General features: G+C 39.8%; 1 protein-coding gene across 7 annotated transcripts; it reads left to right on the top strand.

Annotated features, from left to right (window-relative positions):
• The first annotated feature begins 172373 nt into the window (after positions 1-172373).
• Positions 172374-466490, top strand: LOC126184547 (serine/arginine repetitive matrix protein 2-like). Of its 7 annotated transcripts, none has more exons than XM_049926970.1 (17): positions 172374-172811; positions 207049-207116; positions 207999-208129; positions 209261-209401; positions 223726-223884; positions 227015-227164; positions 239673-239810; positions 251077-251196; positions 271700-271909; positions 275062-275360; positions 276623-282552; positions 286042-286127; positions 307241-307369; positions 333237-333361; positions 351516-351575; positions 394761-394823; positions 465681-466490. In XM_049926970.1, the coding sequence occupies exons 2-15, from the start codon at positions 207077-207079 to the stop codon at positions 351556-351558; spliced, it is 7701 nt and encodes a 2566-aa protein (XP_049782927.1). In that variant the 5' UTR covers positions 172374-172811; positions 207049-207076; the 3' UTR covers positions 351559-351575; positions 394761-394823; positions 465681-466490. The 7 variants fall into 7 exon arrangements, with proteins under 7 accessions (XP_049782927.1, XP_049782923.1, XP_049782928.1 ...); XM_049926966.1 differs by having other exon boundaries at positions 286042-286139; XM_049926971.1 differs by lacking the exon at positions 351516-351575 and adding an exon at positions 351147-351220 and having other exon boundaries at positions 286042-286139.
• Positions 466491-498233: the final 31743 nt, after the last annotated feature.

The raw sequence follows: 498233 nt of genomic DNA, 5'->3' as shown, positions 1-498233 counted from the left end.
AGCTGACAGCCGGCATGTTGGCTGGTGGGAGTGACTGTAAATGGTAAATGCCGTTTTGGTTGCTTCTGTAAGCCACTGCATCGAAGTGTGAGCTTGGAATGCAAGAACAATAGTTGCAACATATTCAATTTCCAAAGTCCCCTTCTTTTTCTGTGTTGATGGTGTATATACAGAGTGTTCAAAATTATTTCATATTTTGAAAGTTTTAGTATGGTCCAAAACAAGGAAAAAATGTTGAGTAAAAATGGGCTCAAAAATCCATACCTTAAGAGCTGCGGGTTGTTGTTCATCCTCACTACTGTGAAACACACCTCTTCTTCTTAAAGCTCTTTCCTATTGTGAATTGCCTACAGAATGCAGTAAACATATGAGAATGCATTATTCTCTTACTATGAAACACCAGAGCTTCTAAAGTATCAACATGGGTTAAATATGGTGTGAATGTGAACATCAGGCTACATTACAGTACAGGTCAATCTGTTACCACAATATTTATTTTGCATTCACATTCATTGGCTTTGCCAATTCACAATAAAAGAGCAATGGGCCTTCATTTCTTCACAACTGCCTCTCAAAATATGGCATACTTTTTTTAATACCTTGTATAGACACAATGATGAGGAAAGGCAGTTGGGAAGATCTCAGACTACAGTACTTGTTCTTTTAAAATATCAGATTCATAAATTCAGACTGGGTGGTTTGCAAAGTTTTCAACAACATAAGTGAAACTGGGAAGTGCACCATGCTTTTGTCCCCAAGTATTATATGGTCTTATGTCTTTGACTATTTACTTCAGTTCAGTTGATTTACTGAAGTCGAGCATCTGGTCATTGTAATGCATTATGCAGATGAAGTCTCCTACAAAGATTACTTGTTCATGGTGTGTACTGAACAATGGAAATGTTCTTTCTACAAAATATTTACCATGCACCACCAGTTTTTATTCCCTTATGGTGTGTGTTAGTTAATTATCCTCATTTTTAATAGCTATTCCTTCTTTTGTATGTATGTGTTTCCTTGGTCTTGTAATACCATCATTTCACTGCTGACTGGTCAGCTTGTAAAAGATCTTGCAGATATTTCATGTTTCTGAAATTGCAAATCTTATTTATGTTCAACGTAGCAATTTTGCCTGCTTATAAAATTCTCATGTTTACTAATATGTCGTCATCGTTCGTGGTTTATTCCTCGGAAGGGATGTCAAACAGTTAACTAGTTAAATTGATCTCATTTATTGCTGCATGTAGTAAAGTGCTGCATACTCTAATGGTGTGAATTAAATCATTACTAATATATATTTAGTCTGGAGTGGCTTTTATCTTCATTAAAATGTGTCTTCTGTTTATGGTCACTGCTGTTGTACAGTAAGTCTGTCTGTCACTCTTTAGCTGGGTGAGATTGGTTTTGTGTCCCTCTGCTCCACCTTCATGCTACTGTGGCTCATTCAATTGTTCTATATGCAAAGGTGTGTTTCTTTCCATATAAGTCGTTGGTGGTTCTACATCTACATCCAGATAAACACTCTGCAAGCCACCATATACTGTATGGCAGAGGGCACCTTTTATTGCTAATTGTCTTTTCCTTTTCTGTTCCACTAGCAAATAGAGCAAGGGAAATACAGCTCTCTGTCTGCATCTAAATCCACACATATACTTTGCAAGCAACTGTATGGTGCATGGTGGAGGGTAAATTATACCACTGCTAGTCATTTCCCTTCCTGTACCACTCACAAATAGAGTCAGGGAAAACCAGCTGTCTGTATGCCTCTATATGATCCCAAATATCTATTATGTTTGTGGTCCTTACACAAAGTATACTTTGGCAGCAGTAGGATTTTTTACAGTGAGCTTCAAATGCCAGTTCTCTAGACTTTCTCAAAATTGTTCCTCATAAAGAACATCACCTTTGACCCAGGAATTCCTATTTTAGCTCCCGAAGCATCTCCCATCTCTGAATTACTACGACATCTTCCTTCAATGCAACCTAACGTGAATCCCAAACAGTCAAGCAGTACTCAAGAATGGGTCAAACTAGAGTTCTATATGCGGTCTCCTTTACAGGTGTACCACACTTTCCTAAAACTGTCACAATAAACTAGAGTTGACCATTTGCCTTCTTACATGTCCATTCCATTTCATATTACTTTGCAACATTACCCTTAGACGGTTAATTGATGTGACTGTATCAAGCAGCACTCTACTCATACTGTATTGAACATTATGGGAATGTTTCTCCTACTTGTCTGCCTTAACATACATTTTTCCACATTTAGAGTGATGTGCCATTCATCACATCAACTATAAATTTAGTCCAAGTCATCTTTTATCCTCCACTCAAAAATGACACCTTCTCTTACACCACAGTATTATCAGCAACAGATTGCTGCTCACCCTGTCAGTAAGATCATTTATGAATATAGAGAAGAAGAGCAGTCCCGATGATACCCTTATCTCTTATGAACACTACCCATCAAGGACAGTGTACTGGGTTCTATACTGGGTTGCACTTCATTAGGCCATCCCTAAGTTTCTTTACCATTTGATTTATTTTAGATGTAAGTTTTGGTGAAGCATTGGCTACTCTTGGATGTGCAATACAAAGTTTCCTTTTGTCAAGAGATAAAGGCCTTTTGTTGTAATATTAACTTATTCCCTTAGCTCCATGCTGTAGTGATATTATTAATCCCAAATGTAGACATGATCATTCAGTTACTAGCAGAGAAATTCCTTAACTCAATATAGAATGCATTGTTCGGAAACTCATATTGTAGACCGACAGCTATAACCTCTCTAATCTTGAATTTTCCAAAGAACCATGTGATAGATTCATAGATTTTAGGACAAGTGACTTTGAAGATGAAACTACATTTCAAGGTTACTTTCTGTGCTTGAGATTCTATTTCATGTCCAGGTATAATTTGCAAATAACAAGTAAACACTGCACCTGGCACAAACACATTGACTACATTTACACAACTTTGTTGCCTCTCTTATTTGGTGAGACATTGGAATTAAACACTACTATCAGTTCACCTGAAGCATCCATAGTGGCAAAAAAGTTATTTCATGTTGTGGGTCAGTAAAGGGTAGTGCTAAGCACACTAGTAATATCTATTTATACACTTGCTTCACAGGGTGGCACTAGAGCAGTATATGGTAACAACTTCTTCCTCTTTTTCTTGTACGTTTGTCCCAATCACCACAAGGTTGGTGTGGTTAGCAACAGATTGGGCATGGTTAATTAAGGGATGGTCAGTTACCGCCCTCTCCCCCTCCCCCCCCCCCCCCTCCACCGGGGTGGAATATGTGTACCCCACCTATTTACATGTAGTGTTATTCATGTGAAACTGAACAAAAGTTTTCAAAAAGGTCTGTGGATCATGTAACTGAGGCGGAACTTGGGTACCAGCTCAATATTTACCTAGCGGGCTGTGGTAAACCACCCAAAAACCACATCCATGTTGGCCAGTACACAGATTCTCCTCATTAACCCACTGGGCAGATTTGACCTGGGACTGGTCCATCTCCCCATCCTGGAAGCTGTGCTTTAACATGCCAAGCTATCTGGGCAAGTCAGGAATCTGATAACACCATAAGAAATAGTCAATAGCATTTCTTAATAGTAAAAATACACAGGTTTACTTAACAGTTTGCTAACAGTTTGGTGTGTGGAAATCAATGTCCTGTACTTAATGCATAGAAACTCTAAACAACTTTTCTGTCTTTTTGTAGTCTCTGATTTAGTCACTAAGGCTGAAAGTATTATGCAGACACTCATAATTAACTGTTCCTATTGGTCTGTAAATAGTGCCTGCTGAGTTGGAATTGTAGTATTCTAAACAAAACTAAGAGAAGTCATGGAATTGTGTGACTGCCAGAACTGTAGGTACTACTGGCACTGCAGGAACAAAATGAGTGTCAGTGGTGAATCATCTTTTGTGCCTGTTGGTGGAAGGATTCCATCTGCATCAATACTATGTAGAAGCACAGTAGTCCACAGCAGGCAGCACTCATCTGGTGGCTGGCAACACTATAAGAAGATGAATTTGATGTGTCAGTGGACATAGGATGGAAGCAGATTAGCAAGCATCATCTAGAGATGGCAGCTCAGAATTGAGGAGGCTCCTGGTCTGTGGTTGTGCCCATGTGGTGGCAGCCTTTTGCAGTATCTCTGTATGTGGCAACCCTCCCCTGAAGAGGGGAGGGGCTGATGAAGCCAATAAGCTTCATTGGCATCCTGCTTCCTTACTTGTCAATGTGCATATTTGGTGGGGGCATACATGTTACCCCTTTTGGCATTCACCCACAGCATTATGGGAAACCATTGCAAAACCATGGTGAAGAGGCAGTAAAGCTTTTGCCATTTTGACATCTGTAGCTGGTTTGAGGTGTGAGGCACAACATCAATTTCCAAAGCGTCATTGCTGGCAGTCTACAGCTGGGGCCTGCCACTGGAGGCACTGGTAGGATTGGCTGCTGGCTGTGTAAGAAGGTCCCTCAGATGGCTTGCTGCATACATGTCTTAGAATTCTACAAAATAAAACAGCATAGCAGTTCTGCCTATATGGATGTGTACATAGTTCTGCCTGATTTTATATTTATGGTGTGTCGTGAATCCGTGTAAACATTTAACTTTAAACATGCCTGGTACTCATGACTTTTCCCCATACTTGTACATTGTAATGAATACCAGATAATGTAGTTTACATTTGTTTTTGTCTCAACTAGTGTCAAAGTTTGGCTTGTGAATGGACGAGTGGCCTTAAAATGGACATTAATGTGTGGTGTGATCTTTCATGTAGCTTCTCAGCTGGAGATTGTACAGCATGTGGAGTGGCACTGTACTAAGAGAGGCTAATCAATAAAGCATTGTCTTTATTGTACTGCTGAGTCAACTTCTTCACTTTGACTTTTAGTTAATATGAATCTTTCAGTGAGTCCATTTGCCTCAAGATGAAATGATACAGTCTTGAAGGGTGAAATGCCATTGGTTTCACAAAATAGTCAAAATTCCTAACAATAAAATTATGTGCCATTGTCAGTGACAATACATTTTGGCAATCCTTCAATAGAGACAACCTGTGAGAAAGCCTGTTTAGTCTTTGTGGAAGATATCAATGACATCTGTATTTTAAATGGAAATTTGGAGAAAGCATTGATGAGGATGAGCCAGTAAGTTCCAAGAAAAGGTCCGGCAAAATTAGCATGCAGACATGATGAGGGTTCTGATGCCTGTGGCCACAGAAAACATTGTTGTGGTGGAGCTGACCAGCATTTTTAATATAAATAGCATTAAGCCATCATCATTTCAATGTCTTTGTCAATATATTTCCAGAAGCAAGGCTCTCTGGCAATTTGTATGGTATGAACTATACTCCAGTGGCATTAATATACTGTAACATCTGTACTACCTTAAATTTAAGCACCACAGTGATAATGACTCATATCTTGCCTGATTCTGAATGTGCCAGAATAGCACTTTGTACACTGAAAGTGCATACCTCATATTACTATGAGATTTAATCTCTGGCTTATTAATCTTTCTAGTTGTTATCATTAGACAGCTTTGTATGAATATACTGTTTCACCTTAGATAAAACAGGATCTTCAGGCAACAGTTGTTACCAACTGTTCGTCTAAAATTGTGAGCCATATGTTTGTGTCTATTACAGCACCATGTATCACAAAGCGAAAAAAGTGGTCCAACTAAAACATTCATATTTCTTTACGTACTATACGAATATGTAATAATAATGGGGATTCCTATTTTAGAAAACGCAGTTGATATCTGTTTGACCTATGGCAGCGCCATCTAGCGGGCTAACCATAGCGCCATCTGGTTTCCCCCTTCCAGCTAGACAAGTTTCGTTCTTTGTAGTTTTTTCGTTTGACGCTTATTTCGTGAGATATTTGGCCTGGTCACGATCAATGGACCACCCCATATTTCAGTGTTTCAAGAAGTCAGATCAAAGCTATAAGTAGTGGATTAATCAGTTACATGTTGTGACTATGGAATATAAATTTCATTGTGAAAATGACCTACGCAGGAAATCTTGTGCAGAGTCTCTAATTCGCGTTACCCTTTACATGCACTCCTCTGATAGTACTAGAAAAGGAACTGCTTAGCCTAAGAACCTCGCCCTTGCAAAGACTATCTGCTATTTATTTGTGCATGCGAATAGCCACGTGCATCTGCCGAAGCATTACAGGGCGAGGGCGCTGATGGGTTCACTAACCAACAACACCTGGAACAGCCTAGTGACTGGTGCGGCCAGGGTGAGCATGCTACACTACTCAACAGTCAGTAAATGGTAAATTATAATCTTGATCTCGCTGCGGTGTCAACTACAGAAGACACAGCTGTTTCTACCAGAACACACATGCTAATAAGAAACTGGGAAAAAAATTGGAGACTCAAACACATTCCTGGATTTTGTAACAAGATGTCAATTATGTTCATAATGAAAGGGTGCGAATGCAAAAACTTCCACAGAGAAAAGTCACATACATGCCATCTTTTCTGTTAATTTCTTCTCCATGGATTTTAATTCCTACTCCGAATATTTCTTTTGTTTCCTTTATTGCTTGCTCAATATACAGATTGAATAAAACCGGGGAGAGGCTACAACCCTGTCTCACTCCCTTCCCAACCACTGCTTCCCTTTCATACCCCTCGACTCTTATAACTGCCATCTGCTTTCTGTACAAATTGTAAATAGCCTTTCGCTCTCTGTATTTTACCCCTGCCACCTTCAGAATTTGAAAGAGAGTATTCCAGTCAACATTGTCAAAGGCTTTCTCTAAGTCGACAAATGCTAGAAACATAGGTTTGCCTTTCCTTAATCTTTCTTCTAAGATAAGTCGTAGGAACAGTATTGCCTCACGTGTTCCAACATTTCTACGGAATCCAAACTGATCTCCCCCGAGGCCGGCTTCTATCAGTTTTTCCATTCGTCTGTAAAGAATCCGCGTTAGTATTTTGCAGCTGTAACTTATTAAACTGATAGTTCGGTAATTTTCACATCTGTCAACATGTAACACTACGCTCGGGCGTATGATACTCTTAAAGCCTGTACTATGGTTAGTTGACGGGCTTCACCTTATAAGAAAGGATTTTGGTACATATGTTGACCGCGTGTACCTGAATGGAGGCAAATCAGACGTACACCCACTCAGTAAAAACAATGATACATCAAGCGATTTCGGAGGGTAACTACATGTTAGGACGGACAAGAAACAACACAGCAGATGCTACCAATTGTTAATAATACGGTCGCCAGCCTAATTAGGCATTAACTAAGTTTCTTCCCTGTACAAGTTGATGTACGTTCATACAAAACAACACGTAATAACACTGCTTAATATGGTAAATTTTTGAACCAGAAAATCTACTGAACTTATAATTTCACTTTCTGTAATAATGTGGACAAGCCATAAATACACAACAATACACTATAATGTTTACTACAAACTTCGTACTGTCTATTGATCTGATTAAGATCGGGCATAGGTTACCCTAGAAATAGCACTATCGAAACATACATACAATGCCAATTTCGAAAAAGGTAAAACACTCACAATTTATGGTTTTATATTGACTTTAACTATGCTGGTCAAATCAGTTCAATACACTTCAGAATTAGAATGAATAGAAAAGAAAAAGGGGGAGGCAAACCTTGAAACTGTTATGATCACTGTATTGCAATTTTGATTATTGAAATCGTTAAGCACTCAAGATTTCCAATATATGAGTTACTACTCTTTTTGTCTTATTTCCTGCTCATTTAACTACCATTATTTTTGTCTCAAATATTTAAACTTCATTACTAAAACAATTTCAAAATTATCTTCCAACTTAGTTCAAATGGCTCTGAGCACTATGGGACTTAACATCTACGGTCATCAGTCCCCTAGAACTTAGAACTACTTAAACCTAACTAACCTAAGGACATCACACAACACCCAGTCATCACGAGGCAGAGAAAATCCCTGACCCCACCGGGAATCGAACCCGGGAACTCGGGCTTCCAACTTAGTCAGACCTATATTATTTACCTATATATTCATAAACAACAAAGTTCTTTAAACATCATTCTAACATAGATAGGTCTGCTGGTAATTATTATTAACATAAACTTTAAATCATCATTTCGGGACACTCGGATTGCACAACATGTGGAAAGGACCCTGTCTAGGTTAGTTGTGAGGATAATTAACTGATAGAACAGTTCTGGTAAAATTTAAATTGTTATTGAACAGTATGGAACAAAAGTAACACTGGTCCACACGAATACAGTACTAAAAGTTTCAACCTGTTTGTATCGATGTGGCGGTGGCGGGGCACAGAGCACATATACAATCACAGCAATGGCTCTTGAAGTATCGGCACTTTATTTCTTCATAGCGTTGCAATACTTTCCATTTAGTGCCTATGGAATATTGCCATGCTGTATAGGCGTCGGAAACGGCTCATCCGAGGCTCAACGAAATCACGTTTTCCACGAGAGCCTCCTCGATCCAGAACGTGTTTCTCAGACCGATGCCCAACTCCGACTACTATTGCTGAGCCCATTGTGCCGCACAGCGCCCGTGTGCATTTTCCCGCGCTCGCCTGCCTCCACCTTTTACCGCTCCCCTACAGACATGGTATTCACCAAAGGATTTGAATTCCACATATCCTAATACATTGCCTACGTATGGACCAGGCGCACAATTACAACTTTAACATCTGACAATAGTTCCAACATTAGTTACACTTCACTTCTATTATAACATTGCTTGAAATTTGACATAAATATCAATATTCACATCGAAAATTGTTTACAGTTTCTTTAACATAATGGCATGAAAAAAAGATTATACTAATTTATCGAAATTCAGAAGAAAAAATTATTATATGTACAATAGTATAGCGTTGGTGTTGTTACAAACACCTGCTTTCTTTGGGAAGTCTGAGGGTATTTTGCCTGTCTCGTACATCTTGCTCACCAGATGGTAGAGTTATGTCTGGACTGGCTCTCCCAAGGCTGTCAGTAGTTCTAATGGAATGTTGTCTACTCCAGGGGCCTTGTTTCGACTCAGGTCTTTCAGTGCTCTGTCAAACTCTTCACGCAGTATCATATCTCCCATTTCATCTTCATCTACCTCCTCTTCCATTTCCATAATATTGTCCTCAAGTACATCGCCCTTGTATAGACCCTCTATATACTCCTTCCACCTTTCTGCTTTCCCTTCTTTGCTTAGAACTGGGTTTCCATCAAAGCTCTTGATATTCATGCAAGTGGTTCTCCTTTCTCCAAAGGTCTCTTTAATTTTCCTGTAGGCAGTATCTATCTTACCCCTAGTGAGATAAGCCTCTACATCCTTACATTTGTCCTCTAGCCATCCCTGCTTAGCTATTTTGCACTTCCTGTCGATATCATTTTTGAGACGTTTCTATTCCTTTTTGCCTGCTTCATTTACTGCATTTTTATATTTTCTCCTTTCATCAATTAAATTCAATATTTATTCTGTTACCCAAGGGTTTCTACTAGCCCTCGTCTTTTTACCTATTTGATCCTCTGCTGCCTTCACTATTTCATTCCTCAAAGCTACCCATTCTTCTTTTACTGTATTTCGTTCCTCCATTCCTGTCAATTGTTCCCTTATTCTCTCCCTGAAACTCTGTACAACCTCTGGTTCTTTCAGTTTATCCAGGTCCCATCTCCTTAAATTCCCATCTTCTTGCAGTTTCTTCCGTTTTAATCTACAGTTCATAACCAATAGGTTGTCGTCAGAGTCCACATCTGCCCCTGGAAATGTCTTACAATTTAAAACCTGGTTCCTAAATCTCTGTCTTACCATTATATAATCTATCTAATACCTTTTAGTATCTCCAGGGTTCTTCCATGTATACAATCTTCTTTCATGATTCTTAAACCAAGTGTTAGCTATGATTAAGTTATGCTCTGCGCAAAATTCTACCAGGCGGCTTCCTCTTTCATTTCTTAGCCCCAATCCATATTCACCTACTATGTTTCCTTCTCTCCCTTTTCCTATTCTTGAATTCCAGTTACCCATGACTATTAAATTTTCGTCTCCATTCACCACCTGAATAATTTCTTTGATCTCATCATACATTTCATCAATTTCTTCGTTATCTGCAGAGGTAGTTGGCATATAAACTTGTACTACTGTAGTAGGCGTGGGCTTCGTGTCTGTCTTGGCCACAATAATGCGTTGACTATGCTGCTTGTAGTAGCTTACCCGTACTCCTATTTTTTTTTATTCATTATTAAACCTACTCCTGTATTACCCCTATTTGATTTTGTATTTATAACCCTGTATTCACCTGACCAAAAGTCTTGTTCCTCCTGCCACCGAACTTCGCTAGTTTCCACTATATCTAACTTTAACCTATCCATTTCCCTTTTTAAATTTTCTAACCTACGTGCCCGATTAAGGGATCTGACATTCCGTGCTCCGATCCGTAGAACGCCAGTTTTCTTTCTCCTGATAACGACATCCTCTTGAGTAGTCCCTGCCCGGAGATCCGAATGGGGGACTATTTTACCTCCGGAATATTTTACCCAAGAAGACGCCATCATCATTTAATCATACAGTAAAGCTGCATGCCCTCGGGAAAAATTACGGCTGTAGTTTCCCCTTGCTTTCAACCGTTCGCAGTACCAGAACAGCAAGGCCATTTTGGTTAGTGTTACAAGACCAGATCAGTCAATCATCCAGACTGTTGCCCCTGCAGCTACTGAAAAGGCTGCTGCCCCTCTTCAGGAACCACACGTTTTCCGGCCCCCCAACAGATACCCCTCCGTTGTGGTTGCACCTATGGTACGGCCATCTGTATCGTTGAGGCACGCAAGCCTCCCCACCAACAGCAAGATCCATGGTTCATGGGGGGAGGACCATTTACATTGCCATCGATAAAATGGGGGCCAATTATCCTTCTTCCCATAATGCCACACCATACATTAAGCCGCCAAGGTCGCTGATGTTCCACTTGTCGCAGCCATCGTGGACTTGCCGTTGCCCAATAGTGCATATTATGCCGGTTTACGTTACTGCTGTTGGTGAATGACGCTTGGTCGCTAAGTAGAACGCGTGCAAAAAATCTGTCATCTTCCCGTAATTTCTCTTGTGCCCAGTGGCAGAACTGTACACAGCGTTCAAAGTCGTCGCCATGCAATTCCTGGTACATAGAAATATGGTAAGGGTGCAATCGATGTTGATGTAGCATTCTCAACACCGACGTTTTTGAGATTCCCGATTCAAGCGCAATTTGTCTACTACTGATGTGCGAATTAACCGCGACAGCAGCTAAAACACCTACTTGGGCATCATCATTTGTTGCAGGTCGTGGTTGATGTTTCACATGTGGCTGAACACTTCCTGTTTCCTTAAATAACGTAACTATCCGGCGAACGGTCTGGACACTTGGATGACGTCGTCCATGATACCGAGCACCATACGTAGCACACGCCCGTTGGGCATTTTGATCACAATAGTCATACATCAACACGATATCGACCTTTTCCGCAATTGGTAAACGGTCCACTTTAACACGGGTAATGTATCACGAAGCAAACACTGGCGGAATGTTACGTGATACCATGTACTTAACGTTTGTGACTATTACAGCGCCATCTATCACAAAGCGAAAAAAGTGGTCCAACTAAAACATTCGTATTTATTTACGTACTACACGAATATTTTATAAAAATGGGGGTTTCTATTTAAAAAAAAGCTCAGTTGATATCCGTTTGACCTATGGCAGCGCCATTTAGCGGGCCAACCATAGCGCCATCTGGTTTCCCCCTTCAAGCTAGATGAGTTTCGATCTTTGCAGTGTTTTCGTTTATTTCGTGAGATATTTGGCCCGGTCACTATCAATGGACCACCCCATATATATATATATATATATATATATATATATATATATATATATATATAAGGACTCCCTAGTTCAGAATTGGCAGAAGTCCGCTCACGTTTTGCATCCGGCTGCTGCCACCTTCAGCAGCCTAATACAGGACCTTACGTATGTAGTAATTGTGAAGTGACTTGTTGTGCTGTGTTGTGTTCTGTAGTACAGTAATGCATTTCCTGATGATTGATGAAGCACTTCCTGGCCTATCATGGGCAATGTCAGCTACTTCTTCCACTCCCTGGAGGACGGCAAGGGGCAGTATACTATGGGATGGAGCAAGGAAAATAATTTAAAATTTCGCTAAATTTTGCGAGCAGAACAGTGAAAATAAAGTTGCTCCCAATCTCTCTCTGAGTTGACAAGACGAACAGTGGCATACACAAGGGCAAGTTTCAGCTCTGTGAAAATAATTGGGAGATTTTGTAAAGATAATACCGGGAAATCACCGGAAACTCGAGGCAAAAAGGGGTAAATTTCAATCCAAAATTTTCTGTTCAACTGTGGTTTGGAACTGCCATCCGTATTGTCTACATTACTTTAAAGTGGTAATTTTGTTTCTGTGTATAAAAGAATTTCTTGTCGTCCAGTAGATAATGGGCGACCAAGAATTCGATTCACGAGCCGTGCCCTCGCATGAGTGCCATATTGTTCAGTTTCGCTGGACATTTCCGCCACCGCCACACTGTGCTGTCTGATCGCGAGGAAGCTGAAGAGGAGGAATGTGCAACATTTAAATGGTAGTGTAGTCACACTGCATTCGACTTGGTTTCCTATTTCAGATTTCTAACAACACAGGTCAAAAACACAACAGATTTTTAGTATTGTTTAATTATTTTTGGCCAACTGAAGACCTGATATAATTTTTATCTAGTAAAAATTGTAGGTGTACGAACAGACTCAGATAATTTCACAGATTTTTGCACTCAGATTGCCATGAATCGTGACTTATTTAGTTTCATAATCGAAAAAACTTTTTACACACACATATGTTGATCGGAATATTGTAGCACTTTTGCAACTTCAGTGGGGAGTCCTGGAAACTGTACATGCGGGAAGCAATGTGGACGTCCTGGACAGTATTAACACAAAAGCATTCGATATTAAAACAATAATTACCTTGCAGATCAATCAGTTACATCTGTACATGGACAGGGGCGCTTTCAACTGAAACAGCAAACAGATGTAAAATTGGCAGTGTCCTCAAAACGTTTAGGAAACTATCGTTGTAATTCTTTCAAAGCTGCAATGAATGCTTCAAACCCCACGTTTTCTTTAACGCCAGGGAGCTAAGGGAAATGGAGTGTTCTTCAGAATGTGTCCCTTCTATAACGCGATTTTCTTTTTAAATGCATCCCATCGAATCAGAAAGAAGTTGTTTCTCACCTTGCAGTGTCCTACTGTGGGCTGTGTGCAGTCAAGTCCACTTAAAATGCAAGGTCTGCAATCCATTCCAGAAGTTTTAATTTTTGTGTCTGAACTCTTTTCCTTCATAAATTCAATAATAGCGAGTTCTAAACTAAAAATCGTTTCAGGCATGCTCCTTGACTTAACTAACGTACTTTGCAGTAATCTGTCAAGTCTCCATACTCTTCGTTCAATCCCGTCGAAAACTGTTGCAAATGACAGTTGAATAATGAATGCGACTTAAAAAATTTTCCTATTCGCGCCAACAATGTTTCACATGCCGCATGCCTGCAAATTTAGCACAAAGTGGTTCTTAATGACAGAAGAGTGAATCACGTCTGTCGATCACTGTAATTTTTTGCTCTTTCATTGTCAACTAAGTCTCTAAATTCTCTCTGCATGGATTTATGTCGTGTCATAGCAACTTTGCAGTAGGCCTACCCATTGCTTATGCGTCTGCATAACAATGAGATTTCTCATCCCTCCTGTCTGTGATTCCGATTCATTTTTAAAGGCTTACGACGATAGATTTCTGCATTGAGTCTTTTTGTGCAAGCAGTCACTGGACCTGTGAATGTCCTTCATACCACAAACAAATAGTGAAAGGCAAACAGCGCTGACAGTACGATTCTGCCGAAGTGAGGAGAATTGTGCCGGCTGAAAAATGCCACTGAAAAACTAAACGAAATATCGCGCTGCACTGGGTACTTTTGAGAAAGACCGAACAAAACAGAGATAAGCAGAGCCTTAGCTTGCATGCGGTCTGCACACTCACCTCGCGTGATGTTTGGGTCTCCGTGGCCGGCCCTGCAGTAGATGGCTGAAGGAGCGATAATGAAGTCAGGTACTCAGAAGGTAGTCGGCACGAGTCCTGTCACATGACAAATTTTTTACATCGTAATAAAAATTACTGCCACATTAGTTTTATTCAATTAATTGTGGCTTCATCTTATGATACGTGGGACCATAACCTACTCTATTGTACACTCCTGGAAATGGAAAAAAGAACACATTGACATCGGTGTGTCAGACCCACCATACTTGCTCCGGACACTGCGAGAGGGCTGTACAAGCAATGATCACACGCACGGCACAGCGGACACACCAGGAACCGCGGTGTTGGCCGTCGAATGGCGCTAGCTGCGCAGCATTTGTGCACCGCCGCCGTCAGTGTCAGCCAGTTTGCCGTGGCATACGGAGCTCCATCGCAGTCTTTAACACTGGTAGCATGCCGCGACAGCGTGGACGTGAACCGTATGTGCAGTTGACGGACTTTGAGCGAGGGCGTATAGTGGGCATGCGGGAGGCCGGGTGGACGTACCGCCGAATTGCTCAACACGTGGGGCGTGAGGTCTCCACAGTACATCGATGTTGTCGCCAGTGGTCGGCGGAAGGTGCACGTGCCCGTCGACCTGGGACCGGACCGCAGCGACGCACGGATGCACGCCAAGACCGTAGGATCCTACGCAGTGCCGTAGGGGACCGCACCGCCACTTCCCAGCAAATTAGGGACACTGTTGCTCCTGGGGTATCGGCGAGGACCATTCGCAACCGTCTCCATGAAGCTGGGCTACGGTCCCGCACACCGTTAGGCCGTCTTCCGCTCACGCCCCAACATCGTGCAGCCCGCCTCCAGTGGTGTCGCGACAGGCGTGAATGAAGGGACGAATGGAGACGTGTCGTCTTCAGCGATGAGAGTCGCTTCTGCCTTGGTGCCAATGATGGTCGTATGCGTGTTTGGCGCCGTGCAGGTGAGCGCCACAATCAGGACTGCATACGACCGAGGCACACAGGGCCAACACCCGGCATCATGGTGTGGGGAGCGATCTCCTACACTGGCCGTACACCACTGGTGATCGTCGAGGGGACACTGAATAGTGCACGGTACATCCAAACTGTCATCGAACCTATCGTTTTACCATTCCTAGACCGCCAAGGGAACTTGCTGTTCCAACAGGACAATGCACGTCCGCATGTATCCCGTGCCACCCAACGTGCTCTAGAAGGTGTAAGTCAACTACCCTGGCCAGCAAGATCTCCGGATCTGTCCCCCATTGAGCATGTTTGGGACTGGATGAAGCGTCGTCTCACGCGGTCTGCACGTCCAGCACGAACGCTGGTCCAATTGAGGCGCCAGGTGGAAATGGCATGGCAAGCCGTTCCACAGGACTACATCCAGCATCTCTACGATTGTCTCCATGGGAGAATAGCAGCCTGCATTGCTGCGAAAGGTGGATATACACTGTACTAGTGCCGACATTGTGCATGCTCTGTTGCCTGTGTCTATGTGCCTGTGGTTCTGTCAGTGTGATCATGTGATGTATCTGACCCCAGGAATGTGTCAATAAAGTTTCCCCTTCCTGGGACAATGAATTCACGGTGTTCTTATTTCAATTTCCAGGAGTGTATAAGTGGTTTCAAAAAGTCGATCTTTCCCATGGAGAACTCTCCTTGTTATTTGTAATTGTACATTCTACATAACATGGAATTCTACTCTCTGACTTTTTAAAAAAAAAATTCCCGTAGACCAGGATCTACTGGGAAAGTCCAGTTGGATAACTTCGACAGGGTCGTCTTGAGACAAACAATCAAAGACTTTGTGCAGAAGATTGCTCCCAGCCTGCGGAAACTTTGACCAGTACCCGAGCAAAAGATCGGGTGGACTTGGGGTATAATATATTTGCGGAATATTTTGTTGTCCATGGGATTCGCATGGAAAAAAGTGCAGAATGAGAGGCCTTTAATACCAGAACGTGGAGACATTATTGACTGATGTGAAGTAAGCAGCCACAAAATTATTATTATCTGAATGAAACTTTAATAGACGGTACTATGACAGTTGGTAAATGTTAGCAGATGGATGCTGTTGTTGGCGTTACGAGTTGAGTAACAGCCTCTAAAAGGTTTATTATTGGAAATGTTGGATCGGAAGGGGTTCGTCAGGGAGGCCAATTAAAATTCCGAGCTACATCCATAAAAAGTGATCACCATTGTTAAATGAATTCCGGAAATTTTGAAAGGTGATTTGCAAGTGCAGTTCTTCCACATCTTCCTCCAAAGTCAGTCACTGTGATGGACACCCTCCATACCATAACAGACAGGTGGACAAAACATCCACACGCTGTTATATCAAAGTGAGGATGCTGGAATGGCTGCAAAAGAGGCTTGTTGCCTATAATGAGGGCATGATCTCTTGAATTCAAGAACATAGACCTGTAAAGAAACATATGTGATCGACGAAATGACAAAAGAGAAACACCACACAGTTGTCTGCTTGCCACGCTACAATTGTGATCTGAGTGCAGTAGAACTGGCAAGGGCAAAGGTTGTTTAGGGAGTGTAATATTTCAGGTGACTTGTCCAAAGATAATCTAGATATTTCATTTCTCATTTATTGCACCACCTCAGTTGCACACGTTTTTTATCAACCCGCCTTGCCTACCCACAAGGGAAACTCCCCATAGCGACTCCCTCAGATTTAGTGGTAAGGTGGCCCAGTGGGTAGCCCATTAAAAAGTGAACGCAGATTAAGCATGAAAACAGGAAGAAGGTGTATTGAACTGGGAAAAAGAAGCAAAATAGAAACAGTGAACGGTTCCAGCTACAGACATGCGACATCGAGCGAATTTGGAGAGCACCAGGGTCAAGGTTATGTGGTCGCTGTGTTGTTATGTGGAGGGGGGAGATCTGTGTTCGAATCTCCGTCGTGCCCTTTTTTTCCCTTGCTCATTTATGAACTGTCCGTCCCGTTATTGACATGTCTGTTCTCTGTATTCAAATTTGTGTCTGTATCGTGGTGTAACGTCCGCTTGCAACAGCGAGGTGTAAGGAAGAGATCTCCAGACGTGCGTAACTCCTATTTATTCTACACAGGTACCACATATTATGACTCTTCCGTTCCTTTTGTTAGTTTTGACTCATGAATTCCTTTGTTGTAACATAGTTCACACCAGTTTATTTGTGGTTTTTCTGTCTGTGAGTGATCTATGCGGCATCTCGTCTGCTCTCACTATTCATTACATTTATTTGCGACGGCGGTAGATTCTTATCATATGACTCATATTCTATAACCACTACATATTGTGGCATTTGCGAAAACTACAGGTGAAGAACATACACGTCAGTGACCGATCGGACGGTTCATAATTTTGTAAAAAAAAAAAAAGGGCGGGCACGTGGAGGATTGCAACACGAATCCCAGGTTTTTCAGGTCAATATCTTGACCACACAGCACCACGGTTTTCTCAGTTCGTGTTGTACTTCTTGCGTTTGGACCGTTTACTGTTTTTATTATGCTTCTTTTTTCACAGTTTAGTACACCTTCTCCCTGCTTTCATGCTTGATCTGTGTTCACTTCTTGACGGGCTATCCACTGGTGCGTCTCGACGCCTACTTACCAATGTACAATGTGGATTTCGTAGGCGCCGCTCTGCTGTTGACCATCTGGTTACCTTGTCGACCTTCATTATGAATAACTTCTTGCGGAAGCGCCCGACCGCGGCTGTGTTCTTTGATTTGGAGAAGGCTTACGACACCTGTTGGAGGGCGGGCATTCTCCGCACCATGCATACATGGGGCCTTCGCGGTCGCCTCCCTCTTTTTATTCGTTCCTTTTTAATGGGTCGACAGTTCAGGGTACGTGTGGGTTCTGTCCTGTCCGACACCTTTCGCCAGGAGAATGGGGTGCCACAGGGCTCAGTTTTGAGCGTCGCTCTCTTCGCCATCGCGATCAATCCAATAATGGATTGCCTCCCAGCTGATATGTCAGGCTCCCTTTTCGTGGACGATTTTACCATCTATTGCAGCGCGCAGTGTACACGTGTGCTGGAGCGCTGTCTTCAGCGTTCTCTTGACCGTCTTTCCTCCTGGAGTGTCGCCAATGGCTTCCGTTTTTCTGCCGAGAAGACGGTCTGTATTAACTTCTGGCGCTACAAAGAGTTTCTCCCACCGTCCTTACGACTCGGTCCCGTTGCTCTCCCAATCGTGGAGACAACCAAATTTTTAGGCCTTACATTTGACAGGAAACTTAGCTGGTCTCCACATGTGTCATATTTGGCCGCCCGTTGTACCCGTTTTTTAAATGTCCTCCGTGTTCTCAGTGGTATGTCGTGGGGAGCGGATCGAACCGTCCTACTTCGTCTATATCGGTCGATCGTCCGCTCCAAGCTGGATTATGGGAGCTTCGTATACTCCTCTGCACGGCCATCCATCTTACGCCGCCTCAACTCCATACAACATCGGGGTTTACGACTTGCGATCGGAGCATTTTATACTAGTCCCATAGAGAGTCTTCATGCTGACGCTGGCGAATTGCCACTCACCTACCGGCACGATATACTGCTTTGTCGGTATGCCTGTCGGCTACTGTCAATGCCCGACCATCCGTCTTATCGTTCCTTTTTTGACGACTCTCTCGACAGTCAATACGGGTTGTATGTCTCTGCCCTGCTACCCCCTGGAGTTCGCTTTCGTCGCCTCCTTCAACACCTTAATTTTTCACTCCCTGCAACCTTTCGAGTGGGCGAGAGCCACACGCCACCATGGCTCCAGGCTCAGGTCCGCGTTCACCTTGACCTCAGCTCGCTCCCAAAAGAGGTTACCCCCGGTTCGGTCTACCACTCCCGTTTTTTGGAACTTCGTTCGAAGTTCATCAACATGACTTTTATTTATACAGATGGCTCTAAGACCAATGACGGGGTCGGGTGTTCCTTTATTGTCGGGGCACAAAGTTTCAAATACCGGCTCCATGGCCATTGTTCGGTCTTCACAGCTGAGCTCTTTGCCCTCTACCAGGCTGTTCTTTACATCTGCCGCCACCGACATTCTGCTTATGTCATCTGCTCCGACTCCGAGCGCCATCCAGAGCCTCAGTGATCCGTACCCGGTTCACCCTTTTGTACACCGGATCCAACGCTCTCTTCAGCAGCTGGTGGACGTCGGTTCTCCGGTTAGCTTTATGTGAGTTCCTGGCCATGTCGGTATCCCTGGGAACGAAGCTGCAGATGCCGCGGCCAAGGCTGCGGTCCTCCAGCCTCGGACAGCTTCTTGTTGTGTCCCTTCGTCCGATTTTAGCAGGGTCATTTGTCAGCGCATTTTATCGCTGTAGCATGCCGATTGGGCTGCACTTACAGACAACAAGCTTCGGGCCATAAAACCTCTTCCCGTGGCTTGAACGTCCTCCTCACGCCCTTCTCGGCGGGAGGAGGTAGTTTTGGCCCGGTTAAGAATTGGACACTGCCGGTTCAGCCATCGCCATCTGCTGACGGCTGCGCCGGCGCCGTTCTGCCCATGTGGGCACTTGCTGACGGTTCGACACATTTTAATGTCCTGTCCAGATTTTAACACACTGCGTCTAGATCTTAACCTGCCAAGTACTTTCGATACCATTTTAGCGGATGACCCACTAGCAGTTGCTCGTGTTCTTCGTTTTATCAATTTGACCAACCTCTCTAAGGACATTTGATGATGCTGTTTTTTAATCCTATGCCTGTCAGTCTGTCTTTTATCGTGTTTTCCCTTTTAGTTGTTGCTTTAAACTTGTGCCTCGCGGTGCATTGTTAACGTTGTCAGGGCGCTAATGACCATTGAAGTTGTGCGCCCTAAAACCACAAAAAAAAAAACCACCACCATGTTGCATTTTTCAAATTTTCTACCACAGCCATCAGCGATCTTTAAATTTCCACCAGTCACCATCTTACATTTTTTTAATTTCATGCCATTTCCATCTTGGATTTTTCACTGACTGCAGCGCCGACTAGCGGGGGAAACTTGAATTGTACACTGGAAAGTTGGAAGATGATTTACTTAGCTTTCTAAATGAAGCAAACCGTTGAGTGCTGTAACGGTGCAATGAGCCGTTCCACCCATAATTCTAGGGGTGTTTTTGTGATCGTTTGAAAGTGTTTTATCGTACCATGACGTGTGCCCATTCATTTAGATTAATGTAAACTTTATTTCAATATTTTCGCTGACAAAGTGTTGCTTTTTGCTTCTGTACCTTCGTGACGAGCGTGCTGTGGACACTCCTGTCTTCCAAGGTGGCCAAAGGCTGGAAGCATATGTTCCTGGTTTGACAAACACTCTGGCATCCTAATACACCTTGACTGGCTATCTAAATAACCCAATATTAACTCCACGTAAAGTGCGTTGGACTATTTGGAACACCAGCTGAAATGTAGCAATCAACATCCTCCACAATCTGGGAGCTCTACAGGGTCTAACCATCGTCTTCAGGTGGATATGGTATAGCTGAAGAAACTTTTGGATACTCGTCCTCGACGAACTGAGGCCATTATCAAGGATACAGAGGGTGTTACACTTATTAGCGTGGTGTCCACGGGGGTTAAATTATCTTTCGTTCAGTTTGCTCATGTGAAATGCAAATTGAGAGAACTACTAAAATTGCAGAGAACAATAACGAAGCACAAATTAAAGGAGGCAGAGACAAACTTTTTCAGAAATACGGAATCTTCAATGCGTGTGGATGTGGCAGGGGCATCGACAAACACTGATTCTCCTGTCAAATTCATAATGAACAACACAGATAATGACGTAACTGTCCAGTTATTGAGTGATGTTTGATAAAAATTCGAGAAGGTATACAATATGTAAAAAAATCTATGTATACAAATTTGTAGAGTTATTAGAGGAGATAAAAAGCAACAATTTTGTTATGTGACACAACTTACAGGAGCACCTTGAAGGGCTTAACGCTGGGCTTCCCTTGGGCCAAAGTTCACAGTTGTTTTAACTGTTTCAAATGCAACACGTTGGCATTGGAACCTGATTTGCTACTCTATTAAATCTTACAACTAGTAAGAATAAATTTCCATTACTGCTTACAGTGGCCATGCCTATGGGTAAACAAATAAGTATTTGTTATGTAGTGTTTATATGGAAGTTTCTGCTTGACGACGGACTTGATGACGGATTACAGCCTAACAGAGTTAGCTCACATAAATATCATTTAGGGAATGCATGATGCAACATTCGTACAGTAAGATGCCTGTGTGCAGAATGATTTCCAGGGATGAGGTTACCAAACTTGGTCACATTTCAAAGACTCGATGACCATTTTTGTGAAACAGTATCCCTTAGACCAGTATGATGGGAAACTGGTAAATTTCACAGTGTGTGAACTATCTGTCTGAGGAAGCTGTGTTACAGTGAACAGAGTAGAATCCCAACACCAGCACTCAGTCCATAACCAAGGAACCAAATACCTCCAACGTGTGAACGCCCTGCACGGCACGGGAATACATCCACTCAGAATGCCAGAAGGTACGAGACAAGACATATCAGCCGATGACTTCTCTCAGCACGTAGAATTCTGAGAATGATATAGATTCCACAATCCCGTAAGTGATCTGCAGACAATCTAAGAGGCACCTCGGCGACAACTGCTGTGGTAAACTTACGCGCTTTTGGTTATAGCATATCTTCCTTTGAGTTATTTTACAAATATAATGACGTACTTAGTTGTGTAACGACAGTACAGCAATTTAATTTACGAACAAACGGCAGTCAGCCACTGTTTTCCGATTTTTTACTTACTACAATAAATTTGCGGTATCTGATTGTTCACAACTAAATGCAACTTACTACGTTAGTATGAGCTTGAATTGTAGCATATCGATGTTCGGTACTCCAGATTTTTGAAGTGAAATAATTTAATATCATATATTTTTCTATTATATCGTACGTTACATTGCAGTATGCATGTAAATCCTGATACCTGATTGTGTGTTGCTGTCACCAACACTTGACTTGTTTTACAGCACTACGAAATGCAACCGGTATTGTCAAAGAAAGCAGCAACTGTTAGAATAGGAAATATAAGTATTCTCAAAATGTAAATGCTGTGACTGAAAGTCTCTAATACGAGTATAAGAAATATAAAAAACACATCAACGTAGCTGTGACATGTAACATTGGTTCCATTTCAGAATTTATTAGTCAGCTAAACGCTGCACAACCTTTCGCCATATTTCTTCATGTACAATAAAATGTGTTGTACAGTTACAACTGACAAATACTGAGTGTATGCAACAACTAACCAATAATGTAGGTAAACACATATACATATCCAGCGATGACAGGCCCTGAAGCCCTTGTGATGGTGCCATAAACTGCCTCCATTCCTTTGTTTTGTGTGTGATTCCTCCAGATGCTGTCAGTAGTAGCATAGTAGCGGCATCACCCCAGTTTTGATACCAAATTGATATACAAATGAATTAACTTGATCAATTATCCTCCCACCACCGATCACGCCCACCACTGCCCCGACCACACCCACACCCACCCACATCCCCAGACTGACATGTGTTTTTCTCAGCCTGAACATGGGCCACAACCCACTCCCCCCCTTTCCCCACCCTTCCCCCTCCTCCAATCTAACCCTATTGGGGAATTTCGAATTTTGATGGGAAAAAGAGTTTTGGCAGGAATTTCAAATTTTGGTGGCGATTTACTTGCCCCAGGGCTGTGGTGACGTCTCACCACACCCCCGACCCGGGAATCAGCGGGAAATTAAAAATGGCGGTATCGGTATAATTCAAGAGGACGTAGCTGTTTTGTACACTATGGTATGTCTTGAGTTACAATTGCGATGCTATATCATACATGTGTTAACGAAACAAATTGTGAGGATCTGTCTTGTAATATAACCTCCTATAAGAGTTTACCACACGTCTAGACGCTACTTCGAAACTAATTACCTACTGCATGCTCACATTTGACATTTTTTATGCATAACTCACCCCTTCAGACATGTCTAAAGTTTGTCATACAGCAGCAGATTCTTCCGTTCTAGTTTTGTAAGCAATTTCATCACCACAACTTGTTTCATGAAATCTACTCACATGTCGAAAAAGAAAAAGAAAATTCCTTTCCAGATTCCACAACGACCTATAATTCAAGTGGTGTCTACTTTATAATTAGAGGTTATGAAGTATGAAATAACAGCTATTATTTAAACACGTAATCGTGACAATAATAATAATAATAATAATAATAATAATAATACCCGTGGAGGCCCGGGAAAAGACTAGGCCTCCGGTATGTTCTGCCAGTCGTAAAAGGTGACGAAAAGAACAAACCACTAGAAGGGCTAACCCCTCTTTTAGTGTGATTACTTGGTTTAGGACAGAACTAAAGAAGCCTCGGACAAGCGCCGTCATGGTCGGGGACGACGCTTGAACCCTATGCCCGCCCACAATGGTAACGACACTGCTAGCCAACTGGAAAACGATTTAAATCCAAATAGAGGTGTTTTGCAGGATATGCTTCCTGCAACCACCCTAGAAGGAAAACAAAGACAGAGGATGAGATGGTCAGATGAAGTTAATAGACACCTCATGTTCTGCTATTACCAAGCAACAAACCTAGGAACCAACACAACTGGATACAGATCACAAGTATACACAACATTTATTAGCAGATACCTGGAATTAAAATTTTTAACAGAACAACGACTAGCTGATCAGATCCGTGTAATAATAAAAAATAACAGGATACCCCAGTCAGAATTAGAAAACATCAAACAACAAGTACAACAAATACTGGAACAAAATAATGTGCAATCAGAAGAAGAAGAAAATACAGTAATCGACTCAAACATCCCAGAGCAAACAAACAAAGACCAACACGCATCAATTAAACAATCAGAGGAAAACGAAATCATAAGACAGCCACCAGAACAGGCACAAATAGAACACGAAGAGACACACGTGTTAGATATAGAAGAGAAATTTCAGCTGACATATATAGAATACAAAGGCACAAATACAGTCATTAGACCATTCTTGTATACACCACCAAATAACCCACAAGTCGAAACAACAATAACAACTATCAACACAATCATACACAACAAAATAAATGAAAATACAACTATGGAAGAGTTACAACTACTGGTTTATGTAGGAGCACTCACTACACTAAATATACACACTAGGCAGAGATCAGAACCAACCAACACACAGAAGAAACCCACAAAAACAGCATGGCAACACAGGTTACAGATCAGAATAGAAAAACTGAGAAAAGACATTGGACAGCTAACACAATTTATAAGAAATGAAATATCAGACAAAAAACGAAAAAGGTTAGGTAAAATCTCACAACAAGAAGCAATAGAGCAATTAGATGAAAAGAAGCAGAAATTACAAGCATTGGCCAAACGACTTAGAAGATACAAAAAAAGTGAAAATAGAAGGAAAACAAACCAAACATTCAGCACAAACCAAAAGAGATTTTACCAAACAATAGATAACACACACATTAAAATAGACAATCCACCAAACATAGCAGACATGGAACACTTCTGGAGCAACATATGGTCAAACCCGGTACAACATAACAGGCATGCACAGTGGATACAAGCAGAAACAGACTCATACAAGATGATACCACAAATGCCTGAAGTGATAATTTTGCAACATGAAGTCACCCGAGCAATTAATTCTACTCACAATTGGAAAGCCCCTGGAAATGATAAAATAGCAAATTACTGGCTAAAGTAGTTCACCTCAACACATTCACATCTCACTAAATTATTTAACAGTTACATTGCAGACCCATACACATTCCCTGATACACTTGCACATGGAATAACCTATCTGAAACCTAAAGATCAACCAGACACAGCAAACCCAGCTAAATATCGCCCCATAACATGCCTACCAACAATCTACAAAATATTAACTTCAGTCATTACATAGAAATTAATGACACATACAATACAGAACAAAATTATAAATGAAGAACAAAAAGGCTGCTGCAAAGGAACACGAGGATGTAAAGAGCAACTGATAATAGATACAGAAGTGACATATCAAGCTAAAACTAAACAAAGGTCGCTACACTACGCATACATTGATTACCAAAAAGCCTTTGATAGTGTACCCCACTCATGGTTACTACAGATATTGGAAATATACAAAGTAGATCCTAAATTGATACACTTTCTAAACATAGTAATGAAAAACTGGAAAACCACACTTAATATCCAAACAAATTCAGATAACATCACATCACAGCCAATACAGATTAAGTGTGGAATATACCAAGGAGACTCATTAAGCCCTTTCTGGTTCTGTCTTGCTCTGAACCCACTATCCAACATGCTAAATAATACAAATTATGGATACAATATTACTGGAACATACCCACACAAAATCACACATTTGCTATACATGGATGACCTAAAACTACTGGCAGCAACAAATCAACTCAACCAATTACTGAAGATAACAGAAGTATTCAGCAATGATATAAATATGGCTTTTGGAACAGACAAATGTAAGAAAAATAGCATAGTCAAGGGAAAACACACTAAACAAGAAGATTACATATTGGATAACCACAGCGACTGCATAGAAGCGATGGAAAAAACAGATACCTATAAATATCTAGGATACAGACAAAAAATAGGAATAGATAATACAAATATTAAAGAAGAACTAAAAGAAAAATATAGACAAAGACTACCAAAAATACTGAAAACAAAATTGACAGCAAGAAACAAGACAAAAGCTATAAATACTTATGCTATACCAGTATTGACCTACTCATTTGGAGTAGTGAAATGGAGTGACACAGACCTAGAAGCACTCAATACACTTACACGATCACAATGCCACAAATATAGAATACATCACATACATTCAGCAACAGAAAGATTCACATTAAGCAGAAAGGAAGGTGGAAGGGGATTTATAGATATAAAAAACCTACGTTATGGACAGGTAGAAAATTTAAGAAAATTCTTTATAGAACGAGCAGAAACTAGCAAAATACACAAAGCAATCACTCATATAAATGCATCAGCTACACCATTGCAATTTCATAACCACTTCTACAACCCTTTAGATCACATAACATCAACAGATACAAAGAAAGTTAATTGGAAAGAAAACACTACATGGCAAGCACCCATATCATCTAACACAGCCACACATAGATCAAGAAGCATCCAACACATGGCTAAGAAAAGGCAATATATACAGTGAGACGGAAGGATTCATAATTGCAATACAGGATCAAACAATAAACACCAGATATTACAGCAAGCATATTATTAAAGATCCCAACACCACAACAGATAAATGCAGACTTTGCAAACAACAACTAGAAACAGTAGATCACATCACAAGCGGATGTACAATACTAGCAAATACAGAATACCCCAGAAGACATGACAATGTAGCAAAAATAATACAACAACTTGCCATAAAACATAAACTAATAAAACAACACGTTCCCACATACAAGTACACACCACAAAATGTACTGGAGAATGATGAATACAAATTATACTGGAACAGAACCATTATAACAGATAAAACACCACCACATAACAAACCTGACATCATACTGACCAATAAAAAGAAATTAACACAACTAATTGAAATATCCATACCCAACACAACAAATATACAGAAGAAAACAGGAGAAAAAATTAAAAAATACATCCAACTGGCTGAGGAAGTCAAGGACATGTGGCATCAGGATAAAGTTGACATTATACCAATTATACTATCAACTACAGGAGTCATACCTCACAATATCCACCAGTACATCAATGCAATACAGCTACATCCAAACATATATATACAACTACAAAAATCTGTAATTATTGATACATGTTCAATTACCCGAAAGTTCCTAAATGCAATATAACATATACCATAGAGTTACAAGGAAGTCACGCTTGATGAAGGTCCGCGTCACTTTCCATTTTTAACCAGACTTAAGGTCCGAGAAAAATAGAAATAATAATACTATTATGAGTGCACGAGAATAGACAGCCGATTCTTATTAGTTTTATGAGCAAAATCGGTGTAGTTTTGAGGGAACTATTTTCTTCCAAACTTTAAACAGTTGTAGCACTCCTTGTAATAGTACCTCCTACAAGACTATTCCACGTCTCTCTCTCTCTCCCGATACACCGAAAAACAATTACCGTCTGCTTATTGTCATTGAACATATTACCTACATCCCTTTCAGACCCGATACGCACAATTGTGTGGGTGCGGTTTGCGTTGCAACATCATATTATTCCGCTATGCAGTTGAGTCGCAAGTCACAGGAATGTGCAGGAATCGCTGTTTCGTATACAACTCGATTTATATCGAGATCTCGTTACAGACGCGATATATTTTCTTAATATTTGGTAATTTTCAAGATGGCGGGTCGGAAGCATGTCTGTCGAGGTAACTTTATTGTGCTTTATTTATTGCGTTTTGACATTTGGAAAAATGTGTTTGAGAGTCCTAAAGGTGTACAGAAGTAAATAAAAATATGTCCGCCACAATTATTTGAATACTTTCATAGCTACAATGGCTGTAACATCCACACGCACAATTGTGCGCGTTGGCCATATTTTACCGGCATATGGTCGTTTTCGGTCGATGTTTGTGGTTACGATTCGGAACAGATTACAGAATAGATAAGTCATTTTACTATTATATTTACGCATTATTTTCACACGTTTCGTTTTAGGGCTTACTAACGAGGAAATTCCAACCATATTAGATGACTCTGAAGCGGAAGTCTTCAGTAGTGATGACGAATTGTTAGATACAACTTGGGCTCTTCCAACAATCAAACCTAGACTTGGAGAAAGCTCTGAATCTTCTGACGAGGAGGAAAATTGTAACAATGCTTCTGCAACAATACTACCAGTTGCTCCAGAAGTTCAGAACAATTTTCCCAGTCAACACGGTAGAAAAAAAACAGTGGAAACACATCGTAGTTTGTCCACTTGGAGAAAAAGACCATTCACATCCAAAATTTTGGCGCACTCAGAGAGTGAGGTATGACAGGAAATTAAAACTCCAATGAGCTATTTCAGCGAGTATTACCCAGAAGATTTTTTCAGTTAGCTTCTGACTGCACTAAAAGTTACTACTTTTCGAAGAAAGGGAAGTTGCTTCATACAAATCCTCAAGAGATAAAAAAGCTGTATGGCATGCATGTACTTACGGGATGCATTAGATATCCTCGTACACGTATGTACTGGCAGAAGCAATTGCACATGCCAACTATTGCAGATTGTATGCCTAGAGACAGGTTCTTCACTCTCAGAACAGCACTGCATGTTGTGGGCACTAACAACATTCCACGTGAATCAGAAACTAATAGACTGTGAAAAGTACAACCTGCAATTAATGTTGTATGCAGTGCTTGTTTGAGACTTCCACATCCCTCTGAAAATGATTATTCCATTGATGAGCAAATGGTACCATTTACCGGACGCTGTACATTGTCGCAGTATGTTCCAAACAAACCGCGCCCTTTGGCAATTAAAAACTTTGTTTTGGCAACAACGAAAGGTTTAGTACTTGATTTCGAATTTTATCAAGGTAAATCAACTCCTCTGCCAGATGTTGGCCTTGGTCTTGGGCCATCTGTAATACTTCGCCTTGCTCAAACATTACCTCAAGGTGCAAGACTATATTTTGACAGATATTTTACTGCTTTGCCATTCTTGCAACAGTTACTTGACCTAGGGCTGGAAGGAACAGGAACCATAATGGAAAAAGAGTGAAACCAGTTCACCTGACAGAAGAAAAAAGACTGAAGAGAGGAGATATGGAAGAATTCTGCAGGGACGATGATAAAATAGTCATTGTCCAGTGGAAAGATTCAAAAGCTGTGACCCTTGTTTCTACTTGTACAGGATGTGAACCTGTAAGCAATGTTGAGAGATGGAGTAAACCAGAAAAGTACATCTTAGTGCCATGTCCTGCAGTCGTAGTGAAATACATCCTGTGTATGGGATGAGTGGCCCTCTGGGATCAAATGATGGAGACCTACAGGACTTTCTTGAAGACAAAAAAGTGGACTTTAAGTTTTGATTCATTTATTTGATTTGGCTTGCGTCAATTCCTGGTTACAATACAAAGTTGAATGCGAAGCCAATAAAGTACAAAAGAAAAACCACTTTAGATCTTCTTGGATTCCGATAAGTGATTGGGGAAACGCTAATTTCTTCTTCTTCAGGACAGGAACATGAAAGTGAATCCGATGAAGAGCCACCAAATAAAATGTACAAACCAGCGAACACACGATGTGATGAGAAGCGACTAGACGGATATCATCACTGGCCAACTGTTGATGATTTGCCTTCAGCTCGTTGCTGTAGGCAAAAAAATTGCAAGAAGAGGACGAGAACAAGATGTCTGAAGTTTAATATTTATTTGTGTTTGTCAAAAGACAGTAATTGCTTTCGTGAATATCACTGCAAGAAATGACATATGTAAGGTAATCCCGACCCACACAATCGTGTGGGTTCAAAATTTTTATCAAAATTAAAAAATAAAATTTTCTAAGCAATTGGTCCACGATTCTATACTTTTTGTTACAAAATGCATTTATTTCAAAGTTTTCATTTCAAGTTTGGGTGGAGGTCTGAAAGGGATACTGTATCGCTCAATTGGAACTAGAGGCCAGTGCTAAAAGTCCTTTGCACAGATCTGCACAAAATATTGTCTGTACTGGAGGAAGGCCATATCCAGCAAACTATTAATCATACGAGAGGGCTCCTGCATTGTTCCTTCATAGGCAGTGTAAAAATCTTTCATTACCCTTACGGCTGTCGCAGTTTTTCACGTCAAATACATACTTTCCCTAACGACAGAAGAGTCATTTTCTTTACACATGTCGGAACACCCACATACTTTATAAGCCTGCTGCTCAAGATGAATCTATCACGCATCCCCTACTATTCCTAAATATAATACTTCATCAATAACTGAATGCTGGCGATACAACACAATACTGAGCGAAAATCGGCGGTGGGTATACATGTCTCATAAGCTTTTTCCTGGCGCATGGTACTAGTGTGTCCTGGATAGAGAGGCGTAATAGTCTTACAAGCGGCCAGATGTTTAAACACTATCGCAACGGCCATGTTACTGTAACGTGCGGTCTTCGTTCTACAGGTGCTCACAAGTATTGCTAAAGATATCAATGTCATTACCTCCGAATGAAGTGGTTTTTTCCACACAAATACCTTGACATTGAATATAGACAGTGATCTCCGGAGTGTCTATTAACGGACCGACGGTACTGTTACACGTCGCTGACGGTGTAAGCTCGTAATATTGTAAAATCACCGAATCTAGAAAGTGATGAGGACCGGGCGTGAGTCGTGCTTCGGTAGCTCAGTTGGTAGAGGACTTGCCCGCGAAAGGCAAAGGTCCCGAGTTCGAGTCTCGGTCGGGCACACAGTTTTAATTTGCCAGGAAGTTTCATTACCCCAGTGTTTGTGACGTGTCCTGTCTCGATACCACATTAGAGGTTCTGTGATATATCCACCGAGTTATAGGCGATGGGTTATTGAGAATGATCACATACAGTAGATGGTGTATTGATTGAGGATGTAAAAAATGTACACTGGCTTTTCAGGTCTGTAGTGTTAACCTTTCCACCAGAAATGCTGTCTGCGATTTAGAATAGTCATTCCATTCAACCACATACCTACGTTGAACCCTATGGAGAAATCTTTTAGTGATTATAGCCACTAGTGAATCATATTCATGAATAGTGAATCATATTCTCGTACCTCGAAACGAGTATTTCGAACCTATCTGTTACAGTAAAATTCCAACGTGATTGTAGGTAGTCCATATGCATCTTTTGACATCTTCTCAGACTCTGCCCGCCGTCCCTGTAGCTTTGCGCATGTGATCGTCCCAATTTAAGTCGGAACTGAGCTGAAGTCAGAGACTGCTATATCTACCACATTCCGCAACACGTGTAGAAGCAGATTGGGATGAGTCAATGCTATAGGACAGTGTTTTGACCACTCGGTGGAAATGGGAACATGTCGTAGCTTCGCCAACCCTATACGATGTGTAAGGTCAGCGCCAAATGAAGCCTGCTCCTGCAACATGAGGCAGTATAAAAGACAGTATGAACAGTTACGGTGGTGTTTCTAATCGGGAAAATAAGGAAGACTCAGCATCATACAGGTACTGCAGTCCGAAGCAGATCCACGTCCCTCAGGGTCCATTCACGTCTGTCACCCAAACATTCTATAATTGTTATTCTGTACCATCCAACAGAGAAAAATTGCAAACTATAAAATCTCATTTGACTTCATCCAATAGATTTTTACCACATCTGTTTTCTGATATATCGATATTTATGTGGCGTACTCCATTCCCCTGCCGCATCTTGGGCATAAAATGGAGTCTTAAGCTTTATATCTAAGGTAATTCTAAGTTAGCGACAGGTGTTTGTGAGGTACTACAACACCAGTCTATACATCTGCTGGGCAGGTGTCCTGTTTACGGAGTTAGTGGTGGCATGAAGTATAGTGTCAAAGACAGCTACTATACGATTGTCTCCTTCTTTGTAAGAGGCATTCTCTGTTACTGACGATCATTTTATATAGGAGTGATGATAGTGCAGTAAAATTTATGAACCGTGATCAGATGTGAACAGTGGGGGCTATACACCTCTGCAAAACTATAAAGTACATGTTCACAAGGAATCGATGTTTTAAGGAAGTAGTTTTTCATTTTAAAGTTTGTCATCATAGTCTACCGTAGAGAAACCTGCAAGGAGAATGTATGCCGAGCGATGGAAATATATTTCTTACATTGGGATAGTAACAGTGTTGCATTCCATATGAGTAATAGGTCGGAAAACGCAACGACCTAACATTATAGCGTGCAGAACCTTGTAGCCTTAGGAGAGCATGTGTTTATGTCCTCCCTTACCAATACCTTCTTAGTAATGACCCCAGACACTAGACCAATGCTTTAGAATTGGTAATGCAGTTGATTTACGTAAAACGCTGAAACTCCGTCCGTCTGGAGCTCCATCATTCATAAAAACCATCCGTTTCTTGTTCTTAACCGTCTGTTATATCATCACAAGTTTCATATCTACTATACACCGATAAGGGGTGCTATCCTCCACGACATTCGCAGATCTAGAGAAATCTTGTGCTCTTGGATGGCTGCGGGACAGTAGTTACAGCCTTGGTTCGCACTGTTCCTCCACGAAACGTGGAATGTAGTGGTTCGCTTCAGGTCACCTGGAGATTAAATCGGTGCAAGTGCTGCACGGAGCGTTGGTCAAAGACAATGCGAGGAGATCTCTCTGTCTCTAACTTTACCCTAAGAGTGCGAGAATGCCCCGTGACTTCCATCCACATAAAGATCGTAAATTGCGCACTATGATCGAACTGCTAGATATTTAGGTCGTTGTTTGGTATACTTTGGTGTATATGTTCGAGAATTAACAATGAATGAATGTAATGCACAGTCATCTATTTACATTCGCAATGGTACTCGCAAAGTAGTGGAGCGGCTGTTTACAGATACAGAAACTGGGAAGCATGCTGCGGCATCATTGTTCGGTGTTGAAATTACGCTAAAGTTGCTACAATTGTTCGCACTATCAACTGCGATGATTATTACTACAGTACATAGACGGTGTCTTTTCCACCCCAACTGTCCACTGGTACGCTGTTGATTACCACATAACGATTGACTAACATCATTTGTTTGAGATGGAGAAAGTGTCTTGGTGGAGGGGGCAACACCTTTTGGGGATGGCTAACACCGAAACAATGATCGCCTACATGGCAGCAATATGAGGAATCAATCAAACGGAACACAGCGCCATCAGCTATCCCATCCGTGTGAATGATAAGTTTAAACGCAGAGGTCAGTCATGGAGGAAAAATCAATGTATGGCAGTGTACAAAGCGTGTTACAGCAGAAAAAGCAGTGTGTCAAACAACAAACAGGGACCCTCTCTTTCCACTGATAATCTGTGGTAGATGGTCCTCATACAGTACAGGCGATGAAACTTTACACAGTTCTGTGCAAGTGACGTCGATCACTGGCCGCTTGCTGCAATGGCTCAATAGGATCGGTGCATATGCTCGATGCTGGCACGCAGATAGTATTTGTTTTCGATATATCAGAAGAGAGAGATGTGGTAAAAATCTATCGGATGAAGTTATCAGCGCTTTTATAGTTCGTAATTTTTTTCTGTTGGGTGGTACAGGATAACGGTGATAGAATGGTTGGGTGACAGACGTGAATAGACCCTGAGAGACGTGGATCGGTTTCGCACTGCAGTACCTGTATGATGTTAAGTCTTCCTAATTTTCACGATTAGAAACACCACCGTAACTGTTCATACTGTCTTTTATACTACCTCGTGTTGCAGGAGCAGGTTTCATTTGGCGCTGACAATACACATTGTATAGGGTTGTTCTAGCTACGACATGTTCCCATTTCCACTGAGTGATCAAAACACGGTCCTATAGCATTAAATCCACTCTGTTTCTACACGCGTTGCAGAATGTGGTAGATATATCTCTCAGACTTCTGCTCAGTTCTGACTTAAACTGGGACTATCACATGCGCAAAGCTGCAGGGATGGCGGGGTCGAGTCTGAGCAGCAGTCACAAGATGCACAGGGACTATTTGAAATCACGTTGGAATGTTACTGTAACAGATAGGTTTGAAAAAGGTGACTCGTTTCGGGGTACGAGAGTGCCACGGATATGGTTCAATAGTGGCTGTAATCATTAAAAGATTTCTCCGTAGGGTTCAACGTAGGTATGTGGTTGACTGGAATGACTATATTCTAAATCGCAGACAGAATTTCTGCTGGAAAGCGTAACACTATAGATCTGAAAAGCCAGTGTACATTTCTTACATCCTCAATCATGTGATCATTCTCAATCAACCATTGCCTATAACTCAGTGGACATATCACACAGCCTGTGATGTGGCATCGAAACAGAACGCGTTACAATGGGGTAATTTCTAGCTGTGGCATGACAGAGTTGCAAGTACCGGCTTCATATCACGTTCCTTAGCCGAACCAGTTTCTAGATTCGGTGATTTTTACAATATTACGAACTTACACCGTCGGCGACGTGTAACAGCACTGTCGGTCCGTTAATGCACACTCCGGAGATCATTGTCTATATTCAATGCCTAGGTGTTGGTGTGGAAAAAACCACTTCATTCGCAGGTAATGAGGGTAATGCGATAGCACGATTTATATGGTTTGTATAGCTTTTAACATGGACATCTTTAGGAATACTTGTCAGCACCTGTAGAACCAAGACCGCATGTGACAGTAACATGGCCGTTGCGATCGTGTTTCTAACATGTCAGCTTGTAAGACGCCAGCATTCAGTTATTGATGAAGTATTATAATTAGTAGTAGAGGATGAGTGATAGATTCGCCTTGAGCAACACGCTTATAAAATATTTGGGTGTTCCGATATGTGCAAAGAAAATGACTGTTCTGTCGTAAGGGAAGGTATGTATTTGACGTGAAAAACTGCGATATCCGTAAGGCGAATGAAAGATTTTTACAAAATGGTTCAAATGGCTCTAACCGCTATGGGACTTATTATCTGAGGTCATCAGTCCCCTAGAATCAGAAACTACTTAAACCGAAGGGCATCACACACATCCATGCCCGAGGCAGGATTCGAACCTACGACCGTAGCAGCAGCGCGGTTCCGGATTGAAGCGCCTAGAACCGCTCGGTCACAATGGCTGGCAAAGGGTTTTACACTGCTTGTGAAGGACCAGTGTAGGAGCTCTCTTGTATGATTAATAGTTTGCTGCATATGGCCTTACTCCAGTACAGACAACAAAATTTTGTGCAGATCTACGAAAAGGACTTCGAGCACTGGCCTCAAGTTCCAATGGCGCGCGATACAGTGTATGTAATACGCTCAATGGCAACACAGACGGTAGTTGTTTTCCGATATATCAGGAGGGAGAGACGTGGTAATGTATTGTAGGAGGTACTATTACAAGGAGTGCTACAATTGTTTAAAGTTTGGAAAAAGATAGTTCTCTCAAAACTACACAGATTTTGTTCATAAAACTAATAGGAATCGGCTGTCTCTGTTCTCGTGGACTTACAACTGTTCTTTTCATTATTATTGTCACGACTGCGTGATTAAATAATAGCTATTATTTCATCCTTCATAACCTCTAATTATAAAGTAGACACCACTTGAATTGTAGGCCATCGTGGAATTTAGAAATGACAGTGATTTTTTCGATATGTGAAACAGGTTATGGCGATGAAACTGCTTACAGCAGCAGATTCTTCCGTTCTAGTTTTGTATGTCAGAAACTTTATAGACATCTCAGAAAACGTGAGTTATGCATCAAAAAAGTAAATGTAAGGATGTAGACGGTAACTGGTTTCGAAGTAGCGTCTAGACGTGTGGTAGACTCTTACAGGAGGTTGTATTACAAGACAGACTCGCACAATTTGTTTCGTAAACACCTGTATGATATAGCATCGCAATGGTAACACGTGGCCTGTCATAGTGTACAAACATCTACATCCTCTTGAATTAGTGGCTGTTGTTGTCGAACGTAAAATGATTTTCTTTTCCCGATATATGAGCTAATGGCGTCAATGTTTGTACTCTCTAATGCTATTTCACGTGGTCGGGGGCGGTGCACTTCGCTGGATGTCGCAAAATAATGAGATGCGAATTGTATCCTGCAGTTGAACCTAAAAACTATACCGATTTTGCTCATAAAACTAAAAGAAAATAGACTGTGCCTGTTTTCTTGGAAGGAGGACCTTCATAATCGTCGCGACTGTGTTTTCCTTTTTTTAATAGCTGCTTTATTATAGGAGTCTCATTAATAAATACAAATGTTACAACCTAGTTCTCGGAACGGCTTGGTGCCCGAGTTCCCTGATAGGTTGCGGCTGTGCCTTTAGACGAACAACCCACGGTCAGGATAGCCCTCATTTATAACGGTTTTGTTCTGAGGGATGCCGCTCTATTATTCATGTAGCTTTTGTTGGCGTTGATAACGCTGACTGCCCAGCACGTGATCACTGGAACACATTGTACAGATGACGCTGCGGTGTGAGGGTGCGGTCGCTTTAGGCGGAAGGCTTCCTGTTTCGCAAGCAGCCGACTTTGAAAAAGCCAGCTGGAGCGTTCTTCGGAGAGGTGGGTTGGTGCTGCTAAATTTCCCTTTTGTGTTGCCTAAGACCATCGCCTCAAGGCATGCCGCATACCACAGACGATGGCGGAGGGCCTGGTGAGGCCAGTAGCTGCAGAGGGGTGGCAGTTGGGGCCACAGAACAACAGCAACGGGGGAAGGCCTAGTGCCGACAGCACCCAGCACATGCTGTGACGCATTCGGCGGAGCAGCTGACTATTTGAAAAAGTCTGTGTCCTTCCCATAGGTGGATGGAAGAATGGAGGGGGGGGGGGGGTGTGTGAAGAGAGGTGAGAACATCTCTATTTTCGGCAGTTTGTTATTGTACAGTGAGGATAACACACGTTCAGCTACCACCCCCTCTGGAGTCTTTCGGAACGACAATTTTCTCCATTACATGTGTTGCATTATGACCTGTTCACTAAGAGTGCTGGTTTTTTCACGATAGTTTCGAAATGAATTAGAACTGTGATGCATTTTTCCATCAGTTGTGGTAGTGTGTATTGGCTTCAGTTACTTGGGCTAGAGGGTTGTTTTTGAGCAGACATCTGTAGTAGAAAATTCTGACCTCAAACAACGATAGGTACTACACTTTTTAAATTCCTCTCTGTCCAACACCAGCATCTTGTCAGTTGAACATACTTGCAGGCAAAAAGAATAATGATAGTACCTTACAACCCTGTCACTTTCCCACCAGCTTATAGGTGAAGGGAAGTGTGTGTGTGTGTGTGTGTGTGTGTGTGTGTGTGTGTGTGTGTGTGTGTCAGTGTGTGTGTCATTAGTTTCGAGTGGTATTGCAAAATTTTTTTCCAGCAGGATAAAACCCGTTGTATGGTATCGTTAGTTTTTGTCCTGTATTGCGATTTTAGGCGTAGCGCCACACATGTAATTGTGTAATTAGGCCCAATCTTTATGATTAATTACATAATTAGGTCCTATCTTTACTACATTTTCCCCACCACAATAAATAAAGTACACTAACCTAACCTTCCTCTCCCGCATCTGGACAGTTTCCATGTGTTGGAGGTGCACTTGGGCTTTCCATCCAGTACAACCAGTGTCTACGTCCTGGAAACAGCACCTCCAATTTTAAAATTTCCGTCAATTCCAAGCGAATCTGATGGTATAATTGTGTTAATAGGGTGCACTTGGGCTTTGTCCAGAAGGACCTCTGTTCGAGTCCAGAAACGATACCGCCATTGTAATTTTCCGCCAATTCCCGGGTGTGGGGTGGCGTAGGACGTCGGCACAGCCATGACAAAGAAATTGCTATCATAATATGAAATTCCCGCAGGTTGGGTGAGGCGGAGGTGTGAGGGAGGATGGGGAGTGGAGAGGGGGCTGGGGCCCATGTGCAGGCTGGGAAAAACACATGACGACATCTGGGGATGGGCTTGGTTGGGGCGCGGGTGGGTGTGATCTGGGGTGGGGGTGGGATTGATAAATTTAATTAATTTGTATATCAATTTGATATCAAAATTGGGGTGATGCCGCCACTAGCCTACTACTATATTTGTCATTCTCTAGGGCTGCCAGGTCCTTCGCCAGGCCATCTGTCTGGCACTGCTTGGTTGTCCTATAGTCCATTTTCTGGTACATTTCCTTCAACGCATGGTTTGAGTCACTTAATAGTACTGTACCATCTGTGTATGCAAGACACTGGAAATTACCGTCCATCTGTACGCCAGCCGACTCCTGGTGCCTACATCCCCTAATTACAATCTCTAAAATAAAGATGACTCCTCAGAAATGTACTTCTGCCTTTACCTACCCATACAAGTCTGCGCCATTCTCTTTAGTATCTCTGGGGTTTTGAGGTCAAGCAGCGCATTATGTAGGCTATTCCTGTGGATGCTGTCGTATACATGTTAAAAATCGACGAACAGACCGTATATATTCAATGAAATTTTTCTGAGTTTGTGACCAAATACTATATATATATATATATATATATATATATAAACACCCACGTTTCGGTCCATGTTGCAAGGTACCTTTTTCAGGGTTTTTTGTTTATTGCCAAGTGAGTTTTTTGTTTATTGCCAAGTGAGTTTTTTGTTTATTGTTTCAATGCCCCATATGGGGCGCGCTGGCAGCAGCATAGACGCCGCTCTTCAGCTGACAGTCAGTACATAACAGGAAGACAGTTAAGACAACACAGAGGAGGAAATACAGCGAAACACAGATAAAAGGGGAAACATAATGGAGGATAGTGTAAAAAGGGGGTGAATGTAAAAATGGTGATAAAAATCTAAAAACTGTAGACAAAAACCATACTGTGACAATTGAAAGAAACACAAGGCGAAGTACAGCTGGAGCATAAAAGTTGCGATGGGCGGTGTAGCACATAACAATCGCTGACAGGAACACTATGTACAAGTCCAGCACACGATTAAAATCACAGCTCTTGACGTCATGGGAAAACAGCCCCAAACACAACACTGATGTAACACACTGACGACGATGAACAAACTGAGAGGATCTGTCAGTGGTACAGAGACGAGGGAGAAGGGAAGAAAGGAGGGAGGGGTGGTGCAAGAGAGGGGGAGATGGACGGAGAGCGTGAGATGGGCTGGGGAGGGAAGGATGGGGGAGGGAAACAGCCTAGGAGGGGGTGCAGAGAATCAAGGGGGAAGGAGGAAAATCCGGTCTGGGAGGAGGGGGGGAGAGGAAAAAGGGGAGCCGAGGGGAGGGGAAACAAAGGCCAGGCTGCAGTTGATCAGAAAGTAGATGTCACGGTGTAGTTAAACATCTGGGAGCGAGAGGTGCTGGAAATTGCTCTGATGTAAGGACATGGAGGGTTTGGAGGTGGAGAGAGGGAGGGATACAGCAATAGAGGTGCGACAGTGGGCGGGAGGTGGAGAGGAAGGACACTAGGGGGTGGGGGGATCAAGTCTGTGGACAGTGTAAAGGATGTGGACATGTTGGAGGAAACGGAGGCGGCGGTGGAAGTTGATAAGGTCATACAGGAGTCATGTGAGGGAAGGAAGCTGGATACAGAAGGCGAGGCACTCTAGGATTGGGAGGGCCTTATAAAAGTGGAGAGGGAGGGGCAGAGTTCCAGGCAGTGCTGGCATAAGAGGATAGGACAGATGAGGGATTTTGTAGGTGTGAAGGATGGTGGAAGGATGCAATCCACATGTCTGACAAGACAATAGATTCAGGAGGCAGAGGTGGGAATGGGCTTTCTGCTGGATGTTCTGGAAATAAAGGGTCCAGGTGAAGTGACAGTCGAGGGTGAGGCCAAAGTATCTCAAGATTGGAGTGAACTGGATGGGACAACCATAAATGATTAGATAGAAATCATGGAGACAGAAGGAGTGGGTGGTGCAGCCTATGATGGTTGCTTGGGTTTTGGAGGGGTTGTTACAAAGGAACCACTGGTTGCACAAAGTGGTGAACTGGTCAAGGTGAGTTTGGAAGGTGTATGTGTGGGGGGGGGGGGGGGGTGGCTTGGGCATATCTGTGGTGTACAGGAGATAGAGGAGATAGGAGAGGACGGGTCCCTGGGGGATGCCAGCAATGGGATAAAAGCTATGGGAGTTGGTATTATGGAGGGTGGGAGAGGAAGGACAGCGTGAGAGGAAGGAAGCGATCAGATGTACAAAATTGATAGGCAGGGCGTAGGTTTGAAGTTTAGAGGAGACTGAGATGTCATACATGGTCATAGGCATTTTGGGTGTTGAGGGAAACAAAAATGACAGGGCGACAGGAGTTAAGTTGGAGGGAGAGAAGGTGGGTGAGATTAAGAAGTTGGTCTTTGGTGAAGGAGGGTCAGAAGCCACACTGGGTAAGAGGGAGGAGATGATGTTGATTGAGGTGATGATGGATACAACGGGAGAGGTTGGATTCGAAGACCTTACTGAAGTTGGAGGTGAGGCAGATGGGACGATAGGAAGAGGCGACAGACTGGGGTTTGTTGGGTTTGAGGAATAAGAGCATGTGGGAGGTCTTCCACAGGTCAGAGTAGAAGCCAGTTGAGAGGATGATCTGGTATAAATTGGCAAGGACACTCAGGAATGAGAAGGGGAATTAATGTCTTGTGTTGTGATTGGAGTGTTTATGTCGGAGGGGGGTAACTGCCACAAGTATTGGAGACTGGGAGCAAGTGGAGCCACTGAGGTATCAGTGTGTTCCATGACAGTGGGGAAAAGGGAATAATCAAAGTGGGGATCATCAGGGATGGAGAAGACCTCGGAAAGTTGGGAAGCAAACTGGTTGTTGGGAAGGGGGGCGATCATTATGGAGAAGGGGGTAATAGTGTGTGGAATGGCAACCAGTAAGTCGATGGAAGGCTGACCAGTACTTGGAGGAGTTTATAGGATGGGTGGCGTTGCGTTGTGTAAAAGTCTGGCGCCAGTCCCAGCATGTCTTTGTTGTAATGAGCTTCCAAATGTGTCGCTGTATTTGCTGGTGGCATTGGCGTGTATCACCATCATGATTGTGCAGGAAGGAGCAATAGAGGCAGTGGGATTCACGGAGGAGGAGGGGGGAGGAGGAGGAGGAGGAGGAGGAGGAGGAGAACAGCCCATGGAGGGAAGGTAGGACAGTAGGGTTGATGGTTTTAGTAGGGACATGAGCCTTCACAACAGAAGTAATATCCTTCTGAAGGAAGGAAAAGGTGTGGCTGACGTCAGGATGGTGATAGGAAAGAGGGTGGCTTTTGACCTGGATAGCGATGGATTCCCGATAGGCATTCCAGTAGGTGTGACGGTAGTCATGGACTACCTTGAGAGGGGGTGCAGGGTGGGGAGCTGGAGGCAGGTGGTGAGTAGATGTTATAGTGAGAAGGACGGGGAGGTGTTTGCTACCTGTGTGGTTAAGGATCTCGATGGTGATACTCCCAAGAAGTTTGGCAGAGGCAATGACACCATCAGGTGTGGTGTTGCTTTCAGGACCGGTGTGCTGGGGAAGGGGAACAAGGTCACCTTGGATTGTGGGGAGGGACTGATGCCACTGCCAAAGGGCGGCAGGGGAGCGGCTATGGACGTTGATGTTGGCAACAATCACATAGGTGGAGAAGGAGTAGTCAACGTGGGAGATGAAGTCGTAGGTAATAGCAGTGTGTGGCGGACATAGATGGTGGCGCAGGTGATGGTGATGGTGAGGGAGGGGAAGAAGACGCTGAAGATAAGGTCTTCAGTGGCGTCATTGAGGAGGGGGTTGTTGCCAGATGGGGTTGTGGTTAAGATGGCCAATGGTGATTCCACCCTGCTGTCGGGAACCAGGAGCATCAGATCAGTGGAGGATAGAGGGACAGGCGCAGATAGTATGGTGGGGCTGGAGAAAGGTTTCACGCATGAGGAAGGAGTCGACCCGGTGTTGGAGAGTGTGTACATAAGCAGGTATTTGTTGGTGCAGAAGGAGCAGATGTTTTTGGAAGAGGATGCAACACTCATACCGCACCATGAAAGGAAGAGAGGAGGGTGAAGGGAGTGGAGAGGAGAGGCTTAAATCAGGGTGTCAAAGTGGGTGAAGGTGAAGTGGGCTTGATTGTGGGAGTAAGTGGCGAAGGTGTGGAGGTGAAAGACAGCATGTGCCGAGGGAGATCTGTTGGAGGGTGTAGGAGCGTTGGAAAGTGTGAATGTTTTGGAGGAGTATGGTTAGGAGACAGATGTCTTCAACCATGGGAGTGGGAAATATTGGGATGGATGGGGGGTCGACGGGATGGATGGGGGCAGTAATCTCTGGGGTGGCAGGAGGGTGTTTAGCCCTACACTTGTGGGAGTATGTAGGGTGGGGGCAATTACAGGTGTTACAGGAAGGAAGGGTGGTGATGTTGGGGCAGTTTTTGAGAAAATGGGAGGTCCTGCAATGGGGACAGGTGGAGAGGCGTTTATAGTTTGATGTAAGGTGATCATTATACATGAGGCAGCACTGGCAGCGATAGCATTGGGGAGGGATTTGGAGGATTCAACAGGGTGACGAAAGTGAAAAATCAGGGTGCCCTGGGTCAGGAGGTGGTCGATGGAGGGGGTGGACTCTAAAAAGACCCACATTAAATAAGTGGGACCAAAGGCATTGTGGATACATCAGGCAGAGCAGATTTCAGGGTTGGGGTGTGAGTTCAGTGATCACCAGGCTGAGCTTGGTGATCACGGCTGTGTAGGCTGGGGGGTGATGTGAAGGCTGGGGCTGGCAAGAAGAGGAACAGGAGAGGAAGGGTGTCAGGGCTGCATGGGGGCCAAACACAATACGTGGGAGTTTACGGAGGAGGTCCGTATGAAAGGAGAGGGAGGGAACTTGATGAGGACTGAATCGCTGCCTGGAATCAGTTGGGATATAGGAGCACCAGGGAAATACTTAATTCATAGTGAGGGTACGGGTGTCGAGGAACTTGAAGTATGGAGTTCACAGGACAAAGGTGTGGAGGGTGGGAGCCAGGGTATGGGTGACAGGAAGAAGGGTGGTATCGATGGAGACAGCAGTGGAAGGGGGAGTGGGCAGTGACTTTTTGTGGGAAGTAGCGGGAGCAGAGTCGGTATTGACGCGCTTCTGGGGTTGTTTTTAGAGAAGTTTAGCTGGGTGGAGGGAAGAGGGATGGGGAGGAGAGGGAGGTGGCAGATCATGTAGGTGTGGTGGAGGCACTGGGAGGTGCGGTCGGTTCTGTGGTGGCAATGGTGGCCCGGTGTGACGTGATGTGGGCGAGAGGCAGATGATGAAGTGTTGGGGGGGGGGGGGTCAGAGGGCAGAAGTCGACCACCTGGGAGGGGTTGCAGCAGAGGCGGCGGCAGAGGCGTACGTGAGGGCGGGGGCAAGAGTGGGAGCTGTTGTGCGCCTGGAGGCGGGGGAAGGGTGTAGATGTCAGGGTAAACAGCAGGTGAGGAGATGGGGGATGGGAAGTGGGGGATTGGAGGCAAGGTGTGTGGGGGAGGCCAGGGGTGGCACTCCAGGTAGTGATAGTGGAAGTGGGAGAGGAGGTGGTGTAAATGGCAAGGGAGATGGGAAGGATCATGACAGACGGACGGACGGACACAGGTGGCGGCGAGCACCGGACAGTGGCTAACAGACAGATAGGCGGGTGGGCGACCACTAGCTACAGACTAGTGTAAGTTTATTCGTATAGGCTTAGCTACAGATGATGATGATGCAGATAGAGGTTCCACTATTGGGTGGAACAGCCTCTATCCAAGGCAAACATTTGCTTTAGAGATTGTTAGCCTAGTTGTGGATAAGTAGGAAATTAATTTACATGGTCAAGCGAAAGTTGCTGTTCCACTCATTTGCTTTGACCTGCAACGTAACTGTGTTGTGCTGTGGGGCGTCATGGTGGGGTGCAGTGTTTTTGAGTAGATTCGTGTTTGTAGACACTGTTGTAGCAGTTGTTGGCGCTCTGTTGTTCAGGATGTTTGTATACGTTATTCAATCATTTGACATTCTGAGTTGAATGGGTCAGGTTGTTACTGGAAGAGTTTGTGCCGATTTACTAGTGAGTTACTTTTGATTTTGCGTATTGTGACTGATGAATTCACTTTTATGTTTGGAATTATTACTGCCGTGTATTTCTTATCGTCGGAGATTTAATACTATTTGCTTTTTTTCGTCAGTCATGTATATGATACAGAAATTTACTTATTGCAATGAGCAAATGTTGTCTACAGGCCGGTCGGAGTGACCAAGCGGTTCTAGGAGCTACAGTCTGGAACCGCGCGACCGCTACCGTCGCAGGTTCGAATCCTGCCTCGGGTATGGATGTGTGTGATGTCCTTAGTTTAGTTAGGTTTAAGTAGTTCTAAATTCTAGGGGACTGATGACCTCAGAAGTCCCATAGTGCTCAGAGCCATTTGAACCATTTTGTTGTCTACATCAAAGTTTGTGTAGTTATTTGGACTGTTAGCAGACGATTTTGCTTTTTTAGTTTTTTGTGTGTTTGGGGGTTTAAGTGTTTTGTGGTTTTTATTTGTTTTTTATTGTATTAAGTAGGGTATGTGAGTTGTTTATATTTGTTTGTGTATATCGAAATTGTTGATAATGAAAGTTTTCACGAATTTCGAGGTGTTTCTTGTTAGTGTTTGCTAATTGTTGTTGTTGTTGTTGTTGTTGTTGTTGTCTTCAGTCCTGAGACTGGTTTGGTGCAGCTCTTCATGCTACTCTATCCTGTGCAAGCTTCTTCATCTCCCAGTACCTACTGCAACCTACATCCTTCAGAATCTGCTTAGTGTATTCATCTCTTGGTCTCCCCCTACGATTTTTACCCTCCACGCTGCCCTCCAATACTAAACTGGTGATCCCTTGATGCCTCAGAACATGTCCTACCAACCGATCCCTTCTTCTGGTCAAGTTGTGCCACAAACTTCTCCCCAATCCTATTCAATACTTCCTCATTAGTTATGTGATCTACCCATCTAATCTTCAGCATTCTTCTGTAGCACCACATTTCGAAAGCTTCTATTCTCTTCTTGTCCAAACTATTTACCGTCCATGTTTCACTTCCATACATGGCTACACTCCATACAATTACTTTCAGAAAGACTTCCTGACACTTAAATCTATACTCGATGTTAACAAATTTCTCTTCTTCAGAAACGCTTTCCTTGCCATTGCCAGTCTACATTTTATATCCTCTCTACTTCGAGCATCATCAGTTATTTTGCTCCCCAAATAGCAAAACTCCTTTATTACTTACCCGACTTAATTCGACTACATTCCGTTATCCTCGTTTTGCTTTTGTTGTTCATCTTATACCCTCCTTTCAAGACACTGTCCATTCCATTCAACTGCTCTTCCAAGTCCTTTGCTGTCTCTGACAGAATTACAATGTCATCGGCGAACCTCAAAGTTTTTATTTCTTCTCCATGGATTTTAATACCTACTCCGAATTTTTCTTTTGTTTCCTTTACTGCTTGCTCAATATACAGATTGAATAACATCGGGGAGAGGCTACAACCCTGTCTTACTCCCTTCCCAACCACTGCTTCCCTTTCATGTCCCTCGACTCTTATAACTGCCATCTGGTTTCTGTACAAATTGTAAATAGCCTTTCGCTCCCTGTATTTTACCCCTGCCACCTTTAGAATTTGAAAGAAAGTATTCCAGTCAACATTGTCAAAAGCTTTCGCTAAGTCTACAAATGCTAGAAACGTAGGTTTGCCTTGCCTTAATCTTTCTTCTAAGATAATTCGTAGGACCAGTATTGCCTCACGTGTTCCAGTGTTTCTACGGAATCCAAACTGATCTTCCCCGAGATCGGCTTCTACTAGTTTTTCCATTCGTCTGTAAAGAATTCGTGTTAGTATTTTGCAGCTGTGGCTTATTAAACTGATAGTACTGTAATTTTCACATCTGTCAACACCTGCTTTCTTTGGGATTGGAATTATTATATTCTTCTTGAAGTCTGAGGGTATTTCGCCTGTTTCATACATCTTGCTCACCAGATGGTAGAGTTTTGACAGGACTGGCTCTCCCAAGGCCATCAGTAGTTCCAATGGAATGTTGTCTACTCCGGGGGCCTTGTTCCGACTCAGGTCTTTCAGTGCTCTGTCAAACTCTTCACGCAGTATCATATTTCCCATTTCATCTTCATCTACATCCTCTTCCATTTCCAAAATATTGTCCTCAAGTACATCGCTCTTGTATAGACCCTCTATATACTCCTTCCACCTTTCTGCTTTCCCTTCTTTGCTTAGAACTGGGTTTCCATCTGTATTGGATTGTAATTGTTAGGTATTGTAGTATTGGTTCACCATTGTTGATTTGGTTACATTTTTTATATTTGTGTGAGTGTAGTTTTATTTGCTGTACTTCGATTCAGATAGACAGCGTAGGTGATGGTAAGGATATTTGCTCTGAGAATTTGAGTGTGTTGGTTTTTGGTACTATGGGCTTCGTTTTTGCTGCCACATAGGTCAAGTGAAATTTGTGGTTTCATCTTTTGAAACTGTGTGCGAGTTCCTGGTATCTTAGGCTTCATTTCTGCTAGATAGTCAACTGAAATTTGCAATACTGGGATTTAGAGTTGTGTGTGGATTCGTGACATTGAGGGCTTTCTTTGAGTTACGTGGGGCTTGTGAAAACTGCTGCAAGGGGTTTTTAGTTTTGTACAGCTTACTGGTAATGTGGTCTTTGTTTTGAGTTGCGCAGGTCATACAAAATTTAGGATACCAATAGTTTTTTTTGTATTAGATGTTGAGAATTTTGTATACTTTATTGTTGGGTTGATATTTATTTTGGAATGTTGTCATTATTCTTACTGTCATCTAAATACGTGTATTTTTATGAGTTTAATGAGTGATGTCATGGTCATCATATTGCGTATGGTTGAATTGTGTCCGCCATCTTGCTGCCATCATTGGTCGAAGTAGGTGGGTGGAATCACAACTTTAGGTTTTGTCAATATACCTTTTATAATAGTTTGAGCAGTAGATCCCGTTATATAGTCTGATCGTATTCTTGTGATATAATTTGTGTGTCTTTAAGTGAAAACACTGCCATGTTCCATGAATCATTGAGCAATTTCTATCAAGGCAATGTAGCTTGCATTAGTTTTACACCCTCAAAATATGTGCTATCTATGTGTTTATGGCAACATACTAGAGATTTACAGATTGCCGATTAGCTTAGTGGCTTAAAAGTAATAATAATGAATGTATTAGTCTGTATCATTGCTTTTGTTACTGTTAAGGAATATTTAAATCTACATATTAATAACGGAAGCAATTATTTTAGTCTTCTGTGCTACAAGGTTTCAATTAAATATTTGTCTAAGAGCAGGAGTTGTCCAGAAGAAGCAATTTCTGTTCATACTCAAAACATGTTTTCACCTGTCAGATATTAGATATTAGTGTGCAAATAATAGAAAATATTTGTGACTATTGTTGTACACTAATAGCTGGACCATAAACACGCTTAAACACACATTATTAAATACATAAACATATTAAACAAACATATATCAAAGGAATAGAACAGCAGTAAGCCAGTATACTGATGTCTCTGGGATTTCTAAAACACAGTAAATAATTGACCAATCTCTTCATGAATAGTGTATATCGGATATAAACAAAACATAGATGAATAAATATATTTAGAAGCATGCTGCTACCGTTTTTTTGTGTAACTGTGGAGTACTTATGGCCTGACGCGATCGATAGTAATCGGCCACTTTGACCTCCAATAACTCGTGTACTATTCAATTTACGTGCCTGTAATTTATACCAATTTAGGTTTACACTAACAGCTTTCTAAAGACATGTCGATCGACGAGATCGGATGAACCGTTTAGATTTTGGAAATTAGTTGCTGGGTGTTACTTGTATAATTTAGTCGGATACTAAACTTTAAACTAATAAAGATATTGAAAATCTGATTGCACCATCAGAATCGCCATGCAAATAATTGTAATGTACATGTTTCTTTTTGAGCTACCATGATTCATCTGGCTACTATTAATTTCTATATGAACTGTGAAATGTCTGCCACTAAGGTTTCACAAAATCGGCCATCTTTGGCACTCCCAGCATGTCTCCTTCATCACCACGGAACTCCCAGCCACGCGGTCGCTAGACCACGCGCTGGGGCTACCCCTCTCGTCTGGCACCACGTGGTCGGCCTGACGAGCGGCCCGCGCGACCACGCTAACTCCGAACTATTGAGACGCGCATAGCGCGTGTGGCACGACGCAGAGTAGCGCGCGTTTTTGTAACATCACAGGTTCAAATGGGACCGCGCAAATTGCGACGCGACGCGACTGGGACGCGACACGCTCCTGTGCCAGGTCGCGCGGCGTTGTGGTTGAGGCACAGTTTCTCGCGCCGCGCGTCGCGCTTGCCTTGCTAGCACTGTGGGAAATTTGAGACGGGAAGCGGAAAAGTAGCCCGGCCATATGCTCACATCGGAACGGCACATATGAGCATTGGTAGTATTGCCAATACGATAAAGTTTGCCTTACTGTGTACTGAATTTTATTGCCTTTGGGTAGTGTTTCGTTTTCGCCATTTAAACGCTCCAGCTTTCTTCGTTAGCACGTTATACTTTTCTGTTATTTATATCTGCATAGTTTTGTTTTGTTTCTCTTCTGCCAAGAAAAATGTATGCTTCAGTAACTGATGAGCCATTGGCCGCTGGAATTGCACCAAATGCCTCCGCGATGTTTTCAGATCGCAAGAAGGAACAGAGGGTAGTGAATAAGGAAACAAGGAATATTATAAAATCACGTGATTAAGAATCAAGGCAGGAAAGTAAAGCAAGGTTATATTCTCGCTGCCTAGTAAGTTATCATATCTGTACGATCTGTTACAAAAGATTAGAAAGGGATGATCTCTACAGGTGTGATCCCTTTGTGCTTGTGGTAAAAAGCGTCCAAGATCTTAAGTATAGAAGTTTCACTGTGATTACTCTGAGATGGATGTAATAATGTAATACAACACACTGCACTACATACATGTGAACAACATATTTCCACTGCAAGCCAGAAACAGTCGACAAGCACTCACAAATAACAATGTTTTAATTGGTTCGCCGTGATGAGAAAAAGCATTTCAATTGTTGCATGGACATTATCAGCATTAATAAACTAATTATACAACAACAGGCTACACAAATGAAGAAAATGGTCGGTATTATTATGAAAGTAGGAATATCCTAAAAGAGTGTTATGATTAAATATATTTAATTTGTTGAAATGTGCTGCTGACAAAGGCAGATCTACTTTCGCGACAATGTTTTTCGAACTCCATCTCACAAGGCACACATGGCTAGCTTGTGCATTCCTGTCGCGCGCATTATCCTTCGCTGCTGACTATACACTGACCATTGTGTTGTGCGACAGATCAATTGTTTATTTTTCTCAATAACAACTATTTTATTCGCGATCACGCATTGTCAGTTTTGCAAGCCATAGGTGAGTAACCAGTATCTGGCATGCGCCTATCATTCCGCCTGAAGGAACGCTCGTCATTATTTTAATACTGCTCAGATCAAGAGAAGGAATAAAATCCTTTGGTAAGTTTCCATTCCAGTCGCTCAGTGTTAAAAATACAATGGGTTACGGGGATTCCACCAAAATTCCAACAGAATTGCCAATCTGTTTTTGTGTGAGTTGTTAACCTTTTCTCATTCGAAGAAGCATCACCATTTATGAGTAAAGGCCACATTTATCTTGGTGACTGGTTTAATTGTACTTCCTTTGTCACAATGTAATTTGCCAAACTCATCTCACAGCAGCTATTGAGACAGAATTCCGAAACGGAGGGTCTCATTAAACAAGTAATTGGCAATCAGAGAGCTCAATAGCTTACGAAAAACCTTATAGTATCGGTTTGCAGTAAAATAAAAGAAGAAATTTCATGTTTATTTTCATACTAGGAAGCTCTTGTTTCGCTAGCTGTCGATAACTCTTAAAAAATTAGTCACTGGAGTGAAATAAATAAAAAAAGTAGTGATATATCGCCATAGATAAGAAAGTTCCGTGTGTTTAATAATTGGCAAAACACTCTCCTCCTTGTGTGCTATCATTCGCCAAACTTTCGTTTCGATGTCTCGAGCGGTTTAGGAGTTACGAGAGATGTTGCGAGTATTTCATTCTCGCGGGCAAGTAAGGCAAAACAAAAATTCAGCGTGTTAGCTAAATTTCATACGCAGCAACATATGGTGTAATACGCACCAAACGCAAAATCATAGCGACCCCTAATTTTCGTTGCAAACTTTGAGTTTTGCGTAGTGTCTTACTAAAATGTGTACATCACAATATGAATAGTCATTAGCGAGGTGATGGGCACTTCGTCACGAAGCTGACATATAACGCTACAAGTAAGGCAAAAATCATATATTTTCAGAGAATAGTTTCTGTAAAATCGTTTGAGAAAGATAAGAGATTGCGCGCGCTTCGGTTCAGTCAGCGCAGAGCTTCGACAGTCGGCGCGTGAGAAGTTGGTGTACGCGGCGCAATATGCGCTGGACCCACGCGACCCGTGCGGCACGTGCGTGTCGCGCTGTAGTGTCGTGTCACGTCACACGTACTATACGCTTCTCAATTTGCGCCTAGCCTTAGAATATTTTCAGGGCGCTGCGTCTCGCCCGTTACCTCACACACACCTCCACTTACTAATATTCTGGCTTGCCAGAATGTTCTGAAGTAGCACCCTTCAGTTCATACAAGTACACATAAAACAAATTTCAAAGAACGGAATTTAATGATTAAAACGCCAGGCCAATAGTCTTTACAATTTTTTTGTAGTGGTGTGGGCGCAGCATGAATTTCGATAAACTTAAACTAACACAAATTATGAACGAAACGTCATATTAAATAAATACCTGCATTTCAGTTATGAATAAACAATTTTTTGGACAAGAAACAAAATTTTTAAATGCACTTTCACTGATGAGCGTTTTTGTAAGCAGTTCTTGTGCCACCCACTCAGCGCTAAGGCACCTTCTTGCACTAAGTTTTACCGTCGCACTACACATGCTCACACAGATTTTCGCATGAAGTATTGATCAACTCACATCAGTCCTTTGACCAAGTTCCACGCAGAAATGGTGTCTGCCGCTGAATTCAGAGTTCCACTGTTTATCGTGACAAACCTGTCTACAACGAAAACAAAAAATAGAATCCCCTCAACAAATCATTTCCCAAAACCAACCAGGAACCCCGTTAAAGATTCCCTCCAGCAGAAAACGATAGTTTAGGAACAAAGTCACAAGGCAAATGACTGAATCACAGTAAGCTCAAATTCCCATACATTCTATTTAATTGACATTACTCAATCTTTCCTACCTCAAATGGTTCAAATGGTTCTAAGCACTATGTGACTTAACATCTGAGGCCATCAGTCCCCTAGACTTAAAACTACTTAAACCTAACCAACCTAAGCGCATCACACACATCCATGCCCGAGGCAGGATTCGAACCTGCGACAGTAGCAGCAGCGAGGTTCCGGACTGAAGCGCCTAGAACCGCTCGGCCACAGCGGCCGGCTTCTCCTACCCCCACGCACCAAAAATTGCATGCACATACAATTACAATTTTAATACCCTTGAAATTTACCACTAAATTCTTGGCCACACTCTTATACCAACCATAAGTCAATACATATTTTACTTAAATCCATGTGGTCACTGTCCTCCACGCACCCTCAGTACCTGAACTTCCCTCTGTTGAACATTTATAGTGCCACAATAAACTAACAAATTACTAATGAGTCCCCAAGTACAAAATATAAATTATCCCTCCAAAATTACTACCACTAATTACAGATTAGAAAAGCTTTTCACTTCTGCCCTATCTCTATATACCCTTAGCAATTTTAAAGTTCTCTCGTTTCCACTTATGCGGCAGCAACGACCATAACGTTCTACTGTACCAATGCCAATCAGTCTCACTAGAATCACGCTCCTCCTTCATATACCAATTTGTACGAACTTCATTACACAAACTATCCCCATCCACACTATCTACTTCAGCCCCCTCTAAATTTTCTGTTAGTTCTTCCACACATTTTGCCGATTCACTACCCACAGCATGCACAACTTGACTGTTTCTCCCCTCCAAAATACCGACACTTGCAGCTTCAACAAAATCACACATCAGTTCACTGTTAAACACTTTATCTTCCTGAAATAATACATCGACGTCTAAGCCACCATCACCATAAATATTCATCTCCGCAACCTTATCCGCTGATACACCATTTAAATCACTACATAAATTCACATCAGAAACCTTACGTTCCTCTCTTGACAAATTAACTTTACGTGAATCGTATACAACTTTATCCTCCGCCGCTACATTACACAAATTGCTGCTACCTTGTCATACAATTTTGGGACTTCCAGCCTTGCTACATTCCGCTGTGATCAGACAAAAATAAACACACACTGCCATTTCTATACCCCTTTCATCCACATTACCCCCCCCCCCCCATCTTCCTTTACATATAATCTCACATTCATACTCTGACAAACGTTTTAGATCCACACATTCATCAATAAGTTTCGTTTAGCCTTCATTCGTGACTAGAAACGCGTAAATTCCTTTCTCCGAAGTATTAATACCAGTAGCTTTTACATCATTACATAAATTACCATTACTCTGTTCCTTTAAACAGACATCATCTACCTCTGCAGATACATGTTTAACTTCAACTGCTGGCGAGACCAATGCTAAGCCTCACTTAGTAACACTGACGATTTCTGCCGAAACACAATCACCCGCTCTTGCAGCTGGCGATACCAAAGCCGTTACGCCGCCTTTACTAACATCGACGCTTTTCGTCGACTCACAAACACTTCCTACTACAACACCTTCCTTGCTATAACTGCTACTGTTTGATAATACCTCTTCAGAACTTTCCACACAATTAGCTTTCACAAAATTCATCTTCTCTTTAACTTCTTTCCGTTCATCACCATTCACAAACTCACTCATTACACATTCATAACTTAAATCATTCCCTGGAAATTTCTTCCCACTACGTTTGCTTAAATCTCTCTCAAATCTACGCTTCCACCGTTCGTGCCTGCTTTTATTGAAAGAGCCATATTATACATTTGTTGCCTTTTTCCAAACCTATCAACATTCCTATCATCACCATTATCTCCAGTCCTTTTCATTGCCTGTTCAGATCGCCATCCCCTGACCTGAGATGTGGCGAACATCAGTTTCCCGACCGGTTGTTACGCGATTGCACTTCGCGCGAATTTCCCCCATCAAATCTGCGTTCTTTACTTGGATCCCGTTCACGGAAGTTATCACTCCCGTTCGTTCTCTGACCATTCTGCTCATTCCAGCTACTATCTCCCTAAGAATTCCTTTGATTTCTCTCACGATTATTGTTTTGGTGATGATTATTTGGATTTCTATTTTGATAACTACCACCCAGTTTGCTCTGAGGTTTGAACTTCAAAGCCCTCTCTGATTTTTCTACAAATTCTAGAAATTCGTCCACGGATCACATGGACTATGGACAAGACCTCACTGCAAATTTTCTGGTAATCGCCTTTTTAACGTGGCGATTTCCGTTAAAACCCCCAACGGATGTTTCACATGCATAAGCTTGCCAAGTTTGCACTTGCAAAAAATCTCTCATCATCCCATTACCATACCTGTAACTCGGCCCATTTAAAAATTCATTTTGGATCCGCATCTACTTTGCCTCGCTCCAAAATTTCTTCAAAAAACACTTTTCAAACTCTTCGTACGATACGCACGAACTACTTTTAACATTTGCCCAAGACTGTGGGTCTCCCTCCAAATGCCGTTTAACGTATTTTATTTTCGCTTCGTCTGACATGCCGCGAACAAAAGCGTCCCTACACGCAGCCAAGAAATTTACCGGGTGATATATTCCGTTCAAATGGTTCTAAGAACTATGGGACTTAACATATGAGGTCATCAATCTCCTAGACTTAGAACTACTTACACCTAACTAACCTAAGGACATCACAACATCCATGCAAGAGGCAGGATTCGAACCTGCGACCGTAGCAGCCGCGTGGTTGTGGACTGAAGCGCCTAGAACCGCTCGGTCACAACGGCCAACTGATATCTTGCGTCATCTGTGTAACGTTTCACAGATCCGGTATTTGCCCAACGGATATTTATAGCCGCCATGCCCTGTTGGAAGGCTAACGAATTTAAGTCACTTTTTATATGTTGCATTTGTTTTTTAAATTCATTTTCACTGGTGATACTGGACTCTATTCCCCACTTCTTTCTCCCCCTCACCTACACGATTGACACTGTCATTAATTGCTAAATTTATATCGCTTTTATGAGCATCTTGCGCTTTTATTCAATCTCTTACCTTGCCCCCAAGTTCGCTCTGTATCTTATCCATTTTTCCCCAAGATCTTTTTCCACTGATCCGATTTTAAATTTGCTATTAAAACTTCGTCTGTATTTTTCCCCATATCTACTTGGACACATTTTAGTTTATCATCAATTGCTTTTTCTAGGTTACCCATAATTTTTTCAACTCTCTCTTTCACAGCTGAACCTATTTGTTTGCATTGTACCCATATCAGTCCGAAGGGTATCTGTAACTTTTTGCAATGTGCCCATACCTGTTCGCAATGTACCCATTTCTGTTCGAACTGCACTGATATTATTTGCCATTCCCTGGAACATTTGCATTAGCTGAGACATCGTATCTCCCCCACATTCAGTCCCCTTGCCTAAATTCCTACTAGTTACACTTTCGCGCTCTGATTTCGAACTAACCGGCACACTTCCGTTTTCAGAACTACACATATTACGTGACAGTTTTATATTCGCGAGATCTGTAAGTGGAGCTTGAACTTCAGAGTTAAACACTCACTATTTGCACAGGCACGTATCTGATCTGAGATGGTTCCCTCGCCATGGTGATGCCGTGTGTTGTAGTGGAAGACGACATTGAAGACTACCCTGGAGTACTCGAAGACGCTGCCGTGGTACTGCTGTTGAACTGCGTCCGCCTCTGGAGAAGTAGCCTGATGTTGCAGCTGCTGCCGGTTACCGCGTGTTCCAGCCGTCTCCGATACCACTGTCAGTTAAACGCGCTAACCGCTATTGTTCCCTGCACTCAACTTACTTAGACTCTGAGCCCCCACGCAAATTGCATTTAACGCGATAGATTAGGACCTCTATCGATGGCATGTGTTAATTGTGGAAATTACTGTGTAATTTCGCTATTTCCAGAAACCTACTAGCGGAAAAAAACCGATTTCACACTGCGTTTTGTGAGAGCTTCACCCTACAGAAATCTCTATTGCTTTTGCAAAGGTTTTTACACTTTGCATAGTACGCTCAATAACAGAGAGCAAAGGAATTACACTTTGCAGGACACAAATCCCGGACGAGCCTCCAATTGCGGGCTAATGAATGAATGAATGAATGAATGAATGAATGAATGAATGAATGGTGGTGGCCCTCAACTACGTACCGACAGACTCAGAGTTGAAATATTAAGTTTTGGCTGGTTTCGTTGTCTAGGCGCTGGGATACGTAAGTTACCGCATTACAAGCCAAATACTGCTGAGTCTATAGTATATGAGTATACACATGAATCGAATGGTCAAAGGTTCCTGTCACTCGGCAATTGCGAATTTTGAATGTTATATAGAAATTGCAATTAAATAAATTCTGCAGGTACTATTTTTACGACTTTAAATGAGTGAGCAGAAGTACATTTAAGAATGCCCTTTATTACTGCAAAACACTCATTGGTGTCGATGGTCCAGCAATTAAATAAAATATATGTTGAATAACAGGGAAACAATAGATTCCTACTTCACTAGTTATGAACAGCAGCATAACTCGCGAGATATTCACTTCCAAACGCAAACGTCTTCACTGCAGAAGCCACGGAAATCTCACAAGTACACTAGTCGGCACTACGAAATATTTCTGTCTCCCGCAACCACACGCCAATGGCTCCACTCTCAAAGCCTTTCCCGCAACCGTGCGTCCGTCGTGCAGGACTGTCCCGGACTCGCTCGTGCCCTCTCCTGTACTGTGCGACTGTCCCTTGCGCTGCACAGTTCAGAACTACCTCTCCATTCACTTCGGTAGTCGCCTCCCTTAGTAACGAGCGCTGTAATTGGCGATAGCTCTCCCGTCATGTCTCCAAGCTGACGCACACCCACAAACATTTTGTAACACATCAGAAATACTGGATTTATATTTAAATACCTTGAAATTAAGTAAATATTCCTACGGCTGGACCATAAACATGCTCTAAAACACATTATTAAATACATAAACAAATTAAATAATGAAACTTCCTGGCAGATTAAAATTGTGTGCCCGATCGAGACTCGATCTCGGGACCTTTGCCTTTCGTGGGCAAGTGCTCTACCATCTGAGCTACCGAAGCACGACTCACACTGTGAGTACCGGGCGTGAGTCGTGCTTCGGTAGCTCAGATGGTAAAGCACTTGCCCGCGAAAGGCAAAGGTCTCGAGTACGAATCTCGGTCGGGCACACAGTTTTAATCTGCCAGGAAGTTTCATATCAGCGCACACTCCGCTGCAGAGTGAAAATCTCATTCTGGAAATTAAATAATGATATATCAAAGGAATAGAACAGCAGTAAGCCAGTAGCCTAAGGTCTCTGGGCTTTCTAAAACACAGTAAATAATTGACCAATTTCTTCATGAATAGTATATATCAGATATAAACAAGGACAAAGATGAATAAATATAAGTATGCTGCTACCGTTTTTTGTGTAACTGTGGAGTACTTATTGCCTGACACGATCGATGGCAATCGGCCACTTCGACCTCCAATACCTCATGTACTATTCAAGTTACATGCCTGAAATTTATAACAATTTAGGTTTACATTAACAGCTTTCTAAAGACATGTCGATCGACGAAATCGGATGAACTGTTTAGATTTTGGAAATTCATTGCTGGGTGTTATTTGAACTTTTATAATTTACAGTCAGATACTAAACTTTGAACTAATAAAGATATTGAAAATCTGCTTGCACCATCAGAATCGTCGTGCAAATAATTGTAATGTACATGTTTCTTTTTGAGGTATCATTTCTTCATCGACTCAGCGTCACCATGGAGTTCCCAGCCAGATGGTCGCTGGACCACGCGCTGGGGCTACCCCTCCTGTCCGGCACCACGCGGTCAGCCTTCCGAGCAGCCTGCGCGGCCACGCCAGCTCCAAACTTAGAATATTTTCAGGGCGCTACTCGCCTGTTACGCCACATCAGGCAAAGTAAGAGCATTAAAACTACTGGTTGAAGTCCAGACCACAACCAGTGGCATACTTACAAGTTTCGTGCAGCAATGTTGAGTGGTATGAAAGAAAGGGGATGTCAGTTGTTGGGTCTATGCAGCAATGAGAGAGCAGCAGACAGAGGATGTTTTGAAACAATATTATCGCATTCTCATATAAATAATTATACATTCTAAAGAAACAGGAAAATATTTTGAAAATCCACATTATTCATTTCAGCTTTGCTTTTAAGTACCTGCCTATCCACAACCGCGTTATTCGTATAATATTCGAAAGAAACAAATATACACTCCTAGAAATGGAAAAAAGAACACATTGACACCGGTGCGTCAGACCCACCATACTTGCTCCGGACACTGCGAGAGGGCTATACAAGCAATGATCACACGCACGGCACAGCGGACACACCAGGAACCGCGGTGTTGGCCGTCGAATGGCGCTAGCTGCGCAGCATTTGTGCACCGCCGCCGTCAGTGTCAGCCAGTTTGCCGTGGCATACGGAGCTCCATCGCAGTCTTTAACACTGGTAGCATGCCGCGACAGCGTGGACGTGAACCGTATGTGCAGTTGACGGACTTTGAGCGAGGGCGTATAGTGGGCATGCGGGAGGCCGGGTGGACGTACCGCCGAATTGCTCAACACGTGGGGCGTGAGGTCTCCACAGTACATCGATGTTGTCGCCAGTGGTCGGCGGAAGGTGCACGTGCCCGTCGACCTGGGACCGGACCGCAGCGACGCACGGATGCACGCCAAGACCGTAGGATCCTACGCAGTGCCGTAGGAGACCGCACCGCCACTTCCCAGCAAATTAGGGACACTGTTGCTCCTGGGGTATCGGCGAGGACCATTCGCAACCGTCTCCATGAAGCTGGGCTACGGTCCCGCACACCGTTAGGCCGTCTTCCGCTCACGCCCCAACATCGTGCAGCCCGCCTCCAGTGGTGTCGCGACAGGCGTGAATGGAGGGACGAATGGAGACGTGTCGTCGTCAGCGATGAGAGTCGCTTCTGCCTTGGTGCCAATGATGGTCGTATGCGTGTTTGGCGCCGTGCAGGTGAGCGCCACAATCAGGACTGCATACGACCGAGGCACACAGGGCCAACACCCGGCATCATGGTGTGGGGAGCGATCTCCTACACTGGCCGTACACCACTGGTGATCGTCGAGGGGACACTGAATAGTGCACGGTACATCCAAACCGTCATCGAACCCATCGTTCTACCATTCCTAGACCGGCAAGGGAACTTGCTGTTCCAACAGGACAATGCACGTCCGCATGTATCCAGTGCCACCCAACGTGCTCTAGAAGGTGTAAGTCAACTACCCTGGCCAGCAAGATCTCCGGATCTGTCCCCCATTGAGCATGTTTGGGACTGGATGAAGCGTCGTCTCACGCGGTCTGCACGTCCAGCACGAACGCTGGTCCAACTGAGGCGCCAGGTGGAAATGGCATGGCAAGCCGTTCCACAGGACTACATCCAGCATCTCTACGATCGTCTCCATGGGAGAATAGCAGCCTGCATTGCTGCGAAAGGTGGATATAAACTGTACTAGTGCCGACATTATGCATGCTCTGTTGCCTGTGTCTATGTGCCTGTGGTTCTGTCAGTGTGATCATGTGATGTATCTGACCCCAGGAATGTGTCAATAAAGTTTCCCCTTCCTGGGACAATGAATTCACGGTGTTCTTACTTCAATTTCCAGGAGTGTATGTGACAACAAAGATTGTCAGTGTATTATACTGTATGAATGTGTGGTTCCTGTTCTTACAGAAATGTCCGAGAGATGAGACGAGGTTGGATACACAGTTGTGATACATATTATGTAAACTGAAGGGGGACGGGGGAGTAAAGAAGGGAAAAGGAAGGAACAAATGTTGTCAGATCGGGACTTTGTGTGGAATCAACAGCGATGAGTCAAAATGTGTGCTGGACTGGGACTAGAACCCAGGATTTGCTGCTTACTGGGCAGTTGCGTTAACGACTGTGCCACCCACACTAAGTGTTCATGGCAAATGCGCGGACTATCACGGTATGCTTCCCGGCTGACTCAAATTTCCACCTAGCACCACGATTCCAAAGTCCACATCCGTTTCTTCCAAGCTCACTAATTTTATATTGTCGCAGGAGGCCGAACGTAAATGTGCATCTGCATGAAGATTGTGCATTCATTGCCCATTGAGGCAAATCAGTTATATTCATATATGGTGTCTGTTCTTTCAGACATGGAAGGAACGGGAGGGAACTAATGATACCAGCTACATCAGGACTTTATGCGGAATATACGAAAGACCTGATCATTTCGTTGTGTTCATTCTTTCTATCTGCAATTAACCTATGTGACTGGTGTATCACTGTTATCTTAGAGATTTCTGACGATAAATAAAATTAGCTTACCTAGTATCACGCTATCTGTCCTGTAACAAATTATATGGATGATTTAATTAAGTAACCTATGCGGCAGGTCATATGTATAGGGCTTATTTCACAGTTTTTTGTTGACAGTCTCTTCGTTGTGTATGCCACATGGTTATAATTAAAGCGCAGCTTTTCACAGAGGTTCAGTGTGGGCTGCCATTATCCTATGGCAGCAAAACTTGATAGATATTCTAATGTCTTAATGCAGAATTGACTTACACTGAAAGAGAATTAGTTACAATTCTGGCCACCAGGTGCAAATCTGGAGCTATGCATGCAGGTGAGAGATTTTATATACAGGGTGTTTCAAAAATGACCGGTATATTTGAAATGGCAATAAAAACTAAACGAGCAGCGATAGAAATACACCGTTTGTTGCAATATGCTTGGGACAACAGTACATTTTCAGGCAGACAAACTTTCGAAATTACAGTAGTTACAATTTTCAACAACAGATGGCGCTGCGGTCTGGGAAACTCTATAGTACGATATTTTCCACATATCCACCACGCGTAGCAATAATATGGCGTAGTCTCTGAATGAAATTACCCGAAACCTTTGACAACGTGTCTGGCGGAGTGGCTTCACATGCAGATGAGATGTACTGCTTCAGCTGTTCAATTGTTTCTGGATTCTGGCGGTACACCTGGTCTTTCAAGTGTCCCCACAGAAAGAAGTCACAGGGGTTCATGTCTGGCGAATAGGGAGGCCAATCCACGCCGCCTCCTGTATGTTTCGGATAGCCCAAAGCAATCACACGATCATCGAAATATTCATTCAGGAAATTAAAAACGTCGGCCGTGCGATGTGGCCGGGCACCATCTTGCATAAACCACGAGGTGTTTGCAGTGTCGTCTAAGGCAGTTTGTACCGCCACAAATTCACGAAGAATGTCCAGATAGCGTGATGCAGTAATCGTTTCGGATCTGAAAAATGGGCCAATGATTCCTTTGGAAGAAATGGCGGCCCAGACCAGTACTTTTTGAGGATGCAGGGACGATGGGACTGCAACATGGGGCTTTTCGGTTCCCCATATGCGCCAGTTCTGTTTATTGACGAAGCTGTCCAGGTAAAAATAAGCTTCATCAGTAAACCAAATGCTGCCCACATGCATATCGCCGTCATCAATCCTGTGCACTATATCGTTAGCGAATGTCTCTCGTGCAGCAATGGTAGCGGCGCTGAGGGGTTGCCGCGTTTGGATTTTGTATGGATAGAGGTGTAAACTCTGGCGCATGAGATGATACGTGGACGTTGGCGTCATTTGGACCGCAGCTGCAACACGGCGAACGGAAACCCGAGGTCACTGTTGGATCACCTGCTGCACTAGCTGCGCGTTGCCCTCTGTGGTTGCCGTACGCGGTCGCCCTACCTTTCCAGCACGTTCATCTGTCACGTTCCCAGTCCGTTGAAATTTTTCAAACAGATCCTTTATTGTATCGCTTTTCGGTCCTTTGGTTACATTAAACCTCCGTTGAAAACTTCGTCTTGTTGCAACAACACTGTGTTCTAGGCGGTGGAATTCCAACACCAGAAAAATCCTCTGTTCTAAGGAATAAACCATGTTGTCTACAGCACACTTGCGCGTTGTGAACAGCACACGCTTACAGCAGAAAGACGACGTACGGAATGGCGCACCCACAGACTGCGTTGTCTTCTATATCTTTCACATCACTTGCAGCGCCATCTGTTGTTGAAAATTGTAACTACTGTAATTTCGAAAGTTTGTCCACCTAAAAATGTACTGTTGTCCCAAGCATATTGCAACAAACGGTGTATTTCTATCGCTGCTCGTTTAGTTTTTATTGCCGTTTCAAATATACCGGTCATTTTTGAAACACCATATATATATATATATATATATATATATATATATATATATGCTTCCAATTATAATGGAATAGGAACGGGAAGTAAGTGGAAAAGGTCAAACAAGTGGGAAAGGCACAATGCTGGTTTTATTATTAACTGCCTCTTACACAATTTGTTCAATGTGAGCACTAGAGACATCGACGAGATGCTGTACAGCGCCAGATTTGCACTTGGTGGCTAAAATTTCAACTAAATTTTCCAGCGGAAATCGGTTCCTCATTAACGCATTAGCATATCTACCAAGTTTCACTGAGGTACGGTAATTACGGCCCGTACTGGACCTCCATGAGTAGCTGCATTTTAATTGTAACCACCCGGTACTTCAGTAAAAGCCTTGAAGTATTTCACACATGTCTCTGCAGACATCAGACACAATCTCATACATAGCAGCTACTGAAATGCAAAACTGTAACTAATGTAAATGTCTTTTTGCTATCGAACGTGTTCATTTTACGTTGAACCTCACGCGAAGATGTCATGCGGATAAAAATCTGTACATTAAAAAAGGTTTGCCATAACTAAAATATTTAAAAAAATTTAAAAACATAAAACACCTTGTGAATGGCCGTGTGCATGTATATAATCGGTCGTTTTAATTAAAGAAATATTTGAGACCTTGTCTGTTGAATGTTTTTAGTAAGTAAAACAGATCACTCCTTCGGTCTTTTCAAAATAAGAAGAATAAACTTTAATGCAGTGTCATCACCAAAACTGCGCATTTTGGTAATATGCAGGTATAAATATGAAAACCACCAAAGCACGTTACCTTCGGACAAGCATGAATACAAATGTGATTGCTGGTTCCAGAATCTGTTACAAAGGAGAAGATGGAAAAAAATGAGCGTACTGCAGGACAAATATATTTCTTTTCCTTCCGTAACTCGACGTCTCTAGCCACACGAGCACGTTGAAAAATGGAGATGGTAACATTACTATCATTCCTCTGAAGATCTGAAGGTTTTTATCGCCAAATCGTCATTGGTTGATATTTAATTATACGAAATCGTACTAAGGGTGACGTCTTTGTGATACATTTGCAGTTGGCCGAAAACAACTTTAGTGACAAAAACTGAGGTGACAAAAGTCATGGGATACTTCCTAATATCGCGTCGGATCTCCTTTGCCCGGCATAGTACAGCACGACGCCGCGTAGACCCAACTAGTCTTTACAAGTGGCCTGCAGAAATATTGAGCTACGCTGTCGCTATAGCCGTCCATAATTGCAAAAGAGTTGCCTGTGCAGTACTTTATTCACGAACCGACTTCTCGATTATGTCCCATAAATGTTCGATGGGACCACAATGTGCTTCAAACCAAGCGCAAACTATTCCATAAAAATTCCATCGTTGTTTGGAATAATGAAGTCCATGAATGGTTGCAAATGGTCTCCACGTAGGCGAACGTAACTATTTCCAGTCAGTGATCGATTCATTTGGACCACGGGACACAGTCCATTTCATATAAACACAGCCCACACGATTGTGGAGATCCACCACCAGCTTGCACAGTGCCTTGTTGATAACTTGCGTCCATGGTTTCGTGGGATCGGCGCCACACTCGAATCCCATCATCAGCTCTCACCAACCGATATTGGGAGTCATTTGACCAGCCACAGTTTTCCAAAAATGGTTCAAATGGCTCTGAGCACTATGGGACTTAACTTCTTTGGTCATCAGTCCCCTAGAACTTAGAACTACTTAAACCTAACCAACCTAAGGACATCTCACACATCCATGTCCAAGGCAGGATTGGAACCTGCAACTGTAGCGCCTAGAACCGCTGGGCCACTCCGGCCGGCACAGTTTTCCAGTTGTCTAGAGTCCAACCGATACTCTCACGAGCCCAGGCGAGGTGCAGCAGGTGATATGCTGTTAGCAAAGGCGCTGGTGTCGGTTGTTTGCTGCCATAGCCCATTCACAGCAATTTCGCCGCACTGTCCTAACGGGTATGTTCGTCGTACGTCCCGCATTGATTTCCGCTGTTATTTCACGCAGTGTTACTAGCCTGTTAGCACTGACACCTCTAGGCAAACACTGCTGCTCTCTGTCGATAAGTGAAGGCCGTCGGCCACTGCCTTGTCCGTGGTGCGAGGTAATGCCTGAAATTTGGTATTTTCGATACACTCCTGACACTGTGGATATAGGGATATTGAATTTCCGAAACGGAATGTCCCATGCGTCCAGCTCCAACCACCATTCTTCGTTCAAAATTTGTTAATTCCAGTCGTCCGCCATAACAGAGTCGGAAACCTTTTCACACGAATCACTTAAGTACAAATGACAGCTCCGCCAATGTACAGTCGTTTCGTACGTTGCGTACGTGATACTACCGCCATCTGTATATGTGCGTATCGCTATCCAATGACTCTCGTCACCTCAGTGTAAACCTGCACGCAGGTGAAACACAATGCTTTTCGATTGGCCTTCCAGTTCCGATTTGTAATTGGCCGCGTGGTTAGAGCTCTGACATCGTGGTGAGGACAGTGCCTCTCCTCGTGTTATTTCCGTTCTTGCAGTGTAGTGGTTTGTTCCTCGGGACTATCTTTGGAGTCAGTTCGTTCTTGCTATCTCAGTCATTTTACCTAGAGTATCTTCACCAGGGTCTTCGTCCTAAAGCTCCCTCGTTGAGTATAGTTAGTGGTATAAGATCTTTGCAGTGGTATTACGCCAAATTGTAAATATCCTTGCCTTCCAAACGTGTGTTATGTTTACTGATAAGTCTGCCTTCACTAGGAAAAGTATGTTTGACAGCCGCAGTAGCCACGTCTTGGACCGGGAAAATGTTAAGGCAGCTAGTGTGTTCCACCATCAACAGGGATTTATCATAAATGTATGGATTAGTGTTGTTCATGACCACCTGACTGGGCCGTATCTTCTGTCTAACACGCTCGATGGAGGAAATTGCAGTATCTTTCTCCGTGAAGTACTACTGTAAATATTGGAGAATGTCCCACTGGCATTCAGGCAACGATTATGGTTCTGACATGATGGGACCCCAATATACATTGCCGTTAATGGCAGAGAACATTTAGACAATGTTTTCCCCAGTTGCTTGATTGGTAAGGGCAAGCCAGTACAGCCCGCAGCAGTCACGTTCTATGGATTTGTTTTTGTTGGGAGAGATGAAGCGTATGGGGTATGAGACACCAATAGACACTCCAGAAGAGTTACTTCTCCTTTTTCTGAAGCTGTAACTTCTATTCGTGAAACACTTCGTTGTTCTGAGGTTGTTAAAGAATCGCTAGTACGCAGATACCTGTTGTACATTAATGTAGCCAGACGGCATGTTCAGCAACATCTCTAAAACAATACTCATCAAACGGCAGTTTGAACAGTCTCTGAATGTCAATAGCGTAAAAAACTTCATGGGCCGTAGAGGGGAAACGGTACACCTTTGACATTTGAGTCACATAAAAAGTCGTTCCCGCCGTCTTCTTATGAAAGGTGAGATCCAAACACCGGAGGGTTTGGTGATTTTCGGAAATTGACCTCGCTGCCAGCTGCCACCCCATACGACTGTAGCCAATCCACTGCTGTTTGAGTCTCCCCCTCATTCTGGACGGGGAACAAAATGTCATCCGCGTATGCTCTACATTTGAATGATAGATGTCACAGGGAGATCCCGGTAAGACGGAGGCGAAGGCCTGCGAGGCACGGTTCTAAGGCGATCGCATATGGGAGGATCGACAGGGAGCAACCTTGTCTGACTGATCTTAAGTTCTTAAATAGTCTGTTCTCCCTCCGTTGATCACCATCGCTGACCTGGCGCCGTGCAACAGCCGCATCACTGCAGTGGTCAATAATGGCGAGACACACATCCTATTCATCACCGCCGCGAGGTACACGTAATCCACTCGATAAAAAGCATGATCGAAATCTACAGCAACCAGTGCTCCACAGAGGCGGCATGCAGCGGCGAGGTCGACGACGTCACGATAGTCTGCCAAGGCTGTGTGGATATTACTGATGCCGCCAAGACAAGTCTGATCGGCATGTATTCGATCCATCAGCGACAGTTTTGATACAGCTATCCAGTATGCGCATAAAGATCTTGTAGTCATTAAGGAGGATCAAGGGGCGATAATCACAAGGCCGTTTGCCACCACGGGGCTTGGGTACCGGGGTCATGACCCCTTCCGTGAATTTAATGGGAACCGGTACTTCTTGCCGCAGAAGCTCATTAAACATGCATAACCACATCGGTGTCATAATGGTCACAAAGGCATGGTAAAATTCCAACCGGAATCAGTCTGGACCTGTGGACTTGTTGGGGGCACCTCGTGTAATCGCTTCCTCCAGCTCCTCACACGTAGTTTAACACGCCCGCTTCCCCGTTCACACGCGTCGCGTCTGGGATCTCTTCCAGGACGTTCCCCAGCTCCGTCTGACCCTCCCGTCTCTCGCATAGAATTCGCTAAAATAATCCGTGAACGTCTGTGCTATGCCCCTTTGTGTTGAAAAACGACGGCCATCACCGAGATCGATCTCATTAATTAACGTCCTTCGTCTTCTTCTTCTTCTTTCCTATATCACATAATGCATCGAGGGACGTCGTTGGGCAGTCAATCCTCCGACCTCGTGCGTATCATCGTACCCGCCATCTTTAGCGACACAAGTCGTACCAGCTTCGCCTTGACTCGGTGGACGGCCGTCTGGCGTTCTGGTGTAGGTGGTTGAGCGAACAGTTCCCGGAGGGCCGTAAAGTAAGAGTCAGTGGTCGTGCGCTGCCATTGAGAAACCTTCTTCCCATAACCTATTAACGTCCTCCATAAAGCTGGCTTCGCGCACTCGATCCACCACTGTAGGACAGAACCGTAAGAATTTCGTCGACGGAGGCAGCCGTGCCACGCGGCCTCCACCATGCGTCGGCATTCTGCATCATGCAGGTGGGTGAAGTTCATCTTCCAATTACCCCTCCGTCTCCATACCTGCTGTCTATCAAGGATAACCGTACAAATACATCCCCCATGGTCTGTAAACGCGGTCGGCCAGATTTCTGCATCCGCCTTAGACATCGCTAACGCCCTTGAAACGTAGATCCGATCCAAACGGCTCGTAAAAAATGTGTGTCCTGGTTGGTTGCGATACTTCAGGTCCCATGTATTGACTAATTCCATCCCGTTGACCACCTCTCGAAGTTCTTGGCTAGGAGTATAGTTAGGATGTTGGTCCTTTCAGTCGAGCACACAATTAAAATCTCCGCCGAATATGCAAGCATCGTATCGTCCTCGGAACAACGGTGTAATCTCATGGGCGTAAAAATCTGCTCTGTCCCTTGTCTTATCCGAGCCTGACGGTGCGTATATAGTGATCAAACGTGTTCCACCTATGGTCACAGCCGTACCACGGGCAGAAGGAAAATACTCCACTTCGTCTGCACGTATCCCTTCCTTGAATAGTGTCGCAGTGCCAACGCCTCTCTCGTCACACGTGGAACAGTAAATATCGTAACCGTAAAAGTTCGAGGGGGGAAGCACCCGAACTTCCTGCAATACCGCTTCGTCTAAATCTGCAGCCTCTATCATGTCACTGAGCATCTTGATTCTTACCGGCGTCGCAATGCTATTGATGTTAACAGACCTTATCCGATAAGCTTGTTGCGTGGCTGTCAACGTAGATAGGGCACCTTACGATAGCTAATTCTTCCGTACACAGGCTGCTTTCTTTCCATCAACCTCCGCCGTCCCCTCATATGGACTGCTGTTATTCCGTGCACTCTACCGGTCTTACACCGGGAGAGAGTGTGGGAGCAGTTCCTCCAACATCATCTGTTCCCCACGGGGGTAGGTCTTCTGACCAGTTCCCTACCGTCCCATCGTTGTCGTGCGTTGTAGGCGCCGTAGCCTCCTCAGTAGCCTGTTGCCGTTGATCGAACTCCTCCGCTGTTTCTGGAGCATCGTTATCGGAAGGTAGTGTCGCCGTCGTCGTCTGCTCTGTACCCGAAAACGCCTCAGAATTGCCTGCTGGATCAGATTGGTCGTTCTCCACCGTGAGGTTTAGGTGATCGCTGTTTTCGTTGCCGAGCCTCGGAATCAGAGGTCAGCATGGCCTTTGATTGTTCGTGGCGGACGTCGGAATCGTGCGCTGTCGAATTATCGACGTCCGTAAGTGCCTCATCTGAAGGGGCTGCAAGCAGCACCGAAGAGAGGGCGTCCTGTGACTGCTGCAGGCGGTCCAGCACAACGTCATCCTTCCGTGGCTCGCCACGCTCTGCCTGTATCTGTACGTGCCGGTACGTTTGTCTCGTGGCCTATGTCATCGCGTAATGCGGCGACATATGGCTTGTAAGAGGTGACTGAAGTAGTTCCGCACGAGCTTAGGAGAGTAAAAATGGGATGGATAGATGTTGAGGGTAGTATATTGAAGACAAGCTTGGGAAAAGCAGACGTGAACAAGTTGAACGAAACAGCAGAAGCCGCCAGAGGGTTAGCAGAAGCGAATAAGGTGACTGTAGAGTGCCGCTACACGCAAATTATGAATTTGGAGAGTAGCATGCTGATTAACACACGCACATATTTTGCTATCTGACTAAGGAAATCATGGATTATGTCAAGAGCTCCGCTAGTACCCTGAACCGGGATTTGGAGGTAGTGCAAGCACCTATGCAGGTATTAAATGCAAGGTTAACCTTGACAAGGTTATTGCAGTCGCTAGGCCATAGCGTCTGTGACGCAGGGGTCGAGCTAAAAAAATCCGCAGGAGGCAGTCCATCAGGTGCTACATGACTAAGTCAGTCCTGTCTTGCTTTCACCCGAGCAATTTCTGGAGGAGTTGAGGAAGGTGTACGGGGAGTTACCATCGGAACTACAATTAGTAATGGAACCAAGTAATCGGAACTTACCATTTTGCTACCATAGTGCAGCAGTGGGTGCAGTAACAGATACTGCGTGACTGTACGTATGGGTAAAAATAGCAGTAGCTCGGAAACACACAGTATTTAGGTGTTATACAGTGCACACTTAGTCTATGACGCTAGCGGCAGTTGGGATATTTATGAAAGTAAGGGAAGGAGGAGTGTTACTACTAGCGGAAGACGGGGATCAACACGTGGAGATGAGTGCACGTAGGCTCCAGGAATGTCAGAACAGGGCGCCCAGTTCGCAAAGTTATAATGAGCATCCTGCAACTATTTAAGGGGAAAAAGGGAGAAAAACTTTGCCCAAATGAGGTGACTGAACCAAAACCTAATTTTCCGAGAATAGGGCTCCACTGGGGCTATACATTGACAATGACACGGTGGTGGTCGCTAGTTGTTATGAGCAATTGAAACTCACCGAGGAAAAGCGTTTGGAGTTGCAAGGCAGCGGACTACTAATTTACGGGACTAGGTGTGATATAATAGGACTTACTATATTTAATGTGACACAGCCACAGCAGTACTGGCCAGACGAACCACTAGAGATCTTATCCAAACAGGGTCTTACCTTTGTGAACGATACTAGGGAACCAGGTCTGGACCACTCCTTAAGCCAAATGATAGCATCCCAAAAGGGGCGGATAACTGTGGAGCATCTCACCATCATGCCACAATAGTTTTTTGAGCTGAGAGAGCAGCCATCTCCCAGGATTATCCCCAGCATCTGATTCCAATTTATTGAAGCTGGAGTCACACGAGCATACTACTTGATATGCTGTCACACGATATGTATCCTTATATGAACGTAGTATGAGAGGCATAGGGATCACCTTCACAATGTGCTAAAGGAGCTAAGAGCACTCGAAGTCAGCGTATAGGTCGGAGGGATACTGCTTCTGGTGGCGAGTGTTCTTAAATTTTAAAAACTTTTTATCATCAGTAGGCATCTCTACATGCACTGGTTCAATGAATCTGTGAGATTTCTTTCTAGATACTCTCATGGTAAAAGAGTTGAGGCATCTATGACATAAATGCCTTGTACCTTTATTTTTTGACATTTTGGAGGAAAGTAGGTGGGACATGTTTTTGATCCACACGTACTGTTGCTTATCACCCTTAGAGAACAGCAATAAATCTATGTGATTCTGGCCCTTACTGGCTAATTCTGAAAAACAGAGGGGTCCAAGTACTTACGTTATGCTTTGTTTCTGCACAGTATGCTCCTCATCATCTCCTAGCTTGCTGTCATCGTCTACATCCAGGTTACAAATGTGAACTGAATAATCTGGAGTTTTACAGAGAATGAGATGCATTTGAAATTATTATGCCTGCTGACATTTGATGTTTGGTATACAGTTGTAAATTCAGTATAATTCAGTATAATTTCCATCACAAGCCAGAAGCGACTATGCAAAGCAAAATTCATCCCCCTCATCAGTATTCTGGGCATTAATACATGCCTGTTTAGCGACAATATCTCTTGAATGAGGGATAACACTGAATCCCGAAGTAATTGGATCAAAAACATTTGAAAATACGTCAAGGTAGACTATATGACTCAGCACTTTACCAGAACCTCTTTCCTGCATCTCGGAAAAATGGATCAGTAATACACTACTGGTGAAAGTTCTGAACCATCTGCAGCTGAGTCTCCCTGTGATAGCAGACAACCAGTCTCCTAAATTTGGATGACACTCTTTTTCTCAGCGTTACCACCTTCCTTCAGGGGGTGCATAAGTTCATGATATAGCACTACCTTGCGCTTAATGGCAGGATGCCGTGGGTCACTGACGAATTCAGGGAACACCCTTTCCAAAACAGCTTCATCAGCTTTTAAGGAAGTGGTAATACGTCTACACCCTGCATCAGTGTTGTCAATATGAGATGGTGAGATACTATCCTCTAAAGAACCAGCAACCAGTGAGGCTGCCTGATTTACCTGACAATCTGTAGTAGAGTGGCTGAGAGAGCTGCTGCTGCTAGGCATAGGATGATATCAAGGTGATGCACAATGCCAAAGATCACAAGATGGTCAAGGTGCAAAGAGAATGGCTGAATTTTAGAATGAGCGTGTCATCAGCTCACCCCATTTTGATGATGGACTAACCAATTGTGTAAAGGAAGCTGGTCATGGCAAACGCATCATTGCTGATGGACCTAGCTGAGGCAAAGAACACATCATTGTCGGTTTTGGTAGTGGAGTAATTGTAGGCGCGAACATGTCCCATACACATCCATCTCTTCTTCAAAGAGTAGCCCGCATCTCGTGGTCGTGCGGTAGCGTTCTCGCTTCCCACGCCCGGGTTCCCGGGTTCGATTCCCGGCGGGGTCAGGGATTTTCTCTGCCTCGTGATGGCTGGGTGTTGTGTGCTGTCCTTAGGTTAGTTAGGTTTAAGTAGTTCTAAGTTCTAGGGGACTTATGACCACAGAAGTTGAGTCCCATAGTGCTCAGAGCCATTTGAACCATTTTCTTCTTCAAAGAGTAGCTGCTGCTACTACTACTACTGCTGCTGCTACTACGGCTCAGTGAGCCGTGTCAGCCTCACAAGCTAATACTGGACAACAGAGTCATTGTCTGGCTTAACTCGTTCAACTGTGTGTCCGTGGCAGCTGCATCAATCCATTCACACCTATCCGTGTCATCATCAAGTGCACTTCGAAACAATCTAAACCTCATGTTAGCAATATTTGCAAGTGTGTGACATGTGTAATTTTAATACAGTAGAATAGAAAGGAAATGTACTACTTAGATATTTGCCCCACAGTGGCTGGCATTGTCCCCCATGAGCTAAAGTTGGAGAAAGAGGTCTGCTTAGTTACATAGACTTCTGATGGGGATCGAAATACCAGACATTCAGTGTAGTTCCCATTGCATTAGAGAGCCTGTTGTGTAGTTAGCAAATAATACTGTATAATTATAGACATAAAACACATTTACATTCTGTACAGTGACAGATAATATTTAAATATGTCATTTCTTAGCTCTTCCTTCGTAAAAACTGGTCAACAATAGGGAGTCATGAATTTAGTGCTAAAAAAGTAGAGTTTTCAGACTAAACTAGCGTTGTTTTCGATGTTGGTATTCTTCTGCAGAATTAAAAAGATGTCACTTTTTCTTTATTCTTTGCGAAATGCTACTGGTCAACCATTCGGGTTTGTATCGTATTTTAACAGATGTCTAAGGCTGGTAGGATCTTGATAAAGATGTGCACTTCTGTCTCGAGATAGCAAATAGTGTGCCCAGATTACAGGTGGACTGAATGCGATTCCGTCCACATCAGTATGTGGGTCCTAGACCTCTCCAAACTTCACACGTAGCTGTTCCACTCTAAGTTTACGAAACCAAACTTCGCTGATTTCAAATTACCTTATTTAGAAACAGGCAGTTTCATCCATTGCGTGAAAGCCCATGATCAACATGAAGTAATTAAGTACAACCCCAAACCATTCAACACACCTAGATAGGCAGCTGATAATCCTTATGGAATAACACGTCAAAACAAAACAGTTCATAGCCTGATGAGACGAGACGAATGGTTTGCAGTATATCGAGTTTGTAGGGGCCAGAAGGAAAATAGATGCATACTGTATAGACGCAGGTGCCACCCAGAGGCAGGCTAAGGGGATTTATTGAGTGGCCTCAAAGACTCTCATGATGGAGGATTGCGAAAGGGCATTGGCACTGCTCTGCATGTGGTGCGCCGAGTAGTCTTTCTATGGCAAAGCCATCAGGTACAAACTGCACTGCAGATGAAAGCTGGGCTGTTGCATCATGACAACTAATGGATCATATGCGGGGACAGGATTGGCACCCTTCCATACACTATTCACTTTAGAGTGACTGAGTATGTGCCTGGTTAATGTATTTGCAAATTAAAGTTGTGCATGAGGAATGGTTGGTTGAACCATTTGTTGTACGTGAGTGTCTGTCTGTAGATAACAGCATACAATGTGTGCATGTAAATTTTGTACACAAATTAACACTTTGTGTGTGTGTGTGTGTGTGTGTGTGTGTGTGTGTGTGTACTTCATCTGCTGCTGCTTGTCCCTGTTTCCAAGATACTGTATATAGTAATGATCAGAAAGAAATGATTAAGTATGTATAAGCTTTATACAGAATGAAAAACTATGAAGTACAATTTCAATGGGAAACATAGTATTTAAGTTCTTCTCGCTGCTAGTTTTTAGTGTATTTGTAAACTAAGAAAGTCATCAGAAAAATGTAAAAATATCTTTGTCTATATGTCGTAAAAAATTATTTGTTGGGATTACATCTCTAAATAAATCCAGAAAAGATAAAATCACCTTTAATACACAGCAAAAAATTATTGTAAAAAAGTGCACAAAAATAGTTATTAATAACCATATGTTTGTTATATCATTCTTATTTTTTCTGAACCTTTGACTACAGAGCCATACAGGAAAAGTTATTTTTAATAATAATTTGTTTATAACAAACTTGATCCTCTCCCTATGGTGCACACACCTCGAAATGAAAGCTATTCAAAAGGACTCTAGTTATATAGGAGTAATGGTTTCCTATCATTCTGATTTGTTTGCATTGACCAAGAGGGCGCAAAGGATGGGAGAGATTTCCCAGCAATTTTATAACACACAAGTGCCCAATGACCACATGACTGGTACTGGGTTATGTCATGACCTTACATGTACCGCAAACTAGTGCCTCAGGTGTGTGGGTAGGGTGGGGGGTTTAACCTGGGTGAACTTGGGCAATTGCATCAAGTGCATGGGCTGAACGGTGGTTACCAATTTGGAGCAAAGTAGGTGTGACTTCACCCAGTTGCCTCAGGTGTAACATGAGAACCCTATCCTTCAAGTAAGCTCCTTACCTTGACCACAACTCTTATTAAAAAAACTACTGCTTCTCAGTTACAGCATTATCTTATCACCAGAACTGATACATCACACAATGTTTACCTGTATTCGAATAAGCAGTGCTAGCCTACTGATATGAGCTTGAACGAAGATGAACATTTACCCTGAGCACAAGCTTGGCGTTTTTAAGTTCACCTACATTGGTAGACAAAAATAATCAAGGAGACTGGACATTGCTTTTCATAGTATCATGACGTTTCTGAGAGACAAGCTCTATGACTGATTCATCCGTAGGAAGGGAAAGTTACAACTGCACAGCCAGTTAGTAGACAGAGGCATTAATGATTGCTTTCCATTCATTATGAAAACATTATGTATGGTAGGAAGAAATGTGGTATATTCTGTTATCCAACAGAAAACGAGCGCCTTCGAATCGGTACGACTGAGGAAGAAAATTTCAATCTCAGTCTTCGTTGCACTGTGTGTTCCACTTGCATTCACATATATAATTTGGATCATATTGTGATTCAGCCATAAAATTGAATATGTGCAGACACTTTGGCATTGTAATAAGCACAAACATCTCTGATGTGACCAGGAAATAATCCACATCTTCATCACACAGTGTTGTTGTCGATGAAATACTACACATGAAAGAAATAATGATTATTTTAAAACTGAGGAATCCTGACAAATCTAAGTCGACAGACAGAGAACAATAAAAGAAAAGAAAAAGAATGACATAAAGTTACAAAGTCTCAGGAAATTTTTGGCAACATTGATTGGGAAGAAAAAATTAATGTAGGTCAAATGCACATTAGACACATTATTACATGTATTCAGGCTAGAAAAGAACATCAGAAATCACAGCACTGAACACAATTTTGTTCAACACTGAGAGATATTAATCTGTCTGTGGTAGTAGATATATTACTCCATTTCTGGCGAAATGTAGTGCAAAATTTAATATTTAAAAAATTAAGAGAGATCACAAAAATGGTGAAATATCAAATAAAAATCATAATTTTAATAACCAAAAAATTAAATCTAGGCACATGAGTAATAATTGTCATATTATCAAGCATTTTAACGTTTTTGTGTTATTTCAAACATTTTCATCATATTTCTAAATATTTATACCATAATTTCGCATATTCACATTATTTGTCCATACATTTTCCAAACATTTCAAAGATAAATGGTGAAATTTCAAGGATAAAATCTAGAGATAAGTCTGAAACTATTTCCTCATTTTATTTCTTTTTTCAAGGATATGGTAATAAGAAAACACAGTAGACTCGTGTCGTAATTTTTTTGCTCCTGTCACTCATTTATTTTCTAAAAATTTTATTACAATATTTTCCATAATGAATGAGACTGCTCAATTTTTGGAAGAATTACAAAATTTTAACATTAAATACGCTTTAAGAGAAACATCAAAGTAATTTTATTTGAATCTATGAAAATGTTGATTATCACTTTCACATCCTACAATTAACATTATGGTGAAAAAACTTCATCGAATTTTATTGATGTTTTGAGTTTAAAAAAAGATGGCTCAGGATATATCTTAGGAGTCAAAGAATATATAATTGACTTGTTTTTTAATCAAGAACAAAAATATATTACATGTAAATTTTATGTAACATCTCTATGATAATGTATCTACTCTATTGCAAAAAATGTTATTTTTTAATGTCATATGAATAAATTAGGTGTTTAATGCTTTGAATTAAATTCATAGATCTATATTGCTCAATATTATTAAACAAACATTCTTTATTAGCTTGTAAGGTTGTTTTATTGGTCTAACATATTTATCTCCTTTTAATTTTTTCTCCTCATAATCAGCACTTTTATAGTGATATATTTTTGATTTTAAACCACAAAATCCTTCCATTATTTTTCCATTATATTCGTCTTTCATTGTAAGAAATTTTATTTACCTGGTGGATGTTTAAATAAATTTTTTTTGGATAATCACTTGTATCAAATTTATCAAGAATTTTCTTCATAATGCATTAAACAATGCTCTTTCCTTGAAATTTAGTTTTGCTATACTTTTGCATTTCAAACTTACTTTATATCCACTATTTTTCTAATATATTCTATCGGTTTTTAAATGTTGAATTATACATTAACTTATAGAAACTTTCCAAAACCATATTTTCTTTCTATTGTCCATTCCATATTTAATTATATATACTTTAACATTTAAAAGACTGTTTAAATTTTAAAACTCTTTGTATTTCTGTTATCTTCATTCCTAGAGATAAATACTGTTTAAGATTACTGTAGTGAAATGCATGATCTAGTTTACATTTCAAAGTTGTTAATAGTTTTTTCTATTGTCCTGTCACAATTTTATTTTCAGTAGCTAATGGTAAATTCTTAGGTTTGTCATGTAACGTTTGAATATTCTGAACTTAGTTAAAAAAAGATTCATATTCCAATTTTTTGAGCTGGCCGGTGTGGCCGTGCGGTTAAAGGCGCTTCAGTCTGGAACCGCATGACCGCTATGATCGCAGGTTCGAATCCTGCCTCGGGCATGGATGTGTGTGATGTCCTTAGGTTAGTTAGGTTTAGTTAGTTCTAAGTTCTAGGCGACTGATGACCTCAGAAGTTAAGTCGCATAGTGCTCAGAGCCATTTGAACTAATTTTTTGAAATACCAAGCTGGATGGAACTCAAAGTTTTATTCAAGTTTTCCTAAAATGTTCTAAAACGTCAGATAATTACAAAACCTCAGTTTGAATATATCAGTGATGACATGCACCATGATTTGTCGTATAAAATTTTTTCTCAAACTAATGTTGCATGGTTGTAATCATCATGACTAATATCATGTTCGTTTAATTGATTATACAATTTTTGTTTTGATGAAAAATGCGTTTCTTCAAATTTTTTCGAACTCCATTTTTGCCTACTAATTTTACAATACTTCCTGGAAAATTTTTTTCACTATCTGTCATTTGATCTTTTCTCAAATTTGATGAAAACATATCGACACTTGATGCCATAAGCTTTAACGTATCTATAAATAACATTTCCAAATTTTTGGTTTTTCCTAAACAAATGACAGTAATATCCTGATAGATAATGAAACTAAATATTTAAAAAAACTTGGATGTCTTAGTGTAAGTTACAATTGTTACATATGGAATTTATACATTTCTCAGTTAAATGATCATGCTGATGTAATTTTTTATATTTTTTGTAAATAATTACATTTACATAATGAATTTGATTTTGATTTATTTTGTCTTGATTATTCATTATTTGTTAGTGGTTTCATTACTTCAATTTCTGAATTTATTTATCAACTTTCTTCATTTTCTGTTTTAATACACTTGATAAATTTTATAATAATGCAAGTGGATTTTTATTATGTCCATTGACAAACTTCATATAATAACAAAACCACTTAGTTCAGGTTTTTGATCTTTCATTATATATGATTTGTCGGATCACATTGACAATTATTTATTTCAAATGGTTCAAATGGCTCTGAGCACTATGGGACTCACCTGCTGAGGTCATTAGTCCCCTAGAACTTAGAACTAGTTAAACCTAACTAACCTAAGGACATCACAAACATCCATGCCCGAGGCAGGATTCGAACCTCCGACCGTAGCGGTCTTGCGGTTCCAGACTGCAGCACCTTTAACCGCATAGATAAAACAATAACAGACTTTCAACAATGCTTCGTGATTGTTGTCATAAAAGAAACAAAAAGGGAACTCTATTCAATTCAAGTAAATAAATATTTTGTGATAAAATTAAGAGCATATATTAGTCAGTTTTTTAAAATAATCATAAAGAATCCACTAAATCTGCTTACCAGAAATCATCTACATCAAGAGAATCAACATTTCTTCTTTTAAGAATTTTTCTTATTTCCTTACATAATCAATAATAATACTCAAGTTTTTAGCAAATTAACTTTTGTAGTCGTGCACACTGAGCAAGTGCCTTGAGTTTTCTCTCATCCATTTGTTGTTATTGTTCTTTGATATGATGAGTTTCAGCAATATTTTGTACTTAAGACAACAAATATGATTGCTGTCAAAATCTGAGTGCTAATCACGATCCTCAAATTATATGGATTAAATTTCACGAAATAAATTTACACTCTTGGAAATGGAAAAAAAGAACACATTGACACCGGTGTGTCACACCCACCATACTTGCTCCGGACATTGCGAGAGGGCTATACAAGCAATGATCACACGCATGGCACAGCGGACACACCAGGAACCGCGGTGTTGGCCGTCGAATGGCGCTAGCTGCGCAGCATTTGTGCACCGCCGCCGTCAGTGTCAGCCAGTTTGCCGTGGCATATGGAGCTCCATCGCAGTCTTTAACACTGGTAGCATGCCGCGACGGCGTGGACGTGAACCGTATGTGCAGTTGACGGACTTTGAGCGAGGGCGTATAGTGGGCATGCGGGAGGCCGGGTGGACGTACCGCCGAATTGCTCAACACGTGGGGCGTGAGGTCTCCACAGTACATAGATGTTGTCGCCAGTGGTCGGCGGAAGGTGCACGTGCCCGTCGACCTGGAACCGGACTGCAGCAACGCACGGATGCACGCCAAGACTGTAGGATCCTACGCAGTGCCGTGGGGGACCGCACCGCCACTTCCCAGCAAATTAGGGACACTGTTGCTCCTGGGGTATCGGCGAGGACCATTCGCAACCGTCTCCATGAAGCTGGGCTATGGTCCCACACACCGTTAGGCCGTCTTCCGCTCACACCCCAACATCGTGCAGCCCGCCTCCAGTGGTGTCGCGACAGGCGTGAATGGAGGGACGAATGGAGACGTGTCGTCTTCAGCGATGAGAGTCGCTTCTGCCTTGGTGCCAATGATGGTCGTATGCGTGTTTGGCGCCGTGCAGGTGAGCGCCACAATCAGGACTGCATACGACCGAGGCACACAGGGCCAACACCCGGCATCATGGTGTGGGGAGCGATCTCCTACACTGGCCGTACACCACTGGTGATCGTCGAGGGGACACTGAATAGTGCACGGTACATCCAAACCGTCATCGAACCCATCGTTCTACCATTCCTAGACCGGCAAGGGAACTTGCTGTTCCAACAGGACAATGCATGTCTGCATGTATCCCGTGCCACCCAACGTGCTCTAGAAGGTGTAAGTCAACTACCCTGGCCAGCAAGATCTCCGGATCTGTCCCCCATTGAGCATGTTTGGGACTGGATGAAGCGTCGTCTCACGCGGTCTGCACGTCCAGCACGAACACTGGTCCAACTGAGGCGCCAGGTGGAAATGGCATGGCAAGCCGTTCCACAGGACTACATCCAGCATCTCTACGATCGTCTCCATGGGAGAATAGCAGCCTGCATTGCTGCGAAAGGTGGATATAAACTGTACTAGTGCCGACATTGTGCGTGCTCTGTTGCCTGTGTCTATGTGCCTGTGGTTCTGTCAATGTGATCATGTGATGTATCTGACCCCAGGAATGTGTCAATAAGTTTCCCCTTCCTGGGACAATGAATTGACGGTGTTCGTATTTCAATATCCAGGAGTGTATTTTTACATCTGCTGGTACTGTGGTTTTTAGCTCTTATAATTAGAAAATTTAATTCATGCACCAGTAATACTATGTTCATATTCTTTATTTAATGTAACGTATCGATAACATTGTATGTAATATCAAAATCATTCTATGTCAAACCTTCAGTTGCATTGTTACCAATGACAACAATTATTATCAGTAAAATCATACTCAATATTATACTTTTGCGCCTCGTTTCCACTATCAAATGAAAATTCAATTTTCTGTTTATTGTATAGCTTTCTTTCCAGTATATCAACAAAATTTTTGGCTCAGTCTTCTAATATGCTGCGCATTTTTCATTAAATGTTTTCATCATGATGTAGTTATTAAACTGTGTTAAAATACTTAAGTCTTCATGTTTTGTAACAAGGTTATTTAATTACTCTTCTAAATATCTTTTGTCCACTACATCTTTTTCACCAGTTGATTATTTGCATCCACTAATCTCCTGTCATTGAAAACAATATAACTTTCATTGATTCAACAATGTTGCTATAAAATTTTTATATTAATTTCTTCGGATGAAGTCCTTTTTTAATATCAAATTCTATTTTGGCCAATTGTTTTAATTTTATTTATCCCATACTTCGCAAGATTATTTCATTTCCAAAAAGTCCATTTATTAAATTCAGAATATCAGTAAACTTATAATCATTTGAAAATAACTTTAGCACAAATAAACACAAATGAGCATATTCAGCTTCATCACAGTCTTGTATTCTGTCAATATTGTTATATAATTCATTTTTGAGCTCAATATTTAACTAGAGGTTTTAATACTGTATATTGCCACCAAATGAATCGAATACCATCTTCATATTACTTATTTTTATAATAAAAAAATCCAGTATGTACCAATATAATTAGAATTATCTAAATTAACTATTTCAGATTGACGTTTTTTGGTTTGTTAGGTAATTTATCAATCATGAAAACACCACCAACATGTTCAATTTTTGGTTGTTTAACTAGATACTAGATTATGACGTTTTTGTCCTGTTAATTCTTCAACAATTTTTTCTTTAACATGAACTGATTTGTGGTAGCTACTGCTCTGGCAGGTAATGAACCAACTTCTCTTAATGCTGCTAATAAAATTGGCAAAAGACCTATCTCATGTTTTGTTAATCGTGCTCCATCTTTTATATTTCTTCAAATATTCTATGATTTTTTCATGACAGATGTAGTGAATGTTATAAATAAATTTTCACCAGGCTTTTCTTCGTTGCCCTGACGGGGTCCAAATACTTCGTTTCTGTCTCTCTTTCTTTTTTGGGCATCAGTTAAAGATTTATCAGTGCTGTTACTGATTAATATTCAATTTAATTTTAATTGCATTAGATTCAGTTTTGCCACTCAGTATCAATGAGTAACTGATACTGAAATTATTCATTTAAACAGATTAATATTTTACAAAAATTTCATAAAATCATCTTATTGAATTTTAAGTTAAAACAATAATAATTTCATAGCCCAAGACCATAATCATCAGTTTCTGGTCCCATTCCTAATTTTCTTTTGTCTGTCGATCATTTATTGAACTGCTGGATCTTCTGCATACATTCGTTATTTTGCAGTTTTGAGATGCTGCTTATATGCTTCATGTCTAGATTACAATCTTTTATTATCTCCTCAAATTTATATATTGGTTGATACTTGTTGATATGTTAACTAATCCTTTACTATACCGTATTCTTTATTTTTCTCAAAATGTATGTTTCAAAAATTTCAAAAATCTTATGAAATAAGATACATATTTGGATTGCTAATTAACATTTTCAATGCAAAAATTTTTCCATAGTGATAATTATTATATCCAACTAATTTGCCACCATGAATTACCATTAATCTGTCGCTTAAATCCCTAACATAATTTATCCATACATATTCATTTCAGTTTTTAGTATATTTTTATTAATGCTTCACCAATCTTCTCATCATCTGAAGAGTTTGTACTTGATTGTCTTTATTTCGGAAAATAAACTCTAACTATTTTTTATACTGGTTTTATTTTGTTCAGATTCTATTCAGAAGATAATGCTCCTGAAGCAAATAATATATTAGAATAATTTGACAAATGGACAGAATCAAATTTTGTATTAAATTGTCTTTAGTAATAAGTTGTTCAGCTAAAGACTCATTAATAAATAAGTACCTTCATACTCTCACCAAAAATTTCTTAATCTCCTACAAATTTTTTTGGTAAATCACTATTGTATTTCAACATACAAACAGTTCTTAATCCAAAAACTGTGGTTGATATGTTTTAACATTCTTTCATTTAATTTTTTAAACTATTTTTAATTTCCTCTTCATATTTATTTAATGCTTCCTTTATTTCTGATTCCCTTAATGTATTATCAGTTGGTGGTATATCTCCAAATTTTTCTTAATGTTGATGAACATAAGGATCAGTTAGGTTTTCAACTTCTGTACTGCCCTCAATAGCTTTTATAACATTGTCACCTAATCTTTGTTTAAGTTTTATGTTTGCATCAATAGCAGATTGAACTCCTCATTTACATCATGTTCTTGTTGTTTCTTCCATTTTCAAATTGTACTTTCAATTCTTCAATTTTTTTATTTCCCTTAGCTCAGTTATAATTTCTGAATATTATTTTGCTAGCAAGTAAGTAAGATAAAAAACATAATCAATTTATTTTACGTTTTGTTAACAATTATGATTGTTATGTTTATGTTTAATGTTTGTGTTTGTGTTGTTTATGTTTATATTTGTGTTAATGTTAATCTTTGTTAAGTTTACTGTTTATGATTATGTTTAATGTTTATTTATGTTAATGCTTATGTTTAAGTTTTTGTTTAATGCCTATGCTTAAATTTGTGTTTAATGTTGATGCATAATAACTCAATAATTTTTAAGAATGATTGATTTAAATTATGTTTTTACGTCATTTAATTAAGAAAAAAAGTTTAGTTGTTCGTATGGTCAGCAATTTTTTAGTTTTATTTGAATATATTCTATTAGTAATTTTTCTTACCATATCTATTGTCAAAAATCCGATCTGTTCCTCATTCCAACATTGTCCACATATTCCTTTCCAACCAAAAATTTAAGTCTCTGCCAATAAACTCTCAGTAAAAATGATTCCAATTCACAACATCTTGTCTCAAATATTTTAAAAAAGTGATATTACTTCTGACTAGTTATTAGGTATCTTTGAATTTGTATGAGCTGAATAAAATCAATCTATTCCTTTCTGTTAACCTCTACTAAGGTATTCTTTAACTAGGTCTTTATTTTCGAGAATAAAATCATCAGATAAAACAACTAGTCCAGTGGCATAAATTCGTCATTATCTTCAATAAAAATAGTGATATCCTCATCAAAAGTTTTACTCATCTTCATAAATGTTTGATACTTTGGTTTATCCTAACTTTTTGATTGAGCTTATAAATGACAATTATCGATTACGATTATTTTTGAACATCCACTTGGACCAATTATCATGCACTGAACTGAGTTAGCTAATGGTTTATCATGTTTATTCTCGATTTATTGCCTAAAATTCCTATTTTAGGATACCGATCTGTTTTCCTCATTTTATCAGTAAAAATTTGTTAGTAACAAATGAGCTGCTTGATGCAGTCTGAAGACAGCTTTTTGCTGAGCTAATTTAAATGACGTCATAATCCATAAATTCTCAAAACAAGTTTAACTATACCCATAAGCGATAGTTATAAAAAAGTTGAACTGGTTAGCTTTTATACAACATTTTTAATTCTAAATAAAATAATAAACTGTATGGCGACAGAGAAACAATTAAAATTCCTGGTAGTGAATGTGGTTTAAAAAGTTTAAATAGCGATATAGTCATAGAGAGAACCTAATATACACATTAAACCAGATGAAATTTTACACAGTTCTTATTGAAAGTAATGTTAAATTGTGTATGGACATAGAACTATTGGAAGTTTGCTGGGATTTAGTTATCAATGTATTCTGCTAATGAAAAAGTTATTGCTATAACATTCCAAAAATTATACCATTACAATTAATAACCCTAAATTTAATTTAGCTGATGGAATATTTGTAAAAATTATTGTTTTATTTGTGTAACTAATGTTATTGCATCATGTAGCCTAGTGTTAAATTTAGTGCACCAATACTTTATAAACCAAGCAATTCCTTATTTATTCTAATTAGTCATAGAATTCAGCGTTTAGAAATAAATATTACTGACAAAAATAACAATTTGATCGACTTTAATGCTGCTACTGTAACAGTTATTTTAGAAATGAATTTATAAAATTTGTTGTATATAAATGAACAAGATTGAGAGCTATGAGTTTTATTCCTTCTCAGTAAACAATAAAAGTGAAAATAATATAATTATTCCTAATAAAGATGTAGAAATCAACATAAATATTGGCTATGGATGTTTACATCCAAAAGATGCTCAACTATACACAAATTTTAGAATTGTTACAGCTGATGGAACAGATTATCTTAAATATAACAGAAAACCTAATAAAAAATAATTGATATCTGCGTAGGAAAACTATTTTAATTTGGAACCACAAAGAGTGGAAATAATGTTTTATCTGGAATCAAACATGCATTTCCTTCATCATGTGTACATTTTACTTAAACTCTTGTAGATAAAATTTGTATGAAACACAAATTATCAATAATAATAAAATAAAGAGAAAGAAAAATTAAGAATTATACCCAGTGGAGATTTTTCATGAATTTTTAAAGATTATAAAGAAGTAATGTGGGAAGGACATTTAACTATAATTTTTAATGGAGCTCATGTATGAGTGACGTTATATTTCACTGGACTGTTTTCACGAAGCTGGAGTCGAAAAAAAAGATACGTTACCAGAAGATCGTTGAACTTGAGTTGAGAGTATGGAAATTTGATTGCCATTTTTTAAATATGAGCCACATTATGAGTTTGAACAATGAGAAATTATGCTGAACATTCCAAAAATACATATCACTTTTTATGAATTGCCGATTAAATAAGTAGCACATTATAAATAAATGTGTATATATACATATAAAAGACAAACTTTGAGATAGATAGAATTATTGTCATTCATTGAAGTTTGATATACCTTATCTTATCTTTGTTCATTCAGACTAATCGTAAAAATAATCTGTTGCCTGATTCATCATTACGTGATTATGATAAATTACTTACATATTTGTAAAATGGAAGAAACCAAATGTTTCCACAAGAAAGTGTAATTTAGAGCCACAAGATAATTATTTGAAAGCTTAAGATTCATTTTGTGATTATAAATAAGTTACACAACAGGAGTTACTGATATAAACCCACATAATTTCATTACAATTTACCCTGCTTATGTCATAAGCATGACAAGTAAATGAATATTGTAGCAACACATAAAACGATGGTGGAATTAAATGTTACTCTTCATGATAAAATACCACCTAATTACATTTGCATATAATTATGTATGGAGAAAAGACTTAATCCCATGATGCACAACAGAGAATATTATCTGAGAATTTTTAACTTTACTATTTATAGGTTTTTGAGTGAGGGAGTTGTATATAAATATCAATGGAATCATTTAATATATTTGGTAAATTATTTGTTGTTAAATTATAGTGATAATTTGATAGTTAGAAAAGTCGAATTCTCTCTTTTTATATTTCTTCCCAAATATCTATAAAATTTTCAATATAATGCAAGAGTTCACATTTATATACATCATCTCCTTAAGTATACTTAATATAATCAATACAATTATTTTGTTTTATACTTCTCAAATGTTCTATAATTTCTCAAATATTCTATAATTAGAGAGGGTTTAAAATAATATTTGCAAATATTAACATTGGTCTTGTTTCTCTTTTGGTACATTATTTCCCTCAACAAAAAATTTTGTCAAATTTAAATTCAACCCGTATATTAGTCATAATTGATGTCTTAGAAACGTTGTCCCTTTTTGTCTTAATTTAGTAGAACAAACCTGCATAACAATTTTTTTTTACTTTTCCATAATGTATAAATTTAGATTTTTATATTAAACATTTTACCATATTTCTGTAATGAATAAATTTAAATTTTTACGTTAAATATGTTTTCTATATAAATGGAGTCTCAACAATTAAACAATGACAAATTGTGTAAGCACATTAATTTGCTACAAGTTTGTGTTTTATATGACATTACAGAATGTGATGATTTCCACCTAAAATATGGAGAAAAATATTGTATAGAGATAAATAATGAATTTTAAATTATTTTGCCAGACAAATATCTGAAACTAATAAGTAGATGGCATTTTCAATTTTTTTCAAGGTAAAGATATTAAACAGAGATAAAAAAGGAAGAAGAAAACAAGGAGACTGCAATGAGTATCATAGAATTTTTAATTTAAAACTGAAAATATAAAAGTTTTGTATCTAGATTTATTTATGCTTCAAATTTAACGATGTTTCTTTGAAATATTTGAAAGATCTTTGGAAAAATAATGCAAATGTTCCAAATTAATTGTGGAAATGCTCGAAAAAATATTAGTGCTTGTAAAAAAATCACAAAAACGGTAAAATGCTTGGAAAAATTACTGTTGTTCACGTGCATCGATTTCACCTTTTTGTTATTATACTCTGACTTGTTGACAAAATCGTATATTTGATTGAAATTTCGCGATTTCTTGCACTTTTCCTTGATTTAAAAAAAAAACAACTGCATTTTGTGATAACTTGTGCTAGAAACGGATTAACGTATCCATTTACAGTGGCTTCAAGATCACCAGTGCTATTACATTCTGTAGCAAAACTGACTAAAGGCGACATTAGTATATAAATTCTCTGTTTTTCTGTCATTTGTACATTTCTTTTTTCGTATAAGTCAACTGAAATTGTACATATTGTAAGTAGGCTGTTTATGTTTTCTTATTGGCAACGTTACGTAGCGCTCTGTACGAAAATCACTGGCTGTGCTGTGTGCAGTCTGTGGCTAGTTTGCATTGTTGTCTGCCATTGTAGTGTTGGGCAGCGGCAGCTGGATGTGAACAGCGCGTAGCGTTGCGCAGTTGGAGGTGAGCTGCCAGCAGTGGTGGATGTGGGGAGAGAGATGGCGGAGTTTTGAAATTTGTAAGACTGGATGTCAATTATGAATATTAAGGTAAATACATTGTTTGTTCTCTATTAAAATCTTTCATTTGCTAACTATGCCTATCAGTAGTTAGTGCCTTCCGTAGTTTGAATCTTTTATTTAGCTGGTAGTAGTGGCGCTCGCTGTATTGCAGTAGTTCGAGTAATGAAGATTTTTGTGAGGTAAGTGATTTGTGGAACGTATAGGTTAATGTTAGTCAGGGCCATTCCTTTGTAGGGATTTCTGGAAGTCAGATTGCGTTGCGCTAAAAAATATTGTGTGTCAGTTCAAGCACAGTCTTGTATAATTTTTTCTAAGGGGACGTTTCATAATATGAGCTTTGAAGTTAAAACGAACGTAGTAGCTTTCCCAGATTATGAAGGAACAGCTCATCTTCATGTAAATGTGAACCAAGCAGGGGTGGAGGGAAGGGGGAGCCTGGAATGATGCAATGCGGTGTGGGATTTCACAAACCAATTGTTTTTCAATAGAATCAGCTAATGATGTCCTGCTTGCTGCCATCTGAGGGAATGGTTGTTATTACCATGATGAGTGTTGTATCAAATGTTAATTTTACATACTGTATTGAAGATGTGGGTGTCCTTAGTAAAATAATCTCTGTGTTTTTTGCATTTACATTTCTACTCCATAAACTACCACACAGTACAGGGTGCAGGGTACTTCAATATTACTTTCACCTGCCCAGTGACAGCTCTGTTCACATATTCTTCACAGAAAAAAATATTGCCTCTACACCTCTGATTATTTTAATGTTATTATAATGAGCTTCACGTTAGGTATTTTTTGGGGCAACAGTATGTTCTTCCATTATTTGTATTCCAGTCTCCATTGTTCAAATTCAGGGCTATTTCTCGTTCATTTCTGATGTTAAAAGTGATTTTACTCAAAATCCAGTTCTCCCTGCTTTTTCTTATTCCATTACTTAAGCTGCCCTAAATCCAGCAGTAGGAATACGAAGTTCACCGCTAAGAGTTAAGTACCAGGTGTACAACTTTGCTTGCGCCATTTGCCGATAGGTGGCGACAACGGTAAGTAGCAGTCGAAAGAAGCAAGTGGCAGACATCAGGCAGTTTGTTGGACCTCGGTTAACATAACATCATTCAAACATTAGTCGATTTGTGTCTGCATCATAAAGTTGTTCATGATTTAAAATGTCAGTTAACGAGCTTAATTCTCGTCATTTGCCGGAGGTCTTACTGTTTTGTTTCAGTATGAAAAAAACACTGGCTGAGTCTCATCAAATGCTCTCGGGCACGTTTGGTAAGGACGCTATTAGTGAGAGAACGTGTCGTGAGTGGTTTCAATGCTTCAAGAACGGTGATTTTAACTTCGTAGACCGGCATTGCGGCATAGTGGTGGAAGAGAGAATGTTTTCGAAGATGCAGAACAGGAGACATTGCTGAGTGAAGATTCGCGTCAAACTCAAGAAATGGCACGATTAGTGGGAGTGACACAGCAAGGCCATTTCAAAACGTCTCGAGGCTGTGGGCATGATTCAGAAAGGAGGAACTTGGGTCACGTGTGAGCTGAAACCAAGAGACTTTGAATGGCCTTTGTGTGTTTGCGAACAGTTGTTTCAAAGGCAAAAACGGAAGGGATTTCTGCGTAGCATTGTGACTGGGGACAAAAAATGGGTTCATTACGAAAACCCAAAACGCAAAAAATCATGGGGATATCCCGGCCATGCTTCCGCGTTGACGGCGAAACCGAATATTCACGGCTCCAAGATCATGCTCTGCATTTGGTGGGACCAGCTCAGCGTCATGTGCTATGAGGTGTTAAAACCAAGTGTAAGAATCACAGATGCTTATTATCGAACGCAATTAATGGGTTTGAGCAGAGTATTAAAAGACAAACGGCTGCAATACAGCGAGAGGCACGATAATATGATTTTTCAGCACGACAACGCTCGACCCCACGTTGCAAAAAGAGGTTAACATGTACTTGGAAACTTTAAAATGGGAAGTCCTACCTAACCCGCCGTATTCCCCAGACATTGCTCCCTCTGACTATCACCTGTTTAGATCAATGGCGCATGGTCTGGCGGACCAACACTTCCGATCTCATGAAGAAGTCACAAATTGGATCGATTCGTGGATCGTTTCAAAAGATGAACAATTTTTTCGACACAGGTTTCGTACACTACCAATTTGCTTCATTAAAGCATCAAATGAAAAAACTTTGTAGTATTGTGTTACAGCTTCAAATCAACAGGAGGATCAATCAATATCCACATCCTTTCACAACCAAATCCAACAGAGTTGATTCTGGATCTCCTCTGATAGTGCGATTGATGAATCTTCTGCCAAAAAATTTCTCATTTGTTTATGCTTCAAGTAAATCTGAGAGGGGCTGTACTAAAGCCACTATGATACACTTTTATACCCTCAGTTTCCTTGTTAACTGGTCCAAGCTGTGGTCTCTGCATTACCACCATCGAGTAAAAGAGATGAAATTTAGTATGCAATCAAGAGTTATGTACCAGAGCTCAGGTGGGCAACCAGCAACCTCTGGGCCTGACCCATCCCTGGAGTGGTTTCAGTCCAACCCGTGGAAGAAATTCATGGGTGAGAGTGCGACCTGCTCGCATTGTACTCCGCCTTCTAATACACTGAAGAGCCAAATAAACTGGTACACCTGCCTAATATATACAATCATGTAGGGACCCCGCAAACACGCGGAAGTGCCACAACATGACGTAGCATGAACTCAACTATTGTCTGAAGTAGTGCTGCAGGGAACTGACACCATGAATCCTGCAGGGCCGTCCATAAATCCGTAAGAGTACGAGGGAGTGGAGATCTCTTATGAGCAGCGCGTTGCAAGGCATCCCAGTCATGCTCAATAATGTTCATGTCTGGGGAGTTTGGTGGCCAGCAGAAGTGTTTAAACTCAGAACAATGTTCCTGGAGCCACTCTGTAGTAATTCTGGACGTGAGGGGTATCGCATTGTCCTGTTGGAATTGCCCAAGTCCGTCAGACTGCACAATGGGCATGAATGGATGCAGGTGAACAGACAGGATGTTTACGTACACGTCAACTGTCAGAGTCGTATCTAGACGTATTAGGGGTCCCATATCATTTTAACTGCACATGCTCCACACCATTACAGAGCCTCCACCAGCTTGAAGAGTCCCTCGCTGACATGCTGGCTTCAGGGATTCATGAGGTTGTCTCCATACCCGTACACATCCACCCACTCGATACAATTTGAAACGACACTCACTCAACCAGGCAAAATGTTTCTAGTCATCAACAGTCCAGTGTCAGTTTGACGGGCCCAGGTGAGGTGTAAGGCTTTATGTCGTGCAGTCATCAAGGGTACATGAGTGAGCTTTTGGTTCCGAAATCCCATATCGATGATGTTCCGTTGAATGATTCACATGCTGACACTTGCTGATGGCAGCAGTGAAATCTTCAGCAATTTGAGGAAGGATTGTACTTCTGTCACGTTGAACGATTCTTTTCAGTCGTCGTAGCTCCCATTCTTGCAGGATTTTTTTCCGGCCGCAGCGATGTCGGAGATTTGATGTTTTACGGGATTCCTGATATTTACGGTACACTCGTGAAATGGTCGTATGGGAAAATCCCCACTTCATCGCTATGCTGTGTCCCATCGCTCGCGCACCGACTGTAACACCACGTTCAGAGTCACTTAAACCTTGATAGCCTGCCATTGTAGCAGCAGTAACCGATCTAACAACTGCGCCAGACACTTGTTGTCTTATATAAGCGTTGCCAATGGCAGCGCCGTATTCTGCCTGTTTTCTGTATTGGAATATGCGTACCTATATTAGTTTCTTTGGCGCTTCAGTTTATATCTCCACAGACGCTTGGCTCGCCCCCGGTTTTGCAGCTCATAGTGAAAGTTTCGCTTAACCTGCGCATGTGTGATGCTATTTCGATGCTGCCGGATTTTCACACCAAAGAGACGCACGTTTCCAGTCTGAGAGCGAAATTGTCGCCCATGTGCCTATGTGCGTGTGGAGAGTGAGGAGAACATCTCACTACCTGGACGGGCTGCGGATAAGTGTATTTGCACCTCTGGATGACTGCTATCAACACACACACGTTACTTACTGCTCACTGCCTTCGTCTCTGCTGCACAGTGATATATCGCAAATGACAATAGTAACCGGTATTAGCACGAAAACTACCTACCAGTCGGGAAACGTACTGATTTGAACAACGGCAGCAAGAAACACAGTTTTATGAACAAACCATTGATCTGTTGTCACTTCATGCTTACCATTCTGTGCTAGTCATTTGTTAATTTTATGCAAGTATTTTCGTTCTTCTTTGCCGAGTTTATTCGCAAAAAGTTGACATTAAGAAAAGTAGATGCTGAACGTCGCCAATTCCGAGAGAAATGGGTGGAGGATTGTTTCTGTACAAGGTACAAAGATAAATATGTTTGAATGTCATGTAGCGAATCGCTATCTGCTGTCTAGGAATATAATAGGAAAAGGCACTTTTCTATGAAACACAACTCAACACCAGCTTACAGGACAAGTGTGGGTAGACAACTTTAAAATATTACATGTTGCAGTCACATCAATGTGACCAACGCATATGTTCCCAGCGTGCAATGACCGCACACGGACGGCAGTTGGCAGCAGTAGCAGTGGTGGGTACTTAAAGCTTGTCAAGGGGGCAGAATGGGACAACGTAGAAGTTGTCGTAACGCGAAGATGGAGAGATTTGTCTTACGTCCAAAAGGGCATGGTCATTAGCCTTCAGGCCAGCGGTGCATCTATTTCAGAAATGGCTAAGTTTGTAAACAGTTGGGTGCCGCCACGATTAAAGTATTATACGCGCAAACAAAGTTTATACTCGGCTCGGGGGGATGATGGGAGCGATCATAAAGGCATTTCCCACTTATTCACTGAGCGGCGAAAGGCTTTTGACAGGTGATCACATCAATGTGACTGGACAGTGTAATTTTTGTTTTTGGATAGGCAACAGGACATGTTTGCCAAACCAAGGCACAGTGAGACAATTCGGTTAAAGCTAGTTTTGTACTGAGCAGAAAAACAGCCATATCGTAAAAATGTTTTTCTGAAGGCGAATTAGCGAAGGGTTGACTCTTGGATATTACAAATGTACTACGTTCCAATAAAAATACGAATTCGAACAAATAACTTTATGGAGACCAGCCGTTGTTTGCGAAATAATATGATGGCTGATGACATTAAAAACAGGTTACGTGATTGTGTTGGCACTGTTGCCACATTTGAAGCATTTGCAATCGCTTCGGACGAGAGCACTTTCTCTGACACAGCTCAGTTAGCAATTTTTGTTCTTGGTGTACATATGGAGTTCAACGTAATTAGCTTTGCAACCATTAAATGGAATATGATTCTTTACTAACAACGTTGCAGAATTTTGCAACGGAAGTTTTTAAGGCAGTTGTTGTAGAACGTTATACGTAAAGAAACAATATTCAATGTAAACATCTGAAGAGGGGATGAGTAGAAAATGAATGTACTGTCAAAAGCGAAAGCTTTGTGGTGTAATTTGTCGGCATGGCGCTCTGGGGAAGGAGTGTCATTCATATTGATGTGTTACCCCATGAGCATTAGCGTCATGGATACTATAGTTTTACTTGTGCCTTGGACCGCTACTGTCGCGTCACATCACGAGGCTGCTCACGATCTTAAGTAAGGATGTGAATCATGCCTGCAGGTCATCAATAGTATACTGTAAATCATATTAAAAGAGCACAGGTTTTTTTAAAGTAGTGTTCTGTCGAAGATTTTTCAAGGAGCCAGATATTCGAAAGTTGTATGTGATGTTCTGTGACAGGACTAAGTATTTGTTTTTATCAGGAGGAGGGAAAGATTTTCAAGGATTTACTATACAATTCAGCTATCTACTAATATAATCTAAATTTTAAAACTAAACTTAAATGTTACATGCGTTTTCTTTTTGTTATTTGTTTTTGCCTTAAAACAGTGTTTTGAACTCCCATATAGCTTAGCTGTTTTATTCTGGAATGTCTCATGTCCACCACAGCCCACAAATGCATGAAACTGTATCACATAAACTTTTTAGATAACAAGAAAGAACACTACCCAGCTTCAGACAGACAAAGTCTATAGCCAGCTATTTCACTCTGAGGAAATACTAGACATCACTCTGTAGAGTCACTCATTCAGAGTAAGCAACAAAAGTCTTTGGTTCACAACACGTTGTTTGCTGACACGTTCCTATTTAACCCAGTCGAGAAGTAGAGTGTAAACTGTCATCGTCTTATCCTTCTCCAGACACGTAACTAGTGTGTTATACATTCTGTCTCTGTTCTCATGAATGGTGAACGGTTGCAAGCAACAAACTTAGGAAGACACTGAAACGTGTCATCCATTAACATTATTTTCTGTTCACACAAGTGACGAAAATTTGACTTAGTTCAAAAAATTATCAAAGACGTGTTGAGATCATTTTCCTGTAAAAATTATTCAGCTTTTATTATATTTGTGTTGCCAGCCAGGTGTAGCTCATATACCGCTCCAAGTGTAGCTTATATAACGAGTTGGGATGATCCCTGAGTATTGTGCTCGACTGATGTTCCTTAAGTACATAATGTCACGATGAGTCAACACACTCTGCTCCTCCAGCTCCATATTGATAATTTTCCGGTAATTCGTTGATATTATATTCAACTTTCCTTTTTACTGTAGCCGGCCGCGGTGGTCTAGCGGTTCTGGCGCTGCAGTCCGGAACCGCGGGACTGCTACGGTCGCAGGTTCGAATCCTCCTCGGGCATGGGTGTGTGTGATGTCCTTAGGTTAGTTAGGTTTAAGTAGTTCTAAGTTCTAGGGGACTTATGACCTAAGATGTTGAGTCCCATAGTGCTCAGGGCCATTTGAACCTTTTTTTTTTTTTTTTTTTTTACTGTAGTCTTTACCGATTGCCTGCTCATCTTTTGTAGTGAAGCTGGAATATTAATATGATTTCCGTTGCAATTAGACAAAACATGATTACCTTCTACTAGCTTCATATTGTATGGTCTGAGCATGAGATATTCTTCAGTTCAATGTGAACGTAATCTTTGTTGTAGAAATTTGGTATAAGACAAGTGACATTTTAATTCTGATCCATTTGTGGGTGCATGATGAACACATTAGTAAAATGCTGGTCACTTAGGCTATACGGTTTTTGGGATGGCTCGTACGAAGTGGATTACAGATGGCTCAAGAATGTCTAACATATCTTTTGATGCCATTCATTTTGATGGGGTGTTTGGGCGGGGTCACTTGTCTCTGCTTCTGATTCCATGAGTGCCCTCATGTCTTTTGAAAGGACAACTTCAGGGAAAATGGGGAACCCACTCGATTTGGAAATAATAAGGTAAAACCACCATAAAGTGATCTGTTTCCAGTGTATTCCAGGCACATCGAAGTGTAGGTTAATAGACTTGCATATGAGCTCGTCAATAGCACCTAAGGTATATCCCGTACTTCCTTTACCACAGTGTGATTACCATCACTTACCTGTTATGGAGGCAAAGGAAGAATGGATGGTCTCCTGTATCAAGTATTCGGTTTCAGAGGAACTGGGTACTATACAACAGCACATTCCATACAATTCATGTTTTCTGAATACCGCTCATAAACAAAAAGATATTCTTACTATCGATGGCATATGAGCTGCTCATTTGCTTAACAAGAAGTAGTATTTTTTTAAATAATTCTCTTTCTCGGCTGCTGTTGCTGTCTAGTTGAACAGGATGTTTTATGTTATTGTGTGGAATGTCGCGCTATAGCCCACAAAGTTTGGAAACATTTTACGGAGTTATGAAAATAGCTATTTTTCAGTACAGTCAACAGTATATTAGTCAGACCTCAAAATCTGTCTGAGTATTTCTTCTTTCATTAGACATGGTGAATGAGCCGAGACAATTTTCCTTTCTTTTTATGCTTCTCCTAACTTTGCCTCTTTTTATTGATTATGTTCGCCAATTTTTCCTTTTTGTTATTTATTCCCCTCACCCCATATGTTTGGGGGATGGGCTATCAGCAGTGCAACAGTCCACTCTTCAGCCAAGTGAATTAAAAAAAATTAGGATGAGAGAAAAGTTTGTAGCTGTGTTCCTGTTTTAAATTAAAAATCAACGACATACAGCTAAAGAATGAAAATATTCACACTTTAAAAACACATCACCGAAAGGTGGTCCTTAGGGTTGAAGGATGTGGGTAAAGAGGCAGGGAGACTAAGGAGAGGATAGGTAGGAGGTGAGGTGGATAGAGGGAGTAAAGACAGTGGGAAACACGGAGAATGTGGAATAGTGTGGAATGTGGGGAGGGTAGCAACTACAAGAGGAAAGGTATACGTATGGATATAGAGGGAAAACGAGAGAGGGGCCCTGATGTGGAGTGGGATATGTGGGGAAGAGTTAAAGTTGGTGGGAGGGATAAATATTGTGGCAGATCTCATTGTCTGGGAGAAGGAGTTGTTGAAGTTGTGTTGAGATAGGATATGGAGTGTGTGCAGGTGTAGGAGTGGAGGGATGTGTATGTGAAGGTGCAGCAGCATACCGGGGTTGGTGATCAGAGGCGAAACAGTAGGGGTTTCGGAATTTAGTTTCCGGATGTTATAGGGAATTCGGTGGTGTACTATATGGTTGAGGAGGGGTGTGGAATTGAGAAGAAGGTAGAGGATCCATGTGGGCGAAGCTAAATGGATGCAGAAAGCAAGATGGAGTACATGGGATTCGAGGATTTGGAGGGATTTATAGAACTTTGGTGGGGTGAAGATCCATGCAACTTTCACGTAGCAGAGGAGGGGTCAGATTTCAGGGTTTTGTAGGTGTGGAGAATAGTGGAAGGGTGTAATCCCCAAGTTCGCCCTGTTAGTAGGTTTAATAGTTTCAGTTTATTATGGGCTCTTTGTTGGATGGTTAGTAGGTAGGTTTCCATGTTAGCTGCCAGTCAAGGATGTTCACCAGTTTGTAGTTGGGTTTTATTCGGCTACTAGAACGTGATTTTGAATGAGGAAGTGTACTCTATTTCCTGGGGTGGTCATGAATTTGAAATTTATAAGTGCCATGTGGTGATAGTTATTGTATGAATTGCTGGGGCGGTGCTCCAAAGAGTAATCAAATGTATTGTGTTGCAATATACTCCATGAATATTAGAGATTCTGTGTCTGAATACTCTATTCTTTGGTCGTCTTTTTCTGTTATTGGACTTGAAGAAGAAAGAACGATTGTCTGAAGTTCATCTTGCTGTAATTGTCTATGTAAGTTTAGAACGAAGAAAAAAATATAGTTGTTCGTAACTTAAGATTTGTGTCATTATTCAATAATGTGTATTCTTCAACCTTGCTTGTCCTGAGTGGACGTGGCCTTAACGGAATATGGACCATTGTTAGGTGCCATACTAGAAAGTAATTAGTAATTTTCTTTCAGCTCGTCATCGAGACGTGCCGCCTGTTAGGACACTAAACTTTCTTTCAGATTCCACCAGTTATTCAGCCGCTATGAATAATTTAATATATATCATTTTCAGATTTTCTCAAGGTTGCGAGATAATATTCCAGGCAGAGAGGCCTTGTCACAGGATTCTACTTCTAGTGTAAGATTTCAGCTGCAAAAGTTTAGGCTTGTTATATTGGTATTCGAGACGAAAACCCGATCTTCAATTACTGGCTTCATTACTTCTCATTGAACTGACATACAAAATGTTATCGGGTACTATAAACACATGAGTTTTAACTATACTTTGGATATACGTACATTGGGGAATATCTGTGATGATTCAAGAGAGAGACAATTGATTATTTATAATCCCATAACCACACTGAGTACTGAGCTAGTTTGATGATTGCTGATCCGCGTCGGGCTAAATTAAATGGTTCCAATGGCTCTGAGCACTATGGGACTTAACATCTATGGTCATCAGTCCCCTAGAACTCAGAACTACTTAAACCTAACTAACCTAAGGACAGCACACAACACCCAGCCATCACGAGGCAGAGAAAATCCCTGACCCCGCCGGGAATCGAACCCGGGATCGGGCTAAATTAAAATACATTACACTGTTCATAGTATTATTAGTTATTTCTCTTTTGTTTTGACGTCACTTGATTAATAGCTAGTAAAGTAGATAAAATTTAAAATTTTGTTAACTTACACTACAGCAGTCGGGGAATAATAAAGCCCTGAATAAATCTGCTACCGTCTTATAGAAAACTGTTGACTGTGCTACTCTCTGCAGCACATGTCTGTATACACTGTAACACCAATGGACGATGTGAATAAATGTGTGAGCTGAAGTTACTGTGTTTAATTTCTAATACCTGCGAATAGCAATATTTTGGTGCTGCCACCTGTTCTGAATGCTATAAAGGGATATAAATATTACGAGCACTAGAAGAAAATGTGGATTCTTATGGGAGTGTGTTCGCTCCAAGATGGCGCCAGGTAGAGACGTAGTGTCTGTTTCAATTCGAACAAAAAGTCGTGTGTTATTTGATAGAAAATGTGTAAACTTTTATAAAATAGTGCGTAACGGTATTCTGTGCGACTTCTGTGACAAATGGAGTCATTTTAGTTGTTCTGAAGTGTCGGAAAATAATCTACCAGACGAAGATATCGACCAAAAGTGTCGTAGTTCTGCAGACAGAAACGGAAAACAGGTAGGTCCGATTACAATGGCTGATAAAAACGTTTGCCATCCTGCTTCACATAGGAATGTCAAGGTAGAAATCAACTTCGTAAAAATTGTTTCACTGTTACAAAATGGTACGAAAGCTCTGCTGTTAGAGGATGTGAAACTAAAGCAACAGGTCAGTGCGGTGGATTGTAGCATCACTCATAACAAAACGTGCGTTCGACAACTATGGTGAAACAGCTGTTCAAACATGTCAACGGTTGTAGACGATGTGAATATGTTTTTAGGAAAATAATACTGACAAAGAAGCTAACAGACTATAAAATCAACTTTCCCCCTTTCAAAAGTAGATTTAAAGTGTTTAGTAAACGAATCAAAAGTGCCAAATGATAATGAAAAAAAAAACTTGATAACAGACGAAACAGAAGAATTCAATACTTGGAACTTACAAAATCGTATGTCAGAGACTGGAAGGAAACACAAAATAAGGGTTCTTGCAGACAACCACGGTCATGCTATGTCTAGTATATTACGTTCAGTGCTGAATGACTTAACCAAGTTTAAAATAGATGAATTTACGACATCTGGAACATCTATGAATAATGTTGTGGGTAAATGGACTTCTGTTAATAGCCAACTACAGATTTTGTTGCAGTAATTGGAGGATCAAGTGGTGTTAGGAAAAAATCAAGCATCTGAAGCAACCTCTGACCTGAGGAGAACATTAATTAGTGAGCCTCACACATCGAACTGCCATAACAGTGAATATACCACATCGACATGATTTGATAAAACCCTCATGTGTGTTCAAAGAAGTATCGAAAACCAGTATTAAATAGAAACAAATCTGCTATCTAATGATATGTAATTTCATTTTCCTGGAGACATATGGAGTCTCAATTTTATCATTGATAAGTATAGAAGCTGAAGTAATGAATTAAAATTTGTTTCAATGCTGGAACTTGAAACCACATCTCCTTCTTAGTAGGTAGATGTGATATCCACTACACCACCCTAGCAGCGTGGCTAACACAGCTACATGGATTACCTTAGTCCAATGCCTTCCCCAATACAAACTTCAATTCAAACTTCGTCCCATCTTGATTTTACCCTTCTTAAATCATCAATGTTGCCGAGGCTCTCCAATATTGGAATAGCACCCCAGCTTTGTATGTAATGGGGAGATCCTGCCTGTACCTCTGGTATGGGTGATCTATTGACCTGATGGAATTATATTTTCCTGCAGATATACTAACTCTCAATTTTATCTTCAACAAGGATAGAAACTGCAGTAATTAATTAAAGTTTGTGCCAAAGCCAGGATTTTATCCCTGGTCTCCTGTTCACTAGGCAGATGTGTTATCCACTACACAAGCCTGGTAGTGAGGTTGGGAAAATCAAGATTGCTGAGGCGAATTAAAGTTTTTGTTGGGGAGAGCATTGGACTAAGGTAATCTGTGCAGCTGTGTTAGCCAAAATGCCAGGATGGTGTAGTGGATAACACATCTGCCTAGTAAGCAGGACATCTGGGTTGAAGTCCCAACCTTGGCACAAACTTTAATTCATTACTTTAGCTGCTATCCTTATGAAAGATAAAGTTGACACTCAATATGTCTGTAGGAAAATGTAAGTCCATCAGATCAATAGATCACCAACATCTGAGGTACAGGTAGAATATCCCCATTATGTACATAGCTGGGCTGGTATTCTAATATCAGAGAGACTTGGAAGTACTAACGATTTAAGAAGGGGAAAATCAAGATTGAGTGAGGCGTAAACTGACATTTGTATTGGGGAGGGAACTGAACTAGGCTAATCCACACAGCTGTGTTAGCCACAACGTCAGCATGGTGTAATGTAAGACACATGTGCCTAGTAAGCAGGAGACCTGCATTCAAGTCCAGGCCTTGGCATATTTTTAATTCATTAGTTACATCTCTATCATTATAGAAAATCTGCAATAATTCCGATAATTTGACACTAATAAATACAAGCACTTCTAAAAGGGACAGCTATACAAAACATGACCAACACTTTAATCACTTTGGTAAAGTAGCCTTATGCAAAGCAACTAAAAAAATGTAAGTGACTAATTAAAATTGGTGAAGACCATCAGTAGTCTTGAACACGAGTGCCTCCTTAAGAGAAACTTGCAGTGATGACCAGGTCTTGTCCTCAGAAGTCTTGGTCTATAAAATTATAATCACCATCATTAACTACAAAGTCATTTAATGATAAATATGGGCTACTATTAACAGCTAAAGATTGTGAACATTTGCCCTTCTTCCATATAAATATACGATCAGTGACAAATAAACTTCATAAACTTCAAGTATTTTTAAAAGAATTGCAATGGGATATACGAAGGTATGCTGAGAAGTAATGCTTCCGAATTTTTAATATGAAGACTCTTAAAGCTTTTTAAATAAAATAAACGTTTTTAACATTATATATCTTTGTTCTTCATGTCTACATATTTGCAGCCTGCTGCCACTAGATGGCTCCGAATTGTAGCGCGTAACATGGCGGAACTATGTCGATGTGTTGGAAACAGTTTGCTGTAATCGAGTTTCGAATTCGAAACGTTCATTCGCACATGGAGCACCCCTTCCTTCAGCATGACAAGGCCAGAACACACGAGTACCGTGACATCTGCAGCTTTCAACGCTTTATGTTCATTGTAACTCATCATCCTACATACAGTCACAACTTGCCCTATGCGATTTTCATCTTATTCGGAAACTTAAAGAACAGCTTCGAGGACTTCACTTGGATAGTGATGAAGTGTTGCAATCCTAAGTGAGGTTGAAACTTCCTGGCAGATTAAAACTGTGTGCCCCACCGAGACTCGAACTCGGGACCTTTGACTTTCGCGGGCAAGTGCTCTACCATCTGAGCCACCGAAGCACGACTCACGCCCGGTCCTCACAGCTTTACTTCTGCCAGTACCTCGTCTCCTACCTTCCAAATTTTACAGAAGCTCTCCTGCGAACCTTGCAGAACTAGCACTCCTGAAAGAAAGGATATTGCGGAGACATGGGTTAGCCACAGCCTGGGAGACGTTTCCAGAATGAGATTTTCACTCTGCAGCGGAGTGTGCGCTGATATGAAACTTCCTGGCAGATTAAAACTGTGTGCCCGATCGAGACTCGAACTCGGGACCTTTGCCTTTCGTGGGCAAGTGCTCTATCATCTGAGCTACCGAAGCACCGACTCAGGAGTGCTAGTTCTACAAGGTTCGCAGGAGAGCCTCTGTAAAGTTTGGAAGGTAGGAGACGAGATACTGGCAGAAGTAAAGCTGTGAGGACCGGGCGTGAGTCGTGCTTCGGTAGCTCAGATGGTAGAGCACTTGCCCGCGAAAGTCAAAGGTCCCGAGTTCGAGTCTCGTTCGGGCATACAGTTTTTATCTGCCAGGAAGTTTCATATCAGCGCACACTCCGCTGCAGAGTGAAAATCTCATTCTGATAAGTGAGGTTGTGGCGCCATCAACAGTCAAACATTCTACAGTGACGATATTAACTAACTTGTCTCTTGTTGGGAGAAATATACTCATCGCCAGAGTGATTACATTGAAATATATATATATATATATATATATATATATATATATATATATATAAAGGATAAAGATCTAGAACGTTAATAACGTTTTCTTTATTTTAAATAAAGCTTTAAGAGTTTACACACAAAAAATTCGGAGGCAATACTTTTCAGTATGCCCTCGTATTGTGCCTAAATGAGCACTGGCTTGAGGAAAATGAGTATAAGATGTATATTTCTAGTTTTATAGAAATTTTTAACTACTTGTTTTAGATCTAATATGGAAAATGGTGGAATATCAATACTAATCAAAAATGATGCCAACCATACACTCAAGACAATAGATATCAAGCATTTAGTAAATGAAGGAGTAATTGAAATAGCTGCCTCTCACTTCCCTGAAAGCAATATCGTTGTAGTAATCATGTCCTGTGCCCCAAAAACTAGTACCAAAGTTTTTATCCAACTTATAAATAATCTGTTACTGTACTTACTTAAATATAAGAGCCATAAAATTGTAACATTTGGGTTTATACTCATGTGATGATGCAAAATTCTAGAAGTAGCATACTGCTGGATACCCTCAAGTTATACAATTTCTCTTGCCTTAACTATAAGCCTACCAGACAGAATTCCTGTCTAGATAATGTTACATCAAACATTTGAGAAGATAATGTAGTTTTAAATCTTGTTAAACCTATGCTCTCTGACAATGATGGAATGTTCCTAACACTAATGGGGTTCAAAAATGGTAATGATCAACCAGCAGAACCCAGGTCAGTGAGACAGATAAATCCACAGAGTGTAACAAATCGCACACAAAGAGTTTTGAGCACTGATTAGTGTACCACTGTCATAGAGAATGGGTCATTAAGTGGTGCTTTTGGCCATTTCTTACATACCATTACCACTATTTTAAATTAATATTGTACCCTCCTCACTCAACACAATAGGCTAAATGAAAGAAAAAAATAAACACAAGAAAAATGTAACTGACTAATACAAACCTTACTTCAATAATTTAAGAAATCTTTTAAAAATTTACTATGATAGATCTTGCACTGATAATGAGTAAGGACATTCATATGCCAAACTTAAAAAGCTCCACAGAAAACATATCATTTCTGCAAAGAAAAAATCCTTTAATAACTATATTTCTCAGTCCACAGCAAATCTAAAACAGGTTGGGAAACAGTTAAAAGACACACAGGAGTAATTTCAGAAAATTTACTTGTTCCTCTAACTGCAGATTAACTAACTAATGGGTTCAAAAATTCTGGAAAATCATCCATAATATATGAAAATAATTTAGATATCAATAGGAATAGACATTCCAATTCACAAGAACCAGAGCTATTGGTAGATTTGCCAGAATTTGGGTCGAGAACATTTATCCTAAGAATACACTGGATGTAGTCAGATAACTGAGTAGCTCTAGAACTTTCTCTAATTTTATCCCAAGGAAAATAATAGTTACTGTATGCATTTCATTGTTTTACTTTATCAGTAGGATGTGTTGAGAGGAAACAGTTCCAGACTGCTAGGAACTTAACAATTGTCTTGTCCATGCACAAAAAAGGAGACAGAAATGCAGCCTAACGTGATGGATTTATAGCAATAGCGCCACTAATAACGAAAATTATTGAAACTTTAATGAAAGGTCGATTAAATTATTTATGTGAATGTTACAATCTACTTAATAAGGCCCAAAATAAATTATGAAGTATGCTGTCAACAATTATGGCATTTCAAGAAGGATCAGTACTACATGGGCGTGAAAATAGGCAGCACACCTATACAACTCTAGTTGTTCTATCTGAACCATTTGACACTGTCTAGCGTAGCATTTTAATTAGGAAATTTGAAAGATATGGAATAACTAAACAGAACTAGCACTACCGACAACACAAACAGTTGTTGCAAAATAAAAATAAAAAATCGGACTTTTGAAAATAAAATATGGAGCCTCCGAATGGTCTGTGCTGGGGCCGTTTTTGTTTGTTTATGTGAATGAGTGGCCCAACTTTTTATCATATAAGTCCTTCATGTACGCCATGACCCAACTTCTATCACATCATTCCATGATGTTGTCGTCATCAAACAAATGAACAACTCCATGATGGAACAGACAGTTCGGTGGTTCCATGAAAATAGGGTGACATTAAAAAAAATGAAACTGAACACGTCCTCTTTTCCCTTAGAAATATTAGTAATGGACAAAATTAATTTAGGCATTCTGTGAAATTGTTAGGAATATATGTCAATAGTAAATTACATTGGAATTCCCACACAGAAAAGCTCTGCAGTAAGTTGGCAAGAGTTTTATTCCACCTTAGGAAACTGAAGGATTGTGTGAATAAGGAGCTCATGCTTATGACATACTGTGTTTTTTTCATACACACTTGCATTATGGAATACTTCTTTTGGGTAACTTTGTTGGGATAAAAGAGGATTTCCTTTGTTAAAATAAATTCATGTGATGTGTTTTTGGTTTGAACAACTTAACTTCTGGCAGACAGCACTTCATTGAGCTCAAAATACTTACATTCTACACAGGCTCAGAAGATGCCAAACAGAATGTCCACATGTATGAAAGCAGATATGATGTGCACTCATATGGAACCAGAGTTATTAACTTACTTCTTATGGCGTTGTTTATGTTGAGTCCAAAATAATCTTTTACATGCTGGCAATTTTTTTCAACAATGTACACATGACATAAGGGCGTTGTATGAAAATAAATGTGAAACGGCGGTAAAGACATGGTTGTACGATAAAGCATTTAATAACACAAATTAATTTCTATACAATGGAAAAACTACGATCTCTTATTATAAATGAGACTGTGAACAAACAAAATTGTTAACTACTTGCAAACAACCTAATTGTGGTTTATGAAACTGCGCAACAAAACTAAATATGTGATGAGTACAAGTTAACTAATATCTAATGAATAATATTTATATATGTTACCCATTTATATAATTATTTGTACAACTATTTATGTAACAATGTATTTACTGATAATGCCTTATACAATATAACAGTTCTTTACAGGCAAATAAATCACTTCAATTCAATTCAAAACGCATATCGCTAAGAAGTTTTTAGAAAATGTCTTATCTGTGGACGAAGGCAAAAGATCGAAGAAGGGAATCCTAGATATCTTATGGAGTTTCTAAACAAAGATGTGGATGGAGCAATCACCACACGCAAGATTCATGAAGATACCATTCCACAAGAGAATTATGTATCCACAGCATCTGCCTTTCATGTGAAAATTAAAATGAGTTGACAAGAAGAAGAAACAACAAAATTCGTACCCTTTCTGAGTATACTTGCACTGGGACGAAGACTGTCGAAAGGTTTCAAGCTTACAGGCTAGAAAAAAAAGAGTCCTGAAGAAAAGGAACTGATGGTTCTTATGCTTTAATGTACATTTATGCTGCAGCCTCGCTGATAGCACATCGGATCTCCCTGTTCTCCAGGAGCGTTGTTACGTTAACGCTGTAGCCTCGCTGCTGACAGATCGTTACTCACTCGTCGTATAGCATCTCGCTTTACCCTGCGGCTGCTCGTATCGTTAGTCGACTGAATTACTTGCAGTATGTGAAGCCTAAACTATATTTCATGCAGCGCCTGGCGACAGTAATAGTGGCTCGTTCACATAAAAAATATGATTATTGAAAACGGGGATGAAGAAGCGGTATTGATGCGCCCTTTGAATCTAGATCGTCCACTTTCACCACTTCTAACAACAGCCCAAAAATTTTCAGAGCACTTTTTCAAACAATTACGAATGTCGTAAAAATTATCCAGTTCATTTTAAATATTATTCAACCAGAATAGATATAAAAACTCGACCCAAAATTAACAGTGCAGTTACTGCTGTAGAGTGACTCAAAATTAACAGCGTAGTTTCTGCAGTAGACTGTTTCGTAGGCCTGCTCAATCCCAGGCAATATTTCGTCAGTTTTTATCCATATCTACATCTGCCACTTTTTAAGATTTTCGTGCTCGCACACTAGCGAAAAAAAAGGAAACTATAAATTGATTACAGAGGAACTTATTCCCAAAAATTATTACACCTAATATAACCCATCATGAAGCGACTATGATGATCAGTAAGCATCGGAGTGCGATGCATTTTCCTTAGGCACCATTGTACTTGTTTACTGTAACGTCACCTCATGTTTTCGACAACGGCCAAGTGCAATAATATTGTGGTTGACTAGTGCAGCTCTTGTAGTGATCGTGAAGATAAGATTAATTTAATTACACCGTACGCAATGGTATCTAAGAAGTCATTTTTCTCATGCTCCATTCTGTAACAAGAGGGCGTGCAGCAAAATAATATCTCCCAATTTTTTATATGAAAACTCTTAAAGCCTTTCAAATAGAACAAACCTTATGAACATTCTACATCTTCGTTCTTCATATTTATATATTTATTTATCAACATACTCATCCTGTCTACGAACACATTTCTCCGAACGAGAGACCAGTTTATTAGCACCGTTACTGTAGAATGTTTGACTTTGCTGTCGGAGCCACAAACTCACGCCTGCTTGTAGTGCTTCATCACAGTCTACGTGAATCCTCGAAGGCGTTCTTTAAGTTTTGGAGCCGGCCGCTGTGACCGTGTGGTTCTAGGCGCTTCAGTCCGGAACCACGCGGCTGCTACTGCCGCAGGTTCGAATCCTGCCTCGGGCATGGATGTGTGTCATGTCCTTAGGTTAGTTAGGTTTAAGTAGTTCTAAGTCTAGGGGACTGATGACCTCAGATGTTAAGTCCCATAGTGCTTATAGTCATTAAGTTTTGAAGACAGCTGAAAATCGGATGGGGCCAAGTCGGGACTCTATGTACGATGATAGATGACAGTGAACACACAAGGCGTTGGATTGTTGCAGATGTCACAGCGATTGTGTGGGGTCTGGCATTGTCATGCTGAAGGAGAGGGTGCTCCACGTGTGGACGAACTCCTCGAATTCGATACTGGATTACAGCAAGCTATTCCTCACCAACCGCCATAGTTAAGTTACACACGGCCATGTTACACGCTACAATTCCGAGCCCTCTTGCGGCAGAGTGTTGCAGATATGTAAACATGAAGAATAAAGATTTAGGATGTTCATAATGTTTGTTTTATTTAAAAAGGTTTAAGGGTCATCACATAAAGAATACGAAGACATTACTTTTCAGCACATCCTCTTATGTGGAATAATGGAAAGGGCCTCCGCCCACACACTTCACAGAAAGTTGAGGAGTATAGAGGTAGATCGAGATTTGAAAGTGAATGTACGCTGTGTGAGAAAGTGCACAACGTGGACCAGTCGAAGACTGCTCTGCTAGAGTGACTCTGAAGCAGCCTATCACGGCTCAAGTTTCAGGAAATGTGCAAATCACAAACCAGCTCGATATCATCTCCTGGCAAGGTCGTAGCAAGCAGTGCTGCAGGCAGCGAAGGGGCAGGTTAAATGCGCTGATAAGACTCAGTGGACTTGTTTCATCATCGTCAGGCAATGTCAGCGAACAACGAGGTGGCGGGTCATAAATGCACCTTTAGACGTAGCCACAACAATAATAAGTGCGTTAAATGGGGAAAGACATCTTGTGGGAAATATAAGAATGAGCGCCACATTTACATCTGTAATAACCGCGTCACAAGAGTGAGCTACATTGAAAAGACGACTTCCAACTTCACATACTTGCAAACTGCTCGTGTGTCGGAGGACCAGCCAGTTGGAACAAGTTGACACGTTTTATCCTAGACAGGGGGAGTCTGTCAAGTGTATCCACCAACCTCTGCTCGAATCTCTCCAATTTGGTGCCACTGGAGCAACAACTCTGGATACGACATTTGATTCATCCTGCACTTCGTCGCTCTCAAGGAGGAATTTCATTTTGATATGATGGGAGTTTGCACCAAGTCCCACGAATCAGTTACAGCTTAAGAAAGCAGCAACCAGCTCGCACTTCAGCCGAGAATACCTCGAGATGTAGCAGATAAGGCCTTGAGGGAGAGTATGCGCTGGCAGATCCGAAAGGAGACACTGCAGATCTTCCTACTGAAGTTCTGATTGGAGTTGATTACTACTGGAAAACTGTAACCTTGAAACAACCATTTAAAGTATCACTTTCATTGTTTTTCTTCTTACCACAATCTTCGAATACGATCTTAGTGGAAATAGAACTGGTACTGCCGTTAACAGGGTCATCGTTGACTCGATTCAGGGTAGCTTCAATGAGATATCTGATGAGTCAGGGAGCCGGTTTTTGGACTTGTAAACAACTGGAATAACGCAGCATCAAGAGCGCTTATTGACACCAACCCGCTATTCTGTCTTCCAAGAGTTCTAAGAGTCATACGACATGGAAAATGAGCTCAGAGTTGTATGCCTGTTTCAGAGGAAGGATATTCTTCCCTGCATCAAGCGTACCACTGCTTGGTGCTGAAGCAGTTTCGCTACTTCCAAAATACGTTGCAATGGAATAAAGAACTGAAGCTCATTTATCATGAGACAGTGTCAAACTACATTAAAAGAGAGAAGGTAGAAGTGGCACTAGAGGACTATACAGTTCGAAAAGTATTTTACCTGCCACACCACATAGTAAAGAAATGCAGCCTTGGAAGCGTAAGATGCAGGATGGTGTTTGATGCATCATCACACCGACCAGACTCACCACCCTCGAATGACGCCGTCAAAACAGGACCAAATATACTGCCAGACATACTAGCAATCTTGCTACAATTCTGCAAACTTCCGACGGGACTAGTGAGTGATGTGGACCAAGCCTTCTTACAGCTGTACTTGAGCAAAGAGAACAAAGATATAACTAGATTCTTTTGGTGTCCTATTGAACACACTGAGACTGGTACTTACACCATCACTGATGATTTGATAACGCACAGCTTCAAACATTTTCTGTCTGGACTTGTGCCAAGCCAATTCCTTTTGTCAGCAGCCACAAGGGAGCTAGCAGTACTAAACAGTGACAAATACCCACGAGTGTCAGCACTCACTGACAGTTCTATTATATTCATGAACAAATTGGTAGCTAATGTGAGAGATGATGCTGCAACGGTTTATCGTGAAATGACAGCACTCTTCCTACAAACAAGCCTTCCACTTTCCAAATGGACAACTAATTCGAAAGAACTGAAGGCAATATGACATGCCAAAGGCATTGCAACCGATCCCACAACGCAAGTCATTGGGAATCAACTGGAATACTGAATATGACTCTCTCTCCACCGACTACCAAAAGATAGCTGTAGCCCTGACTGATCAACTGGCAACTAAGAGAAACATTATTTGAGTAGCCACACTGTTTTATGACCCCTTTGGCCTGTTTACATCCATTGAGACTGCTGCTGAACTAATCTTCCAAGAAATGTGACTAAGAGGTTTTCCATGGGAGGAGGCTTTACCACAGATCTTGAACGTAATTGGCACTTTTTAGTCTCAAAGCTTCATTACTTGTCATCGTTGTGCATTCCCAGATGGATAGATATGACAGGTACAAGTGATTTTGCAGAAGTAGACGTGTTCTGCAATGCATCTGAAAAAGCTAATGATGCTGTTTTGTATGTACAGACAATTGCTGAAACTGGTTACACAGCACATATCGTTTGCAGCAAGACAGACTGACACCAATCAAGAAGATAACCTCACCTATATCGGAACTGCTTGCCGCACTGGTCTGCTCACTACTCCTTCGTCACTTTTGCCAGAAAATAGGGCTTGATGTCAATAAAGCTACTTCGTGGAGTGATTCAGCAGTCATGTTGGAGTGGGCACAGAAGGATTCAAGAAAATAGGAAACCTTCATCTGTAACAGGGTGACGTAGATATTGAGCAACACTACACCCAGCCAATGGAGATACTATCCTGCAAGTCAAAATCCTGCAGATGACATCATATGGGAACTAGAAACAGATTTTACAGTAACACTTGACATCTAGTGGTATGGCACCTCATGGCTTTCAGAAGACAAGGAGTCGTAGCTACTGGACGTCCCAGATCCACCTAAATCAGCGGTAGAAGCCAAAACCCGAGTAACTGTCACTCCGATCACCATCACTGAACCCCAATACAAACAACATGGCAATATTCAGTTCATACCGGTGACTGCTGCACGTAACTGCCTTGTGTTTCGATTTTTTGATATCAAGAAGAACAAGACTGGAAGTATAACAGTTTGGAATTACAGAACACCCCTACATCCTTGAGCAGAAGAGTTCAAGAGGAGCTATTCACTGCCAAACTATCTGTACTACACAAGGGAGAACAGTTACTCAAAGCATCAAAGACTGTTTGATACAATCCTTTCCTATGTGATGTCGTGATTCGGTTCGGTGGTAGGTTGCTATGTGCTGCACTGTTCAAATCGGAATGGGTTCAGATTACCATGGATGGACACCATCATTTCTCATCAAACACACTCATGTAAAAGTGTATCTTTGCACTAGGAGAACTTCGTGAGGAATGTTGGATTTTGTAAGTATAAGAATCTGTTTGGGGAGTTCGTCACTCTTGCTTGCCTTGCAATACAATACTCACTCACAAATATGAAGAAATGGAGGCTCCGCTACCACTGGACAGAATTCAACCATGCTAGATCGTTTGCAGTAACAGGCATTGATTTCGCTGGAGCATTATATCTTAAAACTGTGCACCAGACCAAGAAATCCAACACGTGCCTATTCATATGTGCCACTACATGTGCAATTCATATTGAGCTTGTCACCTGTGTGTCCACTGACAGATTTCTAATGGCCATGCAATCCTTTGCGGGATGCAGAAGCCTACCGCTCACTGTTTACTCATACAATGCTACGACATTCTATGCAGCCAAGACAGATTTGTTTGATATCTTCAGAACTGTACAGCATACTGACATACAGTACAAGTGTGTACACCATGGAATGACTTGGAAGTACATACCACCATGGGCGGCTTGGTTGGAAGGCTGGTGGGAACTGATGATAGGCTCTGTCAAGTGTTACTTGAGAAAGGTGTGTGATCGCTCTCAGGTGAACGAAGAGAGCCTATACATCATTTTGATAGGAATAGAAGCTACAATAAATTCAAGGCCCTTCACTCAAGAAGAGAGTGATATGGTACTGACGCCATTCCGCTTTCTAAGTGGCGGCAGACTAGTAAACATTCCTTGTGGGCCAGAACCAGCAACTAGGGGGGATCTTGACATGGACTCCCGACTAAGACAAACGATCAATATGGAAATTTGGCATAGTTGATACTAAAAAGTTACAGCGAGGTGAAAGGATATCCCTCAAGAAGAAAACCAAGAATTCGAGAAGTCGTTGTACATCTGGAGGACATCAGACCTCAACGCTTGTGGAAGAGAGCAGTGGTGGAAAAGGTGCAGCATGGCAGAGACGACACAACAAGATACATCATTCTTTGACAGCTGGGTGAAACGAAGATCTGTTCACCGGTCCAGCTGGTCAACCCTCTTGAGGCAGACCAGGGTGGGGAGAATGTAGGAGAATAAGAGACTTTTACGCTTTTTTTGCGTATTATAGAAAACCGTAGACTATGCTGAAATTTGTAGCACGTGTATGTATATACTCTAACTGTAATGGACGATGTGAATAAATGTGCGAGCTGAACCGTTGAATTCCTCTAAATACTAGGGAGTAGCAACAGAAGGGATGCCATCTCCGCTTCAGTGCTTCAGCGATTGTCTTCTCGACAGGTCCTATGAATCACTAGACAGTCTGTTATGCCTTCCTCAGTTGCAGTAACTCTCCCTGATTCTGTGTTCTGTTAAGTTTGTATTTTTTTATAAGCCCCTTGATGTTGTATGTATTAATTTTGATTTTGTGGGACTTGTAACTTATTGCTTTTGTTGTTTCTTGGGCATTTAACTGATTCGTCATGTCATTTACTCGTTAATTTGTATTCGGTGAAGTGAGTCGTGGGCTGCAGACAATTTACAATAAACGTGATTTATGTTTTAGATTCATTTAATTCCGTGTTGTGAAATTAAAATTGAATTGTCTGAACAAAAAGGTACATTGTGTTGCTTGCTGGTAGTTTCTTTCCACTTACGATCTATCATTTCTTCTAGAAGTAAATGCGACCCATCCATCCTTATAAATATTTCTTTTTTGTCTAACTGACAAATCAGTGGCCATTGTCATCAAAGAAGAGAACCTCAGAAAACTGAGTAACAGAATAATTTTTCCAGTCTGCAGTTTCAGTTTGTACTGCAACCGCTGGTCCTATGCTAGATGTCGTCAACATTAATGAGATGTCTGTTCATGCTGGTCCTAATTCACCCCAAGCTGACGAGCCTACTGTGTGTGATAGTTTAAACAATAAGGCGCTGACTCTTGTTTCTCCCGACTCTAATGTGTGGCTAGACAAATGTTTCCTATGATTCTCGAAATTTTTTAAACAAACATGTAGACGACTACACGAAATATCAACTCCTGTCGAGCCACTGATAGCCAAGAGACAACTACAAGTTCTCATTATCCTCGTGCAAGCATTCATCAGTTTTGAGACCGTCTGTGTGGCGCGTATATCGTAGTGTGTTTCATAGCCACCGTGTCTGATCTGAAAAATATCAATTGGGATTTGCTGGAGGAGTTTATTCGTACATATGAAAAGCAACCATGCTTATGGAACGTTAAAACAAAAGAGTACCACGACAAAGGGAAGAGGGACGCTGCGTATGAAGTACTCCTTGGGAAATGCAAAGCAATAGAACCTGCAGTATCCAGAGAAACAGTCATACAAATAATAACTTCGTCAAGAGCCAATTACAGAAGAGAGAAAAAGAAATTGGAAAGCAAAAATAAATCAGCGGTTGTTGCTGATGAAATATGTACACTAATATTATGGTATTTCAATTTGCTTCGGTTCTTGAGTTAACAGGAGACTCCCAGATGCTCTTCAGCTAATTTAGAGGGAACAGAGGTAAGTGGGATAGGTTGTCAGTAGTATTTAGTTTCAGTAATGCTATTAAAGCTAAAATATTTGCCTTTTTTGGTTCAAATGGCTCTGAGCACTATGGGACTTAACGTCTGAGGTCATCAATCCCCTAGAAGTTATAACTACTTCAACATAGCTAACCTAAGCACATCACACACATCCATGTCCGAGGCAGGATTCGAACCTGCGACCGTAGCGGTGGCGTGGTTCCAGACTGAAGGGCCTAGAACCGCTCGGCCACACCGGCCGGCTGCCTTTTTTGTTTATACAGTACTTAAAGACATGTAGTTTTCATTTAATTATTTTCATTTTGTTAATCCACAAAATTTTGTTAGCATGGAAATCGTCCTTCATCTACAAAATAGTTCATGAACTCTTCTGTCACACACTAAGCATCAAGTGTAATTCACTACTGGCCTTTAAAATTGCTACACCAAGAAGAAAGGCAGAATATAAACGGGAATTCATTGGACAAATATATTATACTGGAACTGACATGTGATTACATTTTCACGCAGTTTGGGTGCATAGATCCTGAGAAATCAGTTCCCAGAACAACCACCTCTGGCCTTTATAACGGCCTTCATACGCCTGGGCATTTAGTCAAACAGAGCTTGGGTGGCGTGTACAGGTACAGCTGCCCATGCAGCTTCAACACGATACCACAGTTCATCAAGAGTAGTGACTGGTGTATTGTTACGAGCCAGTTGCTCGGCCACCATTGACCAGACATTTTCAATTGCTGAGAGATGTGGAGAATGTGCTGACCAGGGCAGCAATCGAACATTTTCTGTATCCAGAGAGGCCCGTACAAGACCTGCAACATACGGTCGTGCATTATCCTGCTGAAATGTAGGGTTTCACAGGGATCGAATGAAGGGTAGCGCCACGGGTCGTAACACATCTGAAATGTCACGTCCACTGTTGAAAGTGCCATCAGTGCGAAAAAGGGGTGACCCAGACGTGTAACCAATGGCACTCCATACCAACACCCCGGGTGATACGCCAGTATGGCGATGGCGAATACACGCTTCCAATGTGCGTTCACCGCCAAACACGGATGCGACCATCATGATGCTGTAAACAGAACCTGGATTCATCCGAAAAAATGGCGTTTTAATGTTCGTGCACACAGTTTCGTCGTTGAGTGCACCATCGCAGGCGCTCCAGTCTGTGATGCAGCGTCAAGTGTAACCGCAGCCATGGTCTCCGAGCTGATGGTCCACGCTGCTGCAAACGTCGACGAACTGTTCGTGCAGATGGTTGTTGTCTTGCAGACGTCCACATCTGTTGACTCAGGGATCGAGACGTGGCTGCACGATACGTTACAGCCATGCGGATAAGATGCCTGTCATCTCGACTGCTAGTGATACGAGGCCTTTGGGATCCAGCACGGCGCTCCGTATTACCCTCCTGACCCCACTGATTCCATATTCTGCTAACAGTCATTGGATCTCGACCAACGCGAGCAGCAATGTCGCGATACGATAAACCGCAATCGCGATAGGCTACAATCCGACCTTTATCAAAGTCGGAAACGTGATGATACGCATTTGTCCTCCTTACGAGGCATCACAACAACGTTTCACCAGGCAACACCGGTTAACTGCTGTTTGTGTATGAGAAATCGGTTGGAAACTTTCCTCATGTCAGCATGTTGTAGGTGACTCCACCGGCGCCAACATTGTGTGAATGCTCTGAAAAGCTAATCATTTGCATATCACAGCATCTTCTTCCTGTCGGTTAAATTTCGCGTCTGTAGCACGTCATCTTCGTGGTGTAGCAATTTTAATGGCCAGTAGTGTATTTACAGCGGTGGACCTTTGTAATAGTAGCATACTGGAACTACCTGAGGTTAACACATCATGGAACATGCCATGTTCTATGCCCCATAATCGAGAGAAGCACACGGAGTATAAGTTTGACCAACAGTGGTCGTTTAATACACTGACGGAAAAAAATCGCAAGCATACTGGAACTATCCGAGGTGAATCCATCATGGAACGTGCCATGTTCTATGCCCCACAATCGAGAGAACCACACGGAGTGTAAGTTTGAACCACAATGGCCATTAAATACACTGACGGAAAAAATTGCAAAACGAAGAAGGAGTTGTGCGTCATAAACGGAAGGTGGTAGGTGTGTTTCTACGTCTGAAAAATGATGTCTATTCAAATTTGAAGCGAGTCGCATAAGAGTGGCGCTTGTAGCGTCACTATTGGTGAAAATCGCATTTGCTTTAAATACATGCTGTAACCGTCGTGAACGGTAGTTACCTTTGAGACTGGGCGTGATGAGTTGATGTCAGTTAAAAATGCTTTTAAGGCGAAAAAGACGTCATTATCAACACCTCACTGAGTTTGAACGAGGTCGTGTAATGGAGCTACGAGAAGTACATATTCCTTCTGTGATACTGCAGAAAGACTTGGCAGTAACGTAGTCACTGGACGTAATTGTTGACAACGATGGTAACGAGAATTTACGGTCGCAAGATGACCGGGCTCTGGACGACCACGTGGCACTACCGAGAGGGAAGACCATCGTGTTCGGTGTATCGCTATGGCGCGTCGTACTGCACCTGCAGCAGCTATTTGAGCAGCAGTTGGCAGCACTCTAATACAACGAACTGTTACAAATCGGTTACTTCAAGGACAGCTCCGAGCCAGACGCCCTGTATCGTGCATTCCACTGACCCCAAACTACGGCCATTTGCGACGTCAGTGGTGTCAAGCGAGAGCTCATTGGAGGGCAGGGTGGAGGTATGTTGGGTTCCTGATGAAAGCTGGTTCTGCCTCGGCGCCAGTGATGGCCGTGTGTTGGTTAGGAGGAGGCTAATTGAGGGCATGCAACCAACCTGTCTGCTTGCTAGACACACTGGACTCACACCTGGAGTTATGGTCTGGAGTACGATTTCGGTTTGGAGTGCGATTTCGTATGACAGCAGGAGCACTCTCGTGGTTATCCCACGCACTGCCGCTATAAATTTGTTCGTCAGTCTGGTGATTCGACATATTTTACTGCCATTAATGAACAGCATTCCAGCTTGTTTTCCAACAGGATAACGCTCGCCCACATACCGCTGTTGCAAACCAATATGCTCTATAGTGTGTCAACATGTTGCCTTGGCCTACTCGGTCACCCGATCTGTCTCCAGTCGAGCACATATGGGACATCATTAGATGACAACCAACCCCAGCGTCATTCATAACCAGCACTAACCGTACATATATTGACCGACCTTGTGCAACAGACATGGCACTCCATCCCACAAACCTACATCCGGCACCTGTACGACACAATGCATGCACGTTTGCATGCTTGCGTTCAACATTCTGGAGGTTTCACCGGTTCGTAATGTACCAGCATTTCACATCTGCAATGCTTACATCAACTTGGGGTATTGCAGTGTTAATCTGTTATGTTCTGATGTTGCGATATTTTTTGTCAGTTTAATTATGTAAGACAGCTGCTGCTTTTACTACCTTATCATTACGGTCTACTTCCAAACTCACAGCGACGTGAAAAATCCTAAAGCGTGCTTTCAAGATTCCAAAAGCGTTGTCAATAATGCGCCGAGGTCTACACGCTCGATCGCTGTAAATTTTTTCCATGCTTTCTAGCCACTTTGTCGTAATGGTTTTAGTGTATCAGCCCTCTAAGGAAATGCATAGTCCCCTATGAACACACACACTGGACTTGCATTCCGGAGGACGACGGTTCGAAACCGCGTCCGCCCATCCTGATTTAGGTTTTCCGTGATTTCCCTAAATCACTCCAGGCAAATGCTGGGATGGTTCCTTTGGAAGAGCACGGCTGATTTCCTTCCCTATCCTTCCCTAATCCGATGGGACCCATAACCTCGCTGTTTGGTCCCCTTCCCCAAACCGAACAACCAACTCTATGAACACATATGTCAGTTTTCCTGAACTTTTCACGACTTTTGTCTCTCCTGGAATGTTCAATAATTTGCTCTGTAGTTCCCTAAAAAATTCTATCTTCTGAAGAACACCTACCTCCGATATCCTGCCCTTTGCGCCGAAATCGAACAGAATAAATCTGCATTTTCCATCAGCTATTGCACATAGGACCATACTGTGTGAATGTGTGTAATTAAAATAAAATGGACGACTTCCAGCTAGAGCAGCAATATTTGCATGTCTTTCTTTAATGCAGCCAAGAAAGGGCGGAAAATTCCATCTCTTTTCAAAACCATTCTCTATAGTACCCCACTCCCACAGTACACTGAACCTGAAAACTGTGAAATCCTTATGTGAAAATTGTTACCTAAAATTGCATATCAACGTTATTATGAAAAGTATGTTATTGTTACATCCATTACAGCTGATAATTTTCAGCTGAGAGTAAAGGTACGTCACATAGTTTTATAGTCAGACTGACTAATGTACCATGCTACATTAAGTCAAAGCTCAGCTGCAATGTATATAAATCAGTGTACAGTAAAAGAAAACTGGGTTATTTTCTAAACGATTTTTAAAAAATTTAAATTACTTTTATTTCCTCAGCTGAATTTGGTAGCTCGTTTAAGAAACTTTTTGTTGCTTGGTCATGTATGTATTTGTAAATGAAATGCTTTTCACTTGCTGTCACTACCATGGTATTCTGATATACACATTAAAACAAAAGAACGACACACTACGAAGGAATTATGCGAATATGACGGAATCAATTGATGTGACGTACATGGACAAACAAACAAATGATTACAATGTTAGAAATTTGGTTGATTTATTCAAGAGAAAGAGCTTCACAAATTTAGCAAGTCAATAACGTACTGGGCCACCTCTGGCTCTTACGCAAGCAGTTATTTCGCTTGTCATTGATTGACAGAGTTGTTCGGTATCCACCTGAGGGATATAGTGCCAAATTCTATCCATTGGTGCTTTAGATTCTCAAAATCACGAGCTGGTTGGAGGGAATTGCCCATATTGCTCCAAACGTTCTCAATTGGAGAGAGACCCGGCAACCTCGCTGACCAAGGTAGAGTTTGGCAAGCATGAAGACGAGCAGTATAAAGCCTCGCCGTTTGCGGGTGCGCATTGTCTTGCTGAAATCTAAGCCCAGAACCGCTTGTCATGAGGGACAACAAAACAGGGCGTAGAATATCGTCAACGTACCGGTGTGCTCTAAGGATGGCATGGACGACAACCAGAGGTGTCCTACTATGAAATGGAATGGCACCCCAGACCATCACTCCTGGCTGTCGGGCCGTACAGCGAGTGATAGGCAGGTTGTTATCCCACCGCTGTCCAGGGCGGCTCGAGACACGTCTTTGCTGGTCATCGGGGCCTGAAATCTCATTGATGGAGTAGAATTTTCTGCTGTGATGAGTACCGCTTAGAACTGAGCGTAATACGTCAAATGACAATTTAAAGCATAAAACAAATATAAGTAAGATAAAGAACTAGACTAATAATGAATGTTCAAATATTTTAATTAGGTGTGGTGAAAATCCTCTGACAGCACATTGTGTACAGCTTATTTTCCAGAAATGGTATTTCAGAAAGCAGCTTGATTACAAATGGATGTATATAGCCTGTAAGCAAACAACAACAAAATGTTCATTTCTCAAAATTAATTAATGGTGGTGGAGTATTATGCAAAATTTCAAATTATTGTAAAATTAGATTATAGAGTTTTCAAGAAAGTTAATTACATATTACCTTTTATATGAGAAATACTTTTTATGCATCATTATTTCGAAGATATCCCTCCAGACGTAATACAACAAATTATATTTCGGGGTGTGTTTTACTCCTTAGAAGTGAAACAGAGTTCAAACGAACTCTACAAGTTCCCTCTATACACCCGCCAAGTTTCATCAAGATCGTTTATTGACAAATGTTGATGGTGTTAGGACAGCAACCAGCCACAAATTTACTTTGAGTTCCTTTATTCAAAGGAAACCGTTACCGGTTTCGAATCGTTGCGATTCATCATCAGACGGTTTACACGCTTTCTTTCTGACATTTGGTGTGTTTTTATAGATTAATTGTCCTAAAATATAAATAAAACGTAATTACAAACACGCCACACACAGATGGTTGCGTTACAGATTTTCGTTGCATGTGACTTACGTGAAACGTCGGTTTCGAGTAATTGTTTTCATAACGTTCGTCCAATCGATGTAAATGCGTTCCCACTGCATCCTGGTTGTTGCACACGTAATAGTTCCCACTGTACACTTTAGATTAGTCGCTGAGATCATTTCAACCACGCACCACATGTTTTGATACATACAAAGAGCTTACAAACATATGAGTGTCACAGATGCTATGATATATCGTAACATTTGACGATGATGTCCTATGTTTGAAAAGGATCATATATTCTTTTACAAAACTGTAATGCCTTTTACATTAGTAGAGAGATTGAATTTTTTTAAATCTGATATTGCTAATTTAATTATAAAGTTTTTTATATATATTTAGAACTGTATAGGTAAAATAGTATATTATTTTATTACATTTGGCAGCATGAGAATTATAGTAACATATAAATTTGCTACTTGATCTGCAGATAGGTGTATTAATATTATTTCCTTTGGAGGCTGGAAAGTAATTTTTGAAATTTTTTTAGAAAAGGGGTGTTAGCCAAATCTGTTTGTTCGTTAAGGATATAGTCTGGGGTGCTGTTTTTGTGTGTGTGTATTTCTAATTTATTGACACCTGGGAATGTTCCCTTGTTACAAGCACAACTTATCGGGCCCACTGGTTCATATTTTATGTGAGTGGATGGTTGTCCAAAAAAGAGTCCTCCCCACTTGTAAACACAATTCAAAATGATTCACAAAATACTATTTTTTAATAAAATATTTTCAGTAAAAAAGTCATTTGCGAAAGCTAGAAACTCTGGCGCCCTTTCCGTGTCACAAAATAAATGTAGTTAACAAATCGTCTAAATCTAGTTTATCCGTAATAGCGCAGTAAATAGTGCAAATAACAATATTTTAGCACATAATTATGGAGGAGGTAAATTTAGTCCAACAATATCTAGTCTCCAAAAAGGACTTAGCATAAAGGATTCGTCAAATTAAAAACAGTGAATGAGGTTTTCGTGACCGAAGGAACTACAAATATAGAAATTGCTGTTACTTCTGGTACAAAAAAAGTGAAGTGGTAAAGACATTAACATTGACTGACTAGTAGCAAGGAGGGTAAATAAAAAAAATTCCAGGTCAGCTACCTCATGACGCAGAGGAAGTTCGTCGATGAGTGTTTGAATGCATAGAGCGAGTAATATAACAATTGTGACAACGATATATGACTATGATGGAAATCGCTAAAAATTTTCATATTGGTGAAACAAAATTTGTGCTTGAAGCTTCCGATGACGCTCTGGCTGTAGCATTGGAGAATATAGTAGAAATTTACGATGAATTTGATCAGAAGCAAGTGCAGCAAGAATTAAAAAGGTATCAGAGGCATCTACATGGAACACATACGAGTGTGGACGTTGCTGCTGGATGGACAGCCCACAAAGTTCTTCATTTATAATTAAAATGAACTTCAGTGATTCATGCTTTGTACGTCACTTATAATCCAATACTTCTTGACCATTTGTGTCTCAGTCACGTCTTGTGAGAAGTTTTTTCTCAACTAAAAGCAATAAAAAGTTATCTTAGCCCTACGATGAATCAAGAAAAACTATCCAAGCTGTCCATTTCATCAACTGAAAGTGAAGTTTCAAATATATTTCAACGATATTATTGAGAATTTTAGTAAAATAAATACATGTACCATAATAATGTCAATAGTAACTACTATGTAGGGATGGCAAAACCGACCAGTTAAGGGGACCACACCCTGCCTATCTAACCCATGTTAATTTGACCCATTTGTGGAAAAAATATTTGATGTAGGACCCAAATATTTTTACTGTATGTTACATGGTGCTAATAGAGTCAACTGTACTAAAATCTACTTTATCCATTGTATAGTTTTTAAGAAATACTTTTTTAAATTTATTAACAAAAATATTAAGTTTTTTTCTGCAGAAAATATTTTTGTGAACTTCCTAATGGAGGAATATAATGAATGTAGTATCAGAGGTGGCTTTTTATGTTCTGCAGGGTCTCTGAAAATTTCATTCATTTATCTATGATAGTTTCTGATACAACGCGGCATATGTACTGAAAATTTTAGTTTGCGGGAAATTGACTTCAAAAGAAAAAAAACTTTTGAAATTTGTTACTTACAGTTAATTAAAACTTTCATGCTGCATATAATGGCCCTTCTTTGGCCTCTAGCAGGTCATCCAGCTTCTTTTTCACCTTCCTGGATGTTTGTCTTGCTTTCTTGGCCATATTAGATGCAGACCTATCTGCATCGGCTATCCTCATTTTATTGCAATGTTGCAGCCCAGTAATCTTATTTTCACCAGGATTAATTCCCAGCTTTTTCAGTACCCAACACTTTCCAATATTACCACAATTGAATGTAATAACAGCATCATGAACTCCTAGTTTCATTGTATGCATGCTTACAAATACAGTTTTAGGAAAGCGGTTCCAAATTATGCTGTTGAAACATTCATTTGGGTTCTGTGTCCGCCCAAGGTCAGGATGAGCCATGTCTCTGAAAATAGGTTTAATTGTTGTAATAACAGCAGCAGGAAGAGAATGCTGGTGAGAAAAGATTCTCCAGTTGCCCTAGCCCTATTGTATTTGCACCACGAATCTTCTCCTGATGGACACAATCCATGACATGGCTTATCATCAGTAGACGACTTATGGAAGAATATAGCCCAAACATCTCTCTTCATTGCCTCCAGATTTTCTTTATTTCTCCTAATTGTCTGCCCATAGTATACCTACACGTTTTCTATTTCAGTTTTAGTTAACCGACCCTGTCCGGTCAACATTTTTCCATCCTCTAATTTTTTTCCTCTCATATCAACAGTTAGTTTTCTCAGCCTTGCTCCCAAACGTTTTTGAACATGGCCTACACATTCTATTTTGCTAATAATGGCATCTCCATATTGCTTAGAGTTGACAGTGGGTGGGTTGACAGTGGGTGACAGAAAAGTGGGCGTAGCACATAAACACACGAGGTCGGAAAATGCTCTTTAAATGCTTGAAAAAAATTTTTTTTCAGCGAAATCCTTTTCGGAGCAATTAAATAAAACCTTAATCTATCGAAATATGATGAAAACCGAAAGTCGATTTTTTTCGACCTGAACCACGGTATGGTCCCCTTAAAGCCGATACTGGTGTTTTAGTTCTGAATAACCATTATTTTTCCGTATTTGTTTGGTCTCGGTTATAACAAGTGTTTTTTTTTTATTTTTCACTGATAACCAAGTAAAGAAACCGAAGTACCAATTAGCCATAGGATCAGAACTAATTTTTTTTGTTTTGTTTTTAAATAAGCCATGTAAAAAGGAGTAGTTTTTTTTATTTGTAAAATTTGCATTGGTTTCAAGTATTGCGTTATTACAGAAAATGCCATAAGCGATCAGTCATATTTTAATAACAATGCCGACAGCAACGAGCGGCTAACACATAACATAAGAATAGGCACAGCATTGCTGAGACAATAGCATCCCTGCTGCCGTGTGTCGAAGCATCTACATCTACACCCATACTCCGCAAGCCACCTAACGGTGTGTGGCGGAGGGTACCTTGAGTACCTCTATCTGTTCTCCCTTCTATTCCAGTCTCGTAATGTTCGTGGAAAGAAGGATTGTCGGTATGCCTCTGTGTGGGCTCTAATGTCTCTGATTTTATCCTCATGGTCTCTTCGCGAGATATACGTACGTAGGAGGGAGCAATATACTGCTTGACTCCTCAGTGAAGGTATGTTCTCGAAACTTCAACAAAAACCCCTACCGAGCTACTGAGCGTCTCTCCTGCAGAGTCTTCCACTGGAATTCATCTATCATATCCGTAACGCTTTCGCGATTACTAAATGATCCTGTAACGAAACGCGCTGCTCTCCGTTGGATCTTCTCTATCTCTTCTATCAACCCTATCTGGTACGGATCCTACACTGCTGAGCGGTATTCAAGCAGTGAGCGAACAAATGTACTGTAACCTACTTCCTTTGTTTTCGGATTGCATTTCCTTAGGATTCTTCCAATGACTCTCAGTCTGGCATCTGCTTTACCGACGATCAACTTTATGTGATCATTCCATTTTAAATCACTCCTAATGCGTACCCCCAGATAATTTGTGGAATTAATTACTTCCAGTTGCTGACCTGCTATATTGTAGCTAAATGATAAGGGATCTTTCTTTCTATGTATTTGCAGCACATTACACTTGTCTACATTGAAATTCAATTGCCATTCCCTGCACCATGCTTCAATTCGCTGCAGATCCTCCTGCATTTCAGTACAATTTTCCATTGTTACAACCTCTCGATATACCACAGCATCATCCGCAAAAAGCGTCAGTGAACTTCCGATGTCATCCACAAGGTCATTTATGTATATTGTGAATATCAACGGTCCTACAACACTCCCCTGTGTCACACCTGAAATCACTCTTACTTCGGAAGACTTCTCTCCATTGAGAATAACATGCTGCATTCTGTCATCTAGGAACTCTTCAATCCAATCACACAATTGGTCTGATAGTCCATATGCTCTTACTTTGTTCATTAAACGACTGTGGGGAACTGTATCGAAAGCCTTGCGAAAGTCAAGAAACACGGGATCTACCTGGCAACCCATGTCTATGGCCCTCTGAGTCTCGTGGACGAATAGCGCGAGCTGGGTTTCACACGATCGTCTTTTTCGAAACCCATGCTGGTTCCTACAGAGTAGATTTCTAGTCTCCAGAAAAGTCATTATACTCAGACATAATACGTGTTCCAAAATTCTACAACTGATAGACTCTAGAGATATAGGTCTATAGTTCTGCACATCTGTTCGACGTCCCTTCTTGAAAACGGGGATGATCCGTGGCCTTTTCCAATCCTTTGGAACGCTACTCTCTTCTAGAGACCTACCTACGGTCCACCGCTGCAAGAAGGGGGGCAAGTTCCTTCGCGTACTCTGTGTAAAATCGAACTGGTATCCCATCAAGTCCAGCGGCCTTTTCTCTTTTGAGCGATTTTAATTGTTTCTCTATCCCTGTGTCGTCTCTTTCGATATCTACCATTTTGTCATCTGTGCGACAATCTAGAGAAGGAACTACAGTGCAGTCTTCCTCTGTGAAACAGCTTTGGAAAAATACATTTAGTATTTCGGCCTTTAGTCTGTTATCCTGTGTTTCAGTACCATTTTGGTCACAGAGTGTCTGGACATTTTGTTTTGATCCACCTACCGCTTTGACATAAGACCAAAATTTCTTAGGATTTTCTGCCAAGTCAGTACATAGAACTTTACTTTCGAATTCGTTGAACGCCTCTCGCATAGCCCTCCTCGCACTACATTTCGCTTCGCGTAATTTTTGTCTGCAAGGCTTTAACTTTATTTTTTTGCTGTGAAGTTCCCTTTGCTTCCGCAGCAGTTTTCTAACTTGGTTGTTGCACCACGGTGGCTCTTTTCCATCTCTTACGATCTTGCTTGGCACATACTCATCTAACGCATATTGTACGACGGTTTTGAACTTTGTCCACTGATCCTCAATACTATCTGTACTTGAGACAAAACTTTTGTGTTGAGCCAATAGGTACTCTGAAATCTGCTTTTTGTCACTTTTGCTAAACAGAAAAATCTTCCTACCTTTTTTAATATTTCTATTTACGGCTGAAATCATCGCTGCAGTAACCGCTTTATGATCGCTGATTCCCTGTTCTGCGTCAACTGATTCAAATAGTTCCGGTCTGTTTGTCACCAGAAGGTCTAATATGTTATCGCCACTAGTCGGTTCTCTGTTTAACTGCTTAAGGTAGTTTTCAGATAAAGCACTTAAGAAAATTTCACTGGATTCTTTGTCCCTGTCACCCGTTATGAACGTTTGAGTCTCCCAGTCTATATCCGCCAAATTAAAATCTCCACCCAGAACTGTAACATGGTGGGGAAATCTACTCGAAATATTTTCCAAATTATCCTTCAGGTGCTCAGCCACAACAGCTGCTGAGCCAGGGGGCCTATAGAGACATCCAATTACCATGTCTGAGCCTGCTTTAACCGTGACCTTCACCCAAATTATTTCACATTTCGGATCTCCGTCATTTTCCTTCGATACTATTGCACTTCTTATCGCTAGAAACACGCCTCCCCCTTCACGTCCAGACTGTCTCTGCAGTATACATTCCAATCTGAGTTTAGAATTTCATTACTGTATACATCTGGTTTCAGCCAACTTTCTGTCCCAAGTACTATGTGGGCATTGTGACTGTTTATTAATGAGAGCAGTTCTGGGACCTTTCTATAGACGCTCCTGCAGTTTGCTATTAGCACATTAATATTTTTATTCGCTGTTGCATTTTGCCTACTCCTACCTTGCCGCGTCTCAGGAGGCGTCTTGTTGGGCCTAGGGAGGGAATTCTCTAACCTAAAAAACCAACATGTGTGCTCCACACGTACTCCGCTACCCTTGTAGCCGCTTCCTGCGTGTAGTGCACTCCTGACCTATTCAGGGGGACCCTACATTTCTCCACCCGATAGCGGAGGTCGAGAAATTTGCACCCCAGATCTCCGCAGAATCGTCTGAACCTCTGGTTTAAGCCTTCCACTCGGCTCCAAACCAGAGGACCGCGATCGGTTCTGGGAACGATACTACAAATAGTTAGCTCAGATTCCACCCCGCGAGCGAGGCTTTCCGCCTTCACCAACTCCGCCAACCGCCTGTATGAACTGAGGATGACCTCTGAACCCAGACGGCAGGAGTCATTGGTGCCGACATGAGCAACAATTTGCAGTCGGGTGCACTCAGTGGTCTCTATCGCCGCCGGCAGGGCCTCCTCCACATCTCGGACGAGACCCCCCGGCAAGCAGACAGAGTGAACACTGGCCTTCTTCCCCGACTTTAAGGTATGTGTGTACGTGCAGTGTGCAAATCTTGCCCCCACATGCTCTATATGGTAGTTTCTCACTGTCGGTGCAGGACATCCATTGTATTACAGAACAGCACCACCGGTAGACTGCAAATATCTTTACGAAGTGACGTAGCAATGAATTACAATGCTTTATTTGCTTTTAAAGATTAAAGATATGTCTGCCATTTCTACAAAGTAATTAAAGGAAAAGGAAATTATGAAAACTGTAATTAATTTAAAATTTTACAACAACCTATTCATAGTACACAATAAAGACAGAAAGTAGCTGATCTGCTATCTGTGTCTACATAATATGCCTTTATATGCTTGTAGTCCTTGAAGACGGACAAGTTAACACGAAAAATAGAGTTCTTGAACCTCAGTTTTCACCCTAATCGTGATGCCTAAATGGAGGTATTATCCCAAATTACAACATGATTTTCCAGCAGAGTTTCAACAAATTAGAATCAGTAAGAGAATACTGGTGATTTTTTGTAGTATTAAACCACTTACCACTTTTGGAGAAAAGCTGTGAACGGTGAACAGACCAAGTTTCCTTTTACTTGCCTGTTTAATTTAATAATTTGATTTTATATATCTTGAAACTGAAGTGAGTCAAAATTTTTCAGACTTGTCAGATTTCAACTTGTACTACAGTAAATAATAGGAATAAAAAACCGACAAAGAGTTATTTCAGAAACCTATTATTTTAAGCGGTTTTAACAGTCAGGTTAAAATGGCGTTGTAAGGTGCAATATTTGTGGTTTACTTATTCTAGGATTGAAGACAACTGTGTAAGTTGGAATGACATGTTTAATGTCGCAATATTGACACAAAAATACACGCTTTTACACAGTTTTCAACGTGACAACAAAAAACAGTTGTCCTGATAAAGCATCTCGTCAACATCAAAAAGTGAAACAATGCTAAACATATTAATATTAAATATTAATTCTCAGAAGGTTAAATTACCCTAAACACGACAATATTAAAGTTTAACTAGAAGTTTCTTCACAAAATTGTTCCTCCACTTACATTATTATGTTGGTCAGTACTACGAACATCATCCGATTCCGGTTCAAAGTTTGGTACTATTTTTAGTGTGACAATCATGTCTACCATGGACAGTTAGTTATGTGAAAAAATAGAGCAAAAGATTACCCAAGGTCGCTCGAGTTTACAGTGGATGCAAGCTGATGAACCAACAAGTTTACGCCTCTGCACGCGGTATTTACCTTAAGCTGCGATGAGCTATCTTCTGATAGGCCGCTCTCTTCCACTGAAATTCCTATAAAACAAATTACACCTTTGCTTAATTTTCCAGCAGAAACTTTCCCTATGTTTCTCGTTGTGCAAGAGAACATGTACTCATCCCTAGTCTTAGAATGTGGCGACATACATGCGAATGGTTGGAGCAGGGTGCATATTATAATGCCCTCTCAGTTCTCGCAAGAACAATTAACTAATTGGCTGGTTCGTTTCTCCACAGTTGGACCTAAACGATGCTACAGCTAATTTCTAGCTGACGTAAGCCACTGTGAACGCAGTGTTCACACAAATTACTCATCTGCGTCTTACAGAGCGTTATGCGCTCCGTTCTGCACTTGAAACCAGTTTAGAGAATAGTCCACGAAAATTTCCGTCTTGTCTTACTCTTTTTTTTTTTTTTTTTTTTTTTACTTTATTGTAATTTTGAAACCTGAACAAACAGGTAGGCTGGCAGCAGCACAATACGCCGCTCTTCAGCCGAAGAGAGTACATGGAGATAAATAAAGAAGAGACATTACATAGAAAAACGGCGGGAAAAAGCAGGAGACACAAGAATATAAAAGCACAAGAAGCCGTTCACACTTGATGACAATCCACACTAGGAACTGGAGACCCGACGCACAAACACTGAAGAAGACGATGACACTGGTGAACAATGGAGCGTGACGGCGAAACGGAGCACTAAACATGACGGCACACACGAGACATTGATGGCGGTGATCTCCGGTTGTCTTACTCTTAGCTACAGTCTAATATATACAGTCGCGACACTTACTGCTGTGAAAGTTGTTACCATTTGACAGTTCAAGTGACACTAGCGCCCCTAGCGGCCAGAAAGCTCGCCTTCCTCTGATGGCAGATGCGACGTAAAAATAATGTTTGTTTTTAATTCGTTTTGTACGTAATTTACAAAACAGTTAGTATATTTTTGTGTCACAAGTGTTAGGAGAACAACGAGAGACATAAATGATCGTGAAATATAAGTAAACAGAGCACGAACTATTGAATGAAGTGACATAATCTGCAACATATTCTTGAAGAAATAATTAAGAAATAGCATGCAGTCGCAATTATTCCACTGAAAGTAAGAGAATACACACTCTATATCCCACATATGAAGTATATAGATGATCTTCCTTGTGTAAAAATGAAGCAACACATCACTTTTCTACATTCTGCTTTGCAGGAAGCCTGCTTCCAAAACTACAATTTTCATCTTATTCTTTTCCCTATGAGGTTATCTCAATAAAAAGCATGACTGTTTTAAAACCTTATTATATCCCATTGATACATTTAACGAAAATAAAATTAAATGAGTCAGTCCTAACACTTTAGCAACCCAAATGAGCCAGCTTCATCACTTTTTTATTTCTTCTCTTGCTCCTACAGACTAAATCTTGATTCCTGAATTTAATAATGTAAAAGAGCCTCACTTTCACAAACAGTCTTATTAACAGCAGCTTGGTTTCAGCACAGCACCCAGGTGGAAAATTGGGGATGTCCATCAACATGTTCACAAAGAAAGCACCACAATTACTTATGTTAGCATATTAATCGAAAATAGAAGTCATCTTAGTCCCACAATGAGTTACAAATTCTTTGATATCTTCTGTGCAAATAAATAGCCTTCCAAAGTTGCCTTTATAACTTTTAAAATGACAATAAACTTTTTCATTTGCGTCTAAGTCTTGGCTGCCACCTACAAGTACTGTCCTACATTTATAACAGTCATGAATTGTAAGCAGTTTCTTTAATACATAACCAAACACGTATCTCATGCTGTTTGCCTCTCCGAGGTCTATTTGGACTTCCACAGTTGGTAGTCTGATCACTGAACTCGTGTCACTGATGTCCAACAGTGGTGAAACAAGTAATTTGGGCGCTGCTTTCGTATCCACTATTGTCTGACCCCAGTTGATCCCCTCACAATTGGAGGTAGCTACACTGTGTGTGTTCATTAATTTACTTAAAGCACAATTACTGAATGCAGCACAAAACCGTCGTGTTGATGGGTTGCTACAAAAACCACCTTTATGCCTCATCACTGAGAAAAAGTTTTCCATTGGATCTTGATTAATGCTGCGTGTTAATAAATATAACTTGGTTCCATCCAAAACATCATCAACAAACATGTTCAAAGCGCTTATGTTACCCAGAAGTCCTTTAACACACTTAATCCTAGATGAAAAATTTTTCCCATCAACATCTACAAATTTCCATGACTGTATCCATGGCTTCAGTGTCTTTAATATTTCCAAATGTCTTGAGGCACTTGCAATGCAGTTCCTTAAGGATACAGGCCCTTTAACAATAATGCATTAAATATTTCAAAAATGTCGTTTACTTTTTGGCAAAAATCTGCAGTAGCAGTAGCAGATGATATGTTGCCACAAGTAACAAGTGTCTCAATGCCTGCTGCTACTGTATGATTCAACACACGAACTGCAGTGCTTACCTTCATTTTTGAAAATGCTGGCAGTTGGAAAGCTCTTTTAGTGAGCTTGGGGGCCAACTTGTACTTCCTTTCACAATCACTTGAGTACAACTGACAAATGTCCTTCCATGAAGCAGTGCCAATCCCTCCTTCATCTGTTGTGTGGATAATGTTATACCTGAATAAATTATTACATATGCTTTTATTCAGGTGTGGGTGTCACAAAAAAAGTAGATCTTACTCCCTTCGTCTACTAAGCATGGATTAACTGGTGTGATACCCAGTGTGTGCCTCCACTCCACAAAATTTGAGCCTTGGTCAGTCACACATGTTTTTACAACCAAACCAATCTCTGTGAGTTTTTTGACAACTTCAAAAAATATGCACGTCAGATGGATGGCTCCTACTGGTCCTTTGGAGAAATAATATACTAATGGCTGTTTAAAATTTGAGAAGATGCCGTTAATCATTATAACTAATGCAGTATTGGCAACGAGAGATGTACGTATGAAACCCATGTCTTCAAATCCAATAACACGATCCCTAGAGCTGCCACATATTAAATTTTCCATTAGTGACATCTCATCCATAGACAAATTAACAATTAAATCAGTTTCTGGTAACTGCTGCACTTTCTGCTTTAAAAGACGAAATATGTTATCATTTATCCAACAATTTAATTGTATATCTTCCACATACCTTTGTAAGGTACGTACTGATGGAAGGCTAAAACAGTGTGATAAAAAACTGTATGCCTGAGTACTATAATACAACAAATTAAGTGCAAATAATTTAGTGTCATCTTTCCATCTCGCACCACATTTTCCATTCAGTGGTATACTGATTTGGCTTATCAATAAATCGAGAGCATCTTTTTTCAAGTACTTCGAACCAATACTTTTTAAAATGAGCTTGTCCTTTTGTACTTGTGTCCTGTGACGTTGTGGTTGCAGTTTATTCTTACGATGGGCACTTTCCTTGTCGCGTAGTAATTTTGTACGAAGTCTAATGATTTGCACGTTTTTACATTTCACACGATTTTCCAAAACGCGAATAATTTCACGTAACCTAAGCATTTCATCTTCAAAAGATGTTTGTGTTACAGATTCCGTTGTTAGTGATTTTATGTGTGTCTCTCGTGTAGTAACACTTGTGGTAGCTGTTTCTTCTGTGTCAGGAGACAGTTTTTTTGTTTTTGTAGTAACACTTTCACGTTTGTACAGCAATTTTCTCTTCATCGTCACTAGTTGTGGCTTATTCGGCACGTCAAATAACGTAGGAACTGCATTCCATACCAATGTCTTCTTTTCCGCGCTCATGAACTGGTTTATCTAGAAATGTAACGCACAAAACTTTACGTTATTGTGCAAATAAAGGACATATTTTTGCAGCAGGTCCTGTCTTCTACTATTTATTAACCATTTCATGCTCCTAAAAAAGAAAAAAATCAGTAATTCAATGCAGTTTAGAAAAAAATCGTAAGTAAAGAGCGCTCCAATGTGATGTTTCATACCTCTCAGGGTCCTTAGGAAACCTGAAGAATGACAAATGTGGTGTCTTCTTCCTATTATTACTGCAATTGATTGCGCTACATAGGCAGCCTTTCGTAAAAACCATCTTAAAAATAAATATAAACGATACTGTTTACATTTACTGAATACCGTATTCAGCAGCGCAGCTTCTCCACCTCTTGGGGCGCTGTTGTCGTTGTGTATAACAAAAATCAGCTCATAGCCGAACTGTCTCCCCACGTGGGTTCTTTCGTTCTTCACGTCACGGCTTTTTTCGACTAATAGGAGCGTTCCTGTTATTTTGTGGAAACTATCTCTACCAATCGCAAGGTCTTTACCATTAGATTGCGTCAAAACTTTGGCTCTTTTCTCCTTCCTAGCGCGTTTCCGCCAATCGGACGTTTTGTGCTCGTTCCAGATGCCTAAATGCGTACATTGACGCTCTCATTTGTGAACCACTTGCTCGATACGCTATTGAAAATGCGTCACTGGTCTTGTTTCAAATCCATTTGGAATTCCGAAATGCAGTTTTCTAAAAGCTTTCCTTCCTGTCCACCTTCAGATAGGCCATTATATTCGCTCTCCCCATCTGTGTCACCTGGTCGGTCGTTGACTTTCCGCCTGGGACACCTCTTTAAGTGGTTTCCATGGTACCCCCTGTAGTGTGGCCTTGCCTCTGCACTCGTCCTTCTGAATTCCAAACTAAAACGCCTCTCGCTGCTTGTTTCATCTTCCACTCAAACATGTATTATAGGAACTGCTAGGCAAATTTGTTCATTACCGCCAGCGGATTTCTTTTAGTACTCAGGTGAATAACTTCACACTTTTATTTATTCAGGTTCAATTGCCACATTTTGCACCACACAGATATCTTATCTAAATCATTTTGCAATTCGTTTTGGTCATCTGATGGCTTTACAAGACAGTAAATGCCAGCATCATCTGCAAACAATCTAAGAGGGCTACTCAGTTTGTCTCCTATGTCGTTAATATAGATCAGGAACAATAGAGGACCTATTACACTTCCTTGGGGAACGCTGCATATTACTTCTGTTTTACTCGACGACTTTGCGTCTATTACTACGAACTGTGACCTTTCTGACAGCAAATTACGAATCCTGTCGCACAACTGAGAGGATATTCCATAGGTACACAGTTACATTAGGAGACGTTTGTGAGGAACGGTGTCGAAAACCTTCTGGAAATCTAAAAATGTGGAATCAATTTGACATCCCCTGTCAATAGCACTCATTACTTCATGAGTATAAAGAGCTAGTTGTGTTTCACAAGAACGATCTTTCCTGAATCTGTGCTGACTATGTGTCAATAAATCGTTTTCTTCAAGGTAATTCATAATGTTCAAATACAGTATATGTTCCAAAACTCTACTGGCAATCCACTTTAGTGATACGGGCCTATAATTAAGCGGATTACTCCTATTTCCTTTTTTGGGTATTTGTGTGACTTGAGCAATCCTCCAGTCTGTAGGTAAGGAACTTTCTGGTGCTATCGCATCAGTAGTGCGACAACCTTCATGTTACCCCACTCTCCATTCTTGCCAGATGTATACAAGATGGCGGCGTTGACGTCATCCAAGATGGCGGCGTGTTGACTTGGCAACAGTGCAAGATGTCATCCAAGATGACGGATTTTGACAGGAACATAGGACAATTGGGCTACCTCCACTAACCTAACCCCCATCCCCTCCCCCAGAAAAATGGCAGGAAGTTCAAATTCCAACAGGATAATGCATCACACCACAGTTATCTCTATTAATCTAAGAAAAACCGCGGGAAGATAGGTCACTTGGACTACCTCCACTAACCTAAGTCACTCGAACGCCACCTCTTCCTTGGGATTGGTGGAAAAAGCACTCGGCCAGCACTGGGCTGCTGGAGAGAGGAAGGAGTGTACTTTATTTATTTTGGAATAATTTATTTAGGGATGGAGCATATTTATCACAGTGATTCAGTACACACTCTCTGACATGCCTCACAGCATACAGACCTGCAAACTACTCCTAAATAATTAAGGTATAATGCTCTACACATCCACTTGCTAATTGTAAACTGTGAAAATAACGCAATGTGCAGCTTACAGACATGCAAACCACTCGTAAATAATGCAATACATTTACATCCAAAGATCCAAACAACTCGTAAATTGTCAAAATAATAATCCATCTAAAAGACTCTGCAAACATGCTAGCTACCCGTCAACTGTTGAAATGATGCACCAGTCTTTATTTAAACAATTACTGGCAGCACCACCATCCAGAGTGTTCACCAAGAGATCCGCACTCCAACTGACCTATTACACAGTACCACCACCAGAGGGTCCTGTCGTCCATTCCGTGATGTAATAAAAGATGGCAGCCATGACATCAGCTGGTCTCCCATGTACCCTTATCCAAGATGGCGACAAACACTGTGTTCATCAAGAGGTCTGGACCTAGTACACAGTGCCACTAACAGAGAGCGCGGTCGTCCATTTCATGACGTAATCCAAGATGGTGGGGAAAATGGCGTAAAACGACTGTCTGTGCTGGACATAATGTTTCATTTTGCAGGCAGTGTCTCCACCATGAGATCTAGACTCCAACTGACCTAGTACACAATATTGCCACCAGAGGGTGCTGTCATCCCTCCTGTGATATTTGGATCTCTGGATGTAAATGTATTGCATTATTTACGAGTGGTTTGCATGTCTGTAAGCTGCGCAATGCATTATTTTGACAGTTTACAATTAGCAAGCGCATGTGTACAGCATTATGCCTTAATTATTTAGGAGTAGTTTGCAGGATAGAGTAGGGAAGGATTGTACTTTATTTATTTTGGAACAATTTATTTAAGGATGGAGTATATTTATTACGGCTCGCAAAATAATGCAAACAGGCAAACAATGTATGCAGACACAGTCTGCCACCCCCTTCTCCAGTAGATCACACAGGAGGCTACCTGTAGCCCTGCGTAGTGATGCAGCCATCAGATGTCAAACCATGCACAGATGTTCGCACGCATAAGGCAGCGACTTCCCTTTCATACTTGATAGCTGAGAAATTCCTCTCAAAATGCTTGTTCACCTAGGCACCATAGCTGATGTGACCAGGTGGGAGTGCAGACACTCCAGGATTGCACGCGCCGTTACAGCCGAGAGCCGCCACCGGATGCAGGTGAAAGTTGTTTCTATTTTCGGGTTTACAGTCAATGTTATACTGACATCACAGAACTCCAAGGCACACTCATGCTGGTCTCATACATGAGACCCCTCTGGGCAGCATGTGTTTTTACCATTGATGTCTTGCGCCAGCCAGTGTGGCCGAGTGGTTCTAGGCACTTCATTCGAGAACCGTACTGCTGCTACGGTCGCAGGTTCGAATCCAGCCTCAGGCATGGATGTGTGTGTTGCCTTTAGGTTAGTTAGGTTTAAGTAGTTCTAAGTCTAGGGGACTGATGACCTCAGATGTTAAGTCGCATAGTGCTCAGAGCCATTTGAACCATTTTGGACCATTGATGACAGAGTAGCACAGGGCGCAACATGAGAGACACGTCTAAACCTGCTTTACTGTGCAGCATAACTGACGCAACGCCACAAAGTGTGCACATGTAGCTACTACAAACCTTTACAACCCCATCTAATAAGGTTCTCAATCTCATACTGATGTCACATGACTATCTAAAAAATAAGAACCGAATCGATCTCGCAGAAATTGTATAGCATCTCAGAAATACACTCCTGGAAATGGAAAAAAGAACACATTGACACCGGTGTGTCAGACCCACCATATTTGCTCCGGACACTGCGAGAGGGCTGTACAAGCAATGATCACACGCACGGCACAGCGGACACACCAGGAACCGCGGTGTTGGCCGTCGAATGGCGCTAGCTGCGCAGCATTTGTGCACCGCCGCCGTCAGTGTCTGCCAGTTTGCCGTGGCATACGGAGCTCCATCGCAGTCTTTAACACTGGTAGCATACCGCGACAGCGTCGACGTGAACCGTATGTGCAGTTGACGGACTTTGAGCGAGGGCGTATAGTGGGCATGCGGGAGGCCGGGTGGACGTACCGCCGAATTGCTCAACACGTGGAGCGTGAGGTCTCCACAGTACATCGATGTTGTCGCCAGAGGTCGGCGGAAGGTGCACGTGCCCGTCGACCTGGGACCGGACCGCAGCGACGCACGGATGCACGCCAAGACCGTAGGATCCTACGCAGTGCCGTAGGGGACCGCACCGCCAATTCCCAGCAAATTAGGGACACTGTTGCTCCTGGGGTTTCGGCGAGGACCATTCGCAACCGTCTCCATGAAGCTGGGCTACGGTCCCGCACACCGTTAGGCCGTCTTCCGCTCACGTCCCAACATCGTGCAGCGCGCCTCCAGTGGTGTCGCGACAGGCGTGAATGGAGGGACGAATGGAGACGTGTCGTCTTCAGCGATGAGAGTCGCTTCTGCCTTGGTGCCAATGATGGTCGTATGCGTGTTTGGCGCCCTGCAGGTGAGCGCCACAATCAGGACTGCATACGACCGAGGCACACAGGGCCAACACCCGGCATCATGGTGTGGGGAGCGATCTCCTACACTGGCCGTACACCACTGGTGATCGTCGAGGGGACACTGAATAGTGCATGGTACATCCAAACCGTCATCGAACCCATCGTTCTATCATTCCTAGACCGGCAAGGGAACTTGCTGTTCCAACAGGACAATGCACGTCCGCATGTATCCCGTGCCACCCAACGTGCTCTAGAAGGTGTAAGTCAACTACCCTGGCCAGCAAGATCTCCGGATCTGTCCCCCATTGAGCATGTTTGGGACTGGATGAAGCGTCGTCTCACGCGGTCTGCACGTCCAGCACGAACGCTGGTCCAACTGAGGCGCCAGGTGGAAATGGCATGGCAAGCCGTTCCACAGGACTACATCCAGCATCTCTACAATCGTCTCCATGGGAGAATAGCAGCCTGCATTGCTGCGAAAGGTGGATATACACTGTACTAGTGCCGACATTGTGCATGCTCTGTTGCCTGTGTCTATGTGCCTGTGGTTCTGTCAGTGTGATCATGTGATGTATCTGACCCCAGGAATGTGTCAATAAAGTTTCCCCTTCCTGGGACAATGAATTCACGGTGTTCTTATTTCAATTTCCAGGAGTGTAGTTAACGCTCACTTTCGTGATGTCTCAGCTTGTATGAACGGAAATTCTTGCCATAAGAGAACCTGTTTAGAAAAATACCGCATAATAACGTCGAATGCAGTCTTCCTCGCATACCTAACACGGTACCCAGTCCATCACGTGTTACCTTTCCTGCTTTCAACACACACAAACGTTCCTTCCGCTATGTAGAGGCTCCTATATCACAGCACAAAGTATGTGAATGAATCGAGAATTATGATTGGCTCTTATCGAATTTACCCACCGAATTACTGTTCCCGCCAGTATAAAAGCACCTTCCACCTTTTTTCCTTCTGCAGACGAGACTTTTAGTGGTTATTTTACACACATCGCCATATTGCACTGGCAATTAAATCTTACGAACTATCATACATATTGTCAAATACGGAAAGACTCTTACTCATTTACACTGCTCTTCCACTGAGGACAGGATCTTGAATATTACAACGTGAAGCGACCTGTGACACATCAATATATTTCTTAAAAGACATCGTAGTCACCATTGACTGTTTAAAATATTTATTGTTACTATTGCAATTTCGGCCTTATGGCCATTTTCAAGTAACACTGCAAAGTCACATTCTGTCAAAATATAAAACTATCCGACGTGAGTACATGTCATCGTCAGAATGCAGGCTTTTGACTGTGAGATTTAAATATATACTGAACAACATATTACGATGTAATAAGTGTCGTACTCATCGGATCTTGTGGGACTCTCACAGTCAAAAGTCTGCATTTTGACGATGACATGTACTCATGTCAGATAGTTTTATATTCTGACAGAATGTGACTTGGCAGTGTTACTTGAAAACGGCCATAAGGCCGAAATTGCAATAGTAACAATAAATATTTTAAACAGTCAATGGCGACTATGATGTCTTTTAAGAAATATTATATGACTGTGAATCTCAACCATGAGAAGTTAACCATCAATATATTACCGCATACCCTGCATAACGTCAAATATGGAAAGACTCCTACTCAATTACACTGCTCTCCCACCGAGGACAGGTGCTTCAATATTAGAACGTGAAACTGACCTGCGACCCATCAGTATATCACTGCGTACCCTACATAATGTCAAATACGGAAAGACTCCTACTCAATTACACTGCTCTCCCACTGAGGACAGGAGCTTGAACATTAGTGAGTAAAACCGATCTTCAACCCAGCAATATATCACCACGTACCCTGTCGATGTGCCAAACAAAATCATCCTTTTTACATATTTAATACATATAACACAAAAAAATTGATCGCCTACATGACTGGAATATGATGAATCAGTCGAAACAATGTAGAGTTATCAGCTATTCCGTCAGTGTGAGAGAAGTGTCTAAATGTAGAGGTCATGAATCACCTTCAGACTGTAGTTTGGAGACTCTACACAATGCAAGCAAACTCTTCCAGTTTCCTTATGTTGTAACTGTCTTTTATTTAAAATCAGCTGATGTGTGGCGTGTTATCCTATCCGCAGTAAGAACATGATTTACACTGTGCAATGTCTAGTTTCCTGTGAAAGGCTGTTGACCAGAACTTCCCAATGTCAGTTTAGAACCTGGTACAGGCCTCGAAGTCATGGCAGAAAAAAGAAATGTTTGGCATTGTACAAAAGCGTGTTAGAAAACAGTGTTTCAAACAAATAAACGGGACCAGAGGGAGCGTCTTTTGCGACTTGGTATAGTCTGTGGGATACGATCATTCGCCTAGAGTATAGGTGATCAATCTTCAAAGTGGCTTCTTCAGTGCCTGATACTTAACAGGATTCTGCCACACAGGCAGCAGCAGCAGCAGGAGTTTGAGGTGTAAATTCGGTGAGGGACGGGGTATACCGTTAGGAATGCTTGGAGGGCTGCACTCTGCGCTATTCTGGGAAGCATTGCGAAATCTCCCTCTCTGCGCTGGAACCCTACCGCAGTTTTGCATCATCACGCGAGCAATGATGCCTAGATGAGTTCTATATTGGATGAAGTTAGTGGAGCTTCTATAGTTCTTAATTTTTCTCTGTTTGGGGGGTAGAGAATAATGATGATAGTATGTTGGGCTGATAGATTTGAATGGACGTGGATCTGTAGTACTTTTATCTAGTTTGGGGACGCACCACAATGCGCACATTTCCACTGAATGATCAAAACATGATCCTGTTGCACTAACTCAGGTCGCTCTGTTTCTACACGGGCCGCAGAAAGTGGTGGATATGGTTTTCTCCGACTTCTGCTCAGTTCCGACTTAAAATGGAACGATAACATGCGCAAAGCTGTAGAAATGGGAGCAGTTGCAAGATGCGTAGGGGCTGACTAAACCCACGTTGGAATTTTACTGTAGCAGACAGGTTCGAGGAAGGTGACTTGTTGCGAGATATGAGAGTGCCAGAAATATGATTAATTTGTGGCTGCGATACAGTGCAGGTATGTGCTTGAATGGGAGGACTTGATTCCAAATCGCAGACAGCATTTCTAGCGGATAGCATAACACTAGAGATCTAAAATGCTAGTGTACATTTCTTACGACCTCAACAAACATACGATTTGCTACCGTTTGTTATACTTCTCAATCAGTCATCACCTATAACTCAATGGATATATAGCTGAACTTCTGACATTGTATCGAGACAGAATACTTTACACATACTAAATAAATATCTAGCGGCGTGAGGGCGTCGCAAATACCTGTTTCATACCACGTTCCTTAGCCAAATAACTTTCAAAATTCAGCGATTTTATCATGAGGCTGTATCGTGGGCTACATTTAAGAGCACTGCTGGTCTGATAATATACACTCCAGCGATCACCATCTCGGTATTTGTCCAGATAAAAACCCACCACATTCAGAGGTAATGTCGTGACTTGATTTATATAGCCAGTATAGCTTTTAACATGGATACTTGTGTGCGCCTGTAGAACCATGACCGCTTGTGACAGTAGCATACAGCAGTTGCTGGGATCGAGTTTTTTTAACATTTGGCCGATAATGTCTCTCTTTCTAGGACACAGTGGTGGCACTCGCAAGAAAAACTTATGAGACATGTCCACCCATGGTTGATTTTCTCTCAGTATTATTTCGTATCGCCGGCAATCAGTTATTGGCGAAGTATTATACTTAGTAGTAGGAGGTGCATGATAGGTTCGCTTTGAGCATCAGGCTTATAAAGAACGTGTTTGTGCAAAGGAAATGACTATGTCCAGTTATAAGGAAAGTATGGATTTGACGTGGAGTACTGTGATAGCATGGGAAGAGTATGTCAACTCATAAGAGTGGTACTGATATTTCTATTTCCAGAGACATGGTATGCGGTGATATATTACTGGGTTAGAGATCAGTATTGCGCATTGATATTCGAGCTCCTGCCCTCAGTGGGAGAGTACTGTAATTGAGTAAGAGTCTTTCCATATTTGATGTTATGTAGGGTATGCGGTGGTATATTGATGAGTCGCAGGTCAGTTTCATGTTCTAGCTGGCCGGAGTGGCCAAACGGTTCTAGGCACTACAGTCAGGAACCCCATGGCTGCTATGGTCGGCGGTTCGAATCCTGCCTCAGGCATGGATGTGTGTGATGTCCTTAAGTTAGTTAGGTTTAAGTAGTTCTAAGTTCTAGGGGACTGATGACCTCACAAGTTAAGTCCCATAGTGCTCAGAGCCATTTTTCATGTTCTAATATTCAAGCTCCTGTCCTCGGTGTGAGAGCAGTGTAAATGAGTAAGAGTCTTTCCGTATTTGACGATATGCATGGTAGCTTATAAGATTTAATTGCCAGTGCAATATGGCGATGTGTGTAAAATAACCACTGAAAGTCATGTCTGCAGAAATAAAAAAGGCGGAAGGTGCTTCGATACTGGCGGGAACAAAAATTCGGCGGGTAAATTTGATAAGAGCCAATCATAATGCTCGATTCATTCACATAATTTGTGCAGTGATATAGGAGCCTCCACATAGCAAAGGGAACGTTTGTGTATGTTGTAAGCAGGAAGGGTAACACGTGATGGACTGAGTACCATGTTAGGTCCGCGAGGAAGACTGCATTCGACGTTATTCAGCGCTATTTTCCTAAACGGGTTCTGTTATGGCAAGAATTTCCGTTCATACCAGCTGAGACATCAAGAAAGCGAGCGTTAACTATTTCTGGGATGCTATACATTTTCTGCATGGTCGACTCGGTTCTTATTTTTTAGACAGTCATGTGACATTAGTATAAGATTGGGAACCTTATTAGGTGGGATTGTGAAGGTTTGTAGCTGCACGTGTGCACTACGTGGCGTTGCATCAGTCACATTAGGCAGTTACACAGGGTTAGACATGTCTCTCATCTCGCGCTAGGAACGATATGCCCTATGCCCTATTGTAAAGACACGTGCTGCACAGAGGGGTCTCGCATATGAGACTGGCGTGAGTGTGCCTTGGAGTTCTGTGATGTCAGTATAACACTGACTGTATACTCAAAAATAGAAACAACTTTCACCTATGTCTGGTGGTGGCTCACGGCTGTGATGGGGCGTGCACCCCTGGAGCGTCTACACTCCAACCCGTTCACATCATTTATGGTGGCTAGGTGAACAAGTATTTCAAGAGGAATGTCTCAGGTATCAAGTATGAAAGGGAAGTCGCCACCTCATGCGTGCGAGCATCTGTGCGTGGTTTGACATCTGATGGCTGCATCACTACGCAGGGCTACAGGTAGCCTCCTGTGTGATCTACTGGAGAAGGGGTGGCGGACTGTGTCTGTGTACATTGTTTGCCTGTCTGCATTATTTTGCGAGCAGATCTGTAGGCTGCGCAGTGCATTATTTGGACATTTTATGAGTTGATTTCGTGTCTGCACATCAGTGTAATAAATATACTCCATCCTTAAATAAATTGTTCCAAAATAAATAAAGCGCAATCCTCCCTTGACCCTATCCTGCAGCCTAGCAGAGGCTGAGTCATTTTCGCGCCATTTGCCCCCTCCAGACCACCATTTTAGATTACATCACAGGAAGGATGACAGCACCCTCTAGTGGCAGTATTGTGTACTAGATCAGTTGGACTCTAGATCTCGAGGTGGAGGTATTGAGTGAAAAACAGAAACTTATGTCTAGCTGAGGCTGAGTCGTTTTCCGCCATTTCCCCCCACCATCTTGGATTATGTCATGAAACGGACGACAGCGCCCTCTGGTGGTGGTACTGTGTAATAGGTAAGTTGGACTGCAGACCTCATGGCAAACACACTGGATGGTGGTGCTGCCTCTATATGTTTAAATAAAGATTGGTGCATTATTTCGACAGTTGACAATCAGCAAGCAAGTTCGCAGAGTCTTTTAGATGGATTATTATTTTGACAATTTACGAGTTGTTTGGATCTCTGGACGTAAATGTATTGCATTATTTATGAGTGGTTTGCTTGTCTGTAGGCTGCGCAATGCGTTATTTTGACAGTTTACAATTAGCAAGTGCATGTGTAGAGCATTATACCTGCGTTATTTAAGAGTAGTTTGCAGGTCTGTATGCTGTGTAGCATGTCAGAGAGAGTGTACTGAATCACTGTGATAAATATGCTCCATCCCTAAATAAATTGTTCCAAAATAAATGAAGTACACTCCTTCCTCTCTCCAGCAGCCCAGTGCTGGCCGAGTGCTTTTTCCACCAATCTCAAGGAAGAGGTGGCGTTCGAGTGACTTAGGTTAGTGGAGGTAGTCCAAGTGACCTATCTTCCCGCGGTTTTTCTAAGATTAATAGAGATAACCGTGGTGTGATGCATTATCCTGTTGGAATTTGAACTTCCTGCCATTTTTCTGGGGGAGGGCATGGGGGTTAGGTTAGTGGAGGTAGCCCAATTGTCCTATCTTCCTGCCAAAATCTGCCATCTTGGATGACATCATGCACTGTTGCCAAGACAACACGCCGCAATCTTGGATGACGTCATCGCCGCCATCTTGTATACATCTGGCAAGGATGGAGAGTGGGGTGACACGAAGGTTGTCGCACTACTGATGCGATAGCACCAGAAAGTTCCTTACCTACAGACGGCGGCCTAGGTAGCCGCGCGGTTCCAGGGGCTTCACTTCGGAACCGAGTGACTGCTACGGTCGCAGGTTCGAATCCTTCCTCGGGCATGGCTGTGTGTGATGTCCTTAGGTTAGTTAGGTTTACGTAGTTCTAAGTTCTAGGGGACTGATGACCCCAGCTATTAAGTCCCATAGTGCTCAGAGCCATTTGAACCATTTTATATTAACGACATAGGAGACAAACTGAGTAGCCCTCTTAGATTATTTGCTGATGATGCTGTCATTTACCGTCTTGTAAAGTCATCAGATGACCAAAAAGAATTGCAAAATGATTTAGATAAGATATCTGTGTGGTGCGAAAAGTGGCAATTGACCCTGAATAAAGAAAAGTGTGAAGTTATTCACCTGAGTACTAAAAGAAATCCGCTAAATTTCTATTACGCAATAAGCCACACAAATCTGAAGGCTATAAATTCCACTAAATACTTAGGGATTACAATTATAAATAACCTAAATTGGAACGATCAGAGATAATGATTTGGGTAGAGCAAACCAAAGACTGCGAGTCATTGGCAGAACACTTAGAAGGTGCAACAGATCTACTAAAGAGACTGCTTACACCACACTTGTCCACCCTATTCTGGAGTATTGCGTTGCGGTGTTGGACCCGCATTTGGGGCTGATGGATGGCATCGAGAAAGTTCAGAGAAGGGCGGCTCGTTTTGTATTATCGCGAAATAGGGCAGACAGTGCCACAGACCAGATACGTGAATTGGAGTGGCAATCATTAAAACAAAGGCGCTTTTTGTTGCGATGGGATTTTCTCATGAAATTTCAATCATCAGTTTTCTCCTCCGATTATGAAAACATTCTGTTGCCACCTACCTACATAGGGAGAAAGGACCATCACGATAAAATACATCAGGGCTCGCACAGAAAAATTTAAGTGCTCGTTTTTCCCGCGAGCCGCTCGAGAGTGGAACGGTACAGACAGCTTGAAGGTGGTTCATTGAACCCTCTGCCAGACACTTAATTGTGAATAGCAGAGTAATCACGTAGATGTAAATGTAGAAATGATTGTATCATTTCTACTGTTGTTCTATCATTAGAGCACCGACAGCTGGAAGCTGAAAGTCCCCATTAAGTGGAAGAGCTTGTGCAACCATCATGTAAGTACATCTCCAAATTCTGTGTGGTGATTTACATGTTCACAAAACAGCTCTTGGCGTATTTAGATCGTAACAGGTGTTTATAAAACTTTTAATCTCGCTCAGGCGCGGCTCGTGGTTTCTCTACTGGGGAAGGCTGCGGTATTTATCGATCGGAGCCAACATAGAGCTCGGGTTACGCTACAGATTACTCTGGCATAAAAAACTAAGAATTCAGGGTGAGGGGTGGGTGGGCATATCACCCTCTACCCATAATTTTACGTACTGTGTCTTTTGTAATCAGGTATTAAATATCATTAGAAGCTAACTTCGAGTTAAAATCTTTGGTTAGTGTTTTTATACGTCATCATTACATTTTCTGACACTTTGCACCAAATCATATGAAAAGACGCGTTTCGGAGAGATCTTTAATGCGATGAATGTTAACTTTGTGGCTGCTTAATATTTTAGGTTTTTTCAGTTATAAACTTAAGGCGTTTATTGTGTTTTAGCTCCAAAGCTCGAAGTTTACGAGTTCGCATGACGATATTGTGATCTTTTGGTGACGTCACATGTCTTGTGCAAGTAAAACTCACTAAAATCTTGCAAAATACACTCCTAAAAAGAAACTTGCTAATATCACACGATATCATCAAAAGCAGCCAGCATCAGCAAGCAAGGAAAGTAAAGTAATGGAACAAATTTCGCGCGCTTTGTCCTCTAATCACTTATGAAACTCTCGCTAGACGGCAGTACTGTTATGTTACTGTAGTATAGTACACTCTGGCAGGATATTTGCAAACTTATTATAAATGTGGATAAAACAGGCAATAACAGAAAGAAAACAACTATGTAAAACATTGTCAAAACAATAATACTAAATGTCGAATAATGACGCATCGAAGCGTAGTAGAGATGTGCAGAGACAGAGATTGGATAGCGAAGTTTCGGCCACTCTACATTCCTTTATTACATAGATAGTGGAACGTGAAAAACGTGTGGTGGTTGGTATGATACCCTTAGGCTGCAAACTCTGAGCCTTCGGGTCGCCCATAAAGAGCAGTACTATGTAGAAGCCACGCCCCCAAACCGCTACTACATGCAGCTTACGGACGTTCCAAGGCGCAGCCTAAACACTATTAACCGTTCGGAAAACATCTATCGATACAAACAGTTCCAAAAACGTTGACCGTCGTTATTTTAATCGGAATGGGAAATATGCGAAATTCGTCCTGGTAATTTAAATTGTGTAATACGTTCTTGCGAAATTTACTTTAACATATACACTACTGGAAATTGAAATAAGAACACCGTGAATTCATTGTCCCAGGAAGGGGAAACTTTATTGACACATTCCTGGGGTCAGATACATCACATGATCACACTGACAGAACCACAGGCACATAGACACAGGCAACAGAGCATGCATAATGTCGGCACTAGTACAGTGTATATCCACCTTTCGCAGCAATGCAGGCTGCTATTCTCCCATGGAGACGATCGTAGAGATGCTGGATGTAGTCCTGTGGAACGGCTTGCCATGCCATTTCCACCTGGCGCCTCAGTTGGACCAGCGTTCGTGCTGGACGTGCAGACCGCGTGAGACGACGCTTCATCCAGTCCCAAACATGCTCAATGGGGGACAGATCCGGAGATCTTGCTGGCCAGGGTAGTTGACTTACACCTTCTAGAGCACGTTGGGTGGCACGGGATACATGCGGACGTGCATTGTCCTGTTGGAACAGCAAGTTCCCTTGCCGGTCTAGGAATGGTAGAACGATGGGTTCGATGACGGTTTGGATGTACCGTGCACTATTCAGTGTCCCCTCGACGATCACCAGTGGTGTACGGCCAGTGTAGGAGATCGCTCCCCACACCATGATGCCGGGTGTTGGCCCTATGTGCCTCGGTCGTATGCAGTCCTGATTGTGGCGCTCACCTGCACGGCGCCAAACACGCATACGACCATCATTGGCACCAAGGCAGAAGCGACTCTCATCGCTGAAGACGACACGTCTCCATTCGTCCCTCCATTCACGCCTGTCGCGACACCACTGGAGGCGCGCTGCACGATGTTGGGGCGTGAGCGGAAGACAGCCTAACGGTGTGCGGGACCGTAGCCCAGCTTCATGGAGACGGTTGCGAATGGTCCTCGCCGATACCCCAGGAGCAACAGTGTCCCTAATTTGCTGGGAAGTGGCGGTGCGGTCCCCTACGGCACTGCGTAGGATCCTACGGTCTTGGCGTGCATCCGTGCGTCGCTGCGGTCCGGTCCCAGGTCGACGGGCACGTGCACCTTCCGCCGACCACTGGCGACAACATCGATGTACTGTGGAGACCTCACGCCCCACGTGTTGAGCAATTCGGCGGTACGTCCACCCGGCCTCCCGCATGCCCACTATACGCCATCGCTCAAAGTCCGTCAACTGCACATACGGTTCACGTCGACGCTGTCGCAGCATGCTACCAGTGTTAAAGACTGCGATGGAGCTCCGTATGCCACGGCAAACTGGCTGACACTGACGGCGGCGGTGCACAAATGCTGCGCAGCTAGCGCCATTCGACGGCCAACACCGCGGTTCCTGGTGTGTTCCCTGTGCCGTGCGTGTGATCATTGCTTTTACAGCCCTCTCACAGTGCCCGGAGCAAGTATGGTGGGTCTGACACACCGGTGTCAATGTGTTATTTTTTCCATTTCCAGGAGTGTATTTTGGGGCGGCTCCGCCTCAGAGCCTTTAATTACGAGCCGCGCCTGATCTCGCTGTTGCAGTATTAGAACAGCAACTGATGGACACTGAGCTGCTGCTGGAGTCTGAAATGATGCAAGAAAGGGAGTATAGCTGTAATATATTGCTGTTAGACGTGTTTTTCATCGCATACAGTTATTGTAGATGTTGCTACAGTTCAAGAGGAAAATGCGTCGAGAATGATGACCAGGAGTCATCACTTCCTTCTGATATGAACTTTTTAGTTATTTATTTAATTTTTTCGTAGTTGCGTATAATCAATATCTCGCAGCAGTCAAATTCAGTACGAATTTTTTGTTGTTGTTTCTAATAAAGAATATATTGTTGTAGATGACTTTCGTGAGATGTATCGATGGCTCCACAACAATAATTCCGGCAAGGGTGAGATGTCTGAGTGGAAACGTGAGACGGTGGCTGCTGAAAGGCGGTGCGATCTCTCCCTCGTGGAACAGGGGATGGAGATACTTGACTGGGTGGGAGAACTACCAGAGAAAGATCGACTGAACTGCTCATTCGTGGGACCCAGAGTGTAAAAGGTGATTATAATGTGATCGTCATTGTTAAAGCATATTATTATTATACTGAAATGCTGATGTACTTAATTGTCATTGCTTACAGTATTTTTTTAAAAAAATCTTGTGCGTTGTGCTTAATTTTTTTCCGTCATTTGAATGTTTCAGAGGTGACATCAACACCGCCACGACAAGAGCTTGTTGTGGCACATGCACCGAGTTATGGTTGTGGGGGCAGGTGTCAAACATACACCCGAGCGGCGTGCACCGCTGTGCAGAGCGCCGTTCGTTGCCGCGCGAGAGGCGCCCACGGCTGCTGCAATGCCGGCCCCCGCAACACCGCATACCCTCTGGCGTCCGTGGGTCGTTCATTCAGAGCAACGATCTCCCATCCTCCAGGCTGGTGACGGTGAAGGCTCAAATATGCAGCAACATCAACGAGCGCCATCGCCACAGCCTGGATGCTCCCACAGGAGCTTACCGCCGCCATCTCCTCCGGCTGCTCGCCCTCGCTAGCAACGAAAGGTATTTGTGCCTCGACGCATACCCCTCCCCCATGAAGGCGCCTCCTCCCCTGCGCCCTCATCCATCGAGTGGATGCAGTCGGCTCCTAGCTGTAGTATTAATGATAATGAACTTGTAGCTAGCGGTAGTGCTCTATCCCGTCTTGATAGTAAAGGACATCAGATTAGCGGCGTTATGACCTCTCTAGAATACTCGGCAGTTGCTAGGGCGTATCTCGTATACTAGAATTGAGAATTCGGCTGGGAGGTATCGTGACCCAGTCAGGTTTCTAGAAGCATGCCTCCTGGTGCTAGAGGCAGAGCTCCTCAAAGCCCTAGATGTTCGAAGATACAATGTCATTAAATGTAATGCAGTACTCTGCTGCGAGGTGACTCATCCACCCAAACAGCAGGATGCCCCTGAGGAGAAAACCTTACACTACATCTGGGGTGATAATGGAGTTATATCTCAGAGTACATAAATCGACGAGTAGTATCGTGAATCCACCTTGGGTGCTATACTGGCCCAGTTTCCCGAGATGGAACTAAGAGGGTTAGATAAAGCACTCAGCCAAATACCACACCTCGACATCCATATTCGGGTCTATGATCCGTTAAATTTAGGACCCAGTTATATCAAACTCCCTGAGGATATTAAGAAGAAGCAGGGTTGCATTAATGTTCAAAATGAAAAAGATAACGCTTGTTTTGCATGATGAATTCTGGCTTGTGAGAGAAATTACCATTGCAGATACAATCCCAAACGCACAACAACATACATTGTACGAAAGAATAAAATCCCAAGAGGTTATAATTTTGATGGTATCATGTCCCCTATAAAGATTCAGGAGATACCAAAATTTGAGGTACAAAATCCTGGATATCGGTTCACACTTATGGCCTGAAGAAGAACCAGAAAAGCAAGTCAGATGAGGAGGATAAGCATACTATAGTTGGACCACTCCATTTTTCGAAATATGAAGGTGAGCGTGATCTTCGTGTAAACATGCTGCTCTTCTCTGAAGGTGATAATCAGCATTACGTATGGATAAAAGACATGTCCTGCCTCCTTTAAAGGCAATTGTCGAAACATGTACACAAAAAACACATTTGCTTCAGGTGTCTAAATACCTTTCCAGGAGAAAAGTATTTGAAAAGACATCTGGAGGACTGTGAATGCAAGGAACCAGTATGTGTTGTAAGGCCTACAGAAGGAAAAAAGTTCATTAAATTCAAGAATGCACACCACCAGGAACAATGTCCATTTGTTGTATATGCAGACTTCGAATGTCTCCTTGTCCCTATCACACGCTTTGAAGGGAATCCCTTAGCCTCACATACCATATTCACGCCGAAACGCGTACCGTATGTGGCAGCGTACCAAATTGCATGTTCATATGATTCAAGTCTTAACCGCTATGAATCTTACGCCGGGGATAACTCTGTGGTTTGGATGCTCACTGAGCTTGAAAAACTCTCATGGGATGTTGATAGGCTTTACACCACCAGCATTCCCATGACCGAATGTGAGGAGGAAAAATATTATACAACGGTGTGGTTAACTGTCATATCTGTAGGCTGCCATTAGATAGTAAAGCTGAAACTTTCCGTAGATATCATTGTTATTTCATGTGGAAGTTCCGCAGTGCAGCTCACAACACATGCAATTTGAAGTATCAGTTACCATGACACATACCCGTTTTCTTCCATAATTTAAGTGGGTATGACACTCACTTTCTAGTTGAGCAATTGGTTAATTCCGGTTGTGAGAAAAATCAGGTCAGTGTCCTGCCTGAGAGTGTTGAGAAGGATACTTCATTCTCCAAACGAATGATGCCAAAAATTACTCTCCTCTTCCTTGACACGCTACGTTTTAGGCAGGCGCCACTCCAGAAGCTCGTTGGAACTCTACTTTCGGAGGATATGCATATCACCCGATCTGCATACCCCGATGAGGAAAATTTTCAGCTTCTCACTCTGAATGGAGATTTCCCTTAGGAATATTTGGATAGTACGGCGAACTCGACAAAAGCAGGCTACCCAACATATTTTTTTCCGGTGTTGTTCGTTGTGTTCGGTCTGGGTGGGTCTCGCAAAGCATCCGTTCAAATTGATCGTTGATTCCTTTATGCAGCTTTTTTTTTATTACAGACTCTGCCAGTGTGTCCATAGTGATCCGCGAGGAGAAAAGGTTCTACGTTAGCAGCAATCTCATTGGCTGCATTACATATTAATACGCGGATCGGCGGAAGCAGAATTTGGTCCGTCTCTAAGACAGCGCCATCTCGTAGTGCGGAGACAGACGAGTACTGCGCCTGCGCTGTTATGCTTAGCGGGGTGCGCTTTAGTGGGAAAGTTGTGTACGCGCTGACTACGCGGAACTATGTACACAACAAAACCTGTCCCTTTGAGAAACCCAGTAGTGGACCTATTGAACCTTTCTGCTTAAATTCAATCGACGCATTCAACGTCTTTATTTCAGATTTAAGTGTACTGATGTTTACACGGAGCTCAATCCCTTTTCCAGACTGTTATAAAACCTCGTTTGAATCGTCAATATCGATGGCAGCGGGTTCAATTTCCACCAATTAGTTTTTACCATTAGTCTCCAGATGCAGTTTATTGTTAGCCTCTGTAATATTTGGGATGGTGTTGTATGTCTCCAGTCCAGTCAGTGCGATGCTCCAATCTCCAACGCTTAAATCAACTGGTGCGAAGTATTTCACACGTAGTTTAGACGATCGCCTTCCTTAAATATCATTCGTAAACGTCAGGAGGAACATGGTGCATTGTTGACCACACAGGAATGCATTAAAGTCTTGGAAGCATCGAAAATTGTAGAACACATATATTCTGCCTGTGAAATATCGTTGTAATTCTTCTGGGGGTTGCAGGTAGCCGAACTAGTCGAAATATTAGACGTCATTTGTATTTCTTTTTTCAATAGTCTTCGGTAATGTATTCCGCATAAACACACCTTGGAATCCCAGAATGTTGAATTTCTTCCTAACAAACATAAGCAGATCTGTATTTGTAAGCACCCTGTCTGGTAGGACTGCTAGGGGGAATTTTTTTGATTATGAAGAGACCTAGTCCTTTCTTGTATGGCTCCAAGTATAACAATTTCCGATGACTGCTGCCTCCATCATGCGGTTATGTCTTCTTGCCTCCTGCAGTTGCTCCTGAGAGCTTTGTGCATTCTTGACTATCCTGACAATTACCACAGCACCCCCAGCAGTGAACCCACTAGGGCAGGAATGAGAAAGGGAGAAATTCCGCCCGACGTTTTGGGTATTGGTAGAACCCTGGGTGGTTTACTCGATATTTTTTCTCGCTCCTTTCTGCTTCAGGGCGCTTTTAGCTGCATGCACCGCTGTCAGGATACAGTTTTTCATGCACTCGGCTTCCTTATTAGCGGCTGGCTGGCTCTGAGCACTATGGGACTCAACTGCTGTGGTCATAAGTCCCCTAGAACTTAGAGCTACTTAAACCTAACTAACTTAAGGACAGCACACAACACCCAGCCATCACGAGGCAGAGAAAATCCCTGACCCCGCCGGGAATCGAACCCGGGAACCCGGGCGTGGGAAGCGAGAACGCTACCGCACGACCACGAGATGCGGGCCCTCATTAGCGCCCTATGTGCAGCGCTCATAACTTCTTCACACCCAAACCCAACTTAACTTTACCACGCATAGTTTTTTTTCAACTGCAAATGCTGCAATCCGTTGACCTATACCAATATCCCTTCTCGCAGTATTGCCTTAGCTTTATCAGCTAAAATTCAATCGGCCGTGTGACGATCTTTATTTGCTGGGTAAGCGATGTCGAGTTCCATACACGCTTCGTCGAGTAGATTTATCCACTTTCACCGCGTGCCAACAGTTTTTATAAGTTTCTTGTTTTCCACGTCCACAGTAGTTATATCCAGGAGTGTGTAATTCGACTGATACTTTGGCGATAATTCCGCCTCCTCCTCTAATGCGTCTCCTATCACGCATGTTATACTACTGAGGTGCTTGTGGTCTGCGCTGCCTGTTATGTAACAAATCGTCAGCGTCAATCCAGGTGTTTCGTGATGCGGTAAAACCAAGCCGCTCTATTCCCTCGACGCTGTATGACCTCAACGAGATACACATCTGGTTCCGAGCTTTTCTGTAACTCTTGTGTGTTAAGGCATCCTGCAATTTCAGTACCCCTGCTGTCCTTTAAGAGGTAGGTTCCATGATTCGTTTCCTGCACTTTGGAAACTGTGAATATCCCGGTTGACCAGTTTGTCATACTGTATGTGAATTCTCAAATTCTGTATTGTGTTTTAAAATCCGTATTAAATCACCTACATTAAACAGCTGTTTGCGCGGGTCTAACATTTTAATACGATTGTAAACTGTATCTAGAAGTCTATTATCACGAACAGCGATTGGTCTCATTTTTATTGTGCGATGTTTGGTTCGATTATACTGTGCTATTATTTATGAGAGGATATCGATCTACATGTGTGAGCCACGAAGATTGAATTGCATCCACATTTGGCTTTTCACTGTTCTGTTCAGACGTTCCACGATACTCGCCTTCAGGTGGGTGAACGTCGAGTAGTGATGTATTCCATACCGCTCCATGGCAGTCTTGAAATATCTATTGTAAAACTCACCACCGTGATCTGCTTAAAGGTTGTCTAGGCTTCGATTCGAGCCCGTCTGCAACAATCCATCAAACACATGCACGACTACCTTCGCTGTTTTCGCTATCACGGATAAAAACCAGGCGTATTTAGAATAAGTATCAATGACCATTAAAATAAATTTGAATCCGTTATTCACACGTGAATATTCCCTCATGGCGACATGATCCGCCTGCCACAGGTCGTCCAGATCTTTAATCATGACATACCTTCGACGGTATGTTTTGCGTGCTGGTTTGTGCAGTACTCGAACTACAGTCTCCATGCTTATTCGACGATGCTTCTCTGTCTAAGCTCAGAAATTATTGAAACAACTTCATTGGAATGAACTGTACACTGTTACCAGCGGCAGCTGATGCCATAAGCAGTCGTAGTTGGTCTATTGGCTCATTGGGGTCGTTGTAATATATATACTTAGATTAGAGATTAGATTCAGTTTTCGTTCCATAGACCCAACAAATGAGATGATTCTCGTGGGTGTGTAACATGTCAGAAAGTATAACATAAAACATTTCAATATAATACTTACTACCCTGATCATTTGTCAGGAGATTGTCGAAATGGGTGAAATGCAGTGCGGTAAACTGGAAGAGCTAATATTTACAGAATTAACACGCTGTCAGAATGAAACATTGTTATGCACTATTAATAAATTATCATACACAAAATACTTAATCTTGACTGTTGTGACCAAGTGCTGTCAAAACTGAAATCTTACAGACATTTTTACTTAAGCTGGCTTGACAGTTTCTGTTAAGATATTCGTCTATAGAGTAGAAGAAATTGCATATCAAGAAGTCTTTCAAACTCTCTTTAAACCGTGCTTTATCTCAAACAACGTTTTAATGGTTTCTCTATATCAGAACCCTTAAGAAATCCAAACTGTGACTTGGACAGTATATTATTTGCAGTCAGATGCTTAAGGAGACACTTGAACACAACCTTTTCAAATATTTTTGAGATAGCCGGCAAATGTGAAATTGGTCGACAGTTTGAAGGTATCTATTTATCCCTCTTCTTGTAAAGAGGCTTAACTTCAGCATATTTTAACCAGCCTGGAAACGTTCTGCTGATAAGAGATTCATTATACAAATAACTTAGGATAGAACCCAACTCGTGTATGCACTCTTTGATTAACTTCATTGATATGTTATCATACCCAATGGAATACTTATATTTTAAGGATTTTGTGATGGATGCTACTTCTTTAGGAGATGTGAGTGTCATTTGCATTTTACTGGAGTTATTTTTAAAGCCTGGTCTCAGATACTCCATTGCACTATTCACAGAACCTGATAACCCCAAGCTGTCATTAACAGAAATGAAGTACTTGTTTAAGATGTTTGCAACCCTACATGCACTTGTTACCAAAGTCTCATTTATTTCTAGAGTTATCTGTTCCTCTTCCTCTTTGGTCCTACCTGTCTCTGTCCTCACTATATCCCATATAGTTTTTTTTCCTGATGTAATTATCTTTTCCTCATAATAAAGCTGCTTCGATTTCTGGATTACTTGCTTCAGTATTTTGATGTATTCTTTGTAATGCATTACAATTCTAACATCAGAGCTGTTCCTAGATAGTACATACAGTCTCCTTTTTGTTTTTGTCCCACATGGTATCTTTATTCCTTGTGTAATCCACGATTTATTTTTTGACTTCTCCGTGATTTGAGTTACCTTTAGGGGAAAACAATTTTCAAAAACGGCGGTAACTTTATTAATGAATTCTTTGTATTTTCAATTTAAGTCACGAGTATTGTAAACATCTATCCAGTTCATGTCTTAGAGCAATTTCCTGAATTTCCCAATTTTTGGCTTGTTTATTACCCTCCTGTACTCAGATTTAATAATTTTTTCATCCTGACAAGTTGCAACATTTAACACAGGATGCTGCATGTCATGATCAGATAGCCCATCTACTATTGGTTTTGTGGTATGACTTTTTCCCCTAGATTTGTCTACAAAGATATTATCAACAGCAGTCTCAGAGCATTTACATATCCTAGTAGCAAAGTTTACAGTAGGAACTAAACTGAATGATAGTATTACTGACTGCAATAATTGCTCACTGACATAGCTTCTCAATAAATCCACATCACCAGCAACCACTATTTCCTTGTTTTTTACCATGAGATGGGACAGCAGAGCTTCCAGATTTCTTCTTAAAAGGTTAAAATTTCCTAAAGGTGATCTGTATATACCGACTATTATAAAGGACTTATTATAAAATACTACTTCTGTTGCACAAGCTTATAAGTGCTGCTCTGGGCAAAATTTATTAACATCAATATATTTTAAATCAAAAAAGTTTCTGACAAATGTGGAAACTCCTGCTTTCCCCATATTTCCTCTACAGAAGTAAGAGGCTAACTTGAATGCTGTAACATTTAACATATGTATACCAGTGGTCACATGATGTTCAGAGAGGCAGATTATATCAACTCGTTTGCTCATCTTTAATTCTTCAACATAAATAAGCAACTCATTAAGCTTACTCCTTAGTCCTCGGATATTCTGCTGCTATACCGATAACTGATTTTGTGCACTGCCTGGATTACAACTGGATGAACCTAATTTTTTGCCAATTTTTGAGTATCTCTAATTTCAATCAGAGGCTGTCTGCATGAATTGTGTACATTAAAATTTGCTTTCAGCCTGCCTCTGAACATCTTTTGTTTCTGCCCTTCCTACCCTAAAAAACTGCTGCTCTGTCACTTGTAATCACTGGTACTTTACCACATGTGACAGTGCGCCCCCCCCCCCCCCCCCCGTAAGTTATTTGCTATTAGCCCAGACAGTTTTCCCTTTCCTGTTGAAGACTATGCCTAGTATAGTCCCAACTGCTGATAGAGTCAAGAGGAACTGCAGTGATATGAGACCCAATATCTGATCCAAGCAGCCAATCCACCTCTAAATTAACTCTCCTAACAGAAGAGTTTAAATGAGGCCAGTGATGGCGCCTCAGAACAGACACAAGCGCAACACCAGTATCTCTCGTTGCTGACTCTATCTTTACCATATCACTCCTAATTGAATAACTAAGGTACCTATCTATTTGTTATCTGCCCCACCTGCTATTACCACGGTATCTTTCTTTGTGAAGTCTTTGCAAAGTGAACCTACATCCTCTATCACCTAACCCAGACTTGCACTAGGTTTAAAAAAACTTGTGACCTGGTAACCTGACTCTAATTCATCCTGCAACAGTTGGCCAACACCTCTACCATGTGAACTACCTAACAACAAAACTTTCTTCTTCTTCACAGCTTTTTCTGACTTCTTACTTTTCAAACACTTTTTGAAAGTTTATTGTCTGCTGTCTACTCCTACATCTATTTGTGGCTCATTAGTTTCCAACTGTGACAACAGATCAAACCTGTTTTCCACATTCACAACCACACTGCCTGAGAACATCCTATTCCTATTTCTTCTATAACCTGTTGCCACTTCCCACCTCTCTTTTCCCTTCTTCCCACTTAACCTTTCCAGATCTTGTTTCGCTTTATCTAGTTCTGCCTGAAGGGCAGCAATCTTCTCCTCCTATACCACTATCTTCCTGTCTCTGTAGCAAATCCTACACAACCAATGAGCCTTGTTTATTTCCCCCATTCCCACGCCGCTACAATCACCCACATGAAAGAAACTGCAACAACCCTCTCACCACACCTCGGAACCAACAATCCTACGACAAGTCATACACCTCTCACTCATGGCAAACAAATTTGAGCTTTAGTCTAAGTTAAAATAACAATAACTTCGTAGACTACTCAATTAAATATATTAAATTTCTTTGAAAGTTTAGGTCTAAAGTTCTGATACTAATTCAAAACTTCTGAAGAAACAAAAACGATATAACCTGTATTGGTATTGTTTACGTGACGAAACCAAATACAAACAAAGAACAGAGCCTTCACTATATAAACTTTTCACTTCGGCTACTTACTAGAGAATCATAGGGATAGCGTGTAAGAATACACTAACAACACAAATTTTACTTTATTGAAATAATCACATAACTTACAGTACATCACAACGTGTCAGTTAGAAGTAATATTTTCTGATACATTTCTAGATCTTTAGGCGAATAATTTACAGTTTTTGTGGGTCTTAGGAAAATAATGTTCAGTAGACCAAGTGTTCTTTGAAACTGTTTATCGCCGATCTGTATTGTTTTTTCATTTAAAGTTCTAGGCTGTGTGCCCAACATGTATGGTTTCTCACCACTGACACCGAATGTTTTCTCTATCCTAGCGTCGCTATGACGTTAATGAAATCGTCGTCGTCGTGGAATTTCGATGAGAGTTCATCGAGAGATTCAGTAACTGGTTTAAAGGTTTCTCGTAGTGTCTGCTCCCGCTTCTTTTTTTTTTCAGTATAGTTCGTTGCGTTTGGTCAGTGCGGACGTCACATGGCGTCCGTTCTAGTTGGTCGTTGATTCCTTTACTCAGTTTTTTTGTTACAGAGGACAATCGGCCCTCTAACCGAACACGCTGAGCTACCGTGCAGGCAATTCAAATGCCCTAGCTCCAGCAACCTTAACTTCTCGCAAACGGCCTTCCGTGCCTCGATGACTTTATGCTTAGTCGCCATCTGTACTAATCGGACATCTGTGCACCGTGAGATATTATATATCAGCTCTTCTTCTTCTTATATTGCTCCCCCTTCTCGGTAACAGGTATTTTCCCTTCAGTTAAGTCGCCTATTTTCTTTTCAATTGCGTTAACCCGTTCTCAATAACAGCTACTTCCCCTTCAGTTAAGCCGTTTACTTTCTTCTCGATTGCATTAACCCGATCATTCAGTACATTGTTCAACCTCATACGGGTTTGACAATACGTCTCTGGTTCCTTGCGTACACCTCGAATTTTGTGTTCGAGTGTTTGAATTTCCGCGTCCATGCACACCCACTCTATCAAACTGAGCTCTCGACATGTGTGCGAATTTATCCATGGTGATGTGTATACGGATGTTCTCACCTCTTTGCATGGCTATATACATAGGAACTCCTGAATGTTCCGTCTTTACCTGCCATCATTCAGTTCTTTTGTTTTATCAATAACGAGAAACCCATGCTGTAATTGATTCCAGCAATCTGCACTTATCTTTGCAAAATCATTGAACGACACGTTAGTTCATACATGAGCCTGGTGAAGGTGTTTTAAATTCAGATTGTCCTGTTTGAATGCTATAACTATGTTTTTATTATCCCTCACCAGCTGTTTTGGGATTCTGGAATATGTCTGACCCAGATAAAATACATCAACAGCCATATGGCGACCCAAACAGAAATATCGCCTAATTTTATCTTGGTTTTCCACAGCAACAGCATTAAATACGAACACTGTGTTTGGCTTTACTTTTTCTGGTGGAGCGATATCACTGTTCTCACTGACTGTCGTGTATGTCACACCATTTGCACCCTGCAGTACCTCCAGTAATATTTGGTATCTGGGCTGAAACAGTGTTTTTGAAAATACACATACATGCTCAAAGTGGACTCCATCCAGATGTGTTAGCAGCGACAAGAGAACATTTGTCTTGCCCCAGTTGTATGGGCCTGCAACTGTTGCACGGATGTTGTTGGGAAGGAGTACACCATTCTTCTTCCTCTTCTTCTGGTCTTCTTGCACACCGTCACAGCTCCAGGCGCTTAACAACAAATTTTTGATGCTTTACCTATCCTGCCATGACGCCTACTACGTCAGGTACTGGAGTGCAAAGGGTTTTTAAAGAAAATAACGAATATTGTGCCCTTCCATGACACCGACCATTTCAGGTAATGGTGTGCAAAGGGTTTTTATAGAAAAAACGTATACTATACCCTTCCATGACACCGACCATTTCAGATACTGGCGTGCTATGGGCTTTTATGGAGAATTTAGTTACATGACGCAATTTTGAGCTGTTGCATGTTTCCAGTGGAAATACTGGGGCAATAGCTTTGGAACTTGCAATATAGCAAGAGGTAAGAAATAAAAAAGCACATACATGGTTGTATACATTTTTTTATTCAGTAATCATACACAGGATTCTCTACATCAACTGGTTCTTCCTTTATCTTAACGCCAGCACAGAATATAGAAAATAAATTCTTCTTGTAAGCACAGAATTCAGCATCTATTTCTCTCAAACTTATTGGCAGTACATTAGTTTTCACTGGCACCAATCTGACCCATTGTTCGAATTCGTCTACATGCACAGTGTTCATACCTAGATACACTGCAATGTCTCCATACACAGCTTTAACACAAGGCAGCCGTCTGTTCAGTCTTTAAGTCACTGTCTGTGGTTGCTTCTATACCAATTTGTAAACGTTTCGAACCACTAGCGGTTAAATTATACATTGAAGAGAAGAGTAGTGGTGCACAGGGCTTAATTGGTATCTTCTCATCCACTACATCCTCACTTTGTCCATGCAGTATCACTGAAATGTTCTGCGATGGCGCGTATGATGGAGGCCAGTATCGACCTGCTTCATGCTGATTAAGACCCCCTGTGCACTTCAGTGAGCCAGGTGCTGGTTGGGTGTTTTCAACCGACAATAACAGCTAACTGTCCTGCTCCATCAAGCTGACCAGGTGCGCCACTGCTGCGGGTCCCGACTGGCTGGGACATACCGCTGCAGCAGTCCCTGACAGGCTGGAGGACGTCGCATCCACTGATAAGCAGAGAATAAAAACCATTACAAGCGATGATAGAAGCACAAGGACCCTCGCATGGCAGTAAACATAGACATTAAGCAGGGGGTACTTACTCTTCCGTGGCTTCTTCCTGTTCTGTTGCTGCTGTGGCTGGATGGCGCTGGACCATCTCGACTGGCGCTTGATTCTGAGTGAGTGAGTAACTGACTGGCTGCAACTGAGGTTGCAGAGCTGCTGGGCCCGACTTATTGCCCCATTGTAATCGGATGCTGCGTTCCTGTTGGCTACTGTCAATTTCAAGCGCCTCTGGTTGCATAATTGTGTCGTTAGGGGGTACAATTGGGCTTCCTTCCAGGAGGACCAGAGTTCGAGTCCCTTAAAGGGTACCACCATTTTTAATTTCCCGCCAGCTGCCGGGTGGCGGGGGGGGGGGGGGGGGGAGGTGGGGTGGGCATGTCGGCACAGACCTGGAACAAAGAAATTCCCACCAAAATTCCAAATTGCATTCAATAGAGTAGATTGGTGAAGGGGAGGGTGGAGAGGGGGAGGGGACTGGGCCCCATGTACAGGTTGAGAAAAACACCTGAAGGCATCTGGGGTAGGCGTGTTCAGTAGTGCAGGTTGGGGTGGGTGTGGTTGGGAATGGTCAGGGCGGGGGGGGGGGGGGAGGGGTGATTATTTGATAAATTTAATTAATTTGCATATCAGTTTGACATCAGAAGTGTCGTGGTGCCACTATCTTCCTACTACTACATATGTGGACCTCGATCACAGACATATAAATTTACCAGTATTCCAAGTACCACTATAGGAGAGTATCCTGTAGGTAGTCTCTAAAAGATAGACAAAAAGATCATCTACTGCAAAAAGAGATGGTGCTGTCATCGACTCAGTGCTAGGAGTCATTAATTAGTATTTCAAGAAACAAAAGGAAGAGGAAGGCAGACACAACGTTTTAGGGCAATCAGTAGCTGCCAAAATGTGACATTTCTGACTTAAAACAAAAACATGTAGCAGAAAAATCAATTAATGACGCTTTACTAATGGGGGAAATGGGTCGCTTAATACCCACCCGTACTATGCACGAAGTCAGTGCTGCATGTAATGCTCTGTGTAGTGAGTGCTACCAAACAGTTGAAACTGTCGACAGCAATGACTCCACACTTGCATTATTCATAATAGATTTTACTGATGCTCAATCTGTATATTAATCGCCGTTTCGTATTTCTGTACGTTATTTACTTACAAATAAAAGAGTTCATGTGGAAAAAGCGTTTTGAGCACCTCGTGGATAGCATGGCAGGTTTCATCCACTGAAATTATAGATTTGTATTTGAGGTCTTCATAACACCTTCCTGTCGCGAGAAATAGCAATGTTGCTAATAGTCTTTCATGTGATGTTATAGCCCCCGTCATAAACGTGTCCTGCTTTTTAATCACAGGCATAACGAGTGACGTAGTTCAAATAGGCTTCTTCATTCAGCCTGAGATAACCACGAGTACAGGCCTAGATCTTCAGTTCACTAAGTAAATTAATATAAGAATATGATTTTCGTTTCTTTCATCACTCTTTACTTCACATATGACGTATTCTCTTTTGTTTTGTTCGTAACACAAGCGAAAAGGCAGTCAAAGACAGCACGTCGTAGTCTGATTTCTGGTAAACAACCTGATGCCTGTACAAACCGTATGGAGACGCGAGGAATTTTTTCATGCGTGCTTGTCGAGCACAGAATTTGTTTGTAACCACCTTGAGGCATGAGCATCCACAGAATTTTTTCCAAGCGGGGGCAAAATTCAAAACTTATAACTGATTCGGTGAGTTTGAAAACGTGTCGTATCCCAAGGACTAAATTTAATAAATACACAAAGCTTATTGTATCTGAAACGACTGATAGTTACCTACACAGTACATTTTAGGTAAGTTACTTCGGTACCTAGATAGTAAGTATATTTCAATACTACATGCAAATAAAATCTTTTTATGTATTAATCTGAAGATGCGTGCCATCTTTTTCATTCAATGATCTGAAATTACATCATCACGAGATTAAATAAAAGGTATCCAACGAGTTTCGAAATAAAGCTATAAAATATTTACAAAACTCATTTATTCATACTCCTATAATGTTAGGTTGAAACCGAAAATTAAAGATCGGAAATAAAAAAGAATGGTTAAGAAGATACTGCTGGATATCAACAAAAATGCCGTGTTAATATCCATCGAGATGAGGAAAGAGGGAAGAAACATTTTAAAATGTTTATTCACCTTAAATATCTATATCTACATCATACTCCGCAAGCTACCTAATGGTGTGTGGTGGAGGGTACTTTCAGTACCACTATCTGATCCCTCCAACCCTGTTCCACTCGCGAATAGTGTGTGGGAAGAATGATTGTCGGCAAGCCTCTGTATTGGCTCTAATTTCTCGAATTTCCTCCTCGTGATCAATATGCGAGATGTATGTGGAGGAAAGTAATATGTTGTCTGACCCCTCCTCAAAAGTACTGTCCCGAAATTTCAGTAGTAAATCCCTCCGTGATGCACAACGTCTCTCTTGTAACGTCTGCCAGTGGAGTTTGTTTAGCATCTCCGTAACGCTCTCTCGCCGGCTAAACGATCCCGCGACGAAACGCGCTGCTCTTCATTGGATCTTCTCTATCTCCTCTATCAGTCCTACCTGATGAACAGTACTCAAGAATCGGGCGAACAAGCGCCTTATAAGCCACTTCTTTCGTGGATGAGTTACATTTCCTTAAGATTCTTGCGACGAATTTGAGTCTTGTGTCTGCTTTTCCTACTATCTACTTTATTTTACGCTGTCCCTAGCTGGTTGTCATCAATAGTGTAGCTGTGCAGTAGTGGATTTCTTTTCCAATGAATGCGCAATATGTTACATTTGTTTACGTTCAGGGTCAACTGCCAGAGTGTGCACCATTCATTAATTCTCTGCAGGTCGTCCTGAAAATTCTATCTTCTGGCGTTGCTACTTTGGTATAAACAACAGCATCACCTACGAATAGCCTTAAAGAGCATCCGACGCTTTCTACTAGATCATTTATATATATTGTGAACAGCAACAGTCCTATCACATTTCTTTGTGGTACTCCGGATATTACCTTTACATCTGTCGATTTAATTCCGTTGAGAGCGACGTGTTGAGTTCTATCTCCAAGAAAGCGTTGAATCTAATCGCAGATCTGCTCTGATACTCCGTAAGATCGTATTTTTTTCACTAAACGGCAATGCGGGGCGGTGTCAAATGTCAAATGTGTGATCCCCGTTGTCCACTGCGCTGTGGATCTCATGGAGGAACAGAGCGAGCTGAGTTTCACAGGATCTCTGTTTGCGGAATCCATGTTGATTTTTATAGAGGAGCTGTTCATTTTCCAAGAACGTCATAATATTTGAGCCTAAAACTTGTTCCATTATTCTACAACAGATTGACGTCAACGATATAGGTCTATAATTGTGTGGATCTGTCTTACGGCCTTTCTTAAAAACGGGAATGATCTGCGCTTTTTTCCACTCATTAGGTACCTTTCGTTGCTCAAGCGATCTACGATAAATTACTGCTAGAAAGGGAGCAAGTTCTTTCGGGTAATCTTTATAGAATCTTATAGGTATCTCATCTGGTCCTGAAGCCTTTCCACTACTAAGGGGCCGGCCGGTGTGGCCGTGCGGTTCTGGGCGCTACAGTCTGGAGCCGAGCGACCGCTACGGTCGCCGGTTCGAATCCTGCCTTTGGCATGGATGTGTGTGATGTCCTTAGGTTAGTTAGGTTTAAGTAGTTCTAAGTTCTAGGCGACTGATGACCTCAGAAGTTAAGTCGCATAGTGCTCAGAGCCATTTGAACCATTTGAACCACTACTAAGGGATTGTAGCAGCTTTTCAATTCCGCAATCGGTTATCTCAATATCTGCCATTTCGACGTTCGCATGACGAGTGAAAGGAGGGGCATTGTTACGATCTTCCGCGGTGAAACATCTTCGGAAGACCGAATTCGGTATTTCGGCCTTCTCTCTGTTATCTTCCGTTTCGGTGCCAGTGTGGTCGCTGAGAGAATGAATAGATGATTTTGACCCACTTACTGATACAGAATGAATAGATAATTTTGATCCCTCTTACTGATACCAGCTATAATACTTCGTTAGCTTATAAAACTTCATCTCTCGACGTTAATGGATTCACTGCATTACTTTTATGATTTCTATTTTTTAATGTCGACTGGCATACCTTAGTTGAAAAAAATGTCGTTTTAAAGCTACATTTTGGGCAGGTTAGCGTAAGTGTGGACCAGGACTAATATAACGAGTAGAAAGAAAAGATTTGAGTTGTTTATTACAAATAAACTGTACAACGTAGAAGCACATTGCGCACGTCACTGAATAGAGAGGAAGGTTCAAAGTTTTAACACTGCTGCGCTGTTGCTTGTTTGTAACAAGATGGCGACTACACCCCAAGAGAATTAATTTTGTATGTTGGAATTTACGTGAAGTCAATATATTGTTCAAGTACAACGACCATTCCGCCGTCAATTCAGCCAGAAGCTGCCTCTGCATAAGAAAATTTATTACTGGCATACAAAATTCTAGGAATTTTGTTGCATATGGAAACGGAAGAGCACTGGTCGGCCACGCATGCCTAATCAAAATGTCGAGGGTGACTGGCATGCGTTCGCTCGGAGCCTTCGGAAGTTCACAAGACGCGAGCAGTCGAGAAACTTCAACTTCTCCAGACGACGGTGTGGCGTTTTATGAAACGACGCCTGCAGATGAAGCCTTCAAAGTTGCAATTACTGCCGCATTTGCGTCCCGGCGATCATGAAGGTACGAACAACAAGATCTTGTTCATTACTTTTGACCTCCCAGGTCACCAGACCTCACACGTTGCGATTTTTTTCCTGTGGAGGTACTGGAAAGATGGAGTTGTAGTCTCACCTATGGCAGCTACTCTTCAGGAGCTGAGAAAGAGAATTTTTGAAGCTGTCGATTCAGTAAATAGGGACCTGTTGATCTGTGTATGGAAAAAAAGGACAACCGTTTTGATGTTTCTCGAGCATCACTTGGTGCTCATGTTAAGTGTACGGTATGTGTATAGGTGAACTTAAAACTTTGAACCTTCCTGTATCTAATATCATGAGCCATTTGTTTCTATCTGTTGTCTGTAACAAACACTTGAAATATGTTATTTGTTTTTTAATCGCCCTGTACGACTAGATACATGTGGGCAACTAACCAAAACCATCCTGAAATTGGTCGGTTGAATCAGATTTTAGAAACCAAAGGCTGCGCCAAATTAACGTAAGTCCTTCCAGTTTACCACATTGTCGTGCAGCATGCCAACTGGAATGCAAAATTCGATGTTCTGTGGCTGTGTGTTGGGCTGTGTTGCACTTATAAGCTTTGAGAAGCTCCCAGTCCGGAGAACACGTTTTTTCGACGCTGAAATTTCACACATTTTCCCCTATCTTCTAACGCAGAAAAAAGCATTTTCTTTTTTCTACTGATGTGCTTGGGATTAAGGATAGATGTACATTCCTACAATACAGCATGGTTGTTTCTTCTGAATGTACTAAATAGCTCTGTCGTGTAAAACTTAATGTAGCATCCGGAAGCCATCATGGGATTCCTTTTTCTACAGATAAACTGTAAACTACTCTTGCGATTCCGTTATGCGTAAGTGGTGTGGGGGCGGCGGGGAGGGGACTTCCTTATGGGAACTGGAAACGGATGACTGGTGCGTTTTACTGTTGCCATGCTTAGGTATCGAGAATTCGCAACGAAATCCGCACGTAAGCATGCTGAGTTTTGTAGAAACCTTTAGGGGCGTAGAAGTGCGAACGTTATCGGAAACCTGTGTTTTATCGAAGAAATAACGAACACATATCGATGTAAGCATACTGAAAGAAAATGTACGCTTGTGTTCCTGAAAATATTGTTCTGAATGCTAACTGTACGATATAGCTTCTGTTTAACGCACCAAGACAGATGATGACACCTGCACAGTATCCTTGTTTAAACCCGACTTTAGTTTTAGTAATTTATTTGTCTGGAGTTCATGTTAAAATGGTATATGCAAAAGCATAAACATAAATACATTTATACTGGACATACATACATGTGACTAATGAGAAGACAGACTGCCAGCCCTAACCTTATATAAGGAAGCATCCTGGCATTTGCCTACAGTGATTTAAGAAAACCATGGAAAACATGAATCAGGATGGCTGGTCAGAGCATTAAACTCCATCCAGCCGAATCTGAGGCCAGTGTCTTAACAAATTCATTACCAGCCTAACGCACAATTCTCTTTTGTTTGCACACACTTTGAACACGTTAGCTCAATAATGTGAACACTACATTGTTCATTTAATCTCCAGATGTCAGTTGCGATCTGATAGCAACATAGGTACTGCGCACTTGGCGAGCAAGTCATTGACTTTCCCTATATGCACATCAAGAAATGCATCTACACATACGCTAGGCATTCATACTTTTGTCTTGGATATATTGCCCAGGAATTAAATTAAAAATTGATCCCATACCCCAGTTCTGACCAAAGTTTTCAGGAGATTTCCCTTGCTTGTGGGGCAAATCCTGCAACTGGAAGTCCCCTTCAAAATACACTCCTGGAAATGGAAAAAAGAACACATTGACACCGGTGTGTCAGACCCACCATACTTGCTCCGGACACTGCGAGAGGGCTGTACAAGCAATGATCACACGCACGGCACAGCGGACACACCAGGAACCGCGGTGTTGGCCGTCAAATGGCGCTAGCTGCGCAGCATTTGTGCACCGCCGCCGTCAGTGTCAGCCAGTTTGCCGTGGCATACGGAGCTCCATCGCAGTCTTTAACACTGGTAGCATGCCGCGACAGCGTGGACGTGAACCATATGTGCAGTTGACGGACTTTGAGCGAGGGCGTATAGTGGGCATGCGGGAGGCCGGGTGGACGTACCGCCGAATTGCTCAACACGTGGGGCGTGAGGTCTCCACAGTACATCGATGTTGTCGCCAGTGGTCGGCGGAAGGTGCACGTGCCCGTCGACCTGGGACCGGACCGCAGCGACGCACGGATGCACGCCAAGACCGTAGGATCCTACGCAGTGCCGTAGGGGACTGCACCGCCACTTCCCAGCAAATTAGGGACACTGTTGCTCCTGGGGTATCGGCGAGGACCATTCGCAACCGTCTCCATGAAGCTGGGCTACGGTCCCGCACACCGTTAGGCCGTCTTCCGCTCACGCCCCAACATCGTGCAGCCCGCCTCCAGTGGTGTCGCGACAGGCGTGAATGGAGGGACGAATGGAGACGTGTCGTCTTCAGCGATGAGAGTCGCTTCTGCCTTGGTGCCAATGATGGTCGTATGCGTGTTTGGCGCCGTGCAGGTGAGCGCCACAATCAGGACTGCATACGACCGAGGCACACAGGGCCAACACCCGGCATCATGGTGTGGGGAGCGATCTCCTACACTGGCCGTACACCACTGGTGATCGTCGAGGGGACACTGAATAGTGCACGGTACATCCAAACCGTCATCGAACCCATCGTTCTACCATTCCTAGACCGGCAAGGGAACTTGCTGTTCCAACAGGACAATGCACGTCCGCATGTATCCCGTGCCACCCAACGTGCTCTAGAAGGTGTAAGTCAACTACCCTGGCCAGCAAGATCTCCGGATCTGTCCCCCATTGAGCATGTTTGGGACTGGATGAAGCGTCGTCTCACGCGGTCTGCACGTCCAGCACGAACGCTGGTCCAACTGAGGCGCCAGGTGGAAATGGCATGGCAAGCCGTTCCACAGGACTACATCTAGCATCTCTACGATCGTCTCCATGGGAGAATAGCAGCCTGCATTGCTGCGAAAGGTGGATATACACTGTACTAGTGCCGACATTGTGCATGCTCTGTTGCCTGTGTCTATGTGCCTGTGGTTCTGTCAGTGTGATCATGTGATGTATCTGACCCCAGGAATGTGTCAATAAAGTTTCCCCTTCCTGGGACAATGAATTCACGGTGTTCTTATTTCAATTTCCAGGAGTGTATATTCTGAATTGGGACTCCCTTCGCCCCAGTACAAGCTTGCCTGTTATTTGACTTAAAAGACCCTGCCTCTACAATAGTTCACAATGTAAAGAGCGCACACTACCTTAAAAAAAGTGTCATCAAGTTATCAACCCAAAGATTGTTTTGAACACCACAGGGTTTTACTAGGCATGGTCCTATTGGACGTACATACCATTGCCTTCCTCTGACCTTTGACGTGACTCTGCATTCAGAGAATGAAAAATATAATAAAAATATTTCTTACAACAGTACTTCATTATAGAAAAGAAAAATAACTCTGCTGCATTAAGCACGGATTATAAATCTGTAGATTGTGTCATAAACACACATAGTTTTAGGGATGAATATTAACTGTCACATAACATGGGAATGAACACAAAAACGCATTGGCAAAAAGAATGTCATCTTCCTGTAATGCTCTAATGGTTCTGTCTTCAGTCTGCAACAGCCAGTGTGGCCTATGTACAGTCAGTTCTTAGCCATGGGATTCTTTTCTGGGGGTCTTAAGGCACAAAACATGGGCACAGTTTTTAAACTGCATAACAAGGCCGTAAGTAACTGGGAGTAGTGGTCAGACTCATTGTAGAGAACTATTTAAGAAAACTCGGTATCCTTACTACACCAAGTTAGTATATCTACCAATCCGTTGTGCAAATCAGGAAAAACATTTGTAAGCAGTCCACTAATGGTTATACACATGATCATGGATCAGCTTACCTTTACCAAGGAAAAACAAACAAAAAACTCGAAACAACATTTAGTATCAGAGAATAAAATTGTATAATAAATTGCACAAGGAGATGAAAAACATTACTAAAATACATCTGTTTCAAAAGCAACTAAAACATTATCATAGGTAAAGCATACTACACAATTAAATATTACTCAGAGGATTCAGGGTAGTGGTTGATAATGAAAGAAGATAACTGCAACATTCTGTCACATTGAAATACATTATCACAACGTAATATTTTTTACGAGACAATAATGTGCCCTTGTGTTTTTCCTGAGCTCAATGAGTGCATCATGGGGGGAATGATGAATCAATTTTTCATGTAGACTCATGGGAACACATGGAAACGTGCATGGATCATTACATGCCTGAAGTCAGTTTTCAGAACAGATTACAGGTAATGCAAGAGGCTTAACAGTATTTTTATGGTGTAGGAGTTACCAGCAGATGTCCTTAGTGCATTGTGTAGTATTGAAGTGCAAAAATATGTATCATGTTATAATTTGTCTAGAACAAGTTATGTGTAAATTAAATATCAGTGTACAGTAGGGACTAACTAAATTAGACAGCGCTGTTGTAAAGACATGACCTCATATTCACGAGGATAGAGTTTGCTCTGCCCAACCTTGATTTAGGTTTTCCCCGATTTTTCTAAATTACTTCTGGCAAATGCTGCGATGGTTCCATTGTTAAGGCCACAGTCAACGTCCTGTCCTACTGTCACGAAAGATACTTGTACAGGGTGTTAACTAATATGTGGGAAACCTCTGGGGAATGGATACAGGACTTTAAAATAAGCAAAACTTCATATATACATATTTACCTTTCGCTACTTGAAATGACCCCCATGAAAAACGAGCGATAGTAGAACAATGAAATTTTGTGGAAACTATTGTAAGGACATGTGCAAGTAACGAATAAACAATTGAAGAAACGCCTTTCAATTTGCACATTAGAGGGTAGAATTTGTTAATTACATACCATGTTTACGTTATAGGTTACAAACGTGCCCATTGTGGCGACCATCTGCATCCACAACAGCCTGGAATAACACTAGGGATACCATCTCACAGTTTTGTGCAGCACTTTCTGAATGGTGGACCATGAAATGTTCTGCTGCCATGACACAGCTCGTGCAGTGTTTGAAGATCGCACGTTGCATCCAACATTCTCAGCCATTCTTCAATTCTTCAACAGCTTGTGGCGCAGTAGGCCATTGCCCTCTCCCGGGAGTAGTTCCCAAATCGCCAGTTAATTCGAACTTCCGAATCATGTTCTTCAACAATGATGCAGAAGGAGGACGTCCCCGTATTGCTTTAACACATCGACACTCGCGAAGGGCAGCAGCAGTGTTGCTGTTGTTTCGATAAAACGGCCTTGTGAGTAAGCCCCTGCTCACGTTGACCACGTACATGTTGACAGTCTGCAACTGTAACACACAGTAATGGTAGTGTTTGAGCCGTATATCGCCATACCACTACTGGCGGCTAACAGCAGTTCATTACGCTAACACTACTAACAACGCAAATCCTGTAGCAGACAGTCTGAACAGCATTCATTTGAAGTTTGCTACCCATACGGTAAATGGAATTTTTACATCTACACTTGCTCAGGTAGCGAAAGTTTAGTTATAACAACCATATATATGGTCAATTATTTGTGTTTACTTATTCGCACTTTTTTGTTGCATGTCTGCTTCATTTCAGTCTTTTTGTTTTCAAATTTCCAACGTGGTTCTATGGCTATTCATTATTTTCAAATGCTGTTTGGTTTGGGCAATGGTAAGTTGAAGCCTTCTTCTTCTTATCTTAGTTGTCATGGTACAAGTAAATAAACAAATCCATTTAGTGTTGAGAACACATTCAAAGTGGAAGATTACTCGACAGTTCTTATTGGACTATGTTTAGTGTGTACCGAACAGTGGCATAATGAAGGTTTTACCGCTAAACCTTCAAAGAACAAATATATTAACTTTAGACAATCACACAAAACAATTCAGTTTAAAAGTGTAATAAACTCACCAGTTGATGCACTCCTTGTAGAATAAACAACGCCTTCAATTTTGTAAAGTGAAGCTACATGCTAAAGTAAACACATCTTTCTAATTCCTCTACGCTTAGCAATCAAAAGCTTTTTGGCAACGTCATCCAAGTTAAGGGAACGACATGTTTCATGTTCATTGCTTATAACTGCTAAAAGTCATAATCCGGACTGAGACATTGAGTTTCCAAGAAACGTTTTTATTAATTTTAATTTAGAAATTTTTGTGAGATCTTTAATTGACGACTTGTTTCTTTTCTTTCTAAATTCTTTCGACATAAGTGTTTTCACGCTAATAAGTTCATATGAAAGATTTACGATTAAATTTGATTTGTACTTTCTAACAAGCCTTCCTTCTCTTTTCTGAATATTCTCATTTTCTAATTTAAAATGATAACCAGGATGTAGGAAAGAAAAATAATCGTTAACATTCAATGGGCTGGTAAAACTTTTGTTTAAATGTTGTATTAAAATATCGACAGTAGCATTTATAACTGTGACTTGAAAGGACTGTAGTGTATCTACAATTCTACGAGTCTGAGGTCAGCTTAGGATCAAAGCTCCGCACTTTCGCTAATACTTCCGCTTCTTCTTCTACAACTTCAAAATTGTTGCTTAGGGGGACTTGATTGTTTCTTGCAGGTTGAAGAAGTAGAGACGCATTCCCTATACAAGCATTAGAGACTGCAGAAGCTGAGAAACTAGATTAATATTTTTCAAAATCTTACTCTGAAATACGAGACACGGAAGAAAATCAAAAGTTTCCAAATTATAAGCTTCTTTCTTCTCTGCTTCCTTTTTACCCTTTAAAATCCCACTGGAGAGACACTGCAAAATTTCTATGAAATTATGTTTGATGGATAACAATGAATCAAATCTGGAAGATCATGTAGTTGGGCACTGGTGCTTCAGAGTCATTATAACACATCTGTCAGTTGCAATAGTTTTGTTTGTTTGTTGCTATCAAACCACGGAAGTACTAAAGAAAACATAAATACATTGTATTTTCTCATAAAACTGCCGTAGTTCCACTATATTTGTGATGTATCATTTAATACCAGTTTTAAGTTATGTGCTGAAAAATATATAAACTCAGCATTTATGACATGTATTTTAGTTCTTGACTGCAAATCTGAGAATTTGTCACTCATAGATACAGCACCATTGTATCCCTGAGGTCTGCACTTATGCAGTTGCATGTTCATCTTATCTAAGTTGGTTATTATTTCTTTTAGACAACTCTCTGCATCATAACCTTACTTTATGGAACCCTAAAAACGATTCTTTATTCCAAACTCCTTTCTAATTGGTCTGCTTAAATCGGAGGTGTAATGTGTTAAACAACACTGAGTTGGTCCTTTCATGATACATCGTTTGTTGTGTGTACTATAAGTGGAAAGAATTGCTGCTGTGTAGTTTCACCAATGATCTGCTCTAAAACACAATCATTTAACAGTTGTGTCATCTCATACTGAATCTGTGAGCTGAGATTTCTTTTAGTTTTCTTCATTTGAAAGATGTACCCATAGAAGAGAATCATATCTGGAGCAGAGGTCTAATATATTTAAGAAATTGCAACTCTATTTCTACGTTTCACCTTCATGAGAGCCACACACAGCAATTTGACATAAAGCATGCCCTTGTTACATCCATTATTGTAGAAATTATAGTTTTCATTTGACCATGCCCTTCATCGAAAAGCGTAATGATTTTTTTGTGATTTTCCACATACTGTATGTAACACATGCATTTAAATGCATAACGCAACTTTAATGTATCGGTACTTTTTTTTGCTTAGATCTTGCAGTCATAATTTGTCCATTAGCCCATGCATTTTCTCCACCTCAAAATAACCAGCACATTACACAATATACTGATCTTACAGTATGAGAATAGCATAGAAAATATCGACCAATTTTAATATAATTGTAATAATAACCACACGTAAACGATCTTTTGGTCTTGGTGTCTCTATCGAAACTACTGTGAGGCTTGCATGGCCCGCTATTTATGATTTTCAGTTTAGTTTCTTCACACAGTTTACCTTAGGATAATCCTCCATTAGTGATAAAGAGTGCATTCTGCTGACTATCTTGCAGTGAAGAAATCACTGTTGGTGAGACCAGGATATGTCGCTGGTGGTCAGTTTTCAATGTGCTCATCATTAGAATTTACACCCGATTCATCTTTGCAGCTGGTATTGTGCCATCTATGAACTTGCAGACTGCAGAATCTTCCCCTGTTTTTTGCTGTTGCATTGGTTTACACTTTCAATTTTTAAATTGTCAGACTTTTCTCCAGTTTCACTTTCGTTACTAATTTTGATACCTTTCTGTTCTGTGTGTGTAGCTTATTGTGGTATTCTAACGAACTGTCATTAAAGGAGCAAGTAGAAGAAAACAATTTTTTTCATATATGTGATTCCTTTCTACTGAGAGCACGAAATAATTCTAAGCAAGTTATTAAATTTTTCACTGTCCATCTGCAGAAAGTTGATGCAGTCATCAATTTCCATTAATAGGTTTTCATGTATTTATCTCGTTTTAAACCATTCCCTGGGCCAGCGTCTTGTTTTCTTATTCTTCTTTAAACCCAGTACCAAAATCAATGCAAGGGCTGCTTTGTCTGCATTTGTGGCCATTCTCATTACCCCCAAGATGTTCACAAACACGAACAGCGTCTGCATCGAAATGAGGTGAAACTGGCAAACGTTGTTAGTATGTGTAAGGGCATGTTTGACAAATCCATGGCTAGACAAGGGCTCATTTGACAGAGAGGTTTGCTTGTTTATGGAGGGCCTTTACGATAAGGAAACAGAAGACGACAGCAGTGCTCCTAATAACCTGGCAATGAACTTCGAATACGGGGAACTATGGCGCGGAAAAACCGTATTATTGTTTTGCAAAATAAGAGCAATAGATGATAATATATTTCATTTATACTTTACGGTTGGGCCTGGTAGTCTGGCGGTAATGTGCACTAGTCATGGCCAATTTCTGGTAAACCAATGTACAAACTACTGCCAACGATCGATTTCTTTTTGCTGATTGTATGCTGTGTACTTCTGATACAATAATAAGTAAATAAATCATATTGAGAACAATAATGGCAGCAGTACTAGAGAAATAGCAGGAATTGAGAATGTGAGAAATATGACAGTGTGGAAAGTCTTATGAGAGCAACTCTTTTATCCATTCCATCTTCAGAGAGTGCAAGGTCTTATTTAAATCAATTTTCATGCTAGAAAAGCTTCTTGTACTTAGTTACTGGGGGTGTGTGCAAATGAACAACACCTTTCTTACCACATACTATTCACTGATGAAGCAAAGTTTACCAGGAATGGAGTGCAGAGTTTCACAACTCATGCATTGGCGGATGAGGATCCTTTTCCGGTTTTGCAAGCAAGACATCAACAACATGTTCTGGGATGAGGTCCGTCTTTGGCAGAACACAATTTTTTTTTAATCCCAAACTTCCATATTGGTAAAGCAAACACTGACAAAAGAGCTTCAACCTCAAGATGATTATATCAACAGCAGTTTCGCATTAATGTATGGGCTGGCAAAACTCAAATGGGTTAGTTGGACCTTTCATTTTCCATGGACTCTGACATGCAGTGAGTTTTGTAATGGAGTGTGTAAATCTATGCTGGAAGACCTTCCAGTACACTTAAGTCAGAACATGTGGTTCACACACGATGGGGGCCACATTATTTCGCTCTGCAAGCAAGAATAATTTTAAATTAAATTAACGTTTCCCAAACAAATGGATAGGTCATGGGGCACTAACATCGTGGCCTGTTCGATCTCCTGATCTCAAACCGTCCGAGTTTTATTTTTGAGGGTATTTAAAAGTCATACTGTAGTGTATTGCGAATGTTGACAATCTTGGCCAGCGTGTTCAAGGATTTAAGCAGACTCCTGAAATTTGGAAGGATTTAGACGCTCTTTGATGTGGCGTTTCGAAGCGTGTGTTAGAGCAGCTGACAAACGTTTGGAGCATTTCATTTAACTACCAGAAAAAGAACAGAGAAAGTACCTGTAGGACCTAGCTGGAAATTTGAAAACAAAAAGACGCAAACGAATCAAATATGAAACAACAAGAAAGGGGCTCTAACTAAGAAAAATAAAAAAAACTGGCCATATGTACATTTCAACATTTTTGATTCTTTTTAAGCCCTATCAATTCCCCAGAGGTTGGTTAGTAGTTAGTTGGTAGGTAACACGCTTTATATTCTGTGTTTATGTATATTTTGAACTACGGGTATTTATTTTCCGTGAATTATGATGATAAATTCTATATCATTGTGAGATGATCCCTGAATGAATAAATTAAATCAAAGAGATAGGATCAGCGCATAAACACGGCTTGCAAGGTTTAGGGAGTGCTGCTCTTTTGCAAGAAATATGGAAAACTGCATGACAGCTATTTGCTTTACACAATGCCTGCTTTGCAATACAATTACACAATCCCGAATTTTCAGGGTTGCCAGAGAAATTACTCGCTTCACATTATCTCAGAATACTTTTGTGCGGAAACACTATCTTAAATTTTCCTGATAGCGTTAGGATAACTTCACTAGAGCCATTAAAAGAAAAAAGTAGGTATTTGCATATTCCTTTTGAAGATTCGATATACTTCTTGCGCGTCAAAAATCGATCTGTCAATTTTTATTTTCTTCTAACTTCAAATGGAATTTCAAATCCCCGACCGACCATCCAGATGTAGGTTCTCCTGATTCTCCTAAATCTCTTGTGGCAAGTGCCGGGATGGTTCCATTGAAAGGGCACCGTCTATTTCCTTCCACATCCTTCCCTAATCTGAGCTCATGCCCCGCATATAATGACAGCGTTCTCGACGGGACGTTAAGCAGTAACCTTCCTTTCTTCCTTCAAATGGAAATTAATTCTTCAGTATCCAAAATCTGCAATCTCCTTTCATGTTTAACAAAGTAATTCAGCTCCTAGCGCACAGTACAAGTATTGACATTTCTACGCGTCAGTATACTTTTTACGCTCAAGTAATTTTCATGGTTACTACCATTTCGTTCTCTTTTACACTTGAACATAGCAATGATTAGATTACGGGATATCAGATTTCAAGAATTGCCACCCCGTTCTATTCGTAACTGCGGCAGTCATACAAATTTTGATGCAAAATATCGGTTCGTTTTAACCGTACGTTTTAGTTCTTTGATGAAAGTACGCTGCCAATAACGCTGGACCACCGACCTCGGTTACCCCGAATGAAAATGGCTGATGTGCGTAGCGGATATGTTAAGTTATTAATATCGGTTATAAAGTTTTATTGATTTTTTTGTGCGTGTATGTTTCTTGCTATTGTTGAATAAGTTCCGAATGAATGGCGAAAGACGGATTACATGAAACGATGGGGTTGCTGAACCCCCTCGTAATTTATCCGCTATGGTGTAATTATATTCTGTCAATAAGCTATGTGGTTTAGTACTCACTCCCCTGTGAGACAATGTATCACAAGCTTTACGGCGTGTAGATGACGTTTTTGTGTCTGTGATTCCGTCTCATTTAAGACTAGCAAAATTTGGACGAACTCTTAATATATCGTACAGTGTGTGATTCAGGTTATGGCAGGGAAGTGTTTGATGTGAGGAAACTTTGCCGTTTTTATGCCTGTAAGTATATTGGTATCAGAATTTCAAACACTATTTTACAGTCTGGTAGTGTCGATAATGTCAAAATTAGCAATAAGTGATTTGTAAGTAATGGATTCATCTGATTAGGATTCATGTTTTAAACATTTAAGAGAGCGTATTTCACAACTTGTTAAAAATTTCATGATTGAACGCAATTATTTACGTTTTATGTTTATGTTTACTTCGTTGAGAAGTTGAGGTCAATAACTCACAAATACAAGTTAATGATAAATTGTAGCCTAAGTGTAGTAGCAACTGACAGTATTCAGTTTGAACCATGTTTTCGTCATTTTGAATTCTTATCTGTTCAAAGTTATCTACTGAATTGAAGTATTTTTTCAACCAAAGGGCAGCATGAGGCCACAGTGACTTTTGTTTATAATTTTAGCAAGTGCCAAATTTCTGTATTATTAAGTGTAGGGTGCAAACTGTTTATCAGCTAGCATATTCTTCCATTTAATTTTCATTTATGGAAACACTTGTACATCTTTTACCATAATACTTTCAGAGTAAGAATTACACACCTCTTTATAGTACACAGCTGGTGAATACTCTTTTGTCCTCGTTTATCTCTGGTGTGAATACTGGTTTCATGCAAGTTGAAGTTCAAATAAAGTTGTTTGATGTAAATCAATTTTTAAGAATGTTTTGTTTCTTGGACTTACGAACATACACATTTAACACTTCAGTCAAGACTAAGCTGCCATAAGGAACTGTCACCACTTGTTTGGGTATAAAGTTGATGCATTTGAACAAATCCTTCCTTCAGTCTCTGGTGTTATGTGGGTGTAACAGCTCCAGTGAAAATACATGCTACATTTAAGAACTATGCACAGTTGTAGTTCATTTGAAGAAGCAGCAGCTCAAGTATGCGTTGTGACTAAAATTAGTTGGGCACTCAGTTAACAATGGGGGGGGGGGGGGGGGGGGGCAGACCTGAATAGAACAAAGTGAAAGTTTTGGAATTTTTACAGGATGTACATTGTATATAGGAAGGGATGTAGTGTATTGAATATAAATGCATTTGTATGTCACCCTGGCGATACAGTTAAATAATGTTTAGCCGTCACCCTGCAACCAAAATATGACAGAGGAAGTAAAAATAGTATGTTATGATGGGAAATATCCAGACCATATATACAATCTAGGTAAGGATTCAAAATTATGTTTGTGAATGGGCTGTTGATCATTAATTTATAACCAGTGGATATTTACAAATAGCATTATGTCACGTAATACCTCAAATGGTGTATTACAACAGCAGTCAACTCAGCTCTCACAAGTTGTACATGAAATAAATAAGTAAATAAATGTACCAATATATTGTTACCATATGAATAAAAGGTTCAGTGTCAAAACGCTTGTGTGGTAGGAGTTTCATGTCTCCCATGTTTTACATAAAGAAAAAAATCCTTGTAGTAGTACAGCTTTTCTAAAATATGTGCAATGAATAGGCATGCTGAGCAGGTTTAAAGAATGTAGTATCTTGTGAATTCACATTTTTCTCAAGAATGTTGGTCAAAAACATTGAATATTGATGGAATCACAATATTGAATATTCAACAAATGCCTTACTCCACCTCCATTGCTCGATTGTAGTGCCATGCATTGTAAAAATGTGGAACACTGTGCAGAATAAATATTTAAAGACTGTACAGACGTGTTTTAATTTTGAAGGAAAAAATATAATGGTCCTGTACAGATCTCATAGTTCAGGCTATAGATTTTTTTGTTCCCCTCTTGGCTGCACATTTTGCAGATCAAGGCATCAAAGTAACTTTTACACAGGTTTCAGTAGGCCTACTAACTTTTAGACAAGATTTTACCCCATGAAAATGTTAATTTTCACAAGTCTTTCAAACTTGTACATTTGTTATACTTTCATACTAAGCTACATATAAACAGTACCACAGTCAAAGATACATTCTTCATAGAGTGATGAAAACATTGAGAAAAAGAAACAGTGCACAATTATTGAAACTGAAATTAATCAATGCGTAGTCTCATCATATACTGCTAAACAAAAAATGTGTTTCTGTGGGTCCACTTGCAACACAGATCGTAAAAGCCTATCTTGAAGATCAAGGCACAAGGTCTGCAACACAGGCAAAATGGATGACAAGTATAACACACTTGTACAAACCTTCATTGCTTTCTTTAAAATTTGGAATTCCAGTCTGAATTGTTACAAAAACAGTTTGGATAGCTAATGGCTGTATTATGATATGAAGCACAGTAAAATTGTGCAGTCTCAACACACACACACACACACACACACACACACACACACACACACACACACACACACACAGAATTTCACTACAGACAATACTACAACACATGTTAAAATATGATCATACAGGGGGAATAAATGCATTATACAGGGTGTAGTGAGTTCTCAGTAGGGAAAGAACTACGAGGACAAAGTATAGTTTATCACTGTGTTATATCTTTTATGTGGGAAAATGAAGCTTGTTTGCTACCTATCAGAGTTGCACACACCAATTAATGGCCACATCCTTTCAGTAGCGAACACTAGATTTTCGTGCAACTATAAGGAAACAGTGTTCACAGTTTGTGGCATAGGTATCTGACAAAACTCCACTCAAACAGGCCTTTGAAGTCCCAGTGGTACCAACTGACCACTGTGTCATTCTCAACCAATAGATGTCTCATTATTTGGAGAATTTTAGGAAAGTGTGGTTCATCTGTAAAGGAGACTGCATGTAAGATGCTAGTACAACTTAGTCTCAAGTACTGCTAGATTGTTTGGAATCCGCAACACATCAGATTAAAGGAAGACATTGAAGCAATTGAGAGGGGGGGGGGGCTGCTAGATTTGTTAGTGATAGTTTCAAAATACATGCAAAGTATTACAGAGGTGCTTCCGGAACTTGAATGGGAATCTGTGGAGGGAAGGCGTTGTACTTTTCAAGAAACACTCTTGAGAAAATTTAGAGAACCAGCATTTGAAGCTGACTGCAGAACGATCCTACTACTGCCGACAAACATTTTGTGTAAGTACCACAAAGATAAGATACAAGAAATTAGTGCTCGTCTGTTGGCATATAGGTAGTTGTGTTTTCCTTTGCTCTGTCTGTGAGTGGAACAGGAAAAGAAAACTAGTGGTGGTACAAAGTACCATTCACCACGCACCTTATGGCGGCCTGCTGAGTACGTATATGTTGAGGAGATATGGAGGGAGATGTAGTCAGTACAGCGCTCTCCATCCATAGTCAGCTTTTGTGACCGGAGGTAGTACTTCTCATCAAGTAGCTCCTTAATTCACCTCACAAGAGCTGATTACACACTGTTTGCCAACAGCGGTGGGTAGACCCAGTCGGCCACCCATCCATGTGCTAGCCAATATTATTATTATTATTATTATCTTCTGTGGCATGTAGGCTATTTGGGGGCACCTCTGTACATTCACAAAGAGTATTTGCATTCAATAAATGTCGAAGTGAAAAGACATGTGATGTCAGTAATGAACTTTGTGTGGGCCTATGTTCAAACAATTCTGAATCTATTTTCACTATTCCTGTACATATAAGATTCATGTAGGTTGTAGTCAGTTTCAATTCTTTGAAAGGAATTGCAGTCCACATGTTGAATAATTGTGAGAAAAATAATTTTTTTCTTGGGTAACACTTCCTTAACAAATGTAAAGAACTGTATCTAATATTCTGCAGCTTTCATTTTTTACATGTTTAGGCCTATAACAGAACTGAAAAATTTAGTGGTAAAATCCATTTTCAAATCTGAATTGTAATTTTCTGGTAGCTAGTTAAGTCACGGCATTGATTGTACAAAGTCAATTATCTTGAAATTCATGCAAATCTTCTTTATGCCTCAGTGTTTTTTGTATAACTCTGCAACTGCAAAATTATGAGTTTCAACTGCAAAATTATGAGTTTCAAATTAGTCTGCTGTAACTAGTTGATTTTCAGAAGCTGTCTTCTAGTAGAATTTGGATGCTTAAAGACTGTTGCAAATTGTAGCATAACAAACAGAATGGCTAGATCTGCTAGTTTAGTGTCTCCTTGTCTATTTTATTGGTATTCTTCTTCTGACAAAACTTGTAATGTCTTTTAACTAGGTCCGTATAAATTACTTCACAACTGTATCTCCAGAAAATGTGACAACATCTGCTATCTCCAGAAAATGTGACAACATCTGCTATTCATTATATTCAGATTCATACTTTATATAACGCTAATGTTGCATGCAGCCTGCTGTCATCATGAACATATATTATGCTCCAATAATAGCAAAATTGCAACAAATCTTGGAGAAAATAGTAAAGGATTAGCAAATAGTAAACGATTAGCATCTAATCCCTGTTTGGCTTTTGCTGAGGGGATTGGAATTGTTTTCCTGCCTTTGGCTGTTTTCTCATTATTATGTGATTTTCTTTCTATATTTTACTTATATGGTATGCATCCCCCCCCCCCCCCCCGCCCCCCGCAAATAAAGGCAACCAAATGGATTTATGTGGTGAATCTGTTACCAGTATTAGTAGTCAAGCCTTATAAAATTTGAATATCCAACAGTGTACTGCTAGATTCTGAGTTCAATGACAGGTTTGAATAATGATTTGTTGAAGTAGTAGTGAAATTTTATTAGGATACTGTAAAAGTGTAGGTTTTCCACATGAGAAGGTGTTGAATGAACTATTCGATCTGTGGAGAAATGTTGTTGAAATGGGTGTAATTTCTTCTAAATATTGTTTCTGTACATTTGACTTAAGACACAATACAAAAATTGACAGATGATCCTCATATGAGTTAATCTCTAATAATATTTCACAGTGGGAAATAGATGGTACAATCACTTTCCATCACAGTTTTCTTGATTCACTGAGGTTGATTTTAGTACTGATTAAAGACATGCTGCCTCAGAATGGTTGGGTCACAATTGTACATTGAGGTGACAAAAGTCATGGGATATCGTGTCGGACTTCCTTTTGCCTGGCTTAGTGCCACAAATCGACATGGCATGGACTCAAATTATTCTAAGTCCTTCTCTGAAATATTGAGCCATGCTGCCTCCAAAGCGGTCCACAGCTGCGAAAGTTTTTCCAGTGCAGGATTGTGCGCACAAACTGACCTCTTGATTATGTCCCGTAAGTGTTTGATGGGATTCATTTCAGTCAATCTGGATGGCCAAATCAGTGCTCGAATTGTCCAGAACGTTCTTCAAACTAGTTGTGAACAATTGCAGCCCAGTGACATGGCACATTGTCATCCTTAATAATTCCATCTTTTTTGGAAGCATGAAGTCCATGAATGGCTGCAAATGGTCTGCATGTAGCTGAATATAGCCATTTCCAGTCAGCAATTGGTTCAGGTGGACCAGCAGACCCAGTCCATTCCATGTAAACAGGGCCCACACCGTTATGCAGCCACCACCAGCTTGTTGCACAGTGCCTTGTTGACAACTTGGGTCCATGTGTTTGTGGGATCTGCACCACACTCTGAGCCTACCATCAGCTCTTACCAACTGAAATCAGGACTTATCTGATCGGGTCAAAGTTTTCCAGTTGTCTAAGGTCCAACCACTACAGTCACGAGCCCAGGAGTGGCACTGCAGGCAATGTGTGCTGTTAACAAAGGCATTCGTGTTGATAGTGTGGTGCCATAACCCTTTAATGCCAGATTTTGCTCCACTATCCTAACGGATACATTTGTTGTATGTCCCGCATTGATTTCTATGGTTATCTCGTTCAGTGTTGCTTCTCTGTTAGCACAGACAACTGTGTGCAGAGACCGCTGCTCTCGGTTGTTATGTGAAGGCCTTCCGCCACTGCGTTATCCATGGTGATAAGTAATGCATGAAATTTGGTATTCTCAGCACACGGTTGACACTGTGGATCTCGGAATATTGAATACCCTAACAATATCTGAAATGGAATGTCCCATGCGTCTAACTTGTAATCTTACCCTCCCACACATCACTGTTAAAATTCTCTCTCTCTGCACAATTTTGAAAGCTTTGTGACGTGTAAGATATACAGAAGAAAAACTTTTTACTTATCTTCATTTTCTCTTCTTGTTGTTGGCTACAGTTATTGCGCCTAGGGGTACATTCTTGCAGCTGAAATTTTGATTTAAGGTTGTGGGTTCCTGATGACTAAATAACTGATGAAGATTTGCCTGTCTTATTGTCGACTTTTGTTCTTTGTTACATTTTTCAATATCACATCGTCTTTACAATTTCCACTTCTATTATGCCACAAATTACATTGTTAGTGACACAATCAAAAACACGTCTGATTCCATCAGAGGCATGTCTACTACTAATCACATACTGTGGTACTCACAATGTTCCGAAGAGTTTAGAAAGTGAAAGAGATTACATACTTTCTTGACAAAAGAAGAATCATCACCAAGTTATAACATTATTTTACAAAAGAATCCAGAAATAAATTTAATAAATAACATTAGATTGTACAATTAATAATATGAATTTTAAGTATGCCAGATTTTCGTAGTTTCAAATATTTTTAAAAGGAGTAATTTTAACTGTATCGATTGTAACAACTTAATTTCCTTTTATACGTTATAACCTGATATATAATACATCATATACAAAATCGTATGAAATTCTTTTAGTTAAACAACTGCGATAATGTTCACCTATACAAGAATCGGTAATATAAATGGTATCAGTTATTTCTATATAAAAAAGATAATGTTAGGAAAGGGCAACCCATTACAAGCTCCCACTACTGTTCTGCATTCAGTGTCAGCTAATATCCATCGTGTGGCCATAATCACGTTGGATACCTTTTCACATAAATCACCTGAGTATAAATGACAGCTCCGCCAGTGCACTTCCATTTTATACGTAGCGTATGAGACATTACTGCCATTTGTATATTTGCATATTGCTATCCCATTACTTTTGTCACCTCAGTATATAATATTGACCAACTGGAGGAAGACAGGGAGGAAGCTCTCGAAAGTGATGGATAAATAATAAGGTAGCTCCACATTGCAAGTTGGAGGATGGAGAAGAATTAGCAACAACGAGTTCAGAATGGAGACATTTTTGAATATAGTAAGACTCACACTGCGTTAAAACTTCATAAGAAGGAGAATTTATGGTGCCAGCTCTGGTCAAGGATTTTGGTGACTCCCTTTTGCTGTAAGGTGTATACCAGAGCTATCCCATAAAATCCACTCAAATATACTCCCTAATAGGAACACACCCAACCTTTTCCCCCTGACATCACCTATTGGCAATAAATGTGCAATTTCTGTGTGCAGTGTGCCAAAAGTAAGTTGTGTGGGAGTTGTGGAAGTACAGAATGTTTGATGGATTTTTAGTAAAAGTTTCTGTGTATTAATGATGTGGCCTAAATACACTGAACAAAAAATAACGTTCAGAAAGAGTATGAAATGCAGTTACAGATGTTAATGGCATAATGACAATGTGTGGGAAACTTATTACCACAATCACTGGACAGAAAATATTAATTACCAGACAAACTAAAGAATGCAATTTTAATAAATACAGATTCTCTACAGTCCACAACATGTTTAAACGCCTTCAAAAGATTGATATTACTATCATCATTTTAACTTTGTTCAGTAAATCTAATTGTAATAATACAGCTCCTGGAAATATAGAAGCGTCCGGTTCCACCTGTCTGCTTTGACCCATGACGTCACAGATATGGCAGAAACGACCATACACGATGACTCCAATATGGCGCCTATGATGTCATTACGTAAACATGACCACAAACATGAAAATACATTGAAAAACCAACACATACACGTTCCACAAGAAACCTAATTAAAATAACGGGACAAGCGTGGGAAATTGGGGTTTTTTGGGTGGGGAAAAAGTAAATATAAACAAATTTAGACACACATCACCATACCAAATGACACGAAACAACGAAAAAAACTGACAACACAAAACTCCCCTCCACTAAACACAATATCGTCTGGAATTGGACACTTCCCTTGACCTATATAGCTCAACATCATCCCCCGATCCAGGAATTGGCATCGAACACATCCCTTGACCTTTATAGTTCAACATCAGCTCCTGATCCCACAAATAACACTTCTCTTGACCTTTATAGCTCAAAGCAGCTCCCGATCCCACAAATTGGAATCGAACACTTCCCCTGACCTATATAGCTCAACAGCAACTCCTGATATCGGAACAGCCACAACCACACATTGGAATCGAACACTTCCCTTGACCTAGATAGGTCAACAGAAACTACCAATACCAAATCATAAAACCCAAAACTACAACCATGTCCACAATCATCACTACCTCAAAAAACACAACAAACCAACAAAATTGGAATCGAACACTTCCCTTGACCTGTTATCCTTACGACATCTCCACGTGCAGTAATCCCTGGTCCGAGACACCGGAACTTTAGTAAGCCTCATTTCTTTTACGATATACTGAACACTTCACGACTTCATCCAAAAATCCGAATAGTTGAAGAAATTTTATTAGAGACTACGCACTATCCCTCATCATTGCCGACAACCGAAAACTGTTGACCTTGTCAACAAGGACATAAAAAAAAGCAATTTACCAAAATTCACACACGACAAACAGAAAAAAAACTACAATAACATTGAAATAACAAAACTAAAATTCTTAACTCACTGAAAAATATTCTGCTAAAAGCACAGTCCCGATACCACACATGTGCAGTGTTATCACGCAAATGAACCCCATACACCATATAACGCGCTACCCATAAACACACCACCAGAGAGAACCACCGACCACAACAATACACCACCCATAAACACGCCACACACGCAAACTAAACCAAAAACATCACCCAACACACCACCAGAGAGTGCCACCGATCACATCAAAATGACACCTACAAACACGCCACTCTCACAAATTAAATTCCGACGTCACATGCCACAACAGCCTTATGTCCCGGGTCAAAGCCGACGGGTGGTATCAGACTCTTCGGTCAACCCCAGTTCATTGTTTCATTATGCTTCAGCAGTGAATAGAAAATCATTTGCATGTTCAAGAAGTGCACATAAAATTCTTAGGTCTTGTCAGGTTCTTAACGTGTTTCAGCTCTTCTGATTTTGTAGGTAATTAGTTACTCGCATGTTCTGTGGAATGTGCTTATGATTGCTTGTTGTGAAGTCAAATATGTTGATTGATTTACATAAACAGCACAGTTTTTGGAACATATTTGACTACATACTTTGCATGATTGACTATGTATATGAAGTTAAAGCACTGCTCACCAAATAGAAGAGGTGCTGAGTAGGTTTCGTGCACATAGAAAGGGCCATAAATGCAGATCATTGTTTTTTCCATATACTGTTCACTCAGGATCTCTTCTATATGGTGAGCAGTGACTTACCTGTACGTACATAATTACATAATAAAATCCTGCAATTTCTGCTAGTTATTTTATGTCAGTGACTTGTTTTTCTGACGACATTTAAATTTAATCTTAATGTTGATAAACACACATTTGCAAGTCCCCCCACTCCACATATGCTGACCATTAAGAAATAATGTGACTGTTGTTGCCAAGGGAGTACATATTTTTTCATTTTTGTTCTGTTGGTACTGCACAAAGAATTTGTTACTTTAATAGCAGCAAGGCTGTTAAAATTATTTCCCGAATTTCCAATGAATAGAGACATTGTTGAAGCAAAGAGCTTCCAAATGTATCATAAGAGTTTTCTTACCATGACTGAACCCAATTTTGTGTCAGTTCATGAAGTTTTCCAGCTGGAGGCTGATATGAGAGAATCATCTCATTTTTTTGGCTCCATGGAACGAAAACTGAATCTAATGTAATCTAATCCCATAACATTGCAGACATACTATATGGGTGACAAAGCAGGGGACTGAGCAGACCAGTCAAGGATCCTTTCATTTATCAAGGTGTTTGTGGTGTCAACTGCAATGTGGTGTCTTGCATATCCTGCTGGAATATGCCATTTGATACCTTGGTCATGAAGGGTATGACAATAGGGTTTACCATTATTACCACACTGGCAAGTATTCAGTCTTCCTTCAACAATTACTGAATCAGACTTGTTGTCATATCAGTAGCTACCCACATCACTACTCCAGTAGTTACAGGTATGCCTTTTGAGAAACGTTACTTCCTGTGACCTTTCACCAGGCCTTCTATAGACACATTTGTGTTGATATGACTGCTACTAACAGAAGTGAGACTCATCGCTACATCATAGAAAGCTACGCAATGTCCCAGTTGACACTGGCTGTACACCATGCAAGTCTCTATATTGTGTAGTATGGTGTCAGCATACCAAAACAATACATCAGTCCAGTTTCCAGTGAGCTGTTCCTGATGATTTGTGGTTATACTCCGTCTGTAAGCTCTTCCCAGATTGTCATTTGTCGGTGCCAGTGGAATGATTCTACAATTTTCTCATGGTCTATTTATTCTGGAAAGTCCAGTGCCTACTCTAGTCCAGTGCCTACTCTCCTTGCCGCACTGTTGTCCCAAGTCCATTTAGTAGTCACTCATTCTGCTGTCATTGCATTTCTGTGCAATATGTTGGTGTGATGTCACCATGTCACTCTTCACAATGGGTTGACCTTTTCTAAAAGTCTGAAAGATGGAGATAAGCTGAAAGTGCATGACCGGTGGGGTGCATGTTGTGATCTTCATCTGTAAAGTTCCAGTAACCGTAGACACACCCAATAGCAGTCATGTGCTCATGCCATTCTTCATTTTTAGGAATGACTTTTTAACCCTTCTGAAAATATGATCACATAAAGATGAACATTTTATTAACTTATCCCACAGATCTGGAAATACTGCAGTATAAGTTTGGTAGCATTCCGTCAAGGTGTTCTAGCGCTTTCCATTTCTGCCAGTATATTTTGAAATACATGTGATTGCTCCTCATTACAAAACATTAGTTTACAGTTTTCTGCCGTCTTGAGAAAAAAATTCAGTTTATTGACTTACCTTCTTGACAATTCATTTATTTAGTTCAAGTATCAGCTTGTTGTGAATTTATGCTCGGTGAATGTATGTGAAATAAACTGTGAAGTTGAAGGAAATGAGGCATTGCAGCTAAGGTAAAAAAAAAATGTTTGTTCTATATAAGGTTGCCGAAAGAACATTGTATGCAATTGATAACCAAATGTCTTGCAGTAGCCTCTTCGGTGGCCAAGGGATTTCTAACAGTTACGTGCCAGTACATTTACTCATTAAGTATATGTGATAAATAACAAGAGTGAATTTGTGATGAACTGAGCAGTCCTCAGCCACAACACTAGAAGTAAAAATAATTTCTATATACTGATCACACTGTCTTATCTTGGCACCTTGGTGATTTGTGAAAGGTGGCTGACATTGTGCCGCTCGGGAATGTTTGTGATCATTGCCAGTCTTAGCTACTTAACGGTATTGTGTGCCATATCAATGAGTGGTCATTGTGTAATATATTGTTGATCTGTCTTCAGTGTTGTACATAGTGATTGTTAATATTGTATACAGAAATGAGCGAAAAAGGCTTTACCTGGTCGCTGTAGCGACTCACCATAAACTTCTGTGTCACTTATATGATGCATTAATCCATTATGTGTCAGTTGTAAGCTATAAGCTGATTGCTCTGGGAGGAGGAAGCGGGGTTTGTCTCAGCAACCATTGTGCTATGAGCCGATCACAAGCTTTTGCTTCCAACATCTTATACTTGGGCCAAGCGAAACTAGGCTGTGTGTCACTGTGAATGGAGTTTTATAATCTGGTGTAAAAGTCTAAAACAGGTTGCTGGGTAGATATTAGGCAGGAAATTAAAAATCCTCAGATATTCAAAGACAGATTAGTTTATTAGCGTATCATAAAATTTAAGTTTTTGGACACAGGGATGAAAATTCTGTGTAACTCTGTATTAAGCAAGTTTTAACTTCGCTAGTACATAGACCGCTGACATTATTCTGTGTTGAGTTACATGAATACTAAATTTGAAGTATTTGATAAAACAGCAGCTCAATAATGTGAGAGAAGGAGCAGTGGCTTTTTTAAAGTACTGTAGCTGCCCTTTTCAAAATACGGAGTAATCTAGAATTGACTCCTATAGTTATCTTATCAATGTGGGTAGATATGCAATGGCCATAATTTGTTACTATATGTTACAGAAATAGCCTTAGTGGTTGCTACTACCAATTAATGTATATTTTGACCCATTCTGCGTCCTTGAATGCACTCCTTCATTATGGGATTTAGGAATACAGTGTGCGGTTGATTGAATGAGTCAATGGATGAAGGAAAAAGTGAGGCAGTGCTGTAATCTGAACGGACTTGTCGCTTGTATTATTGAAAACTGTAATCTAGATTAGGGTTCTCATAAATTATGTACTTGCATCTTATCATTATGTTAAAATATTTGGGGTAAATTGTGGCATTTCCTTTTATAGTATTCCTTAACTGAACATGGAAAGCAAGACTTGAGTGTGTCAGATTGTACTGTGAAGCTATGTACTTGCTGGAGTAAAATGTCTCCAGTTTATCCCGGTTTCATACCTGGAGTGAACTTTTACATTTGATAAATGACTATCGTAGACTGTTAACGTAGTCAAGTTTAATCATGTTTTGGTAATGAATTGTTTAAGGTTTCGTTGCAGCTACTCTTGTATTCATATAAAATGCTCTTAAATGTATAATTACAAGGTAGAACTTTTGACACTGTGTGTTTTTGTGGGGTTTAGTTTTAAACTGAATCAAGTAATAACATACTGGACTCTAATTCTAATGAACTGTGGCATAGCAGATTCTCATCACACCATCTCAATTAAGATTTGGTTCATGTTGCTATTACTTTATTAATAATGTCTTAATAATTGATTCATGTCTGTTGCACTTGTTGTACACCAGTTTTGCTTATGAGGTAGATCCTGAAAAATTTGCTTGAAGTTCATAGTTCTCTAATAAATAACCATTTTATCTCTGTGCCTCTGTGTAGTTGTATGTTTAAATTGAACACTTCTTGACTATCGTTACTTGTAATTTTTATTCGAATTGCCAGTAGGTCTCTCTGACACATTATGGGGCTTCATAGAACACAAATAATGATTTAGCAGACAAAATTGGTTACAAGTGTCTATATGGTATGCAACCCCAGCAGTTCACAGAATCCAGAATGCCTGTAATGAATCATTAGGTATTGAAGGAGAAATGCATTCTCTATGCTAAATTTGTTTAACTGACACAGGTGTTAGAAGACATTGAACCAGGCAGTGTCAGAAGTGTTTTTTGTGCTGATTTTGTGAACATCACGCCTTCCCTTCACAGAATACATGCAGACAAAATGGAATATTAGAATGTAGTGAACCAGCCTTTGAAGGTACATCTTCAGTTGAATTTATCATGTGTTATTTTGGAATTGCATGTAAAATGAAAATTACAGCACAGGAATATGTACACCCATATGTATGAAAATACCAAAATGTTAGCATAAGTGGTGGTATACCATTACTTCTTATATCTGCGTATGATAATTATGTTTAAACATGTTACTCTGTGGACTGGCTAACTGCAACATATACTTGTGAAGTGATGTGTTAGGTTTTTTTGCTACCGAAATGGAGGAGGAGAGGGTCCAATCTGATGCAAACACTCAACCTTACCTATTTTAGATCACGAAGAAGATTGTGCTTTGTGTCTAATTACATCAGTTTCACAATGTTACACCTTAATTCTCATTTTCTTCCTCTTCTTCCACAGTATGGACACCTCTCCAATAACATTACTTAACTTTTACCAATTCATAATAGTTGTCAATGCCCTTCAAATTTCTATTCCTTGAGAAAATGTTAGTTTTTGTAACTCCTCTGATGCTTTAGAGACTAGTCCTTCTTAGTGTTGTAGCTGCTGATGCAAATATTGTAAATAATTCCAGAGATTACATTTCATATTGTTGGTCATTGATAATGTACCACATATTGATTGCTAACAAGGGAACCTCCCCATCGCACCCCCCTCAGATTTAGTTATAAGTTGGCACAGTGAATAGGCCTTGAAAAACTGAACACAGATCTATCAAGAAAACAGGAAGAAGTTGTGTGGAACTATGAAAAAAATAAGCAAAATATACAAACTGAGTAATCCATGTGCAAGATAGGCAACATCAAGGAGAATGCGAGCTCAGGAACGCCGTGGTCCCGTGGTTAGCGTGAGCAGCTGTGGAACGAGAGGTCCTGGGTTCAAGTCTTCCCTTGAGTGAAGAGTTTAATTTTTTATTTTCAGACAATTATTATCTGTCACCAATGTCGTATAGAATATATCAGACGTGTTTTCCTGTGGCGGAATCGGTTGACCTATGACCGTGCGATCAAATGTTTTCGGTTCCCATTGGAGAGCACGTCCTTTCGTCTACTAATCGCACCGTTTTGCGGTGCAGTCGCAAAACACAGACAGTAAACGTATTACAGTGAACAGAGACGTCAATGAACGAAAGGACAGATCATAACTTTGCGAAAATAAAGAAAATAAATTTTTCACTCGGGGGAAGATTTGAACCAAGGACCTCTCATTTCACAGCTGCTCACGCTGACCACGGAGCTCCTGAGTTCAGGCTTTCCTCGATGTTGCCTATGTCCCACATGGACTACTCACTTTGTATATTTTGTTTATTTTTTGCATAGTTCCACACAACTTCTTCCAGTTTTCTCGATTGATCTGTGTTCAGTTTTTCAAGGCCTATCCACTGTGCCAACTTGTAACTAAATCTGAGGGGGATGTGATGGGGAGGTTCCCTTGTAAGCATTTATCAAAGGGAAAGTCCCTTCATATGTATTTACTGCCATTGCAGGTAGCTAGTGGTAAAAGATAGCAAGCGCAAGTGTACATTTTCAACATCATTTTATTTTTGTGAAGCACATTCTCTATCTTATGGTGGGGTTCTGGGTAAAGCATCTGCTGCAATAGAAAATATAAGGGGCAGTCAAATGAAAATGGGACAGATGGAAAACAAATCAGTAAACTTTTCTGTTACTTCAAAAGTAATCACCATAACTGTTAACCCTCCACCTGCAAGCAAAGCAGATGTGTGCATATAGCTCTTTCTGGAAAATTTTGCCCACAATTGTCATGTTTGACGTAATTTCTGCTCTGTTTGCACATCGTAAGTCATGATTTTCCCATTGAATACTTTTCTGTTGCTCTGGAACATTGTAGGCTGCTATTACCCCCCCCCCCCCCCCCCTCCCTGCCCCCCTCCCTAGAACAACGGATGTTGCTATTTTCCAGTCGGAAACATTGGGAGTTGCGTTTTACATGTTCATCAGTCTCACTCACTTACGGCAGCAATTTTGTCTCCATATTCCGTAGCTTGTGTCTGTGGAACCTTGCTTTAAGACATACAAAACTTAGAAGATTTATGAATACTTATTCTGTTTTTATAACCTTGAATGCCAGTGTCACATTTCCCACATTATTTACATTAAATGTCAGTTAAAATTCAACTCAGGTTCTGGTTTTCTTGTTACATTCCTATCATTCTGTCCTTATAACTGTTCTAATTATCAAATAAAACGCCTCACGATTTTGTACAAAAAAATAGGAAAATTGCTCATGGCTAGAGAGTTAATACATTTATCTGTCTGTGAGTCAAGACGGTCAGTGCCTTCATGGAGAAATGTTTACAGTTGCTTAAGGAACCATGATTGTATATATTTGTCTGAAGCAAATCACTCCAAAAATATGGAAATTGCATGTTGAGAGATCGGAACTATATAGAGGATGTGTAATGGATTCCCAGTGAATATTCCGCAGCATAGCTGAAACATCTGTGGCGACATGTGGGTGGGCCCATAGTTATGGTGATTAATTTTGAAATAATAAACAGTTCACTTACTTTTTTCCCTCTGTATTATTTTCATTTCACTACGCCTTATACAGGGTGGTCAGCAAATGTCTGAAACACTTGTAGGGCAGGTTGTACTGAGACACAAATCTTAAGGAAAACATTCAATATGTTGCACTGTTTCCGTATTACTTAGCATTGAAGTTAGCCATTCAGGTCATCGCATGTACAAATTCAAATTTCAGCTAACCAAACAAACCACTCATTGAGCAACACCACACTGCCCTTGGCAGGCTGCTTAAATGTGAGCGTGCAATGCCCCAATTGGCTAATTTCAATGCTAAATAACTCAGAATGGCACAGCATATCAAATTTTTTCTTAACATTTATGTCTCAGTAAATCCTGCCCTACAAGCTTTTTGGTTGTCTCTTTCTCATGTTAGGTGCTAAAAGGTATATTTTCTTAAATCACACTAATATGAGGGTCACTCCAAAAGAAATGCACACTATTTTTGTAAAAATACCGTTTTCATTCTGCACGTTTGAAAGTTCTACAGTGTGTACATACGTCCTTCCTGCTTGTTTTCAAACTTAGTTCAACCTGTTCCTGTGAGTCACAGCATGTCTTCAAGACGGCTGTCACATTTGACGTTCGTCAGAAGCAACATGCTGTCATAGAATTCTTGTGCTGTGAAAACGAGACAGTGAGAAATATCCACAAGAAGTTGAAAAAGGTGTATGGAGATGCGAACATTTTTAGGTTAGGCTTTACCGTGACTGTTACTGACATTAAATGAAACAACAAATTCACTGTTACCAGTCACCGTTTTATTTATTTCCATGACGCGTTTCGAAGGTTTAAGCACACTGGACTCGCATTCGGGAGGACGACGGTTCAATCCCGTCTCCGGCCATCCTGATTTAGGTTTTCCGTGATTTCCCTAAATCGCTTCAGGCACATGCCGGGATGGTTCCTTTGAAAGGGCACGGCCGATTTCCTTCCCCATCCTTCCCTCACCCGAGCTTGCGCTCCGTCTCTAATGACCTCGTTGTCGACGGGACGTTAAACACCAAGATCCCCCCCCCCCCCCCCCCCCTCGAAGGTTTAAACCTCCATCATCGGGTGGATTTACATTAGTAAGTATTACATTTGTGTGTGTGTTGCGTTACGATTTTTGGAGGAACTTGTGGCACTGCCTAGTGGAGAAACAAGACACTATTTCAGAATACGGTTTAGGATTACTTTTGACAAAAAATTAACTGATATCTAATGGTAAACGTTAAATAAGTAAACTAGAGTTACGACAGCAAAAGGAACCTGTGACCACTGAAGGTACTCTAGTTTACTTATTTAACCTTTACCATTAGATATCAGTTAATTTTTTGTCAAAAGTAATCCTAAACTGTATTCTGAAATAGTGTCTTGTTTCTCCACTAGGCAGTGCCACAAGTTCCTCCAAAAATCGTAACACAACACACACACAAATGTAATACTTACTAATGTAAATCCACCCGATGATGGAGGTTTAAACCTTCGAAACGCGTCGTGGAAATAAATAAAACGGTGACTGGTAACAGTGAATTTGTTGTTTCATTTAGTGTATGGAGATGCTGCTGTCGATCGCAGTACAGTTAGTTGGTGGGCAAGCAGGTTACATGATGAAAGCGGGCATGGCAATATTGAGGATTGTCCTCGCAGTGGCAGGCCTCGTACTGCACACACTCCAGACAATGTGCAGAGAGTTAACGAATTGGTGACTGCTGACAGACGTGTCACAGTGAACGAATTGTCACGCTACGTTGGGTTAGGGGGAAGGTAGTATTTGCAGAATACTGAAAGTGTTGGCGTTAAAAAGGTTTGTGCCAGGTGGGTTCCCAGGATGTTGACAGTGGCTCACAAAGAAACACGAAAAACAGTATGCAGCGAACTTTTGGAACAGTACGAGAATGGTGGAGATGAATTTCTTGGAAGAATTGTGACAGGTGATGAAACATGGCTCCATCATTTGTCACCAGAGATGGAGAGGCAATCAGTGAAGTGGAATCATGCAAATTCACCCAAGAAAAAAAAAAAAAAAAATCAAATCTACACCTTTTGCTGGAAAAGTTATGGCTATGGTGTTTTTTGATTCCGAAGGACTCTTGCTTGTGGAAATCATGCCAAGTGGAACCACCATAAATTCTGACACATATGTGATGACACTGAAGAAACTTCAAGGTCAACTGAGTTGCGTTCGACCACATCGGCAGAAGCAGGATGTTTTGCTGTTGCACGACAATGCACGGCCACATGTCAGTCAAAAAACCATGGAAGCGATCACAAAACTCGGATGGACAACACTGAAACACCCGCCTTACAGTCCTGATGTGGCTCCATATGACTATCATGTCTTTGGAAAACTGAAAGACACTCTTGATGGAACAAGGTTTGAAGATGATGACTCCTTTGTGCACGCTGCCAAACAGTGGCTCCAACAGGTTGGTCCAAAACTTTACTGTGCGGGTATACAGGCGCTGGTTCCAAGATGGCATAAGGCAGTTGAGGGGGATGGAAATTATGTGGAGAAATGAAAATATTGTTCCTAGAGGATGTATCTACATACTGTAAAACTTTCAAACATGTAGAATAAAAGATGGATTTAAAAAGAATAGTGTGCATTTCTTTTGGAGTGACCCTCGTAGTTATCATCAGGAGGCAAAATTCCAAGTACTGTTGATAGATTTATAAGTAGAAAAGAGAAAGTAAAGAAAAAAACCTGTAACTCCCTGTTAGTTCCTTCCCCAGAGAGGAAATAGGGACAGGTAGGAAAAGTTTGGAAAAGGTAAACAGATCTCTTGGAAGGAAATAATGGCCATCCATTTTATCTCTTTATGAGTATATGGTACAGTGTTATCGTACCAAACTTGTACCAGTTTAAAACTGATTCTGAGACAGTGAAATATTGGTATAAACCGAATTAAAGTAATGAGAAGAAAATGGGTGAGAGTGACATGCGATATTCATTACTGTAGTAGTCAGACTATATTCTTCATCTATAATCCTTGATAATACTGTTACTTAAAATAAAACTATTGTTGGAATCACTCTCCCTGTTTGTTAGTAACAGCCTTGGGATTCTTGTGAAACTTATCCTGGTGACTGTACAGAAAATGTATAATGTGTGCACTATTGTCTGCTCTTTTGTTGTTTAGAAAGTTTATGTATTATCCCATTTTTAAAAGAGAACCACACCACTTTATCTTGTTATTAATCTACCAGATAAATTCTTCATTCATTCAGTGTCTAGTGAACTGATTTGACAGATAGGCTACATTTGAAATGAGGAAAAAGTATCCTATCTCAAGCAACAGTTGGTTCTTTAACAATGTTTAGCATCACTGCTTTGCAAGCTTAGCTACCACATGCACTTTTACTCATGGATGCATGGTGAAGCCTTTTTGCCAAGTAGGAAGTTCAAAGTTTTCAGATCCACGTATCTAATCCTTCCGTGCTTTGGAATTTTGCTATAGCTGTCACTTCTTTTATGTCATTATATTCATCTCTCACATACACCAAGGGACGAGTTGGGTCTGACGCATAAGTATTTACATTGCGCAAGAAAACATACCCAAGTTTGCAACTGGAGCTATTGACAATAGTTGGCATCAGACCAATCTGTAATATGCTACCCTGTAGTGTACTGAGAATATGATCCATTGTAATTGCAACACTGTGGCCGAGCGGTTCTAGGTGCTTCAGTCCAGAACCACGCTGCTGCTAAGGTCGCAGGTTCAAATCCTGCCTTGGGCGTGGATGTGTGTGATGTCCTTAAGTTAGTTAAGTTTAAGTAGTTCTAAGTCTAGGGGACTGATGACCTCAGATGTTAAATCCCATGTGCTTAAAGCCATTTGAACCATTTTTGTAATTGCAACAAACAATCTTCTTTTCATCTGAAAAGAAGTCTAAAAATACCTGGCCACACTTCCAGAAGTATGAAAAGTAGCCGATCTCTAATGTAAATGTTTTTCTTGCTCTCTCAAGGGTAATACTTTACCACTTTCTTAAGAGGTTTAAATTGGAAAGTAGGTCATTCGGTTCTGGTTGCCCAGATTGCTCACCCCTGGTAAGTGATTCCTGTTGGAAGAGGAATCTGCGGGAGATGCCTGGCAGCGCCCTTATATGCCCTTTGTGTACATGGTGGGGGAAGGTGGGCTATAGTCTGCATAGGAGGCTGCACACCATTTGCATTTTGTAGCGGACTCAGTAGCATCCAGTGAAGAGCATTGCGGCACTGCTGCTGTTGGTGACTTTCATTCTAATTTTATCTTGAAACACATCACAAGCTTCAGTTTTTCACTAAAGCAGCTCTCTCTCTCTCTCTCTCTCTCTCTCTCTCTCTCTCTCTCTAATTTATGCAATGTTTGGACTGAGTCAGATAAAAGAAATACAGTTTATCAATTTTTTGTAGCCCCCAGTGTCAGTCAACACATCAGGTTGTTCCTTGTAACAAAGAAAATGTTTTTAAATGATATTTGGTGTATCACTTCAACAGAGCTGTCCAAAATAAGCCTAGTACAACATCTAGTTAACCATATGTATTAACACGTAAAGGAGAAGAACCCAAAAAGTAACTCCAGCAGTGATCGAGTAGTGCTGCTGCATGTCAGCAGGAGATAGTCAGCATGGCATGGACTACCACATGAGATGGGGCAACAAAAACACCAGGCCGCTGCACAAAAAAGTGTAAAAATGACACTGTAACAAGCTGTATCATCTGGATCAGTGCCAAATAAGCTGGTATAGGCAAGCATATTCAAATACAGAGATACGTAAGCAGGCAGAAAATGGCACTGTGGCCGGCAAGGCTTATATAAGACAGACAAGTGTCTGGTGCAGTTGTTTGATTGGTTATTGCTGCTACAATGGCAGGTTATCAAGATTTAAGTGAGTTTGACCCCGGTGTTATTGTCGGCACACGAGCGATGGGACACAGCATCTCTGAGGTAGCGATGAAGTGGGGATTTTCCCATATGACCATTTCACAATTGTACCATGGATATCAGAAATCCAGTAAAACATCAAATCTCTGTCATTGCTGCAGCCAGAAAAAGATCCTGCAAGAATAGGATCAACAACAATGCAAGAGAATTGTTCAACGTGACAGAAGTGCAACACTTCCACAAGTTGCTGCAGATTTCAATGCTGAGTCATCAACAAGTGTCAGCATGTGAATCATTCAGCAAAACATAATAGATATAGGCTTTCGGAGCCGAAAGCCCACTCTTGTACCCTTGATGACTCCATAACACAAAGCTTTATGCATCACCTGGGCTAGTCAACACCAACATTGGACTGTTGATGACTGGAAACTTGTTGCTTGGTAGGATGAGTCTCGTTTCAAATTGTATTTAGCAGATGGATGTGTACGGGTATGGAGACAGCCTCATGAATCCATGGATCCTGCATGTCAGCAGGTGACAGTTCAAGCTGTTGGAGGAGCGGTGCGTGCAGTTGGAGTGATATAGGACCTCTCATACATGTAGATATGACTCTTGACAGGTGACACATATGTAAGCATCCTGTCTGATCACCTGCACCCATTCATGTCCATTGTGCATTCTGACAAACTTTGAAAATTCCAGCAGGACAGTACAATACCAGAGTGGCTCCAGGAACACTCCTTGTGAGTTTAAACACTTCTGTTGGTCACCAAACTCCCCAGACGTGAACATTACTGAGCATATCTAGGATACCTTGCAATGTGCTGTTCAGAAGAGATCTCCACACCCTCATGCTCTTATGGATTTATGGGCAGCCCTGCAGGCTTTATGTATCAGTTCCCCCCAGCACTACTTCAGGCATTAGTAGACTCCATACCACGTCATGTTGCGGCACTTCTGCGTGCTGGTGGGGGTGCTACACTATAATAGGCTAGTGTACCACTTTCTTTGGCTCTTCAGCGTATAAAAGGCCCTGAAAGATCAGTTAATGTGTTCCCCGTGTCTTCCTTGCCCGACTTGGTTTATCTTGATGCTGGCCTATACTGCACCATTTACTACTGCAATGCAGCAACACCACTAAGTCACAGCCTCTGAACTGGTTATTCTGTGTTTAACTGTCTCTGTTAATACATTTCAGGTAACAGAATATCACACTAGACTAATTTTGATCATTCCATTGAATGGAATGGTCATGTGGGAAAAAAAAAACCATTTTGTTTGTAGCTATAAAGCAACATACATGTTCTATAGACGTTGGGTGTCATGAGCAACATAATGAGGGATATTTGCTTGGGCAGTGACACTACCAGCACAATTCAAAAATGAAATCACAAGTATATGCTGAAACAAGAAAGAAAATGTGTTTTATGACTCTTAGGAGAAATGGGTGGTATATTTCAATGCTGGCATGTGATGTTTGGTCCGTAATGACATTTTATTGCAGTTAGAATGTATCATCCCCAACAAATACAAAGGACAAACATAGTGAATTATTTGGAGGTGCCTCTTCCTGGGGTAGCTGCAGCTGATATGTCAGCAGGTTCTGATAAAACAGTGTCTCCAAAGAAAACAATATCTCTGCTCTGTCTGACATATGACCATTCATTCCGGCATCAACCATAATAAATTTATAACTGGCATTATCTGTTGGAAGTGTTACAGTACTAAACAATTGTTACAGTTACAGTAATATGAGCCACTGTCTGCAGGCATCTCGGATCTGTACGTGTTTGCTGTCTACTACACCCAAACAGTTCGGGTAATTACAGGGTTGTGAAAAATCACATTCAATTGATTTCCAGTCATTCTTGCTTCTTGGGGAAAACTTGAACAGTGTAGAGAAACTGGGCAGTGCAACACACATTGTGTCACACTGTTGTATTATTTCACAATTTCTGTTTCATTTTTTAGATACAGACAGTCACTGTTTTCTTAGGATATGCGCAACATTCAAACAAATGCTGACCTAGGAAATGGGATTGTGGGGGGGGATTAGGAGCAGCTGACTAGATAATGGAAGTTGTGCAAAAAGCAGTATGCAGCATCTTGACCAACACTGTATTCCCAGGGTTGCCTGTACTAGAAAGTAACCCACAACTGTGTGTTCACTGTTTACGAGTGTTGTCATTGCTTGAGTATGTCTGAACTTTTTAACATGGAATACAAGAGAGACATAAAAATGCAGAGTGAACATTGCTTGTTTGCCAAGGGGAACTATGAATGCATCAAGGATATTACAATGATTATGTAGTCAAAAGTGATACTGAGACACATACTCCATTAATTTCCGACAACATGTTAGTGACCATACTTACCACTGAGAAAGTAATTCACATTCATAACATAAGTGGCATGCTGAGAACAGATACTTGCAGGTAGATGGCTAGACTGATATTCTTTCCATATTTTCACCATGCTGGTAGTCTCGACTAGTTAAAATTGCGATTCACCATATTGTGTGAAATGACGAAGTCGGGTAAGATGCAACACATTATTTTGAATGAAGTAATTACCAGGTTTGTGACTACATAGGCAATTGCAATCTCTCATATGTGACTCTGAGTGTGCAAGAAGCATTCAAGGCTATTGACATGCTATGGTAAACTCCTCACTGATAGGGTGTGAAACCCTAGACTCCCATCTTCATTATTTGTTCGACGTCTGATTACAATTGTTTAAAACATGCTTATTCCCTTTTTGAAGAAACTATGTTTTAGTGTTGAAGGAAAAATAAAATGCTGAAGTAATTCCTTTAAGATCAACATTAACTTCACTTTCCAAGGCAGAAGAACTGTCTCAGATTTTATTGTAAATAGATATGAAGCTGTTTTCCTAAGCTTTTCAGATCATAAGAAAAGACTAGTCTAAAAAGTACTGTTTATTAGAACACCATTACTCTTGTACAATAATAAAATAAAAATAATCAGTTTTATGATTGCACTCATTTTTTCCCCCATCAAGAGGTGGCATTACAACACTGCAATTCTTGTAGACACTTGGGAGTTAGTCACAAAATTATAATACCTTGACAAATGTGTATAACTTAAGAAAACATGGTTTACCATAAGTTTTGGAAAGTCTGCAGGTGAGAGTAACTTTACAGCTATGGAATTATAATTAACCCTTTAAGTGACAAAATGTTTTATCTAGTGTAACAGTGAAATATGTGTCAGCGTGTAGTCTTTGGGAATAGTAATCAGTAACACTACTCAATTTATTATATATTTCTAAGTCCACCATGAGCTATAGGATGGTAAATATTCCTACTAATGAATCAGGAGCACAAAATCTGTTCTGAAAAGTTTGAAAAAATTTGCAGAAATTAACAATGACAACTTTTGTTAGTAAACCTGTGCTCTCAGGAGCAAGACATCTCACAGTGCACTGACGTTCACAACCAACTTTAAACCTTACATAGAAATCCATGTTTGCACCCACTTCAGTATCAGAGTCAGTTTCATGACTTTCATTAAATGCTTCTTCAAGCACAGTAAACGGTGTACCCTACCTGCTGCATTTGTACCAGATATTTGACCCATTAGTACACTAGACCCTTTGTTACCCAGTTTGCCATTAGTTACTGTAGTAGTGTTTGAAACTGTAGAAATACTAGCTACCTCATTGACATTGGAGTCTTCTCCAAATTGAGAATCTTCTGCAGTAACTTCTTCCCAACAGTTTGTTACATGATCAACCAGAATTTTATCTGTCATGACACTATACCATCTCTGTGAAGTCATTCTTGTAGATTGAAAAGAAATGTTCTTAAATGTCAATATGACCCCTGTAACTACAAAAACCAACCAAAAGTGAGCAAATAATTTACTTATTACGTTCAAATGTGTGCATAAACTGTTTTATCATGCTGCAACATCCTACATGTACACCATCAGTGGAAATAATTTATATTATCTCAACAGCTAACCCTTCCTAGATAATTTTTGAAACAATATTAGCCACAATATTCATTCTTCATTAGAAGAAGCATTTTGCAGTATGTAATCAGTAAAATTGGGTGTACCTAGGAGCTGAATTCATGACAGTCTATTTGTTTACAGATATGGCATGGAAGAAAACAAGCTGTAACTGTGCTTACAAATGATTCTCGTTTTGATTTTGTACACTGTAATGTAGGAATTGATGTGAATTGAACTTACTGCCATTTCTATCAGAAGAGTAAATCTACAGCTGACAAATGCTATCTGCACACAAAACCAGCCCTGAAATCGAGTGCCTTGAAGCCCATCGATAAATATTCGTACCATCACTCACATGTTCGCTGATATCTGAAGCCTACTGACTTAGAACTGTGAAAATGGTATTTGTACTTATCAGAAAAACTATTATGAATGTAGAAAAAACCAATTCAGTGGGTTGTTTGTCCTATGTTAAGTCCAAGGCCAGTTACCAGTGTTACTTAAGGGTTAAATTGGATCTCTCTGATGCCATGTATTATTGTTCTTAGTTGTCTAGATACACACCAATTCCAGTTCATCCATTGTCATCATAACAGAGGAGTATAGTTGGGAAATTTTGTTAGTCCTGCTGAGTATTTTATTTGGGTAAAACTTTGTTCTTATTGTAGTGTGTGTTGCATTTCTGAGGCATGATTTAATGGGAATGGCCACAAGAAGGTCATATTTTATTAATAACCCAGTTGATCCTTTTTCAAGGCAGCTGTTAAAGAGAGAATATTCACATTATAAGTATCTTTTTCTAGAATTCATGTCTTCACTGCGTCCAGTCTGTCAATTTTTACAATCTCGTTGCTGTCCCTGTCTCCATTCCCCTCTTTTCTGTGGCTGATTTTCAAAATGATAATCATAATTTGTCATATATTTTCTATTTATTCACCATATGATGTTAGTCATATTGTTTACGTATTCTTTTTCTAATGATATTTGTATATTATGTCTTTATAACTTGAGTGGTTCTCCAATAATTCCATTTAGACGGGGATCATAATCAAAAGTGTGCACATGTCCTTATTCTTCTTTCGTCCTGTCTTTCATCTTGTATAGATCAGCGATCTAAAAAGCACCTCAGTTTTAGAATTAATTCTGAAGACTGGTGCAAATCTTGCCGAGACATCAGTTGAATTAGAAACTGCAACATGGTATGCCCAATATTTGCAGACCAGTAGCATATTATTGCGCTCATTGTAAGAGGACTAGAAAGTTGCATTATTTAATTTGCTGCTACAGAAGGCTTTGACATTATAGGCAACATCTTGTTTGAAATTAAGTTTTTGGTGCTTAGTGCCTGTGCTGGGCTTCAAGGCTTTGACATTGTAGGCAACATGTTGTTTGGAAGTAAGTTTTTGGTGCATAGTGGCTGTGTTGGGCTTCAAAAGGATTTAGAACAATTAATATTTACATAGAGAAATAAACATGCTGATATACCTCTCACAGATACCAAGTGAAATGGTCCTTAATGCAAGTGAAATAAGTCAAAAAATCTGAAATAGATCTTTACTTAAAAAGTAATAAATAACTTGTCTCAAAAGTGTAAATTTTCAATTCGCTGAGGTGCATATGATAATTCTTAGGCTGCTGTAACCATGCATCATCAAATAGAAAAATTATTTTACAACACTTATTTAGAATGATCATATTACTGCAGTGAATTTTTACAGAAGTCAGATTGTCCTAATGCTCACGTTATTTGATGATATTAGTAACTTGTACACCTCAGTAGGTTCTTCTAAGAAACTGATCAGTGGAGTAGGAGTTGGCCAGCAATAAGTCCTTTATGCTGTTCCTGAACTGAACTTTATTGACAGTTAAACTTTTTACAGTTGCTTGTAAGTTATTGAAAATGTGTGTTCCTGAATAATGGACACCTTTTTGGGGCAAAGTAAGTGACTTTAAATTTTTCTAAAGATTATTCTTATTTCAAATATTGATTCCATGAACTGATTTGTTGATTGAGAAAGAGAGGTACAATGTGTTCATAATTAAAGTTCCAGTTTCAAAACACTGTAGAAAGACAACCACTGCTCAGAATGTCAAATTTGAACAGCATATAATTGATGCAGGGGGAAATGCCAAGGGAAAAAAAAAGAAAAAAAAATGAAAAAAAAATGAAAATTTGATCAGTAGATGTCGCTGTAAGTGTCGAATATGCACACCAACAAACGCACAGCAAACAGTTGTTCCTCAGTTTGCATCCGAGATGCCCAAATTGGCTGCCTACATGAAGGATTGCGCACTGCTGGTAAAGCTCTTTTACAAGAACGGTGATTGTTCCAGTAGCACTGCAGAAGTTCTGGACACTCAAGGGTATGGAAAAAGGCTTCAGTCCTCCGTCTGCTTAGGGTCTGTAGAAAATGATTACAAAATTTGAAAAGATGGGTTCTTTTAAAGTGCAGTGTGGCAGAGGGAGGAAAGCAGTTGATCAGACGTCTGTTGAAGATGTGATCACAGCATTGCAGGAGGGGTCGAGTGTGGTGGTGTGCAAATATGCAGTGCATGGGGAATTGTCCAAATGTTGGACATTCTTGCAAGCATGATGCATAAAATCCGCCAAAGCATCCAGCATTGCTACCCTTACAAATTAACTCATGCTCAGGAGTTGCTTCCCGCTGACCAGTCAGCAAGACAAATGTTGACTGGAATTTGTTGCTTGCATGAAAGTGGACAGTGAATGGCCGTGGAACATTCTGTTGATGAGCAAAGCCCATTTCCATCTCTAAAGACATGTCAGTATGCAGAATTGCAGAAAATGGGCAACAGAAAATCTGCACGCACATCATCCAGTACCACTTAATTCTGCAAAGATGGTTGTGTGGTGCAGATTGATGGCATTGTTCATCATAGTGCCGAATTTTTTCAGGGAGGTGAGTCCTGCTGGCCCTGATACTTGTACAGTCACTGGTAAACACTACAAGTGTCTTTTGCACACCAATGTCTTTCCAACCCTTGAACAGCATGGATGTACCAGTAGGATCATTTTTATGCACTATGGAGTTCCTCTACACGTTGCATACCCTGTGAAGGAGCTGCTGCCGAGAGGTATTTCAGAAATGCTAGAATTATCAGCTGTCATTTCCCTGCAGCGTGGCCATCCAGATCATCTGGTCCTAATCCATGTGGCTCCTGGCTGTGGGGTTATCTGAAAGATATTGTGTTCAGCACTTCAGTTATGAACGTAGCTTGATTGAGGACATGCATTCACAGCACATTTTAAACATGACCCCCGGGACACTTCAGTCTGTTGTGGAACATGCTCTCTCTCGACTTCAAGTTGGGGCAGAAAACCGTAGACAGCATATTCAACAAATCGTGTGCCAGGCTCATGACAGTTAGAAACCACTACAATTTTCCTTTGTATGCAGTTTGTCAGAACAATTAAAAACTGATTTTTCCCATCCGATGTAGTATGACCTTGCCATAGTGGATGGGCTTACCTGACTAATAGTGCCACAACTGTTGACTGCAGAGCTTGTACTATTATGCACATTGAACAGTACAAATGGTGTAATGTACAGCTCAAACCATAGGCATTGTACTGCAATTCATCTGTCATTTGTAACTGACCCCTTTTATGTGAAGACATTTACAACATCCTCTATTGATAAAATTTTCGTTAAATTTTCTTGTTCCATGATGTTTCCTTCTTCATCAATAACAAATTGTCCAAATTTGATGTCATTCTGAGCAGAGGTTCTCTGACTACAGTGTTTGAAACTGGAACTTTAATTATGGACACACTGTCGGTGTGAATGATTAACTTTCAATGGTTGCCCACATCATCCCGTCTGCCATTCATCTGAGTATGATGCACCAAAATGTGGTACAACGTGGCAAGTGACAGAACTATGTAATACGTATGCTCCCATCATTAATCAATGAGAAAGTGCAACCCTTTACTAATCCATCTGACACTGTCTTTGTTCATGGGTGCTTTATTGATAAATTAGTGTGTTTTGTTTTTGAATGTGTGTCAGTTTATTGTACTGGTTGAAATACAGGCTTGATGGATGGATATCATCAATGGCTCTGACAAATACACATGTTGACAACTGGTAATAAATAGTTTAGTGGCTATATCTGGTCCCTTGTCTCTCACCACATGCTGCAGTTGTTCTCTTCCCTGGCAACTGTCAGCATCAAGGAATGTTCCACTGGTTGTGATATGTTTTCAATAAAGTGACTCGCAAAGAATGTGAATACTCTTTATTCGTGTAATATTTGTTAGGTTTTCTTTGTGTCATCCATAATGAATACTGCAATGGCAAAACCTTGCATGCACCAGAACAGAAATATAAAATTATAAGCACCTAAACCAGCAGATCACTCATGACACAAAATTGTGGTGCACCAAGTGGTACACTTCCTAAACTGAGTGAGGTTATGCAGAGGTTACCACACTGGATTTGCATTCGGGAGGATGATGGTTCCAATCCCCATTGGGCCATCCAGATGTAGGTTTCCTGTGATTTACCTTTATCTCTAAGACAAATGTTATGATGGTTCCTTTGAAAGGGCGTGGCTGATTTCCTTCCCCAATCCGAGCTTGTGCCCTGTCTTTAATGACCTCATTGTTGATGGGGTGTTCAATTATGTAGTAATTTTGTTTCTAATCTACAGTATGGCTTAGCTTATACAGAAAAAGCTCTTACACTAATATCTGAACAGCACAACACAAATAATAGTTCTCAACAAAGAAAATCCTCTCTGTATATTTACATAACACTGTCATTTTCTCTAAATCATTTTCGGTATGATAAACTGGACTTTGGAACAATTTTCCTCAAAATATCAAAGAAATTAAGTCCCTTTCAAACTCCAAAAGACAGCTAATGGTCCACCTTCTGTCACAATAGCCATCTCTCCCATATGTCTGTCTGCAACTCACTCTAGTAACCCTTCCACCTCCACAACTTTACCCTTCCCCCTGTTTGCAGAGTTCCCTATTTAAATTCTGTTCTTTCCCAACACCCACTCTCATTTTAGTCTTCACCTCTTTATTCATCCCTTCCACTTCCCATAATACTAAACATGACTTCAAATATGTTAAACTAATCTTGTGAATGTTTTGTTATAGTTTCACGTTCCATAAATCATTTGCGTGATAAATCGTAATGATTTGGAACGAGTCATTTTACATTCACATCGCAAATTAGTTTGTTAATATGGGTACACGGTGAACATTTATAATATTTATTATTATTATTATTATTATTATTATTATTATATATACAAATGGTAGTAATCTACCCACCACCTTTTACACATTACAATAATAGAAATTCTTCTTCGGTATAAAAAGTGTTATCAAGGAGAAACACTTTGTTTGTTTCCAAATTTTACTTTGCTGTCTGTCACACATTTTATATTATATGGTAGGATACCAGAAATTTGATTTGCAGCATTGTACGCCCATTTTTGTGCTAAAAACAAGCTGAATATAGAGTAATGAATATCGTATTTCCTTCTAGTATTGTAATTATGTACGCCATTGTTCCTTCTGAACTGCAGTGGATTATTTACAACACAAACTTCATGAGAGAATAAGTATACAGTGCAGTGGCAGTCAGAATGCCCAGCTCCATGAACAGATGTGTACAAGATGATCATGAGTGAGCACCACATATTATTCTTATAGCACATTTTCAAGCAGTGAAGACTTTCTTTCATAAAAATGAGTTACCCCAGTATATCTTTGATATATTTCATTCCTAGTCAGATGTAAGAGAGGAATTTAAGATAAGACCCTAATCCGGTCAGGCTACATAACCAATAAATAAAATAAAGAAATAAAAATATAATTGTGACACATTTGTCTAGGTGTATCTTTCAGCAGAGTTAATCTTGGCACTTGTTGAAAACACTTTTAATTCCTTAATTTTATCCATTGTTTGCAGTGATTCTTCCACACCTCTATTACTTTCATACATAATAAAGAACAACCGCCGTTAGCCACGTATCGTGATTTTATTAAAATGTACAATGCATTTCAGGCCATGGCGGCTCACCTTCAAGTGCTTTGAGAGTCTACATCAACTTTACATTTTGTTTAGTTCTCGGATGTTTCTAGTGTCACATACCCATACTAGAAACAGCCCAGAATTAAATGAAATGTAAAGTTGATATAGACTGTCAAAGCATCTGAAGATGAGCCCCAGGGCTCGAAATGCGGTGTGCATTTTAATAAAATCATGATTTGTGGCTGAAGGCAGTTGTTCTCTTAATTCCTGGTCTGATTTAGTAGCTGAGTTTCAGAACTCTCCACTATATCTTGTCTCTTCCAGGGGTGTTAATTCAAGAGCACTTTGGAAGAACCTCCGCATAGTTCTCAAAGTGGCTAGTTCACACTTTGATTTGGTCCATATGGAATGCGTATGATAAGAGTAATTGGTAGTGTGCACTGGTTACAAATGGCAGGTGTCTGTGCTTGTGTTGCAGTATGACTCGACAGTTTTATCTTGTCAGAAATGTTTGTATTAGCATCTACTCTGCTAGACAGTAAACATATGCCATGCATATCCCTATACCCCTCCCTCTTTATGTTATGTCTCACAAATGCTGTGAAATGATGAGAAAGAACAATCTTAATGGCAGGTTGGCTCTTACATTTCAGTGAAACGTAAATAAGTTAAGTATATATTAGTGCTTGTAATGTTCTTCTCATTGCTGACTTTCAGTGCCTAGTGTTCTCTGTGTATTTTAAAATAGTTATACAGTCTTTGTACTTGCCACCACAGAAATGGGTTATCAGTTTGTCTTCAAAAAGTACATCTCAGTTTTATGTTGTTGCTTGACCACCCATGAAATGCTTTTTGCATTCTTCGTGATGGAGTGCTTATTGAGTGACAGCTGAATGGAACTGCAGGTGGGGTATATAAAGGCAAATATAATTGTATTGAATTTTCAGAATGCCTATATTAACTTTAGACTCATTAGCTTAAGACTCCATTTCGTGTAAAATGCATTTCTGTCGAGATATTTCATGGACTCGTAAAGTGACCCCATTGATTTGATTTTGGTGAAGGGTGCTTGATCCAGGCAATCATTTTTCTTGCATGGAGTCACACACAGTTCAGAGGCACTAAAAATTAGAGCATCATTTACACAGTTCCTTGTATTGCATCCAACATAAAGTGCTCAAAATGTATTCATAGTCAGCCGAACTGTCTAGAATATATGGAGCATCCTTTATCATTTACCAAGACTGGGGAATGTGCTATTTTCTAGGTAAATACCAAAATATTGTTACGTTTATTGAGTTAATAATTGGACATTAGTGGGAAGAATGTGAACTTCCACGTTAGCCATTCATAAGAGTCACTTGTTTCAGTAATGAGAAAATACATTTTTTATTTGAGTTTCCAAGTGGCATTAAGTTTCCATCTGTCGTATGTCATGACATCATACAATTGATGGTGATGGCATATGAGAATATGTGCTAGCTGAGCAAGTAGTAGAAGTCCACCCATCTGAGTGTGTCAAATTCTTTTTTGTTGCTAAGATAATTGGCAGCCTTGTTTCAGTGACTGTAGTATATATGATTTTTTGCTACCTACAATCATGCATGAAGCTACTTCCTCCAAGAAGCTGAGTTACGAGTATTGAAAAGAAACAATCCATATTGGTCTCATCTATCCTCCTCCTTAATGTGTGTGTCATGTACAGTTGCTTCACAGTGATGGTAACAGGTGTATAGTATCATATTCATTAAAGGTTTGTTTTACAGTGATATCACATTTGTCAGATTATTACAGGCAAACACATGATTTTTATGTATTGACAGAGGCAGCATGTGCTTGAAGTGACCAAAATCGTAAATCATGATAACTGTACAGAGCATGAGCCTACTTTCTCCTGAGTCAGAGCCCATTGTCTTTTATAACAGATTCATTTCCTCTTTCGTTTTGCACTTATTTAATACTATTTAATTATTGCAGTAATCAGTGACAATGTATACTGTAGCCATCTTCAGCCAACACCAAGATCTTCAATACTTGTGGATAAAAATATTCATGGGATTTTTGTCAGTTTTTAATTTGCAAAATCATTTTATATTTATGTTACAATAAAAATTCCCAGCTTATGTCACCAGTACCTCCTAATTCATGTGTGGATGATCTGTTACAGCAGTGGATTTGGAAGACAAGAACCACACACAACTTGTGTGTTATTAATTATTATTAATTATTCATGTTTATAACTGGTTAATAGTTGCTTACAATGAGGAACTCCTCTTATAAATTTATGATGGCTGCAGAGTGTAACCTTCATATTGTGATCGAAAGTCTACAAAGTTACAGAATTTTAAAATCCAAAAAAATAAATTCATTCAATTTTCTAGTATACACAACATCTTTCTAAGAAGTAAGGTGATGGGAAATTATAAATTATTATGTTAAATTATATTATTTGCTAACTCTACAGAAAGGAAAAAGTAGGAGAGAGACAAGGGTAAAATTTTGGAAAACTGTACCTGTTTGTAGTTTTCTGTGAGGACGTGGAATATAGGTTCTAAGGAAATAGAAAGAGATTTTGACACACAGCAGAAATGAGTTTTTTGAGATGGCAGCAGGAGTCACAAGAAGACAAAGGAAAAGAAATAATGAAATAGGGACAGAGTTACAAATGCAAAGTATGATGACATTCACAAAAGGCTAGAACAAATTTGATAAATCACTTGCACACTTCTATTGAAAAAAGATACAGAGTACCAGCTGGTGGAATGAATTACAAGTTGACAATCAAGGAAGACATGGAAAAACCAACACCCTCAAAAAGCAGTTGAGGATGGATAAAGCTATACCAGCTAAAATGTGACAGAATGTTATCTTTCTTTCGTGCAAGTCAGTCTGATATAATAAAGTATTTAGTGATTTATTCCAGATAGTCGCAGTTAGTAACTCTGTCCCTATTTCATTATTTCTTTTCCTTTGTCTTCTTGTGAAACTTACTGCTATTCCCAAAGAACTCATTTCTGCTGTCTGTAATTTACTTTTATAATTATTGAGAAAGTTACTGGAACTTGATAGTTAATAAACCATGATCAGCCACCTCTGAAATTGATCATTACTATTGAAATTTGTTCTGTTTTGAGAAATTTCTGTGCATGTTCATCGAACATATGGAGCGTTAAATTACTTAGAATTTAACTTACTTAATGAAACAATAAATAGCATAATATGAAGAGACAGTAGTTTCTCTTTATTTCTCTTGTTAATGCATTTCTCATGTACTTCTATAAAATTTTGTGATGGAAACAAAAACTTATCATTTTGTGCCTTTTCTAGTTTGTTACTTAACATTTGCTCATAGAAAAAACTTTTCATATATTTACTCAGTGCTGTTATATATATCATTCATTAAGTCATGTAATTTGCATGAAATGACCAAAAAATGCTGCGTTGATTGTAATTTGAATATAAATATAAAGAAAATGTTTTTCACTTGTTGCAGGTTGTTTGTCACATACAAGGCAGCAGTCATGCCTGGGCAAGACACAAATCCAGCTGATCACAGTTCAGGTATTTATCTTTTCTAGTCTTTTCATTTAAATAATGTACTACAGACTAAGACTTCCATAGACTTCGAAGAGAAAAATGTGATTTTGGATGAGTGCACAATTTACGTTTTTGTTTTAGCTCAGCATAATCCACAGTGATAGAAAAACTATAGTCTATTATGATGAAGTAGACATGCTGCCAATTGTTATAGCAGTGGACAAATGAATTTCACTTCAATAGTAAATATTTGTTTGTTTAAAGTGTAACTTCTGTTGGTTAGATGCTCGCAAGTAGTGGATGTGGGAAGACTTGATCTGTTAGTTTTCTGTGAGTCTGTCATGGTTTTATTCCCAGACACTTGGATTTCAAACTGTATTAAAACACCTTGTGTAGGGAAAAAGTAGCTTGTATGGTGATATAGGAGAATCTTGTAAAATAATTGATATGAAACATATCAGTTGTTTTGTACAAATAAAGTGTTAAATTTGTGCTGTACTGTCAGTTAATTTACCTGAAATTTTCATATTGTAAATTGCTATGAGCAGTTGAATCGGAGCCTTTTTATTTTACAGTTTTTTGCTGGTAACATAATATTGTAGGAAGGATTGCTAGTTGGCACTTTCATATTGCATCACAGTGACATTAGGTATTGTCATTACATTCATGAGTGAATCAGTTTTTGTTGTTAACTTTGTAGTCCCATGGCTCAAAGGGAGCGAACTTGTCATTTTGATTAACCAACATGGGAGATAATGCTTAGAGACAAAAAGCTGTCAATACTTCATTGTTGAATAGAAGTGAACGGTACTTTGCATGTTCATGATTCTTGTGTGACTTATTAGTATTAAATTGTCTAAGAAGATCTGCCTTAATTATGTGTTGCTGTATTACAAACGTATTTAGATATGAATGTAGAATTGGACAACAGTTGGGAGAATGGCAGACCATCCAGTTCACCATCTACAGTTAACAGGGAAAGTGATGCTCGTCAAGAAACATCACCATCAAACACAACAAATGATAATTCCTTCCAGGTGAGATGTAGATTTTGAATAATTTCACTGAAATCTTCTTTATACATAACACTGAAGTTTTTTGCAGTATTTGAGTTGCTATTAATAAATGTACATGTGATGTAATAGAGTTCAGTTTGGGAAAATATTTCTATTTGCATAAGATGACTTAACAAAGTTTTACTGTTTCAATGTTGCATTAGAGGTATTGGCTACACTCTAACACTAAGTGGCTAAAAATCTCCGAACACCCATTACTGTTCATTACAAAGAGCAGACTAGTGAAAAATGCACATACCCGACATCGTTCATCCAAATTTCACTGTTGTTATAACAAACTTGAATAGATACCACATATTAAGCATCTTTTAGGTCAGCACTTCCATTATGAGTGCTACATCATCATGTAGCATGACACATCACTCCATAATACAGGCTTCCACACCTACACAGACCAGTGACAATGTCGTTTATAACAGTGACATAGTGCATCTGTTCTTTTTCCCAGTGATTTCCGAGCAACAGTATGACTCTGAAGATTGAATCTTAGAATCTTTTAGGAATCATTCTGTAATTTACCTTTGAACCTGAGCTGCAACAAAAGTCGGTAGCAGGTTCGAATCCTGCCTCGGGCATGGATGTGTGTGATGTCCTTAGGTTAGTTAGGTTTAAGTAGTTCTAAGTCTAGGGGACTGATGACCTCAGATGTTACGTCCCATAGTGCTCAGAGCCATTTGCAACAAAAGTTTACCAAACTATGCTGTAGAGTTTGACAATTGCTATCGGTTCATTTATTAGACGGCAAGCAGTATGCTTTGTATTGGATGCTTTCATGACATTTCAACGTTACAATAACTCAAATGAAAACATGTAGACAGCATGACCAAATGGGGCACATACAGTCTGTGACATTCAGACTAGGTCACTTTTCTCCGTTGATTCATTCTGGCTGAAAACATGAACTGTGATGACACATTGTCCTTGAACATTTTTAATTTTGGATACATAGCCAGAAGTTGCACGAAGCATAATCAGTGAGGTGTTCAGAAACTTTTAGCCATGCAGTAAATTTTTATTCCACAATGTGCAAATAGAAAGGTGCTGAGAAACAATGTGATGTGTGCTATATTAGTGAAATATTTTATCTGGCAGCTGTGTCAAACTGTACAACTGGAGGACAGTGTGGACTGGAGCCATAGATTGCCCTCAACTTCAGCATCACCACTTACATGGCAAAGCCATACTCATGATGAACCAGGTCCATCAGCTTCAGCAAGTAACAGCACTTTTCGGGTGAGCGCCATTTTCCCCTACCTTTGTTTGACTTCTGGATAATGAAATACTGCTAATAATACCAACGTATGTTTGTGTGTTCAATTTTGAGTGACCTAATAAGACACACATATTTTAATGAATATGTTTAGTGATACCACAATAAATGAAGTTAGAGGAAACTTATGCAATGTATGACTCACAGCAGTGTTAACAGGTGATTTTATGACTAGTACCAGTAAGCACAAATGTTAAAGATGCAAGCAACTGATGTACAACAAAATAGTTATTCATAGTTAAACTACCAAATTTGTTACACCACAGTGATTACTGGTGGACAGCTCCTAAATAGGACAAAATTACTTATTATTTTTCTGATTTCTAAGGAATTTGACAACTTCTTAATTTGAGAGATTTTTTTATGCCATACTTGAAATATTATGCTGTAGGGTACTACTTTTTTTAGTATTAAATTGGAGAACATTTCCAGGACAGTTGTGGACTCTGACTGTAATTTATGGGTTAGGTACAGCAGATTAAAATTGGAGGAAGGAAGAAAGTCAAGGAGATGGGACCTGGATATATTGAAGGCATCAGAAACAGTTGCGAATATTGAGGTGTGCATTAGTCAATGATTGAAATTATGGAAAGGAATACAATAGAAGACAATTGGGTAGCTTTAAGAAATGAATTACGGCAGTGGAGGATCAAAGACCCAGAATAAATCCTTGTATGACACAGGAGATATCCTAGAGCATATTTTAAACTCAAACTTATTGAGGGGTCTTGGGCAAAACCAGCATGCGTTCCATAAATGTCAGATCACGTGAAACCCTACTAGTCATCTTTCTCACATGACATTGTGAAAGCCATGAATCAAGGAAATCAGGTAGATACAGTACTTCGTGACTTCAAAAAGCATTACACTTAGAACCACGCCAGTGTTTGTTAATCCATATGCACACCCACTTATTTTTGTGATATTATATGCATGGAGTATTTTTCACCCTAGTTAGAAAAAATATATATTTTCATGGAACTATTTAGGAAATTGAAATATGTATGTACACATCACATCAGAGTATTTTAAATATGCATTTAATGATTTTTTAAGATGTAAACACTTGCTTCTCTTAATGAAAAAAAATTGGATCTCGCAAAGACAGTGTATTCTGCAGAGTTTGTCTGTTATATCTAACCAGAGTCATTACAGATACATTCTTTACAAACTGAAAATTATTGTTCATTAGATATTAACCTGCAGGGGGTCTTAATGATTCCCATTTATAATCCGTCAACTCATACAAATACCTAGGAGTAATAATTTTTAGGAATATGAAATCAAATGATAACATAGACTTTGCTGCAAGCAAGCAGGCAACAGAATTTTTCTTTGGCAGGATACCAGGAAAATGCAGTCATGCTACTAACGACTACTTACAGTTCACTAGTGTATCCCTTCTTAGAATGTAGAATGTAGTTTTGGTTTTCCAGTCCTTTTTCTGGGAACACATGTCATATCCCCCAGAAGACAATCAAGCTTTCTTCTTTTGTGGCTCTTCCATTCCAATGATGGATTTCACAGCAAATTTGGTAAGTGACGGCATTTCTTGGTGGTCCAGATTTTTTCCAGAGTGCCATGCTTTTGTTTGCAGCGTGCTTGAAATATTGTAGCCACATCCTCTGAATCATAACTGTCTGTCCCATTGCTTAGTATCTGTATTATGATCATGCTCTGATATGTGGTCATTTTTGCTGCCAGACAAATTATTTATCTCGTGTTCATTTGCACAATGTTCTACATTGGAAGCCATGTCTTTATCACACTTCAATCCGCAATGTACTCCCAAAGTGCAGTGGCTACAATTGCTGTGTTATCACACGCATGGGGAATTTTTTGCCCAGGCGCTAAAAAAATACCTTCACTCAACAAGACAATCCATGGAAGTGAGGAGGGACAGTTGGTTGAAAGGTATGTGGAAAGTCGTAGTTGTAGAATTTATTCAACAGTTCTACCAACTTATCAGAGCTACAGCAGGGTATATTTTACCCCGCATGTGTCCTTATGGGTACAATTATTTGGGATATTAGAACAGAACTTGTAACTGCATTGAGAATTTTAGGGTATGCAGCATGCAACCTGTTATCTTGGTCATTGCCAGAAGGGGAAGTAATTTGAGGCATGCCCCACAGAATTGTATTTGGACCCATGTTGTTTGTGTTTTATATTAACACTGTAGCAGACAATATTAATAGCAACCCCAGGCTTTTTTTGTGAATGATGCAGTTGTCTGTATTGAAGTAAAGTTTGAAAAAAGCTGCCTAAATATTCAGGCTGATCCTGATAAGATTTCAGAGTGCTACGAAGATTGTCTGCTTGCTGTAAATGTACAGAAATGTAAAATTATGCACTTCAAAAAATGAAAAATGTAGTATCCTATGAAGACAATGTTAATGATTCCCATTTAAAATCAATCACCTCATACAGCTAATAATTTTTAGGAATAAGAAATTGAATGATAACATAGGCTTTGCGGTAGGCAAACAGGTGACAGATTTTTGTTCATTGTCAGGATACTGGGAAAATGTAATCATCCTACAAAGGAGACTGCTTACAGTTCACTTGTGTATTTCATCTTAGAATATTGCTCAAATGTGTGGTACTCACACGAAATAGGACTAACATGGGATGTTGGATATATACAAAGAAGCACAACATGAATGGTTACATGAGTGTCTGAGTCACAGGAGAGCATCAGAAATGTTGAAAAACCTGAATTGGTAAACACTTGAAGACAGAAACAAATTATCCCTCAAAAGTCTACTTACAAAATTGGTAGAACCAGTATTAATTGAAGAATCTAGCCATATTCTTCAGCCACCTATGCATTGGACCCCCATACTGACTGTGAATACAGAATTAGACTAATTGCAGCATGCATAGAAGCATTTTAGCAGTCATTCGTCCCCCACTCAATACGTAATTCGAATGGGAAGATACCTGCACCCTGTGCCATGCCTGGTTTGCAGAGAGTGTTTGTAGACAGAGATACTGAATTTAACTGACGAAAAGAGAAAAATGTAAAAATGCAGCAAAATGGAGCAGGCATAAGGGGATACCCAAGTCTATACAATATGACTGACAGAAAGTGCAAAATGGCAGAGCGTGAATGGTTTGACAAGAAATTGAAAGTTATAGAAGCATGCATGACCAGAGGAAAGATAGTTGTCACCTGTAGGAAAGTTCCTGTAGGAAATTAAGAGCTCATATAGCTAGCCAGTACTAACAAGGGAAACTTCCCATCCCAACACCCTCAGATTTAGTCTTAAGATGTGCCAGTAGGTAGCATATCAAAAACTGAACACAGATCAAGCATGAAAACAGGAAGAAGGTGTACTGAACTGTGAAAAAAGCAGCAAAATAGAAACAGTGAATGGTCCTAACTCAAGATGTGTAGCATGAAGCAGAGTTTTGTCGCTGCAGCGTTGTGGTTATGTGGTTACGGTGTTGGACTATGAAGGCGGAGATCCATGTCCAAATCTAGCTCATGTGCCAAATTTTTGTTTTTACAAAATTTATGAACTTTGTCTGGTCATTAACATCTCGTTTCTCCTTCTGTAGTCTTGGCAGTTGTCATACTATACACTGGTTATAGAATATGTCATGTTGTATTACCATTGCAAGTAAATGTGATGAATAGTGAGAGCAGGCGACATGCCACATCGACCTTTCACAGAAATGAAAAGGAATAAGCGGATGTGAAGAATGTTACAACAAAGGAATTCAAAACTTCCAAAACAGAACACAAGAGTCATAACATGTGACATCTGTGTAGAACTAATAGTTGGTAAATAGGTCTGGAGGTCATTTTCTTACACTTCGTGGTTGCAAACGGACGTTACACTACAACACAGACACAAATTTGAATACAGCGAACAGACATGTCAGTAACTGGATGGACAGTTCATAATTTTGTGGGTGAAAACAGAAAAGACAGGGAATGTTTGAGATTTGACATGGATCTCCCTTTTGGCAGTCCAGTACCGTATCTACATAACTGTGATGGCGTGGCCACACACATATACTCAGTGCTGCACATCTTGAGCTTGGACTGTTCACTGTTTCTATTTTGCTTCTTTTTTTCTCTGTTTTGTAGGCCTTCTTCCTGTTTTCATGGTGTTCAGTATTTGAGGGCTATCGACTGGGCCATCTGACAACTAAATCTGAGGGGGCTGTAATGGGGAGTTTCCCTTGTAAGCAAAGAAAGGATGGCTGAAAGATAAAAGGAATGTATAGTAGGGCTGTACAAGGTAAAAAAAATACTTGAAAACAATATTACAGTATGGGAAGAGGAATGAGATGAAGTTGAGATGTGGATATGACTGAAAAGATTTAGTCAGAGGAGTGAAAAATGTAAGTCTAAACGAAGGTCCTGGATTAGATGATCCCCAGAGAATTATTAAGATTCTTGGGTGCTCATGCCATGACAAAACTATTCCTCCTGGTATGCAAGATATATAACACAGGCAAAATACCCTCAGACTTTAAGAAGGATTTAATAATTCTTTTTCCAAAGAAGGCTGGTGCTGATAGATGTTAATATTATAGAACCATCAATTTAATAAGTCATGGTTGCAAAGTACTGACACGAATTCCTTACAGAATGAAAAATCTGGAAGAAGCTGACTTTGAGAAACATTTGACATTAAGATTTTTATTCGATCTGAGATGGTAAGAGACTCAGAATAGCAGATGAGCAGGATTGATAGTGTCTTAAAAAGAAGTTATAAAATGAATTACAACAAAAATAAAAAAGTGTAATGTAATGTAGTCAAATTAAATAAGACAATGCTGATTGTGTGAAGCAGTTGATTAGCACAAAAAATGAACTTAAATCAGGTGAACTTGAAAGTCTGCATTGTGTAAACAGTAATCACAGATTATTTTGCTGTTAACTACGATCAGCTTCCACAGACAAAATTTTGTGAATCAAATCAAGTCCAGTTATCGTCATCAGTTCACAATCTAGTGACACTACAAAAGAAAGAACTTTTGGTAAATGCAAGTGTAGAAGAAATAATAATACAGAAGTTCTTATTAACACTGTCACACTGCCGAATCTCTCTCTCTCTCTCTCTCTCTCTCTCTCTCTCTCTCTCTTTTTCTCTTTTTAAAAATATCTGTATGGGTGGGTTGAGGAGAATATTGGTGATGTTAGTAATTGTTCTCATCAGAATACTTGGAGAAACTTGCAAGTAATGCGAAAATATTATTTCACTTATTGCTTCTTTGCCTCTGGAAATACTTGCTGATGTGCAAAATGATTAAGTGATGGTTCATTGTCCACATTAACCTGTAGATCTCCATATATCTGGATGGGAAGTCTGCTCAGATGTCTGAAGAAGTCAGTAGTGTACCAACTCCAGTGGAAACATGCCCTGTAAATCATGCTACTGGTCAAACCAACACAAGTGTATACCTCTGGTGCACTGTGCTTTAATAGTTTCTTGTGAATGATTGAAATATTCATTCCCAGATAAAGCTGTCTGAATCTGTAGTCAACAGTCAGTAGTGTGTGTGTTTCACCATGCTCAGCAAAGTAGTGAAAGCTTGATGTGATGCCACAGTCATCTACAGTTTGTGTTGAGTGAAATCGACTGCACCACAAAATAACAGAAACTAGGTGGGCATGAATTATCAGCTCCAAACCATGTACTCGTTGTGATTTCTGGTCTAAAGATAACTGATAAATCACATTTTAAAATTACATAACCTGAATATGGTACTTGCTGCTTTCCTAACATTCTAGGTCACTGTGATGGGCAGTATTTTGATGCTTTTTGGCTGTAGAGAAGTTTCTTGATGTTTGAGAAGTTTCATCTGCTTATTTTCCTCTGGCTTTACAACAGAAAATTGTTTATTGTCTGGTGTACAATTAATATCTGTTGTCAAAACTCGGTAATTGTGTTGATCATTTATTTAGCAGTTTTACCAAGCATGTCTCATTTTAAGTTGTATCAACACTGAATCTTGTTCAGTTGATCCAGATTTAGTTACACACAACATAGAATTGGTGTACTTGTTTTGTTTTCTGAAATAAGATTAGAATGGATCTCCAGTCAACAGTGTTTTTACAATCAGCCTTGAAAATACTAGATGAGTTTTCCCATTTGGCTTCAAAGTAACTGATAATGGTTGAAACAGAGAGGATAAAAATGTAGACTGATAATAGCAAGAAAAGGTTTTGAGAAAAAGAGAAATTTGCTAACATTGAATATCCATTTAAATGTTAGGAAGTATTTTCTGAAGCTTTTTATCCAAAGCAGGCAGCTGGACTAGAAAATTTATGGCACAACTTGGCTTAAAGAAATGGTTGGTTTCTCATACACTTCCTGATGCATCAAGAAATTGTCAGTTTGGTAATGGAGGGAAGTCTTGGGAGGAGTGGGTGCTAAAGACCTCGATGTGATGCGCCGAAATAATTGCACCACCATTATCTGTTGAGTGAGACCAAGGTTTGACTAGAGTAAGCGGATTCAACTGAACGTAGGTTGCAGTAATTATGTAGAGAAGGGGAGGCTTGCACAGCATTGAGAGCCGTATGAAACCAGTTTTCAGACTGAAGACCAAAACAAACAACAAAACATTGCACTACATTCATAAAGGGAAAATGGTATTACCTATTTACTTTTCAACTTCACATGGCAATGGCAATGATGATACTTGCATGTAGATGTGTAGCAACATAATGAAATATTCCAAAGGCAGTACCAGAAAAGTGTGTCACAGGTACAGTGTTTACTTAGATATTGCTACTTGTGTCACTCAGTCATTTTAATCAGTGTAGGTCCCAACCTAACCATATCTCCGGTATCACTACATATTTCGATTTCGGGGGGGGGGGGGGGGTATATTTTTGCCAAAACAATATTCATACAATTTACTTTTTTTGAAACAGTTCAAATACTATGTAGAAGAGTTGTTCTTGTTGATACCTTTCCTCTCATTTCGATTTTGAAGTTTAGCCCATTTCAACACAGAATTTAATCAAATAACTGTGAACAACACTACACACAATATAGTTACTGTTAGGAGTGTGGCAGTATTAGGAGACAAAGTACTGCTTGCACAAATTGTTCCATCTTTTGCCTTCTATCGATTAAGAATAGAATGGATATAGTGTCTTGAAAAAGAGGTTGTCAGATGAACATCAGCAAGAGCAAAACATGGGTGATGGACAATCGTCAAATAAAATCAGGTGATGCGGAGGGAAGTGGATTACGATATGAGTCACTACAAGCAGTTGATAACGTTTTGTTGCGTGGGAAGCAAAACAGTTAATAATTGCTAAGTATAAAGATATAAAATGCAGGCAGACAATTGCAAAAAAGAAATGTGTTTCTGAAATTGAGAAATTTATTGAATTGAGTATAAACTCATTAAGAAGTTTTTTCTTTATTTGTCTGGAGCATATAGCACTGACAAGACTACAACAGAAATTTTTGAAGTGCTGCTACAGAAGAATGCTAAAGGTTAGTTGGATTGACTGAATATCTAATAAAGAGGTACTGAATCAAAATGAGGGAAAAAGAAATTTATAATACAAGGTAACTAAAAGGTGGGATCAGTTGGTAGGAGACATTTTGGGGCGTCAAGCAATCTCTGACTTAGGTAATGGAGAGAAATGTGGGGAGAGGAGTAAAAATTGTAAAGGGATACCAGATCTCGAATACAGTTAGCGGTTTCAATTGGACATAGGTTACAGTAGTTATGCAGAGATGATGAGGCTTGCACAGATTAGACTAGCATGTAGATCACTGCATGAGACCAGTCTTCAGTCTGAAGACAACACTAACAAAAAGCTCAGAACTAGAGAATCCAGGACTAAAGACAGTTAAATTGCCTAATGCTTGTAAACACTACTTGAAAGTCAGTGTCTTGCCAGTGTCATTATATGTCAACTGTATTGTTGCCTTTCTGTCCATGAACATTGTTTCATTATGTGTAGATTGTAGGAGATTTGCAGTTATGATAACCGAAAAGATGTGAATTAATAATGTTAACATAAAAAAATTTTAAGAGATCAATAAAAGATGTTGTAAACATCAGGAAAACATTAATTCTGGAAGCATGAAAAGTAGGGTTATACTGTAATGACCAATAATGGCTACAGTCTTGATATAGTCAATAAAATACACAGGAAGAAAATTAAGGCCAAGTGTGCAAAAGCTCAGTAGTAAATTGAGCCCAATATATCCAAAGGTCCGTCGTGAGTCCAAGGAATTTTATCTGTCATTTAGCACTTCATTCACCTCTGGCAATGTTTGTTATGTGAAAAATGTTGAGTTGCTTTGTGGCTCAAGTCCACATTACTCCGTAGGTTCCTCTGTAACTGACAGGGTAAGTTGTTCATAGGTTAGAAGAAAGCAGGCGCATACCACCTCCAATAGGACCATGTTCAGTAAAACATTATGTTATTCAAACCAATCTTCAGGTTGGTGACACCTTTACTTTATGCAAATGAAACTTGAGAAATAACATTAGCAAAAATTAAAAGAAATAAGAAAGATAAGTGTGTTATATTACTGCACTTAGGGAATGTTTCACAAAAAACAAGTTACACGTTTCTTAATGTTAATCTTGAAAATAGCTGTTGCACAGAAAACAAACTCAAATGAACATAATACTCGGAATAGACAAAACTAAAAAATACGACCAGTCAGGAATATATAAAATTAAATACAGTGACAGTGATATGGTCTACATACAGGACGAAACTTTATTAAAAGATAGAGAGGACATGTAAACAAAAGTGGAACCAGCCTCACACATTTAGCACCCACCTCTGCGAAAAATAACACCCAATAATATATATGAGGTTAACGCCAAAAAATTTTAGCAGAAATTCAGAAAAAAATATAACTATTACAATATTTTAAAATACTTTCCATAAACACTTATACATTTCTCCATCCTCTTTAACCACTTACAAATTGTTTCAGTCCAAGCTTCTTTAGGGAAGTCTCTTCGAGCACTGTTGTATGCTGCAATAGCCTCATCGTTGGATGCAAAATGCTGCAATAGCCTCATCGTTGGATGCAAAACCCTGCCCATAAATTCTTTTCCTTCAGATTTGGGAACAGGAAGAAGTCGATAGGGCCAGGTCAGGTGAAAAGATTGAGTGTGGTCACACACACACTCTTTCTCCTTTTGCAAGAAGTCCATTGTTCTGGCAGCTATTTGTGTTGACAAATTGTCATGATACAGATGAAGGTGCCGCTCTTCAACTTTGGGTGCTGTGACCTCCATGTGGCTGTGACTTTCGGCAGATATTTGGTCACATATCACTCAGCATTGACTGTACGATGTGTGTCCAGGTTCACAGAGGTGAGATAACCCATCTTCATGAAGAAAGTGGCCACCATCGCCTTTCCAGAGCTCCTACTTCTCTGAAATTTTCATGGGTGGTTCCTCACCTGGAAATCATCATAATGCAGACTGCCTCTTCATTTCAGAGTCATAATGGCACACTCATGTTTTGTCACCAGTGATGATAATATACCTGTCTTTGGACCACTGTTTGTGAAATTTTTCAAGAATAAGATGACTCCAATCCATTCTTGTGTTGTTTTGGGCTTCTCTCAAAGAATGTGGCATCCAACACGCATATCTCTTGTTGGGGCTTGAAGGATCATGAACAATGATCTGCACTACAGTTGATCCAATATTTAGAGTCCCTTTAACCCAGATAGTCCTGAATTATTTGTTTTTCAAAAATTGATTTATATCTTATCTACATTCATTCACAAGGTTGTAAGGAAGAAAGTAAAAACAATTTTGAGTATTTATTTTTATTTAGTATTTCCAAAAATGGGCGTCCTTCCAGAAGGACGTCAGGACAATAAGGGAACATGTTTTTAAAGTATATGACATTGCACAATTAACTTGTTTTTGTTTTTATACTTTCAAATAAACAAATAAATTTGAATTATGGGATAAAACAGCTAATAAACACAAAAAACAAAGAAAATAACCTATACATATATTTTATGCAATAGTATGATAAGACAAAAAGCAACAAACATGAGGTGGTTCGTCACATTTTACGCACATAGTAATTTTTTTGTGGCAACTTCGACATTTCAGTTGCTTCTTCTTTTTTGTTATCTCGTCCGTTGGTGATTCAGCAACATAATGTTCTCTTCCATCAAATCTAGAATCTAGTTTTGCCCTCTTACTAGGACATCCTCTGCTGGTAGTGACTCTTTTGGTACTTTCAAGAATTGCAGTGACAATTCGACGACGAAATGTCAGATGATCTATAGGTTATTCGTTGTGCTTCTAAAGATCCCAGGCACTTTGCTCTGCAATGTCTATAAAATGTGCAATGATCGGGAAATACCACTTTTTCTCTCTTATAAAGCATCTATATAGGGATTCATTTTGGTCAGTTCAGTCTATGCCTCCCATATGAGTATTGTAGGAGTGTAATAAGTTAGGTTGAAGCACGCTAATCCTTTTCATTTGTTCCCTGGAAAATCTTGCTACAGAGCGTAGTGGTTGCACTCTGTCAAAGTTGGTGGCTACAGTAACAACATTGTTGTCATTCCAATGTACAATGGAAATCCCGGATACTGAGTCAGAACAAGTTTCATATGATCCTCTATTTTCTTTTATCATTTTACCTATAAATGATAGAGTACAATTCTTAGTTTCCTCTTATTTTTCCTGTTGCTTCCACGCCCCTCTCTTTTAGGTCATGTAGCGCAGTAGCATTGAGCTGACTTGCTGGTAATTTATCTACACTTGGATTTTCTTCAGCACCCGAATCTTCATCTGTTGCATCATCAGTTGAATTTAGAGGAGGGTGTAATGTTACACTCATACCAGTATTAGGTATTTTCTCATCTTTTGATTCTAACACATCCTAAAGTTCCATAAGTGTACATCGTTTTCTGTGAATACAAAATGACCCTGACGTCCTTCTGGAAGGACGGTTGAAAACATTAGTGAATTACAACTGAAGAAAACATTCAATCGTAATAAGAGCCCACAAATAATATAGGTTAATTCTTTAAGATGGTATAAGACAAGTTTCAGAATTATTGACGTAATATGAAAGAAAATATACATACCCATCGATGACAAGGTCAGTCAGTTCAGCCATGGTAAAATCGGCCCTATCTTCAAGACACAGTTTCTCACTCACTATGAACGACAGCGTCAAACTGACTGTCGCAGGGCGCAACTGACTCTGCCTACTTCATGTAACAATGTGTCACACTTCGTTGCAACAATGAGTTATTTGCAAAAATAAATAATTTCAACAGTGAGTTACGTCGTCCTTTCAGATGGACGTCAGGGTTATCTGGGTTAATGTCATAAAATGTGAGGTTACTCTTCAATCATTTTCCCCACAGAATTAATGTTTTCTTGGGTCATTTGCCATTGCTGGGTGACTTGGGTAAGGTTCTTATTCGATAGACTTGCAATCCCTTGAAAATTCACAAAACTAATTTCTAACAGTGACCAAAGAAGGGACAGGCACACCAAAAATACATTCCGGAGAAGAGTGTCATTGTTCATCATTTAACTTCATTTTGTAGTCGTCATCAGTATGCTTGCGACAGAATGCCTACCTAATATGTTCCAAAATGCTGTGCATAAAAACAAGATTTCCCATTGTTAATACCTTGGGTTCTGTTGATGGTGAAAAGGTACAGGGTCAAAGTATGAATATTACATCCTTCCTCCTGCTTAGGTAAATGGAGCAAATCAGTTGCTTCTTTTTGCATTTGACATAGTCTGTGGTGGGCTTGATGGGAGGCACCATTAGTCTGTGGGCAGTTCTTGGAAAATCTCAAAGAAAAGAGCTTTTTACTATATTTTTGCTGTCACCAGTGGACCAGAACTCAGCCAAGGATTCCAAGACAGCTACACACAGCAAATGGCTGAAATTTTTGTGATATATTCCTGAGATCCTGAACAGACTTGAAAATATTCTTGATATCTTTATCCGTTTCCATTGTACAGAGGCTCAGAGTTACCCTACTTTTACACTTAAAATCTGGTACAAGTAGAAATCTGAATAATAAGTAACCACAGCAAATTGCTCAGATTTTAGGGGTGTGTTCTCTAGGTATTTATCTAGAAGAGCCATCTCCCCGTTCGCAAAAATCTTTATCCATAATGGAGAAAACCCCCAAAAGCTTGTGTATTGGGTGCCAAAACCCTGCCGCAGAGTCCAAGATGGCTGTGCACAACAAATGGATGTAATTTTTACGTGGTATTCCTAAGATCACAATCTCAATCACCTGTGAAAATTTTCTTCATATCTTTATTGGTTTCTGAGATACAGAGCTTCAAAGTTATTGTACTTATAAGGTAACATACGCATGTCAAATCTGATGTGAGACAGAAATTAGTATGGAGAAATATGCTGTAAAGTTCTCTGTTATCACCTGTTAATCTCATGTTGTACTGAAGCACATGCAAACTTTTTCTGCATTAAAATTATGGTCTGAGGTGTAAAATTAGTTTTGCATTTCTTTAATTTCCTGTAAGTAAACTATCTAAATTTTGCTGACCAATACATTTTTCATGTTATTTACATGCCTTGCTGTAGCAGGGAAAAAAAGGAACCAGTGGAAAAATGCTCCTATCAGAGCACAAAAAAATGTGCATATGTCTGTTTATTTAAAAGACTCTGACTGAAAAGTGGAGTACCAGCTGCCTCATTCTACCTTCCTCAGCTTATTTAAAAATTTTCCAAAAACTTTTGGCATGAGAATGTATTCAAGTTGTTTTATGCTGAGAGAGAAGAAGAAAGTGACAGGGGCAAAGTGATGGAAAAGTAATAGATGCTGGAAGATACTAGACAGTGCTTATGTTACAGAAAGAGCAAAGTAGACAATGATATGGTGAGAGAGAGACAGGGAAACAGTGCCAAGAAACATAGTTGACAGTGACAGAACAGTGCTAAGAAAAGAGTGAAGAAGACAGTGCCAGGAGGGAGGAGTAAAGAGAAAGAGAAATTGAAAGTGGAAGTGGGTGAGAGCCAGTGATAATGAGAGACAGAGTATATGTCAGTGACAACAAGGAAGAGAGAGATAGTGACAGTGAGAAGAGGGAGCAGGAGTAGGAAGAAAGGAACGAGATATTAGCAATAAGAACAGCTTTTTGGTGATATACAGGGAGACAGTGACAGCGGGAGAAGACAGTTGTAGTAGGATAGAATGAAGGGGACTGCGGCTGTGGCACAGGAGACAGTGACAGAAAGACACAAAGATGTAATGACAATGAGTTGGGCTGAATAAATGGGTGAGAAAGGGCAACTGGGAGTGGATGGGTATGAGCAACTTACAATGGTGGACTAGTGTGTGTGTGTGTGTGTGTGTGTGTGTGTGTGTGTGTGTGTGTGTGTTGGAACTTGTGGAAAAATTGTGAATCTGTTCCCAAAGTTTTTAAAGGTGCTGAGGAAGGTAGAATGAGGCAGCTGGTAGCCCACTTCTCAGTCAGATTCTTTTAAATACACAGGAACATATTCACATTTTTTGGTCCCTATAGGAGCATTTTTCTGCTGGTATATCATTGCATGAAAATCACAGCACACCAGATTCATTTTGTACTGTGTCTGACTCAGCACTGGCTGCATCTCCCTCATCACTTGCAGTGTGGTTTAAAATCCATTGATAGGGGAACTGCCGTGAGCATGCTCATAGATATATAATAATAATAATAATAATAATAATGCTGTTTCCAACGAAATAGTCCCATTTTCGGTAGGATTTTGGTTTAAGAGTTGGTAAAAACTTTTGGCACAGCACTCGTATAAGCAATAACCTTTCAGTTCTTCATAGATCAGAAAAGGGGAGCTATATGAACATTATAGTGGAGATAGATCAACACACTTAAAAGAAAAAAGAAAAAAAAGAAAGTAAGTTTGAGAACTTTGACAAAGATGACCCTGAATTCTACATTCAACGAAAATTGGCTTCACCAAAGATAATAAAGTGCAGTTACTGACATAAAAATAGATTGATAATATGAGAGTTATGCAATGGCATCATAAATATAATAAAGCAAATCATCATATATCATAAATAACATTAATGACCTTGTAAATGTAAGTAAATAGTGTCTAACAATAAATAACTATATAAAAACTTCATTTTATACATGTGCTGCATGAAAATGAGCCCTGCTCGAAATTAGTTGTGGAAAATAAAATTACACAGAAGAGAGTTCGAGCTGCAGGTATCGATGACAGTTACTATTAATATAGTACACTTTTTAATTATATTGAATAATTCATGAAGTTATTTGAAGTATTAATCTTTTTCAGAATTACATTTATGGAGGCTCTTCTGACAGTGGAAGTGAAAGTGATGATACTCAAGCAAACTGCCCTATCTGCTTTGTTTCCCTACTAAATCGAGAAGTAGCCACACCGGATTCATGTCAGCACTACTTCTGCTGCCTATGCCTTAAACAGTGGTCAAAGGTAAGTGCATTTCATCTTATTCTGTGAGCTATTAAAGTAATACAAACAAATATGTGCTAATTAACAGTTTGTGTGATTGTTGTCGTATGACAGAGAGGTCCTATATTTCTTTTGTAGGAACTATGGAAAATCATTACAGATGTTTACTTCTCAGCACCTTTTAAGTCATGTAAAAAGTTGTTGCTGAAACACTCTCATACTACCTTCTGTCATTGATTCTGCTAACAAACTAAGAATTTTTTTTTTTTTTTTTTTTTTTTTTTTTTTTTTTTTTTTTTTTTTTTTTTTTCTTCAAGAGTGTGGTAATTTGTGGATTATACTGCAACAGTTGAAGTTCACAACATAGATCTTCTGTAACTGTCATGCTCAAATTGTTATAATTTGTATTTAGTGAGAATCTGTCTGAAATAAAAATTTCTTACAACACAATACATAAATAATACAGGGTGGGGCAATAAAAGTGGCCCGGAGAGCAGAGTTCCAAGGTGCAAACAAACACAGCAGAGGAAAAGAAATGCTACTAACTTTACTGTAGCAGACATTGAAAGTGACCGCCATTCACCTCTTGGGACTGTTGGTCCCTGGTCAGCAAGTTGCTGAAGGCAGATCAAAGCTGGACTGCTGGAATTGCTGAAAAGTCTCATCCAAAATGTGCTGCTGTTCATGAAGACTATGAGGGTTACTGTAGTGCGCCTTAGACATGAGGGCTACCCACACAAAATAATCACACACTGACAGATCAGATGACCAGGGTGGCCAGGCTGACCTCTGCTAACAACTCTCTCAGGTGTGAAGATCGTGTAAATATGCTCCAAGGTTCAGCCAGCTGTATGGGCAATTGCTCCATCATATACACATACATTCACATCCACTCATCAGGGCCACCTGTATTTGCCCCACCTTGTACATTAATTACTGGTTTACACTCAAAATACCAACTGTCAAACCTGTGAGTATTTATTTTCTTTAAATGCCAATGCTTTGTAGGGCAAACAAGGCTTTTGTGCTCTTCATATGTTAGTTAAAACTTACAGTAATAACTCTTACCACAAAATGGTTATTTAGTGATATCTTTGTAAGTTCCAGCAGACATTTTTCATGACATGACACTAAATAAAATGGGGCATTTTATGTTTGTGGCGTTATGTGCTGAGCTGTTAAACGCCTGTTAGAATAACAAGCAGGCAAAGAAAAAACCAATATGTACATTTCTCTGCGGAAGACATTAATTTTCCATGCAGCGTATGAGAGGCTGCTTTCATCTTGTAATACATGAACAACAGTCTGCTTGCAGAATGACAAGATATTGGCCTCATCGCATCACTTAATTGTGACTAATGATGCTCTCAACTGTATTCGAGAATGTAGAAGTCCTGTAAACCATACATGGCAATCATTTTGAGCCAAGATAAGCAATATTTTTATAACATGATCTCTCACCAAACCACACACTGTTAACTCTATTCATGTTGCAGTGTTCTCACCGGTAGCTCAGTGGTGCATTTAGAATGTGCATTGGTTAGTTGTGGCCAAAAAGAAGACTAGTTTCTATTTGTTATTGTCTTGTAACACTGTCTCATGATCTCGCCACTCACAAGACATTTGACCCAGACCTTCCTTCCTGTCCTGTAACAGATTGGGAATATATTTACAGAATATTTAAAGTAATTATGGAACCTAAAAGAGAAATTTACTCTTGGAAATCACTTGAAAATTCTAATGTGAACATAGATTTTTGATGGGTACATAATCAATAGAAATATTTGTTGACACTTTTCTAGAAGGCACTTGCATTGGGAGAAATTAACTGCAGCCTCTGTATTTGAATTGTATCATAACCAAGATAAATAAAAATTCCATATATTTATGTGTAAAAAACTGTTTTTCCTTTAATTTGATCTCATTTAGATTTCCTTTATTGAAAATTACAAATTAAAAGCAGGAGGAAATTTTGTAAGTACACAGATAAACTAAAAGCATGAAGTATAGCTGTTCCTTCACTTTCACACTACTAGTTGTAGTGAATGTCTCACAGGCATTGTGATGAAGGGTTAATTGATCTTAAGTGTAGCAACTCTGCATCTTATAGGTGTGTGTGTGTGTTCGTGGGTGGGTGGGTGGGGGACACATGCTCTTCAAACCAATTGTGAACAGTTGTGGCTTGTGACATCATAGTTTGGGAACATGAAGTCCATGTATGGCTGCAAATGGTCTCCAGGTTACTGAACGTAATCATTTCCAGTCAGTGATTGGTTTAGTTGGACCAGAAGACCCAGTGCATTCCATGTGAACACAGCCCACACCCCTATGTAACCAGTGTGCACAGTGCCTTGTTGACAACTTGGGTCCATGGCTTTGTGGGGCCTTTGCCACACTCAGACTCTACTGTCTGCTCTTACCAACTGAAATTAGGAATTGTCTGATCAGGCCATCGTTTTCCAGTCGTGTACAGTCCAACTGATATAGCCATGAGCCCAGGAGAGGCACTGCAGGTGGTGTCTTGCTGTTAGCAAAGGCACTCGCATCAGTTGCCTGCTACTGCCATAGTCCATTAACACCATATTTCGTCACACTGTCCTAATACTGCTCATCATAAATCCCACATTGATTTCTGTGGTTATTTCACATAGTGTTTTTTGTCTGTTAGCACTGACAGCTCTACACGAACGGCACTGCCCTTGATCATTAAGTAGGGACCGTTGCCCACTGCATTGTCCATGGTGCAAGGTACTGTGTGAAATTTGGTGTTCTCAGCACACTCTGGATACAGTGGATCTCAGAATATAGAATTCCCTAACGATTTCCAAAATGAAATGCCCCATGTGTCTAGCTCCAACTACCATTCTACATTCAAAGTCTGTCAATTCCCATGGTGAGGCCATAATCACGTATCGTTGTCTTATGACTTTTGTCACCTCAGTGTAATTTGTTTCATTTAGTGTGATACATTTCTCTTCATAATGTTTAAAAATTTTAATTTATACACAAATGCATGTCATGTCTCTTAAACTTTTTTTTTTTTTTTAACCTCTCCTGGTGGATCTTCTCGTACCCCTCCCATTTCTTCCCACCACATTCTTCCATTGGTTAAAAGTGTAAAACACTACTCATGCTAATACCTTTTTTGCAGACTGTAACAACATGTCCAGTTGATCGACGCAAATTTAAGTTAATTCTTGTCAGGAATAATATAGGAGGACAAGTTATTCGTGTAGATCCAGTGGATCCAGTTTCTGTACAGTCATTTAGTGACAATGATGATGATCCCACATTTTGTCAGGTATGCATGAAATTTTAATGTTGTTTTTTAATATATATAATTCCCCCCCCCCCCCCCCCCCAAAGGCAAGTAACCACACGTTCTCCACAGTAGATGCATTCTATTATCTTTTATTTTGTTTCTTATTGTTAATATTGTCTTTGTAGCACATAATGTAGTTTAACATACCTTATTGTAGCTATGATAAATAGAGTAGGCTCTTCTTGCCAGGTTTGTGTGTTATATGTGTTCTGTTTTATATGTGATAATGAACATTGAACAATTCTTGGGGTAATGATTTACTTAATTTACAGTTTGTAGGTTATGTATGCTATGCATCTCTTTGGCAAGTAATGTAAATAATCTTTTGATACCACATATTCTACACTAAAGTGAAAATGATCTTTCAGTCTTCCTGAAGCATTAGCTTCCAATTGCGTAAATAAATTTTTGGTTCACAATAACAACAAATGGAGATTATCCAATCTTAGTGGTTAAAAAACACAATTCTCCCAAAGAAACGAGTAAAAAGTCTCCTGTGATTTCATCTAAAAATAAAGACCTCTATAAAACTTGTAATAAAATCTGAACAGTTACATGTATTTTTGTGAAATATGTTCCGAATTTTCCATTTCATATTAAATCTGTTTACTTTTCTGACCAATAATAACTAGCTTTCTGCATGTTAAATTTGGAATGGGGGGGGGGGGGGGGTGAGGAGGAAGTGAAGGAAACCCAGGGAGTATATATTGCACAGTGCATGTACTGAGATTTTTCAGTGATAAAACATTGATGAATGTGTAATTATAAAAATTAAATGATTGCATAAATGTTGCCCAAAAAATTTTAGATGTAGTTCTTTTCTGCAACAAACAGATTTTATTTCTTTTGCAGTAGGATTCCTTCCATGTGGTCTTTGGGGACAGATGTAGTCATAGGAGCTAAAAAGTTAAATATCTTACTTTAGTTATGGTAATGTTATTTGTCCCCAGTCAGGTCTGTGGTTTCATTGTTTCTTGTATTCAGTAATATTTTATCAGTGATACTGAAAAACTCTTTCTTCTGTGTTATAACAGTCCTCCTTTCCATCCAATTAACAATTAATCACGAGGTCAAAATAATCAGTGCCATTCATGTATTATTGTGGATATTGGAATCATGATGTTTTCTGTTTGATGTCACATATTAGTATAAATGCTTTCCTGGATAACATGTTTTAGTTTTTTAATCTCTCTTTTTCCCTCTTAACTTTTTGCACATTGGTATACATAAAACACAAGGTAGTAATATAGCTCAGAATTCTATAACATCAAGAATTTTTCTCAACTTTTTTGGTGATACTGTTGAGGGTGGTTGTGAATGTGCCTTCAGTTTACCACAACATACACCATTTTGTGTGTACAGAAATTCAGGACATGCCTAATCAATAGATTGTTGAAATTAATTACCAAAGAGGAGTGTGAAGATAAATGTAACTTGATATTATCTGTGAAACAGAAACACCCAAAACAGACTGAGGTGTGTGTGTGTGTGTGTGTGTGTGTGTGTGTGTGTGTGTGTGTGTGTGTGTAAAGACATAAATCAGTCTTTGTTAGATGAATATCTTCTGACAAAAATGTTGTAACCCCCAAAATTCAATTTTCTTAGGAGAGAAGAGAAACAAGTAAATGAGCAAAATGTTTGTGAATGCTTATTCTGCCATTGTGATAATCAGTTTAAATGAGTTCATTAGTTACTAATGTGCAATAATTTTGACAATGTGAATCTTTAAAATCAATATAAGAAAAATGATTGTTGGATTTCCATGCAAAAAAGTTGAAAGTCTAACAGAAGTAGCACAGTTTTGCAGGTTACAACGTTTACACCACTGTTTTATAGGTTTTATTCTGTATAAAAATTATGTAACAGAAACCATAACTGCAATTTGCATGACTCATTGTTAGAGCTTCCCATTCTTTAAAATAATTCACTGAACACTAGAACTGTTGTTAAAAAATAATGTTTTGGGAAGATTATGCATCACATTGTACTCCACTTTCTCTTTAGGCTCTCATAAAAGGCTCGGTATTTTTCAGAAATGTTTCTACGTGTCTTGCAGATTAGCTTTCTTTTCTGCAGATGCAGACAGTGGTTCTCCATACAGTCTGCATAGGCTATTCGAGCTAATTATCACAGGCAGAAATGTAATGTTGTTTGTACCCCTAGAAAGTTTTGCTAAGTTTGCAGGGTACTGAGGTTGCAAGTAGCTGTGATTCTTGCGACACTGAAGTACTGTTGGTGAGTCTAAGGATGTCTTTCTTCAAACATAATTAATTATTATGCATTTCGGATACACACTCAGATCAATGAACTCTGCTTGCTGCAAGTGTCAGACCAAAATCAAGTTGTTTGGTCTTACAGCTGCTATTACCTGGACCCATTCAGATGGCTCATACACAAGATAATGATTCTTGTTTTTCTCAATTAATGTAAAATCTTGATTGCAAGGCAAAAAGCTGTCCCCGGTGATAGAAATTTTTGCTCCACAGAGTTGAAGTATTTGAAGGTCAGCAGATATTGATCCAAAACAACAGTTTTTCCGTTAATGTTGTGTCCCTTACATCAGTGTGACCACAATACTAAAGTTCTTTCTTCACCCGATTTTAGTACTGAAAATTTAGGAGGCAAGACGTAATGTGTGCTAATCCTTATCAGGCTACATCTGCAACACCTTATTGTCATGAATGTTATACGTTGTTTGACTGTAGGCTGGCAGTTGACATTGATAGAATACTTGCAGAATGGTTAAGGGCAGAACAGTATAGCAGCTGCAGTATGCATAAGACAACATAGGTTTTGTTTGTTTTAGTCTTCTCTGTATCATTCTGCAGCATTGAATATGGTGCTTCAATCCAGAAATGATACAGTTTGCTCTCTTCTTCAATATTCTTTTTTTCTGTTTCATTTTCACTATTAACGAACTGAAAGAACAGTATGTCACAATACCTACATGTGTTTGAATGTGGTAATCCAAAGCGTAAATTGTACTCTCCCCTGAAAATATCTTTTTATGCTCTTTCACTGCATTGTGCAATAGGATTCTCTTCTTTAAAGAGTTAGTAAAGATAATTAACATTCAAATCAGAACTCAGGCAGAGCTTTTCATTCTTATGTCTCAAGCAGTGGCTCTCTTGTTCTGATAGCTTCTCAATGTGGTTTCTTATCAAATCCATCAGATCATCCTACAGTTTGTTAAGATGATTCTCAATGTTTACCTCTTCTGTTTTCAGAGGGCATGCATGCCACATTTTATCTTCTTTTGGAGCATTTGCAGATGTATAGCAGTGATTCTATATACCATGCACAAGGGTTTTTGATGTACATTAATAATTTGTTCTGCTTTTTTGCTCAAAAAGTACTTAAGTGTGCAGTGTATGCACAAAATGGCCCCCTGAGTCTTCCTATGTTTGATATCTGTTATTCCAGTGCATGACGAAGCTAAATGTCTTGTTTGATTATTATATTCGAAATTGTAGAATTCTTCAAACTGCATTTTGTTATCCTCCAAACTTACACTTCTACTTTGGTATTTACACTTATAGGTAGTAATTTGTAAAGATGGCGAAACATGTTTATGAGGAAAGTTAATTATAATGCAGAAGATGATAAAGGCTTAGTTACACATTAAATTATAAAGTATGTAATTAATCGTACGAGTCTCCCACTAAACATTGACTTCATTTCGCTAGATTGGCCTACAACATTTTTGCATGCACTTGTTGGGCAGGGATTCTTCCAGGCAGTGGTTTTTTGTTGAGAGTCACATATGATTACACTGAATTCCATTTGTATTTCTACTCACTCCTTGTCCATTTAGTATATTTAATTTTGCATTTCCGTTCTCTGTTTATGTCTTTGCGCATACTCTGAAGTAGCAACACATGACTTTCCTCCTCCATTGTTACAATGTTTGTGAATCCAACTGACCTGCAGCAAAATTACAATAAAAGAAAAAAAAGACGTTTGTTGTATGTATTTGGCAACGTACCTTCATACATTCTTCACTTTTACAATGTACATGTTTGTACATGGAAACTCAGCGTTATAGAAAAGTGAAGGTTACAGTGTTTTTGCCGGTGGGTATTCAGTTGAGGAATAACTTTTGGCAGAAAAAAATTGTTTTATTTTATGGCCAGTTCAATCACCATTTTTGCCAGTTTTGGTGATGTTTAATGATTACTTATTTTACTTTTTTTTACTTTTATCCTTTTTTCTTTGTATTCCAGTGTTAAGTTTTTTTTTAAATGTCCGTTATTTGCACTATATTTATTAAATATAACATATCACATTTATTTGCCCTACTAAAAAGAATTAAAGTAAGTTAAATCGAATAATTAAAACGAATAACCATAAAGCCAAATAGTTTTTCAACCAAACAGCGTTTAAAGTTTTTCAGATAAAAGCATGCTCATAATCTCTTTCTCTTTTTCTTTACTATGAGGCCTGCAGCATATATTATGTCACAGTAGGACATTATACAGGGAATTAGTCTACTAATTAAATTGCTACTTTGAGAGATTTTGTCAGTGACCCATCAACATGTGGAAAAATGGCATGTTGTTGTCTATTTGCACATAGAAGCTTACTGTGTTCATTGCTACAACAGCAGATTGCCAAATTGTGTTACTTGAAATTGTTTGACATTGTTAGCATCAAAAATTGCTTTTCCACTAAACTCTGAAGAGAATTCCGAATATTGACATTAATGGTCTTGACATAGCACATAAAGGGCTCTTGACATTGTCACTATTGATGGTATTCATATTGCTTGTCCTAGGATTCATGCAAGAATGTAGGGCTGTGGACAGAGACTTAGGTGATTGTACAATTGTAAGAGCTGTCAATGTAGGCTGAAGGTGCAGTCCAGTTGTTTCAGTGTTCCTTCACCTCTTTACAGCACTTTCTTATTTAATCTAGTTTGTTTCATAACCACATTAGTGAAGATTTCTTCCGGATTTTTAAACTTTGAATACAGTTTGAGTGAAGTTGGATATATTTTTAATAAAGTAAGTATGTGGCCACGTTAATCAGCTCAGTAACATGTTCTTGAAAAACACAGCCTCCGAGTGAGTTGAATTTATGTTGACATATGAAGGTGAATTTATGTGTGTGTGCTGAAAAGTAATGACTCCAAATTTTTTATTCTGTCCTTTATATCGGTTGAGATATTACATGTCATGCGTATTACTCAGTTGACTTCCACGCTTCACTGATGCAAGTTGCAACACTCTGCCGCTAGAGTGATCCAAATTGTAGCTTGTAACATGGCAGTGTGTAATGTAACCATGTTGGTGTGTGAGAAACTGGAAGCATGAATTTGAACAGTTCATCCACACATGGAGCACCCTCTACGACAGCGCGACAATGCCAGACTGCACATGAGCACTGCGACATCTGGAACAATCAGATGCTTTGGGTTCACTGTCATCAATCACCCTCCTTACAGTCCCGGTTTGGCCCCATCTGATTTTCACCTGTTTCCAAAATTAAAGAACACCTTCAAAGACTTCACTTTAATAGTGGTAAAGTATTGCAAGCAGCCGTGAGGTTGTGGCTCCATTAAAACAAAGTCAGACATTCTTCAATGGTGCTATCAACAAACTGGTCTCTCATTGGGAGAAATGTGTTTGTCACCAAGGTGACTGTGGAAGAATTAATAAGTAGACATGAGAATAAAGATGTAGCATGTTAATAAAGTTTGTTTTATTTAAAAAGCTTTAAGAGTTTTCACATAAAATTTCAGAGGCATTACTTTTCAGCACACCCTTGCACATGTCTAATGTTTGCATTTGATAGTTGCCTTGTGTCATAACTGTGGAAGAATTATAGTGTTTCTTAAAAGTGTGTCCCATCCTCTCGCTCAGAAATTCCAAGTACAAATTTTTCTTCTTTCTGGTGGTCAGAAAGGTAGTCTTTCATATTAATTATTGCAGTGTTCAGCTTCAAAAGTTCCTTTGCAGTTGTATTCAATTTGGCTGCACATCACAGATTACTCTGCTGACTTCATGTATCTGTTCGAATAACTCAGAAAAATACAACTGGGTCAATCATCAAAATTATGTCATAAAATAGAATCAACAACTCAGCTGAACACCCAAAAGCACACTTTGAGAGAACCTCAGAGATCACATCACGTCAACCACATCACATCACTTCCCTCTATGTGGAGGAGATTTGCCACAGTGTATGGAAGTTGGATGAATTCTGCCAAAAGAAAGGTTGACCTCCTGGTATGTTGACCTTCCTAACAAGGTGTTGAGATAAAGATGATGTACCTGTGTTTGCCAGTATCAAAATATCCCATCAACAGACCAGCAGCCAATAGGATCATGCACTGTGCAAGAGAGAGAGAGAGAGAGAGAGAGAGAGAGAGAGAGAGAGAGAGAGAGAGTGGGTAGTGAATTACGTGCAGGCTACACACTATAAATTCATGGGAATGCTTTGACAACACACCAGCAGAGTCAGTGAGCAAATAACTCGTGAGAATGCTGTCAGGTTATGTCTTTGTCAATTGCCAATGTGTCAACAGGTGCACACCCAGTCATTTGAAAGAAACAAATGAAGTGAGAGATACAAAGAAATTTAAACTTTGGTATGCAGAGTGTATCTGAAACACACACACACACACACACACACACACACACACACACACACACACTTACTTTCAAACACCAGCTCCACCACCGAACCAGAGGTGACCATCAGAAGTTATTGATTGTGAATATTAATAACAGATGGGCAAGGTAGCATTAACTCGGTCCCTCTGTTGTTTGATCAAGGAGGCAGCAGAAGTCCATGCATAGTTTAAGCAAAGCTTCTATCTCTATAAGGTCACTTGCTAATTAAAGTCTACTACTTCCTTGACAAAATTAACATCAATATTTGGAAGCGCATTCCAGATTCTCCATGTTGTTATTTTCCATAGGATGCCAATACTGAGTCAATGTTCTGACGTAGCAGATTTTCTGGGCCACTGCATGTTTCATGCTTATGCTCAATACGTCAGCCATGGTCCTGATGCTGTGACCAGTATATGCCATGTCATAACTGCAAGAAATACAATGAACCACTGCGTTATGCAAACCAAGATATCCCATATGGATGCTAGAAGGGCACTAATCTTAGATGTTCATCAGAAAACACATTTCACATCATATTTCTGCAGAATACCACCAATCTTGTTAGAAATGCTATTTGTGTAAGGGAAAAAGGCCTTACACTTTGGTGCCACCTTGCCATTCTCGTCACCCAACTGTGCATTGTAACTCCACCTGTCTGTTCATAGAATAAAAAAAAGTGGAGATCACCACATGTCGAAACAGATTCATTAATTTTACACCGAACCCAAACTCAGTTAACCATAATAAATTAGACAGAGGAACATGAGTGGAGAGAGAAACCACATCAAACATTACTAAAATATCGGAGTCATTCAAAGGCAGTCCATCTAATCAACATAAGAAATCCACGGAGATCTCTATGTGATGCACACACCGACCTACTAGTGGCCTTAGAGTAGCAAGGTGTTTGGCTACACAGTATGTCGGACCACCAATATTAGTGGTAATAGGTCCAAGATGGCCCCCTTCCGTTTGGATCTTGATCAGATCTGGATCAGATAGTAAATACTAAATCTGTCAAACATAATTCTTAAAATCTCTGAGTACGTGTTTGTCTTCAATACTATGAAGCATATCTCCTCTACTGCAAGCTTTTTAGTTTGCATGTTTTTGGAGGAAGTGGTATGGAGCAAAAATGGAAAAAAATCCAGTAAACATTGTCTCTAAAATTCATATTTTAAGGAATATAGACACTTGTTCTGTAGAAGATGAACACGTGCTCATAACGTTTAAGACATGCATTTAGACCCATATTTACTGCATATTTTCTTCTCGTGTTTGTCCAAACTACCACTTCTGAAAGTTGCGTACACTACAATCTTAGCAACAACAATACTAGGACATGTATTCCATCGTCAGAGGTATTGCAACTATTTTCACTTATAACTTTTGATTTTGTGGTTTCTATACCAGGGCCCCATTGCTGTGATTGATACATTTACTCTTCTCCATCATACCTGAAAGTTTGTAGCATGATATCGAAATCACCCTGTAATAGACAGAGAGAGCCTCACCAGGAAATTGCAACACCTATGACTAGTGTTTCAAAGAAATCAGTACTCAGATTGTGAAATTGACCAGGTGTTGCAGTTAAAATTGGGAAAGTCTAAGACTGAGAAAGTGTTACTTGCCTTACTCTGGCACAATCTCCGGAAAGCTAAGTAGAATCCTATGGAAATGTGGCAATCATTACATTTTTATCATTTCAATAAAAGTAAAAAGCCTTCTTTGTGACATTAAAAACAATCTAAATCTCCAAAAGTCAGGTATGTATGACATTCTATGCGAATTTGTCATGTCTAACTTGTAGCAGACTATTAGAACAGTCAAGGAGAGAAACAAAACACTAGCGACACGTGAATCTAAAATAACCAATCAATCAGCTATAACCGAACACTTCTTCAAATATAAGTGTGAAATGGTAGTACAGGGCTATTACAAATGATTGAAGCGATTTCATAAATTCACTGTAGCTCCATTCATTGACATATGGTCACGACACACTACAGATACGTAGAAAAACTCATAAAGTTTTGTTCGGCTGAAGCCGCATTTCAGGTTTCTGCCGCCAGAGTGCTCGAGAGCGCAGTGAGGCAAAATGGCGACAGGAGCCGAGAAAGCATACGTCGTGCTTGAAATTAACTCACATCAGTCAGTCATAACAGTGCAACGACACTTCAGGACGAAGTTCAACAAAGATCCACCAACTGCTAACTCCATTCGGCGATGGTATGCGCAGTTTAAAGCTTCTGGATGCCTCTGTAAGGGGAAATCAACAGGTCGGCCTGCAATGAGCGAAGAAACGGTTGAACGCGTGCGGGCAAGTTTCACGCGTAGCTCGTGGAAGTCGATGAATAAAGCAAGCAGGGAGCTAAACGTACCACAGGATGGTGCTCCACCGCACTTCCATCATGATGTTTGGCATTTCTTAACAGGAGATTGGATCGGTCGAGGTGGAGATCATGATCAGCAATTCATGTCATGGCCTCCACGCTCTCCCGACTTAACCCCTTGCGATTTCTTTCTGTGGGGTTATGTGAAAGATTCAGTGTTTAAACCTCCTCTACTAAGAAACGTGCCAGAACTGCGAGCTCGCATCAACGATGCTTTCGAACTCATTCATGGAGACATGCTGCGCCGAGTGTGGGAGGAGCTTGATTATCGGCTTGATGTCTGCCGAATCAGTATAGGGGCACATGTCGAACATTTGTGAATGCCTAAAAAAACTTTTTGAGTTTTTGTATGTGTGTGCAAAGCATTGTGAAAATATCTCAAATAATAAAGTTATTGTAGAGCTGTGAAATCGCTTCAATCATTTGTAATAACCCTGTATAATGAGACCAGTATCGCGGTGCACACACCAAGTTTTGAGGGCAGCATAATTGAGGAATCTATCGAAAGATAATCTTGGAGCACCTGGCATGAAGGTTTCAATTTAAACAAGGCTTGTGCTCCAGCAACTCAAGATGTCACTGGCCATCCCCATCCACTCAAGCTCAGGAACACTGAGTGAATGTGTGTTTCACAGAAAATCATTGCCGGCTCTGAAAAACCAATGAGCCTTGAAGAGTATATGAGACACCAAGAGTTGAGTGCCGGCTATAAATGGTGGTGCTCCATCACTATAGTTCAGTCTGGTTGGAGTCCAGGCAACAAGTGCACATAACAGCACAAGTCACAGCACCTAAGGAGTATGACTGGGTCAGTCGAAATATTGTGCATAAAAAGGAATCAAGAAATTGGCTACATATTCAAACGCGCACAAGTAATCAGTCATGCTGAGAAAACTTGAGAGATGCAGTATAAAGGATGATTCTCATCTAACAGCAGAAAGTCTACCAGATGTGGTTGGTTCACACTACATGCTAACAACTTTGTCATATCGCAAGAAATTAGTGTCAAGTTTACTTAACTTTTGTCAAATGCCGGCAAACAGTTCTTTACATGGCAAACTAACTGCTATGACTGTGACTATTCACCTGACCAAGGTCGAATTTAAACATTAAATGATCATCAGTGATCAGTATTAGTCAGTTGCTGTGCTTAGAAGAAGAGGCAGGCCCTGCAACCCAGTGATTTCAACGAGCTTCTGTATACTGCACTGTTTGACAGTTGCTTGGGAACAGAGACACTGTTGGACAGGAGTAATCACAGGCAATAATGGATGGTGTGAAACACAGTACATACATAATTGACACAGATCAAAATCCCAACATAAAGGTCGGTATCAGACTCTTAGTAATACCCGCACCTCGGGTACTAATGCACATTTTGCACATATTATTCACACTGACTTGCAAACTGTTGAGATTTAGGGGGATATTATCCCACTCCTCTCTAAAGGCAGTTTTGAGTTCTTGTACGGTTTGGGGAAGGGGTGTTTGTGGGGAAATACATGTGCCAAAATCATACCAGGCATACTCTATAGGGTTTAGTTCCAAGGAGTAAGTAGGCCATTCCATACGTTCAACCTTTTAACTTTCAGTGCTTCTGACACCTCAGTGGTCCTGTATTGGAGGTCGGGACGTACTGTACCCCTAAACAGACGAACGTGATCCAGCATAATCTCCCTGCAATGTCACTGTGCTGTAATGATATCTCACGCAAAGATATGCGGCAGTGTTCGGCCATTGTGCGTAATGCCTGTCCACACCATAAACCTAGGCCATACCAATGACATTTATGAACATTCTGTGGTGTGTAACATATTCCTCTTTCTCCATACTAACTGGAGGCCAGAATTACTTGCCACAGTGAAGCTGGATTCATAGGAGAATGTCGCTCTGGACCACTTTCGCTGACGCTCTACACTAATGGACTCTATCTCAACGATAGCATGGTTGAAGTGGGATGCATTTAACAGGCTATAGAACATGTGAACCTGTCTGTTTTAATTGCTGTGAAATGGTTCTATTAGAGACATGTACTGGTAGTGGTTGCAAGGTCCGCAGCAGGTGGACTGAGAGGTGTCTCCGTTTTCCCCACTAGCTCTACGTATTGATCTTCTCATGGTGTTATGGTCCGTATACGACTGCTAACATGCTTTTGTGTAGAATTGCCACCTTCAGTGGCCTTTTTTTTATAGTGAGATGATACTTTTGGGTGAACTCTTTACTGTGGCCACAGTAGTGACACTTTGACTGGCTTCAAGCTGCCCAGCTGCTCATTCGCGATTCTAAGCATGCAAATGATGTCTTTCAGACAGATTTCCATATGATGCAGAATGTGGCATAAATCTATTCCATAAGAACCTTCATCAAACACCATATTGCATGAACTGTTGTATGCATACAGAATGTTTATGCAAAGGATTTGCTGCAGTTAACATGTCCTGCCATAGTTAACATGTCCTGCCATCTACATTTCCTTTTATTGTCATTGGTCAGGTGTTCAGTAGTATTTGTTGGTTGATCCAAAACAATTGGCAGTTATTCCTTAACAGTTGTCAAGCAGTAAGATGGGCCCACTCGAAAGTAAATTGTTTGATGAAAGGGTTCAGGTCACTGTGCTTCTGTATGTACAAGAGGTTAAATGCAATGAACAGGATTCATTGTTAAACAAGTAGACTACTAGAACGTCGAAACTAGGGAAATTGTATTGATACATAGCACTCTCATAACCTGACAGTTTTCAAGAAATTGAAGTCAAGTATTGATTTTGATCTGTCTGGAGGAGGGTGGCACTTGCTAAGAAGTAAAAAAACATTACAGTAAGTGCAGTTCGAACCCACCTGGACAGAAGTTGACTGAGATCCTAACGTAGTCTTTATACCACTGAGCAATCACTACCTCAGAAAGTGCTTTCCTCCAAAAGTATATCTGCAACAAATTGAAAACACAAATTCTTTGATTCCTCAAAAACTATTAGGTTGCAGATGTGTTATGTATAATAAAAATTTCCATGTTTTCTAGTGTTTTAATGATTCCAGTTGTTCACTGTGCCCCAGTTATTGACCTTGTTTTTTTCCGAAAATAGAAGTATAGTGACATTAATGGTTTCAAAAGTGGTAGTTTACAGTGGTCCGTTACTAATATGTCTAAGTTAATTGAAGTCAGTTGGTTGCAGGCTCTGTTTGCTCTTTATTGAATCAACATTTTTATGCAGAAATGGTGACAGTGCAAAATTTTACACTATTTTGTTACAAAAGTGCCATTTCATTCTGTATGAAGTAGTCAGATGTTGAATACAGTATAGAAAATTTCATTACTCTCTTAAATGGTGTACATAATATGCATTTCTTTTTAGAATTTATAAACAAAAGTTTAAAAGTTGTCTGAAATGTTTATTTTCCCAGCAGAATATAAATTATCACCACACACAAATTCTCTTAATGTAATGTCATTTCAATAAAAGATGTTTCTGTGTTGAAGGTGTGCCACCAAAGAGACAGAGAGGACAGAATGTTACTTTGTGATTATTGTGATAGTGGGTTTCATCTGGAGTGCCTTAACCCACCCCTGGAGGCAGTTCCTGATGGCGATTGGTTCTGTTCTAGATGCCAGTTGCTGGTAAAAATGCTCAAGTATTAATTCTTTTAGAAATTAAGTGAATTCAAAATATTGAATGACTTGGGCTGTATAAGCATTGTCATTCTTGTTTCTTACATGTTGACATTGACAGTTACATTTGGCTCTTTTTGCTGTTAACTTTTAGATACCACACATGGTCGCAATCACACACTTGTGATTATGTGACATTATACAAGATACTGTGCTGCATTATTGTATTTATTTTGTTAAGGACTGTAACAGTGTATCATATTAGAGAGCTTGGGACATCCGTGACATAATTCAGATCGTCACTTTACCTGGATATTTATTTCCTCATACTGTGAAACCCTGCTTTTACACTTTTCAAGGGGCTTCAAAAAATAGTGCAAAATGTGGGAAAATGTAAAATTTTGGGAAATAACGTTTTAAGCTGTAAAAGCTATGTATAGGATACCCTCTTGCATTTTCACACTTTGTGTGATATATGTACATAACAGGCATCAAAAGATCTATCAGGGAGTTGTTTATTATCTAATAAAAACCACTGATGTAAGTGGAACTGATAACTGTCTGGAAAGTAAGAACATTTGACTCAGTTTCATACGTCATAATCGACGTCTTTGAAAGCTGTCATTCATTAATTAAATAATGAAATACTGCACTAGTTACCTACTTTTTTTTTTTGGAAGGCCACGTTCTGAGAATTTTTTCTCATTGTCAAGTGCAAATAATGTAGATAAGTATTTTGTGCTGTGTTTGCGTGTGTTGCTCTGCATCTCCCCTGTAGTCGTCGTTTTGAGGTTATCAGGTATTATGGCTCTTCAGTTATGTAGACAACCACACACACACACACACACACACACACAAAAATCTATCACTCACATTATTTAAAAAAAAAAAAATGTAAATACAGCACTTCACAACAAGAATAAGTTCTCAAAACACATTTTGCTCAGCATGAAAAAATTAGACATCTGGTGCTGTGTTTATTCTAAAAGTGTAAAAACATTTGAGCAGTGCAAAAGTGAATGACAGTGTAAACTAGTGCTACAAGTGGCCAAATGCCGAAACATGCTAAATATGATTTGACAAAGGTGTCACGATGATCACAGCAATTACGAAAATGCATTTGCGCAGTAGAGACAGTTTGGCAATGGTTGTGATCGGTCATAATACTTTTATTCAAACGAACCTAGTTACTTCTGTCAGCCACAATGCCAAATAGAGCTTGGGCAGCAGCGGGAGGTATGGCATGAATTGTTTCAATTGTTACACGTTTACCGGTTCAAAACAGCTGAGTGTGGCGCTCTGGCGTAAAGAAACTTAACCACGTAATATTTATAAACACTACTGGATGGCCAACATCATGCCAGCGTCATTTTTTTCTCCACGAACGCTTTTTCGTTAATGCATAAATCACGGGAAAATTATAAATATGTTGACAGAAAATCGGGTACAGATTAACATTTTGGACGTAGGAAATTTGACGGGAACGATAAAAAAATGCTGTAAACGGCAGGAAATCGTTAATTCCAAGAATGTAAAAGTGGGGTTATACTGTATATCTTACATAAGTATGGTGAATAAAAGTTGAAAATCTTTCTCATAATTGGTGAAAAGATCTTTCTTAACAGCATCGATAAGATGTTTAGTGTGATTTTGCTCAAACATGAAAACATTCTTATTTTCACGCTGGTCACCTTGTGAGTTTCATGTGTAGCCCACATATATGGTGCTTGAAAATTGTGTTTAGTATACACAATACAACTTTCAAATAACTGAAGGAGCACTTCTCGTTTGGCAGTTCATTCTCCTGTCCCATACTCTTCAAAGCTATGCCTTGTCTTTCTAGCTTATATAATTAATTTACCCACTCTTATTTTAAGCAGAAGTTTTTTCATCGAAGCGATTTGTATTTGAATCTGTATTTTTAAATGTAGTGTGTGCCTCAGAGTGTTAGCTGATGTCCTGCTAACCTCTTTGCTCTCACATGTGTAGTCACGTCACACCATTCAACCAGGTTCTTAAACTTGTGCTGTTTGATTGAATATAAACCTAGGTCCTCCTTGCACCCTTAACAGGAATCATACCCCAAGACCAACGAGCTCTCTGACAATATGAATGCAACATATTCCAGTGCAGTCCCGCCTTCAGAATCTTCCATTAGTATTCTCATAATATAAATTAATGTTGCAGAGCCTGATGTAATAACAGTATGGCAGTAAATAAAGGAAGCAGTTCTAGTGTTTAGCCGAATAAGTTTCATGCCCAAGCACAAAGTTGTGGGGAACTTGAGTTGTATCTTTCAGAAAGCTCAGCTACGGGTCATGCCATTCATGACATTAATATCCTGTAGAACCCACTTCAGTAATTAATGTCATGTCCTTACCAGTTTCTATAGCGTGAACAATGGTCAATGTGTAGCATTTGGAACAGTCAGTGTTGTTTCTATACAGCTCATCACAATTTTCAATGGAATTATTATGCTGGCTCCTCATTTCAACCTCGGAAAGCTTCAGTGATGGCACAAAAAGTCTGATACCCAGAATTACAGTAAAACTCATTTTAATGAATCTCTGGGTATCCATTTTTACCCTTAATGGGTGTTTTCATTTATTAATAGTTTAGTTCAAGTATTCTACAGTTAGCTTTAGTAAATCATAAAATATGCATTAGTGCCACAAACATTTCATGGGACTCTATAGGCATTCATTTTAAAGTCACATATAAAATCAACAACTGTTTTATGAATTTAAAACTAATGGCACATACAGATGTGATTATACAAGGAGGAAAGATCCACAAATATTGGCATTTATTTCTTGGAAAATCAAAATGTAGTTTGTGTGGACTAAGCAAGGTGACACCGTGGTTAGCACACAGGACTCACATTCAGGGGGACAATGGCTTAAATCTGCATCCAGCCATCCTCATTTAGATCTTCCAGGATTTCCCTAAATTGTTCCAGGCAAATGCCGAGATTATTCTTCTGGAAGGTACATCCACTTTCCTTCTCTATTCTGGAAACAGTCGGAGTTTGTGCTCTGTCTCTTATGACCACGATGTAGGCAGGACGTCAAATCCTGATCTTTTTTCCCCTCTTGCTGCCTGCATAGTGTACTAACAAGAGTTATAGTTCACTGATAGTGACAAGAACTGACTCATCTACATAGTTTGTGTGATAAAGTTCTTGATTATCAGCAACAAAAGTTAGTATAGGTGAATCCTTTGTCTCTTCCTCTTCTTCATCATATTCACCAGAACCTTCATCCACTTCTACTTGGTTGTTTACTAAAGCATCACACAGTTCATTTATACATGTCTTGTGTGCAGAAGACAGGATGTCATCACAACAGCAGCTTTAAGACCTGAAATGTCACTCTTGCTGGAATATCTGTGACAGCATTCCATTCTTCTTTAGGGAAATCATCTTCAACTTCTGCAGCAACTAATAATGACTACTGGAAACAAATGTTTGTAAACAGTTCAACACAATCTGTTATGTTGCAGCATTCTAGGCAGCAACAAACATATGCATAGAATGTAAAATGTTCGTTCTCATTACAGCCTTTATTTTAAGCAATGAATTAATTTTGCATAACAGGCATTCAGTATTTAGCTTTCACAGAATGGTGTGTACCCAGGTCTAGAGGCTGCGGATGACTTGTGCAATTCACAGGAGGATACACAACATTAACATTTCTGATGAATGCCACTACCTTGGAGTGTGCAGGGAGCCAGTTAATAATAAGAATGAGCTTTCTTACTTCTGTGCCTGTCTAGGTATCTAAACTCTCAAAACAACTTTATAAAAATTTCAGCTATTATCCATGCATTGCTATTACAATTATTGGTGCACGGTTGTGTTTTTATGTTTATGAAACACATGGGTACTTTAAATTTTCCAATTATTAATAGAGATAACTTTCACTGCCACAGCTATTAATTACAGCAATGCAATTACTCTTTATTTTCTGTTACTGTCCCTGTAACATAACAGAATATGTTGTTGAGGGACATAAGTTATAAAAGACACCAGTTGCATCAGTGTTGAATATGGTCCTGGGCTCATATGCATGTATCAGTTGTGGTAAAATTTTCTACTTCTAATGTTCAACACTTTCCACATCTACTGCATCACTTTCCCCATTTAAATTTTGGTAAGGGAGAGTATGATGATTGTTGAAGTGGGGTTATGATGTTTTTTGAAGTGACCCAGCCAGTCATTTGGTGCACAGAAATATTCAATCCCGAGCTTCAGGATGATTTCTTGGGCCTTCTTTTGCAATAAATTGATACCTATAGGAATGTTTGTACTTCTCATTTCATAATGGATGGGTGGTTTCTAAGCCCTTAAATGATGAAGCATCACTTTTCTTCCTATTTATTGCAGAAAAACTATGAGTTTCAGCAGTCGGAAAGGCCTCCTGTGGCAAATCCTGTTTCTTTGCCATGTCAGAGAGTGTAACACTATACTTGTCTGAGATATCATTAATAATCATCAGCTTCTGCTGAATCTTACCCTTTCACCTTTTGCTAAGAGTAACTACTCAAAACGTAGGCACTTTTCAAAATATAGAATCCAATGCTTTGGTAAACAATATAAGATTAGTTTGCACATGTTTGGGCCTAATGGTATCTTCTTCTGTGATGTAAAATGACATGACGTACATGAAGAAATCAACACTTCAATGTTCGCATTTTCATTGGTTTGTTATCTTTCTCCATTTAGACATTATTGCCCAAAAGAAAAATGATGGAAATTTTAACTCAACTTCCCATCTTAGTTATAATAAGAAAGTCCCACATTTTAAGCCTAAAAGTGGAAAGACTTCATGTACTAATGATTTTAAAAATGTAGCTATAGTATCTGGTGACATAAATTGACTCGAGACCATCAACTGATCAATGTACTAATTGGGAGGCAGTTTGAAATTATCAACCAAAAACTGTGGCCTACCTATTGACAACAAGATTGAATTGTGAGTTACTAACATCACACTGTTAGCAGTTTACTGTAACTTATTCAAGAAATGAAAGGAAAAGCCACAAACTCTTGGCTTAAGTCTCATGTTAGGAATTTTGGGTTAACTGTGTGCAAACTGATTAATATTTATTCCTCAAAATAAATATTTTTGTTAAAGCAGATTCTGATAGAACCAGACTAAAGTAAAATTGTCCTTATGGCAGTTCCACATGGACAGATGCAGATATTTGTTGAAAGTGGGCATTCCTTCAAAGTAGGTTTGCTTGTATGGGATTGTACTGTACGTTAATTGCTGACATATATCAAACATCTATTTACCATCGGGGATTGAAGTCATTTAAGTTCTGATTGCTGTTAACGGTGTAGAGAGAAATAAACACTGCGCTATGCTCTAAGTGGTATTTGATAATGTTATTGCATATTTACGTGTGCTATCTGATGTAGGAAATTCTGTGTCAGGTCTTTTACACAAGAAGTGAGCTGAAATAAGTATTTTGGTCTCTCAACTTCTCTCACCATGATTGATTAATGGTGTGCTTTCGAGTATACAGCCGAGTTGTTATTCTCTATGTACATAAATGATCTGATGGAGAGGGTGAGCAGCAGTCTGTGGCTCTTAGCTGATGGCACTGTGGTGTACAGGCGAGTGTTGTCATCGAGTGAATGCTGGAGGATACAAGATGATTTAGACAAAAGTTTTAGTTGATGTGGTGAATGGCATCTTGCTCCAAATGTAAAAAAATGTAATTTAATGCAGGCTGATAGGAAAAAACAATCTCTTATGTTCAAATACAGTGTTAGTAATGAGCTGCTTGACACAGTCACATCAATTAAATATTGAGGCGTAACACTGCAAATCGATAGGAAATTGGCATGTGAGGATTGTAGTAAGGAAGGCGAATGGTTGACTTAGGTTTATTGGGAGAGTCTTAGGAACATATGGGTCATTTGTAAATGAGATCATGTATAGAATGCTAGTGTGACCCATTCTTGAGTACTGCTAAAGTGTCTTGGGTTTCTACCTGCTTGGATTAAAGGAAGACATGAAAACAATTCAGAAGCGGACTGCTAAATTTGTAACTGGCAGGTTCATTCAACACGTATTATGGAGTTGCTTTGTGAACTCAAATGGGAATTCCTGGAGAGATGATGACATTTTTTTCATGACACACTATTTTAAAAATTTAGAAAACCAACATTTGAATTTGACTGCAGAACAATTTTACTGCTGCCAACATATATTTAGCATAATGACCACAAAGATAAGAGAAATTATGGTTTATACAGAAGCATATAGACAGTCCCCCCTCCCCCCCCCCCCCCTCGCTCTGTTTGTGAGTGGAAGAGGGAAGGAAATGACAAGTAGTGGTACAGGGAACCCTCCGCCAAGCACCATATGGTGGAGTATGTATATAGATGTAAATTTAGATGTTTTTATTCCATTTTATGCACAATATTTTGGTGACTGATGAAGCCGTCATCTTCAGGTGCTACAAGCTGCGTTATGCATATTTACTGCCTAGACTCCAACAAGATTATGATTTATTTATTGTTGATGTTATGCTGCTATTTGTAGCTGAATTCGACTCCCAGTGCCTTCTACACCCTTTGATGCCCATCTGTTTTTCAGAGCCTGCGTCATTGTGTTGTGAAATGCTCAGTCTGTCAGTGTTTTCCATCTTAGGTGGATGAAATGGCCAGTGAGAACTTAATTAGCTTTGTTTAAATTGACATCTCCATCATGTTTTATTAGGTTCTTCTCTTTGTAGCAGGTGGTGTGAGTTGAATTGTTTTATAAACAGCATTTCAATGCCAGCACTAGTTCACAGTGTGTTTGGAGTTCAGACTGTGAGTACACATAACAACACAGCTCTCAGCACGTAGAGAAGACAACTGTGTTGGTTGTTGAAGTAATGTTCATAAAATGGAATGAACAGCTCAGCAGAATAGCGAAAAGCGTGCCATTATATAAGAATTACTTGTGAAACCTATTTAAACATTCCAGAAATTGTATTTACTTGAATATATATTGTCTATTGCACTATGATCTCACAACTGCCACTCATACACCCATATTTGGACAGCTGTAGGCTATTTTGTGCCATTTCCAACTGTCTGTCTGTCTGTCTGCTGGAATACGAGACACAAGGCTTAAGTTATGAAACTTTTACAGTAATTTTATATTTTATTCTACATAGCCAATAAAAGTTTATTAGAATCCTCAGATATTTCAAAGACCAGAACTGCAAGGTTTTTAATATCAATGTCATTTTGCCAACTTAGAAACTAATATCTTTTTCAGTCATCCATGTAGGTCATTTGATTACTGACAGACTGTTTCTTCAACTTCTAATTAATGTTTCATGCATCAACAGTTTTAAAAGACTGGAGTTAGGTCCACCACTGTGTGAGTTTATAGTGTCTGCTTTTAAGCTGGACATCCCGGATTATGACAAAAGATGCTGAGTGGATCTTAGTTCATTCTTCCCATGGAGGAAAACTCTGAGTCAACCATAATTTACCTGCTGCAGTAACACACACAAACAGCTCAACTGTGAAGGTAGACAATATATTCTGGGAAAGATGCGAGGGGAAATGCTACTCCAAATTTTGTTTTCATTGGTGAACTGTAACGCATTCTTCAGTGCCAACTTTTGCATTCCACATTGTCACCGAACAGATTTATTCCATAATTATTCTGTAGCCACCCGTTACAAATGAGACTGTTCCATATTTCAGCAAAGCCTTTGGAATTAAAAAGTGTTATCACCAGTTTTATTTTAAGAAGCTTAATTGAACTTTCAACTTACATAACAAAAAAAAAAATTTGTCACTAGGTATTTTAAAATTATCACAGAGTAGAAGGTTATATGTGGTCAGTGCCAGAAGATAGGGCAGCTTATATTCTGTGTTGAGGGCACATTTTGATGCATCGTATATAATATCCGCGCTGTTGAGACACTTTATAAAGATGGTTGTAGCTTTGATTTACCGTATTTACCCGATTATAAGACAAGGTTTTTTCCCAGATTTGTCATTCGAAAACTGCAGGGTTGTCTTACATTTGCAGATTAAAACTATTGACATTTAGAAATGAAGCTTTGGCTATTGAGGTCACATGCAGATTTATTTTGAAGAATTTGGAAGGTAGTGCTCAGCAAACAAAAATTGCGCTCCAGCAGGCTAGAGATTTCCCGATATGTCGAAGTGCTCAGTACAGTGTTGACATTGCTCGAACAATCACGTGATACTGACTCGTGTGGTGCTAGTGAAAGAGAAACTATGAACTAGCCATTGTGGCAGTCTGTTTCTCTGATTAAAATTTGACATTTTTGTAAAACGTGGAAGGAAACAGCATTAAATTCTGTCATCTTACAAACTGTTATTGTATTTGTACAGATTTGCAAGAAAAAGTTTTCATTCATGTACGGATATGGATTTTTAAGTAAATGTAACATTCAAAAATGGAAATTTTGTCTTTCAAAAAACATTTGTTTATTCAGAACCCAGACCAGTATTTTATTTGGTTATGGGAGACTTTAATGATTTACTAAGTGGATTTCAAATGAGAAATTCGGTCGCTGTTTGCATATTAGAATACCAAGTAAAAATGTTACCAAATTTTAATCAGCTTTAGAACATGATGATAACATGTAGTTGAAACAAGAAGGAAAATTAATCCAGAATGAAATGTCTAACAAAGAAAATAAATCATATTAAACTGACTGTAATTGTTACTGTGACAGTACATTAAAATGGTAAGCCCCATTGTGGAGGTAGTACCAACAGACGTCACTATTAGAGTGCTGCAACGCTCCATGTTTGACCGGTCACGGCTCGCCTGTTGACGGGGGGACCGAGCCGCTCGTGTTCGGCCCCTCACGACTCAGCTCGGTCACGTACTCGCCCCATGTCTGATGTCCGGATTCCTGACACGCGGATAACCGAGCATGACCGGTCACCGCCGACGTCTCACCTCGCCTCGCCGCAGCTCGCTGCGCTGTACTGTACAAATCCAACGCCTCTCTCTCTCTCTCTCTCTCTCTCTCTCTCTCTCTCTCTCTCTTTTAAGACAAAAGTAACGTTTCCAAGAATGGGTACGTGACACAGCTAAATTCATAAAGCATTTGGAAAGTAAAATGATATTTCAATACAATCGCGGATAGAAGACGAGTGTCATTTCCAAACAGAAGATCTATTTTTCCTTTCATTAACAGGAAACATTGAATAAGTGCTGTCCCTGTAATCTAAAACACAACCATCTTCACAAAGAAAGCATACAAAGAACATTCAATATTTACAGACGTAACTTGTCATACTTTTCACTTGTCTGCAACAGAAACAAAATTATAGTTATTGTTGATCAGTAAATCACTAACGCGTCCCGGATTTAACTGGCTGACATCTGCCACGTTAACTTCTCCATAATGCGCACCTAGATATATTAATTCTTTGCCTAGTTCTCTGAAACCTTCACTGGAATCAGCATTAAAAGGTTTCACATCGTTAGCACAGATTGCAACACACTTTGCTGTAATACTATTTTTTATTACTGCCGGTATCCCTGAAGGAGCTGTACCTTTGTGAGGTTTCTTGCAACTATGTTTCTTTAAATGAGTGGTTTCCGACTGGAAACACACTAATGTTGAGCAGTTTATGCACGATACGTACCCAGTAGACGCACTGTTTTCGTCTACAACTAACAGAAATGTTCTCCATACTTGGCTTTTTAGACCTTCCCTTTCTTCAATGTGTAAACATTGGTTTCAATCTTATGTCTTAACTGCACTGGCTTCCTCGCGCTGCATGATTGCAGAGAGAGAGAGAGAGAGAGAGAGAGAGAGAGAGAGAGAGAGAGACCACAAATGAGAAGCCTGTACTGGCTGCAGTCTCACATGGATAATGAAACGTATAAAGTGTTTGAAGTTATGTGCTACGTATTCGGTCACGGCTTCTATGCTCGGTCACTAGAACTAATACGGGCAGCCTATCCAGTTAGGGTGTGCTCGCCCCATCTCGTATTTTGTGCTCGCTTACTCGGTCATGCAGGACTCTATTCACTATATTGCAAGATGAGCGAAAGTTCTAGTTGGTGTTGTTATGTATAACTTGCACACTAGAAAATATTGCAGGTCTGTTTTTCACAGTTGTTCAAGCTCAGCAATACGGAAGGGGAACACTGACACCTGCCTGCCTGAGAGGTGTACAAGATGATTGTATGATTGTGGGGAGGGGAGCAGTGAGTGAGCAGCAAAATTTTGTCGTGTTGCCAACTGTGGGAAGCTGTACCATGTACTTTGACTTTATGTGAACAACTACCATGTTTAAACTGCAGTTTGCCTGAATCCATTTGTATTGAGAATCAAATTGTCTTTAAAACTGGAGAAATACTCAACATTAGTATTCATTTCTGCAGGAGACGGCAAAAGTCTTGATACGGGCCAGTGGCATACTTACATGTTTCTTGCTGCTGAGTTGTCAGTGCTCGCTGTGACGTATTACAGGAATGAAAGGGAGCATGTCAGTTGCTGGTTCTGTGCAGATGAGAGACCGGCGGGCATGCGATGTGTTTGGAAGCGAGAGACATTGTAACATTCTCACTTCTGTATAGAAGTGAATTTCGATTTGTATTCAGATAAAAACAGCTGAATTCTCAGGTCTCACCATAACCACCACCTCAGAAATTACCTCAGAAATTACAACACATTTGGAAGAAACAGCCAGATATTTGTGACAATGAAGATATAAATTTCACAGCTGTACTATTAGGAGGATGATTAATAAATAGTGATACCACAGACATCAGGGTTAGTAAGCAAAAAAGGTAGAAAAGAAAAAAATCCAAAAAATTGATTTAAACTTTTCTTTTCCTTTATTTTATTTCTCCTAATATTATCAAAATGTACACAATCAATAAATGGCAAAAGTTTAGAATAGGTGTAATGTTAACTTTTTGGCAGATGCTCATTCAATAAAACAGTTTGTAATTTTGATTAGCCAGAATACGTTAAAAGTAAATTTTTCTAGAGGAGCCTCTTAAAAAAGGGGGGTCGTCTAATATTCAGGGTCGTCTTATACTCGGGTAAATACGATAATCTCGTAACATTATTGTTTGTTTGTATTACAAGTGTGTAGTATGTTTTGTTCTGTGTTACACTTCTATGTGATGTAGTCTACCCACGAATTTATATATTGACACTTCAGTTAAATCTCTAGTGTGAGTAACTTTGATTATAAAGCCGTCTAAACTCTACTGAATTTACAGTCTAAAATAAATTTTACTGAAATTGTTTGCAGGATACAAGAAATACTGAACAAAATCAGGGTAGAGTCACCTGGGTGAGAGTGCCGACTTTCCCAGTTGGTCTAGGAGGACGCCGTGTTCAGTGCGTAAGGGTGTCACCAGTAAACCGACAAGTGTGTACTATCTTCCCTCTTTGTTATTGCGCTTGATATATTACTCTGGCATCTTTGTGCAATATCTTGTGTGAAGCTTTTTGGCAGATTAAAACTGTAATCTCAATCGGGATACTAACTCAGAAACTTGATTTTGAGGGTGATGCTATCACCAATTGAACTAGTCAGGCACGATTTATAACTCACCCTCACACTTTCACTTCTGCCAGTACCTGTAGTTTACTTCCAGACTTCACAGAAGCTCCCCCTGCATATTTCGCTGGACTAGAGCTCCTGGAAGAAAGAATATCCCAGAGAAATGGTTTAGCCACAGCTTTGTAGATTTTTTTCCAGAATGAATCTTTCACTTTGTGGTGGGGCGTGCACCATCTGGAAATTTCTTTGCAGATTAAAACTGCATAGTGGTATGGGATTTGATACAAAAGTGTGTGTGTGTGTGTGTGTGTGTGTGTGTGTGTGTGTAATCTGGAAGGCAGGAGGGAGGAAATGGCAGAAGTGAAACTGTGAGGGCAGGTTGTGAGTCCTGCTTAAATAGCCCAGTCGGTGAGTTACCTGTGATAGATAGGTATCTGGGTTCGCTTCTCGGTCCAACACAAGTTTTAATCTGCTAGGAAATTTAAAAAAAGCGAACACTCCTTTGATGGTGTGAAAGATTCATTTTGGAACTGTCCTCTGTAATACATGTTAATTACCTAACTGTGAAACATTGCATGCTCAAGAAAGTTTGAAAACATATTCAAAAATTGAAAATAGAGATTTTTTTTTACCTTTGGCAGAATGAGAGCAAACTTACTCTACAGGTGGGCTTGTCTTTTCTTATGCAATTGATGGTTGCAGTTAAAAGATGAGAAATAATGGGAGCTATTATTGATTGTTTCATGGTGGCCATTGTTTTGATGAACAATGCAGCAAACAATTTAAATTGAAATATGACCAAACAATAAGTCATTACAGTATTTCTGACCTCACACTATTCACTGAGGTTCAAAGGAAAATAATGCAAAAATGACAGAAAAAGCAGAAGCAGTCCATTTGGCTCCTACATTTTAGTAATGGAAGAAAATTCACTATGCATTCTGGAATGTATACTGAAATATCATATTGATAGTGAATTTCCTGAGGGGGAAATCTTATTTTTTATTTTGGTATGCTAAAATTAGCTGTAGAAAGTAACGGTCATAATTTTTAATTCAATTGCAGTGTGCTATTGACATTAGAACACACAGGGGGCAGACTGAGTAATACCGTTAGAATCATTTAACAAATCCCATTTTTGACTTTCTGCAATTTATAGCAAAACCTTTAGGAGAAGTTTCCAGTCTGAAATATCACAGGTGTTCTGAGACAGCTTTAATTACTACTTGAGATGACATTTATAATGAATTTAATACTAAATTCAAATTTCTTACATAATATGTTTGTATCCAGTTTTAAAACGTCATCCCAAAGTCATTAGACATCTTACTGGAAATTCATTATAGGATTCCAGAAATACTGTAAATGTTAGAATATGCTCAAGAGAGTAGCAGAGGATTTTTAAAATATCTAGAACAGTAAACATAAAAAAGTACACTTCTAAATAACATTCCAACACACGAAGATTATTTTACGTCTGAAAGGTACAGTATTAGTCAACTCACACAGAGCTTCATTTGTAGAAGACAGATGGTAATCCTGCTTCAGCCTATGGCCAGTTTAGGGAATGTTAAGTGTATGCACCCTTTTAACAGTGCCGGAATTGGAATTGCAGACATTGAATATGTTTCTTCACCTTTCTGGTACAGAATTGTTAAAAAAAAAAATTACGTATCACGAATTGATGGTTGAGTCTATATAATGAAATAAGTATGGAATGTTGTAAGACAGGCAGTAAACCCTTTGCACTCGATAATGCAAATACAATGCATCTCTGTGTTCTTTATTTAAATCACTGGCGGCAAGTGCGAGTCTCTTTGTAGAAACAATGAGGACACTCACCAACAGTTAGGTATACATTAAAATAAAAGGTATGCTTTCATTCAAACATGTTTACGTGAGCATTACAACACAACAGTTTCTGTTGTGCGATATTTTTTGAAACTTTTCAGGGTAAATCGTTTACATTGCCATTTCACTCTAATTGTTTACAAATGAATCACTGTTATCATCAAAAACATTGTTCCTCTTGTTTTGCTTAAACATTCCTCTAAACGCTGTACTATTTCTTCCCCAGAAATGACTGGGCTTGAAGAACTAGTTATTTCACACCTTTACTGACTTGAATGTAATAATTGCAACATATCTCTTAATGCAACTGCTACAGTTTGGCACTGATTTAACAAAGACTTTGCTAGATGCAGCATTGATGCCTAGAAGAGTAAGGTTTGATAATAGGGAATGTGAGAGCTACAAAAAAAAAAAAAAAAAAAATATCATGTCAAATGAGACTCAACATTGGAGTGGAAAACAAAATTCGCAGTGTTGAGTGTCGCTTGCCTTTGGAGTGGAAAAGGTTTAAGGATGTGACATGATTTATATTAAGGGGATGGAGAAAATTTATTGTGATCTATGTTATGTAACAGATATGTTTTATAAGTAGCCTTTTAGCCGTGGCTTCGCTCGCGTATATGTTTGACACATATATTGAACAAACCACCTTCTCCCGCTCTCCGAGTCCACCTCTTCCTCCCTCTTGTCTATCCACCTCATCCTCCCAACTTTATCAGTATGTCTCTTCCTCCCCAGACACACTCTCTGTTTCTACATCTCCTTTTGATCTCTGTCCATTTATTCCACCCATTGTCATCCCCTTGTCTCTCTCTCTCTCTCTCTCTCTCTCTCTCCCTCTCCGATCTGCACACTACCCTTATACACCTTCCACTGAATCTCTCCTTTCTCCCCTCTCTCTGTCCATTTTTCCTGCCCTCACTCTGTCCATCTCGTCCTCTATCCATTTCAACCTGTCCGCAGCCATGCTCATTGGCATGTGTAGCTCGTGCAACACAGTTCAATAAATCAGGCTGAAACTACTTCCACAACATGCCTGTCATGCCAGTCAGCCTACATGTCGATTTCCAGAATACCGTTTCTTGCATAGGCTGCCCTGCAAAGCAGATTGATTTGGCAGGCCAATACTGTTCTGAAGCAACATGCCTGTCTTGCAGGGCAGCCCATACTCCGGGTACTGGAAAAAAAACATGTTTTTGCCTTTATCTCCACTCTTATTGGAGCTATGAGGTTATAAAACATGGTCTGATACTCGTGAGACCTTCTGTTCCTGTGCCAAATTTGGTTGCAATTGATCCAGTGGTTATCTCCAGACAGAATGGCTATAATGGCAGTTACATATACATCTACATTTTAAATTACAAAAATATCATCAGAATGTGGGATTTTGTTTGTTTATTGTTACATTTACGTGTCCTAGACATTTGACTCTGTGTACCATAACTTTCAGCTTAGTTATTATGTGATATCTTTTACAGTACTTGAATGGTCCCTTTTGCAATATTTGTATAATCAGTAAATTGTGTAGCATCAGAAAGAGGTTAACTTTTTCTTCAGTGTACATTTTGATCAGAATTTGTAAAGAGCATAGTGTGAACATTTTAACACATAGGTGCCGACGCACGTAAAAATACGGGTGTGCGCGGCCTGCCCGAAAGTCCAGCACCCGTAATTTTACGGGCGCGTGTTCTTGTTCTTCCCCTTCCTTCCTTTTTTGTGTTCTTACAGCTCCCGCTTGTCTGGGAGGCACTGCATGGACTTTTGTTCGAGTATTGGTCACTAGATGGTGCGGGCATGCTGTGGAAGGGTGTGCTTTCCTTTTTATTTGTCGGGTTTTGTGAGAGGCGATTTTTTTCACTCAGTCTCAGTAACGTCAACGTGGCGAAGCGTGGATTGACGGACGAAGAAATTGCTCGCGAGTTATATCGTGATTTAGAAGAAAGTGACGTTGATTTGTCAGAGGAAGATATTGTAGATGACTCTGATGATGATGTGGACTATGTTCAAGAAGAAGTTTCTGGCAGTTCAGGTAAAGAATTCTGACAACAAAACATGTATAATTTTTGTTCAGATTTTCACTGAAAAAACTCTCAGTACGTAATTATGATTTTATTTGCAAATACTACTCTTCTGATAGATTCAGAAGAGGAGAGCAGGTGTCGAAGCACTTCATCAGCAAGTAATCCCGTCGATATAGTGCCTGAAGAATGAGCGAGACTGACGGCGAGGGGGAAGCCGAGACCTGCACGCTGCACCAATTCTGAGGAAGGTTGGACGACTACTGATCATGCACTAGATATCGATCTATTCTCAGGACAATCCAGAATATGCAATGTTGTCAGTTTAGACCAGAACAGTGCACCTCTAGAATTTTTTTCATATTTCCTGACAGACAGTGTGATGAAACATATAAAGGAACAAACTAATCTGTATGCTCAACAATGCATCAGGAAATTACGAAGCACAAATTCCCTTTCACCCACCTGCTCATTATCAAAGTGGAAAGGAGTTGTACTTATGGTAATAAGGAAGTTTCTGGCAATTGTAGTCCATATGTGTGTAAGTGTGAGGCCACGTATACGAGAGCACTGGTCCAAGAACCCTGTTGTGTCATGTAATTTCTGTCCAAACATCTTGAGCCATGACAAATTTCTTTCTATTTTGAGAAAGTTCCACATTAGTGATAATTCCTTAGCTAAGAGGAAAGCAGAAACTGGCTATGACCCACTGCACAAGGTGAGACCCCTCTTAGATAATGTGTGTGCTAATTTCCAGCGTGCATATAAACCATCTCAAAAAATGACAGTAGATGAAGGCATGTGTAAATTTCGAGGTCGTGTGTATTTCAAACAATACATGCGACAAAAACCAAATAAATACGGTATGAAACTGTACATGTTATCCGAATCTGACACAGGTTACATCTGGAATTTCTCTGTTTATGCGGGTGAAAGGTCTGACGCAGTGACTATGGTAAAGACATTGCTTGCAAATCTGTCAGGGAAAGGCTACACTTTGTTTAAGGACAGATTCTACGCAAGTCCAATTCTTGCTTCAGAACTGGAAGCTGCAAAAACTGCTCTTGTGGGAACAACAAGAAATCTCGGCAGGGATTGCCTCGTGCTATAAAAGATCTGAACCTTCAGCGAGGTGAACTTATTTTCAGGCGTAAAGGAAATATGTTAGCACTGTGTTGGAAGGACAAAAGAAATGTGCATATGATAAGTACAAGGCACACTGCTGAGATGGTCACTTTCACTGATCAGAGAGGAAGAGAGAAGTCAAAGCCAGCTTGTGTAGTGGACTACAATAAAAACAAGTTTGATGTTGACTTATCAGATCAGCGATTGTCCTACGGCGCATTTGAACATCGAACTGTGAAGTGGTGGAGAAAGTTGGCATTCCGTGTTATATTAATGGTGATTGTAGATTCCTGCATATTATACAATAAGGTTACTGGAAAACGCCTCACAACATCTCACTTCATGACAGTTATCTGTGCAGATCTTGCTCAAAGCAAAGATCTTGAACCCCAACCTGGTCCATCTGGACTCTCAAGACTATCAACTGGAAATCATTTCCTGGAAAAGATTGAGACAGAAGTAGGTAAGAAACAGAAACAAAAACAGTGTGTAGTGTGTTCTCTGAGAGGAAAAAAACTGACTTGAAAAGTGTGGCGAAAAGACACAAGCTACCACTGTAGTGAATGTAAAGTAGCATTGTGCAAAATGCCGTGCTTCAAAATTTACCACACAAAGAGCAAAATTGCACCCTAAAATAGTTACAGGAGGTTACTGTAGATAAGACATACTGTATCCATCATAATTACAATTTTTGTGTAAAATAAAAAAAAAATCTTCTAGAAAATACAGTGAATATACCTTCGACATTTTTTTTCTTTCTTTCAAAAGCAATGTTATAATAATAACGCTTGTCAAAAGTATGTATTAATTCAAGAGAAAGGTATTATATATGGTTTTAAACAAGAAAGTCTAGGTTTTTCAATAAGAGTAATTTTATTGCTATAACTGAAACCTTTCATGAATTGTAGTAGTTTAAAATACGTTAAAATCAGCCAGTCTTTATGGTAGACACCCGCACGCAATGGCTCAGGACCCAAAGTGTTAAAATTAGCAGTCAGTTGCTCTGTACATGACTGAAAACGTAGTTGCCAGTAATAATATTTACAATCATCATCTTTGTCAGTTTTGTGTTTTACATATGAGCACCAAAATGATGATTATTATAAAATCATTGAAAACAAAAAATATATTTATATCTTTCACAATTTATGAAGGACAGTTGTTTATACGAAGAGTCTTCTTCTTCTTCTTTTTTTTTATATAAAAAAAAGATCTGTTGGAAAACATATCCTGTAAATGTCCATGAAAACTTCTATTTCATCAGAAAGCCTGGAAGTGTACCAGGCATACTGAATCATTTCATAAAAAATTGGCATTGACAGTTGATGCACTGTTGGTTGTATTTTTATACAGTCTTCACGGGAATGTGTGTGTCTGTTATTTTCAATCAGATAAGCAAATTTTGTATGTGCTGCCTGCCTATACAAATAGGAATCATGAGATTGAATAAGAGTAGTACTTTTTGGAGAAATTGCTGATTGTACATGTCGGTGATTTCTCTTTTTCTTGAGAGATTTAGTCATATAATTCAGGCTTTGCTTGTCCACTCCAAGGGTCAATAATTAATAGAAACAGTTCTTTTCCCACATAAGACTTAAAACAACTTTTGAGAAAGTCAATAAGTAGTCCTGTCATTAGATTCCCAGATTTAAAAGAAATTTTTTATATTTTTGCGCATATTCATTTACTGTTTTTTGAACTTTGATGCCAAAGTTACTGGTTGCTTTTTGTAAACAAACAAATATTTGAGGAAGATGATAGCATATTCAGTGATTTATGTATGTGTCACTTTATTCATGTTGTGCCTTTGAAAATGGTTTTACTTCCATTGTCAGCTTCAGTCCTGTAGTACACCAACTGACGCTGACATCCTGGAAAGGGAAAACAACCAAAATTGAAGTATTTTGTCAAAGAGTTATAAAAATAGGGAGAAAAATGAATTTGTAAACATTCTACAATAATCTACCTGTGTGGTCAGTGTTGATAAAAAAAATCTTTGTTGAAATTCATTATCAATTTAAAAGTGTAGATTCAAGAAGTGCCTACAGAAGCCAAGGTTTCTTCGGGCATCAGTGTTTCCTTTCCTTTCCTTTCTTTCTTTCTTTCTTTCGGGTTTTTTTTTTTTTTACAAATTTTGTCACTTTTCATTGACGAATGCCATGCTTGCTTTTTGGTTTATGAAAGTAGCTGCCACAAGCTTTAAATTCTAAATCTTTAAACTGTTGTGCTGCTGCTAAAGCCCACTGGTGTAAATTCTAAATAGTCACTTGATAATTCTATCAGACTGTAACAAAACAATCGTATGGCAAGGAATTGGTTGTTGTGTAATTATTAAATTGATTGCATCCCTTTTTTTTTTTTTATTTATTCTTCACATTGGAATGAACATTCCTTCTTTTTTAACTGGCTGCATCCCTTCTTTTTTTTGTAGTTTCCACGTGGGGTAAGCCTTTGTGATATTAACAACTTCAATTTTGTAATCCAAAGAAAGAGGGTCTACTATGCTTCTTTTTTGTTCTTTTGGTTCATATTCATCTGAGGAGCTATGTTTGCAACAAATATTTTTAATCTCCACGGCTTATAATATCGTCAAATTTGTATAACCAAATTTGTAGCAACATTTTAACAGGGTGTCTACGACCCGGGAGATCCGGGAAAAACCCGGGAATTTTTTCATCTGGAAGAAAACCGGGAATTTTTCATTGGTTTTGTTCTCAGTTAAATTTTTGTACTTTTGAATGGTAAGAACCAATGCTCTAACAAAGGACATTACTGTATCCTGCTACTGCAGAATAATACTGCAACAATAAAAATGAACGAGAGAAAAGACTAAAATAAAACTTAAATTGCAAAGGAAATGCACCATATACAACAACAAAACACAGTGCTCATACAAGCGTCTGCCAACAGCAAAATGTGTCAAAGGCTTTAGGAAGACTATGCAATGCTTCGTAACAACAAATTGCCTCCGATGAGCATGACGTCACAACTGTTAACATTAGATTTGTTTTAGAAGTTATGAGTGGGATCATGCGTATGCACAGTTGAGTAGTATCTTCTTCCGCTTCTGGCTACAGAAACGTGGCTGTTGGCTGTGTAAGTAAGCAAAAAAAAAAAGAAAGGTGGGGGGGGGGGGGGGGGGGGGGCAGCTAGGTGCTACCGGGAAAAATTTTACTGGCGCACCCAAGCTGCCAGATTGCACAGCAGCCCTGGAAGTAGGAGTGGGGGAGGGGGCGGGGGCAATTTATATTCTTGAGGAAAAAACCTTGTTTCACAAAGCGCTTAGCATCCAGCGCACATTGTTCTAGGGATTATCTGTATGACTTTGAAATGTGTCCCTGTCGGTTTTTGAACATTGTTGAATACATTCTAAGTTATTTTCTGAATGCATCATAAGTTGATTTGTGAATGCGTGCATAGTGTACGTGATGTCTCTGTCAGTGGAATCCTCGTCACATCTAGAAATAAACTTACCTGCAGACAAAAGGGGTTATACGAGCTGAGCAGGGTACAGCCGAACGAAAGAAAACCAACCACTGTCTTATTATGTGGTTGATTAGGTTTGTGAATGATGAGCGTTGTTATGATTACCAGCGAAATCCATAGATTCAGACTACCAGAGTGTGAATAAACGACTAACAGGAATAACAGGTAAGAAAGATTATGTATTATCTTCTCAGTGTAGTCAAGAAAATGAAGTTTTGACAGAAAATTTTTGGCCAGATCGCTATACTAGCAAGGGCCAGTTGTAAAGTCTTCAGCTAGCAGCCGCTTTAAGGTCTATTGTGGAAGTAGCGCGGAAAATGCGTTGTACAAGCACGTAACAGTGCCTAACCAGAGAATAATCGCAGGATAACTAAACTGGTGATTCTGGCAGAGTTAGTGAAGTTAACCGGCAAATAAGCTTTGACATTTGCAGGAATAAATATAGAATTAGTGATGACAACATTGTTTGTTAGAACGAGGCAGGAGAAGAAACGGTGACATCACTTAAATTATGGAAGACTATGACGATTCCAGATTTATATAAAAATTTCACACTACTACTTTTCGATCTCATGCTTGAGAAACTGGAGCGTATGAATGAAGTGTAAAACTATTTCCTAATGTAAAGCTTTTTGCTTGTAGTAGGCCTAATAGGCATTTGATATTGGTACTTTGTGAATTATATTCTGCTGTGTTATAAAAATGACCATGTCTGCCAAAACAGTTTCGTTTATTTGGTGTGTGTTACAATTGCTGCAGTATTATAAAGGCCTATTTTGTTTTATCTCACAGACAGTAACAGAATACAGTTAATCAGATCGAGAAACCACACCAGTCTTGGGCCTATTTGTAATTTCAGCTTTTTCAGTATTAGACAACTACATTTCGATTTTGCATGTAGCAAAACGTTTGACGAACTTTGATGAGGTAACAGATCCTTTCTCAGAAAGGAAGGCACGCCATGTAAAGCTGTAGCAAGATTAGAGAGAAAAAAAATTCTAGGAGCTAAGGATTGAAGACATGTGTACTGTCTTGCTTGTCTCTTCTCTTTACTGGTTTTATGTATCCTATACTTAATTTTATGTCACACAAAGCAGCAAGTTGTTAGCTAATAGGGAATAAAGAGTGCAAATTTTCTGAAGAGTGTTTCTTTTTTTAAAAAAAAAAAAAAAAAAAAAAAAAAAAAAAAAGAGAGAGAGAGAGGGGCAGGATGTCAAACCAGCCGACTGGAAGCAGGAGAGGCACCATAGGACATTTTAATTTCCACTGTCCTGAATATAGTTTGATGGCATCCAGTACAAAATATACACGTTTCAATTCCACAGACCGAAACACAGTGACGTGCGATAGAAGAATGCTGTGTGAAGAAGTGTGGCGCTGCACTTTGGCACATTTAAGATCAAATAACATGTATTGAAATTCCTCGGACACGTATGTTTTATGTATCAGACTCTCCAGAAAGATGTGCGCTACAAAATGAACATATTTTCAAAAATTAGATTTTTGTAAACTTTTTGATGTCCTATCTCAAACGCCCGAGGGACGCCAGTATTAGTTTCAGATTTTATTTTATTTCCACCTTTCTGACAAACATTAATTGCCATGCAGAACAATGAAGTTATTTTTATTGATTTGCCAAAGAAATTTTCTTTTATTAATCTTTTCCGCTGAGGCAGTTAATATATTTGAAACAAAGGGTTTAATTTCAAACTATTGGCTGGTTTCAACTGTTCGGTGCATTTCAGTGTACGTTTTCATCTTCTAGCACGTATGGCATTATGCCATAACAAAGAACCAGACATGAGATAACGAAGCACTGGTACTCAAGGAAATTTACATCCCGAAACCACATTGAAAAGCTTAATATCAGGTCGATTCCTACTTCACTGGGAATCTGGGACTCATTTAAAAATCAGCTCTTTGACGATGAGCCATTTAGAAGAATTTATAGCCAAGAATATCACACTTTTATGTCGTTATTAAAAAATTTACTGGCACATTTGTGTGATATATCTTAAAATGTAATATGTGCATAAAAGACCAACATTATATGTGAAAGCTTAGCTTCTCTTACAGCGTATTGGCCTTAAGAGACCAATATTATATGTGAAAGCTTTGTTTTTCTTGTAGCAACATCATATATATTAATTTAAACCATTAACTTTTCCTGTTCGTGTGTTTGCGCTTCTTAACAGTGATGTTGCTATTGGCTGACTACACAACATGTCCGAAGCTCTGAATATCCAGTCATCAGCTGGCGAGATCCCGTGACATGAGCTACGATTGGCTTACAAATACGCATCGCAATCTCGATTTCAATGCTTTGGAAAGTAACATGTGGTGTTTGGTGGAACTCCAGTTTATATTTTCGTAAAAGTAACACGCGGTGTTTGGTGGAATTTAAATTTATACTTTCGTAATATGAAAATATGCAACGTACATGTTACTGCAGTGCACATCAAACATCTTTCCAAAAGGTGTTTTTTCCCCTGAGTTTCGTTTTCTAAAGTGCCGGGAAATTCTACGCTCATGCATAAAACCATAACCATTCAAATGATTGATAAGTTATACAGCTTTGAGAGAAAATATACTGTCAATTAACAGGGAAAAACTATGTTTCGACCCGGGAGAAAGTGTATTTTTAACCGGGAAATCTGGGAATTTTTTCCTTGTCCGCGTATACACCCTGTTTAATGACAACAGTAATTAAAGCATAAATTTACCTCCAATTAAATGCATTTGAAAGCATTCAACTTTTTAAAAAGAAAACATTAATAGTAATTCACATGTTACATTAATTAACTGTAACCGTCATTTCATAAATACACTGAGGTGACAAAAGTCGTGGGAAAGCAGTATGCACACATACAGATGGCGATAGTATCACTTACACAAGGCATAAAAGGGCAGTGCATTGATGGAGCTGTGATTTGTACTCAGGTGATTCATGTGAAAAGGTTTCCAATGTGATTATGACCACATGACAGGACTTAACACACTTCGAATGCGGAATGGTAGTTGGAGCTAGATGCATGGGACATTCCAGTTCTGAAATAATTAGAGAATTCAATATTCTGAGATCCAGAGTGTCAAGAGTGTGCCAAGAATACCAAATTTTAGGCATCGCCTGTCACCATCGAGACAGTAGTGGCTGATAGCATTCACTTAACGACCAAGGGCAGTGGCATTTACGTAGGGTTGTCAGTTCTAAAAGACAAGCAACACTACATGAAATAACCACAGAAATCAATGTGAGCATACGATGAACATACTCGTTAGGACAGTGTGGTGAAATTTGGCCTTAATCGGATAGGGCAACAGACAACCGACATGAGTGCCTTTATTAACAGCACATCACCAGCAGCACCTCTCTTGGGCTAGTGACCATATCGTTTGGACCCTAGATGACTGGAAAACTGTGGGCTGGTCAGATGAGTCATGATTTCAGTTGGTAAGAGTTGACAGTAGGGTTCGAGTGTGGCACCAACCCACAAAGCCATGAATCCTAGATGTCAACAAGTCACTGTGCCAGATGGAGTGGCTCCATTATGCTATGGGCTTTGTTTACATGGAATAGACTGGGTCCTCTGGTCCAACTGAACCAATCATTGACTAGAAATGGTTATGTTCGGCTACTTGCAGACCATTAGCAGCCATTCATTGACTTAATGTTCCCAGACAGTGATGTCACTTCACCGGGCTACAATTGTTCGTGATTGGTTTGCAAAACATTGTGGGCAATTTGACCGAATGATTTGGCCACTCAGATCACTCGACATGAATCCCACCGAACATTTATCGACACAATATTAGGAGGTATCCTGTGACTTTTGTCATCCCAGTGTAAAGTAAAATTCTTTATGATTTAATTGATAATATTATGTGTCTTTAACTTGATTTAAAAGTTACAATTTTTAAAACTATTTTTAAAGAAATATAAAAAATTACTTCGATGTAGGCCATGCGAGTGTGTTACAGACGCAGCCATAAGTATGTAAACTGACCAGTATATGAACTCCACTTAAAACTTTGAGTTCTTTCTCTCAGGATATTCTGGCTAGTACACTTCACAACTTTTAAGGGTAGAAACACTTCAGGTGTATATTTAACCTGTGATGTTTCATTCGGAACTGGATTTCATAGACCGTAAGGTCCCCTTGTGAGATCAAAATGCCTTGTCACTAGAATGCTGAGAGGAAGTCAGTAGTGACATCACTGAATTATTTAGAAAATTTTCTCAGCTAGTGAAAATAAGCAGTTCCATGTTTATGGACCTGGAGTCAGATTTCGAACAGACTGGAGGGAGTACATGGCCATAGCATCATGTCTGTGATTCAGGGGTAATGCAGTACAAGTTATCTAATTCAGATTGTTTCTAAATCAAAGAACATTGTACATTAAGGACTAACTGAAGGAGGTGGTGCAATTGTTGGACACTGAACTCATTCGTGAGGATGAAGTTTGCTCTGTCCAGCCATCCTGATTTTTTTTTTTTTTCCCCTAAATTATTTTAGGCAAATGCCAGGGCAGTTCCTTCAGCAAAGCCATGGTGTGCCACCTGTTATACCCATATAAAATCGTACTTCTCTGTTCTACATGTTCGTATTTTTTGGCAAAATTCACATCTTAAATTTGGGTTTATTTTTGATGAAATTCACATTTTTTTTTATTCAAATTTAAAAGGTTGTCACACTGTGTGACTGGTGATGAAGTATGAGTACTTTGAAAATGGCTCTTACTAATTAAATGGAAATTGGGGAGCTTTTTCACTGGAATATTTAATTTTGCAATAACTTCAACATTTTTTTCTGATCTGATCTTTGCTTGTTTTCTTCTTTTAGATGTATTTAAGCTTTTAACAGATGATTGTTTCTGTTGGGAAGCAGCAGTATTTTCCCATCAGTGAACAGGGTGCTTCCCTGGTTTAAGATGTTTCTTCCATTATTTTTCTTTTCCTGCCCAGTTTGATCAAATTGGTTGTGGCCTTTCAAGGACATTCATAGCCATTCCACCCATACTTGACAACAGGTACTTGTGTAGACCTAAAACAGAAAAAAACTATTCACATGTTAGGCAAGACTTGTGGCTTGGTCAAAATACATTGATAGGGCTTGTATTTTCCAGTTGTTATAGTACAAAGTGGTGGACACAATAAACAGGCAATTCGCCCAAGCATAAACAAACTAGAATTGTGACCGGCAGATTTGAGAGTAGTAGTATGGGGAACAAGCCCCACCTCCTTCAAGGAGGGTCGCCAGTCCTACACCAGTGTTCTGCATTTCTGTGAAAACAGAACTGGTACACGATTGTAGGGATCACCAATCCATTTTGGTGTTCGGAGGATCATAATTAAATTCTGTAATGGAGCAGAATTAGTAACTACACTCATTTCAAAATAATAAAAGAAAACAATGAGCAACCCACAACACAAAGCATTTGATAACAGCTACCGCACAATTGCTTGTGGGAATTAGCATTGTTGTGAATGAGGTCTCTACTGGTATTTGACACAACCACAGTTCAAAACACCTGCAGCCTAAATCTGTCCTGTAAAAGTTTACATCTTATTCTAACTCCTGAGCTTCAGTTAACAGACAAATTTGCTGCTAGGTTCCATGGCCAAGTCCTGCGTTGCATTACGCTGAATCTATCTTATACAGACCTTTCAACTGTCCTCTGTTGACTTGGTGGCAGAGTATTGAGTGCTCTGATAATGTCATTGCATTTGTGCACTTTATATTTTGCGAACATGTTCTTATGCACATTATCTTTCCAAATTAGTTTTGCCAGATGATGTGCTGTACCAGTAACCAAAAAATTGGAATATTTTTTGTACTTCTATACAGAAAATAAAGCTATTTAAAACTATCTTTGGTAAAATGTATCAGCTGGTTACAACTCAATATGAAATAACAGTTAAAAGATAATTTTGCATTTTGAAGCAGAATTCACATTTATTGCAAATGGGAATTTTTCAGGTCCCTACTAATCAGTAATATAGATATCAGCACCTTAAATACATGAATCTTTCTAAAGTTGAGACATCTTCAAAGGACAATTGAAAAAAGTGTGATGGAACAGCTCACCATCTGCAGCATCGTCGACAGGACTGACTGCGGACCTTTGGTACAGAGCTGAGCGGAGGGTCTGAATCAGAGGCTGAGACAGTTCTGCGACCGTGTGGGCTGCAGATTCCTCGACTTGCACCATAGGGTGGTGGGGTTTTGGGTTCCGCTGGATAGGTTAGCAGTCCACTACACACAGCAGGCGACTACATGGGTAGCAGGGGTTGTGTGGCGTGGACTGGGCAGTTTTTTTAGTTAGATGGCCTCGGGCGAGTACAGAAAGGGCAACAGCCACAAAGGGTGCAAGGCAAAGTCAGGACATGCGGGGACCAAGCAGCAATCGATATTGTAATTGGAAACTGTCAAAGCTGCGTTTGGTAAGGTACCGGAACTTCAAGTGCTGATAGAAAGCACCAAAGCTGAAATCGTTATAGGTCCGGAAAGCTGGCTGAAGCCAGAGATAAATTCTGCCGAAATTTTTACAAAGGCACAGACAGTGTTTAGAAAGGATAGATTGTATGCAACCAGTGGTGGCGTGTTTATCCTGTAGTGAAATAGAAGTGGATAGCTCCTGTAAATTATTATGGGTGGAGGTTATTCTCAACAACCGAACTAGGTTAATAATTGGCTTCTTTTATCTACCTCCCGACTCAGCAGCATTAGTGGCAGAACAACTGAGAGAAAATCTGGAATACATTTCACATAAATTTCTTCAGCATGTTATAGTCTTAGGTGGAGATTTCAATTTACGAGATATAGACTGGGACACTCAGATATTTAGGACGGGTGGTAGGGACAGAGCATCGAGTGACATTATACTGAGTGCACTATCCGAAAATTACCTCAAGCAATTAAACAGAGAACCGACTTGTGGAGATAACATCTTGGACCTACTGATAACGAACAGACCCGAACTTTTCGACTCTGTAAGCGCAGAACAGGGAATCAGTGAACATAAGGCTGTTGCAGCATCCCTGAATATGGAAGTAAATAGGAATGTAAAAAATGGGGGGAAGGTTTATCTCTTTAGCAAGAGTAATAGGAGGCAGATTTCAGACTACCTAACAGATCAAAATGAAGATTTCTGTTCTGACACTGACAATGTTGAGTGTTTATGGAAAAAGTTCAAGGCAATCGTAAATTGCGTTTTAGACAGGTACGTGCTCAGTAAAACTGTGAGGGACGGGAAAAACCCACCGTGGTTCAACAACAAACTTAGGAAACTACTGTGAAAGTAAAGAGAGCTTCACTGCAAATTTAAACGCAGCCAAAACCTCTCAGACAAACAGAAGCTAAACGAAGGTCAAAGTTAGTGTAAGGAGGGCTACAGGTGAAGTGTTCAGTGAATTCGAAAGTAAAATTCTATGTACCGACTTTACAGAAAATCCTAGGAAGTTCTGGTCTTACTTTAAATCATTAAGTGGATCGAAACAGCATATCCAGATGGGATGATAATGGCATTGAAACAGAGGATGACACGCGTAAAGCTGAAATACTAAACACCTTTTTCCAAAGCTGTTTCACAGAGGAAGACCTCACTCCAGTTCCTTCTCTAAATCCCCGCCCGAACGAAAAAATGGCTGACATCAAAATAAGTGTCCAAGGAATAGAAAAGCAACTGAAATCACCCAACAGAGGAAAGTACACTGGACCTAATGGGATACCAACTCGATTCTACACAGAGTATGCGAAAGAACTTGCTCCCCTTCTAACAGCCGTGTACCGCAAGTCTCTAGAGGAATGGAAGGTTCCAAATGATTGGAAAAGAGCACAGGTAGTTCCAGTTTTCAAGAAGGGTCGTCGAGCAGATGCACAAAACCATAGGCCTATATCTGTGACATTGACCTGTTGTAGAATTTTAGAACATGTTTTTTGCTCGCGTATCATGTCATTTCTAGAAACCCAGAATCTGCTCTGTAGGAATCAACATGGATTCCGGAAACAGTGATCGTGTGAGACCCAACTCGCATTATTTGTTCACGAGACCCAGAAAATATTAGATACAGGCTCCCAGGTAGATGCCATTTTCCTTGACTTCCAGAAAGCGTTCGATACAGTTCCGCACTGTCGCCTGATAAACAAAGTAAGAGCCTACGGAATATCAGACCAGCTGTGTGGCTGGATTGAAGAGTTTTTAGCAAACAGAACACAGCATGTTGTTCTCAATGGAGAGACGTCTACAGACGTTAAAGTAACCTCTGGTGTGTCACAGGGAAGTGTTATGGGGCCATTGCATTTCACAATATATATAAATGACCTAGTAGATAGTGTCGGAAATTCCATGTGGCTTTTCGCGGATGATGCTGTAGTATACAGAGAAGTTGTAGCATTAGAAAATTGCAGTGAAATGCAGGAAGATCTGCAGCGGATAGGCACTTGGTGCAGGGAGTGGCAGCTGACCCTTAGTATAGACAAATGTAATGTATTGCGAATACATAAAAAGAAGGATCCTTTATTGTGTGATTATATGATAGCGGAACAAACACTGGTAGCAGTTACATCTGTAAAATATCTGGGAGTATGCGTGCGGAACTATTTGAAGTGGAATGATCATATAAATTTAATTGTTGGTAAGGCAGGTGCCAGGTTGAGATTCATTGGAAGAGTCCTTAGAAAATGTAGTCCATCAACAAAGGAGGTAGCTTACAAAACACTCGTTCAACCTATACTTGAGTATTGCTCATCAGTGTGGGATCCGTACCATGTCAGGTTGACAGAGGACATAGAGAAGATCCAAAGAAGAACAGCACGTTTCGTCACAGGATTATTTGGTAAGCGTGATAGCGTTACGGAGATGTTTAGCAAACTCGAGTGGGAGACTCTGCAAGAGAGGCGCTCTGCATCACGGTGTAGCTTGCTGTCCAGATTTAGAGAGGGTGCGTTTCTGGGTGAGGTATCAGATATATTGCTTCTCCCTACTTATACCTCCCGAGGAGATCACAAATGTAAAATTAGAGAGATTTGAGTGTGCACGGAGGCTTTCCAGCAGTCGTTCTTCCCGCGAACCATATGCAACTGGAACAGGAAAGGGAGGTAATGACAGTGGCACGGAAAGTGCCCTCCACCATACACCGTTGGGTGGCTTGCGGAGTATAAATGTAGGTGTAGATGAAGATAAATGAATATGAAAGAGAAAATACAGTAATTAAGGATGTATATTGCTGTGTGTTGAGAACAGAATATTGTTTATTGATGAAAAAAGGTGCTGTACAACAGACAGCCATGCACATATGGCAGATTGATTAACTTTCAGAGTCCTCCTTCAAAGTTCAGGTGCATGTGTTCACCCCCACCTACCACCCACCAGTCCATCATCCTCCCCCTCCCCCCAACCCATTTTTTCATATGCTAAGCAATTTATCGTGTGCACTCTGTGCCTGTCTGCTGGTCAATGTCTTTTCTGATGATTAGTAATTTATCCTCAAGAACATATTTGATCCTGAATTTTCTATTGACTGGCTTTATGAAAACGAAATTGGGAAGTTATACATACAACAAAAAATTGTCTTTGTTACATGAGGCAATATGATTGGCTGTAACAGGAAGCAGGCAGGGTGAATTTGGGTCAAAAACTGGAGATGATTATATGTTCGGAAGTTTAAAGAATGGATCAATCAGTCAAATTATAAAGTTAAGTAAAAACTCAATAAGTTAAAGCAGCTCAGAATTATTTTAGATAATTTTTCTTCGTTAATTTGTGATACTCTTGCCACTGGAAGACACTGGTATTTTTTAAAACTTACTCAGGCATCTGCAGTAGACTGATTGATAGTGCTGTGTGACCTGTGTACAATGCACTAAGCACAAGGATGTTGTTTTCTAGTTTCTGTAACATTTCTGTAGTCTTTTTGCTGAGTATCCTTTCCTGTGGTACAAAATTTGTACGATGCCTTTAGGCAAAATCCTTCATTGTTAATATCTTGGCAGTGTGCGGGGAAAAAGTGCTAATGTTGATAGAAACATGAATTGGGTGATTAATTGAAATTAAGGAATTATGATATTTATATTAAGAATTCTGTATATAATTCATTGACACTTCACCCGCAAAACAACATTTTCATGGCAGATAAATGGACGAATTCATTATGTTGATTATGCTGACTGTACTTATTCGTATTGTTCCTGCCTTTCTCTCCAAAGTGTCGGAGAGTTATCTCATTAGTTCTTTGATGTTTTAATGACAACCGTAGAACATCTGTTCTTTTATCTTGTACTTTCCTAAAGAAAATTTTGCCTTCTCCTTTATAGGTGTTAAGTAAATGTTTGATAAATTATGTTTTTATATATTTATAGTGCTATGTATCGAAACATTGATGCTCTAAACTGTACTCCATTTAAGAGTTTTGCACATTTTTGTGGTTGAACAGACCTTATGCTGGATCTGTTTGGAAAAGACATTATTTTTCTGTAGTAGTCTACTAATACTTCAGTGTAGTTTCATCATAACCTATTGTACTATTTACAGTGATTGTAGATATGTAGTACTCTTCCAACATTCAATTATCTGTTATAGAATTATTATTTATTTAGGCCTCTTAGAGGTTGTCAGGACCAGATCTTTAGCTTACGGCAAATAATGGAGAAGTGTTATGAGTGGAACAGGGAATTGTATCTATGCTTTATAGATCTAGAAAAGGCATATGACCTGGTTCCTAGGAGGAAGTTATTGTCTGTTCTACAAGATTATGGAATAGGAGGCAAACTTTTGCAAGCAATTAAAGGTCTTTACATAGATAGTCAGGCAGCAGTTAGAGTTGACGGTAAATTGAGTTCATGGTTCAGAGTAGTTTCAGGGGTAAGACAAGGCTGCAACCTGTCTCCACTGTTGTTCATATTATTTATGGATCATATGTTGAAAACAATAGACTGGCTGGGTGAGATTAAGATATGTGAACACAAAATAAGCAGTCTTGCATATGCGGATGACTTAGTTGTGATGGGAGATTCGATTGAAAGTTTGCAAAGTAATATTTCAGAGCTAGATCAGAAATGTAAGGACTATGGTATGAAGATTAGCATCTCCAAAACGAAAGTAATGTCAGTGGGATAGAAATATAAACGGATTGAGTGCCAAATAGGAGGAACAAAGTTAGAACAGGTGGACGGTTTCAAGTACTTAGGATGCATATTCTCACAGGATGGCAACATAGTGAAAGAACTGGAAGCGAGGTGTAGCAAAGCTAATGCAGTGAGCGCTCAGCTACGATCTACTCTCTTCTGCAAGAAGGAAGTCAGTACCAAGACTAAGTTATCTGTGCACCGTTAAATCTTTCGACCAACTTTGTTGTATGGGAGCGAAAGCTGGGTGGATTCAGGTTACCTTATCAACAAGGTTGAGGTTACGGATATGAAAGTAGCTAGGATGATTGCAGGTACTAGTAGATGGGAACAATGGCAGGAGGGTGTCCACAATGAGGAAATCAAAGAAAAACTGGGAATGAACTCTATAGATGTAGCAGTCAGGGCGAACAGGCTTAGATGGTGGGGTCATGTTACACGCATGGGAGAAGCAAGGTTACCCAAGAGACTCATGGATTCAGCAGTAGAGGGTAGGAGGAGTTGGGGCAGACTGAGGAGAAGGTACCTGGATTCGGTTAAGAATGATTTTGAAGTAATAGGTTTAACATCAGAAGAGGCACCAATGTTAGCACTGAATAGGGGATCATGGAGGAACTGTATAAGGGGGGTTATGCCCCAGACTGAATGCTGAAAGGCATAATCAGTCTTAAATGATGATGATGATGAGAATTACTTTCATTCTTGTCAGATAAAAGTCTTGAAGTCTGTAGATAAAGTTACTATTTAAGTGATTTTACATTACAGGTTGAAGAAATTGTAAGCGTATCTTCTGATGATGAATTAGAGCTTGAAGTTGTTACTAGAAGTGGAAGAAGAGTTAGAAGACCTTCAGTTTCATCAAATTCTGACAGTGCCAGGACACAGCAGAAAACACCTGCTAAAAATGGACCAGCTGAACAAACAAGTACTGCGAGAAAGAAAGTGACGAGACGGGCACGCTCACCCCGTGGAGAGGTAGATTAAACTACTTAGAGATAAAATGAAACAAAATTTCATGCAGTGTAGTGTCAGAATAAATTTGATTTGCTTTGTTATTTTTATTAATTGGGTGTTAAAAACTGGTGTTTTATATGGGTCTAATGTACAAGTTAATAAAGAGGTCACACTGAAGTTTTTGAGAAAGTTATGCAAATCACATCTTTTCCGGTCACCTATCATATCTTTTATGTAGTGCTCTCCTTCAGCTTGTACTCACCAGTGTGTGTTGTGTCTCCTATTGCTTGGTGAAGTCCAGAATGTACCTATTTGGAATGGCTGTTCAGAGATGGTTCATAGTTGCACATATCCACTTCTGGAGGCACACAATTATGCTCAAGATGGTTTCTTACACTTTTAGGAAGAGAAAATCATAGTTAAGTTACCCTATAATGCCATATGATGGATACTGATGCGTATTTGTGACTACTCCTGTATAATCCTTAACCCTTTAACTGCTCTGGACGTGTTAATGTTCACCCCTTTGTACCTGTCCCTGTGTGCTCTGAACGTGTTTACACGTGCCACCAGTCCTTCTACCTGGTACTCTAACATGTCCAGAGCACACAGGGACAGGCACAAAGGGCCGCACGTTAACATGTCCAGAGCAGTTAAAGGGTTAAATTGTGGTGACTACATGAAGAGAGCAGCTGTCATTGTGGTGTAAGACACATTGCAGATCATGACTCCTCTATTCTTTAGTAAAACTTAGAAAATCAGAATCCAGTGTACCAATGTAGTGAAAAAAGCTTCCTCCATCTGGTGTACGTTTCCTTGTTTTCTTGACTTTCATTAGATGACAATCATTTGTGGAATTTCAGAAATATGATTGCCACTTTGCCTCTGGATCCAAATGGTACAGTCACAGTTTATCAGCAGTTACAATCTTGAATATCAAATTTTACATACTCAAGTGAAGCCTAGGAAGCATTTGTTGAGATAACTACAAGTGCTGGAACCTCTGTTCTGTGGCCAAATAGATGATATTCAGTGACTGTAAACTCCACTGGCATGAAGGCAGTAGATTACAATGGAACAAGTCCTTCAGGTGCAGTGGATGTATTAGTTGTTGCTGCAAGTTCTCTCTTTATGTAAACCTTTAAGTAGGCATGGCAGACTCATCCATGGCTCTGAGCACTATGGGACTCAACTGCTGTGGTCATAAGTCCTCTAGAACCTAGAACTACTTAAACCTAACTAACCTAAGGACATCACACACATCCATGCCCGAGGCAGGATTCGAACCTGCGACCGTAGCGGTCGTGCGGTTCCAGACTGTAGCGCCTTTAACCGCTTGGCCACTCAGGCCGGCCCGACTCATCCATCTGTGATGTGATATGATATATCCACCTGCACAATTCAGTGGCTTGTAATTTGTAGGATTGACAAGTTACAGTTCACCTGATGTTATGAAGCTGGCAGCTGCTTACTCCACTGTATGATAACCTTTATCAGTCGTTCTGCTGTGTTCTCTGATAGTTCTAAAATTTTTGTTTGTACTGCTGCTTTTCATAGTAGTGCTTTACCAAGGACAATGAGTAAAATAATGATATGGAGGTGTGGAGTACATACAAGAAGAGGCCTTCAAAGAAATATATCTTACTGATGTGTAGAATGTGAAGTTCCTTTATGTGCAGCACCCTGTTATAAAATATTTAACACAGAAAACAAACTGTAGTTTTGCGGAAAAAAATGCCATTTGCTTATGTAATACATTCTATATTTCATAATGCCAAAGGCAAAAAGAATGGGATGGGTCCAAGAAGATCTTAAAGAAATTGGTGGGGTCTATATGATCTTAACCCATTTGAGTCAGCACCCCCGAATCTCCCTTATAAACTGGTGTAGCCAGTGCCTGAGTAGTAATTGGGCATGGTCTCGAAAGGGTTAATGTTCTTACAAAGTAAATCATTCACAATAACAGAATCACCTTCATCATTATTGTCAGAATCACTTGAAAAACACTGCCATTCTCCACTTCTTTATGGGTGTAATGATGTAACTGTTACTGGAATAGTCCTCCAAACCATTAAAACATTCACTCACACAGTCGCCTGGATCTCCATTCTTACTTGGAACATCTGAATAATCTTTGTCCAAAACCTTGAAAAGTATTTAATATTCATTCAGTTCCTTCCATTTTCTGAGTAAGACGATCTCTAAAAGCAGGAGGAACTTTGAAATATCAAAAGACTGTCAGTATGCTAAATAATCAAATAATAAATTCAACAATTGGTTTTGATACATTGACTGCTGGTGTAAACATCTAAATAGATGAAGTAGTTAAAACATATCACAGCAGATGGCATCTACAGATAGCATGTTGAAAACCCAAGTTATCTCAATATCCATACATAACAGATGCCACACGAAATATGAGTAAACTTGAGACCTGTCCGCAATGTGCTAATTTTGGTTCGTAAATTAAAATCCACAAAGAAATGTTTCCACAAATGAGGAAGGTACGTGGTCCAACTGCACCAGCTTGTGCATTTAGTTCATAATAAAGAGATAAAAGCAGTTCATGTGTGATGTGAATCCTTCGGGAAGTTTGTCAGGTTGTGTCAAACATATTGCCCAAATAGATGTGCCCTGGTCTAGATAATGAAAAATTAGCCTTAATTAAAAAAGGTGATCATTATTTGTAGACATATGTAGGTAGTTAATAAACTAACTAATAAGAAGTTTACCATCTTATCTGTGACTTTGAAGAGGAATTAAATATCTGGTCCTTCTCTTTCTTACCTTTCACCTGCTTGTTTTTCCTTTTCTCTGTTTTGCTTCAGTCTACAAGAAAACTACCTGATGATTTAACTTTTAATGTATATTAAATGTTGTTGTTATGATTTCTGCTTATTTCCTCATATTATTTTCATAATAAAACATATTTAAATACTTTTAGCATGACTGAAATTACTGAAATAATTTATGCAAATCATGTAATCAGTGACATTGTAGCTCACTTCTTACTTTTTAAACAGAACGGGTTTCATTTCCACTCTAGTAATTAGGATGATACTTGACTTTTAAGTGTCTTCCATTTGGCATGTACTGAAAAGAGATTGAAACAAATGTAATTGTATATAAAACTGTGACTAAGGAAAAACAGTGTAATTTTTTTTTTTTTCCAGCAGTCATTTTTTCGTACACAACGGCGGCGGCGACAGCGGCAGAGACAGCGGAATACTTCCGAAAGCTCTGCACAGACTGTTGAGGATAGTGAAGAAGAAGATGATGATTCGACTGTAAGAAAATCTGGACGATCACGTTTAGCAGAAAATCTGGGACTGGTTCCATGCCGTCGATCACAGAGTTCTAATACTGCACATGCCCCAGCACCAGCTTCCAGTCTCAATCGGCAACGGGTATCAGCTGGTATTCCTACGTTGAACCTGTTTGGAAATGATAGTCTCGACTACTTTTCTGATGGGTACGAGTCTTTGCTAGTGCTAATTGATGTTTAAACCTGTTGTGAATGTGCGTGAGAGAGAGATACAGAGAGAGAGAGAGAGAGAGAGAGAGAGAGAGAGAGAGAGAGAGAGAGAGCTAATTATTGAACTAAATGTGTATGGTGTGGCTCACTGATAAGCCATGGCATATTATATAATTTTTTGTACTTAATCAGGTGATGTAATGATTTATTGTTTCTGTGTTAAATGATAGATCAAAACTAAATCTACCTTTTTGTGGTAGTCACCTGTTGGTCACAGAAGGATTTCAGTACTTTTAGGATGTGGAGTATAGATGTCTGAAGTGAGGTCCTGACTTAAGGTGTCCCAGGCATCCTGTTCACACTGTGCAATACTGAATTTTTATATTTTATAATATTCTCTCTGTTATTGAGAGGAAAAAGCATAATGAAGAAAATACATTCTTAGACATACTGTCTTGGCCACACAAACTGCAGTCAGTTTTTGTTGCCATCAGGAAGAAAATAATAAAGAAAAAGGGTAATATTACAAAAGAGGATTCCAGCCAGCAGACTTTTAAGTCCCACTTTCAGAATTAAAAAAAAAAAAAAAAAAACCTGTCCACTATTCTCATTTTTGCTGTGTGTTTTGAAACATTCATCACATCATAAGTTCATACGGTGATCAGATTATTCATTCATCTTTCAGTTTTGGTTTGTTACTGGTAAGACATCAAATTTCTTCACTTCAAGTCAAATTAGTAAACTATAGTTATTATTTTTGCATAATTTAAAAACATTTTAGTACTTTATTTTACATGTTTTTTGCAATATGAAGGGCATGCCCATTTGCGTGCATTTGGCCGTTTTGGATCTTGCAGCAATATTGAATTTTGTTCTGTGGAATCTTTTATTCACCTCAACAATATTTCCAGAAATCACCATATTAGCAAAAATAAATACAACACCTAAAAGACACTGTGAAAAATGGTGAAATGGTGTGGCTTGCAAAGTAGTAGTAGTTTCAGTTTTCAGTATTTTTGTAAAAATTTCTTCTGAAGTCAATTTAAAACAGGTAAAAATTTTGTTAGATTTTAAACCTGATTTGTTTTGTGCCCCACTGAAGTGTGTGTGGCCCTTTTTTTTTAAAATGGAGGTACATTATTTGTGGTGATGTGTAATATGGATACCCCCAAATTTGATGACATGAACACATTTTTTGCTGTAACATTGTCCAATGTTGCTCTGCCTGTTATTAAATAAGAGTTCTGTGTTAATTACAGGTCAGACGGTGAAAATGGAAATGAAGGTGGTGGCACTAGAATGTTGTGCCACCGATCTAGGTCGTCACCAACAACAGCAAGACGTTTGGCTGCAAGAAAACTGTCTCAAAGCTTGATGAGCAGCACACCAAGGCCTCGTGTTAATTTGAATCCTCGGCCAAGCACCTCACGTGACACTACTTCAAGTAGCCGCCACAATCTCCTGGACTCCATAATGGAAAGCCAAGGCCTATGGCATTCAAGGAATACGACCATGTCTCTTAGGAGAGATGGTACAATTACTATTAAAAAGGCATCCAAAGTGGAGAGGCCAAGTAAGGCAATGTCTGGTAGTGATGATGGACAAAGCATTTCTAGGTTTACAGAATCCTCAGATGGATATCGGGAAAGGATACAACATGACAGTAATCCACAAGAATTGCCCTCCCGTATTTTCACTCAAAGGGATGCAATTAGTGTTGTCCCTATTGCAGATAGTGGTCCTAACATTTTTACCAGCCATGCTGGTAGTAGTGGATCTTCGAACAATGTGGGTCAACAAACATGTGTAAATAGCAGATTTCCATGGGAGTCCCATACAAGTAACCGAGTAAATGTTACAGACAACCAGACAAGAGTTTCTCAAGTTCCACTGTATCCTGGTAACTCTAGCAACTCAAGATCTCCTGGATCATCTGGATCATATCATCATAATAAGGACAGTCAGTATGAAAGGACATCAACTTCATCATACCAGTATAGTGGACATATGTACTCAGGTACCCATCTTTCTGGATTTGATAGTGATAGAGGTCATTTGGGATATACAGGCTACTTGGGTCCAGAGAACAGTTCTACCACATCAGATTTACCAAATCCTGGTAGGTTCAATTTATTACCACAATTTCCAGTAAGGCGAACACATCCTCATCCTTCCACATCCCTCAATGCTAGCAGCACCGATGAAAGGCAACTCGAAGAGAGTGACTTTCTTGATGACCAAGATATCTCAAGTGGAAAGTCATCAAATGAGAGAGACACTAAGAAAAATACTTACCGGAAGGTTACAGAAGATGATGACTTAGATATTTATAGTGACATCGAAGTATCCAGTGCCGGTGGACAAAATTGTGCTTCTGAGCATGAAGATAATGAACGTAATTTTGATGTTCTTCCTCCACCCCCAGAACCTTCAGCTTTACTTATAGGGCTTGGTGAACAAGATTCTAGTGATAGTGAAACAAATGATTCTTTAGTAATAGATATTCGTCCCAATCCAGATGACCATACACATAAGGATAATGTTACCAAATCACCAGATGAGTCCGAAAAGTATGATCCAGCTGTTCCATGTGATGATAGTGATGATGATGATGAGCCACTTGTATCTCAGAATCTGCATAAAGAAGACATTCCACTCCCACCATGCCCTCCTTCATCGGAGAACGTAGATATGAGTACTTCAAATGCAAGTTACTTGCAGTCACCAACCTATGGTGAGCTGAGCAAACAGTGTTCTGTTCATGTTACTGAAGCTGTAACAGAAGCAGTGAAGGAGGTGATCAACAGTACTCTTCAGAGCTCTTCAGCATCCATTAACAAGGCTCTGGCATCTGGTGATGAAGACGACGATGAGGGAGAATGTCCCAATTTCTCTATCTACTCAGCTGACAGTATGGACATAGCCCGGAAAGCAACTGAAATACCGGAAGAGAATACAGGTGCTTTAGATAAGAGTGATCCTGTCACTGTCATGACAGATGAAGACAAAGCAGAGGTTGAAAAGTGTGAGGCAAAATCTGATATTCTGGAGATGCCGATTGAATCGAGTAGTGACCATAACAACCAAGAGAGCAGAGATAATGATGAACAGATGGAAGAGTCAGGATCAATTTCAGAAGTGCAACATGAACCATTAGAAAATAATGATGATATGATTGAGCATTTGTCAAAAACTCTTCAGTGCAGCAGCCGCAGCAGCAGTAGTTGTAGCAGTAGCAGCAGTAGCTGTTGTAGCAGCAGTAGTAGCAGCAGTGGTAGTAGTTCCAGCAGTAGTACTGACGGTAGTTCTATTAGCCAAAACACTAGTTGTGAAGAACCAAGCAAAGTTGTCACATCCGAAGAGAAAGACACTACTGCTATAGCTGTTGAACAAATAGCTGACCAAATGAGTAACCTCAGTGCCGTTCATCCTGTTACGTCAAGTGCCTCTGAAAACCATGAAAAAAGTGCAATCAGAGATGAGAATGATCCACAAAACCATGAAGATGTGAAACTAGATGTGTCCGGAGAGACAGAAAATCTAGTGGAAGGAGCTGCTTCTGCAGTATCTGCAGTGTCACCAAATAATGCAACGGGTTCACAAAATAAGACTGCATTGTCACTAAGTAACACAGCGTCATCACTGAATAGTGGTCTCCCTGCTACAACTCCAGTTGGACTGGAAGGTCTGGACACTGAAACAATATCAGAAACTGAAGAAGCAATAAATTTTGATGATGATATGAGTCATGATGAAACTAGTTTTTTGAGTGAAGAAGATGGTGAAATTTCCCCTCAAAAGAAAAGAAAGAAAGCTACTGATGAAGTGAAAGATAGCAGCAAAGCTGACAACGATATGTCTGCTGAGAAACCACAGCTTGAAAAAGACCTATCTCCTGCTGAAACAGTGGATTATGAGGAGGGTGAAATAGTAGATGAGCGTCCAAGACTGACTGATGTCACTCAGAAAGATAAAATTTTAGACAAAGATAAAAGACTTGAAAGTAATGAAATAAGATCCGCAGATGAAGCAGAAATGAGTGAGTCTTCTGTACACGCAGGAATTGAAGAAGAGAAGAAGAAGAAGAAAAAGAAATCTACGGACAGAGATAGGGACAGGGCGGATTTGAGTGTAAATGATGATGATGAAACAGTAAAGGGAAAAGGCAGTACATTAGATGACTCTATATCATGGAAGAAACCATCCAAAGGAACTAAGGAAAGAAACTATAGAGATAGCAAGAGTATCAAACCAACAGAGAAAGGTAAGGATGGAAGCAGAAAGGAAAATGAAGATAAAGAATTACCTAAAAAAGAGAAGAAAAAGAAGGAGAAAAGAAAAGACATGGAAAGATATGATGTCAGAAAAATAGTGAGTGATAAAAAAAGAAAGCGGAAAGATGAATTTGGCCGTGATCTCTCACGGGATCGTTCATATAGTAGGTCACGGTCACGTTCCAAATCACGTGGTAAGTCTCGTGACAGATCAGTATCTTTATCAAGATCAAAGACTAATCGCGCGAAAGGCCGCTCGTCACCGAGGAGGTCAAGACACCGATCTCGCAGTCGTTCTCGTAGCAGGTCATATAGATCGAGAAGTAGATCAAAAAATAAATCTATATCAAAATTAAAAGATAGGAATCGAAAGAGCCGTTCAAAAGAAAGACAGAGAAAGGCGAGTCGAGATCGCTCCAGGAGCAGAAACAGAAGAAGTCGATCAAGATCAGGCAGCAGGCTTAGAAATAGATCAAGAAGCAGATCCATCCACAAGTCAAGGGAAGGTAAAGACAGATCTAGAGCAGCTACCAGACAAAAAAGACCTCCAAAGAATCGTCGATCATGGTCACGCACATGGACATCATCGTGGTCTCGATCAAGATCACGATCTGTTTCCTGCTCATCTTATTCCCGATCTCCTTCGCCATCAGCAAGACGGTACAATCGATCTTACTCAAGGTCTTTCTCGAGATCCTGGTCTAGAGAACGACACGAAAGAGTTCCATTGCTTGAAAAAAAGACCAACCCTGTTGCAAAGCCACCAAAAAAACTCACTGTTATAGTAAACAATAGCAAGGAGGATAGTGATAGGCAACGAAAGAAAGATAAAAAGAAGAAGGACTCGAGAAAATCCAAAGACCAGTCAGGAGCAGAGAAGCGCAAGAAGCGGAAAGAGAGATCTCCATTGCCATCCAAAGAAGTTTTCACTTCTGGTGACAATATTCTAGTTAGTGTGAATTTCAACAAATCAAATAAAGGACCCGGTGCAAAAGATGCTGCCGTCGCTGCAGCTGCAGCTGTTACATCAGCGTCTATATGTGCCTTGCCTAAAGATTCATCTAAGCGAAAACAAAGAGAAGATACATTTGATGTAGGTAGGGAAACAACTAAAAAATCAAGGAAAGATAAAAGTGGGAAAGAAAAGACATCCAAAGCCTTAAATAATGCAGCAAATACTGATAAAACTCTGAACAGAAGATCCAAAAAGGGAGCAAAGGGGGACAAGAGATTGGCTGCATTACTTAGGCAAAAACCAGTTGCAATAATTGATTTAGATCAATCACCATTTCGTGAACAAACCCCTTCACCCAGAGATCTCATAGTTCTGAGTGACAGTGATGATGCACAACGAGATAAAGAAACTGAAATGGAAGATGGAATTATGACCAGGATGATGCACCAGGAAATACTCAGTCCACAAAACTCTCTTAAAATGTCTGCAACAGCACGAACTCCTGAATCTCAGTCACCACTTATGAGTTCTGTTGGTAACTACCTGAATACTAGTACAGGTCCTAAGACACCGCCTGAACCACAAATAAAGTTTTCAATAGCTGCAAAACCTCAACTGCGCTCAATTAGTAATCCGTTAAGAGAAGAGGATGATGATTTAATGGCTGAGGACACTGTACTGGATGAATCCGATAGACAGATGGATGAGGACCTTGACAGGGACATAATGCATAAAGGTCCCAATACACCACCTGAACCACGAGGACCAACAACTCCATGTTCTCCACCTATTTCACCTGATGCTTATGATCCATTTGATCCCACAAAATCAGGTACACCGTCACCTGTAAGAGAAGAAGTACATATTGATGAACTCCAAAGTCCAAGTGGTACACCATGTGAAGAAGTGATGCAGCATTCTGTAGGTGTGACTGATTCCCCTATTCAAAGTGACCCAGAAGATACAACAAAGAAAACTTTAGAAATGTCATCAGAGATTCCACTAATACAGTCTTCTGACAATTTACGGGATGATGTGACTCTTTCTCCAGATAGAACAAAATCTCTAACCATGATTGAAACTATGTTAGGGAGCTCACCATCAAATATTGATGAATCTGTTGTTGGAGCATCACAGCATCAGTTGCAAGTGGAAGTTTCTCCTTCAGAGCCAGGCGAAAAGTCAAGTACCTTGTCTGTTACAATGATAGTGCCTATGAACTCTGACATTACCCCATTATCACCAGAAATAAAAATTATTCCAATGACAGTTCAGCAACAGAAGCTTCTCAAACAGAATATAGTGCAGCAGCCTGTCACATCTACACCTACACATTGTAGCACACCAAGTAATTATTCAAACCTACCCAGTAGTATTGCCAGTACTCCAATTTCACCTTTAACAAGTACACCTGTGAGCCGATCAAATGTCTTTAGCACTCCAATTACCATTACAGTTCCTCAGCTATCATCTCATCACCTTCCACACCACCTCCCAAGCTCTCCTGTTGTGTCTCAGCAGAGAACAGTAGGTATCAAAACTGTTCCAGAGAAAGTGACAGCTATTTCGTATGTGAAAAGTGTCCCACAAAGGCCAACAGGACAACAGAATGGTGATCAGAAGGAACAGATACAAGATACATCTACAGAAGTTGTTGATATGGACCTTGATTCACCATATTCACCAGGGTCCAGTGAGGGCGATGACTTGTTTGAACCGCCGTCGGAGACTGTAAAACCGACTGCAGCATATCCACCCATGAATACAAGAGCCTCCCAGACACCACAGAAGAATTTGAGGCAGAGCTTACCAGCAACAGGGAATACTCCAAATAAACCACCAGACAAGTTTGATGCCCTATTTGGCATGTCACCAGCTCGTAACAAAGGTTCTACAAAAATGGGGAAAATTAAGACTCACCATGGAAAAACTGGAAAAATGAAGGGGAAGTTAGGAAAAGGTTAGTATCCTCATTTCTATATCGTTTTGAAATACTTTGAGTAATGTTTCTGGTGGTGGAACGATGGACCCATGGCTTATTTTGAATTACAGTTAAGTTAAAATCACATACAATTGTGATTGTTGGGTGTGCAGATTTTAAGTATAGGACGCAGTGTAAGTTTCCCTTTAAGTTATGCGCTAGTGATAAAAATGCATTTGCTATTTGAAATGTTTGCATTCAAAACTTCATTAAGTTCACATCCTTTCACTTTCTGAATTAATTCTTTCAATTTTACAGAAATGAGAAATGATCACCTCTAATCGAAATAATGGTTCATTAGCATTTTAGGGGTGTTGTAAGGCTTCAAGTTGTATGCAGTTACCTACAGTATACTATCTCAAATCCACTGTTATATGGGCACAGTGCCAATTGAAAACTGTGTGATCAAAGAATAATGTAATGAAATTGGACATTACATATTGCTCGAAAACCAGTTAAAAGAATTGACTTCATTACAAAAGATGTGGCAATACAAATCAAAAGAAATGACAGATTCTTTCAAAGGATAATCACTAGTGGTTTTCAGACACAATTAAAAACAAAACACAACTCAAATTGTTACAGATTTTGCTACATTGTTGAAACTATTGACAGATGTCCATGGCTTTTATGAGTCATTGGGGATTGACTGTAGTAACTCATTATCATATTGCTTCCTTCAATTAATCCTTAGCATAGACATTTGTAGATCTTACTTTTACTCTGTGCCGCCTTTTCTTGTTTCCAAAGAAGACCATGTAGCCCGATGGGTGCTAAGCCTTTTAAGCTTAAAGGAAATAGGTAATATACAAATGTTCCAACACTATCACCGTTTTGGTTACCATTTAGGCTGAGTTCACTGAATATACACATCTGAGAATGTTTTGTAATTTCCTAGAGATTATTTTATGTCCTTATAAACAAAAACTTTTGTTATTGGTTTAGTCATATTAATGGTTGCAGGTGACACCTCATTATTTTGTAACAGCCTTGTGATAAATCATTAGTTTAATATACAGGGCAAAGAAAAAATGCCGCACTTGGAGGTTGGCATGTGATTCTTCATCCAGTTTCAAGACATTGTAACAAAATCAGATGGGGCACATTTTGAAAACACGCATATGAAAATGTGGACCTGGCAACACTGTCACATCATGCAGCACATTGGTGTGTAAAGATGAATGTGTATCACCCCACACTACCATACCAGTCATTGTAGCTCATTGAGTAGACTGCTGGGACATCAAACCCTCATCCACCATGGAGCTAGGGTTCGAACCCTCGTGAGGTTCCTTTTCTTATTTTTTACAAGTCCATTCCCTAGTCCCCATCATTCGTGAGCAGGACATCGTTTTGTCACATGACAGAGGCCTACTACATGACAGTGGGATCCATTAAACTACATTGCATATGTCTACTAACCACACAGTGCACAACCAAAATTGGGCCTGTCAGGTTCATGTAGGGCAGATTCCTGATGGAGTGCACAGGTGATGAATACGTGGCTATGCTTTTAGTGCCAGGTGCATCCGACAATCAAGCTGCTGCTACTGCTCATGCATATTGTACCCTCAAAGGCACCATCCTGATAAAGTTTTTCATTGCATGGAGCAATGCCAGGTCGTCCAAGGAATAGACGTACTCCACAAACAGAGGACCCCATTCTTGAAACCGTTCACTAGTCGCCTCGACAAAGTACCCATTATATCGCAGGGCAGTTGCAGATATCTCAGAGATTGGATGTTGAAGTGTTGCATGATAAAGAACTGCATGCATATCATTACACATTAATTCAACGCCAGTGGCAAGAAGACCACATTCAATGAGTACAGTTTTTCAGCTGGCTTTTGCACCAAGTGGAAGATAACAAACATTATACAAATAATGTGATATAGAGTGAAGAATCTAGCTTCACTCATGTAGGTATTTTCAACCTTCACAACAGCCATTATTGGTTAGAACATGACCCACAGTACACCATGAATGTGGCATTCAGGCACACTTTGGCATGAACCTGTGGGCTGAAATCAAGGGGGGGAATACTTTTGGGCCGTTCGAATGCCCCTCTGTATCTTGTGTATCTTTGCAATACTTTGCCTGATGTGTTAGAATACATTCCTTTTGGTATTCGGCAACAGCTATTGTTTCAGCATGATGGTGCACCGCCACAATTTGGAATGAATGTGTGTAAATATTTAAGTGAAGCATTTCCAGATAAATGGGTTGGTCATGGAGGGCCAATGTTCTGGCCTCTACATGGCTCTGACCTTAATCCACTAGAGTTTTGTTTGTGTGAATACTTACAGGAACAAGTTTATAGTACTGAGCTAATGGGACAGGTCCAGCACAGTGCAGAGTTCATGCCACCTGTTCTTGGCCATGCTTCATGCAGTTAACAGCGTTGCAGGAGCCTTATTTCTTAAATCACTTTCCATGAAAACTATTGTCAGGACTAGGTATTGCTAGATACACTTTGGCTTTGAATTGTGGTGAGGGATCATGTGCCAACCACCAAATGTGACATTTTTTCTTCTATGTGTATCTCCCGTAGGTATTTCTAGTATTGTGTTTGTGATATTAATGCAGGCATTTTTTCATAATGCAAATATTTTAAGCAGTATTGTTGCACTTAGTTGATAAATATCAGTATTCACCACCCAGTGTCTACGACATGGATAGCGAAAGAAAATATAAGTGACTCAGATATGAGAAAGAATAGGGACTTACCGGAAAGAAATTGAGATGACTAATTTGTAGATGATATTTGAATTAACCACTTTATTTTGAGAACCATGCAGTTTTTCATTATGATGTTGGATAGAATAGAAAGAAAATAAGGAAGGACTAATGTGTTAGAAGTCAGCTGAGACAGGCTGTTCAAACCCTCTCCCATGGGGCTGAAGTTCCTGCCACCTCATCCACAGGCAGGTAAAGGCTGTACGGGCTATCATCTATCAGGTAGTCCTATTGCACCGCAATCTGCACATGGCCACCTCTGCCTGTAGGCACTGTCGACAGGGTAGTGCAACCATGTAGCTTATGGCCTGGTTTGCCTCATTGCTAGCATATCACCTTTCTGCACACCCCAGGCTACCAGACCTGCAGGTGGCCTGTGGCCGAGCTCTTGAGTCTGAACAACCTGACTTGAGGAATGAGCGAGGTATGTCAACAGAGCAACAAGAGTGATCTACTGGATGTAACTGAAATATAAGAGTGCGCATTATTTCATCATCAGTGTCAAAACTGGACGAATATGTGTACTTTTTGTAATTAATGGTGAAAATCTGTAAATGTGCTTCTTGGTCATAAGGTTGGTTGTTGCACCTTTTTGGGTGTAACTAGTAAGCATATGTGTATCAAGTATGTGATGTGTGTATCAAGTATGTGATGAATGTGTATTGTCGCAGTTACATTTTTTACTTTACTGTTTTATGGCATGAACCTAAGTGAAATTATTTTGTGTTACAGGTTCAAAAAAAGAGATACAGATCAAAATGGATGAAGACCAGCTGCAGATTTTAGATGACCTTCCAAGCTCTGCTGTAGAACTTCAAGTAAAAGACAAAGTATGCCTTAGATATGTTAGTTTTATTCGTCTGTGTACTTAGTCTTTCTTTTGAAAATGTTATACTCATTTTTAATAAGGTATAACAAACTTGACTAAGTAGATTTTGGCTTTTTCTACATGGAATATGACAAAGTTGTGTCAGTGTTTTTATCTCTCTCCCTCCCTCCCCCCTTGTGTGTGTGTGTGTGTGTGTGTGTGTGTGTGTGTGTGTGTGTGTGAGAGAGAGAGAGAGAGAGAGAGAGAGAGAGAGAGAGAGAGATCGACTGACCAACCTTTACCTGCGAAAAAGCATTCTGCAAACTGGACATCATCTTTTGAAGATGTGAATGCTTGGGAATATTGTTCACACAATGGGTCAGACATTGTTGTGACAGGATGAGGAACAGTGAATCATTTTGCAGATAACAAGACTACAAAAAAATTTATACATTTCTTTGGTAATGTGTCTTTCCTGAGTAAGTGAATTACAAAACCCATGAAAATTTATTTCTGCATTGTTGTTAATTTCCCACTAACATATAATAGTCGGTTCTCGTTGTACTTCTTTTTCAATGTCTGTGTTATACGAAGGCTATCCAGAAAGTAAGACATTTAGGTCTATAGCAGCGGTGGACAGGGCTACAGCTGCCATCATTGTGCCAAAACATTCCTACACTCAGTACGCATCCAGCACTGGTAGTGTGTGGTCTGTCTCTCTGCTACTTTGCTTTCTGTGATGTGTCAGAATGTGCGCTGCAAAAGAAAATCCTGCCACTTGTGATGTGTGTTTTGTGATTAGGTGTTTGTTGGCAAGAAAACTGCAAACCAATTGAAATTTATCGCGACATTTGTGACATGTACGGAAAACGAATAGTGATTGAAAACCCAGTTAGGCAATGGTGCATTGATTTTAAAAATTTTCATACTAATGTTTACTATGAGGACCGCAGTGGTAGAAGTAGCCTTGTGACTGATGAATTGGTGACGAAAATCAATGATAAAATTTCCGATAAACATTGTTTCATGATTATGGAACTTCTGCAACATTTCCTCAAATTTCACGGAGTTTGGTGCATGAGATTGTGGCAGAAAAGCTTGTTTACCACAAATTTTGTGCTAGGTGGGTTCCCAAAATCCTAACGGAAGACCTCAAAAAAGAGAGACTGGCTGCAGCACTGACCATCCTTGAAGATTATGAGAAAAATTGTAACAAAGTTATCAGTCGTGTTGTAACTGGGGACAACAGTTGAGTTAAGTATGTCAGTTGTGGAACAAAAATGCAGTTGATGGGATGGGGACACACACATCCTCGCAAGAAACCAAGGAAGTGTTTGCAAACACTGTCAGTAAGAAAGTGGAATACTACTAACATGTGAAATTTCAGAAAATTTGAAGATGGAAGTGTAGGTGGGGCAGTATGAAAATTACAAATAATGAAGGAACAGATTCATAGTCACATGTTAGGTGAATGAAAAGTGGATAGCTACGGAGTAAGACAAAAGAAACTGTAATATTAGTGATGAGGCCAAATTAAAGAATATACAAGGTAAGCCACAAAAGATAAAAGGAAGATGAAATTGAAAGTAAATAACTGTGAAGGGTTTTATTGACACTACTAGTGTAGGTCCTCCACTCAAGAACTTTTATGACTGTGCTTGGGGAGGTCCCACTTCATGCTATCACTGCAGTCTTTTTGTGGAATCTTGTGCTTTCAAAGTTGAACTGGGAGTTTATTGTGTGTTTCAGCATTGTATTGTATCATACTGCTTTGCCAGGCTTTCATTCTATTGTACTATTTGTGCAGAAACTGTGAAGTAGAATTGGTGATAAACATCTTGAGCAAGTCTCGTTGATTAAATATTTAGAAGTTTTGTTAGAATGATATACAGGATAGTTATAATTAAACTTTCACCTTTTGTGCCAGTCTGTAGAGAAAACTGTTTACCGTATGAGTACCCAACTTTGTTGGAATGATCTTCAGATTGTGCATTGCAGGATTTGTGTTGTTGGTGGTGTAGTGTTGTGACTTGCCACTAGGTGCCGGCACTAGTGTGGTGTGTAGGGTTGAAACACTTGCATTGTAGTTGCAGTCAGCCCACATGGATCAGGACAAGGAGGGTAGGGCTTTACTCATAAATCAAGTTGAACTGCAGCAATAGAGCTCACTCCATAACACATTTGAAGGAAACCGAATCAGTGGCTGATCATTCTAACCTGTGTGGCCACCAATATCACCAGATTTGGATCTGTGTGTTTTCTGACTGTGTGGTTACCTTAAAGCCAGGGTTTATCAACAGGATGCTAACACATGGAGATTGAAGATGAGCATAACAATGGAGGTAGCTAACACACGACCTGTGATATTTCGGGCAGCAGTAGAACAGTCTCGAGTGTGGTTCCAGGCTGTCATGGATGCTGATGGTCATCACATAGAGCAACATTTATAACGTGGAATTTAAATGTGGTACACAGTTGACAAATGTTACCCTCTCATGTGGAAATTAAAATGTGTTTCTTTTGTGGTTATTCATTATTTTTATTCTGCCTGTCCTTACAAATGTTGTCCTACAATCACTCATTTTTTCATGTGTGCCCTATCATGTAGTGAAACTTTAATTACAACCACCCTGTAAAGTGGGACCAACAGGTCAGATCAGTGAAAGGTTGAGGGAGGAAGACATGGTACTAATGGTAACTAGTTCAGTCAGTTCAGAAGTTATATGACTGCAGAAACAATATTTTAGGTACCCTATAAAACATACCTGCAGTATTCATTATCGACAAAAGGAAAGACTGATGCAAACGGAGCTCTTTTTCACTTTTCTATATATGTGGATGGAACAGTGTAGGGAATGTCTTACAATGGCATAGTATGCTATGCTGTGTGTTGCACAGTGGTATGTGAAAATATACAGGGTGTTTCAAAGTGTTTGCATCAAATATTTAGGGGAGATTAGATCATGAGATACAGCTTTTGTTAGAAATAAAGAGTTAGCTTGCTTACACTTCCTGGCAATGCTAGGTGTCTTTTAGTATTTACTGGCCAATGGACGACGAGATTTCACCGAATTAGTAGGGTCTACTAACCAGGTGTGCTGCATACTACCTGCCCCAATAAAATGTCAGTGATTTTAACAAGAATCCCATGAGACTCAGTATCTATAAGTGGAGAAAGATAGTTTAGAAGTGAATCAGGAACTAATTCTTCCTCATAACATGATCTATCATCCCCAGAGGTTTTAATACAAAGACTGTTAAACATGCTGTATGTGCAGGTAGTGTTCTTTCTCCTTAGTTACCACATCGAGATTGGCTCTTGTCAATAATACAGGATGGTACCTGAAGAGAAACTGTCAAAGCAAATTTGCAAGAAGATTGGATGCTGTCAAACACAATGTCCATGTTTCAATATGCCATTGCTGAGGACTAAAATCACACAACTGGTTTGATATAAAATGTCAGTGTAAGTGCCGAGAGATCCTACTATCATGAGCGAGTGAATAGTCCTATGAAAATTTCCTACAAATATTTGTCAGGGTGCTTAAGAGTCTTTCAGGTGTATTTACATATATCTGTATTATAATTTCAACAGCCCAGTTAATATTTTCAATCATTAAACATAGATTTTTTGCCTCTTACGGTCCTGTTGGCATTGCAGTTTCAAGATATTGTTTTTATGACTGTCAGAATTATGAGATAAACATAGTTTCTTGGAAGCCTGTAAACACAGCTTATGAGTTGAATAGTTGCCTGTCTTTGCTCTCGCCATTAACTGTAATATTACTTAAATGATTTGCTTATATAAGGAAATGTAGGCAGTGTACACTTGCCAATGCAAGTGGGAGGCAAAGTTAGTGAATGAGGCTAAAGGGGATGTTAACCACCATGACATAGATTTCACATCTAGTGGTAAGTGCAAATATGCACCCACTAGATAGACTCTGTAAAAGTGCTAACCTTACTCTTGTCAGGGTATCACATATGAATCCACCATTAATTCGGCATTTATTGTTGATTTGAATTCATCACACAACCTGAGTTAGCAGGAAGTTTCCTGATTATTTCTAGAGATATAGCACAGTTACAGGAAGCTACAGGCTCAACGATGGTCAAGGGTTGGGGAGAATTTTGTTCTCTTGCAATTGATTTAATGCCGATGGGTCAGCCCCTGCAACACTTTTTAATTGACTTGAGCTTAATACTGATATGTGCTGTAATGATATTTTTGTGCCCAAAAACAGTAATGAAGAATGTAGAAGATTGGTGTTGATGTACAATTTCCAACCTATGAAAATGAATCTCTGGAGTGATTAAATTGATAGAATCTTGAATAGGGAATCAAATTTGGTAAAGGCATTTAGCTCAAAATTATTTGAAATAACTGTTTTGTAACTACAGTGACTATGACTTTGCAAGAGATGTCTTTCTATTTGAGTTCTCTTTACATGGAATGAATTCTTTGCTGCAAAGAGATCGATCAGTGCAGTACACTTGGCAGTGGTGGAGCTCCTGACTGATAGCATGTTTGTAGGCCGTCCATTGCATCGACTGTGTCACTTTCCTTTGAAAGGGAACGGGATGCTAATTTGTTGTGGATGTTGTGAGCATCTTGCAGGCTTACTCAAGCCAGTTTAGCACTGGGCTGTTAACAACTTAATGTGCAGGATGGTCATAATTAAACTTCCGTAGGACAATGAAACTTTGTGGAAACGTTTGTAAGGACATGTGGAAGAGAGGTACCGAATAAACCATTGAAAGAAACATGTGTTAATTTCCACGCAAGAGGGGTTACATTTGTTAATTGCGTACCATGTTTACAGTGTAGGTTACAAATGTTGCTCAATGTGACAACCATCTGCATCAACAACTGACTGGAACGGCTCTAGAAATACCATTTCGAAATTGTTTGCAGTACTTTTCAAATGGTGGACCATGGAATTTTCAGTTATCATGACGCAGCTTGTGCACTGCTTGAAGGTTGTGCATTGTGTTCAGTATTCTCAGCTATGGCAACAGTAAATTCTTCAACGATTTGTAGCGCAATTGCTCGCAGGAGCAATTCCCAAATCGCCAGTGAATTCCAACTTCCAAATCGAGTTCTTCAACCCCAGTGCAGGAAGAGGACCTCTCCATATTCATTTTATGTGCCAATACTTGCGAAGAACCGCACCCCTATTGCTGTTGTTTTTTGAAAACAGCTTTTTGAGTAAAGCTCTGCTCACCTTGTTCAGAGTAATGTTGACTGTCTGCAATTGTAATACACACTGATGATTTTGTTTCAACCTGTACCTAATGGAAAGTCATAACACTAACACTGCTAACAATGCAAATCCTGCAGCATACAGTCCACATCATCCGTATAAAGTTGGGTACCCATACAGTAAATAGTTCTCCATCTTCACTGACTCAGATAGTGAAAATTTAATTACAACCACTGTGTATATTGGAACCAGAGTGATTTTTACTCATTATTTAGTTGGCCTACTGCAGCTTACACTACTGATGTGGCTCCATTTGTGTCGGCAGCTACAGACGTAAAATAGAAAGAACATTCTTGTTGCTCATTATCAGACAAGAAAGGAAGTGTTCCCACAATGAAACTTTCACTTGGCAGCAGAGTGTGTGCTGATATGAAACTTCTTGACAGATTACAACAGTGTGCCAGGCCAAGACTCAAACTTGGGATCTTTTCCAGTAGAGCACTTGCCCATGAAAGGAAAAGATCCTGAGTTCATGACTTGGTCTGGCAAACAGGTTTAATCTGCCAGGAAGTTTCATATCATCCACCACAGAGTGAAAATTTGATTTTGGAAACAACCCCCAGGCTGTGGCTAAGTCATGACTCTGCAATATCCTTTCTTTAATGAATGCTAGTCCTACAAGTTTTTCAGGAGAGCTTCCGTGAAGTTGTTAGAGCTCTTGCCCATGAAAAGCAAAGGTACAAAATTCGAATCTATGTCTGGCACATAGTTTTAATCTGCCAGGAAGTTTCAAGAAAGTGTTCATTGGTGCACAGTTGAGCAAGTTGGCTGGCCGGGCTGTGCTGTGATGTTCAAACAACAGTATTGCAGGCAGTGACGTATTGTGGTCTTCGTGTGACCAATGATGACAATACTTAAAATCAGTTTTTGATGAAGAAAAAACTACTTGATGCATCTGAGGGTTTGGACAGGTGGTGAGTATGGGGTTCGCGAAAGTGTGTGATCTCTGCTTGTTAATGCATTAGTGGTCAGAGCTTTTAGTGGGTTTGAAATCTGGAATGATTTTTGGAATCACTACTAGGGAATGGTATGGCAACATTAATGTTACATGACAAACTTGACTGCCCAGGGCATATTAGAGAACAGTGTAATTCATCTGCAGGTGCATAGTGTGTAGCAAATCTGCGAACAATGCTGGGCATTTCTGCTAAATTAAAATGGCTTAGGCTGCAGGAATAAACTATCAGACCCATATATGACTGATATTGTTTCTTTTGCGAACATTGAGAACATAAACTAGAAGCCACTGCAGGGATTTGTGTACGTAAGCCGTAGCTGATCCTAAACCTGATTGAGAAACGAGGAGGGTGAGGAGCAAAACCTCATTTTTTTGAGGTCATCAGTATGGTGGAATTGATGGAAGGGGCAGCCCTGCCTTTGTGGATGATGTAATAATAGTATGGAGAGATAACATCTGTTTCCCAGGTTAGGGCTAGTTAGCGACTATGATTATTAACTCAGCATCACGTCTGGTAAGCAAGGTATTTTAAATGCCAATCACCTTCCTTAAATTCCAGTGGTGATTTCGAATTTTCGAATTAAATTAACCCTGGTAAATAGAGAGAAATGCTCAGAATTTCTCAATGATTATTTATCAGTTTGTCTCAAGGATTCTGAGGGAGGACAAATTCAAGGAGATAGAGTAAGGAAATAAGAGTAGCCCCATTCACCAGAACTATGAGGAAGCTGAAGACTTGAGCAAATTTGGGATGGAAGTTGATAGGAGCAAATGCAGTGTGAAGTTTTCCGCAAATACCTGCAGCTGTGCCATGTCTGTCAAAGCTTACATCACTAACTGACAGACTAGAACAATAACTGCAAGACATTAAATGGGATATCCTGGGTATCTGCGTGACAAGTCTACAAGGAGAAAAACCTGAGACCCTGCCATCAAGTCATGTCACCTTATGAGATAATGAGGATATGTCTTTACATGAAGTTGCTATCCTAGTCAACAGGAATATAAAAAAATTCGTTCACAAGATGGTATGCATTTCTCTTAAAGTGATATATACTGAAAATTGAACAGCATATTTAGCATACAGATCCTCCAAGTTTATGCCCCAATCAGCAATTCTGATGAAGAAGAGGTAGAACAACTAAACAAAGATATCATTAAAGACAAAGATTCTTAGAAGATGCAATTGAGTATCATCGTGGGAGATTTCAATGCAAAAATAAGACAAAATATAGATGGAGACCTATGGAATTCTGGCAACTATGCGTTAGGCTGTAGAACTGAAAGAGGTAAATGAATGGTAGAATATATTACAGCTGAAAAGTTCTGTTCTCTGAATACCTTCTTTAAGAAACCCATCCAATCTCAATAGACATGGAAGAGCCATGGTCATCAAACCAGGGAGTGATCAATGGTGATACAAAGCACACTTTCCTAAGAGTGGGTGATTTTTTGAAACAGAAAACATAATTTCAGCAAACTATATCTGAGAAACAGAATATCTGAGACTGTGTCATTGAACTAAACAAACTTGCTGAGAAAATTACAGGAAGCATCCAAAGTACAGAAAAACAGAGCCTGCTCCAGAAATCTAATAACAGCCAACTTTCAGGTGTATCATGCCACTCATTGAAGACAGGAGACAATGGAAAGGAGTCAAGCAGAATATACAGCTCTTAATAAGACTGCCCAGAAAGAAATAAGAAAAGATCTAAGGAAATTTAATGATATTCTGATCATGTGCAAACAAATGAAAAAGTTGAAACATCAAACTTTTAAAGACCAGAATGTCTACAGGAAGATCTACAATTATGGAACTCGAGAACTAGAAGGAAGAGTGTCGCAGATAGACATAATAATGTATGGAAAGTTCTGGTCGAGAATAACAAATTATTTAGGAATAAAGGAGGCAACTCACCGAAAGACAGAAGCACTGCGTCATCGACAGATATACAAACAAAAGGTACAGAGCTTTGCTTTGCTAGCTTTCAGAATGAAAGTCCTTTCTCAAGCTTGTAGCAGAAATTTTATTTTTTTATTTAAATTTTATTTGGTATCATATCCTTTCCAGGGGCTTTTCTGTTTCTCATTTAAGTGCATTTTCAACTTCAGCTATAGATACTTCTTGCCCGTCATTCAGGGTTACGTGTTCTTCCTCATGCTGTCTGCCAATGGTCGCAGTCTTGGTAGAAATCTCTAACAGTTTAGTAATCTTATGTCTACCTGTATTATTTAGGAATAAAGGAGATGGCTCACCGAAAGGCAGAGGTGCTACGTCGTCAACAGGTACACAAACAAAAGGTACAGAGCTTTGCTTTGCTAGCTTGTAGCAGAAACACCCCCCCCCCCCCCCCCACACACACACACACACACACCTGTCTCACTACATGTGTGGCACAATGTTGGGAGACAAGCATGTGTGTGTGAGGAATTTCATTCTGAAAGATAGCAAAGTAAAGCTCTGTACCTTTTGTTTGTGTACCTGTTGACGACGTAGCACTTCTACCTTTCGGTGAGCCATCTCCTTTATTCCTAAATAATACAGGTAGACATAAGATTACTAAATTGTTAGAGGTTTCTACCAAGGCTGTGACCATCGGCAGACAGCATGAGGAAGAATAAGTAACCCTGAATGATGGGAAAGAAGTATCTATAGCTGAAGTCATTCCATTAAGCAGCCAAGCAATAGGTGCGTGCTAGAGATCAGAAGTTTGTCAGTAAACACAGACAACTGCTCGAGCCTTTCCAGGCCCCCCAGGTTTTATTGTTGGCTCAAGTGAGAGACTTACACATGTGTCATGTTGTTCATGGTATTGGTGGCTGCAGCATTCTCATTGATGTGCTGCTATGTCACAAGAGATTGCTCACAATTGCATAGACATCTCTGTCTAATTGCCACAACAAAAGTGCAGATTGTGTGACATTGTATAGTATGGAAAGTAACATAGTAAACTTGTCGTACCTGTATATTGTTATAACGACTGTGCTTTTCACTGTGTAGTAAAATCTCTCTTACGAGGCAATGACATACAGAGATTATACAGGGCACTTGCTTCCATGCTGCTACTACTAATTAGCTAAAATGCTCCTTTGGTGTCCATGGAAACACTGAAATCAGTTTATCAATGCAGCCACTGTCTACGAAAATAACTAAAAATATGTGACAATGAAGTTTGAGTTATTCCTTGGATGCTTGGTCACATAGCATAATGTGTTTAGACAGTAGCAGTTAATAAGCAGAAGATTTGTCTTTGAAATATTGTCTAACACATTTTTGAAATTTTCTTAATAACTGTGCCTCTATTTTAAGAAACCTATGATAACAGCACTGCTTTCATACACCTATATAGGTGAATAGTAAGATAAATGTTTTAACAAAAAGTTTTGCGCAGTGAAGAGGCCAGTCCATTGTTCTTTAGTTTTCTACGTTTTATTGAGCTATGTTTCTTCATTTTAACCCATTTCAGTTGAATAAGGAGATACTGGATCTTCAGCAGTAGGTTCTGTTTGCAAGTTTGCTCCTGACTATATTGAAGTTTGGCTGATAAGTGTCGTACTTGTGTCTAAAAATATGAGCTTTTTCATTCAACACACACACTTCTCATGTGAGTATTCCAGTATCGGCTTGAACTGTAGCTTTTAGAAAGAGGAACCCATCAAGTCATGTGCTCTTCAACACCTCACATCTTGGAAGATGTGTATGAACATGTGAAGTACAACCAGATAATCAATCTAGGTGACTTTCTCCATGTTTCAAACACACAACAAGGTGTTTATTGTGCCCATGTTGATCCTCATGATCTGTGACGATCTAGCAGAAGGGTTATTTTTGTGGAAGACTGGCTTCCATACCGAGGAGGTGGCTATGGGTGATATGATTACACTCCTGTTGTTTTCCAGTGCAAAATCTTTTGTGACTTGTTGCACTTGTGGCTACACAGTGATAAAAAATGAGCCAGCCAGCAATGCCCAGTATCATTCACACACTTTTATCTATTGCAGTTTATCTTCACAGTTCAAGTATGTGTGGTAGACCACTGATATTTGCACTTGGAAAGGCTAGTGCCTCGATGATTTTGAAGGTACTGTGCCCAAGTGCCTAACTGGATTGCCTGTGATAAAATGTTCTTCAGTTTTTTATGTTGCTCTTGTTTCCCCTCAACTCGCAGTGAGATGGTAAATATATGGGACAATATAATCACAGGGAAACTTGTGAACTATTTTATCCACCAGTGTAACAGGAAAGCTACGCTAGCGTCCCCCTCTCCCCCTTACACACACACACACACACACACACACACACACACACACACAGAGTTATTTACTTTACTATTTCTCTTTGTGGTCAGTAGAAACATACAATGGCCTTACAAAGTTGTAGTTCTGTACCATTCCCATATAAATAACTTATTTCAATTAACCACGTACATCCCACCCTTATAGCTGGTAAGAGAGTTCTTACGTTTTGAATCTATACAGTTGAAAGCATGTTATAACAAACTGCATTCTGTAAGGTAAAGAAAATTGTCATTTTCCATGTGTTAAAGAAATGACTAAACAGTACACAGAACTAAATTTATAGCTAGCAGATACTGAAATATTGTATCTCGGTATTTATTTGTTTTGTGAATTGACTTTAAAATTTCTTTTTTCTTAGATGAATTAAGTTCTTGCTTTAAGTACATAATATAATGCATAATTAAGATTAATTAGTATAATAGATAATGGAGGTAAAGAGTGGATGAAACATTCCCATCATACGTATCTTTGTTGTATTAATTACCTCCATTATGTTTACCTACACTATACTTTTCAGAGTAAGTATTAAAGACTTAGTTCCATCAGAGTAAGACTACCATCCATGGCATGGCACATCTGGCAATGTGCTTCTTACTTATGTTTACAACAGCTGGTGGTGCATCTGTATTCAGCTGTTGTTCATCACATTGATAACTGATTGTTGACAAACAGTGAAGATGACCTCATTCAACAGAAATGACATTTATCAAACATTTTTTCTACAGTCAAGTGAGGTGAATGATATCCATTGTACTTTGAAAATTACCGTTGTTTTCAAAATCTCATATAGAAGATACATTGGAAAACATTAATGCTCATTTAGTGTCAAAAATGTTCTCTCTCTCTCTCTCTCTCTCTCTCTCTCTCTCTCTCTCTCTCTCTCCCCCTCTCTCTTTTTTGAAGTTGCATTGCCATGGTGCAAGCAATGTAATTTAGTGATTAGCACCACTGAATGGCGTGTTTCGAATTGCTAGTTAAAACCTGACCACCGGCAATTATTTGTTATTTAGTATTATTACTTCTCGAAGGTCCTTGCAATTTCTTATGTTTATGATGTTTGTGTGTTCTGGAATATTCGATGTTTGTATAAATAGTAGCGCTCTCCACCCACGAGTTCAGTTCTGTTCTGGGTCTACATTGGTGTTTGTAATAAACATGCTTTCATTGATAAGTGTTGTATTTCATTGATGAATGTGCTTTCGAATTTGGACTTGGGACTTCGTTATGATGTGACATTATTTGGTGGAGATGGTGGTTGCTTTAAAACAGCTACAGCACAATTGCTCTAATCAGGTAGCATAAAAGCTGTTGCTTACATGGACAGGAACTGGAATACAAGCTGTAAATGGTTGCCTAGGTTCAAATATTCAGGATACCAATGGGTTCCAAAACAAGAAGCCAGGTACACATCCCCCCCCCCCCCCCCCCATTGGGCTTGTGGCTCTTTCATGAGTTCATGAGTGACGCACACGGGGCCCCGAGGCTGCATTTCCTTCACCCTGCCCCTCCCTCCATCCCTATCCTCGCTCCTTTCCCACTGCCCCCGCCTTCCCCTTTGTTGGTGTTCTGATTTATGTCGGCCTGGCTATCCACCTGGTTCCCTGTATTGCTTGCAATTTTGTTCCTCCCACCTGTTCTCTTTCATCCTTTGTAGTGTTTAGGTCTGCACTTCGGTTTGACCTCCACTTTGAATTTTTTTGTTTTTAGTGTGAGCCATTTGGGGAAGAACTCCTTCCCTAGCATCTATGGAGTGGATTCCTCTACCCCCTTCCTGCCCCTCTTCCTTTGCTGCCGTAGCCCCTCTCCACCCTGCTAATTCACCAGCATGTGTAGCCAGTCTATGTGGTGGGACTGTCACGTACCTACCTGGCTGAGGCCCCTGACAACACAGAGGTCACACTACTGATACCTGAGCTGTTCCCTCCCCATGTATGCCAAGGAGTGGTTACTTACAGGGCTATTACAAATGATTGAAGGGATTTCATAAATTTACTGTAGCTCCATTCATTGACATATGGTCACGACACACTACAGATACGTAGAAAAACTCATACAGTTTTGTTCGCCTGAAGCCGCACTTCAGGTTTCTGCCGTTAGAGCGCTCGAGAGCCCAGTGAGACAAAATGGCGACAGGAGCCGAGAAAGCGTATGTCGTGCTTGAAATGCACTCACATCAGTCAGTCATAACAGTGCAACGACACTTCAGGACAAATTCAACAAAGATCCACCAACTGCTAACTCCATTCGGCGATGGTATGCGCAGTTTAAAGCTTCTGGATGCCTCTGTAAGGGGAAATCAACGGGTCGGCCTGCAGTGAGCGAAGAAACGGTTGAACGCGTGCGGGCAAGTTTCACACGTAGCCCACGGAAAATTGGCTCATGCCACAACTGGAGACCGACAGCGCCGACTTCATCTTTCAACAGGATAGTGCTCCACTGCACTTCCATCATGATGTTCGGCATTTCTTAAACAGGAGATTGGAAAACCGATGGATCGGTCGTGGTGGAGATCATGATCAGCAATTCATGTCATGGCCTCCACGCTCTCCCGACTTAATCCCATGCGATTTCTTTCTGTGGGGTTATGTGAAAGATTCAGTGTTTAAACCTCCTCTACCGAGAAACGTGCCAGAACTGCGAGCTCGCATCAACGATGCTTTCGAACTCATTGATGGGGACATGCTGCGCCGAGTGTGGGAGGAACTTGATTATCGGCTTGATGTCTGCCGAATCACTAAAGGGGCACATATCGAACATTTGTGAATGCCTAAAAACACTTTTTGAGTTTTTGTACGTGTGTGCATAGCATTTTGAAAATATCTCAAATAATAAAGTTATTGTAGAGCTGTGAAATCGCTTCAATCATTTGTAATAACCCTGTATCTTCTTTGAGCATTGAAACTACCGGTAATAGCGGGCGTGCCAGGCGGCCTTTCATGTGGCTGGGTGGCGCCCGTGGGGAGAGCCCCTGATCAGAGTGGGTGGTATCAGGTTGGATGCTTGGCACATGAAGTATATCAAGCTGCAAAAATCTGGACGTTCTCAAATAGTGAAGGATCATTGAATGCTGCATCGCATGATGCAGCAGCCTCCCCTTCCCTGGCTACACCATGGGAGGAGGCCCAGGCTCATCATCTTAGGGTGAAACACTTTCCCCACTACCTCGTCTGTACTAGGATGGACGGGGACACATTCACCACCATAAAGCCATCGTTTTTGTTTTTTGGAGAATATCAACGACAAGTTTGGTGAAGTAGAGTCTCTCAGTAAGATGTGGTCCCGCTCCCTGTTGATCAAAGCTGCTTCTGCCACTTAATCTGCAGCTCTTCATGCTTGTGATCATCTTGGCAATGTCCCAGTGTCTATTAGTCCTCAACAATCTCTCAATATTGTCCAGGGAGTGATTTTTCATAGGGATCTCATCTTGCAAACTGATGAGGAACTCGCGGCTAATCTGGAGCGGCACGGTGTTTATTTTGTTCGACGTGTGCAAAGGCAACCACACCGATACCGATGCCTCCGTTCTGGCTTTTGAGGGGGATATCCTCCCAGAGGAGGTCAAGGTTATGTGCTACAGATGAGATGAGAAGCTGTACATCCCACCACCGATAAAGTACTTTCGATGCTTGTGTTTTGGGCATATGTCTTCCCGCTATATGGCAGACCCTTTGTGTGGTGACTGTGGACACCCACTCCACGAAGGAAGCTCCTGTGTTCTGCCACCTATGTGTGTGTCAGTTGTCATGACCGCCACTTCCCTCACCCACCATATTGCCCAGCTTATAAGAGAGAAAGGAAGATCCAGAAGTATAAGTCCCTAGATTGCCTGTCTTATGCTGAAGCTCGCCAAAAATATGAGAGACTCCATCCAGTGTAGGTTTCTTCAACTTTTGCCTCTGTTTCATCCTTCTCCCATCCTATGTCTTACGTCTTCCTTACCCCATCCCTGTCCCCACTCTCCTCTGCCCCTCCCCTGCACTTCCCACAACCTCCCCTCTTGGAGCCACGCCCTCTCCCCGGCCAACGAAGTGTGCCCCTTTTCCATCATCTGCCTGTGATTTGCCCCCTCCCCCCCCCCCCTTAGGACCCCTCTCCCCAGCATCTCTCAGGCCACAACTCAGCCACGAGATGCACCATTTGTGCACCCCAAGGTTGCCGACTCTCTTTGGGTTCCAGATCTTGCAGACATCTGTACTCCTTCTGCGCCCTGCCCTCCCCCACCTCTGAAAGAGAAGAAATGACACCTCCCCCCCCCCCCCCTGTCCAATGCCCCTGGAGATTCCGTCTCCCCCTTCGCAACCTTAGTCTGACATCTTATTTATGTATGTCTCCCAATCCTAATCGGTGACAACCACTGACTAAATGAAATGACCACCTTTCAACTCCTTTATGCCACATGATCTAGCGGAATTGCAATGGATACTGTCGTCACCTACTGGAAATATGTCATCTTGTTTCCTCCTATTCTGCATTCTCTCTTTCTCTTCAAGAAACACATTCCACGATGACCACTCTTCAATGTTCCGTGTTTTATCAGAACCATGCCGGCTCTGGAGTAGCATCTGGAGGGGTCTGCACTTAGGTTCACACTAATGTCATTAGTGAATGGATCATCCTTCGTACCAACCTGGAAGCAGTAGTAGTTAGAGTGCAAACGGCTCATGCACTCACTGTTTGCAGTGTCTACCTCTCTCCAGGTAGGCCACTTCATTATGTTGAACTGTCTGCCTTAATACAGCAACTCCCACTCCCCATTTCTCCTCCTCAGGGACTTCAGTGTCCACCACTCGCTGTGGGGGAGTACCACTTCAATGGGTAGGGGTCTCCTAATTGGCCATCTTATTATTATGCATTTTTGTCGTTGACCCACAGTTCATCCCAATGCAGAACTTTATTTAGGCGACCAGCTCCTTGATGTGGTAGCACAGACCCGTTTCTTGGACCTTATTTTTGATAAAAAGCTGATGGGGCTGCCTCATATTTGCCACCTAAAGACTACATGCATGGTGCTCTAGTCTTGTCCAGACTAGATTATAGTTGTCAGGTTTATGGTTCAGCAGTTCCCTCCACTTTGAAACTCCTTGACACTGTCCTTCATTGTGGGGTGTTTCTGGCTATTGGTGCCTTTCACACTAGTCTCGTTGACATTCTCCTCACAGAAGTGGGAAGCCCTCCCCTCCAAAAACGATGTAGCAAACTCCTGGTTTCTTTCGGAATCACCATTTGCCATTCCCCTGACCGTTCTGTGTACCCTGCCCTCTTTGCAAACAAGGGATGTCTCCCTCCTGATAACCGCCCTCCACTCACTGGAATCCATTCCTTGTATTTCCTCCTGCACAGTCTCTTGGATGGTGCCTAGGCCACGGATTAGCACCAAACTATTCCAGGGTCCTGAGGTCTCTGTTGCCCATATGGTTTTACAGTGTCTTGTACATTCCATCCTTGCAGAGTTCCAGGGTGCTACCATCTTCTACACTGATGGTTGTAAGACAATAGAAAATGCAGGGTATACTTTCGCATCTCCTACTGGCTTAGAACACCATTTATTGCCGAGATCATTTAGTGTGTTCACAGCAGAGTTCCTATCCATTCACAGAACCCTCCATTTTGTTTCTCAGGCCTCCCTCCATAGTGTTTTAATATGTACAGACTCAATGAGCAGCCTGCAGGCTATCAACCAATACTACTCTCATCACCCATTAGTCTCTGTTATCCATGACCTTCTTTCTGCCCTTGGCCGTGCTGTCTGCTCATTTGTCTTTCTCCGGGTCCCAAGTCATGTGGGCATCCCAGAGAATGAACTGGCTGACCGTTTGGCTAGAGAAGCAGATACTTACCCCCATTCTGTTTCATGATTCCAGCTGCAGATCTATGTAACATCTCTCGTTGCCCAAAAGTGGTGTGACGTCTGGTGTGCTACTGCTCTCAGTAATAAACTGTGGACAATTTAAAGGAGTCTGCTACGGTTTGGCATTCTTCCTTCCACTCCTCTCGGAAGGAGTCCACTGTCTTATGCCATCTACACATTAGTCATACCAGGCTCACTCTTTGTTTCATCTTGTGTAATGAACCACCGCCACAAAGTGGTTATGGAGCCAGACTGACAGTATCCCATATATTGGTGGAATGTCCCCTTCGTTTGGCCCTTCATACTAAGTACAGTCTTCCAGATTAAGTTTTGTATTATCAGGCGATTCGTGGGTGGTTGAACTGGTCCTCAGTTTCCTCCAGGAATGTGGTTTTTATTTTCAGATATAAGGTTTTGTTTTACACCTGGAGTGGGGAAGGGTGTTTGTGATTGGGACTTCTCTTCAGGTTTTCTCGGCCTGGGACACATGACCGCTCCCCCTTGCAAAGACCATTCTTTGATCCCTGTGTTTTCCTAGTTTTTAGATTTGGGCTACCATTTTATATCTTCTACTGTGTGTGTCTAAACTTTTAATTCACCCCCCTCTCTTCCGTGTGTAACTTGGGATCGTGAGACTGATTACTTCGTCATTTAGTCCCATAACTCCCCTCAATCAATCAGTCACCTACACATCAGGCATCCATCAGTGTTTTCCCGAGATGCTAGTCCAGAGACTAAATGGCTGAAAGATATTTGACCAAGTCACCAAATACAATAGGTTGGATGACATATTGTGTTTGGCAAATTTGTACATTTGTTTGGGTGGTACAGCTCATCAGTGATTCGTGAACAACAAAGAGAAACTTGATAGCTGAGACAAAATCCAGGACAAACTGAAGAAAACATTTGGTGAAAGTCAGCAACAAGTCCTCTTACTGGAAGAACAATTGAAGAACAAGGCTCAGTGTAATTGGGAAATGATAGTCCTACATACAGAATGTTTTTGCCTTATGCCTAATTGTGAATCAAAAAATGATGGAAACTGACAAAATCACACTGGCTGAAAGGAGTCACAGAAAACATGTATGTAGCTCCTCTGGTAAAGGAAATCACAACAACTGAGAAATTCATCAAGTGGTGCAACCATGTCAAGGAAATGCGACAGAAAAAGAGTCAGACAAAAGTATTATCTACTATCAAATGTTCTCTCTATGGCAGTTGTGGAAAACTGTGGTAATGGAGTTCATCCCGATTCCAAGAAAATAAGAGTAGTCGACGATTTTCTAACTCCTTAGCACATTTGTGATGTGAGAAGTTTACTCGGAGTGTGCTCATACTACTAGCGATTGATAGAGGACTTCTGCACCAAGGCATGCCACTTGCAGGAAATACTGCAGGGAGATACCAAATTTTCAGGGAACGAGCTGCGAGGGAAATGTATTCTTGTCATTAAGGAAACACTAACACCATCGGCATTATTCTTGTTGTTAAGGAGACACTAACATCATCTTTAGTCTTAGCATTGTATGATCAGAGTATTGAGACAGAACGTCACACTGACGTTAACAGTTGTGATGTAGGTGCAGTCCTAGTTTAAATTCAGGAAGGTGCTGAAATACTGGTAGTTTATGCTTCCAGAATACTCCCATAGACCCCAATGAACTACTCTGCAGTTGAGAATGTGTGTCTTGCAGTTGGGCCATCAACATGTTGTGGCCTTTTTATTTGGCAAACCATTCCCAGTTATGAGTGCCCTCCATTTCCTGTGCTGGCTGCCTAGCCTGAAGGCTCTGTTGGGTCTACTGATTAGATGGGCACTGAGTCATCAGGAATATATTGTCACAGTGTTATTTAAAAGCAGACACAAACAAAAGGAAGTCGACTGTCTTTCAAGGACGGTGGTTGAATCGGCAGTCTGTATGAAATCTCTGTCGTTGCTGCACTAAATGACGTTCTGCGAAACAGAGAGAAGATCCACCAGTGCCGAAAAGCATAGAAGCATAAGAGGAGGAGGAACTAACCAAACGGTCATTCCAATTAGTAAATGGTACATTGTATTAGAGGAAGAATGGTTGCTTGTCATTCCAGATCAGCTACTGCCAATTGTCTCAAAGTCCACTCTAAGACGCCAAAAGAGAAGGAAAAAAAGAATGCACCATAAAGGAATTATCTGAATGAGATGGAAATCAGTAGATGGGGTGTACATGTACTTACAAATGACAGTTCCAGAAAAATAGGATGATTTATTCAAGAGAAAGAGCGTCACAATATGAACAAGTTGATGGTGTGTTACCACTGTGCTGTAAGGGTGCTGTGGATGACAACCAAAGGGGTCCTGTAATGAAAAGAATTGCCTCCCTATTAGACCATTACTCCTGGTTATCAGGCTGTCTGGTGGGTAACAGTCGGGTTGGTATCACAGCACTGTCCTGGGCTTCTCCAGACACATCTTCGTTGGTCATTGGCGCACAGTTTGAAGCAAGACTCATCACTGAAAACAATTCTACTTCAGTCAGTTAGATTCCAGACTGAATCTGCCTGACATCACTGCAAACAGCCTTGTTGGTGTTGATTACTCCATCCAGCTTGTTTGAGCCCAACCACATATCCTTCCTCAATTGCTAATATATGTGTATATTGTTTGCCTGCATGAGGCATAGTCACTGTCCCACTGAGTACACAAAATGAAATTTGCAAAGACATTCTGCTGTGGTGTCAACATGTCTGTTGTTTACTCTCCTTGCCAGCTGCACGGTGAAATTACATAGTAGCATCACACATTAATCTGTCAGCCACCAAAGTTCACAGTTTTGCATTTTTCATTGATACCTGTATGAATATGAATTTGTGACCAATTTACATAACTCCTTCGTGGTGAATCTTTCTTTCTTCCTCCTCGTCCTCCCTCCCTCCCTCCCTCCCTCCCTCCCTCCCTCCCTCCCTCCCTCCCTCCCTCCCTCCCTCCACATCTACTTATTCTTCAGACACTATGTGAGCCATACCAGTGATAGAAGCACGTGCCATAATTACCTCCAGGCCATCTTGTACCAGTTTCATCTGCAATGGTTCCATTCCACCGGATTGGAATCGACCTCTTGGGGAGATTCCCAAAGTAGACAAATTGGAATCTATGAATAATAGTGTGCACTGAATACCCCACCTGTTTTGCTATCACCAAAGCTGTGCCGACTGCCAAAGCTCCAGAAATTGGAAAGTTCCTTGTAGAAAACACCATTTTGAAGAACGGAGCACCTTGTGTGATCATATCAGATTGTGGAAAAGTTTTCCATTCGGACTAGTATCAGAGATAATTTCATGTTACATCATCACCCACAGGATAATTGCCCACCACCTACAGCAAATTACCTCACAATATACAGTAATAAGACATAGGCAGATATGCTGTCAATGTATTTTGATGTTGAACAAAGAGATTGGGATACAAAACTGTCCATTGTGTCATTTGTATACAAAGCAGAGGTACAAGACCTTATGGGCTTCATACTGATCATTCTGCTCCATAGTTTTGTGCAAAAAGAACAATGGTACATTGTTCCTGTTTCAACCCAACAATACTCTAGAAGACTATGTGCAATACCTCATCACCAGAATGGAAGAAGCAAGACAGCTGGTTTGCATATGGAGCCTGGGCACCCAGGAGAAAGACTGAGAGTACTGTTAACACCAAAACTGAACAGTGAGATGCCGTCGTGAATCTTGGTATGGATGTTAACACCTATGTAGAAAGTGCTAGTATCAGGAAAATTATTTAAGTGGTACTTTGGGCTGTAGTGTAGCCTTTGTTGCTCATCAGATGTCACATACAAAGATTATGACCTTTCATCAAGAAGACAAAAGCAGAGAGGTGTTGTTCACGTCCTCTGTAAGAAGCCCTCAAGATGTGCAGATCGATGATGGGGCTTCTCGTTCAAGGAAACTGAAGACCTGCTCAAAAGTCGCAAAGCTTCAACAGGATGGGCTACATCCAATGCTGACAATGCAACCAGACTGTGAGGATTAGCCAATGCTGCCATAAGGGGACCATTGACAAGATGTATATACAGAATGCTGTAGTAAGCCCCCTTGCGAACTTGAGAAACAGTAAGTCACTATTTCTCCAGGAGAGGGAGCAATGCCACAAGCTGTGCTGCATGCACTGTGGTGTAGCAGTTAGCATCACTGACTGGTGTGCTACAGGGAACCAATTGAAAACCCAGTCCAATTACCAGCACTACTTTGTTCTTTTGTAATTTCTGGAAGGTTCTCATTGTTTCTTATGTTTATGATGTTTGTATATTCTGGAATATTCAGTATTTGTATAAACAGCAGCACACACTGTCCGGAGTTCCATTCTGTTCTGGCTGTACATTGGTGTTCATAATAAACAAGTTGTTAGTGTTTAGTGTCATATGCCATTGACAACCCTGCCTTAGGAATTGGACTTGAGTGTTGTTACTTCTTGATAGATTAGACTCTTCAACATTAGTGTAGAGAGGTATTCTACTTATCCATAATCAGCTTTTACTGTGGAGAGTATCTTTCTTGGAAATTAATGAAAAAAGTGAATGGAATGAGAAATAAAAGAAAGTGTAATTTCATCAGAATACTGGTACACGAAAATTAACAAGAGAAATCTGTCAGTCAAATCAATTTTATCCCATAATTTATTTTTAGTGAATTGAGAAGGTTATAGTGGTGCTAATGCTAGTCTTTGTGTATGTCTTTTGTTACTTATTTCAATTTCCTTCTTTCAGTTCCTGAAGAAATTAAACCGCCAGGAACGAGTAGTTGAAGAAGTCAAATTGTCTCTGAAACCATATTATACCAGTAAAAAAATCAACAAGGAAGAATATAAAGAAATATTACGACGATCAGTGCCAAAGGTGAGTTTTATAGTATCCACTTGCCAACTCAAATATGAGCAGCTTGAGGAAACACAGTGGTAAGTGCCGTTGTAATTTATTTTGAGTTATAGGACAATTGGTGCTACCTATGAGCAGCAGAATAAAATACACCAGGAATAAGTTCTAATTTCACTTGACAGATATCAGGGTGATACTTCATGGTGAACACCAATAGCTGCCTATCACAGTAACATAACGGCAAGCGACAGGTAAAATGGCTGGCACTAAGAGGGACCCATGTACATTTTCTGAGTTTGTAACTGCTTTTGACGAGTTACATGAAAACTAAGATGATGTTAGTGATCCTGATATCTCTGATCGGGATCCTGAGTACATTCCCAATGATGTAGATGACTCAAAGATATGTAAAATCACAAATCTATTGTACTCAGTATGATTCAAGAACATAATGGTAAGTGCATGTACATACCATTATGTTCCTAAATGCATGGAATATGAGATTAACAACAATTATGATGATAATGATAGTGGATTTCGAACTGGCCTTAATATTGAGCAGTTTGTCACTGTCTCAGATTAAGGGGCAGAACAGATGAGGGGTCTTCTCGGAAAAGGTTCAGATGCACCTCATCGGCAAGACATGTAATGATTCTGGTGCGAAGTTAGTTTCAGGAAACATGAAAGACAAAAACCCTGCTCTTACACTCTGATTACAATACGATGGGCCCAGACTCATTGAAAAGAAGAAAGATACAGATGTTCTGTCCCACTATTACATCCCTCCTGTTCATCATGGATTTTTCTTGTCACTAAAACCATCATGTTTGGACAATTGACACATCTGTGACTATTGATGAAGTGCTTTCAAGCAACAAACTGTACAGTTAAGTCTTCTAGTAACTCTGTGTAAGTGTTCTCATATGATTATATATTATTGTTTTGTTGTTAGCATATGTGATTTGGGTAACATAATGGAATCTCCACTACCTTAATTTCTTTATTTTTGTATATATCATATGTTATAGTCAATTCTTTTTACGTCTGTGTGTGCTAAAAGCTATCCAGTACAAAATGAATGTATGAGTAAAATTATTCAGATTTGTGAATCAGTTGCCAACTTTAATCCTCTGTATCTCCAAACTTCCATTTTGGCACTCAGCATTGTGTTTCCCTGAGCAACGCATATGTTTCAAGAAGTTTGTAGGTTATATAAGAACATGTTAATTTCTTGTATAAATTTTCCATTGCTTTATACTCTCTATATGCTGTCATGTCATTCAGTTGAGTAATTCACCACTTTACATGCCTGGAATGGTCGTTGTTGTGGTCTTCAGTCCAAAGATTGGTTTGATGCAGATCTCCATGCTACTCTATCCTGTGCAAGACTCTTCATCTCCAAGTAACTACTGGAACCTAAATCCTTCTTAATCTGCTTAGTGTATTCATCTCTTGGTCTTCTTCTACAATTTTTACACTCCCTGCTTCCCTCCAGAACTAAATTGGTGATCCCGTGATGCCTCAGAATATGTCCTACCAACCGATCCCTTCTTGTAGTCAAGTTGTGCCACAAACTTGTCTTCTCCCCAATCCTATTCAATACCTCCTCATTAGTTATGTGATCTACCCATCTAATCGCCAGCATTATTCTATAGCACCACAATGCAATAGCTTCTGTTCTCTTTTGTCTACACTATTTATCATCCATGTTTCAGTTCCATACATGACTACACTCCATACAAATATTTTCACAAAAGACTTCCTAACACTTAAATCTATACTCACTGTTAACAAATTTCTCTTCTTCAGAAATGTTTTCCTTGCCATAGCCAGTCTGCATTTTATATCCTCTCTACTTTGACGATCATGAGTTATTTTGCTTCCCAAAAAGCAAAACTCATTTGCTGCTTTAATTGTCTCATTTCTTAATCTGATCCCTCAGCATCACCTGATTTAATTTGACTATATTCCATTATCCTTGTTTTGCTTTTGTTGATGTTCATCTTATATCTTCCTTTCAAGACAGTGTCCATTCCGTTCAACTGCTCTTCCAAGTCCTTTGCTGTCGCTGACAGAATTACGAAGTTGTCGACAAACCTCAAGGTTTTTTTTCTTCTCCCTGGATTTTAATTCATACTCCAATTTCTTCATTGGTTTCCTTTACTGCTTGCTCTCTCAACCACTGCTTCCCTTTCGTGCCCCTCGACTCTTATAACTGCCATCTTGTTTCTGTACAAATTGTAAATAGCCTTTTTCTCCCTGTGTCTTACCCCTACCAGGTAACATTGTCAAAAGCTTTCTCTAAGTCTACAAATGCTATAAACATAAGTTTGCCTGTCCGTAACCTATCTTCTAAGATAAGTTGTAGGGTCAGTATTGCCTCATTTGTTCCTACATTTCTACAGAATCCAAACTGATCTTCCCTGAGGTCAGCTTCTACCAGTTTGTCTGTAAAGAATTTGTGTTAGTATTTTGCAACCGTGGCTTGTTAAACCGATAGTTCAATAATTTTCACACCTGTCAATACCAGATTTATTTGGAATTGGCGCTACTGGAATGGTACTAGTGTTAATCATCTTTAGTGATTGTCGATCTGAGAACCAAGAAGTTCTCAAGAACAAATGTTTAACACTGAAATACTGCAACCAAGAACAACGCTTCCTATTTTCCTTTATGGGTTGTTTCATGTTTATAGCAATTGAGACAAGAATGAGAATAGTTGGCAACTGTGTGTAAAAGTTGTAGGTTTTCCTACCACTGTTCCTCACCATGTAAGCTTGAGTCACAGCTCTCACTTCTAGTATACAATAGACAATTTCATTGAAAAACGTATTTAAAAAAATAATACCACGTTTCGTATATTTCAGATATGTATGAACACCATCTCCATAGTTTCATTATGAATGGTTCTGTTAATTTTCAAAAATGTCCATGAAAATCACAAAATAATTAAATATTTTGATATGTTCTGACGCAATGCTGAAATTGTTCAATTTTCAGTGTAATTCTAATAGTAAAGTAGTTAAAAACTTCAGTTATGCAAGCAGTAGTAGCCATTGGTAATTACTATATTGATGAATTGTGAACACTGGTTGAGTCCCAACCCTAACCCAAGGCTTAACAACTCACTGATTTTGAATGTGGACACTCACGCCTGATCATGCTCTTGCTTGCGCGCAGAGCAATCGCAGAATGAGGGAAACACATGCGGATAATATGGTTGCAGCAACATATTGATGCACTGAGTCTGAAATAGAGGAAGGTCTGTTTTTGCAGTGGTGCCATATAATAGCAGCAATGGCAACTTGGCAGTGTGTAACACCAACAGTGTCCTTGTTCTCCAATCTGCAGCAGGAGGAATTGTATCATTTTACACAACAAGTGGGTTCTCAAAATATTTAGTGTACTGTCAAATGTTGTGATTTCAGACGGTTTTGTCGTTATTTTGATTATAACTTTCATATATATTGTTAGATTAAATTGATTGTTATGGAAGTGGTAGGGTCTATGTGTAACGAATAAAATATCCCAGAACCGGAAAGTGTATGTATAGGTATATTTATCTGAGGCAGTTAAATAAAGTGTCCGAAGTCACCCCATGGATTGGGGTGATTTCGGACACGTGTGTTTTTTAAATCTGTGTCCGAAGTTACAGTACGTAGAGGGCGAATGCGGACAGTTACAGCCTCTTTTTTTAAAATTCTACATGCTTTTTATTTGATTTTGGTGACATTTTAAGGTGGCCCTTTGTTACGAATAAGTAATATGGAATGATATAATGAATTTTATATATTACAGATAAGTTTTTATTTTGCAAGACTTTAAATAATTTTTTTTTTCTTTTTTTTTCTTTTTTTTTTTTTTTACAGTTCTTAATGGAAATATTATAAACAGACAGAAACAAACAAAGAAGGTCAAAATAATTTTTCTCACTTATCATTCTAAATTAAGTTGCAAACACTGTAAATAAATGATTGTCTTTGAGTCTAAAGCACATCTTCTCGAAAAATGAACATTCCTCTCTTCTCAACTGGTGTGGGACGTATTCTCGAAATTTGCAATACTGCCTTGTTTGCTCCTTGTTTCCACATTTATATTTGTACTCTGCAACAAGAAAAGCCTCTTCTTTCAGCAGTAAAATTTCATTGGATGATGTGTCGTTTTCACTTTCACTACTGATAGAAACTTGTCTCAGCACTGTTTTCGTTTCCTTGAAAATCTAGACCAGTGATTGATTTTCCAGGTTGAATGTCTAGTTTGCGGCGGCAGTGGGAGCTACCAAGCTTATTTGGAGATAATGAATTTCTTTGAGCATTTCTTCAAAAGTGGAAGACCATGTGTCTGCTTTGCTTTGCTGGCTCTCCTCATTATCAGGCAATTTTCGTAAGACATGGTCTGGATCAAAAGGGATTAAGCCCGTGGCACGAAATCCACCCTTTATGTTTTCCTTGGAGTTTGCTGAAATCTTAGTCAGTGTCTGCTTCAGAAGAGATGGGAAGGCATCCTTGGAAATGGTCTCACGAGTGTGTTTCTTCCAATCAGTTAATACAGCTCACACGCTGCTTTCATTGGCCAGAAGAAGCTTACATCGAGCGGTTGGAGGAGGTGCATGCTATTGGGGGAAAGGAGAATGAATGAATTATTGTTCTGCTCACACTCTTCAATAACACGTAAAGACATTTATGTGACTGGATAAGTTGTCTCCAATCATGACTGTTGGCCCGTTTTGCCTCTTCAAATAGGGCAAAGCGATTGTAAAGTACCAGTCTTCAAATGCTGGCAGGTCAAACCATCCACTTTTGTTTCTATTGAAACAAGTTCCTTGTGGTCTACGTTCTTGCTACATGTCCCACAAATGCTCTGATTTGTAAAGGACATACGGAGGAAGCCATTTACCATCACCACTAGCTGCCATCATTATTGAGACACTAGATTTTGATGAGTCCATCACTTTTTCAGCATGCTTACTCCCTCATTTCGTAATTATCTGCTGCTTGCCTGGATCATCTGACATGTTGGTTTCATCATAGTTGATCATGTTGGTAGGTGTGAGATTTTCCAGCCTTGCCTTGATATTGGAGAAAAACATCTTAACAGTCTCTTTGTCCACTTCTGTACGAGCTCATTTAATATTTTCGCTTAAGCAAATGGAAAGATCTTCTGACTGTCTTCTCCTGGCAAATCATTACAAAATGTCTTCTCTTTTCAGCCAGATTTATCAAGGTAGCCTTTAACTAAATATCTAATATCCAATTTAGTGAAGGGAAATCTCCAATGTGCAGCCCTCAAGATACCTTGCTTCAACATTTCTTCTTCTTCCTTATTTAGCACTGGCTGTCCTCCCATTTTTTTTTCGAATGTGTTTCTGCACTTTATTTTGTAGGGTTGATTTAGGTATACCATACAAATCACACGCTTTTCTGTACAATAATTTAACACTCTGAATATCACGAACAGCTTTATCTAAAAGTTCCAGGTCATTATTACACCATACTGTAGCACCTCTCCTGCTCTTATACGTTCTTGGCATTTTCCAAAATCACCCCACACAGTACACAGTTTTACAAAATCTGTTGTTATTTTATAACCTTGCACGAGAAACTCGACAAACTTGTACAGAAATTGTCTTAATGCAATTAGCTACTGAGCGCACCAACAATGACGTTTACAATAACTTCCTGCTTGGCACAACAATAAAAAGTTTCCACTTCACGATAATGCACGGATTTTTAAAATTGAGACTGCTCGTCAATTATTCACCTAGGGAAAAAATTGATGCAAAATAAAAGTTGTGGAAAGCTAAAAATGCAATCTTGGGCTTAAAATAACTGGTGCACGGACGTTAAAATAAGTAACTCTTTGTTTCTATGCGGTGGCAAAGAGCAAATAAGCCATACTGTCTGAATTTGCCCCGGTGTCCGAAATCACCCCTGTTTGACGATATTGTAAAACACTGAATACTTTCAGGAAGTTCAGCTTACAAAGGCATTACATACCATCGTGTCAAAGAATATGGACCTGAGCATGTATAAGAGGTTTTATTAAAACTTAATCCTTACAGACCTGATTTTTTTCTGGAGGAAGGAAAATTTTTATTCATGTGATAATGCTATTAGGTGATTTTTTTAAAATAATTTTAGGTGCAAGTTTTATACAAAACATACTTCGTACACTTGGTGTCACTTTGTGGACTAAACTAACTAATTGCGAAATATTCTCTATTGTAATAAATAATAAATTGATCATTCAATAACTACCATGCAAATTAACAATAACAATATTAAATTATACAGTGGAATATAGTGAATCAACCATATCTGTGTATTCTGATGGTCATGAGCTGCTACAAGCTGCTGTGCACTGCTACATTGATTTGCTGGTATTTTTATAGTGATGCCTGACAGTTGGCAGCACTTGTGCCTGATGAAAATGTTGAACATTCACAAATGTGTACATCAGATTTCCATTGGGGAAAAAATACTTGTTTGCAGCTAAGAGACAGTAAAAGGTAATATACATGATTGTAGCCAGAGGGTCTGAAAGAGTTAAAAGGAAGCTCTCCGAAGAGAGAAGAATTGAGTGAGTGTGCCATTCAGATGAACTAAGAGATTGCACTAATCTTAGCAAAGCCCTTGCACCCTTTCACGGACGGTGATTTAATGAAGAATACTTGGTAGTTGCAGCTGAGTGTTCATGTCCACATCAGGTAGAAAAATTTTGTGTGGTGCTGTTATCAAACATGACAATCATGTGTACCACATAGGTTATATCAGACACATTCAGAGCCAGCTTGCTAACTCATTGTAAAGAGGGTGTTGCTTATTCTTTAGCTCTCTACAGTTTCATAGATAGTGCAGCTGAATGTGGCATTCTCAGCATCATTGAAGAAAATCTAGAAAATATAAGTTTGTCATGGAACTTAGTTTGTGTGCCTACAGACAGAGTGCGAGTCATGTTGGGAGAAAAAAATCAGGATTCATAGTGGATTCGAGTGAGAAAATGAAAGTTTCCTGTATTCAATTTGGGCTGATCAGCAGCTTAAAGCAATTTATCTGTATGTCAGTGAGGAATATAAAGCCAGTCTAGATTTCCATCTGGATCGATTTCCTTGTTTATACATGTGTACATGGAGTCTACCCACCTTATTCTGTGCGATGATGGGTAGGGCACAGTATAAACTACTCATAAGCTTCCGCTCACTGTCTGCACGCAGAGCCCATTTGCTGTGAAGCCCTGCCCTAACCAAATTATCAGGACAGTCATGCCTTTGTTGAGTGGATCATCTGCAGTTTGTCCTAAAACATTGATTCACTGGAGTCCATTGCACAGGATATAATTTGTAATAATAATAATAATAATAATAATAATTATAATACGTTCTTAAGTTCAAGAATAACTATTTAAAACAAGCTGCATTTAAATTCAGTTTGTGTATCATTAAAGGTAATGAATATTCCAGTTTTTTTCGATTTTGATCCCAGTCATTGCAACTGTGAAATCTTTTAGCATTTTTTCATACATAAACAAAGTTTACTGGTGTAGCTTCAGAGCAAAAGCCACTTCTGCAGGTTGCAAGAAAAGAATGGCATTTTTAAAGCAATAATTCTTGCTATGCTGTTACTGCCTGATATAAAGGCAGATTTTTTTTATATTTTAAAGATATTTTTTAAAAATGGGCACTGTTAAACGGTTAAAATATTTTATGTTACATGTTAAAATGAATTATATGAAAATGAAACACACAAAGAAGAGAGACCAGAGAGTTGCACTAGTAAGAAAAAAATTAGAACAAGAATGTGCACAGCCTTGTGTTAGCATTAATTTATGCAGATGAGGTTTACTGAAAGTGCTAAGAAAGTTGATTTAAGGCTGTGAAGAAAACTGTGCAGTGATAGCAAATACATCTTGATGTATTAGTAAATGAAATAAAAAGGATGTAATGAATAATAAACAAATTATATCTTGAGGGTGCAACTTCCAAAGTGGGGTACTCTAAATTAAATGAGAGAATAATAGTTTCTATTTACTATAACTGAAGGAATGTTGAGAGCTGATGACTGTTCTAATGTGGGAAAAGTGAGGTGGTGGGAGTGGGGTGAGAGGATAAATGTCGTGTTAGTATTGTCACTTTGTTGAGTATTGAGGATTATCTTGAGAGACATTCTATCTTTCAGAGGGAGAACAGAAACAGGAAAGGGGGAGAATGATAGCTCACAGTCTAACTGTTTGAAACTTTTGGGAAATCTGTCAGTCATTGTGGAATAGAAATGGAGTAAGATTATGATTTTATAATATGCAGCAAAATTTTGCAGTATGTTGACAGGCTGAGCTTTCTGCCAACCACCTTTCCCTCCTGGAGTTTCCATTGTTTGAGTGTTTTGTCAATAAGAGGTCTTGAAGTTTGTAATATACAGCAAATTGTTGACAGGCTTTTGAAAAGTGTGAGAAGCTATTTTCTCTTCATACAAAGTGTATGAAAAACCGTGTTCTTTTTAGTATTACTGTTCTTTATACATTTAAAAAATTTGCTTTTTCTTACATAGGGAAATGTAAAGAAATTATTTTTCTTATCCCGATAGTTGCTTCTTGAAACAGTAAATAGCTCTAGAGCAGGGGTGGCCAGCCTTTTTGGCAGGTAGGCTAAATTTTTGAGAGGGGATTTACCTGCTTGCTGCATTATCAGTTTTTGTTTTGTGAACGTAAACGAGCAATAAATACACTATGTTATCAAAAGTATCCAGACACCTGGCTGAAAATGACTTAAAAGTTCATGGCACCCTCCATCAGTAATGCTAGAATTTGGTATGTTGTTGGCTCACCTTTAGCCTTGATGACACCTTCCACTCTCGCAGGCATACGTTCAATCAGGTGCTGGAAGGTTTCTTGGGGAATGGCAGCCCATTCTTCACGGAGTGCTGCACTGAGGAGAGGTATCAATGTCAGTTGGTGAGGCCTGGCATGAAGTCGGTGTTCCAAAACATGCCAAAGGTGTTCTGTAGGATTCAGGTCAGGATTCTGTAAAGGCCAGTCCATTACAGGGATGTTATTGTCATGTAACCACTCTGTCACAAGCCGTGCATTATGAACAGGTGCTTGAACGTGTTGAAAGATGCAATTGCCATCTCCAAATTGCTCTTCAACAGTGGTAAGCAAGAAGGTGCTTAAAACATCAATGTAGGCCTGTGCTATGATAGTGCCACGCTAAACAACAAGGGTTGCAAGCCCCCTCCATGAAAAACATGACCACACCATAACACCACCACCTCCGAATTTTACTGTTGGCACGACACACGCTGGCAGATGAAGTTCACTGGGCATTCACCAAACCCACACCCTGCCATCAGATCGCCTCATTGTGTACCATGATTCGTCACTCCACACCACATTTTTCCACTGTCCAATTGTCCAATGTTTATGCTCCTTACACCACGCGCGTCGTCGCTTGGCATTTACTGGCGTGATGTGTGGCTTACGAGCATCCGCTCGACCATGAAATCAAAGTTTTCTCACCTCCCACCCAACCGTCATATTAATTACTGTGTATCCTGATGCAGTTTGGAATTCCTGTATGATGGTCTGGATAGATGTCTGCCTATTGCACATTACGACCCTTTTCAACTGTCAGCAGTCTCTGTCAGTCAACAGATGAGGTCAGCCTGTACACTTTTGTGCTTTACGTGTCCCTTCATGTTTCCACTTCATTATTACATTGGAAACAGTGGAGCTGGGCATGTTTAGGATTGTGGAAATCTTGTGTACAGATGTATGACACAAGTGACACCCAATCACCTTACCTTGTTCGAAGTCCATGAATTCCACGGAGCACCCCATTCTGCTCTCTCACTATGTCTAATGACTACTAAGGTCGCTGATATGGAGTGCCTGGCAGTTGGTTTCAGCACAATGCACCTAATATGAAAAACATCTGTTCAGCACGTAAGTGTTTCCAACTAATGAAATAAATTTTTAAATTATGTTCGTAAAATACTGGATATTTCTTCTTATCCAAATATGTTTTATGGAACGCTTCCAAACCAACCTAATTAAATTTCTCTTTTAACTGTGAATCACAGAGCAGTTTGCAGCATTCCATTTGTAAATGTCCCAGTAGTGAATTCATTTCCATGGAGAACAGCATAGCAAATACAGAGAAAAGCAGATAATGAGTCTTAAAATCTTGAAATCAGTTTTCAAATTCGTATTTCAAGTCAGATATCAAAGAAGCATATCTAATTACTGCCACACGTGTGATGTCCAATTGCTTTGACAGTGTAGGAAAATGTGTTTTGTTTGTAACTGTTGTTCCCAAAGCCAAAGTTTCATTTGGAATGCAGGAATGAGGTCATGCATGACATTAATGAACTGATCTTTTCCTGGGAGTCGAGTACTTACATCATTTAGGTGGCTAGTTACCAATTTGGAAAGCCATTCTTTGTCCTCAGACTCTGGGAGTCTCTTTGACTTGCTTTCAAAGAATGTTTATATTTCTTGCTTCAGGTGACTCTTCTCAAAATTTTCACATGGGTTAGCCACCTGACTTCTGTATAATACAAAATGTTATCATGCTCAGAATCCAAGGATTTCAAAAATTCTTGGAAATGATGGCGATTCAATCCTTTCGACTTAATAAAGTTCACTGTTTTGGCAACTACCTTCATGACAAGGTCCATTTTGAGGTACTTGGCTGATAAATTCTCTTGATGGATAATCCAATGAAAGTTTAGCATCGGTGTATTGCCAACTTTGCAGGCCTTGTTTTCAATCAGCTGAACTAGACCTTCATGTTTCCCAGCCATTGCTGGAGCGCCATCCGTTGTTAGCCCTGATAGATTGTTAAGTTTTAATGAAAAGCGACTTAATGACAATATAACTTCTTCCAACAATAACTTTGTGGTATCCTTAAGTGGATACAATGCCGCTAATTCTTCTGTTTTATTAAAATGGGCATCAACATCTCTGATATAAATTGCCACTTCGGTGGTACCCGCAATGTCTGTGCATTGATCCAAAGTTAGAGAATAAAATATAAACTCAGATGCACGATTTTTAAAATTATCTCCAATTTGTCTTCCAATGCCATCCATACGTCTAGTAATAGTTTCATGAGACAGGCCTATTTTTGAGAAATCCTTTTTCTTTTCTGGACACACAATTTCAATGATGGTATCTAATCATTCTTTAACCATTTCACCATCTGAATGTGGCTTTGATTTCTTGCCAGTATCGGAGCTACTGCATAATACGCTTTCACATAGCATGTTGGCTCTGAATTTGCCCTTGTAAATATCTGCTCGTAAGCAGAAAGTTTTCTTTTTTTAAGTCATTTACATGGTCTTGTTGAAATTGTGCCTTGTACTTATCAAGCGTAGCTGCGTGTTTCATTTTGTAATGATGCTTGATGTTATATTCTTTTGGAACTGAGGCTGATTCATTGCATGTCAGACATATGGGTTTTGTTTTATGTTCCAAAAAAAAAAAAAAATAAAAAAATAAAAAAATAAAAAAATAAAAAAAATTGTTAACTGTCCACTCATCTTGAAAAGTTCTCAACTCCTCTGTAACTTTCCTCTTCTCAGGTCCTATTTGTTTACTAGTTGACACCAACCAAGTTTACATCTTGAACTGAACAGACTTTTTTTCCTGTAAGTCAGAAACTGACAAAAGATACCACATGGTAATCGGAGTTGATGTTATATCCCTTTGGAACTGAGACTGATTCATTGCATGTCATACATATGGGTTTTGTTTTATGTTCCACAAAAAAAGTGTCCATTCGTCTTGAAAAGTTCTTAACTGATGTTCAGAATCATATGCCAGTTACCGAAGGTGCTTCAATGCAACTCTAAAAAATTCCCTATAAAATCTACTTTAAAAGTCCCCGAAGTTGTTTAGCTCCATAAAGAAAGTTGACTGTTTGATGGGCCATGTGGGCCTGTGCTAAGATGCCCAACTGTCACATGAGTGGTCTTCAATTCCCAGTAGTGGTAAATTTTTAAACAAAGGTTCATGTTCCACTGGCATGTCCGTGAAGTGTAGGGTACATGTAGATGGAAAAAATTAATTTGAAATGTTTTTCTTTTTTTAAGCTCTCTTCTTCTATGCAAAGGATCGGTGATTAGGGATTTATACCTACAATGGAAACTGGATTTTTGTGTGTGATATGTAATTAGAAATAAGACGACCTGTATTTTTCATAAAAATGACAATTAAATATGTGCTAATTAGCATATATTTATGTTATGTAGTTATTCGAACTGAACAGAAAGAAACTGAAAAAGTAATGACTGAAACTAGACTCAAACCAGCAATCGAAGAATTACGTCTCGAGTGCTGCTTTTTTCCCCCAAACTTTGTGTATTTCACACTTCACAAGAATGTTTTTAGAGCATGTGACTATGTTAAAAAATATATATCAACTATGCACATATGTTAAAAAATACAACCCACCTGGGAATTGAAGCCTTGCCCTCCAGATGTAAGGCTAGCATCATATCACAAAGCTACAGTTTGTCGAATTATCGGTGTTTCATTTGAGTATTATAGGCACTTGGGAAACTTCATAGTCTGTTCTCTTGGTAATTTTTGAGAATACTGTTCAATTGCTTTAGGAAATTGATATTTCAGTTTTGAACATCATGAACCATAAATACATATAAAAAAATTGTGCTTTACTTAACCTAGCAGCCTTACTTTAAAATCTCAGTGCGCATTCCAATTTTTTTTAATGATTGTTTCTTAGAACTATTCTACATTTCAAGTCAATAACTTTATTAGCTGCTGTGAATAAGAGAGACAGAAAGGTGGATGAAGTTGCACTAGCAGTTTTTCTTTTCTACCTTTGTAATGTGGAGTCCTTAAACATCATCAATGAAAACAAAGTAAACATCATCAATGAAAACAAAGTATTACAATTAAGTATTTATTTATTTTGTACTAATAAAATGAAAAGAACGTAATGAGGCAGAAACCATTGCAAATGTAGAATAGTGTGTATACTCACCACACATAAATACATAAAATAAATGTAAGCTAACTGAAATTAAAGACAAGCATCACATATTAATTTAAAGGAGATAAAAGCTGGCTGTACTTACCTGGAGTGATGAAAGGTCTATTGCAATCTAATGTGAACCATGTATACATGTGAAGGACCAATAGTGTTGTGAGCTTGCTGTAAAATTAAATATGAAATATATCGGTTGTGTCGTGCACTCGTCTCACTCACATATCCAGTTCTGCAATCCATAGTACTGCTAAATGTTGGTTACATATCGCTGAGGTGAACTATATTTTCTTCAAGATGGCTCACTAACTTTTCAAAATAAATCCAACGTAGCGATTTCTTTCAAGCAGAAATATAGACAAAAATCAAACGGTAGTTGAATCAATAAACTGAGATATTCCTGTTGTAATCCTATTGTAATTGGATATGGTATGAAAGATGCTTGATGTAATTCTCTTTTGGGGGTTTTATGTGAAATAAAAGTTAATTTTTTCTTTCATATAAATCAGTGCTGCAGGCAAAAAATTAGCACCCCACAGGACACATATGGCCATCGGGCCGTGATTTGGCCACCGCTGCTCTAAAGCCTTCATGAATAAAATATTAGGTATCACTTAGTTCATTTAATAATAACAACAACAACAACAACAACAACAACAACCACCTTGAAAGACAAGGCTAAGTTCACACAATGGAAGTTGGATGCACATTTTCAAATCATACAGTTAGATATCTGACATTTGACTTACAACCATTCATATGCACATGCGTTAATGCAGGATTCATGGAAGAAATCTCTAGATGCAGATGAACACTCATTGATGCCTGTTTAGAAAGGTGGGTAGCACCCATGTGCTGTTCAGTGGTTCATGTGTTTCTGTCATAACCAGATGAATTTTCTATGTGTGGTTTTTTTTTCCCCTGTGGCAAAAAATGAGTGAAATAAAGGCGAGAATATCGACATTGACAAGTATAAGAAAGACCATCATGTTGGAATATAGTGTTAGAATTGTGCAGAAATAACATTTTGCGATGGCAAGCTTGGGAAGAATTGGTTTTGATTTTTCGTGAGGGAAATAACTCAAGAAAACAAATATAGGTAAGAGAAACTATATTGTTAACAAGTACACTTCTGTTCATATCACATGGTCTGCATGTTCAGTTCTACCTTCATTTTAAAAAAATGTTGGTAAATTTAGCCGGAACATTATCCACTGATGAAGTGGCTCAGCCATCGTGAGTGTCATTTATACCTGTGAGATTTCCTTCCAAGAAGTGTTCGTATTTAAATCCATCACTCATGCCAACATAGTTGTTAAGTACTGCAGTCACTTTCACAAGTTATTCGTCGCAATCTGCACTGACACGTAAAGGGCAATGGGTAGTATTCTCCACTTATTACGCGCTATATCAAAAATAAACCAACACACAGGGTTTGCTAAAGTCAGCCAATAGTTAAATATCTTTCTTTTCATAAGTCAGCTGCTTTTTGCTATAGGATTTCGATAAATTTTCCATCAACCCAAATGCTTCATCACCTGTGATCATGTAAAGAAGTGCCATATCGTGGTTTTCTGTTTAAGGCCTTTGTTTCAGTGTACTGCAGTTCCTTTTCTAAATCCTTGCATGAACGAAAAAATGGCTGACATCAAAATAAGTGTCCAAGGAATAGAAAAGCAACTGAAATCACTCAACAGAGGAAAGTCCACTGGACCTGACAGGATACCAATTCGATTCTACACAGAGTACGCGAAAGAACTTGCCCCCTTCTAACAGCCGTGTACCGCAAGCCCCTAGAGGAACGGAAGGTTCCAAGTGATTGGAAAAGGGGACAGGTAGTTCCAGTTTTCAAGAAGGGTCATTGAGCACATGAACATGTTTTTTGCTCGTGTATCATGTCATTTCTGGAAACCTAGAATCTACTATGTAGGAATCAACATTGGTTCTGGAAACATCAATCTTGTGAGACCCAACTCACTTTATTTGTTCATGAGACCCAGAAAATATTAGATACAGGCTTCCAGGTAGATGCCATTTTCCTTGACTTTCGGAAAGTGTTCGATACAGTTCCGCACTGTTGCCTGATAAACAAAGTAAGAGCCTACGGAATATCAGACGCGAAGAGTTTTTAGCAAACAGAACACAGCATGTTGTTCTCAATGGAGAGACGTCTACATTCTTTACGGCAGTCGTTCGTCCCGCAAACCATATGCGACTGAACAGGAAAGGGAGGTAATGACAGTGGCACGTAATGTGCCCTCCGCCACACACCGTTGGGTGGCTTGCAGAGTATAAATGTAGATGTCCTAAAATTTTTCGATGTGTTTTTCATATAGAATGGAATTTCTGAAAATTCATGAGTCACTATGTTTTCCATCAGCCTGAATGCCCCCACAAATAAAGTGATAGGCAGTCACAAAGAGGAAAAAAATGCTTATAAGACCTTAAATTTTCTGAGTTTTGTATTCTGGCATGATTATCATCTAAAGCTCCAATGCAATGAGGAAATATTGCATACCGTTCAAATCGATGAGATATATCAATCCATTTTTCTTCATTTGGTATTAGCATTGCAATGTCTTTTGATTTCATCCAGATACCTTTGCATGATTGAAGAATTATCCCAGATATAGTTGATTTTCCAAATTTATGTGGATAGTGTATTGTCACCACTGAAAAAACGCTTGTGAGACGCGTGAAGCAGAAACAGTCTGTGAAAGAGTGACTACAGCACTAATGTACTCTACCCCTCGATCATCTGCACTCTCTTGAAATTTGATCATGCTTTAGCATTTGTCACTGCAGATTGCATCTGAACTTAGTCAAATTGGTTGTAGTGTTAACTGTTTTATGTTTTAGTGACTAAAGAGCCACAGAGTGTAGTATTACTGTGGTTGAAAATTTTATTTGGAAAATGTGGTTTCTTTTCATCCAGTATAGAACTGTACCTGTTGATTCCTCCATCTTAGGGGGAGGAATGTGAGAATGAAATAAATGACACACAATGTGAGCCTTATCAAGTGGCAGAAACAAACCCCAAAAAAGATTTGCAAAACTGGCTCCAAGGAATAGAAAATGGGAAAGAATTCACATTGATTATGCTGGACCGTTGTGGAAAGCATCCGTTGTTGAAGAAGACTAACTGGGGAGCAGAGAACAAGCAAGATGCTCTACAGAAAATTCTGATTACTTATCACCCAATGCCAAATCCGATAACTGGAAAATCACCTGCTGAACTTCTACGTGATCATCAGCCCAGGGTCACTTTTTACTGATTGTTCCATCAAAAGAGGGGGCAAAGTCAAAGAAGGTTGATGATCAGGTGTATGCCAAAAATTACTCAGTTTGTCAAGTGTATCATAGTGGATGATACACTTGTGAGCAGTGTGAAACAGCCACATGGAACTGACAAAACGCATCAAAACCAACTCTTAAAATCCAGCATCTGGAAACTGACAAAACACATCAAAACCAACTCTTAAAATTCAGCATCTGGAAACTGACAAAACGCATCAAAACCAACTCTTAAAATGTGACATCTGGAAGAATAGTGGGCAACGCAGAACTGAAGATGAATGGTACTTAATTTGACTGCATCCTGAACCAGCAATAGAACAGGAAGAAAATGGGCATAGGATACTTTACAGAGTGAACCAGAAATGAAATGTACGTATACCCTATTTGGCTGGGAATCCCCTTGTGGGGGAGTCCAGCGGCTTGGTTTAAATCTCTTCATTTGACGCCACTTCAGCAACTTGTGCATCAGTGATGATGAAATGATAATGAGAGAGCGCGCGCGCGCGCACACACACACACACACACACACACACACACACACACACACACCTGAATGGAGAAAATCCCCTACCTGGCTAGGATCCCTTGATCAAGAGTCAGCAGTACGAAACACAAGACTATGAGCTACTGATATAGAAGCAGAAAACACAAAGATTGAGGGGCCACCTACTGAACTTAAGAGATCAACAAGAATGCCTTAAAATGCGGTTCACTACAGTCCATCCTCAAATTAACTTGGAGGAAATGTATTTGAACTTTTATATAGTTTAAGAGAATTTCTATGCATATATGGAACCATCATGACTTTCAGTTTTGTGTCAGTTGTTATTTTGCTATATTCTGTAGATTACAGTTTCATTGTACAGTATTACATCTGTTTTGTTTTAATAATGTGTATATTAATATATCTGGTATTTCAAGGATTATAATTATGTGATCTCTAACCAAATAACATATTAAACCTGTAGTGGGAGCTTTGCTGTGTAGCTTGTCATTTCCACTGAATAAAAACAACAGCCTCAAACATATAAAATTGTGTTATAAAACTGAGAGGCTTTTTAGTGAAACGCTGGAAATATTTATTTGTTTTGAGCACCTACAGTTTCCTACAGAGTGAGGTGACACACTGGTTAAAAGATTGACTTTCATATTTTGGTGTAACGGATTTAACAGCTCCATCTGGCACTCTAGATTTCGGTTATTTTTGGTTTCCCATAACGCTATAGGTGAATGCCAGTATGGTTTCATTAAATCAGTGATTACTAGCGACCTGAAAATGTAACACCCATTTTTGGTGAAATTCTCATCTGTTTTTGGCAAATTGTATTTTTTTTTTAATTGTAAATGATTAGATGCACACTTTTAAAAGATTATCACACTTTGTGTCTGAAGAAGCTTTTATTTAAATTGACTGTTAAAAAAAAAGTTGTGATTTGAGAGCTTTTAGATGGGAATGTTTGCTTTTGCAAAAACTTCCAACAGCTTATGGTTGGCTGTGAGGCATGATGGGAATTAGTATGCACATGTGCCATGTTGTCAGCCATTTGCACATGAAAATATCACGGTGCAACATGCCTTAGTGTATAGCGCTTGTGAAGGTCTACTGTGCAAGAAATAACAGCCCAACTGCAACTCAAAAGAAGTTTGCGAACGAGTTCAAGCTGAAGACATCAGGTCCAAGTGTGCTAACAATCAAGAATTTGATTTGCAAGTTTGAGAGAATGGGCAGTGTTCGTGATGATGGTGTTCATGATGACAAGTGTTCGTGATGACAAGTGTTCGTGATGACAAGTGTTCGTTATGACAAGTGTTCGTTATGACAAGTGTTCGTGATGACAAGTGTTGGCAATGTCAGTTGTCTAAAACTGGTGAAAATGTCTGAAAACATCGAGAAGATGCGCTGTGTTTCAAAACAGACCCAGGAAATCGGCCAGACAAGCTGCACAACAGGTGGAAATCAACCGGGAGACACTGCAACAAATTCTTGTTGGAGGCCTGCATCTCTTCCTGTACAAAATTCAAATCCATCAGTCAGTAAGCCCCAGGGCCATGGAACAGTGGTTGTGTTTCGCCAACGCTATTGTCTACAGAATTGACAAAGAGGACTTTGATGTGAATATGGTTTGGTTTAGCAATGAAGCCCACTTTCATTGGAATGTGTTCATCAGTAAGCAAAATTGGCCCACTTGGGGGACTGAGAATCCACATTTTGCAATCGAGAAGCCTCTTCACCCTCAATGGGTGACTGTGGTGTGCAATGTCCTCTCACGGAATAATTGGTGCAATATTCCTTGATGGCATGGTGACTACTGAACTGTATGCGGAGGTTTTGGAAGATGATTTCATCCCCATTATCGAAAGTGACACTGACTTCGACAAGATGTGATTCATGCAAGATGGAGCTCGACCCCATCGAAGCAGTAGACTGTTTGATGTTCTGGAGGAGCATTTTGGGGACAGCATTCTCACTCTGGGGTACCCATAGGCCACTGGCTTTGATTGGCCATACATACCATTCTACCATCCAGAATTGGCTTGGCACCGGAGTATTGGGTGTATTCATAACATTGTTGCATTTGTCACTTGAGCCGGCCACTGTGGCCGAGCGGTTCTAGGTGCTTCAGTCCAGAACCGCACTGCTGCTACAGTCGCAGATTCGAATCCTACCTCGGGTATGGATGTGTGTGATGTCCTTAGGTTAGTTAGGTTTAAGTAGTTCTAAGTCTAGGGGACTGATGATCTCAGATGTTGAGTCCCATAGTGCTTAGAGCCATTTGAACCATTTGTCACTTGTTATTTTGCAAACCCATTTTTATGCACATCATCTTTCCAAATTGGGCTGCACCAGACGTGCAATACTAGTTACCTAAAACTGGTTACATTTTAATACTTATATACAGACTGTATCACACAAACTGTTCAAAACCCCACAATTAGCATGGCACCATTTCATATCTAGCACACTGATACCTTGTTATATTCATGCAATATTATTATTATTTTATTTATTTATTTATTTATTTATTTTTTTTTCAAACATCTTTCCAAATTAAACATCACCATATGTCGTACAATACAGTTTTGATATTTGTATCATGAAAATAAAGTAATTTCAAGCTATCTCTGATAAAGTAGTTAATCTGGATACAATTCAATATGAAATGGTATTTCTTAGGTAATTTCAGATTTTTTCAGTTTGAGACAATTCGCATCTGTATTTGCATTTATCTAAATGCAAATTTTTCATGTCCCTGGTGATTACTAATTCCTTCCCTATTTTGTTCAATCCATGTTAGCGCTCAATGTTGACACAGGCAGACTTCTTGGGACATGTTAAAGAGTGCTAGAGTAGGTAGCACTGTTGTGTTGTTGTTTGTATGATCTTACGAGATCAGCTCCATGACTTCAACTGAGAATGGAATTTCTGTGATAACTCCTGGGCCTAGAGGACATTTACATTTGGCCCTAATATTGTACTGTCACAGTATTTTATCTTGAGGATGCACCTGACCTGTATTTCTGTATATATCAGTCCTCAACTGTGGACAAAAAGAGAAGATCAGGAGATGCTTCAGAGGTTTGAAATCTGGTAAACAATCAATCCAGTTTCTTGGCCAATGTGCTGGAGCGTTGTAGTAACAAAATCTTTCACAGTGACATCCGTCTTAAAAAAACTTACTCGATCTGCCTATACCAAGACATATCATTGTAAGCTTTGTTCACAACCGCTACTCATCCAGTAATTGGTCAGCACATTATCATAATATCATGAATACAATAACATTTGGTGGAAGTGGTTGGGGGTGGAATTATGCAGCAAAAAAGCTGAAACTATGTTTTACGATTGGATGCTGAAAAGTAGTGCCTCTGAATTTTTTTATGTGAAAATCTTAAGCTTTTTAAATAAAACAAATGTTATTAACATTCTACAGCTTCATTCTGTGTGTCTACGTATTTATATCTCAACATAGTCATCCTGGCGACGAACACATTTCTCCCAGTGAGACCAGTTTGTTGATACTATCACTGTAGAATTTTGACTTTGTTATGTTAATTATTTTTTGGTGCTAAGTCTTTTTTCTGTCAGTGTATACTGACAAAAATTACAGATAAATTTAAAAAAATATATAGTAATGGGTATTGTCAGCTCCTGGCTCCTAGAGAACAGGTTATTTCCCAACTGTGACAAGACCCACAGTGTATACGGTTTCTGGCACACAACTCTGTACAAGCAAAATTTTAGTGTCACTGGATGACCAAATAATCAGTAATGTCAGTCATTTTAATTTTGACAGAAAATAGATGTGAAAATTTTCTTGGCTGTATCACATTCAGTATCTCTCATAGAAACTTAGTACTGTGGTCTATAATGATGAGAATAATCTGCACTGTCACTGACATTGAAATCTAAAAGCTTATTGTAATTCTATTATCTCCAATAATATACTATATAAAGCACTGTGCTTCCACAAAGAATATATTTAACCCAGGGAAGCAAGATTTGGAACATTCAGGGCATTCTGAATTTTCATGATAGCAATATGACAACCAGTGTGTGTGTGTGTGTGTGTGTGTGTGTGTGTGTGTGTGTGTGTATACTCTCATATGGTATTTGTGTTTGATAATATTAACTGCAGAATTCACTCAACAAAGAGTTGACAGTAAAATGATTTTCACTTCATTAACACTTCCTTAATCCTCGTGGAGAAAGTTGTGCACTATCCTGCAGGTTCCATCATCAATAGGATTCCAGCAGAACTTTAATATGTGGCTAATACATCCAGCTATTCGAATTTAAGTTGAAAGGCTTTTTTGAGGCACATTCTTTTTATTCCACACAGGAGTTTATCACAGTAGTTCACAGTTTTATGCTGTGCGTTATTTATTTGTATATACCATCAGAAATATTGTGTTTTGAGGTAATTTTTAAGTTTTTGTCAGCCTTCAGTGAGTTATGTATTGACTCATTTCTTGATTACATGGCTTTTGCTCAAATGGCCATATAGAACTTGAGAAATTAGTGAATGAAACTGGATGATGCACATCAGCAAACTTGTTTCAAGTTGAGTGCATAACTTTCTTATAATGTCTGTATACTCTCAAAAATCTGCAGAAGTTGGTTTTATCATTCCCAAATTTTGCAGCTGATGTCATCCAGAAATTCCGTGATGTGCTGATGGATTATATACTTTTGCTTGCATAGCATTCATTATATTCAGCAAGTGCGAAACCAAATAAATTTTTCTGTTGAATTGTGCAATGTACAGGGCAAACATGCACGTCAGAATTCTTTAGTTTGCTTTCATACTCCCAATTAATGTTTTCTCAAAACCAGGCGAAGAAAAACTACCTCCTGTGCTGTGGCAGTAAGTTCAAAGGGTTGGTTAGAGAGAGAGAGAGAGAGAGAGAGAGAGAGAGAGAGAGAGAGAGAAATGCTGTATGTGATACTTGTTGTTAGTTATTCTTCTACATCCAGTAACTCGTCATTTAAGTACATTACAGCTGTTAACAATAGAATTCAAAATGACAGTGAGCTTACAAAAAATGTATCTGATTCTCACACCAGTCTTCTCCTAGGTGACCTGTGTCCAGCAAATAAAGAAGCATTTTTTAATGAAATCATACCAGTAATGCAAGTTTTCCAACCTAAAGTCACAATTTTTATTCAAACAAAAGTGGATTTCTTTCATACTACTGCTGTCAATTACAAATAATTTTATCAGTTTAAGTGATAATGTTTTGACAAACTTATAGGTCAGTAGCTATTGCCTTCATTTCATCACAGACATATTTATCAAATCTGCCACACGATTTTCTGCAAAATATTGATCTAAAGTGAATTTACTACTGCTGTTTAGTATTTTATTGCACACTGAACATTTTGCGTAACCATTCATGTCCCTGCATGTTGCATTAAAAGTTGTCGATGAATCTTTAGTCATTGCTACTTGTTTTGCCTGCTATCTCTAATTGGATTTAAAATCTTTGATGCAACAGCTAACATGTATAACAGCTGCGGAATATTATTAGTCTCTGGAATGTATGATGACAAACACATTTAGTCTGGTCGTATTGGAGGTGGTGTGCCATTGTCTTCCCCTGACCTTTGAATTGATTCACTCAATCAGTTATTGGGGATCTGCAGATCATCACAAACTCTAAACTGCAGTGCAGCTTGTGTGTGTGTGTGTGTGTGTGTGTGGAGGGGGGGGGGGCGTCATATCATTGCCAGAACTGAAAGAAGTTAGAAGTAACAGAAAGAAAAATCATTGGGACAAGTAGTGATAGAACCCTAGACCTGTAGATTTGTAGTCTGACATTCATCCACTGAGCCACTCATTTAAATGCACTACAGTAATTAACATTAATATTTCACCACAAGTGGAAGATGACACCTGACCTTCCTGTTTCTTTATGGTGCCAAAAATACACCAATGAAGCACATCATTAAGACCACCTGCTTAATAGCTTGTCTGTCTGTGTTTGGAATAAAACACATCACTGACTTTGCGTATCAGGGAGCCGAGGGTTTCTTGGTAGGTTTGTGGATGTATGTGGCATTAGATGTCGATGCACAGGTCATGTAACACGTAAGTAATTGGCTGCTGATCTGCGTACAGGGTGTTGGCGCTCGATAGCGACCTAGATGGGTTCCACAGGATTTACGTCAGGCAAGTTTTGTCATTGGGACATCAATGTGAGTCCACTATAGTACTCCTTAAACCTTTCCAGCATGGTTCTGGCTCCAAGACACAGACAATTATACTGCTGAAAGATAACCTCGCCATCGAGGAAGACATCAAGCGTGAAGGGATGCAGGTGGTTCGCAGCAGTCAGCGTATGTTTGATTACTACCGCAGGTCTTATGCAGGCACAGGAGACTGTCTCCCATAACATATTACTGCTCCCAGCAACCTACGTCCATGGCACCCTGCACATTTTGAGCCGCCCTTCACCTCGATAATGGCATTTGTGGAGATGACCATTGACATAGTGTAGCAGAAATGTGATTCAGTGGGATTCTCCCAAAGAGCCAGCACGTTTCCATTGATCAACAGTCAAATCCCAATGGTCCTGTGCCCACTGCAGTTGTAATTGAAGATGTGATTGGGTCAACATGTGAACATGTGGGGATGTTCTGCTGTGGAGCTGTGTGTTCAACCATGTACAGTGAACGGTATACTCTGAAACACTTCTGCATGCAACAGCAGTGTGCTCTGTATTCAGAGATGCCACATCTCACCATCTATCCTACTTTACAGAGCAGACAAGCCTCCAAAACCTGCATCCTGTGAAGAGTCGTGGACGTCCAACCATTTAGTGCCCAGTGACAGTTTCACAGTCCTTCTACCTCTTTCCGTAAATGCTCACAACAGTAGCATGTGAACATTCAAACAGCTTTGCTGTTTTCAAGATACTTCTTCACAGGCTCTGTGTGATGATAATCTGGCCTTTGCCAAAGTCACTTACCTCAATGGATTTTCCTATTTGTAGCCCATATCTGCTTGTGTCTGCTCCACTTGCATACTTTTATTACTGCATCATGTGCCAAAATACCACCAGGTAGGATCCAACATCGAGGCCAACAGTGGTCATAATGTTTTGGCTCATCAGTGTATGATGTATGTGCTCACTGCTCACCACAAATACAATATTTATTTACAGCTTGTACAAAATAGATACGTGTTTCAGAGTTTTACTGACCTTCAAAGTAGTCATCAGCATTGTGTATAACCCATTGCCAGCAATGTAGAAGTTGTAGGATAGTCTTAGCAGTGCCAGTTGTGTTGACAGTTCGAGTGGCACGGTCTATTGCCCGACGAATTTGTAGCAGTTCTGAAGCGAATGCCGTGAAGTGTTTACTTCAGTTTAAAAATCGAGTTGAACTTACGAGGGCTTACGTCAGGGGAGCACCGTAGGTGGTATAGCACTTAGCAGCCCGATCAGTTAAACAAATCAGTAACAGCTTGCACTGTATGTGCTTGAGCATTGTCCTGCAAAATGGTGGTCAGGTCCTGCAGGAAGTGTATCACTTCTGTCTCTATGCTGTTTATTTTTGGGGCACAACATACGACCAGCTTAGAGACAGAAGTGATACACTTTCTGCAGGACCTGACCATCATTTTGCAGGACAGTGCTCAAGCACATACAGTACAAGCTGTTACTGATTTGTTTGACCGATGGAGCTGGTGCTATACCACCTACTGCACTCCCCTGACCTAAGCACTTGTGAGTTCAACTCGATTTCTAAATTGAAGGAAACACTTCATAGCATTCGCTTCAGAGGTGCTACAGATTTGTTGGGCAATAGACCACGCCGCTCGAACTGTCAACACAATTGGCACTTCTAAGAGTATCCTATGACTCCCACATTGCTGGCAGTGGGTTACACACAATGCTGGTGACTACTTTGAAAGTCAGTAAAACTTTGAAACACATATATATTTTGTATGAGCTTTAAATAAATAGTTGCCACTATTAAAACTCCATCCCTCATAGATCATATCAAAAACCAGTGTGGCTCCCTCTTTTAATATATATAAGTAAGTTTTGCTGCAAAGAACTTTCAAGGACACTGCAAAAGAAAGACAGCAATAAATGTAAAGATAAAACCAAATGCTGGTTGTGTGGAATTATTGCTATTGAAGTAAACAAACAAAAATGTGTCGTTTCACTGGCAGCATTGGTAATTTTGGAATAAGTTTTATACATATTCATAAGAATTAATGTGTTTCTGCTTCAGTTGCAAATAATTTGTGTTTAGTAAAACTGGCGGGCATGAATAAGTGTCGTGAATTCTCATTGTGTACATTGTATTGCATTGTTTCTTAAATTGTATTTCATTTGACTTTAAAAATGACTTGTTTGAATTTAAAACAGTTTTATATCTAAACTAATCTTCTGGTTACCTCATTAGAATGAAGACCCTATGATTGAAGTAAATTTCACATCTGTTGAAATCTTGCTGCAAGATAACATCAACAACGTCGTAGTTTTGAGCTGCCGGATCTTTGTTAATCAGTTTCTCTTACATACACTCTCTGCTTTCATCCATGTATGATCCCTTTAACACAATTTTTATTCCCGCATTGTAAGTGTGTGATTAAATTGAAATGTTTAGACGATTTATTAATCATTGTCATAGTCTAACAACAGCTAGATTCATCAGCCAATATAACTATGCTACAACTAAAATAGAAAATGAAAATTTTGGAATTGTTTGCTGTTGATATCCCTTGCATAAAGACTTTTTCAGCAGTCTAGACAAAATTTTCTCAATCGGTTGCTCAGTCGCAGTCTTAATACTTGTTAAATCTATTCAGTGTATTGTGCAGTACTGAATGTAGATACAAATTGGAAAATCTGCTATGGCATCATTAAATTCAAAAATTGAGTGTGAATAATTGATACTGTAGGGACTTTGGCCTACAAATACAATATCTAAAGGTCATGTATGGATTTAATTTGTGCTTGATAGATGGTTGCCTTTGAACATAGAGAAAAAGTCAAAGATCTTGAGTATTTTTAACTTTTAATTGTGAAGGACTGGAAAATGACATGACACTGAATTTATGTATTTTGTTTCAGATATGTCATAACAGATCTGGGGAAATCAATCCAAAGAAAATAAGTGCACTTGTTGATGCATATGTTACAAAGTACAGATACCTGAAAAAGAAGCAACTTGGTTCCCAGAGAAAACAGTCAAAACCGTAAGTTAAGACTTGAATTTGACTTTTATACTGGTTTTTTACCAAATATCATGAAGTAGTATATTTTTGATCAAGTAATGAATGTGCATGTCCTTGTAAATTAATATTTGTGATTGTTAATGGAATGGAATCAAGTGTGCTTTTAATCGAAGCTTTAATTTGGCCGTGGAGGACAACTTTAACTGTTTATAGTACTGCATGCAAATTTTCTTACATAATGCAGTAGGATCATTCCATGTCAAATTGCCTTATTTTGGAACATTTTCCTGCTCGACCATCATGGATTTTAATGAAATTTTACGTGAACATTCACACATTCCGGATTGCAAATTGGTAAAGTTTAACATTCATCAAAGTAATACTGACTAAGATAGTCACTTGTTTGACTCGTGCATGACTTTGCGCAGTGAGAGCATGAGTTTCTGGTGACCTAGAGCTGTTAAATATTTAGGTTAATATTTTGTTGAAAGAAATTAAATTTTGCTGTCTTGTACAACTTTATGCTATATCTTAAGAATAGTAATGAAAAGAATTTTATGAAACATATTCAGTCAGATAATTTTGAACAAAATCACCCAAAAAAAAAAAAAAAATGGCACCCAAAAACATTTCGATGTTTGGTTTCATTCCTCTCGGGGACTAAAGGTATGATGAATGTGAAACGTGTCGTGTAGTAACCTAAGCACACAAGGTTCTCAAGTATAAAGTTTAATTTATATGTTTGAATAGATTTTGCAAAAAACAGTGTTCTGTAAAGCCTTTCAAACTGGGTTCATTAGAAAGATCATGGTTGTAACCACCAAAAATGGTATATTTGATTGCCCAACGCAAACTAACAATGCCAGATAATTTGAATCAAAGTTGTGAGCAGAAACGGCGGCATGAAAAAATGTAAACTATGGAGCATGCTGGACATGATACTTAATGCACAATAGGCCGGTAGCATAAGGATGTGGAATACAAAATTTCATTCACCCACTGTTTTCCAGGAATCGACAGATTTGTTAAAAACAGAACAATTTCAGGAAACGCTGAAAATAAGGTACATTCGACACTTCTTTTACAAATACCATTTTCTAGTAAAGCTTCAAACCCAGTAAACCAGTCTCATTTGAAACAACGTATATTAAACGCTCCCAGAACAGTGGGTTAATTTCCAACACGAGCTATCAATACTACACACACTGAAGCAAACTAGCTAGGAAAGTCACATTGTGAATAAAGTTTTAAATTTGGCTTCTTACATCTTGTTGATTAAAGGCATGATAAACATGAAACTTTCGTCACAACAACATAGTAATATAAGATTTTCCAATTTAAAACTTTATTCACAGTGTGACTTTTCCTGGCTAGTTTGCTTCAATGTGTGTAATATTGACAGCCCATGTTGGAAATTAAACACACAGTTCTCGGAGCGCTAAAAACACGTTTCAAATGAGACTGGTTTACTAGGTTTAAAGCCTTAATAGAAAATGGTATTTGTAAAAGAAGTGTCGAATATACCCTATTTTCACCGTTTCCCCAAAATTGTCACCTTTTTGACAAATTTGTAGATTTTTGGAAAATAATAGGTGAATAAAATTTCATATTCCACATCCGTATGCTACTGACCTATTCCGCATGTTTTTTGGCAGTTAAGACCATGGTCTTTCTAAAGAGGCGAATTTGGAAAGTTTTATAGAATACAGATTTTTGCACAATCACATAAAAAATAATGCATTTTTCATCTCGTTACAAAACCTTCCAACTTGCACTTCTTTCATTCAGCATTGGAAAGAGGTACATATATGAAACTTTATATTTGAGAACCTTGTGTGGTTAGGTTACTACATGCAAAGTTTTACATTCGTCATACGTTTAGTCCGTGAGATGTAGTAGGTGGTTGCATTAATTTCATAGCGTTTTTGCTTTGCTCATTGGTATGACAGTTGCTTTGCATTTATGTATTATTATTATCATTATTTTTTATTTGTAGTTCACTGTTGCTATTTGAGTTTAGATATTGTCATTTGGTGATAGTGAGTGTAGCTGTGGATGCTAGAAAATGGAATGCCAAGTGGAGAAGTAGGAACATTAGTGACATTCTTCTGGTTGAGTTCAATAGAGGCACGACAGCGGCAGAGACCGGCAGAAACACTTCTGCCATGTATGGGGATAATGCCATTGGACAGAGTATAGCAAGGAAGTGGTTTTCTCATTTTAAGGAGGATCGTTTTGACATTTGTGACTCTTCACATTCAAGAAACCCTTTGGGGTTTGATAAAGATCATGTAAACACATTACTCCACAATGATCTACATCATTGTACTTGAGAACTGGTAGTTGAGATGAATTGTGATCATTCCCACAATGTGTGACATTTGCGTGCAATGGGGAAGGTTTAAAGATCGGGTGTACGGGTGCCAAATTCACAAATATCAGTGGGTGCTGGCTGTATGTGCATCTCTGTGTGCTTGTCATGACTTGAACACCACCAACCATTGCTATCCTGTATCATTACTGGTGATCAGAAATGATGTTTTTATGTTAACAGAAGGAAGAGAAAAGAATGGTTGAGTCCAAACAAAGCAGTAACTCACTGTAAAAAGACCTATGTGCATCCACAAAAGATAATGTTATGCATCTGGTAGAACAGTGACTGTGTGGTGTACTACAAATTGCGTCCCCAATGTGTAACTGTCACTGGTGACATTTATTGTTAACAACTGAGATGTCTTGCAGACACAGTCGAAGAACAACAACCAGAAAGACTGCATGAAGTAATGCTACTCCACAATATCGCCCATCCATATTCAGCTAGACTGACAAGAAAAACAGTGTACAGGAGTGGGTTTGGGAAGTCATTCCACACCCACCTTATTCACCTGATCTTGAGCCCTCAGATTTTCACCTTTTCCACTCTCTACTGAACAACGTTCAAGGAACTTCCTTTCCGGATGAAAATATGCTCCGAGCACGGCTCAACAAGTTCTTTGCCTCAAAACCACCTGATTTCTACAGTTATGGAATCTGAAAGTTACCTCAGCATTGGCAGACTGTTGTAAATAGTGATGATCTTCTCATTATTATTCTTAAGAGAACACACAAATGTGCACAAAATTGCCTTATTTCTTTCAACAAAGTATTGCCCGAGAAATAACAGCTCAAAGTTACCAGAAAATCGCTCTCTCTATGTGCAAAGTTGTGCATGGAGTCAAACAAGTGACTCTGTCTTTGTCAGTATTACTTCAACAAGCATTAAACTTTAACACTGTTCATTGGAGATGTGGGTGAATGTTCACATAAAATTTCAACTAAATCTTTGATGTTCGAGGAGGCTGGCATTGGTGAGTTGGCATGGAATGGCCCAGTATCTCAAGCACTGACTAACAAACGCATTTATAACTGTTATGAGCTGAACATACTGCAGCAACTGAGGTCCAGAATAGTGTTTGTGGTGGTGGTGGTGATGGTGGTGAGGGGGAGAAAAAGAGGTATTAATGGTAACAACACCAAAAAGAGCACAAACAGAAGTTTTTGGATCCATATTGCGATATTTGAGGCAGTTTCCTGGTACCAGTTTGATTTTTACATGCATCATCTAGGATAGGCTGTTCCAGCTTGTCCGCCTGCCAGGAAGCAGCTGGGCAGGCATGAGCATAAGTGGGCAGACAACTGATGGGCAGGCAGTCTTGTAGTCAGGCCATAGCGTATACAGTCGTACTACACTGACCAAACACAGGCAGCCAGCAGTAGGCAAGCAGGCCACACATGGGCAAGGTGCATGCATTCAGACCATCTAGCGGGTAGCCTACACTATTGGCTCTTGCCCACGAATGTGCTTAAGGGTGGACATGGGCTCTTTTGCCACCATAGGGCATGCTTTGGAATGGTCTGAACTAAAAGATGCAGTTGATATGCCTTGTGTGTGTGTGTGTGTGTGTGTGTGTGTGTGTGTGTGTGTTTTTACATTCGAACTCTTTCTGTTTTAATAGAAGTTCTCGTATAAATATATATGTTGGTTGTCGAACTGTGAAGAATATAAAAGGAATAACAGTGACATGTTTATATCTGTGTGGAGGCTTTGTTGGTTCTTGATGCTTACATTTCCTGCTGTTAAGTAATTATTTGATGTGTTTGAAAGATTTCCATGCGAGCTGTGGCGTATGCTGTTAGAGAAGATCAGTGCCTTGAATGGTTTATTCATCTGGTAGTAAAAATTATAGGTCATATTCTGTATAGATGTTTAACTAGTCAATTGCAGCAAAGCAGGGATTAGTATTAATACTTTAGCAATAGCTGAGAAGAAAACCTTGTGTAACTGAAACGAACTGTTGGTGTAATATTTTTTGTAGGCTGATCGACAAGATGTTCTTTCTTATCTCTAGGCCATCTACAAACACATAAAGTGAAGTTGAAATTTTTTTTTCTTTTTTTCTTTCTCTCTCTCTCTCTCTCTCTCTCTCTCGCTCTCTCTCTCTCTCTCTCTCTCTCTCTCGGGTTGTAGATCCCACTTTATCTTATTGTTAGTCATTTCATGAAAGATGAAGTTCTTTACGTGTGACGTCATATGTTTTTTTTATGCAATTGGAGGAAATTAGGTAAGGTAAGGTGTCCTAAAGCTGATGGTGCTGTTTTCCTGTTATACACTTGCATTTTGAGTTAGAAAATAACTTTGACAAACAGCACTTTGGGACTGAAAACAAATGTGCACACAGTTCCAGAACGTTTGCAACGTTTATAAAGATATTGACTTTGTATCCACTAAATTTGTGTTACATAAACACAAAATTGTGGTCTGTCTGATAGATTATTCATTATCATCATATTTATTGTAGGAAGATAATTATTAAGCATTCAATGTAATCCATAATATGATATGTTCTGAAACTTCCTGGCAGATTAAAACTGTGTGCCCGACCGAGACTCGAACTCGGGACCTTTGCCTTTCGCGGGCAAGTGCTCTACCATCTGAGCTACCGAAGCACGACTTCTGCCAGTATCTCGACTCCTACCTTCCAAACTTCTGCTAGATACTGGCAGAAGTAAAGCTGTGAGTACCGGGCGTGAGTCGTGCTTCGGTAGCTCAGATGGTAGAGCACTTGCCCGTGAAAGGCAAAGGTCCCGAGTTCGAGTCTTGGTCGGGCACACAGTTTTAATCTGCCAGGAAGTTTCATATCAGTGCACACTCCGCTGTCACTGAGCCAGTTCACAACATTTCTAAATATGCCAGCCATGTTGCCTTTCTGTGATAGAGGTGAAGTTGAAGCAAACGGTTCTTGAAGAATTAGTGTAACCTCTCATTGAGTGAATCTTCAGCAAGTTTTTGGAATTTACTCCTTCAGAGAATAAATAAAACTGACAAATCTGTGATCAAGCATATTCTGACATACCAATTTCCACAGGTAATATCCTCATAAGAATACAGTAAACTCTCTTCTGAAAAAAAGAGTAGACCAAAGGCAGAAGAATTAAAAAACTATACCTGTGTCCAGAGCTGTAGCAAGTACATGAAGGAGAGAGCAAATGGAGATTGATTCTGATTCTGACCTCTCTTTGAAGAGTGACGAGAGATTGGATGTTGTAGCAATCAGGTAACTTGCTCGTGAAACTGTGAAGACGTTTACAATGTATACAAAAGAAGAAAAAAGTAATATCGTTTATAGCAAACTTCACCAAACTATTAGAGCAGCACAGTGATTGTATCCAGATCATGCTAAGCACTCAGTCTGTCTTTGCAAACATTATAAAAAACTTTCTAGAAATGGGAAGTATGGAGAATGAAATGCACCAAGGAAAAAGAAGAGCAACTATTGAAAGAAATGAAATGAACATTTTAACATCATTAACATACAATTCAAATGTCACTAAAAGGCATCTCAGAAGTATGAGAGGGGTCAACCAAATGAGTGTTCTGTGACTACAACATTCCAGCACATTACATCCTCTTCACATTTCACTGCACCTACGGCTTCATGTCAATGACGCCCAAGCTTGTTTACATTTCTCCAAATATTATCTATGAAAGTGCAAAGTGATGTGACAAATCTATGCAAAATTTTGTTTAAGGAAGAAATATTGTTTACAAATCCTGGGCAAATCAGTCTTCGCAATGTGCACTAATCATCAGCTGAAAATCCACACTGACTCATAGAAGTGGATAGAATCAACACTCTTATTCTATCAATGTTTGGTGCATGTTTTTTTCAAAACCTGCATCATTGGTCACTGTTTTATTGATGGGAATCTAAATACACTCAAGTATCTTGAGTTCCTAAGACATGCTGTTGCCACAGTTATTGCAATACATCCCATTGGACATCAGTGTGGTGTGGTACCAACATGAACGGATGTCCCTCCCATTCCGCACATGTAATGACAGACCCTCTTAAGACAACTTTGGAGAGAATTGAAATGATTGTTTAGGAAGCTGAAAATGGTCTGTATACCTACCAGACTTAACACTTCTATACTTTTATCCTCAGAGAAAATTAAAACAACTGACTCCTGAAGTCATGAAATGCCTTATAACAAGGCCTGTGCTGCTGTTAACTCCAGATGAAATTCAGTTGTTTCTCCAGAACCACTTCATAGCCTATAGCAATGCTACAGCACTGCTATCTTGATACTGCACTACTGGCCATTAAAATTGCTACACCAAGAAGAAATGCAGATGATAAACGAATATTCATTGGACAAATGTATTATACTAGAACTGACACGTGATTACATTTTCACAGAATTTGGGTGCATAGATCCTGAGAAATCAGTACCCAGAACAACTACCTCTGGCCGTAATAAGGGCCTTGATACGCCTGGGCATTGAGTCAAACAGAGCTTGGATGGCGTGTACAGGTACAGCTGCCCATGCAGCTTCAACACGATACCACAGTTCATCAAGAGTAGTGACTGGCCAGTTGCTCGGCCACCGTTGACCAGATGTTTTCTTTTGGTGAGAGATCTGGAGAATGTGCTGGTCAGGGCAGAAGTCGAACATTTTCTGTATCCAGAAAGGCCTGTACAGGACCTGCAACATGCGGTCGTGCATTATCCTGCTGAAATGTAGAGTTTCACAGGGATCGAATGAAGGGTAAAGCCATGGGTCGTAACACATCTGAAATGTTACGTTGACTCTTCAAAGTGCTGTCAATGCGAACAAGAGGTGACCGAGACGTGTAACCAGTGGCACCCCATACCATCACGCCGGGTGATACGCCAGTATGGTGATGACGAATACACGCTTCCAATGTGTGTTCACCGCGATGTCGCCAAACACGGATGCGATCATCATGATGCTGTAAACAGAACCTGGATTCATCCGAAAAAATAGCGTTTTGCCATTAGTGCACCCAAGTTCGGCGTTGAGTACACCATCGCTGGCGCTCCTGTCTGTGGTGCAGCGTCAAGGGTAACCGCAGCCATGGTCTCTGAGCTGATAGTCAATGCTGGTGAAAACGTTGTTGAACTGTTCGTGCAGATGGTTGTTGTCTTGCAAACGTCCCCATCTGTTGACTCATGGATAGAGACGTGGCTGCACAATCCATTACAGCCATGCGGATAAGATGCTTGTCATCTCGACTGTTAGTGATACGAGGCCTTTGCGATCCAGCACGGCATTCCATATTAACCTCCTGAACCCACCGATTCCATATTCTGCTAACAGTCATTGGATCTTGACCAACGCGAGCAGCAATGTCGCAATACGATAAACCGCAGTCGCAATAGGCTACAATCCGACCTTTATCAAAGTCGGAAACGTGACAGTACCCATTTCTTCTCCTTGCATGAGGCATCACGACGACGTTTCACCAGGCAACGCCGGTCAACTGCTGTTTGTGTATGAGAAATCAGTTGGAAACTTTCCTCATGTCAGCACGTTGCAGGTGTCGCCACCGGTGCCAACCTTGTGTGACTGCTCTAAAAAGCTAATCATTTGCATATCACAGCATCTTCTTCCTGTCGGTTAAATTTCACATCTTTAGCACATCATCTTCATGGTGTAGCAATTTTAATGGCCAGTAGTGTATTTGATCAAGTTCCGTAGATGCTGTATCACAGAAGTTCTCTTGGAAGCTTCTTTCAAATGCCACAGAAAAAAGTATGTAGTTCCATTTGAAGAACAAGGAGTCAGTGACGTAATTAGCTTACTAAAAACAATAAAAATTACTTTCAAATGTCAGGATATTCACCATGCTGTCCACTATAACATGGCAAAAACCACACCTCGATATATTTATTCATTCTAGATATATTTGGGGTGGCCTATGTTACCTGCCTCACCCTGTATAGAGCAAGCTACTGGTTTCTAATAAAAAATTTGCCTACAGAATAGAAGTTGTTCAGGAGAAAAATAAAAATGAGATTTAAAATTTCTTACGCAAACTGTTAGGTATTTGATTTTATAGGATGAATGATCAAAACTAATTGTGGCTTCAGACGGAATGCCTCTCTGGTCCACAAAAAGCTTTAATGGTACATTATACAGGCGATCTTGGGAGTCCTTCGTGGTGGCATGTTTGAATAAAATCTTCTTGGGTTGCAATCCGTGTCAGTTTGTATAAAATCTTCTTGGGTTGCAATCTGTGTCAGTTTGTATAAAATTCTCCAGATATCGATGACTATCTCCGCTGTCGTCATCAGGAGTAAAAGTATTGACTGCCAGATCTGGCACAATTTTCTGCTTTTGCAGCCCTAGTTACAGCCGCTGGCACCAACCATAGAGGGCCAAAAGAACTCGTGCATGGAAGGTGAGCTGGGCAGCTCATAGCAGCTCCAGCCTGCCACAGGACTGAATGACATCAAGTGGCGCAAGGGGCTGGTGCCACATTAGAAAATCCCACTCCTGCCTCCCTACAAATGTCAATCATCTGTTTTTGCTTCCTTTCGACATACAAAACGTCTCCATGCCCTACTCAGTGTGTACCCCTGGTATCTGTTAAAAGTTTTGTTGTTCATTCTAATCTTAGCCACTTCTTTTATAACAGAATCCCAGTATATTGACGCATCAGCCAAGATTCTTGTGTTCTCAAACTGTATTTTGTGTTCGTTTTTCAGGCAACGCTCAGCTATGACCAACTTGTCAAGCTCTCTTTGTTTAATGTGTCTCTTGTGCTCAGTAGAGTGCTCTGCAACTGTGCAAATTGACTGACCTATATAGATGCTGCTGCCCTCACAAGGGATACCAAATGCACTGGGCAGACAAAGAGCTATCTCGTCTGTAATGTTGTGCAGTGTATGTCGTATTTTGGAGGCGGGTTGGAACACTGGTCTCAATCTATGTCTCTGCAGTTCACGTCCTAACTTGTGCTCACTACCCCTCTGTATGGCAGAAAAGCTGCCAGCTTGGCTGCTTCTGCCAAATCGCTAGGTGTCCTGTTTTGGTGGCACCTGAAAGCATTTGCAATGTCTCTTGCTATAACCATTCTCTCTGAACACGTGTCTCAAATGCTGTGATTCAGACTGTAGGTGGTCATCATCAGAAATTACTTTTGTTCTGTGTATTTACATGTTCAGGACTGCTTTCTTGTGCACAGGATAGTGAAAAATACCAGTGTTCAAATATCAATCAATGTGCGTCAGTTTCTTGTGCACTGAATGACCAAGCTGGCCTCCTGCCTTCTGCTCAACTAAAACATCCAAGAATTGTAGCTTACCACCCTTCTCCATCTCGAAGGAAAATTTGATGTTGGGATGGACACCATTCATGTGATTGATGAACTGCTGCAGTGTATTTTTACCATCAGGAAGGTGTCATCTACTTACTTTAGGAAGCAAGACGGACGCAACATCATGTAGTTCAGAGCCTGCTTCTGAAACTGCTCTATGAAGAAATTCGCGGCTGCAGGAGACAGTGGTGAGACCATCCACCATCTCATAATATTTGTCATGTTACAAGAAGTATGTTGTCAGAACATGACGGAACAACTTGACAACACCAGGTGGAAAGTGTTGGGCCAAAAAATCCACGGGTCTTGTACTGGAACCCTCATAAAATGTGTCACAACGTCCAGACTAACCATTATATCATTTCAGATTATTTTCATTTTCTTGAGTGTTTCCACGAATGTCTGTGAATTTACAACAGTTTTGGTGCTAATAATCTTGCAAGATGTTTTGACAGTAGATGGGCGAGCTGATTGCACTAACATTCGGCCTAAGAGGGACATTTTCCTTATGTATCTGTGGTAGTCCATAAAGCCTGGGAGGTCATGTGGGGCGAGGCATTAATTTCTTCATCACTTTGTCTAGTAAACCAGAGTCCTTTAATAACTTTCCAGTCTTCATGCCTAAGGCCTGTGTCAGATTGTGACTAAGTTTCCAGTACACATTATCTTCTAATAAATTTAGCATCTTCAGGTGGTAGTCTTCAGTGTTCAGGACCACAGTGGTTTTTCCTTTGTGGCTGGCGAGACAACCAAGTCCTTGTTCTCACGCAATAAGCAGCAGCCACATCGTTCATCCTGGCTAATATTAGATTTTGGTGGCTTAGCTTTTGCCAGTATATGGTTGGCAGTTAGTCCGACATCTTCAGCTGTGTCAGGCAAGATATGCCAAATGCACTTCTCTGTTCCACTAATAATATCCAAAATTGGCAGACATCGCTTGACTGATGAAAAATTAAGGCCTTTACTCGGCACTGGCACAGTGTAGTCATCCAGTTCTTGGTTGGGGCAGGCTTTGTATGTCAAAAGGAAGCGACAACAGACGCTTAATGCTTGTAGGGAGGTGAGAGCGGCAGTTTCAATCACGTCATCCCCTTGTGCCACCTGACTTCAATCGGTCCCTCAGCAGGCCAGAGCTGCTATGAGCTGCCCAATTCACCTTCTGCACATGCATCGTTCTGGCCCTCTCTGACTGGTGCCAGTGGCTGTAATCGGGGCTACAGAAGTGGAAAATCGTGCCAGCCGCGGCAGTCAGTAGTTGTACTCCTGACTATGAGGACGCAGATAGCCATCAAAAGCTCGAGAATTTTATTCGAATTTACATGGCTTGAAAAAGAGAACATTTTATTCACATTATATTGGCCATTTTCTCTTCAAATGTTATAGTTCTAATTGGGTTATATCTTTTGTGAATCTGTAATTGGGTTTCTTACTAATGAATTTATTTTCTTAGTGATACATATCCTCTTTCTCAACTTCTTTTAAATGCTTTTTATAATAGGTAAGTTGCAACGAACTGACAAAATGAGCATGAGTACAGGAAGTTAAAGAACAGGTGTTCAATACTGTCGCTAAAAAATCAATAAGAGAAGTTTTCTTCTTGCTTTCAACATTACATGCTAACATGAGTAGTCATTCAAGTTGTTTGATGCTGCACAAATTGACTGGACTGAAGGAATATAGCACCTAACACTATCAAATTTCTGGACAGCTACAGAAACTTCATGTACGTGGAACTTCCTCTTCACTAACCTCATCTGCACCATGACCACGACTACGACCACCACCACCACCACGATCATAACCTTTTTTTAGCTTTTTCATTCACAAAGAGCATCAAACAGCCCATTTATATGCATCTGCTGTGTAAGTATCATGGTGCCATCACAAAAACCTGTCCTTTAATGTCTCACTTGGAAAAAAACATCTATAGTAGCTTCCTTTTTTATTTTTTTATTTTAGGAGACAACCACCTTCTGCAGTCAACATTTCGACACAATCTTAAGTTGCAGCATTCCAGACAGTAACAGACTTGTGCATAGCCTTCAGAAAGTTCATTTTCATTGCTGCTTTTCTTTTGAGGGGTGAAATTCACCTTTACAGAACAGTCACTTTGCATTCTTCTTCCACAAAGTGAATTATGCTCTGGTCTATATATGCAGGCAACTTGTGCAATTCACAGGAAAACCAGAATATTAACATTCTTGATTTACTTGGTTGCCTTCATTATTATTACTGAAAGCTCCAGTCTATATACTCTTCTGCAATCTTATCCTTTAAACTTCTCAGTAGTCATGCAAGATGTTCTATTGGCATCCAGACGTTCCTACTGAAATAAAAGTAAAAGTAATGATTCTATGTTCTTAATATTCCCAGATTTGACTTCCCAGTTTCACACATTACACCTTAACATAGCACATTTCTGAGGGATGTATGGATTGTAAAAGATCCCAATTTCATAAAAACAGAAAATTGTCGTCGACTCATCAGTCTTAATTTGTGAGCTTTAATGTAATTGCTTGTGCTGTATCCTTCAATACATTTCCACATACATGAAAGTTTCCACTCTTCAGTCCATTAAACCATTTTAGGAAGATAATTATAAATACTTTCAATTGTGATGAAGCACATCTTTTCCTTGCATTTTCAATGCAGAAAAACTTTTCACCACAGCATATGAAAGGGATTCATTATTCTTCAATTCAACTCTCAAAGAAGATTGCAGCAAATCACATTTTTTTTGCTAAATCGGAGATTTTCAAGTTACGATAGTCTGTAATGCCACAGTAATAGCCATACACTGAGATGTCCAAAGTCATTGGGTAGTGATACGTATACAGATGGTGTTAGTATTATGTAGACAATGTATAAAAGAGCATTATTGCACTGATGGAGCTGTTGTTTGTACTTAGATGAATTGTGTGAAAATGTTTGTGACATGATTATGGCTCAAAGACAGGAATTAACAGACTTTGAATGCAGAATGGGACATTCCATTTCAGAAATCATGAGAGAATTCATTATCCAATGTCCTACACTTAACAACAGAGAGCTGCAGCATTTGCATGGAGTTGTCAGTGCTAACAGAAAAGCAACACTGCGTAAAATAACCGCAGAAATCAATGTGGGACTTACGACAAATGTATCCGTTAGTACAGTGTGGCAAAATTCGGCATTAATGGACTATGGCAGCAGATGACTGACGTGCCTTTGCTAACAGCACAATGTAGCCTGCAGTGCCTATCTTAGGCTCACGACCATATCGGTTGGACCGTAGATGACTGAAATACCATGGTCTGGACATATGAGTCCTGATTTCAGCTGGTAAGAGTTGATGGCAGGGTTCAAGTGTGGTGCATACCCCATGAAGCCGTGGACCCAAGTTGTCAGCAAGGCATTGTGGAAGATGGTGGTACATCCATAATGGTGGGCTGTGTGTACATGGAATGGTCAGGGTTCGCTGGTCCAACTGAACCAATCATTGGCTGGAAATGGTTATGTTCATCTACTTGGTGACCATTTTGCAGCCATTCGCGGACTTCATGTTCTCAAACAGTGATGAAATTTTTGTGGATAACAGTGTGCCATGTCACTGGGCCACAATTGTTCACAATTGGTTTTGAAGAACATTATGGACAATTCGACTGAATGATTTGGCCACCCTTATCGCCCTACATCAATCCCATTGAAAATTTATGGGACATACTCAAGAGGTCAGGTCATACACTAAATACTTCACCAGCAACACTTTTGTAATTATTGATGGCTATAGAGGCAGCATGACTCAATATATCTTCAGGGGACTTGCTACGACTTTTTGAGTCCAGGTGTCATTTAGTTGCTGCAATGTGCCCTGCGAAAGGAGGTCCGACGTGATATTAGGAGGTATCCTATGACTTGTCACCTCATTGTATTTTGTTGAGCAGTAAGTTTTCATCATTTGTGGACCATGAAAGTATAAAGAGTACATGAAAGTATAGAGTGTACAGGAATCTGCACTTCCATAAACAACAATGTGGTGATGGGTTCATTTTTTAATGTAGAAAGGCATGCCATTTCATGTAATGTATCTCACACATACAGTTTTGGGTCAATAATTCTCATTTTCAAACATATTTCTTAATACATAATGAGGAGTCAAATTTGATATTTGCTGTGTGTGAGAGCTGCTGCATTGGTCTGTTAACTTCACTGTAATAGAAACAGTCATTATTAAGGTGTCTAGTCACACAGGTATTAGGAAGTATTGATGTAATGACTGGTACATCTTAGGATGGGGAAAAAAGAAAAAAAACCATTTTTACAGTGGTAAATTTCAACAACCATTTTGTAATGGATGGAATAAAATGACTGATGTGTTCACGTTCCTGGATTTCAAGTCATCTATGATGTAACACATGACCTAGAGCACAGGCAGTATGCCAATGTGAACAGAAATTGAAATATGTGTATTGTGATTGCTTTGGCATCTAGACTCAGATCTTTTCTCAATGTTTAGCAGTTTTACTTCAAAATAAAAAAAATAAAAAGTCAACCAGGAAATTTCAAATCAGCACGCTTTCTGCTGCTGAGTCAAAATTCACTCCAGAAGAAAAACATTCGCGATCTTGAAAGATTTCTTGACACATGCGTCTGCAGTCTATACAGAAGGAATCAATGGCAAATTATTGTCATTAATTTTGTTACCATTTTGGCATTACCTGCTCAGAAATTAAAGGATGAGCAGTAAACTTTCATAAAAATTAGACATCTTGTCGAAAGTGGAGTTTTATTTTCAAACTGTTTCACATCATTCCTTAAGAGAGCTTATTCTTAAAGCAGGCTTCGTTAACATTTATTTTAAATAACAATTTTCTTGTGGGAGTTTGAGCAGGATCAACAGAAATGTTAATTATGTGGGGAATTTCTCAGAAGTGGGTTTGATACTATGGGGCTTTATTGTATCTCGGGTAGCCTCCTACATTGCATGTCTTTTGTGCATAAAGTTCTTCCTTGACAATTTTTTCAATGCTAATTTTCTATTATGCGAGTTGTTTCACATGTTTCTGGCACATATTTTTGTCTTTTTTTCTGCCTTGGATCGTATTATGTTGCCCTTCTTTGTTTACTTTCATTTTGTTTACATTCGTTTTTAGTTTTGTTTTTTTGGATAACCTTCCCTGAATTTGTACAGTTAGTGTGCTGCTTTCCTTCGTTTATATTTCATATCATTACATATTCGTGCATTACATTTAACTCCTAATGTTCCATAAACATTGTATGAGATTGTAGTACAAAGTGTGTCTTTTAAACTCTCTCTGTGTTTATAGCTGTAGGTTACCGTTGATCAGTAGTAAATACTACGCCGTTACGCATTCTCATTAGCTTTGTCTTTTGTCATGGTACACAGCAAAATAACTTCTGCCAAAATGCAGCTGTGTCCATTTTACTTACCACTGAAATTAAAAATAGCTTTCTATGTTGAGGAGCATAGTGTTTTCATGTTTCTTTGGCAGATAATATTTGAGTGCAGTTTTATTATATAGCTTTACCATCTGAAGAATCAGCACCTTGCAAGTGATATTGAAGTGCATAATAAAGATACTGCACTATTTTAGTTTATCAGATAATGTATGCTTTGTAGGCAACCAGTGCACTAAAGCTTATTCCCTAGAGTGGAGATTGATTATGTAATGTACAGTGTGCAGTCAGTAGAGTGGAAACAGAATTTCCATTTTGTTTTGAATTCATAATTTTGTAGCTTACTTAACGTACTTCATGGTAGTCAGTGTCTTTGTCGTTTGATGTTTTGTTAAAATTTAGTATCAGTTTCAACCTTACAGCCATCACTAGATATGAAAATCTAGCAGCAACATGTATGTGTGTACTTACTACATGCCTATGTGCCACTGCTAAATGTTTAGTTGTAATGATGGCTGAAAAACCAAAACCAGAAATCAATTATAATAAAATTTAATATGACCCAAGACATTGACTTCTATAATCCAGCCCAATAAAAAGGTCACAGGTCTCCTCAGGAGGTACACATGGCCTCATTTTGCATACTTCAGTATAAATTTGAGAGAAGGAAAAACTATTCAGGTTGATAGTTTATATAATTGTATTGCTATTCCCCAGTGAGGTTGACCATCAGTAATGAAATTTAAGTTACTGATTCTTCACCTTTTAAACTCTCACTTCCTGAAATATGGACCTTTATGTTAATAATTATTCCATCACATCAGTTAATATCATTACGAGCACAAGTGTTTATACTCATGACTGCAGTTTTTCTCTGTGAAATAATTTACAGCTTAGAGCAGTTGGAGGGGGGGGGGGGGGGGGTGTATGTAATGAGTAGGAAGTAGCAAAAGAAAACTTTGTATCACCCTTGAAAGGTGCCAGCCACTTTCATTGTACCATTTGAGAAATATTACTTCAAAAATAAGTACATTTACAATGGTAAAAACTACTGATTCTAGCTAGCACCAATTCTTACAATTGCACATGCCCATTTACACTTCAGCTTAACAAAAGGCTTGTTGTCAGTTCAAACGAGTATAAGTATTCTCACCTGCTACATGTTATCAAAACCAAAATCAAGCCACCGCATTAATATAGAGAAGTATATGTCTGTTCAAAGTGTACCACAAGATGAGAGAGTTGAAAAATGGATTACAGAAATTGAGTCTGAATGAACAAAACTAAAAATCCTGATAGTTTCTGATGGAGTTAAATGCCATCAAATGGGAGTTGACTTAAAATAGCTGGTTCAAACCATTTGTACTCATTGTCTCAGTGCATTTATAGAAAAGAGGGGAGGGAGGACAAAACTCACTATTGAGTATCTACCTCACTGAAGTAGAACATAAAAGGGGTGAAGATGTGGAACAGTTGAAATTTCTAGGATGAGGAAACAGTCTTCACATTTTAGGAAACACCTTTTGGGTTAAGAAACTATAGGTTGTGGAAAAGAAATGGCTTCTCTTAAGTCAGGATTAAGGACACCACATTCTCCTTTCAGACTGGGCACTTGACAGAGGAAACTGGCTGCTTGCAGTCATATTTTAAGTCAAGTCATTGTCCCCCTTTCCTGTTATTGGATAATACTCCACATGCTGATTGATGCATCCTTTACCAAATTCTTTGGGACTCTTTAGAAGACTGTGGGTCACAAGAGGAAGCAAATGTGGCTCCACAAATGTGGGTACAATAAATGATCATTAAGTTCCTTCAATCAACCTTGCAAGCTAAACAATAGATACTAAAGCTGAAGGTTGTGTTTTTATGACAGAGTTGACCGTTTATTTTCTTTAGATATTGTACCTTGCATAGAACAGTGAGTCATGTTGAAATTGTTTCATTGTGTAGTCATTTTGTGCTAACATTATGTAATTTAGAGAATACTGCTCTTGTATTTCTTCTGTTTTAACCAGAGCATCATGTTCTTAAAGTTTTACTGTGATATGGATATATAAGTATGTATTATTAAATTTTTAATAATTTCAGTTGCATGTTTATACCATCAGTAAATGCACTGTGCAGAGACCTGCACTCCCATGTGCCCACATTTTGCAGTATTTTGTCTCTTTAAAAAGAACAAAATAGTTCTTCTTTAAATTTCTTAATAAGAAAGAGTCTTTTTGACATTTGCTTTGGATTTTAGTTTCTGTGGGATACTTTTGTTTTGCATGGGGTGGTTGCTGTGTCAAACACATCTTTAGTGTGATACTATTTTTGAAAGTCCAACACTAATATCAGTTTAAAACATGATCTTAACCATTTTTGTTATTATTGTTTGTGATAGTAATTTGTGAATTTCACTATTAATTGAAGCAAATGATTTATAATTTTTGTGACAGTCAAAGACATACAAAGATCTATTAGTTTCCATGATAACTGTAATAGCCCTTGCATTTTATTCATCATCATACTGTATTAATGTCCTTCACTCCTTGTGAGGGTTATCACTTCAGTAAAGAATAACTTTTTCTTTTTCTCCAAATATTTATTTCAGTTATTGTTCTCTCTCTCTCTCTCTCTCTCTCTCTCTCTCTCTCTCTCTCTCTCTCTAATCTCTCTTCCTGAAAAATATTTTTTTCCCTACAGAATGCATGTATGTGGGAGACAACTGAAAAATAATTCCTTTTCTTTGATTTCCATAGGCAAAAAACGACTATGTGGAGCTGAACTTTCTTTTGAAAAAAAAAAATAAATAAATAAAAATAAAAAAGATGTGGTAAGTTAGTGCTAGAAATTGACTTCAAGGTTTTTGTAGATGTGCACAAAACAGACTACCCAAGGTCCACTACATGTGAGTGTGTACGTGTGAGTGTTTGTGTGTGGTTAAAAAATGAGGAAGCAAAAACAAATTTTTTGCAGGGGCTAAAAGTGATTACAAACTACAAAAAGCAAATATATGCAAACACACAACATATATTTGCTTATTCTCTCTTATATTTCTGTTATTTGATGTTTTGTTGGAATTTTGTAGTTTTAATTTATGTCCAATTCACATTTTTTATTTATTTCAGCCCTCGTTTCGACATAGACAGTTCACACACAAGCGGACATTAAACTATCTATTCTCACAGGTAAAACGATAATTCAGATGTGCAATTGTGACATGAAGTGGCATTTTAAATTAGACAACGAAATGTCTCATTTTCCACAAAACTGACACATATATGAAGTTATACAGTGTTGCCTTAACAGATGTATACTGAATTGAGTTTAAAGTGTTTAGTTTTACCATGTAGAAAGCTTTTCCCGCTTGAGAATTGAAGTGTAATAGTTGTTTGAATAAACACATTGTGATGGTATTCTTATGTCAGTTTTTCAAGGCGGGAGGTGGGGAGACAGTGTGACTGCTGTTAAGTATTTGGCTCTGTAACAAAAGCAAGATGTGGTGTGGAATATGTACTTCATGTCTTTTTCTGTAAGCTTCATCAGGTTACACATTATTTTTACTAGCTTCATTATCGGTGTGAAGAAAAGTTCTTTTTCCTCATATTGGAAACCAGATCTTGTGCCACAGCTGTCACTTGAAAACGATTGTTGTCTGTGCTATTTCAGATTAGGTTTTCAAATACTGTTATAGTGGTACCCCGCCTCTTCCTAATTAGTTTGATCTTACAATGTCTCTAGACAACATGTGTGCTTTTCTATGTTCAAATATTTTCCCATTTAGTTTGTATATAAGGTTACTGTATTTCTTGGCTCTAACTTTTTAAATATTCTCCCAGGTAGTCGAAGTGAACGTTATATTTTATCAATAAACTATCCAATATCTTCCACAATAATTGGTGGTGTGTATGTCATGTCTTTGTCAGTGTGGGACACCCTTAATGAGGTTTCTCACATCTAACAGAGCATAAGTCACGTTGCCCATTTGTTGCAGTGATTGGTACATTTTTATAAAATACTTAATGGTACAGGCTCATGGAGAAACTAACATGTAGGTTCCTGGTTTTTGTGGTATTAATTATATTGAGAAGTTTCTTGTTGAAATATTAATTTGATTGAGTTTAGGTTAGACTGTGAAGCAGATTTGTGGATAGATCATTCTCTCCCTCCCCCTCCCCCTCCCTCCCTCTTTCCCTCCCCCCCCCCCCTCCACACACACACACACACACACACACACACACACACACACAGTGTCGAGTGCTGTATGTGAAAACAAGCAAAGCTTTGTAATGCAGGTAGTGCTGCTGTTGATATGTAGACTGAAAAGAGTTAAATATCTGAAAGCACCCCATTTATGTTTTGAATAAGATATTACTGTTATGTTTCTTTTAAATACTCTCTTTCGCAAAGCAGTCAGTTAGTCCAGCTGTTGTTTTTCAGTTTATAACAGTATGAAGAAAACATTACAGGCTCTTACAATTTTTTATTTATCAGCATAACTACATAAGGGTTGAAGAAAAAAATGTGTTACTTGTATTTCTGTGGTATTTGAAAGGCTGCGTCAGTACTTAATAAAATCAGCCATACTGCTTTGTTATACAGTGTGCTCAGACACTCATTTTGCTCAGAAACTAACTATACTTTTTTTGCTTGTAGTTTCAATGTGAGCAGAGAGATTTTGAAAACAGTCTACTGTAATATTGATGTCCGTGTCAATATTGAGTCATAAAATGTACTAAAAATTGAGAAACTTATTTTATTTTTCCATGTTCACAAGTTACTTTCTTTTTCATTTTGATGCTTAGAAAGAATTATTACATTACTGATAGGCTTTATAGATTTAATATCCAGAAAGAGTAGAAATGTACTTTTTATTTGACTGAGGTGTTTATATATTTATTTTATAATATATTTTACAGACTAGTGCCAGAGATTCATGATATGGCAGGAGTTCCATAACAGACGTTTTTGTACATAGTGCAAACGGTTTTTTTTTTTTTTTTTTTCCATATTCCAAAACAGTGCTGTTATTCTATTTATTAGGATATCATTGTTTCTTTTATACAAATTATTTACAAATCATTAAAATTGTTATAATTTGAGTGTGAGTTATGTTAGCTGTGCTATTTAATTATTGTTATCAAAATGTGGGTTAAACCAAATTTGGTTATGAGTTAATAAATAATTATAAATCATGTGGGACTACTTTGGTTCACTACTCCTTGAGTAGTGGAGATGAATGACGTGTCACAGCACTTCTACTGTCTTAAATTGTTTGGCAGTACATACTCATAGAAAGTTATCTTTGAGCAATTGATGTCTTTAGTGAGAATCGTCTGTTTCTTTTTCGTTGTTCTTATAGTATGGTTTTTTGGCTGCTTATCGTTGGAATATGCAATATTTGCATGTGTTATAGCCCTTATTTACTTTATTTATGTTGCTGTTGTACAAGTGACAATGTAATTTAATGAACATAGAATGTAGTTTTCAATAGGTCAAGAAACTTTTGAAGATCTCATGCTGTACGTTGGAAATCGTTAAAATTTATTTACTTTTCAAGGATATTTTAGTCAATTATTTATTTTCAAAGACAATATAAATGTGTACTAATTCTTGTTAATGGCTGTAATATTGTTATATATTAATTATTCAGGCTCAGGAGGATCTTCTACACCAGATTTTGCACTAATTTATTCACATTTCTTGCTGACTGAAAGATCATCATTGAATCAGTGTTACCAGGTTTAAAATCTCTGCTTTTGTTGCTTTTATGCAATGAGGTAGGAAGAAACAATTGTGCCACTGTTATTTAAAAAGGACATTACACATGAACTCTGCAGCCTTTTTCATCCAGTCTTGAGAGATTCTTAAGGATAGTGCAGTGTATCTAAAATGGTGTTTGCATATATTGTTTTTCCAGCACTAAGGAAAAAAGAATATTTTATTTTGTGATTGAAAGATTTAAAGCTTAATGTAAATTTGGTTACAGTTTAAACCAAAATTCCTGTATTGTTGTGCTACATCCCAAGTTTTATGCTACTACCCATTTGTCTGTTGGCAATGTGATGTGTATTTATGGATACTTATCATGCTATCCAATGCAAGATATTTGGAGATGCCTTTGCACGTGTACATTTTGGAAGTAGTGGACATTCTGTCTTAGTAAAAATAGTTGACTAGTGTGCTATAACTTATCACCAGAGAGACACTTCAAAGCATGTTATTCTTATGCACTTTTGTTGGAGTACTACTTTAGACTGTCTCTGTTTTCATATTTGTAGACTTGTAGAGAATAATGTGAAACTCTCTTCTGAAGGTTAACTTGTATGGGGCTGCACTTCGCGTTTGCTTCAGTAGTATGATGTGTTTGATACCTGAGAGTGTATCTCTTATTCTTGAATGACTATACACCAACATATTTGTTTATAAGATATTTACTTTAGTTAACTAGATCCAAAATGCTGTCTCACAAGTTTTATATTTTCTTATGTTTTGTTAAAAGAAGCTTATATTTTTTAGTAAATGTCTTGCACAAAAGAACCATAGTTGCATCTACATTTAATATATTAGTATTTTTTCTGTTTTTATAAAAACTTTTATAATATTTTTGATAACTCCTCTCAGAAAATACAGGAAAATAACATTGATAATCTGGAAAAAAAAGGTGTAACGTTTCCTGTTCATGGTGTGCAATATCTTGAATGAACTGTGTTAATAAAACACACACACACACACACACACACACACACACACACACACACACACACCAAAATACCGCAATACTGTGGAAACAGCATTAGCTTTATATAATCTATTTAATTGCACTTGCTTAGTGGGTGAAAAGTAGGATATCACAGGTATATGTACACTACAATTTTCAAAATTGCAGTACTGTCAGTTTCTAATATCTTACTGTTTGAACTTGTGTTCAGGCAAATTTGTGATTTGTATGTAAAGGGACTGTGGAACTAATGAGAACATCCCACAGGTTTCCTTCACTTCAAGATACTGTTAGTTTTGTCAGAAGATAAAATAAAAGGCAAGAATGTGGCAAGTAATTTCCTATACGGCTAGTATTCATGATACTTGTGTGTACATACGAGTTTGAACAAACTTTTTAATGAAATAAAGCACTCTGAGATAGTGATAATTGCAATGTTCAGAAAGCTGCATGTGACTTAAATGAACATTATTCCACAGATTAGATTCATGAGAATTCTCAAAGTCTGAGAGTATGTATTTAATATAGAGTGAAGCACTCATATACTCTGACCAGATTCTCTAAACGTTATTGCCTAGAATCAAAGAGGACTTGAATATGTTTCATGGAAGTCGCTCTCCAAGTGGTTTGTATAGTCCGCACTCCATCAATGGTGATTGCTAAAGGCTTATGACAATCTTGTTGTGAACCAGTCATTTCCCATACATGTTCGAATAGCAGCATTTGAAGCAAACATAAGATGAGATACACAGGACCACCCATTATTCGAAAAGGTCAACCCATTGTTATTCAAAAAAGCTTCCACATTCCTCGCCACACTCATCTAGTGATTTTCCTACTGAAATACACTATGTATCTGAACACCTGATTGAAAATGGCTTCCAGCATTACTTATGTTCGTGGCGTCCTCCATCAGTAATGCTGGAATTCAGTATGTTGTTGGCCCACTGTTAGCCGTGATGACAGCTTCCATTCTCACAGGCATACATTCAGTCAGGTGCTTTAAGGTTTATTGGGGAATGGCAGCCTATTCTTCATGGAGTGCTGCACTGAGGAGAGGTATTGATATCAGTTGTTGAGGCCTGGCACGAAGTCGGCTTTCCAAAACATCCCAAAGGTGTTCTATACGATTCAGGGCAGCACTCTGTGTAGGCCAGTCCATTACAGGGATGCTATTGTCATGTAACCACTCCGCCACATGCCTTGCATTATGAACAGGTGCTTGATCATGTTGAAAGATTAGGTTGCCATCCCCAAAGTGCTCTTCAACAGTGGTAAGCGAGAAGGTGCTTAAAACATCAATGTAGGCCTGTGCTGTGGTAGTGCCACGCAAAACAACAAGGGGTGCAAGCCCCCTCCATGAAAAACACAACCACACCATAACACCACTGCCTCCGAATTTTACTGTTGGCTCTACACACACTGGCAGATGAAGTTCACTAGGCACGTGCCAAACCCATACCCTGCCACCAGATAGCCACATTGTGTACCATGATTCGTCACTCCACACAACGTTTTTCCACTGTCCAATCGTCAAATGTTTACGCTCCTTACCCCAAGCGAGGTGTCGTTTGGTATTTACCGGCATGATGTGTGGCTTATGAGCAGATGCTCGACGATGAAATCCAAGTTTTCTTATCTCCTGCCCAACTGTCATAGTACTTACAGTGGATCCTGATGCAGATTTGAATTCCTGTGTGATGGTCTGAATACATGTATGCCTATTACACATTACGACCCTCTTCAGTTGTCGGCGGTCTCTGTCAGTCAACAGATGGGGTCAGCATGTACGCTTGTGTGCTGTACGTGTCCCTTCATGTTTCCACTTCACTATCACATCAGAAACGTGGACCTAGGGATGTTTGGAAATCTCGCGTACAGACGTATGACACAGGTGACACCCAATCACCTGACCACGTTCGAAGTCAGTGAGTTCCGCAGAGTGCCCCATTCTGCTCTCTCACGATATCTAATGACTACTGAGGTCGTTGATATGGAGTATTTGGCAATAGGTGGCAGCACAATGAACCTAATATTTTTGGGGGTGTCAGGATACTTTTGATCACATAGTGTATGTTTGGCGGAGTTACCTCAGTGGGCAGTAATTTGAACAAATTTCTCTGATGCTGTAGTTGTTCTCAACTGTTGAGATTGCATATTGTATCTAACCATTCACCAAACTATTATATTAGCATCCATGACACTACTATGGCAATAGACTATGTAGGCTACCATATTGCAGTCGCCCCAGTATCATCTAACATGAAGCCATCGCTGCAGTACAGGTTCATGCAGATGCCATCCGAAAACCCTACATTTTTTCTCTCAGCATGCCAGTTAAAGCACTCATCAGAGCAGTGCAATTTCTCCCCCACTTGATTACAACATACTGAATGTTCATACAATCACATGAAACTGTCAGAAATTTCCTTCTTTGGTATTGTTGTTCAACTCGCATGTCACACTGGCTTGAATGTCTGTTATGTCATCAAAGCGCTGACACTCCAGCAGATGTATATTTCTGCACTTTGTCATTTTGTGGTCGATTCATATTGATAACACCAATTCTTGTCACCTGTGATGACTTTTTTCCAGAAAAGAATTGTCCTCATTTCAGTCCAGTTGTGGTGGGCATCAACCTGTTGTTGTTTTTCTCCAGGACTCATAGTGCGTGGAACAAACTTTCCACAGACATTACTCCTCTTCAAAACTTTCTGGAGAATGTTTTGAACACTTGATTTAGAGATGATGTTCCATTGTGATTTGTGGCACAACAGGACTGATACTCTACAGCTCCACATCCACTACTTAACACAACCTTCTCATATCTAACTGGTGGAATACACTATAGCTGTCAGTTCAAGTTGCCACGACAGTTACTGCGCTGATGTCACTTATACACCAGGAATTAAATCAGTCTGGGAAGTTTTTTGGATGGATGATGTAGAAAGGCCTACAACTATTTCAGTGCTATAGCATCAAGCAAAGACTGAATGGAGTTGCATGATTAAGACCAAGATGGCATTTATCCTTTCTGATCTGGTACCTGTTTGTTGCTGTACTTCAATCTCTTATGCACTAGCTCCACATACATCTGTGTTGTAGGAACATACCTTGTATGAGCTAATACGTTAAAATATGATAACAAAATTTTGGTTTCTACTGTGTGGGGGGGGGGATTGTGCATGCGTTCATTCCGTACAAGGTAAATTCACATGACGTCCAGTCAGGGACTAGAACAATAGAACATGAAAATATTCAAGAACGTGTTTCAAATGGAGGTATTGGCGTAAACTGTCTAAATTGATGAAACTGATCCGATGGTGGGGGGGGGGGGGGGGGTAAAGGCATTGTCTGCTAACATTGGAAGTTAACCTATTCTCAATATGCCCACTCCTGCTGTAATGCTATAGTAGTGGATTCTGTAATCTTTATTTGTTTGCATACTTTGTTTTCATCGAGAAAACTAGGATATCTTCCTGTGAGTGTTTTTCTACCAAATATATCAGTTGCAAATTACTTTGGTTTTATAATACCTGGGCAGAGAAGAAAGCCTACAGTGTTCATAAATAAGAAGAAAGAGATGTTAAACAATTTTCATCAAAAGCATTGTTGAAGAAGTCGGCTCTATTGAAGAAGAAAAATACATTCTTTGACATTTTTCGTACTCAGAAAGAAAACAAGAGACAAAATATTAAGCAAAAAGACACATTGTGTTGCTCTCTAAGTATTGGTTGACATATCTCTATATATCTTCACAACAAAATACAATATATTGATGTTTTCAAATTTTAGGCACTTCTCCTATTCTTTCAGATCTCAGTTGTGAGCAGAACTTACTATCAGGCTTTTGTCAAGAACATCCACTGTGAACTTTGCTTTGACCACAAATAAATTCTAGTATCACTGCTAGTTCCATAATGCTGATACTGTAATGTGACTTTTTGTAACATGAGCAGTATTCATGACCTCACTTTCACTGCTCACTATTAGAAAGTAATGGACCTTTTGTTCTATCCTGTTGATGTCCAGTGAGAATCGCACTCTTTATAGTATATTTTATTCTTTGCCAAGAACATGGCAGGTATCAATGAACTGATACACATTCTCTGCTGTAAGAAATTCAGAATGTCTGAAATAGTATTGATCACAGAGGGGATTTCTTTGCACCAATTTTCTCAGAGTTTCTGAGTTACTCCAAGTGGACTGACAGTGTGGGAAGTTCAGATAGGTGCGCTGAGCTGGCTATCGTCTATTTCCATGAGAGTTATCGATACATTTGGGGAAAAAATCTATCTATCTATCTATCTACATCCATATACATTCATACTCCGCAAGCCACCTGATGGTGTGTGGCGGAGGGTACCTTGAGTACCTCTATCGGTTCTCCCTTCTATTCCAGTCTCGTATTGTTCGTGGAAAGGAGGATTGTCGGTATACTTCTGTGTGGGCTCTAATCTCTCTGATTTTATCCTCATGGTCTCTTCACGAGATTATACGTAGGAGGGAGCAATATACTGCTTTACTCTTTGGTGAAGGTATGCTCTCGAAACTTTAACAAAAGCCAGTACCGAGCTACTGAGCGTCTCTCCTGCAGAGTCCTCCACTGGAGTTTATCTATCATCTCCGTAACGCTTTCGCGATTACTAAAGCGCTGCTCTCCGTTGGATCTTTTCTATCTCTTCTATCAACCCTATCTGGTATTATGTAATACTTATTGCATGGGAATAAAATATCCAAATTCCTAGTAATGATTTATGTGTAAAAATTGCTTTGTCTTTTGTAAAATATAAGCAGATTTTGTTGTAGAAGAGGATTAAACTGTTAGAAGGGTGTGGAAAGATTTGAAAATTCTGGTAAAATTTAAAGTAACAGAAAATTATTAGTTTCAACATGCAAAGCAGGAAGTATAAGTTAAGAACAATGAAATACATATCCTCCTATGTTGACAAGAAAAGTTATGGCTCTGACCAATAATATTACAAGAAAATATTTAACTGGCACTAAATTTGAGTTACAAATAACTGACTCTTCCACGAAGAAAAAACATTTCCTTGTTCTCCACTTTTTTAAAAGAAGTTCTACCACCTCTGTATTGACATAAAAAAGTATAGCTATCTTCGCCCTGAATGTTCTCTGACAATTGCAGTGCTTTATTTGGCACAATCATGTAAGAAGTGAGATGCCTTTAACTTCTCCCGCACTTATAACTGATTTCCCCAGCTAGTTATAGGAAACGTACAAAAACATAGACTACATACCATGCTGCAACTTTGCCTTTAGCTTTGAAATCTGGCACTTAACCACATGCTTTGCAATACTGCAGAAAGGCTTAGCAGGAATTTAGCCACTGTTCACGATTGCTGGCAGTAGTGGTCGTGAGAATGTACTGTCACAAGAAGACTGATCTCCGGACAGCCACATGGCACTAGAGAGAAGGGAGACCATCATGTTCAGTGTATGGCTCTAGCACAACGTACTGCATTTGCAGCAGTAATTTGAGCAGCAGTTGACACCACTGTAACACAGCAAACTGTTAACAAATCGGTTACTTGAAGGACAGCTGTGAGCCAGATGCCCTGTAGTGTGTATTCCACTGACCCAAACCGCCACCACCAATTTTCAACTTCAATGGTGTCGAGTGAGAGCTCATTGGAGGGCAGGTTCAGAGGTCTCATGTATTTCGTGATGAAAGCTGGTTCAGCTTCCTTGCCAGTGATGGCTGTGTTTTGGTTAGGATGCCAGTTGAGAGCCTGCAATGAACCTGTCTGCTTGCCAGACACACTGGACCTGGAGTTATGGACTGGGGTGCAATTTTGTATGACAGTGAGAGCACTCTTGTGGTTATCCCTCACACTCTGAATGTAAATTTGTATGTCATGGTCTGGGGTGCAATTTTGTATGACAGTGAGAGCACTCTTATGGCTATCCCTCACACTCTGAATGTAAATTTGTATGTCAGTCTGGTGATTCAACATGTTGTGCTGCAATTCATGAACAGCATTCCCCTGGATAACACTTGCTCACATACCACTGTTGTAACTTAACATGCTCTACCGAGTGTCAACGTGTTGCCTTGGCCTGCTCGGTCATCAGATTTGTCTCCAGTCAAGCCCAAATGGAATGTCATCAGAAGACAACGCCAGCATCATCCATAACCAGCATGAACCATCCCTGTAGCAACCCAAAAAGTGGAAAAAGCATGGAACTCCATCCCATATACTGACATCTGGAACCTTTATAACACAGTGCATACTTGTTTGCCGACTTGCATTCAACGCTCTGACGGTTACATTCGTTATTAATGTACCAGTATTTCACATTTGCGATGACTTATCTCAGACTTACATTAACCTGCGATCGTGCAATGTCATTTTATCAAGTCCGAGGTCGTCCGCTATCATCCCGACACTCATCTGACAGTTGGTGTTCAATAAAATTTGCACACGGTTGATGTTTTCATCAGTTTTGCTGGTTGACAGGTGTCCAGAAGGGTTCTCATCCTCAATGCTGTCCTGGCCCTCTTTAAAGCTCTTCACCCACCTGAAAACCTTGGCTTTTGACTGGCAATCACCACCGTAGGCTTGTCTACACATATCCAACATTTCCTAGTTTCACACAAAACTTGACGGCGTAACGTTGCTCAATCATCTGTTGCATTTTGCATCACAAACGATGACTTTGCGACGTGTCCACGTAATGCACTATGTTGCTGAGACAAGAGCCCGCAGGTAACTGGCGTTTTCAGCCAGACACCTCTACCACCAATCCCCCTGGGCTTGCACATGCTGTGAAGTACAGTCGCGTCAGCAAAAAATCAGTCTCATTACTTTTTGTACAAACCCTGTACCAGGAGCAATGACATTCTGATAATTATGCCTAGGTTTCCAGGCTAACAATTTAAAATTGGAAAAGATTATGTAGTAGAGTTGTTAACCCTTCAAATCGGTAATTTCCATGCTTGTACCTAGTTTACACAGCTGACTAGTAAAGGAAAGCAGTATTTTGTTATAAATTTAAAAAGCACATGATCACTTGAAATGAACATTCAGTGTGATATACTGTAAAGCAGTATTCAAAATACAGTCCTATACTGCAGCCCTTTTCCCATGAGTTTCCAGAAATTCTGTCATGAGAAGCAGCCTTAAATTTACATGCTTCCTTTTCCTTTTTTTCACATTGACTTGATAAATGTTACATGCATTGCAAATAGTAATATTCATATGCCTCTAAACACTTTCATGTACCTCCCCTTTCCATGAGATAAGTTGTATTTTCTGATGTCTTACAACTCTCTCACTTTCTGACAAAGGTCTTAATTGGGTTTCCACACGGATATCCATATATTTAGCTGGTGAACAGGTCACATATGTTATCAGCAGATGACAGAGAAAAAGAATTTATACTGCAAGACCTCAGCATGTGAGTTTGTACTTGGGTTTCTGGCTTGAGGTATTAACCCTTTGTCTGTTGTTGATGAGTTTACTCGTCATGCCGCCTGCCGCTCCCTGGGTGCTAATGGCAAGTTTAGTTGCACAGCGGACTTCCCGCCTCATGTCTCAGTAGTCTTTCATATTTCTGGCTGCTAGCATGTCGGCTGATTCTTTCTCTGTTGTGAGCCTAGGCTTTGCACTACAGTTCACTGTTCATCAGGATTTACATCAGTGTTCTTTCCGTCCTGTATTTTACAATGAATACGGCAAGGCGTTGTGGGTGCACTGAAGAAGAAATCATGGAGTTTCATACGAGGAGCAACAGTAAGGATGAACTACTTGATTTTGATGAAAGTGATAGCCCTTCCAAAGAATCGGAAAGTTGTAGTCATAAATCATCCATGTTAGCAGGGGTGTCAATGCAGTCTCATGTTTCAACGAGAGATGTTAGTCATTCTGAATCTGAAGAATCAGAAAGTGATCGTGAAATGCCTATGAAGAAATCACGTCTTAGTGATAAATTTGATTAGAAAGAAAATGATATTCAGCCAGTTAATCACACATTTGATGATACGCTATCAGAACGTGTGTCAAATAGGGAATGAGCCAAGTATTCTGTCAGTTTTTATGTTATTCTGTACAGAAATATATAGCTGGCGAATACTCCAGAATCAGTGTATTCTTGAATATCAAAGTGGAAAGATACTGGATATGAAGAAATGTATTGTTTCATAGCTGTTTGTCTTCTGATGGCTCGCGTGGAAAAAAATGAGAAGTAGTGAACACTGGGTAGAGATGTCCTTTTAAATACTCAAATTTGTAGTGAACATAGTCAAGAGACCGCTTTTTGTTACTTATGAGAATGTTACATTTCAGTGACAACTCTGCCAATACTGGAGGAGACAGATTATTCAAAATTAGGAACATTGTCGACAAAGTTCGTACAGCATTACATTGTGCATTTAATCCACATCAGAAACTCTGCATTGATGAAAGTTTGTTATTATTAAAAGGACGCTTATCTTTCAGACAATTGATTCCATCGAAACAGAGTAGACTCGGAATAAAAACGTGTGTTATGTGATTGTAAGACTGGCTGTGTCTTACATTTCATCATTTGGACAAGTACATCAACAGAAACTTGAGTTCCACAATTTGGGGAAAAGTGTTTACATAGTGGCTACACTTACAAAGCCCAAGTTAGAGCATGGACATACCCTCTACCTCGATAACTGGTACTCAAGCCCCGACTTATTTTCCTGGCTTCACAGTCATGGGCTGAATGCATGTGGTACTGTCCATAAGAACAGATGCAATGTGTCGAAACTTCAGAGGAAACTGAAACGAGGAGATATTCGATTTATGCGTACTAATAAAATACTTGCTATAAAGTGGTGTGACAAAAGGGTTGTGTGGATGTTGACCACATGAAACACCACAGAGATGGTTAACACGGGAAAGACTGATAGGAATACTGGAGAGGAAATTAAGAAACCACAAAGCATTGTAGTGTACAGCTACAATATGGGAGCAGCTGACCATTCAATGTACTGCTTAGCTCTGTCGGATATATACGGAAAATAATGAATTGGTATAAGTAGTTCGTTTTTCACATTCTCAATCTATGTGTTTTAAGTGCTCATGTCCTACACAAGTCACCAACACATCGTAAAATGTCAATAGCAGAGTTTCATCTGTCGCTGGTAAGAGAACTTACTTAAACGGATGCATCAGAGTGGAGAAAAGCTGGCAGAGGAAGGTGTTCTGATAAGAATCCTCTAAGGTTTGTGGGAAGGCATTTTCCAAACATTATAACAAGTGAGCATTCCAAGAAAAGTACACTAACTCGTAGATGTATTGTTTGCTGGAAACAAAAAGTGTGTCGAGAAAGCAGGTATGAGTGTAAAATTTGTAAGGTAGCATTGTGTGTCGTACCCTGCTTTAAAAATTACCACGCAAAAACGAATTCCTAATTGCATCACAGGACGATACAATAATGCTATCAGAAAAAAAATTATAAAAAAGTAAAAAACAAAATAGAAATTTATTTATATTTATTTTTAACTTTTCCAGTGCCTGTCCAAAGCCTGGATGAAAAATAAGGATGGAAAATATATTCACTAAGTGTAGAAGGAACCCCTAAATTTACAGTTCATAACTTTGAATCTTCTATATAAGTGAATTTAATGTGATACAAAAATACAGAGGCTTCACAGCTATCCTGGAAAATCTGTTGAGTACTTATCTGCAATAATTAAAAGTATAGCACAATAAGATGATCTGTGGCAGACAATCAATCAGTTTCGGCGATTCCAAATTATAACAGCACTGATTACCATCTGCTAAGGACAACTGCATCTGTGCCTTGATGGAACACTTTACACAGTGTATGTATTAGAAGTAAAGAATCTGACTGTGGATCACTAAGCACTCAGTTTGTTGTATTCTCAGAAACAAATTGTAGGCCATGTGAAATTTCCGAATACGTCACAATATGAATTTAACATAGTGAAGTAAAATTGTTCTTACCATCTCTCACAGTAAATTGTCATGTTGCAGTGCGATGTGAAAGGTGATCTATATGTCACTTTCTCCTATAAACAACATAATATGACTTGAACAACTAAAGCAATGTACAGAAATTTTATTCGTTCTTGAATTAGTACAGTGAAGAACCCATAGAGAAATGCAGATGTTATGAATGGGTATGCAAGAAAGAACAGTAAACTATCCATGTAAATGTAACAAAGCATGTTGCTTTCTGCATAAGCTAAAAAATCGTGTAAAAGAGAAACTACAAGCAACATATAATTCTTAGTAACAAACTACCTGTTGGCTTCTCTCTCGGGTTCTTCGGCCGACATTCATCTGATGATTTTTCTGACGTTTCACCAGCATGAGTGGCTGGCATTGTTAAAGTTTCACTCTCCATTGCTATTGGTGGACTGGAACCAAGCTCACGGCCACAGACTATATGTACCTGGCACGTCAATGTCCAAGGGCTTCTCCGTGGTCATTTCCGGTGTGATTCTCCTCTTGCTACCGCCAATGGTCATTCGCTGCGGCATTGGAAGCCAGGATCTGTTTTCCTGGAGACTTTCTTCTCTCTCATTGAAGCTCTTCTCGTGGTTGTATATTTCTATAGCTTCTCTGAGCAAGCAGGTGTGATACTTCCTCTCTGCAGTCAGAACTTCCTTGTCTGTGATTTTACTATGTAATCGGTCTCGCACAGTGCGTACTGTTTCATGACCAATTTCTTCACATGCCCCAACCTGCAATGTCGCTTATGTTCTGTAAGCCTGGTGTTAATTGGTCGTCCAGTCATTCCAAAATAAACTTTTCCGCGTGTGCATCGTATGCTGTATATTCCTGACATTGCGAGTGGGTCCCTTTTATCCTCTGCTGATCTGAGACACTCTTTGATCTTCTTTGTCAGTTTGCAAATAGTCTTTACGCCGTATTTGTGCAATATAGGGTTGATTTTTGGCTCCAGTCCACCACCAGCAATGGAGGGTGAAACTTTGACAATGCCAGCCACTCGTGCAGGCGAAAGGTGAGAAAAATCATCAGGCGAACGTCGGCCAAAGAACCCAAGACAGAAGCCAGCAGGCAGTTTGTTAACTAGAGGCCATAAAAGCCTTAACAATTTTGTATAATTCTTAGTGACAGAAAATAGTTTTAACAATTCAGTTTGGTTCTGCAGTAATTCATCTCCAGAGAAATTATGTAGTGAGAGCATTTATTCTGTATCAGCCATGAGGCTTCGCACAGGGCAGGTGTGGCAGTGTGGGCTTCTCTGGCCCTGGCGGCAGCTTGAGGAACAGATATTTAGCACAAGTAGCTGGATTATGCCGCAGGCTGCAGAGCCTCAGCACGCTGAGCAGATGGTGCGCCTCCAGCAATCAATGGGTTAATAAAAATGGAACTGTTGTGTTTCTGTACTCACGTGCAGTTTCATGCATCTTGCAGCCAAAAACATTTACCCATCTTCAATGAGTCCATCTGCATTTGCACACTCGGTAATGTAATTTCTTTGATCATCCCAGGCTAGAGCTGGATGGTTGCTAATAGAAGCACATGGCCAGTCCCTTCACAATCTCCAGTTTTAAATAGAATTATTTTGCTGTTGAAATTACTTTAAAACCCAGTGAAAAGGAACTATCTGAGTACGTGCTTTCTTTAACAAATGATAAAACTTGTAACTGAATGCTATACTTCTGCTACTGGAAATTAATTTTTGTAACTATATGGTCCAGTCACATTAAGACAACCACCGCCTATGTTCAACGTCAGCGTGTAGCTACAGGTGGCAGCACTAGCAGTGGAGGGTATATAAAGCGTTTCGGGAGGGGGGACACAGAAAACAGTGCAGTATTAATAATGTGGAAATGGAGTGATTTATCTGACATCCAAAAGAACATTATCATTTTCTTTTGGGCCAAGGGTGATGGCACTTTCTGAATGGTTGAGTCTGTAAACTGTTGCCATGGTTAAAATATACGGTGTGTGACAAAATGGCACTATCTAAAACTGGTGCCGATGCAACAGTGGTGCACCACGGGCCATAGATAGCAGAAATTAACGACGGTTGCAGTGATGTGTTCCGACGAATAGACGTGCAACTGTTGAGCAACTGGCCATCCAAATGAACCAAGGGACCAACAATAGTGTCTTGTCAATGACCATTCAGTTAATGTTACTGCGATGCACCCTTGGTGACTGCTGCTCATTAGCGACGAACACAACTGTATGTCCACTGAGTGGCGACTGCTGACCTTTTCAGATGAATTATGTTTCATGCTCCATAAGACAGATGGCCATTGGCATGTAAGGTGTGAAACATCTTAAAGCAAACAGCCTACAACAATCATCAGAAGGGTCCAGGCTGGAGGAGAGAGTGTTATAGTCTGGGGAATGTTGTTGTGGCATTCCTTGGGTGATCTCATTATTCTGGAAGGCATAGTGGATCAGCAGTCAAAGGGTTAATAAAAATGGAACTGTTGTGTTTCTGTACTCATGTGCAGTTTCATGCACCTTGCAGCCAAAAACATTTACCCATCTTCAATGAGTCCATCTGCATTTGCACACTTGGTAATGTAATTTCTTTGATCATCCCAGGCCAGAGCTGGATGGTTGCCCCCCCCCCCCCCCCCCCCCCCCCACAGCATGATGGCATCTACCAGCAGGACAATTCAACACGTCCCACAGCTTGCAGTGTATGTGCGTGATTTGAAGAGTACTAGGACAAGTTTGCCAAAATTCCCCCTCCCCCTCAGCCATTAAACTCCCCGAATTAAAACCCGGTTGGTAGTCCGTCAGACCACCTTGATTGTGCCGTTCGACCCATAGAACCTCAACCAAGAAACCTAGTGCAGCTGACCAGGGCACTGGAGTTGGAATGGCTCCACATCCTTGTCAGTACTTTCCAAAACCTCATTGACACTCTTCCTGCATATCTTGTAGTGGTCCAAGCTGCAAAAGATGGTTGTTCAGGCTTCTGACAGGTGATCACATTAATGTGACTAGACAGTGTAGTTTAAATCATGACATTTATGAAGTGTTTCAAACACAGTGTATGAAAGGTAATCAGACTAAACCTATCTATATTAATAAGCTTTTATCCCAAAACGCAATACCAGTTGCATGTTGCCTAGCTAGTGGCTACCAGGGACAACAAAAATTTGGTCTTCAGTACAATGTATAATTATTGGCCACATTTAATAATGTATGTTGCTGTCTTAATATATTCATTAAGCGGTGTAATATTATACGGAAAGTTTAACACAATAAGACAAGTATTACAGTTAGGACGTGTGTGTGTGTGTGTATGGGGTAAGTGTAACTGACACCAGGCAAATACCTGGACTTTATTCATTCAGCATTTGAGAAGGAGAGCACTTAGGTGACGTTCAACAAACTTTACACACAATTTCAAATCTTTATGAAACTTTTTCTCACCCCCACAAAATGATGAAATGCAGTACACGATAAACGTTTGTTTATTGTGTACTGCATTTTTGCTGTTTATGCAGTAAAACTTAAAGATCAATAATGACATTTTAGCTTTTTACTTCTTTACTACCAACTTTATTTGCACCGAAGTTAGCAAACAGTATCCACATAAACTACTGAATTTACTTTCAAAATAGACGTACAATTCAGGAGATGTAATGTCATAAACAATGAGACATGTGAGAAACTTGCTTTTTCTTAAAATGAAGAGCAAATTCCCAGACTATATTCAGTATCCGTGTCCATAGTGAGAGCTCTTGGCAACTTCCAACAAACTGTAAGCATAATTTCAAACATTTCCTAAGATTTTTCTTACGTGCATGATGTCAAATACCTAAGTGATGAAATGATATAAATTTGGACAATGGCTGTAGATGGCCATTGAAATGAATTCTGTGGCGACAGGTGAAAATTTGTGCTGGATGGGAACTCAAAAGCTGGATTTCCCACTTTTTGTGACCTGTCACCTTAACTGCTTTGGCTATCCATCACACTTTCCATCTGATCCAAATTCCATCTTGTCACACACTACTTACATAGAGACCGATGTCCACCATATTCATAGCGTGCTGCATCACACTGGATTCCCGCAAGGTGGAGAGGAGAGACAGAGAGAGAGAGAGGGGGGGGGGGGAGGGGGGGTGCATTCACACTGAAATGTCTGAAAGAATAGACACCACACATATATAAATAAAATATTTAACTCAATTGTAATTGGACGATTAACTGAACTGTAATTAGACATTTGAAGCTGTTTTTTATATGGTAGTTGGAATATTGAAAGACTCTTGGTTTTACGGATTTTGTACTATACAAAACAGTAAATGTCATGTCAATTGAGGTAAAATTCTCGAGCTTTCAACAAGCGCCACTGCCATCGTCCAGAGGAGTTCAGACTTCTGACTGTAGGATAGGTAAGGTTTCCATCTGATATATGTGAGGGAGCAACATTCAGAATCTCTAGAGGCAGGATGATTGAGCACATGCAGAGGAAGGTGAATTAAGCAGTCCACCAAATTACTTACCAATCACTGATGTGAAGATGTTAACAGTCATCAGTGTCCAGCACCGTATTTGAAACTGCTGCTTCCACAGGCTAGTAACTGTCAAGCATTGTTCACAATGAGGGAGTGGGAGTTTCGAATATGGTGCCACCTCCTTTGCATGTGTTTTCACACCTGTGGTGGGTCGGCAGTGTGGCGTGCTGCTTAACTGAATACAGTGCCGACCTGATATGCCTTCTAACATCAATGTATACATGGCAAATTGGCACTCTGGTGAGCTGCTTAACATTTATTGTTACATTGCCCAGTCAAATTAATGAGACCACCTGTCAACAGCCTGAAGATGGTCTCCAAAGATAGATACATACTTCTGTTAATCCATTGTGCTACCAGAATTATCAGATGACTCAGGGAATGCCATGAGAACATTCCCCAGACAATAACGCTGCCTCCTTTGGCCTGGACACTTCTGACAGTTGTTTCAGGGTGTTTGCTTTCAGATGTTTTAACATATCACGCAGTAAATACCAACGACTAACTGTCTGATAGAGCATAAAATGTGATTGATGTGATAAGGTCACCTGTTGCCACTCAGTGGATGTCCAGTTGCAGTATTGGTGTGCAAATTCCCCACTTCGTTGCCAAGGAACAGTCGTCAAAATGAGTGTATAAATCAGGTGACTGCTGCGGAGACCCATATGACCCGCATTCACTGAACTGTCAGTGAGTAGCCACCGTTTGTAGCACCGTGGTTCATCTGGGCAGTTGGTTTCTCAACAGTTGTATGTCTCTTCACCCATACCCATCTCTACAGCCGTTGTTCACACCATCATCTATGGCCCGTGGGCCCACAGTTGCCTCGGCACTGATTTGGGATAGTGCCATTTTGCCATCCATGGTATACTTTAACCTCAGCGGCATACCAACAGTTTACAAATTTAGCTGTTCAGAAATATGTCTGCTCTTGATCTGAAGGCCAATGATTGTGTCGTTTTGGACATCAGATAAATCACTCGGTTTCCACATTACGACAATGACTACAATGTTTTCCCACATCTCCACTGCTGGTGCTGCCACCTGTCATCTGTAAGTGTTTATTGCAGATTGATATCGAATGTAGGTAGTGGTCACATTAATGTGACAGGACCATGTATTATTTAGTGTTATTAAGATTCTGGAAAAAAGAGTTTTCTGAACAAAGTATGAGTCACTTCCTTCAGGATATTTATTTCTTTTTAGATGTTACCTAGTGTAGCTATATTAATATGCATTACAAGTGAGGAGTCATCTAATCTATTAACCTTGTGGGTTTTATCCAGTGAAATTCTCTACGTTATTAAAAAAAAAAAAAAAAAGTTCAATTTTCCACACTGGCTGTTATAAAATCAGTCAGTTTTTACCACTATCAGCTGATTTCAGCTGTTTGCCATTTTCAAGTGCATACTCCTATACTTGTAAATTCACACTGTCACCACTTTTGGATGTATGCAAATGTACACATGTAATTTTAATGTGTAACCTTCATAGTAAACATGAGTGAGGATGGTCATCGATATTTGTCAGTGCTTTAAAATAACGTTACTCTCGTAGTGCCATACATATGTGAACATAAAACTGTGTTGTTGTGGTCTTCAGTCTGAAGACTGGTTTGATGCAGCTCTCCAAGCTGTTCTTTCCTGTGCAAGGCTCTTCAACTCTGAAGAGCTACTGCAGCCTTCATCCTTCTTTATCTGCCTACTGTATTCATGTCTTGGTCTCCCTGTACAATTTAACCCTCCCCCCCCCCCTCCACACACACACACAAACACACTTACCTGCAACACTAAATTGGTGATCCCTTGATGTCTCAGAATGTGTCCTATCAACCGATCCCTTCTTTTAGTCAAGTTATACCACAAATTTCTTGTCTCCTCGGCTCCCTTCAGTCCTCATTAGCTACACAATCTATCCATCTAATCTTCAGCATTGTTTTGTAGCACCACAATTCAAAAGCTTCTATTCTCTCTTTGTTGAAACTGTGTATCTTCCATGTTTTGCTTCCATATATGGCTACACTCCAGCCAAATGCCTTCATAAAAGACTCCCTAACACTTGTAGCCCGGTCAATGAAGACTAAAAAAGTTCAACTAGGGTGAAAAAAGTCATGTAGCCACAAATTTTTGCACAGTGCTAGGAGGAAGTGTCCTGAACAATATACTAAAAAATCCTGACTGGTCGGGTGTGAGTGTTGGGGTGGGGGTGGGTTTGAAGGTCACTTTTTTTTATGCTTTTCTTGAAAATTGCAGCTTCCCACTACAAAGTTAAACTACATTAATTTTTTTACAAAAAGATCGTATTCATTTTTCTCTAGAACTAATAGTTTTGATGTTCAGGGAATGGAAAGGTCACAAATCATTAAAAATATTGCATTAATGGTATAAAATCAATGTTTATGTTTAAATGAAGTGGATTAGTGACCCATGGACCTTGCTGTTGGTGGGGAGGCTTGCATGTCTCAGCAATGCAGATAGCCGTACCATAGGTGCAACCACAATGGAGAGAGATCTTTTGAGAGCACAGACAAATGTGTGGTTCTTGAAGAGGGCAGCAGCCTTTTCAGTAGTTGTAGGGGCAACATTCTGGATGATTGACTGACCTGGCCTTGTAATATTAACCAAAACGGCTTTGCTGTGCTGGCACTGCAAACAGCTAAAAGCAAGGGGAAACGGCAGTTGTAATTTTTCCCGAGGGATGCAGCTCTACTGAATGGTTAAATGATGGTGGCATCCTCTTGGGTAAAATATTCCAGACGTAAAATAGTCCCCCATTCAGATCTCCAGGTGGGGACTACTCGAGAGAACATCATTATCAGGAGACCGAAAACTGGCGTTCCACAGATTGGAACATGGAATGTCAGATCCCATAATCGGGCAGGTAGGTTAGAAAATTTAAAAGGGGAAATGGTTAGGTTAAGGTTTAGATATAGGGAGAGTTGGTGAAGTTCCGTGACGGGAGGAACATTACTTCTGGTCAGGTAAATACAGTGTTATAAATACAAAATCAGTTAGGGGTAATGCAGGAGTAGGGTTAATAATGAATAAAAAATAGGAATGCGGATCAGCTGCAATGAGCAGCATAGTGAACAAATTATTGTTGTCAACGTATACATGAAGCCCACCCTCACCACAATAGCACAAGTTTATATGGCAGTAGGTTGCAGATTGATTGTATAATGGTTAGACAGAGATTTAGGAACCAGGTTTTAAATTGTAAGGCATTTCCAGGAGCAGATCTAGACTCTTTTATTGGTAATGAACTGTATATTAAAACTGAAGAAACTGCAAAAGGTAGAATTAAGGGAGATAGGATCTGGATAAACTGAAAGAACCAGAGGTTTTAGAGAGTTTCAGAGACAGAGAGAGAGCACTAGGGAATGATTGACAAGAACACTGGTAAGGAATACAGTAGAAGAAGAATGGGTAGCTCTGAGAAATGAAATAGTGAAGGCAGCAGAGGATGAAGTAGGTAAAAAGACAATGCCTAGTAAAAGTCCTTTGATAACACAGGAGATATTAAATTTAATTGATGAAAGAAGAAAATATAAAAATGCAGCAAATGAATTAGGCAAAAGGGAATACAAATATCAAAGAAAAAGAGTTTGACAGGAAGTGCAAAATGAGTAAGCAGAAACTGCTAGGGGACAAATGTAGGGATGTAGAAGCATATATTAGTAAGGGTAAGAGAGATGCCTCCTGCAGGAAAATTAAAGGAGACGTTTGGGGAAAAGAGTACCACCTGTATGAGTACTAAGAACTCAGATGGAAAACCAGTCCTAAGCTAAGAGGGGAAAGCAGAAAGGTGGAAGTAGTATACAGAGAGTCTATACAAGGGAGATGGCAGTATTATGAAATGGAAATGGAAGAGAATGTAGATGAAGATGAGATGAAACTGCGTGAGGAATTTTACAGAGCACCACAAGACCTGAGTTGAAACAAGGCCCCAGAAATAGACAATTTTCTGTTAGAACTACCGATAGCCTTGGGAGAGCCAACCATGACAAAATTTGTCCATCTGATGATCATGATACATGAGACAGGTGAAATGCTCTCAAGACCTCAAGAGAAATATAATAATACCAATTCCAAAGAAAATATGTGCTGACAGGTGAAAATTACTGAACTATCAGTTCAATAAGTCACAGTTGCAAAATACTAACACGAATTCTTTGCAGACAAATGGAAAAACTGGTGGAGCTGACCCCAGGGAAGATCATTTTGGATTCCGGAGAAACGTACGAACATGCGAGGCAATACTAATCCTACAACTTCTGATAGAAAATAGGTTAAGGAAAGGCAAACCTACATTTATAGCATTTGAAGTCTTAAAGAAAGCTTTTGTCAGTGTTGACTTTAATACACTCTTTCAAATTCTGAAGGTGGCAGGGGTAAAATACCAGGCAAAAGGGGATTTACAACTTGTACAGAAACCAGATGGCAGTTATAAGAGCCGAGGGGCACGAAAGGGAAGCAGTGGTTGAGAAGGGAGTGAGACAGGATTGTAGCCTATCCCCAGTGTTATTCAATCTGTATATTGAGCAAGCAGTAAAGGAAACCAAAGAAAAATTTGGAGTTGGAATTAAAATCCAGGGAGAAGAAAAAAAACTTTGAGGTTTGCCAATGACTTTGTACTACTGTCAGAGACAGCAAAGGACTTGGAGGAGCTGTTGAACAGAATGGACAGTTTATTTAGCACATGGCATTACACATGAACAGCAACTAAGACTTGTCAATTACATAATTTTACAAAAATATATTAATTTCATAATTTATAATTTAAAAAATAAGTCTATAAATTAATATCTAATTTGTCGATCCATTCAAGGGCTGCATCTGTCACTTCTTCAAAGAAATCTTCCAAGTTCCCATGGAAGGCTCTTCTGCTACAGCTTGTTACAAAGTGATGGATCGTCTGGTGTTCATTTCCACAGTCACATTGAGAACATGAAGCCCTTTCCAATCAGTAGACATTTTCAGCACAGATGCCGTGGCCTGTGCTGATCTGATTAATTGTTTTCCAGGCATGTCGCATTAGTTCCATACTGGCTGGTCTTGTGTCAGGTCTGGAGGGTCTGATGTTCCTCATGGGCAATAGTGTTCCACATATCTGTCCTCTTTTGTTGATACTGAAAGTAGCTGCTTGTAGCGATTCTGCCAATAGCACAGATGGCTGTCTAGATTTTAATTGGTTCATTTGGAATGCAGGAACAACAGAGTGCTTTGGAAGCTTGGGGGTTTTAAGTAATTTTTGGTATTCCTTGAGGAGGATGTTCTGTCTTCGGAGGTCTGGTGGCGCAATGTTGCTTAGAGGTGGTAACCAGTATAGAGGAGTAAATTTGATGCAGCCTGTTTTTGTCCTCATTGCTGCATTTAGCTCCATGTCAATTTTTCTCACATGTGTGCTGTTAAGCCACACTGGGGCACAGTATTCGGTAGCAGAATAGACCAGCCCTAATGTAGCGCATCACAGTATCATAGCTCTTGCTCCCCGTGAGGTACCACTCAGCTTCTATATGATGTTATTGCGTGATCTCAGCTTTGCTGTGGTGTTTTCTATGTGCTTCCTGTAAGAAAAGATTCTATCAAGAGTCACTCCTAGATATTTTGGAGAGTCTTGGTGGTGAAGGACATGACCATTAAAGGTGACATTCAACTTCGCATTGGCCATTCTGTTGTTAAGGTGAAAGCAGCTGACTTCAGTCTTCGTTGGATTTGGCATAAGTATCCACTTTTTGAAGTATTCATCTATTGTGCTTAGATCTGCGGATAGGATCTCCTCACCAGTTTCAAGAGTTCTCTATTGGGTGGCCAAGGCCAGATCATCTGCATAGATGAACTTCCTTGACCCTGTTTCAGGGAGGTCAGATGTATATAAGTTGAACAGGATTGTTGCCAAAACTGAGCCTTGAGGAAGACCATTATCAAGTTTCTTCTGTCTGCTTAGTTGGTTGCCAATGACTACTTGGTAGTATCTCTCAGATAGCATGTTGTTTATGAGCCTGATTGTGGTTTGGCAGTGTATAACGCTGTCAAGTTTATACAAGAGTCCTTGTCTCCATACTGTATTGTAGGCAGCTGTAAGATCAATAAAAGCCACTGATGTTTTAAGGCGACGTTGGAATCCAGCTTCTATGTGTGTAGTTAAGCTGAGCACTTGGTCTGCACAGCTTCTGTTTGGTCTTAATCCTGCCTAGAACCTTTTGAGAAAACTCGGAATGGACAGTGTCTTGAAAGGAGAATGTAGGATGAACATCAACAAAAGCAAAATGAGGGTAAAGGAATGTAGTCGAATTAAATCAGGTGGTGCTAAGGGAATTGCATTAGGAAATGAGACACCTAAAGTAGTAGATGAGTTTTGCTGTTTGGGCACAAAATAACTGATGATGGCCGAAGTAGAGAGGACATAAAATGTAGACCGGCAATGGCAAGAAAAACATTTCTGAAGAAGAGTAATTTGTTAACATTTAGTATAGATTTAAACGTCAGGAAGTCCTTTCAGAAAGTATTTGTATGGAGTGTAGCCATGTATGGAAGTGAAACATGGACAATAAACAGTTTAGACAAGAAGAAATTTGGTGCGACAGAAGAATGCTGAAGATTAGATGTTTCGATCCTGTTACTAATAAGAAGGTACTGAATAGAAGTGGGGAGAAGAGGAATTTGTGGCAAAGTTTGACTAGAAGAGGGGATCGGTTGGCCGAACACATTCTGAGGTGTTGAGGGATCACCAGTTTAGTTCTGGAGGGTAGCGTGGAGGGTAAAACTCTTAGAGGAAGATCAAGAGATGAATACACTAAGCAGATTCAGAAGGATTTAGGTTCCAGTAGTTACTTGAAGATGAAGAGGCTTGCACAGGGTAGAGCAGCATGGAGAGCTGCATCAAACCAGTCTTTGGATTGAAGACAACAACAACAACAACAACGATCATGTCTAAGTGCAGTGCAGCCATATTGGGCTAAATTGTGTTCTGGGGGTGTAACAGAATGGTGTGTATGTGGGGGGGGGGGATGTAGAAGTATGAGGGAAGGTAGGTCACCAGATTGTGGTCATACACTTCCCACCTTCATAGGTCTGGAAACTGAAGCTTGAGCAGATTGTTCCCCATTCTGTATACTACACTGTCACAAGATGCAGCTACAAGGTGTTTCACAAAGTTATACGGGTCCTTCACAGCATGCCTCATGAATCATTGGTGATGGAGTGCACAGACATGCATGGGGAGTGTTTACTTTTCTCAAAATGTGCTAACACTACATGGAATACAGAGTTGAGCCACTAATAACACAAATGCAAGAAACATGTTGTTCTTCCAGGAAAAGGCAACTAATTTTTATTTCTTTCCACAGTAATGCTCAAGCAGATCAGTTGAAGGCTTCCTTCCACAATGTTAAGAGTGTCATTCAAGCCATAGGACTGTATAGATTATTAGTACATACAATGAGCTGATTCCAATCAAATAATTCATTTTGATGCATACTATAGCAATTTCATTTTATTCAGAAATAGCAATAGGTTTACATTGTTTGTTTGTGATACACTGTGTTGTGTGGCCCCCACATCTCTCAGTTTTCGTTTTGGTTCCTGACTGTTGAATCTACAGTGTGTATCATAATTAATAGCAATAACTGACAATGGAAGCAGTACAAAGTAATAGAAGCAAAAATTTTTCAGTAAATATTTGCTGGCAAATGAGCCATTGTGTGTTTTTACGAGCTGCCACTGACTTCAGGTAAATAATTGTCCTTGTTAGTGTACAGACATATTAGAAATGTATAATTTTTTATTAAGTCCCAGTATAATTGGACTTGTATTGCACCCGTGACCTATTTCAACAAAAACCTCTACACTACTTCATTATGGTAGCTGCTAAAATTTACTGTCCACTCATATCAGCTTAAGGAGGTGTTCTACATGTCATCCTTGCGTTTGGATGCAATACTGCACTTGTGTCTGCAGAGAGGTGAAAATTTATTTAAACAACCCTGGATCTTGACAAGACTATAATTTTCTGGTTGAGTTCTTCAAGTGACCCCAGACTCAAAAATCAAAGAGGACAATTCAGTGGTGGCTCATAACCACACATTCACAATTATCTGGCTAACTGTTCATTTGTGTACCAATATTTTCAAGAAAATTTTCACTTCCATTGTATACTTTCATCTGTGTCACTTTTCATTGTTAATTATGACACTCCTTGTGCAGAAAATGCAGTGAAGAGAAACTGCAGACCAGGCAATCTGGCTGAATTACATGTATTCTTGACAGAAGTGGCTGCTGGATGATGAAGCATAGTATCTCTATTCATAATCTTCTACAGACAATAATATCCCACTCCCACCGCTTTCACACAATTATTACAACGTGAAATGACATAGCACATTATGAAGTATAATGTAAAGTTGAAGTTCTACATTCTGGCCCAAGACAGGCCAATTGGGTCAATTGAGTCAGACCAACTGCTGTGTCATTCTCTGCCAGTGGCATCATTGGATACTATATGGAGGGGCAAGTTGTCAGCACATCACTCTCCCAGTAGTTCTCGAGTTTCTTGACCTTGGAGCTGCCACTAATCAGTTGACTAGCTCCTCAGTTGACCTCACGAGGCTGAGTAAACCCTGTACCAGTCCTCCCAACAAGGAATAATCTGTGGCAGTTCTGGGAATCGAACCCCGGTCCTTCGCATAGCATCGGTTACACTGACCATTCAGCTATAGAGGTGGACATGGGGGTTGTATGGGAAATATAAAAGGGCCCAAAGAAGGGAAAATTAGGTAACAATTAAAATAAAATAAAAATATAAAACTTTAAGAATAGTGAATTACATATTGAAGAGAGTGAGAGGATGGATGGAAAAGTTTAAACCAATTAGAGGGAGGATTGGAATAAGAATAGAAAGGAAAGAAATATGTGGATTGATAGGAGAAGAAAGAAACCAAATAAAGAACAGGGCCTGCCAAATGTTCAGGTGAGGTGACAAGGTGGAACGGGAATGTATTGTGGGTTCTGGTTTCTGTTGGAGCTGGTATGAAAAACATTTGGTGACCACATGATTCACTTGCATACCTAAGCACCCTGGCCCCCTCATCCAGTGATGCAACAGCAATGATCCTAGTGCATAAAATCAAAACTATAGCATCTGTGATGTTAATGTTTGTGGTAATGCGTTGACATGAATGCCATCCCTTTCCCAACACAGCACACCAACAAATTATGCATCAAAACACCTGTTTTTGAGAGTACATTCATTTTATGTCAACGCCATCATCAGATGTTTACATTTACTTACTTATTGTGAACATTGTTTCTTAGGACATTTTATGAAAGCTATCTTAAAAACCTTCATTACAAAATACTGTGACACCATTAGTAAAGAAACAACGTCCACTACAAGTAAATAAATATAATCATCTGAAGATCGGATGCCAGGCATCTTGAAATGTCAGCATGGAAAAGTAAACACCTATAAAAGCAACTGGTTACAGGTAATTCATCACAAATTACCCTCAGTTTCAACAGTTGCAGTGTTCTAATGCACCCACAATGGACAAGACCACTACCCCCCCCCCCCCCCTCCCTCTCACCCTTCGCCCTGCCTCCTCCCACAAATGTGTTCCTCAGCCCAGACTGAACAGATCCAGTTCACAGGTCAGTGGTTGTCCACCTGTGTGTTAGAGGAACTGATTCCACACATTGATGACCGATACTGGTTGTAATGTGGTTCTAGATGATGTGTGGAGAAAGTGGTATCAACTGGAATCATCAATGTCATGTTGAGCACACTTCATAACTGGTGTCCAGTTTATTACTGGTAGGTTGTTTGGTAAGGACAATCCATTTGACTGAATGACTGACTGATTGTCATACAGTTAGTTAAAGTAAAGCATCTAATGTGGCTGTGTTTGCAGGTAGCTCTACATCAGGCAGAATCAGGACTGTGTTAGGTAGTGGTATATGAAACGTTTTTACATAGACATATGAGATAATGGGAGGCTTAGGAATAGGCCATGATGATATGTTGGTTAGTTGAGCCTGAGAAAGCTGCTTTTGGCGATACAGGTTGGATGTGGAATACATTATTCCTCATCTCGGCATATGACGAAATATAATTAAATCCCATGTGTAGGCTCTGAGTCTGCTACTGAGAGTTCAGGACCAGATAACAATGGCAGTGCTCCAGTGTAGTGGAATGACTGATTCCAAGGCTATTGCGCACTGGAGGCTGACACTTCTTGTCGTTAGATGCCTAGTAGAGAGAGATTCACCATATTTGGATTGTCTGCTTGTTGTTGCAGTGATTTCAAGGCTGTAAAATATGGACTTCATAGTGGGGATGAGATGACATTTAAAGTTACCTCTACAACCTGTGAGCTATAGACTATTTCTTTATGAAGCACAACCGGTATTTTTGTATATAAGTTACTTTTGATTGGGTAAATCTGAGTGTCTTCGAGTTGAGTAATTCTGAGTGACTTCAAGGCTGTACTTTTATTTCAGAAAATAGAACATTTTGTCAACAAAGCTGAATTGCAAAGGGTATTTTTCCACCTCATTATCTTATATGTGATGATTTCCAACTCATTCGTGTTTCACAGAATCTGGCGATAAGTAGTGACACCCCTCTTCTCCCATCCTTACAGGACTGTCATATTGCCCTGGTTTGATGCAATAATAATAGGAATGCCTCACATGCAGTGGACTTGTATTGAGGAGGGTGACAATTAAAATCTTCCTTTTTACTTCATCTGCAAAAGTCTTTTAAGAGATTGGTTGTTACGGCTGCTAAGTTTTTGGGATTAGGAACTAGCCACAGTCAGTTATTGAAACAGATCTCCCTCTTGACGTCTTGAAAATTTTCCAGTTACTTCTGCTAGGTTTGATATATTTGCAATATGAAACCCCAGTTAATGATTGAAGAAATCGACTGAAAATGCCCCAGTAATAAAAAAGGTACTGTTGAAATTTTTGTCTTGGATGTGCTCCCTTCCTTTCTAGGCTATTATTAAGATGAGTTTGCTATTCCCAAAGGCATTTTAAAGCTACTGTCAGCTCCCCCTGTTGAAAGATACCTGTGGATTTGGACAGACTATTGTATTCACAGTGACAAAATTATGATAGTTTCACCAATTACTTTTGAAATGAGAATTTCTCATATAATACTTTTCAACAAATAATCCATTTAATTAAACTGGTTCTAATAATCTAGAGAAGACATGTTAAGGACTAGTAACCTTTGATAGAACTACACCTTGTGAAACGTTGTAGTGGTCAAACTATCTGTGAACGTATGACTATATTACTTGTATGTCTGTATTCCGTGTTCTAGTAGTTTTCTTATGTGAACTTCTGCCCTCCCTCCTTTTCATCCCGATATGTTCAGCTGTAGTAGAACAGCACACAAATTGATGGTGGTCCACCTCGGTAGCTGCGTGATCAGCGCAGCGTGTTTCTAACCGAAGGGGCCCAAGTTTGATTCCCAGCCAGACTGGAGATTTTTCCACCCGGGTACTGGATGTTGTGTTGTCCTCACGTCAGTATCAACATAATTGACATTCTGCCATTGAGATGGCTGCGTGCTCAGCTCGAAAGCCAAGAAATACATTAACAAATATTGATAGTGAAATCACATTTCGACAGTTTAGTAAAATTGTCTCTGGCTTTCACACGCAGATGGTGCTTCAAGTCCACAAGCTGTTGGCTGATTTATCTTGGCAAATGTCAACTCATATGATGACAACGTAGCTTAAGTTGCCACCTCAGCCTATGTCTGTGACATCACTCATGCCAAGTACATTATTTTTGTCATTGTATTGTAAAAAATGCTCCTCCAAGTGGCAGCAGCAGACAAATAGATTCTGATATAATGTTAAAGAAGCAGTTGAGACCAGTATATGAAATAAAATTATCAGTAAAGGCAGCTGCCCACAACGACATCTTGGGACCAATGCTTCACAAAGTTGACTGGGCAGAAAGCACATGGCATGCAACTATGCATCGGTGATGTCGCAGCTGATACTGCCAATATATTTATGTACTTAAACAACCTTCTGTGCCTAGGAGTTTGAGAAATTTAGTTTCATATCACTACAAAAGACTGCATTTGTAAATTTGGAAGTTTTGACTACATCTTTCTATCATTTGTGAGACCTAAAACAGTGTATCTTGCCATCCTAATTTGAAATTGTGTTGTTTATAATACCAAAGATTACTCATCTTGGGTATTATACTTCTTCAACAGTTCTGAAATGCCATAGTGTAGGAGGTTATTATCATTTAACACAACAAATGGTAACTTATGTGGATATGTGGGTCACTGCATCATATATTTTCAGTAGTTTTGAGGGGGGAAAAACAAACACAGAAGTAAAAGTAAGTGTATTAACTGTGAAAGGCTTGCAGAAAGGCATATTAGATTATTTGTTGTTTGAGTACAAAATGGAAAATTTTTTACATCAGTGGTACTAAAGACTAAATGAAATTATCTAAGGACATTAGTAAATAACAACAATTTGTAGTTGCCATGACGAGTTGCAAAAACTGGATCAGCCAAAGGGAAATTTTCACTTTAGCCTCACTTCTAGTGACTTGTAAACAGCAGTCTCACGTAAATAGTTTCTTGAGTCATTTCCTAATTTAAATACACATAATGGTTCCACTGTAAGATTTTACAAATTCAGTTGTTTACATGTTTCTGGAAGAGTCCAGAAATTCTTTACACGAAATGATTTTTCAATGAATGTGACGGTATTCCAGACATTTACAGTAAATTTTCATCATTCTGCTAAGTCATAATTTCAAACAAAATATAACTACATGTAATAAGCAAAAATAGTAGTGTTTAAAAGTGAGTGGAATGTGACCAGCATAAGTCTGATTCATTAGGAGACACTATCTGTGATCAGTCAACATTGGGGATGAATTGTAACTTGAAGCCATGGACTGACTGTTGAGACAAAAAGAATTTAATTTGGGAGAAAAACTAGGGCTGGATGCAAAAAAGAGGAAAATTTGGTATTCTGGTTCCTTTCTGTGTGGCACAGTTTCTGCGAAGACTGATAATTTATTTTAAATTGATAATATAAATGAGGGTTGAAAATTTAGAATTAGCTGCACTTCCTTTTTTGCAAGAATCTAAGGAAATTTCACTACTCATTCTGAAGTAGTGCTAAATCTATTGTGTGTCGCAAGTATTAGATAACATTAGAATTTTTTTCTGTATCTTTGATGGAAGGATAAACAGGACACCAGCTCGCAGGGTGTACTTTTACATATATATTTTGTGGGAAAGGTGAGTGTGTATCCCTAAAGACACAGCATGTGCCAAATAAAAATTTCGAGCATTATTTAATTTTATAACATCCATACTTTCCAGAGTAGAGATTCATGATAATTCTTTCAAAAGAATTAAAAATTTGTCTCCATACTTTTATATGAAATATGATTTAAAGACTGGATATAGTGATAGTGGTAATCACCAGTATATTTTCAGCAACCCATAATCAGTCTCACTTAATGCTGGTTACATTAAGACAATGTGCATAGTTTGAAACTACTGTTGTGAAAGCATACATACAAACAAAGAAGCATAGGCAGGGATGCTGGATGGGAATGTGATCCTGCAACAGATTTAATTTACCACATATATTTACAGAAGAATAATATAAGTTCAAGCAGCATTTGTTGTATTCTCTTTAGCCACTTTTATGTTGTCTCTATAGAGCTGTACCATGTGAAGCAAGGAGAGGATGTTGGTTGGTGGCTGGTATCCTCATTCTATAACACAAACTTCACACAGTTAATAACTAGGTTCTTTATTCATAAAGAAAGAGCTACTTAACTTTAGTTTCCATATGCTGTGGTACAAGCTCTCTTCTGCATAGTCCACGTAGCCTCAATGCTGTTGAAGTAAATGTCTGCTGTATTCACTATAATATTGCTATGAGCTCCCTGTCTCATTGACACACTGGAACTCCACGGCGTACAGACTCGAACTAACTGGTGTAACAGGCTTGAACTAACTGGCTAAACTGGCCCTCTGATCCGCGGCAGCAATCCTAAATACTGGTGGCTGAGAGGGCATTGGCAGTGTGTTTCCAGCAAGTCTTGTCATTGGCCTCAATCGATACTCTCATAACCTCTGTGCCACACGGTGTGCTGATGCCAGCACAGCAGTCTTATAAGATACCATTTTTATAAAACTGACATGCCAAGAAGCATGTCGGCACATTCAGATATTTGACGACAGTGTGTGTTGTATCAGTAGGTCAGTGAATAGTGCATAAATATATATTCTGAGCAAAGTTAACTTTCAGTAAAACTAGATAATGTTTGTTGCTATATTTCAGCAAACAAAGGAAAGGAATTTGTGAGAGAAGCAAAAATAAAAGTGGCAATGTGTAAATCGACTCTGTGTAACCTGTTTCACCACCACCAGAAGAATATGATACATGGAATTCTATATGAGAGATAATATGTGCGAATAAATAAATTTGTGAAATGATTGTATTGAGTATATTTAATATGGAAAAGAGATTATTTAAGCTGAATGAGGTTTAAAATTTGAAGGTTAACATTGACTGATTGAAGGTGACAGCCCTGTACATCATTAACATGTAGAGTGATGTATCACGTGTCAGAGGTCAACAGTACAGTCAGTCATGTGTAATGTAAACTAGCAGCACTAGTACTTTTTAGTAACACAGTTTTCATTCCTGTGAAAAGCCTTGACATACCACCATATAACAACACCTAATATGATGAGAGCAATTCAGATTTTTGATATACCACAGGCAGTTTCCTGCGCTATTCATGTCAGTTTCTAGCTCATAATCCATCTCTAGTGACTTCACTAGCAAAACTTTTCCTTCTTTTCTTTTGATTATTGATTCATAGCATTACTGTATAACGTAACTCTCAAATTTTCGTGGATCAGTACATTATCTGTTAATATGACAGTGTAAAATACTGGGTGAAATACAAACACTTGTATGACTAAAGACAAACGCCCACTGTCTGAAGAATGTATTGAATTGTTGATAAGTACATTAACAGTGTGTTGAACACTGTAGATCACCTTTTAAACTTGTGAATGTGTGTGTTAAAACATACTTCTGATGCTGCTGAGAGAAAATTGTGAACTTTTTCTCATGCTATTGCACATTACGGTACCTGCAATGTTACTTGATTTTTTTTTTCCTTGGTTAGAATTTGTTCATTTCGTAGTGAAATGATATTCATACAGACTGAACCCAGTGTTCCTGTCTCTCAGCTTATGATTGAAGATAAAGAATGAATTGAACATCCATTAAAACCTTGTTTCTCTGAATTCTTTTAAATCTGTCATTTGGTCCTCACATCTGGTTTTTTTTTTTAATGTAACTCTACCAATAAATTTTAAACATCTGTGAATGTATTTCCAAGTATTATGCGTTTTTGATTATCATGTCATTATCTAAAAACTTAACACTTCTTTCTTTCATTTGTGTGCAGAATCAGTGCTGAAGAATGAATGGAGAAGTACTGAATGTATCATACTCACCAGAATAGACTGCTAGGTGTGACTTACAGTAGCTAAAGTTAGCTTTTAGTTGTTGGATCACTCATGTAATTAGTGTTGCAGTTTGCAACATTGTTGTACAGGATATTTTCAATATGTAGCATTGGCACATAAATGCTTATAACACAGCTACTCTATCATCTTTATTGCTGTTAATTTTGGAGCACTGTTACATAGTTATTTTAAAACTATGTTTGTTATAATCACAGATATCCATGTTTCTCATAGGGAAGCTGATGTACAATATTGTTTGTGAAATTTGCAACAGCATGAAGATGGCGAGTAAGAAGTGGAAGACTTGCAACATATTCAGAGCTGCGTATGACACCTAATTTATCAGAATTACAGCATTGTTGCCTATATGGAGCAGAACCGTTTGAATAGCTGTAATAGACAGGTGTGAGCACCATTCTGAAAGTTTTAAGGAGGACAGGGTTCTGGCCCATAAGCATACTTCCAAGACTGACATAGAATAGCACGTCACCGTAAAATATCTTTCAAGTTTTAACAATGCACGTCTGTTAGGAGCCATGAAAGAGCAAGGTCATCATGCTATGCATGGTTTTCAGTTGCTGTCATCAGTGAAGTTTAAAAAGTAACATTCGTGAAGAATATACTTTTTACAGTTTTAGAGTGGATGTGAGTGCAGTCAGTCATTGTTGTCAGTGATTACTTTTTCTATTTGAAAATTTTTCTTTTTCTTCTTCCACAGCCACATTATTTAATTCAGTCTATGAATGTAGGCAGTAAAGAAACTCTATTGAAGATCAAAACTTGATTTGACGTCCATCAGTAATCATTACAGGAAAAATAGTTTATACTTGGAGAATGATTCCAAACAATTAATGCTTGTTGCTTGTCAGAGCATCTCCAGTGCAGTCCTAAGATTGGGCAATAGTAACATCTTAAAGTTGTTTATAACAGCCTTCCTGTTGGAAATGTTTTCAGTCAGCAAATACCAGGGACAGGGACAGAAAGACCATCATTTGAAGGTCACTTAACAGATGAACAATAACACCAATTCCACCTGGTCAAAATCACTATTCACCATTGTAAGTGATGACCAAATATGAAATTACCCAAACTGCACAAAAAAGCATCACTTTTTTGAAACCTCATAATTGTCTCCCATTGCGAAACGTAAGTTTGAAATTTGGGTCAAATGTTCCTACAATCTTTCTTTTTGGCGGTGCAAAAGTGTGGTGCCCTGCCACAACTCAGAATTTCATGTGATGTGTAAGTTGGGTTAATTAGGTCATATTGGTATGACATTTCATCACAATTCTGCCTAATGTCATTGTGGACTATCACATGATGGGAAGGTCATCACACTCACTCTTTCCCACATTTCACCACTTCATTTGATGTCTCTGTGATGGAGGTCAGAACTGCAACACTCACCATTGAAATCGTGTGGTTTTTTTATATGTGGGTGGGGCAAACATTTCAGTCACACCACGACTCAGAATTGACATGAAAAGCCCTCAGGGGGTGGTGATGCATAAAAGGTGTCAATGAAACCATCCCATCCATTCACTTTGGGGCATTGATTCCCACACATTTCATGGTTGAAAACGATGGTTCACAGTGCAATGAGTAACAGGATGATTTCATTGACAATCTTCAACACTGCTGCCCCCCCCCCCCCCCCTTTTCTCCAGATGATTCAACCCATTCTAAGTACATTGTGGGGCTGCAACCCCATTGAACATAATCTGACAACTTTGGAGTGTAGTGTCATCACAATTTTTGCTCTGGTGTACAGGGTGTAACTGTTAGGACCGTTCAAAACCATTTGATGAAATTTGAACGTGATCTGAAGCAGCAAAGTGTGTTTATGATTTTCCAGTACTCCTGTGACATGATCATAGAAGTGTGCAACTTTGACATGTGCATGAATAAACTAGCAAAGGATCCCTCTTAGATCCTCTCATTTGGCAAGACTCTTAAGTGCCATCCATGCACCTTTGTTCAGCATCTTAAAAATTTTTTCCACTTGTCGACATCTTGCATCGTCGGGCCTGAGGGTAACATTGCAAGACACGTTTAACCCACATTTCAAAATTACTTGTTGCAATGGGGTTTCAAGAAGGTGATTTTTTTTCCATTGTATTTGTGTGGTGTACCTTTATAAGCTTGAAAAGGACGTATTTTGAATTTGCATTGAATGTTATTCCTTAGTGACTCATTCAAAGTCTGTTGGATATGATGCCACAGTGTGTGTACTATATAATCACAATTCATGGTGACCTTCCCAGATAATGATTTTTGGCTCAAAACATTGTTTTAATATGTTCCTCTTTGGCCAGAATTGTCATATGCTCTAACAAGGTGTTTTGCTTAGTCAAAAAGTTGTGTTTGACTGGCAATAAATTTTCCTCATTGTGAGGCTTGATATATTGTTCATTGTGTGGTGCAGCATTGAGAAACTGTTAGAACAAGTTCTCCACATAACTATTACTACATTAACACAGAATAGTACAAATACATATTGTATTTTTTGGTTTTAGGCCCCTCTTGTGCAGTTGCAGTTTTACAAGTATTATAGAACATATACTGTCTTATCATTGCAAAAGCCTGTAAATGACAGAACATCTAACTACCACTATTTCCTGCCATTGAATCACTGTAAGTATGAGTTATTATGACATGGTATCACTTGGCTCCAGGTCTACCACTTGACATCATGTCTTGCTGTCTGGAAAATGCAATGCTGTGGAGCAACACCTAGAAGAATAGGATAAAGTATTTAACAGAGAAAACCATAAACATTTTGGCCTATGAAAGACAGTCATGGCCTCAGTCTTGGGTGTTCATAATATTCTATTTGAACATGGGAAAAGCGACATGGAACTGTCAGTTCAAACATTTTAGTGGTGTTCTACCCAACAGTAGGTGTATGTCAAGTACATGAATGTTCGAAAAACAGCAGTGGCCAAGAAGACCCTTACAAATAAGTGCTAGATCTTGTATGAAGAGCCACAAATTATGGTCCACACTCCCAGTTATTTGGGCTGACTGTGGATGTAGCTGTGGGAATTTGATTGTATGTTAAAAATTGCAGTAGGTACACAAGCTACACAGTAATCTGTGGAAGTAAGTGCTTCACACTGAGAGACTGCAAAAACACATCATATGAAGGTCCATGAGACAGTGTGAGGTCTGTAGATTCCAGCTCTCTTTGTCATAGTCACTTAATTGCTTTCCCGATGAAAACAATGGTGGATATTTCCTAAGTCTGGAAATTCTGTCACAGTTTGAGAGAGCAACAAAGAATCCAAAAGACATTTGATATATGGGACAAGCTTTATTAGAAATAAAAATCAACAGAAGTCTTCCATTTGCTTAGTGGGATGACAAGTGACATATTGGATTGGTGCATAAGTTGATAGTGTTTTTGTTTTGCACATTGGTAGTCCAGTTGCTACTTGTTTATATGTAGGTTTGTCATCTGGGGATAGTAAGTGAAGCTGTGGATACTAGAAAATGGACTGCCACATGGAGAAATCGGATTTCCAACATAATTTTCTGCTTGAGTTCAATAGGTGTGTGATTGCAGTGGAGGCAGCCAGAAACATTTTCGCCCTGTATGGGGATAATGCCATTGAAAAGAGCATGGAAAGGAAATAGTTTCCTTGTTTTAAGGAGGATCATTTTGACATTAGTGACTATCCACATTCAGGAGGACCTTGGGGGTTTGATGAAGATTGTTTAAATGTGTTAATCCACAATGAACCACAGCAGTGTACTTGGTAAAGGGGCAGGTGTGATGAACAGTGATCATTCCATCTTCATGTGACATTTGCATAAAGTGGGGAAGGCTCAAGAAATGGATGTACAGGTACCACATACTCTAAGCCAAAGCCAAAACAATCAGTAGGTGGCCATATGTGCACCTCTGCTTGCTTGTCGTCAGTTGGTTTGTGAACAGCACTGAACATTCATGTCCTGTATTGTTACTGGTGATGAGAAATGGTGTCCTTATGCTAACAGAAGGAAGAGAAAAGAATGGTTGAGCCCAAACAAAGCAGCAACTTGCTGTACAAAGACCTACATGCACCCACAAGAGAAAATGTTATGCATCTGGTGGAACAGCAGCGGGGTGGTGTACTACAAATTGCGTCCCTGAGGTGTAACCATCACTGCTGACATTTACTGTCAACAACTGAGGCATCTTGCAAACACAGTCCAAGAACAACATCTAGGAAGACTGCGTGAAGTGATGTTACTCCACGATAACACCTGCCCACATTCTGCTAGACTGACGGAAATCTCTATACAGTTGTTGGATTGGAAACTCATTACACATCCACCTTATTCACCTGATTGTCACCTATTCCACTCTCTATCAAACAACCTTCAACAAACTTCATTTCCAGATGAAAATGGGCTCCAAACATAGCTTGATGAGTTCTTCATCCCAAAATCTTGTGATTTCTGCAGTCACAGAATCAAAAAGTTACCCCAATGTTGGTGGACAGTTGTACATAGTGAAGGAGAATATATTATTGATGACTAAAGTCTCTGGTGTGTGTATTTGTTGTGTTTATTAAACTTATGGAAAAATGCTACGTACTTGTGCACTAACCTAATAGCACATAATGCATTTATAATTTTGAGAAACAAGGTTCATGTTAATGTCCAGTCATTCTGTTTCAGAATGTGTACTGTTTGCCACATCACTCTACACAAATGTAATAACAGTACTTTCAATAAAGCCGTAGGTTTCCAAATATCTCATAGACTTTACATTTGTTCGCAATGTCTTTTACCAGGTAAAAAAATGATAATAATAATAATAATAATAATCTTCAAAATTCATGAAACTGCTCTGTGTCCATTACAGCAGGAGTAAGTTGAAGTGATGTAATTTTGTTTTGATGAGAGAAATGGTGGCAATAAATGATGTGTCTGCGACTTGCAAATGGCAAATGAGTTACACTGTCTTCAAATACTTTTAGTTTCATTTGACATACATAGCTTTTTATCACATCACTGGTAATTTTTCAGTCTCATCTCCAATTTTATGTATTATGATGATTGATTTCACCCTTTCTTTAGCTCAGAATTTTTCTGTTGCTTTTTCATTTTGCTTCCAGTTAATGTTCTTTTGGTGGTATTCCATGTGTTTTCTCTGTTTCTGCCTGTAATATCAATATTGTTGGTTTGACGCAATGCTGTTCTTACATTTGTGAACATTATTGGGTTAGCCAGTCTGTATACTTGTATTGGAAATAAACTGATTTAATAAATCCAGTGCTCTTTATTTCTCCATGGTAAACTTCATATGAAGAAGACCGATTGATTAAAAAGAAAAATGCATTACAGTATGAATGTGAAGTGTTGACAAAAAGTTGAAATGATAATTTAATACACACAATTTTCTTTCCATACCACAGCTAATATTCAGCAACCTATTCCTTTAGTTCATCCTATATTCTCTGTAAGACCCTGAATCCATTTACAATATGTCTAGATAAATAATTTTTTTTATTTTGTCATTAATGTGCAGTAGTTATATGTTGCATTTACACACATTTTGATTTGTTTTCTATTTATTTAATAATTTTCCACAGTGCAGAAAATGTTCTGAAGATATTATGAGAGTTAATATTATCACAGTAGTTTGATTTTAGAGACACTTCCTTGACAATCAACTAGTCATTCTGTTCAGTGCCTCATATTTCTATGGTCTGTTAAACAATAATCACTCTTCACCTACCTATTCATATTTTCTACTATTTGTGGTAGATTATTTATTATAACTGGTAGTACAGGCTTCATGCAACCCATTTTCTTTTCCAAAATGTCAAAAATTCTCTATAAGCGTTCATGAACAGTGTACCAACACTTATCATGTATATCTTACTTTTTATTGTACAAGCGCTTTCTCATTGTACTCGTCCCTATGTTTTACTACCGTCAGACATCAAGTTAAGATACTGTTGTTAATTTCAGCTGCTATGATCATTTATTGATTCCTTCATCTTTCAGACCTTATACTCAACCAAAGTTAAAAGACTGCAATGCAAACTGTATATTTCATTTTGTTAAGCAAACATTACATACCACATACAAATGTATGCAAAGCATCCACTGCAATTTCTTCCCTGGAACAGAATCTTGAGAGTTGAGACCAATTTACAGATACTGTCAGATGATGTTTTACTTTGTTGTCAGAGCCACCACCTCACCTCTGCTTGCACTACTTCATCACTATCAGAGTGAAGTCCTTAAAGGTGTTCTTTTAGTTGGGACTTTGTGGAGGGTGAGCAGTGACAGTGCACCCAAGACATCAGATTGTTGCAGATGTCAGAGCACTCATGTGTGGTGTGGCATTGTCATGCTAGAGGAGAGGGTGCTCCACATGTGGATGAACTCTTCGAATTCAAAACACGGTTACAGCATGTCGTTTCTCATGCACCAATGAAGTTACGTTACACACTGACATGTCACATGTTACAATTAGGAGCCTTTTCGTGGCATAGGGCCACAAATATGTAGACATGAAGAATAAATATGTAGAATGTTAATAATGTTTGTTTTATGTAAAAAAATTGGAGGCCTTACATTTCAGCACACACTCGTATGTGCAGGCAGAGTAGGTGGCTTGTACTTGCAAAGGGAGGCAGAGGGGTGGGGCTCATTAAAGGACCACTAAAAGATACACAAAGAAAATATACAGCTAGAAGGTGGAGGATCAGCATTAAGAGAAAGAGTTAATGAAAGAAAGATAAGGAGTTAGCATGGATAAGGAAGGGAACAGGAAGTGTGATATTGATTTGTGGCCAAGAGGTTCGAGTGGGTTGAGAACAGAAAAGCTGAAGGAGGTGACAGAGGACTGAGACTATCACAGAATGAGACCAGGGGGAGGGAGGGGAGGAGGGGGAGAGAGAGAGAGAGAGAAGAGAGGAGAGGAGCAGCTACCAGTTAACCATGTAATATTTAGCAGCAGGATATGCAATTGAGCAGTCTACAGTCAACTTGACCCATAGCCACAGTTTGAAAATGGAAATTCCTTTGATTGATTAGTTTGTTTATGGTCATCCTACATATCCCATGAAGAGGATGTATGATAGGACTGATTTCACAGGAATATGACCAAGGGATAGGACTGATTTCACAGGAATATGACCAAGGGAGTAGGGATGTGGAGGGCATGAAGCATACAATGATGTCGACTGGATTACAATTTTGGGGAGAAATGGGAAAAAATAAGAGTGAAGACATCCCTCATTCCAAGACACACCACATTCTAGTCAAAGCCTTGGCAGTGAACATGTTTCAGTCGTTTCAATTCCAGGTGGTATTAAATCATGAAGTGGTTACTCCTTTGCAACTGTTTCTGAAGGTAGTTTTGGCTTAGGAAGGCCTCAGCAAAACCTTTGCATAATAGTTGAGGTTCTTTTGGAGGGAAATGGGTGGCAACTGTCTAAGTAGAAGTATTGGTAGGTTTGATGGCACCAGGGGTTCATATAGAGTCAGATTGGAGGTTGTAGGGGGGAGAGAAAAAGAGGAATTGAGGTTCTACACACACAGGCATGTGGATAGGATGTCCTTGGCCCTAAGTCCACACTATAAATGGGGCCAGTTTGAGAACATTTGTGCACATGAGCAACATATCATTTGGCACCCCACCCTCCACCTTTTCCCTCATACATTTTCATCTACATCAGTTTTCACTAGTAACTACTTATACAAATCTTGCACCTTGCGCATCTCTCAACTTGGTGCCCCAAGTGGCCGCTACTAGTTGTGGTATGTGCTGTATGGAAATTTTACAGCTGTGGCACCTCTTGTGCCCCTCTCGACTTGGCACCCCAAATGGCGGCTTGTGTTGCTTTGGCCTTAAACCAGCTCTGATGATAAAGGAGGTTGTATGTTTGGTGTTTGCTGGGCATAGAGAGAGTAGTGACTGAATATGGTAAGACGATTGGCATTGAGATGTAGATGGCACTGACAATCACAAGCAGAACTCCAAGTTGTAAAGGGACAGGAACTGTGAAGAGCCAATGAATAAAGTAGTTTATGCCTTTGATAGGTAGAGTAGGCTTTTGGTTATAATTTGATGGTGTTGGACAAGAACGGTAGGTCTTTTGATAGGGGCCCAGTAACCAGTCACAATTGGTTATCAAAGGTGGTTGGAATTAGGGACTTTGGGAAACCTGTGGAAAGACGACGTCAGGGGAGTGAGGAGAAAGCCAGGCCCAGGAGAGAAGTTTTGAGAAGAGCATAAGGATTTCAGAAGAAAGTGGGTGGTGGTCTGCTTGATTTCTGGGATGACATCGAGCACTTGTAGGTGGAAGTATTCAACAACTGACACTGACTGTCAGCCACACAGTCTGTGAGAGTCATTATAACAGTGGTAGTGCCTTTGCCTTTTGGGAGAATGATCAGGTCAGGGTCAGGATATCATCTGGATATGTTTTTTCTTTTTTTCCTTAAGGGAAATGCTGTGATGATTCACTGAAAAAGAACACAATCAGTTCCATTCAGCAGTCCAAACTTTTGCTCAGTTTCTACTGACCTTGTCATGAACGAGATGATCAACTTATCTTCCTTTCCCTTCTCACTCAAGCATTGTGCTTTCTCCTTTGGGAGCAGTCAGTCAATAGGACACCTACACTTTTCATTCCACATACAACAATAAGTGATTATTTAAACACACACTTATTCTAAATGTTTGATAGTAATAAGTTCTGAAGATCAAGCTGTTTCAGCACCAACAATAAACCAACAGTGATAAATGCATTGCTTCTCCTGGTATCAAGAGTTTTTGCTTACACATATGCCACTTAAGACTGGTGATATCACTGCTAAAAAAGAACCTTGCAGTAACTATCTAGAAAAGCTGGCTAATTGTGATTAAACAAAGGCATTCATCATTTGCCAATTAAATCACTTCTGCATTTAAAATTGGGTACCAATTTGTTATTTTATGGAACAAATGTTTTTTTTTACAGTAAATCATTGGCAGGAAAAATAAATGTGTTTCATTGGAGACTAATGAAGGAACACAGTGGGAACGTTTCATTTCAAAAATCTGAATGCAGTGCGTTCCATGTGCGTGTAGTGGATCATTAGTTTCATCATTATTCCAACATGATTGACCCTTTATGGCTTTTTTCCCCTCAGCTTCAAACTCGTCCTTTGGATACAAGAAAAGATGACAAAAGTTCGTCAATGATGGTTCATATACACTGAAACCATATTGATGCAACTGTTTTCCAGGTCATACCCCATCCCCTTCTAATACTCCTTCTTTCCTCCTCTTCCTTGTGACATCTTCCACCCTCCCCTCCCCCCTTCCCCCTTTCTTTTCTGTTCCCCCTCCCTTCCCACTTTCTTTTCCACCCCCCCCTCCCTTCCCCCTTTCTTTTCCGTCCCCCTCCCTTCCCCTCTTTCTTTTCCTCCTCCCCCCCCCTCTCTCTCTCTCTTTCTCTCTCTCTCTCTCTCTCTCTCTCTCTCTCTCTCTCTCTCTCTCTGTGTGTGTGTGTGTGTGTGTGTGTGTGTGTGTGTGTGTGTGTGTGTGTGTGTTTGTGTGTGTGTTTCCTATAACTCATTTACTTCATTTTCATGTACAATTGGTACAGTAAAGTATTTCCCTTGTTTCAGATCACCAGATAGTACAACGCCCATCAGTAAATGAGGGATTCACAGACACAATCCACGGAAAAGGTAAGATAAATGAAGTACAAATTAAGTTTGTAAAAATTCATGTTCTTATTAACAAAACATTTACTGTATATCTTTCTGGGAGTTGTCCAAGTGAACTCCATATGTGGTAAAAGTTTCAGCTTACTTTTGTTTCCATGGGAAAAATTTCATGAAAGAAGGAACGCTCACAAGAAACAGGGTTTAACAAATGCAAAATTTTTCACAGCGTTGTAGATAAATGTTATGCCAGTATGGAAAAAATGAATTAATATATTTCATTGATTACATAACCATCTATTTCTGTAGTCTAATCCAAGACCTGCTTTTCTGAGTTAGATTTTCTATAATTTGCCCTATGCCATTTATGTAAATGGTGAAGAATTCATATTCACCTATTCCATAATATTAGTTGTTATTGATGTGTGGAAATTTTAATTCTTGCGATTCCACTACTTCTAACAAGTGAGTTGTGTACTGTCGTTAGCACCTGCAACTTTAATAATATTGAGAAGTTTCTGGTAGTCGCCAGAGATATGAAATTACTTCAGGCTGTGCTGGTGAACAATCTGCCTCATGTTGACATGAAGCTTATAGCAAAATGCACTTATCTTGAACAAAAATGGGTATTTGTTTGATACAGCAGTTTTGTACGCCAGATTCCCAATTAATGATAGAGCATAGCCTCTCCATCTCAGCCTTGTACACCATATTGAAAATTGGGCCTAGTAGCATTGAATGTAATGCTGAAAATCTTCTGTTGATGATAAAAAAAATGATATTTTGTCAGAAATTGGGTAATTGTATAATGGAGTTTCTTTGAAGTGCCAGGTATCCCACTTGCTAATAGCACACCACAAATAAAAGTGGCTGAGAACTATTTTTGCTGCTTCATGTTTGTGTTGTGATCAATATACACCTCATTACATCATTTACTCTAATTGGTTATGTGATGACAATAAGAACTAGGCACTGTTAATTGGGATTTTGAACTTTCGGTGTTGATTAAAGAGAGCACTTTTTGTAATCATACCGAGTAAAACATGATCTTTCAGAGGAGGAAAGTGCATGTAGGAAATGCAGAAATCAAACAGTAACCTTTTCGTATCATCATTTCTCATTGTCATGATTCTGTAACCTCTATCAATAATCTTTGAAATTTGACATTAGGATAACGTCATGGTACAACAAATCCCTTGTATACTCTATTACAGATTTCATATTTTTCCAAAATCGGTTACTTTGTCTTTTATTGCTAGACAGTACTATTCAGCTGAAGTGGGTAACAAAACAGCATTTGAAATCAGCTGATGGCTTGAACAGAGAACTACAGAATGGGGACAAGCATTTGTAGGTGATGAAGTAAACCAATATATTAGAGCTTATTTTTATTCCAATCAGTAATTGCAAAGGAAATGCATAGAAAACATACCTAGTAGGTTGGTGTGTAACAGAGCAGTTCTAACACAAGTAACAAATTTTATGCATACATATATATTTATGTTAAGTCACTATTAATGCAAATCGGTTGATAAGTTATTAAGTTATTTATTATACAGCAGCAACTTGGAATTTCCCAACAATTTCACGTCGTCTTCTTATGAGAATATTGGGAATACAGCAGTGTGACAGAATTCAAGACTGGGGGTAAAAAGTGAATTCAGTGCAGAACTATAATTCTAACGTCAACACCACAATTGGTTCATGCTCAAAACATCTCTCCCAATAAGTATGTGATAACAAAATTCATATTTACTTGAAATGGAACACACCTTCAGCCTTTTGATAGATGTTTTTTCTGCACATAAGAGTTTGTCATTGCGACATATTTAGCTTTGACATAATAATAGTATCTCGTGATGAACTGTTTAGTGCATATTTGCCCACCTTCCATTATTTGTTTTACTATGGTACATCAACATTATTGTCAAACCGCTCTTTAGTAGAGGACACCTAGTTGATTCACAGTGTGTTACGGTTCCCTGGAAGTTTGCCTATGATCTTACTGGCATATCCTTCTTATAACCTCACAGGCTTTTTGGTTTTCATTTGTTGCACATAGTACAAATTTGAGGTTTGTTTTGAGCAGCCTGTAAATGTCAATCATTGGTATTCTTTTCAGTTTGAGAGATGTGAAAGCAACAATTGCTACCGAAGGAATCATGTTGCTTGTTTAGAGAATTGTTAATGGATGAGTCCAGTATACCTACTGGCACTTTAAACACACTCTGGGCTTTATATTAACAGTTGTCATATAAGACTTTACAAGAGCCAAAAATATTTATATACCACATTTGATAGATACCAGTGTCTGACCTAGTAATAGAAACCTCAGATTTGGAATTCTGGCAGCAGATACTTTGGATGGATTTAATTCCATAAATCTGGATGAGCAAAACATTCACTATCATAAATGTTAACTTAATATAGCTGTACTGGTGTGGTAGAAGTAAAGCAACAGTCTGTGTTGTGTTCTGTGATGCATATACAATTAAATCATTTAGAACAAATAATGTGGGAATAATAATAATATGCATGCCCTTCTCTGTAAGTGGATGTACAACTATAGTCACACGTGAAGGACAAGGTAAATACTTGCAGATTATATGCCGGAGTATGTAACCTTAATCATGAGCTTACGTAGTTGAGCGCCCCACAAATCAAACATCATCTTAATCATGAGCTCTGAAAAGTAGCTGAACATAGGTGTTCGCAATATCCATCAATACACTGTGCTTCACACAAGGAGCACATTTTGAATTATCCCAAATCCACAAACTTCTGCAACTACCTTACAATCCAGATCTGATCCCATTTGAGTTTTCTCTTGTTCAATAATCCAAAGTTGCTACTTGTGAGCGTCATTTTAGTCACTGCATGTGGCTGTGTGTCAAGAAAATATTCGAGAAAAAAAAACTGTCTGAAGAAGACATTTAATGGAGCTTTCACTAAGTGGTTTGAGATATTGCTTTGCTAAATGCTGATTGAAGGACACTGTTTTGAGAAACTGTGAATATAGATTAGAAATCAGTAATTCACATTACTTTTTCAAAACTTTGTATTTTAGATACAGACAAGGTGAGAGAGGTCAGAGCATGTACAGAGATATAGAGTCAGTCATTGGCAACTCATTTAATATATGAGTGGAACTGGAAAAGAAGTAATGTGGAATTGGATCATGTTCCCTCTGCTATCCACACCGTAGCATCTTGTAAAGAACATATACAGATGTAGATGTAAAGCTGGTTATGCTACTATTGTTATTTTACTCATACAGAAGGTATTTCTAATTAATTATTTTCACACCAGTAGAAAGAACTAAAAAAGAGAGAATAAATACCACAAAGGGATACAGGAGAAATGTGAATGAATGAAGAGAGTGAGAAATACGAAAAATGAAAATGGTACTACTAAGTACATATGCAGCTAATACACCTATACTCTGCTAAGCAGCGTGGGTATGTGTGACTTATTATTATTTGTCCTTTCCCCTATTCCAACCAAAGATACCAGTAGTCTACTCAGCTCTTATATGGATTTTTAATTCATTAAAATTCTTTAGTAACTTTCATGTGCTAGGGGTCTAGCACTTCGTCTTCAGGCCACGAGTGGCCCGCCGGGACCATCCAACCACCGTGTCATCCTCAGTGGAGGATGCGGATACGAGGGGCGTGGGGTCAGCACATTGCTCTCCAGGTCGTAAGATGGTATTCTTGACCGAAGCCGCTACTATTCGGTCAAGTAGCTCTGCAATTGGCATCACAAGGCTGAGTGCACCCCGAAAAATGGCAACAGTGCATGGCGGCCTGGATAATCAGCCATCCAAGCGCCGAACCATGCCCGACAATGCTTAACTTCGGTGAGCTCATGGGAAACGGTGTATCCACTGCGACAAGGCCGTTGCCCGCTAGGGGTCTAGAGGGAGAAATAATATTCATCAATGTTGTTGTTGTTGGTTTTACTCGAAAGACTGCCTTGCTACAGTTATCAAAAGCCATGCTAGTGTCTACATCTCTGCATAACTACTGCAGCCTACATCCATTTGAATAATATACAGTCAAGCTTTGCTCTTATTCAATTGCCTGTTCCTTGATGCTTCAGGAAGTGTTTCCAATTAACCCCTTCTTTTAGTCAAGTTGTGCTATTCTTTCTTCCCCAGTTTGATTCAGCACCTCCTCTTTAGTTTCTGTACCTACACATATAATCTTCAGAATTCTTGTGTAGCACCATATTTCAAAAGTTTCTATTCTCTTCTTGCTTGAACTCTTTATTGTCCATGTTTCACTTTTCATGCAAGGCTACATTCCAGACAGATACCTTCAGGAATGACTTCCTGACATTTAAATTTATGTTCAACTATAACAAATTTCTGTTTCTCGGAAATGCTTTTCTTGATATTGCCAGTCTGCATTTTATATTCTCTCTACATTACCCATCTTCAGTTATTTTATTGCCCAAAAACCAAAACTCATCAACTATCTTTAGTACCTCATTTCCTAATAAAATTCACTCAGTATCACCGAATTTGATTCAGTCACATTCCCGTTGATACCCAGTATCTAACCTCTTTTCAAGAATATTTTTGTCAGGACTAGCACTCCTGAGGATCTCCATAGTTGTGAGGGAGTGTTGTCTGCTGAAGGTGCCTTGTTTTGACCTACGTCATTCAGTGTTCTGTCAAATTCTTCTCACATTATCATATTTCCTATCTCCCCTTCATATACTTACTCTTCATGTTCCATGATATTGTCTTCAAGTTTGTTTCCTTTGTATAACCATTCTGTACATTCCCTACACATTTGTGTTCCCTTCTTTGCAAAGTATTGGCTTGCCATCTGAGCTCTTAATATTCATTTAGGTGTGTGTCATTCCTCTGAAGGTATCTTTCCTAAAAGTGGGCTCTGTCTTCCCCATAGTAATGCATGCTTGTACAGCTTTGCATTTCTCATCCAGCCATTCCCACTTCGCCTTTTTTGCAGTTTCTCTCAGTCTCTGTTTTTAGATTCCTGTATTTCCTTTTGCATGCTTCATTGCAAAATTTTTATATCTCCTACTTTTGTCAGTTAAATTCAGTATCTTGTGTGTTATCCAAAGATGTTTACTGCATTTTGTCTTCTTGCCTATTTGATTTGCTGCTGCCTTCGATATTCCATCTCTCAGATTTAACCATATGTATTATTTCTTTCCCCTGTTTCAATCAATCACTATCTAATCTTCTTTCGAAATTCTGAACCTGTGGTTCTTATAACTTATCCTGATCTCATCTCCTAAATTTCCAACCTTTCTACAATTTGTACTGTTTTAATCTGCAGTCTATAACCAATAAATTTTTGCCAGAGCCCTCATCTGCCCCTGAAAATGTTTTGAAGCTTAAAATCAGGTTTTGAGATTCTTTTTTTCCGTTATACAATCCCTCCCCCATGAACCATGGACCTTGCCGTTGGTGGGGAGGCTTGTGTGCCTCAGCGATACACATAGCCATACCGTAGATGCAACCACAACGGAGGGGTATCTGTTGAGAGGCCAGACAAATGTGTGGTCCCTGAAGAGGGGCAGCAGCCTTTTCAGTAGTTGCAGGGGCAACAGTCTGGATGATTGACTGATCTGGCCTTGTAACTCTAACCAAAACGGCCTTGCTGTGCTGGTACTGCGAACGGCTGAAAGCAAGGGGAAACTACAGCCGTAATTTTTCCCGAGGGGATGCAGCACTACTTTATGGTTAAATGATGATGGCATCCTCTTGTGTAAAATATTCCGGAGGTAAAATAGTCCCCCATTCGGACCTCCGGGCGGGAACTACTCAAGAGGATGTCGTTATCAGGAGAAAGAAGACTGGTGTTCTACAGATCAGAGCGTGGAATGTCAGATCCCTTAATTGGGCAGGGAGGTTAGAAAATTTAAAAAGGAAAGTGTATAGGTTAAAGTTAGATATAGTGGGAATTTGTGAAGTTCAGTGGCAGGAGGAAGAAGACTTTTGGTCAGGTGAATACAAGGTTATAAATACAAAATCAAATAGGGGTAATGCAGGAGTAGGTTTAATAATGAATAAAAAAAATAGGAGTGCAGGTAAGCTACTACAAACAGCATAGTGAACGCATTATTGTGGCCAAGATAGACACGAAGCCCACGCCTACTACAGTAGTACAAGTTTATATGCCAACTAGCACTACAGATGACGAAGAAATTGATGAAATGTATGATGAGATAAAATAAATTATTCAGATAGTGAAGGAAGACGAAAATTTAATAGTCATGGGTGACTGGAATTCAGTAGTAGGAAAAGGGAGAGAAGGAAACGTAGTAGGTGAATATGGATTGGGGGTAAGAAATGAAAGAGGAAGCCGCCTGGTAGAATTTTGCACAGAGCATAACTTAATCATAGCTAACACTTGGTTCAAGAATAATAAAAGAAGGTTGTATACATGGAAGAAGCCTGGAGATACTAGAAGGTATCAGATAGATTATATAATGGTAAGACAGAGATTTAGGAACTAGGTTTTAAATTGTAAGACATTTCCAGGGGCAGATGTGGACTCTGACCACAATCTATTGGTTATGAACTGTAGATTAAAACTGAAGAAACTGCAAAACGGTGGGAATTTAAGGAGATGGGATCTGGGTAATCTGACTAAACCAGAGGTTGTACAGAGTTTCAGGCAGAGCATAAGGGAACAATTGACAGGAATGGGGGAAAGAAATACAGTAGAAGAAGAATGGGTAGCTTTGAGGGATGAAGCAGTGAAGGCAGCAGAGGATCAAGTAGGTAAAAACACGAGGGCTAGTAGGAATCCTTGGGTAACAGAAGAAATATTGAATTTAATTGATGAAAGGAGAAAATATAAAAATGCAGTAAATGAAGCAGGCAAAAAGGAATACAAACGTCTCAAAAATGAGATTGACAGGAAGTGCAAAATGGCTAAGCAGGGATGGCTAGAGGACAAATGTAAGGATGTAGAGGCTTATCTCACTAGGGGTAAGATAGATACTGCCTACAGGAAAATTAAAGAGACCTTTTGAGAAAAGAGAACGACTTGTATGAATATCAAGAGCTCAGATGGAAACCCAGTTCTAACCAAAGAAGGGAAAGCAGAAAGGTGGAAGGAGTATATAGATTCAGATTCTTTATTCACCATTGACCACCTGAGGTGGAATAGGCAATTTACATGGATGTCATATAACATTTTCCTTGAATAGTACCTTAAAGCTAAATGAGCATTGCAAATAGGGCCCATAGATGATAACATACACCATAACACAAGATAAGTACATTCAGTGATATCACATAATGAAATCCTTAAAAATTAATGTCAGTTGATTTTATATTCATAAATTCTGTTATATTGTAAAAAGGATTGATTAGTAACCAGTTTAGTAGCTTGCTCCTGAAGCTACTTATGTGAGCCAACCGAGAAGAAAATGGAAGTTTATTAAATATTTTTAGACTATTGATTAGATGGGAATTCCCTGTTCGTGTCAACCTGTGCCTAGGTATGTCTAATTTTGTTTTGCCTCTGGTATTATGGTGGTGTATGTTTTCCCTCATTTCAAAATCTGCTATATTGTTTTTTTGCATATAATGCTGAGGCGTATATGTAAAGATTAATAACTGTTAATATTTTCAGCTGAATGAACAGTGGCTGGCAGTGTTCTGATCTACCAGAATTGCTAATTGCATCACTTTCTTCTGAATTTTTAGAACTTCAGTGATATCAAGATGAGTCCCCCCATATCAGCAGTCCATACTCTATATGTGACTGAAAGAGTCCAAAATAAATAACTCTTAAATATTATTTTATCACCAGGCTTCTCAGTTTCCACATTAAAAACGTAACTCGAGACAATTTTGTGCAGGTATGGTTGATGTGTGTTTCCCGCATTAACTTAAGAGTCTACATGAATTCCTAGAATTTTCACTGCTTTCACCTCTACCTCTTTTGACAATCCTAGTATACTCTGTTGATTTTTATAGGGATTGCAAAGTAGTGTATTTGATGAGAACCAATTTAGTGCTGCTTCCAGGCCATCTTGCATCATATCTTGCAGAACTGACATGTTCTCATGCTGAGCAAGCAAAGTTGTGTCATCAGCATAACAAATAACAGTATTGGGGATACAATGGGGTAAATCATTGACTGCAATTATAAAAAAGAAGGGCCCAAGGACAGAACCTTGTGGGACTCCTGTCTTAACTTCTAGCAATTGTGAGTTTTTGTTTCTGACAGAGGCAAACTGCTTCCCATTGTTTAGGTATGATTCAATTACTGCCAATGCAGAGTCTTGTACAACATAGAATTTGAGTTTAGTAAGTAAGGTATCATGAGAATGCAGTCAAATGCCTTACTTAAATCACATAAAAGAAGTGAGGCTTTATTTTTATTCTTAAAGGCTGTTATTACTTCATTCACAATTGAAAGAAAGCAGTGGTGGTATTTCTTCCCTTGCAGAAGCCAAATTGACTATTAGAGAGTAAGTTATGCGACTCAAAGTAATAGTTTAGTTGGTTATAAATAAGAGATTCAAATATTTTTGAGAAAATGGGAACCATTGAAAATGGTCTATACAAAGGCGATGTACTTGAGGACAATATTATGGAAATGGAAGAGGGTGTAGATGAAGATGAAATGAGAGATATGATACTGCATGAAGAGTTTGGCAGAGCACTGAAAGACCTAAGCCAAAACAAGGCCCCGGGAATAGCCAACATTCCATTAGAACTACTGATAGCCTTGGGAGAGCCAGCCCTGACAAAACTCTACCATCTGGTGAGCAAGATGTATGAGACAGGCGAAATACCCTCAGACATCAAGAAGAATATAATAATTCCAGTCCCAAAGAAAGCAGGTGTTGACAGATGTGAAAATTACAGTACTATCAGTTTAATAAGTCACGGCTGCAAAATACTAACACGAATTCTTTACAGACGAATGGAAAAACTGGTAGAAGCTGACCTCTGGGAAGATCAGTTTGGATTCTGTAGAAATGTTGGAACACGTGAGGCAATACTGACCTGTGACTTATCTTAGAAGATAGATTAAGGAAAGGCAAACCTACATTTCTAGCATTTGTACACTTAGAGAAAGCTTTTGACAATGTTGACTAGAATACTCTCTTTCAAATTCTGAAGGTGGCAGGGTTAAAATACAGGGAGCGAAAGGCTATTTATAATTTGTACAGAAACCAGATGGCAGTTATAAGAGCCGAGGGACATGAAAGGGAAGCAGTGGTTGGGAAGGGAGTGAGACAGGGTTGTAGTAACTCCCTGATGTTATTCAATCTGTATATTGAGCAAGCAGTGAAGGAAGCAAAAGAGAAATTTTGAATAGGTGTTAAAATCCATGGAGAAGGAGAAGAAATAAAAACTTTGAGGTTCACCTATGACATTGTAATTCTGTCAGAGACAGCAAAGGACTTGGAAGAGCAGTTGAACGGAATGGACAGTGTCTTGAAAGGATGATATAAGATGAACGTCAACAAAAGCAAAACAATGATTATGGACTGTAGTCGAATTAAATCGGGCGATGCTGAGTGTATTAGATTAGGAAATGAGACACTTAAAGTAAGTAGTAAATGAGTTTTGCTATTTGGGGAGCAAAATAACTGATGATGCTCGAAGTAGAGAGGATATAAAATGTAGACTGACAATGGCAAGGAAAGCGTTTCTGAAGAAGAGAAATTTGTTAACATCAAGTATAGATGTAAGTGTCTCGAAGTCATTTCTGAAAGTATTTGTATGGAGTGTAGCTATGTATGGAAGTGAAACGTGGACGATAAATAGTTTGGACAAGAAGAGAATAGAAGCTTTCGAAATGTGGTGCTACAGAAGAATGCTGAAGATTAGATGGGTAGATCACATAAATAATGAGGAAGTATTGAATAGAATTGGGGAGAGGAGGAGTGTGTGGCACAACTTGACTAGAAGAAGGGATCGGTTTGTAGAACATGTTCCGAGGCATCAAGGGATCACCAATTTAGTTTTGGAGGGCAGCGTGGAGGGTAAAAATCGTAGAGGGAGACCAAGAAATGAATACACTAAGCAGATTCAGAAGGATGTAGGTTGCAGTAGGTACTGGGAGATGATGAAGCTTGCACAGGATAGAGTAGCATGGAGAGCTGCATCAAACCAGTCTCAGGACTGAAGACCGCAACAACAACAACAACAACAACATACAATCCATACTGATTCTTAAACAAAGGGTTTCCAATGATTAAATTGTGCCCTACACAAGATCCTACAAAGTGGCTTCCTCTCCCATCACGATTAAATTTTTGTCTCTGTTAACTGTCTCCATAATTTATTTTATTTAATCATACTTTCTTTCATTCTTGTCTTTATGTGCAAAAACTAGTTGACATATAAACTTTTAGTGCTGTGGTGAGAGTTGACTTTGTGTGTATCTTGGCTATGATAATGTTTTCACTATCCTATTCACAGCAGCTTATTTATTAACTCTAAAACTAAACTCAACTCTGCCCAAACAGGCCATGAAGGCCCAATGGTAATGACCGGCCGCTGTGTCCTCCTCAGCCAAAAGACGTCGCTGGATGCAAATATGGAGGGACATGTTGTCAGCACACGAGTTTCCCATCCGTATTTCAGTTTACGAGACTCGAGCTACCACTTCTCAATCAAAAAGCTCCTCAGTTTGCCTCACAAGGGCTGAGTAGCACCCGGCTTGTCAACAGCACTCGGCAGACCGAATGGTCACGCATCCTAATGCTAGCCCAACCTGACAGTGCTTAACTTCAGTGATCTGATGGGAACCGGTGTTACCATGATGGCAAAACTTGTCTTATTGCCTCTACGCTTTACTAATTCCCACTGTATCTAACTTCAGCTTGTCTATTTCTTTCCGTATAATTCTGTAACCTACCAACCCAATCAAGAGATATAACATCCTACGCTCTGACCCATAGAAAATATGTTTTGTTTTTTTCAATTCTGAGATTCAAATGGAGGAACTATTTTACCTCTAGAATATTTTACTTGAGGGAATGCCATAATCATTAAGCCATACTGTAGAGCTGCATGTCCTTGGGAAATGTATAACACCTGTAGTTGCTTTCAGGTGTTTTCAGTACCGACATAGATAAGCCAAGTTGGCTAATGTTCAAAGGCCAGATCAGTCTATCATCCAGGGTGTTGCCCTGCAACTACTGAAACTGCTGTTGCCCTCTTCAAGAACCATATATTAGCCTTGCATCTCATATACACCTGTCAAATGTTGTTGCACCTCAGAATAGCTGTCGATATCATTGAGGCATGTAAGCAACCCCACTGTGGCAAAGTCCTTGGTTCATGGGGGTGGTGAAGGGAGATTCGTTAGTAGACTGCATGAATACCATGTAAGTACATTTTCTGTAATAAACTAATTTTTTCCCAAATCTTGTCATTAACTACAGCCTGCCATATACCTTCTCGATTTTATCATCACATTGTAGTTTCCTATAAATGATATAAGATTATGCAGGTGTACTTTAATAAACATTCATACTAACTCAAACAGTACAAGAGATTTTCATTTTATTATGCCCTTAGGTACATTTATCTAATTTTGTAGTTAGCTGTGATTCACTACACTGAGCATGCAAACTTTCCTGAGTGGCACAACACTCCTCTTTTAGGATACTTCTGTATAAATGAATATTGTCTGTGAATGGTACTGTCATTATCTATATTCAACACATACAATAACATTTTATTTAACTGTCTGCAAACACAGTAATCCCACACCTAAATAATGCCCAAGTCCTGTTATCAGAGGTGCTTCCATAGAAGAGGCTACAAATTCGCAACATGCCACCAAAGAAAACATAGCAACAAGATGATGACATATTATTTTGATTTTCAAAATAGAGATCTCAAAACCAGCATGGCCTATATATAGAGGGAAACATTCCACGTGGGAAAAATATATCTAAAAAGAAAGATGATGAGACTTACCAAACAAAAGCGCTGGCAGGTCGATAGACACACAAACAAACACAAACATACACACAAAATTCAAGCTTTCGCAACCAACGGTTGCCTCATCAGGAAAGTTAAAACCCAAATCCTTTTGTCTTTCTCTCCCCTTCCCTCTTTGAATTTTGTGTGTATGTTTGTGTGTCTATCGACCTGCCAGCGCTTTTGTTTGGTAAGTCTCAAAACAAAGATGATGTGACTTACCAAATGAAAGTGCTGGCAGGTCGACAGACACACAAACGAACACAAACATACACACAAAATTCAAGCTTTCGCAACAAACTGTTGCCTCATCAGGAAAGAGGGAAGGAGAGGGAAAGACGAAAGGATGTGGGTTTTAAGGGAGAGGGTAAGGAGTCATTCCAGTCCCGGGAGCGGAAAGACTTACCTTAGGGGGGAAAAAAGGACGGGTACACACTTGCACACACACACATATCCATCCACACATATACAGACACAAGCAGACATATTTAAAGACAAAGAGTTTGGGCAGAGATGTCAGTCGAGGCAGAAGTGTATGTTTGTGTTCGTCTGTGTGTCTGTCGACCTGCCAGCACTTTCATTTGGTAAGTCACATCATCTTTGTTTTTAGATATATTTTTCCTTCGTGGAATGTTTCCTTCTATTTCCTTCTATTATAACCATATATATATATATATATATATATATATATATATATATATATGTGTGTGTGTGTGTGTGTGTGTGTGTGTGTATGTGTATGTGTATGTGTATGTTTGTGTTTGTTTGTGTGTCTATCGACCTGCCAGCGCTTTTGTTTGGTAAGTCTCATCATCTTTATATATATATATTTTATCATCACATTGTAGTTTCCTACACACACATATATATATATATATATATATATATATATATATGGGTGGACAAAAATATGGAAACGCAACACAAGACCAGTCCTTAATACAGTTTAAGAAACTCATCGGCATTCAAAAGACCTTCCAGTCACCTCAGAATGGATAAATACAGGTGCTGTACAGTTTTCACTGGAATGTTATACCATTCTTCCTGCAAAATAGTGCAAGTTCAGGTAATAATATATGTATATTATATTACATGCCTATCATTTACATACATATCATTTACACTACATTTATTCACATACAAATTGCTTATAATAACACTTATATATATATATATATATATATATATATATATATATATATATATATATATATACACACTCCTGGAAATTGAAATAAGAACACCGTGAATTCATTGTCCCAGGAAGGGGAAACTTTATTGACACATTCCTGGGGTCAGATACATCACATGATCACACTGACAGAACCACAGGCACATAGATACAGGCAACAGAGCATGCACAATGTCGGCACTAGTACAGTGTATATCCACCTTTCGCAGCAATGCAGGCTGCTATTCTCCCATGGAGACGATCGTAGAGATGCTGGATGTAGTCCTGTGGAACGGCTTGCCATGCCATTTCCACCTGGCGCCTCAGTTGGACCAGCGTTCGTGCTGGACGTGCAGACCGCGTGAGACGACGCTTCATCCAGTCCCAAACATGCTCAATGGGGGACAGATCCGGAGATCTTGCTGGCCAGGGTAGTTGACTTACACCTTCTAGAGCACGTTGGGTGGCACGGGATACATGCGGACGTGCATTGTCCTGTTGGAACAGCAAGTTCTCTTGCCGGTCTAGGAATGGTAGAATGATGGGTTCGATGACGGTTTGGATGTACCGTGCACTATTCAGTGTCCCCTCGACGATCACCAGTGGTGTACGGCCAGTGTAGGAGATCGCTCCCCACACCATGATGCCGGGTGTTGGCCCTGTGTGCCTCGGTCGTATGCAGTCCAGATTGTGGCGCTCACCTGCACGGCGCCAAACACGCATACGACCATCATTGGCACCAAGGCAGAAGCGACTCTCATCGCTGAAGACGACACGTCTCCATTCGTCCCTCCATTCACGCCTGTCGCGACACCACTGGAGGCAGGCTGCACGATGTTGGGGCGTGAGCGGAAGACGGCCTACCGGTGTGCGGGACCGTAGCCCAGCTTCATGGAGACGGTTGCGAATGGTCCTCGCCGATACTCCAGGAGCAACAGTGTCCCTAATTTGCTGGGAAGTGGCGGTGCGGTCCCCTACGGCACTGCGTACGATCCTACGGTCTTGGCGTCCATACGTGCGTCGCAGCGGTCCGGTCCCTTGGTCGACGGGCACGTGCACCTTCCGCCGACCACTGGCGACAACATCGATGTACTGTGGAGACCGCACGCCCCACGTGTTGAGCAATTCGGCGGTACGTCCACCCGGCGTCCCGCATGCCCACTATACGCCCTCGCTCAAAGTCCGTCAACTGCACATACGGTTCACGTTCGCCCTGTCGCGGCATGCTACCAGTGTTAAAGACTGCGATGGAGCTCCGTATGCCACGGCAAACTGGCTGACACTGACGGCGGCGGTGCACAAATGCTGCGCAGCTAGCGCCATTCGACGGCCAACACCGCGGTTCCTGGTGTGTCCGCTGTGCCGTGCGTGTGATCATTGCTTGTACAGCCCTCTCGCAGTGTCCGGAGCAAGTATGGTGGGTCTGACACACCGGTGTCAATGTGTTCTTTTTTCCATTACCAGGAGTGTATATAAAAACAAAGATGATGTGACTTACCAAACGAAAGCGCTGGCACGTCGATAGACACACAAACATACACACAAAATTCTAGCTTTCGCAACCAATGGTTGCTTCGTCAGGAAAGAGGGAAGGAGAGGGAAAGACGAAAGGATGTGGGTTTTAAGGGAGAGGGTAAGGAGTCATTCCAATCCCGGGAGCGGAAAGACTTACCTTAGGGGGAAAAAAGGACGGGTATACACTCGCGCGCGCACACACATATCCATCCACACATATACAGACACAAGCAGACATATTCAGAGGCCAATAAAAATATTATATATTCCATGACTTACCAAACGGGAAAGCGCTGGTAGATAGGCACAATATTTTTAATATATTTTTCCCATGCGAAATTTTTCTTTATATATACAGTGGGTGGACAAAAATATGGAAAAACAACACAATACCAGTCCTTAATACAGCTTAAGAAACTCATCGGCATTCAAAAGACCTTCCAGTCACCTCAGAATGGATAAATACAAGTGCTGTACAGTTTTCACTGCAATGTTATACCATTCTTCCTGCAAAATAGTGCAAGTTCAGGTAATAATGATACTGGTGGATAGCAACCATGCAGCCTTCTCTCCACTGTAGACCACAAAGGCTCAATAATACTGAGATCTGGTGACTGGTGGTCAAGGGAGACGTGATAGCTCATCCTTGTGCTATCAAAACCAGCCCTGGACAGTGGCCCTGCTGTCTTGAAACACAGTATCACCATTTGGGAACAAATGTTGTATGATACGGTGGACCTGATCAGCCAAAATCATCACACAGTCCTTGGCAGTAATTCAACCTTGCAGATTAACCATGATGATGATGTTTTTCTGCTTTCTTTGTACGGAGTTTGAATCTTCAATGCAGTGTCTCATGAAACACCAAATACGTCAGCTACCTTGGTTATGAAAGCACCCACCATACAAGTACCAACAATTAGCCCACATTTGAATTCACTTATAATGCACTCACAGCTTCACAGAACACTGTTCTGACCATGACTGACAGTTGCAGTTTATTGAAGAGATTGCACAGGTGTCATTTATGGTCAGATACAACAGAACAACCTGCAGGCTTAGCTAGCATCTGCATTTGTGTTCAAGCATGCATTTCTCACAGTGTTCTCACATTTGTTTCCACATATACCATAGATCCATCAGCACATCTAGACCCAAGGATGTAAAATGAGTTAAAAGAAAAGTTTTATTACATGCCTATCATTTACATACATATCATTTACACTACATTTATTCACATACAAATTGTTTATAATAACACTTAAAGATTTAAAAAAGTGACACAACCGTGAGCTATAAAACATAATTAAGAAATCACATAAAGATTAAGCTTGATTTATCTAGTAAGAAAGAATAACATGGTGTGTTAGGACATAAATAAAATGTCTGATATAATACATACAATTAGCACAGCAACAGCAAACATACATGTGTGGTGGACGTGGTCTATCTGGCTCTTTTAAAAACTGTACCTGTTGAAATGAAACGCGTTTTCAAGCAAAAAGACTTCTAACTTGCTTTTGAATAATTTACTCCCTCATGTGGACTGAACATCACTTGGAAGCAAGTTAAGGATTTGCTTCTTTCTGAACTAGAGACAAATTTTTCATTTCACAATGTAGGTCACATTTCCTTCTACATTTGTGACTGTTACATAACATTTATTCCATAGTGAGAAGGATTGTCAGTATGATCATCACAATTGAGGAGACGTATTGTCAGGTAGTAGTCTGTATTCCTACTTGTTTCTAAACTCTACAGCATGAGGTTCTTGGAGGCATTCTACACATAATTCTGATGACCGTTTTCTTTGCAATAAATACTACTTTTTATGCTGATTCCATTACATATAAGTCAGTGGGAATAATCAAAGTAGGTGAAGTTTGAGATATTGGTATCTCTACTGTTGGAAATTATCCTGATGGTAATGTTGCTGAGCACAGCCTTTTCAGGATTTTTCAAGCTAAACTTGCTATTTGGACACTTAAGCATTTTTAACTATATAGTCTCTGTATCTGCTGACCTTAGTATGTGGTAACAGTCTCCTGCGAGCTTTCGTGGTTTAGATGTAGCTGGCTGCAATTGGTTTTGCTGAGGTTTATCACTACTGAACTTACTGTGAACCATTTCAGAATATCTGAAAGCAACTGATTGACAGTAGTCATAGAGTGGTGGATATTTTGTAAGCAGTCACATCACTCTTATTATCACAAACATTGTGAAGTGTCAGGCTTCGTTGAATATCGTTAATGTAGGTGTATATGAAAAATAATAGGGGACCAGTGGCTGACCCTTGCCACACAGGGTAGCCGTGTGTGTGTGTGTGTGTGTGTGTGTGTTGTCCTTAGCGTACGTTAGTTTAAGTTACATTGAGTAGTGTGTAAGCCTGGGGACCAATGACTTCAGCAGTTTGGTCCCATAGGAATTACCACAGATTTCCACAAATCCTTATTGGAATCTGTAGTGTACCATTCCATAGTCAGACTGTATCCCTCGTACCCTTTTGTTGTTTTAACATTTTAACCAGGCATCCAGTTGTTCTCTGAACCTATAGTGACACTTCCTCAAGAAGTATTGTGTGATCAACACAGACAAAAGCTTTAGAAAGATCACAGATATGCCGTTTGGTGAAGTCTTTTTGTCTAGGTGTTCCAAAGCATAATTTGTGAATGAAAATATTTGTAGAAATAACTTTTTGAAATTGATGCTACATCTTACTTATAACATTGAAGTTGTCAAGACGCCTCACAATCCTGGCATATAGCAATTTTTGCAGGGCTTTCAGGCAGTACAGTACACCCCCTACGAGGCGCATTCAAGTTCTAAGGCCTCCGATTTTTTTTCTCCGGACTGGAAAGAGATAGAAACATGCGCATTGTTTTAAAATGAGGCCGCGTTCATTGTCAATACGTCCCAGAGATGGCAGCACCGTACGACAGATGGAATTTTACCGCCAGCGGCGAGAATGAGAACTGTTTTAAATACTTAAAATGGCAACGTTTTCCTTACTTGAACAGCGTGCAATCATTCATTTTCTGAATTTGCGTGGTGTGAAACCAATTGAAATTCATCAACAGTTGAAGGAGACATGTGATGATGGAGTTACGGATAATTGTTTTGGGGGATCGCCGAATGACTGTTGAACAGATCGCCTCCAGAGTTGGCATTTCTGTGGGTTCTGTGCACACAATCCTGCATGACGACCTGAAATTGCGAAAAGTGTCATCCAGGTGGGTGCCACGAATGCTGACGGACGACCACATGGCTGCCCGTGTGGCATGTTGCCAAGCAATGTTGACGCGCAACGACAGCATGAATGGGACTTTCTTTTCGTCGGTTGTGACAATGGATGAGACGTGGATGCCATTTTTCTATCCAGAAACAAAGCGCCAGTCAGCTCAATGGAAGCACACAGATTCACCCCCACCAAAAAAATTTCGGGTAACCGCCAGTGCTGAAAAAATGATGGTGTCCATGTTCTGAGACAGCGAGGGCGTAATCCTTACCCATTGCATTCCAAAGGGCACTACCGTAACAGGTGCATCCTACGAAAATGTTTTGAAGAACAAATTCCTTCCTGCACTGCAACAAAAACGTCCCGGAAGGGCTGCGCGTGTGCTGTTTCACCAAGACAACGCACCCGCACATCGAGCTAATGTTACGCAACAGTTTATTCATGATAACAACTTTGAAGTGATTCCTCATGCTCCCTACTCACCTGACCTGGCTCCTAGTGACTTTTGGCTTTTTCCAACAATGAAAGACACTCTCCGTGGCCGCACATTCACCAGCCATGCTGCTATTGCCTCAGCGATTTTCCAGTGGTCAAAACAGACTCCTAAAGAAGCCTTCGCCTCTGCCATGGAATTATGGCGTCAGCGTTGTGAAAAATGTGTACGTCTGCAGGGTGATTACGTTGAGAAGTAACGCCAGTTTCGTCGATTTTGGGTGAGTAGTTAATTAGAAAAAAAATCGGAGGCCTTTGAACTTGAATGCACCTCGTACTATGAAAAGAGATGGTGACAATTTGTAATGTCTACAGCATCACCTTTTTTTGCAGACAGGTTTCACAGTTGCAAAATTCAGTCTCTTGGGGAATACACTTTGATTCATGCAGGTGCTGCAGTAGCAATACAGTGGTCAACCTAACAGAATTTTAGCTGCATAAAAATCTATGTGTGCACTATGATTGTCAAATTATGGAAGAACATTTATTTTAATTGAACATTAAAACTAATATTAACTACATTCTACACATTTTGAGTTAAAACATGCTAAAAGCTACTTTCTTCTGAAACATTGTTACTATGATTGTGCTTTTCAAAAGAGAGTAATCAAAACATTAAGCGTATGTTATCCATTAGCAGGGGTTATATGATACTGAAAGTTTTCAGCTGCATAAGAACAAAAGTTTCTAGAGCATTATTGTTGTGTTCTGAAAGAACATTTATCATTGGTTCAAACATTGTATTGACATTGGCTGTGGATGTGCTTTTCACAGCAGATCTCAATGTGACAAAACATGAACCACATTCCCGTATGATCATTCACTATGTGCTTTTCATGGCATAATTTTTTATGACTGTGAACCAGTTTGAATATATAAGTGTCTCAGAATGATTTGTCACATGTTTCAGTGACATTTCCAAGGTGGCAGTTTTAAAGAGATTTCATTATTGTGCAAGAAAAAAACTCTTGAATGTAATCTAATCTCTAGATGTTCTGCAAGAGCAGCATTGCAAGGAGACATTCAGTAGTGGAAAAATCTGCATATAATGTTTGTAGAGATTAAAAAGTTCGTGAATATAGGATCTGCAGCAATAAAAACAATTTTCCATGAAAAGTTGCATAAATATTGTAGCCATTGTAGGCAGCTTTACTATCCAGTGGGCTGATATCTATTAACATTTGGCAGAATTAATAAAGAACACTTTTCAGGAAATATATGGCATACTGACAGGTGACATGACATGATTTTATTATTGTAAAACCAAAACCAAATGACATTCTGATGTTTACTGCTTTCCTGATGCAAAATCATCATCCAGTGTGGAAAGGAACCAAAGACGTAGAAATGAAACCCATCATTTCTGTGGTCAGCCAACTCACAGTGGCTACTAAATGCTACGTGATGCATGGGTTGCTTTAAGTTGCTGGACTTCAGACCAGCTGACATCAAAGAAAATTCATCTGAGTTTGCTCCTGAACCACTGAGTACTAAAGAGGACTTGTTTTGGAAAGAATAACATTACAGTCATGATGGAGACAACACTGATTTTTTAAAAACTTTCAAAAATGTTTTCTTGTCCAGCACAATCACATACGATTTTAACAACAATTTACTGGTTTCGGCCGTCACCAGTCATTTTCAGAGCATAAGAAGGAAGCAGTAGTACCGTCCCCATCACTTTGAAAAAATAGCATTGTTGATGTGATTTTCTCAGACTGCTGCTTCCCTTCTATGATCTGAAAGTAATTTCTTTGTGTAGTTATATGCTATTGTGCCAAAGAATAAATCCTTTTAAAAAGATAGTAAGTTTTTTGCTGTCTGACTCACCACATTCATTTGTCCTGGTGCCTTGTTACTTCTTTATGTTCCCTCAAACCTAAAAAAGCCCAATAACACCACCGTTTTTATGAAGAAGCTGTACCATCTTATGCTAATGTGACCTGACACATTTTTAAGATGATTCCTGAGGACAGGAAAGTGCTTGGGGAGTGTTTTGAAAGAATAAATAATCTGTCATCTTGGGTTGTCGGGTGTTCTGCCGGATATCAGCGTCATACTTGCACGATATTTCGGTCACGTAGCTCGTGACCTTCATCAGGTGCGACCTGAGACTGCTCCTCGAGTGGACCTGGTCCAGTATTTATGCCTATGGCCTTCCCCCTCCACCAATGGCTGCAGGCGCTTCCTCTGTGGTCCGCGCCCATTCCTGCGACCTGCTGGAGCGTTGCTGCTCCGTTTTCTCTCCACTGCAGTTCTAGGTGTTCCCTCTGCGGTCCGCGCCCACCAAACCCACTCCTGGGGGTTTCATCTACGGTCTGGGGTGCCAAGCATTCCCCCTGCGGTCCGCAGGGAAGGAAAGATTGCTTTCCTGGCTTTTGCCCATTTTAATCTGAAGACAATTCTCTTTATTTTTTCATTCTGATTGTTCTCTCTTGGCCCGTGTGCAAATTTTTTATTATCCATCTTTCCGTATCACTTATACCTGTTTTTTTGAGGATTTCAAACATTTTGCAACATTTATAGTGTTAAAAGCTTTCTCTAGGTTGGGAAATTGTATGAAGTGCCTTTAATTTTTCTTATATCTCGCTTCTATTACCAATCATAATATCAGAATCATCTTTTTTGTTCATAATATCAGAATCATCTCTTTTGTAGCATTACCTTTTCTTAAAGCCAAACCGATTGTCCTCTAACAGATCCCAGATATTCTTTTCCATTCTCCAATATATTACTACGCTCCATCTCTCTCTGAAAAGGCTTAGGAACGCTCAACATTGCTGACCGACCACTGCATCATCCTCAGCCTATAGGGATCAGAGGATGCAGATATTGAGGGGCATGTGGTCAGCACACCACTCTCCCAGGCGTTGTCAGTTTATGAGACTGGAGTAGCTACTTCTGAATAAAGTAGCTTCTCAATTTACCTCACAAGGGCTGAGTGCACCCTGCTTACCAACAGCACCTGGCAAACCTGATGGTCACCCATCCAAGTGCTAGCCAAGCCCAACAATACTTAACTTCAGTAGTGTATTTATTTATTTATTTACATGTCCAGTTCCATAGGACCAAATTGAAGAGCAAATCTCCGAGGTCGTGGAACATGTCGAAATTACAACATAAAAGTAATAACAGATAAAAATAAAATGTTTAGGAACCTTAAAAAAGTCAGTAAGTTTTAAGTTAACGCAATCAACAATACAACAAGAATCATCTTAATTTTTCAAGGAACTCCTCAAAAAAATAGGAGTGACCCATAAGGAAACTCTTCAGTTTCAATTTGAAAGCACTTGGATTACTGGTCAGATTTTTGAATTCAAGTGGTAGCTTATTGAAAATGGATGCAGCAGTATATTACACACCTTTCTGGAAAAGAGTTAAGCAAGTCTGATCCAAATGCAGGCTTGATTTTTGCCGAGTATTAACTGAGTGAAAGCTGCTTATTCTTGAGAATAAGCTAATATTGTTAACAACAAATGACAGTAAGGAATATGTATACTGAGAGGCCAATGTCAAAATACCCAGGGGTCGACAAGAGGTTCGTGAACTTACATCACTTATTGCCCGAACTACGCGTTTCTGAACCAAAAATATCCTTTTAGAATGGGAAGAGTTACCCCAAAATATAATACCATATGACATAAGCGATTTAAAATAAGCAAAGTACATTAATTTTTGTGTCAAACGTTCACTTATTTCAGATACTGTTCGAATAGCGAAAATTGCAGCATTAAGTCTTTGAACAAGATCCTGAACGTGGGCTCTCCATGACAGTTTACTATCTATCTGAACACCTAGAAATTTGAATTGTTCACTTTCACTAATCATATGCCCATTCTGTGAAATTAAAACGTCAGGTTTTGTTGAATTGTGTGTTAGAAACTGTAAGAACTGAGTCTTGCTGTGATTTAGTGTTAGTTTATTTTCTACAAACCATGAACTTATGTCATGAACTGCACTATTTGAAACCGAGCCAATGTTGCACACAACATCCTTTACTACCAAGCTAGTGTTTTCAGCAAAGAGAAATATTTTAGAGTTCCCCATATTACTAGAGGGCATATCATTTACATAAATAAGGAACAGGAGGGTCCCCAGGTCCCCAACACTGATCCCTGTGCCCCCCCCCCCCCCCCCACTTGACTGTATCCCACTCAGACTCCGCATCACAGCCATTCTCAACATTGTGAATAATGACCTTTTGCTGTCTGATGCTAAAGTAAGAGGGGAATCAATTGTGAGCTACTCCCCGTATTCCATAATGGTCCATCTTCTGGAGCAATATTTTGTGAGCTACTCCCCGTATTCCATAATGGTCCATCTTCTGGAGCAATATTTTGTGAGCAACACAATCAGACGCCTTAGTCAAATCAAAAAATATCCCTAGTGTTCGAAACCTTTTGTTTAACCCATCCAGTACCTCACAGAGAAAAGATAATATAGCATTTTGAGTCGTTAAATGACTTCTAAAGCTAAACTCTACATTTGATAGCAAATCGTGTTATATAAAATGATCAATTATCCTTACATACACAGCATTTTCAATAACTTTAGCAAACACTGATGGCATAGAATAGGTCTACAAATATCTACACTATCCTTTTCTCCCATTTTATAAAGTGAGTACTACTGAGTACTTCAATCGTTCAGGAAACTGACCATTCCTAAAGGAAAAATTACAAATATGGCTAAATACAGGGCTACCATGTGCAGCACAGTACTTTAATATTCTACTAGGCACTCCATCATATCCATGAGAGTCCTTAGTCTTCAGTGATTTAATTATTGACTGAATCTCCCCCTTGTCTGTATCACAGAGAAGTATTTCAGACATCTATCTCAGAAAGGCATTTGCCAAGAAAGTGATATGACTCCCTTTAGAAACTAAATGCTTATTTAATTCACCAGCAATGCTCAGAAAATGATTGTTAAATACTGTACATGTATCTGATTTATCAGTAACAGAAATATTTTTACTACGAACTGACTTTATGTTGTCGACCTTGTGCTGCTGAACAGCACTTCCTTCACAACTGACCATATGGTTTTAATTTTATCCTGTGAATTAGCTATTCTGTTTACTAGCACATACTCTTTGCCTTCCTAATAACATTTTAAGCATCTTACAATACTGTTTGTAATGGGCTACTGTAGTTTGATTGTGACTACTTCTAATATTTTGATATAATTCCCGCTTTGTTCTACATTATATCCTTATCCCACTAGCCAACCACCCAGGCTACCTATTACTGCTAGTACCCCGTTTGGAACGTTGTAATGGAAAGCAACTCTCAAAGAGCATTAGAAATGTGTTAAGGAAAGCATTGTATTTATCATGTATGTTATCAGCACTATAAACATCCTGCCATTCTTGTCCCTTGACAAGGTTTAAAAAACTCTCTATTGTTGTTGGATTAACTTTCCTACATAGTTTGTAATTATATGCGACACTTGTTTGAGTACTAAAGCCTTTTAATGTTAAAATTTGTGCATCATGGTCTGAAAGGCCATTCACCCTTTTACTAACAGAATGCCCATCTAGTAATGAAGAATGAGTAAAAATGTTGTCTATGGCTGTGCTACTGTTCCCCTGCACCCTAGTTGAAAAAAACAGTCTGCATCAGATCATCTGAATTTAGGAGAGCTATCAACATCCTTTTTCTTGCACCATCATGTACAAAAATTAATATTGAAGTCACCACATATAAATAATTTCTGGTACTTCCTATAAAGTGGATCAAGGACCCTCTCTAGCTTGAGCACAAATGCTGTAAAGTCAAGAGTTGGGGGACCTATAAACAACAACAGTTAGAAGTTTAGTTTCACTAAATTCAACTGCCCCTACACAACATTCAAATATCTGTTCAATGCAGTGCTGTGATATGTCTATGGACTCAAATCGGGTACTGTTTTGTACAACACAGCCACTCCTTCACCCCTCAAGAAACTTCTTGAAAACAGCCAGCTAATCTGTATCCTGGTAAAGGAAGCTTCTGAATTGTCAAATTATTTAAGTGCTGCTCCGACATACCAATCATTTCAAAGTCAACATTTATAAGCAGTTCACTAACTTTATCCCTAATACATCTTATATTTTGATGAAATATGCTAATTCCTTCTCTGCTTGGAAGCATGACATCCTCTGAAGGTGAGCCCTTAGTTAGAGGGAATTCCTTTGAGCAGGTATACCTAACTTCAATCTAAAAAAGGTGCAGCTCTAACACCAACTACTACAGGAATTTTTCCATGAGTGATCCCACCACCACCCACTACACTGTCACTTATAAGCTTTGCCAGCTTCCCTTCCCATACCTATATAGGTGCAAGCCACGCCTAGTGAAACCCGATCTACTGATGGACACAACTGGTCCAGGATGGACACAACTGGTACCACTGGACTGTGACCCATGTTCTATGCCATTAGCGCCCTCTCCAGCCCCATATTGCCGGCTGGGGTGGCCAAGCGGTTCTAGGTGCTACAGTCTGGGACTGCGCGACCGCTATGGTCGCAGGTTCGAATCCTGCCTGGGGCATGGGTGTGTATGATGTCTTTAGGTTAGTTAGGTTTAAGTAGTTCTAAGTTCTAGGGGACTGATGACCTCAGAAGTTAAGTCGCATAGTGCTCAGAGCCATTTACCGCATCTAACAGCCGCATTAAGATGAGGCCGATCATGATGCTGAAACAGTTGCATGAAATGCACGTTAGTGCCACCAGTTTGAGAAGCTATCTTTACCAGGTCACCACCTACATCATATTCCCCATCCCTATCAAGACTGATCCCTGCTCTACCCACTATCACTACCTGATCCTCCTGCATAAAATTCCTACTTCAGTTGTTATTTACATCAACAATTTTGGAATTTTTTCTATCACTTTTGCCTTTTCTGATTTCAAGTCTTCCAAGGCTCTGTCAAATTTTACCGCTGTCATTCGATTCCCTATATCTTCAAATCAACACATGTTTCTTAATCTATCACATTAACAGGCAATTCCTCTGTCTCATGGAGGACCTCAGTGTGCCGTTCCTCTGAACTCTCTCCTGTGTTTAGTTGTGAAATTTCTTTTGTGCTCGTAATGTTGATGCCTTTGCTTTTAGGAAAGTTATTTTTACTTCTCTGTATTCTGAATTTTCACTTCTGGAGACAAATTCCTTTTCAATTTCTTCACATCTCTCCTGAAGCCATTTCACTTTAGCTTCTCTGCACTTTCTGTTGGTTTTATTCCTCTGACCTGTATTGATGTAGTCCTTTATATTGAATATTTTTGCAGGTCCTCCTTTTGGTGATTAGTCGAAGAATTTATTCTGTTATCCAAAATTTTATGACAGTTATCTTTCTTTACACCTACATTTGTCTGTCCAACTTCAGTGATTTATCTTTTTAAGGATGTCCATTCTTTCCCAACTTAAGTGTGGTGTCACCGCCAGACACCACACTTGCTAGGTGGTAGCCTTTAAATTGGCCGCGGTCCGCTAGTATACGTCGGACCCGCGTGTCGCCACTGTCAGTGATTGCAGACCGAGTGCCGCCACACGGCAGGTCTAGTGAGACGTCCTAGCACTCGCCCCAGTTGTACAGCAGACTTGCTAGCGAAGCTACACTGACCAATATGCTCTCATTTGCCGAAACGATAGTTAGCATAGCCTTCAGCTACGTCATTTGCTACGACCTAGCAAGGCGCCATTACCAGTTTATATTGAGATTGTTATTTATCTTGATGCCTGTACCGTCAGACCGATGTTCTCCAATTATGGATTAAAGTTAAGTATTCCAGAAGCTATGTACTATTTTTGGCTACTATAATTCCTTGTCATTTTCCAGACCTCACGCCAGCCTGTGTGAGCTTAAACGCGTGCCTTTCTGCTTCCTCCAAACTCCGTGAATTGGCTCCTGCCAATTCACAACACTTAAGTACCTACTGCGGTATCAGAATATCTACAACCTAAGAGAAATAGAAACACACACATAATCATTCCTCTGTAGCTCAGTATCTCACTCCATTGTACATTGATTCTACCTGTGATTGTCTTAAACTTCAGCCTAGTATTTATTATCACTAATTTGTGACCTGAATATAATCTGCTTCAAGATATGTCTTACAGTCCAGTGTATGATTTTAGATTATCTGTCTCCCCATGATGTAATCAAGCCGTCATCGTCCTCTGTCACCTGGTACACTTCATTCACCATTCTGTAGAATTAGATTGCTTTCGTTTACTTTCTTAGGCTTATCAGAATGATTGTTGTGTTTCTTATTACCCTGACTCATAAACTTCGTGGTCACCTTTCTGGCAGTGAACGTGGACACATGCAACTATTCTGCAGTCTCCAATGTAATACCTGCTCTTTTGGGCCCCTACAATTGTGTCCTATTTGTTCTCGCTCCATTCTTTCAATTCACTCATTTTGACAGAAATTTATGCATTGTGCTTGTTGTTGTTGTTGTTGTTGTTGTTGTTTGTGGTGGTGGTGGTGGTGTCTTCTTCAGTTCGAATACTGGTTTGATGCAGCTCTTCACGCTACTCTACCCTGTGCAAGCCTCTTCGTCTCTGAATAACTACTGCAACCTTCATTATTTTGACCTTGTTTACTGTGTTCATCTCTTGATCTGCGTCTATTATTTTTATGCCCCACATTTCCCCCCAGTATTAAATTGGTGATCCCTTCATGTCTCAAAATGTGTTCAGTCAATCGGTCCCTTCTTTTACATGTTATACCATAAATTTATTTTCATCCCACTTCCATTCAGTACCAATCTGATCTTCAGCATTCTTCTATAGCACCACATTTCAGAAGTTTCTATTCTCTTCTTTAGCTGTTTATCGACCACATTTCATTTCGATACAAGGCTACATTCCAGACAAATACCTCCAGAAAAGGCTTCCTAACACTTAAATTTATATTTGATGTTAATATATTTCTCTTCTTTAGAAAGACTTTTCTTGCCAATGCGTCTACATTTTACATACTCTCCACTTTGGCCATCATCAGTTATTTTACTGCCCAAATAGCAAAACTCATCTACTACTTTAAGTGTCTTGTTTCCTAATCTAAGTCTCTCAGCATCATCGGATTTGAATACATTTCATTGCCCTTGTATTTGTTCAACTGTTCTTTCAAGTCCTTTGCTGTCTGACAGAATTACAGTATCATTGACAAACCTCACAATTTTTATTTTTTCTCTCTGAACTTTAATTCCTTCCCCAACTTTTTCTTTGGTTTCCTTTACTGCTTACCCAGTGCACAGATTGATTAACATCATTGATAAGCTACAACCTTGTCTCACTCCCTTCTTAATATTTATATAAAAACTGTGGCAACAAAGTATAACATCACGCAGGACATGTTGTTAGCTGTCTAGACCTTTTTTATCTGATGCTGCAAGCAGATTAGACAAAAATGAAATGAACAGGGTACATAAGCAAGCAGTGAACAAAGAGTGTGATGTATTGACTGTTAGTGTGATATCAAATAATATATGCTCGTTTACATAGCCTTTGACTAATTGGGGGGAGGGGGGGGGGGGGGAGACCAGATATGATGGCAGCAATAACAATAGAAATATATTTCATGGTCATGGAATGTAATGTTTACTGTTTTGTGTAGCATAATGGAAAGTTTGTCTTTTGATAAATATGTGATAGTAATCTGCAGAAATGTGCAGTTCTAGTAGTTTTTGTTTTATTATCTGTTACAAATCTTCCGAATCATCAGGGCTAATAGCCTGTTGTAGAAATGTTGTAATATACTGTATATTGATTTGAGTACTCTTCTAATGAAAATTACAGTTTTTCTTATGTTATTTGTCTGTCACATGCTGTTGGACTTCATTTTCACTGTTATATTTCATATGCTGTATCCCCTGCTGTGGCTATTCTTATGCAATTGAGAGATAAGATCATTCCATAGAAGCTGTGGGGCACCATGCAAAATTTGTGGGTAATTTATAGATTAATTGAAACATAAATTTATCAGTATATGCATCCTGAGAACCATGTATATTTAATTATGCATGATGAACCAAAACTTTATGAACACTTGCTTAATAGCATGCTAGTCCTGTGTGGCATCGATTTGACAATTTATTTGTTTGAGGGGGTTGCTTAAAAGTAATTCCCCCCAAATTTTTTATGTGAAAACTCTAAAGCTTTTTAAATAAAACAAACATTATTAACATTCTACATGTTTTTTTTCTTCATGTCTACATATTTATTTCCCAACATAGTCTCCTGGCGATGAACACATTTCTCCCAAGCAGAGAGCAGTTGGTTGATACCATAACTGTAGAATGTTTGACATTTTCGATGGAGCCACAACCTCATCTCTTCTTCCACTGCTTCATCACTATCAAAGTGAAGTCCTCGAAGATGTTCTTTATGTTTTGGAAACACATTAAAATCGGATGGTGCCAAATTGGAACTGTGTGGAGGATGATCGATGACAGTGAACCCAGGGCATCGGATTGTTGCAGGTGTCACAGTGCTCATGTGTGGTCCAGCATTGTCATGCTCAAGGAGAGGGCACTCCATGTGTGGATGAACTGTTCAAATTCAAAACTCAATTACAGCACTCTGTTTCTCAGACACTGAAATAGTTATGTTAAACATCACCATGTTACATGCTACAATTTGGAGCTCTCTAGTGGTAGAGGCTGCAAATATGTAAAAGTGAAGAATGAAGATGAAGAATATTAATAACACTTGTTTTATTTAAAAAGCTTTAAGAGTTTTGACATAAAAATTGGGTGGTATTACTTTTCAGTATGTCCTTGTAGGTTTCTGAAGGTATGTGACACCATATGTCTACACACTGGTCATCCAGCTCCCATTGTTGGGCACAAATCTGATGTTCAGTTGTGTCTCAGATGTGTTCCATCAGCTACATATCAGGTGAATTTGATGGCCAAGACATCAATGTGACTTCACAGTAGTGCGAATCTGGCATTTGTGGTATTGAGAGTTATTCTGCTAGAAGGTACCATCACCACCTGGGAAGGCATCAGGCATGAAGGGATCTAGGTGGGTTGCAGTAATGTTCATGAAGTCCACAACTGTCATGAGGCCTTCAAATACTACCACAATTTTCATTTAATGTTGAAGCACAGGGGAATGTCACTGTAGCATAACAATGCCCCCATTGTCCAGCATCTGTGGCATGGAGCATGTTTAGAGCAGTCATTCATCTGGAAGACAGCATATCTGGACACAGTCATTGACCTGCTGTAACAAAAAACATGATTCATCTTACCAGATGACACATTTTCATTGTTCCAAGGTTTACTCTCAATGATCTCATGCCCTTCCAAGGTTTACTCTCGATGATCTCATGCCCACTGCAATTATAATTGTCAATGTCACTGAATCAACGTGGGAACACATAGGGGTCATCTGCTGCCATGTTAAACAGTATTCGCCGAACAGTGTGCTCCAAAACACTTTTGCCTGAACCAGCATTGTACTATGTCATCAGATATGCAACAGATCTCCACCTATCCTGCTTTATAGAGCAGGCATGCCTCTGATCAACAATTGATCATAGGATAATGAAATTTTGTACAAACGCTTGTAAGGACACGCGGAAGAGAAACCATGAATAAACTGTTGAAAGAAACGCATATTAGTTTTCACATGAGAGGGTTACCACTGGTTAATTACATACCATGTTTACGTTCCATTATCACAAACATTGCTCAGTGTGACAATCATTTGCATTAATGACTGCTTGGATCCACAATAGAGATTGCTCTACTATTGCCTGATAAACAGTGGACCATTGAATGTACAGCTATTATGACACAGATTGTGCACTGCTTGAAGATTACGCATTGTGTCCAGTATTTTCAGCTATACGAGCAGTAACTTCTTTGACAGTTTCTAATGCAATTACTGTCAGCTCCTCTCATCAGCAATTCCCAAATCACCAGTTAATTCAAACTTCCAAATCATGTTCTTCAACACCAATGCAGAAAGAGGACCTCCCTGTATTCCTTTACTGTGTTGATACTCATGAAGAGTAGCAGCACTATTGCTGCTGTTTTGATAAAACAGCTTTACAAGTAAAGCCGTGCTCACCTTGTTCAGACCCATGTTGCCGTACCAGTACTGGTGCCTAACAACAAGTTGTGACTCTAACTCTCCAATCAATGATAATCCTGCAGCGCACAGTCATCATCATTCGTATAAAGCTGGGTACTCATATGGTAAATAGTTCCCCATCTACACTGATTCAACTAGTGAAAGGGTAATTATAACCACCCTGTACTTTCCTTACCATGTCATGTGCCCATCACACCACCAGGTGGCATTTGTTGTTGTGGTGGGTAGTAGTAGTAATGCTGAAAATGCTCCTGTCAGAGCACAGAGCTAATATGCTCTTGTTTTATAAGGCTGACTGAAAGATGTGATACTAGCTGCCTCATTCTAGCCTCCTCGGTACCTTTAAAATTTTTCCAAAAAATTTTGGTGTGCGAACATATTCACCCTCTTTTGACATGCAACTTACATCAGACACCCACAAGCTCCCCTAACTGTGACTTGCACATACCCACTCGCTGTAAGTCATTCGTACCCATCCACTCTCACTTGCGCATTCTCACTCGCTTATTCAGCCCATTTCATTGTCATTATCTGTCTGTCTATCTCTCTGTCAAAGTCTCTTCTATCGACCTACAGTCTCCTTCATTCCCTCCTACAATTACTACTGTCCCCTTTCACTATCATTGTCTCCCTCTCTCTCTCTCTCTCTCTCTCTCTCTCTCTCTCTCTCTCTTACTGCTACTATCTCATTCATTGCTTCCCAGTGCTACTGTCTCTTCTCACTGTCACTCTCTCTCTCATCCTTGTTGTTACTATCATAGACTCTGTCTCTCATTATCACTGGCTCTCACCCATGTCCACTTTCTCCTTCACTTTATACCTCTTCCAATGACACTATCCCCATCACTCTTTTTCTAGCACTATTCTGTCACTGTCAGTTATGTTCCAATATGACTGTGTCGCCCTCTTTCTCTCTCACTGCATTGTCTCCTTTGGTCTTTCTGTACCATAACCACTGTTTACTATCTTCCAGTAATTATTACTTTTTACATTTCTTTCCCACTGCCATGGTCTCCTTCTCTCCTAGCATAAAAAACTGTGATTATGTTCGCATGCCAAAATTTTTTAGAAAATTTTAAAGGTGCTGAGGAAGGTAGAATGAGGCATCTGGTACCCTACTTGTCAGTCAGTCTTTTAAAACAGGAGCATATTAGCCTTTTTTGTGATCCAATAGGAGCATTTTTCCACATATTTCATTCTTTTTCCTGCTATAGAAGGGCATGTCATTAAAATGGAAAGAATTGTGTGGGTCAGTAAAATTTTTTGATAATTTACTTATGTGTAACTGAAATAACACAAAAATAATTTTACACCTCAGACCAGATTTTTCATGCACAAAAAATTTGCGTGTGCTTCGATACTACAACATAGTGTTCCCAGAACCCTTCTGATGGTATAGAGGCACTTTAAAGCATATTTCTGTGTGCTGCGAACCTTTATAAACAACGTTTTTGCCTCTCATGGGATATTAGGTGTGTTTTTTACATGTACCTCTGTATCTCAGAAAAAGATAAAGTTATCAACAAAATTTTCAAGGTTGTCTCAGATTGAGCTTTTAGAAATATGTCATAAAAATTAAAGCCCTTTGCTGCACATAGCCATCTCGTAATGTGTAGCTCAGTTTTGGTAACCAAAAACCATGTTTTTGGGGTGTTTCTCCATAAACGATAAACATTTTGGAAAACAAGAAGGTGGCACTTCCAGATTGTCTTAGATTGAGCTTTTAGAAATATGTCATAAAAATTAAAGCCCTTTGCTGCGCGTAGCCATCTCGTAATGTGTAGCTCAGTTTTGGTAACCAAAAACCATGTTTTTGGGGTGTTTCTCCATAAATGATAAACATTTTGGAAAACAAGAAGGTGGCAATTCCATATAAATGCCTGGAGCATTTACCATTAAAATTTGAGCAATTTGACATGTTTATTTATTATTTAGATTTCACCTCACACGCATATTTTACAAGTTTATGTAAGGTAACTTTGAATCTCTGTACCTTGGCAATGGATGAAGATACCAAGAAAATTTTCAAGCTTGTTTGAGGTCAGGATCTTAGGAATGTATGGTAAAAACTTCAGCCATTTGCTGTGCATAGCTGTCATGTAATATGGGACTCGATTTTGGTGCCCAAAAATAATACTTTCCAAGTTTTCTCGGGAGCTGTCAGTGAACTAAATGGTATGTCCAAAAGCCCCTTAAGATGCACTGTAGACCACATATGTGTAAAAAGAACCAGCTGATTTGCTTCGTTTGCCTAAGCTGGAGAATGTGTGTAATATTCAAACTTTGACACTGTTCTGTAGGATAGTTGCAGTAAAACGATCCTTTTGTTGGTTATACAAATGTTTCCTAGCCCATGGGCTATCCAAACCACTTGACCCTAGTTTTCTACCACAAATAGAACTCAAGGTATGAGCCCCAGAAAAATCCTGTTTTTTGTGGTGTTTTGCAAAATATAAGGTAGCACGTGCTGTAACATGCATACCAATTTACTGTATGTACTATGGAAAAAAGACAGCTGAAAATTAATAACTTTTTTAATGGTAACTTCTATTTTCTATAGATTCCATTAATTAATTATCTGTGCTAAAGGTTTTTGGAAGTTTTACTTCCTGCCTGCACTATGCTTCAATCCCACTATCGTGGAACAAGGCTAAGATTATTTTGATACACAAGAAAGGAAGTATTCACAATATTAAAAACTACCGTCCTATCAGCTTGCTCTCAATTTTGTACAAAATTTTTACAAAGATCTTGTTAAACCGAATTAGTTCCACCCTAGACTCAGCCCAACCTATAGAACAAGCTGGATTCCGAAGCAATTTTAGCACTATTGACCACATTCTGACCGTTAGTGAAGTGATAAGCAGAGCGAATGATTACCAACTGCCTCTCTGCATTGCCTTTGTTGACTTTGAAAAGGCATTTGACTCCGTTAGCCATGTAGCTGTCCTCCAAGCTTTGAGTGAGCAAGGAGTGGGAGCAGCATACATTGAAGTGCTCAGGAAAATCTACGAGAATTCTTCAGCTTATGTTAACATCGGCGAATCAACTCAAGAATTCCGCATCATGAGGGGTGTCAAGCAAGGCGATCCCATCTCCCCAAAACTGTTCTCTGCTGTATTGGAAATGGCTATGTCAAAGCTGAGCTGGGAAGGTAAGGGAATTAGAATTAATGGAAGAAGGCTTACCAACTTGAGATTTGCTGATGATATTGCCTTACTGGCCAAAGACTTCGCAGAGCTCCAAAACTTAGTTACAGATCTTGCATCGGAATGTCAGCTGGTTGGCTTGAACATGAACCTTTCCAAAACAAAAGTAATATGCAACAAATGGGTCCCAGCTGGAGATGTGAAAGTCAAGGACAGTCTACTAGAAGAGGTCAGTGAATATGTCTACCTTGGCCAGATTATAAATATGAAGGGAGACATAAGACCAGAAATCTATCGACGCATCAAGCTTGGTTGGCAAGCATTTGGGAAGAATTCAAAAGTATTCAGATCAAAAATGCCAGTAAATCTGAAGAAAGCAGTATTTGATCAATGCATTCTTCCTGTGATGACGTACGGATGCGAGACATGGACACTGAACTCATTCACAAAAGGGAAACTTAGGACAGCACAGAGAGCCATGGAGAGATCAATGCTGGGCTATACAAGAAAGGACAGGAAAAGGGCAGATGACATCCGGTCTGTGACGAAGGTTAATGACATCTTAGAGAGAGTAGGTTCCTTGAAATGGCAGTGGGCTGGCCACGTCGCAAGAAGAAAAGACAACAGATGAACGAAGCTAGTACTGGAGTGGAGTCCGAGAGAGCACCGGAGGCCTAGAGGAAGACCACCAGACAGATGGGACAAAGACATCAAGAAGATCGCTGGTAACACCTGGCAGAGAACTGCCCAAGACTGTCCCACTTGGAGAAGACTTCTGAAAGCCTACCTGAATCCACGACTCGAAGAGGCCACGTTATCTAATGATTGAATTGGCTGATGATGATGATGATGATGAAAGGTTTTTGAAAGTGTACTTACTGTGTTTTTCACTAATTACTAACTTTTACTCTGATGAGATCCCTTCCAAAACCATCTGGTTTACATGCACAGTTTAAATTATACTTGGCACATTAGTATCCACATAGGACTACATTTTAATGACAGTCATTTATTGGCGAGATATGGTATATTCAAGTCTATCATGACATGATGTCTCCTAACGTACACAAGACGATTTTTTACACACACACACACACACACACACACACACTCACACCCTTACTCTGCTCTTCATTCTTGCACTCATGTTGTGTAAGTTGATACATACATAAAGAATGGCAGGTTTCATAATCATTGTATATAAATGTGAGGATAATAATGAAGTGATGGGATGGAGTACACTTTTGCATGTTGCCATCTCAGAACTTGAGTTAGTTCAAAATCTTTAGTCAAAGAACATTCTTAGACAGAGATTAATTGAGTTAGTTTTGGTAGCAAACACTTAAAAGCCTAAGATAAATTAACTGTGCATTTTACTGAGTGTCAAGTTGAAAGATTATCACATGCTGAAATTAATGGTTTACAACTTGAAAGTGATCCAATTTAAACTTTCATATCCACATGCCATTGATAAGTGAGATAACACAGATTGTGTTGCCAAGGCCTTGGTGTTGTGAGAAAGCAAGTACACAAAGCCACTTCTCATTAACCATAGAGAAATGGAATACAATGATTTTAATATGGACCATGTTACTTGGGAACCTACAAATAGGTTTTTTTACTCTATTAAAATATATTCAGTCCATTTTAAAGACAGGTAAAAGGGCGCATGGTCATTATTGATGTGATTAGATGTGCCAAGTATAAGTCTCATAAAGAGGGCTGTTTTGCTTATCCCTTTGTAGTATGTAACTATCATTTGTATCTAGTGTTTGCAAAAAGTATGTGGAATGGCACTGCATACAACGTTCACTGACTCGAAAATTCACAGATTTTTCTCTGTTAGTTTGAAGTCAGGTAGGGACAATATGGATGTAGCATTTAAATTACTTTGGTGTGTATATGCTCAACAACTCTCGATAGTATTCTGTGTAACCTGGGATTAGTTAATTGTAGACATTAGCTTCCTTACTAGATACCACAGGGTATTTCCATACCTACTTCAAAATCATGATGGGATATTCTCATTGCCTAACAAAATGTCAGAACTTAATGTGAAACCAGAAGCATCTCCTCCTCCTCCTCCCAAGTGTGCCTCTGTATTGGCTGCAACACTGGAGACAGCAATTTATCTGTGTTTATGAAATCATTCATTGAGCAATAAAGAACTGCAAAATTGTCGCTCAGTCAGTGAATTGTTATACCAACTGTTACAAACTGTGGGATTTGGTGCAGATGATATGAATTCATAAAAACTTGCTAATAAGTGAGACACTGATCAGGCTAATGATGGCTCTGCATAAAGATGTTTTTGCTGGCTTGTGCATGATCAACATGTGTTGGTGGCTTCCATGAAATATAACTTCATAGAGTCACACACTTTAAAACTGAATAATGTTCCATAAGGATAACACTGTTATTTATAGGCAAAGGAATAGGCAACATTAGTTTTTGTTAATACATTTTGCAGAATTGCAGACATCTAACTAGCCATCACATTTGTGTCGCACAAACTGTTTTGAGAATATGTGAATGTGAAGTGAGATCTATCGTTGCCCAAGGTACCCAGTTTACAAATATCATGGAAGTGCTGTCAGCTGCTGAAATAACGTGCCTCAGTATTTTTCCAGAAGTCTTAGTGGACTTGATGAAACAGTACTTCCTTGAATTATTCCACTTTGTTGAGTGAAACTGACACAGTGGAACACTGAAATTTTGTTAATTTAGGAAAATCTCCATATGAATATCTAGATTTAGGGGTTTCTAAATCACTTTAGGTGAACATTTGGATGATTTCTTAAAAAAGTGATGGCTGCTTTCTTCCCCCATCCCTCCACCATTTTCTAACTGAGCTAGTGCTTGTTCTCTATGACCGCAGTATTGATGAGAGGTTCCATTCTGACTTATTTATTTTGCTCCATGGAACTATAGCGGTATACCATATTGTTTTGGCAATGTATCCCGAATGTGTGTATATGTACTGGTTGTTTGTAAGTTTGATGCCTGAATCATGTAAAACCATGGAAAAAAAACTTGTTTTTCAAATTGTAACATAAATAAGATTTCAGGTTCCTTCTATAACATGTTGCATTAATGAAAGAGCATGTATAATCCTCGGGACATATTAGCTGCTAAAACTCATAACTGCTTTTACAAATACTAAGGGCTTTTGTTGTTGAATGTAATTGCAGAATTCACGCTCATAGTATGAAGGCTGAACTAAGACAGTATGTTGTTTATGTTAACACTGTATGTTAGTTAATCCAGTGCATGTGCTGTAAGCAATAGATTGAAATATTGCACATGTGTCATATGGCTTACATTATCATGATACAAGCAATCATACAAGTGTTGTGTTTGTGGTCAGTTGTTGAACACTTTGTGTCCCTGATAATTTACAATTCAGTCAGTCCTCTAAACAAGTACTGGTAGTGGGCTCAGGTCATACCTGATGGCTCTGTGTGACTAATGGTAATGTGTTGCTGCAGAACATTAGTGGGGCCTGTTCTTGATATATTCCACAGTAATACTGAAGAAAGATGTGACATCAGTTGACAACAGTCTGCGTTCTCTTATCCCCCCCCCCCCCTTTTTTTGCGAGCAATGGGAAAATGAACCTGTTGTTTAGTTGCCGATAATCACGCACTTATGATGTGGAATGGAACTGAGGCTTCTAGACAGGAGTTCAGTATATGTGTTACCCATTGTATTTCTCCAAGTACTTTTTAGTGTGTTTCTGCAGACATTTTAAATTTCATTTTTTGCAATGCACAGGTGAAGTCAGCCGAAACAAATACTGCTTGTCATTTGTTTCATTCTGCACCCACCGTTGACAGAAAATATTGATTAGTTTCTTGTTACTCACATTTTTTTAAAGTAGATTTTTATATGCACGTTTGATACAGAGGTTCTAAATTTGTTTAGTATGGTAGTCGTTTTAATTATATGTGTTAACAGGGGCAGCAGAACATGAAGAATAATCAGTACACCAGTACTGACTAAATAACACTGCTGTATAGTGAAAGCAGACAGTGCTACATGGACCAGCGTATGAGATGGGGAAAATCAGGCAAGAACAATGTGGGAAACAAAGTTTACCAATATGAAAAGTGTTAGAGGGCATTAGATATTATCATGGCAGGGATATAGAAAGTGAAACACCAGGTCATTCTTTAAAAATGTCTAGAAAATTAGACTGTCCTGGACTGTGTTAGTACTCTAATTATGTGAATTGCACTTGATCAGTCTCTGTTGTAACTGACAATAACAGACAGACACAGAAAGATAGGTAAATATTTGTATCCAATGTCTTCTGTGCCTGGGTTGCTGGATCTCTTGGACCAGCCAGCTTGCACCATAGTGTCCGCCAACTACCATCACACAGTAGTGTTATTAAACATTTTGGGAGTACTGTTTCTTCTTCATGATTGCTATTCCTTTTAACACACAAAAATTCTGGTACAAAAATCATTTTTTGTGACTAGAAAATAACCAGCTGTTTCTGTGAATGCTGGGTGCCACACGAAACATATAATGAACAGAATTTGCTTGCTTGTGCTGATTACATCTATAATTTCAAATATATGTCTCTCTTTCTTTCTGTGACGTCCAGACATCTCGCAACCTGTCCCTTAACTTGTGCTGCTTTATGTTGTCAATTTTTAGAATTATTTTGAAAGAACCATTAGTGAACGTAACAGCTGCTATTGTGAATGGCTGAGCCAATATGACCATACTGGCATAATTTCGTTTGTATACTCATTAGTTTTACAGTTTGCTATAACTCTGCTACAAATTTGTCATGTTTTCTGAGTGAGCAAGAAATTTTGGGAACTGAAGAGGAAGAAATTATACTTTCTGTCTTCATTATTTTAAAATTTGGAATCTATCAATGATAAATAAATCTTGAAGCTTAGCCCTTTTTTTTAGTATGTATTACTCTTCAAGATACATCAGTTATATATGCACCAATAACTCTTTAAATAACAGTGTAAGTGGCCAGTTTCTTAGCCCCAATATTCTTCTAAGAAGCAAGTCCCGAAAGTGTTAAAATGTTTACAGTACATCTATGCCACCTTTATGTATAAATGGGAGTGTTAGCGTGACTGCAAAAAAAAAAAAAAAATAAATAAATAAATAAATAAATTATTTTCATTGCAGTCTTTGTGTTAGAATAATTGTTTTTATTCCATAGACTTTACCAGAAAGGGACATTATGGTATGTTTCTCTAACCTGTGTTTAATACCTGTGCAATTATGGCAGCACATTCTGAATAATGTTACACATGTAGTTTACTTTGCTCATTTATTAGTATTTATATTTTTCCATCATCAATTTGAAGATAGTCTTCACAGACCAAAATCGATAATAAATTGATGTACATTTGAACTCGAGCACTGGGATTAAAGAGAATTAAAATAAACAAAAGAACTGCTTCAGGTGGTAACCACCTGTAGTGTTAGCACTCCGTAATTTTTGAAAATTTCTCTAGGACACACTTTCATACACTAGTAAATGCTGTTATGCAATTTTCTGGTAGTGAAGTGCAGTTGTAAATTTGCATTATGTATTTTTTTATTGTTATATATTGTTAAGTAATTTCTGTTGCATGTCTCATGCAGCATAAATCATCTTTTTATTGATGTATTAGATCTTGTGATAAAATGAAATTGATAATACTGAGATAACATAAAAATGCACACATTCTTCAGTTGTTGTTGTTGTTGTGGTCTTCAGTCCTGAGACTGGTTTGATGCAGCTCTCCATGCTATTCTATCCTGTGCAAGCTTCTTCATCTCCCAGTATCTACTGCAACCTACATCCTTCTGAATCTGCTTAGTGTATTCATCTCTTGGTCTCCCTCTACGATTTTTACCCTCCACACTGCCCTCCAATGCTAAATTTGTGATCCCTTGATGCCTCAAAACATGTCCTACCAACCGATCCCTTCTTCTAGTCAAGTTGTGCCACAAACTTCTCTTCTCCCCAATCCTATTCAATACCTCCTCATTAGTTAAGTGATCTACCCACCTTATCTTCAGCATTCTTCTGTAGCACCACATTTCGAAAGCTTCTATTCTCTTCTTGTCCAAACTAGTTATCGTCCATGTTTCACTTCCATACATGGCTACACTCCATACAAATACTTTCAGAAACGACTTCCTGACACTTAAATCTATACTCGATGTTAACAAATTTCTCTTCTTCAGAAACGCTTTCCTTGCCATTGCCAGTCTACATTTTATATCCTCTCTACTTTGACCATCATCGGTTATTTTACTCCCTAAATAGCAAAACTCCTTTACTACTTTAAGTGTCTCATTTCCTAATCTAATTCCCTCAGCATCACCCGACTTAATTTGACTACATTCCATTATCCTCGTTTTGCTTTTGTTGATGTTCATCTTATATCCTCCTTTCAAGACACTGTCCATTCCGTTCAACTGCTCTTCCAAGTCCTTTGCTGTCTCTGACAGAATTACAATGTCATCGGCGAACCTCAAAGTTTTTACTTCTTCTCCATGAATTTTAATACCTACTCCGAATTTTTCTTTTGTTTCCTTTACTGCTTGCTCAATATACAGATTGAATAACATCGGGGAGAGGCTACAACCCTGTCTCACTCCTTTCCCAACCACTGCTTCCCTTTCATGCCCCTCGACTCTTATAACTGCCATCTGGTTTCTGTACAAATTGTAAATAGCCTTTCGCTCCCTGTATTTTACCCCTGCCACCTTCAGAATTTGAAAGAGAGTATTCCAGTCAACATTGTCAAAAGCTTTCTCTAAGTCTACAAATGCTAGAAACGTAGGTTTGCCTGTTCTTAATCTTTCTTCTAAGATAAGTCGTAAGGTCAGTATTGCCTCACGTGTTCCAACATTTCTACGGAATCCAAACTGATCTTCCCCGAGGTCGGCTTCTACCAGTTTTTCCATTCGTCTGTAAAGAATTCGCGTTAGTATTTTGCAGCTGTGACTTATTAAACTGATAGTTCGGTAATTTTCACATCTGTCAACACCTGCTTTCTTTGGGATTGGAATTATTATATTCTTCTTGAAGTCTGAGGGTATTTCGCCTGTCTCATACATCGTGCTCACCAGATGGTAGAGTTTTGTCATGACTGGCTCTCCCGAGGCCATCAGTAGTTCAAATGGAATGTTGTCTACTCCCGGGGCCTTGTTTCGACTCAGGTCTTTCAGTGCTCTGTCAAACTCTTCACATAGTATCTTATCTCCCATTTCGTCTTCATCTACATCCTCTTCCATTTCCATAATATTGTCCTCAAGTACATCGCCCTTGTATAAACCCTCTATATACTCCTTCCACCTTTCTGCCTTCCCTTCTTTGCTTAGAACTGGGTTTCCATCTGAGCTCTTGATATTCATACAAGTGGTTCTCTTCTCTCCAAAGGTTTCTTTAATTTTCCTGTAGGCAGTATCTATCTTACCCTTAGTGAGACAAGCCTCTACATCCTTACATTTGTCCTCTAGCCATCCCTGCTTAGCCATTTTGCACTTCCTGTCGATATCATTTTTGAGACGTCTGTATTCCTTTTTGCCTGCTTCATTTACTGCATTTTTGTATTTTCTCCTTTCATCAATTAAATTCAATATTTCTTCTGTTACCCAAGGATTTCTATTAGCCCTCGTCTTTTTACCTACTTGATCCTCTGCTGCCTTCACTACTTCATCCCTCAGAGCTACCCATTCTTCTTCTACTGTATTTCTTTCCCCCATTCCTGTCAATTGTTCCCTTATGCTCTTCCTGAAACTCTGTACAACCTCTGGTTCTTTCAGTTTATCCAGGTCCCATCTCCTTAAATTCCCACCTTTTTGCAGTTTCTTCAGTTTCAATCTGCAGTTCATAACCAATAGATTGTGGTCAGAATCCACATCTGCCCCAGGAAATGTCTTACAATTTAAAACCTGGTTCCTAAATCTCTGTCTTACCATTATATAATCTATCTGATACCTACTAGTATCTCCAGGATTCTTCCAGGTATACAACCTTCTTTTATGATTCTTGAACCAAGTGTTGGCTATGATTAAGTTATGCTCTGTGCAAAATTCTACAAGGCGGCTTCCTCTTTCATTCCTTCCCCCCAATCCATATTCACCTACTATTTTTCCTTCTCTCCCTTTTCCTACTGACGAATTCCAGTCACCCATGACTATTAAATTTTCGTCTCCTTTCACTACCTGAATAATTTCTTTTATCTCGTCATATATTTCATCTATTTCTTCATCATCTGCAGAGGTAGTTGGCATATAAACTTGTACTACTGTAGTAGGCATGGGCTTTGTGTCTATCTTGGCCACAATAATGCGTTCACTATGCTGTTTGTAGTAGCTTACCCGCACTCCTATTTTTTTATTCATTATTAAACCTACTCCTGCATTACCCCTATTTGATTTTGTATTTATAACCCTGTAATCACCTGACCAAAAGTATTGTTCCTCCTGCCACCGAACTTCACTAATTCCCACTATATCTAACTTTAACCTATCCATTTCCCTTTTTAAATTTTCTAACCTACCTGCACGATTAAGGGATCTGACATTCCACGCTCCGATCCGTAGGACGCCAGTTTTCTTTCTCCTGATAACGACGTCCTTCTGAGTAGTCCCCGCCCGGAGATCCGAATGGGGGACTATTTTACCTCCGGAATATTTTACCCAAGAGGACGCCATCATCATTTAATCATACAGTAGAGCTGCATGTCCTCGGGAAAAATTACGGCTGTAGTTTCCCCTTGCTTTCAGCCGTTCGCAGTACCAGCACAGCAAGGCCGTTTTGGTTAATGTTACAAGACCAGATCAGTCAATCATCCAGACTGTTGCCCCTGCAACTACTGAAAAGGCTGCTGCCCCTCTTCAGGAACCACATGTTTGTCTGGCCTCTCAACAGATACCCCTCCGTTGTGGTTGCACCTACGGTACGGCCATCTGTATCGCTGAGGCACGCAAGCCTCCCCACCAGCGGCAAGGTCCATGGTTCATGGGGGGAGGATTCTTCAGTTAGAGTACAAATTTTGATTCTTTTCAACAACATCAAGTGTGAGATTCAGGTGTGAATTACGCCTCCATAGGTTATTATATTTGAGCAGGTCCCTCTTGCTTTGACTACTGCAAATCAGCTGGTATCTGCTGAAAGTGGGTGTTTTGAGCAAACTATGCCAGAAATCATTGTGACTAATCCACAGAACTGTAGTCCTGCATATGTATGTAGATTTGTGTAGAGTGAGAGCTATTAATCAGCAACACTCCAACATATACCCAGTAATAATCTCTCTTATGGAAATGGTGACACGGAAGTGACAGGGCCTGCAGTCGCTGTCATTGTGTATATGTGTGAGATCTCGGTTAAAATGCTGAAAAGTTGGTTATAACAGCTTTTAAGGGCAGTATAACCTGATAACTGATTGTGGCTCACATTAAAGCAAACCATGTATATTGCATGGCCTTTGATGTCATATTTAATTGTTCATGTTACTTTTGGAAAAAATGAAGATGAACCACAATATTTATGTGATGCTGACAAAGCTCATACAGAGTCCACCCCACAGTAAAGGTGTCTGATGTGAAATAAGATACAAGTAGTTGTTTATTTTTAGTTTACATGACTTTTTATTCAAAATAGGTTCCTTGTGAGTCAGTACATAACTCGGGACTTTGGAAAAATTATTCGAAACAATTCTGATATTTAACCTTTGAAATCACCTGTAGGAACATGGTCATGCCCTCCTCAGTATCTGAAATTGTATTGAAGCGCTTTCCTTTCGTTGTGATTTTCACTTTTGGAAATATCCAGAAGTCACGCAGAGACAAATCAGGCAAATGAGGAGAGTATTCAAGCACCACACTACTTTTTTGAGCCAAAAAAACATATAAAATCTTGCTTTTGTGTGCCAGTGCATTGTTGTGCAACAAACACCGTGTTCCTTGATTCTGATATTCAGGTGGAACACAAACAATTCTCACCCATAAGTGATTTAAAACACCCAAGTAGTAATCTGAATTCACCATTTGACGTTCTAGAGCAAATTCTTTATGGATAATTCCTTTTGAATCAATGAAAGCAACAAGCATTGTCTTGACACATCTTTTCTTCATGCACACTTTTTTTGGTCTTCGTGATTTTGAACCTTTCCATTACAAGATTTGGCACTTTGTAAGTGACTCACACTGAAAACACCATGTACAATCACCTATTATGATGCAAGATATGAAGTCTGGGTCCCTATCGGCTGATCTTTTCATGTCTCTGCAGAGTTCCACTCTGCGATCTTTTTGATAATCATTGAATTAGTGGGGCACAAAGCAACAACAGATCTTCTTTTTGTCCACATTTTCAGTTAGAATGCAGTGCACAGTTGTTTTAGAAATTCCAGTAAGCTCTGTAATTAACCTGGTAGAGATACAATGATTGTTTTGAATAATTTCAGCCACTTTCTGAAAATTTTCTTCCACTCAAACTGTTGATGCTCTTGGTTTTTATCATTTCAAAAATGTTTGTGGCACTTTTATCCAATTTGAAACAAAACTTGATGTTCACACATTGCTCCATTGCTCCTTTCACAACTGAAGTTCAAAATTTATTGTTAAAGTTTTTGTTATCAAGAGCAGCCTGTGATGCCAGTGCTGTTTAATTTGAAACAGAAGACAGACAATGTACCATGATAAATTTGTGCATCCATTCACAGATGGCAGCAGTAGTTATGCAAATAAAAATCAGTCACCTTGCCTGTAGAACATACTGTTTAGTCTGCATCATTATTTGTTGAAGTAACTGTAGAACTGTGGTTTTGAGCCGAGTGGTAGGTCCAAACCATAACCTTTGGTAATTCTGTTACAAACTAGGTAGTTACTTTTAAGATTTGTGCTGTAGATGTGAAAGTGGCAGGTTATCTTTTAGTTTCCGAATTGTGCATTACACAACATAGCTGATTGTCATTGTAAATGACTGTGTGTGGAAAACATACTATGGTTTCATAGACTGGGTGGCAGCGGATGACAAGCATTGAACCTTGCAGTTAGAGTGCATGACATATTGATAAACACAGTTGCTGGTCCTGCAACCAAAAGAGGAGAAGTGCCTTCATCGTCTGTAAGATCATGTAAGATCATAACTGGGCTTAGCCATTTATATGCGTTGTGTGGTAAGTACTTAGCTAGGTGTCATGTGTGCCACATGACAGTCCTTTCACTACGTGCACCTTGAATTTAGGAATGAGTCATTCAACTTAGAAGATGGATGGAACAGAGCTGAGGGAAGATTGTGAATGTCCTAGGGTCTGCAGGAGGAAATTAATCTATAAACTCAGAATTCAGGTCCATTTTTGCAGATTATCACTAATGTCTCCTGTTATGTAGCAAAAATATTTGGCAGTACCACTTACGTGGTTCTTGTTGATGTACATTGAGGTAACAAAAGTCTGATATGCACATATACAGATAGATGGTGGTAGTATCACGTACACAAGGCATAAAGGGGCAGTGAATTGGCAGAGCTGTCATTCGTTTCTGACATGACTCTAGCCGTACGACAGAAATTAAAAGACATTGAATGCAGAATTTTAGTCGGAGCTGGACACATGGGACATTCCATTTATGAAATCATTAGCAAATTCAGTATTCTGATATCCACAGTGTCAGGAGTGTACCAAGAATAAAAATTTCAGGCATTACCTCTCACTAAGGACAATGCAGTGGCCAGTGGCCATCACCTATTGACCGAGAGCAGCGGTGTTTGCATATAGTTGTCAGTGCTAACAGGCAAGCAGCGCTGCATGAAATAACTGCAGAAACAAATGTGGTATGTACGACGAACATACCCATTAGGACAGATCAGCAAAATTTGGCGTTAGTGGGCTATGGAGGCAAACATGTGATGCGATTGCCTTTGCCAACAGCGTGATATAACCTGCAGCTAGGCTCATGACCATTTCTGTTGGACCATAGATGACTGGAGAACCATGGCCTGATCAGATGAGTAATGATTTAAGTTGGTAGTAGCAGATGGTAGGATTTGAGTGTGGCACAGACCCCACAAAACCACAGACCCGAGTTTTCAACAAGGCCCTGTGTGATCTGGTGGTAGTTCCGTAATGGTGTGAACTGTGTTTACATGGAATGTATTGGGTCCTCTGGTCCAACTGAACCAATCATTGACTGGAAATGATTATGTTCAGCTACTTGGAGACCATTTGCAGCCACTCGTCACTTAATGTTACCAGACAGTTATGGAATTTTTATGGATGATAGTGCACCATGTGACTGGGCCACAAAACATGAATCTCATCGAACATTTATGGGACTATGTCAAGAGGCCAGTCTGTGCACAAAATCGTGCACCGGCAACACTTTCACTATTATGGACAGCTATAGAGGCAGCATGGCTCAATATACCTGCAGACAACTTTAAACGAAATGTTGAGTTGATGCAATGTCGAGTTGCAGCACTATGCTGGGCAAAAGGAGGTCCATCTGACTTAATATTAGGAGGTATCCCATGATTTTTGTCACCTCAGTGTAGATGACATCTACAAAATAAAGGGGAACTGTAACAAGTTGTGTCAGTCAACCACATGTGATGTGGAAAGTGATATTTGAAATGCATCTGGAGACTGTTTTACAGAGCAGTGAGGAGGAGACTCTGGCATAACTGCTAGTGTGACACCAGCTGAGGCAAAGTCCATATCTGGCAGTGGTTGTTAGTTTTTTTTTTTTTTTTTTCAGTTAATCAATATCCAGGAGGCATATTTCCTTGTGAAGTGTTTGTTCTAGGACATACAACTTTTCTCCTGTGGACAAGATTAGATATTTCTAATCAAAGTGTATATATTTTTTTGTTTGGAGGAGACAAGGGAGCATGAGTAGGCCATACATACCATGTGTACACTGCTGGCCATTAAAATTGCCACACCAGAAACGATAGCAAATATGAAGCTCTATTTATTGTCCATATATTGTGTAGTAGAAAGAATACGTGTTAAATTTGTAGACCATTTGGGGTTCACAGAATGCAAAACGTAGCACACAGGGCATCCACCTCTGGTAATGACAGTGGCTTTAATCCGTCTGTGCAATGAGTGAAACTGAGTCCACATTGCTTCAACTTTGTGCCAAAGTTCATCAGCGTTCCTGGCTAGGGAGTGGTTGCGTACCAACCTCTAAGCAGTCCGTGACCAGATGTTTTCAGTGGGGTGAGAGATATGCACACGTGCTCTCCGGGGCAACAGTCAGATGCAATCTGTATCTAGATAGGTCCAGACAGCATGGGCAATGTGTAGTCTTGTGCTATCTTGTTGGAAGATAATATATCAGAGACTTCAAAGATAGGGCACACCTTCCAGCCTTAACACATCGGAAATGTGACCACTTTAATCCAAATTAACGGCCGTCGGTGATTGTGTCTGTACCCAGTGACACCGTGTACCATCATACCAGAAGCTGGGCGTGTACCCAGTGACACCGTGTACCATCATACCAGAAGCTGGGCGTGTACAGCGACAATGAGTGCAGTTTGGCAACATTTGTTCTTCTCGAAGCCTTCACACACAGATACGTCCAACATGATGCCATTTGCAAAGCTTCGTCTCGTCTGAAAAGGCATGACGGTATGCATCTCAGTGCCAGCGAGCTCCCATCTGCTACTGCATTGAGGGAAGCTGCAACAGTGGTCACCATTCTGACAATCTGTGGTGCTTCAGACTTTGTTGCACTGTTTATGTGGACACGTGTCCTGCTAAAAACATGTCCATTTCCTGACTCCAGGTAAGTGACGTGGCTTTACAATCCTGCACAGCTGAGGGACAACGTGTCTTTCCTCTCTGGTGCAACTGTTGTGGGATCAGTGAGATTGTGCACAGCACTGAGTATGGCCCTCCTGAGCCCAATAAGTGCATATCCACATTGTGGTTGTGGTATCCTGACAGACACGAGTATCAATATCACAGAATGATAAATTGCAGTCTCAGTAAGCCACGATCCTGCTACCTTCAAACTCCAACTCATGCTGTTACACATTTCTCTTTCTTACTGGAGACATAACTTAATCTTTCACATACAAACAACATTCAAATGTGATTTTTGAGTGAGAAATCCAGTGGATAATCTTTTCTTATACATGGTGTACCATAATTAATGGTTTAAATGTGTACATCTGAAAGTATACGACACTAGAAGCAATGGAGTCTTGGTAAATGTGGCCTCTAAAATGCATGCCGTAAGGGCTGTGGGCACTACTTCATCTTCAATACTGTAAAACAAATCTCTTGTAATGCAAATCCTTTACTTCCATCTTTTGGGAGCAGGTAGTATGAACCAAAACAAGCAAAATGTTCAGTAAACACAGGCTGTAAAGTGCATACCTCAAGAGCTATGAGCACTTGTTCACTAGAAGAACAGATACGTTTCAAAGCAACAAAGATGAAGAAGTACTCATAGCCCTTAAGCTATGCGTTTTAGAGCCCATGTTTATGGGGACTTTGGTGCTACTAGTATTGTGTACTTTCAGCTGTACATATTTACACTATTAATTAAGATTCATGCTATATACAGAATGTAGATTTCATTGCTCCTACATACTTTACATAGTTGCACTGAAGTATTAGTCATTTTCATATCCAAGATGTAGTACACTCTGCTTCAGATTGATATTTGTTTCTTTCGACTTTATGGTGTTCCAGTTTTAATGTCAAGCAATTTAGTTGTAAGACATGTTGTAATGTGTAGTCCTCTGTTGTTGCATTCCTGATGTGTTGCACATTTAATAGAAAGGCCATGAAAGGCTGGTCTTGTATATTACACAGACATCCATAAAAATATAAAGAACCAATATTGGGCTCTACCAGAATATGGGACAATGTGCAAGATATTGTCTGTTGCAGCTTGTCAGTTGAAAAATTATACTATGATTAGAGTTGCTTAATACCAGTGCCTAAAAGTACAGTCATTGTGTCATGAACTCAGGAATATAGCAATCAAGTCCAAAAATCACTAGGGGGATTGTGATCAGCAATCACTTTGAATAGGACAGCATGGAGTTAACCATTAATCTTATGAAAACTGTTTTTCTATTTGAAAATGGTGCTTTTGAACTAATAGCAAGTTCTTTAACTGCATCCAAGTGGATGTTGTTATCTATCCAATGCACAAAGTGACAACATTGTGCCAAGGCTGTATGCTGATGCGTCTACTGCAAGAATGCATAACAATGCTCATGACACTTGGCACTTGCAAACAAGTTTCTTTTAGACAAATTAAGATGTGCTATTGCTTCGTTGCACCTGTAGACACTGAAGTAGTTGCTGATGTTGATATTATACCTTTGTCAGTACTCTGTGCATTTCAGAACAACCTGTTCCACAACTAAGAGAATTCCACAGGACATCACTTGAATACAAAGAACATATCTGCGAGTTTCCAAAAGCCTCATCACCAAATTTGATGTAACCTGCCAAATACTGAGAAATATAGTTTTAGACTATAATAATTTCTCATTTGTAACAAAAGTTTAGGGCAATCTAAGTGCCGTCCAATAGTAGAAGATACATGAAGAAAATTATAAAATCAGGTGATTCGAGTAAACGACAGTTGCAAAATTCAGAAGACAGTGAATACAGTTTGGGAAAAAGTCAGTGATGTACTCAATGGAAGCTCAAGAATGTTGCCATGAGGACAATGATGATTATGGTGGTGATGGTGGTAGTGGTGGTGATGATGGTGATGATGAAAGTTAAGGAAAATATGTTGTGAAAGTGAGTCCCAGTATGACTGTCTTAGAGGACTTAGTGGTAAACACACAGAGAGGAGACTGCACGCACAATACTGCTGGTTGCCATTAAAACTATGTTCAGGGGACATGCCAGATCTTGTACCAAATGATAGAGGAGGACTACCGATACTGTGTGTAGCTCATGATGTGATTGGTCTAGCCAGCACTGAGTGTCTCATTTTCCATAGAGAGCAGAGATTCTATATTTATGTTTGGTGAACATCTGTGAAGGCATACAATCCAGCCTGTCAGGTACCAAATTTAAAGTGTTGTTGCAGGTTTTGTTATTTTGTGATTGGCCATATCACAGGTTTCAATAAAACCTATGGTCACCATAAAATGTTACTGGTAAGGTCTATCAAGGCATTTTAACAGATCAAAGATGATAAGTTAAAGGACCCTTGCCCGCTCTAATATATTTCAAGACACTGCAACAGTTTGTGAGTAATTGATCACCAATAACTATTTATGTAGATTAATCCCCAGAAAGATTCAAATTGTTTTGGTGTCATTGGTAGATATGCTCTGTAATAGGTGGAGTCTGCGGCAGTTTCTCATTTCAAACACATTTCTACATGATGTTTAAAGGATTAACTTATAAATTAGTTCAAGACATTCTATTACTAGTATTTGCCTTATTACCAAATCACCCACATTTAAACTGTCATTACAAAATGCTCTTATATTCCTACACATACCTTTAATTTGTGCTCCAAAAGACACCATGAAGTATATCTTCATTTAATTCACTCTATTAAATGACTGCCTCTGTTATCACTGTGGTCATTGTGTAATATGTACGACAGGAGATTTGTGTGTTAGGAGACTGTTGTATGAAAATAGTTTACTGTGCTCTGAAAGCAGTCTCCCTTGTAGAGTAATTTAATGAAGTATATGCAATTGCTTTTATCAAATACACCTATAACATATTATACAGCTCTTATCATTTGACATTTCAACATTATGTGCTTCTACTCATAGGAATTGTACTCAGTGATAGGTAATATAAGTTTCTGGGTTGCATTTACAAGGGGACTTCAAAAAGTCATCCCACATTAACCATTGTGAAACGAGTGGTGTATTATTGGAAGAGAGCAACTGTTCTCTGTTTTGCTGTAGACACAGTTCTGCTGCAGTAAAGTTAACAGCTTTATCATAGTGTGGGATTGAAATGGAGCAGCAACTGGAAACATACTCCAAAGTTGAAGTACACGGGACAGTTCAATCCCCGTGGCAAAAGTCTGAATAGCACACAGATTCACTGTGAAATACTTATGGTATACAGACTAAATGCAATGTCACGTCCAGCCATAGTGAAATAGTGACAACAATTTGGCCAAGGCTGCACAGCTGTCAGTGACACTGACCAAGAAGGAAGGTCATCAACATTGACCACTGATGAGAATGTCCAGGCAATTGAGGAACTGGTTCATGCCAGTCAGAGATTTTCCAACAATGACATTCACACGATGGTTCTCAGATGTCTCCAAGACTAAGGAGTGGATTTCTATCATGGAGGAATTGAATGATTGGTAGAATGTTCCTGCCATTGTTTACAGAAACTTTCTCCTTTAGAATATTCGGAAATGAGTCACAGTCCGACATTTACCATTTACTCATTGCTAAAATTTTATTGATAGTAATAGTATTTGAGTGGGCAGAATATTCCTGTAAATCTCTTCTATGACATTACTGTGTAGACTGAGAGCTATGCGTACACACTGACCACCCCACTTACAAATTACACTGTAGGAACTAGACTGAATGTTGCATGCCATTCATCTGCAGACCGTTATGCCCTGATCAAAACAAGTTGTTGATACTAAAAAAATATTTCTTATATTCATGGCACATAGTACATGTATGTGCTCTGTGTTTCTTGTAACCATTTGCTTTGCTAGTCATGGAGGACAAGCTTGTGTCTCTCATACTAAACTACCAAGATGCGAGGAGTACTACATCATTTGAAAAGGAGCAAAGCTGCTGGCATCACTAAGGAACTATTTGTCATGGTGTGTTGATATGTGACTGTTTTTCAACCCAGATTGATGTTTTTACATAGTTCAAAATACATCAAAATTGTGATCAACCCAGTGGAGTGAACGAATAGTTTACTATGGACACTTTTTGGTGCATTGGTGTAAAATGTTGTGGCAGAGGTCTAATACAAAATATATGAGACAGATGCCATAGATTTGTATACTTAACAAATACATTCAATTTGTTAAGTCACATTCGAACTAGGATCTATTTGAGTCCACAAACTGCTCAAAACATTTTTTGTTCCAATTTCCATGCTGCTGTGCAGAAGCTCTGCCCTGTTTTGCTTCAGTGAACAGCTTCTCTACTGGTATTGGTTGGTGGATCTATTTAATGGTATTTGTTGTAGTATAGATGAAGAAACAGTTACAGTTGATACTAATTTCAGGGAACACTTCATTATATTTGTCTATCTGCGTTCCAGAGTAGCTCAAATAAGTAATTTGTCAAAATTCGTTTTGAACTGAGAAAACATAATTCTGTGTCATGAACTGATTGTAATTGGAACAGTGAAACAGCTTCCACAACAAGGTGGAGTATGACAGTGGCATTATGTACATATGTATGTCTCATTCTGAAGCCTTCAAATTAACTTAGAAGTCAACCTGCTTCTTAAAAGAACAATGAGACTTGTTCTGTATTCAGGGGAATCACTACAAAGACCTGATGCAGATCAACTGTGGATAATACTGTAACGATTGGAGCTGCGAAGTGTATTTCAAAATGTGGATGAAGATTTATGAGGGACTTCAAAAAGTATGTTTCATATTAATATGACAGGCCAGATAACTTTCATTGAATGCTGCACTGCAAGTCAAAGTGACATAGATACATTACACTATTTTTCTGTATAGCCATCAAGTAACTACAGTCAGAATGCTCTACCAGTCGTTCAATTCCTAGATGATAGAAATCCACTACCTGGTCATGGAGCCATTCAAGAACCACCACGCAAACGTCTCATTGTTGGAAAATCTCTTTTCTCCAAATGTTCTTTCAGCTTGCTGAAAAGATAGAAACTGCATGGCGAAAGAGCTTGACATCTCGATCAACGTCACCCATGTCTGTGCAGCCTTGGTCAAAATTTTGGTGCTATTTCAGTACAACAGGACACAGCATTGCATTTAGACCATATATTGCCATAATTTTATGATGGAGCTGTGTGCAATTCAGACATTACATTCACAAGAATTGTCCTGACCTGTGTACTTCAGCTTTGGAGTAGGTTTCCAGTTGTTGCACCATTTAAGTCTCACTTTTTGATGCACCTGTTATCCATACCCCAACAGAACTGTGCCTGCAGGAAACCTGAAGCATGCCCTACCTCCTGAAAATGCACCACTCTCAGTGTTCTTAGGATTGGACAACGTATGTAACTTAACTTTATGAAATCCCTATGTAGTAATAGTTTTTGGTCTTCCTCAGAGTGCTGCACTAAACTTGTGAAGGGTATAAAAGTACTAGATGAATTTACAGTGCATACAGATAATTGCCTTTCATCAGTGTTCTATGTCACTGGTGTCCTCAAACAAAGGCTGCAGACTTTTCCAAGACTGTTGGTGGAATATTTTGCTAGCCTAGCAGTAAGAAGAGTTGTTAAGAGCCAAGTGGGATCTTGAGTCCAGTCTGTATTAGATTTAATAATGTTTCGTGTGGGTCATGGTTTGAGGTTTCTGGACACACAATCGTAAATAAATGTGATACAGTGTATTGTGTCATCCAGAAATTCAAATAAAATATGTCCTTGTTCCTCATATGACCAGTTAAATACGGAACATTTTCGACCACATGGTGAAATTGTAGGTTATCTTTTTTTTAGGTCCCAGGGAGATCTTCTAATTTTGTGTGTGTTCAGGGCATTAAAATTGCATATTTGATAAAGTGACCCCAGTGATCAATCCCAGACAATAGACTCTGATATACAGTATACCAGTGGTACCTTTTTTTCTCCAATATTGAGGATTAACATAATATTTGGTGGCAGGACAGACACGTACATCGGGCTTCAGGTATTATCTTCCTACATTTGATCTCTATACCTTCTTTTCCTTCCGTCAGTGATGGCCTGCTGAAATTGCTTTAATTATGTTGATAACCTGTATACATTGACAGGGAAAAAAAATTGCAACACCAAGAAAGAATTGTGCGTCATAAGCGATAGTTGGTAGAAGTGTGTCTACATGTGAAAAGTCATGTCTACTCAAATTTCAAGCCAAACACATAAGAGTGGCATTAGTAGCACCACTGTGAAGATGCAAACCAGGTATACTTTAGATACATGCTGTAATGGTTGTGTGAGCCTTAGTTGCCTTTGAGATTGGATGTGATGAGCTGATGTTAGTCAAGAATGCCTTTAAAGTGACAGAGATGTTATCATCAGCACCTCACTGAGCTTGAACTAGGTCTTGTAGTAGGGTTAAGAAAAGCGGGTTGTTCCTTCCATGATATTGCAGAAAGACTTGCATTACTGCTGGCAGCAGTGGTAACAAGAATGTACGGTTGCAAGAAGACAGAGCTGTGGACAGCCACATGGTACTACCGAGAGGGAAGACCATCATGTTTGGTGTATGGCTGTGGCACATCATACTGCTTCTACAGTGGCAATTTGAGCAGTAGTTGTCACCACAGTGACACAACAAACTGTTAAAAATTGGTTACTTCAAGGACAGCTCCGAGCCATATGCCCTGTAGCGTGCATTCCACTGAATCCAAACCACTGCCATTTGCGACTTCAGTGGTGTCAAGTGAGAACTCATTGGAGGGAATGGTGAAGATCTGTTGTGTTTTGTGATGAAAGCTGATTCTGCCTCGGTGCCAGTGATGGCTGTGTGTTGGTTAGGAGACCAGTTGAGGGCATGTAACCAACCTGTCTGCATGCTGAACACACTGGTCCTACACCTGGAGTTATGGTCTGAGATGCGATTTTGTATGACAGTGGTAGCATTCTCATGCTTATTCCACACACCTTTACTGCAAAATTGCACATTAGTCTGGTGATTCAACCTGTTGTGCTGCCATTCATGAACAGGATTCCTGGGGGTGTTTTCCAATAGGATAATGCTCATCCACATTCCGCTGTTGTAGCCCTGCATGCTCTATAGGATGTCGACATGTTGGCTTGGCCTGCTCAATCCCCAGATCTATCTCCAACCGAGCGCATATGGAACATCATCGGACAACAACTCGAGTGTCATCTACAAACAGCATTAACCATCCCTGTATTGACTGACCAAGTGTAATCAGCATGGAGCTCCATCCCACAAACTGACATGTGACCACCTGTACAACACAATGCATGCATGTTTGCATCCTTGCATTCAACTTTCTGGGGTTACACTGGTTGTTAATGAACTAGCATTTCACATTTGCCATAGCTTATCTCGTGTTTACATTAATCTCTGATCTTGCAGTGTTACTCACTTAAATATGTTACCTAGACAAATGTATTCCCAAAATTTCATTACTCTACATTAATTATTTTTTGTTGTGATTTTTTTCCCATCAGTGTATTTTATACTCACTTTACCATGACGATTGCAGCAGATATTTGAAAGCCTGATGGATGGTTTGATAAATGTGATTTTTATTGTCTTCCTTTTAACTGTTCTTGTCATCTTTTTAACCTGCCTGAACCCAGTATAATGGGCATTTTCTTAGTTTTAAGTTTTTATATGATGTTTGTGGGCAACACATAAGGTGAAGATCATCTTCACTGGTAATTTTTAAAGACCCTGGTAAGGTGCTGCTAACCAGGTTACTTGTCCCAAGTCTTTTAAGTCATGTATCATGATATGCAGACAAAACATGTTGTTTCAGTTGGGTAATATTTTATTATATATAAACATAACTGTGAGTGCACAGTATGCTACTCAGGAAGGTGTCGACATCTGAATGTTATTGATTATCTCCATGTTGGGCTTGGAGTTGCCATAGGTGGCAGCTGTAGACACTTCCTCTCTGCCAAAACTGATTAGTTCCTTTTTATCATCCATCCATAACTCGTTACAGGGTGTTAGGCATGTAGTCACCGAGATACACTCTGAGACCAAAAAAGGAGCGGGGGATGCACCATGAAGGAATTATCCAAATCGGACAGAAATTGGTGGATTTGATGTTCACGTACAGGATTACAATTTCAGAAAAATTGGATGATTTATTCAAGAGAAGGAGCTTCACAAATTGGGCAAGTCAGTAATGCATTGGTCCACCTCTGGCCCTTATGCAAGCAGTTATGCCTCATGGTATTGTTTGATAGAGTTGTTGGATGTCCTCCTGAGGGATATCATGCCAAATTCTGTCCAGTTGGCACGTTAGATTGTCAAAATCCCTAGCAGGTTTTAGGGCCCTACCCATAATGCTCCAGACATTGTCAGTTGGCGAGAGATCCGGCGACCTTCCTGGGCAAGGTAGGGTTTAGCAAGCACAAAGACAAACAGCAGATACTCTCACCATGAGCGAATGGGCATTATCTTGCTCAAATGTATGCCCAGGATGGCTTGCCATGAAGGGCAACAAAACAGGTTGTAGAATATCGTTGACATACCACTGTACTGTAAGGGTGCCATGGATGACAGCCAAAGAGGTCTTGCTATGAAAAGAAATTGCACCCCAGACCATTACTCCTGGTTGTTGGGGTGTATGGTGGAGGAGAGTCAGGCTGATATCCCACCGCTGTCTGGGGTGCTTCCAGGTACGTCTTTGGCCTGGATCTCATAGAGTGTAGGAGAATTGTCTTCAGTGATGAGTTCCACTTCAAACTGAGACCCATGACCAGTGAAGGCATGTCTGGAAATGTCCCCGACAGCCGTAGGATACCAACCTGACTGTCGCCCACTGTATGGCTCAACTGCCGGGAGTGATGGTCTGTGGTGCCATTTCTTTTCATGCAGGAGCCTTTTGGTTGTCATCCATGGGACCATTACAGCACAGCAATGTGTAGGCACTGTTCTATGCCCTGTTTTGTTGTTCTTCATGGCAATTCGCCCAGGGCTTACTTTTCAGCAAGATAATGCCCTTCCACTCATAGCGAGAGTTTCTACTGCTTGTCTCCATGCTTTCCAAACCCTACCTTGGGCAACAAAGTTGACAGATCTCTCCCCCATTGAGAATGTTTGGAGCATTATGGGCAGGACCTTCCAACAAGCTAGGAATTTTGACAATCTAATGCCCCATTTGGACAGAGTTTGGCACAATATCCCTCAGGAGGACATCAAACAAGTCTATCAATAAGGGCCAAGCCAAATAACTGCTTGCATAAGGGCCAAAGCGGACCAGTGCATTGTTGATTTGCTTAATTTTTGAAGCTATTTCTCTTGAATAAATCATTCAGTTTTTCAGAATTCGTAATCGTTGGTTTGTCTGGACATGTACATCACACCTACCAATTTTGCTCCCATTCAGATAATTCCTTTATGGTGGGTTTTTTTTTTTTTTTTTTTTTTTTTTTTTTTTTTTTTTTTTTTTTCATAGAGTGTATTTTTCAGCTGAACACTATCTCTGTGGCTCCCAGCCTGTACTTAGAATTTTTATCCGTTAACATGTAGCAATGAGAGATGTTGATCTTGATGTTGTACAAATTACATTTCCTGCTCAATATTATTGTTATTTCATCACCTTAACTGTATAAGGTGATCATGACAGTCTCAAAATACAAGAAGATCCATAACTACTATGGACAGCAAACTTGAGAGTATTCACCTTCCTGTCTGTGACACAACTATTTTGCTCTTTCATCCAAGATAAATCTATATCTGTGAGTATGGCATTACTTTCATTCCTTCCTTGATATTTCTTTACATTTTTATTTTATACACAAGTCAAGTCATTAATTGCTGTGTGTTATGACAAGCACTCAATTTTGTGACAATGTCATTTTCAGGTCCACACCATGGTGATACAAACCATAAGAAAAAGACTGTATGCTTCATCTTCCTATTTAAAGTTGTAATCCAGAATCAGCTTTAGTTTCCTGTGTGTGACGTGTACTGTTTCGCTTATGTGCTACGTTATGGCTGAAAAACTGTAGCATTTGGAACTCCTTACATTGTAAAATAGTTGTTGACTATATCACAGTAAAAATGACACATGTTAATTAGTCCTCTTTGTCTGTTATGGGTCGAAATTTTACTTCTGCAGCACTACATCTACATGAATAATCTGTAAAGAGGGGCATCTTTCTACTGCAGTGTGTTGTATTGAATGTGCTTATATATTTTTTATTTAGGAGAAGTGTTATTCCTTCATGCTCTTTAGCTCACTTTTGTCCTGAAAATTGACCCTATACCTAGCATTTAACATCCATCTTTTGAGAAAAGATGCATCTTCCTTCTTTCCTATCAGAATTTGAACATGAGATGTGACTTTTTCCAGGTTAGCCACAGGACCAGAGTTTGCCATTTAATAGGAAATTCGTGTCTTATTGAGTCTAGCAGTGACATACCTCCAGTTATCCACCCCTCAGTCCCCCCCCCCCCCCATTTCATTTGTTCTTAGGAATAACGGCTTTTGGCTGAGGTAAAGAACAAGTTACCTTGCTCATTTAAATATACCATGAACACACTTACCAACATGCTTGTCACCATTGTAACTTTTCATCCATGGAAGTAATACACATACACTCCTGGAAATTGAAATAAGAACACCGTGAATTCATTGTCCCAGGAAGGGGAAACTTTATTGACACATTCCTGGGGTCAGATACATCACACGATCACACTGACAGAACCACAGGCACATAGACACAGGCAACAGAGCATGCACAATGTCGGCACTAGTACAGTGTATATCCACCTTTCGCAGCAATGCAGGCTGCTATTCTCCCATGGAGACGATCGTAGAGATGCTGGATGTAGTCCTGTGGAACGGCTTGCCATGCCATTTCCACCTGGCGCCTCAGTTGAACCAGCGTTCGTGCTGGACGTGCAGACCGCGTGAGACGACGCTTCATCCAATCCCAAACATGCTCAATGGGGGACAGATCCGGAGATCTTGCTGGCCAGGGTAGTTGACTTACACCTTCTAGAGCACGTTGGGTGGCACGGGATACATGCGGACGTGCATTGTCCTGTTGGAACAGCAAGTTCCCTTGCCGGTCTAGGAATGGTAGAACGATGGGTTCGATGACGGTTTGGATGTACCGTGCACTATTCAGTGTCCCCTCGACGATCACCAGTGGTGTACGGCCAGTGGAGGAGATCGCTCCCCACACCATGATGCCGGGTGTTGACCCTGTGTGCCTCGGTCGTATGCAGTCCTGATTGTGGTGCTCACCTGCACGGCGCCAGACACGCATACGACCATCATTGGCACCAAGGCAAAAGCGACTCTCATCGCTGAAGACGACACGTCTCCATTCGTCCCTCCATTCACGCCTGTCGCGACACCACTGGAGGCGAGCTGCACGATGTTGGGGCGTGAGCGGAAGACGGCCTAACGGTGTGCGGGACCGTAGCCCAGCTTCATGGAGACGGTTGCGAATGGTCCTCGCCGATACCCCAGGAGCAACAGTGTCCCTAATTTGCTGGGAAGTGGCGGTGCGGTCCCCTACGGCACTGCGTAGGGTCCTACGGTCTTGGCGTGCATCCGTGCGTCGCTGCGGTCCAGTCCCAGATCGACGGGCACGTGCACCTTCCGCCGACCACTGGCGACAACATCGATGTACTGTGGAGACCTCACGCCCCACGTGTTGAGCAATTCGGCGGTACGTCCACCCGGCCTCCCGCATGCCCACTATACGCCCTCGCTCAAAGTCCGTCAACTGCACATACGGTTCACGTCCACGCTGTCGCGGCATGCTACCAGTGTTAAAGACTGCGATGGAGCTCCGTATGCCACGGCAAACTGGCTGACACTGACGGCGGCGGTGCACAAATGCTGCGCAGCTAGCGCCATTCGACGGCCAACACCGCGGTTCCTGGTGTGTCCGCTGTGCCGTGCGTGTGATCATTGGTTGTACAGCCCTCTCGCAGTGTCCGGAGCAAGTATGGTGGGTCTGACACACCGGTGTCAATGTGTTCTTTTTTCCATTTCCAGGAGTGTATTAATGACACCACTTTGTGAAAACTGTATGAGGATAAACACACACTCGTGATATTTACTTTTGCAAAGAATCAGGCATTGACAGTGTAATTTCTGTTATTATTTTCACCTTCTATTCAATATACCACTGCTGATTTATACTTCAGCAAGAGCAGCAAGACATTTTAAAAGTATGGTTGTGTTTGAGCTTAACACAAAGTTTTGTCAGTTCTATATTTTGGTCTAAACCCCTCCCCCCTTCCATCATCTCCCCCCCCCCCCCACCCACCCCCCACCCCACCCCTCATTCATAACACAATGATCTTTTATTGTTCCACGCTGATGTGTGTTAATGCATCCTCTGCTGATGAGTCAAATTTTTGATCCAGAAATTACACTATTCTTGTTTACATTGTCCTGGTCCTCCTCCTTTGTTTAATGTTTAGCTTGTTTTATCAGGCAATACAATCACATGTACATATATCAGACATTCTGACTTCCGCAGATGCATTGGGCCTGTATTGCTGGACAAATTTAAGTCTGTGGTTTAATGAGCTCACTTTCTATGCTGCTATTACTACTGTCATTTGAACAAAGGGGATATGAATTTTGATGAATATCACAAGTGTTAAAACTCAAGCACTAATGAAAATTGCTTGATTTGTCATTGTGTGTCTTGTTTAACTTTTCATTTGGCCTTGATGACAAGAAACAAGTAGACTAGTAAAAAGATCTTTTGATGCATTAATGATATTTTTCCAATAAATAATATTTTTGCATAATTTCCATTGAAAATAACATCACTGATTATACACTTCTATAAATCAAGAAACAAAAGTTTGGTTTGTGGGGCGCTCAACAAGAAACAAAAGAAACTAATCCATAGCTGAAAGCTCTCACAGAAGAACAATATTATGTAGCCCATAATAAAACAAGTGACAAGTGCTATAAGATTACTGCCACTTCTTACATTGGAATACACTAGGTGGCCAACTGCATGTGGCACTGCCCTTGAAGACTGATTTTTTTGTTCAGGGCGGGGGATGGGGAGTTAACTACCTCAGTCTCTCAGATTATTTTCTGGTCATCAGTCCAAGATAATTTATATTTTATAGGTACACCTCACTTGAATGAATAGTAGTGTTTGTGGAATATCCTGTTGGTGCTAGTATTAAAAACTAAGATGCACAAGATTGATGATCCACAATAATATTAATTTTATAGTTAATTGTGAACACCCTCAGACAACTTAAAGCTAATCAGTTGCAAAATAAAGGTTTATTAGCCCTTGACCTAGGTTTCGGTATTTCTAAAAATATATTCTTCAGAAAGAGTGGGCCTTGTTATGTCACATGGTGGTAAATTACGTTAACTGAAGCTGACTGGCTCTTGTCATATATAAAATTGAGATAAAAACTAGAAACATCACATGCTATGGCTTAAGACAGCAGCCAGATTACATTAAACGTATGTCAGAATAAATGCCCACTGGTAAAGGCTCTTGTCAACATACAATTATAACAGGAGTCAAAGGATAAAATATTTGTATAACTTAAGTATATATCATGCCGGAGACAAAGGCATGGCATTTATTCTGCTGTATGTTGAATGTAATCTGTTTGCTGTCGTAAGTCATGGCATATGATGTTTCTGGTTTCTATATAAATTTTATGTATGACAAGAGTCACTTGGCTTCAGGTAATGTAATTTACCACCATGTGATTTACAAGGCCCACTCCTGAAGAAGAAATTTTTAGAAATATCAAAACCTAGGTCAAGGGCTAATAATAAACCTTTATTTTGCAAATGGTTGGCTGAGTTTTACAACCTCTTCAGATTTATACAGTTGCTGATTCACAGCCATGTTTTAGATTTTGGCAACTTAAAACTAAAGTGATAGTCTACATAATATCAGTGAGAGCTTATAGCTGTACAGAGATTGTTTTTCCAAAGATATGTAATTTTTTACAGCTATATACAAAACACAAAAATGATGAAGTTCTCAGAAGTTATAAACAAATAAATGTTATATTACTTTTTGCACTGAGGCCAAAAATAGTACGCAAGTTAATACTGGAAGAGACTACTGTGTTATATGGCCAAAATAATAGGTGAATGTGATAACAAAATCAAACAATGGAAAATCCTGGATGGAATAATGACAATATTATGAAAAGAATAGATTGCTGCTCACCATATAATGGACATTTTGAAGCGCAGACAGACACAATAAAAAGACTGCTAAAAGAGTGAGCTTTCAGCCAAAAGCCCTTCTTCTCAGGTAAATACACACACACACACACACACACACACACACACACACACACACACACACACATTCACCCAAGCACAACTCACACACACATAACCAGTGTCTCTGACCATTGAAGAACAGACAAAAAGGGAAGTGGTCAGAGGAGAGGAAGGAGTCTGTGTAGTCTGGATATGGAACAGTTATACTATCTACAACAAGCATATTATTCTGTGGTGAGAAAATTTTTGAGTGGCTGCTGCTAGTTTAGCAAGAGTGGATAATAGAACTGTATTTGATCAGCAAGGATTAAGTCAGGATCCTGTGACTGGTGTTTATTGATAGTCAGAATTTCAAGTAATGTTAGATTTCTGCCTCTAGCTTCTCAATGGAGAACTTCACATTTAATATTATCAGAAAGACATTCATTTGGAACATGTTCAGCAAATTTGGAACATTTCATTTTCAGTCTCTAGCTAACTTCATGTCAGTGTAATAGTTATTGCCCTATGTGGTTGACCTGCATGTAATTTGCATCACAAATTGCAGGAAATACCATAAATTCCATTCTGATCTAAAGGTGGAACCTTGTCTTTACTATTGAACTGCATAAAAAGCTGGTGTATATTTCCTGGATTTTAGTTTGCTGGCAACTCTATTTGAAGTCCTACCTTCATATAACATGGTGGCCCATTTGTTGTCTGTGTGATTTAGTGCCTTCTGAGGATGATACAGAAGTGCTGTTATCCTCGTTCTTATGATATTAAAAGTTATGTTCTCCATAGATGAACTAAAGTTGAAAACAACTTGAAATTCTGGTTATAGATAAACACCAATCACCAAATCCTGACTTAATCCGTAATTATGAAATACAGTTCCATTATTCACCTTTGCTAAAGTAGCAGCAACCAGTTAATATTTGTGTCACCATAGTATAATATGCCTGTTATTAATAGTATAACTGTTCCTACCCACATTCCATTGAATTCCCCTCCCCCCCCCCCCCCCCATTTTTTGCTTGGTCTTCACATTCACCAGTTATTTTGTCCATATAACATAGTAGTGTCTACCAGTGCTCACTTGCATACTGTTTTTGGTCTGTATATTCTTATACTTTTAATCTTTAATCTTTGAGTATAAAGTAATATAAGGTTTATTTGTTCATAGCTACTGTGAATTTCATTATGCTTTTGTATTTATATACATACATAGTTGTAAAAGGTCGCATATCTTTAGAAAAACAATCTTCGTACAGCTATAAACTCTCGCAGATGTTTTGTGGACTATCTGTTTAGTCTTAAGACATCTGAGGATGGCCTAGAAAGCTGAAAGCTGGTTTACAATGAACTTATAATAAATGTTGTTGAGGAAGGTCACCACTGCATATTTCAGTTTTTACTGTGAGTAGTGATTTCATGCTGCCGTAATAATCCTCATACTGATTACATTTGCAGACTTATCAGGTTTTCCGGACAATTACTTGCTCCAAGAGCACCATGGTGCATCTTCATTTTTCCTGTTATCCAAAAGCAGTTGTCAGGGACAGGAATACGTCATATTCTGCATATTACTCAAGTCACCATCAAATGGTTTATGAAGCACTGCATTGAAGAGGAACCATATAGTAGTTGTTAGAGGCCCTTAACCATGCTTTGAGATTAAATTCCTGATATTGTAATCAGCATATATTCATATGTGCATATACAATTGGAGCATTTAAAAAAAATGTAATTTGTGTTTTGGTCTCAGTGCACTAACCTGAAATAACTGGAAATAAATTACTTTCAGTTTGAAACCAAACTGGTGCTCATTTCTTGCCATAAATATGTTTCCCACATTGTTTTTGTAAAGCGATTCCTGAAATTCTCACTCAAATTGCCTCATGTGATGACAGCAAGGGACTGTAATGTTCATATAAATTCCATTGTATAAATTTGGTATCACTCCACCTCACCATCATCTATAAACATTATCTGTGTGGTATAACAAAATGAGATGAATTGTTTAGCTGTCCACACTATTTTCTGAAATCATGTAATATCTTTACACTGGTCAGATGTTTTTATCCAATCAGTATTGTTGTGGCACTAATAGCTGCTCATAGGAAAGTGCTGCATGTTGGTTTCATTAAGATATTTGTTTCCATAACTACTTTGCTATGTTCTGAAAAATAGCTGTGCTGACATTTCCAAACCATAGGTAAATTCAGTCAATGTGATAAATTCGTTTACTGTCTTCAAATTTATGTTGCACAGTGTCTAATTTGAATTGTGATGGCAACACCTTGGCAGACTTCTTGTTCATAAACTTAAGATTAAGTTGGACTTTGTGTTGTTAAATGGCAAAACAGCAACTTAATTTAGTTACAAGGCCTTTCTGTCTCAAACTAAAGCACAGAAGACACTTTATTATTCGAGTGCTAGCAATTTTTAAACAGAAGAAATAAAAATGTCATCTTACAACTGAAATAACACCCAAAATATATCTGTCAAACTCCATACTAAGACATTCGATTATAATTATTTCTTTTTGCACACAAGGAAAATTTACTTTTCTCTTAGCTCTACTGTCAGTTTCCCTGTATGGTATTATTCAAAATGAGGAAAAAAAAATTTTGAACCATATGGTTACATCACATTTGTGTGTGCCTTCCCTACTCCCTCCCCCCTCCACACCCTATAAGGTTTCTTTCATTACCAGTAAAATTGTCTGTTCTTTAAAAATTCCCATTAAGGAGTAATGCAATTTTGTTTCACGTACATAAAGTTGAGCTTTCTGCAGATTATTATGTTTATTTTGTGTCATACAGCTAATCAGTTGTTGAAGAAATTTGACCCAGAAGAAACATTGCTATCTAAATTAAGAGGAAAAGAGAGTCTATTAATTATGAGAATTGAATTTAATTGTATGTTTCAGATATTTTTATATGTGTTATCTATGAAATTATACTTGTACATCTTCCAGAAATATCTCCACACATTCATGTCTCAATTTTAAGTGACATTTCAAATCTCTTCCATTAATTATTTTCAAAGTCACGTATTTCAGTCTTGGGCTTTTAAAAATTATGAAAGTTTACTGTTACTCTAAGTGAAACAAATTATAAGATACAAATTTTGTCATCGTCCAAACATACGGTGTTGTTGGCAGAAATGAGGAAAGGTAATTACAAGCAGGATTTCTATTTAGGAAAAAGAAAATATTTTCTTTGTCTTCCCCAGGAATCTTTATCAAACCAAAACACATTCAGTTTGTAAAAAATGTGTAATAAAAATGTTAGAATAACACAATAACCTGTAGAGCAGCACCAGTTTGTGTAACCTATGCCTGCCACCTACTGGCATTCTACAGTTTCTTGAGTTAAGAAACTATTTGCTGGTTTTGAAAATTTCACTTCCAGTGCTAGCAATATCATGTTGACAAACTATGAGTTGTGATTAATGTGCATTAATTTTCTAAAACATAAATTTGGTTCACTTGCCAGAGATTTCTCTGTGCATTAACTATTGCAGCATAGGGCTCCAGCTGAAAATATACTGTGTTCTCACTAGTAGCCAAATATCGAAACATGAATATGTAAAAGCTGAATGATATTTATTTAATGTAAAGCTCTCAATTCATAAACTGTGTAGAATTAAAGTAAAAGTTATACAGAGTCTTCTTACCACTGTACTCATCATTAGAAAATGTAAACACAGATAATGGTCTTCAAAACTTTGCTCTTAATGTAAGTATGATGTGACTTACATCACTTTACATTAATATTCGTCCCATGATGTTTGTTCATTAGCAGCCAAAAATCATTTTTATCCCATTCAGATGTAAATTTTATCAGTATATGGAACTTATAAATAACTCTCAGTACCAGCATTGGGTAATCACAATGTTTTCTTCAGGTGAATATGACACTTCAAATATTGTGACTCACTAACACCGCTAGTTGGCTGGTATCTGAAAAATTATTAAACACTGAACTCTGTTACTTGAATTTTGAATAAAAATAACTTTCGTTGCTGTTTATATTCATGTTTTACTATGTGTAATTTTTCCCACAACAGCAACATCAGTTTTTTCATTCTTCATCGCAAGACCATATTTAAATGAAATTAGAAGGCTAAAATAACATACACTGATGGGGGAAAAAATTGCAGCACCAAGGAGTTGTGTGACAAAAATAGAAGTTAGTAGGTGTGTTTCTGCATCGGAAGGGTGGTATTTGTTCAGATTTCAGGCCAATTACATAAGAGTGGCACTAGCAGCACTGCTTTGAGGATGAAAATCAGGTTTGCTTTAAATACACATTCTTACTGTCATAAGTGTTAGTTACATTTGAAATTGGACTTGGTGAGATGATGATAGTCGAGAATGCCTTTAAGGCATCAAAGTCGCCATTATTAACAACTCACTGGGTTTTAATGAAGTCTTGAAATAGGGCTATGAGAAGCTGGATGCTCTTTTTGCGATATTGCAGGAAGACTTGGCAGGAATGTAGCCATTGTTCATGATTGCTGGCAACAATGATCATGGGAGTGTACGGTCACAAGAAGACCAGGTTCCAGATGGCCACAGAGGGAAGACCATCATGTTCGATGCATGGCTCTGGCACATCACACACACACACACACACACACACACACACACACACACACACACACATCAAAAAAAGTTTTGCATCACCTCTGTTCCGAGAGGTCCAGAACCTGTACAGAAAATTGGAATAGAGATCAATATAAACATCATTTCCACCATTTTTATTGCTCATGAAAACCACACATTACATGTTGTACCACCATACAGTGAGACCTTCAGAGGTGGTGGTACAGATTGCTGTATACACCGGTACCTCTAATACCCAGTAGCACATCCCCTTGCATTGATGCATGCCTGTATTTGTCGTGGCATACTATCCACAAGTTCATCAAGGCACTGTTGGTCCAGATTGTCCTACTCCTCTATGGTGATTCGGTGTAGATCCCTCAGAGTGGTTGGTGGGTCATATCGTCCATAAACAGCCCTTTTCAATCTATCACAGGCATGTTCGATAGGGTTCATGTCTGGAGAACATGCTGGGCACTCTAGTCGAGCGATGTCGTTATCCTGAAGGAAGTCATTCACAAGATGTGTACGATGGGTGTGCGAATTATCGTCCGTGAAGACGAATGCCTCACCAATATGCTTCTGATATGTTTACACTATCTGTCGGAGGATGCCATTCACGTATAATACAGCTATTACGACACCTTCCATAACCATCAGCAGTGTACATTGCCCCGACATAATGCCACCCCAAAACAGCAGGGAATCTCCACCCAGCTGCCCTCGCTGGACAGTGTGTCTGAGGCATTCAGCCTGACCGGGTTGCCTCCAAACACTTCTCCGACGATTGTCTGGTTGAAGGCATATATGACATTCATCAGTGAAGAGAACGTGATGCCAATCCTGAGCTGTCCATTCGGCATGTTGTTGGGCCCATCTGTGTCACGCTGCATGTTGTCATGATTGCAAAGATGGACGTCGGGAGTGAAGTTGCACATCATGCAGCTTATTGCGCACAGTTTGAGTCGTAACACGATGTCCTGTGGCTGCACGAAAAGCATTATTCAACATGGTGGTGCTGCAGTCAGGGTTCCTCCGAGCCATAATCCATAGGTTGCGGTCATCCACTGTAGTAGTAGCCCTTTTGCAGCCTGAGCAAGGCATGTCATCGACAGTTCCTGTCTCTGTATCTCCTCCATGTCCGAACAACATCGCTTTGGTTCACTCTGAGATGTCTGGACAATTCCCTAGTTGAAAGCCCCTTCTGTCGCAAAGTAACAATGCGGACATGATCAAACTGTGGTATTGACCGTCTAGGCATGGTTGAACTACAGACAACACGAGCTGTGTACCTCCTTCCTGGTGGGATGACTGGAACTGATGGGCTATCAGACCCCCCTCCATCTAATAGGTGTTGCTCATGCATGGTTGTTTACATCTTTGGGCAGGTTTAGTGACATCTCTGAACAGTCAAAAGAACTGTGTCTGTTATACAATATCCAAAGTTAACGTCTATCTTCAGAAGTTCTGGGAACCGGGGTGATGCAAAGCTTTTTTTAGTGTGTGTATTTCATCTGCAGCAGCAAATTGAGCAGCAGTTGGCACCACAGTGACACAACAGATTGTTACAAATAGGTTACTTCAAGGCAGCCCTGAGCCAGACGCCTTGTTGTGTCCATTTCACTGACCCCCAACTGTCGCCATTTGCAACTTCAGTGGTGTCAAGCAAGAACTCATTGGAAGGTAGGATGGAGGTCTGTTGTGTTGTGTGATGAAAACTAGTTCCGCCTTGGTGCCAATGATAGTCTGTGTGCTAGACACAGTGGCCGTATACCTGGAGTTATAGTCTGGGATACTATTTTGTATGACAATAGGAGCATTCCTGTTGTTGTACCATGCACCCTGAATGGAAATTTTTACGTCAGTCTGGTGATTTTACCTATTGTGCTGCTATTCATGAACAGCAGTGCAGTGGGTGTTTTCCAAGTTTTCCAACAGAATAATGCTAGCCCACATACCACTGTTGGAACCCTACATGCTCTATAGAGTGTCGACATGTTGCCTTGGCCTGCTCAATCCCGAGATCTGTCTCCAATTGAGCACCTATGGGAATCATCGCACAACAACTCCAGTATTAACCGTCCCTGTATTGGCCTACCAGGTGCAACAGTCATGGAACTCCATCCCACAAACTGACATCCAGCACCTGACAACACAATGCATACATTCAAGATTCTGGTGGCTACATCAGTTATTAATGTACTAGCATTCAACATTTGCAATAGCTAATCTAGCACTTTAACATGTGATCTTGCAGTGTTAATCACTTAAATATGTTATCTAGACAAATGTATATTGGACATGTCATTACTCTGCATTAATTATTTTTTGGTGTTGCAATTTTTTTCTCTCAGTGTATATGGCACACTCATAAAGTAAGTTATTTTATATTAATTTACAAATCTGGGATTAATGTGTCAAACAGTGAAACAAATAATGATTACTACTCAGCAAATAATGAAAGTACTGAGTGATATATAGTCAGCTAATAAGAACTAGAACAAGATAGGTCAGCTTATAAATTTACATTCCACTCCATGCATGCATGCGCGCGCACACATATGTGTGCACTCCCTCTCTCCTCCCCCCCCCCCCCCCCTCCCCCACACACACATAAGTTAAATTATCTCACTAGTATGGCCTGACTGTAGTTAGGAAGTGTGTGTTTGTAGCTCGGCAATGTGACTTGCACAGGGACTCAGTGAAGGGAAAGAAAATCAAGGGCAAGGAGAGGTGTATGTACGGTAAGGGACTGAGATAGGAATACATTACTAGAGGGAGGGAGGGGGGCGGGGAGCTCAGCTGAGGTGCACGCAGGAGTTGAGATGGGAGGGAAGGGGCAGGGGCAGGGGCAGGTTAGAATAATGGGAGAGGAAGATCACTAAGAGAATAGTGTTCGGAAAAATTCATAGATTCAAGTGGTGTTGTCCGACCCACCGGACTTACAGAATATCATGATCTGTAGTTGTGCCATTCATACTTCCAACCTCTTGTAAATTGGGTCATATTTAAGACTTGCATGCAAGACCTGTCCTGTGCACCCACTCAGCACGTCCTGTTCACCCACTCAGCACGACCTGTTGTTGCCCTACCACAGGGCTATTTTTCCTCATCAGATGCAGAGCACAAAAGCTGTCATACAACAACTCATGGAACAACTATAGAATAACCTTTAAAGTGAGAATAACTGTCAGTGAACTCTCCATAAGTATCAATAGCTACCATCAAACTCTGACCAGGGGCAAGATCAACTACCTATTGGCAGAGCATGCAGCCGAGCTCAACTTTGTCAACTTCAAAGGCTGTTTCACCAACTGTGGTATGTTTCTCCCTTGCCTGCACATGGACTGGCTCTCTGGAGTTCCAAATTGCTATCCCTTCTTGTTGTTGTTCTTTCATCTATAACAACATCTACAAACATATTCCACAAGCAACTGTATGGCATATGGCAAAGTGTACCATGTGCCACTATTAACCATTTCATTTCCTGTTCCACTTGCAAATGGAGTGAGGGAAAAATGATTGTGTGCCTCCAAAGGAGCCCTAATTTCTCTTACCTTGTCTATGTGGTCCATAGACGAAGTATATCGTTCTACAGTTCAGCTGCAAAATCCGTGTTGTCTAAACTTTCTCAACAATGTTTCATGAAAAAATGTTGTCTTCTCTCCAAGGATTTCCTTTTAAGATCATGAAGCATCTCCATAACACTCGAAGGTTGATTGAATGTACTGATAATAAGTGTAGCAGCATGCTTCTGAGTTGCTTCAATGGCTTCCTGTAATCTGCCATGGTGGGGATCCCAGACACTCAACCAGTATCTGAGAAAGGGCTATGCAAGTGTTGTGTGAGTGGTCTCCTTTGTAGGTGAACTGCACTTTCCTAAAACTCTCCCAATAAACTGAAGTTGACCATTCTTCTTCCCTTCACTAATACTGTCCTTACATGCTCATTGCATTGCATATCGCTCTAAAATGTTACATTTAGATATACCTCTTAAAATTTGTACTTCATTAATATGACAATTGAAAAGATTTCATCCCCATATTTGAAGAAGTGATGTATCTACAGCTTCTACAACTGGTAAATATGAAGGTATTAATAAATTTATTACATCATATGAATAATACGATACCATTAACCTGTTATGTAAAGATTTAGGAACAAATCAAAAATACATATCGTCATTGACATGCATAGAGTAGATACAAGTCTCTTGATGACAAATTGTTTAATTCTCTTCATTGTTATATGTATGCTTCATGTCTAATCTCATTAGACTTGAGTTTCAAGATATTCTGTTCGTCTGCAAAGATTTGGATACAGCAGCAGAAACTTGCTTGCATATTTTGTCATAATGTAAAAGGAATTCCTATGGATGATACAATGTCTTTGTAGACTGTTTCAAATTGGTCCCTTCTGTAATTTATAGAAATAAGAGGAAAAACTTTACAGCACTGCAAATGTGCTTCTATAACATTCTCAGTACTAAAATCATGCCCATTAGCAAAACTACTACATGCATGTCACACACAATTTGAATATAAATACTGATTGTGATTAATAGCCATCAATGTTACTAAAAATTTCATTTCCTTACAGGCTTTTACCAAATACTCTTCATTGTAGTATTGGCATGGCCAACATAAAGGACCTGTTGGTATTGAGTCGCAAAATCAGAAAAGTCTTTTTTTATCTTTTTCCTTGTAATGTAATTTAATTAGAACCTAGTTTGTTAATTACACCCAGATTTCTTTTATATTTTATCATAAATATGTTCTATATACTAGAATTTTTCATACATTGTATTTCTCCAAACTGTACAAAGCACTATCAGAAGTCTATGCATAAAAACTGCTGTGTATAATTTAGTACAATGTTAAATTTTGTTAGTATTATAGGTACTAATTAAATATTAACCTTTTATATTTAACAAAATTTTAGAGGTATCAAAAACAGTTTTTAATTAATCAGTGAATGAATTATTTATGTCTCATATTTTAACTTCTTTTAGTATCATAGACGCTTGGTTAACGAAAGAGTTTTTATATGTGACAACAACCATTAAAGTGTACAGTAAATATGTTTTAACTTTGACAAAATGTATATGAGACAATTTGTTAATTTTTGTCAGTATTGTCAGCACTTAGTTGAAAATGAATATCTTATATATGACACAATTTTAAATTGGATGTAAATTCCTTTTTATTTGTGACAAATTATTTATGCTTCATATTTTTAATGTGTTAGTCAAAGGCACCTAGTTGTTTATGCATTTTTGTATATGATATTTTAAGTAAAATGGTTTTTAATTTCTCGACAACTCAGTTATTTGTGGTATTTATGGTGCATAATGTAATGGGATGTTGTATTAGATTTAAAAGGAGGACTAAAATAAATATAAATAGATAATACATGTACTGCAATAAAGATAACTTAACCTTTTTAATTCCCTTTATTTGTGAAGTGTGCACATTCACAATTTATATAGGAACTCAGTTTCATGATTGCTCTATACCATAATGAAATAATGCAATGGAAAATCCAGGATGGAATTTTGACAGTATTATGAAAGTCAGAGATTGCATCTCACCATGTAGAAGAGACACTGAGTTGCAGCCAAGTACAACAAAAAGACCACTATACATTTAAGCTTTTGGTTTAAAGGTCTTCTTCTAAAGTTGAAAACCCACACACATTCGCACAAAACACACACACACACACACACACACACACACACACACACACACACACACACATATATATATATATATATATATATATATATATATATATATATATATATATATATATATATAAAAACAAAGATGATGTGACTTACCAAATGAAAGTGCTGGCAGGTCGACAGACACACAAACGAACACAAACATACACACAAAATTCAAGCTTTCGCAACAAACTGTTGCCTCATCAGGAAAGAGGGAAGGAGAGGGAAAGACGAAAGGATGTGGGTTTTAAGGGAGAGGGTAAGGAGTCATTCCAGTCCCGGGAGCGGAAAGACTTACCTTAGGGGGAAAAAAGGACGGGTACACACTCGCACACACACACATATCCATCCACACATATACAGACACAAGCAGACATATTTAAAGACAAAGAGTTTGGGCAGAGATGTCAGTCGAGGCAGAAGTGCAGAGGCAAAGATGTTGTTGAATGACAGGTGAGGTATGAGTGGCGGCAACTTGAAATTAGCGGAGATTGAGGCCTGGTGGATAACGGGAAGAGAGGATATATTGAAGAGCAAGTTCCCATCTCCGGAGTTCGGATAGGTTGGTATTAGTAGGAAGTATCCAGATAACCCGGACGGTGTAACACCGCGCCAAGATGTGCTGGTCGTGCACCAAGGCATGTTTAGCCACAGGGTGATCCTCATTACCAACAAACACTGTCTGCCTGTGTCCATTCATGCGAATGGACAGTTTGTTGCTGGTCATTCCCACATAGAATGCATCACAGTGTAGGCAGGTCAGTTGGTAGATCACGTGGATATATAATGACTGCTATCTCTATCCTCTGAGCCCAGCCTAAGCAGCCAGATACAGTGGTCATGTGTGTGTGAGTTGTGCTTTTGTGTGTGTGTGTTTGTTTTCTACTTTAGAAGAAGGTCTTTTGGTTGAAAGCTTAAAAGTATAGCAGTCTTTTTGTCGTGCCTGTCTGCGACTCAACATCTCCTCAATAAACAGTTGTGTATAGAGTAACTTTATTATCCTATCATCAGCATACACATACAGACACAACTATTATTCAGTTTACTGACATGACTGTTTGTAATATCAGAAGTCTTTCTTTTAGAACGTATTTTTATTTTGTTTTGATTTTGACCAGTACATTACAGTAGTTTGCATACAGTTTTTAATACATTGCCAGACTGCAAACTATTTGTAGAAATGATTCTTGGACAAGACGCCTGATGATGATGTGAAATTCTCACAATATTTCATCGACGCAACTGACCAACATCTCCAGATACAGCAAATTCACTGATGAGCTGTGACTAGTGAAAGAAAACTTCTTAGAGTAGCACATATAGGAGGCATTAGTCACAGGTCAGCAGTGTGTTCAACGCATCTGAAGGTGTTGGTCATTTGGGCCAATGAAATCCTGTGGGAATTTCACAAGGACATCAGATGTCCCGCCCAAGAACCATTTCTAGACCTAGTCTGTTAGGAAAGCCTCAAGCAACACATACAAACAATTTTGTTCACAAAAAGATTAATCAAAAGTTCCTGCCTATCAGTTTTTCATATATTATATAAGGTGTACTGCTCCCACTTCCTTTTTTCATGGCCACTTCACTGTATTTCCTCGCAGCTGACAGCTGACCTGCAGAGGTTAGTGTAATGTGCTCCTCATAACTGAAAGTTGAACTTTGAAGTACTTAAAACATTCAGGTTTTTTTTCAATCTGTTTCTCATGTTTGCATAGTATTTGAAAGAATGCCTTCTTAATATGCTCCATTCAAGGTGAAGAATTGAGTAGGTAGTTTGTGAAACAGAACTCTGCCCAAATGTACTGATGCATGACAAATCTTTGGCATGACATGAAAAACATTGATAACTTCAGATTTTCACAGTTTCTATAGAGTTTTACTGGTTCAATTTGTAGAGAATAGTTTTGCAAAAAATTGAAATCCTAGTAAAGTGTAACTTAATTTATTTTCTTTTGTTCCATAGATCAGGGCAGGCAGTGTCATGTTAAAAGATCTATTGTTGAAAGTCTTATTGTGATTGACTCATGTTACAGCATTGCAAAAATTTTACTGTGGTTCCCTAAATAATTTAGAGTAAATATGAGCTGGATTGTGGCAAACTACCCCATCAATGCTTTTCAAATATGTGCAACTCTTGTAAGAGCCATGCATCAACTGGATGTCAAAACTCAACCCAAAAGGTATTTCTTCTCCTTGAATTGTACTGAAAGGCATTTTGGAAAACACCATACTCTATACCAATAAAATTTATTTACCCTATTGGTGCACAACTGGTTTCAACCTTCTTGGTCATTTTCGAGTAGCTAAGGGAAAGAACCATGAATACAAAAGTTTGTTTTAGCTATTGCATGGGAAAAATAACAAATATATCAAATTACTCACAGAATAGAGGACAGTTATATTACAACCCACTAAATGTGTTCCGTGTATTCATATATGTAAACAATTGTCAAATAATTTGAATCTGAAATCATATTAACATACAATTATATGAAATGGTCATACACATCATAATTTGTAACATTGTCTGTATGTGACACATGAAAACAGGCAAAGTTCATGTCTGCCAGTAGAATCAATGAAATGTTTGTGAAATTACTACCAATGTGCCATAAGAGTTGAAAAGCACATGGTCCAATGATGTTAAATCTTTCTGTGTTATTTTTATGTTAAAGCCACAGCTGTAAACTCTGTTTGTGTCAAAAACAACTGCTCCCTGAATCCACAAAGATATCGTATAGATTCAAAGGTGCTAGTCTGTATGTATACAAAGATACATTAGCTGCACCTTAATCTCATAATTACATTTCAGTTTCAAGCCACAGAACATATACTGTGAATGTGAGTGTAGTATACACCAGTATACAGTCCAAAAACTTGTAAATATAAAAGAAAAGGAAAACTTAATCAATGGAACCAACAACTAATATACATAGTTAAAATGCATGTAGTAAATCAAAACCATATGTAATCAGTGGAAAACCAAATCAAAAATACATCATTAAAATACATTTAGTAGTGAAAACCTGTACTTTCAAACAAGTGGCTATAACACTGTACAGGTGGATTGTAGTAAGAGGGACCACTTAGGTAAAGGGGGAGGGGAGCAGGGTTGGAACGAGCGGTGAGGCTCAATTACGATTAAGGTGAATATAATGAGTTAGTGGGAGTGTTGGGGGGAATAAAAGAGAAGGGTGAGGAGGAGAAAAGAACAATGATAACTGAGGTGCATGTACAGGCGAAAAGGGGGCCTGGAGGTGTTTGACTAAAACCGAAAGTAGGCAGGCAGCAGCATAAGAGAGACAACCCCAAGAGGTGGATTGTAGATGTAAGGCAGAATAAATCTGAAAACTACCAAGACTATGCTACGGGATAGAAAGAGAGGTGACAGTAGTTGGGTTCCAGGGAATTGGCTATGAAATACACAGTGATCAGCCAGAATATTACAACCACCTACCTAATAGCTGGTATGTCCACCTTTGTCACAAATAACAGCAACAGCGTGTTGTGGCATGGTAGCAGTGAGGCCTTAGTAGGTTGCTGGAGGGAGATGGTACAACATCTGCACACACAAGTCACCTAATTCGTATAAATTCTGGGGAGGTTGTAGATGAGCTCTGATGCCACACTCAGTCACATCCCACATGTGTTTGATGGGTTTCAGATCTGACAAGTTGGGGCCAGCACATCAGTTAGAATTTGCCACTGTGTTCCTTGAACCACTCCACCACACTCCTAGCCTTGTGACATGGCACATTATCTTGTTGAAAAATGCCTCTGTCATTGGGAAACATGATAATCATGAAGCGGTGTATGTGGTCTGCAACCAGTGTACAGTACTCCTCAGACATCATGGTGCCTAGAATGAACTCCACTGGACCCATGGATATCCACATGAATGTTCCCCAGAGCATAATGGAGGCTGCCACAAGCTTGTCTCAGTCTCTCAATACAGGTGTCGAGAAGCTGTACCCTGCAAGATGATGAATTTGCGCCATCTCATCTGCATGATGAAGAAGGTATTGGGATTCATCAGCCAATGCAATGCTCTGCCACTGCGTCAAGGTCCAGTGCCAATGGTCACATGCCATTTCAGTTGCTGTTGCCGATGTTGTGGTGTTAACATTGACACATGCATGGATCATTGGCTGCATAGGCCCATTGTTAGTGGTGTTTGATGCACTGTGTGTTCAGATACACTCATACTCTGCCCAGTATTAAAGTCTGATGTTAGTTCAGCCACAGTTTGCTGCCTATCCTGTTTTACCAGTATGCCCAGCCTACGACATCCGACATCTGTAACGAGGGGTGGCCTCCCAATCCCATGATGTCTGGACGTGGTTTCACCACACATTGAAGACACTCACCACAGCACTCCTTGAACACCTGACAAAGTCGTGCTGTTTCCAAAATGCTCGTGCCGAGCCTCTGGGCCATCACAATCTGCCCTTGGTCTAACTCAGAAAGACTGCGTGCCTTCTCCACTCTATACACGGACACCATGCTCACTCCTGTGTATGTCTGACTATCAGTCATTCCTCACCAGGTGACACTATTGTCGCCTGGACAGGTTTATATTGATAGTAGGTCAGTGGTCATGATGTTTTGGCTGATCAGTGTACACAGGACAAGAACAATGTAAAGAGAGCAGAGGGTGTACAGTATAATGTTATGTCAAGTGTACAATAATTAATTATTGTATATTACATTATGACTCTGTATATGCTTAAAGAACTTTTCATATATATTTATATGTATTACAAATGCAGTCCATCTGTGAAAATTATATAAATATACTGCGTATGCTTAAAAGAAAAATGTGTACATATTTACATAAAAACTACACAATCTGTCTCTAATTGTCATGCCTTGTATTCCCGTAACCGCTTCCTTTTCTATTGTGTTATAGTCAAAAATTATACAGTGGAGCTAGAGTTTATATATGGTGTACTCTGAAAATATCCATTGCTATAAACCACAAATTGAATGACTATAAACCACAAATTGAATGAAACAAAACTCTAAATTTAAAAGCTACTTGTTGATTGTTGCAAAATCTATCTAAAAATGGTGAACTATATGTTATATGTACGTGTGTAATTGAACAAATAAATGTGACTACCATAGGTGCGTGCAAACGCAGTTTCTTATGCATGCAGGTGAAACTTACAGCAACCTATATGTACCGTTTGCGTCAGAAAAAATGAGGAGGAGGGGAAAAAGAGGACATGACACAAACATGTATTTACAACTCTACTTGGTGCAAAGCCATATGACATCCATTGGGTAAAACATAAAAGTAAGTCAAAAAAAAGGCAAAGGTCCTGAGTTCAAGCGTCGGGACATGCTGTTTTAATCTGCCAGGAAGTTTAATATTGGTGCACATTCTGCTGCGGTGTGTAGATTTCATTCTGAACTCAGAACAAGTTTGATGTTAACAAACATAATAAATTACCACATGTTGACAGTTCTTATCTGTGATGTGTTTCCATCTCCTAACATGCAAAAAACATAGGTGTGTGGTCTGTAATAAACTTGTTAGCGGAGTTTTCAGCATTCAGAGAATTTTACAACTAAAATAAATTACAATCTGACAAAGCAGTCTAGATCAACTGAAACATGAAGAAGAAGACATCACAGCAAGGACTTAGACATTTTCTCCTGTTTGTTGATATGCATAGGGAATGGGTTTGATGCAGTGAAAAACAGCCCCTCCTGTTTGCCATTTTTTTCCTTTTTTTAAATGTTGTGCGTACACTGTGAGTGCTACATGTTTGTAATAGATAGTATGTGTACAATCCCATCACATGAGCAGAATCCTCCGAGGCTGCAGCTGTATCTTCAGCATTATTTGTGGGTGCATATTGCCCTGTCCCAAATTTTTATTCATTATGTTGTAAACAACCCACTGGTATTATCTTCATTCGTCTACTTCATCATTTGGATCATTTAGAGCTATTTTCACAACCATTTGTAAACTGATACTTCAGTTATCAAATTTGCCGTATCCAATTTATGCTGCAATCTATCATTGATCCAAAAAATGTACCGAAACAAGTACAGGTAGTTATCTGTACTTGTAAGATATATTTTAAATGTTGGACCAGTGTTCTACATTTTAAAATATATATATATATATATATATATATATATATATATATATATATATTATTCCTTCTGTTTTGAGTACTTTTGAATCACTCTCTTTCAGAGGCTTGCAGCAAGATGAACAACTAATGTCAAAAATTCCAGAATCTAATTAATCAGATTTCTTCTGGCATAAGTATTGTTTTATGTCATCTTCTTCATTGCATGTCTTTTTATGAGTCACTGCATCTCTGTTGCTTTTTTGAAACAATAACAGATATGATGGTATTGTTTATTTCCTTGTTTTCACGTCCTAATATATAACACAAAAATAATGTACCCAATGGACAAGGATTTCATTTCATAATGCCCTAATTTCATTGTTTTGTAGAGTCCAAGCAGATAATGCATTTCACACATATAACTAATAACTTTCCCAAGACCAGTTATACCACTTCAACATGAGTTCCTTTGGTTCCAAGAATGGTGCCCAGTCTCCACTCCAACATTTCTGGAATAGTGACCTTGATGGAATACTTTAATGGCATGAATAAATTTTTTTGAAGCCCCAGAAGAAAAAAAGCAACAGGCATGTTTGGCTGAAATATGTTGGCCACAGAAGGGGTTCCTCCTCATCTCAACCACTGTCATCAGTAAGTTCCATCTACACCTCCCATTATTTCCACGTACAAAATGGGGTGGAGTAACATCCCATTGAAACCAGATGTGGAGTTACAGATGTGCGAGCTTCGAAATGTGTTCATTCATCATTTCTAATTGTAAGTATACTGGTGTTATGCTGATCTTCTCTGAGAAACCTGTTGATCAGATTATGCGTCAATTTACACCAGACATTAACTTTTGGGCTGATCTGCATGTGTTCCTAAATATCACTTGGAAATTGTATGCATTAAATGATTCTGAAATGTGGTCTGTAACCTCACCAGGGAACTTAATTTTTCCCAGAAAATCATTATTTCTGTCAATAAGTCACATGCAATGTTGTAATGCTGTGGCGTATCTGTTGGTAGCAGCTTCTGTCTTGAGTAGTTTTTTGCGTACTGTCTCCCTGTTTTTTTTTAAATCATAATACAATTATGTTAGGCATCTGAGGTTCCTGTGCAGAATTTTAAATCCTCTACCTGCTTATTAGAAATTTCCACCTCTCTCTATGTTCTAGCTTCATTTCCAGTCAGTTGAAACTTTCTGTTATGTGTTTGTGCTTTTGGGATTTGGTGCTGGTTTGTGATGCAATTAAATTTCTTTTGCACTATAACGATGAGACAAACCGTGGCATACTGCAGCATATTATACAGGGTTTCTTGTTGTACATCATATTTTATGTGTTGAGGAAATGGATAAGGCCAGAGCATAAACAACTTATAAGAAGCAAAGAAATCATCTCACAGGGCTGCTAAGGGCAAAGTAGGAAAAACTCCAATTTTCAATGGTTTGGATTTGGTGAGGGCAGTGCATGCATGAAAATATCAATATGCTGCTTGAAATCACTATCAGACTAAGGAAGAGTCTGAGACTGAGTCCCAGCCAGTCACAAAGAACACCAGTTAAGTTCCTTCTCTCCATTCTGTGATATATGATCGTTTCATTGGACCGAACATCTTATTCCTACCAACAATGCACTTAGTCACCTTTATATATTCTATGATAATGTATCAGAAAGCAAAATGACGTACTGTGGAATTAGACTGCTTATATATTTTTCTTTGGAACAAATGACAGCTCTTTTTGAGTTTTGAAGACTGCTGATGGTACCACAAATCTAATGAGGTCACATTTCTTCAATTCTTATACCCAAGTGTCGGCACAACTATCAGCTGCCATTGCAGCTCATGGTTGTTTCTTCAAGAATATTGTATCGCCCTGCCAGTTGCTCCTTATGTCACTGAATGAACAGTTGTGGGACAGATCATAATTCACAACTTTGCATAGAGGTGTTTGAGATTCTGTTTTTTTATATATCTAAATGTAAGCCCAGTTGTATCTCTGCATGTATCTACACAAAAATCCTTTTTCTGGGTAGCAGCTGCTACATCATTGTTTAGCACATTTTGGACAGAACATTTTACTGAAGTAACATTATTATTATTATTATTATTATTATTATTATTATTATTATTATTATTGATTATTCCCATTTAAAGAGAGCGTTTGAGCCTGAATTCCTTTATGATGATTGTTTATGTTTTTTCTGAGCCCAAATTTTCTTCACGTGTTCACTGTGTTGTTTCTTTCGCTCCGCTGTCCATTTGCATCCTGGTCTCTTCTGTGTTGTGGTGTCAAATTTGTGTTTTTTGATGATGTTCCTGAATTCAGTTCTATTTTCTGCATCCTTTACTGTTATGTGTGATTGTCTGATGTCCTCTTCAACTTTTTTTATCCATTTTGTTTTTCCCCTGCCTGAGTTGATGACTTTAAGAATTCGCGTTGAAATTCTGTTTTCACTCATCCTGTGGATATGTCCATAGAACTGTATTCTTCTTTTCCTTATTGTATCCGTAATCTTGTCCGTGTATTTATATAATTATGATGTTGGTCTCTTCTTCCAGATTCCTTGCTCTTGTATTGGGCCAAAAATTTTCCTAAGAATTTTCCTTTCTTGTTTCTCTATTTCTTTGATTTTAGTTTGCCCACCTATTTGTGTTGTTTCAGATGCATACAGTGCCTCCGGAAGTTTGACAGTGTTGTAGTGCCTCAATTTTGCATTAATGGATATGGACTTTTTGTTATAATAGTTCCATGTGAGTTTATATGCTTTCTGTAGTTTTTTAATTTTTTCCTCATTGGCCTTTAGGTTGATCCCTGATGGCTGGATGATTTTTCACAGGTACTTAAAATGTGGTACTTGTACGAATTTCCCATGGGTTGTCACAATAGGCAATTTGTCTTGTGGCACTCTTTCTGTGTACTGGGTTTTCTCATACAAAATTTGCATGCCAGTTCTTTGTGCAGTTTCGTGTAACTTCTCTATGGCATTAGTGGATTCTTTTCTATTATTTGTGAGGATTGCAAGGTCATCTGCAAAAGCTAAACACTTCACATTGAATCTATTATCTTTTCCAATGCCAATTTGGATTCCTTTGACTTCTTTTTCCCATGTCCTGATAATTTTTTCAAGAATGATATTAAAGAGTAGTGGTGAAAGTCCGTCACCCTGTCGCACCCCAGTTTGGATTTCAAATGGTTCAGAGATATCCCCCATAAATTTAACCTTGGAGACTGTGTCAGTTAATGTTTGCCAAATGATTGCACTTGTCTTTCTGTCAATGCTGAATTCTTCCAGCACGTTGCAGAGCGCCACTCTGTCTATTGAGTTGTAGGCCTTTTTAAAATCTACAAAAGTGACCACATTATTATTATTATTATTATTATTATTATTAGCCATTTTCCAATTACATTTTTCCCTGTGGCTCATCCTGGTTGTACAGTTTCTTAAGGTATTGTACAAGCATTTGACATTTGAGTTTCATCTTTATCTACAATAGTGATGGAAGCTGAATAAATGAATTAAAATTTGTGCCACAGCCGGGACCTGAACACGGGCCTTCTTGTTCACTAGGCGGGAATGCTGCAGTGGTGTAATGGTCAGCATTCCTTCCTAGTAAACAAGAAGACCCAGGTTCAGGTCCTATCTGTGGCACAAATTTTAATTCATTTATTCAGCTTCCATCATTATTCAAGTATGTTGTTACATACATTTATCTTTTCACTCCCATATGAAATACTCCACAAGGATAATGTTATATTTTATTTGTACATGTTTTTGTAGACTTTTTTGTACCAGTGTGTCGCATTATCTTGCAGCAGTAAGTGTCCAATCACTTCTGATTTATTCTCTAAGTTTTAACATTTATTTGTCCTGTTGATACTTATTTATTCCAGAGGATCACCATCAACTAATCACATAAGTACAGGTAATGAACAAAATATTAAAGAATTCAAATTGGAATATTAAAATACGCAAATATATGTGTTCCAATGAATTCATCTCTCTACTAATGTGTTGTTGACATTTTTTCTGTAAAGTGTCTTCAACATCAATCAAAAAATTCCATGATAATGAGTTACCCATTTTCAAAGGAACAGTATAGGAATTATAAGTAATTTTGGCTTTGGTAATGCAGATTATGCATTTTAATAACTTGAATTTCTTTGTGGTTTTGCCATGATATATTAGATAAATACAATATTTTGAGTTGTATGCTATATGCATAATAAAGACTCACAATATTGAAGATTCCTGAAAGGGACCAACAGTCAAAAACAAGAACATTGTTTTTAATATGAGATACAAACGTAACACAGAGTCCTCACATCATTTACGTACCATATAATATATGTATTACCACAAAGTTATTTTGTGATATAAGTCTTTGTTTTAGAATAGCTAATAGACAGTAGTATGTTAAATGAAGTTGTTAATTTGAGTATCATCTCCTTGAATTTTATAAGTCATTCGTATAACTATTACTTAAAAAAATAAACCTGATGTGGCCCTAGCCTTCTGAAAAACTTTCAGTTTGACGCCACTTTGGCAGCTTGCATATCAGTTCTGCAGCTTGTTCTTCAAGCTGTGTCTAATTTTTTTAGCCTCAACGCTGTGCAGGCCCTATTTCAGAGCTTTTCACCACAGAAAAATACGAAGTGGTCACCAGAATCAACAGCCCTTTGCATCCATATCCATCGATGTTATCTACAACTAAACAATGGTGGTAACCATATGATTTTTGTGTGTGTTTCTCTATGAACCTGCTTTTCTTTCATTGTAGTTTTCAAGCTGTACGAAATTGTAGTGTTGAGGCGTATTACTGTAAAATAATATGTTCTGTGCCTGGTTCTTTTTCTAATTTTTCTTGGTCAACAGTGTGGTTAAAAGGCCAATTTGCCTATCCTGATTTTCATTTTCTATGATTTTCCTAAATCAAGTAAGTGAATATTCAGGATCATTCCTTCAAAGTATGGTCTAGTTAATTTCGCTTTCACATACATGTACACCTGATATTTTGTTACATTTCCTTTTATCATTATGTCTGTGAAACATTTTAAGTTTTCTTTCCCACCGAATTTGGTGAGAGATTATGTAAGAAGGAAAGAAACAACTTGTAATACTACATTGTTGCCTGTCTAGGTGAATATATTAGTGGCTCATTATAGAAAAAGAGTGTATGCGCTTGCTTTGGGAGAAGTATTTGTGTGAGTAGAGTGGAAGTGCATTAACATGTAAAAACCTACAAAAGGTGCAGTTTGGTAGTTCTCTATTCCTTAAGTTCACTTTACCAGAGATCTGCAACCAGCTTCAGAGCTAAAAATATTTAGGGTTACACAGAAATACATCACAAGCACAATAAGGTGGATGTTTTGCTCCTCAGAATGTTGTTCAGTTTGTAAAGGCTGAACCGGAATAGATGTGCTAACCAAGGGTGCTGTACTCTTGTAATAGCTTTAGTCAGTTCTGTTCAAATTTATATACTTCATAGATGTAAGGACTGCAGCAGCGGCAATGTAATGTTTATTTAAAAGTTTGTCATGCATATTTATCAAAATATTACAGAAGCCATTCTGTGTTGTTTGAAACACACATTTTGAATGTTTAAACAGTTTGCATTCAAACATTTTGGTAATGGCATCCTCCATATAAATTAATTTATCAGTTACCCTTCAGGATGTTTTAATTAGTACAGTGTATGATACATTACTGAACTGAGCACAAAACAAATTTTATTTTGAACAGTGTTTTGTACTGGAAGTTGTGTGTGTGTGTGTGGGGGGGGGGGGGGGGGGGGGGTGCCCATAGTCGCGTGGAGTGCCGCACCATATCACGGATTGCGCGGCCACTACCGCCGGAGGTTCCAGTCCTCCCTCGGGCATGGATGTGTGTGTTCTTAGCATAAGTTACTATATGTTAGTTTAAGTAGTGTGTAAGTATAGGGACCGATGACCTCAGCAGTTTGGTCCCTTAGGAATTCACACACATTTGAACATTTTTTAAGGTGTCCATAAGTGCTGTTTTTACCTCCAGTAATGTACAGTGTGTCCATAATTAAAGTTCCAGTTTCAGAATGCTGTAGGAAGAGAACCATTGCTTAGAATGATGTCAAATTTGAACATAATGTTATTGACACAGGGGGAAATGTCATGGAGAGGGAAAAAAAAAAGGACCAATAGATGCCGCTGTCAGACTATGCACATCAACAGATGCATAGCACATGACTATCCCTCAGTTAGCATCCAAGATGACCAGCATTATTGCCTCCATGAAGGATTGTGTGCTGCGGTTAAATCTCTTTTACAAGAACGGTGACATTGCTGCAGTGGCCCTGCAGAAATTCCAGATACTCAAGGGTATGAAAAAAAGGCATTGGTCCGTCAATAGTAAACACTATGAGAGTCTTCCGCACACCAACATCATTCCAACCCTTCAACAACGTTGATGTTTGGGTAGGATCATCTTCACGCACAATGGCACTCCTCTGCACATTGCACAGCCAGTGAAGCGGTTGCTGCAGAAGTGTTTCGGAAATGCTTTCCCAACAGCCTGGAAGGCCAGAACACGTGTTCTTAATCCGTGTGACTACTGGCTATGGGGTTATCTGAAAGATGGCGTGTTCAGTGCTCCAATTATGAATGTAACTGAACTGAAGGCACTCATTGCACAACATATTGTGAACGTGACCCCCTAGACATTCTGATCTGTATGGAACATCCTGTTTCTCGATTTCAACTTGCAGCAGAAAACAGTGGACAGCATATTGGACATGTCTTGCGCCAGACTCAAGATAGTTAGAAACCGATATCATTCTGTGTTTTATGCACTTTTTGGTCCCAGAATAATTAAAAAATTATGTGATTTTGCTTTTTATGTGGGATTTGGACTCGGGACACTTAAAAACTGATATTTCCCTTCTGATATGGCATGACCTTGTTTTCATAGTTTTTGTTCCATGCCATTTCCCCCTATGCCAATAATATGCTGTTCAAATTTGGCGTCTTTCTGAGTACTGTTTCTCTTTCTACAGCATTTTGAAATTGGAACTTTAATTATGGATACTCTGTATGTAACAATAAACAGTATGCAACTTTAGGTTTTAGATCAGAAATAATGTTATAAATTCCATTAAAGAAATACTTGTGATATTCTTCCCCATGCATCCGTGATCCAAGCTTGTGCTCCATCTCTGATGGAGTTGTTGATAGGACATTCGAACTTAAGCTTCATTCCTTCTGTTTTGAAACATCAACATATACCATTTGCAAGTGTTCATCTGCTACAACGAAGTGTTTTTTGAACTGGCTCCTTGATGCAGAGATGAGACAACCCATGTACTTCCATTAGGCAAATAACTGAAATCTGACTTGTCACCCAACATGAATGGGATTTTTTGGCAGTTTTTCACACCTATTTTACATGCACACACAATCTTTGCCATACAGTGTAAAGTTAATATAAACTATGAATGAGACTGGGAGAAACTTATTGCATCAGTTATGATGTCGGCAATTTTTAGGGGAAGGCAAAGTAGTGGTTCTCCTGCAAAATTATGAAATATGTGAAAGAAGGGGAAATGCAATGCCTGTTAGAAGTGTGAAAAGTTGAAAAGAAATAAAAAAGACTTCTGTGTTCATAACTCCGCTGTTGCAGAATGAAGACATAATGATGTAGCTACATGTAAAAAACATTTTATGGTTCAGCTTCTTAAAAAAGGCATATTTACCATATATAGATAACGGTCACCGAAGATCTGTTTGAATCAAATGAACAGAAAATACTGTAATTGAAAAAAAAATTCTCATTTGCATATGGGGCTTGCATCTTTTTCTTCTGGGAGGGGGCAGTTAATATGTTAATGCTTGCATGAAAGAGGTTTAGAGGTACCTTATTATGTGAATCCATGATCAAGAATTTTATGATCTGCCCTTGACAGTCTAGTCTGTGGCCAAATCACCTCAGAATGTTACATTTTCTTTCAGGAGTGATAGTTGGTTGGTTGGTTGATTTTGGGGAATGGACCAAATAGCAAGGTCATCAGTCCCATCGGGTTAGGGAAGGATGAGGAAGGAAGTCGGCCATTGCCCTTTCAAAGGAACCATCCCAGCATTTTCCTGAAGCAATTTAGGGAAATCACAGAAAACTAAATCAGCATGGCCGAATCCAGGTTTGAACCGCCATCCTCCCGAACGTGAATCCATTGTGCTAGTCATTGCACCGCCTCGCTCAGTCAGGAGTGATAGTCCATTGAGATATACAGTAGAATATGTGAAGGCAAGTTGTGAGTCATGCATGCTCAGTTAGTAAGAGCGTTGCATGTGAAGGCAAACTCTCTGGTTTTTATTCCTGGTTTAATCTGCGAGAATATTTCAGTTGCTATGACTGACAGTGTTATCTTCATAATTTGATGTCATTAACTTGTAACTCCGTGAAACTGACACTTGGTAGGTAAACTGGAGGAAAGAAGAAATAGAAGATAATTATTAGTCTATGTTGAGGACATTTTTACAATATCTGAATCACAAATCTAGCCCATTAACAGTCCAGTATCAGAAGTAGTGAGATATTCGCATGCCTGGGTCGTACCACTGTGATCCAATTAATTTTAAAGGTCAGAATGGGGAGGGGATGAAATGACTGCTAATGGTTGGTGGGAGCCATCTCAGTGTACATCCAGATGGGCTCAACTCCCTCCTGGAGCATCCTAGATTCTTTTGGAGGCTTAGGAGACAGGAGTGACATGGAAAGCAGCAGACAAACAGTTCTTTATTAATCTATTAAAACTGAATAGTCTTTCTGGTGTGGTTTAGCATCGGCTCATAATATTTCCATTCGGCACGCCAGATGAGGAATGCGAAGCGAACAGCCTATGGTGTGCACGCACTGCTCGAGAGACAATGCACTGACTCTGTGTAGCCGGTGTGCCGGTGCTGAGTCGACCAACACATTGCATGCTGCTACGGACATAACAGCCAGCAGTATCTTTCAACTTGCAGTGTCACTCAGAGTCAAACTCTGGACCGATGGCAGGAGCATGCTGGCTGGCAGATTCTGGTAGCATGGAGCTGGGTGCCTCAGACAAGAAGATGGCAGCAGATACTTCAGCGAGCATTTCCATAGAGGCGGAAGTGGAGTGTCGACTATCGAGGGCCCGGGTAGTCGGGCAGTGGTTGCCAGTTTGGAACCCTGCGGCGGCGTTGACGGCTGTGATGTAGTTAAGGTGTAGACTCTGAAGCATTGTCGGTAAAACTTGTAGTGATGACTGACACACAGCGAATGTCATGATAAGCCCTGCCATTCCAATGAACTACACAGCTGATGTGTGGAAAGGGCTGTGTTTCTGTGTTGTGCGGAAATACCTGGAACAGGGTCACTAACCAAAGCCTGGTATCATCATGAGTCAAACTGCAAAAGATTACTGAAGGTTGATCTCAATATCAGGTCATTGACACACAAGGAATTGCTTGCTTGTGCTGAGTTGCTGAACAGACAGGGCATTGTCCAGTGATGGTCAACACTCAGGGCCCAGCACTCTTGTGTAAGGCACTGAGCATATGCTGCATTCTATTCCATTAAATCATCTTGACCATCATCATCATCATTTTAAATATGTATGAATTCACATTTCTAAATTACCTATTACATTTTACCAAATGTTGTGACACTTTTCTCTTAAAATGAAACCTGGCTGATAAGTAGAGTGAGAATACAAAACGGTACTCAGTATTTTCGCAATAGATTTACGACAAAATTACCAAAATGGAACACTAACATATGTTGGGATCTGCATTTATTGTTTATTCTGAACTCAAGAGCCACCACATATTTTGAGAAAAATATAACCGCTGTTCCACCCCTGTTCCACAGTATCATCATTTACTGTATTTACTTTTTATTAAGTTCCAGCCATTAGGCGTTTTCAAGCAATACACATAGTGTAAACACGTTCAATAGCATAAACACATTCAAAACCAGAAAACTGATCTTTAATTATTGTGACAATATTGTTCCACAGATACATGACTTCTATAGATGAAGGCAATATTTGAAAGAGAATGGCGAATTTCATCTGTGTAAAATTGAATACAATGACCACAGTCATGCAGCTAAATTGTTGGATCTGACTGATACAGCATATTCCACTCTCATTGCCAGTTTCACTGTATGTAGTGATACACTTAGTAAGAGTATTATTACTTTTTCCTAGTTTGATCTTGTTCATGGCTTAGCAATTATGACACTGGACTTGTGTTCGCATGTACTGGAATTCAAATTCAATCCTGTCCTAGATTTATGTTTTGCAGGGTCTTGCCAAATCACTGTAGGTGAATACTTAGAAAGGTCCTTTGGAAAGGCTACAGTTGACTCTCCACTGCTATCTTGTCCAGTCCAAGCATGTCTGATGACATTACTGTTGATAGATTATTAACACTAACCTTCCTTTCATTCTTACTCTGCTGTCCCTCCCCCGTTTCTGGCTGGCTGGGACCTCAACTAGAAATTTTGGGTCATCTTTTCTCCCAGTAACATAAGAGCAAATAGCATATTCCCAAGATTGCCATAAAGTGTAAAATGTTCGTGTTTCTTGTACCTCTTTCACCACTTCTCCTAATATTCCAAAATTGGAAAAAGCCAAACTGAACTTCTGTAAACCCTGGTTTCCATAGGCCATAGTTATCCTTGATAGGATATAGAAAGAGTTAATTTTATGGGAGAGTGTGAGACAGTTACAGCATTTTTGTTTTAAAACTTTTACCATCATAGCGCAGATAGTCTGCCATGTGTTTGTTTGGCTTTATGCGGCTCACGGAAGAAATTTATCCAAGAGGGGACAAGATTCTAAAATTGCAATTTTTATATAATTGATTTGGTGAATTTGTAATGTATCTTGCCCCAAGAATAAAATTTTACAGCATGTTCGCACATATCTCAAATAATTGACATGTATCCAATAAATATTTTTTTAAAGATAAATTACTTCAACGCCTAAATGGTAACAATATTCCATTAGTATATGCTAATTTCATATTTTGATATTAATATGAATACAAAAGCCAATTTTATAACTGCGTGATATTAAACTACATTTTTCGTACCATGAAATCCAAGGTATCTAATGTGTTAGTCACAAAACAATATTTTTATTCATACACATATAATGTTGAGTTTTCGATAAAAAATTTAAAATCTGAAACAGAGAAAAACTGAAATGACTGAGAAAATCCTGTTGGATAGCAACAAAACTAATCAGCAATCAATACCACATTAATTCTTCTAAAAGTGTGAACAAACCTTTAAAAAAAAAGATTCAACTGTAATGTCATCTATAACACTTTGTTTATTTACACAACCACCCATTTGACCATGTTAATGGATTTTTATCCTCACCAGCACCAAATGTGTTTACAAAAGTACATTCTTTGGGTTGTTTGAGTAAAGTGGAACCTATGGCTATCATTTAGCTAGATAAATTGTGATACAATTGACTTCTAACAGTTTAGTATTGAACCAAGATGGTCCTCATCTCCCCAGATTGACATATTATTGAGCACCAATGCTACCAGAGTGCAGGATTCATAATGCTGTGACTGCATGTTGTGCTGTATTATACCCTATAGAGTATGCGATGATCTAAATTCCTGGAAAAGACATCTTTTCAAACTTGAAATTCTAATGTTTTTTCGGTCTCTCTGTCTTTGATCCAGTTTGATCCCTGAATGTATAGAGAGGTACCCACCTACTGTAAAGCATAGCCATGTTCTACAGAATCTACAACACCACTTATACCATGTAGAACCGAATGTAGACTCAGCAAGAGCAAGCCTTTACTGGTCTTATTTGTCCACAGACAAATGATAAACTACTGTTGTGATCATGTTGTGCAGAAAGAGGTGGCGCTTTCCTCGTGGGAATTGGGGAGGTATACATCACGTTTATGATGTGCTGATTACTGCTGGAATCCACACACCTGGTGTTGGACTGGTCCTTTTCTTCAGGTCAATAAGGCTTGTATGATGGAGCAACAGAGAAAGTTCGAGGAGTCTTATTTCAGCACTGTTCTGATAATTTTCATGTCCACCCTGCCCACAGGATAGCGCCAAAACTGCCGCCAAACTAAAGAAAGGCACCGTATCTTGAGAACAGTTCACAACCAAAGAAATCCAAGTTTTATAGTAATTACTGAAGGCACAGAAATTCCAGTTGTGCTCAACAGTGCTAAATTTGTGGTTTAGTTGAATCACTAGAAATGCATGATAATTTCATAACAAATGAAAAATGTATAACTCCCAGATTTCAGGAAGGGGCAAATGCCCCTCTTCTTGTGGACACCTATGATGTTTTCCATTTCCTGCATACAAGATGATGATCAGTTTTTCAGGTTCTTTGTTCTATTTCTCTGTTTATGTGTCCACATCTACAAAAGATGGTGCACTTACATTAAAAAAAATTTCAAGTTCTTCATTCTGTTTCTCTTTTTGTGTGTCCACATTTACAAAAGATGGTTTACTTACCTAAAAAACTAAGTAGGTCCATTATTTTGTTCTCCAAACCTCTAAGGAAAAGCTGCCCTCAACTCAAAAGTTGATTTGGACACACAGTGGGCATGGTTCAATAGTAGGAAATGGTATGCCCTTGCCTTCCATCTGACTTTTTAACTGACTTACCCATCCAGGTGTTGAGGGGAGTGAGAGCTTCAGTGTAATGTGGACGCCAAACCTCAATGGATATTGGTATTTTTCATATGTACAAACCATTCTGAGAAGTGATAAGGCAATAAACACCAGAAATAAAGCCCTAAAACCAAATGATTAAACCCCATGCCTTTGGATTTGTAGTCTGACACTTAGCCACCAAGACACATCTACAAATCTATTCCCCTACCAAAATATGTCTCTGTTACTTGGTGCAGTTTTCCAGCAAACTACTTTGTGAAATGTAAGGAAAAGGCGCATCTCTATTCCCAACAGTACCTGGACAGATTATACAGTCTCAAGTATTGCTATGTAATCATTTACAGATGTCGTTATTGCAGTATCCAGAATATCACTCGGTGTGCTACAGTACATATCCTTTACATAGAATTGCACAAAAACTATCGTAGAACAAACGAAACTGATCTAATCATGCTACAGTCAATGTGTTTTGAGCAGAAAACTGACCGTTAAGTCCAAATTACCAAACGTCCATGAAGAAAACATGTGCTGCATCAAACAAAAACTGGCCACAGACTAATGTCACTGTTATACCCCTCCAACAAGAAAGTGCGCTATTTCCGTATATATTTGATCGTGGCAACTTGTGTTTTTGAGCTAACAGCGAATTGTGTAGCATATCACTCATTTCTGTAATTTATTTTAATAAGTAATCAGCATTCAGAGATTGCACTTTCCTCACGTCATGTTTTCTGGCATTGTCATTACCCACTCGGTAATGCCTCCATAGTGTGTGTATGTAAACATTGTTAGAATAAACTATTTGCAGGACATGCACAACTGTTGTTGTTACTATATATATAACTGAAGATGTACGTCAGTAAACTTTGCCACTAATAATCTGTAGTATCAAGAATCTTTCCTTGATAAACTACATCATGCTGAGAGGTGTTAATTTTGCGTTTGTTGTGAATGATCACCAAATTGTGCCCGCCTTGCCTGACTGCCTGTGAACTTGGCCAAGATTTTAAGTGAGATTAGAAGTAATGAACAATACCATAATACATTGTGATGGACTCTAGTCAGATAATTTGAGTGGGATGAGATAACAGATTTATTATTGTCAGCTCTGGCCATGATTTAACTAATTGATGAAAACCTAATTTCTGGAGCTTCTATTCTAACCAATCTTTAACACAATGTCATTCATGTTGTTTTCCAAGCGCTATATGACATTAAGAAGATGTGAAATGATCGCTTTGGTCCCTACAATCACCAAATTTCATTATTATTTAGTCATTGGGGTCTGAATTAAAGCATTAAATCAAGGACTCTTTAACTTCATCTAGCATCTCTTGTGGAAAATGGAAGAGTCATTGTGTGGCTTCATTATCGTGTTGTTAAATCTCTTCTTCCTTCCTTTTGTGACAAATGGTATAAAAATTCAGTGGCCACCTATCAGAATTTATTTGCTGAAGCCCCAGGTGGAGCCACTGACACTTAGTATATAATCCCAATGTTACTCATTGCTAGTTAGCTTTCAGTTTTATTTTGTATTGTGAGTTATTCATCCAACAGATTTCCTTATCCTGTTATCCATAGTGTGCAACACTAATCCACATATTTATTGCTCTGTTATTTTACGTTCCAGTCCTCTCGGAGTGCACAAACTTTCGAATTTTAATGCCTCACTTCTCACTCGTCTGCTCCCAGAAATATGGCCATCTTCATCACAATTAAGGCTACAGAAATGAGTGAATTTGCAACAGAAAGAGACACTTTTGAAGAAGCCATAATCTCTTATCATAGCCTTCAATTCCATTTCAGGTAGTATGGGTGTAAAACAGCATATCTGTGCAAGGGCGTACCCAGGATCTGAACTGGGGTGGGGGGGGGGGGGGGGGTAGGTCATACTAGTCTCAGGAAACAAGGACTCGAGACAACATACAGCACTTCTTATTAAATAAAACAGTAAACCAGTGAAAAACTGCTTTTAATAAACATTTTAAATACAAGAATGCACTTGTACAATCCGAGAAAACATGCAGCATTTCTTATTAAATAAAGAAGTAAACTAGTGAAAAACTGCAAATATCTTCTGGGGGGGGCATCTGCCCCCCCCCCCCCCCCCCCCCGCCCCTCGCTGGGTACACCCACGTATCTGTGGATTAAGTGGCAATTTAGTAATCCAGACTATTTATTCTAAAATTGTTTCTGACAGCGCAATTTTCACTTCTGACAGTACAAGAAACAAGAGCTGATTGAACTATGGCAATGGCGCATGTTGTGGTACAGATAGTTTTATAATATTTTCTTCCTACTGAAGTTGTGGTTGGTCTTGTAATTGTTGTACCGAGACAGAATGTAGTAAGATAATTGCACTTGCATTTGGGAGGGGACAGTTTAAATTTCCGTCTGGCCATTCAGATACATTTTACATGTTTTCCCTAAATCATTGAAGACAACTGCCTGGATGGACCTCTGAAAGGACATGGCGAACTGCCTTCCCAACCCTTCTTCAAGCAGAACTCATGCTATGTTTTTCTTCAAGTGGAGCTCATGCTACGCCTCCACTGATGTTGTTGCCGATGAAATGTTCAACCATAGTCTTCCTCTCTTCTTCTTTGTAACTGTTTCTGTTGCTGCTCTAAGAGTTTTAGAATATATTGTTTCATGGTGAAGAGACAAATAACAACACCCCTAAGCTCCAAAATCCTGTTTGTAAAGTGAAATTGCAATGAAGTCCAGACCATTAGCTTACAGGCGTCAATAAATATCAATGGGGATAGTTGAAAATGTGTGCCCCGACCGGGACTCGAACCTGGGATCTCTTGCTTACATGGCATACGCACTTTCCGACTGAGCCATCGAGGACACAGATGAATCTCTGGCATGCTCCCTGTGTGACCCACATTTCCAACTTAGTGGGTGTTCTGTATTTCATTGTAATTTCTTTCTTCGAGAGCTGCAAGATCACCAATGGTATCTGTTCTTTAGGACATGTCTGAAAGAATCGGATACCATCTTCATATAAGTTTGTAAAGTAGTTATAACGTCACGAAAACGTACATGTACACTGATGAGCCAAAATATTATGACCACCTGAGTAATAGCTTGTTTGTCGGTCTTTGAAAAGAAATACATCACTGATTCTTCACATCGGAGATCCAATAGTTTGTTGATAGCTTTGTGGAGGTGTGTAGCATCGTCTACACACAGATCATGTAATTCACGTAATCAATGGTCTGCTGATTTCTGTACACAGTGATGACGCCCGATAGCGACCCAGATGGATTCCATAGGATTTAAATCAGGAGAATTATGTCGCCGAGACAACAGCGTAAGTATACTGTGATGCTCCTCAAACCATTGTAACATGGTTCTGGCTCCGAGACACGGACAATTATACAGCTGATAGATGATATAACCGCTGGAGAAGACATCAAACATGAAGGGATGCAGATGGTTCGCGGCTGTCAGCGTGTCTTCGAGTACCGTACTACTACAGGTCACATACAAGTGCAGGAGAATGTCTCCTGTAGCATAATACTGCTCCCACCAGCCTGTGTCCATGGCGCGATGCACGCTTTGATCCGCCATTCACCTAGATGTTGGCGTTTGTGGAAATGACCACTGACCTAGTGTAGCAAAATGTTGTAGAGTTGTAGAGGAATGCTGGATGAGGATGGGCTGCCAGGATGCGCCGTAGTAAAACTCATCCGAGTTTCCCAAGGGATTTATTATTTCGAGCTACAGTGCCCCCGTTCCCCTCGGTCTGTGTCACCGGGTCCCACAATGCTGAAGACACCACTTTGCTGTCTCCGAAACGGCTTGCCATGGAATGGCTGCCTCAGCGACCTGTGCAGCTCACTGCTGTGTGTTGGCCTTGTACGGCCACAGAGTTGTGATGATGTCAAGATGCGCCAGCAGTTGACTCAGCGGTCTCCGTCCCTTCCGCCTCAGTGCCGCCCACTGGGAGCTGCAAGGCGGCCTGTGGCGTGCTTCCTCGCCGGCGTGGCTAAGATCATGGCGACCATAAGTGCCCGTGATCCTGCGTCCGAATCTGCGGCCTTCGCCTCGGGATGCCTCCGGGAGCTAACAAGACTGCCTGAAGTAGCGAGCCGTGGCGTGGCCTGCCGCTGGCTGGCTGCGGATCCCACATTGGCGTCAGAAGGTCGAACCAGTGACCTGCCGTGGACTAGAACGCTGACATCCCATCTGCTGCTGCGTGTAGCCTGTGGTGTAACACACCCCCATCTGCTGCTGCATGTAGCCTGTGGTGTAACACGCCCCACCATCCAGGAGTGCTGTCACACTGGAATCCTTGTTAGTGAACCGACGCCTATTTATACACAGCTGTGCGCCTCCGTTTTGCTAACACGCTGCTCTGAGCCGTGTACTCTGAACACCTGGGTTGGGCCAGTGGGCCCCTTCTGCCTGTAACTTGCACCATGCACACTACTGCGTTTACTCTTTTCAGCGGGTCTACAGCCCTGTGGCCTCCATTGTATTCACAACTACTGATAGCGTAACTTACTGTCAACAGGCCCGCACCGGGCTGTAACTTGTGTGCTCAGAAATATTGCACTGAAGCTAACCTTTTGCCATCTTAACCGGTGGTGCCGTTATATTATTCCCCCCTTCGGAAAGACCCAGTCCCCAGGTCGGCCTCTAACTACTCTTAAACTTGTTTGGGTCGGCACATACGTAAGACATATTTATTACTACTACCAGAAAACTTAGATGAGGCCTAGCCTTCTTAAAACACATGACATGGGACAAAACGAAAAAATTCCTTACTGGATGAACCCCTTACCTACCCATCTTACACCCTCAGTATCCAATCCACTGGGATTTGGACTACCGTTGGTTCCCTCTTAGAATTGGCTCTCCGCCTGATCAGAATGAACACAACACACAACAAAGTTAAGGCTGCGATGGCACTTGGCACAGAGGTGCTCAAAATGATCGTTACTTGTTGTTGCCCTCCCCCATATTGAGCGACATGCTGCACAAGCTGTTCGGCTGATATGTGTCCGTCTTGCTCTGAAATGAACTGGTTTACAGATCTCAACAGACCTGACTCCAGGGTTTGAGTTAACGAGGTCAGATTCTGCCTTGGCAAAAACTCTTAAAGTTGCTTCTGGCCAGTACAGCTGTGGCTGTGTAACATTCAATTGCGTGACTCCTGAAATTGACGCTGGCAGTTGGAAGGTTGGTCCTATTATGTTACACGCAGTTCCATTGATTAAAATTTCACTCCCCTCGAGCTCTATACGTTTCGATTCGGCAAATACTCCCTGCTCAAGACAACTTGCTACTACTATTAATTTTCGTAAGCGGAGAAGGTACAATGCATTCTGACACATTGCAAGCCCAATTTTGGCTCCACAATGTCCCTTGGACAGTCCGTTTCATCCCTCCTGGCTAAAAATAACTGCACCGTGCACGTGTCCGTATTGGTGCTATTACCCTGGCTGGCATACTGCTACCTTCCCTCTATGGCAGCTCTGTAATTCCTCCCTTGTCATTTTGGCGTACCGGCTGTTAACAGACAAGGTCAGCAATACTTTCTCAGTTTTTTACTTCTACCAACTTGCTCAACTCTCCCCTTTTCAGCGACCTGAGGACAGTGACCACCATCACCCTTCCTCCCTCTTCAAAAAGAGTGCTGTCTGTAGCAGGCTTACAATACTCGAAAACACATACAATATACGAAAATACAATGCCTAATTAGTCTACGCAAACCCAATGACACATAACAAGAAAACAGAAACCTAAAAATACTTTCTGGATCACAGAGCATACGGTACATCATGCTGTACTCTTTCTTCCTGGATTTCTCTGCGCTAAACACCTCTCTTCACACTCTCTCTCTCTCTCTCTCTCTCTCTCTCTCTCTCTCCCTCTCTCTCCCCTCTTCCCTTCCTGTGATACGCCTGGAATCACATCCGGACAACCCTTAAATGGCCACAACCGCCCAGTGTGTACTATCGTTGTTCTAGTTGGCAGCTGAAGCTTAACATTAATGGGGGTTGTGGTTTCAACTACTTGGTATGGCCCTTGATACCTCGTGACGAACTTCTTCGTTACCCCTTTCGGCGTATAGGGGCTGCATAGCATTACCCATTGCCCTACTCTATACTGCGGTGAACTTCCTTTCCGCTTCATTACGTCTTCTTGCCTTTCTAAAGCCTTCATATTCGCCTTTTGTACCCGTTTCCAAACATCCCGAATTGTTCTCGCGAATTGACTTACAGATTCATCGGTACTTCCTTTCTGCAGCTTCACTAAATGAAACAGTGACGACATTTATCGGCCGTACACCACCTCATACGGAGACAAACCAGTATTGGCATGGACTTTCGCATTGTATGCGCATACAATATGCTTCAAATACTCGTCCCACTGACGGTGATGAGAATTCACATAAAAACTCAGCATCTTCCCGATGGTTCTGTGTACCCGTTCTGTCCTTTCGTTCGCCCGTGGATGCAATGCGCTCGTCCTCAACTTATTTATGTTCAAAAATTTACCAGTTCTTTCATTAAATCCGACGTGAAGTTGGTACCTTGGTCAGTAATTATTGTCTCCGGTACACCAAACTTCAAATTCCAGTTATTTGCTAACGCTTGCGCGACCATTGCTGCCAGTTGATTTGGCATAGCCACCATCTCCACATACCTCTAAAAATGGCATATTTTTGTCAGAACGAATCTGTTCCTCGATGGTGTTCGACTGAAAGGTCCTAAGACATCAATTCTCAACATAGAAAATGGACATGTCGCTTCTGACAATCGTTGTAGCTGTATCTGTTTCCGACTCAAATCTGCTCTCTGCGCACATGGTATACAATTCTTGACATACTGATCCACATCCACTTTCCTACCTCTCCACCAATACCTCTCCGCCACTCTCCTATTCGTCGCTCTACACCCGCCATGACCAGATAACACTTGATCATGTGCTTCCTTTAAAAACCAATCTCTCAGTTTCACTGGCACTTCTACCCTTGGCCCTAACTTCGTTTCCCTGCACAGAAGACCGTCGTACATATTAAATTGTGGCTGTGTCCGATACACTTTACAATCGTTGTCAGCATCGTGTAATTCTTGCCATACTGCTAGGTCACAACCTATGACTTCTACTTTTGCCACCTTTCTACTCGGTGTATCCGCATTACCGTGCTTCTTCCCAGGCTTGTGCACCACCTCATAGTCGAATTCACTAAGCCTCACAGCCCACCTAGCGAGTCTAGTGGACGGATCCTTCTACCCCAGCAGCCACGTCAACGCAGCATGATCTGTCACTACCCGAAATCTTCTCCCATATAAATAACATTTAAAATATGTGATCCCATAGATTACGCTAAGCACCTCCCTCTCTGTTGTTGAGTAATTCCTCTCTGCTGCATTCAAGTGCCTAGACGCATAGGCTACAGGATGTTCTTTCCCTTCAATTTCCTGACTGAGAACACACCCTAATGCTTGATTCGATGCACCACATGCTAGAGTAGATTCCTTTTCAAAATATGGAAACACAAGAACCGGACTTCTTTCAGTTTGTCAAACGCTTTCTGACACTCTTCTGTCCACACAAATTTCACATCCTTCTGTAACAATCGCGTCAGTGGCTGTGCAAAATCTGCAAAACCCTTCACGAACTTTCGATAGAAATTGCAAATTCCGACGAATTATTGCACTTCCTTAATTGTTTTTGGCTCCCAAAAATCCCTTACAGCCTGTACCAACCTTGGATCCGTTCGCACTCCGTCCTTACTGATTATATGACCTAAATACACTCCTGGAAATGGAAAAAAGAACACATTGACACCGGTGTGTCAGACCCACCATACTTGCTCCGGACACTGCGAGAGGGCTGTACAACCAATGATCACACGCACGGCACAGCGGACACACCAGGAACCGCGGTGTTGGCCGTCGAATGGCGCTAGCTGCGCAGCATTTGTGCACCGCCGCCGTCAGTGTCAGCCAGTTTGCCGTGGCATACGGAGCTCCATCGCAGTCTTTAACACTGGTAGCATGCCGCGACAGCGTGGACGTGAACCGTATGTGCAGTTGACGGACTTTGAGCGAGGGCGTATAGTGGGCATGCGGGAGGCCGGGTGGACGTACCGCCGAATTGCTCAACACGTGGGGCGTGAGGTCTCCACAGTACATCGATGTTGTCGCCAGTGGTCGGCGGAAGGTGCACGTGCCCGTCGACCTGGGACCGGACCGCAGCGACGCACGGATGCACGCCAAGACCGTAGGATCCTACGCAGTGCCGTAGGGGACCGCACCGCCACTTCCCAGCAAATTAGGGACACTGTTGCTCCTGGGGTATCGGCGAGGACCATTCGCAACCGTCTCCATGAAGCTGGGCTACGGTCCCGCACACCGTTAGGCCGTCTTCCGCTCACGCCCCAACATCGTGCAGTCCGCCTCCAGTGGTGTCGCGACAGGCGCGAATGGAGGGACGAATGGAGACGTGTCGTCTTCAGCGATGAGAGTCGCTTCTGCCTTGGTGCCAATGATGGTCGTATGCGTGTTTGGCGCCGTGCAGGTGAGCGCCACAATCAGGACTGCATACGACCGAGGCACACAGGGCCAACACCCGGCATCATGGTGTGGGGAGCGATCTCCTACACTGGCCGTACACCACTGGTGATCGTCGAGGGGACACTGAATAGTGCACGGTACATCCAAACCGTCATCGAACCCATCGTTCTACCATTCCTAGACCGGCAAGGGAACTTGCTGTTCCAACAGGACAATGCACGTCCGCATGTATCCCGTGCCACCCAACGTGCTCTAGAAGGTGTAAGTCAACTACCCTGGCCAGCAAGATCTCCGGATCTGTCCCCCATTGAGCATGTTTGGGACTGGATGAAGCGTCGTCTCACGCGGTCTGCACGTCCAGCACGAACGCTGGTCCAACTGAGGCGCCAGGTGGAAATGGCATGGCAAGCCGTTCCACAGGACTACATCCAGCATCTCTACGATCGTCTCCATGGGAGAATAGCAGCCTGCATTGCTGCGAAAGGTGGATATACACTGTACTAGTGCCGACATTGTGCATGCTCTGTTGCCTGTGTCTATGTGCCTGTGGTTCTGTCAGTGTGATCATGTGATGTATCTGACCCCAGGAATGTGTCAATAAAGTTTCCCCTTCCTGGGACAATGAATTCACGGTGTTCTTATTTCAATTTCCAGGAGTGTATTTCACTTCTTCCAATGCAAAATGACACTTCTCCAGGCTCAATGTTAAACGAGCTGCTCTTAACCTCATAAATACTTCCCTTAACCGCTGCCTATGCTGCTCCATACTACTTGAAAACACTATAATGTCATCCAAATAGACAAGACATTGCCGTTGTTTCAAACCCCTGAACACACTATCAAGCAACCTCAGAAACGTTGTTGGAGCGTTTTTCAAACCAGATGACATTCTGATGTACTGGTAATGGCCTTCCGGATTAGAGAAAGCAGTTTTTGGACAATCCTCTGGAGCCACATTCCAACTGATGATAACCACTTGTCAAATCCATCGTAGAAAAGCACTGGTCCTGTCCTAAGTGATCCAAAGTCTCCGATATGTTTGGAATGGGGTATGCGTCCATTACTGTCTTATTATTGAGGTTTCGGTAGTCACAACAGAACCTGTATTTCTTAGTTCCATCCAAAGATTTTTTTAAGCACAACTACAATGCCTGCTCCCCAGCAACTATTACCATGCTCTATAATACCGTCCACAAGCTGTTGATCAATGAAATCCTCCATAATCGGCTGCAAACACCTCAGTATTCTGTATGGTTTACGGTAAACAGGTGCTTCGTTACCTGTTAGTATCCTATGTTGAACTAATGGAGTTGCTGGTAACGGCCCTTGTGGAAAAAACAAATCCTTCAATTCCCACAATTCTTCCATATGCTCTTTTTCTCCTCCTTTCAAATGCTTAACTTTGTTACGCAATGCAGTTCTATCGGCAGTTAGTGGTTGATCGCTACGCCTACCTCCCGAATACCAGTCTTCGTCATCTGGTACATCCAAATTCGCTACTAAAACTCCTTTTCCCAAATTCGTGTCTACAGCGCTAAAATTATCCACTTTCACGGGGACTACTCGCCCGCCGTTTCCCTCTTGCACGCGTACAATACTACGTTTCATATAACAACCTAATGGATCCAAAAATTCATTATCCTCCAATGGTTCAATAACACATATCGTACCCACAGGTAGATTTGATCCTACACTTACGCAAAGTGACTTCCCGGTGCCACAAGGCACACACTCATGCGAATTAAGCCTTAATGCTAATGTACGCAGTTCAATTGGTTTGTTCATTACGTTGAACGCCCCTTGCGACAGCTCTGCATCGACAACAGTTTCCCCTAGCTGAAATAAGATTCCACCAACTTCTACAGTTCGTTGTCCAAGGTCAATTTTGGCATGATGTTGATGCAAGAAATCTACTGCTAGGATCATGTCGTAGCCCTCGCTTACCCATGGTACTACCTCCATGCATGCATCAAATCGGACTTTCCCTATGCGAAAGTCAACTATCACTGACTCCAAAGGTGTGACCTTCTTATCCGTCACTCCACGCAACCTATAACGTGGTGGGTCTAACTTCCTTCATCCCATTAAACTCTTACTATCCATTGACACTTGCGCCCCTGTGTCCAACAAAATCTTAAACTTTTTAGTTCCTATGGATCCTACCACCTCTGCATACGTATTTGTAGCATTGAAATTAAACGGGAGCTCCCTTAGGTTGGTCTTGGGCCCCCTGTGCCATTTAACGATTGTCCACCTCTACTAACTCCACTTCTCCATCCACCACGATGCGGATTTCCACCCCTTCCTCTATTCCTCAGTGACTGGGTACATTGCCCTTGCACATGTCCTGTACGACCACACTCATAACATTTTATACCCGCTGTAAACACTGCTCGTCTATCAAGCATCCCTGTTGCCACGTCTATTTCCGCATGTTGAATTGCCAGCTGAATGGCCGAATACAAATCTTTCGGAGTCCCTTCACCCACTTTCCGTGATATATGCGCCGGTAACCCCCTCAAACATACATCAAGTGCCCTTTTCTCGGCCTCCTGCAACAAAACTATTTGCTTCATCGCTCTGACCCAACTTGTAAGTATACTCGTTAATTTCTCTTATCCTGTCCGCAAATTTCTCAACCGTCCCCCCCTATCTCTTCGTCATTGTACTCAACGTTTCCCTAAAGTACCGAGCGCTACTGTGTTTCTTGTACGTCTGTAAAAGCCCCTCCTTCAACTGCTTAAACTGTTCTGCCTTCCGTAAGGCCTGAGAACACCTTACATATGCCTTCGCTTCACTCATTAATCTAATCTTAGCTACATGTAACAACTGTTCATCAGACCAACCATTCATCACAGCTGAAGTTTCCAAGTCCTCCACAAACAAACGCATATCCTCAGATGCCTTGCCAGAAAACTGAATAATCAAACTCGCGGTTGCAGGATCAGTCTCCTGCTGCAGCACCCTAGGCAAAAACGACTGATCCGATGCGGTTTCCCGCTCACTTCTAGATGTTAATTCACTTCTCAACTGCGTATTGTCCGCTGTTAATTGTGCTACCTCATCATCATCATCATCATCATCATCATCATCATTTAAGACTGATTATGCCTTTCAGCGTTCAGTCTGGAGCATAGCCCCCCTTATACAGTTTCTTCACGATCCCCTATTCAGTGCTAACATTGGTGCCTCATCTGATGTTAAGCCTATTACTTCAAAATCATTCTTAACCGAATCCAGGTACCTTCTCCTCGGTCTGCCCCGACTCCTCCTACCCTCTACTGCTGAATCCATGAGTCTCTTGGGTAACCTTGCTTCTCCCATGCGTGTAACATGACCCCACCATCTAAGCCTGTTCGCCCTGACTGCTACATCTATAGAGTTCATTCCCAGTTTTTCTTTGATTTCCTCATTGTGGACACCCTCCTGCCATTGTCCCCATCTACTAGTACCTGCAATCATCCTAGCTACTTTCATATCCGTAACCTCAACCTTGTTGATAAGGTAACCTGAATCCACCCAGCTTTCGCTCCCATACAACAAAGTTGGTCGAAAGATTGAACGGTGCACAGATAACTTAGTCTTGGTACTGACTTCCTTCTTGCAGAAGAGAGTAGATCGTAGCTGAGCGCTCACTGCATTAGCTTTGCTACACCTCGCTTCCAGTTCTTTCTCTATGTTGCCATCCTGTGAGAATATGCACCCTAAGTACTTGAAACCGTCCACCTGTTCTAACTTTGTTCCTCCTATTTGGCACTCAATCCGTTTATATTTCTTTCCCACTGACATTACTTTCGTTTTGGAGATGCTAATCTTCATTTCTGATCTAGCTCTGAAATATTACTTTGCAAACTTTCAATCGAATCTGCCATCACAACTAAGTCATCCGCATATGCAAGACTGCTTACTTTGTGTTCACATATCTTAATCTCACCCAGCCAGTCTATTGTTTTCAACATATGATCCATAAATAATATGAACAACAGTGGAGACAGGTTGCAGCCTTGTCTTACCCCTGAAACTACTCTGAACCATGAACTCAATTTACCATCAACTCTAACTGCTGCCTGACTATCCATGTAAAGACCTTTAATTGCTTGCAAAAGTTTGCCTCCTATT

The sequence above is a fragment of the Schistocerca cancellata genome, chromosome 4, assembly GCF_023864275.1.
Source record: "Schistocerca cancellata isolate TAMUIC-IGC-003103 chromosome 4, iqSchCanc2.1, whole genome shotgun sequence".
Taxonomy (NCBI): Eukaryota; Metazoa; Arthropoda; class Insecta; order Orthoptera; family Acrididae; genus Schistocerca; species Schistocerca cancellata.
Note: the sequence above shows the minus strand (reverse complement) of the source record. Positions and strands in the feature narration are given on the sequence as shown.

Bases quoted from the DNA above. Each gene is read 5' to 3' on its own strand.
- LOC126184547 (XM_049926966.1), top strand. From the start codon at position 207,077: ATGCCTGGGCAAGACACAAATCCAGCTGATCACAGTTCAG. The intron at 275,361-276,622 runs GTACGAGTCTTT...TGTTAATTACAG, and splicing joins CTCGACTACTTTTCTGATGG to GTCAGACGGTGAAAATGGAA. The intron at 307,370-333,236 runs GTGAGTTTTATA...ATTTTGTTTCAG, and splicing joins TACGACGATCAGTGCCAAAG to ATATGTCATAACAGATCTGG.